Consider the following 576,716-nt stretch of genomic DNA (forward strand, 5'->3'; position numbering starts at 1 on the left):
ATTGTTCTGTTCGGTCCACTGAACTATGCTTTAGTAAGTACCTATATCCAGCATGTCAAAGCAATACATGAAATTTACTAATGAAATCTCAGTATACGGTATTACTTATTTCGTTGAAACAAGTCACTTGTGATATAGTACGATGAACACCAAATTGGATTAAGTTAATGTCTTTATGGGACGCGGATCAGTGTCACAGTGCGATAGTTTAACTGGGTATGAGATACATAGAAGAGAAGAAGTGGACCGTAGTGCAAAAATCTTGACGTAAACAAAGGAAGACTGGCGAGAACAGCTTTAAAATGTAACTGATCAATAACACATGCTACATAAATATTTTGTAAGGCATTCATTTATGTGGTTATTAATATCTCTCTCTATATATATATAGCCTGGCTAACTACCCTTGCCTACCGACTCCTAGTCTAGGCCAATCCACTCGTAACCTATGCTCACTCGTATGAGTAAAATCGGTTTAAATTTGCATCTAGTTTTCTATGTATAATTTAATAATTTCTGGAATGAATGTCTTCTAAGTTAACATATCTACAGCAGTCATCCAAAAATAGAGTTCATGGTACCTTGAATATCAAGAAATTGGGTTTGGAAGCAAGCGACGACAAAACACCTGGCCGATATTGAATATGACAGAGAGATATACGGTCAATTTGCTTTTAAATTACAGTTTCAGGATATTGTAAATTGTTATCTTCAGTTTGCAGTACGTTTGTTATTGGATCCGACATTGTTGAAGACATCTACGCTGAAGTTTACAAATTTACCAATAATACATTGTGATTTTCTTTCGTTTTTATTTTCTTCTCAACATGTATGATCTTCTCTTGTTTCGGTGTACTTTTAGTTCTTTAGTGTGAAATGTAAAGCAAATACAAAGTGAAATTTAAGCCATGCAAATAATCAAAATGACCTTGTCACTAGTGACTTTAAATATCATTACATGTGGTGAATCAAAAGGAGAAGACATTTTTAATCTGATGCAGATATATAATACAAAAATATATAAATTGTCTTATCCGTGTTTTCAAAGTAAAATATAATATCAGAATTTAGAGACTCCATATTAGACATTTTTCAGAGAGTTGAAGGTGAGAAGCTGATAATGTTAATTTATTGTGAATGTGGGCTCGTACACGTATGTTTTTTTCATCAGTATTTTGCAATAAGTTAGAAAGTGACATCAAAGTGATATATATATATATATATATATATATATATATATATATATATATATATATATATATATATATATATATATATATATATATATATATATATATTAGCATGTACTTGATGCAGTGAGCTCATCAACACAGAAGACTTCTGAACACTATGGATTCTATACACTCAGATTCCACTATGTACGCAGAGTCAAATTAAATTTTTGTAGAATTGATAGATGGATTGTAATTAACTTGAGCAAAATATCAGCACCAACAATTATATGCAAATGCTGTCTATTAGTTACGTCTTCATGATAATAGCCTAACTAACCTTTATGATACTGCATTCCTAAATAATGACGGCTGACAACAGTATTACCAACAACTATAATAATGATAACATACGTTATTTTCTCGGTGGATTCATGGAGCATGGAAATAGCTAAATACTGAACATACAGAATCAATAATGAGCAATTGTTGTCTACACAGACATGTGCAAATGAACAACAGATAAAGGGCAAATTGAAGTGATGTGTTTTTAATTTTAAACTGTGATTTTAGAAGAATGAACGGGGAGTGTGAAACCATACATTTTCATCTCATTTGGACATGCCTAATGTTCCATATGCACTGCATGGATATGAGCATGATTTAATTAAACTGTGGAGACATTGAAAAGATATTCTAATCATTTAAACGTTTGGCAAAGCCTCAGAGCCAACGATGCTCAACACAGCCATAACATGGAATGTAATTTGTAAACATTGTAATATTACAGATAAAATGTTGAGATATGATTTTACTGTTTTAGACTTTAGCCTATATTTCTTTAATTTACATGTTACTATTATTTTCTGAGACCATGCAATGAAATTAAGACATGGGTACAACTGTATCTCAGAAACATTATAATTAAAATGTGCTTCAAAAATGCTCTGGCGTTCACCGTCTCCCCAACAGCTTCAAAAATGAAAAAGTTACGTTGCATCTCCTACAGACAACACCATATAATACTTTACCGAAGGTATAAAATAGACATAAAGCAATGCAAGAAGAAATTTAAGGTTTCATTTCAAAGTGAATTTGACCTCTACATTATTGTTTTCCTCACATACAAAATGACCGTAATTATTAGTTCCTACTAAGGGACTCAAGGAACAATCTCCAAAATGTTTCTTCCACTCTTGTTTATAACGGTCTTGAACTCCCGCCATCAGACTTTGACATCTAGAACCATTGTTTGGTACATTTATATGTTATGGACATCCTAGCTGTTATGACTGGTGAAGCCGTACGCATTTGGGCTCTATGAACTAAGCAGAAATCAGGAATGCTGGTCAGGACAGAATATCATTGACGTTCAATACTTTTCTGTAAGATTTAATGACTTTGCTGTAAGCAAAACTTATATTTTGGCGATGAAGACTTAGGAAGCCGATGTGAAGGGAACGACAAAGCCAAACTTTCGTACTTCCACAAAAGAATGGAAAATGAATAAAAACATAGATGTTATTAGCTTTCTAATAATCTACCGGGGCTAATGATTAAAAAAGAAATGACAACATATTTATTTTCTTATAATAGGAGATGTGGTGCTGATATATTGCAAATATGATGTATAATTTAGATTTACTTTACATTTTACCTTGATCTGTAACCTTGGGATTAACGGGGCAAAATGGCACTTATGGCAAACATATAGATTATATGACCATCTTGTATAAATATAAATCAGAAATAGAGCCCACAAATGTCGGATCAAACAAAGACCTCTAAAAATTATATTTCAAAAACTGTTCCGAAGGGGCGATATATTCATCTCCACCGTTTGGAATCTCGCTGCTTGTAGAATGTTTTAAACTTTCTGCTTGACTCTAGCGTATAACTGATGCAACACCAACAAAAATGAGAAAAACATGTCAGATAGACATGTAATTTTAGTCAAAAAACTATGTTTACACCAGGAATTTAATTAACGATAATTAAGAAAAGCTATGTTTAATAACTGGAAAAATCATACCAATGATTACACGGATGTAAGAAAACCTACGCATCTTTAACACTGAGCTTGGATCAAGACTACCAAACTTTGTGGTAAATCATTGAATAACAAACAGTCTGGTGAGTTAGGTTACCAAATATTAATGAAATTCAAATTGGATTTAAACATCTTGCATTTACTGGCAACTGATGTCCCCAATGATGAGTTTAAAATAATCTTCCTATGTGTTTGAAATTTAGTAACCTTTCTATGTATTATTGAGCTTTCTTTACTATGAAATGTAAAGCAAATAGTTGTTCCAAATGAATGATAGAGGTTCCGATCTCAGACAATTGTATAATATTGCCAGTCAATATTTAAATGCTTCATGTATTCCTCATGTAATGCTGCATCAAAAACGAAGAAACTTTATTGTTTTTCTCTACATTGGTAACACTCAAGCGAAACTAGCCTGATAGTTTAGGGTCTCATTTTGCACTTTAGTTTATCGTTCTCAGTTCATAGTTTAAACAATGTAAATGGCTTTAACTGCCATAAACGTTAAGCATCTGAGTGACAAACTATTATATATACATTACATAATTACGTGTGTGTGTGTTTGTGTCTGTGTGATCTGGACTTTTGACGTAGCTTTAACATTTTTTCAGTCATATCGCTACGACGTCTGTAGTGTGGCAGTTTATAGTGATGCCTAACACTGGGGCATCATGCCGCAGACATGTAGCCTGATGTCCCACCCAACCACATTATCCTGGCACCAGTCCTAGCACTAACCTCTTAATCCTGATAGCCTACCAAACCAGCTATTAGTATTTACAAGTCTTTGGTATGACTCTGGCGGAGTTCAAACCCGCGACCTCCCGTATCTGAGGCAGACACTCTAACAACTAGGCCACCAGGGCGGTGATTATTACCTAATTGCAAATTATGGCCTTATTCAGCCTGAAAAATATATTGCTGGCCTATGTTACTGTAGAACCCTTTCAAACATCACACTTTATTAGTTACGATTTTATGTACGATTGCCCTGCAAATTAGTGAGAAAAGTACATCGGAGATGGTAACGCCTCCATTAATTTCAAATTCAACATAATATCCCCGCTATTATACTAATCCATTTTCAATTTCCTATACCATTTTTAGAGGTTCCAGAAATTTAAGACTCTTTTGGCATGTAGATTTCAGGTCAATATTATAAGTTACCTGATTAGTGATAATGTTAGTGGTAACAAGCAATCATCATCTGATTATGTTTTAAAAAGACGATTTAATTTAAAATCCATATTTTATATTCAAATTTTTCTTTCTTTAAATAAATATTGTGTCATTGGAGAATTAAAAATAAATATAGATGTTGAGGGAATCCCACGTTTTTTCCAAATTGATAAATTACATCATTTTGCAATTTTTACTTCCTAGTTGCTTACGTAAGAGGGTCAACTAAACTCAGCTACCTAAATATCCTCAACTTGCAAAACATCAAAATATAATCGATCAAAATCCGAGGGAGTCCTTCTGTAAATAAGCTTAAAGTGATTCATACTAAGCCAAACAGTCTTGTCCCGTATATGTTCTTGTATATGAGCTGTCATGTACGTATGTGTACGGTGTACCTTTGATTTCAATCAAAACGTGGGTTACGTGATGATAAATCTGAGTCTACGTTTCTCACATTTGCGTTTTCCCAACACACAGGTTTATTCTCTACCTTGGCATTTACATTCAATCAGTTACGAGTGAGGGGGTTCAGAAATGGAATAAATAAATATGGGAAATCAGGTCATGAAAATGTGTACCCCGATTCATAGGGGTCTATGAAGTGTGCCTGAATGTTACGATAAAGAACTCAGTACATATGCACTGACATGTCAAGGGAAATCACCAAATATATCCACCAGTATAACTATAGAATATGCCCACGCTGATTCAATCATACCTATTAGTGATAACACAATATCAAATGACATTCTATGGTATTTTCAAGTTACTTTGAGCGATAAACGCTGTGAAAAGAAAATAGCATATTTTTAGACCTAGTAAAGAATCTAGTAATGTAAAGAAGACTAGTATAGATGAAACACGTGATTCACTTGAGTTTTGTTTTGGGAAAACCATACCTGGGCTTTTCAGCAAGCTGTCTGTCACACGAGGGGAAAAACTTTAAATAATTCGCTACTGAATTCAAGTAATAGTTGTCAAGGGTATACATGTTTTGTCGAAGCCTACTTCAACGTTTGACGGAATGGCGGACGCTTTTTGCATATATTGCTCTGTTGGTTACTATTAGTGATGTGTGTTTCGTTCATCAGAAAATATACACACCTGTCGAAGCTTGTGCAAATTGGACACGCTTCAACATAATCTATTTCCAATGATACTCTATCGCAAAACAAGATCTGTTGTTCACAGTAATTGTGTTTTTCACAGTCTGCCTCTTTTCTAAAGCACAATTATGCAAAGGTGACTTTCAGGAACACTTATGGGTACTTTGCGCGACATATTTTTCACAAATCTGCGATAGTAACAGTTCCTTGTTCTTATGCACTACAAACTGATCCAACAAATATTGGTATATCGGTGCTAAAAGAAAATATACATTTGTTTGTTGAATTCATTAGTTTATATTAAACATAATGTTTGTCCTAGCAGAAAGTTTAGCTATTTTATAAATAAAAGAATTTCGCACACTTTATTGATATGTTTCTGAAAAGAGTTTTGTAACTTTAAAATGTAACAAGTTGTAGTACAAGCGTAGAAATATATCACGTAAGAAATAACATCCTATATTCGTTGCATTTTAAAATATCTTTATGATTTTGTTTTTAGTATAAATATTCCTTGGAATTGCAAAAGCTCACTGACCTTTGGACAAAAACAAAATTTTGGGAATATTATGAATTCATTCAAGAAATTCTGGATTATAGCATTGCTATACATCAAGACTGTCGGTACATCAGCACATTCAAAATTGGACTTCATTCGGTATAATCTATAAATTTGTATTTGTGATTCGAATGTTTAGGATCGTTTGCGTTTTAATTGACAATACTGTATGTTCCTTTTAATTTTTATGTTGTAGTCAAAGGAAAAAAGTTTTTGTTGAATTGTACAATACTTGCTGTTTCTTCTTCCTTTTCGTAGATAGTTTACGGCCATATACTCGTGTGTGTGTGATTTGGATTTTTAATGTAGCTTTAACAATTTTTCAGTCATATTGTTACGATGCCTGCAGAGTGACAGTTTATAGTGATGTCTAGCACTAGGGCATCATGACGCAGACATGTAGCATGATGTCCCACTCAGTCACATTATCCTGACACCAGGCCGACCAGTCCTAACACTAACCTCTTAATGCTCAGCGCCAAACGAGGCACCTGTCAGTACCATTTTTGTAAGTCTTTGGTATGACTCGGCCGGGGATCGAACACACAACCTTCCGCATCCAAGGCGGACGCTCTAACTACTAGGCCACCGGAGCGGTTCCATATAATCGTAACAATGACAAATTGTATCGACTTGGATAAAGAACACATGTTTCGTTGTCTGAGATATGTCAGATTGTTGCGGACAAGTGCCTTACGCACACTTGTGGTACACTTTGGCTTTGGCTTAATTGTTGCGTATCTATGGCAAGAGTTTTGGTTGAAATTACAATGAATGACATATTTAGCTTTTAATGCTGTTGATATCTTTGAAATACAGCAGCAGAGCCTTATTCACGAATTATATCTATCTTGTCATTTCTTGTTCTAATAATTACTTCTGATGGACTAGAGAAGTCCATCAGTGCATACATATTTTTTTCCGTGATATCTATTTATCGTCGTTGATACCAAACCTGATAAAAATTCTAAGCTAACGTAATGGAATATTTCATCTTGTTCATGATCAAAAACACCAAATCGAAATATGATTTCAATATTAATTCCTCTTTATCTAGTCGAACAGTTTACTAATATGTGCGTTTTTAATTATATAAGCATGTTCAGTTAAACTATTCTGATGTCCTCCATGTAACCAGGCGTTAGGCATTACTTTTGTACCGTGCAGTTCGAAACGTCTCTCTCAGACCCTGTCTCTTTCTCTGTCTCTTTATCTATTCATCAGGGAAAGAATATGCTGTATACAGTTACGAGTTTAGAATACGAGTTATCAACACTCACTTTTGACAATCATTCTTCCGAAAGACCCGTTGTGAAAGAAGCACTGACAAAGTGAATGTGTTACGGATAACTATATATTTTTGCTCTAATACAGCTCAAACGTTGTCACATATTGGCTTTCGTATGTCACACGCACTGAATGCAATCTAATTATGTAGAACTTCAAGCTTTCCAAACTTCTGAGTAATTTCATTTTCCTTTAACCTACAGACTGAAATATTCTCTGTGTTTTGCACATCAAAATCTCAATACATTCGTCAGTTCAGCGATAAAAAGTAATCAGGAGGTATTAACCGCTACTTTCTATAAATCATATCCCTTCCAATGATAGATCATTCATAAAATGCAAGCGTCATTAGCGGGTCTTACCACTAAAGCATACTAATCTGGCAAATTATTTACGTTACATTGCATGCGAATTTGGTTCGTTGTGTATGCTAATTGTACAGCACCACGTTGAATGAATCCTACCTTCTCCAAACACAAACAAAAACCCAGTCAAAAACGATAGACAAAGAACCAGACCATATAAGGAGGCTAAGATTCGATTTATTCTAATATATATTATTATAACATCATGTCTGCCACGTACTACATTGTAACATTTTCAGCCATGTGTTCCATCTCTGCAAGAAAGCAAAGATTTTTTTTACATATTCTTCCTCCGTATCAGGCAAATGTTCCACATTCGACCCTATCGTTAATTGTAGCAAAATAGTTCAGAAAATGCTTCGTAAATGTAAATTTGTTGCAGTTATCAAAACGTTCTGTTTTCTCCACGTGGCAGTTTCCCACCAAATTGTTGTATCAGTGGTGTTATATTTCAAAAAGAGGTACAAAGAGTGAGGGGTATTTAAGGCAAACAACTTAATATAGAACGTTCACGTAATTAGAGTTTTAAAAAATTTAAAAAATGACAAATTACATATAACTGATATAAATTAGACAAATATTTCAAATGGTGCCAGCTAACCTTTCAGTTGTTGGTTGTATTAGCAAGTCAACATTCCTCTAAATCTGTATCTAAAACTTTATATCATCCCATACAGTCGTCCACGTAAGTGTAAATGGATTTTGTTCTTATAGGGAATGAGATTATTTGACAGCTGCTATGAAAATGTACAATGGAGCACGTCTTCAAATTCTTTACATTTATTAAAAGGCTAGTTATTCCCATTTGGGATACACCATCCTTAACGTAATATATATGTTGGAGAGAAAAGAGAGGGACCAATATGTGTATGTTGACAAGGTGTGAAGGATCGAATTTAAACACTGCAATTATACCTCCATCGTGGTCTTTTTCTTCCTATTGTCACAATTTTTTGTGTCTTTCATTAAATTGGCCTGCAACGCAACATTGCCTTCAACGTTTACGACACTGACACACGCTGAGTACATGGAACAAAGCATAACGAGAACATTTATTTCATGCAATGATAATACATGTGGATGTTATTGTGCCTACTTGAGTTATCAATAGTGATAACTGTATTCATTTTGACTTCTTTGGTTCACTATTATTCTTCTTGTTAGGTACATTTCAGGCTGTAAATGTTACATTTGTACAATTTGAGTATGGGCTCATTGATCGTATTTGATCCTCTATAGTTCAACGAGAATAATTAACATTTTCGAAATACAGTAATTTAGAGCCTAAGCATAAGATATATACCTTATATGTGATGATTGTGACATTTTGTGCAGTTTGGCATGATATCTACTCATATAACGATTCCAAAAAGGTTTAAAAGATTGATTGCTGTGGCTTAACTTGGGAGACAAGATGGCCGCTATCGCTTAACCGGCTTGAAGAAGCTGTTCCATTTTTTAGTGCCGTTTTAATGATATTTGTACTTGTTGCCTGTTTTCATCTTCGTTAATGTGTTCATAATGTATTTGCTGTTAAATTCGTATGTGATTCTTCATCTCCTTGTTTTGGAAACGAGAACAATTAGATTTTTCCTCAGATGTCTTGCTCCACTGTTTTTGAACAAACCGCCATCACGTGGTACTCGCCAGTCAACCCGTTTATGTTACGATAGACCCTCAATAATTGCTTTAAATGATCACTCATTGGCTCTCCACACTACATTGTGTTCTAGACTAAACGAACTGGGACTTCATTCATCATTACCTAAATGTAAACAGAAGCGAAAAAAGAAACGTTGTTTCAAAGCTGGCCGGCGTAGAACACGAAGAAGAATCCCAGTTATCTACCTTATTTCGGCACAACCATTTAAAAGAAATTCGACCGTTAATTTAGATAACCTAATTCATATCCCTATTAATTCGTCAACCTTTGTGTCAACTATCCAAGAAATACCTCTGCACATTGCATTATTCAATACCCAGTCAGTAGGACCACCGGAAAAGCGCACAGAAATAGTTAATTTTATCAACGACCAAAATGTTGACATATTTTTCCTGACAGAAACGTGGCTAAAAACACCAGGCGATGAGCCCAAGTGTGCGGATCTAACACCCACTCGTTACTCCATCAAGTCGTTCCCCCGTAATTCTCGCGGAGGTGGAATGGCTGTCATCACAAAGAACTCCATGATAAAACGTCTTAACTACACCACAACATTCAATTTCGACCAATCAGCTCAATTCGCAAATATCTTTCAGTTGATGCCACTAAAACACTTGTGTGTTCATTAATACTTTCAAGACTGGACTATTGTAACACAATTTTGTCTGGTTCATCTCAATATCTACTCCAGAAACTTCAAAAAGTTCAAAACACAACCACTCGGATCATACTTAGAGTACCACGATCAGAGCACACCTCCCCGCTGCTCTGTACCCTACACTGGCTATCCATTCGATCCAGAATCAAACACAAAATGTGTTCTCTGTGCTACGTTTCACTGTTTGACTCTAGTCCAACATACCTATCCGATCTCACCCATGTATACACACCAGCAAGATACTTACGCTCCTCTTCTGACAATCGTATACTCATTGTTCCCACTATGAAAACAAAGTCATATGGACAGCGTTCTTTTGCAAACCAGGGCCCAGCAACGTGGAACGAATTGCCCACTGAACTTAGACACAAAGACACAGTGATCACATTCAAGAGGGCTCTCAAAAGTCACTTATTTCGACTGCAAGAACAAACTTAAAGACCTAATAATGTTTCCTACCTGAAATATTCTCAGCATGTTTTTTTTTATTTTTTAATGTTTTTCTGATTTCATGGTGTTTGTTTTTGTAATAATATTGTTATATGTTTTTTATCTTATAGGTGTTGTCTAATGTTGTAAAGCGCTTAGAACTTCTAAAGGTTACTCGATATACAAAGTCCTCATTATTATTATTATTATTAACTTAAGCATAAAGCCTCACTTTTCGTTCGATAAAACGTTAATACGTTTTGTGCCTGTAAGATTCGTTATATTCTGCTCGTTGCTGCTGTTAAGGTAAAGTGTTAGTCCAACGTCTAATTTTTATTTATTACATTTGGTATGAAAAAGTTATGATACTGATGATTTTGAATGAATCTAATCCAATGCACTGAAAAAGCCCACATTATTCGATCGCAAATCGGTTTACACGGGGCTATGTACGGGGTCTAAACTGGATACATACGGATCTTTATAAACTGGAGAGTAAATAAGATCCGCATATGCCCTTGCCTGTATAAGCCACGTACAAAGTCTTACCTGTATTATTAACGAATTGATGTCTTCAGTGTATTACACAAGTTATACGCTTCGAATTACTAGGCTTGTACTATAAGGAAGAAATTAGGTTTAGAATATAAAGCGAAGTTTACATATAAATTTCATTACCATAATGAGATTTTTTCACTTCCATCTAATTACTTTGTTCCCAATATCTTCAGTTGTTCCGGGTTCTAACTTGTTCTAACTTAACCATGACATGGTAATTGAATTTGTATAAAATACTATGTGCAAATGCGTATGCTCATACACTAAGACCTTTGACTATTAATTCACCTACCATGGGTCCAAAACATGATTTCGTTAGTTGTTAATGGCGCACATCTCGAGCATATGTGGCACTCTAGATGATCGTTTACATCACTATTTGGAAAATATTATCATCTGTGGCAAGCACAAGGCAAATTTAATGTCAACAACATCAACAAATCTAACGTTAAGAACCACCCTTGAAACAATGGGAATTAAATATTGAATACTTTCATGGGTTTACCATTATGGGTCACTTTGAGGGCTTGTGGGCATTTGACATGGACTGCCATCTTACAAAATATTTGGGCATTTATGGCGATAACGGAAGTTTAACACGGGTTATCATTTCACAAATAAATGGGACTGTCTAGTGAGAATTTATCATTGCAGATCACTACGGGGATCGAACACATTTAATGACAATCCACATCTTTATTAGCATCATGATATAAAGAAATATAGGACAAAAAAAATGTCCATCCCAGCTTAGAACTTTCAGAATATAAAGTTACCATGAGACGGTTTGGCCTCTGAATCAAAGAAACTTTTTATAAGGTCTGCGGGCATTCTTTCACGGAAAACTGATTATGTTATAGTGTATTAAAGTTGGAGTAGTTATCTGTGCTAATCATTAGAGCCGAAGCACATTAACTAGATCCTACTTACCTTCGCTAATCAGAGGTTCACACTCTGTCAAAACCAGTGTGAGAGAGAGAGAGTGAGAGACCCCGACGACTATGTAAGGTGGCTGAGATGAACTTCATTCTAACATGATCAGTATATCATGTCGCATGCCACGTGCCACCTTCTAATATCGTCAGCACGATGTACCAACTCTGCAAGAAAAGAATCATTTGCTATTTCCTCCACTGTGTCAGGCCAAATCTTCATATTCTGCACTAAAGCCATTGTGGAGGGAAGATTTCATATAATTGCGTCTAATTTTGTTTAGTGCAGTTATCTCCAGGCGACATTTTGCTTCCAAATTTACATTGCCATGACAGTTGTGTTATCCTTCCAAATGTGATACACCACTGTAAAGAGTATGTAGCGGTGAGACAATGAATATGGAAAGGTCATGTGACGAGGTTAATTTTAAAGTGGCGGCTCCAGTGAGGTTATTATGTTAACATGGAGAGTTTAGCATAGTGGCAACATTATATTCAAAATTCGGAACTGGTATGGATTTTACGGGAAACTAAAATAATTCTCGAATAATTACCTCAAATAACAGAGACGAAAGGTAAGTCAAAAATTACGAAATTTAAACAAGTATTAGTTGATAATAAAACAATTAAATATAGAAAATATAGTAGAAACTAAAAGAAATATTACAGTTTCGAAACTCAGACTGAATTTAGCGGCGACTATAAAAACCTAGAATATATTTCTGAGGAAAAACTCCCCATGCTAAAAAACTACTAAAATTCCGAAATTGAAAAATAATTTAGCAGGGGCCTAAAGAAACACAGAATAATTTATAAAATTAGACAAAAGGTAATACAGCACTTTTAGAATCCAAACAAAAAGTTTATTGGAAAATTGTGAAAATATTTTACTACAATGACCTATACAAAAATTAATATTAAAATTGCAAAACTAGCACGTATTTTAGCGAAATCTAATCAAATTACATCATTAAAAAAGTTAGAAAACACGCCATTTGAATCGTTGTTGTAAGCAAATTAAACAAGTTGAAAACAATATACCATAACTTCAAAAATATTTACATTGTTTCATTTAAAATAGAAAAATATAAGTGTAGAAAAAGGTTTTTAAACCTTGCAAAAATATCATAGGCTTTATATACAGATAAACGTCAACAGAAAAAATTAACAAAATTTATATTTAAAACTGATCTTATTGTAGCATGCAGCACACATAATTGCCTACCTGACTCGGGTCTGTTTTAGAAATATTCAGATCATAAAATTGCACAGGATCTATTAATAGATGCTTATGTATATGTTGACAATTCTTAATAATAGTTGTAATAATAAGACTTGATGACGACTTAGGATTAATTTCCTTTTGGCTGGTGGGTTGAGACGGTTCTAGAAGATTGAAGTTATTTCCAATTGGTTGGGTTAGGTCACATGAATAGGCAATTTCGAAATAAACTGAGTAGTATGATCTGTCAAGTGGGGTATGTTGCGAAATATAACCGTAATAGAAGGCATATATAAGGAGAGAATAGAGCAATCAGATTAATTATTATTCTGGGGTCATAATTTTGTTTTGACTATTCAGTGCAAATAGAAAGTGCTCATTATTTGGAATATAATATTATTCTGAAACTATTGTAACTTATTCAAAGAAATTCTGGAAAACGCCATCTTCACCAATATCACGATATTTGGTGGATCAGTATTTAAATTTATAAGGAACATTTCATTCATTTGGACCTTCACTGAACTTTATCACTATTATGTTGGACTCACTTCATAATACTGTAAGTTCATCTCAAGTTTTCATTTATAACATTGATAATTAAACTAGCTGCAAAGTTTTACATAATTTCTTGGCTTTTGCTTCTTCTTTAAGTTTCTGACCATAGAATCGTAACTAATGGTTTAAAGAGAGTTTGAATAAAATGCAAGAACTATAGACAATTCATTTCCAGGTCACTGTTATCTTGACTCAGCATATTATTATTCCTTTGGTAGTCTATAGGGCCAGAAACCTTGATTCTATCCTTCACGTCACACAAAAAATGTTTCTATCTCAACACGAACACATACAGAATCTGCATCGTTTTCTATCTCAACATGGATACACAATAACTTTGCATCATTTTCTGCCTCTGTATGGATACGCAATGAATCTATATCGTGTTCTATACCAACATGAATAATAACATTTTACCTTTTTGTCTCAACATGGATGCACATGGAATCGGCATCAGATATGATGACTCTCATTGTATCACCTTATTTCTTTTTAACGTAGTGGGAGTAGAATTCGTTCATCGATCATCTGCTTAACATTTTCTTTGTAACTTTACTGTTAATTAGAAAGGTTAATTTGCTTCCTGTTTTTTAAACCAAGTTATCATCATTAATTGTTCTCATAGTGCAAGAAGTAAATTTAAATATACTTTTACATGTGCACGTATTTTACTTGTATCCTTCTCTATGGTTTTCCATCTGCATATCAAGTACATGGCTCTTCGTAAGTTTGAGGAAATCTTGTTTGAAAGTATTCCTCGCTTTCGGTTTAAGCTAATATTCTGATTATTGTAAGTGTTTAACGATCGCTGCTGTCCAAATGTCTCAGATTTGCGTATATCTGTCAGCGTTGTGGCTATTTGTATGTACAACATTAGATATATATGTAGTGAATGGGTTATGTCTCTTTGGTTTGCAATGGACACAATATTTTCACTACCGTTGGTTTTGAACTTTTGTAATTACTAGTCAACTTTTCTGTAACTGAAAATCTGTGTACGGAATTTCATATTATAACGCTAATAGTTATCCAAGCGTAATAATGGAATCTTCAAATCTATTTCTACGATGCAGTCAGTATCATTGTTATCTGGTATTACAAGCATATTTCCTCCTATCATAACTTAGACTGGCTCCGCCATACGTCTAATTTGTACATTATTTTCTCATCTAAAGTATAATACCGTGACGTATTGCTGATTGCCCTTTCGCACATATATTTCGTACTTGGTGAACAATGAATGACCTGGGCATTGGTTTTTCTACTCACCATTATTTTGTAATAAAAAATGTTCCTGGTTTTTAGTTCGGAATATTTAGTGCAAAATGCACGTCGCATTCGACTCTCAATCATTAAGGAAATGTCTTAGCCTGTCAAACGTTATACTTCTACAACTAATATATCGACCCTTCCATCATGTGCCAATCTAAGAGCACTATAATTACAAGTACGGTTCAGTTGATAAATTTTATGTAGATAATACGAACTTCTTTAGGAATATCACATCGCATTGCAAAGAACGGATACAACGGAATCGAGCTAACACCCTTTGAGACTGAATTGATATTTAAGAAATAACAAACACTTATGCAAGTGACAATAAAAATATGTATTATTCTCTCACACTAATGATGAAGTAACATGACGTCAAAATAAATACAAACGTACATAATATGGATCCAATGAAAAACTATGATGAAGAACAGATATACTTATTTGAAATATTCAATAATTATAAAGTTGTCTCAGATAATTAAACACTACCATGCATTCTTATAGTCAGACACTATAATGAAATTCTCTTAGTCCAACACTATGACCTTCTTATAGTCAAACACTATAATGAAATTCTTATAGTCAAACACTATAATGAAATTCTTATAGTCAAACACTATGACCTTATAGTCAAACACTATAATGAAATTCTTATAGTCAAACACTATAATGACATTCCTCTTAGTCCAACACTATGACCTTCTTATAGTCAAACACTATAATGAAATTCTTAGTCAAACACTATAATGATATTCTTATAGTCAAACACTATGACCTTCTTATAGTCAAACACTATAATGAAATTCTTATAGTCAAACACTATGACCTTATAGTCAAACACTATAACGAAATTCTTATAGTCAAACACTATAATGATATTCCTCTTAGTCCAACACTATGACCTTCTTATAGTCAAACACTATAATGAAATTCTCTTAGTCAAACACTATAATGAAATTCTTATAGTCAAACACTATAATGATATTCCTCTTAGTCCAACACTATGACCTTCTTATAGTCAAACACTATAATGAAATTCTTATAGTCAAACACTATGACCTTATAGTCAAACACTATAATGAAATTCGTATAGTCAAACACGATAATGACATTTCTCTTAGTCAAACACTATGACCTTCTTATAGTCAAACACTATAATGAAATTTTTATAGTCAACACTATAATGAAATTCCTCTTAGTCAAACACTATGACCTTCTTACAGTCAAACACTATAATGAAATTCTCTTATTATGTCCAATGTTAACTTGACATTTCATATGCTCTTTGACCCGCTCCCCGGCTCGGTCACTTCAACCATCCAGACTTCTCGTGCACATATACGTTGGCACTTTCCTGGCGGTTTTTCATCACTATTGTTGCGGCCTCTGGCTACACCTAGCCAGTCCGAACACGGTTATCCACACCTAGACACTAATGCCTAGTTATCCACAACTAGTAATCCACACCTAGTTATCCACCCTAGTTGGCCAACTCGTTGGCTCAAACTAAGACATAATGGCGATCCCGCCCCGACAGCTAAATACATAAAGAGCTTCCCTCTAATGGCTGTGTCAGTCAAGATCTCTAAGTAATATATATAGTCGCGCGCGTTAACATATATTACGTACGTGCCGTGCAAGCAATGAAGGCGTCACGCGATGCAAAGGAAAAGAATATTTACAAGAAACTATGGCGCGCGAAACACGTCAAATACTAGAATTTATGATGGTCTAAGCAAGCCATATCAGGTATTTCGTAACAACGATATAGGTCGAAAGAAACCAGAAACGGACATAAACACGATACGATTTATAGCTAAATTTAAAGCCCCGAGCTGACATGAAGACACGAAAACACGACGGAAAGAAACATATTTTATCTGAAATTATACCACTTTTACTGTTCACACTAACCTTACCACTAACTGTCGCAATTTATAACATTCACAGGGGCACTGTTTACTATAAATGTTAGAATAGCTGCATATTACACATCTTACTCCCAAAACTGCTTTCAGTAGCGATTGTTAATGTCATATTATTTCATTATAATTGTTAGAAAAGAGACAGAGAAAGGTCATAGACGGCACTTTGACACCTATAGTAACGTGTTCCTGAAGCATCCACATCTAAATGTAGGATGAAATTCCTTTGCTATTAAGAACCACTATATGAAAAAGCGAATCGGGTTTGTTTGTTATTGTTATGTTTGAGGGATGTTTCGTACTCAAAATTCAGTTTGAAAGATACATCTGTATTTTGTACATCAGTTTAGTCTGATACAGCAAAATCCTCCAGCTTGTTGTTTGCACTACATTTGTCGTTCTACTGTCACGAGTTAAACTACTAAACCTGCACCTTATGAAATAAGCAGTGAATTTCATCTCGAGGAATGATAACGAAAATACTAATGGTTTTACGTATTTATAAAATAATCGGTTCCCACATATTGTGCAACAGTGCCTGAGCACCTGTAATCATAATAGTGGTTTCTAATTTTCTCTGTCTTCCAGAGGCTTTATAACTTCGCCTTCTTCAAGAATAAGAGAATCGAAACCAACAGTTGTACTTTCGTATATTTCATCGTTTTCGAAAGTAATATCGTGATGGCTTGCCTCATCAAAAAATGCTGTGTGAATATCCGTTGAACCAGACTGCAATGGTGAATCATTTTCTGTGACTATCGATGTTATCGATAAGGCATAAGATTCCTTTATTCTAGGACTATCGTGGTGTTCTTTGAAAGAAACTATGTCCTGCTCCTCTCCGTCAGATGTATCGCATTCATATGTCATACCACTGGACGAATAATACGGAAATAACACGTCGTCGTATTCTGGTATCTCCTCATAAACCGCCTCCTCCTCTGCCTCTTTTTCAACTGATGTTGTTGATTTCCCACTGGCTGAATCATTGCAGAATATTAACGATCCTCCACTGCTGCTACTCCTTGTTCCATTGGAGGAGGATGCACTCTCAGCACCATCTCTGAGCTCTGTATCTCCATTATGTTTAGCTGAATGTGATTTAGATGACCCGAATCTTCTTGTTAATTTTAATTTCAACTTGGACAACTTGGACAATCGTGGTTCTTTCTTAGACATAGTGTTTATTTTATCTGGAAGGTTTTTCGTTTTCTTCATATCTAGATGGAACGTATTTCGTTTATCCTTAACGTCAATATGACGGTCACGGTCGACAGTCTGCTCAAGTAACGTAGCCCTCCGTTGCAGCATTGGATCAAATCGTTCAGGAGCCGGAATTCTAGCCTGATGACTGGAATTGAAAATGTTACTGTTGGGTAAAGTTCCTTTTGTTGCATATGAATATGCATCATTTTCCACAAATGATGGGTACGTTTTGTATATACCTTTCGCAGATACATTCTGATTTTTCGACCAATGAATGCTCTTTTCATTGGTTGATATTTCGTGTTCATCTGATACGTCCTCCATTCCTACTAATGAAGGGACATTGGTGTATTCAGATCCCTCCAAGAGCTGTGTTTTCTTAGACATTTTCTGCATTGTATTTTCTAGGTGTTCGGACCTGTTCATTTCTAATTGTACCGTCTTAGCTACCTCTTCAATGTCAGTGTGGACCTTACGGTCTCGTTTCTGCTTAGATAATGGAGCCATTCCTTGCGTTATACTGCATTCTTCAGGTACAATAATTCTAGCCTGACGATTGGAGTTCAAAAAGATACTACGTTGTAAGGTGTCTTTCGTTTCATATGAATATGCATTGCTTCCAACTATAGAGGGGTCATCTATCGGACTGGTGGATATGTCTTCTGCATCATGAGCAGATACATTCTGATTTTTCGACAAAATATTTCTATCCTCATTGATTGATATTTTGTTATCCTTTGTGTCATTCATTTGTTTTGATGCAGACACATTGGTGTATTTAGATTGATCATTGCTAAGGATATCATTTCGATCATTGGCTCCAATTGAATCTGCTACCTGTTTGCAATTGTCACCACATTGCTTTGTTGCTAATGGATCTTTGTAGATGCTATTGTTATTTGCATTCACATAATATTCGGATGCGATGTTGACTTTGGGTGTGCTCATTCTTTGGCGTTTTATCCCCGCCGGTGTTTTTTCTTGATTCCTTCGAATGCTGAAATAAACAAATGTAGTGAAATGGATACCTCAACTTTATGAATTATTATTTTTGCGAAGAAAGGACAATATGAACTATCTCTCGAGCGAGAGCTTTTGATTTTTGATTATATCTTACAGTAGATGTACCTTTAGAATCCAATATGTCAGTTTGATCTGAACACTTATTTCTATAAGACTAGGGAGAAGAAGTACTGAAGATGTTTAACCACTACCAAACATTATTTTTTAAGTTCACTTGCGGTAGCAAAATCGAGGTGGTAAAACGATACCCTTATATCTTCCTTAGAAGACGTGGGATTAAATGTAGTTTACTTGATCTAATTTGTGCCTTATATAAAACTTTCCAGGATTAGGCATCTTTCACTAAATGATGATGGTTTATGATAAAAGCTGGCTTCTGAACAAACATTTTAAAAATGTGTAGGTATTCTGTTATTGAAATGAGAAAAAATCAAAATGAATGAAATTTCTAAAACAATTAAGTGCTCTTATACGTGAATTTATTTATGGTTTATCACAATAGAAAATTGAAACATCAACTGTTCTAGTTGCTATAGGTAATTTTAATTCATACAAAAGACGGACAGCAAACGGCGTTGTACTTATGAAAAACATTTTTGTTGCCCCAGGATCTCTATCACGTTTTGCTAAAATAAAATAAACAACACAAACTCGTAATTTTATACAGTTCTTTGCTCTTGTTTCAAAAGATATCAGTGAAGTGGTAATACTAGACAAAATTTCGCTCCTTAGGGTAAGAGCAAAGAATACATTTATTTATAAAAATATAACAAGCACCAACATGCAAATGCCAAATGCTAGTCATGAAACTTGGTCCAGGCAGCTAGGGTGTGCAATTGGTACAAACGAATGGACCAACTCTTTTGTTTCGGCTAAACTTTGTACAAAAGACACAAAACTGATTTGGTTAAATTTTAGATTTATACATAGAATCAACTTCCTAATGTGGGTTTCAAAATATATTACATACAGATGACGCTATGCATCAAAATCCCTATTCTTTTTATCAATTAAAAGCTGGAAAAATGTGTAACTCAAGTGAATAAAAGAAGTGATGAGTTTACGAAAAAAAGTCGACCGTTTTGTTAACTTTCGGACGGATTGCTAAGGTTTTCTTTATTTTTACATCAAACAAACAAAGAGGGAATTTAAACCACTTTGTGTAAAATATTTGCGCGTCCATGTATATGTGTGTGTGCATGTGTGTATATGTGTGTTGCATATAAGTAAGGGAACTTATGTAAATATCAGGATAGAAGGTACTTTTAAGGTAAGGTCTAACACCCGGTCAGCTGTAAATGCCCACGTAAAACCCTGACAAGTTGTATTCAGTATAAAGGATCAATCAAACTTGTTAGATGTTATAACTTCTGTTCAATCTCTTTGATAGATAAAGGCAAATAAATATGTTGGAACTAAACTTCAAACTCCATATTTCATTATCTCAGATTTGTTAATGAATTGTCCAATTCCAAAATATTGCTTATGGTTCTAAATCTCTTTCTGGCTATCTTTCATTTTAAGAATGATTTCATATTCGTTCCATGAAATCTAAAATTCATATTTCAATACTGCAATCTTTAGAATGCTGCTGTATGCGTTAAATTAATATCATTCTTTTAAATCGTAGTTGAGTAGAGTGTTTCACTTCATGAATATATTTATTCTATAATTTAAATGTTTGTATATAAGTTTTCCCAATAAGCGTGTTTGAAAGATTTAAGATTGGCGAGACCTAATATTGTTTCTTGTTAGCAATAATTTAAAGACGATTTACAAGACACTGTTAAACATGTCAGTGGTCATTATAATTGGAATGAATTTAATCTATGAGAGTGTTCCGAAGATAAGGGAAATTATTTCTATAAATGTTTCTATTAATGACATCAAAGATGTATATTTGATTCTCGTCTGCATCATATGTGCTTCATATTCGAATATCTTGCACGGCGTATTTTGCTATGATATAGTTAGATATGAATGTTATATGTGAATGCACAATTCTGTCATTTTTGTCACAGAGACTTGCCTCATCTGTAGTCTAATATCTAAAAGCAGTATATTCAAAGAATAAATTGCGTCAATTATATATTCAAAGAATAAATTGCGTCAATTATATATTCAAAGAAGAAATTGCGTCAATTATGTATTCAAAAGAATAAATTGCGTCAATTACCAATTCTTTATACATGAGAGAACATCTTGGATCTTTGGTCTACTTATCCTTTCTCTACTCATGCAACGCTCGAGTACCGCAAACAGCGTGTCTGGAATGTTGCTCGGGCGTTGTGGTAATTCGCCTCGAAGAAGAGCATTTTCTAACTGTGAAACATAAATTTATAGAAAACGTTCATTAATTTTAATGTTTTCTCCGTTAATTAGATAAGTAATAGAAACATTTGGTTGACATGGTTCTCGTTTTTTAGGATGTAATGTTTCTTTACAAAATATACAAATGTCTCAATGTGTTTATATTTTCATATGACGTGATGACAGAATATGAACGACAGAATAATAATTCTTTAAAAGAAAAAGGAATGTGCCTTGTTTTTCCCGGATCACAGGTGATTAACAATTCTCAAAATACATGTTTCCCGGAGAACAGTTTTCAAGCTTTTCAAATGATGCTACTTAAACAATCAACTCTTTATTAAAAAAACACCGTACGAATCTAACAACCAAATATTACTCTGATTAGTTTGAAAATGAAACTGCACAAAATTTTTAAAGTTTCAAACTATTTAAAGCATAAAACAATATTGCTGCCTACATCTGTCTTCTTATTTATCGATGCAAAAGGGATGCTTGATAATAAATGCTTTTCCGGTCCCCTCAAGTCTAGTATATTGAAAACCTCAAAGACAGTCATAGCAAATTGGTAAACGTCACCCTCCTTTGTATATTCCTCGTCTCTCAGTGTCTCAATTGGTAGCCTGCAAAAGTTTAGAAATGAACATCTAAATGTATACTTTTTCTTATGCAATCAGTTCTGTTTTGGAGTAATATGAATCGGAATATTTGATTGACATCTGTATTGTCAGAATTCTTTCTGTAACTGCACTTCTGAGCTTTGGAATGGTCAAAATAATAAAAGAACCATTGCATCTTTTCTTCACCTAGAGATTATATATATATATATATATATATATATATATATATATATATATATATATATATATATATATATATATATATATATATATATATATATATTGTTATAGTGCATGAATAGCAGTTTAAGATGAATGTGTTGCGTTCATTCAAACGTATGTCCACATCGTGAATTTCACAATCAGCATAAATGATAACAGGGAATTACCTGATTCATGTTTTGTCTTGATTTTTGTTCGATTATCACATTCTTAACTTATAAAAATACTTTATAAGACCTTCTTTTATTGTTTAGCCTTTTTCCTTTCTTGCAGGTGAAAAATACCCTGTCATGTTCTCAAACTTATTTTTATAATTCAACGCACATATCACATGTAAATATTAACCGACAACAGATAGTGGAAAGTGTTGCTTTCGGAACTATTCTCTTTTAGATTTTCAGTACGACATTAACTGTATTCTGTCTCATTAAGCGTCAAACTAGTGGTAAAGACATTATTATAATATCTGGACGTATCTGCTCCTATTAGTACTAGAACGACAGGCAACAACTCAATAAAATGCAAATGTCGCGTCAGAAAGCCTTTTTACTCCAATAAATAGAGTAGATATGAAAAAATCTACATTATAAGAAATTGTGTCTTTCCTAACCTTTTTTAATAATATTCTTCTTAGCAAAAGACATTACATAAATAGGGGATCTTACATATTAAATAAAAGCTAGCAATGGAGTTGAATCATTTCTACCTATTGCGTGACCTGATGAGTATAAGATTAAAATTCGAGCAGGTAAATAAAGTTAACTTGGAAAAAGCACTAGTGTTTGCTTCCAATCTTCTTTAATGAAACTGCATAATAGTATATTCAAATGACTTAGACATACATTGAGAATACTTAGTTACTGTGTACTGTTTGTGTCATCTGGGGTGTTGCGTTATGATATGGGAATATTAGTTTCAATATTAAATTTAGTCATGTGATCATGTGATAAACATATTGCCTTGAATTAAAGCTTTACTTCTACTCATAGTTTTCTGTTGGAATCTCTCTCTCTCATCCTCATGCACACACAGAGAGCAAATGTCAATTCACCAATTTAGTCTGTCCCTGAATACATCGTCAATGATCCAGTCTTCAGATGGAGAGAATGCACAGCATCTTGATAGACGCAGTGGGAACACCTACCATTCAAATAACAATACATGTCTGGTAAGAAGATTAAACTTAAATCTATATATAATAACCATATGAGGCTAAAACAAGGACAAATATGACATTTTAATAATTAATCCATTCAAAACAGAACGGTAGGACTTTCCTGACTGTGCAAGCTAATCACATTCAAAATCTTCCGTGCAAAAGAAAAACAATATGATCGTACATTAAGAATTGTTAATGTAACTGACATTAAACCTGTATTCTTTAAATTGTACATATGTCTTTATCTTTCGCTTTATCTTGGACAGTAAGTTATCATAAACGTCCACGGTTGTCACATATGCTAAACTATAATGTTTGTAACACATTAGCAACGTACATGAGAAGCGCTTTAAATATTCCCACAAATATAACTAACGACAATGCAAATACGGCGATTGCCTTTCTCTTATTATATAGTGCGCAAGCTTGAAACAAAAACATTATGAACCTGAAATTATTGCCGATAATAACATTAAAAAATGATGCAATAATGATTTCAGTTCATATAATGGGATTGCATAACAAATATCGATATTTACTCTTTTGTCCTCCTCAGCAACCCACAGATCGAATGCACAGATACTCCTCATGATCCAGTCTGCATTGTGAAATTTTGCAATCAGTTTTGCTGTATTAAGCAGGACTAGCAATAAGCTCTTTACATCGGTCATTGCCATTGCAACATCCCGCAGTTTTCTCCCCTTTGGGTACTGAAAAACCTGCAAAAGAAATTATATAATTCTTGTATATACTTCATTCAAAACAAACAGCAATACACCTCTGAAAAAATTTGCTTTGCTTCGTGTAAAATAACCCATGTTTTAGGTCCAGATCTTCAATTGATAAATTTGCATAATTCTTTTTGAAACCAAACATCTTGCAGATCCATTAAGCTTTGAAGAAATGAACCCATTGAAAACGTATCTGATTTACATGTTTAAATTATCGATATTAATACACACATCAACTTATTTTCTCAGTTTTTAAAGCCAGATACTTTACTGACAACATTCCACATTTATATAGTGCCTCTGTATGCTACTTATTGAATAAAAAGTAATATCAGTTGATACCAGTTCTTTATGCATGTCATTGTCATAATTCAATTCCAGTTGTATGGCACCAGATAAATTATCAAGCTCCTGGAGGCGTGGAACAGTTTGTGCAATCGAAAGCGGCAAAAGAGCTTCGGACACTGTACAGATGCCTTGAGTATCCTGCAAAAGCGACATAATTATGTATCATGTTCAAAATCGAAAACCTGTAATATAACAAAGGAGCTAAACAATCGTTAGTGAGATGTTGTCGTTATGTGTGTATGTGTGTGTGTCCTTTAAAACAAATAAGAAAGTATATTTCGGATAACACCTGGCGTATGCCTCGCCATTGACCAACGTCACAAAAATTAAAAAAGTGTCGGAATGTTTGACAATTACAATAATGGCAGAAACAATAAACTCTGGCCAGTTACCTATGCACGCAAACATGATTCCCAAATTGTGTATGTCTGCAACAAGTGATTTTGTATAATCGTACCAGCAAGTATTTTCTTTCTTATCTTTTCATTCTTATACGTTCTTTCTTCTCCCTTTGGAAAAAGGTTCCAAGTTCAGATAAACTTTAAAAGTGTCTATAAGATTCAAACATTACTACAATGGATTAAATCTAATCAGTTCATCTGATTAAAAATGTGATATAATCAAGATTGATGGCTCTTAATACAACAGTGTTCTGGTATTGCAAATAAACGTAGAGCAACAAACCAATATGACCCTTCTCCTCTTGCAATAAGGACACACAAGAAAACTAATTATACGTTTTACAGACCTACATTCTTCTGACTGCTGTAATGGGGTGTAATTGGATACAAACTAGCACCACAATAGTATGGGGCATTCTAGGATCAATTACTTGTTAAACATACATACATACATACATACATACATACATACATACATGCATGCATGCATGCATGCATACATACATACATACATACATACATACATACATACATACATACATTGATGGGGCCCCGAGTGGCCGAGTGGTCTAAAGCGCTCTCCGTTACGGATCACTGCCATCTCACCTCTGTCTGCGTGGGTTCGATTCTAGGATTCGGCCAATGTGGGTATGTGAGAAAGCTTGCCAGTAGCTTCTCGTGGATCGGTGGTTCTTTCCAGGGGTTTCCCGGGTTCTTCCTCCACCATTAATACTGGCCGCCATACATAGCCTTTCGTGTACTGAGAAATGGCGTTAAACCCCACAACAACAACAACATACATTGATACGTACATACATACATACATACATACATATGAAGAATTTACTTGCGTCGTGTAACTACTCTTTTTTGTCAGATATCAAATTTGATTCCTGTTTTCTTGTAATGTGAACTCATTACATGTCAAATCACGTTTCTTTGCTGTGTAGAGTCCAATCGAAAAAGAAAATTAGCACTACATCGGCTCGGGTCCATAAGACCCAGTAGCTACGAAACAGGCATTAATAAATCCATCCATACAATTAATAAAATTTACATACCTCTTGTATATGCGCCTCGTTGTCAGATACCAAGTCCGTGTGCTGTATCTTTATACCTGTGCGTCCTTTACACAGGTCATCGTTATAGTAATGTTCTGAAACAAAATGGGAATAAATACTTCAAGACATATAAAGCCTCACTTCAACAATCTAAGTATAAAAATCCTAAACTAATCAATATAACTAACAAGTGCACAATAATAATAATGCGTGTATTGTAACTTGGTGTCGTCGATTTAGACGATATGCTATTGCATGTTTACCAAAACAGACCAGCGTATGACTCGATATTAGATGTTACAGAGAAACTAAACTTACTTTGTTTAGTCACTTTAATGCTCAACACTGCTGTTTGCACGCCCTGAAAATACAAAGAAATCACCTTAGCCAAATTGTAACTAATACGTTCGATCCAGCAAACAGCCGATATTTCTACAATTTTCACAGTGTGAGTTGCATGCCCCAACAGAAATTATCAGACAGACAACAATTAGCTGAAGATTTTATGTTGATTTGATGTGCATTTCTCTCATTCTCCTCGCATCAATGAAATACGAGTAAAACTTATAGAAAAGCATGAGGTTATTTATTTTCAGTCCAAAACTTTCTATGACAAGTCCAGGTGTATAAAGTTTCCAACTGAATTCGTTTGTTATTTATTTAAATTCCTGGAATGCGTTGATGTGCCTGTAATCTCGAACAATGTAATGTGCCAATAGTCTGGACTGTGGTGATGTGCTAAGAGTGTTTTTTGATGTGTCATAAACAATATGGCATATAATCCTTAACAAAAACCAACAATAAAAATTTAAATATACATAATAGATGAATCAAAGTAACCTTTATTATGGATCTCACAAAACACGAAAAGTGTAAAGTTTTCTAAGGGTAATACACGAACTTGTATAAGCTCTTTGCTGAACGAATAAAACAATGTAGTCTGTCACTTCGATTATTTGTCAATCGAAAGAATAACGCATGAAAATCGAAAAAAAAAAAGATATAATAGAGAATGAGACAGAATATGTGAGTTGAAATTTTAAATTGATAGATTAAATCTGAATTTTTCGTAGCTTTTCAGGAATTCATTTCAACTAACACTTCTTTGATACAGAAAAAGACAAGTCAAAATAAAGTTGAAAGTGGGAATATTTTCCACGAAGATAACTGCAGTACTTAAAAGAACATTTCCAATAACACAGGAGACTGCTCTTTTGAAAGAGACTAATATAATTCTAACAGATGAATCATAATACTCTAATAGAAATTTAGTAGAAGCACATGAAATATTAATAGATGTTGCAAAATTAATGTGATTCAAATAGTTTCAAAGTTGGATAAGATTATGACATTTCAAGTATTTTTCTCAGGACGGGAAGTCTCCAAATGTTTATATGATTGCTCCTATTTCCGTGTGTATATATCGAAAACCTTTTCATTAATTTTATTATTTAGTTGTATTGTATTGCCGAATAGAATATATTTATTTTCATAATTATTGCCATTGCTTTGTTGTTGATAATTTCATTGCATTGGTTCAAGTTAAGTCGACATAAATTGATAAACCCATTCTTCTGTTGGAAGTATTGGACTCTGGTTAAAAAATGACATCACCCCTTTGAATTATTTTGCTTCTTTGAGTACTGCAGTCCTATCAGTTCCAACTAACCCGTCTTTAACCTTTCCTTCAGTACTTCTAACATCCTTGCCAAGGAACGTGCGTACCTTTTCCGTACCTGTTCTGATTGTTTCGCTCGCTTATCGTGTGTATAAGGGTTGCTTTTTGTGAAACGGCTACATACACATGCTAATCTACTTGTCGTATATGCCCTTTGCAATATATATTTTTCATATATAATATGTCAAGCTTACTAAACATTTCCCGCTCTTCGTTCTGTTTCCTAATTCTTCTCATGATACAAAATACCCATCTGGTACCTGTATGCATATAATTGACAAACACTGTGTCGAAAGAAAGTTTCCACTTGAGATGTCTGCCGATCAGTAACATAATAAGCTGCAATGTCATTCAGTGCTTCCTTTATATTGCCATTGGAAACAATGAATTCAGAACTATTTCAAAACATCAGAGGATAATAGACGTAGAATGATATGATTTTAAAAATCGTATTATCGAGAACCAGTACTCTAACATTTTACATAAAGACACAGAATGAAAACTAAACAACAACTTATTGTGACTAGATGTTAAAGACCGACTAACTATGATTGTGTTTAGTGCACAGCATGACTTTCCTAAAATTAAATAGGAAAAAGATGATTTTAAAAATTTGAAACATCATAAGGCAATGAATTATAAAAATATTTCAATATCATACAAACCATTTGGTACTGTTTGTGAAATTACAGTTGTTAATTTGGAAAAAACGCAAAATGAATTATGATAACTTGTTATTTTCTTCAAAACGTTCATAATTAATTACTCAATAGATGTCTAATACAATGGCTGAGTTATCGTTTCAGGATACCAGAATCAAAATTCGACAACTGGTTGCTCAACCCCAATCACTTCAGCATAACGGGAATTACATACGTTAAACTTTACAGAAAACACAATCGGTTTTCATTGTTTGATTTACTCAACATTAGCATCAAAATATCTTAATAACTCCATGGAAAGGGTATTGTACTCTTACACACATAAAACGCAAACAAGAAAATGCACGAAAACTTGCTTTACTTACTGCATTTCGGAGGAAACAGTTAAGAGCAATGTTCTTTATTTGACGTATCATCAATTCGCAACTTTTCAAGAGACATTTAATTATTTCATAGCATGGCATTTCAAACAAACCTGTAAAATTTGAACTTGTTTCTACAGTTGTAAAGATATTTGAAAAGGGGTACCTTTGCATGGAGCTTAAATGGTCGATACTCTCTTAACCTTAATACATATATAGATATGTAAAATGTTCCTTAAATACGAAACAAGCTTATTGTACTAACATATATATATCAAAACTCCGTTCGCTTGTAGCCTCGATATGTAAATAGTTTCTTCAAACTGTTACAAAACAAGATAAACATTACAATATGATGTCAAACTAACCTAGAATAAACAAAATTACAGAAAATAATCTAAATAAAATATATAATTATTGCCTTGTATATATAAACAGGCAGGCAGACAGACAGTGAGAGACAGAGACAAAGGCAGACAGACAGACAATAAGCTTAACTAAACAATTATGTGAAAACATACGTATTCAGGTTCGTGGTTTCTTTCCAGCTGCAGCTTTGAGATGGGTGGGTAGTGTTCGTCCATTGGTTGCGTTGCAGAGGACCTTGTGCCTGATATGAACATGTAATACAATGTTAACAATGCTAGCCGTTTGTATATTTATTTATTCAGATTTGAATCTCACAAGTATCATTCAATTTTGAGTACCTTTGTTAGTGAGCATATCTGTACTGTGGTAATCATGCCATTTAAATTCACAAATGAAGTTCATTCTTTCGCTCTCCATCTGGACTAATAATTTGTCACATTTTCAAGAGTTTTGCCTCATATTTATATCACTGTAATTTATAATAAGCTATAAAGATTTGCCTCCATACTACTTTTGATCTCTCTTCTCTATGACATACATTTGATTTCCTTCATTATAAGATTACATGTGCCAGACCTTTTCTCTCTGAATACTGCTCAAGAAGATTATTCAGGTCATTCATCAATTCTTTTGTCGAGATTCTCTTCTCCTCTGTTTCCCAGGTTGGCAGCATCGTCTTGAAGACATCATTTGGCACACAGCGCGGCTGCTTTGGTTTTAATCCCCCTCTTACCACCTTGAACGAACATTATTCTTTAATTACATTTGTAACATCAAATTCTTGTGATCCAGCTCTTTTTGTCAGAGTCAATGCCATCTTTTGCAATGATCTGTATATAGTGTAGTAGAGATACTTGTGAACGGAACTAGTCTTGCAATTCTTTGTGCATTTCTATAAATCTAGATACATACCAACGGCAACCGACTACAAATGCGCATATTAATTAATACATTTCAGGGCTCATGTGAGTTTGTCATTCAATCCTACTTTACTTACACTTGGTCGCAATCTCTGGTAGAAAATTAGTAATGCAAATTGTCTCACGGTTTTCAATATGATGGCTGTGAAACTTTGTACATATTATCACCGGTCATTATTAGTAGATGTACATATTAACCATTGATTGCTATTGCTGCAAGAGGTATTCCGTTTTTGACTTAGTGAGACATGTATCAAAGTCAGCTGCGACAAAATCTTGTAAACGAACGTATTCTCGTATTCCAGTATTCTTTACACATCTTATGAATATCATCTACAGATGTGCATTTTCACTAACACACTTCTTTCGCAATTTGTCGTGCAGTTACTAATATATCTCACTGATCTATTTGTAAAAGTTACTGACCTTGTTGATTTCCAGTCTTAGTCAACAGCATGGATGCCATGTGGGAAAGGTGATAATATATTATGCGGGACGTACATGTTTTCCATTCTTTTGGTTTACTTAATGTTAGAATGCATTTCATTTTACTCAAGGTGCGGTAATCAGTATTTATGCATATTACTATTTTCAGCTAGGTGCACAACCCCATTTCTCATTTGTTGACAAAAACAATGAATCATGGGGTCAGGGGAGTAATATTTTCTGATTAAACAAACATGGCCAATGCTATATATATATATATATATATATATATATATATATATATATATATATATATATATATATATATATATATATATATATATATATATATATATATATATATATATATGACATTGCGCATGTTTTGTACATATATACAGTTAATTGCCCCTAATTAAAATATTTGTTTCAAACGGGAGCTTTAAGTCGTTCAATTTATACCGCGTTTAAACAGCTTTTATTTCAGATTTCAAGAACATTGTGTATAATATTAAATCTTATGGAACGGCAAAATATTTACTTAGTTCATATTTTTCTTATTTTTAACAAATAAAACCTATATGGCAAAGAGTTCAGATAAACGAAAACGATACTGATTTGTTGTGTCGCTGTAACTCTAACTTTTCTTACCATTTCCATGATGTTATCAGTACTTTTATCATGGTGTTCGCTAAATGGCCAACAACCGTGAGTCCAGGTTTCAAGCATTAGGTGGCCAAACATATAAACATCACTGCGGAACGAGTACTTGTCTGAAACTTGAGATTCAGCTGAAGTCCATCGAATAGCCAGACGGGTTTCTTCATCTTAAAAAGAATCAAACAGATGGCAGACAATGTGATACGAAACTAATAATATCTTCTATTTGCTTCCGTTTTCCCTAAAATATTTTCTCGCCTTTAGAAATGTCGATAAATACAATAGTCATTAATGCTGCGTCTAACACGATATCACTTTGCCACACACGTTGTCAGCGTTGTAAATATACACTTTTGGAATAAATATACATTTCCGTTCCAAAATAAATTTCTTTATAGACACCATGTCCAGATTTTGATAACAGTTTTACTCTTCTAATGAGCTACAAGGTAGGGATGCAGATGCTCTGTTTTACTCCTCATCAATCTGTCTTTAGCATTTTAGCATTCACTATTAATCTGGGTAACGCATTTTTATCGGAGTAATTAATTTATCTATTGTATTTAAACTAGAAGACATCTATTTCGACTCAGCTTTACAGTTTGAACGTTCATATACTAAACAAAATAGTTATCAATATCTATTACATCAGTACATTATTAATAACTAACAAGTTAGTGATTATAATTAGACAATTAACGATCTGTGATTTTGCGTGTTTTTGTAAAGTTTGCACATTTCGTTAAATGCGATTGGAAACGATGACAATACCTTACATTACAAAACATGGTAATCATGTTAGGATAAATACATTTTCAAGAGTAATCATGGTGTCCCAAAACTGATATATATTCTCGCTCATTAAAAATTGTCGTCAGTGACTTTAATCTATGGTGCCACAGGTTTCAATTAAATCATCATCAAAAGTTAGTTTTACATATCCAAGCTGTTTGTTGTATAACACTGAATCACATGCTGCCATATAAAGCACTGTAGTTCTAAGTGTCATTATTTGATATCAATCGTGCTTGTGATTTATTTAATTATTTAAAGTCGTGACCACATTTTTAAAAATAAAAAGCATTTTTCAGAACAGATTGTTTCTATATATCACGTGGTAACCGATTAAAAATATAAAATGGCGTCAGTTTACTTACTCAGACAAACGATTACATCTTGCTTGCTTGTTTCCTTTGCAAGTCGAAAGTCCACAAGTTTCAGTGTCAGAGATTCTGGGCAAATTTTGAATCTGTCTGACGTTAAGTCTCGATGTACTATATACCGATCATGTAGATGCTGCACTGCATATAGAGCTTGTTTCACGATAAATATCAATTTCAAGTCACTTAACCAGTCACAATGATTTCTCTTCAACAGAAGGTATTCCCGTAGTTTCACGCCGTTTGGTTCTTCTACAACGAAAAACTTTGGATCCGAATTCCACTGATAGGCAATGAGGTGCACTATGTTGGAGTGAACATTCTCCTTTTGAAGCATTACCAGTGTGGACAAGTTGTTGTCAACTTCATCTCTATCGTAATCAGTTTTTTCTTTCTTGCCATAACGGGAACTAGCCCTGCTTGTTCTATACGACATTGGATTATTGTCATCTTTGTTTCCAACGTAACAAACTGCTTTTATACGCATATTCCCGAGATTTCCGGGACATGTGGCCCATTCCTGCTTGTACCTGCTGCTATTGTTGCAATGTAGTGATACTTTTGTGCGCTTTAGTTTGTGGCAAATGTAATGAAAACACGCATCTGTGAAATGCCCTTCTCTTACTATCTTCTCTGCTACTAGGTTTTGGATATCACTTGCCTTGTAAAATGAAAGACATTTGAGTTGTTCTGAAACCATATGCTTCGTATGCTCTTTTGTATCCAGGACAATCAAAAGAATGTCTTTGATTTTCTTTCTTAAACCCTCACTATATTGTGCTTCTGTAATAGTGAATTATGCACATCTGTCAAAAATGCTATCATTTGATTACAACAGTGTCATTTCCTATGCCAGATTTGACCTACACATCTGGTAAATTATATCATCGCCTTTGGAAATATTTATCTTTGAAACAGAAGTAGAGATGGATGAAAACTTTTTAACACAAAACATATAGGCCAATATTTTACATATATTTATACCATGTAGAAATATCCAGAAATAAAATTGCCAAGGACAAAATGCTTACATCTCGACAACAGATCAGATATATCAAAATAATTTTCTTTTTCAAAATGTTATATAATAAACACAAAATATAATTGTTCGTCTTCCTATAAATAAGATATTTCATGCTAAAAGCTTTTAGAAAACGTCAAATTCTTGAAAGATTCTTCTCTTTGATCACAAGAAAATTTGTCTTTTTGTGACCTTAAAAAAATGAAGTAAACATCAAGTAATAACAAAATGTAATGAAAAATGAAAAAAACAACATTCATTTTGTACTCCATTTATAATATTATCAATTTTGTTTCTAGCTCTCTTGCATATTAGCAAATAAAGCAACAAATTACCAATCAATGATTTCGTCTCAAGTAAATGTCTGCACCCTCTTGAAATCAAAAAGGCGACGACGTGTTGCTTTGACCTACTTCTCCGAATTTTAAACCTGATCCCCACTGTGGGATGCAAAGTCTCTTTTACCAAATCCATAAGCAGCTGTGAAGGCAGGTCTGTGTCATCTAACCGTTGGATCTGGGAATTCATATCGCAAAATTTTAACGGCAAAAAGAAAATCGACTGCCTTTTCTTCATACGAAATAAGAAATTCGTCCATTTTATGCAAGTTTATATACAATTCTTTAAAACTGAAATGTGTAATACGTATCGTCTCAGGAACAGGAAGAGGAGGTGGCTCTTGTATTATAAACAACAAGTTTCATAATTCTGTTACATTAAGAAGTACGTTTTCCGTTCACAAATTAACTATTATTTAGAATTGTGGGGGAATAACCACATATCTTGAGTATGCTCTTATCAGTGGTATTATTGTTATATTAATTTTAATAACTTAATGATGTACGACTTCAAAATTCACGTAGACCTTAATTGCATTTATCTCCTGTGAACTACCTATGAAACTAATGTATCGCTTTGTTGGATGTGTATACCAATTAACACTGTAAATAGATAGCGATAAAAAGAATTTCATATCTATCTATCCTAAATGGCATGTATGTTTCTACGTTTGATTTGATTTTGAAGAATTATTTATCTTCATTCTTCGGTATACTTTTGGAACTTCTTTCCCTTTATGACCACATCATCTTTTGAAGACTATCAATATTTCTTACACCTAACGTTACTTGTTTATTTTCCTGTAATGCCTAATTAATTTCATAAAATATTATAAGACTATATATATTTACTCACCAAATTCAACAGAAAGACCATAACGGAGATTCTGTCACAATGATTAAATTTTGGCACCATTTTGCGAATGTATTCTGCTTTAATACTGCTAGTCGCTAGAATCTCATCCCAGTTTTCCATCTGCAACCAGTGACCTTTGTTCAAATCTCTAACATTTGCAACCAGACACTGCATGAAATACTTCAGGAATTCTATGAAATATCGGATGGATATGTGCTGTTTGGGATTCAACTCTGATAGCTGAAGGTAATATTTCTCAAGTTTCTCGCCATGTATATCAGGAATTACATTTTGTCTGGCGACAGTTTGGAGGAAAACTATGGATAAGATTAATAATAAAATGTAAGACATTTGCGCAACACACTTCTCATCTCCAATATGCTTGATGATAGAAGCAAGTGTCACTTCCGCCGCTGCAAGGAAGTCATCTGGATTGATTCTCGATGGATTACTGCGATAACAAATATGTTCTATGATCTCAATAACTGAATATCTAATTTTTGCAGAATCACAAGACAACAGGCATGACAAATTTTTAATCCCCCAGTCACGACCAATTTGAGGTAGGAACTGTCCCAATATCTGTTTTTCAAAGCTACCATTGTCGTCTTCCTGTTGTAATTTTCCCAGAATAGTTTCAGGGTCTGTGGCTGTGATTCTGTTTTTAACTGCAAAAATGTAAGAATGAAACCTGCAATATAAAACTGAGGGGAACAAAAGTGGAAGTGACATTGCAAACATCATCTGATAGTAATAATTTTTGTCATCATCGTTTCGTATTTTTGTAATAAATTATGGGTCTTCTATGTTTATAATTTAGTTGCATCAATTTAAAGGCATTCTTCAATCCTTGTATACCTTATTGTAAAAATTTACCGCCTTTACATATCACTCAGAACGTAGCTTGCATTTACGAGATACCTAGGGTGTCATGTGAAGTTGACATTGTTAAGAATCTCGTACATTACATATATTATAGCAAAAGCATAGTGTCAACAAATGTTTTAAAAACAACTAATGTTTTGCTTCAAACTTAACATCTGTAAGCGCATTGAGTAAAGTAGGTACCATAAAATAACGGAGATCAAGCTGAACCATTATAATAGCATGGTTCAATCACATCATACATTCTCTCTCTCTCTCTCTCTCTCTCTCTCTCTCTCTCTCTCTCTCTTTATTGTTAAAACTATTTGTTTGCCTTTACGTAATGTTTGCCTTTACGTAATGCAACTCTTACTGGACCCTTCTGAATTTAAAATAATGCAGTCCTAAACAATACATCAAGAAAAGTTGACAGAATCATGTTTTATCTGTCTCTATTTATTAGACTGTTCAAAAATAGTACCAGATCACCAGGTCCTGACTATAATACTTGACAAATCAAAATAAATATTCCCAGACCAGTATCATATAGAAGGCAGATGGCAACATATATTTAGGTTAACGTTAAATTTTGGCCCTTCATACACAATGATAAAATTCTACAGTGTATTAAATCCAATCATTTTTCAAAGAGGTGATATTTCACTAGTTTGACATGAAAAACTATAATGTCATTATCTGGAGATAAAGCTATTCGTTCTCGTGTGTGCACCCATCAAACTTGTAAATCAAGCTGGTTGTGTTGATAAACACATTCAAGAAACTTAAGTGTTATTGTTTTCATTCTATACTGAATATAGTTAATTATTTCAAAGAACTGTTTATGTTATAGTTTTTTAACAAATCATTACCTTCCTTATCAGCTTTTGTTAGATTGGAAGAATGGTGAAGCTTATGAAATACGGCGACATTGGGGCGACATTGGGGCTTTAATATACTACGAATTTTAATGTTCATTATGTTCAGTATTAGTTTAAGTTTAATTGTTTTATTTTTTAATATAAATATATGATGCTATACAAAAATATGAGGGATCTAGTAAGTTTGATGTTTATGAAAATATATTTCCCCGTCTTGCTAGTCTAGCATCTTTTCAATTTTGATTTTAATGATCTCGTATCCCAGTATAAGATATGAAACTAAACAGTAGAGGAGCACCACAATAGTTTCACTACTCTCGTCAATCTTACTTTGTTTCAAAAAGGTATGGAATTAATCATTCATATTTCTGTTCCATAGACTAGTTTAACTCACCATCAGGAATGCATGCTTGCTCCCAAACATATACTCCAGCCCCAGAGTCCGAATCCGGTGGCAACATAGTGTCAGCCTCAACAAATCTCGACTCAGTTATAAGTTCATTCTGAGTTACCACTTCTCCATCAATGTTATTACCACGGACTACTCCAGATGTAGGCATCTCTGAATATTTATTTTTGGATGAGTATAATATTTCCTTTGGTACTGTTTCCTCGTCGATTGCAACCACCTCAGTCTCATCGAAATCCGGGTCATCTGGAATTCTTTGATATCTGGTATCAACTGCATCTTTCATGTTTCCCTCTAAAGGCCATTTTGTATCCGGGCGCTGCTCACCTCTTCCAGTTCGGATATCTTGCACTCTCTTCCGAAACTGTTGCTCTCCCTCTGCATTCAGCAGAGAAATATTATGTTGTATACCCCTCACGTGCTCATAATGCCAGTTCCCAACTATTACTGTTGACAATGAATCTTCTGAGAAATGCATCGTGAAAAAGGTAACAAAACTGTGAATGTGCTGACAGTTAATGATAAAAATATATCCTTGCTCCAACCTGTATTTAAAGTCATTAAATGTTGTTCCCTTTATATCATACGCACGGAATAAATTGTCATCATCAAGAACTTCAATCCTTCTAAACTTCTGAACACATTCATCTTCAGTGCATATGTAGACGGATATATTGCCATTTGTTGTGGATGCCATTCTAAATATCGGCACAATGTTCTTATTATTAACGACCAGAATGATTGGCGATTGAAGAGAGACTCTCGATCTTGGTTTTAAAACGCGTGAATAAAATGGCGGTGGACTTTTCTCTCTTTATCTTCTTACCTGAAGATTATCTCCTCTGAAGTACCAAATACAACACTTACATACATTGAATCAGCAGGTCATAATATATTTTCAAATTTGTACATTATAGTCGCTATTCAAGCGGTTAGTCGTACATATACGTGCATATAAACACGCCTTATACTCAAAGAAGAGTTTGTGTTATATATTCTCCAGGTGGTTGTTAAATCAAATATGAGCAGAGTGTGTAACAGTCTTGAAAACCTTGCATCTTTTAATATCTTGGAAATGTTGGGTAATTTCCAGACTGGATCCATAAATAATGATTCAAGCGGGAATTAAAAATAGGCGAGTGACGGAAATTGGATATGTAAGCACACCTTTTAGCTATTGAAAGGCAGAGGGCGATTGATTAAACTGGTTTTTGTCCTTTATGTTGGGTTAGAGACTCAAGTTACATAACAGTCGCACTAAATGCGTTATATGAAATACCTGCCACTATTGTGTGCAACGTTGTTTTGTTCATATTGTATCATGGGTTGATTACAATTTCTTCCATAATGAACACCCATTAAAATTGTTTTTATCAGAACAACTCAGGAAGCGAAGAGTACAAGCCATATTCTGGAAGTTATTGCACACCACAGTTATATAAATATGCGATACAGTGTAAGTGCCCGGAAACTCGGCAAGATCAGCTACACCAAATACAGACAGGATGGTAGGAAGAGTCGAGATAAAAAAAAATAAAGCAGTAGTTCCCTCAGCAGATAAACTTTAATTACATTGTATTAACTAAAAGCGAACATAAACTGTAACACTAGTATTATCCTTATCAAAATAGAACAAATACGATGGCTTTGGTAGCTTTCCATGAAAATCATAATCTGTGAATTCGAAAACAGTCACGATACAGAAGTGCATTACTTCAATATGACACTGAACTAACCTCGAATTATCCGCTTTGAAAAATGTGTGCTAAATTTAGCTAATAATCGTTACACGATCAACAAGGTTTCTGTACTTAAGCAATTCAGGAAGTCCTCGTTGATTCATATTTTACCACGAATCGTTGAATAGGTCCCAGTAAAAGAACCATATAACTGCATGATACATGCCTGATTAGATAATGCAGGTAAGCGTATTATAGAATTAGCGTGGTAAAAAAATGAATCAAATTAAGCAGTGGCATTCCGTAGTATATATATATATATATATATATATATATATATATATATATATATATATATATATATATATATATATATATTACTCGATGATGTGATATAGTTCAGCAGCCCTGAACACTGCAGTCTTCCACCCTCACAAAACCTTACGATTTTGTTTGTATAAATGATCTCCAAATGCTACATAGATTGTGCAATGCATCGTCATGAGACAAATAATATGTAAATATTATTTATAAGTTGCGTGGAAACGACAAAGGCGTAATCGTTAATGATGAGGTTTTATAAATAATAATAATAATAATAATGTCATTTGAACGTTTTTTTATTAGTGAAATATTCAAGCTTCTCATCTCTGGAGTAAAATAGAAAGGTCGTTCTGTATTCTCAGTTTTAGTAGTAGCGATTAGTACAACCTAGATCTTGTAGGAATTTATGCAAAAATTGACACGCCAGAAGTTACCTCAATCCATTGGTGGTCCGTATATACCTTATAGTTGACAGTAAATCCAGTAAGTGCAATAATCAGGCTTCTGACTCCAGAAGATCCACAAAATGTAAGTGGTTTCCGTCCATTAGTATTTGTTTCATTCTGTGCAGTATTAGGCATTTACTACATCCGGTCAGTGATAAAGCCACTGTACAAGAAGATAATTGCTATGGTCACTAATGAATTCATCCTGTCCCAGTGTTTTGTATTTAGTTATGTTAACCATGGCACAGGGATGAGTTATTTCTAACCCCGCTCACAGTACATAGTTCACCGTTTGTACAAGAATTTGATAAATGGTCTAGTTGCAATTGCGTAATGTGATCAGTGCTCTAGACCGTACATGTATTACAATGCGATTTTCAGTACCTGAAGAACGAAATACCATCTGCGTCACACGAAAAAGAAAATAATTGCAGAAATAAATCAGAGCTATTGCAAAGAGCTCGTGGATCGAAATCCCTCGTGTTAGATGTAATTGACGAATCCAAAAGCACGCCTACTTATAAGGATACAATCATGTCACCATTTGGAGAAAATCTGCCCCCCTCCATCGGAATTAAAGACAGGATTGTTATCAGACTTTGGCACCTTTCCAGATCTCACCGATAAGGACCTCTATAATTATTTAGTATTATGTCTACATAGGACTTTTGATGACAACGTACACTCTGCCTAACGACAATCGAAAGAAAAAGTCTGTTACCAAGAAGGACATGTCCAGAAGAGTATGTACCGCCAAATATCAGAAAAGTGTTTACATTCTTTTGTGAAATTTAAATGCTTCCCTTCCATTCCAACAAAGGATAGAAAGATAAAGCCTGCATATGAGACTTGGGTGTGCTTGTCAAAAGTTACTGGCCGAGTTCTTACAGCAGAATGCGACTGTGTTGCCAGTTAAGTACATATTCCTGTCAGCGTAATAATTAATTCAAGCATAACCTAACAAACCCAAATAATGTCCTAGTACAGGTAAAATTAAGTACAAATACATGTGTATGTATGATCCAAATGCATCAAAATAGAAACAAAGTATAAAAGTAACCAAAATAAGGATGAACATTTCCAGCTGGCTGAAATAATCATAGAACACTTTTAAATGGGATTTTCATAAATAGGAACTGAATTATTTAAAGGTTCATATGCCATCAGTTGGTATGTATTGAAGTATGTTTGAGTATTATTTCGGGTGTACTGGAATGCATGATTTCTGCCCTAGAAATCATATGTAAAGGTTTATTGTAATGAAAGGGTAACAATTATTTTAGGAATTTTTCAAAGTAATTATGATTTCCTAATATAATTCACTCATTGCTTGATATTTATTTTCATTTTTAATTGTGATGTTTCATTCCTTATGTTCTATCAACCATAATTTACATTGCTATAAGTATCACACAGACCTTATAGATAATGACCACTACAATATGATTATTATTATTGTTATTATTATTAGTAGTAGTAATAGTAGTAGTAGTACATATGATGCATTAATTCTGAAAGTGAATGTGCCTTACAGAATCAATGAATGAGCAATAATGTTAAGTCATTTTTAAAGTGTTCTTGTGCCAAGCAAAGGCAAATGAACTGAGCTGTGACTATTATTTTTTGAGAAAGATAGATACCGTTAATTGATCTGCAATTTGTTTCATAGCTGGTGAATCATGTAGCCACATTGCTGCCTTATTATGTGCTCTTGCAGATATCACAAGTCAGAAAACCACCCACTTCAAAAGCATAAGAATGGATAAAACCAAGAACTATAACTCATCACCGAAGGAGTCACAGGGCATGTTAATCAATAAAATTAAATCCCCTTCCATCAAAGAACCAGTTTGCAATGTTAATGGTACAAAGACTGTAGACCTTACTGATCCGATAGTGGTGACGTTTCGGAAAAAAACTCCAAAACATTAACCCCAATGCAGCTTGGTTAAATAATTTTTCGTGCAATGCTCAAGGGTTGAAAAGCAGTGTTGCTTTGCCAGAACTACAGAGAATTAGCTTGTATCCTTTTGGATTAATACATATTAACACTTTCCGTGTCACTTGCGACTTGTAGTCTGAATACATTCTGCTCTTATTAACTAAAGACTGTGGCGTTTCCGTAAAAATCTCAGTACAATCTCTAATAACCCTACAGTTTGGATATTATCTCTTGATAGACAGACTCTGGCACTATATTTTTAACTGTCACTCTATCTGGCCAGCCAGCAAGAAAGCTTAAATGTTAGCACACGCTGTTCAACAAATCATTGAACATTTTGCTGCACGTGGATGATACATTATACCTCTGTGCTAAATCCTGAGTCAGAAAAAATACCCCCAGTCTCATGAGGACCATCAGCAACTCCTCAATTTCCCTAAGTTTATGCGGTCAACCTCGAAGGTCTTCGCTCTGACACAATGTGTTCAAACAACAAGTAGAAATTGGCTTTGTCTGGAAGCCCGGTATAAAATGAAACCTTGTTACATACCGTTGAGAGATGACTTACTTGTACATTACCACAGTAATCATGAAACGTGACAGAAGTGTCCAAAGTAGAAACTTTCTCGCTCAGAATACAACTGGAATTTTCAGCTTCTGAATAACTGTCTGAAACTTCTATAAATTTCCCTGGGTCTTTTTCGTGATATGACTCTGAAGTATTCTCTTTTGTTTCTATGTGTGCTGCCGATTCTAAATCATGTGATGACATATATCGAAAACAAAAATAATCATAATCTCATACTCTATTGAAAATAAAAAGAAATGATTGTTTAGATCAAATGAAAAAGTTATTAGCCACCACTGTTTACTGTCAGAGTTTTAAAATGTGAACAAGTAGACAAAAGATTTACTTAGTATTTTCTTTCCATTTTTGTTTTTTTGTTTCCTTGGGAAGGGTGGGTATGTTGCGTTTAATTACAAAAAAATAAACCACATTCAAATTTGTAAATAATCATATAATAGGGAACACTCGTGTCATACAAATTACAAAGAAGCTTTGTTTAACACTTAACAATAGTATTTAAAAGTATGTAACAATCAATAATTTACGTCTGTGGATTCCTCTCTTTTGCGTATTTGGGGATATCGATGGTGCACTTTCGTCATTCTGATATCAATATATCAGTTCGCCACATAGACACAAAAAAAAAACTTACATTATTCGTCCTAAATATTTTATGATCGAACACTGAGTGTAACGGATGCTCCTTAGTTGGTCCACTTTTTAGTGGCGAGATGTTCTAAACATAAATGAAAACAATGTGTTGGTCTAAAGTTCTTACAGCTCACGCGACTTTCCCAAATAGATTTCAACATTTTTGCACTGGGAACATGTGCAGGGTTATGTGTCTACCATTTGTCTCCTTTCAGCTGTAATTATTACAGTGTGTGCCCGAACAATACAGTTTGCCCATGGAGAGAACATAACGTCGTTCACTTTCTTTTGTGCTGCAATCGGTGAATGTCAACCAACGGCAGTACCTATCGGAAATGTTTCTAGCGCGACCTCCATTCACTAAAGAGTTCTGAAACAAGGGCAGATAATGAGGTTAACGGAAATGTCTGTACTAGTGGAACCTGGTGGACAATAAGCAGTTCAAATTAGATTTGGATTTAATCCATATTCATTTGATCCAACAAATATATGTGGTCATTTGAACATAGATCATCCCTTTCAATGTATTTCATATGTGAGGCAAGGTAGAATGCAATACTTCCTGCCTCTTTGTGGATCAATATTTCTTTATAAAATTTCATCATGTAATGTTAGACTAGCGTTGTTACGATGCTCTTTAAGCCAAATTTCAGTCGCTCCAGACATGTCAATGTTCGCCCTGATAGGAATGTATCTTAATTTTATTTTGTCGTCACATTTCGTGTACATATTGACATTATTTATGGAAGGTCTGTGTGTGAATATATTGGATATTGTGATTTGTTGATTGCATTTTTGATACAATATTAATATGTTATATTATTAGCACAAGTATTACAATATCATCCATTAATTAGTGAATCACTGATGTCAAGGTATTGATCATTTAGGCATTTTTTGTGGCAAGATATCCTGCATAGTGTATCTTAATATCCGATATCTGTACTGATAAAGTACACACAGAAAATGATTCCTCAGTGGGATGGATTGTAAACGAATAGTGAGGATTTGATCTGTTTCGGATCGTATTTATATTAATATCATTGGAAATTCGCACATTGTAGCATGCCTCGATATTGGTCTGAATTCACTCTTTAATTTGTTTTTTTTTTTCCACTGAAGTAAGTGTGTCAGCTGTCAGTTATTATGTTATAGATGCTTATGACCATTGTTGGCAATTGGAAGTCTGAGAAATTGTTCCAGAAGAATGTATTTGCCAATGGAATCTCATTAATATGTATTCTAGATGTTCTTGTACAAGTTAACACTGCTCTAGGAGTGATGATTGAGAGGCTTGTACTGCACAGAGATTGCCCCATGTTGCCTGTCTTGTACATCACTTCTTAGTATTTGACTATTTATTGTCCATATTTACTTACGCGAATATTTCCAGTAACAATCTCGGTCTACATGGATAGTTACAAAACGCGAATAAATAATGCCATTAGTAATGAAGAACTGTATTGTTTGAACTTTTAGTTGTAATTTTAGAAGAAACAAAGTGTGAAACCATACATTTTAGACTTATTTGGATATGATTCATGCTTCATGCAGGATGCATTGATATGCAAATAGCTGATGTATAATGTGGACGTAGTGAAAGGATATTCGAATTATTTACAAAGAGTATCGCCAAGATGATGATCTGCACACAATTGAGCTTATTACAGCGCTTGATCGCAATGATATATTATTCAAGGGCTCGTGGATTTAGTGGTTGACTTGTATTTATTTATGTAGATAATGTTTTTCAGACAATGCAATCAAATTTGTAAAACAGCTAAATCTCTGAAAGTATTGTAATTGAAATATGGTTCAAAACTACGGTGGCTTTGACCGTCTCCCCAGGAGCTTGAAAAAAAAACGTTTATGTTGCAGCTCCAAACGAAAATCCTTTATAAGTTTTGATAAAAATGTCAAATGAAGGCACAAAGTTATATTGACAGAAACGTCACTTCTTCAGTTCAAAGTGACCGTAGCCTGTAAATTCTTTAGTGATTACAGACGACATAATCGCTACTTGAGTATAGTGAGACTCAAGGAATCACACAGGGGACATTTTACTCCACTCCAGTTCACAACGACCTTGAACTCTTGCCATCAGACCTTGACGTCTAGAACCTTTGCAATTCTTTAAAATTTATGGACATCATATATGTAATGGTTATTGGAGTCATATTCAGCCGAACTATATGTATCAATCAGGAATCGTTTATACAAGTCACACAATAATAACATTGACCTTGACCTTTTTGACACAACAGTCAGCAGATTTATTTTCTTTCTGCGAAATTTTTGAAGGTACTTTTAAGCAGAACCTACATTTAGGAGTGGAAGACTAAAATCGTCCATAGGGACTGTTGGACAAAATGACACTAGCATGCCTACCACCATAGGCAAGAGAATACCTATATATAAAGATGGGTTTTATTTTGCTTTCTAATGAATTACCAGGTTTACGTTTACAAACGTCCTGGACTGACTGTTGAATTATAAATGCTAAAGACATTTCAGTAAACCAGCAAACAAAATTTATCTAGAGAGAGACCCAGCCTTAGGCCGATAGTACCAATTTGACCCAATCGGGCCCCGTTCTCACAGGAGCCCCGCGGGTTAGTAATTTTAAAAAAATATATTTACAGAAAGTAATTTTAATGCGATGGAAGAAAATTTTATGTTCAATTTCATATAAAAATTGTTTACATGTTTATTTCTAAATGCCGTGTTCACAGGTGGCCATGCGAGTAAATCCTAGGGGACCCCGTCAAAACGATCCAAATCGGTATACGCGCTTGCTAAGGCCGGTGCTCTCTAGGGACAGACATACAGACAGAGTAAAGTAGTGCAAAGTAGCTGCAGTGACAGTGGTATTTTAGAACACAATTACCTATAATATAAAAATGTATAATACTGTTACTTTGTGTTTGTTGGTTACAAAACATTATGATGATGTCAGAGTAACTATGATAGCGCATAAGGGACATTAAGTACTTCATATCGTTACATATTAGTTTATGCTGAAGCATGATTGATGTTACTTTAATAAAGCAAGTGAAAGTCAAATATATCAAAGACTCACAAAATTACATTTCATCAATACCGAAGAGCAGATACCTTTATCTCGTACGTTTCGAAGCTAGTTGTTTTGCAGTATTCGGAGAAAACATTGATGCTGTCAGCTTAACTTTCAAAATATTTGATGTAGGAAAATCGTTAAAAATATTTCGAACCTTCCTCCTTCCCTCTTATGTCAACCATGGTCTTTCTCTGCTGCGGCACAAAGCACAAATACGACTAAAATATGTTAATCGATAGAAAATTTGAGGAAAACCTTTGTCTATATCACAATTGTATGTCCAAAATTAACGACTATTGACCAATACTTATAGCTGATTAAAATAAGGATGATTTTAAAAACCATGATGATGTTTACCAGCGTGAACGAAAATGTACTCGTCTTGACACTTTGCCTGTCTCTGAGATTCGACCAGGACAATCAGTATTTGTGGTAAGGCTTTTGGGAACAATCTTCATCACAGAGGTTACGTTACTAAATGTTCAATGATTTCATATTTGGATTAAAACATCTTTCCTTTTCTGGGAACTGTTGTTCCTGCGAATAAACTTTAACCGATGTATCCATTTTATACCGACACCGTCTTGCTTCGGACAGTATGAAGCACCCTACCATAAACAGAATACACATATAAATGTGCAATAGTTTTATCTGTAAATCAAATAATCAATGACCAAAAGTTGTTTGTTGCATTGCTGTATATGCTGATATGCATGTACCTGCCTTTTTCCGCAGTGAAGTGATTGTAGTGGGAATTAAATCCAGTTCGCATTTGCATTTTAGTCAAAATAGGTTTATCGTCTACATTGACACTTATATTTGATGAGTAAATACTGTAGGAGTAAACAAATGGAACAAATAAATCTGGGATATCAATTGATGAAAATATTTCCCCACCCTACCCCTACCCCATGCACAGGGGTATGTAAAGTTTACCGGGATGTTATGATAAAGCACTGAGCACATACATATGTATTGACATGTCAGGGGAAATCACCCAATCGATCCTGAAAAAATATATAGAATATGCCTACATAAATACATGTATGCCTTTGGGTTAAATACAACTTGACGTGATATTTTGAATGGTCCTTTGAATTTACTTTGAGCGATAAACTTTGTAAACGCCGATTATTATATTTTGACAAAGAGTTAAAAAATAAATCTAGCAAGGTAGAGAAAACTATTTTAGGCGGAACCGTGTTTTGCACATGACCTTGCCTGAAGTATTGCTGCATTCTATCTGACTCACTCTGCATTAATAAAACATGATATGTTGTTCACGGTAACCGAGTTTTTTAGGATCTGAGTTTTCACAAATAATAGATACGAACTTCATATCAAGCATATTTTGCTCTACATATTTTTCACGCATCATCAGCTAAGCGAAGAAAAATTTTAATGTTTGTGTTTCCGAAAATCTTGTGTTAATGCATTGTACGCAGCCTGTCGTACCATATCAGTTACATTTAACAACTTACTTCTGCCTTGGATCAAGGAACTGTATCGTTGTTACGCCCACTACTTCTGTGTTCGTAGGCACTTGTGAATTTTTAGACATTATTACCATAAAATATGCATTATTCTCTACATGTTTTAAATGTCGTTGTGATTGCAAACAAAGATCATATTCTAATTTGAGGTTGTCATTTAAATAGTAACTAGATTCATTTTGTGCTGCTCTGTTTTAAGTTGCACATGATGCGTTTAAGGAGAAGACCTTTCAGGCTCAATAGAAGTTAAGCGCGTACGAAACCACCCAATGAAGCAAGTGAATAATGACATAATTATTATCAGTTAAATATGTTTTGGTTGCGACCATTTCGGTGGCATCAGCGGTTAAAGCGTCCGTCTGGGATGCAGGAGGTCGCAGGCCGAACACCAACCGAGTCATACCAAAGACATAAAATGGTACTAGAAGCTGAGTCGCTTGGTGACACTGGTCAACAGTGAAATCATTACTGACTTGAAAAGGCCCTAATCTGTAGTATTTTGGTGTGCCGAACACGAATATAACCGTGAAAAATTTGTATTGGCTCTCGTTTTGAAGATATTCATATACCTCATTTTCTATGTTTCACTGTGTAAATTTCTCCAGTAGGACTGCAGCAACATCCGGAATAATGATGTAACATTGCATAATACCATCATGCTCACATCATCCACAGTTGATTGCATCATTTTCTGATGCAATGCAATACTAATGCCATGCGGCTGCTGAAGTAAGTTGACGTCAGCAGTGTACTATACATGTGTAGGCCTATTATACTAATGCCAGGCGGCTGCTGAAGCTGACGTAAGCAGTGTACTATATAAAGCCCAATCAGATAGGTTCAGCATTTAAAATATTTTAGACGTTGTGCGAGACAGTTCAAGCTACTGTTACATAAAACTTATTATTTTATCCATTTACGTACAATAAAGAACAGTAATGCCTCGAAAGTGTGTTAATACCGCGGACAATTTTTGCTATATTTGTGGGGAAGTGACATTTGCCAACCAGAAGAAAAGTATCAATTCTCAAGTGAAGAAGGCATATCATCTTTACTTCGGATGCAAGGTTGGTGACCAAGACAAGCCTTGGGCTCCGCATATATGCTGTGCTACATGTACAACACAGCTTTCACAGTGGTTGAATTGCAAAAGGTCATCAATGCCGTTTGCAGTCCCAATGGTGTGGAGAGAGCCAAGCAACCACCTAAATGACTGTTACTTCTGCTTGGTTCCTCCTCTTTCCGGCGGAATAACGAAGCGAAAGAAGTCGAGAATAGTCTACCCAAACATTCCGTCTGCATTGAGACCAGTTCCACATGGTGAGGGACTTCCTATTCCAGAACCTCCAGCAGAATATTCTCTTGATTCATCTGACGAAGACAAAGGTGAGTCGACCTGTTCTTCTCCTGGTCCATCAGCATGCAGTGATCCAGATTTTCACTGTGGTGCATCATCAACCCCACACAGAATAACACAGGAAGAACTAAATGACCTGATTCGTGATTTGGACTTATCAAAGAACAAGGCAGAATTGCTAGGATCAAGACTCCAACAATGGAATCTTCTAGAAGAAGATGTCACAATTACTGTATATCGAAAGCGCCACCAGCAATTGGAGCCTTTCTTCAGAAAGGAAAGTAATCTGATATTCTGTTCCGATATTGAGGGCCTCATGAATGCTTTAAAAATCACTCATGACCCACAAGAATGGAGACTATTTGTGGACTCTTCGAAACTGAGTCTCAAGGCTGTGCTTTTGCACAATGGAAACATTCTTCCATCTATTCCAGTAGCGTATGCTGTCCACATGAAAGAGACATACGATAACTTAAGGCAGCTACTGAATTCCATTGAGTATAACAAGTACAGCTGGCACCTCTGTGGTGATTTGAAGGTAGTTGCCCTTTTAATGGGACTGCATCAAGGATATACAAAATACATGTGTTTCTTATGCGAGTGGGATAGCCGAGCAAGGGAAATGCACTACATGAGGAAGGAATGGACTCACAGGCAGAATGTAGCCATTGGAGAGAAGAATATCCAACACCCAGCTCTGGTTGAGGCTCAGAAAATCTTGCTACCACCCCTTCACATCAAACTAGGTTTGATGAAGAACTTCGTGAAAGCCATTGACCGGACTTTGCCAGCATTCCGATACCTGCATGAAAAATTCCCTCGACTCAGCGAAGCAAAGATTAAAGAGGGAGTTTTTGTGGGTCCTCAGATTCGAGAGCTTTTCAAAGATGACCGGTTCAACAACTTGCTGGAAGGTGACGCGAAACAAGCATGGAATGCTTTTCGCCTAGTTTCTACAAACTTCCTCGGAAATGTTAGGGCAGAAAACTATAAGGAACTAGTAGAAGACATGTTGATGAAGTATAAGAAACTTGGCTGCAATATGTCTCTAAAGATTCACTTCCTTCATTCCCATTTGGATTTCTTTCCTAGCAACTGTGGTATTGTTAGTGATGAACAAGGCGAACGTTTTCATCAAGATATCGCAACAATGGAACAAAGATACCAGGGAAAATGGTCCACTACAATGCTGGCTGACTACTGCTGGACACTCCTCAGAGATGCTCCCGAACAGCTGTACAAGAGACAGGCGAAGAAATCTAAGATGTAGTCAATGACTTGATTTTTTATAGGTAGGCTATTACAGTTGACCTTTTACTATTGGAATGCATTTCGTTATGTAAACATTAATTTCTTGCAGATTACAAAAAAACTAGAGCCAATTTTGCAATTTGACTGTCATATTCGTGTTCAGCACATAAAAATTGATAAGAATTGACTAATTTTATTTCAGTAACATGACTTTTGTAAAAATTTGTTGTCCAGTGTGATCAGCATTAACAGGTAAGTGTTAGTACTGGTCGATCTGATGTCAGGATAACTGCATAGCGATATGACTGAAAAATTGTTAAAACTACGCTAAAATCCAAATTACACACAAATACATGTTCTGATTGCTGGGTGTCTGCAATGTCCAAACCGACCCAACATATACAGGAATATTAAAGATCTATTAAAATACAGCATTTGAATACATTAGTTGATATTACACAATAAGTAAATGAAATAATTGTCTTCGCAGAATCGGTGGTCCTTTCATAAATGAGACAATTTATGTTTTTAAATAAGTAAAACTGCAAGAAACATGTGGTTTTTGTGAGTACACGTTTTTTTCAATGTTAAATGTTTTGTGTTTACATTTTGAGTGAGTGTCTGGATATAACAAACGTACTCACGAGTTATATAAGAGCTGCGGGTAACATGCTATGTTGTGTGCTGTAAGACATAGACATGTTACGTTATGTACTGTAAGACATAAAAATGTTACGTTAATTGCTGTAAGACATAAACATGTTGCGTTATGTGATGTAAGATATAAACATTTCACGTTATGTGCTGTAAGACATAAACGTGTCACGTTATGTGCTGTAAGACATAAACATGTCATGTTATGTGATGTAAGACATAAACATGTTACATTAGGTGCTGTAAGATCTAAACATGTCACGTTATGTGCTGTAAGACCAAAATATGTTATGTTATGTGCTGTAAGACATAAACATGTTACGTTAGGTGCTGTAAGACATAAACATATACTATTTATAATAAAGAAAATTATAGAAAATAATTTCCAATGCAACAAAACTGAGAGAACTGACAGATCAAAACTAAGTGTTTTATTAAAGTCAACTACCTAGGTATCTGTTTTACAAATACTTTGTTTATATACTGCTTAATGCGTTTAATACCTTTAACACCTAATAGTTATAGTACAAGTGGAGAAATATATCAAGTAAGAAATAACATCCTAATTTGTTTAATCTTAATATCTCTTTAAGATTTTGTTTTTAATATAAATACTCTGGGTACCGACCCCCTCATAGTGTTTTCTCCTTTACGGGTTTAGTTACAATAAGGCTCGTACGTTGTAGACGTAATCTTGTTGCACGAATTAAAAGAATCACCGATTGTGGTGCATTCAATGAACTATTGATTTGTTAGTACCATTTCAGATTGAGATGAATATCTGTCACTTTTGCGCTGTTGAACGCATTCCTACTGCAAAGTAACTGACTGATAGCCTGTTGTGTGTTTACCAAACGAGTCACAAAATCTACACTGCACTGAGATCTGTCTCCCACTGCACGAGCTGCATGTACCGTTTGTCCCTTTATAGTAAATAGCTTCTTTGAAGTAGACAGTGGTTTTGCAGTATAGACAACTAAAATACATACAATTAGACTCTTTCTTTACTTTTCAAACTATAAATATAGTTTTCACAATCTGTCAAAGAAATTTTGAATAGTGTCTCATTAAGTGAGTTTTGTTCAGAGGTCGAACGGCGAGGGTGGCCTAAAGTTTAATGTCACGTCTACCATGAACAACTGCCACTACGCTCGATCTAAAATAATAGCACTATATTCCTTGGCCTGTGCAATAAAACTCTGGTGGTTGCTCATTTGTGATTTCTTTTCAGTAACCCATCCTAAGACATATATCCATGTTGTAGAGCAGCTGATTAGGCTTAAGTTTTTTTGCAAGACTTTAAAACGTTAAGATCAGAGATTAATCGCTGGGAAATGGAGCTTTGTGGAAATTCCTCATAAATTAGGATTTTTTTCCTTTTACTAAATCTTAATATTCCATCGCTTGGTATCACAGTCAAACCAAATTATGTCCCCAATAGGCTATAGTATAGCTATCTTTCTCACTCCATCACGCTATCGAGATTCTATAATCCACAAATGCCAACATGAGCAAAATATTCACAATTCTATTGATCGATAAAAAACCCAGACACTACGTATTATCTTCCATTAGAGACACTACTCATTTTCTTCCATTAGCCCAAATGGAGCGTGAAAATACAAACACGATACATAAGTAGCAGATAGTACGATACATGAACAAGGTTACATCTTCACCATTATATAGCCATATATCGAAATAGTGACAATCATACAAAAACAATACTTTTCGTCACAACAACATATCTATATACTTTTTACATCACACCCTCACCCCACGCACATACACACATACCACAAAAATGCAAGCACGCGTTCTTCTATCAAGAAGAGAATGTAAGAAGATATTCATCATAGAACAAAGAATTAAGATATATCCCTTTAATCTGAGTATATAATAATAATAATAATAATAATACACAAACATCTAAGTTGCGTATAATTCAAATAGTTCATATATTTACAAGTTCAATAAATGTTAACATATTCGTATTTTCAAAATAATACTTATTTATATAATTATATAATTAATGCTTTAATCTTTATACAATTGCCACTTCAAAGTAAAGTGAAACCCTTCCACCAGTGTATTGCATACAGAATATAAACTAATCCTATAAGTCACTGTTTAAAGTTAACTGATGCACATTCATACAGCATATTACATACGGAACATAATGATTCTTCAGCTGGTGTGTACGGTCTTGCCCTCTAATACCATAAAGGGATATATTAAATAAGGGTCATGTTCTGCCCCCTCTCCAAATGTCCTTATATAATGTATACTGCATAAGATGGTTAACATTTATTTCTGACATCAATTTTGTGTTCGTGTGTCTGTAGCCATGGTTACTGGGTATCGAAACACTATCAAGAAAGACCTGAAAAGTAGTCATCTTTTCCATTTACTTCTCATCGATACTGCTTTACCATGAGCAATTCACTCAGTTTAAAATTGCAATATGCCATATTTTTTGGGTTATGAAGCTCTATAAATAAAGTTTAATATCTAAAACTGTTCCAAAATGGTCCATCGTAGACAAAAAAGAAATTTCTATTATACTTCAACAGAAAACTGTCTAAATTACATTGATAGAGAAGCTACTTAACCATAAAATATAAAACTGTTCCAAACTAAAATATTGCTTAATATTAATCAATGATATAAAATATTATTGAATTATTTAAATGATTGTTTAATATTATTGAATGATATGATTGTAAAAAGGCGTTTACATGGACATATCTTCACTGACAATGACAAGTGTTCTTTATCTATTTATGTAATTTTTTCTTGATACTTTCGTGGCAATATACCACACACACACACACACACACACACACACACCATTATGTTTCAATCTTCAGAAGAGAAAAAGATAATACATCGCATTCCATACCCCATTTTAGCCTCTAGTTAAAGTCTAATGTTTATAAACTATATATGTGTCTGTGTTTTAATGCGAATGCCAAGTCATATTTAATATCCGCTACACCAACACATTAGTACTTTTTGCATACTTTTGTAAAATATAAATGGTAAAGCGCAAACGGGATAAAAAGCATCTATTGTTTTGTTTTAGCGAGTACACCGTCCATTAATACATCAAAGAAGCACAATAGTCGAGTCAAATTATAAACACTTGATCACATGATATTTTTCGGCTTTCATAATTGCTTCACCTAGTCCATATCTAAGTTTAGTTGAAATAACTGCAAAATATAATAAATATAGATCTTGAAAGTTCGTCTCTGCATTGTATATTTGCCTTCACAGCATTAAAAACACCGAAAATAACTATTTATAACCTTCATACATTTACCAATGCTATCAAAAACACAAACTTCTCTCTATCTCTAAATGGCTTTGTTCTGAATATATTGTATGTTTGATACGCTTTATGGTTAGTGAGATCCCCCATTTATGTTTCACCCAGAAAAAATAGGAAGGTGATCTTTCTTTTAGTATAATTATTAATGATGGTAGTAGTAGTAATAGTAGTACTTATATTCAAGCCGGTTTTACTTAGAATAAAACATTTTCATCTGTAAATGATATAAAAATTACAATTATGATTTTCTGTTATTATACCCGATCAGTAAGTATATAAAGTTATGAGGTAAACATTTAATGAAATAAAAAAAATAAAAAAATATGCCATTGCAATAAATATGCAGTATTTAGATAAACAGATCGAACTAACTTGCTTTGTTTTTTGTTTTTTATTTTGCTGGTTGTAAGATATAAATAATTCCAATATCCTTTACAAACACGTATAAATGTTATAATATATAATTATGGAATAATATTTCGGTTTCACTACAATCATTTTCTGATGCAAAGATATTCGGCCACTCTCCTCTAGTTTACTTTTGAAGATAAACGTTACTTTTCAGGACAGAAAAATAAACTAATTGGCAAATTATTGAGGAATACATAAATGAATTCATACTATTTTGTTTGCAATATTGTGCATAATTTTCTGTAAGTTGTGAAAACTGAACAGATAATAAAACTTTGGTTCAAATCTGTAAATGGACAGCTCTTGATGTAATGGGTATTTAATTCAAAAAGAAAGAAAAAGAAGAAAACAACGAATTTATATGAGGATGGTTTTTCGAAACAGGAGCGTGAATATGGCACATTAACTCTCTACTAATTGAACCTTGAAAGCCATCGATAACTGATATGTATATCGTGCTGATGACACATTTCTTGCAAACAGATTTAAACAACTGCAGACGATTCTTTGTTGTTTGTTCAGTTCATGCCCTAGCTTTCAAGAATTAATATTGTTACAATATGAAGAAAGACCGAGTTAATACAAATTTAATGAAATATATGCTGGTTACAACTGTTCTCTCCATCTGAAAATTGACAGCTTCATTTATAGATCACAAGTACGGAAATACGCTGCAGTATTGAGGACAATACACAAATATATATTTATTTAAACATACACAAATATATCAACATACATTAAAAATAACATGGCTTTTAAAGTGTTTATATAAAGCAATTTGATATACCGATACTAATGATATATCAAATTGTGATCCTTCCATGGAGTAATAATACGTATATATAAACATTCTTGCAATGGCGCCCTTGCAACTGTGTGCTGTCCACTTAGTAATCATAAGTGACGTATGAAAATAGCGACAGATAATTCCCCGTTTTCTAAATGAATTTAATATGATACACATTTTCATCGCAATCCTTTCTGCTTTGCGTGCCCTTCCCACTCATGCATAAGGGACAAAATACGCAAAAATCTGGAGTGAGAGAGAAAAACTTGAAACTGAACTTACCCCAAGTAACCTACAGAAAATGGTTCGTCGTAACGGTATTAGTGCACTTTCCTTTGGATTTATCTACTGTGTTTAAATAATCAATGATACATAGTTGCAATCCCTGTAGACATTATATGGTAAACCTCTCTCTTACATGGTACACATACTGTGATGTATTTAATGTTTTGTTGTTTTTACTGCCTAAACCTATTATAAAAGACGAGCATAGAGGATGTTGGCCTATTGGATCTCACAATGTCTCCGAATTTATGGATGATGGTAACAGTTAAGTCAAACCGACCAAAGGTTGAGAGAGAGAGAGAGAGAGAGGGAGAGAGTTTTATGGTCGGTAGTAGTATTATTAAAGCAAAATAATAACATAGATTAACTGTAAATATATTAAAAAATTAATTACTGATTGTTGGTTCGTCATTTCAATTAGTTTCTATTCCACACTCATTCCATGCGCCGGTAGGTCAATGGCTCAGCGGTCTTCATTAAAACCATCATGTTCAAATCATAAGTGTGTCTGCCAAATTTCCACTTGCAATCATATCTGTTTCTCGTTCGTTAGTTTAAATATCATAGACGTCGTCAGTTCTCAAAGGATAAGCGGATGGGGTTTTATAAGGGTCATGAAACGTGTATGAATAATCATACAATGTTTTTCTCCAACCTATGCATACAACATAAAAATATATGTGAAGGTATATAAATAAGGTTTAACAATTATTGCCATTTTTATCATATTTAGATGCTTCTGGTTTAAAATTACTTATGATCATATATATATTATAGACTTTTTCTAACACCTTTCCTTACTAGAAATTACACAATTTATTTCCCTTTTTGTTACAACCCAGCTACAATGATCTATACCAAGTCGTAAAGTTTAATATCTTGCAATGATAACTTAGTGATTCTAATCTGAGTTAGATATGCTAAGTAGAAATTGCAAACATATATCTGGTGCAGTACTAATGTCTGGTTCAATTCTTTCCAATATTGCATTGGCATTTCTAATTGTTTTCAACGCCACCACCGTGTACATTATCTCCTAAGCCATGTATGTCTGAGATGTCCTTTATTTCATAAAGGGTTGTTCCTTCACCAAGAGTGTGACCAAGTGTATTCATCCTCGAAATGTCTGATACTCTGTGATTAGATCTTGCAAATACATTTTTGATGTAAGACTGAGATCTGGTTTCATAATGATCACTTCGATCTTTTTCAACACCACCTACGTGTACATTTTCGTCCAAGCCATGTACGTTTGAGATATCTCTTATATCATAAAGGGTCGTTCCATCGCCCAGCGTATGACCAATAGTGTTTACAACTAAAGTGTCAGATACTCGGTGATTTGATCTTCTATCCTTCATCAAACTAAAGCTGACATCTTTGTCCTCTAATGTGCCTACCGCGTTCTTTTCGCGTTGCTGTCGCATAGTTACTGCCTCTAGATAATCATCATTCGAGCAGAAATCCGCTTCTTTATTTCCATGACTGTGTGCACCATGAATCCCATGTTGATCCATGATCGAGTTTGCTTCAAGGTAACCACTGTCAACAGAGCTTTCATTGTCTTTCTCAAAGACAGCGTAATCGTAGACATGAACTTTTTCATCTGCGACTGAACCTCCAAAAGGTACATGTACCTTTGCAGCGTGTCTTTCAGTAATTTTGCAAGCATTCAAAACAGGCCTATTTTCTTCATCAATTTCATGATAGGTAAAATGCTTCTTTCTAGCACTATCATTCAAATGAGTAGACTTCAACATTGAAAATGACATCGCATGTTGGTCTTCATTTTCTGGTGTGAAAATTGAGTGTTTTTGCTTTGAATTGAATAGTAATGGAATTGAATTTCTTGCTCTGTTCATATAAATTAATCCACTTGGATATTCTCCTACGCACGTGTCATTTTTGTTATCCTCGTCTTTTCCAATGTTTTCATTTCTTTCTGAGTAGTCTTGATTCGTTGATGAAATTCCTGTGTTGTCTTTGAATTCCCTGAGTTTGTACTCTTTGCTAACTTTATGTGTCACCCTTCGTATAGACGTTTTATCGGAGTCACTTTTGTCATAACTGTGCTCAAAATCTTCTTTTAAAACTGAAGAGGCAGATGATAGCGAAGCTGTACTCCAACTCTTGACCTCTTGTAGTAATGAATCACGTGTTTTATTGATATGATCATCATCAGAAGATTCGCGAGTATATTCCACTGTTTCATGCATACTGGTTAAGCTTCGATATTCATTAAGCGACCCATTTTCATATGTATTATACGTAGATGAAGGTGCCCCAACATTGTTATACATTTTGTTAGATCCTTCATTTTCACCGCGAGAGCCATATGGAGAGTAATTATCATACCTTGTGTGTGTTTCGGTACTAAATACCTCATGTTCTGGATTCCTTCGAAATGTAGGCATTATATAAGTAGGTCCAGTCATACCCAAACGTGTCATGCGTGATCGTGCAGTTTCTTTCGGTTGATGAAACCTGTTTGCCTTCGGCATTCCATCAACGTTGAAGTGATGATGATAAACGTTTGCTGTCTTTAACGGTCTATCTACGCATACTTTGTCTTCGGCTGTAACTTTGTTGAACTTGACGAGCTTGTGTACGGCATGACGTTTGGATCGTCTACTCATGATGCTGCAATAATCAATTGCCAAAGCATACCAGTGAATTGTGAATGAACATGAGATCTCATACTGAATTGTGAATGAACATGAGATCTCATACTGAATTGTGACTGAACATGAGATCTCATACTGAATTTTGAGTGAACATGAGAGCTCGTACTGAACTGTGAATGAACATGAGATCTCATACTGAATTGTGAATGAACAAGAGATCTCATACTGAATTGAGAATGAACGTGAGATATCATACTGAATTGTGAATGAACATGAGATCTCATACTGAATTGTGAATGAACATGAGATCTCATACTGAATTGTGAATGAACATGAGATGTCATTTTTTCATACCTCAGGATTAATTATTGTAAAAATTGAATTTATTTTCAGTATATTCGGAATCTATTCCTCATTTTTAAAAATACTATAATATCGGTGACCTCTTTTAAAGGCCGGACATTCTTTCCACCTTTCAGTAAAACAAATAATTTAAGATAATAATGAAGAGGACTGTCTTTAACGTTAAACGATTTAAAATGGAACTTACATGATCTCCATCCTTTCAATAATTTCGCCAATGTCTGGACGTCTGATTCTTTCTCTGTACCAACACCATTCCATCACTCTGTATAGTTCGTCAGGGCATCTTCCCGGCTGCGGCGGATATTGTCCTTTGTGCAAAGCGTCCAAAAGCTACAAGAATAAAATCTCGACGGTAGATTACCTGGTACAAAATCATTAGATATAACAAAATAAACTCAGGCCGCCTTTATGTTTGTAATGAAACTTGTGGAATAATAAACTGCATTTTTGTTTTCAACTTCCATATAATATTTACATCATGGAAAAATGTGTTGCCAAAAATTATTTACAGAAATAGGAGACCTTAACGAAAATCAATCCTGTTTTATTCTCCAAAATATGTAATTATCCATGCATTCTTACAATTAGGTTATATAATTATTTGTACCTTCGCAAGCTCATATTCAGCGAAATATCTTTTCAGGCATAGAGATGAGTAGAATCTATGTGGAAACCTCAACATATTTTTCTCACTATATTTATTTTTCCCTTCAACATTCAACACATTCGGTATTCATCAGGAAATATTTTTCCTCGTCTGTTGCTATAGTTTTCACGGTCTTTCAAATTTTATTATCAAAATCTAAGCAAGTTAATAAGCTGAATATTATATCTGCCAATTGTACAAGTCTTGTTAGTCGTATAACTTTACGAATTGTCTATATCGCATCAATAATGTAACAAGTCACGTGCTATTGATTTTTCACACAGTGCATTAGCATTAGTACGAATATATTATCGAAGGTAGTGTTGTGATCGTTAGATCCTACACACGCATGAGAAGGTAACAACAAAATCATTTGACAGTATTGCGATTTAGTCACATTTCATCAATGCTTGTTATATGCAAATAGCAACAAATAAAAAAATTATTTAACTTTTTAAAAGTTATTTCATAACAATAACTTTCCTTTCTGAAACACAATTATTCAATATGATGTGGCCAGAACATGGACACCATGGCTAAGACAACCGGACTATGACAAGTGGACAGAGGAATGAACAGTAAGGAGAGCATTTCTGCTAGATTTCTCTGTCATGAGGATGAGAAAAATGTTTTTAATCTACCTGTTATATATACACAACGTTATCATTGTCATGCATTTGCATACCTTATATTTGGATACATCAGCAAGAGGAACGCTAGATAAAGAAGCTTTACGTCCATCAGGTAAGGAAAGTATCTGGTAAACTTCAAAGGCAGTCATACCAAATTGGTATATGTCGCTGGCTGTGGTATACATTTTGTCATAATCAGAATGAAGAATCTCAGGTGGCATCCTTAAATGATGTGGATATGTTGAAAACGTCTTTGTTATAAACACCAAGCATATCACTAACATTGATTACGTAGGGTACGTGGTAAACGTATGAAAATTACGTATTACTGTTAGACTAATCCTTATTTTTTTTGTTCAGTTATGTGTCCCATGATCTATTTCACCAGCGCAAGGTCAAAAAGTGCAAGTTAAATGTTAATATTAAACCATATATATTTCATAATTGTTGAATGAAAAATTAAGTAATACAGGTTGCTAAATCATCCCTTATTTTAACAATCGTATAATTCAGACTGCAATTATCACTGACCCTCAGTGCTATTCAAAAACCCTTGGAATCGAACTAATATAAATGTGGACTCATCTATTCGAGTTTTAGTGAAAGACACGCAGACGTACTATGGCTGCTAAAATTATGATCACTAAGAAAGCCATTGGTGGGTGAAATAATCTTGACAATGAGTACACCTTAAAAGCACTTCTAAAATTACCATTTTCAAAACCAAATAATAACAAAAGAGTGTGAAATAATTTGGAAGTCAGTAAGCATTAATTTTCGCTTACACTTATACTCAGGATTTGCATTAAAGATAGCTAAGACACATACTGTGTACTTATTTGAAATTCACGTTTCTTACAACTAACATAACATCATAATTATGTGATCGAAGGTATAACGCTTCCATATAACGCTGTAAGATCTTGGCTCGGATTTAATGGATGATAGTATTCACAAAACCTTAGGAAGGAGACTGTTTTCGTAAACACTAAAGATGTTGATGTCAAAAGTAAATACAAGGTAGGCTACCAGTGTCGTCGGTCTTCGAATGGTTCGTCTATGACCCATTCCACATCTGCTGGCAGGGGACATGTACGTGAGAGTCTCAGAAAGTAAACCTGTATGTACAATAATAAGGAGACTAGAGAAATTTATTTCAAATGAAAATGGAATCATACTGCCGAAAATTACATATATCTCTTAAGTGATCTTTAATCTGCAACATACATCCTACTTCACGACGTATACGCAATTCGCTTTATAACTATGTACTTATCACAACAAATTGCTAGCTATTTATAATCAGTTTAATTATTTCATACAATATACCGGAGAGATCAGACAATTATTATTACGGAACTCTAACTACGTTTACGATTTTGGGTGCACATATTAAACATTATTTCGTGTTTCAAAACATCCAAAGAAAACGATCCACGTGGATGTATCACTAAATCATTTTCTATGTACGTTAGATACCTCTCCATTCAGGCCAATCCATACATCCCTGGCACTTATACACCTCACCAGCCATCTAGCTCTGTGGAATTTCTGTATGCACTTTGCTAGTTGAAGTAACTTTTCTAAAACATCGAGGCTATCTTGGGTCTGAATCGCAAATTCACGCAGTCGACAACCTAGCGGATATCGGTTTATCTTCAATTGAAAAGAAACATTCGAGCAGTTTCTTCGTGTAGATTTGTGACAAGAGAGGCCTCCATCAAGACCATAAAGTATATATATGGTAAAGGGCACTTATTATAATTCTAGCGAATATAGAAAGGTCGATGGAACACATGAAATATTCACAATAACTCTGAAAATTGAACACTAGCATCCTTAAGTACAATGGTAGGATCGTAACTGCAATTTCTATAAAGTGACATGAAACATTGAAATGTTCTATTTACTTTTTAACAAAGTAATATGATATATTTGTTATGTGCGTAAAAGACGTATATGGTAATTTTTTATATAAAAAACTATATAACTGGTAAATAGACCATCAATGTTTTTAAATTTGTGAATTTTCTAATTTGAAATAGGAAAATATTTTTTCATGTAAGAAAAAGATCTAGACGTTTGTGGGGGGAGGGTTGGGAGGTTACAAACCATCTGCATGTATCCATCGTTTTCGTAACTAATTTCTATAGACTCTATGTCCATAATATTCTTTAGCGTCTGTCGATAAGGAATTGTATTGTTAATGGCAAAATGGGTAAGTGGCTCTGTCACAATCAGGTCTGTGGTTCGCTGTAATAGTGAAACTGTATGTTAGAAACCGATAAGTTTTTTAACAACTACAAGAATAGGACCAATAGGATTTAACTGTAACACACTGTCAAGTGGTTTGTTTTCCTTTGATCAATTGACGGGGTGTTCAGTGGGACATCAACACATGAAAGTTTATATGGTGCCAAAGCAATTGGAATAGTGTGTCTTTCCCGAAGACACTTTATGACGGCCGAGTAAGCATGGTCTTTGCTGGATTCGAACACCTGCGCCATTCTGGCCAAAACATCCTCACACTAACTATTGAAATACCTTGACACCTACTGATGGACAAAAGATGTAATTATTTTTAATCTTTAACCTACTGATAACTGCGACTTGATCTTTCTCTCTCTGTATATATATGCATATATATCGTAGCATAGAAATCTCAGCATCTATCAAACCAATGAGTGGTGACGGAAGACGTTAATGAATGATAAACTATTAAAATTCAGATTGCATCCCTTTTGCCAACAACCCTTTGATACTGCCACCTGGAAACGACAACGTTCGATTTAGATTCGTATTTTTTACAAGTTCATTTTTCGTATAACTGGTCTGCTGAAAGCGTCAGAAAGATTTCATTTACAACACAAATGTGCTCATGTAAATGCTATTTTTTTTAAAAAAATGTATTATGACATTGTTCATATATACATAGTAAGTTATTTCATTACTCAGGATATGTAAATTGGAAACTTTCAATGAGAGGCAAATAATAGTCCTGACAAGTAATAACCAATATAATTGTATTATAATCTATGATATTGATTTATAGCACTACAAGAAATTTATCTCAAAATTGCCTTGTGTTTTGTTCCCTTTGAGGGGGAGGGGAAGCGTTCGGTGCTTTCGTTTTGGGGTTTTGTTGCTTTATTAAAAGTACTCGCTTGCAAGTCAAGTACAACTGCGAACTGAATAGACCCATATATGTACTCGCATATTGGGTCTTTGCACTTTGTTATAATTATTTATTAAAATAAACAACGTGGATCTTAATCAGCCGGTATATTATCAGATAGCAGATCAGGGTCTATGTAATTTCAGTTCGACTCAACAAATAAGTATGTACGATATTCATTTTTGAGCCTGGCATCCACCTGTTGATCTAATCCTTTTCTTTTGTGAAAGCAATTGAAATGTACTATCTGATATTTGCCAAACAGGACTTCATTAACTAACGATGTAAATTACCTTCAAAAAATTAGGCTGGTTCATAGAAGTCATTAAATCAGCTTCTGTTATTGCATTTTTCTCCTCACTCCTTCCTTCAAAAATGTTGTAATACTTGGCTGAAAAAGGTAATGATGTAAACCATTGAAGTCATAATACTAGTAACGTTAGCAATGCATTATTTTATATCATTATAATAGTGATAGTATCAATATATTGTATATAGTAGAGGCAGTAGTAATAGTACCGACCATAGCTCGTATCTCTCCATGACATTAATCGATTTGAATATTCATTGGAAATATTGAATTCTGGTTCAGAAATAGGCACACACACACACACACACACACACATATATATATATATATATATATATATATATATATATATATATATATATATATATATATATATATATACCGAACTTTGAACGATGATTCACATTAAAACTGACCAGAAGAAGATAAGTATAACGTAATAACGTATGTGCGTAACATCATTCTGATGTGTATGTATGGATGTATGTATGTATGTATGTATGTATGTACGGGTGCATGCATGTATGTATGAATGTATAAGTACGTATGTATGTATGTGTATGTATGTATTTATGTATTTGTGCATGTACGGACCCAGGATTATATGTATGTATGTTCGGATGCATGTATGTAGGTAGGTAAGTAGGTATGTGAGTATATGTATTTATGTATGTATGCATGTACGCACCCAGGATTGTATGTATGTATGTATGTATGTATTCATGTATGTATGTATGTATGCATGTACGCACCCAGGATTGTATGTATGTATGTATGTATGTATGTATGTATGTATGTATGTATTCATGTATGTATGTATGTATGTATGTATGTATGCATGTACGCACCCAGGATTGTATTTATGTAATGTATGTATGTATGTATGTATGTATGTATGTATGTATGTATGTATGTATTCATGTATGTATGTATGTATGTATGTATGTATGCATGTACGCACCCAGGATTGTATTTATGTAATGTATGTATGTATGTATGTATGTATGTATGTATGTATGTATGTATGCATGTGTGTATGTGTGGATATACTCACTGTCACCTGTTATCTTCATACTCAAAATGACACTGGGAATTGTCTGTGTGGTACAAAAAAATCTGTATACATTTAAGTACTATCTCAAGTTTCATGTCCTTTTATTTGATCATGTTTACAAATACATCTTTCAAACATTGTGACCATGTCGCTTATAATTTTGCACACAGCTCACTAACTCCGTATGTTTATTTAATCAGTCATCTATTCATCTAGTTATCTATGTTTTTCACTTCAGTTACCTTAAACAGCATGTTCCATATTGTCATGCAGTATGCATGGCTTACTGGCTTGAGATGTTTGGCAAGTCGGTTCAAAGTGCCTAATAAAACCAAGACCCGCCAACACAAAATTATATGACTCGTTAATTTGTGCTTGTAATTAAACAGACATTCCTTACTTAATAATAAATATTTCTTTTGAATGACCTTGAGTATATCTATTTACCTGATTTGTGCTTTCTTACTTTACAAAATTAGATTATGTCAGTTTTTAATACTGGGGACGATTTCGACATATCTTGGCAGAAGCAAAACTGGGAGTTCAATATCAGCGTGGAGTAGATAGATAGATAGATAGATAGACAGATAGATAGATAGATAGATAGATAGATAGATAGATAGATAGATAGATAGATAGATATACTGCATAGCATATTAAATTTAAGTGTTATACTTTTTTTCAGGATGTTGATAATTTTACATACATTGCTGTATCAGGCAATTATATCCAACTGGTCCAGTTTCGAGACCGAGCCAGTACATTAATGTCGTTAACTTAATGGCTTGATACAGGAGAGACATAGAGGATATTTTTTTCTACGTTATACCGTATATTTTTTTCGTGTGGTAGCAAAACATGATATTTTAACAAGTGGTGTGTGTGTGTGTGTGTGTGTGCTTTGGATTTTAAACTTCGCTTTAATTTTTCTGTGATATCACTACGATGTCTGCAGTGTGCCGAAGACATGTAACTTCATATCCCACCCAGTCACATTATCCTGACACCAGGATGACCAGTCAGGGCTCGAACCTGCGACCTCCCTCATCCTTGATGGACGCTCTAACCACTTTTGCCACTGGAGCGGTGTTTGATTTGGTATTACAAGATGAAATATATCAGGTACTAACATAGGAAAAGAAAATGTTCTTTTTATTATATACCAAATTTGCTCCAAAATCGAAGTTTCGAAGATTAAACTCACTGACACAACACGCTCCCCAACCCCTTTCGTAAATTCACCTCACTTACATTGGCTGATGTTATAAATATACGTGACTTACGAAAGCAGTAGGATTGTGTTGATCTAATATGTAGCGTTAAATTAATCTTTTCTTCATTTGAAAACTATTTGGCCCTATCTGAAAACAAAACAAGCCCGATTCAGCAATGCATCACACCAGGTTTTTCGTTGTAATGAGAAATAACTTCAGATAGATTTGAACGGCGTCTAGTCCAATTTGTTTATCTAAGATTAATTTCCGTGTCTGAAATTTAAGGCACTTTTTATTAAATTTGTTCTAGATCAAATATTAATCTTTGCCTTGTTTAATGTACAACTTTTGTATGTACACCAAAAAAAATCACATGGCATGACGGGAAATCTTACATTTTTACATATGAAAATGAAAGGATATTTTTTCCCCAAGTGAAAATATAATGATGTCTTTTTCACAGGTGAACATATACGAACGAAAACATTATGAAAATTATTATGAAACTTATTTCGTCAGTGTCTCAGTATTTCACACTTAAGCATATAGAAATGAACCAGAGCTAAGCCAAATAATGCCATATCAAAATATATGACTGGGTTGAGTTATAGTGCGTTGATTTGCTCAATTAAAGACTTAAAGACTTGAAAGTGTCATAATTGTAATATCATTAAGTTAGCAACTATCATAATAAAGGTGAAACCTGTTCCACTACAGAGCATTCCCATCATTACTTAAACGTGATCATTTAGTATTATGTATCCGTAATTGATAAGAGTTTGAAAATTCATATTGCCAAAACTAAAACTTGAGTGTGGTTTTATAATTAATTTCGTTCCAACCTATTCAAAATTACCGTGACCCCTTTCATAAGTAAGTTTGGAACAGCTCAGAAAATATTCGATAAATCATATCAAATATTTTTCTCATTTTCGTTTCTTTTCTTGGTTTAATCATTAAACAGGGGGCTTTAAATGTTTGAAATGTTAAGAACTCAGAGCAATACCTCGATGTTCCAAAGTAAATAATAACTACTCTATAATTCCCCGAATTTGGAGAAACCTTGACTCTTTTCTATTTACATACCAATTCTGGGAGATAAATGTTTCTCTTCTGAGCTAGCGAGATCGGAGGGTACTGTTCACTTTTCGTCCACACAGCTCTTAAACTTTCCTTTCCCTTTCCTGAAATTTATCAGGTAAAGTTACATATACTAAATAATCATTCGACCTTCAATTTTGCTTCGCTGAAAGCTTTCATCGTGGATTTGGTTCGTGAAACGTTCTGAAGTAAATAAAATTCTGTATTCCAACTTTAAGTTCAGCTCCAAAGTCATTGTTATTTGTGATAATTTGAGAGAAATCATTCATTAAAAAAATATTCATTGGATTTGCAAAGAGCTCATTGTCAGTTTGGACTAAAAGACTAGTTTGAGATTATTGTGAGTTCATTCAAAGACATTCTGGATTAAATCAGTGTGATACATCAAGACTGCTGGCACGTCAGCTCATCCAAGACTATTGGTACATCAGCACATTCAATATTGGATTTAATTCAGAACATTACTTGTACTTCTGCCTATATCCACTGCTTGCATATATTGATTTCAATTGCATAGGCATCCATTAAATTCCATAACGTTCGTATGCTTTAGTACCGTTAAATTTCATGATACAACTGCGTGAGACAAAAAGAGCTAAATGCACAACCATCACATAATCACTGGAGCGTGGTAAGTAAATAAATATAACATATATTCCTTTCAGTGGGTATCATTGTAAAATATACGTCGCTGCAACCAAATGTTATGTATGGTAGGTGTTCTAAGCACCACCCAGTCCACTGAGGAAATACTCTTTACAAAATATATAACACCTAAAATACTTGTATCTGTTAAACCAAACTCAATAAAGATGATGCTCCATCTGCCTCTAATAAGTACGTAGTATTTTCTGAATGAAATTTTATCGCTTACCAGCCCGCTCTAGAGTGAGTGAAAGAAAGATTTAAGCCTTATCGTGCAAGCCAAACAGTAACAACTTTATCCTAAATTCGAATCGACGCAACATGCATACTAGTTTAATATTTGCAAAATTGCGCTTTTTGGAATCTTCCCTCTTACCATTAGCGTCACATTTTATGGACGTGTATTCTTCCAAATTTTGCGATAACTCCTCGGCTGTTATCCTGTATTCTTCCTCATCAAAACATCGAAGTATCAGTTTAAATATTTCATCCGGTACACATGGTGGATGTCTTGGATTCAGGTTACCTTTTATTACCTAAAGAAACGATACACAAATCAGAATAGAGATATGAAAAATATAGATGTATGTTCTAGGTAATCAAACCTCTCAATGTGGATTGTCTTTGTAATAAATAAGATCGTTCTTCTACAACATTGTTTCTGTACTTTGCAATATTCAATGTGCTTTTCGGTTTATATCACACAGTAGGCTTTCAACAAAATAACAAGCTAATGGCTGATTACGGCTCATTTGATTCAGCTGTGACAACTAATAATAATATTTATTTGTAACTAATGTATGTGCATTAGTAGATATGTATCTAAGTAAACACGTGCTCTAAAAAAATAATACTTGGAAAATATGCAAAAATGACAACGGTAGCTATTCACGTTTTACGTGTTCCTCTTTGTTCCTGTTGTGGTGGTCATGTTGGTAGGGGCAGATGAAGAAGAAGAAGAAAATCGAAGAAAAGAAGAAGAATCAATGGGAAGGGTAGGTAATCATTACCATTTCCATGATTTCCCCCGTCTCCTTGTCTCTGTGCTCAGTGAACGGCCAGCAACCATGTGTAAAGATTTCAAGGATAAAGTGCCCAAACATCCAAATGTCGGTTCCTACTGAAAATTTGTCGTAAAGAAGTGACTCCCTGGCCAACCATCTCACTGCTAGCAACGCTCTATCAGCTGGAAAGCATTAATACATGCTAAGAATGAGACACCTGAACAGGAAGAAAATCAAATTTGATCAGCTAAGAATGAGACACCTAAACAGGAAGAAAATCAAATCTGATGAGCTAAAAATGATACACCTGAACTGGAAGAAAATCAAATTTGATGAGCTAAGAATGAGACACTTCAACAGGAAGAAAATCAAATTTGATGAGCTAAGAATGAGACACCTGAACAGGAAGAAAATCAAATTTGATGAGCTAAGAATGAGACACCTGAACAGGAAGAAAATCAAATTTGATCAGCTAAAAATGAGACACCTGAACTGGAAGAAAATCAAATTTGATGAGCTAAGAATGAGACACCTGAACAGGAAGAAAATCAAATTTGATCAGCTAAAAATGAGACACCTGAACAGGAAGAAAATCAAATTTGATGAGCTAAGAATGAGACACCTGAACAGGAAGAAAATCAAATTTGATGAGCTAAGAATGAGACACCTGAACAGGAAGAAAATTAAATTTGATCAGCTAAAAATGAGACACCTGAACTGAAGAAAATCAAGTTTGATCAGATACTTTTCAGCAAAATTAAGCCCAAAAAATAGCATGACAGCCTTATGTGTTTCTGAAAATTATGTAAAAAAAATATATATTTCACTTAAGGTCTTGCTCAAAAGTCCTGCAGTATTCTGGTTTTGGTGACAGTAACATAAAATGACTTTACAATGTTTAACATTATTTATGGTCGAATGTGCAGAACACGCTTTAACGGGTTTGGTCGCAAAGCTTATATAAACTTCCCTTTGAAAACGATTCAAATTCAAAGTTATTTTTAGCCTAGATTTTAACAAAATTGTGGAAATTCACATATGTGATCTGGAATAGTTTATTAATTACATGGACACAATCAAACTAACATTGTACTTGAATTTTTTGTCTTCCACATTAACCGATACTTACTTAAAATTACAATGTTATACAAATTATGCTCATTGATTTTCAGTTGTCTCTAGTGTTTGAATTAAGCGTAGACTGAGACATACTAAGTAAATTAGATCAATTATCATGATTTCAGAGAAGTTACGTAACCACTTGAGGTCCACAAACAAACCATTTTGATCAGCTAAGTGAAATGTTGCAATCTTCCATCAGAGACATTTTGGCATACACGGGCCTTCTTTTCCTGTAGAGTGAAGACTGTATATGTTTGACTGATTATTACATTCTTACCCGTATAAAAAAAGTCTTGTTTGTTAGGTGTTCTTTTAGACACTCGGAAGTTCTCCAGCTTTACATGAAAGGTATCGGGACAAATTTTAAACTGAGCTGTCGTGATGTCACGATGAAGTACATCATTAGCATGCAGGTACCTGATAGCTCTCAAAGATTCAGAAACGATGAGGGTCAATTGAGAGTAACTGAGCCATTCTTTATTTTCTCGTCTAAAAAGCAAATATTTCAGTAATTTCACTCCATGTGGATTCTCCACAACAAAGAACAGAGGCATGGGTAAGCATTGATAGGCGAGCAGTTGAACCACATGTTCGTGAACTCCGTTCCTTTGTAAACTTCTCAAAGTTTCTAGAGTGTTTAAAGCAGCATCTGTTTCTCTTTTATCTGCTTTGTCCTTGTAGTCCTCTTGAAAGCGATCGAGAATGCATTGATTGCTTGGAATCAGACACCAAACGTCTACTTCTTGAGACCCCATGCTACCAGAGTGCATTGCCCAAGCTGGAAGAAAGTCCGATTTTGTCTTATCCATTGAATCTGAGTGAAGACATAGCCTGGCTTGCCGTAATTGATGTGTTACGTACTCAAAGCTCGTAGACTTTAGATTTTCCAAGACGTTTGTTTTGGAAATTATTAATTTCCGAATATCACGATTCTTGTGAAAAACGAGGTTCTTAAAATTGTCGCACACGACTTCCTTTACTTGGTCCTTGGTATCCATCGTCAGCTGCACGAGTTTCTTCATGTTCTCAATGAATTCATTCTTTCCACTGACGTCTGAATAATAATAATAATAATAATAATAATAATAATAATAATAATAATAAAATAAATAAATGAAAATAATAATCCAATAATAATAATAAAAATAATAATAATAATAATAAATTTGTAAAATTATAGTAATAATAATACATTTAAAAGTAATAAATGTAATAAATAAAAATGATAATAATAATGATAATAATAAAGTTGAAAAGTAATGATAATAATAAATTTGAAAAGTAATAAATGTAATATATTATAATAATAATAATAATAATAACAATAATAATAATAATAAAATTAATAATAATAATTATAGTGTGTAGAAGTAGTAGCAGTGGCAGTTGATGGCAATGCTTAAAAATAGTAAATAACAATAGTTTTAGTGAAAAATGGAGCATGTTGTATTTTATTGGTTTTAACGCGACTTTTCAGCGAATGGCAGGTTATATACATGGCGGCCAGTAAAGCTGGAAAAGGAAGAACCCGGAAAAACGGGAAGCTACTGGCAAACTTTCTCACATAGTAATATTTCCCGAGCCCAAGACTCGAACCCACGCCGACAGGGGTGTGATGGCGGTGATCGCTAAAGGCGGACGCTTGAGACCACTCGGCCACATGGGCACCTCCCCCTCCCCGCCCCAATAAAAAGCCCCAGCAAATGGAGCATAATACAATACTTGAAATAATACCGAGTATATGTAAGAATGAATGTGATCGAAGTATAAGGTATTTGACCGCACCTGTACCTTAGTGGTTAGAGCATCCGCTTCGGATGCGTGAGGTCACTGGCTCGAACCCCGGCCGAGTTATACCAAAGATTTATAATAAAAATGGTACTAGCAGCTGCCTCGCTAGGTGCTCAGCATTATGAAGCGGTAGGACTGGTCGGCCTATTGTCAGGATAATGTGATTAGGTGGAACATGATGTTACATGTCTGCGGCATGCTGCCATCGTGCTAGACATCACCATAAACTGCCACACTGCAGACATCGTTGCGATATGACTGGAAAATTGTTAAAGCTACGTTAACATTTTGTACCACACGTACACGCACGCGCACACGCACACGCACATACACATAAGACATTTAATTGCATGCAATGTTCTTTTTCAAGTTCAATTAAACTTGTAGGTCATGAAAAAGATATTTTTATTATTTTCTATATGGACATAGAATATCTTAAATAATAATACAGTTGCCTGTATAAATATCGGTTATGCTGCTGTCAGGATATTAAACGAAGAAGAAGCTAATGTGGGTATCCAATAAAATTTAATCTTTTTAATGGAATAAACACGTATTTGCTGTAGAACCATGACGTAATATAGATTGAAACTCGAACAAAAGTTTGTTTTGGGGTGAATATGACTCTAACTTATTATGCATTGCCCTTTCCTGTAATTGTATGATAATATTTAATAAAGACACCGGACTACAATTGCCTTTTGGTGTTTTGTCACTTATACTTGGCAACAGTGCTGGATCAATTTGGAAAATGCCGACATGCTATTGCAAGAGTAGAGGTAGGTGAATTATTTTGACAAAAGTAGGCACGTTCGGAAAATATCGAGTCTAGATCGTTTAAAGGCCATTCACAAGTCATAAAATTGAACTTTTGTTGCATAATACCAGAACTTTATTCAGTATATGAGTTACCAACTTGGTAATTGCTGGTGCAGGAGAATATGTTTGCATGACCTTGCAAGAAGGTATCGATACGTCTGAGATATAGCCCTTTTATGCTCTTGTTTCGTCTGTTTAAAGCGGACGATAATCTGTGCAGCTATGTCTGCTAATAATCCTGTCAGGAAGAGAACACTGGATCCTAATCTGTTAAGCTGTATGGAAATAATAATAAGGATTAGAGTGAACGGATCTGACTATTACCTCTTCGCCACTATTTTAATGTATTATCGTACTTGTTAGCTAGGCAAATCGATATGTTTAAAGGCCCGTTTTAGCGTCTTATGAAATTTTAACGTCTATCATCTTGAAAAAAACCTCGGTCAGATTCATTGGGCATTACATATGTCATAAGAAAGAAAGACCATATATGAACATTACTTTATTATCATGTTAGTATCTGATCACTTCTTTCTCGAGGAAAATGTTTGGTTGATTTTTATTTTCACAGCATTCTCGAATCTAACCAAGAAAATATGTGTCAAGCAAGATATAAATCGCGTTATATTTAGTACATTCTGAGAAAAATATATTTTGAGCAATGGTGTCATACTCTCTTCTGCTTGTACTTAAATTACCGATACCTTAGAATATCTCAATTTATTGACACCTCAGTACATAAATGATTTTTATCAAAGCACAAAACAAAATTGTTAAAAGATAAATATTCTTTACACGCATCGTGATGTATAAAATAACAATGAGCAGGCATGCGTGATTGCATACATATGTACACAGTAATATCACATGGTATAAGGAAAAACTCACCATATTTATCAGAAGAAATGTCAGGGAAATCTGTTCGGAGACATCCATTTTTGAAACTGCTTCAAACAGGAATTTCGTGTTACTTTCTCTCTTCAAAGCCTGATCCCAATCTCCCATCTGAAGTATGCTGTCCTCCTTTTCTATTCTGCAGCTGAGCTTCCTCAAAAAAATCTCTAAGCCCCATATGAATCCCCTCGTAGATTCTCCGAGACGATTCTGTGATTCACATTTGGAAAGTTGGATGACGAAATCATGCAGAAGTTCTCTCGTGAATCGAATGTGTTGTCGTGATAAAGTCGTGTTTGTCAAGGCTCGCAGGTAGACCATTGAAAGCAGTAATATGAATGAGTATACCAGATCTCTGACCGTCGGCCCGTCACCAATGTTATTCAACAAAGAAGCAAAAACAAACTGAGATGCTTTGATAAATTGTTCCTGGTCGCACATGAGCACGCTGCTCCTGAAGCAAATCAACTCTATTTTGTCAATCGTTTCAGATTTGATAATCATACAGTCACAGAGGAGCAACTCTGCGAGATCTGTCAAATTGTTTTCGTACATACAAGCAGGAATATACCTTCCCAGAATAAATTTGCCCAGCAAGTCACGTTCCTTCGAGTTGTTAAAGGCTTGAGGTATCATTGATGGAATAAGAAATGAAGAATCTGAAAAGGGGAAAATAATGTATAGGTATTCCTCTTTGACGTACTTATGAAATAACAAACCATGCACACTGAATAGGATAAGCAGTCTAGTGGTAGGACCTAATGCTATACATCTATAGTTAAAATTATATTTTTAGAGGACCCACTGTTGCGATTTTTAATCAGTGAGCGTGGTCGACCCAGCAAAGTTATACCTATTAAGTTGATGAAACTTATCAAGTGTGTGATATTACATGTGGGAATTAATACCTTTTTCGAAAATGACATTGTAAAAGGTACAATTTGTAATAATTATATCCTATCACTGAAATTTTTGCAATTAAAGATTTAAGGTTATTTCCACCCCCACATATTTTTGTATATGCCCTGCGTATCAGTATTTTATATACGAATAAATGTTATGAATATATTTTCATACCGTGCCTTCCTCGAATAATAAGCAAAGTTACATCGAGATAATCATACCATCAGAACAATGAAAACAGGAAGCGACAAGCTATACATACATACATGCACACACACACACACACGCACGCACGCACGCACACACACACACATACATGCATACATACATACATACATACATACATACATACATACATACATTACACATTATTATTTCAGCAATAGTTTGCAATCAAATTAAGCCAAGAAACGAGCTAAGGAAAAATAGAAAGTAAAGCTGTGCAAAGTGAGTAGAAATACCACAATGTCACTTTATTTTCTATTGATACAACTTAACCATATATAATTTTATATTTGACAATTTAAAATCATTTCGATAAATATTTACTTCCAAGGTAAAGCGTGAAACAAAGATCACTACGTCATCTTTCTCTCTAATTAATAAATATACTGGACATGTTCGTTTATCTAAGATATCATATAAACTTTTCTACACATCAAGTATGTATCCATGTAGAGTAGACTGAGAATGAGTCAAAGTTATTATTTTAGTTCGAATTATTATCTTGTAATAAGTAAACCTTTTTTGTTATGTATATCGCCATAGACAATATCACCACCACTCCTTTGTCCTAATACGGGTCGTTCACTGTTCTTTACTATATATTCAGCCTAACAATCAATCAGTGAACCGAATCTTATAGGCGAGACGTTATAGATGGTCAGAGCTCTGGTAGCTAACATCATTGGGTACACATTGTATAATATCAGATTTGCAGCGAATAAACAAACAAAGTGATATTGGCGCCAAGTATGTTGTTATCGAATCATGACAAAAAAGTTTCTGAAACCGATTGTGTTCTGTCGCTATAAAACTCTGGCTGGAAGAGAGATTTTACACTGCAATTAAATAAGTAAGATAAGAGAATGGATTTACTTCGATGTACCCTGAATAATAAGCAGATGCTTCTGTGTATTTCAAGATTGTTTTAACCTGGTATAGCAATTATTGTACAGTGCCAAAAGTAGTGCAGAAAAAAGTTTGAAGAAAAAACATGGACTGCAAAGCAGCTTGAAAGGAAAGCGTATTTCGTTACTCCCTACGTACGCATGCGTAAGCAGGACCTTAAGCTAATTTGCCACTTTGCTTTTGGGTTTATATAACACACGCATACGTGCACACATAGCCAAATAATGGAAGAACGTGGAGAATGTTGACTAGCTTAAAAAGTTTTATATGTATCGTATTGTCAAAGCTACTGGTATCCTGTGGGTAAAACAACATAAAAAGGGTGATTGAAGAGCACTGACCACGCCGAGAGTTTTGAGAACTCGTGAACGAAGTATCGGTTTATTGATTCAAAGCCATTTAACGTTTGCAAGGCCTTCAATTGATTATTATAAAGGAGATGTTTTTATCGTATTCTCAACAATAAACATTTCACTTTGATCATTTGTTGACCTTTCATGTATTGATCTGAAGTCGATGTTTCGTACAAATTACAATTGAATACAAACCTCGGTTTCACACAATCAGCGGACAGAATGGACTGGCATCTTTGTTTTTACTTTACCGTTTTCGCTTGTGAACACGATCGTACTTTTGGTCTACTTAATCTTGATTGGAACGGATGCTCCTATGTCCGGAACGCCAAAGAAAAGAAAACAAAACCCTGTATGGCTAAGAGTAAACACGACTCACAGACATCAGGACAGCCTCCGTGAAATTGTTAACCAGTCTCGGGCATTAGCAGCACTTATCAAGTTGAGTGATTACTGATTCTAAGCTTCTCCAGTCCTTCAATGTCAGTAAGTTACATTTACAAATAATTTTTATTCCATTTTTCAACTCAGTATAGTCAGTCTGAACGAAGAAAAATAACTTGAATGCGAGAATACTCTTACGTGCTTTCTGCAAAAGGTGTTTTCAAATATGAGCGAACAATGCGCTCAGCTTTTATGGAAACCGTAAATGCCTTAAGACAATGTAAAATCCAGATCACCAGATTAGTAGAGGAAGAAGTTACTCACCCTCTGGAAAACAGAGAGGTCCCCACACATGTATACCAACTACTTCTTCCGACGGTTCCAAAGTTGAAAGCTGTACAAATCTCTTCTGCCCAGTAAATGAAATATTACGAAAACGACGAACCCTTTCTAACTGTTCAGGTTGTGATTCCGCAGCTTTCTTCTCTGTGGTAAATGGTACTCTCGATTTGGTTGCCATCATGTACATCTTATTCTGAACTTCACTAGGTTGACCTGATTTGCGTGTGAGTTTGTAGATTTCCTCCACTCTTTCACTAGACAGCCGAGAGTCATTTGAATGTGTTTCACTACTAAATGGTTTATCTAAAGTTTCGTTTCCGTCCTCTCTTCTTTTATGAATGACGTTATTATTTATAAAATCATAAATATCATCTTCAGCTACACCTATAACGCAATCGTCATATTTCGCTTCTTCCTCAGTCAGTCGGGTTGCTTTGAAATTACTTTGAGACTTGTCTGCGACATTTTCTACATTAGAATAATTTTCGTTTTGGACAGATCTTATTTGTGGGAAAATCTGCCTAATTTTATCCAACAGGAGCTGCTCAAATCCATTATCTTGAAGATATATCACATGAGTCCCCTTAGAAGAAATATGGACCCATGTGCCAACAACTAACCTGGACAAACACTCCTTATCCAGCATTTCTTCATAGGAAAGGAATACATACCGGGTATGTTCACAAACAAGAGACAAAACACAAGGTTGATCACGACACTGATCGCGGAACTTTGACATTGAAACCCCTTGCAAATGTTCAACCACACGTGGAAACTGTTCTCTCTCGAGAATCTCCTCTACAAATGCATTTCTTTGTATACATGCAGTTTCTTTGCAAGAGTGCACCACGATCATCTTATTGCCGGAATAGCACGCCATAACAAATATCTGTATTCACCTTTGTAAAATATGTTTATAATATGTCTTGATCAATAAGTGTTTCACGCCAAGGTGTAAGCTGCCCAAGTATTTTAAAGTTGTCACAAAATCTCTTTAACAACACAGAAAAGCTATTATGAAATATGTATATGTATATGTCATGATCCAGAAAAGAAAACATGAAGACAAGCCGGAAGAAAAATCAACTCCGATTTCAGCGCAGCTTTTCTTTTCCCGATGGAAGTCAAATGCATTAGGTCTTTGCCAATATACATCGCATTTATATGATTTACGGTCAGGAATTGTGTTCACAGATCTCCGTTACAAAACATATCATCATCAAAATACGAATTATCATCTGGAGTCTTGAATTTTGTGACATTTCATATGACATCAAAATAAGAATTATCATCTGGAGTCTTGAATTTCTTGACATTTCATATGAAAAGAGATACAGAAAATGAAACTTTTAGCTCAAGGTGGCAAACCCACACAACCAGATAAAGACGCTCGGTAATTCCCCTTTTGTTTCATTTATCATACCGAAAATACATAATTATCAACACTTTATATGGCCTCATTTCAGAAACTTACTAATTTTTGTCGTGTTGACCTTGTTGTGTTTAAATCAATTGTAGTCAGTGAAAAAGATTTGGGTTATTTTAATTGGTACCGTGCCCAACCATGAATCATTCTCTGTATTCTATTGTTAAATAGGTAAATACTTTGTATGACACAGTCATTGCTTTTGTCAAATAAGAGTTCAGTTAACAATGAAACGAAACCTTACAGATCCATTGAATATGTCCTGTTAAATATAATCCCGTGCAGGCAGAAAAATAGTATGCAGTTTGTAGAAGTATATTTTATACAACGTAACGTTCATGAATGTTATAAAATAGTGGTTCTCAGCCCTTTTTTTGGCCGCGAAGCTAAGATCTATTTCTTCTGAGCCTCGCGACATGTTGATAAGTTTTACCAACCTCAAAAGATCTGGCGACCCTCTGTGTCCCTCCAAAACGTTCTTGCGACCCTGATTTGGGTCGCAAAGTGTGATCTGGGAAACACTGTCATGGAATAACGCGATGACACAATCTAGATTTACATAAAACTACGTGGGTTTATTTTCGTCTTTTTTTTGGGGGGGGGGGCGGGGCGTACAGGAGAGATTGTAAGTGCCATATAATAACACGATGACATAATCTATTTAAGAGATATTGCTTTGGTTTCGATATTTTATTGCGTGTACATGCTGCTTGGTTAGATGAATACTGTGTGAATGTGATATTTGTTAGTTGCAAAATCTGAAAAATGTGCCCTATAAGAATGATGTAGGAAAATTTTCACAAACCGTTCAAACATTTTCGTCAAATCAGTTATGCCTAACTAGAAAAACTGATACCGGTTTGCTTATTAATAGGAATGGAATACATGCACACACACGTACACACAGAGGGGTACGCGCCTGAAATATCTGAACTAATGAATCGACAGCGCAGACATGAACTGCATTTTGATTAGTTTGGCACCACCTCATAATGCCATTATTGCCGAACATATCGAAAATCAATAATGTTTTTGCTAAGTAGGCGACATGATAATCAAGAGTTTCGCAGCATTTGTTTTGCCAATATACGATCTCAGCGGCGGCTACGATAAAAAAAAATGTGTTACGATAATCACTATATGTACGAAAAGGTTTATATAAACAGAAACGAAAATTAACTTGGGTATTGTTAATGCAAGGTGGAAAAAGGAACACAAACTAGCACAGTTCCTTTCATGAACCACCGGTAAGCTATATGGATCAAAAGAAGCGCTTCAAAAGGAAAGAATCTAAACTTACTGGTGCAAAAACACGAAACAACCTGCAAATCCGAACAGAAAAGAGACATAAATGTTATAACATTTTTGTCACCTAGCACTTACAGAACAATGCAAACTTTGACGGGATACCTAACCATCAAGCATGGAGTACTAACCATGAAAGGAACTCTGTACAAGTATTCCTAACAAAGACGCATGGAACCTCCAAGTCTATTAAATGCGTTACATTTTACTTGCTTAATTGATAGAGGCATTCCACAATCATTTATAGATACTGAAAATAACTAGAGTCGAGTCAGTCTGGGAAGACTAAAACACTAAATGGGGTTAAGGCTTGACTTTTATACATGTATTTAGCACTGGAATAAGTTAAGTTCTAAACAGCAAGAGAAAACGTTTAGATTAATCTACAGCAAATTTTAATCCTATATTGGTATAAAATAAATCGTTGCACATACTCCGTTCGTTAAAAATGTATGCACTTCAAAATTCTATTAAGGTATTTCAAAAACCTTTTGGCGTACAGAAACTATACTATTTTTTTTTCTGGTTTTAGCGGTGGTTATATAATTGCTATATGTTAAATTGAACGCATACATAATCACATGAGTACGTAAATAGTATTAGGATAACGTGTCACAGGGCATCACTATGGTGACCAAATGACCTTGTAATATGTTATTCAACTGTAACACCTATTTGTATTTGAATCCGTGAAAATAAAGGTTATTTCATGTTATAAAGATTAAATATACATGAAATAAACTGAAATCTTAAATTTAAATGAAAACACGCATTTGGCGCGCTAATATTGTGCCGCTATAATGCCTACGCACAACTGTAGTAGCAAAACATACTTATGGCGAATGAGTCTTCACACACTCATTCAATCTGCTCCAGCATTAAGGCGGCAATGTTTCTAAGGCTTTTTTTCCAGTCTGAGCATTGTTCGTAATTTGGTTGTTTAACTGTAGATTCAAATAAGTTTTCTATGATCACTAGAATTTAAATTACATATTTGTATCATATGCAAATGAGTTCGTTCTCTAAAATAATATGTGCAGATATCAGTTCTCATTAAATTATTCATTTATTAGCTACAATTTAAATCTGACCATCTCTTATAAAACATTGTCAGTATTATAGCAATTATTTTAAATGCGAACTATTCAGCTCTCCAGTACCAAGCGTAAAAATAAATCTTCCGTCCATATTTCACACAAGGACTTCCAGTGACTTAGTATAACATTTGACAAATTATAATGACATGATCAAATATTACGTACTAATAAACAGAGATAAAATGCAATTAGCAGCTTAACAAGTGATTATTTTCAAACCTGTGACTTTGATTTTAAACGCATAACCTGTTATATTCCGAGATACAAGTAGAGATGGAATATATGCGTAAAAATAAATCTTCCGTCCATATTTCACACAAGGACTTCCAGTGACTTAGTATAACATTTGACAAATTATAATGACATGATCAAATATTACGTACTAATAAATAGAGATAAAATGCAATTAGCAGCTTAACAAGTGATTATTTTCAAACCTGTGACTTTGATTTTAAACGCATAACCTGTTATATTCCGAGATACAAGTAGAGATGGAATATATGAATAATGTTTTTATCTTTTTCTAGCTAAATATACATCTATATATCTAAAATGAAAGGGCATATGTATAGATTAGATGGGTTAAATGTTTTCTTATAGACCACAATATTCTGTAGAAATATATTTGCAATCCAATCGGAAAAGAAAGAAGCATTTATGTTGCTTTGGAAGCAGTGGGTACCATTATTCCACCAGTAATTAAAAATGATGTATCATAATTCAAATCCATGTTTAATATCATCATGTTATAGTGTATAATGTGTTTGTGTTATAAGCTAATAGCTAACCAAAAATATTTCATTGCGTCTGAATTGATGGTAAACAGGACTATAATATCACAATGACTGTCACCAACACACTGTATGTTTGTATTTGTTAATCTAACAAGAGATTGTGTCCTATATGAATCTGTGCACTTGTGCTTGCATGCGTTTGTGTTTTCCTACACTACATTAATTGTCCCTAGACTATGTGAAATTTTAAGGTGACCTTGGGATGGTTCCCTGATCCAATAATCAACCAATTACGTGGACAATAAAACACAATGGTTGTCATGACATTGCTCTAGCAGAAACAAATAATGTTACGCCTACATTTCAGTGTTTTGAATGCTAAGAAACTTTTTTGTAACTGATAGTCGAAATTGTAATGGACAGTTTTAAAATTTGGAATTTTATATTCCCTAACTTTCTTTAATTTCTCACATTCGGAAGGTAAGGTTCATGCAAATATGTAAGTGTTGTCTTAATTGCAAAGTCTGTCAATTATCCACTAAGCCGAACTATTTATGTTCATGTACGGCTTGAACCACTTTCCGAAAATTACATCCCATCAACAGAAGATATTTTGTTTTTTTTCTATATTTATTAGCTCAGTAGCATCCAGTTGACCAAAAAGAACTTGATTATTGTTCTCTTTAAATTCATATATGCATGAAAGCGTATTTCTATCTAACAGAAGTAAAAACAAATACAGAATATTGCTAAATTGTCTCTCAATGGCTTGTGACACGTGTTGAGTGAGACCATGTCAGCGAGACCATGTCCTCTACATAAAGATGTTGAAGTAGGGAATCATTGCTCTGGCAAACAATCTACGAAGGATGAGAAAGTGAACAGGACCAGCTAATGCTGCAATGTTTGCAACAGAGAAAAGTAACTATGGCACTGACTTTGAAATGCTTTCTAGGTTTGCGCCAGACGTTCTAGATCTGTCTTTAAGAAAATATAAATATAATACAATACAGGGCGAATAAATTGACAACAATAACCTTATGTATATGTACACTTAACAGAATTTGCCTTTTAAATGCAGTCTATTGTTTTCTGCATAGCTTTAACAGTTTCAAAAACACTTGCTGAAAGGAATAGGGTGGTTTTATTTCATGTTAGTTGCACACCTTTATTTGTATTCAACGTAGATTGAACTCATAAAGATATAGTTTCAAAATTGATTTCAAATGTTTCCCTACAAAGAGTAATTTGGAAGAATGTTTACATTTCTTTGTCTTTCAAAATGTAAAATTTGAAATTTTTTGTTGAAAGTTCCGAAAGCACAAAGCATAAAAGATCAATATTTGTGCAGAAAATAGCATTCATCCCAGACTTCTTTTAGTAAATAATCTTTGTCCTGTTTGGATCACCCACGGCACACGTATTAGCTTCAAATTTTTAATGAAATATCAAATCATAGTAGAGCTCTTGCAGATTTGGCTTTTTGTTTCAAAATTTCGATATGAACATTGAATAGATGATACTAGTAATAAAACTACATTTACAAAACCTGACTGGCAAGACTCATTTAGATTTACAAATAAAATAAGATTTTGAGAAATCTCAAAATCGGCTCGAATCTCAGTTGTAAATTTTTTTAAAGCGAAACCCCAAAAGTGTTTTAAAACAACATAGTTGCAATATAAATGTTTCATCTTTTCTTCATCATTATTATAGAAAGAATACCCTTTATCAGCTGCAAAACCAATTTTGACGAAGTTACATTGTCAACGAGCGTTTGATGGGTGTCGTTTACACCATGGTGACTATAAAATAATTGTTTCGTAAACGGTGAAAATAAGCGTTCTCAAATTATCATTTGTGAGCATAAACGAATAAACGAATAATTGTAAAATGTCCAGCTGCCCCTATTGTTTATGTAATTGCATAATTGGGTCTGGAAGACACTATTCTGTCCAACAAACAAGAAAAAGAAAAGTACATTCAATGGGCTCCTAATATGTTGCTCGTTCGACAAATACCACACATTTTTCTGAGAGTAACATAGAACAGTTGGTAACTTTTTGACCAGCAACCACATACAACCCCCAGTGAGGGAGAAACTTGTAGCCAGCATTCACCTGTTACTGGTTAGGAAGTAATTCAAAAATTGTATCGTGCTTCTAAAACCGAACTTAAAAGTGAGAAAAACATTACAATAACGTACACGTTACACGGACCCTTTCCGCTAATATTGTCCTGGAGTCAAACTTAAGCCACACTCATGGATCCTTAATGACAAGCAACAACATACAGTCTGTGTTATAAATGTTTGTTTCATGTTACTGACGTATTTTAAATCCGGCTTGGGTCATTCATTTGACTTCTACAAGATAAGAGCTAGCATGAGCCTTAAACCAGGCTTAGAATCAAAGTGGATGTTACCCTCTAAGATAGTATACATACTGACAATGCCACAGAATTTGTGAACTAACGTTTCTGAAAGAACTGAAATGTACACATTCTTTGTTTTCACCGCTGTCGATTCCAAACGAAAACCAGTGTTGTGGAATGTTTTAAATAACTGTGAAAGAACTTATGTGGAAGTCTTTTCCACATCAACACACTTTCAACTACATCGACGGGTTACAACATCTCGTCAAAGCTTACAATCACTCGTATCATAGCAGCATTTGATATACACCCGACGAAATGATCCTTAAAAACACCGTCTTGGTATTTGGTCGATTGTTTGGAATGTCGCCAAGGGATGGTAAAGACTGAAGACTGGGTCAACATTAGAAATACATATTTGACAATGTTTAGGTATCCAACAAGACAACTGAATTCTGAAAAAGATATTCAGCTTTGTTTCTTGAATTGCCGCTTTACAAGTCATTGACTATAAAAGAAGTAACCATTATGTCGTTAACTATGGCATCTACCTCACCTTCTTAGATTTCCTCTCCTCAAAAGCTATAAAAGCAACCTACGTGGGTATGATGTGGAGAATGCGTGCCTAAAATTCAAATCATCTTGTTATTCCAGATGTTTGAGGTTTCTTGTGTCGTCGGAGCAGCCTTGCCAATCTGAGTCTGCAACAGGGAGACAAACATTTGTAGACAATTTTACTCAACAGTTACCTTCTTCCCAATCCTTGCTTGAAATTTACCACATGCAATAACAACAAGCAACCATAGATCTATTAACAATCCATTGAATTTAACTTTACCGAGTAAATGTTGGACTTATATGTTTACCAACAACAATATATTATATTGATTCATGGTCAAATAACCTCAAGCCAAACAATCATTTATCTAAACAGGCCATGATATAAACGAAGGTTCAATCACTTTCATAGTAGATATCCTGAACGAACAGGTTCATGAACAGTTGAACGAAAACGATACCTTTATTTACGAATCCAAGAATTTGTTATGTATATTTAATTTAATTGTTTGTCTTTTAGTTTTAAATTTATTTTTTATTCCATTACATGTTATTGTAATGTAATATTGTTTACTGGACTTGGCCTTGTCCAGAATTGAGTTCAGTTCTGTTTCATCTGATTGACTTTTTATTTTTTATTTTTTATTTCATTGAAGCAAACAACTAACAATATTTTCATGAAACATTGTAACTAGTTGCTGACCTTTTTCCAAAATCAGTGACAGGTTTGCTAAACAAATCTTTCTTAGAGTAAGAATCATTAAGTTGACTCAAGGTCATATCTGTACTACGTGATATCTTCTCATGTGCCAATTGGTTACAAAAAACTTCTATTTGTTACCAGAAGAATGAACTTTTGACCCTCATCCGGGAATCTGTTTTGCGTCTAAGTTAGTCGTATAACTGATTATTTTCATAAGGTTAGTCACTTGTGCTCTAACATCTAGCACTTTAAGTTGTGTTATGTTGGGATCAGTTTGGGCTGAATTTTAGTTTCTTCAAATTATTGAATTCAAGTGATTGTTTTCCCTGAAAATACAAAAGTTCTCAGATAATTCTTGGACAAAGACATTAATAGGAATTTATATTGAATTCAAACCTGGAGTAATATTTCTGTGATTCAACAAGAGACTGTTGACAAATCTTCAATTCCATTGGGATTTGAACTCAGATTCACTTAGAACTTCTCATTGATAGGATTTGTGTTTATAATTCTTGGATTATTGTTAGATGTAATTCGCAATACCGTAAGATCTTTTTTCTTATTTTTCACTTAGTATTCAAGGGAAATAAATTATATGTTACATTTTACAAAGCTTGTTGTCTTCACTCTTTTGTGTTACTTATTTTTTAAGAGCATAGACTCATAACAAATGCATCTCCCACCAATCCTCATTTGACTACCAATACTATGCGAAATCCGGCTGCTTATTATTTTAATGCTCAGTATTTGCAACCATAAGTTTAGCGAAGCAATAGAGAAGGCTTGCAAACGTATACTGATGAAGTACCATAAAATTGCTCATCATCTTAAAATAGAAGGTAAAATAATATCCATTACTTTATCTTCTGGGTTTCTTAAAAATATTTTTGGGTGGATATACTGCTCTCTCTCTCTCTCTCTCTCTCTCTCTCTCTCTCTGGTGAACGATAGTTTCAAAAACGATCCATTAAACAAGTATTTTCATTATCCTGTCGAGTTGAACCAAAGACTTACAATTAGTTGGAATGCAACGTGGTGGGAAAGACGGCCACTTTACTAAAATCAGTATTCGTACGATAGCACCCATCATACAACCGATGCTGACTCGAGGTTTGGATGGCTTCATCGATGCATCCTTGACGCAAGGAATAGAATGTCTTCAAAAACTTCTCATCGACAAACAAAGTCCAAACGAAACATTCAAAATTGTAGGTGAAACTGTGTTACTTTAAACTAGAAAAGACCTTTTGTGTCGCCAAGATAACTCTATAAATTCGCTTCCCACATCTGGCCAAATCATTGCTTCATCCTCCGCGCCACATCAAGGACGAAGCGGAGAATTGGAAGTGTGTAATTGCTAAGTGAAAACAAATTCGATCTGCTTGCAATAATCACGATGCTTGAATCCCAATGGGTGTACGATTTCCCTTTTGGACACGTGGTTGCAAAAGAAATATCTACTGAATGGTGTCAATGTGCGTCTGTGACTGAATCTAAGCAATACCGTGTACCATCTGGTGGCCCAAGCTAGCAAATAAAATACCATCATCGAAGAAGTCAAACTGTACTTGCGCCGTATGGAAACATAGGATGGGAAACGACATCAGTCAAATGATGTCATCAGAGCAGAACGACAGCCAAGTATCCTCTATAACGATTGGAAGTGAAAACCTTCACCATTGTCGCCTGACTCCGATACAAGGTCGAGGATCATAGTTCTCAAAGACAGTTATCAAACATTTACTCAATGCCATCGTCCGCAATGCGGAATTCAACGGAGTGATTGATCAAAATCATTTCGAGTACCAATACTTCAATGTGTCCAAGATAGAGGTCACTTGCGACGGCCAGACCATATATACCAGACCCTCTGAACCTAGCTTTGTGCAGAAAACTTACTTCAGATTGTCTTTGATACTGTTTCAAGCTAATTTGAGTTAGGTACCAACAGCCACCACGGTATTTCGTAAGCGGAGGGATACGCTTTGTGCGGATTTAATTTCAGACAAAGGAAGCGACCAAGTCATTTTCGCCATATAAAATCATTACCTTCGAACGCACACTGTGTGCTAAAGATGAACTACCCCGTCGAAAACCGTAACGACGTTCAAGCTTATGTCATCACACCGACAAATGTCATTAATCACGAACCCATTGGGTAACCGTTTACTTTCCCAATATTAGTATGGAATATTTTGATTCCTATGGATAATCGGGTTAAAATCGCCAAACAACTACTTGCTAAAGATGTAAAGCGTGACCAGATACGAGTGAGTAAGATTTTAACAGGGACGAAACCCTGGCTTACATTATTGAAGTCGACTCAAGAGACAATAATAAAGTTTGGATTGGCGAACAGAAGGAGAGACCGAAAATCGCTTAACATAGTCAGACAGTCAAGAGAGTTTTATACATATTTTTTCTTTGCAAAATGCCCACTCATCCAGGTATCTGTGCAAGCCGCTGCTGGTGCCACAGGACATTTTTATGCCCCTAACATGTTGCCAAAAATTGTGGAACATTGCTAAACCATCCATCTGTGCATAGATAACGTTTACTCCATAGCAACTCTCTGGCGCATAAATGCGCCTTCCTAACAGTCATACTGAAGGAGGAGAGCATCCCAACGAAGCCACATATTTTATTCGGCCCTGATTTACCTACAAATTATTTTTGCCTTAACCCCATTATAAAAGATTGGCTGAGGAGCATTCAGTTTGACAACCATCATGTGGTTCAAAGTGCAATTTTCCAGTGCATGAACAACATACCAAAAAGGAATACAATGTAGCATTCAGCGGTTGACCTACCAGACTGAAGAAGACTGGAGAGGTGCATGGGGAGTACTCTCAATGGATTCACTGGCATAATGTTCACTGATAAAGAACTTTTTCAAAATTTCTCTTATGTAATGTAGTCCATGATTATTAATTCTTCATCGCGGACAAGACAAGCTAATTTTATTCGCATTGATGCTAAATCTCCTTTCGCTTATAGCATATATATGTAAATGTTTCCCTCATTTTATTTATCCTAAAATATTATGGAAACAAATTGAACATTTCAATATTTAAATGTATGTCTGTGAGTGTGTATATACAGAAACATACATACATACATACAGACAGACAGACAGACCTACGTACGTACCTACCTACGTACCTACCTACCTACATACATACTATTTTTAATTTCAAAATGAAATTTGAATAGATGCAAATATATTTTTGACCTGCACTATTAAGTGAAAACCTACGTATTTAGGTTCCTGATTTCTTTCCAATTGCGGCTTCAAGATTAGTGGAAAGTGTTTGTTCATATGTTTCATGTCAGAAGACCCGGTGCTTGATATAACTATGCAATGTAATGTTAACAATGCTAACTAGCTGTAGATGTATTTATCCTGATTTTAGTTACACAATGATCCTCATGTTTTAACGACGTTTGTTAGTATGAGTCTCCGTACTGTGTTAATCATGTCACTCAAGTTCCTTCTTCCGGTAGTATGAGTCTCCGTACTGTGTTAATCATTTCACTCAAGTTCCTTCTTCCGGACTAAATTTAGACGCGCTCAATCTGTGCTAGCACTTTTTTCAGTTTTGGTGCTTTTTTTTTCAACTCTTGCTGGTATGGTGCTCTTTTGATCCCAATATTTATAATTGCTATTTACAAGAAGCAACCGACCTTTATCCAACAGGCATAAGCTCCAGCCTCTCTTTCATATATATATTTAATTTTCATTTTTTAAAGATTGGTTCATAACTTTTTCAGAACCTCACCTCTCCGAAAGCTTCTGTGGTAAGATGTCCAGGCATTTCATCAAATGTTTTGCTGCGATTCCTTTGTCCTCTGCTTCCCAGGTTAGCAACATCTTATCAAAGATATAGTCTGGTACACACAGCAGCAGCTGTGTTTTCATTCCACTCTCACCCCCGTAAATACAAATTATTTGTTAATTAGACTGGTAGTAATCAACGATGGTACTCAATTCCTTTCATATTGCGTTGCAATTTGAAGCTATTATCTTTAGAATTATAACCCCTCTGTGACGTTAGGGTTTATATGAATACTTGCGTCAGTTCGTCTGTCATCGAACATTGTGAACACAACTAGTGTAGCGCTGTTTCATGGGTTTCTGTTAAATTTGGAACTTGTATGCTCATCATCTAAAGATAATAAATCACCGTGATCTGCACTTTTTGTCTGTTTTACATACAGCCGTAAGTAGCGCATCATAGATTCTTTAGAACACGACTAGTCTCACAGTTACTAATTGATCGCTGTAAAACTTTATGCATACAATCGTTATCATCTTAAAATGAGCACAGTAAAAGAACCACTGCGCTCCTGCGATATGCATCAATCATTGTCCTTTTTATATTGTAACTGAATGCAATGCATCTCGCAAACGATGCAACGTTCCTAGTAACGCAGTTTTTAATTGGTGCCTGTCAAACTTAGCAACGAAACTAATAACGCAGTTTTTGATAGGTGGCTGTGAAACTTAGCAACGCGGTTTTAACGGGTGTCTGTGAAACTTTGTACATATCATTATTTGTCATTGGAAGAGGATGCATGAATTGGCCAATCCTTGTACTCAAGCAATTGTTGTAAGAGTTCTTCCCCTTTCTTCACTTCATTAGTACTATATCACATCCAGCTATAGCAAGTGGCAGAATCTTCTAAACCAAAGTATTCTAGCAGTTATTGATGCAATTCTTGTACACATGGTACATGATCATGTTGATATCATCAGAAAATTAGTTGTCTTTGCTCACGATTACTTACATCTACTTACAATATATAACAATCTTTTGACCGTAATTAGTTTTGCGGTTCTCAATACATCTGATTGATTTGTTTGTAAGAGTAATTGCCCTTGATGACTTCCATCAGAAGGCAACTAATCTCGGACTTAGTATCAGTGGAGACAGAACTACGGACTCATTTCCATCAGAGAAGTTCGGGTGGAGTGCTGGAGATGTGGGGACTATTGTAGTTGCTTGGCATTCTTCTAGTTTAAATTATCTTGGACCTCATTCATTTGTTCAAGGTGAATCGGTCAGTATAGAAGGTTTCTAAGGATATCATGGATGTTAACTATTTTTCGGATATCTGCACAACCATGTATAATTAAAAAATGCTTCGTTATTTGTTACAAAACACAACTATTGGGGTCAGCGGAGTATTCCTTTAGCGATTAAAACTAAACACGATTAATGTTCAATAGAAATAACTCCGTTTCTTATATAAAATTTAGTATATTTCATATATCATGTAAAAATTCCTGATTAAGAATAGTAAAATTGTAATGCAATAAAAAAGCATATTGTACTTTATATAGTGCTCCTTTGCTTGGACTTCCGGATCTTAGATTTCACGAAAAATATGTATAATGTTAAAGTTCCAATTAAAAGAGTTTTCTATTTAAGGTAATATTTCTTTCCTTCATAGTTATCTTGTTTGAATGAATTTATTTCAAATACGAAGTATATAATATAAAATACAGATTAAAACTGACACTAATTATTTGTTGGGTGATAGTAATTCGGACTTGTAGTGTTTGCATTGTGTAGCTAATGGTCTAACAACCGTGAGTTCATGTTTCAACCATAAAGTGGCCGAACATCCATAAAACCCACACTGCGAAATACTAACGTCTCCAACATTTGAGCTTGAGTTGCACTCCATCGGAACCAGCTGTTTGGCATTGTATGACACTGATAGGCAATGAGTTGTACTATTTTGGATTGAACATTCTCCCTCTGAAGCGAAACTATTGTGAAGAGGGTGTTACCAACATTCCCTGTATCGTAATCAGTTGTTTCTTTCTTGCCATACTGAGTACTGTTCTTGTTGACAATAACTCCCTTGAATTAATACCCTCTTCACTCACGACGGAACAAACTTCTTTACACACATGCTACCTACGGGCGCCGCAGAAACAGTTTCCAGGGACGGTTGTTGGGTGGCAAATATGTACTGATCAGCTATTACGTTTTATGGATGTAGGCCAAAACATGTTTAGAGGTGATGTTTGGGGGGGGGGGGGCTGATTCAGTTGTAGCGACGGAAACAGTCAAAAGCAGAATTTGCCTTAAAAATACACCAGGAATATCTTTAAATGTGATGTGATGTGATGTGATTTTTATTTTTAACGTAGCTTTAACAATTTTTCAGTCATATCGCTACGATGTCTGCAATGTGGCAGTTTATAGTGATGTCTAGCACTGGGGCATCATGCCGCAGACATGTAGCATGATGTCCCACCCAGTCACATTATCCTGACACCGGGCCGACCAGTCCTAACACTAACCTCTTAATGCTGAGCGCCAAGCGAGGCAGCTGTCAGTACCGTTTTTGTAAGTCTTTGGTATGACTCGGCCGGGGGAATATCTTTAAATGTTCAAATCCATTTTTGCTCTGATTCTTATGGGAACTAATATTCTCTCACTTCGCAAGTTCATGCGGGGCAGATAATAAATGGATAATGTATATTATGCATCATGTGTGTGTGTGTGTGTGTGTGTGTGTGTGTGTGTGTGTGTTTCTCTCTATGAAACCCCACCATCTGGAACACTTCTAATATTCTAAGGCTATTTCAACAATACGTTCATGAGCTGTCTGGTACCAACATCTGAGTCACATTAAAATGAATTAAAGTTATTTTACAAAAGAAATCTATACAAAGAAATTATATCTGCACGATCTTCTCTTTTATATTATCAGCCCTAAATCACCAAAGCTGCATGCATAAAATATTATTTTAAATTCCATGACAAAGGTGGGTACTCTACGCAATGCATCACATTATTGTGGCATGAGTTGGTAAAGGCATTTTGAAACTTCCTCTCAAAGCCAACCGCTTTGAGCTCGAAGACATCAAAATAATGTGATTGCGACACCAACTCGAGGCTTTAAACGACAAGAGTTCCACACGGTATATTATATAGTCATCATCTGTCTTTTTCCCTACCAAAAAGTGATACAAACCTGAAAGATGTATCATAATGTGTGGAACTGGATAAACATTCATTTAAATATATAAAGTAGCTAAAAGGTGACAGCCTAAATAATGAACTAGGACATTGAATTCACCAATTTTGGGGGTCGGGGTTACCTTAACCTTGGGGGTAAATGAAATGATTATGAATACAAGAGACACTAATCGATATATACAGCAGGATACATTTGTATGAAGCTACTTTCATTACTTCAAATAATACACCAATACATGGACAGAGAGCGCTGATTTATATTTCGCTGTGACCTTGAGCTTCAGACTGACGTCATGGCTATAGTACCTATAATTATGATATAATTCTGATTCAAGTTTCGTAACAATATCTTCAGTAGTTTAAAAGTTATCCTCCAGAAAATGCACAACATTATATAATTATAGTTTCGCCTCACGTGCATTGAATTTAACTAAGTGGTTGATGGCATGGATATAGTATGTCAGACACTTTATATATGTGAAACATACACCGGTATATAGTAAGTCGGACTCTGTATATATGTGACACATACACCGGTATACAGTATGTCAGAGATTATATATGTGACACATAGACCGGTATATAGTATGTCAGACACTGTACATATGTGACACATAGACCAGTATATAGCATGTCAAACACTGTATATATGTGACACATAGACCGGTATATAGTATGTCAGACACTGTACATATGTGACACATAGACCCGTATATAGTATGTCAAACACTGTACATATGTGACACATAGACCGGTATATAGTATCTCAGACACTATATATGTGACACATAAGCCGGTATATAGTATGTCAGACATTGTATATATGTGATACATAGACCGGTATATAGTATGTCAGACACTGTACATATGTGACACATAGACCGGTATATAGTATGTCTGACACTGTATATATGTGACACATAGACCGGTATATAGTATGTCAGACACTATATATGTCACACATTGACCGGCATATAGCATGTCAGACACTATATATGTGACACATAGACCGGTATATAGTATGTCAGACACTATATATGTGACACATTGACCGGCATATAGTATGTCAGATACTATATATGTGACACATAGACCGGTATATAGTATGTCAGGCAGAGCTTCATAAAATCTTCTCAAGACATCAAGGTCTAGACAAGCAACTGTTAGCAAAAGTATTATAGAGAATATTCAAACATAATATGCCTAATTTAGCATGGTTGTAAAAATATGTATAAAAAATTTTGTCATAATTTAACATAATACCACAAGTGTTCTTAGTTGGACCCTGACTTTGAGAAATGACATGGAACATGGTATGTACTACACTCCCTGTATCTCTCTACATACATTCCTGCTAATATATTAAATGGTTTAGGAACTATCGCGTGGATTAACAAAAATGAATACCATCAAAGAAAACCAAGACATCACATGTAAAAAAACCTTGAGATGACTGTTGCCTTAACTTTGCAAATAAGATCTTATGACTGGAGCAAGACAAACCAGTCAAACTAGTTTAATTTTATTACTTGAGCAGTTTCTGCACTTTGGCCTAACCCAGCAAAAACGCATTGATCTTTCTAATTGGATCATAAAGACGTGTTACGTGAAATTACCTTAGATCATGATGCATAAATATAACTTTTATCCCATAATCCTTGAGATTAATATTTACTTACTATTTAATTATTGATGCCAATAAAACAACAAACGAAATAAATGCGGATCAAAGCAAATAATTTAATCTGGGATGCAGAAGAATAAATAGCATTTTATATTACATCTTTTATATGAAATGATGGATTCCGTATCACTTGTAAACACAGATGTAACAATAAAACAGTATATAACGTCAAACTTTTTATTAGATAACTTAAAAATCTGGGCTTGTTTATGTTTCAAACAAAATAATATTTTCTTTATGTACCTAATAATGTCCATGTTCGCAAACAAATTAAGAGATATAATATTCCAAATCTAACTTTGATGATTACTTATGTCACGGTAAAAATGGCGATTTATTGATCCTACATTAAAAGCATCACATATCATACATTATCAAAGTAAGTTTATCTAGGTATTTTTATAAGACTTTATACAGGGCCTATCAGGCAACCGCCTTTGGCCCCGCGCTTTTAGGAAATCAACTCCGCAATGCAATTTGTTTGCTTGGGGCCCCGCTCATCGCTTTTGCTGCTTTGGGCCCCGCATGCCGATTTGGACCATCCTAGGGTCGGACCTGGGGCCTATCGATTAACTGTAAACAAGAAAATAAATTGAGATGTATTGGCCTGTATATGGCTTCGTAAAATAGCTGTGTACAGACTACCTTTCCATGACATGGCTATTTTCAATGTGCATTGTAAGTTCTACGATTCTTGCATTACTAGGAAAAAAGCATAAGTTTAGCTTTGTAATATTAAACATTATGATTTGTCAAATCAAATTTTAATTTGGTTAATGTATGCACATGTACACAGCCAAAGCCGCTATCAGTTACTTTTCCTAAAAGAGGTTATAGAAGCTAAGTTTGCTGCACGAAAAGTAAAGTGCTTTTGAAACGATATATAAAGTTGACACGTGATTAAATTAATGTCATGGAATGGGTGTTTTCGTATTTGCCTTGTTATATGTCCTCGTTTGGTTACATTTGACCACATCTTTTAGAATAGGCATCAGTACGGGATGATACAAATTAAGTGATACAGGACTTATTAGATGCAATAGTCAAGGATAATGGGGTGATCAGAAAAGAGTTATCAGTGATACAGATCTGCATAGGTATTTATTAGTATGTACTAGGTGTACTGATATGAAGTTAAGCAGCACAAGATAGCTCTGAACGCTGTTGGCTTCCACCCTCTACCATGTTATTTAATTTGCAGAAAAGATCTCTGTCTCATCAATAGCTTGTGTAAGGCAGCAACATGACAAATGATGTGCAAATACTATTTTTGTCATGAAAATAGCCTAATCTTTGTGATATTGAGTTTATACATTAAAATGGCTAATAATAATAATAATAATAATAATAATAATAATAATAATAAACTTTATTTATTCTCAATGCATTCTTGAGACGAAGGCCCATTTTACACAGGCTGAAGATGTATTCATAACATAAATAGTGTCACAGACAGAAAGCATTGCATCTTATATTTTAATAATACATAATATTCTATTTTGGACCTAAGGAAACAAGAATTGTGAACGATTTAATATCATTCAGTAAGATATTTCATATTAAAATACCGTCTCATACAAAACTTAAATTTAAACATTTCACACATGTGTTTTGGGATACCAGGCTATTTTTTTTTAATAATTCATCGTGTGATTCGACTGTGTACTAGAGTAATTCATCGTGTGATTCGACTGTGTACTAGAGTAATTCATTGTGTGATTCGACTTTTGACTAGAGTATAAGTAATGGTGCAAAGCTGATTTAAACTTTGTACATGATGACCTATTCGTTGTATTTTACAAAGTCTTTAAAACGTAACGATTAGAGTTTTACAAACATCGTTTTACTGGTGTTTACACTTTTTTATTTAGCATACATTTAATGAGTTTTTAAAGATAAGATAAATAATTTCACCAAATGTTGTAACAGTAATCGAAATATTAAACAGTCGTATCTAGAACTTGTTTTGTCGTCACCATAATTATTTGAATCCACAAATCGTCGAATTCATTTGTACGCAGATAATCCATTTCTATGTATTTCATATCTTATGCATCATATAAAGCAATACTTCCTTCCCCTTTTGTGAATCGATCTTTCTGTACGGGACTGATCCTGGAGTTTTAAACTGGCGTTGTCGTCATAGTCTTTTAATCAAGTATCAGTTGTCCCAAAAAAGCTGATGCCAGAATTGAACCGAATATATTTTAAATATATGCTAGTCATATCCCCTGTAAATACTGACATCTTTTGGAACATGTGTTTATAGGGTATTGTGATTAGTTGATTGCATATGATGCACTATTATTAATACAAGTTTTACAATATTACTTGTTAATTGGTGAATCATTGTTGTAAAGATACTAATAATTCAGGCATTGTTTGTGCCAATCAATGCTGTCAAGGTACTGATCATTTATGTATTCTTTGTGGCAATCAATGTTGTCATGGTACTAATCATTTAGGCATTCTTTGTGCCAATCAATGTTGTCAAGGTACTGATCATTTATGCATTCTTTGTGCCAATCAATGCTGTCAAGGTACTGATCATTCAGGCATTGTTTGTGCCAATCAAGGCTGTCATGGTACTGATCATTCAGACATTGTTTATTCCAATCAAGGCTGTCATGGTACTAATCATTCAGGAATTGTTTGTGCCAATCAAGGCTGTCATGGTACTGAACATTCAGGCATTCTTTGTGCCAATCAATGCTGTCAAGGTACTGATCATTCAGGAATTGTTTGTGCCAATCAAGGCTGTCATGGTACTGAACATTCAGGCATTCTTTGTGCCAATCAATGTTGTCAAGGTACTGATCATTCAGGCATTCTTTGTGCCAATCAAGGCTGTTATGGTACTGATCATTCAGGCATTGTTTATTCCAGTCAAGGCTGTCATGGTACTAATCATTCAGGAATTGTTTGTGCCAACTAAGGCTGTCAAGGTACTGATCATTCAGGCATTCTTTGTGCCAATCAAGGCTGTCATGGTACTGATCATTCAGGCATTGTTTGTGCCAATCAAGGCTGTCATGGTACTAATCATTCAGGCATTGTTTGTGCCAATCAAGGCTGTCATGGTACTAATCATTCAGGCATTGTTTGTGCCAATCAAGGCTGTCATGGTACTGATCATTCAGGCATTCTTTGTGCCAATCAAGGCTGTCATGGTACTGATCATTCAGGCATTGTTTGTGCCAATCAAGGCTGTCAAGACTTTTCATTCAGGCATTGTTTGTGCCAATCAATGCTGTCATGGTACTGATCATTCAGGAACTGTTTGTGCCAATCAAGGCTGTCATGGTACTGATCATTCAGGCATTCTTTGAGCCAATCAAGGCTGTCATGGTACTAATCATTCAGGCATTGTTTGTGCCAATCAAGGCTGTCAAGACTTTTCATTCAGGCATTGTTTGTGCCAATCAAGGCTGTCATGGTACTGATCATTCAGGAACTGTTTGTGCCAATCAAGGCTGTCATGGTACTGAACATTCAGGCATTCTTTGTGCCAATCAAGGCTGTCATGGTACTAATCATTCAGGAACTGTTTGTGCCAATCAAGGCTGTCAAGGTACTGAGCATAAAGGTATTGTCTGTGGCAAGATATAACTTTCAGTACAATATACCTCAATATCTCATAGATAAAGTACACACTGTACGCAACACCTGACGGAGCTAGATTGAAAAAACCAACGCTGGGGATTTGGAGATTTGGTATGTTTCGGATTCCATAGTTGTGTTAATGTAATTGGAAAGCTTGGCTAAACAATGGGCTGAATCCACTCTTATTTGTTCGTCATTAAAGACAATGTGCCACCAATCAGTTATAATATTATAGATCCTTATGGCCATTGCTCTCAATATGATGTCTGGGAAATCGTTCCAGAAGAATGCGTTTGAAAATATCCCGTTACGCTGTGATGGAATCCTTATAAAGCGTTCCAGAAGTTCTTGTGCAGGTTAACATTTCCCTAGGCAGGTTGATATAGAGAGATATAGTGCTCAGAGATTAGACTTAATTGTTTATGTCTTTGAAATCACTTATTAGTATTGGTATTTTACTGTCTATATTTACTAAAAACCAAATAGCGAAAAAGCTGTTTCCAATAATGTGAAAACTCCTTCTACCTGGATACCTGTACATGAAGAGTATACAAAAACAAATGACAAAGTGTTGCCTTGTTGTAAATTTTAAATATATTTTTAGAAGATAAAAGGAATGTGAGACCATACATTTAGTCATATATGGACCTGACTCATGCTCCATACATACTGCATAGAAGTGAAAATAGTTGAATTACAATGTGAGCATAGTGAAAGGATGTTCGAATCATTTACAGGGGTAAAAAAAAAAAAGTATAGCAGATGATACTCAAAGCAGGCATTACCTGAAATGTAAATGAAAACATTATCAAATTTCAGACACAAAGTTGAGCTATAACATCGCTTGGTCGCAATAATTTCGGTATGGGTTCATTGAGTAGTTTACCTTTATTCCGTTAATATGTATTGATACTATTTTTGATGGGACAATGCAGTGAAAATAAGAAAGTGGGTACAACTAAATCAACTCAGCAAGCATTGGAAATGAAATTTGCTTACAACTAAAGTGGCATTTACCTTTTCCCCAGCAGCTTGAAATGACATGGTTATATTGCAGCTCCCAGTGAAGATAATACTTTGGTATGAAATTGTAAGAAGAAAGTTATCTTCTGCAATTCAAAGTGACCTTGGCCTGTAAATTAAGTACTCCATCGATAGCATAATCGTAAATATTAGTTGCCTATAATGGGTCTCGAGGAATCACATGGAAACGTCTCCACTCTGGTTTATAATGACATTGAATTCTACCTTAAATCATTTTACCGTTAGGGACAATATATATCACCTGGTCCTGGAATAGCGGTTATATTATCATTGATTAGACATTTCAGTGAGCTATCCAACAAAAGCCTTCCTAACCGGGGAGGGGGGAGTGTCTTTTCTCCGCATTCAGTTGACTAACCAACTAAACAAACACGAGGTCATAGAGAGAGAGAGAGAGAGAGAGAGAGAGAGAGAGAGATAGATAGATAGATAGGTAGGTAGGTAGGTAGGTAGATAGATAGATAGATACAGACAGACAGACAGACCGAAAGAGAGACCTCGAGTTCTCGAACACAACAACCTGTGATATAACTAAGTTCAACCTGTAACAAATGATAGCCTTGTAGATTTGTTCTCTATGTACTATCTTGTGAATTCCATAAACATTAAAATCTTATGTACTATCTTGTGAATTCCATAAACATTAAAATCTTGATCGTCTAAGTATATCGTTTCCGGTCATATAGATATAGTTATATAGATATAGACATATAGATATAGTCATATAGATAATCTATCAAAACATTTGACCATCCGATTTGGTATAATCTATCATTACGTAAAACCATTTTGCGATTGAGGAGACAAAGTGGTTTTTCAGTTAAGTTCCTGAACGAATTTATTGCATGCTTGGAACAAAAAGTCCATTACATGGAAATGACGAAGGGTATTGCCAGTGGTTTTTAGGAAATGAGCTGATGGAGTTGTCTAAGGCAGTAAATCTCCCTTAATTATTTTCCACTAATAATAGACCCAGAACTATGATATATAATTCATACCCTAAAATAAGTATGATCTCATTCAAAAAGTATCGTCCCATATGCTGGACGCCTCTGTAAATGTAATCTTGATCCAAACACGTTTGTATATTGTCAGCGGCTTGTTCCAGTTTATAAAATAAATATCTGATAAGCGTGAAATCCGCCATTGATATGTGGTTTCCCATCTTTCATCGCTACCGTTCTCCTAATAATGGGTTATTGCATTTTTATACAATATTATTGTAAAAAAGAAAGAAACTATCTCAATCTACACCATAAGAATGTATTTCTGGTAGATGACATTTTCGAGTCAAAAATGACACGGTGAGTGAGCTGTAAAAAGACAAAAAGATACAAAATCACACGAAATCTTTCACTTGAGACATCATGAACACAACAACATTTTCGCCAACATTGTGTTTATTCAAGCAGCATGCACCATCCCGCCATTAACAGGCACATATATATATGCAATAGTCATATACGTACATACATACATATATATATATATATATATATATATATATATATATATATATATATATATATATATATATATATATGCAATAGTCATATACATAAACCAAATATGAAATAACCTGCAAACTATGATTGCATTGCTGCATATAATCATAGATATGTACTTGCTGTTGCCAGAGGCATGTGATTTTAATAGAAACGCAAGAGTTCCACAGAATATACAGTGCCCTGCCTGGGAATGCCGTTGTGATAACATAAATATATGAGTATGCAGCCAAAACAGAAACACCTAACACATCCGGACACAAACATTTAGCCAGACTATACCAAAGAGTCAGTCGATTCCAACAACTTATGTACAATTTGTACAATTTGTATGACTTTCAAAATCCTTTACGCCGAACCTGATTGTCAACAAGTATGCCAACAATTTTCTGCTTATAAAAGGGAAGCAACTCCTGATAAGTCAGAGGACAGTCATTAGTAATAGTGTCCGAACTTGTCAGCGTATTACACTAAATTTCATAGCAGACATGTGGCGTTCAAATATTTAATACAAATCTTAGCATAAATGTCATTCCTGAAAAACGGCCGTCTCCTTAACCGCCTTAAAAGTTATGCCTACCTCAGGCCATTTAAAGCAGATACAGAACCGTTAGATACGTATTGCCAAAGTGCAAATCGTACCCTGATTCAGTCTGAAAACTATATTGCTGGCCTATGGTACTGAAGAGCCCATTGGAACATATCACTTCATTCAGTTGGATTTTATGTACGGTTGCCGTTGAAACCAGTCGATAAAGAAAGTCGGCTTCGGAGTTGTTAATATCGGCATCTGTCTCAAATTGAGCAGGCTTCAGGCTATCATACAAATACAATACTCAGTTTGTAACAGTATGGTTAACATTATTCAGAAATTTAAGACACTTTTGACAAATAGGTCGCAAGTCTCTAGGAAGTTAGCTGGTATGATATTAATTATGTTAGTTGGAAAATCATTCATCAACACATCATGTATTCAAAAACAATTTCAATTCAAATTTTCATTTAATATACACTGCTTTTAATATACTTAGTATAATGCGAAAATACAAAAACAACAGGATATTGGGGGGATCTCTAGTCTTTCAAATTCGATTGCTTACATCACTTCGCAAATTTTACTTCCTTCTTGATTACAAAAGGTAAAAAAACAAATCAGCAAACCAGTTTGCCTTCGACCTGCGAAATGTTCAACACTTAGATCAACAAACCGGGTCAGTCCTTCGGGAAAAGAATACCCACATGAAAACGTAAGCTTAAAGTGATTCATACAACATTCTTCTTTCGTATATATCGCTGTGTATACGCCTTCATGATAGGTGTACAACAGTCCGTCCTACCAATGCCTTCAAGCGAACAGTGCATTGCGTGAAGGTAGATTTTTGGTCTATAATGTTAACATTTACGTTTTGTTCAAAGCACATGTTTATCATCTACTATGGCACTTATATTTAGGCAGTAAATAGTAAGAAAGTCAGCAAAAGGGATACATACCGCGTTCATTACAAGCCTGTCAAGTATGACCGGATGTTATGAACAAGAAATAAGTACATAAATATGTATATACCCGAGCAAATGCATGCAACCCTTGAAATACAAGAAAAATACGACGTGTCATTGTCAATGGCACCTTGAGTTTGCTGTGGCAATAAACGCTGTTAAAAGCAAATAGCATATTTTTGAGACCGATTAAAGAAAAAAAAACCTAGTCAAGTACAGATAGATAGTTTAGACGGAATGGGGGATTTACCTGGCCTGTGTTTTCTAGGTGATCTTGCCTGACGTATTTCGGCAGTCTGTCTCACTTGGAAAAAAACTTGAACTAATGCCAGTTACTGTTGGCAATGAAGGATTTGCTTGTATTCGATGACAATTCGATGGTATGTATGTATGTATGTATGTATGTATATATATATATATATATATATATATATATATATATATATATATATATATATATATATATATATATATATATACGACTCTGTTCTCTTAAACTAAGTTACAGAAAAGAGCAAGTTTTGTTAAGCTCTACCCATATTTTTCCCCAGCATAAAAAAGTGAAAGTTTAATTGAAATTACAGTATTGTGAACTAAGTATATCCTTTGTCTGGAGTGTATCGATGTGCTTACTGGTAAGGTACAACATGAACTTGATTTTGGACAAGGTCAAGTAAAAAATACATATAAACATAAAAAGCAATCATTAAGAAAAACCAACAAATAAGACAAATTAAATGATGTTGTTGTTGTTGTTGTAGGGTTTAACGACATTTTTCAGCACACGATAGGCTATACATGGCGACCGGTATTAATGGTGGAGGAAGAACCCGGGAAAACCCCAGAAAGAACCACCCACCCACGAGAAGCTATTGGCAAGCTTTCTCACATACCCACATTGGCTGAATCAGACTCGAGCCCCAAATGAAATGTACATAACAATATATATATATATATATATATATATATATATATATATATATATATATATATATATATATATATATATATATATATATATATATTCAGTTCTTGGGTTCTTGCATCTACAAGTCTTACATAAGTATACTCAAACATTTACAGTCTGTGTTTGGTTAATCAGAAAATATACATACCTGTCGAAGATTGTAAAAACCAATGACCTGATTTCGTCAGGATTTATTTCCTACATCCGTCTGAAAACAAAATATGTTGTACATGGTAACTGTGTTTTTGGGAGCATGCCTTTATAATGCGGAAAATGTATACCAACTTGCCTTTCAACATGCCTTTCGTGTACTTTGCTCTACATATATTTCACAAATCTTCAACGAAGCGAACAAAAATCAGATAAGTTCACTTCTAGTCGAAGTAAAACATTACGCTTTTTTTTGTTTCCAACACCTTCTATTTACGTTTATTTCGCACTATGCCATACTGTATCAGTTACATTTAGCAATTTACTCATGCCCTAGATCTAGAAACGGAACCATTTGTTTCGCTCACTAGCATATTAAAGCCGTGACAGTTTTCGAAATGGAATAGCTAGATGATGATGATGATGATGATACAAAATACTTTGAACATGACATGAAAATCCTTTTAAGCTGGTAGACCACACGAGCAGGAATGATCATCAATAAGATGACCGTAGTACAATGCTGTCCGAAGCCAGTAAGTAGGATATTACCGCGATAATTTCTGCATTCAACATATCATAACGCTGTATAGAGATATATTTAAACTGCTTGTTAAATATACAATTTTATCGATATTTCTTTCTTCGTTGATCTGTGATGAAACAAACTAGGTACGTAGGAAGTAGATAGTGCAATACATGAACACTGTTACCTCTTGGGCAGTAACAGATCATAAATGTATCGAAAGAGTGACAATCAAATAAAGGTATCAAAAGAGTGACAATCAAATAAAGGTATCAAAAGAGTGACAATCAAATAAAGGTATCAAAAGAGTGATAATCATGCAAAAACGATACTTTTATTATCACAGAAACATCTACAAATATAATTTACCACACACACACACACACACACACCGGTATGCAAAACACACATTCTTCTATCGAAGAGAATTTAGGAGGAAGATTAATCTGGTAACCAATTCAGATATAGTTATTTTGTAATATAACTCACCGATGATAATAAAAATAAGAAGAAACATCATTATCGGGATTTCATCCTTATCAAATATCAGTTGTTTATATATAAACTATTATTTCTCAGGTCAAATAACTGTCATGCAGATAAAATTGCACAAAAACCTCCTTAAATCAATGTACTGCCTCACTACGGATGCAATATGTGATATTCTTGCAGTATTAGATACTAATGTAGGATATCATGGCGGAAAATATCAAACACCTCACACATTGATGAATCACTACACCTCTACAAATCAGAACCTAACAAATTGTAGTTATTGTGCAGGTGACTGTCCTAAACTGGTACTACAAGGACAACAATTCACATCAGCTCTATCACTATAGGTTGTATAAAACGTTTTAGATATAAAACTACCAAGGTTGCGTATAAATCAGTACATCACATATGGAACATGATCTTTGCTCAGAAGGTTTGCAAGGTCTTGCCCATCTACCAGTCTCACCTTCAGGTCCACGCTATGGCACTCACAATAGAGCTATCACACTTTTACATTTGATGATGCAAACCTTATTACCATACGTTGTAGATTCGAATGAAGCGCTATTTACTTTAAAATGGTCTATTACAATTCCGTACACTCTGCAGTCAATTGAGAATAAAATTATTAGCCAATCCGTCTTCCAAACATACCCATAAATATGTAAATATAACCAGCACCGATAATTAATCTAAACTTCATAGAACTCCAGTCTAGACATGTCTCTAAGTAAATAAACTTCGTTTATATTATCTTCTAACCAAATATAATTTACTTTCCGTCTTTTGTCCTGATATAATGAATTTGGTAAATCAAAGACTCTAAGGACACAAATCTCTAATAATGACAGGTTCAAAGGCATTGTAGTACTTAATTCGCAATAAAGTATGCAGTATGCAACCTTAAGATGAGATCATCAATCCGCATTCATTTTTGTTTTACTTCGAGTCGAATAGTTTCCTGGGAGATTACTTTGCTGAATTCTTCTGGAAACAATTTCCACGTGCAATCACATATTTTTATCGTTTAGTGATTAAAATGTTAAAGATGTAATTACTTGAAGGATAAAGAATGTGGTATTACAAGGGCTCTAAGACGTGTATAAATAGTCAGACAATATGTTCTTCTAACGTAAGCATAACGATAACATTTTAGAATATTTGCATTCATACTTTAATGCCATAGATTTTAATTTATATATTCTTTATTTAAAAAAATGTGAAGAGTTTTTATTTTTTTCTAGCGCCCGTCCTTACTTGATGTGAAACAATTATCTCCCGTTCGTGCCCCACTCAGTTAATTCGATTGGTATGAAAGCGTTTTGTTTAACATCTTGGAATGTTAACTGAAATCATATACTGCCGATCTCATCTAGTCTGAGGTATACATGTTAAATGGAGATTGAAAATACGTTGTTTTTTTTTTCGGTTCCATTATTTTCGAAATTCCGTTCATTTTGTTTATCATTTTCACTGCCAATAATATAAACATCATCCTCAAACTATGGACTCTGTGTTGTCCATTTCTGCATAAAGGGTCGTTCCGTCACCAAGTGTATGACCAGTAGTATCCATAAATGAAATGTCTGATACTCTGTGGCTAGAAATTGTTAATGTCCTTTTGTTGTAAGCCTGCGCTATTGTTCCGTTTATTTCGATATTGCTTCGACTTTCTTTATTTTTTTCACTGCCACCAGAGTTCGCATTATCTTCTAAACTATATATGTCTGAAATGTCCCTTATTTCATAAAGGGTCGTTCCATCTCCAAGTGTATGACCAGTAGTGTTCATAACTGAAATGTCTGAAGCACTGTGGCTAGAACTTGCAAATACCTTTTTGGGCCAAGACTTGGGTATGGATCCGTTATTTTCAATATTGCTTCGACTTTCCTTATCTTTTCCAGTTGCACAATCTTTGACATTGTCTTCTAAACTACATACGTCCGAGATGTCTTTTATTTCATACAGGGTCGTTCCTTCACCAAGTGTGTGACCAATATGTTTTATAGCTGAAATGTCAGAAACTCTGTGGCTAGATCTTCTATCCTGTATCGAGCTAATGCTTACATCTCTGTCCTTAGATGTGCCTGCCACGTTGTTTTCATGTTGTCTCCGCATAGTTACTGACTGTAAATAACCATCGTCGAAGCGTAAATCCACTTTTTCATTTCCTTGGCTGTGTGCATTATGAATCTGATGTTGACGCCTTTTCGTGTTTGCTTCAAGGTAACCATTGTCATCATAGCCTCTAGCTTGATCGTCTTCCCCAAAAACAGCATAATCGTACACATGAACTGTTTGGTCTGCAACTGAACCTTCAAAAGGTACCTTTGAAGTGTCTCTTTCAGTATTTTTGTAAACGCCCAAATCAAGCGTACTTTCCAACTCAAAGTCACGATAGGAATGTGCTTCATCTGCAGCACTTTGGTTCATCTGAGATTTCGGAGACTTAGATATTGATAATGAACTTGTATGTTTTTCATCATCATCTGGGATGAAAAACGGGTGTGTCTGAACTGGAATGACTGGCAATGGAATTGAATTTCTTGTTCTGTTCCTATAATGTATTCCACTTTGATATTTTTCTCTATCCTTTTGATGTTTGTTATCCTCATTGTTTCCAATGTATTTATTTCTATCTGAATCCTCTTGATGCGTTGATGGAAATTTTATGCAGTTTTTGAAGTCCTTGCTTTTAGACCTCTTGCGAATTTTATTTGTCACACTTTCTATAAACATATTATTAGACACATTGTTGTCATAACAGCGCATGTCATCCTCATTTGACCTTGAATAAACCGATGATAGCATAACTGACCTCCGGCTCCTCTCTTCTCGAGGTAATGCATCACATACTTTATCCATGTGATCATCATCAAACGTGTCATTAACGTATTCTACTGAATCGTGTTTACTGGATAAACTAGGACTTTGAGCCACTGACCCATTTTCAAATGAAATGTGTGAAGACAGATCCACCGATGCATTTTCATACAAACGTTTCGGTCCTTCATGAGGGCAATTATCATACCCAGTGTATGTAACAGTATTACGCGTCTCATGATTTGGATTGCTTCGAGTTGTGGGCATTATGCTACTACGCCCAGCGCTACCCAAACGTGCTCTTTGTGATCGTTTAGTTTGATTCATCTCGTCAAAAGTGCTGAGCTTCAACATTTCCGCAACGCTGTAGTCATGACAAATTACTTTATCGGACTGTGGTGGACTGTCTACACTGCCTTTTTCTTCAGCTGTACATGTGTTGAACTTGGTCCGCTTGTAGATTGTATCATTCGTGGATCGCCTACACTTGATGCTGCAATAAATCAGGTACCAATATGAGATTTCGTTTCGTCATTCTTCAGATTTGATTAATGTAAAAATAAAATATATTGTCAGTATAATATGACCTTTCTTCTGGTTAATACAAGTAAGAACATCGAGGTATGTGACCTCATTCTGAATCTTTCTACCTTACAATAAAATATTACTTTCAGACAGAATTATATATTGCTTTCATTGGACATTGTTTGGTATCAAATGACGTATTAAGAATATAGCAAAGCTTTAGAAGACAAAATATATATTGTTCCGTAAAAAATAGAAATAAATAAGCAATGTTGGAATAGTTTACAAGATTTAACACGGAACTTACAGGGTCTCGATCCTTTCAATTATTTCGTCAATGGCTGGGCGTCTGATTCTTTCTCTGTACCAACACCGCTTCATGATTTCGTACATTTCGTCAGGACATCTTGCCGGCTGCGGCGGATGTTGTCCTTTATGCAGAGCGTCCAAAAGCTACAAGAAGAAATTTCGACGGTAGTCGGTATTACTTGATACAAAATCATTAAAATTAGATAACTAACTCATGTCACATTTGTGCTTGTAAAGAAAGTTTGGGAATACGACTTGTGTATTTCAAGTTTGTGTCAAACTTCTATATAAAAATTTATCTTATGTAAAATATATAGGGCAAAGAAGAAAATATAAAAATATTTCGAAGGCTCTTTAGAGAAAATCAAATATTTCTTTATTCTCAAAAAATATACAATTTTCATTACCTTCATATGACACGGTTTAACGAATATTTGTACATTCAGAACTCATATTCAGCGAAATTTCTTTTCTGGCAAAGAGATTAGACGATTCTATGATGGTGTAGACAGAGATAAGAAAAGTTAGGTTAGTAATCAGCCAGATTTCTCTGTCACATAGGTGAGAAAAAAATATACATTTTATAAAAACACAAATGTATCATCATCTTGAGTTCACGTACCTTATATCTGGATACATGAGCTAGAGGTACGCTTGATAAGGATGCCTTACGCCCATCCGGTAAGGAAAGTATCTGGTGAACCTCAAAGGCAGTCATGCCAAACTGGTATATGTCGCTGGCAGTGGTATACATTTTGTCATAATCAGAATGAAGAATCTCAGGTGGCATCCTTTAATGATATGGCAAAATTAAGAACTAGCTTTAGTTAGAAACGTCAAGCCAATCAAGGACATTTACTATCTAGGGTACATGGCAAAACGTACGAAATCTGCTTAACGCTGATAAGCCGATCTTATTTATTATTTAAGAAATGTTTGTCATATCACTATGTTCGGCAGGGGGTAAAAAGATGTGATCTAAACATGTACATTAAGCATTAATTATTTCGTATTGGATACAGATACAAAGTACGTACATTTCTTAAGGTACAAAACTAATTTGTATATGAATCATATATTTAAATCACATTGAAATTATCACTGAAAATAGATCAAATTTATTAAGAAAAAGACCGGAACCGAATCAGTACTAAGTGGTGGTCTCACTTACAAGATTTTTAGCCAAAGTTACGAAGACAAACAGTGGCATTTAAATTAAAGAGCATTATAAGAGCCATTTGCAGGATGAAACAATATTTTTATTGGTTCTCTTTTAAAAGAAATTGCTATTAAAATAATCAAACTGTAAGGAATTAGTTTTGAAGTCAGTAAATATTAATTCCATTACCTTTTTCTTTGATCTAAACTCGGATATTAAATCAAAGATTGCGTATTTAAAACTGCTTACTCATTTAAAGTTTCTTCGAAGTCACAAACGTTTTCTTCGGAGTCACATTTAATCATAATTATGCAATCAAGGGCAGAACACTTACAGAAATCTTACTTTATGTAATACTAAGAGATGTTGATACAGGTATCCAAAGATGTTTTATTCCTAGAAAATGTGAGATTTGGACGATATTTAAAATACGCTACCAGTGTCGTCTGTCTTCGAATGGTTCTCCAATGACCCATTCCACATCTGCTGGCAGGGGACACGCACGTGAGAGTCTCAGAAAGTAAATCTGTACGTAAAAAAGCGACTAAAGCAATCCATTCGAAGGATATTTAGAATAATAATCCAGTTTTTGTCGAATTTATTTACAGATACTATTTTCACAAAACTGCCCTAATATTACAGAATTTGTAACTCAAATTGCAAGGGAATCATAGTAAAGAAAATTCTACATAAAATATGAGAAATGATCTCTAATCAGCAACACAGGCCCCACATCACTATGTACACATAATTCACTTATAATTTGTACATCTTACAAACAAGATATTGGTTATTTATAAATCAGTTCCATTGTGGTGTACAATATACCAGTGGAATTATAAAGTATTTTACGCAACTCTGTTTCATTTTATTATCCTGCATGTATGTGCAAGACTTTGTTGTCTTGTTCTAAATATGATAAGAATGATCCCCATAAATTTAACGTTAATTCATTTTCCATAAATTATAAGGATTCGGATCAGTCTATGTATGTTACATACCTCTCCATTCTGACCAATCCAGACATCCCTGGCACTGATGCACCTCACCAGCCATCTAGCTCTGTGGAATTGCTGTATACATTTAGCTAGTTGAAGTAACTTTTCTAAAACTTCGAGGCTGTCTTGGGTCTGAATCGCAAATTCACGGAGGCGACAACCTAGCGGATATCTGTATATCTTCAATTGAAAAGGAACGTTTTAAAGTTATTTCATGTTGATTTATACCAATAAAGGTAGCGATTAAGAGATTATATGTTTATGGGAATTGACACTTATAAGACAGCCAACGAATAAAGATCGATGGAGTACATGAAATATTGATATAATCACTCATGACAATATTTTCAACCTTCTTTGGTGTAAATTGATGGGTTCATAAATATAATGTCCGTAACATTAAATCAAACATTAAGATGTTCTCTATGCTTTGACTATATATTATGACTAATCTGCCATACCTGCTTAAGAGACGAAATTAGTATTCTACAAGAAAATGTATGTCAATCAATATGGGATTTATTCCTCCTTATCTGAATTTGATTAACTGAATCAACTTGGTTCAGTGATTCGAAAGTCAATGTTGACATGTTCTTGAACACTTCATTCATGCAAATTAGCTGGGTGAAAATTAGCCTGTAAGTCCATGCACAACACGATGATCCAGTAGGTGTTACATTATTTGTATCTTGTTTGATATTGGTAGATAACAAAACTAGACCCGCTAGACCATTAACAGCTCTGGTGAAACACATGCTACTAATCTTTTCTAGCAGTGTAGATCAGTTGCATTATCATCTTAGGACTTTACCTAGTTAGTTGGGTATCATCTCCTGCAATTCTTGTAACATAAACAAGCAATAAATTTGACTCCTTCAAGACTCGGTTATTAACCGAAACAAAATTGAGGTAGTAAATATAGCGCAATTTCTTTTAAATCTATAAATTCATGCTGCTCTAACATCCATATTTGATAAAGCAAAATAATTCTTTCAGGAAGAAAAATATGTAGATGTTTTTTCTTCGTACTAACCATCTGCATGTAGCCGTCGTTTTCATAACTAATATCTATTGTATCAATGCCCATAATCCTCTTTAAGGTCTGTCGATTGGGAATCGTATTGTTAATGGCCAACTCACTAAGCTGCTCCGTCACAACCAGGTCTGCTGTTCGCTGTAATAATGAAATTATACGTTAGAAACCGAAACGTTTATTAATTAACCTGGAGAACAAGACTGGCATGCGTATTTAACTCTACAGGTAACACAATGTCCAACTATTTCTTTTACTTTGATCGAGTGACAGGCAGGTTTTTAACGGCACATCAATACATGAAAGGTCATATGGTGCTAAAGCAATTAGAATAATTAATGTTCCCTAGAGACACGTCACGGTGGCTGGGTGAGCAAGGCCTGGATTCGAACAATCGCTTTTCTGGTTAAATGTTCTCCACGATAACCACTAAGTAATTATTTGCAGAATTTGTAATTCGCATTCGTATTTGTTTTTCCATTATTATTTCTTCGTTTCTTTCTTTTCTTTCCAAAATACTCACTGATTAGTCGAGTCCGATTGCAAACTGTACAGATCCATAGCTGATGTCACATAATGAACCTGCTGCTCAGGATCTTTACTGTTTGCATTTGGACACAACTTCTAACCCAGTATATATGGTATTACTCATTTGCTTTGCATCACCCTGTTCATCTAACCCTTTCAGTCTGTGAAAGCAATTAACAAGTAGTGTCTGATATTTAGCGAAGAGGGCTTCGTTATCTAATGACTGAAATTACCTTCAAAAAATTGGGTTGGTTCATGGAAGTTACCAAATCAGCCTCTGTTATAGCATTCTTCTCCACATTCTGTCCTTCAAAAATGTTATAGTACTTGGCTGAAAGGTAATAATTGTATACACTAGAGTTTGTTTACTTGTAGCAAACACATGTTATCAAAGTATATCACCATCACAGAAATCTATTTGCATATGCATAGGAAATATCGAATTCCGGCTCGTATGAATGTATAGAACATGAATGTACCAATATACCTGCCATAAGTGACTACTCTGTGGGTGTGTGTGGGTGGGTGTGCGTGTGTGCTTGTGTGATAACAATCATTTGGTCATAAAATTGTAAATTGTGCACATATTCGTTATCGAAGAGATGGAAGACGCTCAACTGCAAGGAGTTGCGCAATATACATGTACAGATCCACTCTTGTGAAGTTTTTCTGATTTGTCTAAATGACTTTTAACCAAATTTTACCTTACTATGCACACTAATGTGCATTATTTCTAATTAGAAGGAAATAATCTTATGACATGTCGTTTGTACGAAACATCATTTCGAAATAAAATGTAGGTATGTGTGTGGATATACTCACTGTCACCTGTAATCTTCATGCTCAGTATGACTGAGGGAATCGTCTGTGAGAGACAGAAAGAAAGAATATATATATATATATATATATATATATATATATATATATATATATATATATATATATATATATATATACATACATACAGAGAGAGAGTTGCTAATGATAGAACAGATAGAAAAACTATTTAAGGTAAGAAAAGATCACAAAATATCCATTAAAAAATATAACAGATGCATCTTTCAATTAACATTGTGGTGTATAAATATGCATAATCCTCACTAATGCAAAATATTTAATCAAGAGGTCATCTATCCATTATACGCTCGGCATACGTTAAGCTTTGACATGCTATTCACGTGAATTACTTTGAACAATACGTGTCATCTTACCATGCAGTAGAAACGGTTGGTTTGCCTGGTTATGCCAGCATCGAAGGAAGAACAATCACCAACCTTCACTTAGCAGATGATATTGATAGCTTAGCAAGAGATGAAAAAGAACTGGCTGACTTGGTTGAGCGCCTCGACAAAACATCCACAGCATATAGTATGGAGATTAGCGCCGAGAAAAACAAACTGATGACAAACAACACCAATAGCATCAGTGCAGAAATAGCGGTCAGTGGACAGTAGCTGGAAACAGCCTCAAGCTTCAAGTACTTGGGATCCATTATCACAGATGAGAGTTCCAAACCAGAACAACTTTGCATGATTGCCCAGACAACAGCAGCAATGACAAAGTTGAGACCAATATGGAAAGACACCAACATTGCTCTTGGTTCCAAAATAAAGCTGGTGCCTCAATTGTCATATCCATTTTTCTATATGCTTGTGAAACACGGAAGCTCACAAAGAAACATTCAAACCTTCGAAATGAGGTGCTACCGCAAGATCTTGGGCATCTCATACATTGACCACATAACCAACAAAGAGGTCCACAGCAGGATCCAACGAGCCATTGGACCCAATGAAGACCTCTTTACCACTGTGAAAGAACGCAAAATGAAGTGGTATAGTCATGTATCAAGATCATCTTGCGTGGCAAAAACAATATTGCAAGGCACAGTGCGGGAGTGCAGAAGAAGAGGCGGACAGAAAAAAGGTGGGAAGACAATATTAAAGAGTGGATAGTTATGGGGCTTGAAGGTTCCCAAAGGGAAATAGAAAACAAGGAAAGATGGAGGGAATTGGTTCTAGAGTCAATTGTTGTGCCCCTACGACCTCTTGGTTTAGGGATTGATGATGATAATAACGATGATGATGATGATGATTTCCCATACCAGACCAGTATGTCTTGGGCGAGCAGGTTTGTAGTACCTATAAAACAAAAACACCCGCGAACACACAAGTTGGCTGTTTATATTGATTTATATTTTCACAGTTATTTACCTACTCTATACCTTCCATGGAAAGTATTTTATCTTTTACTACATTGCTATTGTCATAAGTGTGAAAATTGTAAGATTGGTTACTTTATGTCGTTATTCAAGAGAACTTATTTGTTTAATTCCAAATATTTATTTGGATAATCTTGAGTATATCCATTTATTTGCAGCATGACTTGTGTTTTCTGACCATGGAGAATTAAATTCAAGTTTTAATGATGGATACGATTCTGTGCAATACCTATGTTGAAACAAATTCAAAAACAGGTTTTAAAAAAAAATGGAATTTCAATATCAAAAGGGTAGACTACAGAATTATATTTAATAACATATTATTGTTATTATTCTGCATCGACATATCTTTTGATTACTTTATGCGAAATAGTTTTCACATTTTATTTCTCGCTTCAATCATTCAACAAGTACTATGCATGTTACGTCATTAAACAACGTCATTTCAAAGTTAAATCATTAAGCATGATGCTTTGAACGTTAGAAAAGCAAAGATACGAGAGCAATAATTGAGGGTTTTAAATTAAATAATAATTAGCCCTTAATTACCCGAAGTCGGGGTAAACCTATGTAGCTTTTCTTTATCTACATACCCATTCTGGGAGATAATTTTTTCTCTTCTGAGCGAGCGAGATCGGAGGGTACTGTTCACTCTTCGTCCACACAGATCTTAAACTTTCCTTTCCCTTTCCTGAAAGTTATCAGGTAAAGAGACATTAATTGAATAATCGTTCGTCTTTAAATTGTGCTTCGATGAAAGTTTCTTAAATTGAGTGTGGTCGGGAGAACAATGATAAGAGACCCACTGTGAAATACTGTGCCATTATTATTATTATTATTATTATTATTATTAATGATGATGATGATAATAATAATAACTAACTTGAAATGTACACCTCATGTCAGGGACTTTCTGCGCACCTGCTGACTATAGTGTGTTTTAATTATAGCTGAACTCTCGAATCCCATAAATAATTACAACAAAAGACTAAAATTGCCAGAAATCGAGTAGAATACATTCGCACGCTGAAGTACTAAAGGCACAATAAAACCATTTCAAAATCTGTATGATACCTTTATGTAATTATTGCACAAGTTAAGATAAAGAAGATTTCTAGTATGTTAATAGTTGAAAGATAAACACCGTAGGAATGTTTTGACCAATCGATCAAGCGCCATAATAAATGCTTAGACTTGTACCCTGGTCTCATTTGTAATGCTTTGCACAAGAGACCAGGCACGTACAGTTGAAACCGATTGACAAATTCAAGATAGTGCACCTAATATAAAACGACGTTTTTTTAATCAAGAAATAGCATTAAATCAGATATTTCACTGGCTTTTTATCTGTATTAGTCACAACCATGTCCATTAAAGAGGTACTGGGAGTTTGTTCAAAGTGGCGCTTTGTGTTACTGTCCCTTTCAGACATGATGTAGAACGGGGGACGGGAGTAAGCTGAGTGATTGCAAAGTCGTATAATTTTATTTGTGTGCGTCAGAGATGTTCTATTTGAATGGAAGTTTGATCGAGTGTGCATCAGAGTTAATTGACATTAAGTTTAAACATTTCAAAATATACCGATTTTCATGTCACTGAGCATACCTCTATTTTAGAATGCATTCATGTAACATATGCGGGATCGGGGAGCGTGGAATTAGATTGGTAATGCAATAGATACCTATTAATGCCATTCCAGTTAAGGAGAAGAATTCTGGGGTAGAATCATTACTGGCCAGAATTATCAGGTATACATTCAATACAAAAGGCATAATAATGCTTTAAAACGTCAGACAAATATATTTTCAAAACTTTTTCTGTCCTGTATGGCTTGCTAAGAAGATAAAGCATCAGTAAAACAAAATTGGAAGCTTTACAAACACATTTGGTATTTTAAAAAATTTGAGTTGTTGTTTGTTAACCACATCTTTGAAAAATCTCAGAGCTGCATGAGTAGTATTGTTATACACTATTGTATTGAAACACTTTAAGCGGCAGTCCTAATAAGTCCTAGACAACCCTAATAGCCCTGTGTATTTGGCCCAGTCATACTTTACACCCAGTGTCACATAACACCCAGTTACACTTTAAAGTTATAATTAAACAGACGTCTAAAACCTGGACACGTCTTTGAGCAAATTGCAAGTCTGTGCATGTTAAGTTACTTCAGTCGACACATGAATGTTGAAGCTTATCTTTGGTGTCAGTTTCTAAGCTTGCACTATCAGAAGCATATACTTATTCCCGTATAAGAATGTGGAAGGTGAATTGGTGCCTTTTGCATACTGGTGGTCTGTCTGCAACATATATTATTTTTTCGTTTACAAAGTTGCATAAAATTGTCAGTATTACTTTACATCAAATATTATCTCTTTTTAAGTCAAAACATCATCTATACCTGACAAAATTAAAACGTAACATATTATTAAGGTCTAAGATGAGTTATGCTTTTGAGGGTTTTTTTAATCCAAAGACCGACTGTGCTTAATAAGTACCTAGTAAACCTAGAATTTACCTTACACCATAGCACGTTTTTTATCTTGATATTTTTTAGTTAATGGCAACTTAAATATAATAAATCTATATTGAAAAGGATGCGCGATTTATATATACAAAACAAACACTTAGCACAACATCTACGAGAACATCTGGACTTATACTTTATAGAATCACTTGGTGCGATTTACAACAAGAGATATAACAATGCAAAGTTGTGTAGGAATTATAGACGAGCGGATTCGTGTGTCTATCGCATGTTTTAACCTAATTTTAAGTTGTGAGCAAATGACATGATAAAATATGGTGAGAGATCGACGCCAGAAATTATATGCCTGTAGAGTTTTGCATGGGGCTTTTGAAGGAAAGATGTTAATAATCTAGTTTCCTGCTTCGTATGCTCGCCGCATTGCACTCCGCAATACGAAGTCAGGTGAGGGCAGACGCCATATTGTCACGTGATCAAAACAAATTGCCTCGTATGGAGAGATCTGGTTAATCTAACCGCGTCACATTTATTCCTTTAATATTCTGTTTGTTTGTAGCAAAATGTGAACTTTACTACTATTTTCTATTTGAACTACAGCAGTCTTTTTCTTATGTTTAAGCTTAACCACCCATTTGGTCATATAATTATTTTAACAAATAGTTTTACTAGTAGGCGAAGATGAAGGAAAAGGGTACATACAACGATATTTTGTTAGCATTGCACATTTTACACAGCGTCATCTCAAACATTCCTTATCCAATCAATAGCTTAATAAATTTGACGTCGAAATTTATATGAGGTGATATTTGGAAGTCTAAATATAGCCAAAGATTAAGACAAAAATATCACACCTCTTTTACGAGGGGGTGAGGTTAGAGATTGTTTAGCAAAATACTGCACACTTCTCACCACGTCATCTTAAATATTCTAGTTGCAATAAATTTCTTGATCAATTTTACATCGATATTGATATCTCTTTGTACATCACACGTCAGACTTTGCCAAATATTAGGATCGAAATAGCAACCCTATTCCACGAGGGGGTAATGTGACGATATTTTGTACATATTGTACATTCCAACTGCATCATGTAATTTGTAAAAGATTCAATTTCCAATCAATTACTTGATACCTTTAACATCAAAACTGATGTAACGCGACAGATGACAGCTTTCATTTGCCAAAGATTAAGACCAAAATACTATCTCTTCTATCAAGGTGGGTGGTTGGGGAAAGTGCGCGGAGTGACTTGTCTAGATAAAGCATTAATGATTAAATAAAACTACATGTACTTTTTTATTAGAACTAAAATGTATCGCGGCAAATTCCTCAAATGATAATCCAATAGGCTAAACAATAAGAACACAGGTAATTTAAATACGATGAAAGAGAAGACGCGAGCAAAACGTTATTAAACAGAGTTGTTACGGTGAAATCAATCTAAAGTCAAGATTTTTCTCTTATTTCACGCTTATAATTGATGAACAAATTAAAGGTCTGAGTTAAGATTGGGTATACTAGGCACCATCCAAACCACAATCCAAAAGAATGAGTTTTCCGTCGGAACAGTATTGTTAATTCAAACCAGCTTGAATGTTTCCTTTACCAATATGACTGCTATTAATTCAATTTTATTTGTTGGGTCATAAATTTAGAAACATTTTATTTCGTACATAACCAAAATAGAAACTTTAAAAAGAGCATTGAGCTTTTCAATATGAAGATTTTAACCAAAGTTTAGTGTCTATCAGGTAATTTATGGAAAAGTACTTTTGCCACAGAAACCAAACTATCCCATAAGGATTGATGGACAAACCACTTTTCCTTATAAATATATCATTTAAGCCTTGAACATAAAAACTGCACACTGGATCCAGAAACATGAAGAAGTTTAAACGCAAAATACTGATTTGTGTTTGTGTAATTATTGTTTATAGGATCAGCTTAACTGCTCAAGGCAATGAATGCAATGCAGCAAATATTCATGACTTCCTATTCAGCTAGAAAGGCCAAAATAATTCCGAGTATTCCAAAGATCGTGGAGTTTGACAAGACAATGTTAGGTACATTATTCGATTTACATGGTCATATCGGGTAAACCATTATCTTATATTTGTCAACCTCTATTGCATGAAGCCTAAACCGATAGTCCAATAATGAAGTAATCTTTTCTTTAAAATATATAAAACGCCATTGAACCAAATGTAATTAGGTTGATCCTCTGGCGTTTTCTATCAACGGCACAGTACTTACTAAAAGAGATAACAGGGCGTACGAGTCCGAGTACAGAAGTTTTAGCCTTAGCTGGCAAACCACAACAACATAACACGAAATCCGAATCAAAGATAAAGAAATAAAGTAAAAAGTAATAAAATCAACTCCAGTCATCATATAACATCAATACTTTAATACAAGTTACCATTGGCTTCAACGTTTGCAGAAATGAATTCGTCCAAAACTTGTGCTAACTCTTTGGCTGTTATCCTCTCTTTTTCCTCATCAAAGCATCGAAGTATTACTTTAAAAATCTCATTCGGTACACATGGCGGGTGTCTTGGGGTCAGATTACCTTTTATTACCTTCAAAGAAGATAAATTGAATTCAGTCCATTTATTTACACGTATGAACAAATCACACGATGTAAATGAAAAATATATATGGTACGTACTACACAAACAGAAGTCATAACGTGGACTGTCTTTTTAATAAAAAGCAAATATTTTCTCAAAAACTGTTCAAATATTTTCCAATAGCTAATATGCTTCTCTGTTTATTTCATATATCAGCCTTCCAACAAACTAATACAGTAACTGTTCGAAATTATTGATTTAATTCAGCTGAGACGACCAGTAATACTAAATATTTCTTAATTCATTTTTTCTGCAGAAGTAAAGATATACCGAAGTGAACGACGTGTTAGAATAAACATAATTGGAAAATGTATACTATATTACTTAACTAAAGAGTTTCAATTTTGTCATGTAACTCAGTGTTCGTGTTATGGTTATACTGGTGATATTTGTAGGTGAAAAAGACGAAAATAGAAGCACAATGGCGAGGAATAGATGGCAACCATTACCATTTCCATTATGTCCCCCGTTTCTTTGTCTCTGTGCTCAGTGAACGGCCAACAACCATGTGTAAAAATCTCCAGGATAAAGTGCCCAAACATCCAAATGTCTGTTCCCACTGAAAATTTGTCATACAGAAGCGACTCCCTGGCCAACCACCTCACTGCCAGCATCTCTCTGTCAGCTGGAAAGCATTAACAGGTTTTAATAATGAGACTCCCAAACTGTAAGAAAATGAAACTTTGTAACATACACTTCAGCACAATAAACCTATAAAAACAAGTGCTTTTGTGTCGACTGTGTATAAAATATTTGGCTTGAAGAATTGCTCATAGTCATTCAGTATCCAAGCATTGGTGACAGTAGCTTAAAATTAATTTCAAAAGGTTTACATTAATAATGGTCCAAAGTGCAGAGCATGCTATAACAAGCTTGGTCGCATTTTTATATAAACTTTTCTTTGACAAACATGATAATAATAAATTATTAGATTTATTTCAAACTTGATTTTTAAATAGTCTTGGCCATTCATAAATGTCGCCTGTAATTATTTATCCATACAGTCAAGCTAACGTCTATCTGGAATTTGTTTATCCATCTTCTACTTGTATTGATATTCATTTACAGTTGCATTACATAGTTAAACATATTTTCGGAGACCTGAAATCACACAACCGTGTCAACTGAGAAATTATGTTCATTTTCTTTATTAATTCTCGTTTTTGAACGTGGCAATAAACTGAGACATGTTAAGTAAATTATAGCAATTACATAATAGTACTACTGACACAAACAAGAACTTGCCACGAATGTTGTCCTGTTGTTGAATTCAATCCTATAAACTTGGACACAGCTCCAGAACAAATTTGTTGCTTACACAGACGTAGCTTAATCACCTGAGGCCCAAAAATACATAATTTGGTTGACTAATTAAACTTGTTTCTTTTAGAATATAAATGACCACTTATTGTGTCGTATCAAGAACTATGCCGTGATTCGACAGTAATGTTTAAACTAAGGCTTGACTCCTTTTATTGTAAAATGAAAACGGTATATGTTTGAATATTTAATTCTTACCCATATAAAAGAGATCTTGTTTGTTTGGAGTTATTTTAGACACCCGAAAGTTCTCCAGCTTCACGTGAAAGCTATCTGGACAAATTTTAAACTGAGCTGTCGTGATGTCACGATGAAGTACGTCATTGTTGTGCAGATACATGATGGCTCTCAAAGATTCGGAAACAATGTGAGCCAATTGAGAGTAACTGAGCCATTCTTTATTTTCTCGTCTAAAAAGCAAATATTTCAGTAATTTCACTCCATGTGGATTCTCCACAACAAAGAACAGAGGCATGGGTAAGCATTGATAGGCAAGCAGCTGAACCACATGTTCGTGAACTCCGTTCCTTTGTAAACTTCTCAAAGTTTCTAGAGTGTTCAAAGCAGAATCTGTTTCTCTTTTATCTGCTTTGTCCTTGTAGTCCTCTTGAAAGCGATCGAGAATGCATTGATTACTTGGAATCAGACACCAAACGTCTACTTCTTGAGACCCAATGCTACCAGAGTGCATTGCCCAAGCTGGAAGAAAGTCCGATTTTTTTTTCTCTATTGAATTCGAGTGAAGGCATAGCCTCGCTTGCCGCAGTTGATGTGTTACGTACTCAAAGGTGGTAGACTTTAGATTTTCCAAGACGTTTGTTTTGGAAATGATTAATTTCCGAATATCACGATTCTTGTGAAAAACGAGGCTCTTAAAATTGTCACACACGGCTTCCTTTACTTGGTCCTTGGTGTCCATCGTCAGCTGAATGAGTTTCTTCATGTGCTCGATTAATTCATTCTTTCCACTGACGTCTGAATAATAATAATAATAATAATAATAATAATAATAATAATAATAATAGAAATAGTGGTAGCTGGTGATAAGGCTTGATAATAATAAGTACTAATAGTATCAGTTAAGCTGGAATAGAATAACCCTAGAAACAAGGCCAAATTAGAAATCCGTTAATTAATATTCAATTAGATCCTGATACATAACCAGTCATAACATTATACGCGTTTTGTCTAAACGTGCTGTATGAAGTAGCTATGTGGTCTAACTTAATATAAGCAACGGTGTTTTTCTATTTCTTTCTTTTATTCGGGCGTGGGTGGGGGAGAGATTACATACATTTTTCTCTGCGTGACACAGAGACAAAACTACGTATGCGTTTTGCTCCAAGTTGGCAGAAAGAACGACTTTCGTACGGCGCAGGAATGCTAGGCCGTGAGATCGATACGTGTGTTCTTTCCCCGGAGTCGGAATAAAACACCTATGTGGTTTTGTATTTATTACATATCCCCTTTTCAATTCACGCATTATTTATTTTCATGCATAATTATTTATTTATTTTAAATTATAGACATTTGGAGTTTTTGTTTTAAAGATTCGTCTTTTACAGAAACGGGGCTAGGCCTACACTGCAGATATATACTCTGCAGTTACGTCATCGGTCTGTCTGCGGATATGGATTTTCTCTTTAGCTTTTGAATCTTTTTATTAAAACAAAAGTTGTATGGGACAGATAAAAGGATTTAATCTGCAGGCATTAGCAAGTTGATTTTTATTTCTTACTTCTCAAATGGAACATAGATTTACGGACCAGTAAACACACACTTTGGTCTTTCTTTCTGTGTTCCACGCTAGCCAAACAATAAATCGCGAGATCGAAACTCGCAGCAGCTTCCCAAATTTTGTTTTATTATTTTATATTTTTATGTTCAACCTTTCTCTTAAAATACCTCATCCCAGTATGTTATTTTTTACTCTTTAATTATTTCATGCTGAAAATTCTGAAAATTTTATTATTTTGTATTTTTATGTTCAACCTTTCTCTTAAAATACCTCATCCCAGTATGTTATTTTTTACTCTTTAATTATTTCATGCTGAAAATTCTGAAAATTTATTTTATCACTCCCGTCCTAGAATGGGCAAACTCGCTGCCAAACAAGAGGTCGCAACTTCGAAACTTGCGGCAGCATCCCAATCGTTTTACCTTTTTGGTATTATTATGTTTAAAAACATTCTTTTAAACTCGCTCATCCCAACTTTTTTAACTTTTTTTCTTTTTTTATATTCTCCTCCTAGGATGGGAAATTAACATAGCAAAAGAATAAAAATGCAACAAAAAGAAGACAAGATGAACAAATTATTCACTAATCTTTTCATTTTTCAGAAGAGCAAATGTCATGAAAAATTACCTGACATACTACCATTGGTATACATGTTGACAAAAGTTCAAATTCAGTAATGTTCATCAAGCGTTCTCATACTCACCTGCTTATCACAAATATCACCGGCAAGGGCAATATTTTTAGTAAACTAAGCTGTTGGTCTTTTCTCGCAAAACTAGTTCAAATAATTTTCAATGGTAAATTAAATCAAGCTAATCCTCATAGTACATAGGATATTGTATGGCGCAGAAATATTTATAAACCTGTAGCAACATAGTTATTTCACCTTTTTCAGTCTAATCACAGTATTCATTTGACGAAGTGTTAACTATTTGTTATCTGATGTAACAAATTTTATCTGATTGGGTTCGTGGTATATACTACAAATGCTTAAATGTGATCCTCGTTTGGTTGGGCGGAGTCGTCTTTAAGAAAGTTTGCCCTTATAATAACTGGTGTACATGACTTGATACGTATGAAAAAGAATGCAATCATTGACGTATCAAAATATGTATGTAGGCCTTAGTAAATCCATACCCATTTCAAAATTTAACGTTATCTTCTGAATGAAATGAACAAGTCGTATAACTATGCTGAATTCCAGACTGAGACTCTCGTCTCCTGAATTTGTTAGATAATACTTAATGTAGATGCTGGACAACAGTTAACTTTTTTTAGTTGCGTCACTTTTGTTTGAAACACAGCAAGTTCCATTCTTCACAATGGCGCTAGGCTAATGGAATGGGGGAGTGGGGTATGATTTTTCTGCAAAAGAGGGAACCTTAGCAATATTTAGCCTCGTGATCATTCACACTTCGTAAAGTTGAGCTTTTGTCGCATGATATTACAACTTCATTTAGCATACTAATTACCTACTTGATAATTCCTGATGCAGGAGAATATGCTTGCATGACCTTGCAAGAAGGTATCGGTACGTCTGAGACAAAGCCCTTTTTTGCTCTTTATTCGTCTTTTTGTAGGGGGCGATAATCTGTGGAGCTATGTCTGCTAATAATCCCGCCAAAGGTAGTACACTGGATCCTAATCTGTTAAGCTGTAATAGAAATAATAATGTTTACGGTGAATCATATGGCTTTTACCTTTTCGCTACTATTTTAACTTACTGACGTACTTGTTAACGAGGTAAGAAAATATGTTTAAAGGACAGTCATTTAGCGTCTTTTGAAATATTGGCCTACATCCTGAAGCCTTAATCAGATGCATCGGGCATTCGCGTGACAGTGAGAGTACGATCATGTGACAAAAGTCTTTTAGCACAACGTTGGTATCTCACTGTTGCTTTTCTGGGGGTAAACTTTTGTTTATTTTCCCCTTTATAGCATTCTCAAATCTAATGGAGCAAAGATGCTGCCAAAAAGATATAACTGAACGTTTAATTTTGAGAAATAAACATTTTAAACAATAAGTGATACTTATTGCATACATATAACCAAACATGCAAAGCAATATCAAAACATACAAGAGGAAAAAAAGTATCACCATGTTTATTAGCAGGAATGTCAGGGCGATCTGTTCGGATATGTCCATTTTCGAAACTGCTTCAACCAAGAATTTCGTGTTACTTTCTCTCTTCAAAGCCTGATCCCAATCTCCCATCTGAAGTATGCTGTCCTCCTTTTCTATTCTGCAGCTGAGCCTCCTCAAAAAAATCTCAAGGCCCCGTATGAATCCCCTCGAAGACTCTCCGAGATTATTCTGTGATTCACGTTTGGAAAGCTGGCTGACGAATTCATGCAGAAGTTCTCTCGTGAATCGAACTTTTTGTCGTGACGAAGTCGAATTTGTCAAGGCTCGCAGGTAGACCATTGAAAGCAGTAATATGAATGAGTATGTCAGATCTCTGACCGTTGGCCCGTCACCAATATTAGTCAATAAGGATGTAAAAACAAACTGAGATGCTTTGATAAATTGTTCCTGGTCGCACATGAGCACGCTGCTCCTGAAGCAAATCAACTCTATTTTGTCAATCGTTTCAGATTTGATAATCATACAGTCACAGAGGAGCAGCTCTGCGAGCTCTGTCAAGTTGTTTTCATATATACAAGCAGGAATATACCTTCCCAGAATAAACTTGCTTAGCACGTCACGGTCCTTCGTGTTGTTAAAGGTTTGGGGTATCATCGATGGAATATGAAGTAAAGAGTCTGGAAAGGGAAAAAGAACGTATAGTTAGTGATCTTTGCCATACTTAGGAAAAACATCAATCGTACCGTACTTTGGAAAATCATAAATCAAAATAATTGAATTAGGTGAACAATCGATTTCTTTCATAACATAGTTATTGATCTATAATTGAAACGATTATTTTAGAAACCAACTGCAACAATATTGAATTGATGCGCAGTGGTCGATTCACCGGAGCTGTATGTATGCATGCATACATACACACACATACATACATACATACATAAATACATACATACATACATACGCACGTACGAACTGCTTTACACCTTCTTCAGATGATGCTACATTAAGAGTGGTGGAATTATATGCTTGCTTGTCTGTCAATTGTTTTGAAGGATGAAAAGGGTGCAATACATGATACTGTGTCAATAGTTTAAAAGTCGAGAAAGGTGCCATATATGCAATGTGTCAGTGGTTTAAAAATCGAAATTGGTGCTATATAAAAGGAAACATTTGAAGCAGTGGCGCAAATCCAAAATCCTGCGCTACAAATATTTATTAATGGGAATTCGAACAAAATGCCACTTGAGATCTGGGCAACACTTCTTAACTGGCAACCCACCCATCCTCCTCGACCCCACACTGTAAGGGCCGTGTAGGTGATAAGTTATATTCCTGGTGTGTGATGTGTTTGATACTACAGCCCAAATAAAATAAGTAGAAATCATGTATACCATGAGGTAATTAATTCAGCGGAGCTAGTAGTGGAAACTTCAATAATAGTACGGGCGGGTATGTATGTTGTAGTGGAAACGTCAATAGTACGGGTGGGGATGTGTGTAGCAGAGGAAACTTCAATAGTACGGGCGAGGATGTGTGTAGTAGTGGAAACTTCAATAGTACGGGTGGGGACGTGTATGGTAGAGAGCTAGGAATTAGTCATATCCAAAGTAAAAGACCCATAGCAGTCTCTACAGAATATCAATATGTCTGACAGATTTGAAATTACCCATCTAGACCAATTCATCAGACGAAACGATCACTGTTTATTAAATGAACCAATATCATTTCCAACACGAAAAGCAACTTAAAAAAGAGAAGATTTTTTATTTGTGAATAGTTCAAATGAATTTCCAACTATCTCAAGCTTCAAAATGAATTATAAATTCGATTTTTCAAAAAGGCTATTTTCAACTGATCCTGTTGACAATGACATTAGCACAGCTGTGCGTATCATTCGTAACGTTCTGACATAAAATCATTCCGCCACTGGAAATGTATAAAATTCCAAATAAAAGTCATAACATTTACAAACTTATTATTTAAGAGAAAATTATGGCGATTTATCGTAAACGTTGTTGTCCCATTCGGAAAGCAAATTATAAACAGAATTGTCAATATTAGAAAACAAATATATTCCTGAAGTCATACAAGGGCCATAAATTAACTTTCTTGCGGCTTTGAGACGAAACCATATATTAATTTAGATTGGTGCAAACACTTTTATCGATTGACAAAATAGACTCGCGATGAAAGACAAGTATCAATTATATGAAGCGTATCAGTTTAAATAAGTGGATCTCCTTCGTGATTTTGTAGATTTATAAGAAAATAGTTTACCAAAGTCTTAAATTTATTTGTTGTATCTGTTTGCAATATTGGTTCTGGCTAAATCAATTCAATTTCAAATAAAGCTTTCTTAGAGTTCTAAACAACATTTATAGCAAGTACAAGTGAATGGTCTTAATTGACCGTAAATCACCATGCAAAATAAGCGTAGCTACACATTTCTCGGGACGAATAAACCCAACTCAACCCATACCCAGAGCAATCACGTAATTAATTAGTAATGTTATCTGTCATTTAAAGTGTTTTAGATACCAGCTGATACTCTTTATTGAGCAATTCATGTTTATTGTACTGAGTAGGTCCGAGATGGTGTGTGTGTGTGTGTGTGTGTGTGTGTGTGTGCGATTTGGATTGTTAATGTAGCTCATTTTTTTAATAAGTCATATCACTCTTAGCTACTATTACCTTTTTTTTCAAATCTTAGGTATCAATCGGCCGGGGTTCGAACCCGCGACCTCCCGCATTCGAGGCGGATGCTCTAGCCACTAGGCCACCGGAGCGGTTAAAAACAAAAATAACAGGCGAGTAAATATCTACAACTACAGTTTCACATCCGTTCTACATTCAAAATGTACTTACCTGCAACTAATACCCAAATAATTTATTATTAGCTGTAAGTATTGGTAACACAGAAATGAAATTTTTAACTCAATATTTAGTTATTAATAAAAGTTATAAAATTCTGCCATTTTGAGCAACACTTAAATAAATCGACGTCTATAATACAAGACACATGGGTAGTGTATGCGCATTTACTCATTTTAAATTAAATAAAAATTGTTCTTTTAAAATGTAATACCAATTTTCTCTAACCAAAGTCTATTCAGTCGTGATTATTAAATGATCTGCACCTTAACTGTCACCAAGAAACTTCCAGATGAAAATTATCCATCTCTGTTCTTTTACAATAGTGGCCATGTGCTAAACATGGATGAAAATAAGAGCGTGTCGAGTGGAATCGTCACAATCGAGGGTAGTACGAATTTTTTTGTCAATATGCGTAGCTTTCATTGTGACATAACAGCGCGCGACATTCAATAAGGATTGTACTCGATCACACCGTTAGGTTCGTCCAAAAATGTTTACGTATGCACCTCTTGGAGCGTCTAAATAATGACCTTCCAAAAGAATATGGACGTACACGAATCCAAATGAAGTCAATACTTGCAACTTAAAGGTATGTAGAATCAAATTCTAAAAATAGACACTCATTCCTGAAATTGTCGGTGTTGAATGTCTACATGATCCGTGTGACTTGTACTGTAGGAGGAAACAAGCGAATTAAAATTCGTATAAACATTTTCCACAGGAAGTGAAATGTGTTTCGCTTGCTTTGTCTTCTTTTTCCGAGGATAAACTGATACTCGACCGTGTACTACGCTATCTCATCCAGCTACGACTTGGATCATAACTATTAGTCAAGGGTCAGTACCCACTAATGTAGTCCTTATATATATTTAGAATAGTGTTGATCCTTGGATTAGATCTAAGTACTTATGAAAGTGATCTCAAGGACAGTGTTTATTATTTATAATATGATGTGTGATGTGATTTGGATTTTTAACGTAGCTTTAACAATTTTTCAGTCATATCGCTACCATGTCTTTAATGTTGCAGTTTATAGTGATGTCTAGCACTGGGGCATCGTGCCGCAGACATGTAGCATGATGTCCCACCCAGTTACATTATCCTGGCACCAGGCCGACCAGTCCTAACACTAAACTCTTAATGCTGAACGCCAAACGAGGCAGCTGTAAGTACCATTTTTGTAAGTCTTTATTAGGACTAGGCCGGGGATCGAACCCACGACCTCCCGCATCCGAGGCGGACGCTCTAACCACTACGCCACCGGAGCGGTTTTATAATATGAACATTATGGTATGATTATGTGTACAATTGTGTACCGACGGAGGGGAGATGATCTTTAAATCTCGTATTCAGAGCAGACTACCGATGCCGTCAACCTCAAAATGTCCACGATTATTTTTCAATTGTCATTACAAAATTAAAATTGGCATACTTCTGTGAATTAAAAATTTGTTGTAACTTTCATTCAAATGTTTTAAATCTTTAAAACTGAAATATTTAAATTTTTCCATTATGTAAGTTGGACCAATAGCAAAAGATACATTTTTGCATCTCTACTAACTTTACACAGCCTCTTTTTCAATTTTCCCTCACCCAAAAGTCAAAATTGGTCCTGTTTTCAAAACATATCAAGTCTTTCTCGTTCATGTGTCCAAACAGTCCATGTATGTGCTTATTCGTATTCTTATGTTACGTGTTTAGGCTCGAATAAACAGTAACACAATAATAAGTGAAAGAACAAACTTTGACTATTATATCTTTACGGATGAATATATAGTTTATAACTAGATTACAGTTTGACTATAGACTATCTCAAGGGGGTGTGGGAGACAATATACTGATTTTTTTCTTCTAAAAATAGAAACACATTAGTGTATGTGTTATATAACCATGAAAATATAAGGATAAAAGTACATAAATACATAAAGAACATTTGTCATTTCAAGTGAAGGTATGAAACCCATGTATTCGGCAAAGAAGTTAACATACAGGCCCCTGTTAACACCTCCTTTACCGTCATATTCAATAATATCAAACATCATTCAATAATATTAGACGATATTTTAATGAGGAACAGTTTTTGTATTGTATGATTAAATACATTTTTGTCAACGTATTTTAGAAACAGTTTTCAGTTGACGTATAAGTTCGATATTCTATTTTCGTCTACGATGTTCCATTCTGGAATAGTTTTAGAAACTAAACTTTATATATACAGCTGTATCGCCTCTAAAATAAAAAAAAATGCATATTGCAAATTTCAAACTGAGTGAATAGCGCATGGAAAAGCAGTATCGATGAGAAGTAAATGGAAAAGATGACTACTTTTCATGTATTTTCTGATAGTGTTTTGACACCCTGTAACCATGGCAACGGACATGTGAACACAAAACTGATGTCAGAAATAAATGTTAAACACCTCATATGTACATTATACATAATATAAGGACATTTGGAGAGGGGACAGAAAATGGCCCTTATTCAATATAGTCCTTTAACAAATTATTTATTTCCCTGGAAAAATACTGTAACAACAAAAAATTAAGAACTTACTGTTTAAATAATCAAATCCAAAAATAATCCAAGAATAATCTAGGAATAAAATTTTAGAATTTCTAACCGTGAAATGTTCTAATTAATTCAAGTTCTAGTCCGGACGAAGAATCCAAGATGGAAGGCGATGACGTATGCTGTATCCTGTATTGTGTGGTTGTCTGCAGTTCCTTGTAGAATCACAAGAAATAACACTCCGAATTTGGAAAGCCAATAAAAATATTTAATAAATGTCTTTGTTCAAGAATTATGTATGATCACTAAAACATATTGCCAGAGAAACTAATTAATCTTTCAGAATCTAAATAATCTGAAGAAAATTTAATATATAACTCGAAAACTCACTACAACAGAAAAAAACGACTTGACATCAGGTGTTTTAATCCCAGACTGAGATTATTTCTCTAAAAAATGGTATAAAAACTGATTGCTGCGCAAAACAGATGCCCGGGTGAGGGTCACATGATCATGTTTACATCACAAACTCAAAACATGGCCCTGACGAAAACCAATCATTTTACTCTAAGAATAAAACAAAAAGTTCTTAATTTCACTAAAAACTGTTTAAAAGTCGAGGGTCACGTATCCAACACAGCCTCGATCTCAACCTTATTATTGCCACGTAAAAAATAAATTAAAAAACTTGTTCACTTGACTGTTACTAATTTTGAACTAAGGTCGGGAACTATGTCAGCTTTGTTGTGTTTACAATTGAATCAGTCAAACTCAAACTATTTTCTGAAAAAATTTCCAAATCACGTAAACGAGATCATATTAGAATAGCATGTACAATAAACATAAATTTTTAAAGATGACAAACACAATAAAATTAACATAAATATGACTTAAATCAGATATACGTAACAGTAACCACATTTCTGCTAATATGAGTTATGATAAATATTTATAACCATAGTTACATGACATTTAATGAGATGATGGAGAGGAAAATATTATTGTGATGTCACTCTGTCATCTGAACCATTTTAAGCTGTCAGAGAAGGAGAAATGTGGAAAAAATAGGTCAAAGGAATGAAAGATACTTTCCCCTAGCCTTATTAACTTGGATGTAAGAAAACAGCAAAATGAAGTAATTCTAGCATAACATGGATTCTCTTTATGATTAATAATTTGGGATAATACATTGATTGGCATAGTTTGGCAAGCAATGTATCATCCATAGCTTGGCATTGTATTTATAAGCTGGTGTTACATTCAGATTCAAAATTCTACCTATTATTGCTGACTGGGGCGCTTCAAAGAACACCAGACATGTTCAAACCGATGATCTGAATTAACTTGTTACAGCTGATCTTAATAAGTACATGATTACATCTGCCTCTTGCGCAAATTTCCAACCTTATTTAGACTTTTGGGGTTATAAATTCGCATTAACCTGAGAATATAAGATCTCATTGTACCTATAGGTGATGATACAGGGTCTAAATGTACCTATAGTTGATGTAATTGGATCATATTGTACCTATGGTTTATGATGTAGAATCTAACTGCACCTATAGTTAATGATGTAGAATCTATATATATATATATATATATATATATATATATATATATATATATATATATATATATATATATATATATATATATATATATATATATATATAGATAGATAGATAGATAGATAGATAGATAATTGTACATATAGCTGATCATATAGGATGTAATTGTACATATAGCTGATGATATTGGATCTAATTGCAACTATAGTTGATGGTACATGATCTAACTGTATCTATAGTTGATAATATAGGATCTAAATTTTGTACCTATAGTTGATAATACAGGATTGTATTGTACCTATAGTTGATGATATAGAATCTAGTTTAACCTGTAGTTGATGATATATAGAATCTAGTTTAACCTATAGTTGATGATATAGGATCTAATTGTATATATAGTTGATGATATAGGATCTAATTGTATATATAGTTGATGATATGGGATCTAATTGAACCTATAGCTGATGATATAGAGTCTAATTATACCTATAGTTGATGGTATTGGATCCAATTGTACCTATAATTGATGATCTGTGTGTGTGTGTGTGTGTGAGAGAGAGAGAGAGAGAGAGAGAGAGAGAGAGAGAGAGAGATTTGGATTTTTAGCGTTGCTTTAACAATTGTTCAGTCATATCGTTACAATGTCTGCAGTGTGGCCGTTTATAGTGATGTCTAGCACTGGGGCATCATGATGTCCCACCCAGTCACATTATACAGACACCAGGCCAGTCCTAACACAAACCTCGTAATGCTGAGCGCCACGCGAGGTAGCTGTTAGTACTATTTTTGTAAGTCTTTGGTATGACTCGGCCGGGGATCGAACACACGACCTCCCGCATCCGAGGCGGACGCTCTAACCACTAGGTCACCGGAGCGGTCGATATGGGATCTAACTGTATCTATAGTTAATGATATAGAATCTAGCTGTACCTATAGCTGATGATATTTGATCTAATTGTAGCTATAGTTTATACTATAGGATCTAGTTGTACCTGTAGTTGATGATATAGGATCTAATTATACCTATAGTTGATCTTAGAGACACATAATAGGTTGTACGTACATGACATATCCAAGACTGTTATTTCAATATTGATTTACTTCTGATAATATTGTTTAATTAGTGCTTTGCCACTCAACCTTCTTGCGTATTGTTAAACACAAACAGTTTTGCAAATGATCAAACCTCCTCCTTAACATATAGCTTTAAACTTTATGATAAATCAAGTGTTTCTAGCTAGTTATTTAAGACGTAAATGGTTTAACATACTCTGATAATCTCGTCTCATTTGGATAAATGTTTTTTGTTAGGACTCAGATAACAATAGTAACTTCGGGTCAGGACCAAGAAATGTAGTTCCGGTCTAATTTTTACAGTATTTCATCCTTTCTTTATGATTGTGATACGTGGCTAAGATTTGGCCATTCTTTGTACCTTTCCATATTGACTTCTATAAAATAACCGTTCATATCATTATTTATATTAACGATTGGCGTGTTTAACGAAATTAAAATTAAAGTAGTTTTGAAGATTTTGCAAACACTTCTTTTCACTGACTTTATTTACTAGGGTACAGAGACTAAAAATATGCTGCAAAACTTTAAAGACGAAAAGAAAATTAAAAGATAAAAGACTTCATTTACTCTGCACGTATGTATGTATGTATTTTTAATGCTTACCGGTAAATACGCTATGTAACACACACACACACACACACACACACACACACACACCAAACTAAAGGAAAAACATTGAAAATGTTGACTGAGGACAAATGTATCATTCGTGCTGTATCACCAAACTATATGAATCAGCGTGATAGTTTGGCATCTTGTCGATAAAGCAGCATACAAAAGAGCAATTGGGGACCGCTAACGATGCCAACAGTTTTGAAACATCAAAGAGCACGTGAAAGAAATTTTGGACCATGGATTCAGACCCAGGGATTTTTAAGTGGCAAACTAAATTTAAAACTACTAAATTCAAAACTTTCATAGAAAACCTACATTTCTAACGGTCGCCCTTTCAACGGCACGTGATTATCAGCTTTCTTCATCGCTTCCATCGATTTTGATAAGAGCTGTGCTTTCAGCATGCTATACACATACAAAATTTTACTTTGGTTATTGGTTGGTGTTCAGATATCATTGACTGTATTGGTCTGAACCCATTGTTTGACCCAAAATGCGGTCGAGGATTGTCCAACACAATCTCCATATACATATCAACCGTCTCAGGCATTAGCAACACTTTTTAATATGACTGAGTACTTCTTCAACACATCTCTCTTTCAATGTCAGTAAGTTAAATATACAAAACATAGTATTTATGTTCCCGCTCATTATGGTCAGCCTGATCGATGAAAAATAACTTGAATGTGAGAATTCTATCTCTTGTTTTTTGTAGAAAGTGTTTTGATGCAGGAGTTGATTATGAACTCAAGTTTCAGACGTTTTATGAAAGCAGTATTTGCCTTAAATAAAATGTGCACTCCAGATCACCAGATTAGTAGAACAAGAGATTACTCACCCTCCGGAAAACAGACTGGTTCCCATAGATTTACACCAACTACTTCTTCCGAGGGTTCCAAAGAGGAAACCCTTACAAATCTCTTCTTTCCAATAAAATTCTTCCGTCTAGAAGAAGAAGAAATATCACGACAATGCTGCACTTTGCCTAAATATTCTACTTGGGAGTCCACAGAATTTTCCGATGTGGAAAATTTACTCTGCCTCTCGCTTGTTCGATGTGATTTGAGTGTCCGCGTGTATATTTTCTCTTGTCTTTCACTAGTCAGCCAAAAGCCTTCTGGACAGGTTTCACTCTTAGGCAGTTCATCAAAAGTTTCTTTTATGTCGTCTCCTCTATTCTCGATGATATTATTTAAAAAATCATAAATATCATCTTCAGCTACACATATATCGCAATCGGCATATTTTGCTTCTTCCTCCCTCAGTCGGGTTGCACAGACATTACTTTGAGACTTGTTTACGAGATTGTCCACACCAGAAACGTTTTCATTTTGGACAGTGTTTCTTTGTTGGAAATTATGTCGAATTGTATCCAACAGACGCTGCTCATATCCATTATCTTCAAGATATATCACATGGGCACCCTTATTGATAATATCAACCCACGTGCCAACAACTAACCTGGACAAGCGCTCCTTATCCAGTATTTCTTGATAGCAAAGGAAAACAGACTGGGTATGTTCACAAACAAGAGACAAAACGCAAGGCTGATCACGACATTGATCGAGGAACTTTGTCATGGAAATCCCTTGCAAATGTTCCACCACACATGGAAACTGTTCTCTCTCCAAAATCTTCTCTATGGAAACATTTTTTTGTATACACGCACTTTCTTTGCAAGAGTACACCACAATCATTTTATTGCCGGAATCGCACGCCATAACAAATCACTGAATTTACCCTTTCAATATCTTTTTCTATTGTGCCTTGATCAATAAGTGTTTCAAACGAAGACGTGAGCTGCCCCACTATTGTGAAGCCACCACAAAATATCTTTAGCAACACAGAAAAACTCACAAAATCTAAAAATAATTATCTTATGTTTATAAAGGACAACATGGCAGCAAGGCGGAAGAAAATTCTACTCCAGTTCCAGCGTGGTTCTTTTCCCAATGTAAGTCAGAGAAATTACTTTTACATGATTAAGGAACTGAATCAAGTTCACAGTTCTTCAATAACAAAATATATCATGGTCAAAATGAAAAGTATCTCCTGAAATGTCGAATGTGTTGACATGACTTATCAACTCAAATGCAAAGAACCAGACTTTTAAGTACACGCTGGTAGAATGACACGACAAGGAAGAGACGTTTGCTAATCTACCTTTTGTAGCCATTAATCATACTGAAAAACATATTTAGCAACCATTTGTATGATATCACTTCATACACTTGTAACTGCTGTTGTGTCGACCTTGTTTTCCTTAGCTACAATAGTCCATGAGAATGATCAGTGGCATTTTTAAATTCGTGCCGATCCAAAACATGAATTATTCTCGTTATCATATAGCTCGCGTTAAGTACCTAGACACCTTTGAATTATAATGAGGCCACGAGGTTTTGTGGGGGATTTTTAATGTCATGAGGAAATTAAATAAAAACCTTTATGAATCCGTTGATCGCTTGAAGTGTAAATATTAGCGGGTAATACGAAGGTCACACGACTAGCTCAGAATCGTAAAACATGAGTAATGTTTTGACCTCATGTAATTCATTTTACCCCTAAGTGCATTATCACATCAATTGCATCGAAATAAATGATGCAATAATCATTTTTCACTTTACGTTTCCATTTTGTTTGCTCTACATTGCATTTGATTTACACGCGATTTACGTCTCTTTTGAGTATGGCATAAATACCAATCAAGTATTGCATGAAATAACCAACATTCCAATTAACACTATATATATCAAGATAGTAATCGATTTTTATCTATTTGCATTTTACGGGAATAGTGTGGTGATCGAAGACATGGTGATCGGACAATTGGTGCAGTGTGGTGATTCGGACAATAGATTTTTTTCCAGTGGATTGAGACACGCAGACACTTGGTGTAGTGTGATGATCGGACAGTAGTTTTTTTCCCAGTTGTGTGAGTCACGCGGACATTTGGTGTAGTGTGGTGATAGGATAAGAGTGGAGTGGAGTGAGTCACGAATACACTTTGTACAATATATCATCTCATATTTCAAATCATTACAAACACAGACATTTTTCCATTACCTTTTCACAACTGACTATAACATATTCTCTCAATATGCATCATCTTCTGTGATCGACAAAAGTGCCTATGGAAAATGCTAATTAGTCATATGGGTGAGTTCAATTAACAATTAAATGGAATGGTATTGATCAATTCACTCTGTGTAACGAAATATAATCTTGTGCATGCAAACTGTTTCTGCGAGTACCATATTTTAACTAAAACCTTAAGGTTCACACTAGGCATGGAGAAGTTGACTTTATAAACGTAATACGCAAGGTGCCAGATAATAATGTTTATTGACATCTACGTACGGGATCGATCAAACTAGCCTGCAGGCATTGGTTGTGTCATCGCCTCCAAATATATATGCAGATAGTGTTATCTAATATCAATAACTATCTATTTTCTCGACTGATAATGTGCGCAACTTCATGCATATGCTGAACTCAACGATTATATGGGCTTGCAGAGTAAACTCTAGTGAATAGTTTTTAAAAGTAATATCATTCACCGTGAAATACGTTTCACCTGTGATGGAAATTTCCAAACTCGTGGCAGTGACTAGTAAACCAACAATTTGGCCAGGCTGCAGAAATTTCCATTAAATAACTTTTGGTGCTCATATAGAATTTTGTTCAATGCATCAGTAATCTAAATCACTGCACGCTGACTAGTATAAAGTATTTTATCAGCTCGTAAATTACTGCCACTTGTAAATGACATCCGATAACTTCAAACGTCTTGCTCTGCTTGTATATTGACTCCATACGTAAAACTCCTAACACTGCATTTATTTCTTAGACCCTTCAGTTTGTAAATATTTGTATATATGTATATATATAAAATATATATATATATGTATATATATAAAAGTGTCGTTGGTGTTTACATGCATTATAATGATGCAAGCATCTCTCTCATTGATTTATTTTTCATACATCGCTCTCAAGTAGTGAAGTGGGTCACCCTAGCCTCAATGGGAATTAGCATTACAGGACCCCCCTGGGTCACTCTAGCCCCAATGGAAATTTAACATGGGAAAAAGTCTTGTTTCACTCTAGCCTCAAGGGGAATTGAACATGGGGAAAAAGTCTTGGGTCACTCTAGCCTCAAGGGGAATTTAACATGGGAATAGATCGTGGGCCTGTATAGTGTCAAGAGAAATTGAACATGGTGGGTCTGTATAGCGTCAAGTGGAATTTAACATGGTGGGCCTGTCTAGGGACAATGATGGTAGAGGGCCAAACACAACAGAGACAGAGACAGACATACACTAGTAAAAGCCTGAGATTTATATATAAAGCATTACTAAGACCTGAAATGTTGCTGGGCTGTTCAAAAATTTGCATAATTGTAATGATGCTATAAATAGCTATAATCAAGAAATGCTCAACGACAAAAAGGATGTGACCAAAAGTAACGCTAAAATGACGAAATTGTCCCAGAATTTAAAGGAAAATAAACATATCCCCGAAAATTAAGTTACAATGGTTTAGACTAAAATGGATAAAATTAGTAACTACTTACAATATCAACTTGTGTGACGATCGTGGATAAACACCCATGTATCTATTTATAGCTATAATCAGCTAAAATTCCTATGAAATCCCACTATCTATTTATACTACAACTTGTGGGTTATTCCTTTGGAAAACCCCACTATCTTTTAATAGCCTCAGCTTGAGTGACGTTCCTGTTTATGAACTCTAGTACATATGTATAGCTACAACCTGTGGAAAACCCCAAGTCCATATTTATAGTCTCGAAATTTCCAGCGTCAGTGACGTCACTGTACTGGAAACTAGGGGGATAAATGGCAACAGTGTTGCAAGTGGCTGACCTGAATACGCGCTACTGTAGGTAGGTAGGTAGAATGTATTTGATAGGGATAAAGGGAGTTTTATAGGGACAAACAGAGACCAATACACACACACACACACACACACACACACACACACACAAACGCACACCACAGAGGGAAGAACAAAAAAACAAACCCAAAATATACTATCCAGAGGTTCTTACACTAACACACACACACACACACACACAACAGATCCAAGAATAAAACAAAAATTAAAATATAGTATCCATACAAACGTACGCTAACGCGTACAAACCCCAAATATACTATCCACACAACGTCGCTAACGCATACAAACCCCAAATATACTATCCATACAAACGTACCCGAACTCATACAGTTCCCAAATATACTATCCACACAACGTCGCTAACACGGACAAACCCCAAATATACCATCTACACTCGGGAGGAAGAAGAAAAACACAACCAAATATACGATTTACATAACGTACGCGAATACACACACACACACACACACACACACAAACACACAGGGAAGAGGAAAAAAACAAACCACAAATATACTATTCACACAGAAGGGAGATAATACTAACCCCAAATATACTATCTACACAAGGAAGAGGAAGAATACAAATCCCATACCTACTATCCACACGGAGGTGAGATGTAAAACAAATAAACCCCATATCTACAATCTACGCAGAGGGAAGAAGAAATAAATAACCCAATATACGCTATCCTCAAAGAGGGAAGAGGAAAAAAGCCATAATATACTAACCACACAGAGGGAAGAAGAAAAGCATTATACACTATCCACAAGGAGTGAAGAAATAACCCTTTATATATACTATCAACATAGAATGAAGAAAATAACCCATTATATTCCATTAACACAGAGTGAAGAAGAAAAAGTTTTTTGAAAGCACCTAAACCCTCACCTGCAATGACCAACTCTACAAAACCCATTTAACCCGTTATTTTATGGCATCAGTGTGTGATTTAGGAAACATCAAGACACAAAATGATGAATGAATAGACTGACTATTGTTTACCGACTTGCATGCCTAAAGAGCGTGCGTGAAGGAAAACATCCTTTCATTTCAATTCTAACTAAAACATGTTCCAGAGGGATAGAGAGAGAGGTGAAAGAGCACAATTTCATAAAGTGTGAGTAAAAACAAAACACGTCATCCTTATTATAGAATGTCAAGACTAAGAGACATTTACGTTTTCTTTCTGGTCTATTCTCCTTTAGAAGGTAGTATGAAATTTCACATCAGGGCCAACGCATCGGCTCACATTGTCAATTTTTCCATTTCCATGTCTTCACTGGCACAAGTTCTTCCTCATCTTCAATTTCTTCTTCTTCTGAATCCCTCTTCTCTGTTTCGTTTTGTTTCTGTTTCTTCTCTTTACTCGTAGGGCACTCTGAATCCCAGTGTCCTTTCTCCCGACAGCGATATTAGGCATATTGACTTTTGTCTCTCTTTCTTAGACGAAGCAGGTATTCTGGAGACAAATACCCATTTACCTTTGCAGATATAGCAAACTTCATTAGCGCTTACACACTTTCGTATGACTCTCATCAAATCAACGACCAAAAGAGTAAGTTTTGTTGCCACTTTCGCCTGTGAATTATGCTTTCGTACGACTTTTAGCAAATATTTGACCAGCAGGTCGATCTGTGCTGACTCTTCCATCTTCTTGATCGTTTGAGAGTGGAATGAATACTCTGACGCTAAGACACTCTCCCTATGTACAGGGACCTGCTGCGTATGAAACCTAGTCAAATGTAATTTTGCAATAAGATGAAACGATTTCATTGAGAAAGTAAAAGGCAATGACGTGCCGTGTCGCCTCACACAAGAGCTGAAGTGTTAGCTCAAATCCGTGTCAGCGATTTCGAAGACGACATAACTGAGCTTTCATCAATGTTCTCCACATATGCCACAAAACCACGAGTCCTGCTTCACGCCAAAAGAAATTTCGTTCAGTCCGTAAAATATAGTATCACATCTGAGAAACACAAAAACGAACTTCCAGAAAACTGAGAACGACGACTTACACCTACAACGTAAATGTATGAGTTCAAGTAGTGCGTAAAATTTAGTCAAATTAAATTTTTATAGTCAAGACGAAACGATCTCTTTTCGAACAAGAAAGCAGACACCAAGCGACAATGGCGATCCGTGTCACACAACACTTTTCAAAATGTGTATTATCAGAGGTTTGTTTTAGCGATCTGCACGGTTAAATTAAATGTTGATGTATTTTGCAATAAGACGGACACAGTTTCCTTGGTATCGCCCATGGTACGATTGTTCGTGCATTAGTTTAATTTTTAAAAATATTTTTTTTATATGAATCGCCTATAGGATAGACTCAGTAAAGCATGGCCATTCTCGTCACTGTCTGAATAGCTACTCAAGTCAATTCGAAGCGAACGCGGTAAGAAAATAAGTGTAGCCAATGAAATGGCTTACAACGGGTGATGCATTGTTTTGTTCTAGGACTGTGTGGCATAATAATCCCTACATTCTTGCGTTGTTACCATTACAGTGCAGACAGACTGAAATGTGAACTTACAAGCCCTCTTTGTGTGTGTTGTACCATTTCTTCTTACCACATCAAAATACTGAGCGTCACAGTATTGGTTCGCGTTTTCAAGCTGACCATTTTTTTTATATCTCACTTAAACATTTTAACATAAACACTCACACTCACATCGGTAGAGTCAAAACAGACGTGTTACAGTATTGAGGGGCATGTTATCTTTTTTTCCTTCAAACTAATAAATTTGGGGTTTGTATGAAGTAAAGAACCGAAAGTACAGTGAACCTCAAGGATGATGACCCAATCTGTCTGTCTATTGTTGCGTGTATTTACTTAAGAAGAAATATGACCTCTAAAACACAAAGAGATACGGCAAGCATGATTAGAATGAACACAACGATGTTTTCCTTCACGCCCGTGTAATTTAGAGTTTCAATCCTCTTTCAAGACAAACTTGGTCTCCTTTTGTAGGGCTTGAAATAATAAAAAAACTGAAAAATCTTAAGCACTTTGCTATAGATAATTTCATCAACAGACTAAAGAACATAAATACCGTTACAACACCAGAAAGCCTTAAATCTTCTATCAAAAAGAAATGCATCAAAAAATTAAAGATTAACGATAACTAACCAATGAAACCGAATTGAACAAAGGCAATGACATGTGAAGAAATGTCTCTCACTTTGGAAAGGTAGGCGAATGTAATCTGTCATGCACCATCAACTTGAAAAAATTATAAACAGAGAGAAATCTGAATTCAAAATTCATTTTTTTTTAAAAAAATTGTTTCGTTTCTTTTTTCTTTTTTGGAACAAATCTAAGCACTAATATAGAGTGGAAAAGGGAAAATGCACATAAAAGCTTTGATAGTTCTGAAAAAATGAGGGGATATTCCTAACGTTCATAATCACCTATATATGCTTGGACTTGTCTGTGACTTATCCACAAAACAAGATGTACATATTTCTGGTCAAGCTGCAAGTGTGTGCGTGTTTTGGAAAATGGTAAAAATTGGATATACAATTTTCTCGTGACACTTATAAAGTGAAGAGTCTGTGCAAGTGTCAAAAGCCAAAGTCATATAAGTTTTGTATTTTGTACGGCTTGTAAAGATTTCCACTTTAGAAAATGTGAAGTATCACAAGTTATTATCACAAACAGAAGTGGAACATAGGGGCCTTGCAAGAAATAAAATAACCCAGACAGTTGGTGTCATCAAGAGTGCTAGAGACGGTACCCGAACTTGCTTGCTTGCTTACTTGAATTAAAGTGATTTTCGCTCTAATGGAGCATGTATCACTGATTTAATAACGCACCGCGTGATTTTTAATTACTCCTGGGGAAGGAAAGAGAGCCTCATTCCCCAGGCTTTTATGTACTCTCAGACAATTTTTAAATTTAGCCACTTAGGTGTAGGACTAACTAGTCCTTAACAACCTGACTGAAAGGCTTTAAACACGAGTGGGAATTGTCTCACCACACACTCATTTTTCTGTCCGAGCGTGGTAAAGGAGCAAAGAGGTGCTCAGCAAGACAGCCATGGATGTTAAGTACTCACCAAAACGCTAGCCCGTACTTATTTCAAATCAAGTCCCGTTTTTGCTAATGGACAATAAAAAGTACCAATAATGTGTTAACCACCTGTGCAATTAGTTCAAATCTAACGAGTCTGTTAAATTTCCTACTTCCTAACATATCTGTCTAATATTAGTACTTAGTGTACATAAAAATAGCCATACTGATCTTATTTAAATTATTATGTCTAAGCGACATATACCAGTTTGGTCACTGTTAGGTTTAAAAAGTTAAGTTTGTTGCGGTGTTCCAATGGGTCAAGTTTGTTTCGAGAATAGTTTAGTCAAGGAGGGATACCAAGTCAAATATGGTTCCCTATTTAATAATAAGCAATCTTTTGGAGCCCTAAAAAATCTGTTTTTTCTGTTAGAAGGTAACACGTCTCTCTTTTGCTTTCGCGTTCTTTCCCGCACTCCTAGTCTCATGATTCTTGATATCAGGAAATGCGTAGCCATGATGGGCGGTAATGTAAGCAGCGGCTTCTACCAGTTGACTGAGGGGGTATCCAGTGTAGGCTTGTCTGTAGAATTGGGGAAGAACTCTGACCCCTAATCCCCATTGAGAAGGTCTTGGTTTAAAGGTGTCTAGAGATTTGTAGGCAACGTATTGTATAGCTCTAATAAACTGCCCTGCTTTGTTGACGTCATACAATGCTTGATCTAGCCCCATTTCGGTGTATTTCTCAACGAGGTTCAGCGTCCCCCTCCTCCTCCTCAACCGCCTCAATTTCCTCTTCTGGTTCTGATACTTCAGTTGAGGTAGATAGTTTCAAATCCGCTGCTATGGTGTCTGTCGCTGTTATTGTTGTTGTGGTTGTTCTTTCAGCTGAGATTGCCTGTAGTATCGGAGTGAGAAAAGAACGTAGTGCCTCCGATAATTACATCTGAGTTTGCCATACCGTTTGTCTAACATAATTGGCCCTTTGTTTTGCCACCACTCTTTCCGGGGCGGGTTGTTTGTTAGGTATAGTCGGCTGTTGACTAGATGTTATTTGTGTTCTCGAGGTGGGTGGAGTGCTAACTGGCTAGGTCTGCATTTCTTGCTCCCGCTGCCGTTGCGTATGTTTCTTCCCTCCACACCGAGTTCTGGACCTAATTCTTTTAAGTTCGTTGTACCCGAACTTACATTATCCATATTATCACCAACAAAAAAAAAACGCACAGACCTAAAAGAAACACTCACTCACTTTTTACAGAACATTACTATTTTTAAAATTTTGATAAGCGACGGAAACGAACAACTTAGAGTCACACTTTCTAACCAAGATAAAGAAATCATGTGCTGATAGACTCACTTCTGTATTTTTTCTTCTAACTGACTAACATATCATAGGCAATGGAATGTTATTTCTTTTCGAGAGTATGGGGTAGCCCTGAATTTTTTTATTTTTTTTTTGGGAACTTGAAGCTATGGCGATCGCTTAGGTTATAAGATGGCGGCCTCCTCTGACGGCAGGCTTTCTCACAGGATAAGGTCTGCTTCTTCGGAAAGAGAAGATGAACTCTTTGGTGTCGATACAACTGTTGACAAAGCCTCTGTCAGGTTCATGCTGCTGCTGCTGTTGCTGCTCTCTCTGCTGTTTAAGAAGTCTGTACTTCTCCGTCCATTCTTCTTTCTCCTTCTTGAATTCCTCCTTCAAGAGCTCTTCTTTCAGGTCTTCAGTGACTTTCAACATTATGATATTGTCTATCTCTTCAGGTCTCGGTATCAGACTTGTCATGACCCTATGCAAATTCACATAGGCTTCGTTCAACTTGGCTAATCTTGAGCACATCTTCGTAGGAAGATGAGTCGACAATGGATGGGCAGACTGGAGACTGAACCGTTTTTATTTTCAAAGCGCGGACGTGAAGGAAATCATTATTACACGGTTTTCGAGTCGAACCGTTCAAATAGTGTTATGGGAGGGATAGAGAGAAGTCAAAGAGCATGAATCAAGATACCTATAGTTAAACAAACCACAAAGGCATTTTTTTTCTTCAAAACACAACATTTTTATTCCAAATTACTTAACACTAACAAACAACAATAACATTTTTAACAATAATCCAACAATATAACATCAAACATTTTTTCTAATCACAAACATTTTTTTTTCAATTCACACATTATTTTGGACAGGGCTGACAACGTTGTGAATGAAATTGTGATTTCCACTGTTGTAAGTCATTAGGCCATTGATGGACACTACGTTTCCTAGTTAGAGACAAAAGATAAGCATACTGGTCACAAAACCATCGATCTACTTTCTCATCGTTTCTAGAAGAATGACGATCAAAATAAGTCACTAAATGTTCTAAAGAATAGCCCAGACTACGATGATGCAGAAAATACACACAATATTGTCCACACACCAAGGAATATGTGCCTTATTATTTCACATTATTGAATCGTGTGGTCTGAGCATTTCTTCTCATAAAGTCGATGATATCGTCTTCCAAAGGGGGCAATCCATACAAATCGAAATATTCCACACATCCTTCTTGAGGAAAGTAGACGGCTACCCAGTGGGTTCCTGGGAGATGACTGTCGTCCGTGTTGATCACATAAGCTTGATGGCCTTGAGGTTTGTGATGAGGGAGTTCATCTTTAGCACAGACGACAGGATTCCAAGAAGCAGTGTGCGAACTGTGGTTCAAAAGGTAATAAAGTTCCCAGGTATCCATTTGTGTGTTGTTTTTTTCTTCACAGGTAATAATAAGTCATCAATTCGATCCTGACCTTTTGCTTGAAAATGTCTGAAAAGTAACCGTTTCTTCGTCTTGTCTCCCAACTCTGATCCAAGAGAGCTTCGATGCGATGGATCTCTTGAGTTGTTAATGGAGGACAATAATGTTCACGCAAGCCTTTATACCACTGTTGTAACACGTCTTCTTCCGAGATGAGACTCCAAGCTTCGTCCAGATATTCGTCCAATTTTTCTTCTTGACTCAGCATCAGGCATTTATCGTGTTGAATTTGACTGGGATGATCGTTATGACATCCATAGCAATCTTTCTTGATCAATTCCTTAATTTTTTTCTGTCAAGACTATAGCATAACAGGAAACTAAATGTGATTCTTGTTCTGGCCATCTAGACTTCATCATGATGACTTCTTCGTCTTTGTCTTGGGGTTCTCCTTCCTCAGGATCTTCACATTCCATGTCCAAAGAATCCCTACTATATAAACATTGATAAAAGTCTTCCATGACTTCTAATAGTGTAGAATGACTTCTCTCAAACTGTTGGTTTATATCGTATTGTCAAATTCAGCATACAGGATGACGTTCACCGTATTATCTGCGCGTAGATTTTCTGCAAGCTGAAATTCCACACGCATCTGGCCGGATTTTATAGGGCGAAAATGTCACTCGTCGCTGTCTTGATTTACAATTCGTTAGAGAACCGTTTTCGAAAATGGAGTTTCACTGTAACTTTCCCTTTGGAGAATGGAATATTTTGTCCCAGATCTCCTTTTATAGCAATGTTGACAGTGTCCAAATACGACTTACTGACGGGCAAATAGTGAGGATGTACAAATTCACGGTGTACGTGATAGGTGTTTGCACCTTCCTGGTCATTGTTTGTGGTACTATCCACTTTGAAAGGAATGACACGCAGTAACGGCACAGAGGTGTGTCCCACCACGTTGTACTCCACCACATCGGAATACACAAAGATCAAATTAAGTCCTTGGTTCAGTTCTACCGGGTTTCCAAAAGCTCTGTAAAAATCCATATTACTGTCGATCTTGGGGCTCAAATTGTTTGCGACCATTTCTGCATGTCCACCCAAAATTTCAAACAAACTACCATTGAACCTGAGGGACAATGTGTCCGTATCTTGAAATTTGACCATGAGACGATGAGCCACTTTATGGTACTCAATCTTCACACTTTTTTTGGCTCTGTTCAGTGCTTTGCCAAAGGCTAAGTTGAACCTGTCCGCAATAGCGTCCACCAAATGTTCACCACTAAAACAATGACCTGAAGGAATTTTCAAGGTGTAGATAATGAAACTGGATTGCTGGCTGGTCTTGTGTCCCCTAAAAACCCGATTTTATTGATTTCTTCCTCCAATTGGGCATTCAGGATTTCCACCTCGAAAGTGTTTTGCTTTTCGGTCATGTTTTTGATTTGTGTTGGGTGAATGATTTCCACTAAAGCCACTTCCCAATGGGCTTCGTGATCTAACTGGATGGTGTGAGGTAATTTGACCGTGTAACAGCACAACGTGTTCTTGGGAAACACCTCCATGGAACTGTCACTGGGTAAGGTTAAGTAAAATTGGTTGTTATTGCTCATAATTCCAAGTTTTGTGGCTCTCCGAGGGGTTACTGGACGTCAGAGGAGTGTCTCCGCCCAAAATGGGGTTGTTGTTGTTGTTGTTAGAGTGGTGACTGGCACTGACACTGGACACAAGGTTCCCGTGGTTCCCGTTCGAGGAGAATTTCAGGGAGGGATTAGGAAGCAGGTAACCGATGCAACTGCTCAATACAATGGTCCACAATTGTTTGTCTCCTTGTTGCAAACTCAAATTGGCAATGGCTGCACCGATGACACAATACACCACGAAGGTTTGGCAGAAAAAGACGATTTGCGTTTTAGGCACACGTTCTCCATACCATACCCACAAGGGTTGTTTTTGTAAATCTTGCAGAGAAGAATTGGGTGAAGGAGTGATCGCAGTAGCTGAATCTGTGTGAAAGGCAATGATGGTCACTTCTTTTTATAGTCGATGACGTGCGAAGCGTCGATCCAAGAATCAAAACTGGGCGGATATCCTTTCCAACGTAATTTGACTTCTTTGACACGTCGTTTGCCCACTTTACGGTTTCTGCGTTTGACAATGACTTTGATGTCGTACACGTCGTCTTTTTTGGTGACACGATTTGATTTGAAATAAGTACGGGCTAGCGCTTTGGTGAGTACTTAACATCCATGGCTGTCTTGCTGAGCACCTTTTTGCTCCTTTACCACGCTCGGACAGAAAAATGAGTGTGTGGTGAGACAATTCCCACTCATGTTTAAAGCCTTTCAGTCAGGTTGTTAAGGACTAGTTAGTCCTACACCTAAGTGGCTAAATTTAAAAATTGTCTGTGAGTACATAAAAGCCTGGGGAATGAGGCTGTCTTTCCTTCCCCAGGAGTAATTAAAAATCACGCGGTACGTTATTAAATCAGTGATACATGCTCCATTAGAGCGAAAATCACTTTAATTCAAGTAAGCAAGCAAGCAAGTTCGGGTACCGTCTCTAGCACTCTTGATGACACCAACTGTCTGGGTTATTTTATTTCTTGCAAGGCCCCTATGTTCCACTTCTGTTTGTGATAATAACTTGTGATACTTCACATTTTCTAAAGTGGAAATCTTTACAAGCCGTACAAAATACAAAACTTATATGACTTTGGCTTTTGACACTTGCACAGACTCTTCACTTTATAAGTGTCACGAGAAAATTGTATATCCAATTTTTACCATTTTCCAAAACACGCACACACTTGCAGCTTGACCAGAAATATGTACATCTTGTTTTGTGGATAAGTCACAGACAAGTCCAAGCATATATAGGTGATTATGAACGTTAGGAATATCCCCTCATTTTTTCAGAACTATCAAAGCTTTTATGTGCATTTTCCCTTTTCCACTCTATATTAGTGCTTAGATTTGTTCCAAAAAAGAAAAAAGAAACGAAACAATTTTTTTAAAAAAAAATGAATTTTGAATTCAGATTTCTCTCTGTTTATAATTTTTTCAAGTTGATGGTGCATGACAGATTACATTCGCCTACCTTTCCAAAGTGAGAGACATTTCTTCACATGTCATTGCCTTTGTTCAATTCGGTTTCATTGGTTAGTTATCGTTAATCTTTAATTTTTTGATGCATTTCTTTTTGATAGAAGATTTAAGGCTTTCTGGTGTTGTAACGGTATTTATGTTCTTTAGTCTGTTGATGAAATTATCTATAGCAAAGTGCTTAAGATTTTTCAGTTTTTTTATTATTTCAAGCCCTACAAAAGGAGACCAAGTTTGTCTTGAAAGAGGATTGAAACTCTAAATTACACGGGCGTGAAGGAAAACATCGTTGTGTTCATTCTAATCATGCTTGCCGTATCTCTTTGTGTTTTAGAGGTCATATTTCTTCTTAAGTAAATACACGCAACAATAGACAGACAGATTGGGTCATCATCCTTGAGGTTCACTGTACTTTCGGTTCTTTACTTCATACAAACCCCAAATTTATTAGTTTGAAGGAAAAAAAGATAACATGCCCCTCAATACTGTAACACGTCTGTTTTGACTCTACCGATGTGAGTGTGAGTGTTTATGTTAAAATGTTTAAGTGAGATATAAAAAAAATGGTCAGCTTGAAAACGCGAACCAATACTGTGACGCTCAGTATTTTGATGTGGTAAGAAGAAATGGTACAACACACACAAAGAGGGCTTGTAAGTTCACATTTCAGTCTGTCTGCACTGTAATGGTAACAACGCAAGAATGTAGGGATTATTATGCCACACAGTCCTAGAACAAAACAATGCATCACCCGTTGTAAGCCATTTCATTGGCTACACTTTTTTTCTTACCGCGTTCGCTTCGAATTGACTTGAGTAGCTATTCAGACAGTGACGAGAATGGCCATGCTTTACTGAGTCTATCCTATAGGCGATTTATATAAAAAAAATATTTTTAAAAATTAAACTAATGCACGAACAATCGTACCATGGGCGATACCAAGGAAATTGTGTCCGTCTTATTGCAAAATACATCAACATTTAATTTAACCGTGCAGATCGCTAAAACAAACCTCTGATAATACACATTTTGAAAAGTGTTGTGTGACACGGATCGCCATTGTCGCTTGGTGTCTGCTTTCTTGTTCGAAAAGAGATCGTTTCGTCTTGACTATAAAAATTTAATTTGACTAAATTTTACGCACTACTTGAACTCATACATTTACGTTGTAGGTGTAAGTCGTCGTTCTCAGTTTTCTGGAAGTTCGTTTTTGCGTTTCTCAGATGTGATACTATATTTTACGGACTGAACGAAATTTCTTTTGGCGTGAAGCAGGACTCGTGGTTTTGTGGCATATGTGGAGAACATTGATGAAAGCTCAGTTATGTCGTCTTCGAAATCGCTGACACGGATTTGAGCTAACACTTCAGCTCTTGTGTGAGGCGACACGGCACGTCATTGCCTTTTACTTTCTCAATGAAATCGTTTCATCTTATCGCAAAATTACATTTGACTAGGTTTCATACGCAGCAGGTCCCTGTACATAGGGAGAGTGTCTTAGCGTCAGAGTATTCATTCCACTCTCAAACGATCAAGAAGATGGAAGAGTCAGCATAGATCGACCTGCTGGTCAAATATTTGCTAAAAGTCGTACGAAAGCATAATTCACAGGCGAAAGTGGCAACAAAACTTACTCTTTTGGTCGTTGATTTGATGAGAGTCATACGAAAGTGTGTAAGCGCTAATGAAGTTTGCTATATCTGCAAAGGTAAATGGGTATTTGTCTCCAGAATACCTGCTTCGTCTAAGAAAGAGAGACAAAAGTCAATATGCCTAATATCGCTGTCGGGAGAAAGGACACTGGGATTCAGAGTGCCCTACGAGTAAAGAGAAGAAACAGAAACAAAACGAAACAGAGAAGAGGGATTCAGAAGAAGAAGAAATTGAAGATGAGGAAGAACTTGTGCCAGTGAAGACATGGAAATGGAAAAATTGACAATGTGAGCCGATGCGTTGGCCCTGATGTGAAATTTCATACTACCTTCTAAAGGAGAATAGACCAGAAAGAAAACGTAAATGTCTCTTAGTCTTGACATTCTATAATAAGGATGACGTGTTTTGTTTTTACTCACACTTTATGAAATTGTGCTCTTTCACCTCTCTCTCTATCCCTCTGGAACATGTTTTAGTTAGAATTGAAATGAAAGGATGTTTTCCTTCACGCACGCTCTTTAGGCATGCAAGTCGGTAAACAATAGTCAGTCTATTCATTCATCATTTTGTGTCTTGATGTTTCCTAAATCACACACTGATGCCATAAAATAACGGGTTAAATGGGTTTTGTAGAGTTGGTCATTGCAGGTGAGGGTTTAGGTGCTTTCAAAAAACTTTTTCTTCTTCACTCTGTGTTAATGGAATATAATGGGTTATTTTCTTCATTCTATGTTGATAGTATATATAAAGGGTTATTTCTTCACTCCTTGTGGATAGTGTATAATGCTTTTCTTCTTCCCTCTGTGTGGTTAGTATATTATGGCTTTTTTCCTCTTCCCTCTTTGAGGATAGCGTATATTGGGTTATTTATTTCTTCTTCCCTCTGCGTAGATTGTAGATATGGGGTTTATTTGTTTTACATCTCACCTCCGTGTGGATAGTAGGTATGGGATTTGTATTCTTCCTCTTCCATGTGTAGATAGTATATTTGGGGTTAGTATTATCTCCCTTCTGTGTGAATAGTATATTTGGGGTTTGTTATTTTCCTCTTCCCTGTGTGTTTGTGTGTGTGTGTGTGTGTGTGTGTGTGTGTGTGTGTGTGTGTGTGTGTGTGTGTGTTTGTGTGTATTCGCGTACGTTATGTAAATCGTATATTTGGTTGTGTTTTTCTTCTTCCTCCCGAGTGTAGATGGTATATTTGGGGTTTGTCCGCGTTAGCGACGTTGTGTGGAATGTATATTTGGGAATTGTATGCGTTCGGGTACGTTTGTATGGATAGTATATTTGGGGTTTGTATGCGTTCGCGTACGTTTGTGTGGATAGTATATTTGGGGTTTGTATGCGTTAGAGACGTTGTGTGGATAGTATATTTGGGGTTTGTATGCGTTCGCGTACGTTTGTATGGATAGTATATTTGGGGTTTGTATACGTTAGCGACGTTGTGTGGATAGTATATTTGGGGTTTGTATGCGTTCGCGTACGTTTGTATGGATAGTATATTTGGGTTTTGTATGCGTTAGCGACGTTGTGTGGATAGTATATTTGGGGTTTGTATGCGTTCGCGTACGTTTGTATGGATAGTAGATTTGGGGTTTGTACGCGCTGGCGTACGTTTGTATGGATACTATATTTTAATTTTTGTTTTATTCTTGGATCTGTTGTGTGTGTGTGTGTGTGTGTGTGTGTGTGTGTGTGTGTGTGTGTTAGTGTAAGAACCTCTGGATAGTATATTTTGGGTTTGTTTTTTGTTCTTCCCTCTGTGGTGTGCGTGTGTGTGTGCGTGTGTGTGTGTGTGTGTGTGTGTATTGGTCTCTGTTTGTCCCTATAAAACTCCCTTTATCCCTATCAAATACATTCTACCTACCTACCTACAGTAGCGCGTATTCAGGTCAGCCACTTGCAACACTGTTGCCATTTATCCCCCTAGTTTCCAGTACAGTGACGTCACTGACGCTGGAAATTTCGAGACTATAAATATGGACTTGGGGTTTTCCACAGGTTGTAGCTATACATATGTACTAGAGTTCATAAACAGGAACGTCACTCAAGCTGAGGCTATAAAAAGATAGTGGGGTTTTCCAAAGGAATAACCCACAAGTTGTAGTATAAATAGATAGTGGGATTTCATAGGAATTTTAGCTGATTATAGCTATAAATAGATACATGGGTGTTTATCCACGATCGTCACACAAGTTGATATTGTAAGTAGTTACTAATTTTATCCATTTTAGTCTAAACCATTGTAACTTAATTTTCGGGGATATGTTTATTTTCCTTTAAATTCTGGGACAATTTCGTCATTTTAGCGTTACTTTTAGTCACATCCTTTTTGTCGTTGAGCATTTCTTGATTATAGCTATTTATAGCATCATTACAATTATGCAAATTTTTGAACAGCCCAGCAACATTTCAGGTCTTAGTAATGCTTTATATATAAATCTCAGGCTTTTTCTAGTGTATGTCTGTCTCTGTCTCTGTTGTGTTTGGCCCTCTACCATCATTGTCCCTAGACAGGCCCACCATGTTAAATTCCACTTGACGCTATACAGACCCACCATGTTCAATTTCCCTTGACGCTATACAGGCCCACGATCTATTCCCATGTTAAATTCCCCTTGAGGCTAGAGTGACCCAGGGGGGTCCTGTAATGCTAATTCCCATTGAGGCTAGGGTGACCCACTTCACTACTCTGTCATCATTGTCTTCGTCAGTTATTTCAATGTGTTCACTATTATCACTAATCATTTTAAGTTTTCGCCTTTGTTACATGTACAGAGGTAATTCTCTAAAATAATATATTGTCACGTAAAAATGAAGTATTCCTGCAAAATATTGCATAGCAGCGATCAACACATTTTTTGCACATTATTCGCACACAAAGAAAATCTCTGCAGAAAATATTATAGTCGAAATCATATTAATGTAGTATTTTGCTCCAATATATTCTTAGAATGGAAAATCTATGCAAAATATCGTATAGTCTAGATCAATAACAATGGTATGGCAGCTGTAGTACTATATATGTGTATTGAAGAGCTTTGTGGAATACTGTGGGGCTCACACGGGTTACACTCGTATGCATAAATCCTATGTTTCATAATTTGAAACCACGAGTAGTATGATAATAAAGGTTTCTTTGGCAACTGATCTAGGTCGAAGACTTCTATCTCTTTTACGGGTTACAATCGATGACTCGAGCGAACTCGCGTGATATAAGGGTGACAAAGTCATGGGGTGTTGAAGGCCTTGACCTAGATTAGTAACCAAAATTTCAAACCCCTATTTTCATACTATTGTTGTTCTGTATCTTTTGCATAATGCATCTTCTATTCCGTACCTATAATGTTGTTATTAACGATTTATATATATATATATATATATATATATATATATATATATATATATATATATATATATATATATATATATATATATATATATATATATATATATAACAAAATACTTCTTTGGCATCTAGCCTTGCTAAACATGAAGAAAATATTTAGATTAATGTTTAAAAAATTAAAACTTCTTATTACCAGAATCGATAATTTAATAGGACAATGTAAAAATAAAGAGTATAGGAAACGTAAGAAATAAAGGGAGCATATTGAGTGTAAGGTGGAAACAGGAAAAGAGACTAGCAAATTTTATATTAAAGAAGCACTGGAAAGTTATGTGGACTCAATGAGGTTTTATGAAATGAAAAAGTACAATCATGGAAAACGAATGCTTTACAACTAATAATAACGAAGTTGTATTAACCTCACAGCCTCTGAAATGCGTTACAAATAATTTGCTTATAAAAAGTTATAGCTGATGAAAATAAAATATTATCGAATCGAGTTCTTATATATGTGAAGAAGAGTCAGCCCAGGAAGACTAAAACACCATCAGAGGCTGAGGCTTAAACTGAATATTTGTATGTATCGATATAATAATTTACATGTTATAAACAGTAAGAGTAACCTTCTAGACTAGATATAAAACAAAAACTAATAATAATGATTTTAACAGCCAAGCCGTCTTCACTAGCCAATGTTCCGATATGTTAACCATTCTACACACTGGAGGATCAATCCGATATTTCAGTGCTTTGCTTTGTAGAAATTTAATGGTGTTGATAAGTTGTGGAAGCGGACATTTACATTTGCTGCAGAAACACAAACACGTTACTGCATATATTCATTTGCCATGTAAACAATTAAGGTGATAATTGAGTACATTATAATTGGACAGAAAGGATTTTTACACCACTGTCATATTCTATGTTATATGCTGGCCAACTTCTCTTGCATGTGGTTGTTAAGCTAATGGCAGCCACATGCAATCTCGGGCCGATTTAGGCACTTTGTTCTTGTTTAAACGACAACTGATGGTCGTATACCATTTGGTGGTTAAGTTTATCTCCAATAATAGGAGACGATAACAACTAATCTTTTAAAATGCTGTTTTGCTTGTTCTCATGTTGTCCAACCACTTCAAGCATTAGAAGTGTTATTCCTGTGTAATAATGAATGCAAATAACGAAACATACGAGTAGAAATTATTAATTTTCCAATAATTATCAAAGACTAACATCTACATCCGACACATATGTGCAAAATTAATCACATCTATTGGACAAAATGGTGGACGTTGTTACGAAAATCAGATGCTAGTTTTAGAAGGTATGAAGAAGAAACAAATTTCATTTTTGGAATAAGTTTATTAGTGTGTATTTCTTTGGTAAGATTTAGTCGCATCAGAATGTGTATAGTGTCAAGCAGAACATTGTAAACATCGGTCAAACACGGATTTGCAATGTTGATAAGCCGTTTAATAGAAAAAGTATGCAAATATATAGCTTTATTAATTTTGTGTCGATGTACATGCCTGCTTGTGTTCTATTTTAATCTTTGTAATGCTTACGATTTACTTAGACTTCGAATTTTTCTAATTACAAATGAGTGAAAGTCATTGCACATGTTTACACAGAAGTCCTGTGACACCTTTGAAGTCGGTTGATGAAATAATGAGCGGCACCTTTGAAGTCGGTCGGTTAAATAACTAATCTTGTTTTAATAGTGATACATACTGTAAGTGTGGATGGAAGTTACTTTTCTCTTTGTTGGCATTTTATTAAAAAAATACACATATTAAAAGCCTCTTTTACTGTTCTAGTTATATCAATGTCTTGACAGGGAAAATAATTCGCGTTAAATTTACACATAATTACATGCGTGCAAATTAAAATATTTTCAGTGTGTGGGTTCACTAACCTATTGTCGAAACCTCGTTTATCAGAAAAGAGACAAGGAAGTTATTTATGCCAGTGGTGGTGGTGTCTGCAGTTTCAGTCTCGGTTACAGTTTAAATTTGCCTACATTCCCGAAACCCCATGATCGATTTTCGTAATACTTCGCGTAGATCATTATAACGATGCGATAAGTTTTATCTACGACATCTGTGTTTGCACCTTTTACTCAGGAGTCAATGTCAGTCACGAAAGTTTGCGTTATGGTTCTGATTATTATTTCTTTACACATTCCAAATTCCTTAGTGGATTTTCTTTATACTTGGGATGGATCTTTTTTAAAGCTACGAAATTCATTATTCGACATGCTCGCTCATCTTTTTTTTTTGGACCTGGAATCAAGGACATGATTTTTACAGCAAAAGCTTTGATCTAATTTCACTATAGAGGCCCTTCTTGCATTTCAATTTAAAATTTAGAAAGGTTCGATTTAGACAGGACTAGGCAAAATTTGTATAGAGGAAACTTTCTAAGTAGTATGTGCGGCAATACAGGGACACAAATGTCAATTGGAGGTTATTGGAGGTTATCAGAACTATCAACATCTTGAGGCTATGGCACTTGGGGCTCAATGACAAATTAACATGAAATGCATAGGAAAAACATCAATTATCATTATGGAAAGTGTATTGTTAATAATTGTCTACAGGAATGTCATCCGATAACTTCAAACGTCTTGCTCTGCTTGTTAATGTTGGGTCGGTAGGCAATTAGTATTATAACGCCATTTTGTATACTTATGTGGATCCAGAGAATATGGATTATGGGAGAGAGCCTCATTAACACATTAACATTTACTAACTAAAACACCGTTTGAATGAATTACACCCATTCATCAATTGAACATCACCCGCACGTAATAACAAGACCGTTTGAGTGACCAACAACCACTTATTTACTGAAAAATGTAAGGGAAGTAAAAGGGTAGGAATATATATGCACTATACACATAATCACTTATATATTATCATTAACAATGGCACGAGTGTTCTCTCTCTCTCTCTCTCTCTCTCTCTCTCACACACACACACACACACACACACACACACACACACACACAAACACACACACACGGGCGGGAATACTTTCACATAGGCACACATACCCACAAATGTAGGAGTGCGCATATACAACCATACTAACACACACAAAGGATAGTCCTCAAACACACACACACACACACACACCCAAGGGTATGATGTAAAAGACTGGGAATGAAATAAAAATGAAAACCCTTATACAAAAATAAAAATTTCTCCCTGTACCCAAATAGCCTCTAAATTGTGTACTTTTCCGTTATAAAAGCTACCAAGACCTACACCTCGTTAATCATAGAAGTGAAAGGAATGAAGAATGGTAGGAATATGCACACAAATACACTTAAATACTATACCGTGCAAGGGTAGGAGTGCTCGGGCACTATGCTATGCACACGTGCACAAAAGGGTAGGAGTCCTCACATATACACTAACACATAAAATGTAACTGTGCAAATAACGAAATCATTCTAATATAACCCTTTTATGTTCCAGTTTATAAATATATATGCTAAATATAGAATCGTCAATAGAAAATTGATCACCAACTATACCTCGGAATTTTCCGTTTATTCCAATTCTAAAATGTATGTTTGACATTACATGTATGTCTCTGTTTCTGTCATTTTAGAGTTCCCATAGAGGATCATAACGTTCCAATGTCATGCTACACCTCTATAACTGCCATACTATTCCGAACGTGGAACTTTACGGAATCAATGGAAAATTAAATATGAAAAACACTTCCATCTAAAGAACAACACAGAGATTTACTAACCAAGAGTTTTAAGTCCAATGAGATATTCATATTGATTTAAAAACCCAACAGTCATTATCAGGGCCACCAATATATATAATATATAATCAATGATGTCTCAAACAAAACGACTTCCACAATTTTAAAAAGTGTTTAATATCATATTTATACTTTCAAAAATCAAGACCTAGACACCACAACTGGGTATATTCTCTGGATCTCTCTGTTACTTAGAATTTCACCATAGATTCGTAACAGTATACTCTTCCGTAAATGAGGATATAGTTATTTAGTTACTTAGTTAGTTAGTTATTTAGCTAGCTAGTTAGTTTGTTCGTTAGTTCTTTGTTATATTTACGCTAAATATTATCGTATTGATAAATATTTATGGTATCAGAAATATTCTCTTTGATGACTGTGCGCTACTGAAATCCACATCAATAAACACTTACAGTGTGAAAAATAAGATATCTGAGCACTCGCGCTACATTCTGCCACTTCCATAGATGTTTACAGTGTGGTTACCTTTTTAGGACGGAATGATAATCACACACTCGAAATCAAACATACTTAAAACCAAAACAGCAGAGGGGACAGAGATAGCAGGAGGTCGCTCATGACTACGTATCAATAAGCAAACATGTCCTTGCTATCTAACGCCACACATATACACAAACTCTTGTGAAAGTGGATATCGATTACAAAGCTTATGTAGTATTGTCACACGCCAAAACGATAGGTAAATTTCTTGCCTATTTTATATATTTTTTAAATAATTAAATACGCTGCTAAATCTCGTCAGATAATTAACTTGTAACGATGCTTGCAAACAATTTGTAGTAATACTAATATTCAGTTTAATAATTGTCCATGTTTCTAATTCTTGTCAAAAAGACGGGACTAATTTAGCCATCTGAAGAGAAAATAAACAAGATGCAAGACTTTCGAGGGACTGCTGTATTTGTTAGCCACATGTATGATGCTAAATGTTTTTATTTTTTTTTATTTTTTTTTTTTTTTGGTGTATTCATTTTATAGTTTCACCTTCTGCTCTCACGTTTGACGTTCACAACATTTCAACCTACGCTATTTTAAAAGGAAACTTTTTGACGTGCTCATAGAAGACATTTTTGTTCATCCGTGCCGCTCCTACAGCTGCTCCTACCAATTTAATATTTCTTTACTATCAATAGTTTTTACCAAAACTGTAGAAGTAATTTATAGGAAGGAAAGCTGATCGCCGTACACTGTCAATATAGTATCGTTTGTTTTTGTTGGAGAAGTACAAATCCCATTAACAAACATGCACACATACGCACGTACACAAACTCGCTCTCTTTTGAACACCTAAAACAAACATACACTTGAAAATTTGCTGTTTCGTGAAGTTAATAATAATGAAGCAATATAAATTTGCTTCTTCTCACCTTCGCGGTTTTTCATCAAATGCGTACATGGCAAGCTGCTGTTTCCTACTTGTACTGTGTTTGGATGTTCGACCAAATGGACCACAAAGAAGACAACATTAAGTGTGTTTGAAGTATTACTTTTCGAATTACATGTACATGCATTCACAGTTATTTCCAAATACATAATTGGTCTATATATATGTACACTGTATGCATGTAGGTAAGCAGGTGTGCAAATAAGGAAGAATAACTCTCCTCTTTTACCTATAGCTTTCTTATTTAATCTCCTTAATATGAATAAATGTCTAACAATCCTCCTTTAAAGGGCAAAACGGGAGTTTCAAATATGAAACGAAACCAAACTTTCGTGATTTATTATAATTTTAATATATATTTTGTTTCAAGGCGACATAATCAGTCAACGTTTTGACGAGACAAACAGACGGTTGTTTAGGTTAGCACACAAACACAACGATAGGTGGATAAAAATAGGACAAACTGACAGACGGACAAAAAGATAGAAAGATAAACGGACGGATCAGCAAAGATTGAATAGACGTATGGGCAACAGGCGAAAGGATAGCTGAAAGAACAGACCGAGGACAAATGTATAGACTAATGAAATGATGGAAGGACGTGCAGACAGATGGGTGAATATATAAACGGATAGACCCATTCACTGAGAGATCTCCAGATTGAGAGGGAATGGGGCCGAAAACGCATAGAAGAATGAACGTAGTTTTGAATAAATACTGGGGTTATCGAATTAATAATTAAAAAGCGCAGGCGGAATTTCCAATAACAGTATTCGTTCGGACACAGGTGAGACAGATTTAAACTTATGTAAGACAGCAAATATTGAAAGAAACAGAATAGAGTATGACTAATTATTTTACCATTCGCTTGCTGAGGAAAAGGTGAAACCTGATATGATCGACAAATGTATTTTTTTAAGAAGTCGGTGTATGGTCACATAGCATCAGATACACATTTCAAAAGCTCTATCGCTGTAATATTTTGACCTTGGCCAAGCTTTAGTCGATTATGTTAAATGAAATGGCCATTCTTTATCCACCTCGCTCTCTCTTTTTCCATCCCCACCCGCCACCAGGGCATTTCACACAGAAAAAACTGGAAAGTAGTGACGTAGTCCTTACTGATGCCTTTCTTTGTTTTTTCTTTCTTTATCAAAAGCGACCAACTCAAGCAGATAATACTTTGTCGTAATACTCATGATAATTATTATCTATTCTGTATAATTAATCATGCTGTCTAAATATATTTTTGTTTTGCAAATATATTTGGTTAAAATACATAAAGAAGAATTAACACACAAGTAGAGTTCATGTACATTATATTAGGACTTCTCTCTCTCTCTTTCTCTCCCTGTCTTCCTCCCATACATTCAAAAAGGAATTGTTGCTAATATAGTACCCTTTAACAAAAACAATAAATTAAAAAAATCAGTTGAAGACGTAAAATGTAGACACAATAAAGCTCTCGTAACAAAGGAGAATCCCACTGCTCCTGATTGTCGACTCAGATTTAACAATATACAAAACATATTCAGCACATGTGCAAATTAGTAATGGTGATGGTATAGCGTTTGAATAGGGATAGATAGATATACTCTAGTAAATATTTTCATATGCGTGACACAATGGGATTAAACAGTAAAAGATATAAATAGTCTCAATACATATGAGTAAAAAATATTTAAAAGTCATTTCTTAAAATTACTTAATCTTACCATACGTTGATACTTTATTATTTAGCAACTCAACTTTTTCTGACCTTTATGGCCGCTCCGGTGGCTTACGTTGCTAGAGAGTCTGTCTTGGATGCGAGAGGTCACGGGTTCAAACCCCATCCAAGTCATACCAAAGACTAGCAGCTGCCTCGTTTGGCGATCAGTATTAAGAAGTTAGTGTTAGGACTGGTTGGCCTGGTGTCAGGATAATTTGACTGTGTGACTGGGTGGGACATGACGCTACATGTCTGCGGAATGACGCCCCAGTTTTAGAAATCACTATAATCTGCCACACCGCATACATCGTAGCGATATGACTGAAAAAGCTACGTTAAAAATCGAAAGCACACATACACACACACACGAGACCAGGAATAGACGTTGATAATCTACCTGGGGGGTATCCATTAATCATACTGAAAAACATATATTTAGCAGCCCTTTGTATGATATCACTTCAGATACTTCTTACTGTTATAGTCTTCACCCTGATTCCTTTTTAAGTCCATTGTAGTCCATGAAAAAATTATTTGTGTTATTGTTAATTTGACACAGTGCCAACATATAAATAATCCTCTATATTCTATTACATATGCTAAATACCGTTGTAGAATAGGGCCAAAGGTTTGTGTTGTTGTCTTGTTCATTGGGGAGGGTTGGTTAATTATTGGATTTTTATTTTAAAAGGAGTACATATTAGCAGGTAATTCTAATCAACATACGCATTTAACTCAAATTCGTAAAACATAAAGACATACGTAAGGTTTCGATCTCGGGTAATTCAACTTACCTTAAGGGTAACCTCATTTAATTTACTTCGAAATAAATGTCACAAGATTCCTATTCTACATTTCAGTTTCATTTTGTGTGCTCTGGTTGCGATTGACATCTCTGCTGAGCATAGCATTTACGTCAGTTAATAATCGTATAAAATAACTAACATTCTAAGTAACTGTCCGATCATAAAATAAGGTACACATTATCACCAATCTGCATTTTTATTGGTATAATGTGGTAGCATTTTTCTTGGTATAGTGTGGTGATTGGACAAGAGTTTCTCCAGGCGAGAGAGTCACACATACACTTAGGGTTATAAAACAATTTCTACAATTTCGAATAATTATGACACCTACATTTTTCCGTCAACTTTCATGACCTTTTCACAACTTACTATAGAATATTAAATAATTAATCATCACCTTTCGTCAGTGATAAAAATGCCTATGTAAAACAGCTATGATAATTAGTCAAATCAGAGAGTTCAGTTAACAATTAAACGGAATAACACTGATCCATTCACCCTGTCCAATGAAATATATTCTCTTGCATCCAAATGAATCTGATCGCAACATATTTGACGTAAAATCTTAAAGCTCACACTCGGCTGGTAGAAGTGGATTTTATAAAGAATGCCATATGATAACGCGATGACACAATTTATCTGCATGACGTTTCGTGGGGTTTCGGCGTACAGATGATATTTTGAATGCCATAAGATAACGCCATGACACGATCTATTTACGTGACATTTTGTGAAGTTTAGCACAGGTGAGATTTTGAATAGTTTATAATAAACGCTATGACACAATTTATTTACCTGAAATTTCGCGAATTTTAGCGTACAGGTGAGATTTAGAATTCCATATAATAACGCGATGAAACAATCTATTTACGTAGAAATTTCGGAGGAGGGGTCAGCGTACTAGTGAGATTTTTAATAGATTATAATTACGTAATGAGACAATCTATTTACGTGACATTTTGTTGGATTTCTGTGTACAGGTGAGATTTTCAATAGCTTATAATTACGCGATCACACAATCTAATTTCGTGGAATTTCTTTAGCTTTTTGCATATATATGAGAATGTAATGAAAGTGTGCGATTATTGGTTTCATGAAAAACTAACAGCGTCCTTACTGTGTTAATTGTTATTGCGCTCTGATCCGGATTTAGTTTGGTAGATATTTCATCGTGAGCATTTCTACAAAAAGTTACTTATTAAGGCTGAGTAGGCAATTCAAACCTCTGAACAGCTACTTCCTTAAAATATGCCATCAAAGAAAATCCTGAAAGCAATTAGCTTGTTAATATGAACGGCATACAGGAAGATATATTTACGCCATTGAAAGGTCTGCAACGAATATTTAAAATGAAGAATAGTTGAATTATATTGAAACCTCTGATTGGACAACACACATACGAGCATCATCTAAATTAGTTAGGAACTACGTCATAACGGCATTGTTGCACAACCTACGATGACGGAAAATGTCAACAATTAATAACTCTTCCAAGAGCATTATGATCAAGATTATTTCCTCGTTTCAGGCGTGCTTGTATAATTACTGCATGGTAGTTTCAACACACAAATATACACAAAGAGGAAGGAAGAGAATATATTGTTTATTAGAGTGTAGGACTTTAATTGCATTGATAGATTGTGGAAGAGGCCGTTTTCTTTGCTGCAGATACACAAACACGTTACTGAATATATTCCTTTGACACGTAAGAAATTAAGGTGATAAAGGAATTGAATATATTTGAAATATATATGTCTACTTTTCTTTTGTTTGTCTTTGTCTTCGCTCACTTAGCCGTAAGGTCAAGAAAAGTCATAATTTGTTCCTACGTCGTGCGTCTTCCGTTGTCCGTAGTGTGTCGTCTGATACAACTGATATTTACAAAGCTTCTGGAAAGCTGACTGACCAATTTGTAGATGATTTTACAAGAGGCATTTTTGTATCAAGGACATTCAGATTTGTTAAATGAATGCGGCTATGTCATTCAATCTGTCTCCCGTTACTTAAAACAGAGACAATTTTAAACAACAACTTTATCAATGTTCAACAGAATTTGATTCAACATGAGAGAAAGTATTTGGCAAAAATGTCTTTCAATTTTATATACACGATGCTGCTCTGCAATCCAATATGGCAGCCCTGTTCAGCAATAGAAAAAAATCAAAGCTTTCTTCTAAAAAAATACTGCACAGAACATTCTTGCATACAGATCTGTCAGACTTAGGCATATGATGCCGAGCCACTATCAAACCACCTTCACAAAACTAGAAAGAAATGTAAATGACTTATTCTTAGAAACGTCGCAGCAGAATTTGAACAAATTTTCCAGGAAGTGTTCTGGCCGTAAGGTTTTTCATATATTTACAAATAAAGCATATTCGCCACTAAATTGATTTTCTTAAGAATAATGCAAAAGTCCTAGTAATAAATGTTCTAATAATTTTAAGTTCGAATCCTGATGGAAAATCCAAGATGGATGACGATGACGTATGCTGTAGTCAGTACTGTGCTTATTTACAGTTCCTTGTAGGAATACAAATAATGGCACTCCGGTGTTGGAAATCCAACTTAAATTTGTAAGCAATGTCTTTCCAACATTTATGTGTAAGTACTCCTCAAAATATTACCAGAGAATAAAGAATTAATTCTTTTGAAATCCAACTGATCTGAAGAATTATTATAGCTCAAATCTGGCTACAACAAATTAACTTGCCATCAGTATGAAAAGCCCAAAACTGAGAAATCTCTCTCAAAACAAAGATTATATTGTATCATAAGACGCAGTTTCGAAATTCCCCCAAGTTGCGAAAAGGGGGGGGGGGCCACAGGATCATGTTTATATCACATACACGGAATATGGCCTTGATTAGACCAATGATTTTATTCCCAGAATAAATATTTTTAAAAAGTGTTTACTTCTTAACCCACGTAGTCCCATCATGACCTTGACAACAACCAATCATTTTAAAATAAAATAGAACTTTGTTTACTAATTCTGAATCCAGGTCAGAATTTAGATCAACACCTGTTGTTTATAAACTAACAGTCAAGGTCAAAACATTTTCTGAAAAAGTATCATCTCTAGTGAATAAATGTACATTACAATAGCATGTAAGAAAAATACAAATTTAAAACTGACAAACACACAATTAAATTTTTTAATATATATATATATATATATATATATATATATATATATATATATATATATATATATATATATATATATATATATATATATATATATATATATATATATTGATAGAAACAAGATGGCCGCTATCGCTTAACCGGCTTGAAGCAGCTGTTCCGTTTTTTGTGCCGTTTTCATGATATTTGTGCTTGTTTCTGTTTTCATCTTCGTTATTGTGTTCATTATGTATTGGCTGTTAAATTCCTATGTGTTTCTTCATCTCCTTGTTTTGGAAATGAGAACAATTAGACTTTTTCTCAGCTGTCTTCCTCCACTGTTTTTGAACAAACCGCCATCACGCGATAATCGCCAATCAACCCGTTTATGCTACGATGGACCCTCATTAATTGCTTTAAATGATCACTCCTTGGCTGTCCACACTACATTGTGCTCTAGACTAAACGAACTGGGACTACATTCATCATTACCTAAATGTGAACAGAAACGAAAAAAGAAACGTCGTTTCAAAGCTGGCCGGCGTAGAACAGGAAGAAGAATTCCAGTTATCTCCCTTATTTCGGCTCAACAATTTTAAAAAAAATTCCACCGTTAATTTAGATAATCTAATTCAAATCCCTATTAATTCGTCAACCTTTGTGTCAACTATCCAAGAAACAGCTCTGCGCATTGCATTATTAAATGCCCAGTCAGTAGGACCACCGGAAAAGCGCACAGAAATAGTTAATTTTATCAACGACCAGATTATTGACGTATTTTTCCTGATAGAAACATGGCTAAAAACATCAGGCGATGAGCCCAAGTGTGCGGATCTAACACCCACTGGTTACTTCATCAAGTCGTTCCCCCGTAATTCTAGCGGAGGCGGAATTGCTGTCATCACAAAGAACTCCATGATAAAACGTCTCAACCACACCACAACATTCAATTTCGACCACACATCGTTTGAACTAGTCCAAACCCCACTCACACTGGAGCAAAGGTCAGTCCATTTTTTCTGCCTATACCGCCCTCCTCCTAGTAAAAAAAAAAACAAGCTGGCTGACTCTCTTTTTGGAGCAGTTTCCGAATCTCCTGGGCTATGGAAATTCGATAGGTGGCAACCTGATTATTCTTGGAGATTTCAACTTTCACTTTGACTGTCCCGGAAACTCAAATACATAAAAACTCATAGATTCCATTAATGTTTTCAACCTCAAACAGTCATTTAACCAACCCACCCATAAACATGGTCACATTTTAGACTGGATTCTTCATAGGCCTGATGATAACATTCTACTGTCCTCCCTGGTATCCCATGACCTTGCATCAGATCACCTCTGCATTATATGCCATCTTGACGTATCAGTCCCTAACGCTCCACCTTTATCTGCTACTAAGAGAAACCTCCGTATGATAAATAGAACCAAACTAATGCACGACATCCAAGCTAACCTAACAACTTGCTTACCTCCTACCGCAGAACAACTCGATAACTGCCTGCATTCATTGCTTGACAAACATGCCCCAGCTACCAAGTGTAGAGTATCAATTCAAAAGTGTTCTCCATGGTATAGCGGTGTTAGGGACCAGCTTCGCACTGCTAAAAGAGACCGCCATAAAGCTGAGAGGCTCTGGCTTTCCACCGGACTCACTATTCATAAACAACTCTATGAAGCCGCTAAGAAGAATGTCACAAATATAGTCCATGCAGCGAAATCAGCCCACTACACTACTAAGATCATGGAAAGTTCCAGCTGCAAAGAGCTCTTCGAGATTACTAACAAGCTAATGTCAAGGAACAAATCTACACCACTTCCAACTACCTTCTCTCCAGTCGACCTTCCGGACATGTTTGCAAATTTCTTCCGTGACAAAGTACAAACAATTAGAGATAAGCTTGACACCACAATTTCAATTGACTCGTCGTCACCATACAGTTGGGATACAGAATTTGAGCGGCAACCATTAGCAGCATTTGAACCTGTCTCTATGGATTTCGTACGTACAATCCTGGTGAAGAGTGCACCAAAGTCATGTGAACTTGATCCAATTCCACCATCACTGCTGCTTGAGTGATTAGATCCAGTATTACCTTCAATAACTGATGTTATTAATACCTCTCTCTCATCCGGGGAATTCCCATCATTTTTCAAAACTGCCATTGTAAAGCCTCTGCTGAAGAAACCATCCCTAGAACATAACGATTTAAAGAACTACCGCCCAGTTTATAATCTCCCATTCATATAAAAAAATCTTAGAAAAGGTTGTTCTATCCCAGCTTGTATCTCATCTAAATTCAAACAGTCTTTTCAGCAATGTACAATCTGCATATCGCCCTTGCCACAGTAATGAAACTACTCTTCTAAAAGTTGTCAATGACATTCTCTCTGCGTTGGATAGCGGAAAGATTACAGTCCTCACCCTCCTTGATTTGTCTGCAGCATTTGACACAATAGACCATGATATATTACTTCACCGTCTCCAGCATGTATTTGGCATTCATGATACAGCCTTACTGTGGTTCGAGTCCTACTTGGTCAACAGGACACAGATTGTATCTGCAAATGGAATACACTCCAGCCCATTTGATCTATGTTGTGGTGTTCCACAGGGGTCTTTTCTTGGACCTGTTCTCTTCATTTTGTACACTCAGTCGCTCTCAAGTGTTATAGATCATCATCCAATGTCTCACCAATTGTACGCTGATGACACCCAAATAGACAAATCTAGCCACCCAACTGAAGTTGCTACCATCCAAGGTGTAGAGAGGTGCATTTCTGATGTGAAATCATGGATGACATGTAACAAGCTGCAGATGAATGATGATAAAACTGAGGCCATTCTGATCACAACACAAAGACTTTCACATTCACATCCTATACCTCAAACAATAAATATCAGCAATGCCAACATTAAATTCACGTAATCAGTACGAAACCTAGGTGTTACTCTGGACAGTACTCTCACATTGCACCAACATGTCATGAACATATGCAAGGCTGCATATCTTGAGCTGAGACGCATCAGCTCAATTCGCAAATATCTTTTAGTTGATGCCTCTAAAACACTTGTGTATTCATTAGTACTTTCAAGACTGGACTATTGTGACTCAATTCTGTCTGGTTCATCTCAATATCTGCTCCAGAAACTTCAAAAAGTTCAAAACACAGCTGTTCGGATCATAGTTAGAGTACCACGATCAGAGCACACCTCCCCGCTGCTCTGTACCCTACACTGGCTATCCATTCGATCCAGAATCAAACACAAAATTTGTTCTCTGTGCTACGTTTCACTGTCGGACTCTAGTCCAACATACCTATCCAAGCTCACCCATGTGTACACACCAGCAAGATACTTACGCTCCTCTTCTGACAATCGTATACTCATTATTCCCACTATGAAAACAAAGTCATATGGACAGCGTTCTTTTGCATACCTGGGCCCAGCAACGTGGAATGAATTGCCCACTGAACTTAGACACAAAGACACAGTGATCACATTCAAGAGGGCTCTCAAAACTCACTTATTTCGACTGCAAGAACAAACTTAAAGACCTAATGATGTTTCCTACCTTAAATATTCTCAGCATGTTTTTTTTAATGTTTTCTAATTTTATGATGTTTGTTTTTGTAATCATATCATTATATGTTTTTTATCTTATAGGTGTTGTCTAATGTTGTAAAGCGCTTAGAGCTTCTGAAGATTAGGCGCTATACAAATTCCTCATTATTATTATTATTATTATTATTATTATTATTATTATTATTATTAAAATTATTATTATTATTATTATTATTATTATTATATATTAAATCAGATATACGTAACAAATGTTATGTAAAAGGAATTACTGCACAAAATAATTTAATTTATGAAATAAAAAATATTGATTTAAACTGTTAGTATAAACATCGTCTGTCCTTTTCGCAGACGGCAAGTCCTGTTTGCACTTTACACCCATCCGTTTCCCTTGAAAAAGTGATCGGAATCTTAGTGACCTCCCTTTGTAAACTTTGGAATCGCTATATACATGCCGGGGATACAGTCTTCGTTTTAGATTGAAAATACAAAATATCCATCACTTCATAATGGATGTAAGTTGCATATATTGTTTTTGTTATAATGAAATAAATGTAATTTGAATCGGTATATTTTTTAATATGAGCAGAGAGGAAAGGTGCAACATTGCTCCGGCCACAACAAAATTTCGGGGGTGGGGAAGCAGGTTATGATTAAAAAACTGAGTTTAAACGGTATTATTGACAAACGTGTGGTGGCGACATCTCATTGAATATATGTATTAATTTTTGTGTCGTTGATTACAAAAGTATTAGTACAAATGGTTGAAGAAACATACAAGAAAAAGGTTATATAGGCCGGTATCCCACATTTTGACTCGAAAGGCATATGAAAATATGATTTCTAAATGTCAACACGAAGACCCACTCCATGACCTTCTTAAACATGTAATCCAGAAATCCTATTTACTATGTATATTTTAGAATCATAAAAAAATAATATTATATAAAAGATGGAAATGTATACCTTAAAAAATTCAGCATCTTGAACCAAGTTTACAATTTATCAGTAGTCCTACAATGTAAGACATAACACATGTTGGTTTTGTTTAAGTGCTATGTCTTACTATCCAAATAGCGGCCTTGTATAGTGTGTTCCAATGTCAACGACATCGGAACAAGTAGTAAAAGTTTCAGGAATATCTCACACATTTGGCAGCATTTATCAACACTCTTCCACTAATTTATGTGTAATTAATATACTTACTGTGCTGTCTTTACGCTGGTGGAATGAAAATATGACGCTAGCAAATGGACACATTTTCATGTTCTGTTGACATACATTTGAATTTGTTGCAATGCGACGGTAGTCGAGGTATGCCGAAGTATGTTTAAGTAGGTTCATGTGGAGGATGTGTTTCTTGAATGAAACAAAACGTTACTTTACAGTTCCAATAGGCATAATATATTTTTATTCATTTCGTTAAAGAATAATATTTCAACTTAACCTGATTTCGGCATTCTCAGCTTTCATCGCTTTCCAGTCAACTGAAATGTAGGTCAGTGAAACTTTAAAACAGCTCCATTTCTTTTGTGAGAATTTGAATTTGTTAGAGAAAAGAAATCAAAGTAAAGTCTGACTAAAACATTATGACTTTACTTTGTAGAAAAGCAGCGTTATTTTAGTTGCCAGTTGTACGAGATATTCCTGAAAATTTGACTTTCGTTATGATGTTAGTCAACATCAAAACACACTACACAGCGCTGTTTATTAGGCAGTAAGACCCTGATGCCCTAAACATAAATATCAGTGTCAGGGTCTTATCTGTAGGACTACAATTTAGCAAGAAGTTGTCCCACATGTACAATATCATCTGCTACCCAACATGTCAACTTGCTGATAGAACAGCATTCTCAAGAAATTCCCTGGCATATAGTCTGTTTCTAAATTCTTTAGTAATTCTTCCCCATCAACAAGAAGTTGTAAACATATTACATCCTATTCATTGTTGTTTCTCTTCCACATAATAGCTTATTTTTTTATAAATTGTTGAACTTTACTAATTTTTTTACAAGATCGGTTTAGTTTGCTTAATATCTAATGCCATTTTTTGGCGTTGCTGTGTTGAATTTCGTAAAACTATCTATAAACCTAACCTAATTACTTGACTGAAATACTGACAGAAACAGTCATAAGTAATGTATTTCATTTCTGTAGCCTGATGGATAAACATTACATCTTTTCAAACATGTGCACAGAATAGGCCAACATATTGCGAGTCATGAAAACACAGGGGTGGTGTCCCATGTGTCCAAAATTAATATTATTTTGAACAAAATATTCTGGTGACTATTGTCTCATTTCAAATGGTGAGCATTGCAGTATTTTATTTTCGTCAATCAGTCAAATTCAGTAAGCGTTTTGCTAATATTGGAGATGGAAACAGAAATGCCTGATGGCATTGTACATATTAAAACCAATCTGTTATTGCTGCAGTGTTACAAATTGTTTCTCTGACTTTCCCTCTATCTATTCCTATAAAAAATCTCGGTCGATACAATCATGTTAATATGAATAAAATCACATATGGCGGCTGACACATAGAGGAACAACTCTATATTATCGTGGTATTTACCTAACTCACGTATGGTAGCACGCACATATTATAATATACATAAATTTAATCTTAGTGATAAGATGGAATGTCCACGCTTGCAGTGGCTGAGTACTTCCACCAAAATAAAGGATGCAATGACTCAGTTGAATGCAATAATATCAGTTAAGTTGAAATCCATGATAACAACAGTAAAAATTAAATTAAAAATAAAAATTATATATCACTTTGTCTGAATTTTAAGTGCAATGTGGGCAGAGAAATATTTATATATATATATATATATATATATATATATATATATATATATATATATATATATATATATATATATATATATTATTAATACTGAAATGTTACTGATTAAAAAATAGTTGAACTGTTGTTGCCTTCTTATTTATGTAGGATAAGTAGGATCATAAGCAACGTTTTGTCAATTTTGGTCCATATTGGCTACTGTGGAATGAAATTCCAAGCGTAACATTTTAAGGACATTTATGTCACTATCAGTACATGACTTATAATCCTCAAATATCAGACGATATACTGAATATATTTTGTAATCAAAGCCAATGCAGGTATAGCAAATTCAACTGGCATTTTGTATAAGATAATCAAGGTACAGTGTAATTGCATGCACTTTACAAAAAAGTGATGTTCATTCTTGTAAACTTATAAAAAATGTTGACATTTTAAAGGATATTGCGCTATAAGATATTTGCATCCTGACTGGCTACAGCTTTACATCTGTAAACAACCACTAGACACCACATGTCCAAAATTAATCAGAAAATCATGTTTGCCACCATAATACAGCGTTGGAGTATACTGCGTTACTAACCAAACATGCCCAAAAAATTTCAGTACATTTACTTTTTCATATTAATCTTACTGCATCAGACTCATTGTTTGGGGCATCAGACAGGGTGAATGATCTTCATTTCCCATCAGTGGATCTGTCAGTGTGCTTGGTAATCCAAAAATTAACAGAAAGTCAAATTTTCAGTAATATCTCACACACTTGGCAACCCATATTAACGCTTTTATGCAGTACAAATTAAAGTGATAATGTTTAATAGTAAAAGTATAGGACATATTGCTATGCTATGTTCATCTGTGAGTGTGTATGTCTGTCTCAAACCATTTCAGCAAGTCAGCACAAAACCAATTAGAATTATATCCATGAAATTTTGTACAAATTATCATGGTCATGTGTAGATGAACAGACTGGATTTTCAGGCCATTACAGCAGTTTGTCAGTTTATTATACATTTTGATCTTGTTGAACTTTGGATTTTTTCCAGCAAACACAGTTAAGCTAAACCCAACTGAATCAGACAAATAAAATTTGTTAGACATATTAAAAAAATTTGTATTTATATCTACATATCTGATAAGTTTGTCTAAACCACAGTAATAGTTTCTAAGCAAAACATTTAACTTTTTGGACTTTAACAAGAATTATGTGGGCACAGTTTAGGAAAATTCAGGTAAGGAAGACATTAAATTTTGAATGCATATGCAGTAATATATATAGTTGATCTGAATTGATTTCCCAGTCATTATAGCAGTTTTTTTAAATTTTTGTGGACTCGTACATACTTTTTGGATTTGCATGTTTGCAGTGGATGCATATGTATTTTACATGACATAAATCTAGTGTTTGCTAGTTTCTTATTCACATGTACTCTATAGAATCAAGCTACACAGGCAGCTGTCATGTCCTGCCAGTTCATCAAAGAAGGTGTTACTGGTATCAACATATTTGGTAAAAATCAAGCTTGGACTGTTAGGTTATGGAATTCCTGGGTATTTCTTCTATACACAAATTGTGAATTAAATCTTGGGTAATATTTATAGAAGGTCTGTTCTTGAACTTAACATTTTTTAAGAGAAAGGGGGACATTTCTAAATACAGGATGGATGCAGGAAAGAAATAATGGTATGGCTTGCAAATATGCTATCTTGATTTTCACACAGCTTAATTTTGGGTGCAACTTTATAGATATTCTAATGAGTTTTACAGTTGCACATCTGTGAATGAATATTTGTATTTGAAATTTACTGAGTATAATTAAGGAAGTTAATATGGAAAGGAAACTTTAATCTCTTCCTTCATTTTTTAGCAAAACACAGAATGAAATGATTATCACTGCTCTCATTTGCCTATGATTTTCATTCTTTTATTATAATAATCTGATGACATTTATATTGGTAAATTATTGCAAGAAAACAGATCTCTTTTGACTCCAATTTTTAGGGCTGGTATCCCACCTATTTTTCAAGGAAGGAATCCTGGACTCCAACTTCCAAAATCCTAGTGAGAACTATGATCATTAAGTGATTCTTTGTTTGGCTGAGGAGAGTGCTGAGTCTTCACCTCTATCAGGATCATTAGGTTTCAGGCCAAAACGTAGAATACAGACAAGATGCACATGGCAGGCATGTTCAAAGCCTTCAGTATCAATGGGCAGATTATCAAATAAAATGATTTATTTGTACAATGCATGTGTTTCATTCGCTATTGAAGATGAACTATATTAAAAATGAAAGTCTCCAACCTCAAATAAAACAATTTTAAAAACATGTGCTCCACATCACAGAAAAACTGACCTAATGCCGGTTGCTTTTCTGTTAATGTTATCGATAGAATATAATGGCAGTCATTTCACCAATTCCTTTCCACTGTTTCAGCTTGTGATCAAGGATGCAAAATCAGAGAAGACCTTGGCAAACTTGCAGGTGAGTAGTTTCAATTATGACTCATTTACAAAATTGGGTCACGAGGTTCTGTTTTTAGTGGCAGCATTGGTACCATCTCAGGCTGAACCTTATTTTGTAGTTTATGTTGCCTTATAGTTGGCATTTTGGGGCAGGATGACATGAGTTTGTTTAGCTTTTAGGGACAGGAGGACATTATTTTGTATTGAAGTTAGAGACAGGACATTATGATTTTGCATTTTATGTTGCCTTGTAAAATTTGCATTTATAGACATGATATGAACATTTTGCATCTTATATTACCGAGTAAAATTTGCATTTAAAGACATGATATGAACATTTTGCATCTTATATTACGTTGTAAAATTTGCATTTAAAGACATGATATGAACATTTTGCATTTTATGTTGCCTTGTAAAATTTGCATTTAACACATTAACCCTTGGAGCTTTTTGTCATTTTTGCCTGAAAATAGAGTAGGAAACACATTTTGAAAGCTATTTCTGAATAGACTAAAAAACACCAGATCCCTGGTCATCTTTCAATAACATACTGCCTAGTTGTGTTAGAAACATTGTTTTTCATTGGCTATTTGACTCACGCATGAGCAAAAGGGTGAAAATTGGACTTCTTTTTCTTTTTTTTTTGCTAAACGGAGCCATTATTTTTGTATGGAGACCACTCTTTATTCCAAATGCCCATCTTATCCTACTTTTTGCAAAGGCTCATCTGTCTGTTTGCAGTTCATACCGGTTTGCCTTAGATCTGAGACCAAAAAGTCTAAAATCCAGACACAAAATCAGATTCCGACAACGGGCGAATTTTGGGTTAAAAAAAGTCGGGTCCAAAAAATGAGGTTTTTCTATCTGTATTTTATAGTGCAGCTAGATATTCCAGATTATTTGGTATCATTGTAGAGTTACATCTGTCTACCTTTCTATAATACCACCCACTTTAGTGTATCATGCATGACCATGATGCTGCAGAGCTCAGCAGTAGGCTACTACCTCCTGCCCCGTAAAGTCATCGCTAAAGATTAATCTGTTAAAGACATGATATGAACTTTTTGCATTTTATGTTGCCTTGTAAAATTTACATTTAAAGACATGATATGAACTTTATGCTGAAAACATGTCGTCTATAATATGTGACAGCTGTTTTAGATTTTCCACCTAGACTTTAAGGATATTTTGCATTTGCACAGTCAATATTTACTATGCAACATCCAAATAATCATATTTTTGCAGTATTACTTATTCAGTTTCACATTTTATGTGTATCTCAGTATGTTATAGTGATAGAGTTCTCAATGATTTCAAAACTGGTGAATCATTTGACCTTTGACACCAAAGTCCCAAGAATCAATATGAAAATCTCAAGCATCAAAACTGAAGTCTCAAAGAGTCATATGTTTTTAGTCATGATTACATTGCTGGGATTGTGTTTGTTGTTCATGGAACAAACTGATGCTCAAGATTTCTTGTTTCATGTTTAATAATGTTTTATAGTATGTTGTAACTGATGCTCAAAATTTCTTACAAGTTTTGGAGATTTGTTTTGTTTTACCTCACAATTGTTGCTACCTTTCTATTTCTTTGAAGTCTGAGGGTAAGAATGATCATCACTGGCAGGTCATTTCTTGGACCAAAACAAAAATGTAATAAACTTTTGAGTCATTGTGATTAATTTGAGCCAGTGTATGACAGTTTAGTGAAGAAGAAAGAGGTGTATATCTTGTAGTTCACTGCCAAGATTAAAAAAAAAAATTAAACCCACAAGCATTTTTAGTTTTGTTCACAAGATCACAGATGGGTGACCAAAGATGGCAATAATTGTGATTATTAAGTTGCACACTTAACATTCTTTCCCAAATATTATGGTCCAGATTTCCCCTTGAATAATTTTATTTTTGAGAAGAATGGAGTATGTCTTTTCTTTATCAGCATTATGACAAAACATCCACACTCAACCAGCAAGAAATATCAAACTTCCAAGACGCTTCCAAGCCAAGTTCATCCTAAGGAGTTTCAGAGTTAGACACGAGATGCATTCCAGAATTTCACATTTCTTAGCCTTTTTTTAAAAATATTTTTAGTATTGGGAGAAAGCTGATGTTGCAGCATTTTGACATGAACTGAACCAAAACATTTATCAACTTCCCTTAAATATTCTAGGGGTCTAAAAACATCTTGAGTAATGCAGGAACAATTCAACATTACAAAAATCAAAGATCAGCAAATTTTGAAAACCATTATGAACCACCATTGGTCCCTTTATTAATTATAACACCTCATAAAATATCTTGTATTGGCCTCAACTCTCCAGATTACAGTAGTAAGGTAATCACTTAACAGTTTGATGTGTACACATGCCTGATTAATGCACATCATTGCACCGGTATTACATTTATGGTCTTGAGTAGACTAGTTCCCACTTGTTACTGTATTATGTGGGAAATATGCACAGATATACTGATTAATTTTGTCTAAAAAATTTATTTTATATTTTTTTATTTTTCAAAAGCAATAGATTGTAAGTATAAAACAGTGTGTGCGGTATACAACCTTTAAAATGGTAGTTTTGTCCTACAACAGATAGACTCACACATTGATGGGCAATTAGACAAATGGTGATATTTGATTCAAAAGTTAATGCAATTAAAAAAAATCAATGTATGTCATAAAAATGAACATGCTGGAATTTCCATGCATCTGAAATGGGTAAAATTTAAATTCCATGTGTCAAAACCTGAGAGTATGTGTCAATTGAGAACCTTGAGTGCTATGCATTCTGGGAGAAATTGAAAGTAAGATGGTATGATTGTGATTTCTGCCTCGTATTGAAAGATTAAAAATAAAAATGCCAGTATGCAGCTGCCAAAACAAGCTTAATAATCACATTAACAATATTGTCAGTTAATATGACAAAGTCATTACACCACTTGTAATCATTAGTGATTTATGACCTTCTGTCAGTTGAGCAAGATTTTTTGTTTTGGAATTTCTATGCAGTCTAAATAATAAGACTTCACAAAATCTGATACAGTTATGGCATATAATTACTGTCAGTATTTTCATACCTTCCACAGATAATATACAGACAGGTCGAAAAATCTCTAAAAAAATCCTCTCACCCAGTCAGGCAAGTAATGCTGATATCTCAAGTCCAGCTGCAAGCAAAAGAGACCATGACCTGCTGTCACTAATGCACAAACATATTAAGGTCTATGCTGCTTGTTCTATTGATTACTTCTAACAAACTGCAAAGAACCAGATAATAATTGACTAGTGCATTACATGGTGATCTGGATTTCTGCAGTTTGCAGTTTACTTATAAGTGTGTATCTATGTTACTAAACAATTTTGCTTTCCCAGAATAAAATTTTAGGCAACCAGCCATTTCAGAAATATAAATGTTGATTATGTTAATGACCTAAATTTTGCTGAGTTAAAGTTGTTTTCCAGTACTTAAAGTTTTTAGCCAGAGTTTTTAGCAGTTAATAACGAAGACCAGTTCACATTCCCACAGGTAGGTATTTATTTGTATTGAAGAGTTAGAATGAAGTGCTTTTATGAACTCGATCAAATACCAAACTTTTTTTTTCTTCCCAGTTGAAGTATGGACTTTAAGTGAACAAAGTTCCCAATATTCTTGACAGAACATCCATTTAATTAAACAGAACCACTTCTCAGCTCTGAGCCAGTACTCAACTGTTATGATGATTGCTTGAAAAAATCACTAAGTCACCTGAAAGATGAATATATTTTTTTACCTGTTGGTTTATTATGTCTTGATATTATTTAAAGCACTTTTCAGATTTTCTTATGTATGCAAATCTCTTCTAACAGCCTATGCTTCAAGACTTATGGTTTTCATTTAATCTTATTTTTCTTTGTTTACAATCAGGTGGAGTTAAAATCAACAATTTCTGATGTAAAGAAACAATTTGCCAAACAAAGTAAGTATAAACAACAAATAATGACATTGCCAGTTGTTCACAATAACATTGGTTTTGGTCACTGCAAGGTAAGCAAGGAAAATAGACGTAATGTAGTCAGTATCCAGCCATCCATCTATCTAGTTTTCTGTCTGTCCAAAAGCTTGACAGCTAGATTCATATGTTGATTCAAAATGGAAAAAAAAACACACAGCCATTGAAATTTATTAATGAATACCTGCTCTATGTCATCATTATTTAATTTGCAGTGCAAATAAATTACATAAATGCACAGCATATTTATCTTGTTCTGAGTCAAGAACGTTGTGTTTACTATGTTCTTTATTATATTTTTAGTAACAGACTCTAATTGTACTTGAGATTTTATCTCATAAACATTTGGAACCTTCTTGAATGAAATTTTCTGTTAGATAATAGTTTTTTTAAAGAAAAGTCCTAATTGTGACCTTGGGGAGTACAAATCTTGTTTATTTGAAAATTATTTATTTATCTTGTACGATTGGAGTAGAATCAGTTATATGACTGTTGTGTCCAGTATTTTATTTGGGCTGAAATTTATTTATTCAGATTATTTCATTCAACTTAACACAAACTGCTCAAAAATAACATTATTGGATATAGAGACATGGATCTGTAATGAAACTTTAATTAAGGATATATTCTTGGATTGTATTATTGTGATTCAACAAAAGGCTGTTGGCACATCACTTTGACACAGGCCACCACAGGCACATCAAAACTTCCAGCATTGGATTTATTATATAATACCACTAAAGATTGTTCAGAACTTTAATTTTTAGGACTTGTGATTGAAAATCGAGGATTATTTGGGATTTATTTTGCAGTACCCTAGGTACTTTTACATTTTTCACTTTGTATTCTAGGGAAATAAATTATTTGTTTTGAAGTTTACAAAACTTGTTGGTTTTCACCATTTTCTATCACATGTTTTAAAACCATAGAGTTGTAATAATGGTGAAATGCTTAGCTGTTAAGTTATGTAAGTCCAGTAAGTGATATCAGGCCCACTTGGACCTCTTAGTTATTTTTTCCACTGGTGAAAGAAGTAGATCAGACAAAACAAATCTTATTGTTATGTATAGTTCTTATTGTAATGTTTAATTTACTTGCTTGTAGATCCACTAATTTCATTTCAGAACCAAAATATTATGCAGACAGACAGTCTTATAGAGTAAACCCACGTAAGTAGTTTCTACCACACAACAGAATCAGAATCAACATCCAAATTAAAATATCTGCCTTATGCCACATATCTTTGTTAGGTCTTTCATTTATTTTCTTACTTGTAAATGGCAGATAATTATCACTTTACCATTGACAATAGGGCCAGCAATGTTGCCAAAGTTTTCAAAAGCTATATATTTTTCCATTAGTTGCTGTATTCAGCCAAATCTTTGGTATAATAGGCCAGAGAGTTCTTTGGGAAATCCAGATTTTAGGGATTATTACATTTGAGACATATAGTCAAACCCACTTATCTCGACCTTGTTTACCTCAAGAACCCGTGTATGTCGAGCGTTTAGTTGCAGTCCCCAAAAAATCCTTCTTTGTTATGCTAATTATTCCCCACTTATCTCGACCCCTCTTAAGTTATGTGGGGCATAGTTTTCGGTCCAAAGTAACGTGAACCTGCTTAATTCGACAAAATGCAACTTTAATGTCTATCTTGGAGAAATTGTACAACAAATAATCCGGAGTGTCTGTACTACTGTACCTCATACTGCAAGGATGGAAAAAGTCAGTACAAGACCAACTTTTACCACTGCTGCTACAAATACTAATCAACCAATCTCATCAATGCATGGTTTATTGCTTGCATAGAGTGGAGAAAATTATGTTGTAAGGGAATTTAATAAATGAGTTTCTGACCTTTGCAGTAGTTGCTTTCATAATGGACAGCCTTACATGTCAACACTAACGCAATATAGTTAATTCCATGCAGCATCGCATATTTTATCTTATCAGTAACTCAGAAAATTATCAGGTCAGCATCATTCAATGTAAATAAAATTACATAATTTGTTTTACACTATATATTTAAAACGAAATAAGTACGTTTAGCTACATTTAATGATGCTAACCTGAAAACTGACAAAATTAACGATAGGATAAAATTTTGTGATGCTGTGGAACAAACAATAATGTAATCGCATTCCAATATTGTCACGGTCAGTCACCAACTTAATTCATACACAATAAATAACTTTGGTTCAGAGTTCACTTGTAAATAGTTAAATGTTTCCATGATTGGAGCAAGTGTAAGCCTTCAAATTCAGCATGGCTAAATCATGTGACTTACAATCATCTATAAATAGAAACAGGCAAAATTCCAAACCAAGCTGGTACCCCACCCCCAACAAAGTCATGGTTATGAATTTGTTTTGAACAAAGAGTACATAAAAGCACAAATAGTATTTTTAAAAATTCATAGTGCCCAGTATTTTTTAAAATGAAACTGTCCATGGCAGTGCTTATGAAACCGAAAGAGGATTTCTTCCATTTGTATTGTTTTATCTAGAATCGAATATCAAAGTCATTTCAGTCCATCAAAGTAATACGCCAGCTTGCCTTCAGACACTGTGTTGTTGTCGATGGTCACTGATCAAAGTCAGGAGGGATAGGGGACTACAATTGTATGAATAGATTATGTCAGCTTCTTAGAGAATATGATGCTGAGACAGTTAACTTTAAAGACTTTAAACACATTTTACACTTTGTTGGTACATGAATACCGACAGTCATCTCTTTTGGGGGGTACAGAGGCAAATTTTGTCAATGAAAACTGGCATAACAAACCTCTAATGATCAACAAAAGTGATAGGTTTTCACGCACAATTCTGGTCAGTTGCATTTTGCTTCTAGTTAAAGTTAACACTAACAAAAGAAAATACTTTTGTTAAATAAAAAGTACAGTCCTACATGTACATGTACTTAAATTGGCCTAGATTTTGGTCAGCATGAGAAAACCATTGCATTGCTGAGGCTACCAAAGGGATGAGGCTACCACAGGAAAATAAAAAACAACTTTATACCGCTGACATTGTTGTAGTAACTTAATTGTAAAAATGTGTAACTTGTTACATAAACAGACCTCCAATCTGTTTTCTGCAACCTGGTATAACTGAATTATTATTTTTATTGTGCATTAGAAATTCTATTTGTTTTTAGAAACAAAACTCATTTTTGGTGCTTCTGATGCATAGTCATTGTTCTGCAGTACATTTGGCAACTAAACCCTGATATCTCGATACCCCGTTATGTGGACGATTTTTTGACACCCTCAACATAATCGAGATAACTGTGTTTGACTATATATGAAAAGTTGCTAGTTTGATCTATAATGCTAAAATGTGATTATCATATATACTCACTTATAAATTGACTCCAACTGCAAACTGCACAAAGATCTGCCATCACATAATGCACTGGCAGATCTCGTCTGTGCAGTTTGTTAGAAGTAATCAGTGGAACAACCCTGATACAACATAGATCCTGATCTGCAGGCACGTTATGCTTTGACAGATAAGGATCTTTGTTGTTTGCAGTTTGATTTCACTTATAAGTGAGTATATACAGTATCAAAGAGGGATTCTTGTTTACATTTCAGAGATTTTAATGTGTTACATGACTGTATAATATTAACTTATACCTAAAGTTGATACTCTAACATGCATGGGTTTCTTGTCTCATTGGGCCAAATATCTCTTATCACAGCAACAGTGGGTGCTATCAGAGGTAGTTGCTTATTAAAAAGACCAAATTTTGCTGCTGCCAGCAATGGGTGGTGTTTACAAATCTGTATTTTGTACCCAAGGATCCATAGAAATGCACATATTGCACAGGTCAATAGCTTGACAATTTATCTTCATACCAACTCATTCATGCATGTGGTATGACTCATTTGTCTGTGTTCAGTGATAATTTTCCAGTACTACTCATGTCTCCCAGTTGATAATAGTTTTGATATTGGAAACAAAAGAGCTATGGGGAAAGAAAGTCTGAAAAAGATAAATAATTAAACTAACAACCTCTGCATGTCACATGTTTGTTATAAAATATACTTTGAGAAGCACCATCCTGTGTTTCATTTGGACTTTTCTGTGCACAATAGACTCAGTTATTGCTTATTATCAGAGTGACATAAGAGAGACTACTGTTCCGCCTGCATAAACTGAGAGCTGTGATATCATTGGGCCCATCAGAAGCAAGAAGTCACTTTATTTTGCATTTTCATTTAATTTTTGTATTTGTATCTTAGGTAATGTGACATGTCATAGTGTGTATTGATCAATGAGCTCATAGAACTTTTTTAAAATTATTGTTATCACACCTACATCTTCTTTGATGTCATAGAAAAGAATGTTCTTTTTTATTCTAATATGTTTTAATATCTTTTTGACGACACAGGATCCACAGCATAATTTTACCACAGTTTTTAACTTTCAACCAAATTTAGTACAGCTATTAGATTGATAAACCCTTGAATGAGTTTGATTTTCAGCATTTCACAACCTGATTGACAAGAGTTATGTCCCCTTTATTATCTGCTGTCCTGACTTTGTATTCTGCAGCATTACTTTAGTAATGACTGTTGGGTTTCAGCCAAATGTGACATGCAGCTTTATGGTGGCACTCACCAGTTATTATATACTTTTGAGAGAGTGACATATGTATGGTGAAGTTGTTTGCATTTAAAACATGCACAATGGGGAGAATGGTGGCATACCTCTATGCTACATTAATGTAATGTGGATGATATTTCTTTGGATATTGTACTTTTAGAAATTGTACATGATTTAAACACACTGCTAACTAAAATGAATGCTCCCTTGTGCTAAAAAAATCAGCCTGAATTAGTCTAAAGTACACTATCCATAGCAGCTATTAAAGTAGGGAAAATGAATTTTGCCAGACTAGACAATACCAGCTTCTGAAAGTGCAATGAATGAATTACCAAATATATAAAATGTAAAAAAAAAGTTATGGGCTCTTTTTTATACAATTTATCTCTGAAGTTCAGAAGTGAAAATGACCAAGTGGTGCTGGCACTTTTTTGAAAGGTGCACATCTGGAGTAAGGCCAAGCTGTATACTCTATAACCCATATTACATCCATCAATCATATACTAAAATAAAGGGAATTAAATGTTCTTTGAATTATACCTAAGATATACAAGTTTTTTTTTTAAATAGTGAGGAAAGCCAGGGAAATTCTTTTTCTTTAAAATCCTAACCCTATGCAAAATATGAAACTGTAGAGCGCCACCTTAAACTGAAGAGACTTTGAATGAGTTTAATTTCCAGCATTCCTTATTTTCATTTAATGATTTCTGCAGTATTATTTTAGTAATGACTGGATTTCAATCAAATGTGCCATGCAGCTTTATACTGAAGATGCTTTGAATGAGTTTAATTTCCAGTATTCCATATTTTCATTTAAGAGTTTTGGTTCCTGATTGCCCGTCCTTCTCGGGATTCTGTATGATAACTTTAATAAGGAATGTTGAACCTCAACCAGATTTACCCATTACATTATATTGATGAAATTTTTAATGAGTTGTTTCCAAAGTCCACATTCCCATTTGGAAGAGCTGTGTCCCCTGATTGTCCAAGTTTTATAAATTTGGCTTCACAACACCAAACAATTATAGGTAGTTGTGCCTATGTAATGCACTCATCAAAACAGTTATAGTTAATATTTAACATTTTCACAATCAAAAGGTGAAACAATGACAACAGTATTAACAACAGTATAAGCTTTATAGAAACAGTTTAATTTGCAATGTTATAGGTGGCAAAATGTTGAAAGATGATGACACACTGGAAAGTTTGGGACTCACTAAGAGCTCTCCAGCTCTCTACTTCAAAGACCTTGGACCTCAGATTGGATGGACAACTGTAAGTACTTCCTAGTTAATATTAATGTAAGTAATACTGGATGACATTAATAAATGTAAAGTCTTATTTTAGCATTTCTTCAATTAGTCAAACCTGTTTACAGTGGTCACCATAGGAACTGGTAAATACTTAGCCTAAATAGACTTGTCATTGTACCACAGAAATTTATAGTTTGTACTCACTTAAAAGACAAGTCAAACTGCTAAATACACAGACCCAGATCTGCCATCACTTAATGCACCAGGGTTGGCATTAGTATGGTGGTATTGTTCCAGATCTCCTGCATGTACCATCTTTTGGTGTGTGTGTGTGCAGCATGTGCTGTTGAATAACATGCACTGCAATTTTCCACAAATAATGATGTTAAAAGCTTAGTTATGCCATATAATGTGCATTGGATTTATTACATTTCAAAATCTTGATGTTATCACCACAGGTACCCCAGGTGGCTAAATAGTCAGAGGTTCTCACCTTTTCAGATCACTTACTTCTCACAACTGTGTCTACATGAGTCACATGCTTGGCCAATGTAGGTTTTTGTGAAAGCTTACAAGTCACTTCCCATGGGTCGGTGGGTTCTTCTATGGTTTTTTCCTGGGTTCTTCCTCCACCAGATATACTGACCACCATATTTTAACCTATCATGTACTGATAAATGGCATTAAGCCCAGAACAACAGCATATCAGTACACTTTCATAGTGTGGCAGTAGTCAACCATTTTGGATAGTGCACTGATCAACATTTGTTATACAGCATTTGATTGGTGTACATTAAAGCATTGCATGAAAGTTTGCCTGTTCCTTATTTATTTGGACTATCATGACACTTGCATAGTAAATCTCAGTACCCATGCTTGAATTTACTCTGACAGTGCATTGTAATTATGTTTGGCTAAGTTTATTTGCCAAATAAATGTAAATAAGTTGCAAATTTAACCAGTATGCAATATGCTTAGCACATCAAAACTTTAGTCTGTGTGGATAACCTTGAAAGCACTTTATTGAGTCAGTGAAGTTTTGATCACTATAGTTACAGAGAAATATAAAATATTTTGATTTATGGTGAAAAATAAAACTAAGGAGCAAGTTTATTTTTATTTTAAAGGTAAATTATTTGCCAATTTCTTCCATTAACTTATTATTTGGTTCCATGATTATGTATCAATGTTACCATGATAGACAAAGTATAATATCAAAAAGATGTCCTCTAGATGTTCCTGAGAGCTGGACATTACCAATGCTTGAAATTTTAAAAATATATTTCAGTTCAGGCATAATTAAAGAAATTAATAAATGAAGAAAACAATTTATTAAGGCAACAGTTATTGATTATTGGATATGTATGGTGGGTGTGGTAAACATTTTTTTATATAATGCAATGCGGAATTTTGCACAGCTTGAATGTAAATAGATGAATAAGTTACCAGTCAGGTGAATTTCTGAAGAAAAAAACTATTCAACAGTGTGAAATTAAATGAGTCTATTAACATAAGCACTAAAAAAACACACTATCAAGGTTTGTAATTTTACTTCTTAAATAAGGCCTTTTAACAGTGTAGTTCAGATGAAATGAATTATTATTCAACAAGAAGTAAATGTGATCTTTAGGCAGTTTAGTGCCATGATCCTTTCATCAGATTAATCTGGGCATTTTTTTCAGCTCTTATAAGAAATAAGAAAAATATATATAAAAAGTTCATGTTATAAATACCAAAATACAGCAACACACTATACATATCAAAATATAGTAAGGGCTATTCCATTAAAATATACATGGGACCCAGTGAAGTCACTTTTAAGCTGGAGTACTCATCCATAGGTACAATTTAGAATTTTCTTATAAATTCCATATGAACTCTGTGAAATAAAGTACCCTGGCATATCTATTTAAAAATCTGCCTTCCCTGGGTACCATGAATGTTTAAATGGAACTGCCCAAGCTCATAATACATACCAAAATACAGTAATACATTATACATACCAAAATACAATAGCACATTATACATATCAAAATATAACAACACATTATACATACCAAAATACAATAACACATTTTATTTTATACTTATATGTTCAGTAAACATACCAAAATACAATGACACATTTCATTTAAACTTATATGTTAAATACACATGCCAAAATACAATAACACTTTTCATTTTATACTTTTATGTTAAATACACATACCAAAATAAAATAACACATTTTGTTTTATACTTATATGTTCAATACAGAAATCTATTTGTGAAATAATTCTCATATTTTTTTCTTCATATATTTTCACAGGTAAAAATATATCCTTATATTTTCACAGGTGAAAATATATCCTTATATTTTCACATATGAAAATATAAAATTTCCCATCACACCACGTGGCACTTGATTGTATTGCCTATATAAGTTATACATACAGCAATACACGTTCACTCTGTGAGCTATAACAAATAAATAGAAACTGCATTACCTTTCAGACCTGTAAATTAGTTTTTGATGAAAAATGTGACTTGACACTTTTTGTCTCGTTGAAGTTATTTCCTTTTATTTGACAACAGTGATAAACCTGCAGTGATGCATTGCTAATCGGAATTGCTGAGTGGTCAGATGTAATGAAATAACTAACAAAATGTCAAAAATGTAATTTATTGCAGCAAATGAGATCATCTCAATCCTTCTGTTCTGCTAAGTCACTATTATTTATATGATCAGCCCATGAAAGTTAGGTGAATTAACAAAAAGGGGAGTGAGGTTTTATGTAGAAGAATAGTCTGCTTTTCTAGGCTTTGATTTTGGAACAAGTTTAGCATATAATTACAAGAAATTTTTTTATGTTAATACCAGATATATTTCATCCTGTGGTACCAAAAATGGTGTATTTTAACTCGTTGCTTTGCCATTCTATACATTATCACATTGCTTGTACCACAAGATGAAATATATAAGGTGCTAACATAGGAAAAGAAAATATCTTCGATATACATACCAAAATACAAACAAACATTATGCATACCTAAATACAGTAACAAGTTATGCATACCAAAATACAGTAACAAGTTATGCATACCTAAATACAGTAACAAGTTATGCATACCAAAATACAGTAACAACTTATGCATACCAAAATACAGTAACATGTTATACATACCAAAATACAGTAACATGTTATACATACCAAAATACAGTAACATGTTATACATACCAAAATACAGTAACATGTTATGCATACCAAAATACAGTAACATGTTATTACATACCAAAATACAGTAACATGTTATACATACCAAAATACAGTAACATGTTATACATACCAAAACACAGTAACATGTTATGCAGAGATCTTGCTAGGATTTTGAAACTAGGAGTCCAGGACTCCCTTTTTGGCAAAAATAGGAGTCCCACCATCAAAAGTTGCAGTCCCTTCTTTCCTACAGAATCAACACAAACGTGAGTGTATCTATTTTTAGAAGGAGAGGCTTTTGTAATGTAATCACTCACTATAATATAGCTTCATTACAAATAGTCCATTGACAGGATCACAAATTTTTGGTTTATTTATTTGTCTATGTCCTTGTAGTAATTTTAGGCAATTGTTAAATAGTATCTTATTTGCTGTTTTTCCCGTATTTTCGCAACTACGGGTCAGGTTGGAAAACAGCTTAGACCTTAAAGCACATCTCGCGAATTCCACAACATAGCATTGTCCCATACGTTTCTGACCTACATAATTTGCATTTAAAGTTAAATCTTTAATAAAATAATACCTTGGCTTTGCTTTCAATGATCTGTATATTTTTCTGAAAATATTTGCCCAATGGTTTACGAAAACAGCCAATCTAATAAACCTGTACATCACAGACTTGGCGAAGTCCGCCATTATTTCCCATTAGGCCTACTGGTTCACTTAGAGTTTCAAACTAATTTTATGATGAAGTAGTGTACACGAGGCAGTTAATAATCACCGATTCTGATCTTAAAACACAAGTTTGTGTGTTTTATCATTAAAGGGTATCATGCAGGAAATTGATAGTTGCTACCTTACTCGGAAAAGGGTTAATGGTCAATCAGCTATCAAAACATATGCTTGTGAATGGGCAAGAATTTGTTTGTTAATGTAATTGATATCAAAACTAGGCCTAGCTACTGATGTATTGATGAATATATTTTGCTACAACACTAGAACTAACCGGGCTAAGGCGAGCAGCATTTTTAAAAAAAAAGTATGGTCAGTCAATGTACCTCTTAAATAGCTCTTGTTTGTCCATCAGAGTGGTACTGAATTTTGTCAATCCAAGTCAGGACTTATTCCAAACACTAAGCTAGGCATCACACACTTTCTTACACTTAGCTACTGTCCTATCCGAACTATCAATTCTAGCAGCTTTAGCACTCTTCTGAATCTCGTTACAATCTTCGTAAGTTTGCACTTTAAACCCAAAATACTTATCCAGATTTACAAATGGCATTTTGTCTAAGTCTCAACATGTCTTGATTCTCGTGCACTACTTATTCCGATACATTCGGAAGTGAACACAATAATGAAAGCTTAAGTTGTTTATTTGATATACTTTTATAAATGACCACATGTACATCTCTTGGGTCTTTCTGACTCTGAATTCAATCACTGTAAATATCAGTACATTTTCGCATCCGGCCGCCAGTCAAACAAAGCCTTTGATCATGCCGCCCAGCTATTGCATCATGTTCTTTCTGATGTACTCTTATAATGGCAACATGTATGTTCATTAAGGGGTCTTTCAGTCAATGAATTCTGTCATTGTAAATATCAGCAAAGCTAACTGATCAACACATTTTCCCACAAAGCAGGTGGCTGAAGCAGGACTGGCAAGTCTTTGAAATTTGTTGCACACCTATAACATGCATACGGAGGACTCCCGCCTCAGGGATTTTCTGCGTCCCAGATCAAAAATTGGTGTCCAAATATGCGTAATTAAGCGTTTTCGAGATCTCTGTTATGCATACCAAAATACAGTAACATGTTATACATACCAAAATACAGTAACATGTTATACATACCAAAATACAGCAACATGTTATACATACCAAAATACAGTAACAAGTTATGCATACCAAAATACAGTAACATGTTATACATACCAAAATACAGTAACATATTATACATACCAAAATACAGCAACATGTTATACATACCAAAATACAGTAACAAGTTATGCATACCAAAATACAGTAACATGTTATACATACCAAAATACAGTAACATGTTATACACACCAAAATACAGTAACATGTTATGCATACCAAAATACAGTAACATGTTATGCATACCAAAATACAGTAACATGTTATGCATACCAAAATACAGTAACATGTTATACACACCAAAATACAGTAACATGTTATACACACCAAAATACAGTAACATGTTATACATACCAAAATACAGTAACATGTTATACATACCAAAATACAGTAACATGTTATACATACCAAAATACAGTAACATGTTATACAGTAACATGTTTTGCATACCAAAATACAGTAACATGTTATACATACCAAAATACAGTAACATGTTATGCATACCAAAATACAGTAACATGTTATCCATACCAAAATACAGTAACATGTTATGCATACCTAAATACAGTAACATGTTATACATACCAAAATACAGTAACATGTTATACATACCAAAATACAGTAACGTTATGCATACCAAAATACAGTAACATGTTATACATACCAAAATACAGCAACATGTTATACATACCAAAATACAGTAACAACTTATGCATACCAAAATACAGTAACATATTATACATACCAAAATACAGCAACATGTTATACATACCAAAATACAGTAACAAGTTATGCATACCAAAATACAGTAACATGTTATACATACCAAAATACAGTAACATGTTATACACACCAAAATATAGTAACATGTTATGCATACCAAAATACAGTAACATGTTATACACACCAAAATACAGTAACATGTTATACACACCAAAATACAGTAACATGTTATACATACCAAAATACAGTAACATGTTATACATACCAAAATACAGTAACATGTTATACATACCAAAATACAGTAACATGTTATACATACCAAAATACAGTAACAGGTTATACAGTAACATGTTTTGCATACCAAAATACAGTAACATGTTATACATACCAAAATACAGTAACATGTTATGCATACCAAAATACAGTAACATGTTATCCATACCAAAATACAGTAACATGTTATGCATACCTAAATACAGTAACATGTTATACATACCAAAATACAGTAACATGTTATGCATACCAAAATACAGTAACATGTTATACATACCAAAATACAGTAACATGTTATGCATACCAAAATACAGTAACATGTTATGCATACCAAAATACAGTAACATGTTATACATACCAAAATACAGTAACAAGTTATGCATGCCTAAATACAGTAACATGTTATGCATACTAAAATACAGTAACATGTTATACATACCAAAATACAGTAACAAGTTATGCATACCAAAATGCAGTTGATGCAGTAAGGATCATTTCAGTTACTGCTGTCTACATAAACCAAAACTATCTGTAAAATATATTCCAGCTAAAATTGAATCCCAATTAAATTTCATTTGCCTTTGGGATCAATGCCCCTGAAGAAATAAAAAAATATTACTAGCAACTTACTTGAACTTAAAAGAAAATTTTGCCTAATCTCATAGACTGGTGCCTAAAAGCAGATCTGACATTGGATTTAAGAAGATGTGAACACTTTATGGAGATGGCTGTAGAAATTGTGGTGGTATATGGAATTCATGAATATATGGACTTTAGAATGCTTTTCTGCTTGATTGAAAACAAATTAAGGATTTTTTTGTTTCTGTCAGGTTTTTTTGACAGAGTATGCAGGTCCCCTTGTGGTATACCTCATCTTTTATGCACGGCCCAGTCTGATTTATGGAGCAGCAGCTGCCTCTGAAACCAAAGGTCTAGTTGTCCAGTAAGTAAATAGTTAGTTATTCATGGCAGACTTATTTTTTATGTAAAGTTTTTTGTTGCATAATGATGAAAGATAAAAGGTGAGGAACTTAGAGGGTGTTACATAGTATAACAAAGATGCAAATAGTGACTAATCAGATAATAGACCGAGCAGTAAATAAGCAGTATATTATCAACAAGTTGAGTAAAAATGTGTAATGAAAGTTTTAATTTATTCAGAATGTGCAGAAAAGTTTAATTGTTAGTATTTTGTTGCAAAGTTGTAAACATATTATTTCTGCTGTATGCATTGTGCACATGTAATAATAGTCTATACAGTCAAACTAATCTGTACTTTTGGAACAAGTTCCATATGTTCTGTGCATGTTTCATAATAAATGTCTTTTATTGTTAATGCATAAATGTGTGTGGGTCCATGGGTGTTAGAGAAAGAGAGAATGAATGAGAATGCGAAAACATGTAGGTTGCACAGGTCGTGATCTGCATTAAAAATGCTGGATATATCTTACTTCATTTTTTGGCTTCATCTGCATGATTCATTTTTAGCTCTATTGGTTATTGACCAGAAGAGCTTATTGGCTGGTATTTCATCCATCATCCATCCATCCTTTAAAACAAGTTTTTATCGTTACTCCTCCTAAACTGATTAAAGAATTGCCATGAAACTTTACACACATATTCATCCCATGGTCTAGTTGGTCCCAAATGAAAATGGTACTGCTTGGACATCAAGTATGGCCATTTTGAAAATCTTGTTTTCACTGCTCCTCATGGAAGGACGGTCATATCAACATGGGTTATCACAAAAAGACTTCTTATGATGACTGGTTGGTTCTACAACCATATGGATGAACAGATGGACTATCCCCATACCCCTGCGCTTGTTTGAATACTTGATGATAGTAACAGATTGGTCAGGTAAACTATTGATTTCACATTTCATTATAACAGATTGGTCAGGTAAACTGTTGATTTCATATTTCATAATAATGAACTGGTCAGGTAGACTATTGATTTCACATTTCATTATAACAGATTGGTTGGTAAACTATTGATTTCACATTTCATTATAACAGATTGGTCAGGTAAACTGTTGATTTCATATTTCATAATAATGGATTGGTCAGGTAAACTATTGATTTCATATTTTATTATAAAAAAATTCATGTAAACTATTAATTTCACATTTCCATTCTAATAAATTTGATAATCTATTGACTTCATATTTCCATTTTAACAAACAGGCCTGATAAATTATTGATTTTACATTCCCATTATAAATTTAAAAAGAAGCAGTAATAGAATAGATTTTAATCTGCAGCCAAAATGATTTCGAATTATGTATGACAAGGGGTACGTTGATATTCTGTGATTGAGAATTTGTTATTTATTTGGCCATGTTATTTGTTACCTACTTTTATTAGAAATGTACAGCTGCAGAGATGCTACAAGGATGTATGAGTGTGCAAATCAGGCAAACCTTGTACAGATTCATACACTTAGAAAGAAGTGATCCATAAGAGCTATACATAGAAAAATATACTCTGTACAGTATACAGTTTTTATTGAACTATTAAGATAAATTGAATGGATAAGAGGAAATTAAAATATAAGGATATTTACTTGATCAAAATGCATATCCCCTATTCAGATGGCAGACTGTCAAATGGGATTCTCAGGACAGAACAGTATTCATACACATATAAGGAACAGATCAGTCTCAGAAACAATCGATAATTTAATGTAGCCATATGCAATTTCCTCCATGGCACATGCTAGATAAATGATTTTTAAAGTCTCATCCTTTGATATAAATAAGTGGATAAAACCAGGTTGCAGGCTGTAGGTTGCAGGCTTGATTTAGTGCTTATATAATTAGAGGGGACATCTTTTGAGGATTTTGATATGAAAAAAGCCCTAACAGAGTGAAGCAAAAAGAGAGATTTATATTTAAGTGTTTGGTAAATATTAATCTATAGCCATTCACTCTCCTCCACCCCCTTTGGGCCCACTTTTTTTTTTACCATCCTTTTTTGGGTGGTGACAAGGGGAAAATCCACCTCCCCTTATAGATAAAATCCCGGCAGCATCTCTGCAGTTACCCAGCCCTAAAGATCAAAAGGTTAAGGTAAAGTGTTTATAATTTTTGAATAAGAAAAAATACTCACATAGACTCTTAAATATTAACTTTTCACTTTTCTTCCTGATGTAAGAAATGAAGATATTGTAACAATGTAAAATGGTTCTGTTTTTTTCAGCTTAGCAGCTATTTGCTGGACGTTTCATTATGCCAAAAGATTGTTGGAGACAATATTTGTTCATCGATTTTCACATGCCACTATGCCAATAACAAACATATTCAAGGTATGTTTTGTTACCCAACTGATTGTTAGTTCTTAGAGATGTGACATTATGCCCCACCCCACCTGCACCCCCAAATCATTGTTGGCAACCACACATGTTAAATGCATATACATAAATACAGACTAACTACAGTGATGCTTATTTCATGCATCACTGACTAGATAAACTTTCAAGACATTTCTCTCAAGCTAGAATCATCAAAATCTGATGATATTATATATCTGTGTAAGTACCACACCCATACAGTAAAAGATTGCAGTGTTCTACATTTCAAATTTAATGGTTTAAGTTACGTTTTTTAGTTTATCTCATGATTGAATAGGTTTTTCTAAAGCCTGTATGCATACTGTTATACCTACAGTCATGATGATGTTTCGTGCTTGATTGATTTAGGTCCCATATTTGTGTTTTAAATTTACTTTAGAATACTGTTCCTGTTTGAATACTTAGATGAGATGAGTATACGACACCTTTACAACAAAAAGGTCACAATGAGCTATAGATTTGACTGGCTTTGGTTAAGTTTTTGCATTTAGCTCATGTTTCTTGGCACCCTGATGAGAATCATAGTCTTATGACAAAAGTGGGTCACTGAACCATTATTTCATGCTTCACTGACTTAAGTTTAATTTTGTGTTTCCACTGTTCATAATTGAATCATTAAACTTGGTGATTCTGTAAATCTCATTTAGTATCATTCCTGTACTAAAATGGTTGCCGTGCCCTACATTTCACATTTTGCTGGCTTAGGTTAAGTTTTCGCATTTACTCATGACCATAAGTTTTACATGCTTTATGCATTCTTGTTGAGAAATATGAATCTTGATCAGAGGATGAACTTTGATGAGCACAACTCCATCATTTCAGTAGGTCATCATTATGACCCATGTTTTACACTTCACTGGCTCAGGTTAACTTTGTGTGTGATGTTCATTCTCAGGCACTGTTCATGCTAGAATCATAAAATTGATTTTCAGGGACGCATCTTGATAAGTAATAAACCCTTATTGCTCAATAAAGGTCTTTTTGACCAACATTTAATGTTTAAATGACTTTTGTGTCAAAGGTTTTAAGTTGATTTATTGGGTGTGGTTTATGTTCCCATCATGAAACTTGATAATTGGACAGATCTCTGTTAGTGTTTCATCCTTGAAACCAAAGATTACTGATCTTTACTTTCTGCTTTACTAACATAGGTTAAGTATAGATAGGATTTCCATCCTATATTGTAGCCTGCTTTGAAGGCCCCATTCATTACGAGTGTAGTTTGAAGTTGGAATAATTGTTTATTCATTCTTTAACATCTTCATTAATGGTAATGAGTAAATATTGTATATTGTGGTAGGCTACCCACAACACTTGAAGTATGTAATGTGGATATGTAGAATGTTTAAATTAGATGAATGGACTGCATGCAGTATGCTTTTCATGTGAGACCTCATCTGTAGTGGCCAGTCAAGATAGTAGTTGATGCTTGAACTATGCTTGTGAAACTGGCGGTCACTTGCAGTTTACTCACAGCCTGGAATCTCACCCACTGAAATCTGACTTTTAATGGTTAACTATGATAATGACTTCTGAAGCAGATTTGAAGAACAATGATTTTTTAAACAGAACAACAACAGTAGATTATTTTTTTAATTGTTCTGCCTTTTTATGCTCTGTCGCAGTACGTATGTGTGTATGTATATGGTTTAATGGTGTTCCAATAAAATACTGATAAAAACTTAAGCAAATGAAGACTGGTCATAAATAAGGTCGAGATTTCATTTTCAGGATCACTTTAGTTATGGATAAATATTTGATTTTGTTAGTAACTGATTTCAGACATTCATAAAATATTATCCTGGATGTCACATACAGAACTTAAGTCTTGTCTTGAAAACTGATCTTAATTTTAGTGATGTGGTGGTCAGAAATATAAGCCCAATTTAAAATTGACAATCAAATGTCTTCAAGTCGGTGCTTAGCTTTAAGAATTTTGTCAGTGAAATTGGGGCCTCGTAAGACATCCTCTGATGCCATGTGCTACTGGGTTTTGATCAAATGTCATTATAATTTGTTTAAACGCTTGCAGTTACAATTGTCTAAAGTGAAACTAATAAAAGACAGACAGCTATGCCATTATTAGTTGAATTTATTTTATCAGCATGTGGTACCTACTTTTTACATTTATGGCTTTAATATGTGAGAGATGTACTTGTTTTCATATCCCCAAGCTCCACCTATGTGCCACCATCTGTCGGTCAGGCATTGTTTATCCAGTGCTCGAATGGCACACTGCTCTTTCTAAAACTCTGTATGAGATTTGTTATGTAATAATGTCTGGAGTGATAACCTTGTCTTTTTTATATAAAGTTTAGATCAATAGTACTCTGCCACCTTTGCCAGTGTTACAGTAAGAAAATCTGAAGGTATAAAAAAATGAGTTAGTAAACATAGTTATGTTAGATTTGGGGATTTTTCAGGTGTGTTTATTATCTAGAACTGCAAAGAATTATAAAGATGGATTGTCAATCAGTTACTAGTTTCATTTTAACAGTGATGAATATAACAAGGTGCCATTTCTTTTCTTTATCAGAATTCCATCTACTACTGGGGTTTCACTGCTTTTGTGGCTTACTTCGTCAATCACCCACTATACACACCCCCAGGTAAGAGAATAGTACAATCAGTCACTCATTTTACACACCCACAGGTACAAGGATGGTACAATCACTCATGCACTATATACACCCCCAGGTAAGAGGATGGTACAATCAGTAACCCACTATACACACCTCCATGTAAGAGGATGGTACAATCAATCACCCACTATATACACCCCCAGGTAAGAGGATGGTACAATCAATCACCCACAATATACACCCACAAGTAAGAGGATGATACAATCAGTCATGTACTATACACCCCCCAGGTAAGAGGATGGTACAAACAATCACCCACTATACCTATCCCTAGGTAAGAGGATGGTACAATCTGTCATGCACTATTATACACTTCCAGGTAAGAGGATGGTACAATCAGTCACCCGTTATACACACCCACAAGTACGAGGATGGTACAATCAGTCACTATACACACCCACAAGTAAGAGGATTATACAATCTGTCATGCACTATGTACACCCCCAGGTAAGAGGATGGTACAATCAATCACCCACTATACACATCCCTAGGTAAGAGAATGGTACACTCTGTCATGCATTATTATACACTTCCAGGTAAGAGGATGGTACAATCTGTCACAATATATAAACCCCTAGGTAGGAAGATGGTACGGTCTGTCATGCATTATTATACACTTCCAGGTAAGAGGATGGTACAATCAATCACCCACTATACACATCCCTAGGTAAGAGGATGATACAATCAGTCATGCACTATATAAACCCACAAGTAAGAGGTTGGTACAATCATTCATGCTCTGGATACTCCTCTAGGTAAAAGGTTAGTACAATCAATCATGCACTATTATACACATCCAGGTAAGAGGATGGTACAGTTTGTCATGCACTATTATACACTTCCAGGTAAGAGGATGGTACAATCAGTCACCCACTGTACACATCCCTAGGTCAGAGGATGATACAATCAGTCATGCACTATATAAGTAAGAGGTTGGTTCAATCATTCATGCTCTGGATACTCCTCTAGGTAAAAGGTTAGTACAATCAATCATGCACTATTATACACATCCAGGTAAGAGGATGGTACAGTTTGTCATGCACTATTATACACTTCCAGGTAAGAGGATGGTACAATCTGTCACACACTATATAAACCCCTAGGTAAGAAGATGGTTCAATCAGTCATGCAGTATATACACCCCCAGGTAAGAGGATGGTAAAGTTAATCACCCAAATTACACACTGAGAGGTAAAGGTATGGTACAGTCATGATAACTGAACTTAGTGCACGCATTTATTGTGCTTTTTTATTTGTTGCCTCCATATTCTGTGGAATGGGTTTCACATATTACCCGTATCCACATTTATGTGTATATCCATGGGATGTTGGTCACTGTTGGGTGCCTTAGGACTAATGTGATAGTATTGTGCTAGTTGTAAACACTATTGTGATGGAATTGCAATAGCTATGAACTGTTGCCATATTTATTTCAAATTAAGGATTGATTTTTTGTTCTCCACTTAAATAGTAACTTGTACTATGATAAATAAAGAATTTAGATATCTTTGTTTTATAATTATATGGGATTTTTAAATGCATATGGAGGGTCTACAAGAAAGTCTACCATTGGACCTTGCCCAAAAGAGCAGACCTAGATCAGCTGCCTGCATGATATTTGCTTATGCAGGCTGATCTGTGTCTACTTCGGGGGTCTCAAACTCAACACTCCCTGAGGGCCACATGAGGGCATTTTGATGACACCTTGTGACACCAATTGTTTTGTGGGACATATGTGGCCCATGGGCCATGTGTTTGAGACACCTGGTCTACATTGAGCACAAAGGTCATCATTTATAGGTGTGTGAAATCAAATTCTCAAAAAATGACACCCATTGTTGAAATAGTCAGTAGCAAATGTCTACATAACATGTATGACTTTAGTTAAGCTGTAAATCTTTTAAGCAATATTTGTTGGGTTTATTAACCTTTTTGTCTAATTGAATTTGAATCCTGTGAGACTTATTCATCTCTCTTGTTCATTTTGTTTAGCACTGTTTCATGATCTAGTATGTGTTACAGGCAAATGAATTTCTCTATTATACCTCGATAGCTCATGCACAATGTGGTCCAAATACATAAGCCAAAATATAAGTGAGGGTGCAGGTTACTGGGAGACCTTTGAAATATAAGGGATAGAGATAGAGAGATGAAAAGTGGGGAGCAGGTTACATTGTTGAATGAAATTCCACAATCTGGTAAAAAAATAACTTACTAATTTCTTTTTTTTATGATGGAGTTTTATGTTTGCCATTGTAAAATACCTTTCATTTCCAGATAAACAATCTTGAAAAGATCATTAAAAACAGTATTTCAGACAATTTCAGTACACTTCCTATGTGTACAGCTGAACACAGTGTATTACATCACTTCTTTTTTTGTACTGAATTGGATACATTCTGGTGGTGTCGTTCATTAAAAATTAAAAAAGATTTCTTTATCCAAAAAACAGGTAGACATCAAGTTTCAGAAATAACATTGAAACTTTTAAGCGATGACTTGTCAGCATGTTGGAGTTGCACTTTGGAAAAGAAAAACATGTAAAATTTGATATATTGCTTTGGAAAATAAAGGCAAAACCAGTGTAAAATAAATACAGTTATATTATGGAATATATAACATATAAATTGACAATTTACATTTTGTCTATCATTGTGTAATAAAATCCATAGAAATCTTTAATGCTTGACATTTTAAATCCATGAATTATGTTATGGGTTGCATACCAGTATAAAAATAGTAGTCCTTAATGATCCATAATGTGTTAATTTTTCCTCACAGAAGTGTTAGTGTAAATCAGTTTTGTGGTTGATTGAGTCTTTTCATGCTTGAATAGAAGAGAACATACCATGATTCTACTGATCATATTAAAACAAAATTAAAAGAATATAACCAGAATTTCACCTGACACGACATCTTTAATTTATGTTTATTTCTTAGTGTTGCCACATGTTAGCATTTTCCAGAATTTTTCATTCAATGTTATTTTGCCTGTATTATTTACAGTATCTTGAGAAAATATTATTTCAATTAAAAGCTTAGAAAAGTTTTATTAAAACATGCAAATATCGTGATGTTGGTGATAAAAAAAATTTTTTTAAACAAGCAACATATCAAAGTTTTATTTACCAATTTTTATCATGATTTTCTTCACAGTCAACAAATAGGGGCCAATTCTTTTGAAATTTTCTAGAAATTAGATCCATCTCTGATTACATGTTATAAGCAGGTTCATGAGTTATCCAGCCACAAGTTATAGAGGGAGAGATGTGTGTGTATGTATGTGTGTGTGTATATATATGTGTGTGTGTGTATATATATATATATATATATATATATATATATGAGGTATAGTAAGATTTTATATTGTTCTGACTCTAAAACAGGTTAAATTTTATTGTCAGATTTTCTTTAAAATCGGTTGTACTGTGCTGTTTGTTTGGGTCAGCTGTGCATGTACGTTTATAACCGTCTGTCAGTCTTTCGTTTCTCGGGTGACTTTATTTTCAGTGACAAGATGGTCAGTGTTTCTATGTTGTGTGCATTTTTAGCTAGATAATTTGATCACATCTACAATTTTGAGAATGACATAAGATGCAATGACAATGTATCTTAATCACTGATAATCCAAAAATCACAAATATCAGAATATGTTTTTGTTTGTTACAGCATTCGGAGCAGTACAGATATATGGTGGTCTGGCCCTATTTACAGTAAGTTTCATCGTATGGTGGACCTTTTATTTTTAAAAATGTATGAAATGAGTCCCAAAAGAATTCATGCCATAAGCTGCTTGTGGCAGGTGGCATAGTCTGAAATCTGGATTTTATATATATATACACAAACCTTCTGGCATTTCTTTTCAGATCATAAGGACATATTTGTTGAAGAAAGAGTGAAGACATAATTTCATTTTTTTTCTTCCAATAATTATTGATAAATATAATGATTGATTAGGGTGACTGCCTAATTTTCTTGTTATGATTCTGTCACTTTTATTTCTTTAAGTAACTATCGGATATAATATGCTGTTGTCTCTAATAGACAACTGTGAATATCAAAACTTTACAAAATAGTTGTATCATACTAGACTTCACACATTGTAAGCAGATATAAAAATTAAGTGCATACAGTCATCCCTAATTTCAAATATCCAGATTTAACAGTATTTAATTTTTGAGCGAGTTTGATTAAATTTTTGTTCAGTAAAAATTAAGATTCTGCATTGTACACAATGACAAAACCTAAATGATATAATTTTGAGGGAAATTTAAGTCTTACAGTACTTTTAAAGTTTTCTTAAAGAAAACAAGCTGACTGTCTAATGTAAGATTTGAAGACTGCAAAACATGGAAAAGCCATTACTAATTTGAATGACTTAAACTTTTAAAACTTATCGAAGGTAATTAATCAAGAGGAAAGCTTTGTTATACCAGGAAGACAACCAAATATGCAATCTAGAACACTATAGGGTGTTCTCAAATTAGGCACTTAGGGTTTCGGAACATTCCATGTAAATCAAATTATTTTAGCATCTAAATAATTTCACAAAATCTGAAATTTTTGGCATATTCATGACCTGTGAATTATTGATGTACTGTTTATGCAGTATTTGTATCAAAGTCATTACCATAAATGTATTCATGAATTTATTGATTTTCCAGGTTTCATTGTTTAAAGGATTATTTTAAATTTAGTTGACAAAGTGCAACATCTTTCACTTGTTTACTCATAGTGATTGTAATCAAAATTGAGGAATGTTACCTTGAAGTTTCATTCCCAAAAAGTTAGCTGTACAATTATAACTCAAGCATTATTCTGATCTCTCAGTTTAGATGTTATCTATACAGTTATCACTCAAACAGTATTCAGATTTCTGAGTGTAATAGTTATGTATTTATCACTCAGTTTACAAGTCTGACAATGTTAAAGTTGACTAAACCATTTCCTCCCAAACAGTATGCAAATCTATCAATGTAATTTTCAGTTCTGAGTATAAATATTATATCAGCGTAATTGCCACCGTAAAATCATGACAGTTGACATCACAAAATTTCCCATGCAGGAACAGTCTGATTAGAGAAACTTGTATCTTTAACATGTTGGCAAACTGTTAGCATATACTTACATGGTAATATGGACAGAGCATCTTAGTCTTTACATTTGTTTTCCATTTCAGTTTGCCGAACTGGGAAACTTCAGCATTCACTTGGCTCTAAGAAATCTGCGACCTCCAGGTATAGTCAGAGTTGCCTCCCCTCAGAAATTGAGTTTCAAGCATGTTGTAGCATTTTTACTGGCTATTTTTGATTTTTCTTTATATTGACCATGTTCTTGCTAAGATGGGACAGTATTACTGTCACTGCCAAGATAACATGGAATTTTGTTCCCACATCTTAGTAAAACCACACTCAGTCCATTCTTTGAATAGACTCAGTGTGCAACAATTGTATATCAGTGACAACATCGTTAGATTAGTTGAATGTAAGATATTGTCGATGAACATGAGCAGAATGTTTATGCTTCAGATGCATTGCACAGTCATTAAATGTTAGGAGTACATCTACTACCTCACAAAACCAGTCTTTCCAAGCTAAAAATTGATATTCACATCTTTTGTTTTAGCAACAGATATTCTATAAGGTCACCAGCTTGCTTGGTAGAAATCATATCATTCATCAGTTACTACTTGTGCTTTTGTGTGGCCAGCACGTTTTTATGAGGAAACATCAATTGAATTGTGTGAATGAGAGAGCTATGAAAGATACTCAAGGATATATACACCATCAGTGTTGCTGCCATCATTTTCTCCATTATCAGTATTCTGCAGACAGAATGCTTGCTGGTGAAAGCTCTCCCATTAAGAAAGAAGAAAACTGGCAATCTTTGCTATCATTGGCTTCTCACAAAGCTACAGCCCTGCAGTTACCTCCACTGCCACAGCTAAAACATGATATCGTGGCAAATTCTTTCATTCCAATATAAAGACATGGTAGAGTGGTACAGTTGGACCAGTCATGGACATTTCATCATCACTGGCACACTTTGAGTCTGGCTACAGTGGTCTTTTCTGTGGCAGCTAGTACCAGACTTTGATATAAAATACCAGCCAGCTGAGGTGGCAGAGTGGAAGAAGGTGCTCTTCTTTATAGATCACTGACTTCTCACCTCTGTCTGCATGGGTTGAAGTCTCAGGCTCAGCAATTATGGTTAAATGAGAAAGGTTGCCAGTAGCTTCCCCTGGGTTGATTGTTTTTTCTGGGTTTTTCCATGTTCTTCCTTAGCCACATATACCTACTGCCATGTATCTTATGCTGAAAATGGCATTAAACCCTTACCAACCAACCAATCAGCCATGGACCATGTCAATTACAAATAGCTCTGGCACAGTCCCAACCTATTCCTTCAGCTTCCAGGACTGGTCTTTGCACCCAGTATTCTCTCTCATTAGAACCCAACATAACTAGCACTGGATTCTTGCACACAGTGTGGTGACTGATCCATGGAAGTACTAATCCATCACCATTTATGCTTCTATCACAACCCAGTACCAGCTACAGTTACTCCTCATTTCTAGACATTAGGTTCCTGCCTTGGACCTTTGGCGACAACATGGTGATGACCGTGTCCCAGCATTATTTACTATACCCTGACACCCATCTTTGCTAGCTGCTATCTTCACAGGAGTTTTCCTCTTTACCTCACTCTTGGAAGTTAGGGTACATACAGATTCTTGTTCTGATGTCCCAGAAAGACCCAGATTTCATTGCACTGATTGCACTAATCTTCAGGCTTCTATCTCCTCCAGCTCTTCAATGACCTCTCGCATAATTCTTATATCATTTGATATCTTGCAGAGAGAAAATAATGGCCAACCATCTGTGAAGCATTTTCTCTATTCTTTTTTGAGTTACTGACATGTTACACTGCTTTAGAGGCATCCTCAAAACTTAAGATTTGAGGCCTTTCTTGCAGTAACAATGACTCCTATCAATTTTGTACCCAACTTTTTACAAGACAGACATACATTATTTTTCTCATAATACTTCAAACAATATAAATATTTTAGTCAAAGTAGAGAAAAGTAAACAATGCAGAATCACATTTTAGTTTATTTAAGACATAAAAACATTTGTAATTTTGAGGAGTTGAAGAATTCCTAAATTTTTGGAAATCTTCCAAATTTCTTTATAGAGAAGGCAAGACTTTAGTATTTCATTATTTTATGAGTTTAAATCCTTGATACCTGCTGAATATTCTGTGAAAAAAAATCAGTCACTAACCAGGCATTGAGAAAGATCTTCAATTTAAGGACAAAATGTAGAGATGTTTAATGAAAATGTTACCTGAATATAGCCTTGACTCTCTACATCAAGAACCCTAATGAGTCACATTTTCATATCAGTCTGACATATGGTTGATATATTCATGAGTACAAGTCATCCGTCATCCATTAATTCATAACTGTATCCTTTAATCCCAAGTTCTTGTAAGAGATGCATTTCTATCCATGTGCATGCTACAAGACTTTCACCATGCCAATATGAAATGCAACCTCTAAATGGATAATATCCAAGAACAGACCACAGAAGAGGCCAACCATGTGCCATGCATCCCATGACATAATAAGGGGTGAGAATGTCCAGTTTTGTCACTGCTTCCTTTCCCAGTAATCTACTCACTAAAAACAGCACCATGCTGGTGCTGCCCTTTTCTGACACCCCTAGGAGAGCCTTCAACACCACTACAGAATGGAAGAGACCAAACCCTGATAACTCGGAACACAAGCTAAAATGAAATACATGCCTCTGAAAAGTGCATTTGGGCATCTTCACGGCATAACCCCACAGGGATCTTACTCCAGGCCTTTGATTAGAAGCTCTCACAAGCAAAACTTTAGAGCACCTGAGTTCAGCAAGGATACCCTGAGAAAAGTCCAAAACACAGTATGGAATGGAAACATTATAGATGAAACCGCATGGTGAGCATTCTTTGAAGCAAGACATTAAATCCCTTGTTCGACTATTGCTTCATCATGGATTCCTTGTCAGCCATTACATATCCTATATCATTCCTTTACTGCTCTATATTCATATTGGCATGAAGTTAAGAATCCCCTTGTTTTGAGTTTGCTTGCCTAGAATGGTGCTTTAGGATCACCTTGGTGGCTTCTATATATGTCAACCCAAATTTTTTTTATGTTTTTGCTGTGTTTGCAAGTGATACTGATTTATTGTAAAATTCCTATGGGGAAAACAAATTATAGCAAGGGAAAAAGTTTAAAATCAGTGGATTCAATTCATTCTGGCTGAATCATTGAGCTAGATGAATGCCTATCGCTCTTCAGTGCAGCCATTTTACTCCTACCTCCAGATCCCCCTAATATGATGTTCCTTCAGCACTTGGATAAGTACTAGACCACATAATACAGATTTGGCTCTTCATGAATAAGGGTGACATATAAAAGTGGTTGACAGGCATGTGTCAGTCCTTTGCTTGGAGAATATGATCAAACCCCACTTGTGTCTTCTCAGTGTTGCCACAATCTCTCTTGCCCTGCATGACCAGTTCATGAGACCTCTACAGATTATCCTCCTTTCTTAGTAGCATCTGAAACTTTTCCCAGGTGACAAAAGTTTTAGACTGTATCAGGTCTCATCTCTGGCATCCTCCCTGATTTGACAGAGGGTGTCTACTGAAAGATTTACCACTAGAAATCACATTCTAGACAGCTACCAGCACAACTGGCCATGGTGCTCACCTCTTGTCCTTATTTCTTATGACTGGGCTTGAGCCTTTTTAGGAGTGATTCATCCATATCAACAGCCTTGAGATGAAAGTTGTGTTGCATGTCTTTCAGTCACAACAGGAGATGGTATTTGATAAGGGTGCTTTTATTCCTTCTGTCACCTCAGCTGTCATCCATGACTTAAGTAAGCAAGGTAGAACCAAGTCCATAGATAATGCCTTGCTGTTCAATTTTCTCAGTTGGTGTCCTCATCAACAAATAGTCAGATCCACCATACCCCATGCATGCCTGAGTTCCTGGCAGATTCACCATTTGTTGAACCAGCCAATCCAAGCTGCATGGTCCTTTCCCCCCATGGTCATGAGATGAATCTATTGTTGAGGTTTATCGATTGCAGACAGCCTTCTGACAAGGTGAAATGACAAGTTCCACATATCTGAAAACCATGGCAGCCAATGTTGTGGGACATTCTTGATAAACATGCCTTTCTGCATATCCCTGCAGTTGTTCAAGTTTTGCATAATACAAGGGAATTTGGGTGGCAGACAAACAGTGATCCCCACAAGCAGGAAAAATGATGGGTCAGCTACCTTTCCCCATAAACCCTGTGATTAGCCAAGTCTTGCAGGAAGCAATGGAATACTGACTAATCTTCATTGTTCTCCTCACTTGGGAAAAATCATGGATCAACAGCCACTTAAACCTAAAAGTAAAGATTCTGCTATCTAAAATCCTCTCTATCAAAAATAGCAATCTTCCTTCTATCGCTATTTGAAGAGAAGATGTTAGCTTCCATCACAATCAAGGGCTACCATTCCCCAGTCTCAAATGAAATTTACTATCAAGTAAGGATATAGGCCAAAACAAAGACATATCAGACCTTTCTATGTAATTTGACCTGACTTGACCATAGGCTTTGTCCCTTTGTTGGAAATGAAATCTACCTTAGGTTCTGACATGGCTGAACAAGACACCCATTGAACCACTGTCTAGAGCCTCTGCGACTTGCCTGTCATACAAGATCTGTATCATTTCACTTTATCTACAGCAGGCAGAATGGATGATATACATGCCATATCAGTCGACACGGACTATCTGCAGTTCTCTCATGACAGTCCAAGTTCATTGCTTAGAAAAGGCATCAACTTGTAAAGAGTTGATCCTTTATCTTGAATCACTTGTCTTCTTTGGACCCTTGGTCCCAAGTATGTCTGCAGTACCCTGTTGGGGCTCTGAAGTGGTACATGAAGTAGACTGAGCTGATCAGAAAAGGGAGAACTTGCTCTTTCTTACCATTCTAAGAAAGAATAGACAATATTTCCACTCAGGCTGAGTCACTGTGGATATTATATGGGTTATCCACTCAGCATACAGTAACTAGCCCAAGAATAGACTTACACATTGTTGCCAATTCAGAGACTTTTCATCTTGATGGGTCATTTCATCCTGATGGGAATTATGAAATAGCTACCTTTTCTGGTCATTCAGCAGTTTTGTAACCATGCAGGCTATGCTACTTGTATTTGAAATGCAAAACATTTTTCTTTGAACCAAAGCCATGCACACAACTCATGTCTAACTTGCTCCTGTATCTTACACAAGCTGCTTCACATTCTTTGGGAGACCATAGACAGGGCCATCTCCAAGTAAATCCTTATACTGCTTACCTATTCTCATAACATGTTATGAATATGATGAAGAAACCAATATTTATTTAAGTAAAATATGTTCCCTCAGCAATATATATTCAGCTATAATATGGGCACCCCCTCCCAGGCCCTCAATGCAGTCACATCTTTGGAAAAATTTGCATGTCCACTCCAGTAGTAACTGAAAATTGATGGGATTTGGTGTCAGTAGTTAGAGACCAATTCACTCTAGTCTGTCTACTCCCTAAGAAAACACATGACATTTTAGCACTTTTTTGGCAAAACAACCTAAAAGACATGGTAAATATTTTTGTTTTCCTGGCTTGGGAGATGATGAATGTTTTGGTTAGCTTGAGAGGGCTGCATTCACAATGTAGTTGATGTACCTCAAATGAGTGTTATGAAGAGAAAAAAAACTGTTTTACTTCAGAAAATAATAGAGACCTGTAAAAGGTCTTTTTGACATGTGAAACAATCACAGAATGCAGAGTGAATGCAGATGAAATGATGAATGCATGTTGGCTATATAAAAAAAAGAGTACAAACACATTTACAGAGCAGTTAATGATAAATTGAATAAAACACAATGTATTTCATGAGTGGATTTGAATATCAGTTATTTTCATATCACCACTAACTTTCCATGGTTGAATGCACATTCCACATGATAATCCGGGATAATATTCTTTATGCCAAATTTTTTAAACTCTTTACAAGCCATGATATTATTTTTGTCATGGTATACATATCTTGTGATGACTTAAGTTCCATATAAGCCGTGATATTGTTTTTGTCATGGCAGACAAATGGTGTGGTGACTTTTGAACTCCATACAAGCCATGATATTGTTTTTGTCATGGCATACATATAATGTGATGACGTTTAATCTCCATCCAAGCTGTGATATTGTTTTTGTCATGACAAATATATGATGTGATGACTTTGAAACTCCATACAAGATGTGATATTGTATTTGTCTTGGCAGACACATAATGTGATGACTTCGAAACTCCATACAAGCTGGGATATTGTTTTTGTTATAGCAAACATATTATGTGATGAATTTTTCACTGGTGGTTGTATCTGTACAAATTTTAATGGCATTAAACAAAATAAGAAATAATATTTGCTGACAAGATTATATGCAGTAATTTTATACATTTATTGCAGTGGGAGCTATATTTGTATTTAATTCAATATTTTATTCAATTCTGTCTTTTACATATAATGAATTTACTATTTTATGAAAGCACACTTATAAGGCAAAATACAAATATAATGGTTCTCTCCCTTTGATACCATTGAAAACGAGATAATCCAACTTAAATAAATCCATTTGTTTCATTTCAAAGGAAAAAAATAAAAGGAAATGATAAATGGAAGTGATATATGCAAAACTGGATGGAAAACAATTTATTGCATGGAACTGAAACTTTCTCATTATGGAAACTAAGACTCCAATTTGTCTTTCATATTATCTTGTATAGTTCTGGGAAAATAACATACAGAGTTATCTTGTCCAGCAAAAGTGTTAACTTTCTAGCTATGAAAAGTACAGTCAGAGCTGTGTGTAGTGGTCATTGTCATCAAAATTAACCTTTAAAAAAAGGTTGCTTTGATATAGAGGGTCACCAGATGGGGAAAAACTAGGGACAAATAACAGACGTAGGGCAAGGATTAGTGAGGGCTGTTCCATTAAAACATACATGGGACCCAGGGAAGGCACTTTTAAAGTGGGGTTCTCACCCATAGATGCAATTTATAATTTTCTTATCATTTTGATATGAACTCTGTGAAATCAAAGTACCCTGGCATATATTTTTTTAAAACTGCCTTCCCTGGGTACCATGTATGTTTAAAGGGAACAGCCCTGAGAACCAGCTCAATCAAACTCAATTGGTGGTATTACTTGTATAGAAATTATTCAGTTCACTTGATTAATATCAGCATGTTAACCTGAGAGTCTGGTTAGTCCAATGCTTTAATGAGCAGTAGTATGGTTCAGATGGAGATAAAAATAATTAAACTCTACATAATTTCATTTTGTCTTCAGGATCCAAGGAGAGAAAGATCCCTTATCCAACCAGCAATCCATTCACCCAGCTGTTCAAGGTGGTTTCTTGTCCAAATTACACCTATGAAGTGCTGTCCTGGACTGGCTTCACCATCATGACACAGTGTTTACCAGGTTTTTAAAACTTAATCTATTTTTGGGGCTTGCCTGCAAGGACATTGGTATCACTTTTCCTGTGGTGATAGTAGCAGCAGCAACACTGCATATGGCAGTGTCAAGGTTATAATGCTTTGTTAAAGTGTATGAAACATAGTACAAGTCAGATACAGATGGGGTACATCATACATGCAAAGTAACACTATAAACATTGATATTCTGTCTTATACTTATCTTACAAATATAGTCTTAGCTGTGCACTGTAGTAATAATAATAATAATTTAATTAAATAATTTTTAATGCAAGCAGAAAAACAGATGGTAAAGAGTGGATTCTCTGTATTGGATTTTTTTTCATACTTCATTGACTTTGGTTAAATTTTGTGTTACAAGTTTATCATATTTAGTTCATGCTAGAAACATTGAACTAAATCAAGTTTTTTGTATGCAGCTCATGACCTCATGAGTTTCTGGGAATGTTATGTATATACTGTCCTGCTTGGAATGATGACTGTTACATACATACTGTCCTGCTTGGAATGATGACTGTTACGTATATACTGTCCTGCTTGGAATGATGACTGTTACGTACATACTGTCCTGCTTGGAATGATAACTGTTACGTATATACTGTCCTGCTTGGAATGATGACTGTTACGTACATACTGTCCTGCTTGGAATGATGACTGTTACGTATATACTGTCCTGCTTGGAATGATGACTGTTACGTACATACTGTCCTGCTTGGAATGATGACTGTTACATACATACTGTCCTGCTTGGAATGATGACTGTTACGTACATACTGTCCTGCTTGGAATGATGACTGTTACGTACATACTGTCCTGCTTGGAATGATGACTGTTACGTACATACTGTCCTGCTTGGAATGATGACTGTTACGTACATACTGTCCTGCTTGGAATGATGACTGTTACGTACATACTGTCCTGCTTGGAATGATGACTGTTACGTACGTACTGTCCTGCTTGGAATGATGACTGTTACATGCATACTGTCCTGCTTGGAATGATGACTGTTACGTACATACTGTCCTGCTTGGAATCATGAAACTTGATAAGTGGACGCATCTTGATAAGTTCTACATCCATTTGCAACAAATGGAATTTATTTATTTATTGGGTTTGTTTAAGTTCGAGTCGAGAAACTTAATAATTGGATGCATATCTATTACCACTACAGTCTCAAACCAAAGAAAATCATTCTGACCTGTATTATGCTTTACTAATATGGGGTAAGTATTTGTTATATGATCACATAAATTCATCCAATATAGACATATATATACATCCTAGAATACTCTAACCAGTGCAGTTGAGAAAAGAAACCTTTATTCATTGACATTGTTTCCAGGTGTGGTTTGTTCCCATCTTCCAGTTTCTGTATACAGATTAGGCAAGGATGCTCTCAATTTTGAAACAGCATTTCAAAAGTTTTTTATTGTAACCAAATTTTAATATCTTTTAAGTATTTTTTATACCCAAATTCCAAAGACAAATTTACATTTATCCTAGGTCTTTATGATTCCTTTACTCATGCTTGCCAGTTTTGAACAAACAAACTCGTCACCTATGGTAAAAGTCATACAGGTCATGTATGTGCATTTACTCATCTGAAATATAATTTGCTGTTTTAAATTTTAATCCTAATTTTGTTTAACCAAAGTCTATTTAATCAAGAAACTTCCAGACGAAAATTATCAATCGCTATGGACTTTTACAGTGGTGGCTATGTACTAAACTGGATCAAGAATAGCAGGCATTGAGTAATGACATCACAATGCACGACATTCAATCTGGATTGTACTGGATCACACCTTTAGGACGATTTTGTACAAAAATGTACATGTACTTTAACATTAATTTTGCCATATATACTTCTGAGAGCATGTAAATAATTACCTTACAAAGGAGTATGGTTGCATAAATAAAGTGAATATTTGCCATCTAAAGGTATGTAGAATCAAATTCTAAAAAATTAGACCCATTAGTGAAATAATCGGTGCTGAACAGATATATAACCTGTATGACTTTTTCTACCAACATTGTTAGGCAAGTGATAAAAATATTGTCAGTATATTGGTTTATTCAAGCTTCTCTAAGTTCTAGATCATTTAAAAATTGTATCAATAATGCCCAATTCACATTATAAGGTTCTATATCAGTAAACACTGGACTTAATACAATAGAAATATGTTCTACTAGTCATAGACCAGAAGAGCTTATGGGATGGTCTGTTGTCCAATGTCAGTTGTCCATCCATTAGAGCAAGTTAGTTTTATAATTACTCCTAAACTACTAGATTTGCCCTGAAACTTTATACACACATTCATCCCATGGTGTAGGTAGTATGAAATGAAAATAGTCATGCTCACACATCTAATATCTGAAATCGCTAATCCTCCTGAATGGATGTTTATAACAACATGTCGTTTAACTGAAAGACTTCTTATGATGTCTGGTTGGTCCTAAATGAAAATGGTGCCGATCTGATTTCCAATATGGCCACCATGTCAGCCATTTTGAAAATCTTGCTATTGCTACTTCCCCTGAATGGAGGGTCATATCAACATGGCGTTCTCACTAAAAGACTTCATATGATGTCTTGTTCATTCTAAAGGAAAATGGTGCTAATCCGATGTCAAATTATGGCCATCTTGAAATCTTACCATAACTCTAAATGGGCAGAATGTCATATTGACATGGGGATTTCACCAGAAGACTTCTTATTATATATAGTTCATCCTATTTGGGTTCTCACTAAAAGACTTCTCATGAAATTGTGCCAATCTTTTATCCATTATGGCCACCATGACAGTCATCTTGAGAGTTTTCACTGCCTGATTTCCTTTAATGTCTAGCTGGTCCTAAATAAAGATGAGACCAGTGTGGCATCCAGTATGGTCACCATGGCAGCCATCTTAAAAATCTTTTTTATCATGTCACTTGGACAGAAAGTTATATTGATATGGGGTTTCACTAGAATACTTTTTGTTGGTCTATAAAATGGTGCTGATCTAATGTACAGTGAGACAGATGCGCAGCCATCTTGAAAATTTGTTATTGCTACTCCTAAATGGAAAGTCATATCTTGAAAATGTTGTCATCTCCACTCCTGTCCAAATGGATGGCTGTTGTTATATATATTTAATTTATATTTGTCAGTTTTTCTCCTTGATTATAAGTTATAAAATTTTGTACTTGACCTTGTCCAGAATCAAGTTCATTGTCTGCTTGACCAGAAATTCTTATTTTGGTAAGCAATTAATACATACTAGCTAATATTTTTAGTGAAGTGTGGGTTTAATATTAGGATCATTATCAGTAGAAGTAAACATATTTATTATGGTCTGGGTCATGGATATTAGAATTCCTCCATAAAAATGCCTAGTCTGCCTTATGTTTACCACATTCAGTATTGTAATTTTAGTAACAGAATGTTCTAGAATGGAAAAATTCTATCAGGTCAAAAGACTTCTGACATGACCACATCACTGGCCACTACAGGCACATCAACACCTTCAGCATTGTATCTTATTTCAAACACCGCTGAAATTTAAATAGAACTTTATTCATTAGGACTGGTGACAGAACTTTTTGAACTATTTTTGGATTTAATTTGCATTACTGTAAGTTCTTTTTAAATTTTCATCTTGTATTCTGAGGAAATAAAATTATTTGTTGAATTTTACAAAACTTTTTTCTATTACTCTGTTTAAGACCATAGACTCATAATACTTTATCAATATATGGTTTTCAACAATAGACTTATTATGACACCTATATAGTGCCAGTCATACATGCAGTATGGCTGCCATGATGACTGTCTTAAATATCTTGTTGGCACTGCTCCCTTTGAATGGATGATCATTCTCATGTGTGGTTTCCACCAAATGACTTTTAATGTTGTCCACTTTGTCCTAAATGAATATGGTACCAAACTGACATCCAGTATGTGTACCACAGCAGCTAATTTCAAAATCTTCTTTTTGCTGAAGAATATCAGAAAAGAGTTCAACAATTGACAGAAATGGTCGTGTCTCAAATTCCTGGAAATTATTTTCACCCAGTAGAGCATCAGTCCCTTCGAGGGACTCTTGTTGTTTTTACATGTAATGTGTCTGTTGTTTGATGTTTCCTATTCAGTATTAATACAGACATTTAAGGGTATTTTATAGCAGCATTGTTATGTGAAATTATTGTAGCAATCACAAAATCTGCCAAAATTTGGGCTATGAATAAAAATGAATTTATACTCTGGTTTGAGTGTGGTGTATACTTTGTTCTTGATAATATTTGTAAAGTACAATGAATATTCCATAAGCCACACCAACACTTTTTTTATCTTCATTTTTTGTAGTGTGGTCAGTATTTAAAGGTTCATCCAGTATTAGATGTTCCTGATTGACACCATTCAAGGTCCATCCAGTATTAGATGGGCCTAATTGGCACCATTCAAGGTCCATCCAGTATTAGATGGGCCTGATTGGCACCATTCAAGGTTCATCCATTATTAGATGGGCCTGATTGGCACCATTCAAGGTCCATCCAGTATTAGATGTTCCTGATTGGCACCATTCAAGGTCCATCCAGTATTAGATGTTCCTGATTGGCACCATTCAAGGTTCATCCAGTATTAGATGTTCCTGATCGGCACCATTCAAGGTTCATCCAGTATTAGATGTTCCTGATTGGCACCATTCAAAGTTCATCCAGTATTAGATGGGCCTAATTGGCACCATTCAAAGTTCATCCAGTATTAGATGGGCCTGATCCATTCAAGGTCCATTCAGTATTAGATGGGCCTGATTGGCACCATTCAAGGTCCATCCAGTATTAGATGTTCCTGATTGGCACCATTCAAGGTTCATCCAGTATTAGATGGGCCTAATTGGCACCATTCAAGGTCCATTCAGTATTAGATGTTCCTGATTGGCACCATTGAAGGTCCATCCAGTATTAGATGTTCCTGATTGGCACCATTCAAGATTCATCCAGTATTAGATGTTCCTGATTGGCACCATTCAAGGTTCATCCAGTATTAGATGTTCCTGATTGGTACCATTCAAAGTTCATCCAGTATTAGATGGGCCTAATTGGCACCATTCAAAGTTCATCCAGTATTAGATGGGCCTGATTGGCACTATTCAAGGTTCATCCAGTATTAGATGTTCCTGATTGGCACCATTCAAGGTTCATCCAGTATTAGATGGGCCTAATTGGCACCATTCAAAGTTCATCCAGTATTAGATGGGCCTAATTGGCACCATTCAAAGTTCATCCAGTATTAGATGGGCCTGATTGGAACCATTCAAGGTACATTCAGTATTAGATGGGCCTGATTGGCACCATTCAAGGCCCATCCAGTATTAGATGTTCCTGATTGGCACCATTCAAGGTTCATCCAATATTAGATGGGCCTAATTGGCACCATTCAAGGTTCTTCCAGTATTAGATGGGCCTGATTAGGGTGAAATATATTTAAAGTCTGCAGAACTTGGGCTAGTCCAGTTTTCTAGCATTATGGAAGATAGTGTAGTATATCAAAAAAATGGTATTTCACTACTTGCAGTATTACAGAATATCAGAATGAGTCCTTCATTACAGACTGGCCTCATAAAGGAGACTTAATTTGTGGAAGCAGTGTGACCATATTCAGGTGATACTTACCTGAGAAATGTGAAAATGCTAATTTGTTAATTTAATATTTCACTTTATTCTGTGAAACCTGATGTACATTCTTGTACTTTTTCAGCTGCTCTATTTACCATTGCTGGCTTCTATCAAATGGCTGTCTGGGCCCTTGGCAAACATAGGAACTACAAGAAAGAGTTCTCCAACTACCCTAGAGGTCGCAAAAGCATTGTACCATTCCTTTTGTAATTGAATTTAATATATATCATACAGTATTGCTAGTACTTGGTTACACATGGGCCATTTTAACACACTTCACAATAACATTTAAACTAACAATGTTTATTTTTGCTGATAATTGTATAGTTTTTAAATATTTCATTTTAACACAGAATTTAGTTTTTAACTGTACACATATATGTTCATTTTCACCCTGATAAGTGTGGTTGCAGTTGTTTTACAGTAGAATATATGTTCTTGAATTTTCTTTTAAAGTTTTCAACCTTTGCGTATGTACTAACAGTTGTAAGTGATTCATTGAAAATGTAGAAATATTGTAGCAGGTTAACAATAATCATGGAACATCATTCAACTACTTTATCATTTGCATTCTGAATATTACTTTTATAAGTGAAATAAAAGTCTTTTAAACATTGCCTGTTATCCATTATTTGTCTCTGTATCCATCTATATCTTTTCTCATCACATATATTGTTGTCCTTAATTTTTCGTACACTTTTAATTATTTATATTTGTGTGTGTGTGAATAACAATATAATATTGCAAGACTTCAAATTATACAGTTAGTCAGAATTATTAAGCATAATTTTCTCAAGTATCCACAATTTTCAATTTTGTGATAAAAAAAAGAGTTCTGCGTATGAAAAATTACTGGACAGAAAATAAATATAATTATGTTTATTGATGATGTATGAAAAATTAGGCTGTGTGAAAAAATAACAATATCTCATGTGTAGTTTGTCTCACCTTTGCATATTATAACACAACTCATGCAATACAATCTTCATTAGCATTGTGAGCTTTCTAAATTTCACGACTAGGATAGACTTAGACAGCTGAACTGGATTATTTACCATAGTCCTTTTTATGAAATTAAACTCCGTTTACCAACCAGTCACATGTACTTGTTAGAGAGCCATGTGATGTCGTTATTATCTCTTGTGTTTTTAAAAGGCATCAGGCATATTGTGATAAGCTCAGTCCGTCTGTCCATCTATCCAGCTGTCTGTTACTCAGTACCTCCTTAAACGTACTGCCATATTACCCATCCTAAGTTCCAGTAGTGGAGTCCAAAAGTGACCACAACTAATTTTTATTACATCTTCAAATTATTTGGAAAGGACAGACACATACAGATAGACAGACAGACACAGCAGTAAGACCTACATGAAACACGTTTTTGTTTAAGACACCTGCATCATAGCGGAGGATGGGACAGTATAGGGTTTAAATTGGTGTTTCAGTGAGGAAACGGATAAAAAGTGGGGAGATTCGTAATGCAAGCCATCATAGTTTCTTAGAGTGTTATTTTATCCATGGAGATCAAAGGATAAGATTTATGCTAGGGGAAAGATTGCCAAGTCTGTGATATAAAAATGTTTACTTTTTGAGGTTAGATTTTTCTATCTTTTCCACACATGTTAGGAATATTCATTTTCTTTCCCACCATGTTATAGGGTAGATGGGTGGGGATAAATAACTGTAGAATATGAATGGTCATCTACAACTTTTATGTCATAATCTGGGCATTAATGATGTCAAGTGAACAATGTTGCAGTGGTAGCTTATGAACTTAAGATATACCATATATACTCAGTTATTATAAGACTATGCAGTTTGTTTCTAGTAATCAGTAGAAAAACAAACAACACAGACCATGATCTGATGGCGCTTTTGCTACAGCAGATCAGGATCTTTGTCACTTGCAGTTTGACTCGAATTATAAATGAGTATATATGGTATTTGAGCCTCGGAAGAAACTTGGAATTATTTTTGCAAGTGGGTCAGAAATTGAGAGCATTAAGAACTTAACGGGAACAAATAATTACAGCACATTGGATAAATGATACTGTTCTGAAAAGTATCAGGTCAGTGTAGCCACTTCCTCATAATAGAAACAGCATGTTTGATGAAAATAAGGGGAGATGAGGAACCATTGATAAGTTTTTTTCTCCTTCAGATGTATCCTGATCACATTAACATTAGGAAGTATGCTAAATCCCAAAGAGTAAAAAAAATTTCTTTTTCTTCTATATCATATAGATGAAGGGCAGTAACCCTTGTTCATTACATCCCCTTGCTGTCACCACATGGTGCTAGTTTAAAATTTTGTGCCAGTACTGGCAACATGGTACTGAAGGCCTCTAAAAACATTATATGAATTTCTCCAGGGTTATTTTAATCACTGATGCTAAATTTTGGTGTTGTAGTGTATAATAAGGAGTCTGCTATAGATGTTATTCATTATTCACTTTATTGATCATTGTTTTTGTGAATTTTGTCTGGTAGTGCACTTTGTTTATTCTGACCTTGTACTTAACATGATAATGCAGACAAGTGTTGCTTATTATGTCTTTGCACTCACAGGATGTTTTTTATTCTCAAGTAATGAGTGATGTTGAAACTTATGAGCACATCTTTGTATTTCATTTATGAGTGTTTATTTTTCTTGTCATTTCAGTTCAACAATGACAGTGAAATGTACTAAATGCATAAAGCTCAATACATAAACAAAAATAGCACAGCTGTTTTAAGGAAATCACATTGTGTTTATTTTACAAATATAGAACTGTTGTCTCTTTGTTTTATTTTTTTGTACCATAAAACAATGTAATTAAGGTTATTGAAAAGGACTATGCATGTAGACAGATATCTAAATGAGGAAAGGAAGGAAGGGTTAGATTGCAGATATAGTTAGAAAAGCAAAGACAGACATATACACATATAAATATAGACATATAATGGGATAGATAAGGACTTTGAAAATGGATAGATTGTTAAGAGAGAGTGATGGTCAGATAAAATGTCATAAACTGAAACCATGTTATAGAATTTGCCCTTTGCTTTTTTCTAGTGAGTATTGCGTCGCTCACATGTCTGCATCCACTTTTGCATCATCCAGTTTTCACATTGAAATCAGCAACATGCATATAAATAATCTTTTACAAGCTGACTTTTGAGAATGATTTGAGAACACTTATTTTGACCCATTTAATTATTTTCTATACAGGTAGTATGTATCCATCTCCTGTAATAATCAGGTAAACAATAGGTGATAAACACCACTTGTCGGTGATAGGTTTTCAGGGTTTTAGTCATTAGACATGAGTGCTTTTATTTCCCAACAACCTAAGAAATCTCATGGGTTATGCTATTAACCATTATCACCTAATCACCTTGAAATCTGTGACATGCATTAAAACAACCTTTGACGCAATGATTGTTCAGAATCAGCAATCTATTCATGTTTAAAACACTATGCCCATGGCTAGATGAGGACTTGAAAATTGGTGAGTCCCTCATGCATGTAAATATTATGATTAAAATATAACATTAGTTAAATTATAAATATTTATTTCCTTTTTGTCAAAACTTGCTTCATTCACATTATCTTATCTGCATGAGAAAATGTGAGACTGACCATGACATTGACTACCTGGAAATGATAGACAGACTGTAAGTATATGATGCAAAATAAAGGACCAGTAGATAGAAACTGAACAGTTACATATTTAAAGAACTTGGTACAATAAACATGGAATAAAGGTACTGATATATGTACTGTGGTGAGATTGCTATGTCTAACACATGCAGAAGATAAAACATTGGAAACTGAACATGATCAATCTCTCTTGATTGATTGATTAGTTGATCTCATCATTAATCTCTCTCTGTACTGAATACTTTACAAACATGAGATATCCAAACTGAATTCACATTTGATTCTACAAAACCCTGCCTCAAGCCCCATTGTGGCTTAAGTGGGTCCTACGCTCAGCCTACTCATAGGCTAAAAAGATGAGTGTTGTCTTATGAAGATTCAGCTCATTATACAGCAATCTCTGCAAGCCTCACTTTCAATTGTAATGTTTTGATCAGAGACATAAAATAAGCTGTTGGCTGTCATGCAGACAACCTTCTAAATATTTTATCTCAGGATTTAGCTTTGCATTGACAAGATTTGAATTGGATGGGTCTAATGGCTGCTGCCCAGATGACCCCCAGACCCAGTTAACATCAGCACAATCTCTTCATGGTTTAGAACTTTCACTGGATTTACCCATAGAAAGTTTATTGGTAATAAGAGTTCAGTAATCCTCTTCTTAGCCAGATATGGATCACATGACCTTTGCTTGTGCTGCTTTCAAGTTAGGAGAGCAAGTTATCTTTCATATATGGAATCTACCTTTTATTCCCTCAAAGGATGTCTATGGTATAGGTAGGATGTTCCAAATTTGATCCTCCTATTACCTTTTCTACTAACGTTAATGTGATCGGGGACCATATTCGAAGAATGGAGTTGTTTTTTTATATAAATTGCGTTTCTTTGAAAATACTTACCCAGTTACATTACTTTAAAAGTATCTAAACCTTCACAAATGAGAGCGTTCTAGTTGATCTATAACTTGGCTTAAAACTAGCACCACCTGGCAGCAGCAAGGGGAGGTAATGGGCAACTACTACTGCCCTTCAACTATGTATTATAAAAGGAATGGACAGGAATTTTTTTCTTTGTTTATCGGTCTGGATTCAGGAGATAGTGGAGTTTAGTTTCTAACACTGATGTGATTCAGTAATTATTCTCAGAGAAACATAACTGACTGAACAATTCCTTTCTATTTATTTTGTGACATAATAAACATTTTTGATACTGTATACATTAACCCGGCAATAAACAAAATAAATTGTATACAATGAAAGTTCATTTAGCATAGATTAAAACATCATGCATTTTTCAATCTGATTGTTTTAAATAAAAAGTATGATGAATTAAAAAAGAATTCCAACCAACGATGTTGATGTGAATATTCATTGGTTTTACATAAACTTTTTACTTTGGATATTTATGGGAATTTCAGTGACACATAATTTACAAGCAATGGAAGATTTTTTTTATTTTAAATGTTGACAGTTTGAACATTATCACAAATATTGTTTTTAAATATTAACTGATTCAAACACATTCAACTCAAGATATTTAGCTTTTATTTGTCAAGGTGAAACAAGCAATATGGCATTCCAAACATCATCATCTTTACTGACTGTGTTAGTTGCATTAAAGATGCAAATCCCCCATATAGTTTTTGGAAAGGAGATATATACTGTTTGTATCATATAATAAACAAACTAATTAAATATGGGTGGAAAAGCACAGAATATGTTTGAAACTATGCATGAAAAATATGCCACCACAAAATTGCTAAAGTCAAGTAGCCCTAACCCAAATAATCATTTTAAATCAACTCTTTGGCACATTGGAGCTACCATGTGTTGTATGGATAACATAGCATTGGAAAATAATTTTGAAGTTTGAGACTCAAACCCACATGCAGGAGCAAGCATTTGCATATTGTAACCCTGGTATGATCCCTAGTACCATATCTCCTCATCAGTTGGGACCCAACTGCAAACAGTATAGACCCTGATCTGCCATTGCATAATGTACTGCAGATTATGGTCTATGTTTGTACTACTGCTTACTCATAACAAACTGCACAAACCCAGATTTGCCAGTGCATTATGCAGCAGCAGATCTGGACCAGTGTAGTTCACATTTGGAATTGACTTAAAAGCAAGCATAATATGTAAATATATAAATATATTTATCTATATCTTCAGTGCTCTTTCATACACCATTCCTTTGTACAAGTATAAATACATTATGTGTATCAAAACCTTATACCAAGTTAAAACTGTACAAACATATTTTTGTACAAATATTTCAACAGCAAAATAAATATGAATTTTATTTGTGAAAACAGAAAGCTAGAAACAATATAAACATAAAGAATCTATAGTTGCAGGGTAATATTGACAAGCAATTAGTAAAATTGCCCATAATCTCTACTGACCAGAAACCCTAAAAGCCATTTGAATGGTTGTCTTTCTGTTTTCAATAACTAATTCTGTTTTTTAGTTTATATATACAGTGGAACCCCGCTATAACGCGCCTCGCCATAACGCGAATTCGGATATAACGCGGTCGTAGCATGGCTCCCGAAATTTCGTATATTCATTCACACATGGAGAAAAAAATTTGGAGAAAAGTAAAAAAAAACAAAACAAATTAACTTCATTTTGGGCATGAGATTAGTTGTGACTTTTAAAATAATATGATCGTGGCATGGTTCCTGAAATTTGAAATTCATTTACGTGTATTTTTATCGGACCGTGAAAATATTTGTTTAACGTACGAGAAATAGTGTGTAAAACGTTTATTATAATTTGGTGGAAGAATTCGCGTATGACTTTTAATAATAAACGATCGGAACTTAACAATTTATCCTGGTTCTTTAAGTGATTTTGGAGAAGTGATCGTGTATGAATTCTAAAATAATACGATATATATAACGTACGAGAAATAGTGTGTACAACGCTTGGCTTCTGAAATTTATCAATTTGAACAGGTTGTGGTGAAGCTCCGTATTCTACTCTAGAAGAGAAAACTGGTTTCATTAGGTTTTTGAATTGTTAAGCCGAAGTAAACATTATCGGAAGTGTTACTTATTACGGATCCATGAGTAAAGCCAGTAAATCGTCTTTGTGATTGTCTTCCATGAATTCTGTATACAGTCGTTGCTCAAACAATAGCCGACATGGGCTTCTTATTTAACTGCAATCACAGCCAAGCAGTAGACAAAGTTGTGGTTGATACAAGAGGTCGCACAATTTAATAAACATCAAAGGACGAAAGCCGCCAACATGTATGCTGTGCTTGGCGGTGCGATCAAACAACAAACAGTTGAAAGTAAATAATATCCACTTTATTATCTGTAAATTAAAAGGGTATGAAATTGTACATCCGTTCAGCTTAATTTTGTTTTATATAAAAAGTGATTCGTAACCATTGCAGGCCTTCATTACTTAGTTATTGAGCTTTATCTGTGTACGTTGTTTGCTTATATAAAAAAAATATTTTACTGTTATGGAAAAGCAAGTTCAAAAACGCAAGTCGTTTTCTGCTAAAGAGAAACTGTATGCCCTAGATCAACTAAAGAAGGGCAAACAACATTTCAGTACACTAACAGCAAGAATGCTTGGATGAATAGCTCCATATTTGACGACTGGTTTCACAAAACATTCGTTCCAGATGTTCGGGCTCATTTACGAAAACTCAAGCTGGAGGAAAAAGCTCTCCTCCTGCTGAATAATTGCCCTGCCCACCCCCCAGCGGAAAATCTTGTCAGCAGTGATGGCAAGATCAAAGTTTCGTACCTCCCGAAAAACACTACGTCAGAAATCCAGCCACTTGACCAAGGCATAATTTCCGTATTTAAACAAAATTATCGCCGTGAAATGATAAAGGGAATGGTAGCAGATAATAACGCATCCGTCGACACATCATTGGCATTACTCAACTTAAAAGAAGTATTAATTTAGCAGTTTTCACATGTTTCTTTCGATGTTCACAAAATCTGAAATAAAAGTTATTTGCACGCTGAAATCATGCGTTGATTGTTAATTATTCTTGCAGTTGTCGCATATGATAAAATTTTAGCGGTATGAAATTTGTACAGACACCGTATGTAGACCCGGGAATAGCTGCATGCAATGACCGTACGATATCAGACGGCAAGTAAATGGTTTCAATATTTTGTTCATCCTATATTTTACACGACGAATTCAGACTATTACAAAATTATTGAATATTTTAAATCTGTACGATTTTCAATGAAATTACATCCATTATGGATGAACTGCATGCCACGACGGCACGGTAGCATACGGTGTTGATACACTTTTCATGATATAGCGATAGTCTGGTATTATCGGTCAATCTGTATTATCGTTCAAACAAATAAAAATTAGTAAATGTTTTTAATGCACAGTAATAACCTATAAATATATTAACCTTCGATTATTTTGAATATATCTTAATTAATGCATTCCAGTTAATATTCATCTGATGATAAGCCGACTTTTGATCATTGTACATGTATACACGTATATGTTCTCGGAAAAAAAAGTTAAATATTGTAAAACCCCGCATTAACGCGACCCCGCTTTTAACGCGATCCGATTTTATGGACCCCGATCATCGCGTTATAGCGGGGTTCCACTGTATATATATATATATATATATATATATATATATATATATATATATATATATATATATATATATATGATAAAGTGACAACATTTGCAGAAAAAAAAAACAAATTGGTGTTAATGTTTATAAAAGAATCATACATATTGACAAGTAAAAATACAAATAATACATATACTTCCAGAATGAGTATTTTTCAAAACAATAAAACTACAAAAGGAAATGAAATACCCATGAACCATACTTGGCAAGAAACCCCTTGCACCACAGTAAAATACTGTATTAAACAAAACTCGACACATAAAAATTAATGATGTCTGTAAGAGATAAAAATAGACTATGAAGAATAAATGTCTTTAAATATTATATGAAATATAAAATAATCCCAAAATGTGTATTTTTTATCATAATCTTATGATTAGATTTTTGAATACCATAATCAAAAAGATGAATTGCTTAAGTGACTCTTACTCAATAAATATGATGCAATTCTCTGTAACAAAATATATGGCACAGGCAAAAATGCAATATAAGCATCAGCTGTATTAATGAAGAAATAAATTCTTAAAGAGCCAACATTGTCTTTAGATTCCCATGAAAGTCAGTTTGATTTTCTAGGGGTTCCTAAAAACCATCAGGAGAAAAAGTCCTTATTGGAAATATGATAGTTTGTTTGGAGGCTTTCAGTTCATTGTTCTTTTCACTATATATTTTAAAGATCATGCCTTTTAAATTGAAATGAACTATTTTAACCCATCAATTAGGTTTTATTAGAAATAAATATTGATTGAGATGGCCACAATAAATCAAGATCACCTACTCCAAATACAGTCAACTTACAGTGATGAGCTTTGTCCTTTACTATTCAGTCTTTGTCATACAGATAACCAATTTTCTGTACAAATTCATATCTTTTATTGTTTGAAAATAATGCATTTTCTGATGCATATAATTTTTGTTTTCCCAAATCATGCGAAATTAGGCAGATGCTTCCACCATTTGCATTGGTGGAAGTTTTGAAGAAGAATTTGGCCTTGACCCATTTTCTAGCTCATTAATCTGTAATCGTAACCTTTTAATCTCCATTTTCTGCATAGCAATAATTTTCTTTTTCTCCTCCTCCACTTCTTGAATGGTTAAAGCTACACGACCGGTGGAAATAGTTGCTGGTGGATGCTCTCCTTTGTTTTTGCTCACACCAAGTGTAGACTCTAAATCATGAATATGATTCCTTGCCAGCTTCAACTCTCTTCTCAGATCATTGATTTCTGTGATGAGGGTCACATTTTCCTGAAAATTCAGAATAAATCACCATGAGAACAAAAACATGCAATACAATTTACAGTTAGTATTAAATTATTTAACATAATACTGTGAACTGACGTTATTTGGTGGTGTACCAATATATGTGGATTTTGTGGTTGTTATATACTATGAATTAAAAACACATGAAACAGTTATCTTTGTAAGTAATAGAACCCCATCTGTAATACACGAAAATAAGTAACAGTGAAAGTGTCGTGTTTCACAAACTACAAGAGTCCCTTGAAGGGACTGACACTCTGCTAACTGAAAATAATTTCTTTGATTTTGAGACAAGACCATTTCTTCCTTTTAACTGCAGACTATTGAGACTATCTTTGATATTTTAAAGTGATAACAAGATTTTTCAAATTAGCTGCTGTAGTTGACATATTGGATGACAACCTGGTACCATTTTCCCTTAGGACCAACAAGGCACCTTTCATCTCCCCATATGGTATAAAGATTTAAAATACTTTTTGTCTTTCCAGGAGGGCTGGATTCGAGAGGTAGCAGTTTCTATTCCTAGTATTAGTATGATCAGCAAGGTATTCATTGTGAAACATAATTTACTAGAATATATATATTCTTGGTTAGATACAAATTATCTGTATGGATTTGTCTATTTTTTTCCATAATACAAAGTACTTCAGTACATTCATAAATATTAAAAGCTGATCTATGTGGGTCATCATATTGCATATGTGATATATCATTCATCTTTGTTATCTCATAACATCCAGCTGTTATCTGTACCAATTTCTTTCAACAATAGACTTGATTCATCTCAAATCTTTTTATATTCCACCGCTTAGGTGGCCTAGTGATTAGAGTGTCCACCTTGGATGCAGGAGGTCGTGGGTTTGAACCCTGGCTGAGTCATACCAAAGACTTCTAAAAATGGTACTAACAGCTGCCTCACTAGGCACTCACTCAGCATTAAGAGGTTAGTGTTAGGACTGGTCAGCCTGGTGTTAGGATACTGTGACTGGGTGGGACATGTCCCAGTGCTAAGCATCACTATATATTGACACACTGCAGACATTGTAGCAATATGATGGAAAATATTTAAAAGCTAAGTTAAAAATCTAAATCGCACACACACACTTTTTTTTTTCCATGTTTGCAATGATCTGATGCATATATAAAAGCCTATTTGAGAGAATGTAACTGACCTGCATAATCCTGACATTATCAGCTCTATGAATTTCTGTGTCCTTTGCTAATTTTTTCCGGAGTGAAGCCACCGATTTCTCAAGGTGATCTCGTTGACGTGCATATTCTCTCTGAACCTCTGCATCAACACTAGCAGCATCAGCCTGCATATCAATCAAGTAAGTCTCTATATTTTTCCTATTTTAATTTTTCATTTTGTTAATTAAAAGGATTCAAATGCAATGAAACCTGTTTTAGTGGACATGAGGATATGTTATGATAAAGAACATAATTAACTGAACCCATAATATATGTACTTATGTTTTTCTACCCCTATTTATAGGACACTTGTCCAAAAAGGACAAACTTTTGTGGTCCCTTTCTTATTCATTACCAGTATATATGGTTATGTTGTAACTGAAAATAACTAATATCCAAAGAAGAATACATGTTACTTATGAATTTTGTTGAATTTGAATTGAAAACGTTATTTCTCAACAACAAAAGATCCAAGTTTTGATTAGGTGTCTTATATCTGTTGTAATTTATTTTAATTCAGCATATTGAATTTTGCAAATGAATAAGTAAAGATATATTCAAACATTAAAATATTTTTAATATGATTTAAAAGTCAAATATCAAAAATTCAAATACTCAGAGATCAATACTTGAACCTGTTGTGTAACCATAATGTTGCTTGCAACCTCAAGAATGACAAACAACCCAGAATTTGAACAAAAGTTAAACCTACACCAATTCAAATTTTCAAAACTACTATAAATAACAAATTTTACTGAGTAAAAAGATTTTAGCTAATTTAGCAAATTTATTGTTTTGGTTAAAATGGGTTTTTTTGCCTAAAAGTATAGGATATACAACACTCCCTCACTAGAGCACCCTTAATTATAACAGTTCCTTTTATAAGGTGAATATGGTCATATATCAGGTTGCATTAGGCTGTAGTAAAATTACATGTATCATGTAATTCATTATAAAGCAGTATGTTATATGACTCATGGACAGTGTTATTATGGAGTGTTGTAGTATTATTTCTCACGTTTTACAAAAATATTGTATTGCTATGTGAGTTTTTGGAACAATTTAGCGATGCTTAACTAATAAGAATAGCTCAATTTCTAATTCTAATACATACAATGTCTTCATGCACATGTTTCTCATAGAGGGCTTTGATGCTTTCCTTCAACATTTTCGGTTCTTGTATGTATGCCACACAGTTGTGTAAATCTGTCTTGAAACGTTTCACCACAGCCTCTTGATCATGCACCTGTCACAATCAGATTTACTGTGCTATAAATATGCACTGATTACAAATTTAAGCCTTCATCCTAGAACATTATAATTAGACTAATCTGTTCACCTGTTGTAGAACCTTGTAATTAGACTCAACTGTTCACTTTTCGTAGCACCTAAAATGATACTAAAACATTCACCTTTCTAGAACATTGTCCTAGAACATTGTAATTAGACTCAACTGTTTGCCTTTTGTAGAACATTGCAATTATAGTAAACTGTTCACCTTTGTAGAACATTGTAATTATATTTAACTGTTCACATTTATAGACATTTTAATCATATTAAACTGTTCAGCTTTGTAGAACATTGTAATTACATTAAACTGTTCACTTTTGTAGAACATTGCAATTATATTAAACTGTTCACCTTTGTAGAACATTTTAATAATATTAAACTGTTCAGCTTTGTAGAACATTGTAATTACATTAAACTGTTCACTTTTGTAGAACATTGTAATTATATTAAACTGTTCACCTTTGTAGAACATTTTAATAATACTGAACTGGTCAGCTTTGTAGAACATTGTAATAATATTAAACGGTTCACCTTTGTAGAACATTGTAATACTATTAAACTCTTCACCTTCATAGAACATTTTAATAATATTAAACTGGTCAGCTTTGTAGAACATTGTAATTATATTAAACTGTTTACCTTTGTAGAACATTGTAATTATATTATACTGTTCACCTTTGTAGAACATTGTAATACTATTAAACTGTTTACCTTTGTAGAACATTGTAATTATATTATACTGTTCACCTTTGTAGAACATTGTAATACTATTAAACTGTTCAGCTTTGTAGAACATTGGAATTAGACAAAACTGTTCACCTTTGTAGAAAATTGCAATTATATTAAACTGTTCACCTTCATAGAATATTGTAATAATATCAAACTGTTCAGCTTTGCAGAACATTGTAATTATACAAAACATTTCATGTTCGTATAATATTGTAATTTTATTAAGCTGTTCAACTTTTGTAGAACATTGTAATTAGAATAAAATGTTCACCTTTTCTAGAAAATTGTAATTAGTCTAAACTGTTAATCTTTTATAAAACATTATAATCAGGCTAAATTGTTCAACTTTTTTTACAAATCTAAGTTGACAAGGGCATTTAGTCTTTAAGCAGGCCATATAGATACTGTCCCTGCTTCCAAGAACTTCATTTCTGCTCCTGAACTCTTGCTTTTTAAAATGTACAGCTTTCTATATATTGGGCACTCATTTAAATGGATCATGGGTGACTAGACTTCCATTCACAATTAAAGCTAGTTATATTTTCTTTCTTTTTTTAAAAAGAAAAAGAATTTTTAAACAGATCATATCTAAATATGTTCTACTGATATTTCATTTGTGGGTATACTTGTTCTTGAGGCGTGTCATATATTCAGTAGGTAATCATGTCTAGATCAAACAATTAGTTCAGCTTGTTAATTGTGTGTTTCGCTACTTTTTATAATAGTTCATAAACAAATTTATTCCTTTTTTGGCAAAGAAAGCTGAGCTTTAGTTTGAGTGTAGAATCTTCCATTGTAATCAACGTCTATAGAGAGTTAAGGATTTATAATTGTCTATTTATAATATATCAGTATCTTTCCTTGTCAGTATATGATTTAGGATGTACAGTTGTCTTTTTATAATACATATCAGTATCTCTCCTTGTCAGTACAGGATTTAGGATGTACAGTTGTCTTTTTATAATACATATCAGTATCTCTCCTTGTCAGTAGAGGATTTAGGATGTATAGTTTTCTTTTTATACTACATATCAGTATCTCTCCTTGTCAGTAGAGGATTTAGGATGTACAGTTGTCTTTTTATAATACATATCAGTATCTCTCCTTGTCAGTAGAGGATTTAGGATGTACAGTTTTCTTTTTATACTACATATCAGTATCTCTCCTTGTCAGTAGAGGATTTAGGATGTACAGTTTTCTTTTTATACTACATATCAGTATCTCTCCTTGTCAGTATATGATTTAGGATGTACAGTTGTCTTTTTATACTACATATCAATATCTCTCCTTGTCAGTAGAGGATTTAGGGTGTACAGTTGTCTTTTTATAATACATATCAAATTGCAAACAGCTCATACACAGATCTACCCTTGCAAAATACCTAGGCAGATCCAGACCAGTGCTTTTGCTTGAAATCAAAACTACAATCAACAGTATAGACCTGGCTTGGAGATTATGAAACTCTGAGCTTGGGTCTGAGATTGAGTTTTCCCTAACATCCAATCAGAAATGACTATTTTAATGTAATGCATGGTGATCATGAATGGCTCTAGTCAGAGACTGATTCCATTATGAGCCAGTCAGAAATGAGCTTTCAAAAGGAATATCAGCTGTGCAGGGTCAAAGTAAAATTTTGAACTGTAGCTTTATCTGTAGTGCATTACACAGAAGTCAATATGGTAATTACTACAAACATATTGTGGAGAATATGACAAATAATATATTGTTAATATGGCTACTAACATTGTGGGGAATATGGCTACTGGTTCATGTATATTGTGGAAAATATGGCAGTAAACATATTGTGTGGAATATTGCTACTAACATATTGTGGGAAGTATTGATACTAACATATTGCATGAAGCATCACTCCTAACATATTGTATGGAATATTGTGAATAACATATTGTGTAGAACATTGCTAATAATATTGTGTAGAATGTGGTTATTGTTGTCTGGAATATCACTACTAACATATTGTGTAGAATATCACAACTGACATTGTGTGGAATATGGCTACAAATAATCTTGTGTCGAAAATGACTACAAATATATTGTATAGAAAATTACAACAAATATATTGTGTGGAATATGATTACAAATATATTGTGTGTAATATGACTACAAATATAATGTGTGGAATATGACTGTGAGAATATGGCAAGAAGCATATTCTGGAAAATATCACTATTAACATATTGTGGAAAATATGGCTACTAATATATTGTCAGAAATATTGCTACTAACATATTGTGGGGAGTATCACTACTTACATGTTGTGGAAACATTGTTACTAATATATTGTGCAGTGTGAATTTTTCTAGAAGCAGTGTTGTACAGTACATACTTTCTGCCTTTCCTGCTGCAGCTCTTTTTCTGTGGCCTTAAGTTTCTGACGCAGCTCTTCAATGTTCAGCTCAAGTGTTGTGTTCTGCTTCTTTACCCTGAACAGTTCACTCTCCATCTGCAAACGAGTTTTATAATCAGACTTATACGAACTTTTAGGATCAACACCAAATTATGTAAAGCAAAACCTGTATATTGCTCCATTTTCCATTAATCTGGTCTGGAACATGCCATTTTGGCAGAGGTAAAAACTTGTCCCATTTTGTTACAGAATAAAAAACAAGAACATAAATCCAATTATAAATTTAATATAGTATGCTATACTAGTTTTCTCGTATCACACAAACTTGAAGACTTTTTATTTTCTAAATTCAAATACATATACTCACTGATAACTACAACTGAAAACAACATACTCTCATTTCCATTGCACAATGTGCTGGCAAATCAAGGCCTGTGTTGTTGGCTCTAGTGATTTCTCCTTACAAACTGCCTAGACCTAGATCTGGCAGCACAATAATGAAGTGGCAGATCATGGTCTGTTCAGTTTGCATTTGGATTTCACTTATAAGTGAGTATATATGGTACTAAAACACTGTTACGGCTGGAGTAAAATTAAAGTACAGTATTTAAATAGTGCTCCAGTGCTTAAATAGTACTCCAGTGCTTAAATATTACTCCAGTGCTTAAATAGTAATCCAGTGCTTATACAGTACTCCAGTGCTTAAATAATACTCCAGACATAGCAAGTATATTGTACTTTATGCTTAGTCAGTTATGCAGTTGTTTTGATTTATAGCAGACAGATGACCATGAAAATAGTTAAAAATGGCCATGAAAATTTGCTGTTTTAGACAGTGTCTATGACAAATTTCTTTTGCTCACTTTCTGTATTTGCTCTTTCATCATTTTAATGTCTTTCTGGCGTGGCTCAATCTGCTTCTTCAGCTCTTTGATCTTGTAGTCCAGAACAAACTTAAACTTCTCCAGTTCCTGATTCTTCTTCTTCAGGTCATAGATTCTCTTCTCCTGAAAATGAAGAATTCACAGAGTAAAAAAAATTAATGATATCCAATTAAATTCTACTAAAACAACAATAAATTCTAAGTTGATGTTTTCTATGAGCTAACCATGCAATGTAACATTGCCATAAAAAATCAGATTTCTGCAACCATTACTGCTCCGTTGAGAACCATCATTCTTGAAGAAAGTTCATGCAGCATATTTATCTTTCTGTTCAGGATAATCTATCGATCAAAGCAATTTCACATGCCCAGTGTTGCAACATTTGACCAGAATTCTGCACAGCCATGTTTGAAGTGGGATTGATAGTTTCTTTCAAATTGCTGTTAGAATTTGTTTTCCTTTCATTTTTTTCCACATGGTTTTTTATTGTGTATGGCAAGCTCTCAACTCAGTCGGTGGACACAGAGTCTATGCCTGGAATGAGGGCTTGATCAGTGCAAAGTAGATACATCTTTTTCAACTAATACATATATTTAAATTTCCTGTGCTGCACTTTCCTTTTTGGGGGAAGCTTACAGATTCAGCCTACATACCTGGCAGCTTGTATCCATACTGATTTTAAAAACAACAAAAAGCATCAAGGATATAAAAAATATGCACAACTTTCTGATTTCTTTCACTGATTTTTAAATCAATCTTATACAAGCAGTCCCTAACATTGTTCTTTTTCTTCACACAAATGGAAGTTCTGAATGTTAAGAACAAGCCTGTTCACTAGTGTCATTTTCCAAATGCTAGAAGATTCCATTTTCAGTGAAGGGATGAATGCAAGGCTTACACAAATATAGAAGGTAAATACTTTGTCATCTACATCCAATGTATGCGCTGACTACATTTAATATTTACGAAAAAAATGAAGAAAATAAGGAAAAAATATGCTCTTGCATCTTAACATTATGAAAATTTATGGAATTATCCAAAGCTTACAGAACACACATCACTTCTGCTGTGTGAACTATATATAACTACCTATGCAAATATAATAATAATAATAATAATAATAATAATAATACTAATGACTTTCTTTAGAGAAGCGCAATTAGTTACAGAACTAATCTACCTTGAGGCCTTCTATCTGTTATGTACAGTATATACAGTATATACAACATGATGTGAAGAGTCTGGCTTGACACTAAATAATTAAAAGGGGAGATACAGCCTGGCTTGTGGTCTTTTTTTATCCTGTATGTTTTTAAAGTGGCATGTTTGTTCAGTATTCTAATGAACAGATCTGTCCAAGTATCTAAAACATCATCAATATCTTCAAAGATTTGGACTGTACTCCATAGAACCTGTTTCGGACCTTCCAGGAATTTAATAGTATCAAAGTTTTGAAAAGATCTGTAAGTAATGGATTTGTGGATATTTTTATTGTTTCTTTTAATATGGATGCTGCGTTAGTGTTGAAGTTCTGTTAGGTTTAAAATGCAGATGTATAAGCAACTGCTTGGTGGCAGTTGAGTTAGAAATTATAAATCAGTGAATGAAATTAGTAAGGTTTGTGCATTTTTTTTATATCATTGATGCTATTAATTTCCAAAATCAGTATAAGCTGTAGAGGTTGTAGGCTTAAACTATAGTCCTTTACTTCATTTTCAAAATCACATATAGAGCCCTACCATGGATGCATATTGCAGATGTAACCTACTGGAGATTTTTGTATATATAGAGTTTCATGGATCACTTGCTAAGCAGTGAATTGTGTATTGTGTCATTATAACTGTTCAAAAGCACATGTGTAGAAACTAATACAAGGGAAGAGACAAGAAAAAAAAACTAACTTTGTCCTGTATAGTATCATCTCGTTCCTGGATCTGCTTGTTGGCATTCTGAAGGTCTCTCTCCAGATTTTTGATGATGCCAGTACGTTTGGTATTCTCCATCTGCAGTTTTTTAATCTCCTCCTTGTGTTCCTCAATATCCTTCTGTAAACTGGTAAACTGGAAAATTAAAATGAGATATTTAAGTATTGTTGCTGCTGCTGCTGTTTTGATGATGATGATGATAATTTTGATGATGAAGAAATAGTTACTGTACTGTGTTAGTTACAATGCCTATACAAAAAATCAGTTGTAAAAGTAGTGTATTTTTGTCTAATTACATCCAGATGATTTCCAGTTGTGTAACAATTTTGTTGCAATGTTCTTTTTTATAAACTGATACAGCTACATGTACAGATGTATAGCATTGTACTAGATATACCCATCACCCCAAAAATTAGTCTCCATTCAGTTCTTTGCTTTGTCTTGGGGGAGGAGGAAGATGGTTGTTTTAAATCAAAGAGCAATGACAGGGATTCAGGTCTACATGAGACCAAACATACCAAATACACTTGCTTATAAGTCATACCTAACTGCAAACAACACACACCTTGATCTGCCATTGCATAATGCACTTGCAGATCAGGTCTATGTTGTTTGTTCTACTGATTGCTCCTAACAAACTGCACAGACCCAGCTGTACAAGTGCATTATGGAACAAAAGATCTGGGTGTGTGCAGTTTGAATTTGGACTCAGTTTATGAGTACCTAAAGTAGACAGACTGTTTTGAGCTTGTGCACATACAAAAATTAAACAAGTATGAGTATTAATTAATAATTCTGAACCAGGTCTTAAAATATGTTACCTACAATTGCACACTGTAGCAAACAACTTTGAAACCTTATGCTAGTTTGTGCAGAGCTGAGTCAAAAGGTTTTCTGTAAACACATCTAAAACAATTACAAAAATAATTTGTTACATTTTTCGATGTTTGTTCACAAATTTAAATGGTGTAGACTTAGATCTACTTATGTAAAATAGATCTGATTCTGAGCTTGAAGTCAGATGAAAAGAATAGAATTAATTCTGATTTACCACAGCAACAATGGCAGGTCGGAATATTACATTGTTGTCAGTTACTGGCATGTTAAATTAAAGAAAGTACAATAGTGATGTTACCTTTTTCTTCATGATGCTTGTTTCCCCACTGAGTCGGATGTTTTCTTCCTTCTCACTCTTTAAATGTGTCTCATATTTAAGTTTGATGTCCAGAATTTCACGATCAGCATCTTCCTCAATCTGCTTCTTTGTTTCCTCATACTCCTTGTTTTGATGCCTTGACTCATCAGCAGACTAAAAAAACAGCAACATGATTATTAGAATATTCCTTTCTGATCTATGTCTCTCTCTGTCTCGTTCTATATTTCATTGCATCATCTCTGAGTTTTTGTGTCCCTCAACCCTATAATACTATGTTGTCTTTCTTAATCTAGCAGGAATTTGTTTATGTGACATCCGTTTTTAAAGGATGACTGTTTATCATTGCTACTTGAATTATTTCACTTTAATTTTTGTTTCTTGGTACTGAAAACAAACCATAATGTCATTTCATGTAATTGCTGCTAAATACCTTAATTTTGTGTTTTATGCACTATTATGACTCAATCTTGTTAGATCTTGTAAAACATCACTCAGTAACTGGTAAATGCCTTACTATTGTGTTATGCAAGTACTGAAATGTCAATTAACAAGCAAAGCCAAATGAGGATCTCAGTTTGATATATAAAATAATAAATTTGAGTCGGGAGGTTTTTAAGCATCATTCTGATGGTATAGGAGAACCATCCTCTGCACTGTGATTTTTGGTTGCCTTATAGCACAGTGTCCACGCTCTTTTACTAAATGTAGTTTTTGTTACTAAAAATAGTAACAAACTGGATGGTCTTACTAAAATTGGTAACAAATTATACATGCAGATCCAATAGCATTTCAGGTTAATTGTATATATAAGGGAGACAACTCAAATTTGGGTAAAAATGTATACTTGATATTAGTTATCTCCTTTTAATATTGTTCCACTGACAGGTATATAGTAATAACAAGTAATTATAGTAGTTGTGACAAGTAATTATGACAGTTCTGATGTCGATAATGGTGGCTTTTGTCTTTATAAGATAATTGCTAAAATTACCTGCTCTAATTTAGACATGGCCTCTTGTATTTTAGTTTCATAGTACTCCGTGAGCTCCTCCATTGCCTTCTGTTTGCTCTCTTCCATCTCCTGCAGCTGACGCTCATAATCCTCCTGCATCTTCATGTACTTGACCTGCTGTTCCTGGAATTTCTCATATTCCAACATCAGTTTCTGATTGTTGGCTGATTCTAAAACAAAAATATAAATGTGTCAAAGCACTAACACTTTTTTAATACAGCTTATTTCACAAACTCGTCATTCTGAATGCAAGGACAACTTCAGAGTATAACAGGGGCCATAACTAAATCAAAAAGATGAAAACTTAACTCAAGTTGGGTCTTCTTAATAATAAATAGGCAAACAGTAAATTTCATGGAGTCCTTCAGACATTATTGAGCCAAAACAAGATTAAAGCTGCAAAGTCAAATTTCTGAAGCAAGTATCTGGTCATTATTTGGTCAAATTTTAATGGAACAAGGTCAAAATATGTTTCCTTCCCTCATTTTAAGCAAAAATTAAAAGAATCTCCAAGGGTTAGTGAGCTAAATAAATCAACCCTCAAACTTGTATTGGTTGCTAAACAACATCTAATAAAGTTTTGGGGACTGATTTATCAGACTAACCATGAACAAAAGTGAATTAAAAAGTTTGTTTTTGAACACCTCAAGTCTTTCTTACCAAGGTCTGTAAGTTCCTTTCCATGTTTATCCATCACCTCTCGTATCTCCTCCTCATGTTTGGAATCATCCTTGTCTTTGTCAGTTTTTAGTACCTGCAGTAACAAGTAATGCACTCCTTATAATTACACTGACACCTGTCTTGAGAGACCACACTCTCTGCCAACAAAACAGTGGCCTCTCAAGACATGTGGTCTTATTTAAATTAATTAAATTGTCATGAGTACAATAAGCTGTTCTTTATGACAGGTGGTCTACCAAAACAGTGGTTTCTCAAATCATGTTTTGCTGAATTGAAATAACACATACAGACTTGGGTGGGTTGAGGAATACAACGAAAATTCAAGATGCTTTTCATAGACATGGTCTGTGAAATGAAAGTGATATCAGCAGCGGCCTTAGCAAATGCGGGGCCTGATTTGGATCATTTTGGCAGGGTCCCCAGGAATTATGGCCAGGGCTCCATGTGAGGATGGCATTTGGAATAAATATTTAAACAAGTTTTAAATGATATTGAACTTAAAATTTTCTTCCATCGCTTTAAAATTACTTTCTTTCCATAGATATATTTTTAAAAATTAATAAAGTGCAGTCCTGAGTGAGTAATTTCTACTCTTATCATTATAGAAGTCAGTGGCACATGCTTCTTATAAGGAGACCAAGAAAGCTCATCCACAAGAAGCAAGGGCTGCAATTCCACAAGATTTCTGTGTCAAATGGAAAAAACTGATTATTAACAAAGATTTATGCAGAGAAATATCTTTGTTTTAACCTGGATGTTCTTACTTGATTTTTTGTTTTCAGTGATTCCATTTCTGCAAGAAACTTTTCTGTTAGCTCTTTAATCTTTTCATTGTAGTTCATGTCCCTAAGACGCAGCTGGTATTCATTTTCCATTTTTAGCTCATCAACTCTGGTCTTGAGTTCAGCCATCATGGAGTTTTTTTCCTCAAGGTCGCTCTTTGTGATCAGAATTTCCTCAGCCCAGCTTATTTCTTTGTCTCTCTTTCCTATTCTGCCATCTTTTTCTGCTATCTTCCATAGCATGATCAAGGAGTCTTCTGACACAGTGATAAGAATCTGGTCATCATAAGTAATTTTCATCTGTAATAATAATAATAATAATAATAATAATAATAATAACAATAATAACAATAATAATAACAATAATAATAATAATAATAATAATAATAATAATAATAATAATAACAATAATAATAATAATAATAATAACAATAATAATAATAATAATAACAATAATAATAATAATAATAACAACAATAATAATAATAATAACAATAATAATAATAATAATAATAATAATAATAATAACAATAATAATAATAATAATAATAATAACAATAATAATAATTATAATAATAATAACAATAATAATAATAATAATAAAAATAATAATAATAAATCAGCTAATTGTCATCAGATCAGTCTGTGAATTTTGCTGCCATCAGCTGTCCCCAACTAAATTCTAAGTTCTAAATTAATTTGTGGTTTCTCTGTGTTTCATACAACTATATCATTGTAAAATCCTTGAACAGTTTTTTTTTAAATTATATTTGTGATTGTTCCTATCTAATAAGCAAATCTTGACCTGTTAATCAAATTGAAAACTTTTGGGTGAGAATGACTGGGTAAATCAAACATCATGACTATAACAATGTTTGCAACACATTTCCTGACCATGACCAATCCAGCATAAAATTCTGCATTTCCATTTTGAAAATGTGGATGCTGCATTGATAGTTTCCAACATTTATTCAGAAAACTAAATGTTGAAAACCCATTATTACATGGTATATGAATATACATGATGTAATAAGTACCCTGCATAAATTTGATTGTTTTTAAATATTTATCCTGAATTTTAGACTTATACAAAGACTGAAAGATAAACACTATAGACATGTTATATACCCTACCTTCATTACTACAGACATGTTATATACCCTACCTTAATCACTCTAGACATGTTATATACCCTACCTTAATCACTCAAGACATATTATATACCCTACCTTAATCACTCTAGACATGTTATATACCCTACCTTAATCACTCAAGACGTTATATACCCTACCTTAATCACTCTAGACATGTTATTTACCCTACCTTAATCACTCTAGACATATTATATACCCTACCTTAATAATTTGACTGCTATGACCCTGATGTTCCTGCCACTCCCCTGGGACAGTCAGGGGATACTTCAATGACCACAGTGTGCCCTTTGAAGTACCAGCAAACAACATCCTTCCTGAATGGGAGAGGGACACACAGCTCAGAGTTGTCTCTCCTGCCTCCACTTCTCGTAATATCTGAAATATGACAATAAGACACAAGCATACTGTATAAAGGGAAATTTTTCATGGCTGTTTTAATTTATGATCATCCACAGAGAATTTTTAATGACTGAAACATTTTCAAGTATATGCATAAAGAAGGATATCCTTACTCTCTATAATTAAAACAGTTTACTTTACCAGCGTTAAAAAATAAACAAGTATACAGGGTAGCTGAAAAGAAACATGGCTTTACATTTCAATATCTTTTGCTTAGATTAATATCGGTATGATTTTCATCACATTAAAATTATATAATCACGATTGCTACCATCTTGCAACAAAAATGTGACAAATACACCATTTGTGATCATCAAAACAACTGAAGTAAGAAATCTGTATGCTCAGCTATATTTCAATTCGAGAATACATCATTTTTAAAGCCATCACAACTAATTAAATGAAGGTTGTTGGCAAGCAAATTGGGGATTTTATTTCAAGAAAAAGGGATATCTTTATTTTAAATACAGATATTTGTGTTAAAATAAAATATATATTTGTTATTAAATGGAGATTACTAAATTTGAAGTTGAGACATCTCTGTCTGGCACATAAAGTTATCTCTGTTTAAAAAGAGATATCGTTTCAGTATATATATATATATATATATATATATATATATATATATATATATATATATATATATATATATATGATATTTTGATATATGTTTTATATATAAAAATAGCTGTCTTTCAAATAGATGTACAGTATCCTCACTGAAATGCGGATATATTGGGATTTTTAATGAAACCCCCATTTGGCTTTATAACATATTAAATTGGATTTTATTAAAATAACATATCTCTTTTTTAATTTCAAGTGTATACATATGACCAGATACCATTTGTCTGGTTCCTTTTTTAATTTCAAGTGAATACAATTGACCAGATACCATTTGTCTGGTTCCTTTTGCAAGAATTTAAATTGCTACAGGTTATGAGCTTGGAAGTAAAATTTGGAAGATCTTGTTTGAAAATGCTGATGATTGAAATATGCTGGAGAATTCTCCAGATATAAATACCATTTAGCATGAGCCTCCTTTAGAAGGGATAAATGTAAATTGTAAACACTTTTCACAAAAGGAAAAAAAAAATCCAAGGGACAGGACATGAATGGACACCAAATTTCTGATAACTGAAGTCCATCCATTTTAAAAACAAGTTTTCAAAAAATTTATTGCCAAGTATTTTAAATATTGTTTCATGTAGCATAATAAAATACTGGAGGACTTATCATTGCATAGAAGTGCTGGAGATTGATAAAAATTAGTGGAAATATATTAATATGTAGTGTATTTAGTGACTACAACATAGACCTTGATCTGTTGTTGCATAATACACCAGAAAATCAGGATCTTTGTACTAATTGCTCCTAACAAGCTGCATTCTAAGACCCAGATCTGCCTGTGTATTAAAAGATGGCAGATTTGGGTCTGTGTTATTTCCAGTTGGACTCAGCTTACAAGTGATAACATACGGTATATGTATTGGAACAATGCAGCATACTGAATCGCATAGACATAACAGTGGTTTGAAAATCCTGGAATTTGGATGAACATTAATGTGTCCAATAATGTCATAATGGTATAGATTTTAATTCTGTTCCATCTTCAGACATGCCAATTATCTGGAGAAACATGAGGATCTTATGATGACAGGCTCAACACCCAATAACAATATGTCTGAAAATTCTGATAGGTGGTGTTAAAAAAAATTTAAATTTCAAGCAATTACCAAGTGTCACTTTTCTATTATTACATTATTTCACTTCCATAAAGAATAAAAAATTGAATGTGTAAATAATGTGTAAATAAATTTATGCAAGATCTTGAAATGTATTGTCTACTTTGAGTTCATGTTTTTTTTGTAATTCATGAAAGGACCCAAATGACAAGTAATATGACCATGTTTTGCAGTACAGGAAAGAGCTGATTTAAATTACTCTCTCTCTCTCTCTCTCTCTCTCTCTCTCTCTCTCTCTCTATATATATATATATATGTATATATATATATATGTGTGTGTGTGTGTGTGTGTGTGTTTGTGTTTGTGTGTGTGTGTGTGTTTGTGTGCGTAATTGAAAATCAGGTTCAAAATGAATAAGTACTATTATTCATTAATGGCTTTCCTAATTTAGAGATTCAGATACTCCAGTCACTCTGTATCAAGGATGATTGTAAAAACAGGTTCATAAAAAATTATGTCAACCCAAAAAAGATAAATAACTGTCCTTGCATTTCCCCCACCTGAGAATCTGCAATTTCCTTGAGTGTCCTATCAGAGCCTACAGCAAATGTTGTTTTGCCCTCTGGAGTGACAGCAACTCCTGTATAATTACAGGTTTTAAGAACACTTTCTCCAACCCTTTTTCCAGTGTAGGACTCCCACTCATACACTGCTCCATCAAGGCCACAAGAGACGATTCTGCTGTCATCTGGACTCCACACCACTGATTTAATCTTGCCATTGTGGCCTTTCAGATTAGTAATTATTTCAAACGTAACGGTGGAATAAAGCTGGATGACGTTGCTGCTCACAGCTGCAAACATGTGACCACCATTGCTGAAAGAACACTTGCAAAGGAAAAAAGACATAAACTTGAAAAATATACAAATAATTCTCAAAGGGAAAGATCAATCAGAATAATATTGCATGCACAAGTTTCAAATTTCATCCTCAAAAAGAGATAATCCAATTTTATTCATGATTACTCTGTTGGCAACGATAAACATTTTACTTTGGCAGATAGCAAGATTTTAATTAAAATCATAATATCTTGAATTTCCCAAAAAGTCTTGTTTTATATGAAAAAGACTTCTGAAGTTTTCTTCAACATTTTGTTTGAGAATAAAAAAGCTCCCATGTAGAATAAAATTATGAGCCATTTTATTGTCCTTTACACTAGGATACCTACCTGTGACAAAAATTACAATATTGTAAGGAATATTATAAGCATAATAATGGAGAACTCAGTAGAATTATAATAATTGACTAATTCAGTGGGACTTGGTATTCCCCACAAGTCATGTTCTGTAAACATTATACTCATGTTCTTCTTGGGATAATTTACTTTACAAAATTCATTATTTTCTTGTTCTTTGAAATTCCATGCAATTCTGTCAAACATCCTCCATGAATTAAAATGAAACTATATTTAACCCATGAAATTAATCATAACACAAGTCCCATAAAATGGTTTCTTCAACTTTACTTTTCATCAGGAGGGTGTGTGTGTGTGTATGTGTTTTTGGATTTCTAACATAGCTTTAACATTTTTTCAGTCATATCCATATAGTGTGACAGTTTATAGTGATGTCTAGCGCTGAGCATCATGCTGCAGACATGTAGCATGATATCCCACCCAGTCACATTATCCTGACACCAGGTCGACCAGTCATAACACTAACTTCTTAACGCTGAGTGCCTAGCAAGACAGCTGTTAGTACCATTTTTAGAAGTCTTTGTTATGACTCATTTGGGGGGTTCGAACCTGTGACCTCCCGCATCCAAGGCAGACACTCTAACCACTAGGAGGGAAAGTTGGTCTCCATATCATGTAACTTTAGAATCAATCTTCACACGTTTTTTTAGAAATTATATATATATATATATATATATATATATATATATATATATATATATATATATATATATATATATAGATTAGAAGATGTGTCAAATGCAAACTGCAGAGACCCAGATATGCTGTTGCATAATGCACCTGCAGATCTGGGTCTACACAGTTTATTAGAACAAGCAACATAGACCCAGATATGCAGGTGTATTATGCTATAGGAGAACATGAGCTATTTTGTTTTTAATTTGACTCCTCTTTTAATGGAGTAAAAAAATGTATCAACAGTCTAGTGTCCATGCAATGGAGGCAATTCAAGCAAAACTGATGTCTATGTGTCTGTCATTTCACTGAAATAGGACTTAATGGCACATCGCATTGATTACATAAAACTCCCCAGACCCTACACCCTTTTGGTTCAATACAATGCATTGATATTCAAAGTAAGTATATATTTTTTTTTTTAAATTGTCCATTTCAAGAGAAAGGTAGAAAGTTAAAAAATTAAGTTTCATGTTCTGTAATAAATTCTCAGGCTTATACATTCCAGAAATTGCATTGCCATCTGCAGAATTCCCACCAAAAATGTATCCATTATCTTGAAAAAAAGTATTGAAAAGATTTTATTTTAAAACCCAATCAGATGTGAATTATAACTTTGCTGATGTGTCACCAGGACCAGTACTGGCTGACATATTATATTGGTGGCACTCTATGGTTTCATATTTTGTATTCAAATTTTGCATAGGGTTAGAATTTTAAAGAGAAAGAAATTCCATGGGTTTCCTCACTGGTTATACTGGCTGTTTAAAAAAGATCTTGTATATCTTAGGTATTTTTCAAAGAACCTTTAATTCCCTTTATTTTGGTGTATGATTGATGGGTGTAATATGGGTTATAGAGTATACAGCTTGGCCTTACTCCAGATGTGCATCTTTCAAAAACTGCTAGCTGGTCATTTTCACTTCCTAGACTTCAGAGGTAAATTGTAAAAAGAAGAGCCAATAAATATTTTTACATTTTATATATATGTAGTAATTCATCCATTGCACTTTCAGAAGCTGGTATTGTCTAGTTGGGCAAAATTCATTTTCCCTATTTTAATAGGTGCTAAAGATAGTGTACTTTAGACTAATTCAGGCTGATTTTTTAGCATGAGGAAGTAGTCATTTTAGTTACCGGTGTGCTTAGATCATGTACAATTTCCAAAAGTACAATATCCAAAGAAATGTCAGCCACATTACATCAAAGCAGAATAGAGGTATGCCAACATTCTCTCCACTGTGCATGTTTCAAATGCAGACAAATTCACCTTACTTACATCACTCTCTCAAAAGTACATAATAACTGGTGAGTGCCCCCATTAAACTACATCTATAGTGAAGCAAAATAATACAGGTTTTACTATTTTTATAAGTTTGAATAGAATATCATCAACCATTGTTTTACACTCAAGTCAGGAAAAAAGAACTGTTGTTTGCAAAGGGAATGGGGTCTAATTTTGGACCCAAATCAGGCCCAGAAAAATCCCTGTCAGTATTGTATAAAGCTAGTCAACTGCACTGTGTACAAGGGACATTGCAATATAAGGGAGATAACTTTATCAGTCTTTACTTTTTGTCCTATATTTGTTTGTTCAAATCTCTTTGTATGGTGGCAAAAAATTTGAAAATATTTGTACCTCAAATAAGCTCATTTTTATAAACAATATTTGAACCATTTATTATTTGAAATGCCTTGCCACATAATTAATGAAAAGTGCATGAACATTTCAAGACAATGAAATACCTCCTAATGATGTCACAAAGGACATGTACTTGGTAATACATGTATATGCATATATTGACATGGATAGCTCAGGTAATGGAGCACATGCACAGAGTCTGCTTTGGTTATCCCTATTTCTCACTTGTAACATTTGGCAGCCATAATGGGTTATTGGCGTGCATCAGAAAAGCATGGTTTTGGTTAAGGCCAAGCGAGCTGATGGTATTTTGCCTCAAAGACTGTCATGCTGAGTTTTTGTATTTATACCAGTTTGGGAATCGAACCAACCAATCATACCATTCATGATGGGGCAATCAGTGATAGATTCTCTGTATATGTTCTATAGCCTGTAGTATTTTGGTCATTTTTGGGGTGGGTGGGAGTGGGAGTCTACAAAAGAATTATTGGTCAAAATCTCAATTATAGCTTTCATTAATATGTACAAAAAGTGACAAAATATTAATAAGAGGAAGATTTCTGTAAAACTATTAAAACATAAAAAGCATAAAAAATATTTCTAATTTTTAAGGATTGATTGTGTATCAAAACATTTAGGATTTAAGAGTATTATTATTATTACATATTATAATTAGGATCAATGACTAGTGGAAATATGTGCGTGTATCTCAAAAAAGGCGGGGATGGGGGACTATGTACCAAAGTTCACATCACCGATTAAATGCCTCGTGTTTCATGGCACATAAACACATTAAAGGTTTTGTACATGCTGATGAAGTTTAAGTCAAGTTATCTTTCCAGAGAAATAACCCGCAGCCGACATGGCCTGGGTCAGACAAAACGTTTTAATTTTGTAATGGAAAGGTGTGGGAAGTTGCAATTTTAGATGTACCACAGGACTTTCTGTTGATCGATCTTAAAAATTATCATTACCTCTCTGCATCCTCTAATGGTGAATTCTTTGAAAGTTCTGATGTCATCGATCAGGAGATTCATCAGCCGCAGTTTGTCACTGAATCCAACCAGTATGTACAGACCAGATGGGTGAAGGGCAATGCTGTACGCTTCCTCTGCAAATTCTTTGTACAACTCCAGGTTGCTGTAATAATAATAATAATAATAATAATAACAACAACAACAGCGACAATGAACATGAAAAGCAACAAAGTATAGTGACCTGACCAGAGAATACAGAAATAGGAGCACACTGAATAATACCTTACAAATTAGCATAGAAAGTGGCCTTATAAGAGAGGTGGCCTTTTCAGAGGGGACCTTATTTGTGAGAAGTACATGTATATGTAAGTGTATGGAGTATAAAAACTACAGGTGACTTAAAAACTTTTAACATCTTCATTGAAAGGTCACTTTAATTATCAAAAGCTTATCTTCTTGTCATTAGAATAGATTTATTTCAAGTGAAAATAGAATAATAGTTCTTAATTCTTAATTGGTAAGTTCTTGGCACGCGCAATGTAAAACAATTCTAAAAACCTTGCTGTTTAGATCTTGGCACAAATATCGCCTGACCTGGCATTAAGAATTATTATTATTCCGTTTACTCCCTTTTCCCATTGCTGCAGAATCTCCTTACCTATTACGATGTGTTTTAGTCGAGTCTTTCCAACATCAATGTTTCGACAAGAACTCGTAAACTCTGACCACTATTCTTAAGTCTTCGTGGTTTCAAATCAGCATATAACAACTATAATCGCTTATTAGTCGAGTCCAACTGCAAGCTGCACATACCCAGGACTGCTGTCGCATAATGTGCCAGCAGGTCTGAGTCTGTGCGATTTGCAACTAATAATGAGCAGAACAAACAACACAGATCCTGATAAATCAGGCGCATTAAACGACGGCAGATCAGGGTCTATGTTGTTTGCAGTTGGAGTTAGCCATCTTGTTCTCTAAAAATAATCAATACCATGTCTCATAATTCCATATTCGCACAGATTTGTCAAGAGAACTGGTGGCAATCAGTGGTTTGCGTTGACAAACGTCCACCCCTGTTACTGCACTGTGATGAAAAGACTGTGCTAGTACCTCAAAGTAGGTTACATCTCCCTAAAAAAGAAGTATTTTCTCAATTATTAACATTTAATTGTTAGTGTGGTTTTTTTTAATGCTGTTTCACAATTTAAAATTAACGTTTAGTGTTTGTAAGTCACAAATTCCCGTGCTCCCGGTTTTGACGACAACCCTGAAGTTCGAACCTTTTGGGTAGATCCATAGGACTGCCTCCTGGACGAATATTAGCTTGGTCATGTGCATTTTATTTTCATGCCCAGCATGGTTATGTTATAAGGTGGGAATCTCAATAGTTTTCAAATTATGACTTGGGGAACTAGTTCCTGCGAGGATATGGATGACTTTAAATAATTGTGTATATATAGTTGCATAATGGAGATCTCGATAATTTCCAAGTTATGACCGAGGGGATAAGTTCCTATGGATATATGGTGAAAAAACCCAGGGGAATTACCCAAGGATCCCAGTCTGACATTTTGTTTACACTGGGATCGTTGATCACACATGCCAGCTTGAGAGACAAGCACCTCAGGACTAATTTGAAATACATGCAAAAACACTACTAATCCCCACCCTCGCCTCTCGCTCGCAGCTACATCAACATTAATGACACAAATCTTCCAAGTGTTGACACAACCCACATTCAATGAAACATCATAAACCCACATTTCATTTATCTAGTTTTTTACGATGAAGGACACGTTCTAGTACATTATATATATATATATATATATATATATATATATATATATATATATATATATATATATATATATATATATTGAAAGCACCGACAAACCTAGACGTAAGAAAGCAAAGCAACATGATCCAGTTTCTTAGTTACTGGTAATCCCGATCTGATAATTTAATAAACAATCACACACATCCTGACAAGAAGAGACTGGACTTCAAAGACTGTTTGAAAATCATATTCCAATAACTGAAGGCTCTTACACAATCTGAAAAAAAGAAATGGGCATAGTCACACGGTACCAAAATTGTCTTCCAAAAGAATGGAGATAATAACGACGATTTATTGGAACTTAAGTCACGAATCATCTGACAATTCTCAAATATAGTTTAGCACATACCTCACACTCAAGCTTAAAGTCCAAATTTTGCTTTGGCAGATCAAGGTCTATGTAGTTTGTTCAGCCTGATCAGTTGGGAAAAAGCAACATCGACCCTAATTTGTCAGCACATTACGTGACGGCAGATTTAGGTCAATGTTATTTGCAGCTGGACTCTGTTTATAGGTGATAGTATTTATTTATTTATTTATGTTATATTTAAACTTTAACACGAGTTTCATGCTTCCAAAATGGTGAGAATATTCAGTACAGACCTTGATCGTGCATGCGTGAAGTGAGCCTGCAGTTAGTTGCAATTTCATAACTGCAAGATTTTAATTTTTTAAAGTCGTTCTTTCTCTGTTTACTGACGATGGTTGACAGTGGCAGATTTTCCATTAAATAAGAGGGAGCAAACGCGTTTTCGTTTAGTGCCTCTTTTATCCCAATTTCCATGAATCCGCCTAATTGATTGGCATTACCTACTTAATTGCAAAGCCATTTTCTCCCCCCCCCCCCCCCCCCGTCCAACCCCGTCAATATTCCTTTGTCACCTTTATACTTAAGTTGTCCTACTAAGAAGTCTAGAGTAAATGATGATGGCGACGGACAGTTTAATTTAGTGGCTTATACTCTGGACGCTAGATTAGTGAGCTGAGTTTGGGATTTAAACAATGGCCACTCGTCTTGTGCCCTCTGTACTTTATTCATCTAAAGGTCGATAGGTTGTTGAACGAATTTAAGCCTGCGAATCTTAGGAGAGACTATATTGTCAGCGCAGATGTGAACGGACGCCATGGCAGCATCATCTGGGGAGTTAACCTGCAATGGACTGGCGTCCCATCATGTTGGAATAACTTAATTTCATTTGCACCATGCCATGATAACTTGTGAAAGCCTGTAGCCTAATGAATGAAGTTGTACATTTATTTTAGGATTCAGAAAATTTAAAACAAAATCTCAATCTTTTTTGTAATATGTCCCTTACCTTTCCGAGGTCAGCACTGGACAGCGTTAAGAAATAAAGCTGACTCATGTCCGTACTGGCAACCAGGGTCTCCTCTGAGGGACTAACTGTCAGACACGTGATGGTCTGTTGCTGAGCACGCGTTGGATTCTCACTGTTGCTATCTGGAGGGACCTGAAAGTCAAACAATTACAAAAAAGGTGATTGCAATCGATAACAAAGATGCTGTGCAAAAACCTGCTCACGCACAACCTGCATCGTTTTAAGAACGTCAAAGCTGTGGTTAAACAAGGCAGCACATTTTGTACCTCAAATCTAATTCAAAAAGAGAAGAAAAAAAAACACCAGCAGTCACCACCACAATAAGCTAACACCACATTCCAGCTGAAAATAGAGGGTTCTGCTTCTTCTCATCTTCATCTTGGTCTTATTTCTTTTGAACCGTGTAAATAATATAACCTGTTTATGGCGCCCTAAAGACGACACATATTAGTTTTTGTTCTGATGTTGTTAGCAACTTCTATTCATCCAAACTACTCATCTCTCTCTCTCTTCGTCTTCTACTTCTTCTTCTACTTATTATTATTATTATTATTATTATTATTAAGTTTTCTTTAAACTCTGGACGACAATCGTGGTAGAATTAATATGTTGAGTGAAGTGCGACCAAAATGATCGGTACGCACAAAAGATCGATCTTACTTTAGCAATCATTTAAAATAAATACCTAACTTTAGGAATCGTTTAAAAATAAGTATCTAACATTAAAGTTAGGAATCACTTAAAATATTTATCTAGCGTTGGGAAACAGCTGTCTAACATTATTAATCTTTTAAAACAGCTGTCTACGGTTATGAATCATTTAAACAACTCTCTAACGTTATAAATCATTAAAAACAAGTTTCTTAAGTTATAAACCATTTAAAACAACTGTCTCAAGTTATTAACCATTTAAAACAACTGTCTCGAGTTATGACTCATTTAAAACAACTGTCTAATGTTATGAATCATATAAAACATCTATTCAACGAATATAATGAAAACAGATTTTTGTTCAGACACTTGGCACACCACATTCTATCAAATATGATGTTAGAATGCAAACAGATAAGTTACATGGATTTCCCTTGATTTCCTGAAGTAATCTCTATCATCGGTTTTCTCGTAAAGATAGACTCTGCCCAGTCCGCATGCGCAGGCGAATCCCTTAGAATATGCCACAACGGCTGTAACCTGGAGGTGTGTGTCTGTATGAGTCTCCTCTTCTGTCTCGGGCCTTCTACACAAGGGAAAATATAAATATTACACGTGTTAATTTGATTGATTTGATTCTTAGATTATGGAAGCTGTAGTCTACATCGTAAATCATGTCGCCTTGAAACTCGAGTACTGTTTTTTTGAAAATGCTCATCTATTTAAAGAGTCTATAATTAGTACAAAATTTGTTCTCTTTTAATCATATGATTAATCGTTGCTGATATATGGCAGAATGCAACAAGTTCGGGGCCAATTATGAATAAGATAGTTTTCTCAAAATCATCCTAACTGAAGAATGGTTCAGGGTAGAAGTTTTACTCTAATTTATTAGTCCAAACAACCGATGATATTACAATATCACATGAATACCTTGTAATCTGAAACAAAAATTGTATTACTGGTATAAATTCTACGCTGGAATACATTTCATTAGATACCAGCAAAATCCTTTGTACAGTAAACCTTCGATAACACGAACACAATTACTCGATTATTCTGGATAACTCGAATGACTTATCCGCCATGGCATAAAGACCGTATCTTGTCTACAACATAAAAAATTCGAGAAGATTCGAACACAAATTTGACCCAAGGTACTTTAACTTTACGAAGTTCTTCTTTATTCGTAAATGTGATAATGCCGCCGCGACTAACCAATACCTATCCGTATTAAACATATTAATTACATACTTGTCTGATTGTGCAGTGAGTTTGAATTCATTCTTCAATTCCCCGGCTTCGAAAAGTAACACTTGACCATAATCAGTACCAATAATAACCCTCTCCTCAGAGACCCAGGCGTGACATAGGTAATTCTGTGGTTCCAACTTCTGGAAGTTGAAAGTCTTCAGGTTTCCTTCGCTGTAGCGAAATTGTTTGAAAATTCTATTACCGGTGACACAGAGCTGTGTATTGTCTTGTGGATTGAAGGTCACCTGTAAAGGTGTATAAATACAAATACATGTTGATAATAGTTTGGCTATTTTTGCAAGATTATAAGTAAATGATAATAGATTTTACAACGGGAGAACCATGAAGGGTAAAACTCAGTCCTGAATGTTCCGGCAAATGTTCTAACTTAAGCAAATATGCACTATAATTATAGTTACTCCTACAATATAAATATATTGGTGACAATGTAATAATAATAATAATAATAATAATATTATTATTATTATTATTATTATTATTGGTTATATATAGACAGACAGACGAAAAATATACATGATACATGAGATTCAAACCTTGAATTGAAAGTCAAGCGTGAATAAACTGATTACAGTGCAAAAATAAGAACCGTAACCGCTCTATAAAGTTAATTCGAGCACAAAAGACTGCAAACCATGACATAATCCTATATATAATTGATACTATTTACTATGTAATGTTTTTCTCTTTCTTAAAAAAATATAAATTGGTGTTGTGCAAGTCTGGTTTCTTCGTTTAAAAAAAAAAATGCTTTGTCCAGCTTAATTTGATTAATTAATTGTATTACATGTATTATGATGAAAACCATTCTCATTTTGTTATAGTTTCATTTTAATGCGAATCTCCAAGTGATATAGATGACTTGAGAGGTAAAAAGGACACAGATACCTGATAAACTGGTGATCCTAAGGTGTTGGAAGTTTTGGTCGTGGCCATGACCTTTGATTTTTCCCATGTCCAGTACAGGAGAGTATAGTCCGGCTTTCCACCTTGCGCAACGAGGTATTTGGAATCTGGAGAAAAAGCCAGACTAACATATTCTGTTGACTGGACATCTGAGGAAGAACCCAAGACCTTTTTTTTCCTCAAGCTGTGCATATCCCATACTGTAATTATCGGCTTCTCTCCTTTCTCTGCCATTGCAACATATCTTCTGTTGGGACTGACAGCCAAAGCTGTTATACCTTCGCTTTTTTCGGAGCATGAAATAAATTTCTGTGACTTCTGATCGATGTTGTACAAGATGCAGTTTGCCCCCGCTGGATAAACAATCGTTCGCTCGTCATGATAACAAATATTTCCCGCCACACCTGGCTTCAAACCAAAGGTATGTTTGGGTTGAGCTATTGCTATCGACATATTGGAATCTCAACGATGTCAAACTCTGAAAATATAAGTTACCAATGGTATCATTACAACGAAAGAAAGAAAGAAAGAAAGAAAGAATCAGATAAAAGTTCATGGAAATTGTAACTACTTTGTAAGCAGCATTTAACACATATTTTCTCGGTTGCTCACTGGTGCCAACACCATCAAACCAAACCTCAAGAAAACCCTGATACAAACAAAACACTCTCCAACACATTCTCCAGAGTAAAGATAAAACTATACGGCTAGTGTGTATTTATTTGTATGGTTGTGGTAGTGCTTTACGGCACCTAGGCACAATATAGTCCGAGATTCCTCTGACCCTTGTCACGCCATATTTTATATTTGGATATTTATGTTGGGGTGTAGGGCCAGAGTCCATTCCCTATCGAAAAGTTAGAATTCGCAGACACCGTGTCGGCATGGGGTAGCCGCTTACTAGCAGGCCCAGCAAACTTGAACGACCTCTCATCGAGATACACCTGCATACAATTTATAGGAATATGATTTATTTTCTCAAAAATCATGAGCATAGCATTCGTCATGTCTTTAATCCGCTGACAGACGATACGAAAGTACGTCGCTGCTGCAATTTTACCTGGATCTGGTCATTTGCATCCCGAGTCACATGATTATACAAATCTCGCAACCAACACGTCAGTGACACTTGAGGTCATATTGTCACGTGATATCAACGATAAACAAATTTCCAAAGTTGTTTTACGCAGAATTTGGAAATATTACGCCTATATAGAAATCACTTAATGTTTAAAATAAATATAATGCACACTTAATTCTCAACATATTTATTCCGAGAACAACGACCAGAAACCTGTCGGTATCGGGGCAGGGTGGAGAAAACCATTTTCAAGAAGTACCTAGCACGTGTCAGCGACAGTTTTGTTGGTGTCACGTGACTACCACATTGACATGTGCTCTCTACGAAGTGAATCTGGTTTTCTTCAAATTGCTGCAACATTAACAGAATTTTGGTCGTTGTTTTAAGAATTTTGTTTTTTAATTTTTCTATAAAAATTACGTGACTTTCATTTATATGTTCGATTTGTTTTCCAAAAGCAACATTAGAAATTGTGTATTGTTGATATCACGTGACTATATGACCTCTTATGTCATTGATATATAGGTTGCGAGAGTTGTGTAGTCGCCTGACTAGGAATGCAAATGGCCAGATCCAGGTCGAATTTCAGCAACAAAGTATCAAATACATAACGAATGCTATGATCGCAATTTCTGAGAAAATAAATCATCTTCCTATCGAGTTCATGCAGGTATATCTCGATGAAAGGTCGTTCAAATGTGCTGGGCCGGCTAGCAAGCCGCTACCCCATGCCGACACCAAATGGTGTCGGTGAATTCCAACTTTTCGATAGGGAATGGACTCTTACCCAATACCCCAACATAAATGTCAAAATATCAAAAACGGGGTGACAAGGGTCAGAGGAAACTCGGACTAAGCACAATAGTGGCTGTATGGTGCCAGCAAAAGATACTTTTTTAAAAAAAAAATTGCATTTAAACACAGTGCCATTCTAACATTCGCACTCGCAAACACGTGCATGCATGCATGAACAATTACTCTGCCCCCGCTTTTGCCCCACCCACGTCCCCTCGCCCATAAAAGCGCGCTGACAAAATGCTATTCAGCGACTGTTATTCTACTTTCTACCCCCAGTTTTATTGTTATTAATACCACATCTCAACCTGGTACATTTTCAACGAGTACTTCGATACCTGATGCGTTATTCGCATTTCTTCCTGGGTACATCTTGTTTTTGATGTAAAGAATATGTTGTAGAAACTTGACAACCACCAAACATAATATTTGATCCTGTCACAGCCAAAAGTAAAGTTCAAAGTTGTTGAGTAGACCAGAAAGGTGTTATAACCCATTCAAACACTGATGAATATCGTTGAGGATTTAACTCAAGCAAGATATTCGTCTTTTAAATCTAGACTGAATTATATAAGTCTGCAAACCAAAATGTTGCTTTACTACATCACTCTGATATTTGATAAACGATAGAACGGCAAGAAAATGATACCTCATTACACCGTTCTGTTTAGGGCGGAAAAAATATAAAACAGACCACGGTGTCTCAGTAACTAGCGAGCCGAGCTTGAGTTGCATTCTAGGGTAAGTCATTTTACTCCGCGTGACTCAGTACTAAATAAACTACATGTGTTGGTGTGACTCCCTCCACCCCACCCCCAAGAATCCACCCCCCACGAAAATGTGGTTGCAGCAACGACCGAAAGCTTTAAGAAGAAACAGGACTGATATACATGTACGGCCCATGCCTATAGGCTTGAGTGTTAATTTAAGATTCTTAATTGATTGTGTATTTAAGCATTTTAATGGAATGTGTATTTAAGCATCTTGATTGAGTCGGTATTTAAACATCTTAACTGAGTGCATATTTTTACATAATCGTGCACGTCTACGAAACATCCCTGAGCACATCATATATATTACCTCATTAAACTGTGCAACTATAGTCTGGTCGTATATCACCTGTACAACAAACGTTGGATTTTACTGTTATAAATATACGTAACCTTCCTCACACTCAGGGGGACCATACCATTTCTGTCTTTTAGGGGTACGTTCCATTAATATAGACTTTACATATTCGAAGGTGACGATGGAAAATGGCTCGGAAATAATATATTCCATGATAATTTTTCTGGATATGGACCTGTCAGCTTAGGTAGGTTTCGCCATATATGTATTAATTTTTTCAGATATGTCAATAAAATTTAAGTATAATTTTTGCTACTAGATCATAATGGAGCATATGATCGTTTTGTGGATTATAATTTGGTTGGCAAATCGTGAATTGTTTATATCGGTATCTCTCTAAATGTGCTCGCTGCTATATGTAATCTAGCATGAATATGCATATTTTTTCAGCTAAAAGAAAACCTAAGAGCATGAACAAAGAAAAGAGGGCGAGATAAACAAAAACACGCAAACATACCTTACAACTTTCTTACAATTAAGATTTCGTGTATCTGTTGTCAATTTCATCTACACCACGGTTCCATGAAAATGTTTCCAACTATCACGCAGAGTTCAAAGAAGAGCTTAAAAGTGCATAAATGATTGAAAAATGGTAGAGTAGATAGCGTGTACTATCCAAAATGTATCTATTATAACATTTCTGTTTGAGCGAAAGTCCTAATTACAAAGGGAACGATTTTGACTTCTCTCGTATAATAGACAATGGCTGAGACAATATGGTGTTCTGTCACTGATCAAAACAACCTGTTGTTAAGTGAGAAATTGTCCTATCCCAGTACATGCGCGGTCAGTACATTAAAAATTACCTTTCACAAATAATTAAAATTCATATATAAAACAACAGAAAACAAAACTCTCTCTGTACTTACAAGTGATGATAAATTCCCACTTTCATATAGAATGTTGTCTCTTCGTCAACACATGTTGTATTTGTTTCTAGCGGCAACGAACAGTGCAAATGAATGGACATGAATGGGCTAAAACAATAGGGACCGTCTGTAGACGGCATGTAGGGAAAGTGTCGTGAAATTGTACACAATTGCATGTAGATAACCAATAATCAATAAATACTAAACACTTTTTAAAAAAATGAAACCACGTCACACCTAAGTCCAGTTTTTAATTTTTTTTATAAAAAAAACCCAAACTTTATTCATATAATTTCAAAACTTTGCTATGACAAAGTCGGTCTTTGAACCTCACCCCTGGGTCTTACAGAAAATTAGCTTTATGAACAGGTAGCCCGCAAATACAGTAACAGGAAACTACAAGTAAGTTCAGAACAATTAAGTTTTTTGTTTTTTTATTCAGACCTTTTGTACCTGAGTTTCTGACACGGATTTATCCTTGACAGATATTATTGGTGTTGAATATGGTTTCAACTATATTGTAGTAGTGGTGGTGATACTGCTGCTTGTCAAGGTGGTGATATAATTATTATACTCCAACTGCTGTTACTATTACTAATACCAACACTACAACAAACACATTTACACTCAGGGACGTAGAGAGCGATCACGGGCCCTGGTGTAAGAAACACTCGGGCTTCTAGTTCTTGTTCAAACAAAATTTATCTTTTATACAATTAAAAAGTGTTGTTCGGCCCAGATCCCTTACGGGCCCGGGCCCCGGGGATATATCCCCGGTTGCCCCCACCACCACCACCACATGTCGGCCCTGTATACACTACTATAGAATGCTTTCAGATGAATGGTGGCTTGAATATTTCAGTATCGCATAACATTGAAAAAGTGTGTACTTTGAACGATTAAGCAACACTCACTATTCGGAGCGAATGAGGGGGAAAATAGGCTTGGACATGTTGAACAAGGTAATTATCTCTTTTGTTTTGTCCCTTTGAAAAAATCACACAGGGTTTGTTATCATTTCAACAACCATACGCGTACGAATACGAATGAATTCTTTGTTTGTTGAGGACAATGCAACCTGGCGACTTGTCATTTTATTTCACATTTCGTGCGTACTTCTGCTGGAAACACTTTCCTTGAACTTTTTAGCCCAACCAGATATCGATGGTCAGGATTCCAGGCTGTTAATTATTATAGGTTTGAATAAAAAATTTCCCTGTGTGATCACATTTCCAAAATTTCATTGCAACAAAGTAGAGTACACACATACACACACACACACACACACACACACACACACGAATTTATCCACAGACAAACAAAGGAAAACCAAAATGTATCATAGTCTAACGCAGTCTGACCACACTTCCGAATTTTCCTCAGAGTGGAATTCTCAATGTTTCTTTGACGGTTTCGTAAAACAAAAACACGTTTAAAATGCTGGTTCTTGAAAATGCTTAGCACGTCTTCTGTCTCTTAATTTGTATAAAGACTAATTCATGAGAACAAAATTGCAGTTTAAAGATCTAAAACATTCCCAAAGCTCTTAGTTAAAAGGCTGATTCATCTTCAACCGCCCGAGATCGATCCATGGTCAAAACTCGTCTTGAGATCCACTGTTCTCTCTCTCTCTCTCTCTCTCTCTCTCTCTCTCTCTCTCTCTCTCTCTCACACACACACACACACACACACTTGTTACCTCAGGATGTCTACTGGCACAGTTCAAGAAACGTGTTTTGAATAAACTATCTTAATTTCATATTGACGGAATTATCTTATGAGTGAAAAAATCTGTGTATTTGTATGATTCGGATTTTTAACGTAGCTTGAACAATTTTCCAGTCATATCGCTAAGTTTATAATGATGTCTAGCACTGGGGTATCGTGACACAGATATGAAGCATCATGTCCTACCCAGTCAAATTATCCTGACGCCAGGCTGACCCGTCCTAACACTAACCACTTAATGCTGAGCGCTAAGCGAGGCAGCTGCTAGTATAATTTTTTTCAAGTCTTTGGTATGACTCGGCTGGGGTTCGAACCCGCGACCTCCCCCATCCGAGGCGGACGCTCTAACCACTTCGGACACCGGAGCTGTCAATTGAAAAAGAAAAGACTTATCTAAATTATGTATGACAATTTTATCCTTCTACGCATCTTGTAAAAGCAATGATTGTTCAAAACTGTAGCGGCATATACAGTCAAAATGGAGACGCTTTATCATATCAGGATGTAAACCTTATTTGAGGCGCATACATTTACTTCTTCGAATGTCCGTCTGATCAGTCCTGGCACTCTAAGCAACCAGAAATTCATGATGGCCAACCCAGAATATGCAGGCATGTATGTAGTAGCGTTATTACTGCACCTAAGCACAAAGCTTCCTAATGGTAAAGATCGAAGAAAAATGGATTGGACAAAAGTTTATGAAGACAAACCCTTCTAAAATAAACCTAAACTTGAAGTACAACAAGATGCAGTATAAAACTTAAAGACGTCAAAATCACAACAAATGAATCAGCGTAACACACATCCAATCCTTGAAACAGATTTGGTCAGAACAGAGAAATATAGCAAAAACTAAGATAGTGCAATATATGCTTAAAAAAAAACTGCTTGTTCAGTATTCTGTAAGGCATAAATGGTATTTTGGCGTGGTCGTCTTTGTCTGGTACTGACCTGGATTTTAGCAAGAACTATCATTTGGAACACCTCATCACATTCTTGGTTTTGTTACGAACTAAAGAGAATTGAAGTTCTTCTATTAGACATTTCTGCTAAATTTGGATATAAATGGGCCCAAGTCATATTAGACTATTCTTTGAAGTAAAACAGTTTTGCTCCATTCGCTTTGATGAAATGGAATCTTTCTGACTATCCTGGATTTGGCATATTTCTTAGGATCTAACCCAGAACTAATTAACTGATGACAAGTAAAACATTCATTTCGGCACCAAACTCAACCTCCACATCTAAGAAATGCACAGTAAGTATTCATCTAGGCACACTCCAATCCCAGTATAAAGGTAAAGGAAAAACAAAATTGATGCATGTTATTAACAAGTACAGTAGGTGACCATGCATACATTTTTTTTATACATGTGTCTCGTTTTAGCTACAGTTTGTCGATGGTGAGTATAATTTTATTTTGGTGACATGGTATTGCACAGATAAACTATCTTTTTAAAGATCCATATTTAAGGCTTGAAGCCATCAAAACATGGGATTCATGCTTTAGACAATATTAAGATGCTACAGATTTTCTGATCAAAATGCTGACTGAACTGGTCAACAGTGACATAAAGGTTAATTAGATCATCCACGCCCTGGCACTCACTTTTTAAGACTGGTTAAAAGGAAGTACTCTTATGTCACGTGTTTAGGCTCGAATAAACAGTAACACACGAAAGAGTGAAAACAACAAGCTTTGAAAAGAATGTAATAATTTATTTTCCTGGAAAAATTCTGTTAAAATGAAAAATTATGAACTTAAGGTTTTATAGAAAAAAATCCAAAAATAATCCAAGAATAATCCAAGAATTAAAGTTTAGTAGTCCTAATAACAAAATGTTCTTCTGATTTCAAGTTCGAATCCCGACGAAGAATCCAAGATGGAAGACGATGACGTATGCTGCAATCTGTAGTGTTGAAGTCTACAGTTCCTTGTAGAAACAAGAATTATCACTCCGGTTGTTGATAGCTGAATAAATATTTATGAAAGCTGTCCTTATTCAACAATTTCACATGAGCACACGTATTTTCCAGAACAATAACAAAATTAATCCTTTTGAATCCAAGTAATTTGAAACAACTCCAAACAGCACAACATACAACTTCCAGTGTAACAGCCCAACTTCAGCTGAAAATAATTCTCCAAAACATATGTTATATCGCCTTCTAAAACGTAGACAGGGGGTCACGTGATCATGATATGGAAGCTCATAGAAATTAGGTACTTGTTAAGATACACGTACACCCAGCGTGGCCCTGACAAAAACCAATCATTTTATTCATAGAAATTTAACAAAAGAATTGTTTACATCTTAAACTTGTAGTCCCATCATGACCTCGACAACAACCAATCATTTTAAAATAAAAATTGAACTTGTTTACGTGGTTGCTACTAATTTTTAATTAAGGTCAGGATCTAGATCAACAACTGGTGTTTATAAAACGAACAGTCAAGGTCAAACTATTTTCTGAAAAAAAGTATCATCTCTAGTGAATAAATTTACATCACAATAGCCTGTAATAAAAATATTAAAAAAAATTAAAACTGACAAACAATTAAATTTATATATATATATATATATATATATATATATATATATATATATATATATATATATATATATATATATATATATATATATATATATATATATATATATATATATATTAAATCGAATATACAGTCTTATTTTATTTTGTTTATGCAAATTTGTATTTAACAAAGTGATGTCCTTGTCAGTAGGCTAGTCCTCCTTGCAGGTATAAATATATCCGCAAATGAACGTGCACGATTAAATTTAATACAAATAAAATGCCAACAAAGCTAAGACGTACCATTAGATATGAACCAATAAAAAGTCTATAATTCGTACGTGCCATCAAACTGGGTGTTTAATTTTTTTTTATAGAATCTCATGTCACACTATAAACTACCACTCTGCAGACATCGATGCGATATGACTGAAAAATTGTTAAAGGTACGTTAAAAATCCAAATCACACAACACAAACAGGATTGATACTCTGTTTTAGATAAATCGTCCAAGAAACAACATTATATATAAAAAATACGATCCAGTTTAAAGAATATTTATTACAATTTCTTTTTTTAGAAGTGTTTTTCCATATCTTTTAGGACGTCAGATAAATTACCTGTTGAAACTTGTTAATGAATAAAATTTCATATGAAGATAGACAACACAACAAATGTCAGAGTAACGTTTTGGGTGATGGATTCTATTAATCTTCAAGTGTAAATTCTTCAGGGAGGTTTGACTGAATATGTTTACGAAATATTATTGCATACGTTTGGATACTTTGAAATATGAAAATTTAAATTAAAAAAATAAAATAACAGGTGAACATTTAAGCATACTTTGTTAAAATTTGTTAGACCGATTTAGGAATTGAATAGAGGCATCCTTAGCTACATATTACTCCTTGGACTTGCCATGTGTGGATAATAGACAACTACAAAAAATATTACAAATACAAAAAAAAATATTTTTCGAATATCTGTCTAATGTTAAGATATCTCGGATTTATTTACCAATGAATGTTTTTGAAGTGTTACAAGATCCATGTATCGGAAAGGAAGAACTAGGCAGATGTCGTATCATTCCACTTATACATTTAGGATGCTGGGGTCAAGCGTTGTCAAAGTCATTGAAGGCGTTTTATTCTTGGAGTCACAATATGGTGGGGCTTTTTTCTTCGTTTCTTTTTGAATAAAAGAAAACAAAATATTTCTATTGTCGGGAGTGGGGGGATGGACTCGGCGCGCCGTTTCCTTGAGTAAGTTTTCTTTACGGTTAGATGGTTACATTATTGGTTACATTATATACTGGAAACGTTCAGAATGCATGAGCTTCTTGGACATTGTCTTCTGGGTCGCCCCACTGGGGTTCCGTCTCATAGACCCCTCGGCTACTTGTTTACGCTCCACCTAAACGACACTAAACAATATTTCTGTTTCCGCCCGTTTTCTCTTATTTGTTCAGTGAATACTCTAAATGTACAGATATTTAGTCAGAATTGAAATAGCATTGTCACACTTTCAATTTCTGCCTAGTTTTAGTACTTTTTTCAAAAATTTAAGGCACTTTAAAATTAAGGCAGGCAGAAGGATATATTACGGACAAATTAATCGTGATTTTCTTTCTTAAAATCTGTGTCACTTTTGAACAGTCTAAATCAGCAGTGGGTAGACAATGTCTAAGACATTGATTTGCAGCCATCATGAAGCTATATCCATCTTTCAAAGAAATGAGGGCATTTTAAACTTGACAATTCGATGATGCCTTGCAACTTCCATCCAATCTCTCACCCATTTAGCCTGATACAGGAATTTAGTTTTAAAAAATAACTAAAGAAACAAAAAAATTATATCCTTTCAAATACATAGTAGATTTAAAGTATAAATAAAACAAAATTTACCATAAATTAAATTCCTACAATGGCATCATGCAGAGGAATTTGCAAAACGTTTTCTCCCTTGTACCCTTTACAATGGTGTCTGATTCATATTATTTTTCTTACCTTCACACAGATTCACTCCAATGTCTCTTTTGTACAAGTAATTTTTTTTTCCTTTCTAGATTCATAATGGTACCAAAATATAATCTAGGAGTATAATAGTACTATTTGATAATGTGAATGTGGATGTAAAATTTATCATACCATCTTAGTCTTCAAAAGGGTATTTTACACTGGAAAAATAAAACTTCTATTTTTCATCACATCCAGAACAACTTCGGTCAGCATCATTCTCTTTACTTCCATGGCCTCAGCACACAATAGTCATTGATGTGCTTTTGTGCTCTTAATCACAAACAAATCAATCATTAAAATTACATATGATGTATAAAGCAGTGTCCATGATATATGTGCTGAAGTTTGCAGGATAGACTGAGTTTCTTTCTAATGGTCATTATAAAAATTTAAAGCCCTAAGTCCCAACCCACACCCATTTATGTAAAGCTAGTTTATATTGTATATTTCCTATAAGTAGTAAACGTTAGTACTCTAGTACCCGTGTAAAAAGACTGTGCTCAATTTGCTTATTTTTTGTAAGTAGTAAATGTTTGTACTCTAGACCTCATGTATTAAGACTGTGCTGACTTTGCTTATTTCCTATTAGAAGAAAAATGTTAGTACATGTACTCTAGTACTTTTGTGACAAAAAATACAATACCCATATAAATTATAATTTTATTGTCATAAGAATATGATTCAGGTGTAAAAGAATTATGGGAGATGATTTTGCAGAACTATGTAATACTCCTGTCAATTTGTTTCAGTGTCTTTAAAGAGAGAAGGAAGATATATAAATAAAAACAAATTTCCTTATGTTCTAAATACTTTTATTCACAAAAGAAATATACATATAAATTGTTATATAAATTTTATCAGAATGAAATGCAGATGTACAAGATCACAGAAAATCTTGGTCAACTCAATGACCATTGTAAAGCAAATCTAAATCAAGAAATAATGTGGATTACCTACTATAGTGAAAAAGACAGAATTAAAACAAATAGGTAAATGCAGCAACTTCTGTAGCAACCATGTAATCTTTGACTAATGGGAAACAAGTGAATAAATGCATCCTTTTTTAATTAACACATTTACAAAAAAGATTAGAATTCATTTAAATAATTAACTGAAAGAATTCTAAATAAAATAGTTTTCTTTTTTAAACGAGCTGGAAAAGGGCAGTGCAGCAAACAAAGTGCTCTGAGAATAACATTTTGCCCAAATAAAACTATCACTAAATCAGCACCTGATACAAGAAGATAAACTTATTCCCATATTACATTTCCAAAACACTTATTGTATTAAAACAAAGTACTGAAAGACTAAATTATTTTAAGAAAAATGCTAACAGATCTTTAAAGGGGTCCTTTTATTCCAGGCACAAAAAAAATTGTTGTTTTACCTTAAAATAAATATACTGTTGGATTTACATTCTCCCCAAAAGAGATCTTTAAAAAAAATCTTAAATAGTCTTTTCTTTAACCGTAAACTAATGTGAATAACAATGTTTCTAGTAACAAAATCATTAAAGACTATCCACTTCAAGTGTCTCAAATATAATCATCAAAGACTATCCACTCCAAGTGTCTCAAATATAATCATTAAAGACTATCCACTTCAAGTGTCTCAAATATAATCATTAAAGACTATCCACTTCAAGTGTCTCAAATATAATCATCAAAGACTATCCACTTCAAGTGTCTCAAATATAATCATTAAAGACTATCCACTTCAAGTGTCTCAAATATAATAACTCTGTTTCTAAACTTATCTGTGAAAATAGTTCAAAATCATATCAGATTCAGTATTTGCAAAGAAAAGAAAAGACAATTACAAGAGTTTTGGCATTATGCAGCATGACCAAGATAATACTTTATCAGGGTAAGTTGCACCTCCTACCAATAACATATAGTATGATCCATCAGTTAACCAAGTTATACCCAATCCACTTTTATAATGGACCTTTTAAGCATTATCAACATAGAAACTGTGTTAAACAAAGTGTTAAACAAAGTTGTGAAAATTGGTTAAGTAAATGCAGATAGATAAATTTTAAATGCAAGTGACATAGAAAATAAGAGTTATCAAAAGTTAAGGATATAATTTCATAGAAATATAAATATACATTTTATGTATATTGCCAATGACAAAATACACATAAATTCATTAACGAAAATTCCGCTGTAAAATCTGGTGAGCTCTAACGCTGTATTCTGAAAACATTTGAGCAAGAAATGTAAGCTGAAGCTTAAAACCTTAAACTTGTATACAATATATCAACATCAATAAAATTTAGCATGTTGATAGTCTTGACTCAAATTAAGACAATCCTTAATGTTGAGTTTCATACCTTAAATGTTTTGATAATACAGGACCAGGTATCCATCCAGTTGCAATAGAAACTCAAAGTATGATTCATAAATATTTTTTTGTTAGTGAATATCTGTCAAAATAATAATGTACAATTAATAATTCACAAATGCATAATTTTTATAAAAAATATTATATAATTTTTTATTTATAAAAAATTATTAAGTGTATGGTAGTTTTGAGGTTCTTCTTAACAGAGAATCATGCAATAATCAAAAACTATAAACTTCATTTTTTTCCCCTATGTTTCCTTTTTTGTTCCCAAACTGAACACCTAGTTGTAATGTATATGCAGGACTCATGAAGAAAATATCTTCAGTGCAGAAGCTAGGCAAAAATGTGCAAATTAAAAATGATATTGTGGTGTATTTGTTACACAAATTTTACCCCTCTAAATACCTACCACAGTAAATTTCAACCGTATCTTCCAAAAATCAATGAAGGATATGCAAAGCAAATATTAAACAGACTCACTGGGAGATCAAACTGAAACAATTTTTAAGCAAATACTAATAATGTAAAAATTAGTACAAAGTGCAAGCACCTGTTTGTATGAATTTAGAAAATTTACTGTAAATTTATCTCCCTTTTTTATTGCATGTGGTTATTTATCACAGACAAACATAAATCTGGAACTAAATCACAAACAGCACAATGACAAAAATGCAAAGAGCTTGGATTAATACATAAAGTGTTTATTTATGCAGCTGATTCTATGGAGTGCATCGGCGGAAGTTTGGTAGAAGATGATGGTCTTGAACCTAGTTCTATCTCATGCATCTGGGTCCTGAGTCTCTTGATTTCCAGCTTCTGCATCTCCACCATTTTTCTGTTTTCTTCGAGCTCCTTTTCGAAAATGGCCGTAGGACCCTTTGCTGTGATTGCAGCAAGAGCCTGGGTGTCACCTTTGTTGGTCTTGCTATGGAGACCAAGGGCTGCCTCCAAATCATGAATCTGGGTTCTTGCGATCTTCAATTCCTTCCGCAGATCATTGATTTCCTTAATAAGGGATACATTTTCCTGGAATGAAAGAAAATATTCCTTGAAAAAAATATTCCAGTACAATTCACTTGCTACATTTTGCTTAAACCTTTTAGTTTTTAATTATTTATCAATATGTCTTGAAAAACAAATAAAAACAAGTGCATAAAGGTAAACAAAAAAATATAACATTTTGTCAGGCAGGTTTAGATTTTCCTGACTTGATGAAATGTGATATTTGTGTCCTATATTACTTATTATGTATTTATGGTAAATATTTAACCATTGTTTATGCTTAAATTAGAGTATTCACACATGTGAGTAGACTACTATGATAAAGGATGTCTCTAGCTTATCCCATCACCCATTTAAATCTCTTATTTATTCAAAATTATTCCAGTCCTACCAACTTATATCGACATCACTTATGTAGGCAGGCCACCTATTTCGACAAAAGAGCAAAGTCCTGGTCCCTTCATCTACTATTACTACCAAAACTGTCATGCTTATTTTCATGTCGAGATAAAAAATAAACGTACATGTCGACAGAAGCATTTGGTCCCAGCTTGAACAAATCCTTTGTTTTCTAATCATTTATGTTGACAAGCTGCCAGTTCTGACCCATACTTTGTTCAACAATTAGCTGATCTTGCCACCAGGCTTTAATTCTCTTGCCTAATCATTTATGTCGATCAGCTGCCAGTTCCGATCCAAACTTTGTTCAATATTTAGTTGATCTTGCTGCCAGGCTTTAATTTTCCCACCTAATCATTTATGTCGGCAAGCGGCCAGATCCGACCTGTACTTTATTCAACAATTAGTTGATCTTGCTGCCAGGCTTTAATGTCGCAGTCAGAAGAAGAAGAAAATAGGCTTTTGTTTGGTCCTTGATAAATTAAATTAAATTTTATTGTAATTTTATGCATTAATTATGCTATAGATAATAATCTCAATTACATCTTTTATGCAAACTGACAGTTGAGTTTTAGAAGAACTTCCCAAATTCAACCCAGACTTTACTATATTGAGAAGTTCTGGCAGGTGGTCAGCAACCTGACCTACAACCAGGAAACAATTTAAACTACTTTGTGGACCACAGCAGAGTTGTACTAATACTGCCACATTCCAGTGCTGATGCTGAAAGGGCATTTTCTATTCTGATGAAAATTCAGGCTTACTTCAAAGGAAACCTGGATCCAGTAACAACACATTATGTACTAGGTACAGTGTGACCTTGCTACAACACGGTAGTTGGAAGCCACAGAACCTGACCATGTTATAGACCAAACCGTGTTATAAGCAACCAGGTCAGTTACTGAAGAAAATGATGCATGTACCCGAAAAAATTTGCAGGGGGGTTAGGTAATAAATGTGGTCGGTAAAATATGTGTGTCATCGGCACAGTTACCATCTTAAATCAATGTATATTAAATGAGAAATACACCTATAGTGAAAACAGAGAAGGCAGATATACTAGTTTACTTTATTTAGAGAACCACGAATTGGTACATATATGTGAATACTGTTTATATATACATGTCTAATGTATAGCATAAACAGAGTATCAACACTGTGTACTCACCCGCAAATCTCATCATATACATTGAATCCACAATGCAAGTGATTCCAGTGAAAATATGCACACACACAAATTTAAAATATTCAATAATTTTGTCACAGGTCATAATGGGTTGAATTCAGTGGAAAAACAAAACAAAATCACATAATGACGAAGTACATTTACTTTTCAGTACGTCCCAAGAAGGTAAAGGTTAGTTTGCGTTTTAAGCCGCCATTGGTAGCGTTCATAAACATAAACTTTTTCCTTGCAAAAAGGAAACTTTCATGACACAGGTAACATGTTCCAGTCACACTGGAAAATGCAAAAATCCATCAGATTCCATTATTTTTATTTAAGTTTGGTACTGACTTCCTTCGGAGAAAAGTTCTTTGTTTTTAAGATTGTAGTTGGCTTTCTTTGATGAAGGGTACATGTGTTATTGAAGTCACTTCTAAAGGACAGCTCTGGAGAACTAAAAAATGTCCATTTCTTATTGTGGCAGCAACATCAAATAATTGTATTGCATGATTGCGACTGATTTTTTTTCTTCCATTTGCTGAGTACGTTTTCATAATAGTCGGTGCTTCAAAGGTAATCTGTTTCCATTGAAATTTCAGCAAACTATTTTATCTGAGTACATTTTTTAAAGGGAATTGGCCATCATTTGGTCTATTCTAGTTACTGCTCCTCCCTGCCTATTGAATAAATGAATAAGTAAGATGTGTGTTTTTTCTTTTCTTTTTGTTTTTTTAAACATTTGTGGTAGCAGCATGATGCTCCCTTCCATGCATGCGTCAGAAATTTAACAAAGGGTCAATGGTTGATAGAGATACAGGTGTTCTGGTCTGATGACAGGGATTATTACAGAAAATGTGGGTGTTCTGAAGGATTTAATTCTGAGTGAAGAGAAGAGGAATTTTACTTACCATTTACACACAAATGCCAGTCTATGTAAATATATTAATTACTAGGGAGCAGCAGAAAATGTGACGAAAGATAGATTATGAGATAATGCCTTGTCCGGTTGATTTCTGTTACCAGAAATGTCAACAACAAAAAAGTGGATATCTCACAACATACAGTACTCAGGCTACATGTCAAGATAAGCAGATTATGATATAACAATGCATTGTTTAGATGGTTTGTCAATATGGACAAAGAATTTGTTTATGTAACAAAAGATAAATTTCAGTGCAATTTATATCCAGTTTGCAGCTTCATGTCATGGGGCCTCTGAATTTCTCCACTCCAAACCAATGGTTGTAAATAGAAGTTTAAACAGCGAACAATGTCACCAATAAAAAAATAAACTTGTTGCACGTTATTTTTCGTACTTTTAAGAAGAAAATACTACTTTTTTGTGTATGAGAAAAATACATTTAAAATTTCAGGAGCCATGCCATGATCGACTTGTATTGTTCATACACAATCTCTTCACCAAAATGATAATAAACATTTTATTTTTTTTCGTACTTTTATGAAAGATTTTTTTTTTTGTGTATGAGAAAAATACATGCATATGAAATTTTAGGAGTCACACCACAACCGTGTTATATCCGAATTTGTGTTATAATGGAGTGTGCTATAGCAGGGTCACACTGTATTAATCAACAATGATGGGGATGCTACAAACATAATCCATGCAATGATTCAGTGAAAAATTCTAAAAACACTTGAGGTTCATATAAGGATAGTATGAAAGTTAACAAGTCACCATGTGTACATTTAATACGAAAAAATGTAAGTTTGTTCAATAGTTAATCTTTTTGTTGATTCACATTCTAAAACTTGGGTCAATGAAATTCCTCCAATTCTGAAGTCAAAACTCCTGACCAATTTTTTCAAAATCTACTAATCTGTCTTGACCTGACCCATATTTTCTATCACACATAAAAGCATCAGTATAACTATCTGTGCATTTGTAACCCATCTAGAATTGACAAACTTTGTATGATATAAAAAAAAAGATTTTTTCTGTATTAAACAAAGAAATCTTCACAACTTAATTTTAATATTTATTGGAATTTACAACTGAAATTTCTCTCAAAGCACGCTTCTATCTCTCTCACAATGATTTAATGTATATACAGATTTAAAAGATACATAGAATTATCAGAAATGAATAATCTAATCAAGATTTTAAAAGCACTTTTAATCAAACTGAAGTGATGCTGTAAAGCACCTGAATAGCATAGAGTGTCATTTTTGGGTTTCTCACATTAATGTCCTCCATTTCTAAAATGGTTAAGTTAATACATGGATGACCACACTTGCCTCACATCAACTACAATCTACCATAACAACTCACCTGCATGATCCTAACATTGTCAGCCCTGTGGATCTCAGAATCTTTGGTCAACTTCTTCCTGAGGGAAGCTACAGATCTCTCCAGATGTTCACGCTGGCGGCTGTACTCCTTTTGAATGTCAGCATCCACGCTCGCTGACTCCGTCTGAAAGAAGCAAATGTCATGAGAATCACTTAAGGGTTTTGGTGACTTAAAAAATTCATTTTTCCAATATAAATTATGAATCAAAGAGCTTTGTTGACAATATATGTTTAACATAATTTTTTATGAACTATTCCCAACCATATTCATGTGTGTTGTCTTGTGTCCTGGAGTTTTTTCCCCTACTTTCATTGAAATCATCTTTTGAAGCCATTATTCAAAACATTTAATATATATGCATGGTCAAATATTATTATAGAATTATTAAAATGTATCACAAAATTTATCATCCATACTCACTTAAAAGTCAAATTAAACTGCCACTGCATAATGTGCTGGCAGATCTTACTATTTGCAATTTGTTAGGAGTAATCAAAAGAACAAACAATACAGATTGTTATCTGCTGGTGTATTATGTGCTGGCAGATCAGTATCTATGTTGTTTGCAGCTGGTCTCAATTTATAACTAAGTAGATACAGTACATAAGGTTTCTGTGGAACACTCTGTCTCACTGTCTCTGCTGTTGGAACAGTGAACCCATATTTCTTAGATTTGCAAGTAAAACAAATATAATACACATCTGTTGACTTTCTAGGTCAAATCCCTCAAATATCATGACAGAGATGGAAAATGATAGTGTGCTGTTATTCTATGAATTTATGCATCAGAGCTCAAAAGATATTTACAACAGTAAAACATCGATTTATCCAGACCCATCTGCAGATATTGATTGCAGTAAGATAATCAGTTGTCTGGATAATCTGATTCTGGTACACACAGAAAAAGAGAACTGTGAATGGAAGTATCCAGATCAAAGGGGGATATATATACATGTGACTGTATATGTATCAGTAATTTGATAATGTAATGTAGGCTGTTGACATGTTTTGCAGAAGAAAAAAATTCCTCCTTAAAATGTGATACAATATTATTATTACAACATTTCTGAGGCAAATATCTTTGCCAATGGTTCCAAGTTTAGTTCAATCTTTAAAAATGAATGGAATCCACACATCTTATATAATACAGTGGTTACTCCATTTTTTTAAGGTTACGTGTTACACCTAAATCTTGTATGAATGAGTTTCGCTTTATTTTGTTATTTACACAGAATTGATTTATAGCCTTACAATATCTTCTTGAACATGTTTCTGATAGAGGGCTTTGATGCTTTCCTTCAGCATCTTGGGGTCCTGGATGTACCCTACACAGTTGTGCAAATCTGTCTTGAAGCGCTTCACCACAGCCTCAACATCACGCACCTGAATGATACAAAAAACACAAGCAGTTTTAGTTTCATTCCTACTTATTCAGTGATGTGGTCAAATATTCCATTTTAGCACACTGATAATTTAATACAATAGGTTTATTTGTAGAGTCTATTTGAATTCATAACAAAGTTATACACAAAACAATTTATTACCAAAGTGTATACTTATCCTTGTCATCTTTACAACTTTGAAGCTGCTGTTCTCCAATTTACAAGTCACAGTTATTTCAAAATAGACCTATCTTTAGCTTTAAGATGCTTATATATTAATTTATCATAGGTACTTTTTTCAAGGTCAGTGACTGGATAAAAAAACAACTTTAAAAACTAGCTTCACATTTGAGAGAAAAGAATCATTTATACCGATACAACTATGGTCACAATATGATCAATATAACACATATGGTTACTGTATAACAGGATTTTACCAGTAACAATATTACCTACAGATCAACACTGCAAAATGTATTTGTGGCTAGTAACTTTTGTGGTATGATGATTCTAATGTGTAATTATAGATTGTTGATGAACTGAATATAAAGTTTTATTAACTAGTAAACCTCATATTGACTGGTGTAAAGTTGAGGTCATTTATGATAGGTTTACTTACTCAATAAAATACTTTATGTTCAACAAAACAAAGGTCTACAATTGTTTTATTACATCATTTAGAGAACAAAAGTGCAATTTATTTTACTTCAGAATTTGTACAAATGACATTTCAACTAACATGACACTAAACACTTAACTTTATGATGTTACAAAAAAGTCAGTGATGCCATACCCATGTGATATAAACATGATCATGTGACATAAAGAAATATCACATATCAGATAAAACTGTACCATCCAATCCCAAACAATCTCTCACAGGAATGATGTATTCTGATTACCAAGTTTACGAATCTTACAATGCAGTTCCTGACAAATAACAAAGTCTGAATATGTTGTAACCATGACAGCAAAATACATGAAATAAACATGCCTCCTTGCAGACAGTTACATTACTATCCCAATTTGAAAGAAAGCTTTCATCTATATAATAATAATGGAGGAAAAACATTCATAACAAACCATTAATGCACATGTCTCTATGTAGTTCCCATGAATGAAAGAGTCATTACCAATGGTAAGTAAATTTGATACATCAGTCAATCTTTGATTCCATACAACAGCACTAAGAATAAAACACTTTTAAATTTTTGTTAACATTTTTATAAAAATAATTATCATCTAAATGATTTTTGACACCGGCTTAACAGCATGTGAAGAATGTTATCAATAAAACGAGGTCATTTATTTCCAACAATCACAAGTAATTCAAATAATGTATCAGGCCATAGCCAGCTGCTGAGAAAACTACATGAAAACTGATCAAACATGTGCATACTCAATAACTAAGTTCAAACTTTAAACCTGAAACAATCACACCTATCATTATGAGTGATTCTCCAGTTTTATATTTTCACTAAGCTGTGATTTAACTGTTGGCACAACAAGACAGACACTAATAGAATCTGATGTCAATGTTTAGACATCACCTTTCATTTAGGTCCAAGGAAGACAATTTTCCATACATCTTATTTTAGGATTTTAAAAATGTATTTTAAAAAAATATCTGATTTGTTTATATACCAAATGACTGCCAAGTTTCCTTAAGCTATTTAACTCAAATCCTGTTCTTCTATATTGTGTAATAAGACCCAATGACATCATAACAAATTTCATGATATTGTAGAAGGCAAAGAAGCAATGTTCAAGGCATCTGCGGGTACGAAAAGTTATTTCACTATACTATTCTGTGTGTTTTACTGAATAAAATCTTTTTTCATCATGTGATAAATAGAATTTACATTAACATTCATCGTATATGAGGTTTATGAAATTCACTGAATAATTTCAAATTTCCTTTCACTTGTAATATGCAAAAAAAATTATTCAACCTGCTTTATAAATTTCTTTCTAAAGGAGCACTTATACAAGATTCCCATATGTAACTTTCTATTTCTTGTACACTAGATATATCTGTAATAACTTTTATTATACCCTCTGTCTCTCCTGGTGCATTTCTTTGTCAGTGGCCTTGAGTTTCTGGCGGAGCTCTGTGATATTCAGCTCCAACTGTGTGTTCTGTTTGTTAAATCGCTCCAACTCACTCTCCATCTGCATAGAAAATTTTGTATCATCTCATAAAACTGAAACGCTTTCACATTGTTAAATTAAAAAGGAGCAAATTTTTATTTAAGATTTTTGGATGCTTGCAAATTAAATGATAAGTATAACTAATAATTCTTGGCATGCATATATTTCCAAACATTTTGAGTCTAAATTATACACTTGATCAGAGTATCATTTGTTCAGTTTAGATCGCTAATATTAGTGTTATGGAAGACTTCTTTCAAAGTGCTAAAGGAACTGTGATATGTCGTGTGAAATGCTGTTCATATTCAGTCTCACACTATTAGTAGCCATGCTAATTTTAGCTGCCTGACAACTGTGCAATGATAAATTTATGGAAGGGATTTTGATATTAGCGCTGGTCATAAGAATTGTTGTCCCTTACACAGAGTGAAAGATTGATGCAGATTAATCGAAATGTACAAAATGAACAAAATATATCTAATGTTTGCATATAAGATCCATTTTCATTATTGAGGGGGAACTTATAAGACTGCAAGTGATCAGGCAACATGAGAAAGAAAGAGAGAGAAAGAAAAATAGAGTGAAAGTGTGTGTGCGTGAGACAAAGACAGAGAACAATGAAAAGCAAAATGAAGTAAAACTTTTGATATATTTAATTACAATTAGTCAATGATGTATTAGGAATACAGCATTTGTCCAAGTCATGTAAGAATATAAATTTCCATTTTCAATAATTGGTTATTTGCTGCTTTTGAGCAAATGTATGGTGATCATACATCTCCAATTTGTTGCCAGTTTTGTAGAATATATTGTTGTGAGGCAGCACCCTGACTTGGGTTTTGGTCGAGGTACGGAACTTTTTAAAGTTAGTTTTTAGCTTTAAGTAATAACTTTGGGGAATTTAGTACTGGAGAATTAGTGGGCTGTACAAGTGGCTGAAGCAAAGGTGGACTGGGATGAGAGACTTGCTAGTAATAACTTTGTTACTTTCAGTATTTGGGAACTATATAATCACTCTCACATTAGCTGCTTTTTTATATTTGTATCGCTATCACATGATCTTAAAGTAACGTATCAAGTTTTTCTTTGATTGCATTGTTAATTTAGTGATAAAAGGGAATTTCAGTCAATATAATTATCCTTAAATTGTTTTATAACATGCAAAGAATAAGAGTTTATCTTGTGCTTGGGATGTTGTTTTGTATAATTCAAGGCCACAGAGAACAGCCAACATCACGCTTACAATAACCACTGCTAGTCATCTGTGGATAACATCAATTTGTTGGTTTTTAGGTTTACTGTCATCTTACCTTTAAGGTATTGCCTCTTTTTACATTGTAGGGACTCTGCATTTAGATTTGCTGGTTTTTAGGTTTATTGTCATCTTACCTTTGAGGTATTGCCTCTTTTTACATTGTAGGGACTCCAACGAATAAATTCATTAAAGTCTTAGAGATGCATGACTAGTCTGTCAAATTTGTCTTTACTGACAAGTCTGTCAAATTTCTTTTTACTGACAAGTCTGTCAAATTTGTCTTTACTAACAGTTTTACTAAAAATTTTAAGTTTTTAGGCTCAAAATTTTCCAAATTTATAATCAGATATTCCATGTTTTAGGGTTCATATATAAAATACAAATGAACTATTTTCAATTTGAAAGGAGCTGACTTTTGAACAGAGCATAATTAGAATAATTATGACAGAACTTACCACTATACTCATTTTCAATCTTTTCATTACCAAACAAATAGTAATTATTTTACTTGTGTCATAATTTTATCTGAAATGAACATTTATGTAAGGTAACTTCTATTATTCTAACTGTAAATTTATGAAATCAACTCAGCAGTCACTGCCTCATTCATTTTTCTTACATTTCAAAGCTGTCCCTTACCTCCTGAATCTGCTCTTTCATATTCTTAATATCGTTCTCTCTGGGCTCTATCTGTTTCTTTAGTTCCTTGATCTTGTAGTCCAGAACAAATTTAAACTTCTCTAACTCTTGATTCTTCTTTTTCAGGTCATAAATTCTCTTCTCCTGCAAAGGTACAAATTTGAGACTAATGATGCCACAATGAAGGCATGAGCTTGTGTTTTAAACATATCTGACCAATTCCTACAGTTGTCATAACATCAATTCATTAGCATAGGCTCTTCAATGAAATTAGGATTTTCCTTTTGAAAAGAATACAATGTACCATAGATACTTGTATATAAATCAAGTCAAACTACAAACAACATAGACCCTTATCTGCCATTACATAATGCATAGGCAGATCAGGGTCTTTGTTGTTTGTTCTGCTGATTACTATCAACAAACTGCATAGACCCAGATATGCCAGCACATTATGTGACTTCAGATCTGGGTCTGTGCTGTCTGCAGTTGGACTTTACTAATAACGGGTACAGATGGTAAGTAAATCAGGCGGCATGGGTTAATTTTCATGCCCTAACATTATAAAGCTATTAAGCTATCCAGGATATAAATAAAATCAATACAAAAAATATGTTAGCTCAAAACTAAATTGTGTAAGTAGTGAAAGCTGGTCCTGAAGCTGGAAAAACCCCACTCTAGACTTACTTTGTCCTGTATGGTGTCATCTCTCTCATGGATCTCTTTATTTAGGCCCTCTATGTCCTTCTGTAGGTTCCGGATCATGTTATTCAGCTTGGAATTCTCAGCCTGCAGTTTTCTGATCTCCTCTTTATGATCATCAATGTCCTTTTGCAGACTGGTGAACTGAAAGACACGAGGACATGAAAATTGATTTTACATCATTTTCTTAAAGCATCAAAGTTGTAAGTGCGCAGTTTGTACCTTGGTGATCTCAGAGTCAGTCCAAAGTTCTGACAAGTACCTGCGTACATGATTTCCCATAAGAGGTTGTGTGTGTGTGTGTGTGATTTGGATTTTTAATGTAGCTTTAACAACTTTTCAGTCATACTGCTACAATGTCTGCAGTGTGGCAGTTTATAGTGATGTCTAGCACTGGGGCATCATGCCGCAGACATGTAGTATGATGTCCCACCCAGACACATTATCTTGACACTAGGCTGATAAATTCTAACACTAACCTATTAATTCTAAGCACCAAGTGAGGTAGCTGTTAGTACTATTTTCATAAGCCTTTGCTATGACTCAGCCAGGGATCGAACCCATGACCTCCTGCATCTGAGGCAGGCACTCTAAGCACTAGGCCACTGAAGTGGTAAAGAGGTTGGTAGCTTACTCCAGATCTCCTCATTTTTTTCTACTTCTATGACCATTTAATGCCAACATCTGAAAATTCTTTGTATAACTTCTTACCACTTGCTTTTCTATCAAGACAGAATCAAGTGCAAAACTTTAAAATTATTTTCAAATTAAACAAATATATAAATAGAGATTATATATACATATATATAAAATATATCCAACGATTTCAATCTTTCATTAAGCAAGCAAAAAACTGATGTTGCTAAACTATTGTCATACAATTGTGTGATGATGATAAATTATTTTGCAAATATTAAGCAATCTGATGCAAGATACACTATCAAACAACATGGAATCTGTAGCCATACTTGTGCTTATTCGTCAATTTTTCTACTTACATATAACATGAAGAACTGGACTTACCATATATACTCACTTAAAAGGCAATTCAATCTGCAAACAACAAAGATTCTGATGTGCTGTAACATAATGCACCTGCGGAATATATTTGTTCTACTGATTACTCTTAAGAAACTGAACTAAACTAGATCTGCCAGTTCATTATGCGACAGCAGATCTGGGTATGTGTAGTTTGCAGTAGGACTCATCTTATAAGTGAGTATTTAGGTTAGTATCTTTGGAGTATTATATTAGCAAAAAATGATATATATTTCATCAAATAATGACAATTTTACCTTCTTCTTCATGATTCCAGTTTCCCCTTTGAGCCTCATATTAGCCTCTTTTTCATTTCTGAGTGATCTCTCATACTTGTTCTTAATATCCAGAATCTCACGATCTGCATCTTCCTCAATCTGTTTCTTGGTCTCATCATACTCACGATTTTGTTGACGAGCTTCATCATTAGACTGGAAAGATTTTAAAAAACTCAACTAAAATTAATTGATTTATTTTAGTACATTTTTTGTGCTTTTGCAAACAATGATATTTCAATTGGTACTTAAATTTGCGGACTAGGAATATGGAGTCTTAGTATCTGTACAGAATTATTGTTTTTAACTGAGTTTTTAAATATGTGGTCTGACTAGCAACCACAAAATTCATATAAATTGGCATCCAGCAAACAAAAGTGAATTTGCTTAAATACTCAGTAAATTCATTGTTTGGGATGGATGGAGAGTGGAGGACTTTGGTTAAATATATTTTGGGAACAGTTACCTGGTATGGGTGTTTACGGCTTTGTTGAAAGCAAAGTAACTTACTCGTGGAAACCTTATAACTTTCTCCCTTCATCACCACCAGATTACAGATTATGGCACTTCCCATGTAACAAGACCATTCATAAAAACGCGATTTCTTGTTTAAGGCCTTTAATTATAACACAGTTTCTTGTATAAGGCCCTTCATTATAACACAGTTCCTTGTTTAAGGCCTTTCATTATAACTCAGTTTGCTGTATAAGGCCCTTCAATATAACTCAGTTCCTTGTAGAAGGCAGGTATAGTCATGGATCCCATTGCAATATTTTGTATTAAAATGATATGTATGGTGTACTTCATTATGAGGTTGTCTCACTATAAGGCTTTTCATTATAACTCAATTCCTTGTACAAAGCCTTTCATTATAACTCAATTCCTTGTACAAGGCCCTTCATTATAATACAGCTCCTTGTAGAAGGCCTTTCATTATAACTCAGTTCCTTGTACAAGGTCCTTAATTATAACACAGTTCCTTGTTTAAGGCCCTTCATTATAACACAGCTTCTTGTATAAGGCCCTTCATTATAGCTGTACACTCTATGACTCCCAGTGTTATGAGGGAAAACTGTATAATGATGATACATAGTTTGCTGTGTTCAAACATTTGTTAAAGCACAAGGAAAGATTTTAAACCCGAGGGCAGGGTGGGGTGGAGGTTTGGAAATGTTTAATGAGTTAATGTTTATGAACCAAAACATGATACCTGACCCTACTAGAAAAGCTGTGTGCATTGCATGTAATAATATGACAAATACAAAACAATACGTAATAATATACACTATGATGTTGGAATAAAAATCATCAGCATGAAACATGAAGATATAATATTACAACACTAATATTTTAATTTTCAGAATAAATGAAAGAATTTTAGTTGCAGATCCTTTGCATGTTTTCGCTTGCTGCCATTTTGTTCAAAGTTCACACATAGAAATGACAGGTGTACTTCTCTGTGCAAAGTGCATTCAAGGAATCATACTCATGATGTTTGAAAGTCAAAGAAAATTTATGAACACTCCTCTCAAATTCAGCATTAACTAATATTCTGCACATTTTACATCCTTGTCTGCCAATAATGTGTCTTTATTATCACTACCCATCCTTTATTCATATAACAGTATCAGAGGTATTTTAGCAATGGTCACATAGACATGTTCTTTGTTGCTCCTGACAGCAACAAAAAAAATTATCACTACTGAGAAAGTTTTTGTAGGGTGAACTTATTTTCAGCTCTAAAGAGCCCAACAGGAAAAGACAGAGGGTAGATATGTTATGGTTTCGTTTACATCAGTTGAAATCTACTAACTAAAATTTTCTTTCACATTTGTTGTAATGTTATTAATCTCTCAGAGGAATTATAAGAAATCTTAATGTCTTTAATGGACATTTAAAAAAAAATCTTATATGACTTACCAATATTCATAAGTGCTATTATTACAAATCTTTCATAATGCATAAACTTATCTTGTTTAGTGAAACAGGATCCTGCCACCTTCTGAAATGTGTACATAGCATTCTAAAATATGATGAAGAAAAAAAAATATACCTGTTCAAGTTTAGAAGTCATTTCCTGTATCTTAGTCTCATAGTATTCTGTGAGCTCCTCCAGAGCCTTTTGTTTGCTATCTTCCATCTCCTGCAGCTGACGTTCATAATCCTCCTGCATCTTCATGTATTTGGCCTGCTGTTCCTGGAATTTCTCATATTCCAACATCAGCTTTTGATTGTTGGCCGATTCTGTGAAGCAGAAAAAGAAATTAGATTGAGTTGTCATAAATTCAAGTTGTTCAAGTCATTGCAAAAGGCTGTGACTATAAATATACCAATACAAACTCACTTACAATTTGAATACAACTGCAAACTGCACACACCCAGATCTGATATTGCACAATGCTTCATCAGCAGATCTGGGTCCATACAGTTTATTAGGTGTAATCAGTAGAACAAACAACACAGACCCTGATCTGCAGGAGCATTATGCGATGCTGGTTGCAGTTTGACTCAACTTATAAGCGAGTAAATAAATATGGTATTCTAAATCCCAATACTGTAACAATATTCACATTCAGTAACATCATCATTATCAAGACATAAAATTTCAGCAACTGACAAATTTGCCATATGAATATTTAACCATAATGTATATCTGATTAGGAATAAAATGGTGTTATTAACTATATTTACAAACACAATGCAATGCTCATAAAATTTTATAAACTGCACTGTATATGCAACAGTCTATTGTTATAATTAATCTCATTATTGTGAATTTACAGATGCAGCTAATGCCATGTCTCCAAAGAAACTTTACTATGAATTAACAGGGCCCAGCAAAGTGAAGAATAGAAAAAAAATTCTGTCAAAGTAACCAGGACCCCTGATTTCTTTTCAGCTTTAAAATCAGAAGAAACCAATAAATGTTTTGTATACTAAATCCAATTTTCTTCAGTTGTGACAGTACAGTTACACTGCAGTAACCAATTCCAGTGACCTTGACTGTGACCTTGTGGTTTCAGTATCAAAGTAATCAGTCTCATATATGAGAGAGAGACAGACAGACAGACAGACAGAGACAGAGAGAGAGAGAGAGTGGATACTATGGTAAGTATATTTCTTAAGAAAGTAAATATATGAAGTTTTTCTGGTGCAAGTCAATAGTGCCCAAAGGCATGAACAAAAGATAGACAGATGAAAAAAATACTGACCATCAGACATTGGTCTAGATTATCTTTAAATTACAGGAATGTCACAATGATCTTGAAAATGGGTCAGTTTCTTCCGAGGAGGGCAAATTGACCCTTGCGATAACTCATACCATCACAAACAAGTCTTAAATCCGACAACTGACAGAAAAGGACAAAAAAATATGCATCCTATTAATTTTGGATGGACAGGTATTACTCTTAATGTACAATTTATAGTCTCCCAAGCAATAAAAACTATATATTCCATAGTAGAAAAAGATCCAGGTAAATGTTTTGAAGTAAAGATATACCCAGATCAGTGAGTTCCTTGGCATGCTTCTCCATGATCTCTGCTGTTTCCTCCTCATGTTTAGCCTCCTCCTTGTCCTTCTCAGTTTTCAAGACCTGCAGGCAAAAAAAATTAAAATGAACTTGTTAACTGTACAGCAATATTAATGAAACTGTCCATAGGATTTTGAAAATATAAGTACAGTATTTGGTCACATTTCTCCAAAGATTGGCAGTTGGTGTACAGTAAATTGAAAAACAAATTTTTAGCCATGGACAGAAACTAGAGATCCTGAAGGTATATATATATATATATATATATATATATATATATATATATATATATATATATATATATATATATATATATATATGCATTGCAATTCCAACAAGTAGTATGTATGCATACATTGTAAAGCCAACAACTAGTATGTATGCATGCACTGCAATTCCAACAACTAGCAAGTATGCATTGCAATTCAAATAACTAGTATATACATGCATTGCAATTCCAACAGCTAATAAATATGCAAGCACTGCAATTCCAACAGCTAATATGTAGGCATGCACCACAATTCAAACAGCTAATATGTATGCATGCACTGCAATTCCAACAGCTAGAATGTATGCATGCATTGTAATTCTAACAACTAGTGTATATGCATGCATTGAAATTACAACAACTAGCATGTACGGATGCACAGCAATTCAAATAACTAGTATGTATGCATGCATTGCAATTCAAATAACTGGCATATATGCATGCATTGCAATTCAAAAATGACATATGTATGCATGCATTCTAATTCAAATAACTATCATGTACAAATGCATAGCAATTCCAAATAGTATGTATGCATGCAATGCATTTCAAATATCTAGCATGTACAACTGCATAGTAATTCCAAAGAGTATGTATGCATGCAATCATTTCAAATAACTAGCATGTACAAATGCATAGCAATTCCAAATAGTATGTATGCATGCAATCATTTCAAATAACTAGCATGTACAACTGCATAGCAATTCCAACAACTAGTATGTATGCATGCATTGCAATTCAAATAACTAGCATGTACAACTGCATAGCAATTCCAACAACTAGTATGTATGCATGCATAGCAATTTAAACAACCAGTATGTATGCATGCATAGCAATTTAAACAACCAGTATGTATGCATGCATTGCAATGCAAACAATTGCTGCATAAGTAAGCAATTTCATAATCAAAATGAAAAGATAAGGAATATTAAGAATAAAGAAGAATACAATCTAACTTCCGAGTTTCATCTAATGTGTATGACAATACAAAAGCCATAAGCAAATATTAACTTGGAATTTAAAAAAATTCAGAATTAGTAAGATTTCTCAAAACCCTTTGTTTTATTATGAAAAACAATAAATAAATTCTTTTTAAAACTAATAAATCACAAGAATCATAAAACTTTGATGATTAAAAAAAAGAAGGTAGCCAAGACCTGCTCTGTGAACTTTTGATAAATTAGTACTGTACACATCAACGTAACATGACTGTACTTCTGAAATAGACCAAATTACTGAATTATAAGAAAACTTTAATGCTAAGGCTAATAGCACACAGTAAAGGAAGCATACCTGGTTTTTGGTTTTCAGTGATTCCATTTCCTGAATGAATTTTTCTGTCAGCTCCTTTATCTTTTCATTGTAGTTCATATCTTTAAGTCGCAGCTGGTACTCATTTTCCATTTTCAATTCATCAACTCTGGTCTTGAGTTCGGACATCATGGAGTTCTTTTCCTCAAGGTCACTCTTTGTGATGAGAATTTCCTCAGCCCATCCAACTTCCTTATCTCTCTTGCCTACCCTCCCTTCCTTGTCTGTAATTTTCCACAGTATGATGGAGGCATCTTCAGAAACAGTAATGAGATACTGGTCATCTGTTGTAACCTTCATCTGTAAGTAGATTAAAATATTGGCCATTCCATGAAATCCAAAATCGTAAGTGCAATGATCAACACCATAAACAAAAATGTGAAGTCTGATTATCTTGATGTACGTGTTTGGTTTTAATAAAGTCTGCTTTCTGAAATCAACATCTGCTTTACAGAATGAAACAAAACAACTTTTACAGTATGACATAGACATCACTTTTTGCATTATGTGAAATCATAGTGCACTGATATCTGGTAAAGGCTGGGTGTAAAATTATGTGATTGTAACTTCTGTATCTTCTTAAATCATGAAAAAGAACAATTCTTATACAATTTTAAAAACTGCAATAATATTTCTGTGAAAGAAAATGAAGAGACAACAAAAAGTATACAAGACCTTTAGAAATCTTCAGTGATTTATAACATGTCATTAATCAGCTGCGCCCTTATCTTTATTTAGTTGAGAGGAAGTGTTTATTTAGTTGATAGCAAGTGTTTATTTAGTTGATAGCAAGTGTTTATTTAGTTGATAGAAGTGTTTATTTAGTTGATAGAAAATGTTTATTTAGTTGATAGCAAGTGTTTATTTAGTTGATAGGAAGTGTTTATAGTCTTGAACCTGTACACATTTGTTGAAAATTTGAATATTCACATCAGTTATTATATTATAAGGAATCAATGAGAAGTATTTTTTCCTATACTTTTCTATATAATTTTACCCTTGTTTACTTGGCTTAGATATTCAGTTAAATGTGATCCAAGAAAATAATTACCAACCTAGACATATTTGAGTGATTTTGGATTGCTTGGAGACCTTATCAGTGTAAAATTACAAACTGTTTATAAGAGTTTAAAACACCAACATTTCAGATAAATTCATCCTTAAGCTCCACTAATTTGTCAGATTTACTGCAACTCTGCTGATGACACTTGGTGAGGAATAGTTCACTGTGCAATGGTTTTTAACTGTTATGTTTTTTTTCATTTAATGCTGTACACATTTCACACTGTACAGATTCATAAAATGTGCATTAGGACAAGTAAATCTGTACAGATAATAGCCATAACTTTTTAACTAAAACATAAAATTAAATCTCTGGACAATTTTTTTTCCAGGCATATAATTATCGGATAACAGAGACATTTGAGAATTTGAGTATATTAATAGTATCTTTATTAATACAAACTAGTTTTTACCAGCAATGTGCTTAAAAAAAAGCCTGTAAAAGATGTAATGCCGTCAGTTTTCAAATACACCCAATTCTGACAAACTACATGTCTGGAAATCTGAAATATATTTTTAGGAAATATTTGTGAATTCAAAAATGACTTAGTATGTGTGGTGTTGATTTTGTTTTCAAAATTATGATAAAAATATGATCATTGTAAAGTAGGATTTTTTTTTTTACCTTGACAATCTGGCTACCATGCCCCTGATGTTCTTGCCACTCTCCAGGAATGGTTAGCGGAAACTTCAAAGACCACAAAGTTCCCTTAATGGTTCCAGCAAACAACATTCGCCCAGAGTTAGACAGTGCTACACCACAGAGAGTCATTTCTCCTGTTTCCACTTCTCGTAAAATCTATTCATATGAAAAGGAGCAAATGTAAATAAATGTTACATAATAATGAGAGAAAAAATCAAAACAAAGTTCTTGTTCACAGAAAATGCATCACATTTCCTCTTAATGGACTGTCAAAGTATCTGAATTATCACCTTTATTAGCACACAAGAGATAACAAATTTCAGTGTGCTCAGAGGAAACTCATCATGCATTTCATAAAATCTTTAGTAACTAACCGCTATAAAGGATGTTTCAAAATGTTGCATACACGTTCTAACAATGATCTAAAGTGATACTTTGTCTGGCTCAAGCAAGCTTCCAGGTAGCAAAATCATAAATTCATGTTAGCTGGAAAAAAATACCAGAGATGACAATGAAATCATATTTTAAAGATAAAGTCAATTTTGCATCAAACTTCAACAACTGACATGAGTTACTATATTTTACAGACCAGATTCTAAAGTCACAAAACTGTATGAATATTAAGAACGATGCCTAAATGACTCAAACACTCCAAAATTTATAAATCTTACCTAAGTTTCTCAATATCATAGTGACTGAAATTTGGCATGACTGTACAAAAATATACAATGAGGTAATCCTAAATTGTTTTTTTTTTTTAAAATACTAACTTTACTCTGAGTAAAGCAATGGACTGTAATAATTATTCTTTAAATATGAGTTCAAATTCAGTTTTTGTGCTCAGAAAGTTTAATTCTATGGCTAGTTTTTGATTCAGAGGAGACAACTATGGACTTCATATGGCAACAACTTGCATCAGCCGATACTAGATATCCAATCAAAGCCTGCACAGATGCAAAGCAAGTAACTTGGGAAAGATGTAATCTAAGATAAAGAGAAATGAAATCTGAAAATCTGAAATAATGCACAGCTGACTCACTGTGGCAAGTAATCTTATCCGTAGTTAGAACTGGAATTTTACCATAGTCAGGACTCTGAGAAATCATACCTGGGAGTCTGAAATTTCCTTAAGTGTCCTGTCTGACCCAACAGCAAATGTTGTCTTCCCATCTGCAGTGACAGCAACTCCTGTGTAATTACAGGATTTAAGGACGCTCTCTCCAACTCTTTTGCCAGAGAAGGAATCCCATTCATACACTGCTCCATCCATTCCACAGGATATAATTTTACTATCATCGGCACTCCAAACCACAGCCTTGATCTTGCCATTGTGCCCTTTAAGGTTGGCAGTAACTTCAAATGTGGTGTTGGAGTAAAGCTGGATGACATTACTACTTACAGCTGCAAAGATATGACCACCGTTACTGAAGGAGCACTGAAAAACAAAATGAATTTAATGTCAGAGAGGTTTCATTCAGATATTGCATAATATATATAGTTATACCAAAAATATTGAAGGAGACTATCTTATCTTTAGTTATGTCAATTATGTCTGCATATATCAAAATCAAAACCTAATTTTCTTGCATAAAGTTTTATTTGAGTTAGAAAAAGTTCACCCATGTATCAGTCTGTAAGATCTTTAAATGAAAATATAATGACCTGCAAACAGATGTCTATAAGCTTTGAAGATTTTATTTGACAGAAGTGGAATCTTACATTGTCAGAGAAACATTAGGGCCTATCTTAAAAGTACAATTTAGCTGAATAGAAAATTAAGTCAAGTTGGGAGAGAAAAACAACAGAACATCAAATTTAGTTGAAATAGGAGGAGATGAATAACATTTTAAAGAGAATTAATATCAACAACAAAAACTATAAAAGGTTGTAACTCTTTAAACAATGACTGAAAAAATTAAATAATTTTTTAAAAAATAATGTTATGTTATAGCAAATTTTCTGAAACTACCTGAATTAATATTTAAAAAATGGAGTTATCATATGCAAATGAAATTCTGTGGAACTTAAAGTAGGCTCCATCTGATCTCTCCTATAATTTAAAAAATAAATGCAGGATAAAATTTTCTGTACAAATGTTTTAAAAGTGTAGTCATTGCTTATTTCTTTGAAGATGTAAATTAACTAGTCCAATGATAAAGGCTCAGATAAATTCTTCCAGCAAAAATAAATCATAATTATTTTAGCTAACCTCTCTGCATCCTCTAATGGTGAATTCTTTGAAGGTTCTGATGTCATCAATCAGGAGATTCATCAGCCGCAGTTTGTCACTGAATCCAACCAGTATGTACAGACCAGATGGGTGAAGGGCAATGCTGTAAGCTTCCTCTGCAAATTCTTTGTATAGCTCCAAGTTGCTGATGAAGTAAATAGATGTAAAATTCTGTAAGTTATATTATATTACTATGAAATCATTATAATCCTGACCTGTAAGCCATTAGTCTGAGGATGGCCGAGTGTTCTAAGGCACTCACCTTTACTGATCAGTCACATCTCACCTCTCTCAACAGCTCAGACAGCCAATGTGGGTATGTGAAAAAGCTTGCCAATAGCTTCCTGTGGAATGGTGGTTCTTCCAATGGTCTTCCTCAGTTCTTTCTCCTTTAATTATTCTGGCCATCATGTATAGCCTATCATGTGCCAACAAATGGCAAACACCACAAAATGCAAACACAAACACCTTCAGATATAAATTTCTAGCTTGCATCATACCAGTATATTCCTTGTCATTCTATGTGTCAGAGTGGAAGTTTCCAATAAATAAAAAACTTGCAAAACAAAATGAAATTAGAAAAATATTTTAAAGAATTGAAATTCACATCATATATGATTCATGAAATCATGAAGCTTGAAAACAAATTACACACTAAGTGAAAATATTTACAGTAGTTTTTTAAAAAAATCCGAAATAAATAGTAACCTTATTTATATAAAATAGCTCATCTGAAAAGGGTATCATCATTATAAAGCTGTCATTCAGTGAATCTTTCATTAATTCACAAGTCCACTGTACACAAATAACATGAAATATTTTTCAGTAATTTTGTTCAGCAAAAATATATATATAAATTCTTTCTCTGAAGCATTTTTTTTTACAAAACAAATATAGTAGCTCTTCACAATCTGTTGAGAATATGTGACTTTATATGTGGGCAAAACACTTATTTCCGTCTGTTCTGTTTCTACCAAGCAAGAGAACTAAGTGGGTCTGAGACTGTTCATGTGGCTGACATGTATCCAAAAGCCAAATGCAAGAGTAGCATAAAAAGTGGGTTAGTATGATGCATTAAAGGCTTTTACATTTTTCTAGTAATGTTAACCATATTGAATCAAGGATCCACATAATTTGCCAAACTAAAAAGACCTTAGGCTATGCTCCACATTTTTCACAAAATTTCACTTATGGACACATGTAGTCTGCTTCAGGTTTATTCTTTACAGTGAAAACTGTCAAAAACTGGGACTTTTCTCATAACATACGATCAAAAATAAAATTCTCTGTGGTAGTTTTACTGTATTTTTAAGTTAGAATTATTCTGCATCTGTTTATATCCAGCTTTTAAGCTAGTGGAAATGTTTTAAAATATAGCTGAAAATTAGTATTTTTGCCATGTACCTGTTCTGACAACAAATCAATGATAATTTAAGTATCCTTTCTTCACTTGAAAACTGAGACAAATCTGACCAGCTAAACTGTTTTAATTTCAAGTATTCACGCTAAGCCCATAGTTTTACATTCAAACCCTGTTGTGATCATACTGAGATAGGTATGCTTAATAAAAGAAATTCATGCCAACAATCATGGTATAATGTGGCATGAATCCTGCCAGTATGTTTACTGCATTACATTGCCGATGAACTGGTTTCTGCTGTTTTTCTATAAATAGTATATGACAAAATTTGACTCCATCCCTCATTTATTTTGTTTAAATGTTGTTCCTTTCAATGTATGTTGTTCTAAAACCCCAAAACAGATTTCTGAAAGATGTGTCCACTGTGAAAATGTTTGAAGTACTGTGATGTTGATGTTATATATCCCCCAACTGCATAGCAACAATCCAAATGGTGGACATGGATCCTTAAGTCTTACAACAGTTTTCTGTGAGATTATGTCACACTCTGTAACGCAATTTCTAAGAGCATTAAGATTTTCTATATTTATTAACAGTGGCTACATTTTATAGCAAATTTAAATCATTCATCATAATTGCAAAGACAGTCATGCCAGAGCACATGCTGTCAAATTCTGTTCTGTGGTTTTGAAAGGTATTTATTTCAAGTTCTTTTCTATTTTAAGTAATGGCAACCACATTTGATGGCATATTGGCATCATTTGCATAACTTTCAAAGGCTTTTTTATACCAGGATGCTATATGCCAAGTGCGATGTATAGTGAGTTTTGAGAAGAAGTTGAAAATAGCAATTTTTGGTGGAGAATGATGGATGATGAAAGATGGATGACAAATGAAAGATGCTGGATGCAGAACCATAGCAGATCATACCATGCTGGACCATTGCAAACTTACTTGACCTTAAAAATGTGTCATTTCTGGCACTGACTTGAAGCTGCAAATCCATTTGTGAAAAGGTAAAACTGACTAAAGCCAAATAAAATGCTTTTCTTTAACTGTTGTTTTTTCTTCTCATTTTTGTGAAGTAATGTCATGATTTCATTTATCACATGACTACTGTGTTATTAAGGTTAATGTACCCATATCATGACTACTGTGTTATTAAGGTTAATGTACCCATATCATGACTACTGTGTTATTAAAGTTAATGTACCCATATCATGACTACTGTGTTATTAAGGTTAATGTACCCATATCATGACTACTGTGTTATTAAGGTTAATGTACCCATATCATAATTCTTCTACATATAACAAGCATAATAACATTTCATGATATCACAAATGATTTTATAATATTACTGTATGAAATGCATATTGAATGACGTTTAAAAATATATTTTAAATTCATTCACTTCACTATTCCATGAATTCCTCAAATAAAATCAAAATATTTTTCTGTCATAAATAGAATTTTACATCATTTTAAAGTCACATTAGGAGTCTAGTAACTTTTATCTTCTGGTGAGAAAATGACTGAAACTATGCAATGATATTGAAATGAGCACTTGTATAAGATCCTCTACATCTATGGCATAATGCAATCGAAATGGCATCTGTACCATTCTGAACAAATAAAATCGCAACTTTTTCATTCTGACCCCTGATTCAAATCAGTCAGTACAAAGCTTTTGCTATCTTATAAACTTCATATTAACTTGAAGAAAGGTGTATAACTACTGCTAATATTTGCCTGTAAGGCAAGTCCAACTGTAACTGTACAAACCCAGATCTGCTATGCCAAAAAGAAATTGCTAAAAGAATGCATCAGACAAGCCACCATCACTTACAATAAGATCCAACAAAAAATTTCAGCCCTAATGGAAAAAATTAAACAGGAATTGCCCCCAGCAAGATTAAAGGAAGTACAAGAGCTCTTCACACATGTGCATGAGAGGGAATTCCAAATTTATAAACAACTCAAGAGGGATAAACATTTGAGGCTTGCCAACAAAAATATGAATAAGGACTCGGAACCAAAGAACCCTAATAAGATCTACAACAAAAAAAGGGCAGTGAATCTTTCAGATTGGCTACTTAACCCAGTAGAAAAGTCGAAATTCTGATGAAAGGGTTGAATTTCTGTGTCACACCACAACTGAAACTGTTAGTGGAGATTATCTTATGGAAAAAAGCAGAGTGTAATCAAGTTACTAATCAACTGGTAGCAGAGAGCTTCAGGGGTGAGGCTGCAAGAATTCTAAAGAACCGTAAACCTCCCAGAAGTAACATAACTGGAGGGGAAAGAATAGCCAGAGGGCTCTTGGTGAAAATAAAAGTATATTGATCGTACTGGCTAACAAAGGATGCACCACAGTTTTACTCAGAAGAAATGATTATGTGAAGAAAATGGAACTGTTGGTTAATGACAAAGACAAATATCAGAAATTAAGGAGAGACCCTACATCATTGAAAAATAAACTGATCAACATGTTGAAACAATGGAAGAAAGACCAAATTATATCTTAGTGTCACACTACCACAGTCACTACCCCACTGCTGAAAACATCTGGAAGCTATATGGGTTACCTAAAATACACAAGAAGGATGGCACACTCTGTCCGATAGTATCTAGTTCGGGCAGTGTATTGTATACTTTGGCCAAATATCTAACTTCTCTCATAGAGCCTCAGGTGTGTAAAATGGAACAACATATCATCAACAGCATGCATTTTGTCCAAAAGATCGGCAACCTAGAGGTAACACCATGTAGAAAACTGCTCTCTTATGATTTATCAGCACAGTTTTCACCAGTTTTCTAGTGTATAAAACTATGAGTGTGATCAGAGAGAAATTAGAGGCAGACAATACTCTGAAATCTAGATGTGACCTCCCTATTAAACATATCTGTGCTTTATTGAAACTGTGTTTGGACAGCACATATTTTATTTATAATGGGCAGTTTTAACAGCAGAAACAGGGAGTGGTAATCCACAGTATCACCAATAGCTGCCAATTTATATGTGGAGTTTTCTTGAGAAAAAGACCTTGGAAGTTACGAAGAACCCACCATCTATGTGGTTCGGATATGTGGACAAAACCTTAACTGAACTACACGAGTACCATGTTCAGGAGTTCTTTGATCATCTCAACTCCATCAACCCATAAATTCAGTTAACTTTAGAACAAGAAGGAAATGGCAAACTACCATTCTTGGACACATGTATACATGTAAATGATGATGGATCAACCAAAGTCACTGTGTATAGAAAACCAACACACACTGACCAGTACCTCAACTTTTCTTCTAATCACACCTGACACATGAAGTTAGTATCGAGATCTTTAATGCACCGAGCTAACTACCTAGTGACTGATGAAATAGACTGAATGGAACAAGTAGAACAAGTGAAAGCTGCATTAAGGGTAAATGGCCATCCAGAGTGGATTTTCAAACTTCCAAAAAAGGCCACAAAAAAAAAAAATAGGAGTGCCCCAGACAGAGCTACCATTGGTGTGCCATGTATCTGTTGTACATTAAAAGTCCTAACCAGAGAATTCAAACATGGGATCAACATATATCACAAACCATACAAGTCTTTAAGACAGCAACCTATACTTGTGAAGGACGAAACAGAAAATCTGAACTAACATGGTGTGGTTAATTATTATATCAAATGTAATGATTGTGAGAATGACTACAATGGGAAAACAAGTAGAATGTTAGAAACAAGGATTAAAATGCACACCAGTACAGAAGAGTCATTGGTCATACAAGAACACTGCAGCAATATGAGACATTCCATCATTCCCTATCAGACCAAAGTCATCACATCAGAGGACAACATATGGAAAAGGAAGGTGAAAAAAGCAATTGAAATGAGGCAACCAGTAAATATTGGTGAAGGGCTTGAATTATCACCCATCTACACTAATCTCCTCATATCATTTGACCATTTTAAGTCACATGATCAACATTAGTCACTGATGAAAACAGTGAGATCTTGCCAAAATATTCAAATTCTTAAGATATATATGTTCTGAGTATGGGAAATTACTAATGATCAAAGGCACAGCTGTTTGCAGTTGGACTTGACTTATAAACAAGAGTATATGTATATTATGCAACTAAAGATTACCATGTCTCGTAATTCCAAATTCTGATGGACTTGTCCAGGGAGCAAGTAGCTATGAGTGCTTTCCGGTGACACACATCCAATCCCATTACTTGGCCATAATGGAAGGATTGTGCCAGCACTTCAAAGTGAGCCTGATCACCCTGATAATAGAAAAAATATGCAAATACTTAACATAAAGGGATATGAAAATTGCTCAAGTGGTGGTCAGTATCAGCATGCTATCACTGAGAAGGACAGAGAGAAACAGCCGGCAGAGTCACATAGAGATAGAGGTAGATAGTGAGACAGAGTCAAAGATATTTTAAAAAAACTGACAGTTGAGTAAGGGGGGGGGGAGAGAAATTCAGAAAAACAGTTAAAGGAAACATAAACTCAGACTTACAAAAATACCTCTGTCAGTCTCTACATTCACAATTACACACTGATTTTTACCCATTCAGCTGATATGCACTGAAATCGCTAATGATATGAAAGTTTAAAATATTGCAAAATAACAATGCATGTGATTGTAATAATGTTATGATTAGAAGAGTGATGCAATGGGATGATAGCGAAGAACCTTGTTACAGTATGAAGTCCATACCTTTCCAAGGTCAGCACTGGACAATGTAATATAATAGAGCTGACTCATGTCAGTGCTGGCCACCAACGTCTCCTCTGAGGGACTGACAGTCAGACATGTGATGATTTGCCGCTGGGCATGGGCTGGATCTGCACTGTTGTTATCTAGTGGAATCTGGAGTTAAAAAGACTTTCAAGTACTTTTGGTCCATATTTAAATTTGTACCATATTTAAACTTGTGCCATATTTAAATTTGTACCATATTTAAATTTGTGTCATTTAAATTTGTACCAAATATAGACTTGTGCCATGCATAAATTTGTACCATATTTAGAACTGTACCATATTTAAATCTGTACCATATTTAAATTTGTACCATGTTTAAATTTGTGCCATATTTAAATTGTGCCATATTTAAAAACCATAACGGCTGTTGCCATTTAGACACTTTTTTAATAAAATTGGAGTGTTTTGCACAATATAAAACAAATCTACCAAATTTGCTGATAGATGAATTGTATAAATGTTGCCAGTGCCAAAGAAAATGAAATGATTTGTTGAAAATCAATGACTTTCATTGATTTATATTTGTCAGAGTCAAATCATACACTAAACATTTAAATAGATATTCACTACACATATTAACTTATTAAAGTTAATATTATTTTCTGCTGCTGAATTGCTAATATTATCATCATTATCATCATCATTATCATTAGAATGTTTAAAAAGTGTTAGAACCAACAAAAACAAATAAAACAATCAAGATCATCATTTTCTTTTTCTTCTGTATCATTCACATCATCATCATCACCATCATCATCATCATCAATTTAATTCTTTCATACTTCCCACACACACCAACCATTAGCATCTGTATCAAATACAGCATTAATTTAATTTTTCTCACCAAGATCTCTCTAGACTTCTTGAAAAAATCTTTATCATCCGTCTTTTCATACAAATGGACCATGCCTGGTCCACAAGCACAGGCAAATCCCTTTGAGTATGCCACTACAGCAGTGATCTGTGGTGAATGGGTGTGTCCTTCTTCATCAGACTTCCTGTTTACAAGATTATATAATTAGTAAAATATAATTTCAATTTAAATGAATAGTTTTATTCAATTTAAATTGTATTTTATGTCTTTGTGCAAAGTCAAATAACTTTCACTCTGTTCTTTAGTTCACCAGAGCGAAATGTAGATCATGGTGGTCTTTAACTACAAGGCTGAAAGGCAGGGTTGCTTAGTTGGTAAAGTATCGGACTCATAATCCAAGGGTTGAGGGTTTGTCACCCCCTCCCCAGGCCAACCCAGGATCAGCTGTCTCAGTATGTCCTTGGGAAATGCATTTATCTAAATTTCTTGGCATGATATTAAGCCAATGATGCTTACAAAAGGCTGCTGAGACCAATAACCATTATGTGGAAAGAAAATGAAAATCCTGAATAAAAACCTTAACAGAGTATGGCAGACTGACCATGTACGAGTGACCACTATTCTATAATCATTGCTGGCTCTGGGAACTGAACCATAGATTGTGATTTACAAAGGAGGTGCCCCATCCAGTGTCGTTCAAAATACATAAACTGCAAATCATATAATTTTAGCGTCATTCAGGTTTTACAATTTTAATGAGTGCAAATATTAGCTACATAAAATTATAACAAATTTACAAGCATGATGGACCATAATGATCTATATTATTATACACCACTGTGTTTGTCATTATAATATTTTGCAAAATATGTTTTCTCCCTAAACTAGGAAAACAAATTATTCTCCAGACACTTTGTTATTTGTAACAAATGACTACAACTTTTGTGAAAATTTAATTTCACAAAGTTTTTGACATAATGTGCTATTTTTTCAGTCTGAAGCTAATAGTTAAATCTATTGAAGTTTTACATGTAAGAGTATATTTTACATACTAATTTACATAAAGTCAATTAAGGAATAGGAATAAAATATATCTTATAACAATGCTTGACCAATACATGAAGATATATTCTTTCAGAAGAAAAAAAAGATTTCTCTCTCAAGGCATTATCTGAGTAAAGGCAGTTTCAAATGTGCCATGCATTTTCATAGACATATTTCTCCAATTAAAAGTTTAATAAATTCAAATGTGAGTCTGTGCAGTTTGAAAAATCAAAAGTTTTCAATGCAAATTTGCTTAAATGTAAAAAGTCATAAATAGAATCAAATCACAATAATTACTTCTCAGGGGCAGAAATGGAAAATTCATTCTTCAATTCTCCAGCCTCAAAAAGCAACAGTCTACCATTGTCTGTGCCAATTACTAATCTCTCCTCCGAAACCCAGGCATGACACAAGTAATTCTGTGGTTCCATCTTCTGAAAGTTGAAAGTCTTGAGGTTCCCCTCACTGTATCTGAAGTGCTTGAATATTCCATTTCCAGTCACACAAAGCTGTGTATTATCTTGTGGATTGAATGTGACCTAAAAGTGAAAATAGAACTATATGTATCAATCAAAGTTCTGAAATCTTTTTATTACAAAGCCTTTGTTTTCTTGTGGTAAATCTTATCTTACTCTGTTGGGGAGGCAATGATTTCAATCCAATTAAATACTGCACTTCAAATATTTAGTCCCACTATTACATGTTGGCAAATACTGTGATATGATATTTGTGGGTATAATATTCATGGTTTAGCCAAAAGTGCTAATTTTCAACAGTACTGTGATTCATGTATCCAACTCCAAAGGTGAATACATTTTTCTTGGCTCCTGAAATTCATTGTTTGGATTAAACAAGAAATCCACAAATATTAGTACCTAAATTAGCAGTGCACAATTTTCATTACTAATGTTGACAAGTACCATTAAGCTAGTGCTGACTGTGTACATATCATATCTTAATGAGACTCTGAAAATGCTATAATGAATACAGTGTTAATCACTATAAAGCACCTCATTATAACACTGTCCCAGATATAACACAGGTAGAGTCATGGATATCATTGTAATAGCTGAACTGCAGCCCCCAGTATAACACTGTCCCTGACATAACATGGGTACAGTCATGGATTCCATTGTAATAGTTGAGCTGCAACCCCAGTATAACACTGTCCCAGATATAATACAGGTACAGTTATGGATTCCATTGTAATAGTTGAACTGCACCACCACCCAGTATAACACTGTCCCGGACATAACATGGGTACAGTCATGAATTCCAACGTACTAGTTGAATTGTATTCCATTATAAAGCTGCTTCTCCTATATCATAATCCACTTTTATTTCTTCCCTGAACTGCATTACAGCAGGGGAACACTTTACATGTCCTGCAGGATAAACAAACTTACTGTGACTATAAAAATCAACACCAGTGAACAAGTGAATTTTTTTGCATTGTTATATACCATCTTACTAAGTAACAAAAAAGAGTGACTAATTCCAATAGCTAAATTGGTGTCTATTGTTTGAATGTAACTATACTTTACTCAGATTTTGTGCAAAATGAAAAAAAATGCAGTTGTCTCATATTAAGATATCTAATAATAAAATAACTTTCTATATGTATCACACATTTACTCACATACTTCAAACAAGACACTGACCACTGCCTTCAATCAAAACCTGCTCTTGAGCTTTTATAATAAAGGCAATTAAGACATTTTAAAACTGAGGTTAATGTTGGGTGTGGATGGATGTACAGATGGACATGAACATGGATGCCTATGTGAGATCACTTTGTTAAGCTTGTGCCAAGTTGTGCCTGACAAAAAGATAAAACTATGTGTAGATAATTTAACAAATGCACAAACTGACAAACCTGATAAACAGGCTGTGTTCCTTGAGGATTTGATGTCTTGGTGACAGCCATTACTTTTGACTTTTCCCACGTCCAGTACAAAAGTGTATAGTCTGGCTTCCCACTCTGCGCAACAAGATATTTGGAATCTGGAGAAAAAGCTAGACTAACATATTCTGCAGACAGGACATCAGGTGAGCTCAAGACTTTTCTCTTTCTCAAGCTGTGCAAGTCATAGATGGTAATTTGAGGCTTCTCCCCCTTTTCAGCAATTGCAACATATCTTCTGTTGGGACTGACAGCAATAGCTGTCATACCCTCACTCTTATCTGAGCATGGTATGAATTTTTGTGATTTCTGGTCAATGTTGTACAGGATACAGTTTGCTCCTGCTGGGTAGACAATTGTCTGCTCATCATGATAGCATATATTCCCTGTCACACCTGGCTTTAGGCCAAATATGTGCTTGGCCTGTGTTATTGCTATGGACATCTTTATAAATTATATGAATTCTGCAAAAATAGAAGAAAAAGAATAATTAGGTATTAATTCAGTTTCATATATATTTATTACTAATCTCTTTAGTTTCAATATAAATGGTGAATGATAAGTGTTACCTGATTAAAACTAAGATCACCTCTGATGGGCATCAATAACCCTTACCTAATTGTGTTCTAAGGAATGTAACTCTCAAAGTTATGGTAATGTATGGAGTTATCAATAGATTATCAGAGAAGGCAAACTACATCACATATGTTGTCTCAGAAAAACAGTCTGGCCCAAATATATGGCCGTGTTAGTAAAGAAACTCTTGTTTGGTTTGAAACATGCTGAAGATGACAATGTTTGGGACGCTCTGTTGACAGTCTGTTTAGAGATTATAAATTCCTGAGTGAAATGGCTATTATTAGAATCTGTAGGTTGGTACAAACATACCGGAGGGTGAACGAATACTTTCGTACCGCGAGAATATATTATGAAAACCTGCGCTGTGTGACAACTGGTGTAGACGGTAAAGACCCTCTATTTAACTAATGCATATAGGTGACTTTTTGTATTCCACTGCCACAATTTGATATAAAAGAACTATATGCACATAAGATCAAGGCATAAAACACAAAAGTGTCACAGGATTTACTGATTAACACTTATGAATAACCCTCACCCCCATCTGTATCATGTTTTCAGTCTGTATATTTATTAATTGTTTTGCAGCTTTTTTTAGGATTTTAACTGCTCATCGTAATCAAATAAACTATTTAGTTTATAAGCTGACTGTGTATAGTAGCTGAGCCAAAGTTTTGAATTAAATTCAATATTTAATTTGAACTTACACTTCCGCTCAACGTCCATCTTCAAGTTGTATTGTTACCACAGGCAACGGGGTTGAGTAAATCTGCTACCACAAATAGGTTCCGACCCGGAAAATGTTGGCCGTGGAGAAACACAAGTTTTGACACTGACTATTTGTTGTGCCGAAAAGTAACATTGAAAATTACTTGGGGGGGGGGGGGCCTGGTGGTGTTGGTGGTGGTGGGGGGGGGGGCTGGTGGAGAAGTACACAATGATAACATTCATGCCTTTACCAGATTATTTAAATAATGCAGTATTATTTACATATTTCCATACATGTTATAGAATTCTATATTTTTCATTTACATAACACTTTCCCCAAATATTAATGCTAAATTAATCGGATCAATTAATTAATTTAGCTATATTTTGATTCAATAATTTGTATGCATATTTAATAATACAGAATAATTGGCCATTCATAATAGTACAGAAAACCCAATTCAATTGCATAATGAAATTTAAAAAATGAACCACAACATGAAATGAACCAAAACTGGATAAAATGAGTGAAAATTTAATTGTTCTGGTGAAAAAAGTAATTAAATGTTTATATTTATAGTATTTTAAATTAAAATGTTATGTTTGCAGTATTTTGCATATGCTAGTGTGAGTGTTATTATTAAAACTGTCAAAAGAACAGATTTCTCCTAAAATTGTTTAATAACATTTCAGAATTAAAGAAAGAATTTTTACAAGTTTAAGAGAAATCTGTAGCAGAAATAATTTTACATTTTTCTTAATGTAATCCAAAATAGAATTATACAAATATATGGAATGGTATTTCTGAGTCAACACTAAGATTTTTTTCTTCTCCTCTTCCTAATGCTGACTTCTGGAATATGATATAAATAAAAAGGAAGAAGGTATGACAGTGTGTTATAACAGATGATGAGATCTCAGAATAGTTTTTAAATATGAATATGTGAAGTAGTAATGATAATATCACATAAAATAATATTCCAAGCAATATAATTTTCGTTTCTTTTCGGTTGTTTTCGATTTATTCGTAGTAAAAAAAAAAAAAAGTTTTCGTTGTAAGTTCGCATAAGTTTGTGTTAGGCATAGCTATAGAAAATCTGAGTTAATTAAAAGCCATACTTTCAAAGCAGCCAAATAACTACGATCATTGGATTCCGGAAGTCACCTTGGCGTGAAAACAAAATAGAGCTTGGTGTTTAAATTGAAAACATTGTATATATAGCGGTTTAGTTGTTAAGATTACGAACGGTTACAACAGGAAAAATGTCCAACAAAATTCCTGTGATACGTTCAACACTTTTAACCAGGTTCAGGTTTAATTTGTCATTTAAGAATGTGTGTTTAGCAACTGTTTCAAAGAAGTTAAGAGCTCAAGTTTTAGATCATATTCATCGTTATGAAAATGATTCACGTATAGTTCAGCATGGATTCATTGAAAATGCTTGTTTGTCTGGTGGGAATTTACGTCAAGGACGGCTGTTTTACTCGGCGAGCATTTTTCATGCAGAACTACAAAAGGACATATCTCGGCAGACAAATGTACATGCAAGTGAATACTTACATGCTAGTGATGAAGACACACAAAGTGTTTTGAGTAACTCAATGAAAGTTTATGATGATTTCATCAGTCAAGAGGAAGAATCATCTATATTGAATGAGATAGAGCCTTACTTAAGAAGACTCAGATATGAAACATCACACTGGGATGATGTAAGATAATCTCATATTACACATTAGTTCTACAATGTAAGACATATCACATATTTTTTATGATGCAGTGTATTACTGTCAAAATAACATTCACAGGCATGTGTTTTTATACCTGATTGACAATTTACCCTTTCCTGCCTAAGTTAAAACTATCACAGCCCAGTTTCCACAAATTATCATTTAATGATAAATACATGCAAATTTGTGTTTTCAAACTTAAACAATAGTATGTAAACAGCAATTTGTATTTTATGAACAGAATCATTGATCGGAAGATTTTAACTGCTATGTGTGCATTATTTTCTTCATAAAATCAGTTTGAAACCATAAGGGAATCTGTCATGTGGAAATAATGGTGGACATCGCTGTGTCTTCAAAGTACATGTACCACTTTATTACATTGTCAGTTTTCATAAACCATTGAGCAAATATATTGAGGAGAAAATAATTATAGTGAATTCAAATATGGATATCTTGGATTATATTTGTGTGATTCATCAAAAGACTGTTGCCATATAATCACACTTGAGGCCACTGGTATATTAGTACATTCAAGACTACAGGGATATCAATACCATTAGTGTAGGATCATGTTTGGAATTTAATTATTCATTAGGACAGGTCATAAAACTTTTTGGACTATTTGGGATTTAATTTGCATTACTGTAAGTTATTTTTAAATTTTCACTTTGTATTCTAGGGAAATAAATTATTTGTCGAGTTGTACAAAATTTGTTTGATTTCACTCTTTTCTGTTACTTAGTTTAAGACCATGAATTGTAATACATAAAAAATATAATGAACCATAAATTTGCAATCAGATCAGTTGACTTTTGAACTATTGTAATGAAGCTTGAAAGTGTGTGGTTACTTTAAGAAAATCCCTCTTTCTAACTAACCTACCTGCTGGCTGTGATGATTCAGTTGGAAAGAAAGGTTTAGTTCATTCATATATTGACTTGATGCTTTATTATGTTATCTATGAATAGTTACAGTAATGTTTCATCAGCAACAAAGAATTAGGACAAACAGTATGATCTGAAGATGGATGCATTTGCTCTTGTGTACTTGGTAAAGGGGTTGTATCAAAAAAGTTTATATATCTTTTCAACTTCCATTTGATAGTGAAGTTGTACATGGTACTGGGGTTATTTCAAACAAGTTTATTATTTTATTATGAACTTTCAGAAAGTTTTTAAAAAAATTGGGTGGGTGATTAAGCATTTTGACTTTTAGGCCTGGTGTCAGGATAATGTGACTGGGTGGGTCATCATGCTACATGTCTGCAGCATGATGCCCCAGTGCTAGGCATAACTATAAACTGCCACACTGCAGACATTGTAGCGATATAACTGAAAAATTGTTAAAGCTACATGAAAAATCCAAATCACACACATGAACTTTGCAATTACAATACTATAATCTAGTTAATCCTATCAGTCAAATTTCATTACGGTGTTTAGCTCTTTTAAAGTCATTTGGCCAAAATACACTGCAAATGATTATGATAATTTTTATACACGTACAATATGCGTTAATGATATAATTACAACACAGAAAATGTTTACCATGAAAAATTGCTTAAAACCAATGTTACATGCACATATACATACAGTAAAAGCAGCTGGTATAACTCAGATAAGAGAATGAAAACACACACACACAAACTGCGTTTCATGTCTTGCTGCCACTTCTCCCTGTTCACTTCTCATTCTGTCTCTAAGGAGAAGTCGCTTCTTCCTAACATTCAAGTCTAGCTTGACCCCTGGGTATGAGATTAATAATGTATAAAAGTGACATGCTGCTTTTCAGAAGATATCCTAGCACTAAGGATATTCATGTAGTATTTAGACTCTGTAAACGTTTCCTTTGATTAAGTCTAATTAGAATGGCACTTTATTGATAAACTTGTTATTTCGCTTCCAGCTAAATTAAGATTTTGGGGATGAAAGACAATTTTTGCCACTATTTTAGCAAAGAGTTAAGGATCTGGCTTTCACAAACTGGCTAGTGATAGTTTTAACAATTCACATAAATGTGTGTTCTATAGTATGCATAAAACTGAAATGGACCTGAAAAGTACCTACTGTATTTAAATTGTATATAAATTTTATAATGTGGATTACCATATCTATTGAGGAAGTTATTCGCTAAATTCAGGTGCTCAGTGCACATTTTGAAAATAAAGACAGTTGGGCATATTGGGATTGAGAGAAATAATAGGTACTATTACTTATACCAGAAAAATAATGGGTTTCTTTGGTACTGTGTAAATTTGTCATTAGACTAGTCTCAGGACCCATGAAAGTGTCCGCTTTACCTGTTGAGGGCATTCATTTATTGCTAGGTAACAACCTAGCTGGAGATCAGGTTGGGGTTAATCCACTTGTAACTGACAAGCCTTGTTTGGATCAGAAAGTTGATCCTATTAAAAAAGAATTCAGGATTTATATCCAGTTTGTGCAGTTACTAGAGCAATGGCAAAGAAAGCTCTTGAGAATGATGTTGATCAGGAAAGTATTCCTTTAGTTGACACGTGTACTGGTCAGGTTTTTGATGAGGTCACTTTCACACTCCTTGTTTGGATCAATCAGAAGGTACTGATCACATTCACAGTGATCATCTTTTAATGACTCATTCTCTTTATTCTAATCAGGTAGATAAATGACAATCACTTTTCGTCAAACAGGAAAAAAATCCTGAGATCTCCAGTTTGTTTCAAAGGATCATTAGTGAAACTGAAGTCACTGAAGTACCTCTCTGTTATTTCATTAAAAATGAAATTCTTATAAGAAAATGGAGACCTCCCAAGTGGTCAGTGGTCTATCAAACTGTAGTTCCAAATTCGTTCAAACAGGAAATACTTAGTCTGGCCCATGAAACTCCTTTGGCTGGTCATTTAGGAATCAGTAAGACTTATCACAAGATCTTGACTCACTTGTATTGGCCAAAAATTAAAATTGATGTTTGTAAATACTGTAGATCTTGTCATACTTGTCAAAATGGTAGGAAAACCCAATCAGAAGATAACTAAGGCTCATCTGCAACCTATTCCTGCATTTGACAAACCATTTAGCAGAATTATGGTAGATTGTGTTGATCCCTTACCTAAGACCAAGTCAGGTAACCAATATTTGTTGACCAATATGTGTGTCAACAAGGTTTCCAGAGGCATTCCTTTGAGGAATATTAAATTTAAAACAAAGTAAAAGCTTTGATAAAGTTTTTTTAACTCAGTTTGGCCTTCACATATATGTCCAATCTGATCAAGGGTCAAAGTTCATGTAGGATAAAGATTGGGATGAAGTCATTCATTTACTATTGTTTGCTGTTAGGGAATCAGTTCAAGAATCTTTAGGATTCAGTCCCTTTGACCTGGTTTTTGGACACACTGTGCATGGACCATTGAAGTTGCTGAAAGAGAAACTACTTTCTAATGAAGATACTAAAATTAATCTTTTTGGTTATGTTTCCAGTTCTAATTATAAGTTGTTAAAGACTTGTGAGGCTACAAGAGTGAACCTGCACTCTACTCAGTTAAAAATGAAATTAAGGTATGACAAAAACTCAAAGGAAAGGGGCTTTCAGCCTGGTGGTAGAGTTCTGGCTCTCTTGCCTAGTGTTGTTCTGATTATTGATTATAATCGATCATCAGTTGGTTGAACGAACCAATAAGGTAATCGATTGTGAAACTCCATAATCGATTATGTGTAAAGGGAGACTACATTATTGTTGTATGCAAAGCACAAAGGTTAGTAAAATTCCCAGCCACTAAAGTTGACCTAAAATTTATTAATTCCGTTTACAACTACAAATATAAAACGATATGATATTTCATAGGTGCAAAATTTCATGATTAGGAACATATAGCCATTATTACATGATCAAGTTGTTAAATAGTTGAGTTAATAAATTTAAACACATTTTGATGATTTGTTTGAGATTTAAATGCAACATTATTTGTAGTATTTGTAAACAATGACAAACAAGAAAACCATGTCCTTCTACACTTAAAATTATAGACACATCACATATGAATGAAAGGATTTTGGGGGATTGTAGCAGTATTTCAGTTGCATATGACTTATCAGCCATAAAAAGTTGCGTTCATTTAACAAAGATGTAAAACAAAAATAACACACAACACAATAGACAAAAATGTACTATTATTATCAGGTTAAAGTATACATGTCATTGAAAGAGATTACTCCTGTACATTTACTAACATCTTGAACTGTTGATCAAAGATATAACTGAATAACAAACAAAAGTTAAAATTTGCTCTTAGTAACCGATTATAATCGATTATCAATTGGTTAAGTAGAACTGATTATCGATTATGAATTTCTGACCAATTCCCATCACTACTCTTGCCCATATCACAAAATCATATTCAGGCCAAGTATTATGGTCCCTACACAATTGAAAAGAAAGTAAGTGATTTAAATTACATCATAAATACTCCTGGGAGGCAAAACAAAAACATATTTGCCTCATAAATATGTTAAAGGACTATATTGAGAAAGATATCCAGGTTAAACATGCAATTAATTTAGTTGTACCTGTCCCACGCAGTGAAGATTTAAGTGAAGGAATATCATCGGACTCTATTGACATTGGGGTGACAAATCTTTGGAATTCAGAAATTATGAATGATCTGGACCAGAATTTTTCACATTTGCAGCAGCAAGAAAGGAATGAACTGAAACAGTTATTATTTGAATATGAGCACTTATTTCCAGATGTTCCTACAAGAACAAACAAAATTTTCCATGATGTTGAAATTGTAAATTCCACACCTGTGAAACAACATCCATACTGGATGAACCCTCTCAAACAGGAATACTTGAAAAAAGAAATTCAGTATTTGCTGGAGAATGATTTCATAGATCCCAATAAAAGTGACTGGAGTTCACCATGTATACTTGTTTCAAAACCAGATAAAACTTTCTGTAAGTGCACTGATTATAGGAACATGAAAAGTGTGACTAAAACAGATTCATTCCCATTACCAAGAATCAATGATTGCATTGACAAGATCGGAAGTGCCAAGTATGTCACCAAATTTGACCTTCTGAACTGATTTTGGCAAATTCCTGTGATGGAAAGAGCAAAGAAAATTTCTGCATTCATGACTTCAGATGGACTTTATTGGGATGAAAGGTTTGCCAAGTTTATGTTTACCTCTGGTCCAGACAGTTGTGATGTCATCATTTACAATGATGCCTGGAAAGAACATGTAACAACAAATCAGAAATTCTTTGACAGACTCACATGATTTTTAGGTATGGCTGAATACTATCAGTAATTTTGCTCCAATTTTTCTATAATTGCTGAACCCTTGACTGATTTATTGAACAAGAAAAACAAGTTTCTTTGGACTGAAACATTTCAGGAGGCTTTTGATAAGTTAAAAGCCATATTTAAAAGTGGGCCAGTTCAAACAGCTCCAAATTTCAGCTAATCATTTAAACTGTTGATGCAAGTGGCTTTGGAGTAGGATTGATTCAAGAAGACGAAAATGGTGTTGATCGTCCAGTGTGCTATTTTTCTAGGAAATTAAATAAGCACCAAAGAAATTATTCAACAATTGAGAAGGAATGTTTGGCTTTGATATTGGCTTTAAAACATTTTGAAGTTTACATTAGTTCATCTCCTTCTTCAATTATTGTGTTTAGTGATCACAACTCCCTTACTTTCATCGGCAAGATGAAAAATAAAAATCAAAGATTGCTAAGGTGGAGTTTGTTGTTACAGGAATATAATATTGACATCAGGCACATTAATGGAAAAGATAATTTAATTACAGATGCACATTCCTGTGTATTGAAATGTATTTTTTTTGTTTACTTTGTATAATTTATAAGAGTTCTTATTTTTTTTATTTTTTTTAAAACTTCATTTATAATTAATCTATGGCAAAAAGAAAACTTTATTATATAAATCTTTCTTTTTCTTTATGCGGGTAAGTGTTATGTATATTTGACTTAATTTAATTGTTTGTTTGTTAGTTTTACATTTTTGTTATTCCATTACATGCTATTTGTAATGTAACTTTATTTACTGGATTTGACATTTTCCAGAAAATCATTTTTCAGAAATTCAGTTTAGTCTGACCTGTTTTTTGTAAACACTAAAAATATAAATTTTGTATCTAATGCTGACATAGTTCCTGACCTTGATTCAGAATCAGTAAGAGTTGAAGTAAACAAACTTTAAAAAAAATGTTTTCATTCTTTCTCACAGTAAGATTCATAAAGTGAAATCAAGGCCATACTTGGACTATGTGACAAATAACATGTATCAATTAGGTTTTTCCAGTGGACTGACCAACAACCGGGCATCTGTTTTGTGCCATTGCCAGATTTATTGTTGATGTATTGAGAAAGAATAGTCGTTCTGTGCCTTAACACTGGAGAAGTCCAAGTGTTTTATGTTGTAACCAGTTTTTTTGGCTAATTATTTTGTTTTCTTCAAATTATTTGGATTCCAAGAGATTAATTTTCCCTGGAAATACTTTTGCGCTAAATTAATTCTTGGACAAGGACAGTTATCGAAATGTAGAAAGAATTCAAACATTGGAATATTATTTTCTGTGATTCAACAAAGAACTGTTGACACATCAGTACAATGCTGACCACAGCATATGTTGTTGCCTTCCATTTTGGATTTCACCAGGATTTGAACTCAGTTTCAATAGGACTTCTACTTTTTTATTCTTGGATTATTCTTGGATTATTCTTGGATTACTTTTGGATTTGATTTTTAAAACCATGAGTTCTTTTTCTTATTTTTACCTTGTTTTTAATATTTCACAGCTTTAAATGTTTTCTATAATGCAAAATTGTAAAAATGGACAGTACTACCATATACCAGGTTCTGTGCTTTTGTTAGGAGTAATCATTAGAACAATATAGACCCTTATCTGCCAGCACATTATGGAAAATCCATTCCAGTTCAATGTTTTCATACACTGTCACACATAATATTTCTTACAGAGAAGGACTTCATACTATGTGTATGAAAAATAACATAAATTGGGTTGTTTTAGGTTCATAGCACATCATTTGTGTCAAACTACATTTGTCTTTGAAAATAATTATCCAATGCTTACTTCATTAAAACCATACCTTAAATCTGAGTTGTGTCTCAGTGGCAGTAACCTCCCTCTGTTGGCTTCAGGCTATACATGGGTACAGAGAGACAGAAAGGAAGCATTGGACTGAGAGGAATAAGCAGATTCTTCAAAGAGTCAAAGATTTGGCTTTCCCACCAGGAGTGTCCCCCTTGGCATATATCCACATACTAGATCTTCTAAAGACTGGCTACATCAAACCACATATAGATGCAGTTAGGGTAAGTACAGCTCCCCTCCATTGTAATGGGTCTCATTATAACATTATAAAATATTTATTTGTATCGAGATATTCAGGTATGGTGCAAAACCTTCCATTAAGGATAGTCCAGGAAAGTAACATTTATCCTTTCCATGAAAATGGCCTTAATTTGAAGGCTTCCTATTAAACACTGTATGTGTTTGTTATATGTGATTTGGTTTTTAATAACTATATAACAAAAAAGAATTGAAACTAATAATTTGTGGTAGGAATAAAACTTTGTGCATTCATTAAGTCATCCAGAGTATTTTTATAGTCAGCATTTGAATTGTTTTCATATTTTAGACTGACACACATGTGGAATGGAAATACCCTATCTAACCTGCCATATAAAACCTGTTACTCACTATTATGTAAATGAGATTTCCAAGGCACAATATATTCTAAGTTGTGTTTGATGAGTGGAACATGAGCTCATTGATGGTGCATAAGCAGCATATTTTGTCAGCTACAGTACTACTGTATTTCTTCTTCAGATATATAATCTGATCATAATATGTTTGGATTACATCCATGGCCTTGCAAATCCAGCACTTCTGGCTGAAAAAGCAGTTTGCCAAATCATAAGGGAATGTCAAAACCATGTTTATATACATGAATGTTTATATACATGAGCCAAAAGATGTTTGATACCCGACAAAGTCATTTTGATAGGATACATGCTCAGCTTGCTTTCAGTAGTTACTTTTCAGCAGTCTGACCACAGCCTTAACCCTCCTGCCAAGAACTCCACTGGTGGACAAACTTGAAAGTCAGTAACACTTCACACACACTTGCCTGTGCCATGGCAACAGCTTTTGGAAACAGGTGCCATTCTTGCTTTGCCAAACGTCCTGATCACCATAAGATCATTTTTTCATTACAACTGCTTTCTTTCAGTCTTCCCATTCTGTGACCAAATTAAAGAGGTCAGGAAACAGGCTGCCAGGCAATCCAATGGACCCAGGGCCCAGGTCTCATTTCTGAAGATAGAGAAATAGGAAGGACCATCCTATGCATGACAAATTGGTAAACAGTCCTCCAAGCCCATTCACATAGTGAGAACTTAGTTTTCAAAGGCCATGGGTTATAGAACATGGGGAGACAAGGTTGCATTAGCCCCGTTTTCTCTCCCAGATGGCTTAAATGTCACAGTAATGATATTGCGATGTTGCCCTTTTTAAATATATCCCCATTGGGAGACTCCAACACTTTGCTATGGAATAGGAGAGACTTTCCCCTGAAGACTTGCAAATCATCTTGAATGGTGTTTAGATTACTTCCATGCCCCTCCCCCTTTGTTAAAGGGCTCCCTTCACTTCAGATATCCTAAGTGACCCATTCAAAGTAGACATTCTATAGCAAGAAATAAACACTCTTCTTACTAGAAGTATGGTAGGGATTGTTTACAATGCAAACTCACTGGGATTGTAGTTTAGACTGTTCTTTGCTCCCAAGAAAAATGGCAAGCATTGTGCAGTTTAAGCTCTTCATTTGGGCACCATTTGTTCAACTGGAGACTCTGAGACTGGTTCTCAACACTATTTACAAGGGAGACTTCACAGTCAGCCTAGACTTACAACATTTCCATCTGCAAGTCTTCCTGGAAATCCCAGAGGTTCATGGTACATCAGTTCAGGGTACTCCATTTTGGTTGGAATATTTAATAGTCCCTGGGTCATCAGGTGAAGCTTGGACAAAATTGTATTACTTTTCTGAACCACCTCCACAACCACAACTTCAGACTACCCATGTGATATTCTACAGTAGCTTAAACTTTCTCCATTGGAATATGCAGTCAGTCTTAGATGTACACAGACACCATCTTGACAGATTTCAGCAGGATTATGGGGGTAATTATGGGTCATTCTCTTTTAAATAAAGGACATAGTGAATGCCATTCACTTGTGGCAGGAGATGCCATCTGGAAAGTGCATTCTCACTCTAGTCTTCAAGGACCTGTTTACGTTGATGTGGAATGTGAAGCTGTCAGCCTGTCTTTTCAGTCCCAGAACCAAAACCCTGAGCAAAGTATACATTATTTTTACAATACTTGTATACATTATTTTTATGATACTTGTATGAGTATAATAGGGTATACCCTCCCAAGTCCCTCGTCCCATCCGCTGCCACATCTCAGAAAGAGAATGCACATCTGCTTGAAAAATAACTGATGTTAATTGGTACCAATTCCTTTATCCAATAAATGACCTGCCTCAGCTGACTTCCACCTTAGTAAGCAGAGGACGTTTCAGAATTTCTCTTACCGGAACAAAACAAAAGATGTGGTAAACATATTTTATAATTAGGTAGGCTGGATTTACAAGCAAGTGAATGCCCTCATAACTTAGTATAACTGGGTAAGTATTATGAAAAAAACCATATTTTACTTTAAAAATTGGTTTATTAACATAAGTAATAAGGGCATCCTTTTTATTATCAAAATACATTAGGGTACATAGGTGCAATTTATTTTATTTCATTAACTTTTAAAATTGAATATCGAGAGTTGACTTTTTAAGGCATCAGAAAAGATCTTTTCACTAGTACTATCACTGGCGCAATCATAAAATTGCAACAGCAAAAAATATCAGAATGAAAACTTTGTTTATTTTGGTACTGGTATTAGCAAATTATGAAATCTTCTGTTATGCCACATAACTCTCAGTCCCACAGCACTCAAAATATTTTTACAGTTGAGTATGGTAAGTTAGGATTTCTAATAATGTAAAAATTGCCATGTTTTGTTTTCATCTGGACATTCCGTCATATCATTATTACTGACAGATTCAGTAAATTATGTCATCAACATATCATTATTACTGACAGATTCAGTAAATTATGTCATCAACATCCTTTATCTAAAATCACACACACTTAAAGAATTTTTTTTAACCCTAACTGGTCATAGACTAGAAGAGCTTATGAGTGGGTCTGTTGTCCATTGTCCAGTATCCAACATATGTCCAGCAAAAGTTTGTTATTGCTACCTCTCCTAAACTACTTGAAGGATTGCCTTAAAACTTTAGACACACATTCTACAACAGGTCCTAAATGAAAATGCTGCCACCCTGGCATCCAGTATATAGTCCCCACTGTTGCCATCTTGAAAATCATGCTGTTGCTACTCAGCCTCAATGGATGGTCATAATAACATGGGGTTTGCATAGAAAGACTTCTTTTACTGTCTGGTTGGTCTTAAACAAAAATGTTGCTGAAATGACGTCAGATAATGGCCACCACGAGTCATTTTGAAAATCTTGTTATTGGTACTCCTTCTGAATAGACATTCATAGAATGGGGTCTTCATCAGAAGACTTCTTATAATGTCTGGTTGGACTTAAGTAAAAATTGTACTGATCTGATATCCATTATGGCTACCACAGTGGTCATCTTGAAAATGCTGCTTCTAGATGGAAAGTCATATCAACGTAGGGTTTTCACCAGAAGACTTCTTATGATGTCTGGTTTATGCTTACTTGAAATGTGCCAATCTATCATGCAGCATGGCTTCTAGGGAGAACATTTTGTTATTGCTACTCCACCTATTTAGAAAGTCACATGGGATTTCACAAGAATACAAATTTTGATATTTAGTTGGTCCTAAATGAAACCACCATATATACTTGCTTACAAGCCAAGTCCCACTGCAAACTGCACAGACCCAGATCTGCCATCACATAATGCACCAGCAGATCTGGCTCTGAGAAGTCTGTTAGGAGTAATCAGTAAAACGAACAAAAGACCCTGGTCTGCAGGTGCATTATATTACAGCAGATCAGAATATTTGTTCTTTGTTGTTTGACTTGACTTGTGAGCGAATATATATGGTATTGCCAATCTGACCTCAAATGTGGCTGCCACAGTGAACATACTGAAATTCTGGTCTCTAATTCTCTTGAAAGAATGGTCATATCATTATGGGGTTTTCACCAAAATCTAGTTTTTACTACATGAAAATGGTGCTGATGTTACATATAGTGTGGTTGGCTAATTTGTTGTTAAATAATATCAGAGATGGTTTCATCACTTGGTAGTTAAAAGAAGAAATGGTCTGAAATTAAATTCATGGGAAGTTCTTTTCAGACTAGTGTCATTTCCTTCGAGGGTCTCTAGATTTGGTTATATTATCATTAATTTATAATTAATATTATCATTACTTGATATATGTACTGTTATATCATTTCTATTTATTTAAATTTAACACATCTCCTGCAATGTTATCATGTGCGTGTGAAATGAACCTAATTTTGTTATCATTATTTTCATTTATTTCATTTACATCAGACACATCAGAATGAATGATATTTTCTCCTAATGAAAAATTGGGGTTCCTTGTTGTCCAGAGGGTTTTGAGCCCAATGACATCCCTTCTTGGATGGATGTCTAGATGTAGTTGCTGATAATGCGCATGCTTGAGTCCTGGGCAGGTTAGTTTTGTGCTGAAGCATATGAATTGTGTGGACTAGGGGAGGTAATTTCTGAATTTGGGTTATGTGCTTGCCATTATTTGCATCATGTACGATGATAGAGCCTTGGTGCATCTCATTAGTGACCAATGAGAAATTTATATCTCTTCACAACTTCTCCTGGTTCATTCATGCCAAATAGCATGCCTTTGAAATTTTCAGCAGCAGCTTGCAATTGTTTCAGATTAAAGTAAACTTGGAACTGTTTGCTTTGACCTTTTAACTCATCTCAGCTCTGAGGGCCATTTTGGGGAATCTAACATGTGCATTATTTTAAAGTGTATTTCATCACTGTCTTTCATTTCCATTGAAATAAAATTCTTCAAAATCTCATCTGTATTTTCTTTTAGACCTACTGTTTTGAACTCTGCAATACCAGTAAACATTAAATTGTACATTATGCTTTAACATTTGATCACAATCATTTGTTCGTATAATTTTTTATTTGTCCTTTGATTTCTTCTGAAATAGTTTCTGTTCAACCAATAATTCTTCACTGTGAGGAAATCATTGTCAAACTTCTTCAGTTGTGTTTGCCTTTGGTTTTTAAATTGATTTTCAATTTCAGATCGGGATTTTAGAATTGGACACATGACTCATTGATTAGTTCAGCTGACTCTTTTATTCATACCTGGCATCTCATTTTCAAGTTGTAAGAGTGGACTTTCATTATCATTGTCCATTGTAAGAGTGGACTTTCATTGGTCAAGCTGGCCAAGAGTGTTAATAAATTTTTTTCAACATCTTTTGCATCACATCATAAAAAGTTGTTCCAGGAAAGCCCCCCTGCAGCATAATTATATGGTGGGGCTTCTTTGGGGGGAAAGATCCAAGCCATTTAGGTTGTTGTTGTTAACCAGTGGGAGGGAATTGAATGAAACATGTTGGCATGTACTGAGGTGACTTACTATTTTATACTATAAGTCAAACGACTACTCAAGGATAATTGGGGGTGGGAAGGACACAACTACTCAAGGATAATTGGGATGAGACAAACAACAACTTAAGAATAATTGGGAAGAGGCAAACAACTGCTCAAATATAGCTGGGAGGAGGCAAAAAACCTATCGAAGATAATTGGGAGGAGGCAAACAACTACTTGGGGATAATTGGGAGACAAACAACTACTTCAGGATAATTGGGAAGAGGCAGACACCTTAAGGATAATTGGGAAGAGGCAGACACCTTAAGAATTATTGGGAGGAGGCAAACGACTACTTAATGATAATTGGGATGAGGCAAATAACTACTTGATGATAATTAGGAAGAGGCAGACACCTTAAGGATAATTGGGGGAGGCAAATAACTACTTGAGGGTAATTGGGAGGAGGCAAACAACTACTCAAGGATAATTGGGATGAGGCAATAAACTAATTGCATTTAGTCTTCTACTTCATTTCAACAATACAGTTCACAGTCTCTTATTTCTGTATTTTGCCTTCTTTCAGCTTTTGTAAGTAGGTAATGATCAGACCTGTAACATTTTGAAAAGATAAATTCGAGGGTAAAAGTGTCAGATATGGCTTTAGACAATGATTGTGTTCCAAAGATTCTATGTGTGATTGATTGAAATGAATTTCAGGTAAATGAACCCCAGAACTGCATTAACTTATTTTTTGCTTTCATTTTTGACTTGATGTGTAACATTGAATTTCCTAGTTAAAGGTTCAATATGCCTCATAGCACTCAATCTTGTTACAATTTCTATTAAAAAATATGAAGTGATTAATTGCATTATGTAATTTGTATGTGAAAATGTTAGTCTTGTCATCTGCGTTGGAAGATCTGGTTCTACGCAGCCTATTTGCAGATTGGTCCACCTATAAATGGGTAAAGATGGTACGTGTCTTTTTTCTTTTTTTAAAAATTTTACAAGGGTGCTATCTTCTATATCCTTGTAATTACTGAGGTTGATTACTGACGTTGACAGTACATAGTATTTAGCCTAGATCTATTGAATTAAAGTGTCAACAGTTTGTCATTTTTAATTCAAAATATGCAATAGTTGCTTTAACATCAGCACCTTAATTAGTGTTATTGCTTTCTATCTATGGTACACATGAAATGCACTCGAAGATATTAATAGTCACTCATAGATAAAAGTATAAAAATATGCATAAATTTGAGGGAGGGGAGGGTACTTGTGGATTCAGATTAATCACAATAAAACCTGACTTGAAAGGTCATTGTTCTGTAAGACCACTTGTCATTTATGACCAGATTCTTAATGCATGGACTGATTATGCAACACATTGGAATGACATTTATTTAAAGACTGGTAAATGGAAAATTGACACAGAATCCCATCAATCATCGGTTTCTACTTACAAGCATGCTTCAAGATACCTTTCATATACCTTCCAGTTTGATTCATCTGAGTTTTACCATGCTGAAGTGTACTGTATCTGTTAAATGACTGCTCTTTGAAAGCCACATTCTTCAGAGATAATATTTTTTGGATGTAAAGGTGATCTCTCAAGACAGGTTTTACTCTTTGTATGTGTATGTACACATGTCTGTCTGTACATGTGACCATAGATTAAGACTAACCCTGGCTGGTAGGGCTGAAGTTTTGTATGTGTCTTATATAAATAGGGCAAGGTGTTGACAGTGAGGGTACAAATGGTGGGGCTACTTGACTGGATCCAGGGTTATAATGTGTATAAATGTATATATTAGGAATAGCTCCTAACCATGACTTTCATTATGCAATAGTCATGTGTTTTTCTGTAGCAAATTCTATTTTAACAGTTCTAAACTTCCAAAAACGTTTATAAAAGTAATGAGAAACAGAGGTTGCATTTACCAATATTTGACAGTTAATACTAAAAATTAAAAGTTTTTTTGTCATACAGGTGATAGCTAGTTATCTGAAAAAGTCAGAGTTCCATCTTTCTATTTCAGTTGCCCATTTTTATTTCAATTTTCTCATTTTGTTTCAGTTCTGTGGGGATACCATTGCAGGACTATGTCTTTTGTCTTCTTGTGTTATGAGACTCACACACGAAAAAGATGAAGCAAAATATGCTGATATTTTATTAAAGAGAAGATCTCTGTACATAATGAAGTAAGTATTGAGTACCTTCACATTTATCAATGAAGGCTATTTATGATTAACCCCAAGTCAAGAGTAAAAATACTGAATTGTTAATTATTGAATTATTAATTGTTAAATTATTATGGATAGTAGGAAAATATAATCTGATGGCTTTTTTTATATCTGCAGATCTGCTTATTTTCATGTCATCAGCCACAACTATTATATTAAATGATCAGATGATTATGTCAATTTTGGGTTCCATTGAGGCACAAATTGACATGTTTAAAGACTGACTTAAGTCACTAATCAAATGGTAAGCACAAATAACTAAACCTTAAACATAAGTCACAGGGACCTTGTTTTAAATTATGGCTTCAGATGATCCAATTAGATACAAAAATATGTGACTCCAATGTCAATAGTGCTTAAGAAAATGAGCTGAACACAAAGCTTGACTAAAATCACTGTATCATGAAATACATTTAGCAGTTACCTAATTTTAATTGACATATGCTGAACTCCATATCATGCGTCCTAATATCAACTTATGTGACTACAGGTAACAGTGTCAAAAACATGATCTAAATACAAGCCATAAACTAGAGAAACTGAGCTGAAACCAATGAAATATAGGTAGCAGTGACCTAGGTTTCACCAGTGATTGTAGTATTCATGATGACAATTACCAATTTATTTGATTCCATAGGTGACAGTACCTGAGAATATTAGCTAAATACTGTATTTTAAGATATAAGTCAGTGTGACTGGATTTTCACTTAAAAGTGTAGTATTCTGTGCAACACAAGGAAATGCCATTATACTCTACTAGTAATATTGTCTGAGAAATGACCTAAAAACAAAACCTAACACGAGTGTTGACACCATATGGTCTTGGTAGATAGATGGAAGGACAGATATCATCATTCATAGAGCTTCAACTGCATTGCAGTGTGGCAAAAAATAATTGGAAAGTTAATTTATGGTTCACTATGTATGTATGCATGTCCCAAGGTCGATAAATGGTATACATATAAATTTCATCCTGTTTGAATTTTCTCCAAACAGAAACGGAATATTTTACTTTTTTTTAAAAGCTATGTCCTGCTACTGGAACATTTGTAATTTCAACTCTTGCATTTGTTTAATACACGACTTAATCCTGTCATGGGCTTCAAGTGTCCTTTTTAAAGCTCAGTATCCATGTTCCTTTTTTTGTAAATACCTGTTTATTGCCATTCTCACACCATCTTGTTTGAACAACTACAGTAAATATAATTGTTAATGAACAATATCTATCTATCTATCTCTCTCTCTCTCTCTCTCTCTCTCTCTCTCTCTCTCTCTCTATATATATATATATATATATATATATATATATATACATACACACACATACATACATACATATACTGAATGAACATTATTCATTGGTCAACAGATTGCATTTTGATTATGTGACAGTACCACATGAAGGCAGGTCTAAAAAATTTACTTTCATAAATCATTGCTCCATAATTTGAAAAGGCTTAAGCTGTATGATTTACTTTGATGATTAGCAGTTACCTAAATTAATTGATTCATAAATTCAGGTGAGAACCTTTTATCAACCACCACATTGTTTGGTGCTTGGTTGTGTATACCATGCTTGAAGAAACATGTCAGTACTTGTTTAAGCAATGATTACATAATGCACTGAAGACAAACACACAGAAGACCTAATGGCTTTATTGTTCGTCATTCAGTGATAATAAGATCAACACAAATCAGATTTTTAATGACCAGATATCTTTAAAAAATAAAGATCAGAATGCAGCGAAGCTGAAATGAACATTTAACATTTAACATCTTTATTCATGTAAAGAAAGATGCAATGGTAAGACTTTTTCTTCAAGAATACATCTCGCAAAATTATTCAATTAAGCTCATTTATTTTGGTACATAACTTTCCAGTACTTCAAGATATTGGTGAAGTTATTGTAAAATTTCAGTAGCTACATCACAGTCACATTTTATGTTATATTCAGATTCATGTTATAACAGAGTGTTATAGCCGGATTTCTTACATTTACTTTATAAGTGGACAAAACTGAGGGAAATAAAAGAACCTCAGTAAACTGATAACTACTAAAAACTGAAATTTTATTTTGGTCCTGGGGGGTTTTGTCTTCAGAGGTTTCACTCTACTATCAGGATGTTAAATAGTATTGCAATTAAATGTGATATAAATTTACCTCTTGATATTTGAAGCTGTGGACTTTCTCATATCTTAAAATTTAAAGTACAAGACTAAGTCAGTGCAACAGCATATAAAAAAAAATGTTACAGTATTCTTAAAGTTGATGGCTGCAGTGCTAAAATGGGTAAAATTAGGTTTTTGAACTGGCAGCCAATGAGAAGGCTGAACTGTCCTGCTGATGCAATTTTGTGCCGTTATTGGTTCGGCTAAATATTCTTCTTCAAGAATTGGGAGAGGAGAAAAGCACATTAATGATGGCGGACTTTCTACTGGAGAGTGGTCCCTCACTATAAAGCCCCTCTACCACTTCCTCTTATATTGGGATGGTTATGGATCTCATTAGTCATGTTTTGTTTTATCATAACTACTTTATTTGACATTAGTTTAGTTCTTGGCACATGGTACCAATTAAATCATGGTCTTGTGTCATTTATGTTTATATCTGAAGGCATTGTATATCCACAGCCTTATCAAAATATCCCTCAGTGTAAGATTCCCTTTATTACAACATAGGTCACTTGTATGGGTCCCATGACTGGTGTTATATAGAGGGTGCATTGTATTCAGGAAACTTAATATTATAATAAGGTTGTCAGGGCTGGGGGACACCAAGACACCTGTTAATATGCCCCCTCCCCCACAACCAACTTTGTTCTTAAGAAACTGAATAGCTCTAATCTTGTGTTGATGCTTTTGAATAAAGTCCACATTCATTTCAGTGTCATTGTTGATAAACATAATAAAATATTTGATGTGGTAATTTATAGGTCTGTAACCAGAATCAAGAGCATGGATGTGTGGTTGGAAGAGTTATGTCCCCTGCTTCAGTCATTCTAGCTATGGAACATTACTGTACAAGGCTTTCTGCATTCTTTTTTGCAGGAATGTTGCAAGGTATGACTACAAACATGAGGTACTACCAGAGGAAAAATCAGTTTTCAAGGGCACAGTGATACCTAAAGAAAGAAGAATTTCTGTCATTTGTAGAAATGAACCAGAACAAAAACAATAAAATTTCAAATCTAATTATTTCATAAGTAAAATTGTATTCAGTACAATGAAACATTTTTTTTTTAATTACCTGATTGCTTCCCCTAGCTTCCTTTAACTTCATACTGGCTTTTTGTTTCTCACAATTCATCCTTGCTTCTGTTTGTTTTGTGTGTTGTCTGTCTATTGATCTTTTGAGCCACAGTGATTCAGTGGTTAAGGTATTGGTTGGCCAGAAGGTTGCAGGTTTCATTCCCACTATTGGGTCAGCCCAGATTGGCTACATTAAATGTGGTGTGTCCTTGGGCAAGGCTCTTTATTCTACTTGCCATAGCACAATATAATCTTCAGGTGTTTCTGTGACATAAAACATGAGAAACCAAACCAAACCAAACCATTCAGATCTCACATTTTTAGTTCGAATGGTCAGGGTCTTATACATTGCCAGGGTGAATTTAGAACTTCCCTTTCAGAAAGCCTCCATGCTGATTCATATGATCTATCCCTTTATTATATATGAATGAAATTGGTTGCATTCAAAACAGGCAATCACTTATTAGTGGATTAAGTTTCATGCATTCACAACTTTTCTTAGTCCCCCCCCACCCCTCCCAGTTTGGCGTCAGTACTTAAGTGTCTCAAGTGTATTAGTTATTATGCCCATATATTTCATATTTGCTTCCTACTTTACATGTATGCGGTATTGGCCACTATTTTCATCATTGCAATCTTTACAAGCAGACTTGGAGAGTTTTGGTTATCAGTTTCCCTATATCCTGTATTACACCTCTTGAACACTTTTCACAATACTACAAATTCACTAGTCCCTTTTCCAAAGGTGTCACATGCAAATTCAGAGCTTGACTGGTACTGTATGGTGTAAACAGATTTGCCCCCATTATGCCAAAGATTGATATGTACAAAAAATTTTATATGTACCGTATTTTCCGGCCTACAAGTCAATGCGGAGTATAAGTCGAATTGACCAATTTTGTAAATTTTCCATCCTTCATCCATATATAAGTCGATTCGGAGTGTAAGACGAGGCCAAGTCAATAACTTGGCTTTGTATTTTATACTAGTAACTTCCGGTTGCATGAATATTAATGGTATCGTTGTATGATATTCCATATTACCGGCAATCGTGAAATTGCATTACCGATGCTAACATGCTTGTGATTTTACTTCTGAACTGCTATATTTTGTTATCAATTGACACAGCTGAATAAACAGTCCATGCTTGTTTTATTATAATTGAAAGTACATCAGTGTTGTAGTTCATTTTATTACCTGTAGTTACGAATGTAACTTATACAAACTTGTCATTTTCTATCGTAAGTTTGAAAGTCATGGACTCCGTTAAATCAATTCATGTATATATATATATATATATATATATATATATATATATATATATATATATATATATACACTATTTTTTAAGTGTTTGTTCTGTTTGGACTTGGATATAATTAACATTTTATTACTAATCTATTCAATGATATATCCCACTATTATCTTTATCGGCGAGTTCGAATACAAAGTAATGGGTATGATCTCTTGTCCTTATAACAAATTTTGTATGGACAATGACTTCAATAAAATGTTGACAGATTTTCATTTCCCTGAAAAAAGCCTCATTTCCCTACTGGCAGCCTCGCTGATTTGACCTATTCTGTTGATTCTTGCCCTCAATCTGGTTTCAATTATAGCCAAAGCGCTAATTATGTTTAATTACCGTGTAAATAACACTGCATAGCCATGTGGTTGTTGTGACAATGTACATCGTAATTAAAACAAGGATGAATTGTTGATTTAGAGGTGTTTATAGATAATGGAATATAGTAGGCTCGTAATACATGAGGATTATCACAATTGTCAGGTAACTCAAAATACCGTCTTTTTTCTCTTTGCAAAAGCTACAAATAAAAACCGCCGTGAATAAAAGAACGATCTTGTACATGGACAATTTTTTTCATCTCTCACTCTCTCTCTCGTGCGCACACACACAAGCACGCGCGCGCTCACAATATATCTGATTTTAGTTTAGTTTAAACCATATTTGTTTTAATTATGATATCCATTGCAACAAGAACCATGTGGCTGTGCATGCTATGATTATTCCTTCCAGTTGAAACCAGTCTTGAGTGCAAGATTCAACAGATGAGAACTTTACAAGTTCCAGCTTAAAAGCCGCTGTGTAAGACTTGCGTGATTGGACGGGAGGCATTGTGAGATAAGTTGTATGATTTGTACGGGGATATTTATATGAATGATTATGACTGAAAAGATTGATCAAAATATACCGAACTCATTAAAATGTGCCTGTACTATAGCAATGAAAACAATGCCCATGGCTAAATTCATTATTTACATCTAGAGAAGGGAGTGGGCATCATTTCCTGTTGTACTTAATCCCATTGATATTAAAAACGGGTAGCGTAATTGATGCGGATTAATGATAAAGAACAATGGGGTACCGGCAATATGGTAACTAGTTTCGGTAGCTAAAGCCAATATCAAGGTCTAAACAATTGCGGCAACTGGCTTTGATTGTTGTTGGAAACCAAAGACCAATTTATCAACAACTGGTATAATCAAAGAGAGACACCGAATCATCAGCTGGTTAAGAATGAATATAGGTGAAGTGTTGACACTACAATTTGCTTTAAACTGAATTGCGAAACTAAAAATCATGGATCACTGATGATCTATGAGTACTGGTAGTCCATCTATATATCTGATTTTAGTGCAGTTTAAACCTAATTTATTTGAGAAACTTTGTCAAATACAATTAGAAAAATATGATTTGGGGGATTCAGTAGAATGCATGATCTACATTATTTTATAAATAATCATAGAACGCTCAAGTTAATATGGATTACATCCCTCTGTAGGATCAATTGGATCAATCAAAAAGCTATGCCGGTAATTGCTCACGTGTGTCCAACATTATACTGGAAAATCAAATATTAATGGACCAGTTATTTCTTATCTTTTTTTTTTAGGAACAAACAATATGCTTTGAATTAGTACAGTACACTATAGAGTATAGACCATAAGTGTGCTATGCTGCCCGGTGAAGTTTTTACCAGTACAGTAAATTGTTTTGTTTTATTTTTTGTTTGAGAAATAAGAAAAAACATGCAGAATGCAAAATAAATAATGACAAAACTTATAAATATAAATGCAGTCATATTAGTTTATGACAATTTATTGACATAGTAATTTAACATGAATTTGTACTTCTATGTGACCTGTTTTCGATTATGCCGATTATAGAGCAATGTCAATAGCATACCGGATACTGTAATCCATATATAAGTCGATGCAATTTCAATGACACAATCCATATATAAGTCGATTTGGAGTATAAGACGAAGACCGAACTTTCAAGTCAAAAAGTATCAACTTATACGCCAGAAAATACGGTAAAATAAATTTTGAATTGATGTTTTACCTTTGGTATTGTTTAAACATTTGATCAGTGGTCAGAAATGATTGATACCACCATGTTCCTGCCAGAGGGAACCATTGTTGAATCTGTGGTAGGAAATCATGAATACGTTACCTCGTTAGGTCTTTCCAGAAGACAGGAATTGCAGGTGCTCTTTGGAAGAATGGATTAATGGTGTTTGCCCAAACTAACAATGCATTCACTAAACTGTCCCACTATTATCAGTTACTTGCTATCAACAAAGACCTTTTAATAAAGATCCTCAAGTACCACATGGCAAGCCATACACTTTATTTGAGTGACGTGTACAATGAGGACCTTTCATGGTATCTGCATCCAAGTTTATATTGAGTCTAGACTGGAGTCACTAATCCTGTGCGTAAGACTGAACATGGCTTTTTATAGTTACTGCACTTAACACTGCTAGTAATACTGACTGGATTTCACACTGCTATTTATACCGACTGGACATCACACTGCTAGTTATACTGACTAGACTTCACACTACTAGTTATACTAAATTTGTTTTATGCCTCATGGCATAGCAACACAACTAGGTTATTTACTGCCAAGGCTATTGGAGTAAAGTGCCTTACCAGAGCTGGTCTTTTGGTAGGATTCAATCCTGCACTCTTTCAGTTGCAAGTCTGACACGTTAACCAATGAGCCACCACAGTTCCCCATGCTGACTGGACTACACACAGGTATTTATACTGACTGAACTTCATACTGCTATTTTTTCTTCTGGGATCAGTGTAAATAACTGTCAAGTCTTGTTTATAGGACATTGGACTGCAACAGTCCCAGTGTTAACTCTGACTGGTACCCTGTCATTTTTGTGGCCAAATATAACTGTAAAGTAGTAGCTGCTGATGGATAGGGAACCAGGCTTATGTTGGGTCTCATGTTGTTATGATCAACAACACTCATGTGACCAGATTTGAGCACTACTGTATTATATAGCCAAGACAAGCTGGAATTTTGTCTATTTTTATTAAAAGCCATAATTTTAGTTTGAAAACAAATTGTTGGGACTTTAAATTTGAGTATATTCCAAAATAATTTATATTAAAGATCCTATAATTACAACAAGTCCATTCTGCTAAACCATGATGGTGTAATTAAATTTTCTTTGGAACATAGCACAAAAATGTTATCCAAGTCTGGTGTAATTTCGTACTGTAGGGTTGTCCTGGTAGGTTGCAAGACCAGGAAAAAAATAATACAGTAGTGAATGCAGTGTAACCAGAACACCTTGTAGTTAAAAATTGATGTCACCTGTCATTGACTATTAAAACACAGTGGTACTGTCCTTATGAACCTAAATTTTCTTGTCATTAATTTGCAAACAGATTATATAGGTGATGTTATTCATTTATCTTTATAACTAAAAAATATACCATATAAATACTTCTGGAAAAATGTCAGTATTAGTTAATTTACCACATTCTATAATGGACTAGACACGACTAAGTGTGTACTCATTCCTGATGGCTATCAAACACTGACAATAGGTTAGGGCATGAAATTCTGTAATACATCCTGTATTGGGCTGAAGTAAAAAAGAGCAATAACTCTTTTTAAAAAATGACAGGAATAGAGATACAAGCAGTTTGCTCATCTTCAGATGATGATGATAATGTCACTAATTTTGCAACAGTCTGTATAGAAAGTGTGAGACTGTATTAAGAAAATGCTCTCATATACTGCATTCAGCTGTAAAATGGGCAATATCTCTCAATACAAAATGCAGCAGTTATTTGTCAATATGTTTATCTTCAGATCATGGCCATATAATGTACACTATGTTGCAGCAATCAAAAAAAATTATTTCAGACTAGATGTTCTAACAAGATTATGTGATGAATGGAAGAACAGATGTAGGGACACAGTCTCCTTTAATTTGGCCATTTTTATCCAATCACTTTGGGAAAAACTGAGGTATTGATGAATTAGTTATCAAGTATTTTATATTAAGGCATGACATACAGAAAATATATGAGAAAATATGAACTATAACATTTCTGACTTAAGGTAAATCAAAGATTTTATTAAATAAGAAGTGCATAGGAATTGATTCTTTTATACCTGGTACACATGATTCTGTCCCGAGTAATAACAGGGATGATTCCATCTGACAAAATGGTATACGAGCATTACCAGGTTGTACTTGTGTTATTTCAAGATTAATAATCAGAACAAAGTCATACTTGATAAGAACTTTTATTTGAAGAATTTCCCTTGATAACAATCTTCTATGTGATTATTATAAATAAAAAAAAAGAATAAGTGGAGCATATATTTTCAAGTTTTCATTAGATATCACATGTGTTGATGATGTCAGAGTTAGGTACTCCATCCCTACAAGGCCCTTCATTATGACAAATTCTTGTTTTAAAGTGAGAATGTTATTAATCCCATTTCACTATGTGGTAGTAAAATCATATGTATCTTACTTTGTTATAAGGTGGTCTCACTATAATGCAGTACGACTCCCATGGACAGCAAGATAATGATGGCTGCCATATTGCTAACAAGAATCTCCCATGGACAGTGTTATAATGAGGGAGTACAGTATTGCTAATGAAAAATGAATCTCCCATGAACAGCATTATAATAAGGGAGTACTGTATTGCCAAAGAGAAATGAATCTCCCATAAACAGCATTATAATAAGGGAGTACTGTATTGCAACTGAGAAATGAATCTCCCATGGACAGCATTATGAGTACATTATTATGAATGAGAAATGAATCTCCCATGGACAGCATTATCGTGAGTACATTATTATGAATGAGAAATGAATCTCACATGGACAGCATTATCATGAGTATATTATTTACATTATTTTGAATGAGAAACGAATCTCCCCTGGACAGCATTATCATGAGTACATTATTATGAATGAGAAATGAATCTCACATGGACAGCATTATCATGAGTGTATTATTGTGAATGAGAAATGAATCTCACATGGACAGCACAATAATGAGTACAGTACTGTGAATGAGAAATGGATCTCACATGGGCAGGATTATAATGAGGGAGTACTGAAATACTAAGGAGAATATATTACATGTGATTGCAACTGATAAGAATATATTGCATGTGATTGCAACTGATGAGAATATATTACATGTGATTGCAACTGATGAGAATTTATATCACGTGATTGCAACTGATGAGAATTTATTACATGTGATTTGCAACTGATGAGAATTTATATCACGTGATTGCAACTGATGAGAATTTATTACATGTGATTGCAACTGATGAGAATTCATATCACATGATTGCAACTGATGAGAATATATTATACACTGATTGCAACTGACATGTAATATTTTTTGGCACTCATGAAAAATTGTTAATACAAGTATATTCAAGCTTGATTTTCATTACAGACATTTTTTCTTGCTTTTAATTCTATAATTATGGTCTGAATAACAATAATTAAACATAAATGTCCCCAATATTCACTCTTAGGTACGTTCAAATATAAACATGTCATTCATGTTGACAAGTATAAATTCAGTGTACACCCCAAGATAAAAGTTATGGGTAAGAGATTCATTAAGTAATGCAATCTATATTTTATTCAGAAAAAGATTTATACTTTTGTCAAAACAAATGTAAAAAAGAACCCTAAAATTGAAGTTACGGATCTGACATTCTCTGTTAGACCCTAACTTTTATTTTTGGATTTAAATATTGAACACTAATGAACCATTACGTCATGGACTGTTTTATTTCTGTGGCTTTTAATGGCGCTTTGAACACATTTTTGGCTACATCATGCTAAAAATAATGGGAGCTCGTATATTTCCCAAGATCACTGAGGCAGTTGACCTGGGCTAGCATGGGTGGGTACTGAATATGTGACTCTTTGATCATGAGTCTTATAATCCAAACGAGCTGACACAGTTCCAAAATTGGCATGGAAAACTACACATGTCCAACACAATGACCAGTCTTTCATATAACAATATCTTACAATTTACAAGAGTTTTGTTACAAAGAAACAGGAGTGAATGCACAGTTTTAAATTCACCCCCCACCCATAGTACTATAAACCATGATAGCTTGATACAAGACATGGTTTCATCCAATCAGTTACAATAATCATCTGATCATGTAATAGTTGCAACTGATTTCACAAAACTTTTAAGCACACCTGCAAAAGAAAATAGACATCCGAATAATGGTTGACACCCCCTCCCCAAGTAACCATAGCTATTACAAATGTAAAATGAACATAGCTTTCCATTTGCAGTTTCAGTGACGCTGACCATTGATTTATCAACTGCAGACTCGATATGTAGCTGCCCTTTCTCAGATTTAATGCAAATATGAAGTTGATAAAAGGTGGGCGTGGGAAGCTTGAGAAAAGTAGACTTATCATTTGCAATCCAAAATTGAAATTTTAACTCCTGTGACCTTGACCTCTGATGTCTAGGCTTGACAATAAAAAGGGAAGTACTTCTGCTGAAGTGTTGCCATCATATATACGTTTGATGAAAATTGGATCCAGGAAACTTAACATATTAAGTAGAAACCAAAACAAATTGCAATGATGGCCCCAGTGACCTTTATATTTCAGCACTCTGCCTCAGAATCAATAGCCATGGTAGCTCAGGTGATGGAGCTTTTGATTTGTAATCTAAAAGTCTTGGGTTTGATACCAGCCCAGGTAGACTGCCTCTGTGTCCTTAGAAAATGCACTTGGCTCCCAATTCCTCTGCATGATATAGCCAACAATGGGTTAAAAGGGTCCTTAAAAACCACCAAAATCAATTGGAAGCTGCCCCTGACCCTGTACATGAAAATTAGGCCAAGGCAACTTTACTTATTATTACAGTTCCATTGACCTTAAAACAAACTTAATAGGTTTCTGGCTCTACCTATGGGCAAGCCATGTTTTGAGAAAGATAAAAAAAAATCCCATTGCAAATTTAAGTTATGTGAATGGACTGATGGATTTACAGACATATGGCAGTCAATTTGGCTGAGATCTAATAATGAAACTGATTTGTTGATATTTGCATCTTCAGATGATCACCATAATATTTTTAAAAAATTGTTGCAGTCAATTAAAAAAATGGTTCGGACAAGTTACATTCAAATGATTCTTGTATACACTGCATTCTGCTCCAAGTAAAAAAGGGCAATACAAATAAGTTACTCAAATTTCATTCTCTTTCTTGAGTGGGTCTTTTTGTGCAAAATTTTTCTAACAAGGAGTGGGTGGATGGAAGGACGCTGAACAGAATATACTTGCTTACAACAAAGATCCTGATCTGTCATCGCATAATGCTATTGCAGACCAGGCTATGTTGTCTGTTCTTCTGATTACTCCTAACATAATGCAGACACCCAAATCTGCCAGTGCATTTGGTGACAGCAGATCTGGGTCTGTGCAGTTTGCTGTTAGACTAGACTTGTGAGGGAGTAAGTATGGTATATACTGGGCCAAATAAATATGCAACTCCAGCAAGCACTGGGGCATAAAAACTGTACACCAACTCACTGCAACAATTAAACTGTGATGAAACATCCATTCTGTGTGTAATGTATTCAAGTATAAACCAATTTAAATTACTAACAAACTCCCCACATCAAGGCATATTCCCCTGCATGATATTTGTTCTCTAGCTTTCATTTCCATGGTAACAAAACCATGCTGTATCAGCCTAAACAGAAAAGCCTGCTTGCTGATACAATCAGGAGCCATATTTGTAAAATTTCTTGTGACCAAACTCCAGCTGAAGCTCTGGGGTAAAACAAATGTATCAAAACAAAATTGTTTCTAAGAACAGTCAGGACTGTATAATTTTTGGTACATCTCCTAGAATGCAAAATTTAAATAACATAAAATGAGTACTGTATGTGATTTGTGGAGCTTGAGCTTGACTTTTATGCTCAGAAAGTTTCAAAACAACAGCACCTGGTCTGTGTATTTAAATACAGGACTTTTTATGAAAAAAAAATCTAACAAAACTCTCTAATGTCTACTTACAAATCATTACAATTATCATGAAGAACATACAAATATTGAAACAGCTTGATTACATATATATATAATGAATACAAATGTATCTAAAATGCAAGATATGTATAAAAACAAAAATTTCTCTTGGAAATAACCAACTATTTTTATTTTACTTTTAGCAACCAAGAACATCAAAAAAAAAACTTATTCATAAATAAATGAGTTCTTGAAGGGATTGATGCTCTAAAAAGAATTTCCAGGAATCCATGATAGGTCAGTTTATTCTGTCCATTTCTTTATTTCATCTGTTGAATACTGAAACAATCACTAATGTCCTTTAGAAATTCCAAACAATTTCTGCCTGGGTGTTAATATTAATTCACATAAATGTGAGACTTGAGCAAGTCAAAATATACATGTAAAGTTTACTCTCTCTCTCTCTCTCTCTTTCTCTCTTTTTCAGTGTGTGTGTATATATATATATATATATATATATATATATATATATGAAGTCTGATATGTTAGACTATTGAAACCAATTTCCACAATTTCTGCCATTGTTAAATAACAGCCATGAAGTATGTGACAGTCCAAGTTATTACCAACAGTAATGTATAGGGAAATAGCCCATCTGTTCAATTAATTTCTATGGTAAATCACTGATGCATAGTTAAAAAAGGATAGGACCTAGAACATAACCTTGCATTAATCCTGATGCGACTGGCATCTCAGAAGAGGACTTATCTTTCAGTTATTATTCTCTGACTCAGTTTACATGAAAGCTTTAATCCAATTTATAAAATTTTTTAATGCTAAGTTGGTGTAAATTTTTTTAAGGTAGCTGTAAGTGATTTACACTATCAAAAGCTTTGCCAAAGTCTAGCAGTATGACTTCAGGTTGATGACCCTGTCTAATTTTTATCAAATGTAGTTTCATAAACTTATCCTTCTTCAAGAGCCTTGTTAAATTTCAATGTTCCAAGCATGTTCCAAAATGTTACATAAAATGCATGTATTGGCAAGTGAAACAGGACAGTTAGTTTCTTTTGTTTTTATTACCATTTTTGCATACAAGGACAAATGTTTGCTTTGAACCAAACAGGACTAGGACCTTTTTAACTTCTGTAACATATTCTGGAGAATAGGTTTCTGAACTGCATTTAGTACTACTGCCTGTACCAAGTTAGGATCAGGTGCTTTTTGGGGGTCAAGATTTGCAAGCAGTCTGAGTATGCCATTAACGAGACATATCTATCTCTGGTATGGTTGGACATTTACGTTGATATTTTTCAGGTTTGGGAGTCTCCTTTCTATGACCATGCAAAATAATCATGAAGTTACCTTTGACAGCTCTGGCTCAACAATAAAACTCAATATCAAAATGGTTAAAACTCTGCTACATGATGAAGAAAGCTGCTAATCAAACTCAGCCAAGGTATCATCAAAATAAAACTGCATATCAAATCTGGTCAAAATCCAATAACAATTAAAGGAGTTAATGTGTGAAAATTAAACTACCTTCCTGAACCCAAATATGTGAACACGCACAAAAATAATCACTTTTATATATGTCCAGATAATTCATGTATTTTAATGATAATTACAAATATTACTGAATATTGTCCAAAAATATCTTTATTGTCACAACAGAATATCAAAGAGCTCGGCAAGTATGTCATCTAGGTGGGTAATCTAGGTTGCGATATATATATATATATATATATATATATATATATATATATATATATATATATATATACTTACTAATAAAGAACAACTTTAAAAAAATAATTAGCTACATAATATCATATGTATGTGTGTGTGTGTGTGTGTGTGATTTGGATTTCTAACATAGCTTTAAAAATTTTTTAGTGATATCACTTTGATGTCTGCACTGTCAGCTTAAAGTTGTGTCTAGCAATTGGGCATCATGATTTAGGCATATAGCATGATGTCCCACCCAGTCACATTATCCTGACACCAGGCTGACCATTCCTAACATTAACTTCTATATCCTGAGTGCCTAGTGAGGCTGCTCTTAGTACCATTTTTTAAAGTCTTTGGTATGACTCGTCCGGGGTTTGAACCTACATCTGAGGCGGATGCTCTAACCAATATTAAATGTAAATCAAATGATAATGAGCAAATTGTTTATTCTTTGCCATGGAATCTTTTGTAATAGAAACTTTAATTGCTGAAACATATCTTGGAAAGCAGGACAGCAAGAAATAACATTTAAGGTAAAAATATTAGTAACAATGATAATTATTTAACAAAACTTGAAAATTGTTTCATTTTTTAAATGACTGACTAAAATTATATGGGAATAATGTCATATATATATATATATATACATATATATAATATATATTAAAAAACACATTGTCAGTACTACATAAGATGATTGACCTCTTTTGCATCCAATCTGCAGATCCTTTAAAATCGTCTTTAAATTAAAAAAATTGCTTCTTTATTTTGTCAAAAACCACCTTCAGTACTAAGTATGCTTTGTAATCATTAGAAAGTATCCTGTGGAGAAAAAACAAAACAACTGGAAGATTTATTCTAAATCCAACAGTTCTTCAACTGAGGACAACAGGGACATGTATGAAAACAATAATATATGAAAGTCACGACTGTGATATCTCTGCAATTAACCTGATAATAGTTCTGGATATTTGCAGTAATTGATTGAATTGCAGAAGAATGTTTGTGGACATAAGTTCAAAACCTACTACCCATGTTGGGGGCCCCGGATGGACAAGTGATCTACAGCACTCGCCTTTACCGATCACTGCCATCTCACCTCTGTCCACGTGGGTTTGAGTCTCAGGCTCAGCCAATGTATGTGAGAAAGCTGGCCAGTAGCTTCCCGTGGGTCAGTGGTTCTTACTGGGATTTTTCCAGGTTTTGTCCACCAGTTAAACTGGCTGCCATGTATGGCCTATCATGTACTGAAAAATGATGTTAAACTAACAACTAACCATTTCTTTCGAGTGGGTCTGAGATCATTCAGCTGGCTGATATCTGCATAACGACCAATAACAAGATAAAATATGTATAAGCCATATAGAATTCATACAAAAAAATAGTACAGGTTAGTACATGGAATAACATTCTTGGCAAGAAGATATAGGTGAATCAGACATATTATACAACCTCACGACAAACGGAGCGATTGTTCCATACTGTCATTTATGACCAAGTCAAAATGGAAGCACACTAATAGTACCATTCTGTGAAAGATAAAGACAGAGTTTCTTCAACATAGGACTGCATAGTAACTTCAATGCAGCCAGGAGAAAGCAATCCTTTAATTTTTATACTTGTTTTTACAATATTGGTTTGACAACTGAAATCAAATCTGCAACTCTATGAAGAACATTCATAAAGTTAGATTCAAAGTCAACGAGAGCGGATTCATTTTGCTTAAAGAATACAACTACAAATCACTGCTTGTTCATGTTTCCAACCCAAATTTTTTATGAAAATTTTAAATGGCTGCTAATGTATGGGTGATTGTTGTTGTTGTAGGGTTTAACGCCATTTTTCAGCACACGATAGGCTATACATGGCAGCCAGTATTAATGTTGGAGGAAGAACCCGGGAAATCCCTGGAAAGAACCACCGACCCACGAGAAGCTACTCGCAAGCTTTCTCACATACCCACACTGGCTGAATCCGAGACTCGAACCCATGCAGTCAGAGGTGAGATGGCAGTGATCCGTAATGGAGAGCACTTTAGACCACTCGGACACTCGAGGTGAATATTGCTTCATTTTGTTTATGAGCAAAGAAAAACATAAATGACACATACTATACTAGTAGCAACTCAGCATTCTCGTGGCTGTTCCACTAAAACACAGTTGGGATCCAAGCATGGTACTTTCAATGAGGAGCAGTCAGCCATAGATGTAATTTATAATCTTTCATAATTTCATGTGAACTCTTGACTAATCAGAGTACGATGACATGACATATATTTTTTTTCTAAATTGCCATCCATGGGTATCATGTACATTTAAATGAAGCACCCCTCACCGTCTTCTGAAGTAGCAGGATCAAACTTACAAGTGCAAGTCAATGAAAAATTATAGCAAAAAAATATCAGTGTTGTCAAAGTAGGCACCACAATTCTAAATCTGTAAGAGCAGAAGTATCTGAGCTAGCTGCCAGCAGGAAATGAGAAGACTGACTCTGATTTTGACATTTTAAATTTTTGGTACAATACACAACAAAATAAACCTGCTGTATGCAACTAAATGCAGTGAATGTACATCCTTGTAGTTAGGATAAAAAAAGGCATAGCTTGTACTGAAACAGATGTACCTTAATGAATATCTTGCAATGTCAAATATTACATCTTTCGATAAAACATGTCCCAAAAGGAATACTTTTGCTGGACATGAGCTACACTGGACCTCAGACCTGGCATATCGGATATAAGGTTCCCATGATTATCCCATGCAACTGTTTGATTGTACATTCCCCCCCCCCCCCAACAATCTAAACACTCCATAGCCACAAAGCACAAGACAATAAAGGTGTGAAAGCGTATCTTCTAGACTAATGTAATGATTGTTCCTGGGTCTGTACAAAAGACTTTACATTGATCACTCCCACAATGTGCTTTCTAACTATGTTATGGTGCCATGTATCAGCATATATCAAACCTTTAAAACAAAATGCATGTAACCTAAGCCCTAAAAAGAACAAAAATACTAACAACTAAACTAAACTTTATTATCGTCTTCCAACACTTGTATGTTGACATAATTAAATAAATTTCAACTTTATCCTCAGCTTTAAACAGAAATGCTTGTCAATTAAATGTTATCTGTATCCTCAAGGTGGTAGATTTCTTGCTGGCAATCATTATTCATTTTTAAATACAGTAGTATAAAATCTATTGTGGGGTTGAAAGTCTAAAGAACAGTTGATTTTTTTAAAAATCATTTTATAAAATGTTTATAAACAAATAGTTTTGAGCAAAAACTATTGAAGCATGGAAGGAGGTTACTAAAACTGAAACAACTGAATCTGTAAGCAAAAATGACAATTTCCAGTACATTGAGGAATTAAACATCTTAATCCTGTCTAATCTGTTACAACTTTTTATATATCCATTTGAATGTTTTAATATTAAATTTCACAAATATCAGGATACCAGGATCATTTTTGGAAATAAATTTCCAGCAAAAACTATTAAAAATTCAATATTGACTAAATCAGCACCAATTTGTAAAACCAATCTTTCTCTTTTTCAAACACACAAAAAAACCCCACAAACTTCCATCATGTAATTAAACATTCATGACACGGTTATTATCGAATCATCTAATTCTTAAAGATTTCTATACCTGCGAGGCCATGTGCTATTTTCTTCACATGTCACTGAAACAAATGCTATACTTTTCTGACCTGAATCTACACTCAGAGCTATTCCAAAAGGGATTACATTGTATCATCCTTAAGATGGTATCTGGAATTATTCCTGCATGAGTAACTTCTTTTGATTAGAATGCAGCGATCTCCTCTCTATATTGGCACAAAGAACTGACACACACAAGTCTCATCACTTAGATGGAACTCTAAATTGATCATTCCACAGGTCTGGTTTTGCATATGGCACATGTTATCATTCAGTTCATTAGTCCTCCCTCTCGAATTAATCTCCTTTTCCAAATGACATTCATCCAGATATGAAAGACTTTCCTCCTTGGAAATTGCAATCACTAGTATATGCATTTACTGCTAATGTCCTGTCTTTTGATTGGCATTTAGAATTATCACTTGCAGGCCCTTCGTCTCTTAAAGGGCACTCAGAACTAGTCTCATCTCTTGAATGACTTTTGGAATTACTTATTCCTGGAGTCTCATGAATAAATGAAGCAGTATTGTTTGTAAAAGATTGTCTTTGGCTTTTGCTGGATTCTTGAGGCTCTCCAGATTTAAAGTTCATAGGAATTTCTTCAATCTTGGCACCTTCATCGGATAAATCCATTCCGCTGAGGTATTGATTATTGGCTAAAGTGACCTCTCCAGGTTCAATATAAACCGGCATTAAAGATCCACTTAAGCCTGAAGATGTACCACTTACGCAGAATGCACCACTTGCAAGATTTGTTTCAATGGGTTTCACATAGCCTACCACTGACCTGCTTCCTGAATCGAGCAGATACTCTATTGTACGATCAAACAGTGCATCATCTGAACTCTCAAGATGGTGGTTTGAACTCCTGTTTTCCTCCCATGAAGTTTCCATTCCCTCCTGCTCCTCTAACTCCTCCACATCAACATCCTCCTCATCTCTCTTGTCCTTTTCCTTCTCTTCAAGTGTAGCATGTACATAACTGCTATCGCATGGATTTGGCACAACCCTGATGGTCATTTTTTCTGCCATAGATTGAGGCTCAAGCTCACTATGCACAGTGTGCTCCTTCCAATCAGTATTCAGCTTGTCCTGTAAAGCTGCAAGAGACTTTAATGGCAAAGAAGTAACATTGTTGTCAATGCATGATTTCAGTGTCTCCTTCTGAGCAATTTTTGATCTGTCAAGATCAATGTCAGGAAGATATTCACTGGAATTTCTCCCCTCTTGTAATGCTGCCAAAACATAGCTCTGAACAGCTGAATTTCTAGCAGAATCTGAAGCTGCAGTTACCGGGCAAACTTGGTGACATTCAGGTCTTGTAATGATTTTAGGATCAGTTATCATATCCTCTGCAAACTTCATCAAACTATCTGATTTTGTCCTTCTGTCATCAAGATGCTGCTCATAAGCTTCATTCAAATTTCCTCTGGATGTGGATGTAGTTTTTACAAGTCTTTTGTAGCTGGCTGATCTTCCTAAACTAGTTCCAGAATCCCTCCTTTCAGGGGCCTCATACTTCGTTTCCTCGATGTCTAGAAATAAAAAAACACTTCACATGAAATGAGGCAAAAAATTACTTAGTGTCTAACTTTGATTGTTAATTATTATAACATGTCTAACGTTATCTCCACTCCAGTGATCCCAAATCCCCGTCAGACATCTAAGTTATGACCATGACGTAACTGAGGGACGAAACATATATCAAAGGAGTTCTCAAATATCATTATATCACTTTTTGTCTTTTATTTGCGTATTCATTAAACTGCCAAATAAAGTAGATGTAAAGTTCAAAGGTCACTAGATGTAGTTTACAGACTTTCTTGTAGTCAATAAATGTGCTGATAAGTCAATTCAAAGGTGATTGGTTCTAGTTTACATATTGTTTTTTTGTTGAACAATAAATAGATCCGACTATGGATGTTTGTCATTATGTTTTCACAATTACTTAAACACTCTATAGCCACAAAACACAAAACAAAAGGGGTGTGAAAGCTTACTTCCTGGACTATTAAAGAAAAACCTTTCACTGGAACAACTGCCCTTGGAACTGTACTAGACATTAACTCAGTCCCTCAAAACAAAATGGTTTGTGTCACAGTGTCAGCACATGACACCTTTAGAATAAAAATATATGATGCTTAGGCCCAAACTAAGGAAAAAAGACAATAGCAACATCTACCAAATTTAATCAACCTCAAAGACTTATTTGGTGACCTAATCAAATGAAATGTCACCAGCCGATTTTATCAGAAATGCCCATTATTAATTAGGTGTTACATATTTTTGAGCTAGCTTGTTGTCAGTTAATAATACATTTTTAAAAACGGCAGTCTGGAAAAAAACATGGTTGTGTAAAATTGTTTTATGCTTGGTGATCTGGGTATTTACTGTAATTACTGTGTTCATGCATGCTTGTTCAGAGTATTTAGTGTAATTACTGTACTCCTGCATGCATGTTGAGTTCAGTATTTAGCGTAATTACTGTACTTATGCATGCTTGTTGAGTTCAATATTTAGTGTAATTACTGTACTCATGCATGCATGTCGAGTTCAGTATTTAGTGTAATTACTGTACCAATACATGCATGTTGAGTTCAGTATTTAGTGTAATTACTGTACTCATGCATGCATGTTGAGTTAAGTATTTAGTGTAATTACTGTGCTCATGCATGCATGTTGAGTGCAGTATTTAGTGTAATTACTGTATTTGTGCATGCTTGTTGTTCTGAGTATAACAGGATCTACAGCAGCACACACTGCTCTTGAAAGATTGATCCAAAGGTTCCACAATATGCTCTCCCTGAAATTTAATCTATATGAAGAAATATCAATTAATCACATAACAACCAGTTTCTTAGTGCAATAATGTCAGTGTTCAAAAGTCAAGTAAAAAATGATCTATGCCATGCTCTGGGACATCACATCAAGAAAAGTCACTGACTAAGACAAAGGCTTTAGAATTATGTTGGAAAAAAAAAGAATTCATTACACATAAAACTTTTAACAACTTTAGCTCACTCAAAATCACTTATCATTTCAAAACTTTAGTAGCAGAAGGATAGTACAAATTCATGGCCAAAGAGTCTAGAGTTAATGATACCACATTCTGATCAAGAACAATGTTAACTGACCCTAAAAATTGTGAATCAAAAGAGAGACAGAAATCATTTTACATTTAACAAATATGGCCCAAAAAATATATTTTGTACCTTTTAAGTGTACAATAGACAATGAATTAAGATGACAATTTGCACAGAATAGTATGATACAACCAAATATAATAAGAAGTCCATGACAGAAATATATGTAGGTTATGTCTGTTTTGACATAATCTGGTAACTGACATCAAATGTGGAGTGTGACAGTTTATAGTGATGTCTAGAACTGGGACATGATGCCGCAGACATGTAGCATGATGTCCCACCCAGTCACATTATCCTGACACCAGGCCAACCAGTCTAACACTAACCTCTTAATGCTGAGCGCCAAGCAAGGCAGCTGATATTATCACTTTTGTAAGTCTTTGGTATGACTCAGCCAGGGATTGAACCCATGACCTTCTGCATCCGAGGTGGATGCTCTAAAAACCAGGCCACCAGAGCGGTCAAAAGAAATTCTGTAGAATAAAGTCCTTTAGAGAGAAAAATTACTACCACACAAGTTACTCTAATTCAGTCTTTATTTCTGTATTTATATCCATTAATGGGTGGGGCTGAGAGCTTAATAACTTCTCTCGAAATAAGACTGGTAGTTCCAACCCTACCCAACAAATAAAAGCCATTGAGTAATTAATAATTGCATAGGTCATGTAGATGAAGATTTTAGTAGTATCCAGAAGTCATTGTAATCATTAATTGTCATGCATAAGTAAGTTCACACTATAGTGTCTCTGACATTGAAATGTTTGTCCGTTATCTAATTAAAGTTTATATCTGCAATTTTCTCTCTTTTAACATCCCAACCTTTTAATCTTTCTAAAACTTAAAAGAATCTATTATCATTGTCCACAATTAGAAGCTAGACTTTACGCTTTAAAAGTTGTAGGCTTTAAGTAAGCTTGCACTGACAGCCATGTGGTACAAACATAGATCATCCATTAATAATTACCTTGAATAGCCACTGCAGACAAAGTCTTGCAAGGAAAGCAGGCAGCATGAAGTTCAATCATTTAACTTGAACATTCATTGAAATGTACAATACATGATTAATTTGTTGAGGGTAGCCTATCACAATACACTGATCAGACTAGGATATATATAACAGTAACGAATCTATGTGGTATTAAAAAATAAAATACTCATCCCATATTATTATAGCATCAAATGTAGGTTACGGTGACCACTGGTAGTAACTGCAGTACCAACATAAATGCATCCATTTAACAAGCTTCATCTTTGAACATAAACCTCACCTATAACATTTACACATGTAAACAGGTAAGTTTAGCTTACTGCCTGTAAATGTTTACAAAATCAGTTACCATATAAACAAACATGCCTGCAGTACATCTGGTTATGGCCAGTGCACAGGTCCCGTTGCATATATACACATTGCAGATTAGTGATATTTTCATTTAGGACCAACCAGACATCGCAAAAAAAATCCTTTAGTGAGAACCTCATGACTATTCATTCAGATGGAGTAATGGTAATAAGATTTTCAAGATGACCACTGTGGTGTATATACACCACTCCCTCGATAACTCACGCCCTGATAACTCATGAACCCGCTTATAACAATACAACAAATATAACTCGTGAACCCGCTTATAACAATACAACAAATACTACCGCAATTCAGTTATCAAAACACGGTCGGCACTTAATTAGGTTCTTAGAAAAACGCTCCCATTTTTAAACCCGAAAATACCCCAAATATTTATCCCTGTTTGTTGAACTTGAACAAAATCGCGATCAAAATTGGTAATGGATACTTTGATGTATTGCTCATTTTATTGTTGAAAACGGTAGATAGGACCTGGAAATTTTTAATCAACACTATGAAATATCAAATTTAAAAACAGCCCATACAATTTTTTACATTTTCTTTCCAAATGACATTCCAAGTACCCCCCTCAATTAATGATATGTAAGAAAATTTTGATCAATGAAAATGTCGCAGAGTGGTGGCAGTACTTTAATAAATAAATACAAATTAAATAATATTTCATCAACCGAAATTTGTGTTCTAGTTCCATCTTGTAGTTCCTTTTAAGTATAATCGTCATAAATGCAATGTGTCCTCTTGTAATTAAACGTAAAATGTGTCAATCTACCGTAACAGCTATGTCCACGAGCGTTTCTCTAAGAACCTAATTAAGTGCCGACCATGTTTTGATAACTGAATTGCGGTAGTATTTGTTGTATTGTTGCACTGAATTAAAAGCTGGCCTTCTTTGTATTATCACATTAATTATGTCTTTTGAATTAAAAAGTAGGAGGTGGAATAAAAAAAAAGTTAAAAGGCACAAAAATCGGACTAACTTAAAATCTTGCGGCCTAGATCGTATGTCGGGTGAACTCACTTCATTTGATCAATTGAACACTGTAATAAACGTTATTGTGCATGTAAAAGAAACTACCTTAAATTTACCGACTCTTTCATAACTGTGATCAAAGATAACAAGGCAGCCAAGCGAAATAAATACTTCGTAAAATATTGAGCTTGATTTCACCAATATGGACCAATGCGGGCAAGCGAGGTCCAGAGAATTCTTGAACTGGCATTTAGAGATACCCTCAGGGATGATAAGAAATTTCATTATTACTTCCACTGAAATCATGACATTAACACGGTACTAACTGAACAATAAAAAATTGAGTTTCGATGTAGATGTGTCACGAAAAAATGTTGCATTAAAAAAAAAAAGGGAATCTTGTTTGGTTGGTCGTATCCACAGTTAGTCTAGTTCCCAAATTATGGACTACCGATTTGGCAAGATACTATTAAACACCACTATGGGAACCAGACTCATCAAGAAAACAAAAAGCAGTGATGTAATACACAGATTTTTCATGTACACGTGATGGTTGTTCAAACCAGTTGGAATGATCTTTCATACATTGGATATTTTGAGAGAAAAAATGTTATTTTAACAGAATAATGAACAACTTCATTAGAAAAAGTGTATTATGAAAAACTATTATCGATGTGATTGCAAAATGAGGATTCAGTCATTAAGTCATTAAATAGCCCAGTTCCCTAACGCCGGTCCCCCCCCCCCTTTACGGTTTCCTCAATGTCAAAGTGATTTTTTTCCAATTTGTGGAGGTCCCTCTGTTAACTCGTGCCTTGTTTATAGTGCGGTCTATGTTTGTGGACCCCATTGTGCGCGAGTTATTGAGGGAGAGGTGTACTGGATATCTGAGCAGCACATTTTCAATTAAGACCAACTCGACTTTGAGATGAATGTGTGTGTAAAGCTTCATGATAATTTTGCCATTAGTTTAGTGATAATAAACTTGTGCTAAAAGCAACAGACGATGGACCAAAGGCCACCCCAGTTGGACTAAAAACTAGCTGCAGAAATGCCCATTGCCAACCAGGGAAAGTAGGGACAAGAGGGTAAAAAATACATGATTCTACTGAACAATTCGGGACACTGACTGCAACAAAGAAAAATTCTACGTGGAGGCCAGAAGAATGACAAAATCATTTAAAAACATTACAAAACATGTCTATGTACAGTGATATAACACAGCTCTCGTATTCTTTCAATTGTTCTCCAAACTGTTTCTGCCACTTTTGAGTTAGCCAGAAGTACTTTTCCAATCTACTTTCATGGCAATCAGGGTGGGCTTACAATCACTCTCCAACATCTTACGGTCAAGGCACACATGAAAGGTTTACTGAAACACTGCCAGTTATAGTTCACAAACACCAATGTTGTACACATCTAATTAAAAATAAAACAAACACTGCAGTACATCAGCAAAAAACACAATAAAGCAAACAGAAGCATTCTGCATAATGGTCCCAAACTGATTACATGACTGTGAAGGACCGAAATGAACTGTTCTGATTAAAATAGCAAGTTTTATGCCAGAAACTGATCTTATGTTGCAAAATATCATAAAAGACCAGACAGGACCGAAAACTCTCTCAAGTTATTTAGCGGAAACTGATAATATGTAACATTTGCTTCTTTTTTTGTCTTTTCCCACATATTCTGGCCAGTCGTAATGGTGCCACTGATGACTTTATGAAAATCTCTCTTCATTTTGCCTTGTTCTCCACTCTCTTTGGGACACTGCAATATGTAACCAACTGCCCAAAAAGACTTAAAAGGCCTGAAAATAATCTTGTATGGCTTCAATTTCCACTCAATTTTATTTCGGTTTTTTTATATATGAAAAACTGTGATATTTGTCTACCGCAGTGTGAATCCTGAACAGGCTCATTAATTTGGGGCAAACTTTTTTTATGATGATGGGCATCTCTGTATTTGCACTAAAATAAACGTCTCATACTACATGCTGCAAGACAAAAAGAACAATAACTCTAACATAAATTAAGATCAATAACTCTAACATTAATTAAGTGAGCATAGTAATTTGCTGACGTGCATCCTCAGGTACATTAACCCTTTCATTACTATGGACAGGTTTTCCGGTCCAGGGGAAGTAAGTGCGTAAACACTGTGGACCGCTTTAATGGTGGATCAGTGTTCTTCTGTAATGTTATAGCACCCAACTATATCAATTTTGGGGTACCTCTAAAAACTTCCTTCTTGTAATGTAGACATGTTTGGATTATCTCATGAGTTTAGCTTGTATACAACTAGAAATATCAAACAAAGTAGGCACTTTTAACGAGTTTTCCGAATGGTGAAATGTGTATCCGAAATGGCAGAGTTTGAAAAAAGATCAGATGAGAGTGAAGTGTCAGATTTTGAATAATCAGGATTTTACCAATTTCGACCTAGCACAGTTGGATGAAAATGAGAGAAGACGTCTGGAGAGACAATGTCATGCACTTGTGGGTGACAGTGATGACAACAAAGAGGACTTTGAAGGTTTTGAATCGGATGAATTGTACGCAAAACCTAATTTTGTTTAGACGAAAGTTTTCTGAGAGAGTTGGACCCACCCAAGTGTTAGATGGCTCCTGGAAAGCTTTGCAATATTTTCAAATATTCTATTCAGATGAAGTTTTTGGAACATTGTCCGTCTAACGAATTTGAATGTGATGATCAAACATGCCAGATGTGATACAGGTGTGTGTGTGATTTGGACTTTTAACATAGCTTTAACAATTTTTCAGTCATATCGCTACAATGTCTGCAGTATGACAGTTTCTAGTGATATCTAGCATTGAGGCATCATGCCGCATGATGCCCCACCCAGTCACATTATCCTGACACCAGGCTGACCAATCCTAACACTAACCTCTTAATGCTGAGTGCCAAGTGAGGCAGCTGTTAGTACCATTTTTGTAAGTCTTTGGTATGACTTGGCCGGGGTTCAAACCCACAACCTCTCGCATCTGAAGCAGATGTTCTAACCACTAGGCCACCGAAGTGGTCGATACAGGTGTGAGGACAGATCTCATCTTGGATGAAATCAAAGCATTTTATGGAATTTAAATTATTATGGACACCATGAAATTTAACAGGGATGAATCATATTGGTCAGAAAGTGATAAGCACTGGCTTCTGGGATACAAAATTGGCCAAGTTATGTCCAGAGATCAATTTTTTCAGATCAGATGCTACCTGCACTTCAGTAATGACAGGTGTGTTGCAAATGACAAATTACACAAGGTAAGATATTTGTTAGACCGTTTAAGACATGCATTCCAGTCTGAATATGTCCCTCACAAACAAGTTATGGTTGATGAAGCAATGGTACCTTTTAAAGGGAGACTAAGCTTGAAACAATACCTGAAAGATAAGCTGGTTAAGTCTGGAATAAAGATATGGGTTGTGGCAGACCCTGTGACGTCACATTGTTATAATTTTGATGTTTATGTTGGAAAAATGCAGAAGTTGTGAATGGAAACCTTGGCCCGTCATCTAAGGTGGTAATTGCTCTTACCAAACCAACTGAAATGAAGGGATATAAGATATACACTGACAATTTCTATACAAGCCTTCACCTGGCTGATACCTGTACCAATGGAAAACATACCTGTGTGGAACAATAAGAACAAATCATAAAGATTATCCTAAAGCCTAGGTACAATCAAATGCTGCTGAAAGAAGAATGTGTTGAGGAACATCAGACTGGCTCATGAGTGGCCCATTCCTAGCATCCTACTGGAAAGACAATCGTATTGTCTACTATCTTTCATCATGTCACCAACCAGTAGCAGATCAAACTACAGAGTGATGGAATAAAGATGGAACAAGAACTCAGCTTCCTTGTACACATACAGTGACAGATTATGCTAAATACATGGGAGGTGTGGACAGGTTAGACCAGAGCACAAGATTAAATATAGAAAAGAAAACCATGAGATCGCATTTTGGATAGAGATAAAATTGAGAGAGTTTGTGCACTGTACAATGCCTTTGTCTTGAAGGGTACAGTCGTGGATCATAATTCACCCAGAAAAGGGCAAGAGACTTGTTGTCATTTTGCATGGACATGGCCCATGAGCTGATTGGAAATATTAAGAAAGAAGAACCTTCAAAAGACCAAGACAACTGAACATTGACGAAAAAAGACTGGATGAGAAAGCACACTGGACTGTGCCAAGTGGGAGTGCTGACAGACTGGATGAAGTCAGCAACAAGAAGCACAAAAACTACAATGCCATCCATCCAGGTGCATCTATGACAGATAATCCCATCAGGTCTCCAAAACTACATTAATGTGTGACAAATGCAAAGTTCCACTGTGTGTTAATGCCAGGAGCACCTGTTTTGTGGACTTTCATACAAAGGTGTATTACTGGTATTGAAGACTTGCCTGTGTAGTCTGCAGGTGACAACTGAATAAAGATTACATGTATAGACATTATAAATTATAGATTCTTCTATAAATTCAATTGTTATACTGGTGTTATTAGCTTTATACTACTTGAAGATAAAAGAAAAACAGCTCTGTGGAATTTATAGTTTTACTCACAATTAACTTTAACAAGAATCTGATAAGCTTCTACCTGTCAAATACCTGAAATAAAGACTTGTGTTGCTACTTTAATTATTAAGGAGTACATCTAGGGTCAAATGAATAAGTTTTGGGAGCTTTCTAGGTTTTGAAGAGGTAAAAAGAATTCCTTGTATTTTACCTGTTGTGTTACCTGTTTGCACATGTATTTTAACAACTGTAATAGATATGCACATTTGAGTCATACAACTTAATTTTTAACCTTGATTTTGACACCTAATCCAGCCACATATCTTTAAAATTGGCAGTTGTTATTTCAAAATCCACAAGTCATTTTACTTTACAACTCCAAAGTTACTTAGTCTTGAGGACTCTATGTCTACAAATTTACTTAGTGATGGAAGGGTTAAGAAGAAATACAGTATCAATCATTTCCCAATATGCACACATTCATGTGATGACAATAATATTGACCCCATATCATTGTAATCCACCAAAAACCTACAAGACTAGTTACACTAACACCAATGTGTTTTACACTGTCCTAAGCTGAAAGGCAAAAATGGTAGAAATTCAAATAAAATTATAAAAGCATAGTAAGCATATCTCCTGATAGTGACCAAATTTCAACACAATCCATCAAAAACTATGGGATAAGTTGTGGTTAAAGACTCTATCATTCTGCATTAAGATACATGACTAAAGCAAAGTGATTTGTAAATGTGCACATCTTTATGTGATAAACACATAATTTACCAAGTTTGATCGTAATCCATCAAAGACTGCAGGATGGAAGGACACAGATGGACAGACAGACACATGGATTACGATACAACCCTGCCTCCATGCAGGGCATGTAATAATCTCTAGGATGGTGAGTGAATACATACATGCTGCCAAGTTCAAAGTAATCCTATGTTTATTGCCATTATGAATATGACAATCCAGTGAAATTATAATATTAAATTAAAATTTATCACAGTTCAAAGAAAGAAGAAAACTTAAACATGATGTTACCTCACTGAGAGCAAATATGAACTGTAATCTGAAAGTTGATTATCAAATGTTAAATTTTTTCCCAGGCAAATTAAAATAAATAATAGTGGTATTCACTGCAGAAGAAAACAGCAATTAAGGAGATTATCAATATTATTATTATTGTCATTATTATTATTACCATCTCCATTGCAACTGGACTCCACACTTCCCCCTGTGCCACTATCAGCATCTAAGCCACCATTCTTATTGTTTATCTGTTAAAATTAATGGGAGAAAAAAATGAAATATGTTCATAATATAGTATCAAACAAAACTAGTAAATAAAATTATAATTGATAACAGTAAATAAAATTATAATTGATAACAGATAACATAGTAAACAAAAACAAAACTGCAACAAGACAGCAAAGCTCACTTGTACATATGATTTCAGAAAAGAAGTTTTGTATTCATCTATACTCAACATGATCAATACGGTCTGATGAAGACATACCAAGTGGCTGATGTTGGTCACATCTTTTTTCATCTTTTTTGACATTGTGATTCTGTACTTCTATACTTCTAAGAAAATATCCTCAAATCTGGTTTGATAATTGCACAAGCAAAGGGGACCAATAAACTCACAAAAATATGGGTGTACATGACTGCCAAGAATAAACTGTATGTCACTTTGACCTTTGATAGCATGTGAAGTACTAGGCTCCTATGTATTAATTTATATTATTCTACAGTAATAGTGAATAAAAAGCAGAGTGAAATGCAAAGGTTAATGCAGATCACTGGAGCATAAAATATACATCACAGTGAACTAGTTCTGACTAAATCAATCATGATGTATCTACTTAATACCTAGTTACATGACTGCAGTTAACAGTTTCTGAGGAACTGAGCTGAGCACAAAAGTTTCTGCACCTCTGTGCCATGAGAAATATAGGTTACAGTGTTCTAGTTTGACTTCCGAGTATGGTACTCTTGATGATGCATCTACATGCAATGTAACATGACTCTGCAGGCAAATGTCTGAAAAACTAAGCTAAACACAAAGTTTAGTTCAGGTTACTGTGGTGGGGTATATAGGTCACTGTGACCAAATTCTAATGAAGTAAGTAGTACTCTTTGTGAAGCACCTTTATCTCAAGTTAGGCAATAGCAAAAAAGAAACCAAGTTAAACACAAATCTAACAAAGACAAATCTAAGCTAAATGCAAGGGTGAAAAAAATTTCTGTGACAGCTGTTGTACTATCATGCAACATTTACCTACCATATCATGTGACTCTACTAGCAATAGTATCTGAGAATAACAGAACCTAAGTTGTGATTTGTACAGAGACAAGAAAATCCTAGTCATGGGGTTACATTATTTGGCTGTCCACTCTGCTATTTCCTTTACTGGGTGCAAACCCCAACATAGATTATTTTTCTCCCCTAATTTTTTCCATTCCCATAAAAATAACCCTGCACTTTTGCAATATTGTTAGCATATTCAATACATACAGTATTCATCATGTGCTATTATTTCCTCACATGTTTATATGTATCATCTGATCTTATGTTTCATAAAAATCTAAATAATGATCTCAACAGAATCCAGCTACATCTTCTGCTTTAAAAAGACCAAACCAAAACAAAACAAATAACTGTAATTGGTGCATGTTGTAAACAATGGACCATGATTATCTCAAGCCAAGTGCGATTGTTTTGTAAAAATGGCACATTAATATGAATAAGGGAGCTGTGGCATGACCTGTTGACCCAAAGTACACAAGTTCTATGCATGAAAAACTATGAACAAAAAAACACTGATAGTATTGTTGTACCATCACATTTAACTGATGGATGTAATATGAAAATAACAAAAAGTAATTGATATTTCTTATAAGGCTAACTTTTAACTTTATCAGTTCAAATTTGTAGAAGTTCTATGGTAGCCAATGATAGCAAATTTTTAAGTAAATTACGTTTCTCTGAGAATACTTACACAATCACATTACATAAGGGACATTAGCTTGCTACCTCGCGAATCCAGCCCTACTAAAATGACGAAAATCAACCTTTTGTTTATTTTGATAGACAAAGGGCAATAACTGTTTCCCATTACCTCTCACTGGCACTGCCAAGTGTTGTTAGTTGTTAGCTGAGCGAGATATTAATGAGGATGCTCACATGGCAGGGTGGTTGGGAGGGTTTTTAAGTAATGTGACTGAGTAAGTATTCTCAGAGAAACATAATTTACATAAAAATTTGCTTTCTCCTTCGAATATGTTCCCCAATCACATTATGTAAGGAGAATAATAGGAAGCTGGGATGCTAAGCATCCGACCCCTACCTCAGGTATTATTTTAAGGAAGAATAGCTGGATTCCCCATGTGAACGATAACCCGTTCTCCTAATTACATAAGTAACACAGCCTGGGGTCACTTGACCTGTGACCCTAACATATGGTTGAAACGATGAATAGCGAAATCTTCTTTCCTAAAAAATTTCATCTGTGAATCCAGCAAAGCCAACAGGCTGTGATGATTCATCTAGTTGGGTCTGGTGGCCATCTGTGCTGCTGCCACTGGACCTACCAGAGTCAATATTTGCCTGTGCAATGCTAAATCTCTGAGATCAAGGCTCAGGAAGGTTTACTCCACATGCCAGCTAACAGCTTCTTTTATATCTTGAATCAAAATACTGCATTCAAATGCTAGGCTCAAAGATGTTTCAAAGCTTCTGAGCAGTAAATTTCATGAGGCGACTCTCATCTGGTGAGACATCAGAGTACACCGAGCATGCAATCCACTTCAGCCATGAAGCATGGGCCTGAGGTGTGATATCTTGTCTTCTGGCCCACACCAGAAGGAAGAGGCATTTGCGTGTGCCACAACTTGTCTCTCTGCATTTCAAGTAGTGCTTGAGAGCACAAACAGGATCTTGCATGACTGCCTTTCTCAACATGTCTATGGAAGAGGGCGAGCGAGTAATCACTTTTGGATTATACCACAGATGGTAACCTTTTGGGGCTACAAAGCCTGGTTGTGACAAAAGAACCACCGAACCCTCCAATCTGAAATGAAGAGAGTTCAGGTTGACATAAAGGGCATGCAGCTCACTTACCCTGCATGCCGAAGCTAAAGCTCTCAAGAAACATAACTTGTATGATAGTGACTTTAGGGAAGTGTGGGCTAGAGGTTCGAATGGATTTGAATCGAGCCAAGCTAAAACTAAAAGTTCCAATAGGTCTATATCATGTTCAAATCATGTCTGAAATGATGCCAGAATGTGTCCAGTATCATGGGGCAGTAGCCTTTGACAGCAATTGGGGCCAACTTTTCTCCTCAAAGTCAGCCAGTTGAGGGATTGAGGCACACAGAGGGACAATGTTGTTGGTATGGCACCACTCCCTAAAAACATGCCACTTTCCCTTGTAAGCCTTCAGAGTGGAGGGTCTTCTTGCTCTTCAGATTCTCTCCACAATCAAAGGTTTTAATTGTTTGTCTCACAAGATTGTCCTGATAAGAGCTGAACACACAGAAAAAGAGGATGGCCCAGGCAGGGAAGGACCAACGTGACCGTGGTTGTTAGAGATGATTTGGGTTTGCTGGAATCTTCCTGGGCAAATCTCTCACTAGAATGAGTAGACTAGGACTTGTCCCATTTGAGGGGGCTATCAGAATTTTGCCATTCTAACCTTGTAACTTCTGGATTATTTCAGGTAACAGCACAGTGGGATGGGAGCCAAATGCTTACAACCCCTCCCTAATGATTGACAGTGTATCCATGTGAAGGACTTGACCTCTTCTGGATAGATTGTCAGCCAAGACACTGATTCTGCCAGGAATGTTTCTGATTTGTATGTTGATAAGGAGATTGTCGCACCAACCATGAAGCTGCCAAATCAGAACACACAGGTCTTGTGATCTGGTGCCTCCCTGTTGGTGGAGATTGGGCACCATCACAGGGTTGTCAGACCTAATGAGGATCATTTTGCCTCATAGCTGATCTTTTCATAATAAGTGAAAGGCACTGATGACAGCCTTTATTTCTATGATGTTGATGCGCACAAGCAGTTTCCCCAGGCTCCCATGTGTCACTGATGGAAGTGAAGGTCAGCAACAGGTAGGCATCCCAACTGTGTGCACTGGCATCCGTACCTACTGTTATTTCTGCTTGGGGCCTCTCGAGCGGGATTCCCAGATGCAAACTGTACACCAATTAATACACTGAAATTATAACGTATGAAAATGTAAAATTATTCAACAGTGCTCGCTATATAACATTACTATTTTATGTAAGCACCAAAAATATAAAACATCATGAATGGATTTTCGGGAGGTATACTGGTATGGTGCTACATGTACCAAAGAAAAATTTAAACAGAAGAAGACCCATTATACGGACAGTCATCTGGTAGTGTCATGGAGACATAGGTGTGAAGGCAAATGTTTCAGAAACATAAATTCCCATTGATACTATATATCAAAATTTGTTTGGTCTTTCTATGGGTGCTGGATTCTGAGTCATTCTAAGGGTGCTGGATTCTGCAAGTAGCAAAGTTAATTCCTAACATTAATGTGACTGGGTAATGTATTTGATGGATAAAATGGGACTTCTGCCTCACCCACTTCTGACAGGCTACATTCAAGAACCACCTTCCTTTTGTCATCTACATATCCTCATGAAGTAAGATTTTCATCCCTTGATAACAAAACTGAAGTTACAATGAGAACCAAATGAGACAGATGGGCAATACATGGACTTAACAGATCACAATGTAGATTTGAATACTACACATGTTGTTATTTTTGTTGTGATGGGGTTTAACGCCATTTTTCAGCACAAGATAGGCTATACACAGCTGCCAGTATCAATGGTGGAGGAAGAACCCGGGAATACCCCAGAAAGAACCACCGACCAACGAGAAGTGACTGGCAAGCTTTCTCATGTTCCCACATTGGCTGAGCCCAAGACTCAAATACATGCAGGAGGTGAGATGGCAGTAATCCGTATCGGTGAGCGCTTTCGACCACTTGGGGCCCCTACAACACATGCAATAATATATATATAAAATATTTACTTTAAATTCTTTTTATAAAAGATGTACAAGTGAATGGATACCTCACTAGCCTTTGCTCCCGTTTTTTTCAGATCATTCACTTCAATGTAAATTTCATCTAACCCTGCATGCACCTGTGAATAAACATTTACATTTATTTGTTACTTATCTTTCTATATCTATCTCTATTCAAATATCTATCTATCTTTGATAGCTGAGATGATATAGCAATACATAAATCCTATCCATCCATTAGATTCAGTTTAGGACTATGCTTGATGGAGTAAATGGCCAAAAAAGATTTGCGAGAAATGTGTTCATGAACACAGATGTCCCTTCACCTGAAATGCCCTAAACACAAAAGCTTACAAAGGTGTGACAGACAGACAGGCCAACCAACCACATGCCCCAACAGGTACTGTGATGGGACATAAGCATAACTGCCATATTTCCAGAGAGTGTTGGGGTCTTTTCTGACTCAAAAAGTGTATTTTGTGGTCCCAATTGGGGGGTGGGGGGTCAGTTTACATGATCACCAGGCCGACCAGTCCTAACACTAACCTCTTAATGCTGAGCACCTAGCAAGGCAGCTGTTAGTATCATTTGTACAAGTCTTTGTTATGACTCTGCCAGGGTTTGAACCCGCCACCTTCCGCATCCCAGGTAGATGCTCTAACCACTAGGCCACTGCAGCAGTGGGTGAAAATGGTATACTTAGCAATCTCAATTATCAACACCATACACACATGTGCAAACAGTCACATAATCACAACCACACTGACATTAAATACAATCAAACAAACAAGCTTCTATCTTTAAAATCCATTGAATGCAAAAACTAGGCCTGAATAGAATCTATTTTTGCTACTCTCATTACTTCCAACAGGGAGTTTGAAGGTAATGCTAGTGTCATTTGTGTTCATTTCTGTACTCATAAAAGACTTGTTTGTTCTGTTGTTCAAACTTTCCAGCTAGATTCTCTGCATGAATCCTGGTTGAAACCTAACTGAACTTGATGACCATAACTTTTCAGAACTGTTTCTGATGCAATCTTACAACAAAATATGCTTGTCTCTATAGAAAATTAATATACATCACTTCTGGGTCTGACCAAACCACTGGGTGATGGGGGGGGGGGGAGGGGGAGAACACAATATTTTTAAGTTTAATGGGATCTTTATAAAGTCCAACTCCATTGACCAGGAGTTCTGAAAATTAATTTTGCTGTGCTCTGCTTGCCTTACTGATAGCTTATCACTTCCTGAATCACAGGAAAATTTTTTAGAGATTTGGCCTTCAAATCACACCTGAACTGATGATTGAAATAATCATGATTTGCATTTCATATATGGAGAAAATCTGACTTACAAAAACCTTTCCGTGCTGTTCACCAACTTGCCAGTAATCTTTAATACAAATGGCTTAAACATTTTCCTTCATGGCAATCAAGTAAAATAACTTTTATTCTTTAACATGCATCTCCCTGATTTACCTCTAAACTTAAAATGAACAGGGTTGTTCCACTTCATGAACTTTACCTGTGCAAATTAGTATAATGGGCACCCGAATAAGTTTTCCAGGACTTAATACTTCACCCTTAATAATTTTGGTTGAGCACTTCTATAAGGCCCAATTAATACCTGTGGGGCAATTTCGGTTGAGCACATCTACAATGCCCAATGAACACCCGAGAGACAATTTGGCTGAGCACTTCTACAAGGCCCAATTAACACCCATGGGACAACTTTGGTTGAGCACTTCCAAGAAGCCCAGTTAACACCAGTGGGACAATTTTGGTTGAGCACTTCTACAAGGCCCAATTAACACATGTGGGGCAATTTTGGTTGAGCACTTCCAAGAAGCCCAGTTAACACCAGTGGGACAATTTTGGTTGAGCACTTCTACAAGGCCCAATTAACACATGTGGGGCAATTTTGGTTGAGAACTTCCACAAGGCCCAGTTAACACCTGAAATATATCTAGAGCTAACAGAACACTAAAATTTGCAAGGACTGACAGGATTATAACCCACTCAATATGAATTTTTTTATACAAATGCTCCAAAATGACTTAAGTGCAAAAAATGATGGCAATTATCCATGAGATTCTAACGTGTGTACTTTGTATAGCATATAAGGAAAAAAGGAGGTGCATTCTGCATGGACCTATGATGTCAGACTGGGTAATGTTCTTTCTGTTATAGGTTTCTGGAATATTCCACCTGATGGGAGGATAGAATTATGAAAATGGACGATGGGACTTGCATCCGTGAGATGTAAGCAAGACAATAATGACAGCAATGTATTACTACTACTAAAACAAACCTGAACTAAAGTCAGTGGAGCATGAACTATGGGTTACAGTGACCTACTTGTGTGATGAGGTTGTAGCATTCATCCCTTCACCAAGGTTCATCATTCCAGATAAAATAGTATTTATTCAGTATACCAAAAAAATCTGAGTTAAAGGCAAGCACTTAACCAAGAATGTGGGACTAATTTATATATGCACAAAGTTAGCCCCTCCCCACTCAGCCCCCTCCACAGGTGGCAGGTGCTATGAAATCCAATACAACTGCTGTTTAGGACTTGTGAAGACAGAATGGTGGAGATTTAGTAATGCTGCACACGTTTATCCTTTAATATGTGCGACCAGTGAAGCTCTCATATAAAAAATACAGAATTTATGCCTATTCTAAAAAATCAGCATGGTGAGATATTCTAGCAAGTTAATAAAAAAAAATGTTTACCAACCTCTTCTTTTTTGAAGTGATGCACATCCTAAAAGAAAGAAACAAAACAGTTAACTTAATGTTAAAGTTAAAATGTAGGTCAATAATGGAATAAGATCTTCACAGTAAGATCATTGTTTATGGTGGTTTCAAAATTCATTACAATATCATGTTTTTGCTACCACATGATGAAATATATCCAGTATTAATGTGGTAAAATAAAATAAGCTCTATTTTTGTTATCTGATGTGTCCAATGACTTAGAGACATGCCCAAGCACAACTTTTAAAGTATAATGCAAAATAAAGAAAAATATATATATATATATATATATATATATATATATATATATATATATATATATATATATATATATAGGATGAAACAGTAAAAGAACTCAATCCTCTGTCTACTCACTGGAACAATGATAGATGGACGTTTCACACATCTTCTCAAACGTTTCAAACTGCAAATAAATATGAATTACATTAGAACTATGTTATGACACCATCTCTTTGATTTCAGCTATTATTCTCCTCTACTGCCACCATTATACTTGAGCTGTCACCCCATCCAAAAGGTGATATTATTTAGAACTTGATTTCTAATTTATCACAAACAATACATACAATATGTTGGGGTAGGGTGGACAAGCTGACCATGATCTTGACATTTTCCTTTTCGAAATCAACCAAGTTTTTCTTCTTCTTTTTAATCAATACCACATCTTAAGCTTGGTGCAATAGAACTGAAATTTATTATTAAGCAATGTGTTTTTTTCTCTTGGTTCATGGTGACCTTTTTCCAGTCAGTCCAGAGCATCACATCATGGGACTTCATTCTATTTGCAAATTCTGTTGCTCAAGGAATTAAAGTGGAAACTGATTAAATTACTGTTTAGAATAAGGCTAGTACAGCCTATATATACCAAATACACTCACACATAAGACCAGTCCAAGTGTAAACTGCACAGAACAAGATTGACCATAGCATAATGCACTGGCAGATCTGGGTCTGTGCATTTTGTTCAGAGTAATCAGAAGAACAAACAACAAAGACCCTGATCGGAAGGTACATTATAAAAATGGCAGATCAGAATCGATACTATTTGCAGTTGGACTCGACTTATAGGCAAGTATCTATGGTAACTTAACATGATGTCTATTAGCACAAATAGGTTATTTAGTGATGAGGTCAATGAAGTGCCTTGCCAAAGGACACACCACAGGAGCCAACCCGGGCTGATCTGATGGTAAACCCTTTAGTTCACATGCCTGACATGCTAACAAAGCAATCACAACTCGTGCCTTTATTACTCACCTTCTGCAAAATGCAGGAGAGTGAACAAGTATTATTCTACTTCCCCTGCCCCATATGTGGCTCTAAGTGATATTGCACTACAATATCTACAGGACATAATGAATCATATTCAATCTAATCATGCATTACATTGAAGCTGGAAATCTCTATCCAAACCTAACATACAACAGTGTTGGAACACTGACTTGTCTGGAACAGCGTGCCTTTCAAAGTGAAACCATCAAATTTTCTAAAACAACATGATGCATAATCCCTATTCTGTGTAATATATGCATGTTTTAATCAGTGAGTAACTATGATGCATAATAAAAATTACCCTATTCAGTGTAATATATGCATGTTTTAATCAGTGAATAACTATGATACATAATAAGAATTACCCTATTCAGTGTAATATATACATGTTTTAATCAGTGAATAACTATGATGCATAATAAGAATTACCCTATTCAGTGTAATATATACATGTTTTAATCAGTGAATAACTATGATGCATAATAAGAATTACCCTATTCAGTGTAATACCTGCACGTTTTAATCAGTGAATAACTATGATGCATAAGAATTACCCTATTCAGTGTAATACCTGCATGTTTTAATCAGTGAATAACTATGATGCATAATAAAAATTACCCTATTCAGTGTAATACCTGCACATGTTTTAATCAGTGAATAACTATGATGCATAATAAGAATTACCCTATTCAGTGTAATATATACATGTTTTAATCAGTGAATAACTATGATGCATAATAAGAATTACCCTATTCAGTGTAATACCTGCATGTTTTAATCAGTGAATAACTATGATGCATAATAAAAATTACCCTATTCAATGTAATACCTGCACATGTTTTAATCAGTGAATAACTATGATGCATAATAAGAATTACCCTATTCAGTGTAATATATGCATGTTTTAATCAGTGAATAACTATGATGCATAATAAGAATTACCCTATTCAGTGTAATACCTGCACATGTTTTAATCAGTGAATAACTATGATGCATAGTAAGAATTACCTTTTTCAGTGTAATATATGCATGTTTTAATCAGTGAATAACCCCCATTTTGGATCAAACTCAATTATAAGTTGCCTATGAAAATCTGTTTCATCCAATGCATGTTTGGTGCTTGGCTGTCTATGACAGTTGAATATTATTTAACCTGGACTAAGCAATAATTGTACATAGAATACAATGAAGACAAAAACAAAGACTTAATTACCATATTGTTGATGGTTCAATAATAATTATATTAACAATTTTTAGCTGATATCTTTCAAACACCATCTAAGATCAAAGTGCAGTGATATGAACATTCATTCACAAATTAAAACCTGAAAATGTCATGCATATAAAGATGCAGTGATAGAATACTTTTACTATAAGAATACAACAAATCTTGCCCAATTATTAAATCAAACTCTTGTCTATTTCAGCAGCCATGCCACAATCTGGTTATATCAGAAATTGATATTAAAACAAAGAATGCAACTGCAGCATTTTATTGCATCTGTGTGGTTTGTTCAGGTATACATAAGCAGAAAAAACATATTACACAGAAATTATTTTGCTTTTGTACATCATGATGACTTTGATCTTTGATAAACTTCTTTTATCCCAAAAAGCAACCTATTTTGGTGAAGGTATGTAAAGCAGAATTCATAATTGCAAGGAAACCAAATTTTAAATGGACATATATTGAATGGAAAGACAAATGGTCAAACATATAGAGGGACAAATATCTAATAATCTGCAGCAAAAATAAAGAGGTTGTGGGACTGGTGGCAAGATGGTGGTGTAATCTCAGCATACACCTTCTGGTGAAACAAGCTTCAAGAAGGTGTAATAATATCCATAATAACTTCTACAAGAACAAGTTCTTAAAAGTAAGACTGTCTGTCAGTTTAAAGGGAGAGAAAAAAATCTCAATAAAATTTATCAAGATAACAACAAAAAATGCAGTAAAAAATGTGTAACTGTCTCAATAGGCAAGAAAGACCATCTGTATCTACAGGAATCGACAAAGATACGAAAAAAATAGCATGAGCAATAAAGATACCAATAGTTTTCATGGTATATTTACTATCATTCACCCCAAAAATTGTAATATTATTTTATTATTTAGAAAATACTAAGCAGTTGATGCTGAATATGTAAAGAAATGATAACCTTCAAATTAGTTTTGATTATCAAACAAACTTTGGATAGAATATCCCTGTATCTCAAGTTATGATGTACAAAATAGTAATTGACACTTACATGCCCACTAGGGGTGCAATGATAAGCCCAAAACTGTATTGCAATATACCAAACCCATATTTTAAAATTTCCACACTGCACATTTTGCTTTTTTTTTGTTGGGAATAATTTCAAAATCCATTTTTAGAAAGAATTGTTTTCTTCTGAAAATTAAAATTCAGGTCCACAAGCCTGTAAACTAACTTGAAAAATGAGTCAACACTGACTGCTATTATGAGACAAGAAAGGGAAGTTAATGCGATATAATTTCTTTTAGATGACTGACCATGTATTTCACACAGAAAACATCAGATGCAGCAGCTGTTTGTTTAAATGTTTTGCTCTCTTTTCATTCTTTAAAGCTAAATTATAAAACATAACAGCAGATATTACATGCTTTGTTGTATGTACGTCCTGGGCATGGAAACAAAAATAAATTACTTTAGAGGAATTTATATATTTATGAACTTGAACTCTTGTGCATATCTGAGGCCAAGTGAAGTTTATGAATTATTTTTTATAATTGGAAAAATATCCCATGGTCTTGACTTTCCACCCCAACCCCCAATTAAACTTTGCCTGAATAATCATATGGTGCATCTTGTTTTACATTTTCTTGCAATCTTGTGTGATTAGATAAGAGCAAAACCATATTGCATTATGAATTGCCAGAACAACAGACCACAATATTCTGGTATACCAGTTTATCAATGCACCCCTAATGCCCACCCCCATCTTTAACAATCCTCTATGTAGGCTCTTGATGGGTATAGAGAGGTCAACTGCTTTCTGTTTGAGTGACTAAACATTTATTAGCCCGAAATTAAATATTTGGATTCAAATGGATCTAGCAGTTTATCTGCATAAATTATTGGACTAAATTACTACCATGGATACAACTGTATCGACTGGTAACTGGCGAGTACATATACTCTAACTACTTACACTTAAGTGGACAATTTTGCATAGATTATTAGGTACGTACCAATCAATGATTTCTCTGCCAAAAATAAAAATAAATATTAAATATGTTGTAACTGTTGTAAGTAATTCTTGATTAATATACAAATTTACAACTCTGTAGTTTGCGCACCCCACATCCACCATTTTGTATAGCAGTATTTTTTTCAATTAATTGACTCATCTACTTGTAGCACAATGGCATTCTGTGTACCCTAATCATCATGCTGTAATGGGGTTTCACTGTCAAAAGCTTGGTTTATACAAGTTTACTTTACATGCTATGACTGCAATACTTACCAGACATATGACAAACCAAAGATAATTCCAGCAGAACACACTGTCCCTACTGTTATAATGATGGTATATATGCGACTGCTTTCACTTTTTGAAACATCTAGAAATGGAAAAAGTATATATTAGTAAAATGAACACCATCATGAAACAAATAAAAATACACCAGCAAAGCAGTAATTTATAAAGAATTTTTACAAATGAGGGTAGGATTTGGAGTCACCTGGCATTGTCACGAGGAACAGATCTTCAGTTTTTAATGGGGATTTCTTATTGTTTCAACAAATGTGTGTGATAAATAGCTTTTAAGAAATAAAGACAAATAAATGACAACTGTTTATTCCCATCAACAGAACTGCAGGAGTAATCACATTTCTTGACAATGGGACAATGAAAGTTGAATTAGAACTGTACCTAAAACAGAGACATAACTACTAAATAATGAAAACATCACTATATGCAATGGTAAAATGATTTTAGGAAATGAATTGCAAATGGTTTATTATATACCTGCTCTGTATTTATTAGTCCTCTGCATTGGCAAAAGTTTAAAATTTTTAACTACAGATCTTAGAGAACCAGAGTTATTGTATAGATATGGATTAGACCACTCGGCCACTCGGGGCCCCCGGAATTGGTAACAGATGGATGATAAGGAGAATATTATACCATAATTGGCTCCACATTGTGGCAGGCATATAATAAACTGATAATGAAGTGTTTTCTCATAAATACAAATCCCCATACCAACAGTAGAACATTTGGTTGGTTGTTTTGTTGGTTTTAGTGGCATTGTAACATACTGTCGGGTGTATCATGCAAAGGAAAGTGACTTTACCAAATACATGTCAAAGCAGCTCACATAGACTGGCCCGAGTGCCCAGTGCCTGCTGCCTCAACCCATTGCATTGCACCTGGTGGTCAGTCAGGTGACACAAATCATTGCAACGAGTCCCTATCCAACAATCCTGACACTAGCCAAGCGAGTAGAAGACTACGCTTTTTATTATGCTGGGAAGGAGGGACTTGCTTAGAATGCTGCAAACTTCTTTCTGTGTAGATCCTTCTTAGGATATGTGTGCTTCTGACTTCCCTGAACTGCAAGATACCCCTGATCTATCTCAGGATCAGCTTGCTGGCAATTTCCTTACACCAGGAAGTGACACTGATCCCTCTTAGGATTGGCATGTTTGTGACTTCTCAATTTGGAAACTTTAAAGGTCTCTCCCTAATAAAAAATTAGCTTGAGCAGTTGTACAGAAATAAAGATAGTGACCATTGGAAACACTGTTATAAAACTAGCATCAGAAGACGATGTCAATTTCAGCATGGGAAAGGTGCGTTTCTAACATGAAATCATTTGACTTTGCCCATTCTAGTTTATAGCTCAAAAAATGTTTCTGTCATTAACAGCAGAAGCTTGGTGATTGTTTCTAATTTATCTGACCTCAGTGTATTGTTGAAATGAATAACAATGAGGAGAATTGGCAAATCTTAAATGCTCAACTAATTAAGGCATTCTCCATGGTTGAATCCACGTGTCCTTTTATTTGATTATTTTTGCTAAGAAAATATAAAAACAAAATTTTTATCATAACAAAAAAATATAAATATAATGTAATCAGCCATATGGAAATAATACATCCATAACATAGTTGTAATACAGATATAAGACATTTAATTATTTCAGTCCAGTTTCCTTTTTGTGGCTATCGGAGCATTAGTCTATTGAGACAAAAAATAAAATAAAAATAAAACATGCAAACCATTTCTTTCAATAGCATTTTGCTGATTTCTGTATTTGGTATACTGCTTGGCAGCTACAAAGGATGCAGTGAAAGACATTGGATTGATTCCTCATTTCTTTCAATTCATCAATCAATTAATAAAATGACAGCTGTCAAGCTGACATGTAAAATTTACATTTCTCTAACTTGGTTTTACAGAAATAAAAGACCTATCAGTAGCAGTAATACTAAAATTGGCCTCTAAATTTATCTCAGATTGGTTTAGTGCTTTCTACTGCTTTTTAAGGAATCATCTACTTAACATGAAACAAAAACTTCAGAAAGTACTTATGGACCTATTTCGAGTACAACTGGTGCAATGAATCTTATTTTTACAAATTTCTCAATAATATGTTATCAGAATGTACAGATGCATTAATTTCCTTATTTCTACTGCAGTTCACACAATCTGCTTTGTTATGTATCATATGAAAATCAGTATTATTTCATTCTGCAGTGAAAAGAACGATAACGAACGATATATGTGAAGCAATTTACAAAAAATCGCATTCATATTTGACTGATGTGAAACAATACTGCACAAGTTCCAAGCATGGCCAGATCAGGTCAAGTGTTGAGGGGGCTTGGCCAAAAGTTCAAAAGGGCCCCAAAACAAAAGTTCAAAAGGGCCCCAAAACAAAAGTTCAAAAGGACCCCAAAACAAAAGTCTATGTCTCTGTTTACTCAAAGTATGCATACTAACCAATAAACATGGACCAGAATAAACCGATAGTCAAATTTCAAGTGACTGAAGGGGGCTAGTAGGGGCCCTGACGAGTTCTCAGTAATATCATGTACTATTCTTCTGACATCCAATCAAAGGATTACGGAGGTGTGATTTAAACTTGAGATTTGTATTATAATAAGGAACCATACCAATTGTTTTCTTATTTGAAATAAATGTATCTTGTTATGAATGTAATAACAAAAATATATCCCAGTCAGAAAGAACAATCAAACCCCATAAATTAAATGGCCAGTCCCATGCAGTACACATGTAGTTAAAACTGAACAAGTATGTATATTCAAACTCGTGACTGGGTCATTATGTGATTTATAAATTCAAAATTTGCTAAATTTTGTTGTTTTTTTGTTGTCTTTCTTTGAAAACAAAAGTTGCTGTCAACTGGAATTTAAATGTCTAAAAAACAGAGTGCATACATTGGTTCAGATTTCTTAAAATAAAGAAAAAGTGTAAACATATTGCAAAAAAAGGTGATCAACCTAAATGAACAGAATAGACAAAACATTTTTATTTTAGTTTTTTTATAAGAAAATTAAGATCACTTGATTCTCAAAACAGTATTTGATTGTAAATCGTGCATGACATTTCTGTCTTTCCATGGATGGTCATCATCCATCAATTATTCAAATTTCAATCAGCAAAACTTCCATGGTTACAGACTGCACCATACTTAGAGCTACATGTATTACATGAACTCGCCAAGTCATTTGCATTAGAAATGCACATATTCCAAGCTGAAATTGACATCATAAGGGGATAATATTCTATATCTGTGCTTATACTGGTCACTGCCTTTCTGCTGAAGATCCGCTGAAGCCAAATCTTTATTAGGGAGAGGCCATATTTGCATACCAGGGCCCAGCAACGTGGAATGAATTGCCCACTGAACTTAAACACAAAGACACAGTGATCACATTCAAGAGGGCTCTCAAAACTCACTTATTTCGACTGCAAGAACAAACTTAAAGACCTAATGTTTCCTACCTGAAATATTCTCAGCATTCTTTTTATTTTTAATGTTTTTCTAATTTCATGGTGTTTGTTTTTGTAATAATATTATTACATGTTTTTTTATCTTATAGATGTTGTCTGATGTTGTAAAGCTCTTAGAGCTTCTAAAGATTAGGCGCTATACAAAGTCCTCATTATTATTATTATTATTATATAAATTTCTAATGGGGGGGTATTGCTTCGTGATATAAAAAAGAACACTATGCCATTCCTTGCTTTACTTGAAACAAACTTAACTTGTATTAAATGAATTAAATTCTGTTTAAAAATACCACTGATGGAAATATTAGTTTAGCTCTATACAATTAAATGGCCAGTCCCAAAAGGTATAGGTGCATTCAGAATTGAACTAGTTGGGAAATTTTTTCAATTTCGTAACAGGGCCATTACTGCTTAAGAACTAAACACGTGGTTTGCGTTAAGTGTAAATCCATTGTTTACATTTTTGCTGTTTGTGTTTTTAAACAGAAGCTGCTGCTGTCTGAAATATAACTGTCCATACCTCATAGGATTACTTTTTATATTTAAACAGTAGGATAAAGTTACACTGTTCAAGAGAAGCTTAACAAGGTGGGACTCTCATCAAGTTTTCAAAATAACTGTCCATATAAATGATCAAAATAAAGATCACTGATTGGTGAAATGGTATTTGAATGTGAATTATTCACGACGTGTCGGTCTTTCCATGGATGGTCTTCACTGATTGGCTGTTCAAATGTCAATAATGCCGATCAGCCATTCCACAGTGGAGATGCCATTGGTGCACTAGCCAAGAGACATGGTTGTGATTTGTTAGTATTTTATTGCTCCATTGTGGAAGGTTATTGAGGAGTGAAATGTGGAGGGATTAAGTCCCCCAATGCGTTGTGTGGAGTTCCAAAAATACATGTGTGCTGTACTGTTGGGTAAACTGACTTATTGGCTTGCATATGCAAAGTAATTGCCTTGGCACATGCTTGACAAATATTCTTCCATAGTTTGTATAACAGTTATCTACACCTTTTACCTGTTGCCCCCCCCCCCACCGTCAGAAGGCTTCTTTCTTACGCCAAGTGCAAACCAGCTCCATAGTTTGCCCATGGTGGTCTAAAGCTATGATTTTTTCAAGTTATCTTTATACTAACAACTTTATTTAGCAAAACAGACAGTTCACTGATACATCCTGACATGTCATAGCTCATCTTTAAAATGTGATGCCATCCATTTAAAAATTGTCCCGATGTTGCAGTCAACTGCACTAAGGTGATGGATGACCAGCAATCTGCATTTGCACACTGAATAATAAATGTCACAGCTCACACTTACCCAGTCTTGCTGTCTTGATTACAATGCTAGGTCCATATTGTATTGTTTGTGAATCTCTGTTTGCTGATCCCAGACACACAATGTAATTCCCACCTTCTATTAGGCCTGACAGTGTGTAATGCTGAATTTCTCTCTCTAACTGCACTTCAAATGTTTGATTCCTGAACCCATCTGAAAGGAGAGACGAATATCTATATATGTGACAACTACAAATAATATACAACAGAAAATATATCAATGTGCATTGTCTATTACAAAGTTATCTTAAAACGATGATTCTTGGAAATAAGAGCTTTGCAGAAAATTAATGGAACAAAACTAACAGTAATTTATGTTATGTTTCTATCTACTGGAGTAATTAAAGGTGGTAAAGTAAAAGTAAGTATTAAAAAAAACTGAACCTTGGGGACATTCGTCTTCTTCATAATCATCAACTACTTGCTTATATGACACCGTGTAGGTCTCTGGGCGTCCTGCATTATCTGCCTGACACAGTAAAACACGTGGTATTTCAATCTGTAACAGTGTACCATTTGTTTCCAGTGGATTCACTTGGTAGGCAGGTTTATTCGGAGCTGTAAATGACAAAAAAATCTTTACTATGTTATACTAGGACATTTTATATAAGAAACTGAACCGCAGAATGTCTTTTTTTCAAATGCCATTTTAAAATTTAAAATCAGACAGGAAATTACACAAAAATCAACCTTTCTGAAAAACTTCCTACATTTATTTGTGGTGTTCAGATATAATAATAAATTAATAACTAGATGCATTAATGTTGCTACTGATGACAAGACCTTTATGACCTTTTTGAAAGAGAAACTTTATTATGTCCTTTAGAAAGTATGGATCAATGTTTTCAAAATCAACACCTTGTTAACTTAAAATTCTTTAAAATAAATTTCTTTGTTTTTAATGAACACAACCTACCTTTACCCTTCACAAACTTGCAACCCTGCCAAACCATCCCACCACTGGTTTCATTCTGTACCAGGGCTACTGCAAAATAGAGACTGGACTGGTTTGATGCTGGGATGCTGACATTATTCCTGTTCAGGGTAAAGGATTTCCAGTCTGTTGAGGCAGAACTTTGGACACTGTGTGTACCCAGTGGTCCCTGTAATAAAAGAATAAAACAAATGTTTAAAACATCTTAAGTTTTATCAACAGATAGATTTTTCCTTAAAACAATACAGTAATATCTATCTCGAGTTAAAACATATCACTTATGACCACAATTTTAATGCACGGATCGATTTTGTTATATAATCGTGAACAACCACCTGTTGAATGTGACCAGCAACCACAATGTCTTGGCAAAATATGCATCCTGACACTGCTACGAACATGTGCACAGTAATTAACTGTGATAAATACCACCAACCTTTATCTAATCCTGTGTAACTAGGACAGCTTCTACCATTCTAAAAAAAATGTGATGTGTGATGTGATTTGGATTTTTAACATAGCTTTAAAAAAATTTCAGTCATATTGCTACGATGTGTGCAATATAGCAGTTTATAGTGATGCCTCCTAGCACCGGGACACCATCACATTATCCTAACACCAGGCCGACCAGTTCTAACACTAACCTCTTAATGCTGAGCGCCAAGCGAGGCAGCTGTTAGTACCATTTTTGTAAGTCTTTGGTATGACTTGGCTGGGGATCAAACTCACGACCTCATGCAAGCGAGGTGGACGCTCTAACCACTAGGCCATCAGAGCAGTCTAAAAAATATGATGGCTACTGATTTATGAATTATTTTAGGTCATGCATACTGTGTCATATACTGTAGATTGTTAACCAGACTAAAGTACATGCAGTTTGTTCCAGCACTATGACCACATGAACACAAACAAAACTACCTTTACGTAATCATTTGTAACAATGATTGCTTGAAAAGTAAAGACTGTTGTGATAAAAAACAAAATAAAAAAACTAAACAACAACAAAAAAGAAAAAAAGAAAAAGGAGTCTGACTACAAGCTTGTAAATCTGGCAGGTCATGCATATAGTGACATGTGGGTCTGGGTATGTGTGTATGTGTATGTGTGTGTGTGTGTGTGTGTGTGTTTGATTTGGATTTTTAATGTAGCTTTTTAAAAAATTCAGTCATATCGCTATGATGTTTGCAGCATGGCAGTTTATAGTGATGTCAAGCACTATAGAATCATGCCGCATAAATGTAGCATCATGTCCCATGCATTCACATTATCCTGACACCAGGCCAACCAGTCCTAACACTAACTTCTCAATGTTAAGCGCCAAGCAAGGCAACTGCTCGTACCATTTTTATAAGTATGACTTGGCCGGGATTTGAACCCAAGACCTTCTGCATCTGAGGCGGATGCTCTAACCTCTTAGGCCACTGGAGAAGTCTGTCATTTGTTAAACATTGTAAACCTGGCTAAAATACCTGCAGATTGCTCCAGCACTATGAACGACTGTATCGCGAAAACAGAAAATTAAAACTAACCTTTGTGTGATCCTTTGTAACGATGAAGACTTGAAAAGTAAATGCTGTTCTGATCACACTTAAAAAATAAAGAACAAAAAAGAAAGAAAAAACAAAGCCTGGCTACTGATTTGTAAAATTGGCAAGGGTCAACCATATAGTGACATTTTAAAAAAAAAATGTAAACCAGGTAAATGTGCATGTCACGAATTGCCACTGTAGTGTCGAAATCAAAATCAAGGTAATGGTTATGTACATTGTTTGTCTTATGTTGTTGATCCATACTGCCTGGAGGTGAATGATGTCTTTGTCCATTAAACCAGAAAGTGAGAATCATTTCGTGGAATTAATTCATCATGTCAAAGGTTGTGCTGTTTGTTGCTTTTTCTTTTCAATATTACAGTGATTACATCCCACACACCAAGCTGTCATCTATTCAAATTGGTGCAATGAGTTACACACTTTTTTGTGAATTAAGCGACTTTTGTCTCTGAATAAATGAATCTGTTTCTGGATGAGATATTTGTGTCTTTTAATTTCATTCACTGGTACATATACAATGTACAGGAATATACATTTCATATTTCTCCAAAGCCTGGTCAAAACCATCATTAGTCATTATTAGTACAATTGAGCACTAATAACGTTAACACCTACCACCTTAATAACAATGGCGGAACCTACAACTAAGATGAGACGAGCTGTAACACTGGAGAAAAGAATTAATGTGACTGAAAGAAATGAAAAAGAAGAGACCACTTACAAAATAGCAGTTTAAACATCAGTAGCTCAAATTCAGGACAAGGAGTAAATTAGAAACAATTTCATATGTTAAACATGTACAGAGGTTTCATTAGGATTTTAAAACCAGGAGTTCATGATTCCTTTTTTGATAAAGATAGGAGTCCCAACAGCAAACAACTGCAGTCCCCATAAGCATATTGGCATACCTGAGGTGGCCAAATGTCCAGATGAGAAGAACCAGTGGTTGTCATGGAGTTTAATTTTCCAAATTCTTTACACCACTGACATATAGTTCTTGTTTGTCTATTAGAGTGAGGCCGTATTCCAAACACTAAGCCAAGCATCAAACACTTTCTTACACTTGGCTACTGTTCCACATGAGCAATCAGTTCTAGAAACTTTAGCACTCTTCTGAATCTCGTTACAGTCTTCATCAATTTGCTGTCTAACCCCCAAAATACTTATATCCAAATTTGCAAATGGCATTTATTTTTGTCTAAGTTTCCATGTGTACTTATTTGGCAACACTAGTAAAAGAACACAATAATGAAAGCTACATCTTTTCACTGATGTACTCTTATAATGACCACATATACATCTCTGGGTTGCTCTGTCTCTGAAATCAGTTACTGTAAATATCAGCACATTTTCCCACTACTCAAAAGTTAGTCGAAGTCTTTGAACTTGCCACTCTTCAATGACAACATGTACATCTGGGGGCATTTCAGTCACTGAATTCTGTCCTTGTAAATATCAGCACAGCTAAATTGATCAACACATTTTACCACTCAACAGGTGGTTGAAACAGCACTGACAAGCCCTTGAATTCTCCCCCCAGCTACTGTGTGTGTACAGAGGATTCCTGTGTTAACTAATTTACTGCATCCCAGAAAGAAGAAAAAATGGGTCCAAATACTTGTGATTAAGCATTTCTGAGACCTCTCGTGTACATGTGATTTTTAAATATAAATGTGATTCGTGTTTCGAGATAGAAGTTTGTCTTTATTGCTATATAATTTTGTTTTCAGATGAATGCATAAAATATTTTAGCAAGAAATATTAATAAAGAATAGAATATATGCATAGTGGTTATTTTTCTTTAAACAGTGATGAAATCTGATCCTATAAACTGGCCTTGTAAAAACCTGTTGAGAGACCACCTCTCTAAAGAGACCAGCTTTTGTTGGCAAAAGGGGTGGTCTCTCAAGAAAGGTTTTATTGTATATAATAAAAACAAAATGGATGCTTTCTGGGTAGATATAAGGAAATATTTACCTCATGAAGTGGAAACCTTTTGTATTGCCACTTGTAAAATTGCAATGTTTCCACTTACCCCATGAAATATTTTTCCAGATATCTCCTCAGAAAATGCAGATATCCTTTAGATTTTCAACAATGTATAAAATGCTGCTTATCTCCCCCCCCCCCGCCAAAAAAAAAAACAATTATTAAATTCTTATCATGTGCTCTGAAAGTGTTATTATGACACTGCTTTTTGCTTTCTGGGAGACAAAAACTCTTACATACTACTAGCATATAGTATAATTTTACCAAAGTTTTAAATTTAATAAATGACTGATGCAGAAGATCTATAAAACTTCATCACAGCACCTTACAATTAAAAATAATGATGCTGACACCATCACCACCAGAAAATTGATACCAATGTCATACCATTCACAGGCATGTCATTAGGACCTTCCATTAGTAAGATATCTGAACATTTCATATTCCTCCTCATCTTTTGCAAAGGGATGCTGATGCTTATCTAAATAACTCATGGCTGCTCAGTTGCTGGACTTGTGACTGAAAAGGTGTGGGATTGAATCCTACCTGGGCAGCAACATGGTGTGTTCCTGAGCAAAGGAACTTTGATCCAATTGCTTCAGCACTAAATAACCTGCTTGTATTGCTGTGCTATGAAATACCAACCAAACCAATTATCCACCCCTAACTGTTTTAGGAATAATCACTTATGAAATATTGAAATGCTTATCGTTTTGAAACTTTGATATTTATATATCGCCAAAGGTCCAAGCAATTCAAATTCACTTAAAATGCTTGGTATGCATTTTATTGCTTTACTCTCAGCTGAACATCTATCCTCAAATAAGGATCTTTATACAGAAAAGCATGGGGAAAAAATCCCTGACCCATTTTCCATGAATAAAATAGCAGAATGAGAAGTTAAAATTTCATCAAATTTGCACAGGTTGAAAGATGCAGACTCCTCATATCAAACACAATTTTTTTGTAGATTTGTATGTGCGTGCATGTGCGATTTGGACTTTTAACGTAGCTTTAACAAATATTCAGTCATATCACTATGCTGCAGACATGTGGCATCATGTCCCACCCAGTCACCTTACCATGATACCAGGTTTAACAGTCCTAACACAAACTCATTAATGCTGAGCACCAAGTGAGGCAGCGGCTAGTGCCATTTTTTCAAGTCTTTGGTATGGTTCAGCTTGGGTTTGAGCCTCTACCCTCCTGCATCCAAGGCGGATGCTCTAACCACTTAGGCTACTGGAGCGCTCTGAGTGACTGAGTCAGTATGACACAATTCCCAAGCTCACAGTGGTTGTTCATAACAGAAAGGCTGCATGGCCAATTTGTTGCATGCCAAAAACTGGCAATAATTATTCAACGTCTTGTATAATTTTCATTACTTTATCATTTTATTTCAAAGAACTGGTGTCACTAATATTAAAATTCTTTTACATCTTTTTATCACTCAACTTGAGAACACCTACCTAATAGCAAATGTAGCTGGCTAAGATATCTGGGTTACGAAGCCTTCTGCTCAAATTTCTTCCAATGTTGCTGATATGTTATGAAAACATTTTAACTTGATATGCTATTGATATCATAAGGTAATGATCACACAGTTCTGAGCTGCACTTCTTACAGGGATGTTTCTACTATTTCAAAATTGGGTCTGGGGTACATGGAATTTGAAAGTTCTATTTTTTATTAAAAGGTCAAACAGACGAATGTGGATTTTTTAAAAATACAAGCAGTTAATTCAAAACAATTGGCACGTTTATTTTGCTTTGCACTAATTTCATGATATTCCTCCACCCCCCATTGTTTTAATAATACAATGAAAAATGTTAACTTCAATGTAAAATTTATTCCTTTTTTGGAAGGGGGGGGGAGTGAGTGTAAAACTAATTTTGATTATGCAATACTTGCTTGTTATATTCTAGTTCCCAGTCCAAGCTACTTATTCCCTCCTCCTGGATGGCCAGACTTGAAAAGAACATGATTCCTGTCTGATTCCTTAGTCACAACCAAACTGCAGAATATATTTCTCTTTTGACTTGGACCTAGGACACTGGGCTGAATCTTTTCAATAGTAGCTGGTAAGTATGTCATAATTAAAATTAGTAAACACACGCACACATTTTAATAGCAGTAATATATTACCTGCTAATACTGCATTGCTGAATTTACCAGTGAGGAGTAAGGCTGATGGCCTCAACAAAACTGCAGTTACCCTTATGGTAGAAGTGTCCACTCATGCAGGTTGGTAAAAGGCTGAGCCTCATGCTTAAAAAAATTCCTTTGCTCTGGTGTGCCAAAGATCAAAGGTAAAAGGAACAGAATGTGGTGTGAGACTGCAAGAAGGTAGCTCTCATAACACCATCCAAAGAGGAGTGATTCAAGCAGGTCCAATGTGTACCCCTTAGATTACCTGCTTTTATTCTCATGAAAATAAGTTCTCTCTTGGTTTAGGACAAAAAGTACTCTTGATCAAAAGGACAATCCACCTGGAAATGGTGGCCACCAAAATATCAGATGAACCCTAAGGGCAGAAAGATGCAATTCTGATACTTCCTTTTCCTTTTAGTGGAAGCCAAAAAAAACCCACCTTAAGGTTCCATATGTGTAAAGAAGCCTATCATCTCCAACTTAGATACAACTGAGACTGGGGATCTCAGTAGGCAATGGAGCTAGTGAAGATAGCTGAATTGTACGCAGAACCCCAGGTTGGCAAAGAAGAGAATTGAAACATAGTCAATACTGAACTCTCAGTTAGCTAAGCAGATAAATCAGCTATGACAATATTTGATCTTCAAATCTCAAACATGGGCTCACAATTGAACACATGGTTAGGTCTTCCTACAACAACTACATGAGGCCACTCTTTAGAATACTCTGAAAATGTGAGTACTCCAGTTCAGTTTATCACATGTCCGATGGAAATGTGAATAAAATTAAAGAATTTCATTTTTCACTGCTTGAATGGCCAAATATGACTAATAAAAAAAATCTGGAATTAAACTTCTGCAGAATGATGGAAGCAAGAATTTGGATAAATACCTTCCCATTTTCAGATTTTGCAAAAATAAATAGATGGGATTACACAGCCAAGTCACATTACCTGGCATGTACACTCAAGGGCAGTGTACACACAATTGAATAAACTTAGTGAATTTCAGCTATGTGACGATGATACACTTACATATAGAAAGAATACCCAATATTGTTCTGACAGTTTGGCTGAAATGTACCCCACATGACTACAAACTCGATTTCATGGTAAAGACGAGTCTTTGCCAGAATTATTTCAAGCAAAAAGCTGATGTGACAGGCTTATTCAGGATTTAGTTCAGCTATTATTGACATACTTTCACTTGACCATTTTATTAATAAGTTTGACATAAGGCCCAGGTTACTGAGGTGTGTGACTGAAGAAATTAAATGAAGCAAAAACACTGGCTGTTACTTACAGGTACTCATAGATTGGCCAACCACCTGGATGGATGCTGTCTGTCGTGTAGATCAAATGCTGAAGAGCCAAAACTTCAGGTGATGCAAAAGGAGAAACTGTGGCATCCATTGCACAATTCAAAACGAATTAAACCAGAACTGGGAAATTTAATCAAAGGGGTGGCAAATACAACAAAACTGACAAGCAGTTTAGACAAGACAAAACAGAATTACAAGTCCTAAATCAAAACCATGACAATAATTGGGAAATTGACAACTGGAAATGGCAGAACAGTGCACAAAATATACAAGAAGAAATTAACATTCCAGACTGGACAAACACTAAATCTGAGGGAAACTTTTAAATTCCAAACTCTAGGGTCTGCATACTAAATGGCAGCCCAATGCTGCAATAGTTGGCAATTCCTTAGCACATGAAGAATGAACCAATAACTTTATTGGTGGATACTCAAGAAAATATTACATTTTTAAACAAAGACTTTATTGACAAGCTTAACCCTTTCAACACGACAGACCTGTAAAGGAGTACAGAAACAATAACTCCTTCTCAACAATGCAGACTGGTATACTGGTCTCACAAGCATGTCATGTTTTGACAATATATTCTCCAACTGGTCATTGTAGGGGTTACCCAATTAGTAAATAGTTACTTTGTAGTATAATTCATTTGCAACCATTTCAGCCCTGTGTATAATGTACTTACCTCACAAAGGAGTGTGGTGTTGGCTCTCAGTCTGTTCCTGGTACACCAGAAATATGTGACTGTGGTCACACTTAGGTTCCTGTTGTCCAACATCCAAGACACCTGAAAATTACTTTCTCCTTCCTCCACAATGACTAGGTCTGGCTTAGGAGCTACTACAAAAAGAATTATTAAAATGTGTAAAACTTTAATTGCTAATGAACTAAAAACTAAAGCAATATTGAGCAGTTTGCTCAAATAAATAAACCTCCACCTCAATAGCAACATATACTACAAGAGGAAAAGCACAAAAACTTTAACAAAAATCACAGAGGCTAACTGATTTGCAGAGCTGCACATCTTAAGATTACAACCATTATAATTGTTACCAAGTGCCAGACAGAACAACAGATTGGTGGAAAGATATCTGGATGGACAAACATGATGATTATTATATACTTCTGCCTGGGAGGTGGGAGTAAAACAATAACAGCAATGACAAAACTAAAACTTTTAATATTGACCTGTAATGAAGTATTCTTTTTATATTCTAGAGCAGAAAGTGTGATTACTGTCATTGGTACATTATATTCCCATCACATGTTTAATAGTCCCCTGTGTAGGCACTAATGGGTCTCAATGACCTGAACCCTTTGGTCAAAATATGTGGTCCTGAAATAAACTCACTGTGTGAAAGCCATTATCTTATCACACTTATGACCTTCACCTTTGACCTTTAGACTCCAAAACTGACAGGTTTCTTTCTTACACTAAGTACAAGCTATCCACAAACTCTGGTTAAGGCATTTAATCTATAACTTTTTTTCTTCCAAAGCCCATTTTGTCTTTCAGCAGAAATGACATTAACTTTTAAACCTTTTGACCTCAAATTCAACAGGCTGTTCTTTACCTCTAGTGCAAGATGTCCATAAACTTTGGTCAAAGTATTTAGTCTAGAATTAAAATTATTCAAAAAATTATTTTTCTTCTTTCAGTCAGCGATTTTGACCATTATCCCACCCACCCTCAAGAGGTATCAATTTTGTTTTCTTCAAATCTACTGTTCAAACACAACATAGCTTTGGAGAAATTCCAGCTACAAGGCCATATGAGACAGACATGGATTCTCAATTCACCTTTTTGGAGAAATATTTAAAGAAATGCTTTATTATTTTAACAATACCACCATCCTTCTTTGAAGAATGGGATAATCTTTCCATAATTTCTTCAGATCAATTTCTGTAATTCCAGATCAGTATAAACTTGAAAAACCTTAAGACATACATACAAATTGCAAGCTTCTTTTCTATCACTTAAAACAATATTATACCTTGCTGCAGTGCTGGGATCATAATGAAAGAAGGTTCTGAAAAACCAACTGTATTCCTCAATGCAATACCAGCTTCAAAGTCTGTGCGATTTGGGATGTGAAAATAAACTTCAACACTTGTGTGAGCTCCATCCTTCACTCTACAATGCATCTCATTACTTCCAATGCAGACCAGATTCTGGATTTCAGATTTCATGTTGTACAAAATATCATTCCATTTCGTCTCATTCTTCATATCTGAATCAATGATAATTGTATAGCCTACCAATGCGCCGTTGATCTGCCTTGCTGGTGGATTCTAAAAGTACAGAAACAAAGACCAGTAGTAATTATATTTATTCTGAAAGGGTAATAAAGAAAAAAAGGTTTTCAGAAAACCTCTTTAAATGTGGGAGTTTAGTATGTACCTTCAGAGGAAAATTATGTACTGATAATTGTTCTGCCCCACCCCACACCACCCCCAGCATCTGAGTAATCCTAGGTATATTATAAACAAAGAATCTTACAGAACTGATGTTTTTAGATATAAATTTTTTTTACAGTGTGGCTATCTTTTTATATTTACTTTATGTTTACTAGTGAAATACTTCATCAGAAAAAAATAACCTTCACTTTGCAATTTTTGACGTATCACAAAATGACGTATCACAAAATCTAAATGTAATTTTGACATCAAGAAAATGTCATTGGATTTTAAGTAATTTTAATTTAAAAAATAATTTTTATCCTCGTGTGATAAATTCAATTTGACACGTGTTCAATTCAAATGAAAGGATTCAAAACTGCCACAGCTGATTGTAAATAATCTAACAATGGCATTTTCCGACCCCCAAAAAATACATATATATATTATTGGTAATAAGTACAACATATACAAATAGCATCGGTTATTCAATCCATTTGCAAATTAATGATATGGAAGTATTAGGCTTGGAATAACTGCAACACATTGTTAAAAGCCTATGGAAAAAACAATGATGGCAATAGATAATATCTATGTTATACTGCATGAGGTATTTTTGTTGAATTGATTATATTATGATATGTTCATGGTCTCAACATCTATTAGAACAACCCTTGCAACACTATGTACTGGCTGCCATTTTCATACACCTTTTGCAGAATGGACTGAGTGCATATATAAATACAATCTCTCACAGCAGTCATTATATTGAAAAATATTAAAATGTAAACATTAAACAATGTTTCCAAACTCAAATAATGAATTTCAATAAAATGTGAGGACCAACTACCACAAGTGTTATCTCATTCAGCATGTACTACAAGTCTTTGCTCATCAAGGCTTGCAAATAATAGGATGTCTTAAAGGAGACCAGAAACCAATGGAAATATAGAATAATAATAAAAGTACTATAGCAGAAAACCTTATTCTGAAGTATCATCTGCGACCGTAATGCCAATATTAAAATATTGGCCTATCTTCTAGAAGCTGAATTTCCGTGACCTCGTATGCAAAATTTCCGTGCCTATTCGGTTACTTTCGGGATGTGACGTCATAGTAGCGACTCCAGCAGCCCAAGTGGGAGTTGCCAGAGTAAAAGACAATACCGTTTTGCGTTGCTTACGGATGTAATAGAACATTAAGAAAAGCCTGTGGACAACATTTTTTTCTTTTCCGAAAGATAAAGGCATAATGAAAGAATGGATACATTATTACAAACGAGTCGATTTCAAAGCAACACCATACAGCACTCTGTGCTCGTTACATTTCTCAAAGGACTGTTATGAGAGGGATTCTGAAAAAATGGCAGCTCAAAGACACGCAAATGCTAGGCCTAGACTAAAAGTTGGCTCTGTTCCAGACATAACGTTGAATAATAAAAGTGTTAAACGTGCGAGTTACGAAAATAGGCAGAAGGCCGAGTAAGTGACCACAAAATGCAACAATCAATTCACAGATCTTGTATCTACACCAGCAGTGCTAAAAATAAATCTGATAGCCCGACACCCTTGGCCCCTCTGGTTTTAGTTTCGGCCCATCCTGTATTCAAAGTGAGGTGCCCGTCAGGCTTGTCGAAGCAAAAATTGTTTGCCTGAGGAAACTTTGATCGCGCTGGTGAAATTAGTAAATGTATTTTCAAGATGTTGACATACATGCCTTAACACGGCACAATCTAAATCAAATCACTACTGTCCAAGGTGAAATTTAGATTTGATTTTAATCAAATGGAGGCTTTGCCAAAAATAATATTCTAAACCTGTCGTGTTTCGAGAAAACACAATTTTCAGTAATCTTATAAAAATTACAAATTTAAAAAAAAAAGGTCATTACAATGAGTGTAGTATGTACAGTAGTATGTACATGTAGTATGTATAAACGGTAATCTGAAATGATTGGAACTGATATAAAACTATTCCTTGGGCAGTTTAAATAGCAGCGATTAAAAGAAAAGAGGTCAAAGTTTCACATTAAATGGCTGACAATAGAAACTGGGTGGGGGGGACTATTGACCCAACCCCCAACCCAATGTGCGAGCGCCCATTTTCTCCATGTGATACGCCTCATTATTCCCCCAGGACAAGCCCATTTTGCATATTCTTGTCAGCTCTGGCTAAATTGCAAAATAGCAAAAGTTTTGATTTAAGTACGCAAACAATAAAGCCGGTGTGACTAATGAATATAACTCCTTATCCTTGCATTGATCTTGTGAAAAGGACTGCCCTTCGGACATACTTCAAAGAAACCATGTTCGACAGTGTGTGTATGTTTAAGCACCAGCAATTAATTGCCAAAATAAATGATGCCTATTTTGTTGTTACTTACGATGCCATGGACTTCAGGTTTAAGTCTTAATGCATGTAACACTGTTTGCTGAACAATATACTGCATGGTATATTTTGTTTTATTCCTTGTAATTTAATCATGGTAATTAAACTTTACATATACGGTAGAGGAATGTCAGGTGTTAACTGGCCGAGTTTCTTTGGCAGAAATGGAGATGCGATTTTGTTTGCAGAGAAAATTTCACAGTGATCATTCATTTAAGCTAATTGGTGACAATTTTATTCTTTTAATTTTTTTATACTATAGTACTGTTGTAGTTGTTTAAAAACATCTGAAATTTACTTGAATAATGTTTAATTTTCACGTTCTATTTACTAAAGAAGAAAAAAAGAAAAATAATGCTGTGTGATATTAATTATTTTGTCCAGTACCGGATTTAGACGTGTGTGCGTGTGATTTGAATTTTTAACGTAGCTTTAACAATTTTTCAGGCATATCACTACGATGTCTGCAGTGTGGCAGTTTAGACTGTGGATTGCATACGTTATATCTATTTATAAATGGTTTGGGGTTGGGTTTTTTTTCTTCTGACAAATGAAAATTGACAGACATAATCGGGACTTCGCTGCGAAAAATTTAGAGATATTACGAGATCGGGATGTAGATGAGGAAATACCCCCAAAATCGGGAGGTTTTTCTCCCGGCTTGAGAGTTGACAGGTATGAACTGTCCGGGCTTGTGGAATTTCAGTCAGGGCTTGAGTTTATTTAAGTCACCAGCCCGGGGCCTGTGCCTACAAAATTTCTTTTAGTACTGACAAGTACAGTACATAAACTATTATATCAGACTGCAGATTCAAGTTTTGAATGTGCAACCCAAATGTGGTCTCCTTCCGTCTGCCTCGCTCGCCAATGTTTATGTTTGTATTCGAGGACTGGCTAGTATTGCGTCACGGTACCACGTGATCTGTCGTCTCATTAAAACTCGGAAAAACTCGGCAATTTACGGAATCGTGGTATCTTCCATGCAATAAAATCACTACCCGCTTACGATATTTAATTTATAAACATGACAGTCGAATTAAAATCTGTAGAGAATTACATACGTAGAAGGAAAATTTTGATTTCTAGTCTCCTTTAAGTAGCATTTTCTTGCACCTCATCAAAACAGTGACTATATGTTGCCAACAAAAGCAAAGTTGAAAAATGTATATATATATATATATATATATATATATATATATATATATATATATATATATATATATATATATATATATATATATAAAATGCACATAAACTTTAGGATGTGATGTGATTTATATGTTTGATGCAGCTTTAACAATTTTCCTGTCATATCGCTATGGTGTCTGCAATGTGGAAGTTTAAAGTAATGTCTAGCATGATGTCCCACCCAGTCGCATTATCCTGATACCAGGCCAACCAGTCCTAACACTAACCTCTTATTGCCAAGAGCCTAGCGAGGAAGCTGCATAAACTTTAGGAAGATTGTATGTGTGTTTTTTTTTATTTTTAATGTAGCTTGAACAATTTTTCAGTCATATCACTATGATGACTGCAGTGTGGCAGTTTACAGTGATGTCTAGCACTGTGGCATCATGCCACAGACATATAGCATGATGTCCTCCTACCTAGTCACATTATACTGACACCATGCTGACCAGTCCTAACATCAACCTCTGAATGCTGAGTGCCTAGCGAGGCAGCTGTTTAGTACCATTTTTGTAAGTCTTTGGTATGGCTTGGCAATAGTTCTCACCCACATCCAAGGCGGATGCTCTAACCACTAGGCTGCAGGAGTGGTCTCTTGCATGTATTTAAAAATAACTAAACGATTTAGCTTTAGAAACATGTCAAAAGTAAATATAACTATGCAAATAAATGGAGGGTATATGATTTCAGAATGGCATCCCTTCCATATACAAGGACAAATAACTGGGGTCAAAACAGAGTTACATCTCCTTGCATGAAAAGTGCTTTGCAAGTGCCTTTGCCACTCTTGTAACAAGGGAAATAGCTGAAATGGAAATAAATTAAACTGTTATTTCCCAGGATAACAAGGCAAGATCTTATAGTGAACCTCGTTCAAGATGGAAGGGAAGAATTTAACTCAAACAGACTTAGCAGAAAAATGTAAGCTAAAATATGGCTCAAGACCTGGCATTAAGTCCCACAAATGTATATATTTTCAGTCATTGAAATTCTTCAAAAGTTACCATATATACTTGCTTATAAGTTGTGTCCAAGTGCCAACAACAATTACCTTAATCTGACATTGCATACTGCGCCACAAGATCAGGTTCTATGCTATTTGTTCTACTGATTACTCCATACATATTCCATAAAACCAGATCAGAGAGCACATTATATAATGACAGATCTGGATCTATGCAGTTTGATCCCACTCTTGCATAATTATATATGGTATTAAGCAGAAACAAAATTCAAGATAAATTTCTAACTCAAGCAAGGGCCACAATTCAATTAAATTTCAATGTAAGGTGAAATCTGAACTTGACCTAAATCTTCTTGATATTCAACACAACAAATTTGCTTTCAATCCCTCTTGTGCTAAAATTGTTTAGAAGCATGACAAAATGCATGACAAACAGAACTGATGGGATGGGTAACCATGGGCTGCACTGATGTTCTCCCTCCACAGAAAATAGCATGAATATAAAAATAAAGAAAATAGGACAATAAATACCTTCCAGTAGAGATCCAGGCATGTACCCTTTGTGCTGCAGTTCCTCTGTACAAATGCACCTTCAGTAACTATAGGACCTTTATCGGGAACTGCAAGAACAATATGGATTGTTAAATACAACCTCCATGTAAAACTGTTTGCATAAAATAATAATGGCATCTGACCAAATCTTGTCAACAACCAGTTAATGTCATATTTCTCCAAATGCACCAAGTTTGAAATTCAATTTATTTTTCTGCTATGTGGACTAAATTTTTATTTTACTGAAGTGACTTGAATTAGACAAAGTGATGGAGTGTGCTTGTGTGATTTGGATTTTTAACATAGCTTTAACAATTTTTCAGTCATACTGCTTTGATGTCTGCAGTGTAACAGTTTTTATTGATGTCTAGCACTGGGGCATCATGCCGCAGACATGTAGCATGATGTCCCACCCAGTCACATTATCCAGACACCATGCCAACCAGTCCTAACACTAACCTCTTAATGCTGAGTGCCATTTTTAGTACCATTTTTGTTATATGTCTTTGGTATGACTTGACCAGGGATCGAACCCATGACCTTCCGCATCCAAGGTGGATGCTCTAACCACTAGGCCATTGGAGTGGTCAACAAAGTGATGGAAATATATGAAGTGAGAGAAGAGAGGTTAACAATCACTCTGGTCAAAACAGTTACTTTAAACATATTTTAATATACATTTGAAGAAAAATATATAGAAAAATGAAATATATAATAATCTAGATAAAAATAGTCAAATTATTCATGGTCTGATTCAGCAAACTTGTTCTTCAGTTTTGTTGTTCCTAACGACATAAATATCGAAAAAAGGTTACACCAAAAACAGATGACAGAAATCAAGGTATGTCGTGTCGTTTTACATGTACAGGGGTAAGTTTCATATACTGGGGTGACCATTTTGTCTCAGTCACCCAGTAAGAGTGGATCCTGGTGTACTCTTAGCCTTTAGTCACTTTCAAAGCAAGTTTGAAGAGCAATAGTGAACAATGATGGATAACACATTTATTCAGAAAGAGCACATTGAACTGCACATTGTATGCCCACACTGTATATAATAGTCCTCTATGAAGGCATCAGTTGGATATGCTTGAATGGAGATTTATGAACAAACAGGTCTCAATTAGCCTGAACTTCCATTGAAGCATTCACTCTTGAACAAAACCTAATGTGTAAAATCCATTACTTTCTCATAAGACTTATCATGTCCATAACCTCTGACCTTAAGACTCCATAACCCATAGGTTTCTTTATTACCTTAAATGCAAGCCCTCAACAAAGTTTGGTCCAGTAACTTACTCTAGAATAAAAGTTGCTGTGCATAAACATACTTTCTTTGAGCGACAATGACCCTGACCTTTAACCCGAAAACAAGAGGTCTCTTTCACACCTTAAGTGTAGGTTTCCACAATCTTGGTCAGGGTATGTAGTCAATAACTCAATTTGTTTTTAAAGAAACAATCCCTTTTCATTTAGTCATAGTAACCTTGACCATTGACCTTTTGACCCAATATCAAGGAGTACCTTTATTTCATGAAGTGCAAGCTATCTGTAAAGAAAGTGCAAGCCTGTGATATAGAACTCAAGTTACTGTACATAAATCAATATCCTTCCCAGTGACCTTTGAACTTTTGACCCACAAATCAACTGGCTTCTTTCTTTTCCCCAATTGTATGCCATTCCAAAGGTTTGGTCAAGGTCTATGATGCTTAACTAATATACTGTGAGGAAAACATTTCCTTCTTTTAGTCACAGTAATCTTGACTGCTATTATCTACAAAGCATTTATTTTTTGTCTTTGTTTTTAATACCCCAACTGCATTCCTCCGCAAAGTTTGGTAACTATTAAGAAAGTTTGGTAGCTATTGATGGTGGAGAACTCAAGTTTGTGTGGAAGTATCATTTGTTCTTTCAGTCACAGTGATTTTGATCTTTGACCCCAAATTTGATAGTGTACTTCTTTACTCCTATTGCAAGCCATCAACTGAGTTTGGTAACAGTAGGTGGTGGAAAATCCTAGTTGTTGTGCAGAAACAAAACCTGCAAGAGACAGTTGTACAGATGGACATCACTAAATAATATGCTGTCTTATAGGAGGTGTTTAAACAGAGACAAAACTGTAGCACAATGAATCTTTCTTACACTGCTTTGCAGAGGGAAGCATGTGCTCAAACTGCATACAATGTATGTGGGAAAATAATCACAGACATAGTCTTCGAATAGTAGAGCTAAGTAAAGATGGAGCTAACAGAAAGACTTACGATCTGGATGGGTGGTAAAGTTTTGAATGGCTGGTGCACTCCAGTAGACCTCTCCCACTGCAGTGACTGGTTTGCATTTAACCTCAAAACTATACTTGGTGTTGGGTATTAGGTTTGTTAGCACATATGTGGTATTTGTGTCCTGAAAAAAAAAAAACATTTTCATGCTGGTGTCACCCATGTTTACTTCAATTGTAAGTATATATAAGTACTATAATTCCACAATCTATGAAAACTATCTACCAAACTTTATATTATGTTGACTTTACCTATTTCACCAGTCTGATGCAAATCCTTTCCTAAGGCATATTTCATCTGCATAGTCTCCAGTTCAAAATCTATGTCATAAAAAAATCTTTAAATTTGTAAAAGTTATTTTTACTTCTCAACCTTTAATTTGTGGTTTAACCCTTTACCTCACAGAGCATAGTGACAAAGTGCAGCACGCTATAAATAGAACACCTGTTACCTAGCAGACCGCATCCGCATAGGCATGCCTGTGAATTGTTAAGAAATGTAGTGGTGTTACGTTTAACAGCAGTTTTAACCATTTTATGTTTTAGGTAGACATCTATTATATGTGGAAAAATTGAAGAGTAAAGTCCAATTGTTATAGCTGTGTAATTATTTTTCACAGAAGAATATTTTATGTGTTATAAAATCGAGAGAGAACTTGTTCACCGTCATGTCAGTGAGGCCGTGTGACCGACCGTAGCTGCCATTTCCCATACTCGAAATTTACACGTTTTTCGTCTGCGTCTACATCACTAAGTCATCTGAATTTGATAATCAATAAAAACTAATTGCTGCTTACATAAATATCATAGCCTTTACCAAGGTTATTGAATCTTTCGTGGTTGTGATTCTACTCGTGAAAACTTCGTAAGTACTGAATGAAATCCTGCCTGTGAATTGTTAAGCAATGTAGTGTTGTTACGTTTAACATCAATTTTAACCATTTTACATTTTTGGTACACATATATTATATGTGGAAAAATTTAAGAGTAAAGTCCGATTGTTATAGCTGTGTACTTATTTTTCATGGAAGAATATTTTATGTGCTTCAAAATCTTGAGAGAACTCGTTCACCATCATGTCCGTGAGGCCGTGTGACCAACCGTAGCTGCCATTTCCAATACTCGAAATTTACAAGGTTTTCGTGTGCGTCTATATCACTAAGTCATCTGAATTTGATAATTTATAAAAACTAATTGCTGCCTACATCAATATCAGAGACTTTACCTAATTTATTGAATCTTTCATGGTTGTTATTCTAATCGTGAAAACTTCGTACATACTGAATGAAATCCGCGGCTGTCATTTTGGAGAGTGGAGATTATGACCCAGTTACTTTAAATAGCAGATATCGACCAGTGCATGAATAGCGACCACGTGATCTGACGTAATTGTCATTTGCAGAAATGAATGTAGTATGTAATGGGGGGTTTTCCCCGAAGGTGGCGCTACGAAAACTAGTTCAAAATGGCTGATGTTTACCCCAGGCGTCAAAAGGCGCTTCTATGCGAATCTTGTAGAGGCGTCAAAAGGCGCTTCCATGCGAATGGAGTAGAGGCCTCCAAAGACGCTTGTATGAGGTAATGGGTTTATGAGTCACACGGTTTCTTACACAGAGTAAAATTATAATTCACAAAAATTGGGGGGTAGGCAGGGTTTAAGGACATGGACTTCCTTACTCTAGGCAATTCAGTTTAGAAGTGGTATCAATTTCATCCAATCAGATGTCAGATCACCTCATCAGCATTTGTTGATCTCACTCATTATCAAAGTTATTCAAAATCTTGATATATGAATGTTCCAAATTAGTTAAAAATTTAGTCTGGAAGTCAAGCCTCCAGCATTTTAACAAGATCAGTGAAATTCAGGATATCCCATCAAAATGCATAGATCTTGCCTATATTTTAACTAGTCTGAGATTCTGATGATACTGATCAATATTCCAAGTCTGATCAAGATCAAATGAAATACATAGCTTCCAGAGTAGTGACATACAAAAAAAAAAGATGGACAAAGAATGGACTCAAGGCCATATCCTATAAACACCTTGTCTTAGAGCTCCAATGCTGCCATTTATCATAAATTTCACCATTGTTCCAATCTAACTAAAGTTTGGAAGGATGGAAATGATTTATTATTTTAAAAAATATCTGACAAAAACCATTCTTTTGAAGTAATAAAGATGTTATGTTTAAACGACATTTGAATATTCAGTTTAGAACTTAGAGGCACCACTCTTACTTTAGTCAATGAAGTCACTCATAATTCTGTTCTTTTTTGGGAGTGTTCCTATAGTAGCGATGTGATACATTTGAAAAATTCTGTACGTGACTAATCCAATAACATCAACATTAGCATGTGGGACATAAAACTAATTCAAGATGGAATGAAGAGAGGCAAGCCTACTTTTTAAGTGAATTTGAGATGAAACAGCATGCATTACATGGGTGAATATTGGCGATCAGCTCAGGCTCTGGAATACTCTTCAAGTGCAAACTTGGGTTGAAGACAAAATGATATAGCATGGTGTTGACTTCTTATGTTTACAAAGGTGACATCAGACATCATCAAATCTTGTGTTCCAGCTCTTGACTGATCAGCATTGGATTAATTCATCCACGTCAAAAATGGCAGGGTTTCTCAGTTTGAGGGAGAAATCACATGGTTTATATGATGAAACGTCCATGCTATCTGGTTTTAATGGAACCCAGCGATGTTTAGGACCAAAATCTTTCAAGATTCAGTATTATTCCAATCATTTGGCATATGCATCTTTTTGAATGCAACTGAGGCATTGGGGCTTTAAATTCTTTCTTGTGGCAGGAGAAACATGCATACCATATTCCAGTGAAATCTGTCCACTAGATCTTACGAAGAAAGGCAACATGTATTGTTAGAAACAGTGACTCTGACCTTGCAAATAACTAAGGCTTTTTTTCCTTTGGGAGAACATTTATACCAAATTTTGTTTAAATATGTCCATTAGAACTTAAATTACTCTTCTTAAATAAAACCAAATGGCCATCAGACATGATGGATAGGGTATATAAACTTATTTGCCTAGCAAAGGTTTAACAAAAAGGTAGGATTACTGTTCATTGAATCAGTGAACAAAGTAACTAAACTCCTCTATATTCAAGGTTGTAGAGTTAATTATATAAACTGCACAAAAAGAAGTGATTTGTAACACTGCAAACAAATACCATTCATTAATTTGAAGAAAAAATAGTGTGCAATGCTTGTTTGTGTATGTTAATGAAGTTCCTGATTTAAAAAAACACTGATCATTAATCTGCACGATACACACCAAACTGCAAACAGCGTACAACCCAATTTGCTATTACACAATGTAACATCAGATCTGTGTCTATGAATTTCTGTCGGCTTCCTACAGTGATGAAATCTGTGGTATTTAACATAAAAATGTAGTCACAGGGCAGACATCATAATAATTATAATTATAATAATAATAATAATAATAATTAAGAGAGGGTGGCACAATTAGCTGAATAACTGATTTACCTTTGGGCCCTCATCGAAAGAAAAACAGACACATACATATACATAGCAGCATGCATATACAATATTCTATTCACTTTTGTTCCTTTCTTAATTTCTCCTAATCTATACAAGATTGTAGGTAAACAGTTCACATGACAGAAGAACATAACATGTTTAGCATTTTGCATTTTGTAACATGATATCAAATGGTGCTGATGCCTGTAATAAGTAATTGAGCCGGATAAGGAAATAGGATAAGGAAATAGGACCCTGACTTTCATTACCTTATAATGTGGCCTTTACCTTCATGGGATATGATTAAATATGAGATAAAGTCCAGACAAATCACGGGCTCAAGTTTCAAAATTTTATACCCCTTGTTCATGGATAGAGGTCACTGATTTATATTTTTCTTGCTGTAACCATGAACCTGAGACTGGGGGAATGGATACCAGTATGCATCACTGTTTAATCATGATATACAACTAGTTAAGTTCGATTAAAATATCTTCAGTGGTTTAAAAGTTGCACTTCAGACATCAGACAAGAACACAAGATAGAATCACATTTCCATTTGGGTTTTGGCCAATGTAGGGGTTGTATAGCAATGAGATTTGAGCAAAAGACAAAAGAAATGTGAACTCACACAAGTTTATCACAAGCAAACCAACTCATCTACATCTCTGACCAGTGATTTCTTCTAGTCCATATGGGTATAGGGTGAGTGGACCTCAGTGGTATATAATAAATCATCAAGTCATTTTTGATGATCACTGTTTATACATGAAAACTAATTTCCCCGTCACCTATACAATTTCTGTACAATACAATTTTAGTTACATGATTTTCTGATATGTCTCACCACTCCACTTAATTTTTCTTATTTCCCTATTCCATCCATCTTCATTCTCTCTCAGTCTATCTATATACACTTTATGACATACTAACACCCACTAATTATATGACATACCAACACCTACTATCTATAATATATGACATACCAACACCCACTTTCCTTACATACAGAACATGATTGGCTAACCTTTATTAAGTGAATGATGTACCCTACACACCACCAAGTAACTAAATGCTGACAGAGCATTTAAGGAGAATATGGCCTAGCACCTAAGACTGTCAATAATTTCCTGTCTCCCACAATCTTAATTTGGTGTTCGTATCTTTAACAAATTCCTTCTCAACATTTATTGCAAACTTGAAACCTGATTATGGTAATTTCTTTTATTTCAAGTCATCCTGCCCTCCCTAATCTTGCACAATATCTTTAACTTTTCTTACACTAAAATCCCATACATCACAATCTCTATACCCCCAAGAGGAAATTTCAAACCAGGGAGATAGAAAGAAGGCAACAAAAAGCCATCTGGATATCTCAAAGAAATTTTTCCTCTGAACGTATGGCAACAAAATGATTTTCTTTACCCATAAAATGCCAATATGGAATTTCTCTTTAGATATCCATGCATCTGTTCTTCATTGCATGGTTATCACATATCAGTGTGTGTGTGTGTGTGTGTGTGTGATTTGGACTTTTAACGTAGCTTTAACAATTTTTCAGTCATATCACATATTGCATATGATCAATATGGTATATCTGTAAACTATAATTAATGAACCAATCTTTACAGAATGCTGTTCAAGATTCTCTTGTGTATCTATCACAGTACAAAATGTTGAAACTCAATACACTGATGGTAACATGAGAATGTAACTGATACATTACGTGAAATCACAATGCACACAACAATGTGTGTGTGTGTGTGTGTGTGTATGTATATATATGTAAGTATCCCTGTTCTTTTTTGTCCATGAGATCTTTGTCCATTTTATTTTATTCCCCTGAAATTGTTTTTTTTTTTAAAGTCTCCTTACCTGAGATGTTTGTTCACCCCACTGGTTGTGCAGGGAAAAACGGTAGATTAGTCCAACACTGGATGGAAGAGAATCTGGAGGACTCCAGTTTATACTGACCCCTCTGTTTTCCAACTGTGTCAAATTCAAACCATCCACTTTATCTGGTCTTACTGAAGGAAACAAATTTCAATGCAGTAAACTCAACTTGGACATAAGCATAGACTTCAGATTTCATTTAGCATAAACTATTTGTAACAATTTGAGAAATATCAGATTTGTTATAATATTGCTCACAATTATGGACTTTAAACATTATGCCATTATAAATTCTACCGGCCCAAAATTTGCTATAGTTTTAGAAGTGAAGATGCTAAATTTTACATTGTTAAAATTTACTGATGCTGAAGTATTAATTACAAACTAATATTTGTTGAGTAAATATGAAAGTCTCAAAACAAACTGCATTCTATGAACACTAAATTGTGGCAACAATTAATGCAAATTAGAATGAAAATTCATTATTGTTTAAGATTATTATCAGAAGTAGCAGTAGTTATAGTAGTAGTATCAATTTTTTCGCGATTGATACAGATGTTATTTATCAGGTCTGAAAATAGATCCAGGTTGAGAATAAAGAACATAACTCTGCACACACACACACATACACACAAACACATGCTGTATATGTAAAAGAAACTTTGCCTATGCCTATTATGCAAAAGCAAACATTTAATACGTGTAAACTGTGAGGATTTATTATACAGCTCACTTTGACTACCGTGGAGAAATATTTGAAAGGATGAATAAAACCTGGCAGAATAGAAAATAAAGTTTAAAAATGTTTAAGTATATTCCATGCATAAATGAGGTTGCCTGAGCACAAATAAGCAATATGCAACTTTATACACAAAGAATTACAAGCATTTGAGGCTCTGTCTCCAAGCTTCACATAACAAATGCCAACCTAAAGCTCAAATTACACCATACACCAGAATAAATTCACCAAGTCTGACCTCTGAATGAACAAGATCAGCTTAACAAAGAAAAGAAGTCAATTTACCCTACCCCAAACTTAATCTTATTTTCAAACTAAATTACTTCATCCATGTCATAAAATTACAAAAGTTTTTTTAAAAAAGCCCCAAGAATAAACTTCATCTACCTGGTAATATTTCATCAATCTTTCTTTACATCTGAGTGAGTGAAACAATACATTGCTTTAATGTCAACACAAATATAATGAACTCATTAACCCCTGGTGCCACGTTTACGTGGCAGGAGGTAGTAGCCTACTGCCGAGCTCTGTAACATCAAGGTCATGTATGATACACTAAAATAGGTGTTATTATTGAAAGGTAGACAGATGTAGCTCAACAATGATACCAAATAATCTGGACGTTCTAGTTGCACTACAAAATACAGCGGGAAAAACCTGATTTTGTGGACCTGGTTTTTATTTCACCCAAAATTTGCCCACGGTTGGAATCCGATTCTGTGTCAGGATTTTAGACTTTTTGGCCTCAGATCTAAGATAGACTGGTCCGAACTGCACACAGACAGGTGAACCTTTTTGCAAAAAGTAGGATCAGGTGGGCATTTGGAATAAAGAGTGGTCTTGATACTAAAATGATGGGTCCCTTAAGCAAAAAAAAAAAGAACTCCAACTTTTACCCTTCTGCTCATGCGTGAGCAAAATAACCAATGAAAAACAATGTTTCTAACACAACTAGGCATTAGGCTAATGGAAAAGCTCTTGAAAGTCAATGTATTCAGAAATAATCCCCAAAATGTGTTTTCTACTCGCATTTCAGGCAAAAACAACAAAAATCTCCAGGGGTTAATGAGTTGATGCATAATAGAAAACAATGTAGTTACATATTTGAAAATATCTACCTGCTCACAATATCAGGAAAACACCCACTACCCTTCAAATCTAGCCCTCCCATTCAAAGAAAGGCAACTTTTGACTTACTTTAGCAATGAAATGACTAAAAAAAATCATGTTTTCTATAATGGAGGATGAGTGGTCATCCCTTGAACAGCGGGATAGGTGCCAATTCCTATTAGTTGCTACTAGAGTAGAAGTGTGCACTGTGTAACTGCATGGGGGGTTGGTAGGGTATGCCCATATTATGATTAGATAGGTATTATTCAAGAAACATATTTTACTGCAAAAGCTTATTTCTCTTCAACTACACTACTCATAAATACATTGGAAAAATAGGTAAGAGGTAGAGGAAGTTTCATCCCCTAACACTATGTAGAGCTGGCCCTAAACATGACCTCCTAAAGTATGCCAACAGCTTCAAGTTAGGGTGAGATACAGACCAATTACCACAGTCAAAAGGGATGGTGTGTTAAGAAAAAATTGGTGTCTGCTAATCCAACAGAGGTGAAGTAACTCATGTTAAAGGGATGTTGTATTAAGAAAAAATTGGTGTCTGCTAATCCAGCAGATGTTCCACCATGTCCAACTTTACTCTTCAGGATGAAAGGTCTCCTTCTGAGTGGCACTGATGGCCACTCTCAGGGTCTTCACTCTGAACACTGATACCTGAATGTGTTGGTTTATCACCAGTAGGAATTTGTCATTTTCATTGGGATCAAATACATCACGAGTAAAATATTGCCCTTGTTGTGTGAAGATGTGCCTTGCATGGATCTCTAATAACAACTGTAATGACAGGTACCCTGACAGTGGGGGTGGGTCAAATGAGCCAAGAAATGTAATCTGGGGTTCTCTAAGACAATGTGTATGACCCACCAACCTTTGCAGCAGACACTCTCATTCATTGATATAGCATCATTTTCATGTGTAAGACTGCTATGGAGAGACCTGGGCCATGGGCATTGAGTATGGTTTAGAGGGTTTCCCAATCTGGTGTACCTAAGAGGGGTCCCTCCTAATCTTGGGGTCCCTTTTGTGAAAAGATAGCTGGGCTTTGGGTTTCTGAGCTGTGTAAGGTTTGCCTCTCTGATGGCCTATTTACAGAACTCCTCTATGTGTCCGCTAAATAGGAGGTTAGAAGATGACAGCTGAATTTGAGAATGACAATGTAATGGTCTTTTAGCATAAGTATCTCCCTCCACAAACTGGAGGTTCATGGAAGCAGCTATGGAACTGGAAAGCAGGTTTTGAGCTGTACTGTAGAGTAGGCAGAGACTAAGTAACAGGCTTGTCATTTAGAAAGTAAATAAAGGGATTTTAAACTATGTTTAGCTTTGCTAAAATATAGCCACTGTGGCCATACCGAGCATGAAGCCTATGGCTACAACAAAGCAAGCCAGTTGTTGCATGACAAGTAAAGATTTCCAATCCATGTGTACAAAGGCTTCTACATTCCCAGGCTTGCAACATCTGTGTCAGTGGATGGGATTTCAGCATGGAAAACCTGAATGTATATTTAGTACAAGACAGGACTGAAGTCAAATGGGAGTTGTCATTACAAAAAGAAAGACCTTTTGAGAACTGTTCTTTACGCAGCCTTTCAAATCAATGTAATATATTGGCAACTCAAACCAGGCTATGACTGTTTGAATGAAGGCTGGTCTTTCTTAGTTAACAGGTTGATGGATATGGGAATTCTGTAATGCAGTGTCTTCCACTGACACAGCAGAAGGACATGAACAGAACAGGGAGGTAAATGCTAGAAGATTTCTTCAATGGATGCACAGAAGGTGGAGCCATCTTTAGAAATCATCCTATCAAATAGATGAGATAGGTTTTGAGAACATACATCTTCAAAGTTAGAGGCGAGTGAGAAGTCTCCTCAATGGTAGCATGGAGAACAATGATGAGAGCCAGAGTACATCCATGTTGGGACACTCTATACACTGGGGTTTTTTTAAAGTCAAAAGTCTGAGGCATGTAATGGAAACGGAAAAATCTTCACAGCCAATAGCAGGGGATGACAATTATCTAGCCCAACTACTCCACACAAGTAAAAATCAGTGCTTGGCAAGCAAAATTTCAATTAGTCAAATTGTTATATAGAATAAATTACAAAAATCTGAATTTTAATATATAATTTTCAGAATGATGCTTTCTTTGGTCTGGTACTGGTACTGGATACTGCAGGAGGCGTTTTACCTATTCTGGGTTTCTGCAACAGAAATAGCACTGAAAGTGGTTTGACTGGGTACCAATCGCTTGCTACATCTTTAGTCCAACTCAGTACACCACGAATGCAGATGACTGATACTTAGTCTTGCTGGAGCTGGAATGGACAAGGTTGGGGGGGGGGCAGCTTACATCTGGTGATGATACCGACTATTCTCTATCATACAACAAAATCAACACAATCAGTATTGAGGTCAATATAAATTGACAGGTTGTCCAGAACTGGTCCATCTGTGCTTCAATAAATTTCTGCTACTGGCCCAGAAGTCTTCAGTGTTGACATTATCTGGTTCTGACAGGTGGCTTCTTCTTTCAGACCCCACACATAATCCTACATCCTGTTACTTGCAATTAAGGAAAGCAGAACAATGGCATATAGAGGTGAAATCAATTAAGCACTGCTCTAAGGTTACAGTAAAGCAGACACTATGAATTATGAAAAATGCTATCATAAAAAATTATTTAAATAATCTTGTTTACAAAAATAGTTATGTAATGATGAATTGAAAATACTAATGAGCATTAAGGCAGGCATTCAAGATGGCGCCAGTTATCTTATTGTGCAATGAAACTTTATGACTCGAGTGCAAAATATTTGTCTACAATGAAGACAGCAAAAATCAGTAAGAAAACAGATGGTGCGGTGATGAGAAAGTTATGGTTCGCTAAAACTGGTGAAATTGCTAAAAACAATGGAAGGTTTTTGTTGCAGCATGATGAACAGGCTTGAACAGAAATAATAACTGATGACCAATTGCATCAGGCACCAAGCTCTCTATCCAAGGGGAGATCACTCTTGTCAAATAACCATTTTTGAAAGCAGACAACTTCTAAGTATTTTATTTCTGAAACAAGCTAAAATGTGTGTCACTGTCAATCTGAGCTAGAGAGAATTGGATTTGGAAGGTAGCATTATTTCTCCAATCGTTTTATCTTCTGGTAATATGTTTGAAGGGAAAACAATTAATCCCTGCACCTAATTAAGGAAGCATGCTAAAACAACTATCACACAATACACTTCTCCCTAAATAACTAGCCATCAACAGCATGGCATGGGTGTAAGATAATTTTTGCTAAAATCTATTGGGCTGGGGGCATGGCTATGGTAGCAACTTTTGTCAATGCACAAGAATTATAATCTCCACTGTCTTTCATAAATGTTCATTTGATGGACTTTATTAATGGATATCAGATCTTAAGAAGTCAACTGCAATTTGTAAATTAATAACAGATTTTTAATATTTCACATGCATTAAAATTTAATGCATCAGTTAAGTTTAATTTGCCTCCCTTTCAGCATGAACTTGAATGCATCCACTGTAAGCAAACACTAATGAAGTAAAATAATACATACCTAGAAATACACTCCTAAGCTGTCAAAGCCTAACCTATCAATACATATGCACTAGTTAATTCATCAAAATCTGGTTTTAAATCCATGAGGAATGGCAATTACTGAGTAAAATTCCATGTCATTTGAACAGTTGGTATATAACAGTTGCACTGTACCAAACACTATATCCAGATGAATGGATATAATCGACATAAAAGAAAATAGGCAAAAACAGAACCTGCATGTTATTTTACAATATATCAATTAAAAGTCTGATGACAATTCCACAGATCAGAAAAAAGACCAATACTTAGGAGCCATCTACTGTGTTTGCTTTCAAGAAGCTGGTCTTACTTACAGCTGGATGAACTGCAATGTTATCCTTTTTATGTATTGTAATCAGGTGCAGAAATTATTCTGGTTCGATAAATGTTTGTTCTAAAAATAGCCTCTAACATGGTTGCAACTGCTGACATGCAACATGCAACTGCAGACAAAACAATGGCATCGAACCATACCTTACACCTTGGGCCATGTAGACTAATTATAAGCTCTGTGGGCTAATTATAAACACCTAAATTGTTATTTAAAGTCACATACAAACATTTGCTCTAGAATAAACACTAAGCTTAAAAGCCAATTTTCTGTAAAAAATTAACAAACTGACCACTGTATAACAGGCTTTGACTTGTGCTAAAAATTCCTCCTCCAGAATTTGCATATTGTAAACCAACACCTTCAACAAAAACCTATAATGAAACTATTGAAACTGACAATGAAATAACTACAGTTACATATACATGAATATTAATGATGCCAAAATAAAATGTTTTCTGATGCCAAAAGTGTCATGCTTCCATAGCCAATATTTTCTCATGCAATAATACAAACTAAAACCAGCCACTAAAATGTCAGTAATGTAAGTGACCGATGGTGCATGCTAAGAAGTTACCTATGGATTCATCAAATACTACTTCAACAGTCATCTTCTTGGATGATCCATACAATGTATTATACATGTGAAGAGTGACTGTGTAATTGACATAGGTCATCACATCTGTATCATTTAGACTACAGTGTACCATCACCAAGGAATCTTCAGTTGAAGGGCAACTACCATTAACAGTAATTTTCTCAAAATTTAAACTGAAATAAAGAGATTAGTTGTTATTAGCAAAAGTGATAAATAATATTAAAATTAAAAGCAATGGACAGAAGAAGAGGAGAGTGGAGTGGAGTGGAGTGGAGTGGAGCTGCTACATCAACCTCATGATACAGACATTTTTAGAACAGCAGCCACTGACTGTAGTTGGTTACATTTTGTACAAACTTAAAAGACTTTTATGCAAAGATGTTTTCTGTCCAAATTTGGTCACATAGCAGATCAGCACCATTTGAACAGAAACCTGAAAGCTATTTATGCATGGATGCCATCTGGTTCAAACTGTCCAGTATTATTCTTAGAAGTTAAAAACAGCCAATGCTGGCAGACTAATACTGTGTGACACATGATAGATGATGCACAATAGATGCAAGACCACACCATAGGCCAACTCTGCCTTATGGGCCTGTTGAACTAAAAATGGTAGAAAGAAATGAAAGCTTTTCTGCCATGAATACTAGAAAGACTAAAACCAATGTTTATCTCCAATAACAAGTGGGTAAGAAAAATTAGCCCTTCCCCAAACATTTTTATTGCATTTCAAAGGGATAAGATCTGATTCAAAGAAAGGCTTGCGAAGTCCCATGAACAATTCTTACTTCAAGAGAGTGAGATTTCCATTTCATATCCAAAAACATCAAGATTCTTTTTCCAACCCAAAAGATGCATTATTTTTCACCAGAAATATTGCAGAATATTGATGTTTTATTTGCATCAAAATGAGATTGCAAAAGTAGGCAATTAATTTATCTACTGTATATACTCACTTATAGTCCAACTGCAAATAAACTGCAGATCTGGATTGAGGTTTGTTCACTCTTAACAAACTGCATGTACCCACATCTGCCAGAGCATTATTTGCTGGCAGATCTGCATCTGTGTAGTTTGCAACTTGGCAAGTATATACAGTACCATACAATAAGTCAGATTTATCTAGCCCAGTGGGCAAGAGATAAATAGCCCAGTGGGCAAAAGAAAATACTATGTGGTAAATGGTTAGTTATAGTTATTTATACGGTGTCAAAGGAAACAATATATAATACATGTCAAACATGATCAAGTAAAAATATAGATTGGAAAAGCAATAAATACTATCAATAAATTCAATACATGGGTGAATTCAGTGTAACTTGTATTTGTATACATCAACAAATGTCTACAAGAACAATTACACAATGATGTTAATTGCATATTACCAGCACCAGTTATAGCGTCAAATCAGGGATGCCCTCAAAATAATAACATTTACCTGCACAAAGCCAAAAGCATTCACCTGAAAAGCTATGAATGTTATGGAACACACTCAAATAATACAGGAAAGTACTCAGCCACCAAAAGATATGCTCCAAATCTGCCATTATACTGGATACCAGCTCTTTTCTACCAAGCTGGAACTGCAGCTGAGCTCATTGGCCCATCCTGAACCAAAACAGTTTAAGACTCACACATGCTCATTTGCATAAGATAATCTTAACTGATGTATCAAAAATTATTAAATTTACATAACCCCACTCCAACTAAAAAGAAAATCAAATTTTGGAAAAATATCAACACAGTATTTTCTATACTGTAGCAAAATTGGCAGGAACATTTCCCTGAAGATAAACTCTGCATCTGATACTGTCAAATGATTGTTGGCCTAAAAGCAATGATTTTCTGAGTGAATCAATTACTTTGTTTTTAATAGAAAGTTTGGTATTTGTGTCAATAGTTTCTGGCTCAAGACCCTGAAGGTTTCCAAAGTTTATTTTAAGCACAAACTGACCTACATTATGAAAAAATGTGCAACTACACTCTCCATTTTAGCCATGGCTTGTTGCTCCTACACAAGCTATAGATACTGTATTAAGGAGATGCTAAGTAAAGGTACCTAATACAGGGGAACCCTTCTATAACAGAGTAGGTAGGATCCATAAACATGACCACGTGAAATGATGAGCAAGTTAGCAAGAATTTTTTTTTTTAAATCTACGAATAAGTGTGTGTCATGAGGAGGGGCTAACAAAACACCAGTAAAACATAGAATTAACATTACCACCTCTGATTTATATAACAATCAGGATTAAAACAGCTTGATGAAAATTAAATATTACTGTATAAGAACATTAAATATAATATGAAAGATATACAGACTCTAAACTTAACTGAATTATTTTTATCTGTTTGTCAGCTTGGCTATGTTCTGAGTAATATCAGGGAATAAGGGACATCTAAGTGAAAAAATCAGGAGACACTGTGCAACTGTGCTATATTTAAATTCCTGTTATAATGAAGCATGTTATAGTAGGGTTCCAATGTATATAAGAAAGATCAATTTCAACATAATGTCCATGTCATTTTATTGGTCAAACTTCATTTAAAATTCTTCTAATTAGACTATTAGATACCAGGTTTAAATTTAAGATGCAAATTTTGTGGTGACACCCAGGCCTGACACTGACCACAGTCCTCCAGTACAGAATTGTCTTTCCTGGATCAGAATAAAACATGATCCTGTGCTTTTGTATACATACAATAATGAGGATCTAGAGGCACTCTTTTGGCAGCTGTGACTGTCCACAGAATGAGTGTGTAAGCCAAGTCCATTTTCTGTTCTGTTGTTGAAGTTTTCATATAGGAAAGAGACCATCAGAAAATACACAATTCAGGAGCAAATGGCATAATAACATTAACCATTATTTATCAAACATACATCTACCTATCAACATTTTCATCTCAAGTGAGGCACAGATATTAACGTACCTATTTATTCATCAACCAGTCTGTCTGTCCATCTACCTGCATCATATATGGATCTATTTCTTTTTCTTTTCTCTACTTCTCAATTCCTTCTATTCATCTACCTGCCTGACTCCCTAACTATTTATCTATCCATATATCTATCAATCTATGTACAGTAAATGAATCATTTGGCTAGTGGGTACTGACTGTACAGTAAATGATTCATTTGGCTAGTGGGTACTGACTGTAGAGTGAATGATTCATTTGGCTAGTTGGTACTGACTGTACAGTAAATTAATCATTTGGCTAGTGGGTACTGACTGTCTGAACATTCATGTAATCTGGATACACACAATGGTTATCAGAAACTTTATCAAGTATATTCTCTGCAATAAATCCCTGTCTAGCAATGAATTAAGAATGAATCCTGGTATATTCTGTTTTACTGTATCATCCTCTATATTTATAAAGTGAGAGTAATCATAGTAATTAATTACCAACTGCTAGATCATGACAAGTTGTTAGCATCTGAAAATCTAAATCATGATGAGACGTAAAGTGTAGAGTCATGATCTATATTTTCTGACGATGACAAGATGTAATCTAGCAATCTAGATCGAATTAGTGAACTGCTCCAGCAGCCTAGTAGTAAAAGCATCAGCACCAGATGCGGGAGGTTGCTGGTTTGAACCCCCAACAAGTCATACCAAAGACTTATACAAATGGTACTAATAGCTGCTTCGCTAGGTACTCAGCATTAAAGTTAGTGTTTGGACTGGTCAGCCTGGAGTCAGGATAATATGACTGGATGGGACATCATGCTACATGTCTGCGGCATGATGCCCCAGTGCTAGACATCACTATAAACTGCCACACAGCGATATGACTGAAAAATTGTTAAAGCTACATTAGAAATCCAAATCACTCACACACACACTGATCAAATTAGTATGATGATAATTTTTGTTATACACCTATCAATTTTCAGATAATTTAAAAAAAAACAACTAAAGATCAAAAGAAACTGCCCAAAATTTCAAATTCTTTTTTTAAAACTTCATCATAAATAATAAACCAAATTACAATCTGACAGCGGACATGCACATAAACGTCAGAGTTTTATTAATGAAGTACATGCAGTTCAAGCCTTGTTTGGTCGTATGGTGACACAGAATCAGAAAATGTCAATCTCATTTTCTTTAATTATAGGAAATAAAGGTTGTTGTTGTTGTTGTTGTTGTTGTTCTAGGGTTTAACGCCATTTTTCAGCACACGATAGGCTATACATGGCGGCCAGTATAACTGGTGGAGGAAGAATCCTGGAAAACCCAGGGAAGAACAACCGACCCACGAAAAGCTACTGGCAGGCTTTCCCACATACCCACGCTAGCTGGGAAATAAAGGTAAAATTCTGGCTATTTCTTGAGCATGAAATTGATAGGGATATAATAAAATGTTTTACAAGTACGTGTCCTAGTCTCGATGAAGTTGAATCTAAATTCCATCTTATCTTATTATATCTTCAAAATAACTTTTAATTAACAATAAAGTTTCAAGAGAAATAAAATGATAGGAATATACTGATTGTCTCTTTCCTGCTGAAAATTTAATATAAATTCTGGATTTGAACACAAATATTTGAACTAATAATATTTAGATTTATTCATAAACAGCAAAAAATGATTAAAGGTATGTATTAAAATTTATCCCAGTAATTCAACAATGAATCAAATAATCATAAAATTTTTGTTAAATTTAAGTACTCCAAAACTGGTGAAAAAACATGGATGCTCTGAACTGTATTATGGTTTGATTTTTATTAACATGAATGAAAAGCATAAGGCTTTGTAGGGTTATAGAAAATTTGGGTTTTGTCTTTAACCAACGAATCTTTTTCTAATAAGTGAAGGCAATTATTCATATACAACATGCAATGTCTTCAATCCTTTGTTATGTGATTATGTCAGAAACCAAATGATACAGTGTAACAAGGTTCTTGTCACAAATGTAAAAAAAGATTTGAGACCTTTTTCGTATCTTTTCCAGATCTAACAATACAAATTTCAAGACCTCCTGAAGTGCTCAGAATCTGTTTACTAAAACATCGCCATAAAGCAAAAGAACAGTCATGTTACTAGTATTTGACTAAGACCATTGTAACAACAAAAACTTAAAGACCTTTTCAAGATTTTTAAGTCATTTTTCAATTTTTCCAGACATTTTCATGACCTGGACAAGCAATTTTCAAATTTTAGACCTTTTCCAGAATTCCAGACCTGTGTGGGAACCCTGCGATAACTACATACATAATTCCTCTAAATTTTCATTTTTAAAAGACAGCATTAGAAATCTGCAAAGCATCATGGATGAAATAAATAGGAAGAAAAACTGATACTTTTTTCTTTACTCCAATACACACAATCAGGTGCAATATGTTCAACTCCCAGGTCTACATCTGCAATTATAGGTTTTTATGACAGGTCCCCCTTTGGAAATATGAAATGCAAGCAAACTGTAAATAAAGTTAAATAATGATGCTTATAATAACAATAGTGAAATGACATATCAAGCAGCTACCATTTGTCCAGGTCTGGGCCAATCTGTATACAATACATTTCTGATAAAGTGCATAGAATTTGCAATCAGAAATATGTAACAGTGTTTGCGTGTTTGTGTATGAGCTCATAATAGAGAGAGAGAGTGATATATATGAAAGTTGCTGTCATATAAACCAATAAGAATGAATTGGCTAAACACAAGACCAAGAAAAAAATAGCTGATCAAAACTGATGCATTTTAAAATATCTAATTCAACTATTTCTTTCAAAAAAGGAACAATGGAAAAACTTTCAATTTCTTCAAGAACCATGCTGACTGTCTGGCTGTCTAAATCCAAAGTTGATGAGGACTGTTTTTCAAAAGGGACATTTACAAATTTCTGGATTCCCCTTGGAGTAGTTGAACTTCTGATTCAATTCATAATTATTTTAATTTGGACCAAAACTCTCCATGATGTAATCAAACTGCCTCAAAATAACACTCATAAAATTGGTTGGGTGTGAAATAACACTGGAACAGATCAGTTGGTTGTGATCTTGCAAGAAATTTTGTATATATTTTGGCGAGTGTTTGCTGAGCAATTTGGGATGTCTCCTTCATACCACTCGATTCAATGCGACATCTGTCAAGCTTGATTTTTCTGCATTACTCATTTTGGGAAAAAATAATATACCATTTTGTATATTTGTAATAGATCTAATTTTTAATTGCAATTAAAAAAAGTTTACTAAAAGTGAACAACAATGTGTAAAACAGTGATCACACCTGCCAATTTTAGTCATTGTAAAGAACCAAAGAAGAGATATCAATTGTAATCCAATTTATTTTACCCATGATGCTTTGCAAGTGTTTTGGTACCAGGTCCACTGATCCATTAATCTAAATTCAATCATTAATAGTGTCAGACACATTAGTGAGCTTTATTTGTATATACATTTTTCCTTTCCAGAATTTATTTTGATGAGGTGTGAGTTGCGCAGTCTAGAAAAAAAGCAACAGTTACTGTATGAACTATTAATGAAATACCTATATCCTTTGGATGAAACTCTATTATAGCTGAATTATTGCCAAGCCTATTTAGCAAAATCACTCGAATATAATATTTTTCCACCAAACGCTTAAATGCCTCTTCATGGTTTGGACTATCTATTTGTGGCCAACAGCAAGCGTATGCATCACATTTGCAATTTATCTTGTTCACCTGAGACCAGTTGTTACTGAAATCAGAGGTTGAACATTTCTTATACAAGTTTGTCAAAAATTATTGCAAGAATTAAAAAGTTTTTATTTTACGTGTCAAAATAACCTGTTTGTAATACAAGAGGTAATGTTCATTCTGCAAATGAAGTTATACATGACACAATTACTGGTATTATCCTTTTATTCACAAGTGAATGTCTATTATTTTATTCAATATTAAATAAAAGAAAATAGATCATATTACATAAACCATCATACTGTGAAACCACGCAAGACACATATCTTGGTGAATAAAAAACTGTAATGTCCTTGCAAATACAATAGTATTCTGTTCTCTTGATTTTCCTTTTTGTACTAATATTAACTTAGTACACCAAAATAACAATAAAACAAAGATTTTAATTTGATCCCACAAGTTTTTGGTGGCCATACTTGACAACACATCAGCACCATTTTCATTTAGGAATAACTAGAAATTGTAAGAAGTCTTCTGGTGAAAACCCCATAGCAACATTACTTTTTAATTAGGCAGAGTAGGGATAACAAGATAAGTTGGCCAATGTGATAATCATACTGGACATCAAATCAGCACCACTGTAATTAGGACAAACTGGACATCATGAGATGCCTTTTGGTGACAACCTCATGGTAATATTACACTTTATTCAGGAGTAGCAATAACAAATTTTTCAAGATGGCCACTGTATCAGCCATATTGGCCATCAGATCTGCACTATTTTCATTTAGGAACAACTAGACATCACAAGTCTTTTAGCGAAAATCCGATGCTGATATGACCATTCATTCAGGAGAAGTAGCAATAACAGGATTTTCAAGTTGGTCACTGTGGTGGCCATACTGGACCTCCGAGTGACACCATTTTCATTTGGGACCAACTAGACTATGGAATAAATGTGCGTGCAAAGTTTCATGGCAATCCTCAAAGTAGTTTATGAAAAGTAGCAATAACAAATTTGTTCTAATGGATAGATGGTCTATGGACGACATACCATCCTAAAAGCTCTTTTGGTGTTTGACCAGTAGAGCTAAAAAGATGTCAGTATGGCCATCCTTTTAAGAAAAGTAGCTATAATGATATTTTTCATATTCTGGGAGGTCACACTTCTATCATTTTGACTGAATACCTATAGGTAGAAATGTTTTGATGAAAACTCTGTGTCCAAACAGTCAGACTTTCAAGTGAACAGCAATAGCAAGATTTACAAGATGGCTGCCAAAGATATCATGCTGGTGGTCTAATCAGCACCATTTATATTTAGGATCAACTAAATATCTTAAGAAATGTTTAGTGAAAGCCCTATGTCTGCACGATTCTTTGTTCATTAGAAGTGGCTATAACAAGATTTTCAAGATAGTGATCATTTGGAGGTCTAATCAGCACCATTCTCTTTAGGCCCAATTTAAAAAATCATAAGTCTTTAAGCAAAAACACCATGTCGCTACAACAATCTGGTTTGAACAAGTAATAGCAACAAGATTTTCAACATGATCAATATGATAGCCATTTAGAGGTCTAATTATCACCATTTTCATTTTTGGACCAACCAGACATCATAATAAGTCTTTTAGTGAAAACCCAAAGTCAATATGTCCATCTAATCTGGAGAAACAGCTCTAGGATTTGACAAAATTTGCTGAAAAATCTGATCAGTACTATTTTTATTTAGTACCAACAGTACATCATAGTAAGTTCTCTTAATGAAAAGCCCATGACACTACCAACAACAGTTTGGGAATGTGACAATCATACTGGACATCAAATCAGCACCACTGTAATTAGGACAAACTGGACATCATGAGATGCCTTTTGGTGACAACCTCATGGTAATATTACACTTTGTTCAAGAGTAGCAATAACAAATTTTTCAAGATGGCCACTGTATCAGCCATATTGGCCATCAGATCTGCACCATTTCATTTAGGGACAACCAGACATAACATCTTTTAGTGAAAACCCCATGCTGATGTGACCATTCATTCAGGAGAAGAAGCAATAACAGGATTTTCAAGTTGGTCACTGTGGTAGCCATACTGGACCTCTTTTCATTCTTGGACCAACCAGACATCATAATAAGTCTTTTAGTGAAAACCCAAAGTCAGTATGTCCATCTATTCTGGACAAACAGCTCTAGGATTTGACAAAATTTGCTAAAAATCTGATCAGTACTATTTTTATTTAGCACCAACAGTACATCATAGTAAGTCTCTTAATGAAAAGCCAATGACACTACCAACATCAGTTTGGGAACATGCAGCTTCTTAAGCTGGCCAATATGGTGGCCACATTGGATGTGATACTGGTACCACTTTCATTCAGGACCCACTAGACATCATAAGTAGACTTTCACTGAAAATCCCAGTTGAGGTACATATAGTTCTGAACCATACTAGCACATTTTCTTGAGATGCATAATTAGCATTCTACAAAATGTTATGTCACAACTGTACATTCTAAATACCTAGGAAAGTCACCAGAAAGAAAAAATGAGTCACTATGGCCTCTTTTTGCCTTTGATAAAAGTAGCTTCCATGATGAATACACCCATAATGGTTCATGACTGTACACGCAATGGTGTCAGGAATAAAAGTTAAATGCAAGAACCTAATGCTGATGTCAATGCTAACAACATTAATGAAAAACAACGGTTGGAAATGCAATATCTACATCTTACTCATGCTTCACATGCAAGACATAAAATATCCAGTTTTGTTGTGTCAGGAAACTTGTTTTGCATTCCAACTCTTGTTTACTTATTTCAAAAGTAAAAAAGTTTACAAATATCCTTCAAATCCAGAATCTGTTGTGAAGAATAAATCCCACAGACCTGCGGCAGGCAATCACTATATCTATATGATTTAACGATTAAATACCTATATCCGTCATGCTAAACTTTACTTGTGCTGAACTATTGCCAAGTTTATTTAACACAATCACTTGAATGCAATTCATCATGTGGTGAAACAACTCTTTGTGGTCTGAATAAGATATATTGCACGAGTATTTACTGCCATCGCAGTATAAATGAAACCAATTGTTGCTGAAAATAGAAATTAAAATATACAACTGACTGAAACATGTCACAAATTTATATCAGAATCAAACTCACAAATTATTTCAGCCTCTGAGCTCTCTGTAATTGCTTACAGCACATGTGAGACCTCCCAATTCAACCCTTAAAACCCTGTTTCTAAGAATGAGCATCATAGGGGCCATCTGTAATTAGGCATGGACCCCAGTTTTCAAAAACTTAATCCTTTTTAATGTACATTGTCTACAACATGTTATTAAAAGATAATTGTCATTCGAACGGACTGATGCTCTACTATGTGAAAAGGAGTTCAAGATAAGACCATTTCTTCCCTTGAAATACCAAGTGTTGAAACCATCTCAGATATTCATCAATAACAAGGTCTTCAAATTTGCTGCTGTGGTGAACATATTAGATTTCAGATTGGCACCATTTTCATTTAGGACCAAGTAGATCATTATAAATCTTTAGGTGAAAACTCGTATCAATATGACCATCGATTCTGGGGGAGTTGTTGATGTAGGGTTTAAAGTCATTTTTCAGCACAGGATAGGCTATACATGGCTGCCAGTATAAATGGTGGAGGAAGAACCCGTGAACATCCCAGAAAGAACCATCAACCCATGAGCTACTGGCAAGCTTTCTCACATACCCACATTGGCCAGCCAAGACTCGAACCCATGCAGAAAGAGGTGAGATGGCAGTGGTCTGTAATGGTGTGCAATTTAGACCACTTGCCACTCGGGGCCTCTTCAGGGGGATTAGTGACAGCAAGACTTTCATGACTTCAATTATGGCACCCATACTGAATGTATGAATGGCACTCTTTACATTATGGGCCATCTAGATTATGGGATGAATGTGTTAAACTTTTGCTAACAGATGACTGGACAACATACAAAAATCATCCATAAGCACTCCTGGTTTATGACCAGCTGAACTAAAAATTTACAAGAAAGTAATTTAAATGAACAGAAATACAGAATCATCATATTTATATATATAAAAAAAAGAAATTTTTATACCCAAACAGTGATAATTGTAATCAACAAGATATACTATATTCAAGAGGGGGACACTGTAGTGAAACTGTATCAATTTGCTATGAATATATTTGGACTTCACAGAAAACGATGACTTGTCCTCTTTTCTCACCAGGACCCTTATGTTTCTAACACTGAACATGAACCATATTTTTGATGACCAAGGGTCAAGGAGTCCCTCTGTTCATAGCCTATGCAATGTTCTCACCCTGCCAAAGTGTGAAATGTAACACTGCTTGGGAAATGAACACTTACTTCAGCCATTAAAGTGATGCTAACCATGATCCTAGTGTTCAGGTGTTTTTTTTCTTAATGTGACACTAGACAGGCTTTCTTTCTGTGGTCACTTTATGAAATATTCAAGCAAATTAAGCAAATAATTAACCAAATAATCATTATTAGTGTGCTTTCATACATATTAATGAAAACAAATTTTACTCTTTAAATTCATCACTCCTAACGAGTATTTTGAACCTAAATATTTAAACTTGATGGACTTTGGAAGCAAGTCATCAAGCAAACAGAAATCACATTTGAAAAGCTTAATTATGGCATAAAAGTCTTGTATCATGATCATCATACTAAAAAATTACACATTTATTGCCCTAGTTTGGGGGAGATATTAAGATTTGTCCACCCAAGGCATGTCATGATCTTAACGTGGGTGAACAAATCTTCACATATCCCCCTAAAATATTCAATAAATTGTTTATTATACGACTCAGAAGAAACAAGACATGATGATGATAGACAATGTTTTATACCCTGAAATGCGGCATTCTGGAACTTTTATGAGATATAAATAATATAGTTTCATAATAACCCACAAACCCAACATGTAAAAAGAACCAAACCAAACAATCCAAAAATCTAATGAGTTCAAAATAATGTGAAGACAAATCAGCCGGGAACTTACAACTTGTACCACCTTTACACCTTTGCCACTGATCTCATTATTGTGTTAAACTCATAAGAATGTTGTTTTTGTATATAATAATTTGCAAAAGAAATCCAACAGTCTGAGATTTTAAGAGCCCAGATTTAAATGAATGACTGGAATCTATTTCTCACTTGCATGTAACCTCATGGGCATCAGGATTCAAGCCTATGTAATCTGTTCAACTGAGAACACTAAGTGCAAGTAGTTCTGCTACATCTGTGATGCAGCCTGTAGGTTATTAAAACATTTGCATACACAAGGGAAAAGGAGATGAAAGAATCATGGTTGGTTTATTTTTTAAAAGATGAAGTATTAATGCAAGATATTCAAATAAGAATGCCAAATGTGATGTAATAATTATGGTAACACCTTTTAATTCAAATAAGAATGCCAAATGTGATGTAATAATTATGGTAACGCCTTTTAATTCAAATAAGAATGCCAAATGTGATGTAATAATTATGGAAACACCTTTTAATTCAAATAAGAATGCCAAATGTGATGCAACATTTAATTCAAATAAGAATGCCAAATGTGATGCAATAATTATGGTAACGCCTTTTAATTCAAATAAGAATGCCAAATGTGATGTAATAATTACGGTAACATATTTTAATTCAAATAAGAATGCCAAATGTGATGTAATAATTACGTAACACCTTTTAATTCAAATAAGAATGCCAAATGTGATGTAATAATTATGGTAACGCCTTTTAATTCAAATAAGAATGCCAAATGTGATGCAATAATTATGGTAACGCCTTTTAATTCCAATAAGAATGCCAAATGTGATGTAATAATTATGGTAACACCTTTTAATTCAAATAAGAATGCCAAATGTGATGTAATAATTACGGTAACGCCTTTTAATTCAGATAATCTACCACTCAAGGAATAAGGAAGAAAGAATTCAGACCAAATGAACAGATACGATATTTACCGTATATATATTAGTACACAATCAAATGAATTTTTCCTGTCCTAGAACTTATGGTGAAATTTTTACTCGTCTAACTAATATGTCCCAACTTCATGTCATAATAAAATAAGACAAATATATATAAAAATTGATCATAAAATGAATCTACCCTTGTTTTGTTATCATTTATTCCTCTTTATTGTTCTTCATGAGCAATTTATTAAAGACAAAAATATATTCATGAACTCTGTATACGTAGTGTATGCATAAATAATTATGTATATCACTTATGTTAGCTATCGCATGACACATTGTTCACGTACGTGAATATAGAGAACCAAAATGTGTTTGGTTGTCCTCAAAGAGTTGAATATGTTATCAGACTAAAAACTGATCGAGCACAAAATCACATATGAGAGAGAGGGATTTAGAAATATCAAGCGACTGCTTGAAGGCACCTGCCATTTGCACATGACATGGAGTAAGGTGCAAAATGCATCAGGAGAGTATTACTTCCAGGTCACCAAGATGTCAATATCTCACAAATAAAAATCATCACTGGAAAATTCATTCACTGTGAGTAAAAATGAAAATCTTTACATTGGCATTGGTTACAAAAAGTATTATTAAAGAAAGGTAATGATGTGTATAATATTTACCCTGCAAACACCAATACCTCTTTGTACCAATTATGATTACATATGGCAAACAAATAGAAGCCTGGGTTGTGAATAAGCACTTGGTAGCAAGTAATAAATTCAGCGTTTGAATTTATTGGTAGGACATCAAATACAAAGGTTCGTTTATTAGAAAGCAAGCCCCCGCCCTTTGGATTCTTTGCAGTGTGCCGATTTTTTTTAATACAAAGGCAGCTGACATAGGGAGAACCCAATGTGGTTTCTTTTTACCAGTATTCAAAAGAATTTAGAAAATAAATTGAAACAAAGGAAAAGTTTTTAATACGAGACAATCTAGCAGTCCGTGTGTAGATACTGATAACCCAGGGTCTGCCAAATGACTTTTTTGGAGAAAATAAAATCATTCCATGATCATTACCACGGATGAAACTCCAATGTAATTTGATATCGTTGCTGGAAAGACTGGAAAAAAGGAGGTTAAAAGTTTGAGAACGCACAGAGTGGTGCTGATAAAAAAACACACCTAACTTTAGACCTTTCTGCAGCAAGGGTTGTGTTGCTTAAATAAAAATTGTTCGCTGCATGAGGGAGCTAACTGATATCCTAGCACAAATAGGATTGATCATGCATGTGCATGAGAAGGGTTGATGAAGTAATGCTGCACTGGATTAAAGAGATTTAACCAAAGTACACAGTTTAATATTTTTTTAAAAATAAAATTTGAGTTCATCTTTTGACATCTAATTTTTGAATCATTTAAAAGGTGCCCCGCAACTCATGACTCAAAAAACAATGACATGTCCCAAAGCATAAAGTGCACACAAAATTACTTTAAAAAATAATTGATGGAGTCCAAACAAATACTGTGTCCCAAGATTTACGGTAAATAAGGTAGTTACCTTATTCTGAGATGCCAACCCATGAGCACACATCACTTTTTCAAAATCTAGCCAGACATTCCAAAAATGAATAAAATCTTTGACAAACTTCACAAACGCAACTAGCCTATACAAAAATGTACAGTCAGGAACAATTAAGGTTCAAACGTGAATAAATGGTGTATCCATGTCTACAATTCCGGAAGCTTGAATTAAATACTTTCAAACTTATTTGCCTGAAAAAAAACCATAAATGTATGTTTTGCTCACAAATATTTGCATCTTTTTTTCCTGTTCAAAGTTTTATCCCACACAGTCGTGATTTTCCAGAAATTTTGTCAATATAATTCAGAACACGCAATTTTCTCTAAAACTATGCAACAATTCTGCAAAATTTGGAATGAATGTCATCTCTGCTAACTGAAAAAAAGCATATCTGAAAGTTCACCAAACAACTGAAGTACTGCAATTAAGCATGTAAATACTGTAAATTTAAACAATTTTTTAAAATAAAACCCTCATAAAATTGGCACAAATTTATCAGGGATAAAACTGAATTCCCCAAGTATACATCAAGACCAGACCTGCCAACCCTAACAAGGTGTTCTCAGTAAGGCAGTCAAATGTATTCTGTGAGAACAGATTTCAGTACCGTGAAACAAAACATCATGTATTGCTATTGTCTAGCTGGAAAACATGCATTTAAAATACAAGAAGTGTGATTCAAGACTGATGCAGTGATACTAAACATTAAGTTACACTTTTTTAAAAGTTTACTTCAACCATAATTACCTTGAGTACAGCTTCATAAACTGCAGTTATAAACCCTACAGAACTTAATGGCTTCTTGATATCTCAACTTGACATAATTCTTAAATTTACATGTGAAATGGGCCATGGTGACAGCAATGATCATTCCATGTGACAGACTTGAATCAACACATGATGTCCACTAAATGTAATATATGCCCTTCGTGATTTTTTCCTCAAGAATGTCAATACAGTAATACCTCGAACATTCGCGAGGTTAGGTTCCAGAACCAGTCACGGATCAGGAGGAATCAGGAATGTTTGGTACGAGTCACTAAAAATGCTAATAAAGACTTATTTCTAGGGTTTAAACCCTAAATATGACCCAAATTATGCTCCCAAAGCACTTTAATTTCATTTACAAGTTAGCTTAATACATTACCCTTAAAAAGAGAAATAAATGGTTTGACGTAAAAATAGAGTACAGTATCGCCTAATGGGTATTTGCCACACTAGCGCATTTACAGTACGGTACATGTATACTAATATTAACCCTATACTAATTCATTGGCTGCCATGCACTCACAGTAAGGTAAAACCAAGTAACGAATGGGACTGTAAACTTAATGACTGACGTTTTCTTTGTCATTGTCAGGAAGGTAAACTAGGTAAACTTCATATGTCACAGAAGTCATATAACGAAGGTAAATTCAATAAAATAAAGAAAACATGTACGTAGAGGGTAACAATGAAAATTTCGCGAATCCATGAATTCGCGAATCCAGAAACGTGAATGCACGAGGTATTACTGTATTCCTTTGTATTTTTCTGTATTGAATATTAAATTTTTTTAAAATAGGTTTACTGTCCCTTTCATCTTAGCTATCACTTGCTGGACTCAATTTTTAAAAAAACCCAGCTTGATCATGCAGATGTTTTGCATCACAAAATATGTGCAATTTAGAGCAACTGAGATACTCGTGCAAAATTAGTCTGATTCCCTGACCAATTCCAATGAATCAAAATCAAACAGACAAGCCAGTATCCACATTTTGCCACAAAAAATCATATTTCTGTAATTTGTGCTTTTAATCCACAAGTCTGTATTTTAATGGTCATTTAAATATGACTTACTGCAAAATCTTAAGGGTTGGCTGGTGTGTAAGACTATAATCAATGACATAAAAAACCTATTCTAACATTAATTTCTGTAAAATGTTTACATTATATACATGACATCTACCAAAGTTACCAACAATTAATAATACTAAAATATTACAATTTACTGTATCATGTCTTATTTCTTCATGTACATAATGTGACTCTGATCTGCAATAGAATAATGTGACTGCAGATCAGTCTGGGATGCTCTTTCTGCATGTGATAATGACCTGCCATTGAATAATACAATTGTAGATCAGTCTGGGATACTCTTTCTAAATGTGACACTGATCTGCCATTGAATAATACAATTGTAGATCAGTCTGGGATGCTCTTTCTACATGTGACTGATCTGCCATTGAATAATACAATTGTAGATCAGTCTGGGATGCTCTTTCTGCATGTGATTATGAGTGAGCAATAAAAGCTGTTATCTCTCAGGCCATTATACAATGGCAGACTTAGGCCTAGAATGCATGCAACTAGGCATACATTATAAATAAAGGAATAAACTATCACTATACATGTGACCTGGTGTAAAATTATGGACCTACTTACCCATCATATGAATATTCCATAAACCAGTCCATTGGAATATAAGTTGTTGACGGTTTGTTAAATGAACAAACAAGGTTCTGGAAATTCTCGGATATGCAAGTGATATTCTCTGGAAGTGGTGGTTCCACTGAAAACAAAAGATTGCAATGTTTTGAACAGGCAATGAAATATCCATATGAGGTAGATGAGAACATTATCATTCCTACTGAGTTGTACAAGATCTCCATGGAAATACATGCATACAAGGAATAACCATTTGCAACAAAGTGCCTCAACACACTTAAAAGGATCTAGAAGACCACTGAGATGTGCAGAAAGAAATTAGAAACAATGTGCACAGGACATGGTGTCTCACCTTTGAAGAGCACTGTGATGACCTCTGCTTAAGCAGGCAAAACAGAAGTACATGAACTTGCTTCTCAGTGTACAAATGCAAGGCACACAACAATATTATACAACAGTTTTCAGTTAAATATAGAAGAAAAAAAGAAAGATATGTGTGTGAATATCAAGCTTAAAAACTTATCCTAATTCATGCAGTGACCATCTGAAATCAAATTTCACTACAAGACTTTGATGTTCCATACTTCAATGGCTACTCACTTTTGACCTGACAATTTGTCTCATGACTGACATGAGATACAATTATCTCTAGTGTAACCCATACCAGCTATGCAATTTATCAACATCATCTTTCAGAGAATAAAATTCTGAAGGACTTTTTATGAGTATAATGTTTATATCTCTTTCAGGCACAAAGTCCTTAAATTACAATTTATTATGCCTCACTAAAATGGGTTTAATTTTTTCTTTCTTTCTTTTCCTTAAGTTGTAATCATACAATTTTATTCTATTTTGGTTATATATTGAAGGATAAAAAAGGGTAACAGAAATGGCACATTTTATGCCTACTTCGAGTTTAATAGTCATCTGTGTTGGAACTAGAAGGGATGACTCTGAAGATGACCAATGAATCTTAAAGACCTGAACCTTTCATTACGACAGCCTTGAACAAAACTTACTGTGCTGCAACTATTATTTTCTTTCTTACATGACCATTAGTTTTTTACCTTTAGACATCAGAATCAATGGGGGTTTTCCTACCCAAGTGCAAGCCATCCATATAATTTGTCAAGAAACTTACTCATAATTTTTTTTCTCCAAAACCCCTTTCCTAAGAGCCATAATGTCCATAAACCTTTTGACCCCAACATCAATTTGCCTCTTTTGCTCATTAAGTACAAGCCCTCCAAATTTTTTCTGTCAAAGTAAATGGTTTAAATTTAAGCAAAACCTGTTTTTCTTATTCGAGTCACTGACTCTGACCTTTGACATTTTGAGCCCAAAATCAAGACTTTTTCCTTACCAATCTGCAAGCCATCCACAAACGTTTTGAAGATATCATGGTCACACACACAAAAAAGCCCGCTGAGCAGAAGTCACACTTTTACTTTCAGTCATGGCCTTGAACTTTGTTCTTTTGACCTCCAAAGTGATATATCTTTTCCTACCCCAAGTGCAATAACTCCACAAAGTTTGGTCCAGGTCTGTGAAGGAAAACTAATGTTATAGTGCAGAAAATCTTTTTATTTCAGTCACAGTGACTCTGGATTTTAACCTTATGATCCCAAATCAAAAGATTTCTTCATAATACCAGATGCAAGCTATCCACAGAGTTTGGTAGAGGCTAATGTTACTGTACGAAAACCATTATTTTCCTTCAGTCACAGTGACTTTGACATTTAGCCCAATGACCCCCCCCCAAAAAAAAGGTTTCTTCCTGTTCCTTACTGCATGTATAAATTATCCACAAAGTTTAGTACATGTGATACCCAAATAATGTTATTGTATGGAACCTATCTGTCTTTCCATCACTGTGACCTTGACCTTCAAATATCAAACCAACAGGCTACATTCTTACATCAAGAACAAGCTTTTGCAAAGTTTTGGATTGTGGAGAACTCGAGTTACTGTGAGGAAACAAAATTGGTGAAAAAAACAATGTAAAAATCATCACAAAAGTTATCTTATGATGGGCTTATATACCTAAGCAACTTAACAATGAAAACCATGCATAATTTACCTACCATACCAAATGCAATGAAACAATATAAAAAGTTCATTTACAACGTGTATCTACACCATTCTTGCCATATGAAGTCTTCTGGTATAAACCCCATGTTGGTATTCTGTTTTGGAGAAGTAACAATAACAAGATTTTCAAGATGGCTACTTTTGTAGCAATATTGGATATCAGACTGGCACCATTTCCATTTAGGTCCAACCAGACATCATAAGTCTTTTAGTGAAAACCTAACACTGACATGATTATTCATTCATCAGCAGTGACAAGATTTTCAAGATGGCCATTGTGGTAGCCATTTTAGATATCTAAGCAACACCATCTAGGACCAAATAGACAACCTAAGAAATCGTTTATCAAATTCTGCATAATTATTCCAATTACCATTCTGAAGAAGAAATGGCCAATGTAGCAGTCATACTACATGTCAGACTAGCATTTTAATTTAGGACCAACCAGATAAATGTACCAAAGAAGTCTTTCAGTGAAAACCCAATACTGATAAGCTCATTCAGTTAGAAGTAACTATAACAAGATTTTCAAGACTTCTACAATTTGGACAAATGACAAGAGACCATCCCAAAAGCTCTTTTGATCAGGACCAGCAGAGCCAATAACACCCAAAAAAAATTTACATAAAAGAAGATTTATGTCCTGGAGTGAAACAATCATTCTTACAAATTAAAGTTCAAACAACAAAAGAACTTTTGTTAAATATTTGCACAATTATTGCACATCCAGTGTTGCACCTTGATTGATAAAGGGGACATTTTTTTATGTACCTGCCCCCCTTAAACAAACAAACAATTGCATTTTGTTAATTTCTGAGTAACACTTGCAGTTTGCGGTGGGAAAACACACCCTTGGGCTCACTCAAGATGCAACACAAAATATGTGGAGAAATTAATGTCCAAAAGCATATCAGCGCTGCCAATATTGTAATATCAAGATGTATTACTGAAATTACAAGATGAACAAATCTGATGCTAAAATTACTACTTTCAAGTGAGCAGACTGCCATTCATTTTACACACTATACTTAAATTCATAGACTGCGGCAGAGATCGTATTCTTTCAATAGAAACAAAACTTTTCTTGGTGTCTTTAAATCTGTGGTTTGCAGTAACCATTAAGTCCCACAAAAGTGGTATAACACAAACAAACAGTTAATTGAAAGTAGCATAATATCTGCCCATGCCAATCTGAATGAATGAAATTTGCTACCTGACCCACCCTTTTACAAGCCTATGTCATTCCGGTCCTGATGTTGGAGTCTTAATCAACTTTTACAGCAAGCTCAAGGCCACAAATCAAACTCCAAAGTGATGACAAAGAAACTGTTGAACCACTTAAAACATACACAGACAAGTATACACAGGCAAACATGTTAAACAGAATCCAAATGTCCTAAAATTTTCTTTGTGATATGCATGCACACTCAAACCATTTTTGCCTTTCCCGCAATAGCACAGCAGATAAATAGTTTGTCAGCATCAGAAAATGATGACAGACTAGATCAGTGCTTGCTTTCGTGCTATTAAAAATAGTTCAGTGACCTAAGTTGCTTCTTCTTGTAACATTATTTACCATTAATTATATATCTGAATTTTCCTAAATGGAAACTGATAGACCAAACATTCAGGTCAATTTATGGAGATGGCCAGAATTGATGGAGTTTATCATTATTAGAACAGTGTTTTGTGAACAAAACATAAGGACCAGTCTAAAGAGGAAGACTGATCACCGAGTATGCAATTTGGACAAGACTACTAAGACGACCAGGTCAAAGTAGGGACAATTTGGTGAAGTTTCACTGTAATTTGTATGTTATCATTATGCATTATGGAACATGATGGATCTTTAATTATCGCTTGTTGCCCCTACCTCCTATTTGCACCATCTTTAGTCTGGGACTGTTGACATCATCCATACAGACGTAGGTAGCTTTGTCATTGATCTGTACATGAGGTATATGCAGCTGCAGAGTTCTGTCTTCAAAATAATTGTGCAGGTATATGGCAGAAACATTTTCACTTCCTTTCAAAATTCTCAGCCGACTCAAATTTGCATATGGAACTAAAGCATTGGTATTAGTACAATTTAATACCAGTTGACTGCCATTTACAATAAACACATCTCCATCTTTTTCCCACCTGAACTGCAAATCTGAAATTTGGGAATTATTAAGCATTTTTACCACAGTGAAACTATTGTAAAACTTTTTATTTTTATTTACTGCACTGACATAAATTATCTCATGATGGAATAACAGGAATAAGTTATCACATGATGGAGTAACAGGTTCTGCAGTCACAGCATGCATCTAAAACTATTCTTACACACTGCCATTTTAATTTAGGACCAACTAAACATTTAAAGATGTCTTCTGGTGAAATCAACATATGTACCGTATGACTTTCCATTCAGGAGGAGTAACGACAACTTGATTTTCATGACAGATGCCATGGTGGCTGTATTGCACATCATGAAACTGTTACAGTATTGTAAATGTAGATGGCTACAAAATTAAAGGCTGTAAAAGTTGAAGCTTTTTGAGCTAATGAGAATGCTGCATGCTTCAAGTGCATACGGCTTTGTGTACATTCTACTGTAAGATGCAAGTGTTTATTAAAAAGAGGCTGTGAAAAGCATTTCAGACTTTAATTGCTCATCAATATTACTTATCATATATGTTCATGTATTGATGTGAAAATAAAGACAGTTTTGACATAAAATATATATTTGTTAATAATTAATTTCCTCTGAGAAAGAAAAAACCTTTATCATTGCAAGTACATAAAACTATCAATGTTTGGTACAAACTTGTGTATTCTGATTTCCAACCTGTAAAAACTGTCTTGCTGGTTGGAAACATAATGTTAAAATTTTTAATTCTTACCACCCCACTATTACTCTTGATGCAGCTGTCTGATTATGTGATGTTCAATGACTTGCAATTTCATAATGCTTTCAGTAAATTAAACAGTACGAAGTGCATTGTGGAGTAATTTTAAATATTATATATATTTATTGAAACCCAAACAGCTGCACATGCCATTCAGTTTGCACACTGCACACTTGCTATCTTGTTGTCAAAAACCATCATGTGACCGATTAGGGTTGTTTATCTAATGATCCGGATGTTTGCTGAGGATGTCTGTAAGATTCAGTTATTAATGTGAAAAAATCAGAGAATTTAACAGGTATCAAATAGACTTAACATAAATTGTTTATCTTTAATTGCAAATATATGATGACCATTAAAATGAAAGAATTCTGCAAGGAAACAATGGTATTTTTTTGGCACTTTTGAGATGGTCATTTATGACTGACCTCGAAACTAGCCTTGTGTAACATTTATGGACCGGATGTGTTCATCCATGTTACGTTGTTGTGTGTCTTCATTAATCAGCAGTAACGTTAAGAAACATAACTGAAAATCTATACCAATTTATCAAGTTTACATCCTCTAATTAGCCGTAAAAGTGACATTTAGTTTTTCTGCATTACAATCAAAATTTTTATTTCTTACCAACCTGTGTGCAAATCATGTAACATTCAAGGAACAGAAATGGCAGTCATAAAACTTAATTACTATTTAGTGATCCTTGTGAATTGCTATTTTAAGAGGATAGCACTCATTGTTTATGTACAAAATCCCAAATTGAGATGAAATAAATACAGCATTTCCAATTAACTGATTGTGTATAATCTGATTACTTCTAATTAACATATGTAAATCTCATATAATGTTTATGGAACTGAACTGGCAGTCATAGAAATCTGATTCTTGTCTTTTGTCTAGGAAAGTTACACAATATAACATTGTTTTGCTTAAAATCAGGACTTCAAAGCAACAGCATCATCAATCTACATCAAGGACCAAAAAGTTTCCTTTGACATAAAGTGCTAAGTTCAGAAATCACCCTAATCAAGTTGGCAAGCAGAAAGCATAAATAAAAGCAATGAGGTGCATAAAGAATCAATATTATACATTGCAAATGAAAATAATGCAACAAAATATAAGTATATCATTATATCAGTTTTTGAAAGTATAGGTAATAATATAGTACAGACCCAACATACTAAATAATTAATACATTGTACATAAATAAATACTTCTGTTTTCAGGTTACATTAAAATTACCATTGATGGCCAAATTTTTCAAAGAAGTTGGTCAGTTTTGGGGCAATGAAGAAGCTGAATATAAAATATTATGAACAGATATGGTGCAGCTACTTCCAGTACCAAACCTGTCAATTGCTGGCTCCCAAATAGTTTTCAAATTTTAAATGGCGAAATAAAATTTTGTTTGTCCATTCTGGTAACATGAATTACAGTTTATACCTTAATAAAGTTTTAATACCAACTGAATGGAGCATGAAAAGATGATGCATCTTTTGTTGTTTTGTGCTAATTGCGTATGGTCACTAACATCCTAAAAATACAAAGAAAATGTTTCACATGAGAATGTTTGAAAATTCCTAGTGTAATGATTTAAGTTGTTACCTGATGGTCAAGTACGTGATAAATGGACACATACACATCTTAACCATACAGATGCTGCTTTTATCCATTACACAGGTGTACCCGGTAATAGCTTTATGCTTATTATTATCCAGATAATAAAAGAAATCATCATTTAAATATCTAATTTGTCTCTCATGTTACACATGTAACAAGTTAATGAGAACAATGCTCTGACAAGCAGTATTTTGGAAAGGAAAACAGACAGTTATCTTTCCTGTTACTTTATAGAAGACAGGATACTAGATCACCAATTTGTAACTAATATGATGTGAAAATGAAACTTTTAAACTTTGGTGTACAGTGTGTGTGTGTGTGTATATATATATATATATATATATATATAAGCTTATGAGTCCAACTGCAAATTGCACAGACCCAGTTCTGCCATCACATATTGCACTGGCAGATCGGGACCACTGCAGTTTGGTAGGAGTAATCAGTAGAACAACAAAATAAACCCTGATCTGCAGGCACATTATGCTATGGCAGATCAGGATCTTTATTGTTTGCTGTTTGACTCAACTTAAAAGCGAATATATATGGTAATTTTATGACATATGACAATCCCTTTAAATTACACATGTCAACTGCATTAACTGCAATACATGTTTTTGTCGGATCTGGTTCTTAACATCATTTCAATGAAAGATTAAACAGACAGGTAGTTCTAGTCGGCCTGTACGGTATATGTAATCTATGTGCATGGGAGGCTGCTAAATATTTTGTGGGTTTAACCAGATTTTTCAAGTACAGGATAGCCTATATATGGTTGCCAGTATATCTGGTGGAGCAATTCAGAAAACTCCGGCGAATAACCACCCACCCACTACTGGCAAGCTTTCTCACAAATCCACATTGCCAAAGCTGCAACTTAAACCCATGCAGATAGAGGTAAGATATCAGTGATCTGTAAATGTGAGTGCCTTAAGACCACTTGGTCACCCGAGATGACATTGCTAACTGTAAGACCTGTAGAAGATCTTACATAAAGAACACTTGTTCATAATGGACCAGATTGTCCTGTCTATTGTCCTTCACAGATGGGTTTAAATGTAACTTAACAACAAAAAGGTACACACGACAGATTCAAATGACGTGATACTTTGTTCTTTTATTCATTTATTTTCATGTGCATCTTTTTCTATGTTTTTGGAAAAAGTTATATGTTTGTTAGAATTTAAATTCATGTAAAGGCACATAATTAAACTTAGTCTTTTGGGGGCCAAAAAAATCCAGAAAAGATGGTATCCACTAATAAAAGCATTTCAACAGTAGTTCCTACTTTTCTTTCTCAAAAAAATAATGAAGATATGGTACATGTATTAAACTTACCATAAAGAGCAAAGGCATACATCCTCAGCATCAGTGTGGGTAGACAGACCCCAATCAGCATCAGTAGCATTCCTCTCAAGCAGATCATCCTTTCATATTGATCACCGTAAATCCAAAATTAATTTATTTAGGTATGGGAAGTTGTTAATCTACATTTCTTTACAACTTCTGTAACTGAGTTCATATGTATGTTATAGAATTACCCAATGAAAGTTCATAGTTCCCTTCATTGCAGAACTTTTGCTGTCAACTCAGCAACAAAAAAATAATAAAAAAATGTTTTCAACATGCAGAGCTGTCTCAGTAAACATGCTCTGAAATGAGCATCATAAGAATTAAGTTCAGTTATATTACTGTAACATGTTATAAAACAACATCTCTCCATACGGTACAGTTCATGTAAGTAATTCCAAGTTCAACCTGTACTCCCTTTACTAAATCCAATCATTAAAGTCGATAAAAAGGAAGCTCAAATAAATTTCAGCAATATTTTTAAGAACATCCTTGCATGTACATCAAAATAATCTATACACCATTACAAAATCATGTTCTTTTTTTTTCCAAACAAATCTTAGTAAAGTGATGTGCAATCTGATAGTTATTCACATATTCTTTTCATGAAGAGAATGCTGGTGGAGCGATGAAGTGTTTCAATGTTGAAAAGTACTATGGTTACTATCTCTCCGAGATGCAGTCCATTAAAACCTTTGAAAGCAAAAAAAAGGAGGAAAATATTAAATATAACCTTATAATTTACTGGTACATCTATAGGAAATAAAACAAGATTACTCAGACAAATTTTTTTATGTGCATTTCTGGTTATTAAGTTGGCACTGTTTTTCATTGTTGACCCTTGCACTCCCACCCCACCAAGCCACATAAATTAAAAAAAAAAAAATATCAACATTTTCCCAAAATTTATTTCCGCACCTAATTGAGCCAGTCTTATCTTGCGCTTTTAAGAACTTAGTACATTATATATACTAGTCATAAAAACCCTACCTTAATTTTAAAACCAGTGCAATAGGAAACACATTTTTATTTTAGCCTTAGCATACATGTATTAACTCCAGCTGCAAACTTTATACAGCTGGATCTGCTATCACATAATGCGCTGGCAGATCTGGGTCTATGCAGTTTGTTGTTGTTGTTGTGGGATTTAACACCATTGTTCAGCACACAATAGGCTATGCATGGCGGCCAGTATTACTGGTGGAGGAAGAACCTGGGAAAACCTCGGAAAGAACCACTGACCCACAAAAAGCTACTGGCAAGCTTTCTCACATACCCACATTGGCGAATCCTAGACTCGAACCCACGCAGACAAAGGTGAGATGGCAGTGATCCGTAACAGAGAGCGCTTTAGACCACTTGGCCATTCAGGGCCCCCATAGCAGTTTGTAAGTAGCCAGTAGAACAAACAATACAGACCCTCTTCTGCCATCACATTATGTGACTGCACATCAGGATCTATGATGTTTACAGTTGGTCACAACTTATATCATGTAAGGCCCAAAAAATGTGTGTGTCTCTGGTCAACTGACTGTATCTATTTTTCTTTGCTGACCCTAGCACATATTCACCCACCCCCTGAAAAAAATTAAAATAATTAAAAAAAGATAACATTTTCAAAGCTTGGTTTATTCATCTAATTGAACTAGTTTAGCCCAGTACTTGATGTGCTTAATATGTTATATAACCATTATATATATATATATATATATATATATATATATATATATATATATATAAAGAATAAAAATCATATGGCAAATAACAGTCCTTTCAAGTGCACTGGATCCAGCAAGGGATCATGTTTGTCAGGGATTAATTAAGATAAATGTAATTAATGTAATAAACTGACTATGAACAGTGCAAAACTAGTATCTAAATATATATAAGCAACTAAGCTATACAAATCCAATATAGCACAGAACAAAATATGTATTAAACTTGTTCACAAGATAAAGTACTAAGCATTCTTGTACACTAGTCCAGGCATTCTTGTGCACTAACCAAAGCATTCTTGCAACCTAATATATTAACCACATCTTAGAGAAATGAATTAACTGTACAAGCTGTGCATCCTGTTCTAGTTTTGAAACGTTCTAATTAACCAGAACATTTTGAATAGACACAATGGAAAATATTTAAAGAGGGATTGTAGAGTATGTTTCGTCAACAATAGGCCCATATGGGCCAGATATATGGATCAAATGGCATACCAAACCTACTACCATTTCACATAGCAGGCTTATGTAATATTTTTAAGAATACATTCTATGTAAAACATCTTTTAGACATCACATTCTGTTGTTTGTACCTCTTTTACATCATTAAAAATAATTCTAAAGATAAATGCATGAAAATTAATATATATTGTCCCTTTTTCAAGATGTATGATACAACCCCATTTACCAAGTTTTACATATATAGCCATAACAAGCTCAGTCAGTGAGGTAAAAGGTATCTCATTAATATGCACAGATATAACTTATTATAGAACCAGTCTAATTATAACGATAATGTGACCTTGTTTAAAAAAGCAAGCACATAATTCTAATTGAGATTCATCTCCAAAACTGCAGCAAGTTCAGCCAGACTGATACAACAATATGTAACATACCCAATCTCAATATCTTAATGATATACCCAGTACATGTAAGCCTGTTTATCAAATTTGATAAAATCCTTTAAAAAAATTACAATCTCCATACTGATAAAATAAAATCATCCTTCCACCAATCTTATGTATGACCACTGTAAAAAAAAAAGTATACACTGTATGTCCAATCCAATTAGCATAAGGCCCAAGTGGGTCTGACATCGCTCACCTGCCTCCACAAAACTAAACATTTGACTGTTGCAAAGCTTAGGTAGTTATACAAGAACATATCCTATGTAAACCATCTTCCAAACTTTATAACATGTTCACTTTATTGTACTCCATCATGAAAAACATACTTACTGACAGCATATTTGGTGCACAGCTTCTCCTGCTCATAATTGCAGTCATCAAATATTTAAAAAAAAATAAACTCAACATATTAAATATGGCTTCAAGAGTGGTAAGAAGCCCAGACAATTTTCAATTTTGCCCATTACTGAGACAGTCCAAAGAGACTGATGATAGCAGCAGGGAGTAACAAGTCCAGTCAGTCAGATGCAAGACAACTGCATTCAAATGTATGCATCTTTCTTGTTATCAAACTCATCCAAGATCCCAATCATCATGTAAGCATATATTCCAAATCTGACCAAAACTGAAATATGGCATCTAAAGGGGTAATGAGCAAATGATGACAGATGAATGGATGACAGATGGATGCAGGACTGTGCCATCAGTTCCCTTGACATTATAGCCAGGTGAGCTAAAAAAAACATTGTAGCAATATTATCAATTTTTTTTTAAAGCTACATTAAAAACCCAAATCCCACACACAAACCCCTCAAAACCAGACACCACTGGGACTCCAAAAAATGTTCAGCTTTAAAAGGTTTTAGGTTGTGACGATTGTATATGGTTGGGGATGTGTATTTAAGCTATTATAGAAGTCCCACCCAGGCTCTGTTTTGTTGGAAATTAAATTTAGTGAAAAATGGATGAAAGCTCTGAGACCCCAGTCAGCAATGCAGATGGTTAGATGGTTAAATATACAAAAAAGGTTGAAATTCAATGAATAACAATTTAATAACATATCAACTATCAAATTTCCAATTACACTCCTTCCTCTTGACCCTTTAATAAGCCTATTGCATCACTTGATTAGCAGTGTGAGATTGATTTCCACCTGTCCTTGTATTCCTACTCATCCGTTCTATCCTTTCTCTCTCCTATTTCTCCAAATTCCTTCTCCTCCTCGACTTTCTCTAGACTCCTTCTCCTCCTCCTCCTCGACGACTGCACTTCTGTCGACTCTGACTGTCTCAGCTACATCTACATCTCAGTTCCATCTACAACTCTTGAAGACTTCGGACTCTATGGAATTGAAAGTTCTGTGTCCCCAAAAAGCTTCCTTTTCGAAGCTTTGTCTTTCCTTAGAATCTACCTCTAAGTTCTCCTGCCAGTAGCTTCTCGTGGGTCGGTGGTTCTTTCTGAGGTTTTCCCTGGTTCTTCCTCCACCATTAATACTGGCCGCCATGTATAGCTTATCGTGTGCTGAAAAATGGCGTTAAACCCCACAACAACAACAACAACAACTAAGTTCTCCTGCCAGATTACAAGTGGATTCTTTTCTTGGAGTAAACCTTATTGATCAGCAATGCTTTCTGGTGAATATATAATTACTCTTTACAATTCAGAAGGTATCATTCGGGTATGAATTGTAATCACACCCTCTATCTCAAGTTTTGATTGGATATCGCTGTGGACCAATCCAATCAAACTTAGCAGACAATGTCTCTCTTGATGTCTGTCAACCTGAGAAAGGATGAGAACATGCCCTGTTCACTGTGGACTTTCCTATTGATCCCTGAACTAATCTTTAACATACAGGTGTGATAATGGCAAGCCTTTGTTAAGTGATGCAACCGGTCACCTTTACCAACTCAAGTTTCCGGTCTCTGGCTGGTCATGGCAATCTTGCGTTAAGCGTTCGACACTAACCCCGCAGCAATATTTAGAGATCAAACACACGGTAATATTCCCAAGACAGGTAGATTATAGCTTATACATGACTCTGTAGCTGGGGCTTAACAAACGTGACATAGATTTAATTAGGTTTTCACTGATGTGGAACAAAAATGTCTAAATGAAATACAGCCTGTTATGGCAGAAGACAATGAAATTGATGCCTTTTTTGGTGAACGCTTACCTGAAATACATGTAGAAGTTCAAGGGCCATATAGCGATGTTGATGTTACCCCAGCAGAGGGTGATACAAGTAGACCACTCAAGCAAATTTCTTTGAGTGGGAAAAATAAAGGGGCATTGATGCTTTGCTGCCTGATTACAACTGTATTTCTACTACCAATGCTGATAATATATGGCAGTTACCCAAGCTGAAAACTCCCCCAAAAAAGGAGAGCCAATACCTAAATCCTTAGCAGAACTGATTAATACTGCATTCACTTCTTTATGTGCAACATATGATATTGTACAGTACAAGATCCCAAAAAATTGATAAGTTGGGGCCCCCACTTGTCAATCAAGAAATTTTGAATGATCTTAGCAAATGAGTTCACTCTTATGGCAAAACCTTTAGGGATATAAAAAAAACTTGTTGCTGCAGACATTATGCAAGTTGTCCAATTAGCAGAATTACTAAAGTCTAAGATTGCCACTAATGAAAAAGTAAAGACCCTAATTTCACATGCTATTACCCTTATGGGTCAGGTGTAATATCGCTTTATTAATGCCACTCATCCTTCACAAATGCTTGGATGAGGGGTTCATTTTCTTACATAAATCTGTAACAGTAGATGTTCTATGCCAAATGTTTCCCCAAGTTTCTCTGATGTACATTTTGGCAGATTCATTATCAATGACAGGATGATCCTATAACACTTAGCTGATCATTCAGACATCCTGACATGTGAGTATAGGCAAATGACAGTCATGATTTTGGATATAGCACAGTACATGTACTACTATTGACCCGATGACAAAAATCATGCCAATGTATAACAATATTTATAACAATATGGGTTGACAGAAAACAATGAAGGTGAAATGCAAGTCTTATATTGTCAATTCCTTTTGAAAACTCCAATATTTTAGCAAATTTTAATAATGCCTGCTACACAATAATTTTGTATATTAAGTTATTCTCATTATATTACTGTTCCATACATATTGCACTTTGTAACATAACACAGTTCAGTACACAATGTAGTTGATGATTATGGACTCAGGCTACATCATTATAACAAGGGCAGCTGTATCACCGTTTCCCTTAACCCTCATTTGTACATCAGGGACCCTGAAAGTTCTAATTTGACCCCCAGTTTTGACACCAATATTTGATTTTTACTCCATATGACACCAAGTTTTGATACCAAGAAGGATTTTTGACTTTCCTTTCTTTGCCTTGGCCAGTCTGTTTATTTCTTTGTCGATCTTGGCATTGGAGGAGATCATTAATATGAATCACCTTCATATGACCTCTCTTTGATGGTTAGGTATTTTTTTCATTCACTGTTATACAATGCAGACTATTAATACAACTACTGAAATATCAAGGTGTCAACTAGGCAGCTGCAAATTAAAATATACCACATCATGTAGGTTTTCTGTCTCTGACACACAGCTCTTTTACTTCCGTTCTCACTCATTCTTTGTGTTGACTAGCATGGTCCAAAGATTTTGTTTCAGGTATCTATTAACAGACACATTTACAAAAAGAAACAGATTTTACTGCAAGATTATATTACATGTCTTTTTGCTTTTTTTGGTGGCTGCATACTGAACTACCTCATCCAATATCCAGTGACTTTTATGCAGTACTGGGGCAAAAACAAGTACATATCTGTAGGTCTTCAAAATTTATGAACAGCCATTATATAGGCATTCTCGCATGCTCTCACTGATGAATTTAATAATTGTGATATCTTGCAATTTTTTTTGATCTTACAATGAGAATAATGACACTTGGTGATATTCTATTTTGTCAATAAAAAAACGCACATTTACCCTCTTTTCTTCATACTTAGCATTTGCTATTTCTTCTTTCTTTCACTTTTATATACCTTTAGTTTTAATTTTTAATTTTTTTTCAGTAGTAGTTAATTTAAAGCAGCTAACATTCAGTTTTAGCTGCATCCTGGTGTATTGTAAAGCAGTTATTGATGACCGCTTGCAACCCTGTCTCTGGTGTACAAATATTAGTGATTATCAAATATGCTCATACAGAAAAAAAATTCTTTTTTGGGGGGGCGGGGGGAGACAAGTGGTCTTAGGCACTAGCCTGTAGCTTCCTGCAGGTTGCTGGTTCTACCCAGGCTTTTTCTGGTTCTTCCTGTACCAGATATACTGGCTGCCATGTATGGTCTATCATGTGCTGAAAAATGGCATTAGCACCACCACAACAATTCTTTGATCAGACTTCTTCCCAGCAAAGCCAAATTCAATATCTGATATTTATTTAAATAATTTAATATTTTTAAATATGACCCACTTATTTTTCACCTGAAAAAATTGTGTGGAATAGTAATTCAAACTTTAAAAAAAAAATTGTTAAAGGAATTAATCGAATTTCAAAGTTTATGCAATTTTTTTTTTTAAATTTCCAAGTACTTGTCTATACTTACTCAAGTTGAATCATACTGCAAAGACCCAGCTCTGTTGTTGTATGATGCACTGGAAGATCTGGGTCTATGCAGATGTTTTAGGAATAATCAGTAGAACAAACAAATTAGATCCTGATCCACTGGCACAATATCCAATGGCAAATAAGAGTCTATGTTGATTATCAGCTCAAAAGATACTCATGAGACTTATTACATACATTTTTGAAACCTGATCTGTATACATACTGATCAGATATCATTTGTGCTTTAAACTGGTTTATTTCCCCATATAAAGAATGTAAAACTGCATCCTGGTTGGATCAAGTTTTTAAACTGTGGAGTCACTACGTTCTTGAGATGAAATAATGAATCAGGAAGAGACCCTCCATGATACTGTTCACTTTTCAAAGTTAAAAGTAACAAATACATACTTTGAAAAGATCTGTCTTTCTGATTTTCAATTTACTCTGCATCAAGACCTTGGCCAATATATGTATATATTGAAAAATATATAACAGTAACAATGTCTGCATACAATATAATAAGTGATACTTATCATTAGAAATGTCTGCATACAATATAATAAATCTTACATATCACAATAAATGTCTGCATAGAACATAATGACATATATATATATATATATATATATATATATATATATATATATATATATATATATATATATATATATATATATATATATATATCACTAGAAATGTCTGCATACAATATAATAAATCATACATATCACTAGAAATGTCTGCATAAAACATAAGTTTTGAGGTTTGTCATTCCACCTGTATGTTTCATTTCAGTTTTGCACATATTACACATGGCGACCATTTTGTCAAGTGTATTGGTACCTCACACCCTTTTCAGTCAAAAATTATTTCAAATGAAACTATTTGCTCATGGATTCTTCATGAACACATATTTAGAAGTTGCCATGTTGGTAACAATGATAAGCCCAATGAAAGACTGTAGTGTGATCAATGTTAGCTCCAGATGGGCTAGTGCAGATGAAGAAAAAAAACAGTACACCATCATTTCTATACTCTATCACAATATACTGCTTTGAGCATTTTGTACTGCAATGTACTGGAATAATGTTACACCCTACATACTTACCTAGACAAATAAATGCACAAAACTGCATGTTCCTGTGGCCAACAACCCTTCCAAAAATTGCTAAGGCTTACACATACCTGACTTACAGGGAATCTAAGGTTAGATACAAGTTAGTCGGCATGGACCATGAGGCAAAAGAAATAATAGTATATGCAAGTACAATATAAGTATATGCAAGTACAATATAAGTATATGCAAGTACAATATAAGTATATGCAAATACAATATCAATATATGCAAGTACAATATCAGTATATGCAAGTACAATATAAGTATATGCAAGTACAATATCAGTATATGCAAGTACAATATCAGTATATGCAAGTACAATATCAGTATATGCAAGTACAATATCAGTATATGCAAGTACAATATAAGTATATGCAAGTACAATATCAGTATATGCAAGTACAATATAAGTATATGCAAGTACAATATAAGTGAAACATAATTTATTCCATGCTTCACCTACATTTAACTTACAAGTGTCATGCAAGGTGGTATAAGCCATTCGTGCAAAATGATATAGCTGAATAACCAAAACATGTCTGCTTTTATAAGTTAAGTATCAGTCAAAATTGTCATTTTTTGCTAAACATGCAGTTTACTGCCAAATACTCTCACTTAAGGTGCTACAATAAATGTTTTTTCTAAATTTCACAACTTCCCACCATATCTATAAATTTCAATGACTAGTATTAGAATAAGATAACTTCAAGTAGTTTAAGACATTTAAGATTTTAAAACCTTTAAAACAAGACTTCTGTGATGGTCATTAGGTATCAAAATGAGAATAAAGCAATTTGTGGGCATATTTGTACGCAAACCACAAAATGGGAACACAAGTAAGAATACAACCCCACACATACACACATATTGGAAACATCTTGAAATGGTGACAACTTATTTGCAGAAGAGGCAAGCTGAAACATCATTCTTAGATCTATTTTACCGTAAAGTTTATTTCCTGGCGAAGTCTGATGCCATATCCATGATATCAGTATTTCCAGAAACTCCACAATAAAATAAATTTATTCTGTTACTGTCTTATCTCTGAACCACAAAAGAGCTTCACATCAGCTAGCCTACCTGTTACTGATACTCATGGGCCAAATGTTTTAATTTGTTGTGAGAGATTGGATTTGCACTGCAGACAGATCACATCCTGGTGGCCTATCATATTACCATAATTATCCCCCTCCACCTCTCAGTGAAAAAGTTTATATTACAGGGCATACAGTCATCCTGATCATCCATGCATGTCCATGCTTGTAATGCTCATCTTACACATTTCCAGACAGAGCCTTCTTGTTGGCGTTATGGGTTTAACACCATCTTTCAGCACAAGACAGGCTATACATGGCACCCAATATAACTGACGGAGAAAAAACCCCAGAAAACCCCAGAAAGAACCACCAATTCATGGAAAGCTACTGGCAAGCCTTCTCATGTACCTACACTGGGATCGAGCCTTGAAACTCTGGGATATGATGAGGGTGGGGGGAGGTCATAATCATTTCAAAATTCTGATTTATCACCTTGGGGTTGAATGAAATGCTTTTGCAAAAAAACTTCAACTAGTCTGCATTAGTGCATCCTATGTGATTGAGCTTTGGTTTGTTTGTTTATAAGAGTCAAGAGTTGATCAATACATATCAGTGTATGTCATATGAAGAGAATTCAGTGTAACTTAACCTTTAAATTGCTATTTATTTGTAGTACAAGATACCTCAGTGCTGAACTGTTTGAGAAAAGAAATGAAAACTGCATTCAGCTTGTATTTAATTACTGTACATAATAGATACACACATACTATATCAAAAACAATAACTGTTGAAGTATATGAATTTTATTACAAGCATCAAGTCATTGTGACTTTATCATATTGGCACTGGGCCCCAAGTGGCTGAGTGGTCTAAAGTGCTCACCCTTATATATCACTGCCATCTCACCTCTCTGCGTGGGTTCGCGTCTCGGGCTCAGCCAATGTGGTTGGTTACATCAGAAAGCTTGCCAGTAGCTTCCCGTGGGTCAGTGGTTCTTTCTAAGGTTATCTTCTTCTACTTTTTATACTGGCCTCCATGTTTAGCCTATTTTGTGCTGAAAAATGGCGTTAAAGCCTACAGCAACAACAACAACAACATATTGGCACTTGAAGGTGCAAATACAGATCAAATTACAAATTACCTTTGTATTTCATAGGTATTTCATTTTCTTTTCAATGAAAAATTATATTATGTCTTTAAAAAAACATTCTATTTTTTAATAGCATAACCATATCCTGTACATGTATGTCTGTTACAATTTTGTATTCAAGTTGTTAAAACTCGCAGGTGTATAATAGGGAGAAGGTAATAATCATCCAGTCTAGATATACTACTGGTAAGTTGAGACATCCAAATGACTGTAATAAATGTTCACAAAACACTGCAGTTTTTCCTGTTATCTATTTAATATAACACCTCTTATGTCATGTCCACTTCTGAGCTGACAGTCATCTGTTGAGTTCATTACCTGTTGAAGTGTTACATTCTTTGAATATTATAAGAAATATATCCTTAATCAGGGTTTTTTATGACCTTAAATAAGCAGTCAAAATCAAATATTCAGCTATCAGCAAAAATCAATATCAGATTTATGCAAAAAAAGCATCACAATAACCAGTGCACAAAGAGTTTTAATTCATCAGGTGTGACAAGCTTTCTTTTTCCCATGCAGCTTTTGTCACACGATTATGCCCCATTTGATCTCTGATCTGCATAATGATTCGTTTAGTCAGCCTGTTAAAGCATTAAATAAAATCTATAACATGGATATAACAAAGTGGTTCTGGGAGCAGTTTGTTATAGTCGATAACTTAAAACATAACCAAGTTACTTAAACGGTCATTTGCCAGAGCTGTTGTTGAAGCTGTAGCACTGGCATGCTTTAACTGATTCGGCCCCGATCCCGTCTGTAGGCGTGATGAGGCTGTACCCTACTTCAAAGCTCTGCTGCATCAAGGCCATTTAAGATACACCAACGTGGGTGGTATTAAAAAAAGCAGACAGATATAGCTCTAAAATGATATAAAAAAATCTGGAAGTTCTAGTTGCACTACAAAATACAAAGAGAAAAACCTCATTTTTTGGACCCGGTTTTTTTTTCACCCAAAATTCGCTCGAGACCGGAATGCGATTTTGGGTCTGGATTTTAGACCTTTTGACCGCAGATCTGAGGCATACCAGTCTTAACTGCACACAGACAGGAGAACCTTTGCAAAAACTAGGATAAGGTGGGCATTTGGAATAAATTGTGGTATCCATACAAAAATGATGGGTCCATTAAGCAAAAAAAATATTTAAAAAAATAATAATGAACTCCATCTTTTACCCTTCTGCTCATGCGCAGCAAAATAACCATGGAAAATGATGTGTCTAATACAACTAGGCATTATTCTCATGGAAAATCTGTTGAAAACCGCTGTATTAAAATGTATTCAGAAATAGCCCCCCACCAAATGTCTTTCCTACACACATTTCAGGCAAAAATGACAAAAACCTCTGGGGCCGAATGAGTTAATGGGTGAATTTTCGTGACATCACTAAATCAGAATATTACTTATTTATTTCATCATTTGCGAATCAGTATTGCACATAAGTTACAAAAAGAGCCATTCTTTGACAATTTCTAAGAAATTTCCATAAACTTGATTAACCGATTCGGCCCTGATCCCATCTGTAGGCGTGATGAGGCTGTACCCTACTTCAAAGCTCTGCAGCATCAAGGCCATTTAAGATACACCAACGTGGGTGGAGTGAAAAAAAGCATACAGATATAGCTCTAAAATGATATCAAATAATCTGGAAGTTCTAGTTGCACTACAAAATACAGAGAGATAAACCTCATTTTTTGGACCCGGTTTTTTTTCACTCAAAATTTGCTCGAGATCCATATGAAAATGATGGGTCCATTAAGCACAAAAGAAAAATTAATTTTTAAAAAAAAATGAACTTTTACCCTTCTGCTCATGCGCAAGCAAAATAACCAATGGAAAATGATGTTTCTAATACAACTAGGCATTATTCTCATAGAAAATCTGTTGAAAACTGCTGTTTTACGATGTATTCAGAAATAGCCTCCCAAATGTCTTTCCTACGCACATTTCAAGCAAAAATGACAAAAACCTCTGGGGCCGAATGAGTTAAGGACTCACAGAACTAATTCAATTCTCATAGTAAGCCCACAGATACATCACAATATTAAAATTAGATAAAAGAGTCAATTTCTGAAAGCTCATAATCAAATTTATATTTATCAAACATGACTTGATGCAGGCTTCTGCATAGAGAATGCCATACAAACTGCTGCATTTTTTTTCCAACTATGTGTATGAAACGAGTTTTCAATTCAGCACAAAAGAACCAAGTGCTAATTTCAGCACTGAGTTTTCCAAACTCATCTGTAAAATTACTGTACTGAAATTCCATCAGAAAAACAATGTCTCTATTTTTTCCAGTTAGAACTAAGATAAGCTCTCAAAAAATTCCTTTAAACTAAAAGTTAACTTTTTTAAAACTAAATATGACCAGCCAAACCGATATTGACTATTTTATCTAAACCCATTTTAAGACAAGTCCACATTCTTCCATATATTACTACTGAAAAATGGATGGCAGCTGACACTCTATGCTAGAATGCATGATAGCAGGATTCGTGATACTTTAGAAAAAATCATGCTGAAAAATCCACCAAAATGTGTCCAAATTAAATATTCAGTTTTCAAGTTCTACCTTGACTTCTTCAACTTCTATTCACAAAATTCCCCCTTATTTTCAAAACTGAGGAGGCAATTTTGTCCCTTAATATTCAGTTCTTGAATAGACCATATGACATTGATGGCCCATCTCCTTCATTTGATTGTGACTCAACATTCTGAATAAAGATTTTGCAAATAATAATAATATGTCTTTTTCTCCAGCATGTGACCCAATTACTGTAGATAACTAAACTAATCTCACTTGAGACTCTCTGCTTTACTCAAATATTTTCAAATAAATGCACAAAGATGCATCATAGCACAGCTATGGACAATTTCACTGGAAAAAAAACAACAGAAACTGATGGACAACAAAAAGAAACAATACGTTCAACAGTATGATATTGTGGGGAAAATAGAAAACTGACACAAATTTTAGAAATCCAAATACATGATTCAGAATCCCTGAATATTTTAGTAAATACATGTAGCTCACTTGCATCACCTTCATTAGCAGCATATAAAAGTACAATGATTAAATTAAAAAATGCACCATGTAACTAGATGTTTTTGCTTCTTGCTATGAAGGTTTTTGTTGTTTCTAACAGCATTTTTAGCACCTTATTGTTGATATCATGCTGCTAAGAGCCTTTTTCCAGTTCACATTGAGTCGCCAACCCTTGGATTACAAGTCCAACCTTCAACCGAGCTATTATGCAACTCGCTGCTACAGAAAGAATGAGCAAAACAGAAATTTCATGCCTTAACCATCCCAAGATAGTTCATTCCAGAGGATATTTCTCAATTAAATGAAGAGTGACTACATTTATGAATTGATTTGTGAAATGCAGACAAAATATGGGAGACACAACCTTCCGAATACATTCACCTCAATACATGTACATTTAGTTGCTTAACTGGCACACAAGGCTTAGGAGACCAATTTTTTTGAAGGATGATGATACTGTATCTGCTGAATTTAAATGGATGCTAAAATTAAGCAGCAAAAAGCACATGGAGTTGATTACTTTGAAAAATGTGGCCCTGATGTAGCACTGGATGAGATCACCCACCTGGCTGACATCTACCTAACAGCAAAATGCAAGGGTAGTTGCCCAACATCTCTAGATCAGTAGGATGCTTTCTGTAGAAACTTCTTCCGCTGCTGTTGATAGCAAATATTATGAACGCTAGTTTCTGCATACACTCACATTTGATGGCACATCAGCATTATTGTCCCAATACCTATGCCAAAATGCTTTGTGTCAAAGTTGGTCAAATTCTGCTCAGCAGGTTTTACTTTTAGTGATGGGTTGTACAAATTGGGAAGTCATAATAGCTCAATTAGCTGAACGTTGGGGAAAGAGATTTAGCTCCATCTCCTTGGCATGCCAGAGCCAATAATGTGTTACAAGTAGTTTAAGCCAACAACAATTATGTGTGCGTGTGTGTATTTTGGGTTTTTAATGTAGCTTTCACAATTATTCAGCCATATTGCTATGATGTCTGCTGTATGGCAGTTTATAGTGATGTCTAGCACTGGGGCATCAAGCCACAGACATGTCGCATCATATCCCACCAGGCTGACCAGTCCTAAAACTAACCTCTTAATGCTGAGTGCCTAGCAAGGCAGCTGTTAGTATCATTTGTATAAGTCTTTGGTATGACTTGGCCCATGTTCCAACCCACAACCTCCCGCATTTGAGGGGGATGCTCTAACCACTAGGCCACTGGAGTGGTCAACAACAATCATAACAAAGATTTATACAAACCTGAAAGCCCTTTACACACTGGAGCATTCTAAAAAGTTTAGTAGCTTTCCAGAAAAAATCATTTTAATATTTTTCTTTTCTTTTTCTTAGCAATATATGCCCAAAATTTTATGACAGATTGGCATCATTTGCATAATCATGAAAGCCCTTTGTGCCACGATGTTTTCTGTCAAATGTGGTCAAATTCTGTTCAGATGTTTTTGTAAAGAATGTTTTTCTACTTTTAGTAATGGCAGCCATATTTTATCGAAGCAAGGTATAACTTGCACAGATCTGAAAGGTCTTCATGTCTGGATGCTTTCCATTGAATGTGATGAAATTCTTGTCAGTGCTTCTGGGGAAAAAGTTCTCCTGCATTTGTTAAGAACACAGTGAATGCCAGCTGAAGCAGTACAAAATTGGATATGATCATGAGGCAACTCTAAATACGTGCAGTTTATACCACATATTACAAAGAATAAGTGCGAGGGGCGTTTGCCTCAAATGCAGTGCTTAGTGAAGCTGCACAATACTAATATTTACTTGTATCTAGAGATGGACAGGTACCAGTTCTGGCCACATGGACCAGGCTGGGTTTTGCACAACCCTGTGAAAACAAAACCAGACCTGACACCTGTCAAATTGTCCCTACCTGTCCATCCCTACTTGTATCCCATTTGGGACTTCTTTACCATAAACCATTTGAAGGTCAAGCCAGATCTTATCCAAGGTTCCTCACTAACACTATTTAAATGAAACAAAACAACCAGATGCTTAAAAATTGTTTTTCAATGCTTTAACAAAATAAAAACAGGGGCCCCGAGTGGCCGAGTGGTCTAAAGTGCTCTCCGTTATGGATCACTGCCATCTCACCTCTGTCTGTGTAGGTTCGAGTCTCGGATTCGGCCAATGTGGGTATGTGAGAAAGCTTGCCAATAGCTTCTCGAGGGTCGGTGATTCTTTCCGGGGTTTTCCCGCAATCTTTCTCCACCATTAATACTGGCCGCCATGTATAGCCTATCGTGTGCTGAAAAATGACGTTAAACCCTACTACAACAACAACAACAAAATAAAAACAAAATAAAGTTGGATCAGGATTTTCGTACAACAATTATTAGTTAAAGCCACCATAGGAGCCATGTTGTCTACTTGTATCAACAAGGATAATATAAAATCCTATAAGAAATTACCTATGTGCTCTGCCAGCCATACCCCTGGCTGATACTAACAATGAACAAAAGGAAACAAAGCAAAAAATTCAAGAGCAATTACTAAATCTTATAAATGAACATTTGACAAATGAAAATTTTGACGATCTTGATAAAAGCACAATGACAATCAATGAATTAAATGTAGGCAGGAAAGTTGTATTAAAAAATGTGGGAGAAAAATTGAGAGTGATAATCTTATTCAGATCGTTTGTCTAGATACGGAGCTTAGGTTCCATGATCGACCCTAAAAACAGACAGACAGCCTAAGAAACCATTCCAACTATAGCAGATGAATTCTGCATTTTCTAAATGTTGTAAACAGTCTGTATTTCATTCAGTTCTTAAGTAAAATTATTCAACATCATGCTCATTAAGATGCATACTATTTCTCCTAATATTTTTAAGTGCCTACTGGACATGGACTAGAAGCAAGGTTGCTGCCTTAGTGTACTGTGTGCTATTAGGGTCACCTTGGAATTTTGGGTGTTGTCAATATGTTTTCTGAGTGCCTGTGGACATAGTAATTGTTTTGCATTTGCAGGCAATACAGTCTGAGTGAATTGGTTGGTTGTTTCTGCTTCTGCACCCAAACCTGTTCTAGACAAGATTTTCCTTGCCCTGTTTTTAAATAACATTTAAGTGAAGATATAAAATTCGTAAAAAGTTGTTTTTTAAAGTATTCATGTAATGCAGAATAAAAGACGAATCCTTAATCTGGTCAAATAGAGCAGCCTGAAATTGCTTTAACAGTTAAATTACAATCACCAACAGCTAGTAAGTAGTCTGTTTGGAAGTACTGTTACCTTGTCAAAGATGGCAGACAAACAGATGATAGGTCTCAATCTGTCTATATTCTGCACACTAGAAAAAAATGACCAATATGACAGCACATTAAACAGCACCACCCTATCACTGGCAATCTAACAGTAACAAGACCTTCAAAGTGATGTGATGATGTGTAACAGATAATAACTCATATTGCAGTTTCTATGGTCAAAGTGAAATTGACTGAGCCCAGTTACCCTCTACAGGGAAGTAGCGAAAATACAGTAACAGTTTAATCCAGGAATATATGTGTTTAATTCATCATCCATGAAATATATCTGACTAAAAGACTACATCATATTTCTTTTCATGAAGCTCTGACATTATTCTTCTATTTCAATACAATCCAAGAACTATATTGTGATGTGAAAATTTGCTCGGCCAGCAGCCAGATTCAACATGGCAGATTGTGGTTCCTTTGTTCTATGAATATTCAAAAGAACTGGTTTACTCCTCAGTTTTTGGTGTATTCATTCCAAATTTCAAGAAGTAAATGGGTAATAATATCTTATATGTCTCTAACATTCAGATTTAATAATTAATAGTATTTTGTTATATTTTTTAAAAATATTGGTTAAGCAATTTAACATCAGACACTATATCTTTGACTACAGTTACAGCTCAACATTCAAGGGACTAATGGACACAATAAGCTGATACCTATTGCCATAATTAATACAGTAGATTTATGAAAATATTACATTAGTGTAAGTGAAATTTAATGTGCACATTATCAGTTATTCAAGAGTATTTTGGAAACATGTTCCAAACAAAGGATAGTATGTAATCCAAGATGGCTACCCAAGTGGAATAAGTTGAAGTACAGTGGCTATATCTAAACTTCAGATCATTTACTGCACTGGCACAGAATATAAGAAATCCATCTATGTTAACATCAGGATATGATGATCTGGATTCAAAATGGAAGATCTCTGTTCTTGTGTTCGATTACATTCAGCCCAACTCTGCTTGAAATATGATAAAAGATCCTAAAGAAATAAAGAAATAACACTTTGCTTTTTAAATTTTTACCATGGAAGACTCTAACAATACTACTGTACTTGATTCATGATATCTCACTAGAAGGCAGCAGCTTCTCGGGATTCTCTAAAAGTGAAATTTACACTACTCCCACAAAAGAACTGTCAAATATTGATGATGATAGTTACAGTCTAAAGCAGGGGTCGGCAACCTTTTGATAACAGTGTGCCAAAGTAGGATTTCTAATTCATTCAGCGTGCCAACAACCTATATTCCCATAAGTCTACCTGCTCTACCATATTTTTATATATTATATAAGTACTCGTATATATGAAACTACTATTAAAACAAATAAATTTGATCTTGAATTTATTATATTAATGTTTAATTAAAGAAATTGAACATAAAAACTTTAATTGAATGTAATTAATCTGTATCTCAATTAATGTGAGCCTTGTCCTTGCATGCTCTTGGTTAATTGTTCAATATCAGGTACATATTTGGTCACTTTCAGCTTCACACAGGCTTCTGAGTGTTCAGGTGTTAGGCGACTTCTTTGTGGACTTAAAACAGCTTTCATGTGAGAGAAAATCTGTTCACAAGTATAAGTTGAACCAAAAGCTGAAAGTAGAGCAAATGCAACTTTCTTCAAACAGATGAATGCTTCAGGGAGGGATGTCCAACAGTTGAGAATAGCAGCTGACTTTTCTAAGCAGTTTCATTCCAGAGATTTCCGCAATTCGGCAAATTCTGAAGTCCATAATTCTGATGTCTTATATTCAACATGCTGCATTTCAAAATCGTCAATATCCGTCCACCTAAAAAGATCCAGATCTAATTGGGTAGTAGTCAGATCAAGCAAGTCGGGCTTGATGAGGTATGAAAATATGGGTCCATGAATTTGAAAGTCTTGACTTCGTTTAGCAAACTCCACTTTGAGTGCTTCAATGTACTTCTGAAGCTCATCTATATTCACTGTAAATTGATCTGAATGAGCCTTCACATTTGGGAAGTACTTGAATGTTTTGGCATTGATATCACAGCAAAATAAGTCCAGTTTCACTGCAAATCCTTTCCAGTAGCCAAAAAGTTTTTCAAGTACTGTTTGACCCTGACCTTGTAAATGCAAGTTCAACTCATTTAAATGTGTCGCTATGTCTGTCAAAAACATGAGCTTCTACAGCCAGTCCTGATCATTCAATTCCGGAAAATGTTGTTCTTTTTCATCAAGAAACACCTTAATTGCTTCCAGACAAGAAACGAATCTATTAAAGACTTTACCTCCACTAAGCCATCGAAAATTGTTGTACAACAGGAGATCTGCATATTCACTCTCAATTTCTTGTAGAAGAGACTTGAATTGCCCGTGAATCAATGAAGAGCGGGAAACTATAAAGTTGACTATCTTAACAACAGTTGCCATCACAGAGTGCAAGTCCAATGATAATATCTTTGCACACAAACTCTCCTGGTGTATAATGCAATGGAAGTTTAATAGTCGACTTCCAATGTGATTCTCAAGAAGTGTGACAAATCCTTTCTTTTTGCCAACCATTGCAGCAGCACCATCAGTTGTTACGCAGAATAATTTATTCAACTCAAAGTTCTGATTTTTGAAAAAGCTTACGAATGCAGTCAGAATGTCCTCTGCTTTGGTTGTATCATGAAGAGCTAACAAGCAACACAACTCTTCATAAATACGATTATTTTCACAATATCGTGCGACTACAGCTAGGCGTGACAAGTCATTCAAGTCAACGCTTTCATCAAGAGCGACACTAAATACAATAGCTTGATTTTATCCAGTCGTTTGTTTAACTGTTAAATTTTCAGCCAAATCAGTTATGCGCCTCTTAATTGATCTTGCAGACGCTGGTATTTCTTGAATCCGAGACAGTATAGTTTCTTTATTTAGTAAATCACTGAACAGAATTTCAGCACTGCTCAAAAAAGTTTCTTTGATGTACTTTCCATCTGTAAAAGGTTTGCCTTTTGAAGCCACACACTGAGCAATTTTGTAACTACATTAAGTAGATTTATTCTTCATTCCAACTGCTTGACTCAAAATACCAGTTTGTTTCTTGAAACCAGAAATAGCCCTTTTGATGGCTTCACTTTTCTCTTCAGAGGTTTTAAACTTGGATTGATGTTTGGTTTCATAGTGTCTTTGTACACCAGATGTACGACACACAACACTTTCACAACAGAAAGTACAACCAGCACGATCTTTATGTTGTATAAATCCATATTCTTTTGTCCAATTTTCTTGAGATGGGCGTTGATCAAGTTTTTGGCTTTTTTTCGGCCATTTTAGGGGTACTGTATTTAACACAAGAACATAAGAAATAGCAATAAAACTATAAACGTTTAACACGTTGGCCGCGTCCCTCAGTAGTGGCAGCATGCAGTGACTGGTGTAGCGCCTTCAGCGCCACACTAACATAGCCTGCTGCTGGCCACTGAAAGCGGACATGTGGCGACACTTAGCTAATGCAAAAAATATTAAAGGAGACCAGAAACCAATGGAAATATAGAATAATAATAAAAGTACTATAGCAGAAAACCTTATTCTGAAGTATCATCTGCGACCGTAATGCCAATATTTAAATATTGGCCTATCTTCTAGGAGCTGAATTTCCGTGACCTCGTATGCAAAATTTCCGCGCCTATTCAGTTACTTTCAGGATCTGACGTCATAGTAGCGACTCCAGCAGCCCAAGTGGGAGTTGCCAGAGTAAAAGACAATACCGTTTTGCGTTGCTTAAAGGTGTAATAGAACATTAAGAAAAGCCTGTGGACATAATATTTTTTTCTTTTCCGAAAGATAAAGGCATCATGAAAGAATGGGTACATTATTATAAACGAGTTGATTTCAAAGCAACACCATACAGCACTATGTGCTCGTTACATTTCTCAAAGGAATGTTACGAGAGGGATCATGAAAAAATAGCAGCTCAAAGATACGCAAATGCTAGGCCTAGACTAAAAGTTGGCGCTGTTCCAGACATACCTTTGGACATTTTAAATCCTGGGAAAAGAGTTAAACGTGTGAGTTACGAAAATAGGCAGAAGGACGAGGAAGTGACCACAAAATGCAACAATCAATCCACATATCTTTTATCTAAAACAGCAGTGCTAAAAACAAATCTGATAGCCCGACACCCTGGGCCACTTCTAGTTTTAGTTCCGGCCCATCCTGTATTCAAAGTGAGGTGCCCGTCAGGCTTGTCGAAACAAAAATTGTTTGCCTGAGGAAACTTTGATCGCGCTGGTGAAATGAGTAAATGTATTTTCAAGATGTTGACATACATGCCTTAACACGGCACAATCTAAATCAAATCACCACTGTCCTAGGTGAAATTTAGATTTGATTTTAATCAAATGGAAGCTTTGCTAAAAATAAGATTCTAAACCTGTCGTGTTTCGAGAAAACACAATTTTCAGTAATCTTATAAAAATTAATTTTTTTAAAAAAAATGCATTGTATACATGTATTATGCATAAACGGTAATCTGTATTAATTGGAACTGATATAAAACTATTCCTTGGGCAGTTTAAAAAGCAGCTATTAAAAAAAAAGGTCAAAGTTTCACATTAACTGTCTGACAATAGAACGGGGGGGGGGGCTATTGACCCCCCCCCCCCTTGCCCCAATGTGCGACCGCCCATTTGACGTGCCTTTTCTCGCTGTGATACGCCTTATTATTCCCCCATGACAAAGTCCCTTTTGCATATTCTGGTCAGTTCTGGCTAAACTGCAAAATAGCTAAAGTTTTGATTTAAGTACGCAAACAATAAAGCCGGTGTGACTAATGAACAGAATCCTTATCCTTGCATTGATCTTGTGAAAAGGACTGCCCTTCGGACATACTTCAAAGAAACCATGTTCGACAGTGTGTGTATGTGTAAGCACCAGCAACTGATTACCAAATAAACGATGCCTATTTTGTTGTTACTTACGATGCCATGGACTTCATTTTAACAGTTCAAATCTGCAGTCACAAGTTACCGTACATATGGCAACTGTTTTTCTCAAGTTTTATGCCCCACCGTATTTCCTTAGGTTTAAGTCTTAATGCATGTAACACTGTTTGCTGATTAAAATATTTATTCAGAATTAGTTCTTTAGGGCCACATATATTGCATGGTATATTTTGTTTTATTCCTTGTAATTTAATCATGGTAATTAAACTTTTTATATATGGTAGAGGAATGTCAGGTGTTAACTGGCCGAATTTCTTTGGCGGAAATGGAGATGCGATTTTGTATGCAGAGACAATTTCAACGTGATCATTCATTTAAGCTAATTGGCGACAATTTTATTCTTTTAATTATTTTTTTTTTACTATAGTACTGTTGTAGTTGTTTAAAAAATCTGAAATTTACTTGAATAATGTTTAATCTTCACGTTCTATTTACTGAAGAAGAAAAAAAGAAGAAAAAAAACTGTTGTATGATATTAATTATTTCGTCCAGTGCCAGGTTTAGACGTGTGTGATTTGAATTTTTAACGTAGCTTTAACAATTTTTCAGTCATATCGCTACGATGTCAGTGGTGTGGCAGTTTAGACTGTGGATTGCATACGTTATATTTAAAAATGGTTTGGGGTTGGGGTTTTTTCTTCTGACAAATGAAAATTGACAGACATAATGTAATAATCGGGACTTCGCTGTGCCAAATTGAGAGATATTACCAAAAATGTGGTCTCCTGTCTGCCTCGCTCGCCAATGTTTATGTTTGTATTCGAGGACTGGCTAGTATTGCGTCACGGTACCACGTGATCTGTCGTCTCATTAAAACTCGGCAATTTACGGAATTGTGGTATCTTCCACGCAATATAATCACTGCCCGCTTACGATATTTAATTTATAAACATTGCAGTCGAATTACAATCTGTAGAGAATTACATACGTAAAAGGAAAATTTTGATTTCTAGTCTCCTTTAAGAAAATGATATGGCGCCGTCCAATGCATGCAGCAGCCATTATGCTGACGTATGTTGTTTTGACTTGCATTGAAAAAAAATCTTTTTTTCCACTTATTACCTTTTTGGGGGATCTTCCGCGTGCCACTGAAAATCGCTCTGCATGCCAGGTCTGGCACGTGTGCCGTAGGTTGCTGACCCCTGGTTTAAAGTACAACACAAACTCTGTAACTATTTGTAATATAAAGCCTATATCTGAATGGCAGAACAAGCTAACCTCAGGGTATGGTCAAGGAACTGATAACAAGCATAATGGCTTGATCTTCAAAATTCTGAATTCACCAGAAAATCTGCAGTCCTATAAAGTTACAGTGACTCTTTATAGCTCCACAAATACTTTACTTATTCAAGGGCCAAACGATAAAGAATGGACAAAAACTAATTTTCATCTCCTAGCTGCAGAAATTTATTCTGAAACAAGTTATCATGGAAACAATCAGAATATTTTGCATGCCAGAAGCACCCCAAACCAGTCTTTGCTAGCCTCAAGTGGTATCACGGTACCATCTCTTTTGCCATAGACCTCAATACTTCTGTGAAATAAATATACCTTCTATCCTACCTCAGCATGCATGTCAAACACTGTCAAAGAGAGTAATGTTAGATTGTCAATTTGACAAGGACAAAACCAGGTACTCCACTGCATTTAAGAGAGATAACTCTACTGGAATTAGGGTTAAGAGTTATCTAGTCACAACATACAAATTTTCAGCCATGTGTGCCACATTTTAAAAAAATCATACAAAATACAAAATATGATCCAGATATGAATTAACAGTCTCACATATTGGCAAGAGGCTCAACTTTTTTTGAAGCCTAACAGAAAGTACAACTCTTACATAATGCACCAATCACAGCTAGTGTTGTTCCCCACACCTTAAGCTCCGCCCACCTGGGATTGTACAATTGGTACGGTTATACCAAATGGGTCTGCTGTTCATTTAACAAAAGGCCATGTACAGCTCTTTCAACTGGGAATTCAGACACAGAAATAAGTGCTGTTACACCAATTAACTCTGGTGAAATTCACTTAAGATCTTCCTCCCTTCATTAGGACCAGAAACAGAAAACCACAGTGGTGAGAAATTTCAGCTGCGCTAGCTGGAGAAATATGACTCATAGTACTAATTCAGTTCTCATAGTAAACCTAGGCAAACACCATGCTACTCAAAATTCAATAACTTAAAACTTTTTAGTGCTCATGATCAAACCTACGCGTATTAGTACAGACAAGACCTGGATGTCAGATTCTGTGTTGAGGAAAGGATATGAGCCATGGCATTTTCTGGACCTGCATGTGTTTGAAACATGTGCTTTCAATTCCACACCAAAGAGTCAGGTGCTAATTTTAGTAATAAGTGTTCCAAACTCAATACTGTTAAAGGTGTGAAATTCCATCAATAGAACAATGTCTATTTTTTTCACTTACAACTAGGATAAGCTCTCAAACAAATCTTTTTCCTAAAACATAACTTACATTATTAATCAATCCTGGTCAGCCAAACCCACATACACTCTATTTTATGTTCACCCATTTCCAGGCTGGTTTCCATTTTCCATATCATTAGTACCATGTGTCCAGAAAACAACAATAATGAATTCCAAGGCCAGATAAAGTTTTTGAACTGCAGGGTGAAAAAGACACTACGGCCCTAATGAAGGAAAACAAATTGCTACAAGAACTTGCAAAATTGACAGCAAAAGCCAATAAACTGTCCAAGGAATGAGAATCTTTAAAAACCAAACAGGAGTGAGCAAGGAATAAACATGAAAAACATGAAGAACAGCTATCAGATTTCAAGACTGAATTTGTGAGCCTTGCAAAAATAAATAAAACCTTCACATGTGATCTAAGTAAGACATCAAGCAGTGGTTGCCTTCTTCTGGAAGAGAACACAAAAATGAAAGAGAAAGTAAAAACCCTAAATAAAGACAAAGATTCCCTCCTATCAGAAATTATGAAGCTTATACATGGCTATGCTGCTTCAAACAGCATGTATCATGATATTTTAGCAGCAGTACAGGAAGACATTATAAATATGAAAACAGAAATTGTCAGTACTCTCAAAGAAGAGTCATCAAGTCACACCAGTGAAATAAGCAGGCTCATGAAAATAAAAGAAAATGCACAGAAAGAAAATAATAATTCCAAACCCACCCATAATATAGGGAAAAACTCTACAGTCCCTCCAGCTACAGTGGAAAGCTCTCTTAAACACACAATGTCACAAATAGCAATAAAGTGTCTTCCTATCTTAGACATAAGTTTTAGATTTTGTAATACACTGGATTCTACCAAAGACAGAAGAGAAAACATCAAAGAACATGATAATTCCAGAAGAAGAAAAAATTCTCATAATTGGAGACTCCATTATTAAATATGTAAATGAAAGAGGTCTGAAACCTTGGGGGGTTCAACTTGTGTTTACCTGGGGCAGAAACTGATCATATATTTGATGCCCTGAGAAAATTTCTCAATATGGCATCATGATAATCAATGTTGGTGGCAATGATGTTAAGTAACAAAGTTCATATTGACCAGATTTAAACCAATTTTTATAACATCCTAAACAACATATACATGTACCTGGAAAATCCTAACTGCTCTGTCTTTTTATGCAGTGCATGCCCAAGAATTGACATCGACATTCATGAGATGAAGGTTCTAAATGAACTTCTATGTCAGGAGTGGAATCACAAAATGATAGACACTGGACATCGATTCGTGACCACGTTTGGATTAGTTCTGGAACACTTAATGGCAAAAGACAAAATTCATCTAAATAAGAAGGGTCTGTCCCACTTTTTCAATGCAGTAAATGAGATTTTCCCTATGCTAAAGGACAGCAATGACGCCTCTAAAAGGCACAGAAATGTAGATCATAAACATAATTGGGCCCTTGCAAACTGTTCTAACCATCATCAAAAATCAAGATGTTTCTACTGTTTTGAACGAGGCCATAATGTGCAATCATGCAGACACACAAGTAAAATACAGTGTCACGACTGCCTACAATATGGGCATAAGGCAAAACATTGTGAAATGTTCCACTCAAATATGCAGTTTTAGGACAATGGCAATGAAGATGGTGCCAAAAGTTTAACAACCAAATGCATTTTTTCAGAAATTTCAAAACATCATATAAGATCTACTAAGTGAAGTTCTCCCTGTGATGACAGAAAACAAACTGCTGATACCCCACTGAGTGATGATGTCCATGGAATTACCTCTGATGCAATCTCATTAAGTGCCTCCATCAATGAAGGTGACCATAATGTTGCAACTGCTATTAACGTAACTGTTGAATGTGCTAATGTTTCAAGAGTCATTGAAAAATCTTCTGAAGAAACACTTGATAGTCATGATTTGGGACAAGATATACAAGAAACTTTAGAGGAATATCATGGTTCATATATTGAAAGTGAAAAGATTAATTTAGATATTTCATATCATTCATCTCAAAACCACCAAACTCTCAAAATAAGTAGCTTAAGCGAAAAGGTCTCAAAATTTGTCATCTGAACATTCATTATCCTTTTCCAAAACTAGATGAAATCAAATTATTTCTTTCAGGAAATAATTCAGTAATTTTTTTTTCCAGAGCTTTTTCATCATGATGAACTTAAAATTCCTATCTTCAGTTTTCAAAAACAAAAGAATGACTTGTCCTAAAGGGTGGTGTACTTCTCGTCTACATTAAGAATGACATTTCTTTCAAACGTCGATATGATCTTGAGGAAACTGGTATGGAAATAATCTGGCTAGAAATGAGACATAATGTCCAAAAACCTTTTGTACTGGGCTGTGTATATAGACCACCAAACAGTGATAATGCTTGGAATCATACTTTTCAAAACAAGCTTGAAACTCTATATATATAAAACCAAGAAGTCTGTTTAGTAGGTGACTTCAATTACAATTTTCTTTATCAAACCAATCAAAGCTGGATAAAAACCATGAATTTTCTGCATTATCAACAGCTATTTCATGCAATCACTAGAATAATAGAGGTGTCTGAAACACTAATTAATCATATTTATACTAACAATGCTGACAATATTATAGAAGTTGCAGTTTCCCAATATTCCATAAGTGATAATTATCCTATATGCCATACACGAAAATTAAGTCAAAAAAGTAAAACTTATCATCACAAATATATCAAGCACTGAATAATGAAAAGATTCACTTCACAGATATTCCTTAAAGAACTGAAAGATATCCCTTGGTCAGTAATTGAATGTTTTGATGACCCATCAGATGCTCTTGACATCTGGATAGATATGTTTACTGACACCCTGGAGCACTCATGCTCCTTTTAATTTCAAGAGAGTCAAGCAACAAAAATCTGCCAAACTGGATTACAAGTGATATACTGAATGCTATTAAGACAAGGGATAGATTACATAAATTAAAAGATATTGACAATTACAGATTATGGAGAAACAGAGTCAAGTCATTTGATTCAAAAGGCAAAGAAAACTTACTATCCCAATGAAATATCAGATAGTATTACAAAAAAGAATCCTAGAAAACTCTGGAAAACCTTCAATGACTTGAAAGGCAAATCTGTCAATAACCTGCCATTTATATGTATTAGTGATGCAAATGGTGATATTAAGCAAGAACTCTTGAAATTGCAAATGCACTCGATGATTACTTTGTGACTATAAATGAAAAACTTGTGGATTTCACAACTCCTAGATGATTCTCCAGTGATGAATTAAATGAACATATTTCTTCAAAACTTAGCAAGGATGAGTGCTTCAAAATCCCTAAAATATGCATTGAATTCATTTTAAATGAATTGGACCAACTTGATGTCACAACAGCAACAGGTCTAGATAAAATAAGTGCTAAACTCCTAAAACTCCATCTCAATTGATAATGTACCTTCGCTTAAGTATATCTTCAATCTAAGTATTTCCACAGGTATTTTTCCAAATACATGTAGGCTAAAACTGGCAAAAGTAACTCCAATATATAAGAAGAGAGATCTTTCTGATATAAATAACTATAGACCTATATCAGTTTTATCATCGCTTTCAAAGATATCAGAAAGACATGTTTGTAAAGAATTTAGAAACTAACTGGAATCATTTAATTTGCTACATTCACGAGAATCAGGCTTCTGTGAAGTACATTTATGCCAGACTACATTAACTTAAATGGTAGATGATTGGTTAACAGAAACACATCAAAGCAACCTTGTAGGCACAGTGTTTATTGACCTTACAAAGGCTTTTGACCCTGTAAATCACACAATCCTGCTGGAAAAGCTCAGCATATATCAAGTTAACCATAAAAGCTTAACTTGGTTTCAATCCCATCTTGACGGCAGAAAACAAGTTTCTATTTTAAATAAACTTTCAGATAAGAAACTAATAAGTCAGGTGTTCCACGAGGATCCTTGAAACATTGCATATATTTTATTGTAGCAGTAGATCAAGTGTTGAGTTATTATCAGCATTTGTTGTCTAAAGACACGTCCTCTTGTAAAAATTGTACATTATATATAGATATATGTACAAATGCCATTGTAGAAGGCCTCTTGGAAGATTGGTCAGTTGACCAAATGAGCTTCTTCTTTAAATAAAGTCATTATTATTATTAGATTATTATTATTATTATTATTATTATTATTATAATAAATAGCAATGGTAGGTGTATTTTACGATCACTTTAGTTTCAAACATACAGCTCCTTCTGTACCATATAAAACTACTATGACCAAAGGGGTGGCAGTGTGGGGAAAACAATCTAAATGCATGGGTTGTTTTCACAGACGTCACAATTGAATATGCAAATACCCACAATGTAACTCGTGCATACCTTGAGCCACTATCTTGAGTCCCTAACAAACCTTTGTCAACATTAGTCATCATGTATATTCAAGATAATAATTTGATTTAACTGTCAATAAGTACATTTACTTCATCGAAACGATACATAGATCATACTTAAAATTAAGTGCCATATAGCATGAAAATAAAAATAAAGCTGGAAGTTCCTTTGCTTATATCGAAAGAAAATAGTGAAGGTGAACCATGATCATGCATATTGCTGTGAAATAGAAATGCAGTTTGTTTTTTCACAAACAGACAATATTGACATTTTTAACGTGTTGCATATCATATCCCTAAGCTTGTCATCTTGAAAGAGGATTTCCGGACAATGCTATTTGGGATACAATATCAGTTATGAATTAAAATTTCATAGCATGTGTTTTATGCCAGAACTTTTCGGAACAAATACTTTTCGCATCAACAGGTATTTGTGCCAAAGACAGTTGACAAACCAATTTAAATAGTATGGTCAGATATTGTATTTGTGGTGGAGATGATGGACGTAGGATGATATTGAATGAAAGCAATAACCATTCAAAGAAGTTTCATCTTCAGCGTGTTAAAACGAAACACATGCCTAACGGAACATTTGAATGTCAAAATGAAGTATTCTTGAAATGCTTTCAGAAATATGAAATTGTATATCAACAATTAGCTCTTTAATTTGAATGATAACCAAATGACTGATTTTAGCCAACGAAAATTGAAAATCATGAATGTTTCTACTTGTTTGTGTATCCATTTGTTTATTGATCGATCTACTTGTTTATGAAAGAATAACAAAGATGGTTGAAATTTAAATGTTTTACTTAAAGAAAACAAGTTGAAAAGTCACGCATTTGGTCTCGTGCGGTTGACAGGCACAACATAATGATATGTATTATTATATTCTTACACACAAAATGAGACATGCCTTCATAATTATGTGGGAAGAACAATGTTATTAGGTACCAGGGCTAGGGACTCAAAATGGCGGATATGGAAGTACACACGTTTTGTGATGTCACGTGAAAACAACGGATAAGGTTGAATAGGCAGGAAATAGAGGTACTCCCCAAGATATGTAATGGTTATGCTCCTGGGACCTCTACGTATGTTGGATTTTATATAAATTTTGATTTTAATAGGCTACGTATCATTTTGACATCATGCTGAAGGGTAACTTTAACAAAATAAAATAAAAATTCTTAAGATTATGAAAAATGTAATAGAAATGATTTACACATGTACATGAGAGGAGAAGCAGAACTATATACTGCGAGTGTACTCAATTTGAAAAGTGAAAAACATTCTGTGCGCGTGTTTATGGTTCATTTACTTATCTGTGAGTTTACATATGTCGCAGTTTACATCTCTTGGGAAGTATCTGTAACAATTATCAGGTTTCTATTTAGCAACAAACGGGAAGAAGAACAACATCAAAGACAGTTTGTGGGATTCAGGAAGGCAATGACAAATCTAGGCAACTGGGTCATATTCTTTTAATGCTGGTTAAGCACATTTAGTTATCGTATGATGGGGGGGGGGGGTCTGTCCTTAATTGAGTAAAGGTTAGCCAATTATATTCTGTATTTAAGAGAACTGGGTGTTGGTATGTGATATATTTTTATATAGATAGACTGAGAAAGAATAGATATAGATAGGGAATACAGAGAGACAGAAACATAGGTGTCAACTTGTACAATTTACCAGTAATTTGTACGGTTTTTTTCCTTTTCCATCGGTGTATGGCCGTACAACCATTTCGTACCATTTTTCGTACAAAATTTGTAACTGAAAATATTTGTTTAAAATGTTTCTTCGTTTTGTGTGCATTCATGACTCTGGGCATACAACTTTTTGTTTAAGAATGAGAATTCAGTGAGACTATGGTGGCCCAAAACAACCAATCAAATCATACTCAAAACTGCACTTTTCCTTTGATAATGAAACGAGTTTCATCCATGGTTCATCTCCTGTGTGTGAAGATCTTGTCACTTAGCGCTCTGAAATTTGGTGCACACTCAGATTTCTAATATTGATTAACTACCTGTGTGGTAAGTATGTTTTCTTATTTTATACATTATTATTTTATTATTTGTACTTCTTACTATCAAATGCATAAAGTCTGCATCAATTTTCTTACTTGACATAGTGTGGCAGTCATGTTGGTGTAACCGTAATTCGTCCAACTTTTCTGTGTGGAGATAAAGTGGATTTATTAAAATTTTAACAATATATTAATTAAAAATAAATACTCTACTGATTTTAGTACCGGCATTTTATCGTGCTGTTATAGTTTTGAGTTAAGTTTGTCAGATACGTAATGCAAACAGGAAGATGCATTGCCATAAAGACGGACGTAGTACAGATACTGAGTGACATCATTCTCATGGCTCGAAAATATATGACGTTGCCAATTTATATCAAGTTTGTGACCAAAAACAGCACACCATAAAGCAAATTTATAACTTTTCAAACACCAGATATGCAATTTTAATAGTAATGATCAACAGCTTACAAGGTATAAACTTCTGGACTGCTACTGTGTCAATTGTTTTATTTCTAGCATTCAATTTTTGGAGAGTTCCTGGCATAATATCTTGGGGTTTATGGGGGAAAATATAAATTTGTAACATATCTGTAATCAGATCGTCCTTATTTATTTCTCTCATCTAGTTGAAATATTCCATCCATCAAATGGCTGAGCCTAACTCAAAGAAATGCAAGTTTGAAGACACTGACCTAGGTCATGGCAAATTTCAGGCTGATTGGATTAAAGTCTTCCCTGGCAATGTAGATGTATCCAAGTTAGCATCTTCACATGCTTTTTGTAAAATATGCAGTAAAGACATTAAAGTGGTGGCGTCGAGCATATATGATCTGGAGGAACACTTCAGGACAAAACTGCATTAAAGAAATTTTGAAATGAAGAAGGGAGCACACACCAAAAGCTTCTTTGCTTAACCAAAGCAGGAAGATGATAGTGTTATAAGTAAAAGGAAAGAAATAAAGTTTCAGAAATGTAAATAATTATATAAATATGTGTAAAAAAATAATTTGCTCTTTTAAAACTGTTGATCTTATATAATGTATGAATACATTTTTTCCTGTAAGGTTTTTTTGGTCTTTGTAAGGTTTGTATTGGTCTTGCGTACAGGTTTTCATCTCAAGGAGTTGACACCTATGCAGATACAAGACTGGGACTTGATAGAAAAGACAGAAGACATGTAGATATATATAATAAAGCAATATATATTAAAGAGTGGACAACCATATCATGACACCATGTAGCTACACTATGTAGTACTTAGATGGACAGAAGAAGTCAACCACCGCTTGATGTCTTACTTAGGACACATGTGATGATTTATTTGTTTTTGCAAGGCTCACAAACTTAGTCTTGAAATCTGATAGCTGTTCTTCACATTTTTCATGTTTATTCCTTGCTCACTCCCGTTTGGTTTTTAAAGATTCACATAGGTTATTGGCTTTTGCTGTCATTTTTGCAAGATCTTGTAGCAATTTGTTTTCCCTCATTAGGGCTGTTAGTTCAAAAACTTTATCTGGCCTTGGAATTCATTATTTTTGCTTTCTGGACACATGGTACTAATGATATGGAAAAATATGTGTGTGTGTGTTTGCGTGTGTATGTCCCAAAACTACTCAAGTGTTTTAAATATTATATCAATGAGGACCCCACAACCCTAACCCATAAGGTTATTGGGACAATAAGAGATCTTGATGATGAGAACATCAGGTCAAACATGGTAGATAACCCACAGGTCCAAAGTGGTCAAGACCTAATGGGTCAGACTATCTTAAACATTGATCTGTGAGATTGTGTATGTTAGTTCCTATATGTCAGGGTTCCCAATATATTACAAAACAGAAGAGTCTTTGCATGACCCCTGACACGAAAAATCTCAAGAGTCAAAATGAAAATCTTAAGTCTTGATGTCATTATGGATGCAATTCTTGATCTCCTCAAATAATATGAATTGTCCTACGTTATCATAATCTTGATAAACCTTCTTGGCTGAGCACCACCTTGATTCAACAATTTGATTCCTTCTTCCCCCTTCATAAATGTCAAAGATAATCTCAATACAATCTGACCTTGATTCAGCTATGCCCACCTAAGCATAACATCAATGACCTGTTGGCTCTGCCCAGTTCATAATGATTCTGCATAGGGGCAAATAGGGGTAAGGGTAGTTTAGCCACTGTTGATCACTGGTCAATTTGTTATGGACTTGATACACTCAGTAGGAAATTATGCCAGAGGTGAATCAAGGGTAATTAAGACTGAAAATCTGGCTGAAATCTAGGTGTGTCATAGAAATGCACAGGTTGGAATTTCCATGCATCAGAAATCACTAAAATTCCACACTTTAAAAACTGAGGGTATGTATCTACTGATAACTCTAGATGTATACAAGTTTTCAAATTTTAATTTACAATAAAGAGATTAACAGGGTCAAATGGGGTCTTGTGATGTGGGACTAGGAAGTAAAATTAATCAGAAAAGCATGTACATGTATACAATGTTGCAATATTTTCCAGCATTGTTTAGGTGTCATATGGTAGGCTTGCCCCAGGCAGGAAATGCACATTTAAAGAATCATTCCAAACATGATCGTCAAAACAATAAGATAACAAACAGGATATCTCTCGTTAATATAAATCCACTTAAATATTATTGCCCATCCAATATTTTATCAACAATGTCGTTCTTGGAGCTGATATTAACATATTTTAAGAGCTGATTGTTCTAATACTTATCTCCATGGCCTGTCTCAACTTATATGACCTATATGATCCTAAAACTGCTGGTTTATAATCTGGATAAAATCCTGTCATACAAAGTATTAAATTACTTATTTCCCTCATTTTCTACACTTTATTTCCAATAAGCCAAAAATGCTGGAGTTCAGAATTTTAATGCCCGATTGTGGATAAGGTTCAAATGATCCAGACAAATTTGGTAAAATTACAAATATAAATCATGGATGGGTTTTTTCTGTCTTTATTTGCCGATCTCAGGGTTTGAACAGTTCCCTTGTGCAGCCTATTTTACTAGCGGCAGCTATGGAAGGGCCACCGTTTTTCAAGATGCTTGTCCAATATTATCTAGAATGGCATTTTTATTCTTCGGATTCAATATTATGTACAGCAGAACTGGGTACCATGAACAATTTTGTACCATGGTATGATGCAGTACTTTTTAACATAACTGATATGTACTATGGTATACTGCACTTATATCTGAGACCAACAATTTCATTTATTTGAGCATGCAATGGATTTTTAATTTAAAAAATGTCCGGCTCTCAAATAGCTGAAAAAATATCTTACTCTGATTTATAGCAAAATAAAACCATCTCATATTCATCACATTATTTGGAAAAAAAAATAATTATCTTCAGATAAAAGAAAATAATCTAGACTCAAAAGAAAATTGCAGTCCCCACCCCAAAAAATTAAATGGTCAGTACCTTGTACATACTTACAGCAGATAAATTTGCTATGTGTATTTAACTGTTGTACAAGTCGTCATCTAAAGACTAACTAAAATGGGATGATTAAAGTTACACCATAGCTAGCACCCTATAAAAGACAATTGTGCTGTATGTTTGCTGAAAAAAATAGAAAGTGTTGATATGTTGCCTACAAATTACTAGCTACACTATTGATATAATAGGCAGATAAACTTAAAGTGTAATGTTTATACCCAAGACAAGATGTTTGTCAGAGACTGCCAGTGAACATAATACAGTCTGACTCTAAAAGTATAAATATATTTAGTGGACTAGAAAAATTATCTAAAATTCAATCAGAAAACAACTGCTCTCCCTAATATCCAAGTGATTCTTGGTTTTACCAAGGAATACAGGTACTAAACACAGTAACATGCATTACTAAATAACAAATTAAAAAAATTTGTTCTTTTTTTCTCTCCAAAAGTTGGATTTGGTCCAAATATCTTACATGACATCCCATTCAGCCACAATGCTGACATATTTGACACATGCCAAACATGAATGTCATAAATATAACTCTATTTGTAACAGTCTAAATTAATTTCTGACAATTACCAGTACAACTATTTTGTAAAGAAAATAGTAGTCATATTTTAAATTATTTTGATCTGAAAAATGAAAACATGCTTTTTATATCATTACATTGGTAACAAGAATGCTTGCAAATCTCCATACATTTCTTTCTATTGGGAACTACTGATGAAGCAGTGCAGTAAAAAATTACCATGGTACATACCACTACAAATATATAATGTGGTAAACCGGTATACAGGTAATATTGTGTGTGAGATTTGGATTTTCACGTAGCGCTACAATGTTTGATGTGTGGCAGTTTATAGTGAGATCTAGCACTTGAGCATCATGCTGCAGACATGTAACATGATGTTCCACCCAGTCGCATTATCCTGACACCAAGCCGACCAGTCCTAATACCAACCTCTTAATGTTGAGTCCCAAGCGAGGCAGCTGCTAGCATCACTTTTAGAAGTTTTTGGTGTGCATGTGATTTGAATTTTTAACACAGCTTTAACAATTTTTCAGTCACATAGCTACGATGTCTGCAGTGTGGCAGTTTATAGTGATGTCTAGTACAAGGGCATCATGCCGCAGACATGCAACATGATGTCCCACCCAGTCATATTATCCTGACACCAGGCCGACCAGTCCTAACACAAACCTTTTAATGCTGAGCGCCAAGCGAGGCAGCTGTCAGTACCATTTTTATAAGTCTTTGGTATGACTCGGCTGGGGATTAAACCTCTGACCTCCCACATCCGAGGCAGAAGCTCTAACCAGTTATCTTGCACAACTCTCATATACAGTTTAGTTAATAAAATTAAATGCAGGATATATATATATATATTTCAAGTAATTTTCCTTGCAGGACAAGTGGCTGAATGACAATTTTTCATGCCTTGATGATCAATAGGTTGGATCTGAGTTCAAGTTCCAGGGGAAAAATCTCCAGTGCACAAAAGCCAAATTATAGCTAAAGGCATGAATCATCACTTAGTATTTGCTTGTAAAAAACAGATACAAAATAAAAATTACACTCCTGATAAGCTTGTTCATTGTTTTATAATTGTACTTTCCAAATATTACTGGCTATAACATGCTGAGAAAATGAACATCATGTGCCTTTCCTCACACATTTCCAGCTGACCCAGGCTGGCCTCTCTGGGTATCGAATTTACGACCTTTGAATGGCAAGTCCGACACTCTACCACCTGAGCTGACAGAGCCCTCAGGGAGAAAGGTACTTAAGGCAAAAGCTTTTCTGAATTAAGAGTAATCAAGCTGAAACAACCCATTATGTTCCTGCAATCACCTAGTGGTTTGACACACTTTTAACTTTCTTTTTTAAAACTTTCTAGCACAGAACAGGGCATTGTAACCCAAGTATTCTCAATAAATTTCATAACTGAAGAGTCATTTGACCCTTGGCCCCATAATCTCAAGGGTCAAAATCAAAATTTCAAGAATCGAAACTGAAATTTCAATAGATACTAATTATTTACCATCATGAACTTGAAGCCGAGGGTTGTTCATTAGTCATGCAACAATCTGATATTTAAGATTTCCTGCCTTCTGCTGAAAAGGGAGAAACACTTGTACAATATTTTGGAAGAAACAGCTATCACTGCTGTATTTCACAACACTTAACCCATGAAAATTCACTTTCCGCTTTTCCGTTAATTTTCTTGTAACTTTAGGCGACTTTAATCTCCTCCTCAGAATTGTTACCATTTCTTTCGAGTCTGAGAGTCAGAATGATTATTATTGACATGTCATCTCCAAGACTGAGAGCCAGAATGATTCTCATTGACATGTCACCTCAAAGTTTGAGGGTTAGAATGATCCTCACTGATATGTCATCTCCAAGACAGAGGGTCAGAATGATCCTCACTGACATGTCATCTCCAAGACAGAGGGTTAGAATGATCTTCAATGATATGTCATCTCCAAGACTGAGAGTCAGAATGATTCTCATTGACATGTCACCTCAAAGTCTGAGGGTTAGAATGATCCTCATCGACATGTCATCTCCAAGACTGAGGGTCAGAATGATCCTCACTGACATGTCATCTCCAAGACTGAGGGTCAGAATGATCCTCACTGGCATGTCATCTCCAAGGCTGAGGGTCAGAACGATCCTCATTGACATGTCATCTCCAAGACTGAGAGTTAGAATGATCCTCACTGATATATCATCTCCAAGACAGAGGGTCAGAATGATCCACACTGACATGTCATCTCCAAGACCGAGACACACAAAAAATCAAATATCCTCATCTGAGCCATTGTGATTTACAGTTCACAAATATATCTAACATGAGAACATCATAAAATCACAAAATAAATCACTGAGCATAATGTCCAGTAAATTCTTACTGAATATTACATTAATTAAAACACCAGAATTTTTAATGTTTTGCTAACTGAAGCAAATTAATCACCAATAAAACAAAATTAATGTTGTCCATCTACCTCTGACAACTGGTTTCATGAGCTCCCATATTTTATAACTGAATGGGCAAATTAAACAAATGGACAATTGATAAAAAGTTAATCCGATCATGATTCCCTCTTCCTCTCTTATAAATGTCATAGATAATCTCAAAGCAAACTGACCGTATTAATTATGAATACCAAAACACCTGTGTCCTGTTAGCTCTGTTCAGTTCATAATTATTTACATATTTTAATATTTTATTGGTTGATAAGGTGTAAACAGTAGTTGAGCAAATGTTGATCACTTGCACATACAGTATTGTTTTACAGTGCGCTCTCAGTAGGAAATTGTGCCAGAGGCAAATCAAGGGTAATTTAGACCAATGCTGTGGCTCAAATCAATGTATGCCCAAAATATTTCTACACATAAAAAATAGGTCACATTTAAATTCCAAACATAAAAAACTTTTACAGCTTTTAAGCACTGTGAATAACCCAATAATGTATCTTTCATCTTCGCTAGCCAAGGCTGCAATATGATAACCCTATCTACGCCTTGGCGGATCAAACAGATATAATGATGCTTTGTCCAAGCAACATCTGTTGGATTTCATGAGTTGCCTCTCTTAGTATGTAATGCCAACTAACCAACAGTGTTGTGCATTGTTCACCAGCTGCAACTGGGGGAAGGTGGGGGGACAACTGACCTAAAAAAAGATACTTCGGAAGTTTAACATCGAAGGTATGTCTATGTACCAGAGGGAAACCATTACAGGTGTATTTGGGTGAAAGGTATTTAGGCAAACCCAGACCAGCACTGGAAAATTGCTTATTCATCAGTTCATTCAAATTGTGTGCTCCCTTTGTCTCAATCATGTAGGAACAGTGTTCAAACTTGAACAACTTTGATTGGACACAGTGGCTTGCCACCACATCCAATGAAACTCACAGAAATCTCTGCTTGACATGCCAAAGTGTAGATATATAGAATCTATGTTGGGGTTTGGACAGAGACAAGGAAATCCCAGTCACAGGGTTATATTATTTGTCTCACCACAAGGCTTACCCGAGTAGGGGGGGCATATAATGTAACCCCGTGACTGGGATTTCATTGTCTCGGTCCAAACCCTAACGCAGATTATTTTTCTCACTCAATATTTTCCTTTAAAGTAAAAAGAATTCTTCACTAGTGTTCACGTCTAATGTTTACATGCGGCTCATGAATATAATATGTTAATGAGGGTTGTGTCGTGACAGTTGCATCTGAAGTACACAGTTTCTACGCATGAGCAAAGAAAAATAACAACATAAAACGTCGCATAGTAATGAGGTATTATCACATTTAATATATGGATGTTATATGAAACTGACAATAAATAATTAATATTTATTACAAGAACTTTTATTTTCATCAGTTCCAATTTTGAAAAGTTATATTGTAAATAATAAAACGGTACTGGCTACTCAGCTCTACTGTATTTATACTTAGTACAAGCTGTAACGAAGAGTAACATCTTGCTTTTGAGTATTCATGGGTAATTAGAAATCTGTGTCACTATTGTATATAACTATTCTTTTCTTTGGTGGGGGTGAAACTGTTTGTGACATACTTGTGTTGTCCTTAATATTGATTGTAAACTTACCCCCGTGTATAATAGACCCTCCAAAAATGGAATGTAGCAGATAATAAATGATTCCTTTTGGCAGCCAAGTGCATTATTTGTCATTAAATATTGTAGGTATATTTTTTATTCAACCGGGGCACAATAGAGATGCTTAACAAAATTAGAACAAAGCATGTTTTGAATAACATTTTTCTGGCTGTTACTAAGTTTTCCATAGTTGTTAGGAGAGTTGAGAGGCTATGAAGTGTAAAGGTATATAGTCTATGTGCATGGATCAGTGTTTTCTGTTATTGTTCATTTCACACAGCATTCAAAATTTTATCCTATCTGTAGCACACTCATTTTTCAGGTCAGCGTCATTAAATGTAGCTAACAGTATATAATTTGTTTCACACGAAGTATTTAAAACTAGTTAGGTAGCTTTAGCTACATTTAATGATGCTGACCTGAAAATGTACTGAGCTAGGCAGCATATTGGATAAAATTGACCATGCTGTGGAACAAACTAGCATAATACCAAAAAGCTCGACATCATATGCGTTTGTCTTTGTCTCTCTCTTGAAATGTTTTTTATGGTGTGTTCTCAAAGATGGATTTACCTTAAGTTACTATATTTTTGTTATATATTTGTTGCTGTTGTTGTTTGATTTTAGTACAACTATGTCAGACACAGCAGAAGACAACAAGGGTTTCTTTTTTAAAAGTAGTTCTGAGTGCGTGGACACCTTGACCGAGACGACTGGTCTGAGAGGACTAGACTGAGATAAGAAAGGTAAGGTTAGCAAAACAGCTAGATTTCTCTGTCGCATGGGTGAGAAAGGGTTATCACATCGGAACCTTGGCTAGCCAAGATGTGTATCTTTATGTTCTGAAAACTTGTATCCTTATAACAGGAAAACTAATACTACCATCTCATCAAAAGGATAAATATTTAGTTTATTTAATACAGACCTTTACTTTGAAACGTTCCCAATAGAAATGTCCTGATGGACATCTGAATGGTCATGTACATATATTTTCATAAGGAAAGGCTTTGAATTGGCTGAATCAATGTGAAATCCAGAAGCTAAATGCCTGAGACAGCCTGAAGTACACCTCTTGTACTTAACCATAAAATTCAAATAACTTTTTATATTTCTGCATAAAATGAGGAATCAATTGATGCTGATGATGTCATCAAGGTAGCAGGAACAACAAATATTTTGTTCCATCAACTATAAATATGGTGTTTTCAAATTTTGGTAATGATCCTCTATGCACTGGCGACCACAAGGTTAAACAAACGGATTTAAAGTATCATAGTATCAAAGTCCACCAAAATTTATATATTTTTATATTCACTTATGAAAATGTTCCTATGATGAAAAAACTGAAAATGTATCTCTTAGATCAATGGATATGATAAAATCATTTTCACATTACCATAACTGTTTCTAGAACAAATGAAAAACAATCTGGTTTTAAAATGTTCATGGGTCAAAAAGTCATTCCAAGTCTTTTGATTTATGCCTGGTCTAAATTTACCATTAGGTTTTGGTACTATAGTAGAACCTGTCTTGAAAGACCACCCTTTCTGCTGAAAAATAATGGTCTCTCAAGACATGTGGTCTTTCACAGCAGTGGTCTCACAAGACAGGTTTTACTGTATCAACAGATTTGAAATTACGTCTTACTTATTATTATAGCTCCTTAATATAACATTTCACCTGCTTTAATTTACACTGGAATCTTTTGTTCAACAGAGATTGTGATGTATTTTGGCATTGTTTTTGTTTCGAATTCTGTCAAATTCAGTCTTGTAAATCTTTGTAAAATCAAATTAGTAAATAATTTTTGTTTGATAATCCCAGACATATGGGTCAAAGTCTTTTTTCCGCACACTACCAATCTTGGGTCATAGTAGTTTTTATATGGTACAGGAGGAGCTGCATGTTTTCATTGCCACTTTGGCCATGATACATTTTGTGTGTAAATGCTCTTTAATTTTGCAGTGATAATCAGTTGAGTCAGCACTTTCTGCATGCTGTATTGACTGTGTTGAGTGCTTGTCAACTTGAACAAGTCTATTGCATCATCAACCATTATCAACATCATGTGACACTGTGTACATTTTCTTCCCCAGGGTCAAATCCAGACTGACGGTCATATCATGTAGTTTCCTTGTCCCTATCAAATGTGTCATCAATTTTTGGTGCAAATCCCCAATAATGCCCTTAAAGGCACTATATTTCCCGGGTTCAATTTTTTTAGTTCAATCAAGTTTGGTTCTGACAATTTACTGATTGCTAAGCTTAAGCAGGCCATGCACAACATTATGTCTGGAAGAGTTATCTGCCTTTGCAGATGCCTTTGATATTTATCAACAAGTGACATTTATTTGGATGCATGCTAAAATTGTTCTTTTTCATTGAGGATAGGTCTAATCTTAGCAGCAGTGCCTGTAACATGGAACCATGCAAAGTCTGACATCTCATAGTAAGACGGGCTGAGTAATAGGGCATAACCGACTTTTGATCCGGAAATCGGATTCCACCGGATAGTATGAACTTCCGATTAATCGGAGTCGGACAAGGCAGGAACGACCGATTCGGATAATAAAAATAATAAAGTTGAATTTCTATAGCACCGTGTCTAACACTGTGTGTCATTCGATAGTGCGTTAATAAAGTTAAATAAGAAGTCAGAAAAGTCCAATATGGTCAACACAACGGGGTGAAACGATAATACTTTAGTTAGACCGAAAGATTTAAATTTATTAAAATATATAATACAGTCCTACCCGTTTATGTCAACATCCTCAATAATGAAGGCATAATATTGAATACATTGACACATGCTAATGAGGTATTAAAAGAAAATGATTCTTACAATCGTAAATATAAATAAAGTTAATAAGGAAACTTTCACAGCACAATAAACTTGTTTCAATCACCGATCACTTTGGAAAATGCAAGAATCGATCAGATTTCATTGCTTTTATTTAAGTCGCCGCAAGAGGCCAACTCTATAGGACCAAACAAAAGCCTGTTTTACTTTTATTTGACCGCGACATTAAAGCATGGCGGCAAGATCAACTAATTGTTGAATAAAGTACAGGATGGAACTGGCCGCTTGCCGACATAAATGATTAAGGCGGGAATATTAAAGCCTGGCGGCAAGATCAACTAATTGTTGAACAAAGAATGGGTCGGCACTGTGGCTTTGAACTTCGTTGCATTTTGCTCTAGTCCTGCCATATCCTTCCCCTTGTGACATCGGTGTGATATGCAAAACGTGTGTAACACGGTTTAAAAAGTTAATTTGAAAAACCTTTTAATTTAGCATTTCCGATTAATTGAATCGTATCCGGAATCGGAAAAATTTCATGCCCAAAATCCGGAATCGGAAATCGGTAGAAAAATGCTAATCGGTTATGCCCTACTGAGTAACGATGTAGCATCCTTGTCAGCAGCCATTTCTAATTTTTATAACTGCACAAACGCATCGTTATATTGACCCGAACAGCATTTGAAGGTCAGCTGCATAAGTAAAATATTGACAGTATAATATACAGAATCAACAACTTAGTACACAGCAAGATTGTCATTGATTTCTTTTCAAACAAAAAACTCAACAAAATACTGACAAAGTATTGGAAATCTCAGTCTATACGTAGCATATCTACTGTCTCTTGTGAGCATAAAGTGAAATATGACCTTCAATGTGGACAACTGTTATTTTATAGCGTGTGTCACATGATTTTATCAACCTTAAAAGAGCACCTCTCAATGCAAGCTTTTAGGTGAAAATGTTAATGTATACATGCTTACAAAATAAAATATCTCTAATACCTACTGGTGGCAACACTTTCAAAAATAAATAATAACTGTATATGATGGAGAATGTATGTTACTGTGCATAAACTATTTTCTTGTTTTCAGTCAGTGACCTTTACCCTAAACTTGTACACCATAAGTCCTTGCTTACTCCATGTAAAGCTGATCAGTAACTGGGTACTGTAGACAAATAAAGTTATTGTGTTGCAACCATAATGGTAACAGATCCATTGAGATAGATAGCATCATAACATAATATCCTCCACCTTGTGACAGGGGTATAAAAGCAAGTGCTTCCCATATTAACCTTTGTTGTATGTTGTCTGGCTTTGTAATAAAGTAACAGGGGTCTCTGATCAGTATCATATTGCCTCTCAGTGAGAATTCACATTCTTTCAAACCCATAGCTGCCAATCCCTGAGTACAAAAGTACTGACTGTTTATGACAAAAATACTGACTTTCGGGAACAAATACTGATTTTTAACATTTTAATGCTTATGTAAATATTTACATTATCTACAACCATTAGTAAAGTAGGATAGAACCTTACTTAATTATTTAATGTCAAAAATGCATGTGTTGAACTCTTGTAACTTTGAACGGGCATCCAGTTCCATTCGGGTGCCCATTTTGAAGGTGCAAAAGCTCAACACACACTCAGACACAGGCTGTTTATAGGAGCATTTTCCACACAAATTTTATAAAATTCTGTTAAGCAGCCATTTAGAAATTTTACAATGTTTTACTAAGTATAAAATACAAATATTATCAGTACATTTTTTTAAACTAAGTTTCTACTAAGTTTTAGCAGCCGATATTATTATTTGCAGAGTCATCATGACAGGATGTTTTCTGTCATATCTGGCCAAATTCCACACAGTTCTTTTGAAGAAATTGTTAAAAAGTATTTCTATTTTTAGTAACTGTGGCCATATCTGATGGCAGATCAGCATCATTAGTTTCTATTTTAAAGGTTATTTTATGGCAGAATGCTTTCTAAAGTATGGTCAAATATTTGTCAGCAGTTCTGGAGAAGTCATTTTAAAGGTTAGCCTAATTTCAGTAATGGAGGTCACATTTGATAGCAGTTCAGCATTTCTTTTATGAAATTTTAAATATTTTCAAGCTAGGATGTTTGATGTCAAATTTGATTAAATTCTGTTTAGGGAATTTGGAGAAGTTCAAAGGTTTTTCTATATTCAGTTGTGTGAACCATATCTGAAGAAATATCAGTATTGTTTGCATAAAAGTGAAAGTCATTTACGACAGGAAGTACTGTACATAGTTCTGATGAAATCTGTCTGACGGATTTCCACAAGAACTTAAAACTAACAACTGCTGATGGATGATGGATGTGTATTCTATTTTTGGTAATGGCAGCTATATTTAATCACAGATCTGCATCACTAACAAATTTTTTAAATATGTTTTGATGTCAAGATGCTTTCTGTCACATGATCAAAATTTCTAAGTTTTGGAAAGGGTGTTTAAAGGTTTTCCTATTACTAATAACAGCAGCCATATCTGATGGCTGATCAGTATCTATTGGTATCAACCATGTTCTGTGCCAAGACTGGTTGAAACTGGTTGGGAATTTCCTTTGAGAAGTTGAAGAAAAAAAAGCAATTGTTCACATAATGCAAGAAGGACAATCAATGAAAAACAACGGACAAAGGATGATCCCATATGCCAGCAGAGCTAAAAACATGACTATCTGCGAGAAAATATCTTTAACATTGTAGAGAAATTCTAATCCATAATTACAACACTAAACACAGTTTAAGCAAGTCTGAAATTTTGCATTTTCTCTGATAATATTTTTATTTTATACTTTTCTTCAGTTATAAATGACAACATTTTCATTTTATCACTAAGCAGTATTAATTTGTCAATATTTATAAATTGTTTCACTGAAATTTACACATCTTGTAATTATACTATTTATTTTTTGTATAACTAGCATGCATAATTATTTTTGCATGGGGAAAAGATCTGCGTAATCTAAACCTGTGATATTCAATCTATAATACCATGGATTACGAGAAGGCAGATATTTTAAACTAATTTATAAATTAAAAAGAAAATGATTGCAATTCACTTGAGTCCTATTTCAAACTGAATTTATGCTCATAATAAAACTCAAAGGGTCATCTTCATGCTATTAACCAAGATTACTTACAACTGGATTAAAAAACACAGTTTTTATAACAGTAACAATTTCAGGCTATTAGAAGCAATGAACACCTCATTAATATGCAGGGATCTCATTAATCAAATTGTGTGAGATCTTGATCATATAAGCCTATATATCAAGTCTGATTGAAACGTGAGCAAAAATATGCCTCCAAGAATGATCAGGAATATGGCCTCCAGCTTGGTTACAAGCTCAACCAATCAGATGAATGCTCATCACCTCATTAATATCTGTTGTTCTTGCTCATGATCAATCTCATCCAAAAGCTTGGTGATATTGGCCTATATTTCAAGTTTTATTAAGACTGGATAAATATAATGGCTTCAAGAATGGTAACAAGATCAGCCAATCAGCTGCAAGATAAGAGGACCTCAATCATTACTGATCTTGGCTGACATCTTGATAATACAAAGCATATACTCCAAGTCTGAACACAATCTGATTAAAAACATGGTCCCCAGATTGGTAACTGGTAAGAAACAAAAACTGCTGGACAATGGACACCATACCAAATGTTCACCTGACCATACAAATTTGCTGCAGCATCAATAACAAGATTCTCAAGATGGCAACAGTGGCATTTTCAAATTGGATGTGTGCACCATTTTCATTTAGGACTAACTAAATATTATTTATAAAAAATCTACTGTGAAAACCAAGTCTCAATATGACTTCTTGTTAGGAGGATTAGCAATAACAGATTTTCATCATGGCTGCTATGGTGAGCATATTGCACATCATTTTCGTTTACAACAATTCAGACATAAAAAAGTATTTAAGTGAAAACTCCATGTGATAACAACCATCCATTCAGGAAAAGTAACTGTAACAATAGTGTTTCTGGCAGATTGGAAACACTTTCATTTGGGACAGGCCAGACTTCATAAAAAATCTTCCAGTGATAACCCCATACTGATATTAGATTCCATTCAGGAGAAATAGCAATAACAAGATTTTCACGATGGATGCCATATGGGATTTCAGACTGGCACCATTTTTATTTGAGACTAAATAGACGTAAAAAGTCTTCTAATGAAAACCCCATGTCAAAAAGACCTTTTCTCATTAGGAATAACAATAACAAGATTTCCAATACAGCTTACACGTCACCTATATCAGACATCAAATCAGCACTATTTTCATTTAGAACCAACTGGACTTAATACATAGTCTTTTAGTAAAAAACCCATGATGATTTGACCATCCATTCTGGAGTAGTGATAAGATTTTCATGATATGGGATGAATTTGAGTGTCAAGTTTTCATGGTAATCCTCCAAATAGTTTAGGAGGATCAGTAATAACAAACTTTTGCTAATGGATGGACAGACAAAAGACCATCCCATAAGCTCTTCTTGTCTATGACCAGCAGAGCAAACAAACAACAATTATTTTCTATATTAAACCATATTAAAATACAATAATTAAAAGACACGATAATTATGTGCCTTCTGAATCATAAACTGAATGACTTGCCTGGTACTGAGATTAACTTCATCCAAAATATTTTTAAAAAACTTTTAACTTGCCTGGTATTTAAATTCACCTGGTCTCAGCTATATATAAAAAATTAAATTCAAACATTTTTTTCCGAAACACAAAGCCAATATACTACATCATAATCGGGATAGCCGCCACATAAATTCAGGGTAACTTTTGCTTCTGGTTTTCTTATTTTCAATACATCAGCAATAGGATTGTGACTAAAGTACCTTTCGAATTTCAAGGAATCTGCATGTATAAATCTTATTGCCAAAGACTGGTTTCTACAAACATTTGTACACAATGAGTCACTGGTGTCACTGTCTTTAGAACTATACAACACTTTGATTTAAGTGCAGGTTCTTACTGTTTGTCTTGTTTGTCTGGAGCATCTACAAAGCACAAAGAACCAGTGACAGCATGACTGCTACTTTTCAATCTGTGCAGAATTTTGTTGTAAGCAGCATATATATATATATATATATATATATATATATATATATATATATATATATATATATATGTTAAACCCTGCAAAACCAAAACTAGTGAAAAAATCAAGTTTTATCCAATGCTCCAATGTGAAAGCACCCTCAGTAAATCCATTCCATGTACAGCAGACAAACACTGCCAGGATCTCCCTCAAATTCCAACAAATGAGCTATTAACTACCAGAAAAATTACAAAGTTACCAAAAAAAAGGGAGACAAAAAAGCACCAAAAGTACCCTCTCAAAGTTGTAGATTGTTATTCTTGAAAACATCTGCTAGGTCAATATTCGGCTACAACAATGGCATAAACTTCTCTCTAACCAGCTACTGTCATGAATGGGTGATATAGCTTGCCTGCTTAAAATTTATTTACTCATCTGAATTTCATTTATCACCTAAAACCTAGTACCTATGATCATGTAGCAATCTGCGTCACATAAATATATCAAAGTAAGCCTGTCCAGTATGGCAGGTTACAAATTAGGCAGATGTGAGGCTACATATAATGACCTCATGCGTAAAACTAGCCCCACATGGGCAGTGTCTTAAACACTATGGATGAACTTTGCAACATGGCTGCTAACTTTCAATATGTGGAGTTAACTGAAGATTATGCTCTTGGGGTGAAATTATCTTACAGCCTATGGACAAAAAAAAATTAAATGTGTTTCCTACTGTACTGGTTGTAAAATTGGGGTAGGTAGTTTTCTTTAAAAGAAATATATATTGATTAGTATACCATGTAATGAGCACTTCAAGATCTGGGCAAGAGTGACTCAAATCAATTTTTGTGATATTTTTATTATTATTAATTTTTTTTTTTTTTAACCCTGGGAGAAAAAGTGCTAGGGTCAGCAATGAAAAACAGACAGTCAGTCAACTGTCAACACATACTGGTGGAAGGGGGAGTGCAAAATATGAATGATGGGGGAGGGGGGCCACCAGGGATATATAAGGGGGCCTGGGCCAAACAACACTTTTTAATTTTATAAAAGAAAACTTTTGTTTGAACAAGAACTAGGAGAGGCCCGGGTGTTTCTTACCCCAAGGCCCGTGATCGCTCTATACAGCCCTGATGCCTGAGAGAAAGTCACTCTGTTTTACAAATGAAAGGATGGTCATCACTCTACATGTGGAAATCGAAGTAAATTTATATTTTATATTTCAGTAATTTAGGCCATTATGAAATACATGTACATGCAAAAAAATGTCATTATATTGGAGCACAATGCACTTCTTACAGTATAACGGTCAGATGTTAAGTAAAGGCTTTTTTCCAGCTAATGAATGGTATATAAACCGTGGACAAAATCGAGCTATTGAAGCTTATTAAGATGGAATGGCACACCAGTGTTTATCTTCACACTGCTTTTATCAAATGACTTGTGAATTTTTATTAAAAACTGCATAGTGTTCGTCATGAATTGTAAATTATTTCTGGAACAGAAGTTATAAAAAGAACTCTCTGAGGCAATGTCACCTTAATATCTAGCTGCCTCAATATAAAACATCTAAATATAGAAAACTTCAGAGGAATGTAATTAGGTAATCCTCTGCACAAGTATTTCTCAACATTCTGTAACGACTTGTATTCTTTATAATAAATATATTTTGCAGATTGATCTGCCTATCAATGCCAATCTGGACACATACAACCTTTCTAATGTCTGGAAAAGTAAATACATGAAAGGTCTTTTTTATTTTTTTTATAGAAACTAATTTAAAATGTTCTTGGATTCCTCCACCATGGCTATATTAAAAGCAACATGGCAGTACACGCCAGGTCTAGTGGGTAAATGATATCAAATTCTATTTACAGCAGCAAGGTGAATCTGTAGCCTGCACTTTTCTGACCAATGAACATACTGAATGCTACCTACCAGTAGGTTCATCTCTTTCTATATAATTAGGTCAATGAAGTAAGGTCAATTACAGCACATACGGCGCTCCCAATTACAAATTACAGCATTTAATCTTGACTTACTTCTCTACTGTCACCTGGAAGCATCAGTTCGAATGTGACACCTAGCTAGCAGGCCACTGGAAAGATAGGTGAAGGATAATGACAGTCAAACCAATGCCTAATATGATGTGTGTTCACAATAATCATGTCTACATTTCTAATCATACTTGAAAAATCCTAAACAGATAAAACATGCCCATTTTATTTAAGATTTCACCTGTGTTCAGGTTTCTTCTTTGTAATTTTGACCAGTTGTGAAAATGCAATCTCCCATGCAAGATCATTAATAAGCATCACTAAAATTGATCAATTAGCTTCAGATGAATGCGTTGTGATGTGATTTTGATTTATAACGTAACTTTAACAATTTTTCCAGTCATATTGCTACGATGTCTGCAATGTGCCAGTTTATAGTGATGTCTAGCACCGGGGCATCATGCCGCAGACATGCAGCATGATGTCCCACCAAGTCACATTATCCTGACACCAGGACGACCAGTCCTAACACTAACCTCGTAATGCTGAACGCCAAGCAAGGCAGCTGTTAGTACCATTTTTGTAAGTCTTTGGTATGACTTAGAAGGGGATCGAACCCACAACCTCCCACATCCGAGGCGGGCTTCAGATGGAAAATAAAACATTACGAACATCGACTGATGCAGTTTCTAAAGAATTTATGTCATAATTATAGTTTTGAACATTTGAAAAAAATGGGAGAAATTGCTGTTAGCAGCTGTTCATGACCAATGGAAGTGCATGCATGATTGTAACATGTGCACTTAAGTAAATATTTTTGACTTTTCAATAAATCTATGAACGACATTGAAAATATGGATGTTTACTTCATATGGAAGTGTTGCATCACTACATAAGATGGTATTTAACGTTAAATTACCTCATGGAGTGAAGGACTGAAACTGTTTTATGTTTTGTTCTTGGAAATAAATGCAAGGTAAGAAGTAGTCAGTAGTGCTTTGTTCTTTCTACAGATCCATAACTACAAAGTGGTGATATGATTACCATATATACTCATGTATAAGCCAAATAATTTAGGGAGAAGAAAATAAAAACTGGAAGGGGGGGGGGGGCTCGGCTTATCCACAGGCCAAGGTCTAAACTTTACAATTTAAGTTTTTGGGTCAACTACCAGTATACTGCTATTATAAATCACCAATGATGAGATCACATGCCTAATGATACTGTATAGCTTATATAATATATGCTGTCATGAAGTCCAAATTTTTTTTCTAGATTTACAGTAGGATAAAGAATAAAAAAACAGGCATTACCATACCTGACTTCTATCGGATACACGTCCAACCAAAAGAAAATGCAGCAATACATCTACTAGAGCCACAACTGTATGTGTCCTTTTCCTGAATCAAGTCATTAACCCTCGGCTAATCAGTGATCATTAAAATCTATGGTACCTTACAAATGCATGCTAGCCTAATTCTGGTGTAAATAAGATAAGGAAACAAACTAAATAAAAATATTTCAGAATTAAGATTCTGAAGGTATTTATGGCAGAAGCATTTCGGCACTGACAGTAGAAATACGTTGATGGTTAGTCTAAAAGCAACAAGAATGAGAGGCTCCAAAGGGATCTGTGTTGAATGCACACCATGAGTGGCTAAATCACCAAGAGTGGCTAAATAACAGGCAAGTAGCAACATATGTTTCAACATGACTAATTGTTAATAATATAGTATGTGGGATTTCTATGACAATTGTGTTTGGAGGTCAAGGGCAGAAGCCTGGATTTTGTTCAAGAGCACTTGATGTACCAGTAAAACTGAGCACCCAAAATCACTGTTTATCATCTATTCTTGTTTAGTTGTTTAGCTGTAAAACAATAACTATGTTACCAACATGCTTCATATTTACTAATCCATACCAACTCTGATTGTTTAAGGAGATAAAGCTGTGGTCATGGTTTCTGATCAAAGCCATAATAGTCACACATGCTTGAAGTGGTTTTATGTGCAGCAATGTCCTCACTGACAACCAATCATATTTTTGTTAACTGAACCAAGCTACCGGTAGTAAAAAAAGAAACTATGATAAATGATTATATATTTTTTTATAATGAGAATTCAACGAGATCCGGGTGACCCAAAACAACTGATCACATCAAAACCACACTTCTGACCAAATTCATAGCTTTCCAAACACCTGATATGCAATTTTAATAGAAAACGATCAACAGCTTACAAGGTATAAACATCTGGACTGCTACTTTGTCGATTTTTATGTTATTTTTAGATTTCAATTTTTGGATAGCTCCTGGCATAATATCTTAGGGTTCATTTGTAATCGTGAGAATTTCCTTAAATAAGGTGCATTGGATGGGGACCACTTCATTGCATGAATAGGAGAAAGAACCGTGATTCTGAAAATGAATGTCAAAAAAATGGATACACTGTTGTAAGAACTGGCAATTCGTCTGCATGTTTTATGAACCAGCATGGTTTCTCTATCAGGCAGCAAATGAAGATAAATGAAACCAGAAGATTAAAGATTTTAGTATCATGTTTCACTGTCAACATAAAAGTTAATGTTCATACAGTCATTTTTGTCGGCCATAAAGATAATATTTTATTTTAGTAATGTGGTTTGCCTAAATAAATTATTTTGGAACTTACCGCGTGCATCCTGTCATGTTGTCTAGGACTTATGGGTCGGTTTATGTGCAGGTCATGCGCTTTTTATTGTTATTACATGTTCAGCCTTGGCTTATACACGAGTATATATGGTATAGACTGTAAATAAATGTTAGGTGAACTACAATTTTTTCTAAGTCAGGAATGAAGAATTTGAAATTTCATTCTACCCCAATAAACATGTCTGGGAACATAAGTGTCACAAGTATTTAATGTGCTTTTGAAGCAAGATAAATAATGACTTGTAACAAAGACTTGCTCTAGACTAAAGAACTATTTAGACTAGAATAAATAAATCATTGAACTCTCTACCTCATAGAGCATAGTTAAAAAGTGCAGCGCGCTATAATAAGAACATCTGTTACCTAGTCAACCTCATATGCATAGGCCTGCCTGTGAACTGTTAAGCAATGAAGTGCATGTTACGTTTAACAGCAATTTTAACCATTTTACATTTTTGGTACACATTTATTATATGTGGAATAATTTAAGAGTAAAGTCCGATTGTTACAGCTGTGTAATTATTTATCATGGAAGAATTTTTTATGTGCTTTAAAATCTTGAGAGAACTCATTCACCGTCATGTCAGTGAGGCCACGTGACCAACCATAGATGCCATTTCTCATACTCAAAATTTACAAGTTTTTTGTCTGTGTCTACATCACTAAGTCATCTGAATTTGATAATTTATAAAAACTAATTGCTGCCCACATCAATATCAGAGCCTTTACCTGGTTATTGAATCTTTCATAGTTGTCTAATCATGAAAACTTCGTAAGTACTGAATGAAATCCGTGACCATGGCGGAGAGTGGAGATTACGACCCAGTTACTTTAAATAGCAGATATCGACCAGTACATAAACAGTGACCACATGATCTGACATAATTGTCATTCGCAGAAATGAATGTAGTATCTAATAGGGGGTTTTCCCCAAAGGTGGCGCTACGATAACCGGCTTAAAATGGATGATGTTTACAGCCGACCTCAAAAGGTGCTTCTATGCAACCTGAGTAGAGGCGTCAAAAGGCGCTTCCATGCGAATGGTGTAGAGGCATCCAAGGATGCTTGCATGAGGTAAAGGGATTAATATATTGCTTATTACTAACTCAAAAATTGACAAATAAATTTAAAATAAAGGAATACAGATAGATCCCAAATGACATCATCAGCAACCATATTTGTGGTATGCTAGCAGATAAACTGTTCATTTTATATCGTGTTTGGAAGATTAAAAAAATTCATTGAATCCCAATAAACTGTTACAAAACATACCATATAAACAGAACGTAAATCAGGCTTTCTGTTTGTATTTATATTATCTATATTTGTAATTTATAAGTTTAGTCTGACTTGTTCAAAATGGCCTATTTTAGTGGTTGCATATAGGAAAAACAGCCAGGTTGCCCAAAATGGGTTGAAAATCATCTGCTAGTGACTTTATCGGGAAGCATCTAAACAGAAATTATTCATTAATGTACCACCATGTCAGCCAATTCTGTGCATCAGGCAATTCTGTGCAACAATATAACATTCCTGCAAACATTGGATCATGTGTTGTTTTAGGTCGAAAATCGAATATGTATCAAGAAAGAATGATTGTCCTTTAATTAAGAGAAGTGGTATTCCTAAAGTGTACAAAAATATCTCACATTTCTACCCTAAATGCATATGAAAATGTGATTTCTAAATGTCAACATGTCAGACCCAGTTAATGATCTTTTTGAACCCTGAAAATCCTATTGGTATGTATCTTTTAGAATCATAAAATAAATACATTATATAAAAGATGGAAATGTATAACTTAAAACAATACAGCATTTTAATCCAAGTTTCTAATTTTGCTTGACGTTGTCCCACACATACAAAATTGTCTGCTATCCAAAATCTGAATGGGATTCTCAAGAAATTCCCCGGTATATAGTCTGTATTTTTAAAAATATCCCCCATAAATGAGATGTTTTAAACACATTACATTCTAGTCATTGTCATTTGTCTTCCACATAATAGCTTTTTTTTTTTTTTAAATTAACAAAATTTCACAAGATCATCAAAGTCTGCTTATTATCTCTTGCCAATTATTGGAATTGTTAAGTTGAATTTGTTAAAACCAGCTATAAACCTGACCTAATAACTCGACCCAAATGCTGACAGAAACAGTCAAACGTATGTATTTCATTTCCATTGCCCTATTAATAAACATTACATCTTTTCAAAACTATGCGCAGAATAGGCCGACATATCGCGAGTCATGAAAACACAAGGTGTTATCCCGTGTGTCCAAAATTAGTATTAATCTTAACAGAATAGTCTGGTGACAATTGTCTCTTTTCAAATGGTAAGCATTGCAGTATTTTATTTTCGTCAATCAGCCGAATTCGGTATGCGTTTTGCTTCAATGTTGGTGACGGAAACCTTAGGTGCGCATAAATGCCCGACAGCGTTGGATGTATTGTACTGGTCAGAATTATCCACTTGTTTTTGGACGGAATCACCCACTTTGTGGTCGGAAATAGCCCGATAAAGAATCCCTGAGCGATCCGAATATAGCTCAATTACCCTATAATGTAAACGTTTAAATATATTGATGTTTATATGTTTTTAACTTTTCATGGGTATTATCTCTCAACTCTTTAAAAAAATTTCAAAAAAAGGTATTTCATTTTCACTATAGATTACTAAACCTCACCTAACCGCAGATTCCGGCCATAAGCTTGATACCAAAAATAGGTCCGTATCACGAAAATTAACATGCTGAATGAAGACAGGGGGCTTAAAACCCGTTTACTATTATTATCTATTTACCAAAGAGACCATTTTAAATCTGCTGTCTTTGCTCCCAATATTTTTCACAACTTGTACCATTTTAGCCACAGGGCTCGTATCGTTAGTTACAATTTACCCATTAGTCATACATGTACTACGTAGTTTTTATTTATGGTACATGTATGACTGATAGGTAAATTTTAAACAACGATATGAACCCGCGTGATTTTAGCATCAAGTTTGCGTCCAGTACACGTAATCTGCAATGGGCATCGACTACTGATTACCTTTCATCTCTAATCCTGTTCTCTTCTTGTATAGGTTGTTGTCACTAAAATAAAACACATTAGAACTGAAATATACAATTAACATCCTATCATCGTTGTTTATGCTGCACGTTCATTCCATAAAACTGTTACACAACTCACGTGTCTCTGATGTTATTTCTCCAACTCCGAATTTGAAGCTCATCTCCATCACTCCATCCTGAAGATGACGTAAGGGATTGCAGAGGGCGCACATTTTGAGTTGTCTCCCATATTGCCTATTCTACAGTACTCAACAACATAGGAGTCACACGGTGTGTTTGCAGCATTTGCAAAATGAAGAAATTTCAATTGAAGTTCAAAGAAGTAAAAGTGATAAATTACTTAAAACCACGTGGGCTGGTATTGTTGCTTACAATTTAACCGTCAGTCACATATGTAATATGTAATAATACAATGTATTATATAGTACATGTATGTAGGCAGCGATACATGCTCCCGTGCATAAAACCATATGTAGTACTAAAAGAATCGTAGCTTTCACCAAAAAAGAAAAATAAATAATTAAACGAACAAAGAATAAATCAAGCAATAAAACACACACATACACACACACACAGGAAATAACAACTTTCATATAAAATCCAACTTTTTAAGAATTTATATTATGTTATACGTCATATGAAATGATATATCTCTATTTGAAACAGCAATCCAAACTTTACCATTTTGTATCTTTGTAACATATGTGTAAACACATGAAAAAGAAATGCGCACATATAAACTAGTTTTTCACCAAAATTATTTATTTCATTTGTTTAATACACGAAGAATTTTGCATGTGTGATGGAGAAATTTGTCATATGTGCAAAAGAAACGTATATTTTTTTATTAAAAAAATATTGTTTCATATTCACATACGTGAAACTATTTTTGTCACTGTGACATAAATGCTTCATTTGCATATATAGCAAATAGGCACAAGTGAAAATGAATTTTACACAATGTAAAATTAATTTTATATTTCTGTATGTAAAATAAACATTTATTTCATATATGCAACAAATTGTCACACGGTTGGTAAAATATTTCATGTGTGTTAAATATCATTTCACATATAGGAAATACTTTTTCTCATATCTTTTTAATGTATATGTTAAATGTTATGTTAAAACACCGCTCCGGTGACCTAGTGGTTAAAGCGTCCACCTTGGATGCGGGAGATCGTGGGTTTACCATTGTAAAAAAAAAAAAGTTAGTGTTAGAACTGGTCGACCTGGTGTTAAAAATCCAAATCACACACACACACACACACACACACACGTATATGCTAAACACAATTTAGGTCTAATCCATATATATATAATAAATAATTTTGTCCTATGAAAACACGTCAATATGGATAATTCTTTCCACAAATAAAAAAATCATATTTCGAAATGGACAAAAATGTATTTCACACGTTTAAAAGAATTGTAAAATTGTGAAATAAAGAAAATCTGAAAGTTTTTTCTTTCTCTTCTTTTCTTTCTTGTTTTCTTTCTTTATTTATTTATTTGTTTTTTTCTTTCTTTCTTTCAGGTTACCATCTGCGGATGTTGTACTTGCGAAAGCGTGCATAAAGCGGCAGCCACTTAATATTCCACGGCTATGGTAAACAGTTGACGTAACGGTTCATGTTGCCCTTTCCCCCCGATATCTTGGCTTGATATCGAGCTTTTGACCTGATAATCGTCCCTGGCTTGTAAATACATGTACCGATAAGAAGTTTTTATCAATTTCATAACTACAAGGTCCGGCAACATTCTCCAGAAATAGGTATCCTCTTGAAGCATGAAATGTCCGTCTCTCTGTCTGTTGTAAACATTATAGACTGTCAGTATTTGAAAATTGTTCATATATTTTATTTTAAAATGATCGGCTCAATATGACGTAAGAAACAACATAAAAAACAGAGAATTCTGAGTCACTCTAAGGATTGCAGTGTGTTTAAGTTAAATTCACAAAGTAGTAATGATGTGTGCAATTATGAACCAGTCCAACGGTTAAAACAGATGAATGGATAAAACACACTCAGTCCACTGTAGATATGAGAACGTGTACAGAATAATACATTTCTAAAACATAAAACTGGTTAAAACTAGTTTAACGTTTATTGTGCCCCAGTAAGAGAACATCTCAAGAACAATTGTGACTTTTTACAAATGCAACCAGCACACTTCAGTTTCTATAGCAACAACCTCCTGGATGTGCAATGAGTAAAGTGGAAACAATTGCACCACACAAACAATAGTGTGTGTGTGTGTGTGTGTGTGTGTGTGTGTGTGTGTGTGTGTGACCCTTCGTTATTTTTTTTAATACATTTTTGCTAAAATACTGAAAAGAAAAATATACCAAAAAAATAAAAACGTAATTAATTTAATAAATCAGAGAATTTAAATAACACAACACTAAAATACAGTGTTTAATTACCTTTAGTATGCTTACGAGATCTATGTAATTTCTAGGATTTTTAAAGGATTTTTAACAAATAAAAATATATGTACATAAATGAACTTAATATCCTTTGAAAATTAACAGAGTTAACAATGTTTCAAAAGCAAATTAGCGTACATATTAATTGAGACCAACTCAGCTATATAAACCTAGCCACAGGGTACAAAAGGTCAGAACAAAATACACACTTAGCAATAAAACAATGCAGAACATTAATATAAGATGTGACACTTGACATTTTTTTTAAATGTCAGCACAAAATATGAAAGCTTAACTTTATATGTGCAGATAAATAACTCAGACTCTAGGGAGGACCTGGTCTTGTTCGGGAATAAGACATGGGAGTGGCGTGACACAATGTTACAATAAATAATTACAATCCAGGCTGATGCAACTCAGACAAAGGGGAATCGACAAAACAGAGATTTAATTTATAGCAAACAAAGTTCAACTAAAAACAACAAATGGTGACTCTACTTAAAACAGTTATGTTTTAATCAACCACAATTAAGGCAAAATTCCACATAAATCTGAATCCATTTATAAGTTTGGAAGGACTATGTTTGTCCTGTTGCCTTGTTGATAATAATATTTTCTGGATGTCTCTATACCGCTCCAAAAGGCCGACAAGGACAAAATTTAAGGCCTTTTACTGCGATCCTGATAGTACAGTTTGCTTACACGAGTATCAGCCAATTTTATGGAAAACAAATTAAACGGGACAAAATAAAACATAATACTCTGAACTGAAAGAATGGTTCGCCGGACAATATACCTAGATATCTTACAAGCGGCTAGAAAACTTTTCCATACAGAAAAGTTTAAGTTACTCAAGTGGATGACAATTTTGACATCCAAACATACGAAGTTTACAAATATGGATACAAATACATCGTTACAGTTATAGTTGTCTTCTGATAATATGGTAGGGCTGAAAAGTAAACACGAAGAGTAAGATGATATACACGGTGCTTTGAGAGAATTATCAAACAGCGAAAGCCTGAAATATACCGTTTGACGAGAGAAAATACTTCGAAAGCCAAAAATAAGATCATTATTTGTTTGAAAAGGAGAATATTTTGTACTTTTCTAATGACACGGATAAAAAGTATCTTTAGTGGGTAGGTTGAACAAAACGTACAGAATAGAACGTGAAAGTATTTCACTCAAAATTTAATCAGAAAATATGTCGCTTTTTAAGTATTGCTGAGTTATGCATACAAGAACACTAGTCAGATCAACAGATATGGCTGGAGTTAAAGCGAACAAAGAAGTTAACACATAAAAAGTGCACTTTTCACAGTTTGTCTAAATTCAAGACTATCAATGTTCAGTTTTCACAGAACTTTTATTATGATATTAATGAAAATAAATACTGCTAATAATGGCACACTCATCTTCAATGGCGGTTTACCCTGTTGGAGCAACAGTGGCTGTAAACTGAGACAAATATAATAGAAAAATTGACAAAGGGAATGCAGAGAAACCTACTATTTGTACAGCTGTTTCCAAAGTCCATTTTTATCTCACTACCTTTAATGCCAGGCAACACAGATGCTGTTTTTTGGGCTAACACGAATAACTAACGGATCACCAATTTTCTTAACGCCATTTAATTTTTGTAACGAACGAACGATCTTTACATCCTTTTGAACCACTACATCCACGTATTCCTCCTGGTCACCCACAACACATTTTTTTAATATATATATATTTTTTTACTGTAGATAGAGCAATTGAGGATCTAGTCATTGCAATACATATAGTTATAGCCGCTATTATTACACACCATTCTTCAAACATGTGTTCAAACTTCGACCTAATGGTAATTTCCCCCAGCTATTGGATACTCGATATTTTTCTTTCTAAAGTTGATTTTTAACTATGTTAGATGTTAAAATAATTGTGCTCTTTTTCTTTCAGTACTTTCCAACTTTTCTTGGAAATCGGGTAAAACAGGTTTGGGTCTATTTCCTTGCTGATTTCTTTTTCTTACGCTTTTAAATAAATATCATAAGCTTCAACCTTAAATTTCATACACTCCTTTTTTGACAAAATCCATATCATTTTCATAGCCTCTTTTTTCTTTTCTTTTTTTTTCTTTCTCTTCTGCAGCGATTAACAATTCCATTACACGTACAAGAGTTCTCCGGTTTGAATTTTTCTGCGGTAAACCGCCTGTTATAGTCTCTGCTTTTCTGACTTGTTCATCATATGCACACTTTATGTCCTTTTATCTCGTTTTCTTTAGGTATTTGCATTTGTTGTTGTACAAACAGTAGGCTCAAACGGATAGTTCCTTCAGAAATGCTATAGTCTAGCCTTGATACATTGTGTCAACGTACGTACTCATTTATAGCGTTGTCTTGTCCAACCTAATTTGGTTAGCAAGTTACTAACAGCTTACTTTGCATTAATGCTGGTTCCTAGCAAAGACTGATTTTATTGTTTTTTTTCGAAATTTAAACTAACGTTTCGTAAAGTTTTTGATATTGCAGTGTGTTGCTCGATATTCTAAAGTTGTACTTTATGTCATTCAGACTAAGGCATTTCTTTATGTTGTCTTGGTACTGATTACAAAATTGATATGGAATACCTGTATCTTAGCTTACAACAATACCGCCTTGACTTTAATCTGTAATATAACTGGCGAGATTTGCAGTATGATCGACTTCGAAGTGTTGTGTCTCGACTACAATATCACTTACCTATGCAGGACTATCAAAATGGTTCACTTTAAAATCTCCTCCACCCTCAGCCATTGTGTTTTTCTTGTTCCCGTTATTTAAATAGCGAAGAAATTGATAAATGCCTGATTTATAGAGGACGAGTCAGGCAATTATATAGTACCAAAAATGTTATGGGAATACCTGGAAGAGGACAAATCGGAAATGAACACAAATATTGTAAACTGAACGTACACGGAAATAAGGAGTCAAAACGTGACTAAATAACAGTTGAAAAATGGACCAGAATTATATTAAGAATGCGTATAAAATCTTTGTAAATGATAGAGCTGCTAAACGTTTAAGCAAGTGTGATAACTTTCAAGTAAAAAGATTTCTAAAGGCCAGCTGAAAAGACTGAAAATGGGCATAACAAATAAGCTATGTAATGGTTCTTTTGCTGTTGATGAAAATATAACCTATAATGTGCATAACAAATAAGCTATGTAATGGTTCCTTTGCTGTTGATGAAAATATAACCTATAACCACACGTTTTACAATAGTTATCATTGCAGGGGTTTCTGAAGAATACTACTGACGAATACTATAATATATATTGTACAATACTTCTCAAGATTTTTTCAATGATCAAGTGTGTGTGTGTGTATGTGTGTGTGTGTGTGTGAAATATGTAACGCTTTCACTTTTGTCTGCAATGAAATTCCAAATATTTATTGATAATTATGTTACATTCCGATTGTCTTTTATATTCAGTAACTTTCTTGTTCAATGAGACTGTTAATATTTTTACTTTCCTTCAATCGTTAAATCAGTTATTGATGTTTTAATCCTTTATCATTTAAACAATAATACTTTCATTATATATTTTACAAATTGCTAAGAAGTGCCAACAAATCAAAACATTATTTCTCATTGTTTTATTTATTGATGTTGTAAACATTAAATGTATATTTCACCATTGTGAGTTACTTTATTTAGAAATTTCAATACATATTTATTTATTTAGGTGACAAGTTTCAATATATACTTAATAAATTTTGTCATATTTGCTTGGAAAATTCGCACTTCATTACTTGAAACATCTGTCTATGAGGCAGCACATATCCGAACTTAACCACTTATCACTCAGACTGAGAAGGACATATTTCTTATTGTAGATCTTTGTTACACAAAGCGATCGGAATGTTATCACCGTAATTTAGGAATGTGTTTTATTATTTAGTTTTATTGTTATCGTGTCACGTGGCTTTTATCTCTATATCACACATGAGACGATCTCATCTCTAGAGTTTTCTTACTTGCAGGTGATTCATGCGTTTACATGGTTTACTTGGCTAAGATCTCACAGTCTGTATTATTTTGCTCAAGTGTCTTTAATGTCTGAACCGGGTACAAGGCCAGCTCCTCCAATGTGCTGTCAGATTTTCTGTTTTGCTTTACCCTTGTATGCATGAACTTTAGAGATTTCTTGAAATTGTTGTACCAAATTTTTAAACCATTTAAACTTTTTTTTAAAAATATTGCCGGGTTTTAGCCATGTTTTCAACCCACCCTTTCCTTCTTTCTCAGTCAACTACAAATGCAAATAGATATTATGCATAAACCTTTGGTTAGTCTTTGCACTGGTTTGTCCAAAACGATGTCATTCCATCTGAACATTTAACAAAAATGAAGGTTCTGCTACGCTATACTTTGCTAATAATATTGCGCGAGTTCGATGGTTTCAGATGTTGTTCTTTTAATATTACTCACTCTGTTTGATGAGCCACTCCATGCCCTCTGAAAAAAATCTTGAAGTCCAAATAACTTTATCCTCAACGTCTAAAGTGGTGGCTTTTATTTATTGAAGTTGCTTACAGTTAAGTGGTGACGTTACTGGTACTTAATTTTTTCGCATAAGTCAACAAAGAGTTTGATGCTAATGTTTGCTAATTCAGCGATTTCCCTTTTATTCCTTTTTAATGATGTTTAGTAAGGTAACATCAGAAATTTAAGGTTGTCTTTTTTGGTTTAGAGCTAACGAAATAAACCGTTGACGTCATCTGTGACGCCGTTAGGTACGGTTGTCCTAATGTTAAGCTTATGCATACTTACTGTCACGTTTGCTCATCCAGAGTTCGTAAGTCGTATATAAACTAAGGTATTATTAAAAACCATGGTTTGATGTCTAAACATTGTTGCAGGCAAGAATTAATCTCTTACGCAAAGTTACCGTGATTAGAGAGAAGACCCGGCATCTTGAATCGGCACAGGCGTTGGATCGCTCAACTTTCCACCTATGTGTTATAGCTTAGTCCTAAGATCAGAGGAACCCGCGAGGGACCGTGGCGTGTTCTAAATCCGTCCCCACGCGGACAGTCAGCGAGAAACACATTATCCGCTAAGAGCTCACACTACTAATCAAATGATGCAATAGGCTATCACAGGGTCGAGGGGAAGGAGAGTACTTGGGAAATTTGAATAATTTGACTATTGAATTGTCATTAAATTGTTGTTCGTTGAATTTCACTGTTTTGTATATCCAATCATTTAGCCGTCGGCATTACTGGTTGGGGGCTCGGAGTTTTACATATATATTTCACTAATTTAACTTCCAACCAAAATCGAGCCTGGGTGGGACTTCTATAATAATTCAAATAGAATATTTGGAGCACCCCACCGCAACCATAACACACCTACCACAGTGGCGGCATAACAACCAGTCACGTCACACTCAATCGCACGTCCATTGACAAATACAAATGCACTAACAAGACATTCGCGTGCCACGCGTACACATTTGAGATCGTACTTTCAAGCACACTTCAAGATGCGCATAATTTGAAAAAGCTGATAAAATGTATAAAAATGAAAATACAAAAGTTTGGATATTGCTTTGCAAGGTAATACTTACACGGACTTATCTGAACAGAACTGTGTCTTAAAAAACAGCTATTTACATATAAATTTTGTCAGTCCGGTACGAATTCCTATTCTCCTGTTACTCCTCCCATTTAATTTTTGTTTTTAAGTATGTTTAAATGTAATTGTTTCAGCCAGGTTTGATTTCCCATACCTTTTACGTCCTCCTACTTAAATTTTTGAAGTATCAAATTTAAAAAAAAAAAACAAAGAATAATAATTCTTATTGCTTATGAAATTATTTATTTGCATTGAATCCAGTTTATGTAGCTTCGTATAACACACAGCACGACTACTAAAGGAAGCTTATAAGAAGCTTTCCTTTGCTTCAGGCTTTGGCAATCTGTGTGTGTGTGTGTGCGTGAGAGAGAGAGAGAGAGAGAGAGAGAGAGAGAGAGAGCATGCTTTCATAAATATCATATGATAACATAATCTGTTTAAGTACGATAAGGTTCCTGCGATAGAAATGAACCATAAGGAAAAATATAATAAATTACAGTGGATAGTATAACTTTCATATCTCGTATGAGCTTGACGGTTTGTGAAAAGCCTGAAAAGATTTTTTTTTTCAACAAAAAAACCCCAAAAAAACAACGTTTATTCGAAGATTATGCTGCAAAGTGTAGTCAGTTGTATGTACGTTATCATCGCATAATGTGCTTATCTGACACCGGTTATTTTCCTTTATCAAAGGTACGTGGTATGTTCAGAACGTTATCTTCTCGGATGCGGAACCACTAAATAGCCCCTTCATGGGTTAAAAGGGCAGACGTGAGTAAACAAATGAAAGCGAAGGGTAATTGAGATAAAAAGGTTATCATGAACGGCACATTATAGGTAGGGTAAGATTGAGTCAGGCGATTATGCATTATTGGTTCATAATGCAAATTGTATAAAGCTAATTCCATTCGCTCTCAATAGTTCTTACGTTGGCATGATGTATTTATGGTGGTGGATACATTGAAAGGGTAATGCTAAGTTGCGCATCTCCAAGAATACTTACCTGATCACATTAACGTTAGGAGCAAAACTCCTCTATTTATCGATCCCAGCCCTGTCTAAAAGACAGCAGATTCGTCTTTTCCGTCAATATAATATGCAGATAAACGGAATAAATTTATATAGACTACCCGTTGCTACTGCTAGCCATCTACTGATGTGCTCTAGTGAGCAAAAAACTAACCATTCGGACCACCTTGCGTCTTTCTGCGAGAAAAGCATAATCCCCCCCCCCAAAAAAAACCGTACATTTTTCCTATGACTTCAGACATTTGATTCACTGAAAGTGGTAGATCCCATCCACGACTGGACTGAAGTTGAATATTGAACAAATTTCTTCAACGCATTCGCAATTTCTCGGCAAAGCCCTGTTTTGTAAATAACTAAAGTGATCCGAACGGCAGCTATCGGCATGAATACGAGATATGATCCTCAGGATTGACCAAGAATCTGCAAATGCAAAAGCAATAACAAAGGTTCTTGTATTTACATGTACGAGTTTGAGACTTAATAGTAACGTGATCGGGTAAGGATATTCAGAGAAACATGATTTGCTATAATAAAAATTAATTTGCCGTCGATTACATTAACATTTAGAATAATCGGAAAGGGGAAGAGGAAATGTAAGCGCATTCATCGTTTGTCACGGTCATGTTCAAATGACAATATGCCTGCATCCTTAAGTGAAGAAAGAAAGCGCAGTTCTGACGTAAAGTTAGCACAACCAGAAAGAGTATGGGCATAATTGTTGTGAGACAGACCCCTAAAGAGGTTGAAAGGAGAACCTAACCGAAGAAGATCTGATCACCTGCAGATTGGGCAAGACGTAATAGCACACCCATAATCCACAGTTGATTGATAGCGTATAGACGGTCCAGTCCTCTGGGTCCGAAAACGGGGAGTCGAAGCTGGTCATTTTGAAGTTCTACCTTGCGACATGTAGGTTTACCATCAGGCGGTCCCAAAAAGTACAAATGCAATGAAAGACAGATTGATGGACACCACTCCGTGCTTCTCTCAGACAACAGTTCAATCAGGACTTTGAGTTGACCCGAAAGTTGACTTACAATGAGATATGGTATTGTGCGCGCAAAATAAACAAGTTTCATATTATAACACTTAGCTAGCGAAATGGTCCCTACCTGTTTGAGGGAATAATTCACCATGAAAGAGTTTTCTGACATTATCACCTTTCCATCGAGCAGATAGTTCCAAGCAAGGAAATCGACTATTGGCCTTCACCTAAAAAAAGACTCCTCTGGCGTCCCCTCACCGCTGTTTTGAAGGAGGGCAGTAAATACCTCCACCCCGTGACGAACTGGCGTTTGTGAAGATAGCTACTTACGGTTTTGAAACCTCCAGTAGTATTCCTGTGGATAACCACTCTGTCTTGCCACTGGCGTACAAAATGTTCAGATTCCGGAGAAGGAACACCATTTGACCAGGAGTACCATAAACAAGAGGTGCGCGAAAAGGCATATGAGACGAGCAAGTCAGTTGCCGCATTGACAAGGCCAAGCATCTGAAGAAACTCCTTTGCCAAAATAGATTTCTTGATGGAGGTCGACTCTAATGGTTCGATGATCCGATATATTCGCTTGGGGAAAAGTAAAAATAGGTTTTGATGGGTCGGGAATTTCAAACTCAGATCAATGAAGTGCTGAAAAGGTATTAGATTTGACGCATCATTGTGTATCGGAAACCCTAAAAAGAAAAGGATCTAGAGGACGAGCGGAGATTTGTTCATGTAACGAATCAGAACCGAATTTACCATGTTTTTGAAGAACATCGTCCTGGTCCGCCGCTTCCACTGTAGAGGAGGACGTCTTGAAGAGGGCGACTAGACAGTCCAAAGTTTTGATGAAGTGCAAGGTCAGAGACTTAAAAACGAAACGTCGGTCAAGTTGAGACTGATCGCGTGTTCGTCTTGTCTCAATGAAAGCTGTAAAACCACAGTGTCCCAATCATGAACTTCAGAGTGGCAATTCAATGACTGAGCCAGCTCAAGTCTATAACCGGTCGCCTTTCCGTTGGCCTTCCATACGAAAACAGGTGTGGAAGAAAAACTTGAGAAGTTTGTTTTTACAATTATCTCCTCTGCCTGTTTGGTGAGATTATGACAGATCTACAGTAACACATCCGCCTTCATGGGATTCTCATGGTAGGGGAAAAAGAAAATGGTGATGACTGGATAAATGGTATTTGCAGCCTCTCCAAAACGACCTGGATCGCCCATTCCTTGTTTGCAAGAAAGGATGATTTAAGTCTGCCGAAATAGAGAGAGACTGGAGTACATGAATGCCATTTGGAGTGACGGACAGGGAGTTACCGAAATGGCTTAGGTGAGTTGAAACTAGGTATCCTCTCCACTCTCCTGGCTTGCAGCGAAATTTAAGGGTCTGTGGCCACCCGAAGTTCGCCTGATTGAGAAAGACGCTATTGTGGCATAGTTCTCTTGCCTTTGGTATTGTGAAATGTGGAGTTAGAGCTGTTGAGGTATCTCTTGTGTTGTCTGCTTCGTGTTTTCTTGCAAGCGCCCAACAAACAGAAACAGCCAGCCTAAAGACAGGCTACCGAACTCACATGGTGCAGTTTAAGTGAGGTCATGTGCTACAGAGTGTATCGTCTCACCACATCCAGCTTGCAAGAGGCTGTTCGAAATTGTATGATGTGCTGCACGGTAATTAACTTCACTATGTGGCACGATTCCCATGTATGATCGCTATCAGCTTTTTTTCAGTCAAGCAGAACATAACTATTGATGCCAAATAAAGCACAGAGGATGTCACAAAGAAGTTCCCCATAAGCATCAGCGTGGTGTTACATACGTGCCAATCGATGTTGTAAAAAGTTTTCACTTTGTTGGGGTCTCGAATTCTGTCGGAAAGCTGTCTGGTGATCTCAGTGATCTTTGGCAAATTAGGGAGAATAGTGATGGGAGTGTTACCAGAACCTTGAATTTAAGGTCCCGTTTCACTGCAGGTGGACAAGGTCATTTATCCAGTAGCAAAATACGGCAGATTGCCGTGTTAAAGCTGAACTGTATGTGTGGTTCTCTCTCAATAGAGGGGTTGTACTTGTCTTGTTCAATGTTCATGCATAAGATTCTCAGTGGAAGCGAAGACTAAGCAGCATTTTCATGCATGATGTGGCACTTGACAAAAGATAAGCCATTTGGTTCAGGCAGGTCGTATCCACTTGCCACATGCATCCCAGCAATGGTTGATCCTGAGCAGACTGATTGATGGTAATATATAAAAAGCTGGCATGGTCGTCGTTACACTGGTAAAGTGAGGTGTGCCTGGATGACTGGATTGTTGGAGTGGATGACTGGAAAACTGTGATCAGCCATATTTGATGCTGTCAGATGAATTGCAGTTGGACACTGATATCACTGATCTCCAGTCATGAAGCCCATATGCAGCCTAATAAGATGAAGGAAGGCATAAGGTGGCTGATATTGGTCGTGTGTAATGTAAAGGCCGGTGATTGTACTGAATACAGAAATACTACATCTGTGCAGTCCAAGGTGACGGTTTCAGTAGGTGTGGTCCAACAAATCTTAACCAAAAGTGGGAGTGCCACTGTGGAATCCCCCATAGCACTGGCCACAGACCCTAACGGATTTAGAAGTGCATTTATCTGCTGATCTTAGTATCAAGTGCAATTGTAACGTGGAGTTCAGCCAGTACATGGGTAGCCACTTAGTGCTGGCAAGGGGAGGTAGTCAGATGGAGTTTCCACTCTTTGTTTATATGTTATAGTGCTAGAAATAGATTAAATTTTAATCTGTTTGGAAGTGCTGGGTCTGGAAGGTAGCTGAGTTTGTTTCCAAATGCTATTGTGAGCAGGCAATATATCTGAATGAGAAATTGTAGATCTCAAGACAAAAAGAAACACTAGCTTGGAATAGGTAACAACTTACTAAAACCAGGAACTGAAACCTCAGATCACAAAGGTGCGAGGAAACACCAAGCCACTATTCTGTTATGATTTTATCTAAAAAGATTAATTTTTATCGACATAGATTTTTATTGTCATGAAAGATATCATGTTCTCTCAGTTGTACTTAATAAATAACTGACTAAGTCAATAACTGTACATAAATATGTCAAGTATTGCTTACTCATTAAGTTTTCTGCAAAATAACTCTCCAAAGTAACACACAATACACGTGTCTGTGGATGTGTGTGTGTGTGTGTGTATATATATATATATATATATATATATATATATATATATAAAGTAACACATAATACCTATCTATGTATGTATATATATATATATATCCACACACATATGTATTATGTGTTACTTGGTAGAGTTATTTAGTGCATATATATCAGAGATTCAAACAAAATAACAATGTACTACAACTCATCCTATTATCATGCTTGTCCCTTGTCACAAGATAAAGATTTCCTTATTAAAATAAAGAGATATAGGCAAGATATACTGTGCAATGGAAATTACCCTAATTGGTATAACAATTTCTGTACTGACTTTTTTCCTTAATGATATGCATCTACCTTGTCTGAGATATGATTCTCTTGCTTTCCATGATCATCCTGGCTAAGTAAGATATTAACAAAAAATACAATGAATGCAAGACATGAAGGTATGAATACAGCATGATTTATTCAATTACTGTAATTCACCAAAGTATGGAAATAAAATTAAAAAGTTTTATACAATAAAGGATACAACAAACTTGTGATATACTAGTAAATTACAACAACATCACTTCTCTCTAACATAATGAAATACGTACTAGATAGGGTAGTACAACATGTAAAATCTGCTGACATCAAAAGTTATGCTATGTTCAAAACTATGCACTCAATTAAACCAAACATATGTGATGAAATGGTGCATGAAATGAATGGCTCCGAGCCTGACTTGCATCTTAGTAAAATTCAAACCATAAACAAGATAAAGAAACTACATAAATTTCAAAACCATAAAATAGATGAAAGGCACACACACAGATATATATATATATATATATATATATATATATATATATATATATATATATATATATATACACATACATACTATACTTTTGTCAATTATTCATGGTGTCCAAACATATTCCAAAATCTTGCATACTCCTACTTTCCTACCTTCTGCAGCCATAAATAATTAAAGCCGTCTCTAGAAATGGATGAGAACAATGCTGCTAGAGGCATATGATTGTTAATAACATGTCCTTTTGTACCAATAACACATGCATGCCATCAATGTGTTGCCATGTAAAACACTTTCATATCTCCTTGATAGAACTTTTTTATTTTTTAAATGAAATAAGTTAAGATATTCTTGAGAAACTCCAACATACAAAATTTGGTAACAAAATATTTTCTTACTGCTCCACACCAAGGAATGGAGTATATTAATTTCAGAAGATATTGCAATCATTCTGAGGCACAAGTAATCCAAATAAGAAAAGACACATGATCAACTGAATTGACACACTAAAAGTCATTTTTAGTTGGCTAATGAACGTGCCAGATGTAGACTAGTGCAGAATCAAATTGTTGCATGGATATTTTGTACACATCAACATGATTTCTATGCTGACAAGTATTTTTTCTAGTGAGGTGTCAATCTACATTAGTCAGAGATTTAAAAAAAACTTGAGTATTGCTTTTTTTTAATGCATTTCGATGTGCAGAATTTGCATTGGAAGGATTTGGTTATACAAGTAACTGTAATCCCTTGGAAATATGCATGCAATATTTGTGGAAAAAAGTGACAGTCCAATTAAAGCACTTTAAATTCACTATTTTATCATATGAAATATTTTAAAATAAAAATTTCTGAAAACTTTTTCAGATTCTCCAAGGTACATACACAATAAAAATGAAAATGGAAGCACTGTACCAGTGGTTCCTTATCACATTTCACTTAGTGAAAATCAACAACCATCAATTTAATAGCTTGCCAGGTACCAGCGCTACAATAAAATGAAAAAATATTATAACCATAACAAAATCTGAAAGCAGATTGCATCATTCTAGACTTAGTGCCAGGCTCTAAATAAATACAACAAAAAAAAAAGGAATCATTCTATTCTCTGTCAGCCATATTTAGAATTAGACCAGGAAACTGCATTGCATTAATTCCATCAAACCAAATGAGCATAGATTTGACTGAAGTTTGGATAAATGTACTTGCACAATTTTCTATTTGAGAGGAAAAGTACTTTATATACTGGCTTATAAGTCGAGTCATACTGCAAACAACAAAAACTAACATAATACACCTGCAGATCAGGGTATATGTTGTTTGTTCTACTGATTACTCTTATCAAACTGCACAGACTCAAATCTGCTGTTGCATTATGCTATAGAAGATTTGGTCTGTGCAGTCTGAAGTTGGATTTGTCTTATAAGTGAGCATATACGGTTGTTGTTGTTGTGGGGTTTAACGCCATTTTTCAGCACGATAGGCTATACATGGCAGCCAGTATTAATGGTGGAGGAAGAACCCGAAAAACCCCGGAAAGAACCACCGACCCACGAGAAGCTACTGGCAAGCTTTCTCACATGCCCACATTGGCTGAATCTTAGACTTGAACTGCCGCAGACAGAGGTGAGATGGCAGTGATCCGTAACGAAGAGTGCTTTAGACCACTCGGCCACTGAGCATATACGGTAATCTATGCATTGATATTTCACGATAGGTTTTCCTTTGTGCTAAAAATACACTTAACAAGGACAGGTACTAAAACGCAAACTTGCTCAACATGAAAAGAATATTCCTGGTTCAAACAGATTACCTATTTACTTTTGCCATCCCATGCCACTAACATTTTTAAAAATATTTATTTCCATACCAACCAATGAATTTACTATCGCTAAGACTTGCATGTTTGACTGAAGATGTTAACAAGTACAGTAGAAAAAATCTCTGCCTTGCCTTTGACACTTAAGGGGATATCATGGATAGAAGATCACTCAACTCATCCAAGATACTGTCATGATATACCATATACTTAACACGAGTCCAACTGCAAACTGCACTGACCCAGATCTGCCATCACATAATGTGCCAGCAGATCTGGGTCTGTGCAGTTTGTTAGTAGTAATTAGTTGAACAAACAACATAGACCTGATATGCAGGCACATTATGCTATGGCAGATCAGGATCTTTGTTGTTAGCAGTTTGACTCAACTTATAAGCGAGGATAGATGGTATCCAGATGCTAACTTTAGTTAAATCTATAATTAATATTTCATTTATAAAGTCCCCCCCCCCAATATTTCATCATTCATACTTAACATATATCCACAGACTAGATTTGATAAATTTCCATTATTACTTGTTTGTGTTATAAAAGTTGCTAGTCATTTAACCTTAAAATCAATGAAAGAGTACTGACCATCAACTTGTTGTTTGAAAAGCAATTAAATATAATGTTGGATCAAAATTCATTGGTATATTTACAAATCACTGTGCTCATTAAGCTCAATTAAGTACAAAATATAAGCTGCGACACTGGATTTTACTGCATGGACAAAAGGTCTGGTTTTCAAAACTCATTCACAATATCACGAACATGATGGTACTATGATTGTCACTAATTTAATTCAAGACAAATTACATATTGCAAAAGGTGTTTTCATGAAAAGCCCATGTTAATGTAACAATTTTGTGTATCATTATACGTTTATAGCACTAAATCGAAAACCCACATCAATACAACTATTCATTCTGGAGAAGCAGACATAAAATGATTCTTATGATGGTCACCAATACTTGAGGTTAGATTGGCATCATTTTAGCATGAGAACAAAATGATGTAAGAAGTACTTTAGTGAAAACCCAATTTCAAAACAGCCACTTACTGGGAGGTAATATCAGCATTATTTTCATTTTGGACCAACTACATACAATACAGCATGAGGTGTCTTACTGCATGCCCCATGTCAATATGGCTTAACAGGATTATTGATAATAACTGACATAAAGATTTAAATAGATGGTCATCATGGAATTTCAAATCAGATAACCCAATTTTTCTTTTGGAAAAACTAAAACTGCAAATCTATTAGAAACAATTCAGCTGCAAACCCATGCTAATCCAGGATCCATTCAGAAGGAATTGTAATAACAAGATTTTCAAGATGGTTTCCACTGTGGCCATTTTATGAGGTCATACTGGCACTATTTTCAAGTAGGACCAGGTAAATAATACAAAGAAGTGTTAAACAAAATACTCATGTTAAAATGACCAGCCATTTAAATTAAAAACCAAAAATTTTTCAAGATGGTGGCTGCAATGAATGTAACAAAGTATCAATTGCATATCAAATCTTTTAGCAAAAACCCTATGTCAACAGGACAACCAATTCAAGAGGAGTAACTAACAAAATTTTCAAAATCGCCACCAAAGTGGCCAAGTTAAATGTTAGATTAGACCAATTTCATTTAGGACTAAACAATAACCAATTTCATTTAGGACTAAACAATAACCTTTCATCCACAATAATAATGAAAATATTTTCAAGATGTCTGCATTAGCTGCCATGTCAGAGTAAGATCAGCACCATTTTCATTTAAGCCCATATAGATAAGAAGTTTTTCAGTGAAAACCCCCATGTCAATATGACCATCTCTTCTGGTGGCACAGCTATAATCTTTAAGATGGCCACTATAGTGGCTATGTTGTAAGTCAGATCTGCACCATTTTCATTTAGGACCAAGCAGAAATCATAAGAAATCTTTTAGTTAAAACCCATTTTAATATCAATAGCCATTTGAAAGCAACAGTGGCAACTTTTTCAAGACTACCACTATACTTGACATACTAATAGCACCATTTTCATTTAGACCCATCTACATATAATAAAAGGTCTTTCTAAAGGGAGTCACAATTACAATATTTTCAAGGCACAATGGATGCCCGAGGGCACCATTTTCATTGAGGACTATCCAGATAATGGGATGAATATGTATAAAAAGTTGTATGGCATTAGTTTAGGAGTAGTGATAAAAAACAGTAAAGTTAACAGATGGATGATATGTGCCAAATGGATGGACAGGAGGCCATCAAATAAGCTCTTGTGCTCTTTAAGTAGTAGAGATAAGTAAGAGAGGGTAAACATGTACAAAATTTAGTGAAAAAAGTTTAAAAGAATTAAATCAAATTCAAACCAAACTCTGAATAACAAAAGGGTATAATTCATTATAATCTTGTAAATGACAGTGTACATAGCTTTCTCTCAAGTCCAAGTGAAATATGTTAATAAGATACCATATATACTCGCTTATAAGACATGTCAAACTGCAAACAACAAAGACCATGATCAGCCATAGCATAAAGCACCTGCAGATCAGGGTCTGTGCTGTTTATTCTACTGATTACTCCTATCAAACGACACAGACCCAGATCTGCCAGCACAGTATGTGACGGCAGATATGGGTCTGTGCAGTTTGCAGCTGGACTTGTCTTATAAGTGAGTATATATGTTATATAATCAAGTCCCCTGGTTTTGTGTACATATGATATATGTCTTTATCAAAACAATATGATAAAGGTAAGATGCTTATAAAAAACAAGTGGTGACCAAGGGACAACAATCATATATCTTACCATCTGACCTACCAATCATTAAAAAAAGACACGTTATTTATTTATGTCATTGTTGTAGGCAAATGGCTACCATAATTCTAGCTGGAAACTTGTAATTGTAGCCAAAATTGTTTTTCAGCAAAAATGATCATTCGGCAGCGAAGTACTGATAGTATAACAAATTCTCAAAGCATGAACAAATAAAATTTACAAAGCTATATCATTCATACAAGCAAATGTACCATGCAAACTGACTTAAGCAACACATCTCTTTGCCAATAATGACAACAAAAAATGCATATGCATTCAATGATATACCTATACACAAAAACACAAGTACAGTGCACTATCAAATCATGACCATATATACTCCCTTATCTACCATCTGAGTCTACAATTGAACTCAACTTATAAGCGAGTATATACAGTACTAAATTAAAAAAAATCATTTTCTGTGACAACTATCAGATACAAAGATATACACGATTTGCATGTAATATGTTAGTTATCTAGTGTCAGATGTGACATTGTTAAAATGGAAATTGATATATCATGAAATATTTTTAAAACACATTGATATACCATGAAATATTGTTAAAACACATTGATATATCATGAAATATTGTTTAGACACATTGATATACCATGAAATATTGTTAAGACACATTAACATATCATGAAATATTGTTAATACAAATTGATATATCATGAAATATTGTTAAGCCAATGTAGGACATACTTCACGAAGTAGTCTAACCTAGGTTGGACATCAATATATCCGAAAATATAGTCCAACATAAACTGAACATTAATATATCATGAAATATTGTAAAATCTAAAAGGAACATTGATACATCACGAAATATCAAGCCTAAATTGGACACTGATATGCCATGAAATACTGTCAAACCTTACTTAGATCTTGATATATCATGAAATATTTTCTAAACCTAAATTGGCCATTGATATATCATGAAATACAGTCAAACCAATAAACAAGACTAAGAATCAGACTGAGAAATTAATGGTTTGAATTGTCAGGAAGTTTGCTTTAAAAAAACTGTAACATAGTATCTAGGTTGTGAGAATCTCTACAATTTATAAAGTTGTAAGAAGTAATGAAAAGTAGTACACTAGTTATACTGCTGACAAAGGACACAGCCAACTGTTTGTTTTAACAAACTATTTCAATTCCATTTTGATCAAACATTTTTCAAGACTTTGCTCAGATCAAGTAGTTTTCAAGACTTTGCTCAGATCAAGTAGTTTTCAAGACTTTGCTCAGATTATTAATGCAGGTGACACCACCATGCTCTTTGTGTGGGTCAAGAGCTTGCCACAATGCCTGGTACAGTGTGACCCCACTATAACATGATGCCTGGTACAGTGTGACCCCACTATAACATGATGGCTGGTACAGTGTGACCCCACTATAACATGATGGCTGGGGTCCACTTTGTTATATACCAAACCATGTTACAACCATTCAAGTCAGTTAGCTCAGTTAGCTAAAGAAAATGATGCATATACTAAAATTATGGTGGTAGTGGTGGTGGTGGCATGTGTGTGTGTGTATGTAGTAAAAGTGGGCACAAACATATGTGCTTCATTGGCACAGTTACCATCTTAAATCAATGCATATTATTTGAAAAATACACCTGTGGTGAAAACAGAGATTGCATATATCTTATTTTATTCAGAGAAGCATGCATTGGTATGTGTGTATATTGTTTATATATACGTATCTAATGTACAGCATTAATAGAATGTCAACACTGTGTTTTCATCCACGAATCTTGTCACATTCAGTGAATCCAAAACACAATTCTATCGAAAATATGTATACAGATTTAAAATATTCAATAAATTTGTCACAGATCCTTTGTTTGAATTCAGTGGAAAATATAGCAAAATTATGTAACAAATGATAAAACACATTTACTTTTCAGTATGTCCCAAAGTAAATAACAGTATCTGTATAGATTTCATATTGCTAAATTTTCTCATCTGCAAATCATCATACTTTTTTGTTTTTTGAAAACCTGATTGATTTTCAGCTACTTTCTTTTAGTCATGATTGTTCTTAGCAATGTAAACCATATTCCTCAAATGAAGAATCTGAACATAGTCAATATCTTCAAGGCTTCAATCTTCTCTTTAATGGTAAAAGATTTATGCTTCTGTGTTAAGTTATCCATTGTAAAAGTCCACTAATTAACACTTTTACACCTATTTATTTGAACGACTACAGCATATAGAATAATTGTCAAGCAACAAAAGGGTCACTTTTATTGGACATTATTCACTGATCAGCTGATTGTGTCTAACAAAACCACCTGGCCAAGTGCACAGGTTGGTGGCTTTCACTTCTTTTTATGTTTTATAAATCCTTGCCCCATAATCTGAACACGTTTTAGCTCTGCAATTGACTTTGATGATTAACAACGTACTTAATTAATCGACTAATAAATTCAGCTGGTAATCCTTTATAAATTACTGCACTGTTTGTTACGTGGTTTTGTATGCAGTTTAAAGAACATGTCAGATACTGTTGGAACAATGACTGTGCACAGAATGCTCTGAAGGCAAACACAAAGAAGACCTAATAACTTTATTGTTCATGGATCATTAATAATAAGATTAACTCTCATGAGGTGACATCTTTCAACAATAAACTAAAATCAAAGTTCTCAAAAGGACCAGATATTGGTTCAGATACTCGTATTTCCGATGTTTAGTTTGGCACAAAACATCTAGAAATTGGTAACACTTTAAAATTTCTGAAGCCATGCCTCAATTGTTTTATATTAAAATTCAGACACAATCTCTTCTCCAAAATGATAAACTTTTTACATGCTATTTTTCCTACTTTGAAGAAGAATTTTCTTTCATGAATGAGAAAAATACATGAATATGAAATTTCGGGAGTCAAGACATGTTCATACTACATCTGAATATGGAGTGTGTTACTGCGGGGTCACACTTTACTTCTCCAATTTATATAAAAACAATTAAAAAATTAAAAATTTATTTGAGCTGGCTCTTCATTTTGTTTAATGATGCACAATTATTCTTAGTTCCCTTTCCAGAATGACCCCAGAATCAATCTCTCTCTAAATTTGTTTTAGATTTAAGAAAAAAAAGATCACTGGAAGATTGAAATGTACATTGAAAAGACACCTTTTAGACCAATCCATCTATACAGCTCACATCCAAGTACCAGCAATCCTGCACATATCTCCAGGATTTTCAGATGCCACTTGCAAATTTAAAAAAAAAACATTTTTCTGAGTAAATTTCAGAAACTTGCATGGGTATTAATCTGCCCAGCATTTTATAAATGTTATCATAAAAGAAAAGATTTCAGAACATTTTGTCCTTAAATTGACAAGAAACTCCCTCCTCAACTTTTTTCAATCTGCCATTCACTTTGCACATTTGTGCAAGCACAAACTTTAAGTTGAAAAGAATTAGAAATTTTCTGCCCAATCATTATCATTATGTCACCTTTTGGAAATGATCCTAAAGATTGCACCTACACAAATGTAAGAAAAAAAAAAATCAAGCACAGAACCCTACAGTACATGTTTTTGTGTAATAAATAATTAACAATATTTCCCTGCATCCTTTTGTAGTAAGCTATATCTGGAGTGGACAGAGGCACTTTTATCAACTGAGTATCCTTTCTATTTATATTTTGGTTTATATTCTCATTTTATTAGTATATGTGCAACTTTGAACTAATTGGCCGAAGTCGTCATGCATCACTACTGTCCGAAATTCATAAATATTTTGCAAGATTCTGTGCACTTTTGCACTCTGGTAGCATCTCTAATTTCAAAGAAATTTCCTCATAAAAACAGAATGATGTAATATTTAATATCAGAAACAACACTGCACACCAACGGAAGTGAAACAATTATTTTTGTTACAGATGGAACATTTTTTAACAATTTCAACTACAAGAGATTCTTAAATATTTTTGTTTTGAAAAACAAATATGTAGCATTTTGTCCCCAATATGTAGATAAAAATTACCCGCTATAACACAACGTTAAATCTAACCACTAAAAAAATGCTAACCGTATTCTGAAGAACAGGACCTCTAACCCTTCAAACTGATATTCAATTTCCTTATGTGATCACACTGTAGATACATTTTTCTCATTAGTCAAACCCCAGTGGAGTGGCTAAATATTCTTGTTCCCCATCTTTACAATGGATCATAAAATACAGTCATAACGTGTTCATGAATCAAGTCATTTTAGCATACTGTCAATTGACACCATATATACTCACAGACCCTAATCTGCTGTAGCACAACTTGCCCGCAGATCATGGTCTATGGTTTTTGTTCTATTTTGATTACTCCTAGCAAACTGCATTGAACCAGACCTGCTGGTGCATTGGGCAATGACAGCTCTGGCTCAACAAGTTTGCAGTTGGATCAGTGGTTTGTAGGAACTATAAAATCTATGAAAACAAATACTGCATGAATAAAATTACAGTCCTTTTACATTTTCTTGATTGGCTCATGGTTAATACACATCTAACAGAAATATGTTGCAACTAACATGAAATATTTGTTCAACTGCTTTCCTGTTATAAACACACACATTTTGTTATTCATTACACTTTGTTAAGTCACAGTACCATGAGAAAAAAATCTCTTTCATATAACTGAAGGCTTAATTCAGCTGCTGAATAGGTGTGCTGGCTTCCTCTACAGTGATGTGAGAAATAAACCTCAACCTCAGCTGAAGGGCTGGTCTCAAGTTACGGATGACCTTTTCTACCTCATTCTTGACACCATCTCCCACAAACATGTATTTGATGTGGTACAGGAAGTCCACTATTGGATCCATGCAGTGTAAGAACTGACATGACCTGTCGATATTGGCTAGAATTTCATACAGTTCTACAGTCATATCTAGGAGGCAGCGAGTCCTCTCAGAGTGGAACCGCTGAAGGAATGGACCAATCAGATGGCAGAGGTACAGAAACTGGTTCTCAGTTTTTAGGATAAGCTTCACTTTATCACGGATAAACTGAGGAAGCAGGCTAAGTTGTCCAATTCCAGCATGATGCCATATAGCATGGATCAAGGCTAAGAGATAATTTGCCTGTTGTTCTCCAAACACACTCTGGCACACCTTGAAGTTGATAAAGTGGAACTCTGTTTTGCCTGCTGTAAAAAGTGGGCTGCATAACATGTCAAGGATTCTGTCGTTGAGGACAATCCAGTAGTTTTCCGGTAGTGCTGTAATGATAAGCCCAACTGCATTCATCCAATTCATCAGTCTGTCCCTTGGCAACTGGATCGCACTCTTCATGATAACATCCAGAAGTGCATTTCCAACCTGACTGCTAGGAACAGGAAGCGCCATCAACTCCACACAAGTTGCATGCAAAGCATGTGCAGCTGGATTGGGGAACTCATTAAACCTCCAGTCACAATTTGGAAAGGGTGGCGGTGTCTTCCCTGCTACTGTGTCCACCAAACGACCTACCATTTTGATATAGTAATCCTGCTCTGGCACCCAGGTCAGTGCGTCTGCTGGCATCTGAAGATAACGTTGATATTCCTCTGATAGACACCAATTACTTGGCCGAATGTCTGAAAGAGCTCCAATGACTGCTCCGACTAGCTTCCTTTTCAAAGCTGGCTTACCTGCTAGTTTTCTGTCATAGTAGTGGAGTGTGTTGTACAGGTATGTCACTGGGCGGTCATGGAACTTGTACAGACTTCCTAGATGGTCCAGAATGTTGTCAAGAAATTTTGCTACAGATGGCATCTCAATAAGCCGGTGGATAAGTATGTCTAACACTGGAATGAAGCGAAGACAGACATTGCCAAAATATACTGGCAGATACTGATGCTGGATTGGGCAGTTCAAATCCTGGATTCCTTCATAGAAGAACTTCTCTGGGTACTTCTTGTGAAAAGCCATGTGCTTGTCATGCCAGCTGCTCTGAAGCCAATGCTCCGGTGAATTTTCTCTAATAAAATCGGTCACACGATTCTTGAAATCTGGTGAACGAAACAGAATCTGATAAATGATGACGAAACAAATCTGCACCTCATTATTTTCCAGATTTCGTAGGGACATGCATAACACGAGACGATCGATAGTCAGGATATTGTATTTCCATACCATGTCATTCACTGCTTCAATGTACCTTGACAGCAGACTCTGGCTATTAGGCAAACTCAGTTCAAAGACCAAGAAATCTGCAAAGGTGCGGAGATGAGCTGGTAGTGCTCTTGGACCAAGCCTTTCCAGAACCTTATATGCTGTTGGAGGAATCCGACCATCTTCCATCAATGTCTTCCAGATAATACAAAGAAACAAGGGTGGCGTACCCTGCATTGAAAAATGTGCTATGATATCATTTTCATTTGCCATTGATCGCCACTTCTTAAACTCCGTCTCCACATTTTTCTTCAGGACAGCCTTGTCCTCTCGGGGAATGAGGTTCTGTTGAAAGAACTCACTTAAACAGGATGGGAAGCTACTGAGAGTATGTTGAGGCCAAGAGTGGGGTGTGCTCTGCATTATGCTTACCAGAATTTCCTTGTACCAGTTCGTGGAGAATGACTCAGCTCCCGTAATGTGCATTGCTCGAGCCAGTGTAAGTATGAGGACTCTGTTCAGCTCCTCCGAATCCTGCGACAGAAGACCTGGATTCTTTTGCTCACTGAAGATTCTGGACAGTTGGGGCTGCACCTCAGCATTTCCAAGCCCTGTGATGAGTCGAAGTGCAGTGCTTTCAACACAAAGCTGGAGCTGGTTCTGGTTGGTATTAGCAATTGATGCAAGAGTGTGGAGGTGACCAAGCAACTGAACTCTGTAATGAGGCTGAATATGGTGCAAACGATAGCTGAACATCTCTAACAGGGTGTGCAGGATTCCCCAAGCTTGATGAGAAAATACAGTTGGCAAAAGCTGGCTAATGAAACCCTTAATTCCCAACGATTCAATTTCCATGTATACCAAGAGCCGACTATATGTCTCTACTAGTGCAGGAGCGAGAGCAGCGTTAGTCCTGTTCTTCGCCATCCGGATTACCCGTGACACTATGCTATGGATCAAACTCATCTTGGCATGGACAGTCAGGGAATCCAGAAGATTCATGGGTAAAGGCTGAGTGGGGGCAGCAGCCACTAGGTTTCCTGGCAACAAGGTAGTGTTCTTATTGTTGCCATATATACTTTCCACAAGCAATCCCATGGGTAGGTTGAAATGTTCTGGATTTGTACTATCTGAAATGACATGGTAATGAATGGTATGAGTAAACAATCCTTATTATATACCATATTAATACTAATATAAATGAAACTTATAGGCCACTCATACACTGAAAGTAGATATTTATAATTAATAAAAGCTAAGCTTCTTTATAATCAAAATTCCTTTTTAACACATGAAAAGATTAGTATGATTTACAGCTCTGATTATGTTTTCAAAAGATACTTGGACTGATTTCAGAAGATAATGGTACAGTTTTCAAAAGATACTCGGCCAGATTTCAGATGATACTGGGACAGGTTTCAAAAGATACATGGCCAGGTTTCAGAAGATATTGCAACAGGTTTCAAAAGATACTCAGCAAGGTTCAGGGGATACTGGGGCAGGTTTCAAAAGATGCTCTGCCAGGTTTCAGAAGATACTGGGCCAGGTTTCAGAAGATACTCAGTCAGGTTTCAGAAGATACTGGGATAGGTTTCAAAAGATACTGGGGCATGTTTCAAAAGATACTCAGCCAGACTTCAGAAGATACTACGACAGGTTTCAAAAGATACTCAGCAAGGTTTCAGGAGATACTGGGACAGATTTCAAAAGATACTCAGCCAGGTATCAGAAGATACTGGGAGAGGTTTTGAAAGATACTCAGACACGATATAGATCTGCATGGATATTGTCTTTATCACAAGGAACAGAAGAAAATCCACTATACTCTCTTTTCATCTTCACTTGTCTTTCATATGCATAAACCTATTTAACCAATTATATCAAGCCTGAATAAAATGTTCTCAGAAGGTTGACCTAACATTACCTTTCGTGGGGCCCTGAGTGGCCGAGTGGTCTAGAGCACACACAGTTATGGATCACTGCCGTCTCACCTTTGAGTAGGTTCGAGTCTCAGGCTCGGCCAATGTGGATATGTGAGAAAGCTTGCCAGTAGCTTCTCATGGGTTGGTTGTTCTTTCCCAAGTTTTCCTGGGTTCATCCTCCACCATTTATACTGGCCGCCATTTATAGCCTATCTTGTGCTGAAAAATGGTGTTAAACCCTACAACAACAACAACCTTTCATGCTCACTCAGTTGGCCAATCAAATATTCAATTCCAATCACAATCACATATTGGCTGGCAAGAGATCACTTTTGTTGACGTAAAAGAGCTTATTTAATTAGCATGAAGGTGAAATATTGTTTTAAGTATATTCATGAAAAATGAGGATATCTTACTGCAGGCAGTCATGGGTTAAAAGAAAGTGTAGTGGGTATTCACCCACGTCTTGAGAGAATGGGATATTGTAGCGAGAACTGACGCAACATCTGAATCTAACACATCTGCCAACATATTTATTGACTGGTTTGCACATCAAAATTAAAATCTACAATATACAGCTGGAAACATTACAACATTATTACATCATGACATATCGCCCAAGGACAAGTACAGCTGCACTAGAATTCTAACAAATTTTTCAAAGTGTGCTCGAAAAAGGATAACTACAATGTAATATTCTCATATTTGCTAGCAGCAGTTACACTGTTACAGATTTGTACTTTTCATCAGCTGTGCTACCACACTGCTGACAAAACTTATTTAGCAAAGTATAAACATGTATGGCAGCAAATATGAAAATAAAGGAACATACATCTCATTCATTAGCATGCATTAACAATAAAAGCTGCAAATATGTGAGTCAAAAAGGATCTGTGAATGGAAAATAAATTCAAATCATCTAATTGCTTTATGGGGTGGTAAGAATATTCCAAAAGGTAATAATGACCAAATTATGGAATTAACAAGAGGTATGATTTTTACGACAAAGCAACTCCTGATTCAGGCTGTATAACCTATTTTGGATGTTTTTGTTCTGCAGAAAACATACTGGAACTAGTGTAGTAACACTCCATATATGGACCCAGTGAGCCTCAAACATATGATTAAGAACTCACCACCGCTGAGTAATAAATGTACTTTAAAGAAGCTAATCAATGTTTGCCACATTCTATGTGTGAATGCACAGAATTCTTAAAACAACAACAAACCCAGATATTTTACTCATGGGAGCAATCCTATCAGCTTATCTGGAAACTATTGAGAAACTATTAGTAAAGAAAAATATACACTGCAAAATAGTAAATTTATAATCTGTAAAGTAATTATTTCATTTCATATAAAAAGTATAATAACAACTATGGATTCTTGATTTATCACCACAAATTTCAATTTTTAATTTTTCCAAAAGTATTTCTGAAGACAGCTCAGATTTTACAAAGATCTTATTATTTAATTATGCTGTTCTACTCAAACCAACACAACAATAATATTAAGATCTGATGTTACAAATGAAACAAGAGTCCCTCAAATGGACTGATGCTCTACTGTCTGAAAAGAATTTTCAGGAGTCCAAGATGAGAAAAATTTTTTTTCATTGGAACTGCAAGTGCTGAAACCATCTCTGATACTGTTAAGTGATAACAAGATTTTCAAATCAGCTGCTGTGGTACAATTATCATTTAGGACCATTTAGGAGTAGTGAATATAAGATTTCCAATATGGTAATCATGGCAGCTTTAATGGTTGTAAGATTAGTACCATTTTTATTTAGATCAAATTAAATATCATAAGAAGTCTTTTGGTGAAAACCACTTGTTGTGGCCATCCATTCAGAAGTAAAAGCAACAGCACTCTGGTCTGTAAACTGGATTTACTAATGAGCCTCACTGCCAACAAGTCTACCATTGGCCTCTCTACAGACTGGTCCAGAGACCATTCTCTTCCCTGGAAAGTGACAGATTCGGAAAGTGATCCTTTTTCAACAGTGTCCATTGGACAAAGTTCCAGATTTAAAAGCAGATATATTGGGCACGAATGCCCCACTGATCTGAAGCATGCCATGACTGATAGGTTGTCAATGACAATTAGAACACAGCTGTGTTTTATCAGGTTGATGTACGCCTAAAATGTCTTGTATGTGCAAATCCAGCCAAAGTTATTAACTTGGGCCAATGAGGAGGTTGCACTGAACTTATCTGGGTCTGGTGGTCATCTGGGCTGCAGCCACTGGACCAACCAGATTCAATTCTTGTCTCTGTGATGCTAGATACAAACTTGAGATGGTTGACTGTGCATGCCATCCAATGGTTTCTAATATGACTTGGACTGAAACATTACATTCAAATGTGAGGCTTGAAGAGACTGCTCTATTTCATAAATTAAATCTTCGCGAGGCATATTTGACCTTTTGAGACTTAAGAGTACACCAAGTGTATTACTTAGGACCAATGAACCATCCAATCTAAACTGACGCTATTTCAGGTATATTTAGAGGGCATGCTGATGTCACAGGAAAAAGTCAGCTAAATGCAAGATTGAGACACTCAAAGGAACAATGCTGCTCGTCTTCCACCAGTCTCTGAAAATGTGCCACTTTCCATTGTTAGCCTTCAGTGATGAGACCCTTCTAGCTTGTGAGATTCTCTCCAAAATTTCAGGCTGAAATTCCTTTCTTTGCAAGGCTCTCATGACATGAGCCAGGCAAAAGCTTTTCCAGGCAAGGATGAAATGCCTGAGCTGTTGCAGCAGGTTCTGCCTCACCATAAATGTCTGTCACAAATTTGTCCAGATCATTCAAACAGGACTTGCCACACCTGAGTGGGGTTACAAGAATCACTTTGCAGTTTCTGACCCTAAAATTTCTGTATTATATTTCACACCAAAGGCCTGAGGGTGGGTGGGTTTGACATAATCAGAAAAATTAAGAGACAAAAGTGTGCAGGTTGTCATTTCACTTTGTCACAAAAAAGGTCTATCCCTGGACATCCCCAAAATGCACAAATTCAATGAAAGACTGATTGATGAATGGACCACTCAGTGTGATGGATCTTGACAGTGAGTCAGACTGGACAATGAGCCTCCTGGGAATGTATTTGAACTGGAAGACTATCTTTAGCTGGGACCACCAGTGCAGAAACATCCAGACCTGAATGAATAGGCCAGGTCATAACTTCCCCCATTGGAGGATGTAGGTCACCACCACTGAATTATCCAACATGATACAGACTACCTGCCTGTTGAGCCTTCAAAAATTGAAAAGCCTTGACTATAGCCTTCATTTCCAGGAAGTTCATGTAAAGAAGTAAGTCCTCTGGACCCCACATGCCATTTACCATAGCGAAGCATGGTAATAGATGGGCTCCCCAACAATACAAACTGGTGTCCATGTCCAATAACTACTAGTTGGGGGATTTCCGGAGCAATTCCAATATTTCTTGCACAATGATGTAGGAATATTATCACTTCAGTCATGATCTTATCTTGCTGGTCATGTCAACTGGAAAAGGGACTCCGCTGGGTCAGCAGGACCATCAGGCCACATAAAAAGGGGCATTATTATGTCAGCAGGACCATCAGGCCACATAAAAAGGGGTATTACTGGGTCAGTAAGACCATCAGGACACAGGAATAGGGGCACCAATGGGTCAGTAAGATCATCAGGCCACATAAAAGGGGGTATTATTGGGTCAGCAGGACCATCAGGACACATAAAAAAGGCACCAATGGGTCAGTAAGACCATCAGGACACAGGAATAGGGGCACCACTGGGTCAGAAGGACCATGAGGACACATGAAAATGGGCATCAATGTGTCAGTAGGCTCAAAAGAACATTTGTCTTTACGGCATATAGATGGAGAAAAAAAATAAAATATTTTAGTCTTATCAGGAGGGCTGGATTCAGGAGGCAGCAAAGTTTATTTTCCAAACATTAATCTAATTCGGGAACGTATTCAAAGACAGACAGACAGATTGAGGATTAGAAATGGCATTATTCACCATTTACACTGCAAGAGTCTATTGATCAAAAGACTACTGTCACTTACATGCATTGCATAGCAGGGCTATCCTGTAGTCATTGCCTGGTAGGGTTAACTTGCTCTGGTTCTGATTCAGGCTCCTGGAATATAAAATGTTTTCTTTCATATAACTGGAAAATGTACTGCTTTTTTTGATAAATAGGCATTATATTTTGTTTATTCTCTGCCCATATATTTTACTGCTTTGCTCGACACCAATAGGCAAATACAAAGACACATATCAAAACCTGCCTTAGTGGAGAGTACCATTCAAAATACATGACTCATATGAGACAATATTCATGGGTCTCTTTTTAATTCCATTATGATCTTAATCCTCTATCTATATAAAGGTTGTTACTTATAATCTTGTCTGAGGGTATTTAATAGACCGGTTTCATGTTATATGCTTCTTTATCACAATGCACTATGAATTTTGATTCTAAATGCATCCCAGATGCTTCAGCTAATACCACTAATAGTGGTGTTGTATGTATATATATATATATATATATATATATATATATATATATATATATATATATATATATATATATATATATATATATATGCATATATATATATATATATGTATAGCATTATTATATTTTTTATTTATGTTCATGCTATAATTTCCCCAAACGTTGTCAAAATAATCCTTCAAAAATATTTTTACCTCATTAAATGGTGTACCAGACAAGAGATGTGCTGTGGAATTTTCTGTTTCAGATCCTGTTATTTAAGTTCATACTTTGCTCTCGATCTAAAGGAAACAGTGTTTGTTTAATAATTCCACTCTTTCTTTCAATTGTGTCTTTTGAAATAAAACATATTTTGATTTATTGCTGATATCACACATTTCTGCACATTGTTGTGTCATTAACTGTCTTGGAATATACTTTACAACAGTAATTGGCAGCAACTTTGAATTATAAAAATTGTCAGAAAAGTCTCAAAATCATCCATTACCAAATTAGTAGATTAAACTCAAATTAATAACCATCTAAAATTTCTGATCAACCTTTGGCAATTTCAGCAACTGCTGTGAAACATAATGAATCACACTGTGTCAAGTCCAAGTATTCTATGCTACACTCACCAATACTTCAGGTTTAAGTTGAGTTCCCAATGAACAAATCTTAAAATTGTTGCAAATGCTTTAATAGTATAGAGAGGTTGGACAAGCATAAATTACTGAATTTATCCCTGCAGTTTATTACACCCCCCCCCCACTGAAAATACTGATGCTTAAAGCACAGTCAAGGAACCATATAAATTCTGCAGCATTCATTAAGATTTGCTAACTTTTACCCTGAATTTTTAGTTTTAATGTTTTTTAATTTCATTCTTTAATAAGTCATTTTATTACTTTTATACACATTGCAGAGCAATGGAATACACATATTTACTGCTGTGATGTTCTTATCTCTACTGTAGGAAACTCACTAGTAACAGCATCTGAATGGTCATTTACCAGCATGCCCAAAAGGACACTGGAGTTTAGCTTTTTGTAAAGAATAATTTTGTATTCAATGGGTTCTGGATTTCTTCCAAAAAATAATTCCTTTGTTTTCACTGACTGTAACAGCTCATGTAATGAGGTAAGTTCCTCCTCATCTTCACAGTCTATCAATGTATTTACTTTATAGGTCTTGCTTGCAGTAGTTGTTGGTGGACATTCAGAAGTCAGCAACACCCTGCAGATTTCCTTTAAAACTAAACTCATTCCTTTATATTGTCAGATCTGAGTTAGTTAATGCATCAGAGGTATTCTTGCACTCACTGTGTGTCATGATACACATCCATGATCTTATGAAATATCCCTGGTGGCACAGACAAGGAAACGACATAATCTCTTAAAGTAGTATGTCATTTTGAGGGATAAGCTGCAAATAAATGTCTTGAAAGTTTAAAGGCCAAGCAAGTTTTGCTGACATAGATGGATGGTATTATTTGTCAGCTCAATTGACAGTCAGTTCGAATCTGAACCCATTTGAACATGCAGTGAAATGGATGGATCAGTCTGATCCCCATATGATTCTGGATACAATGGCATAACAGGCTGTTATGTGGTATTGCTTGCCGAAGTGACAGATCTATGGTCACTGTATGCCCGATGGCTGGGCTGCTTGGTCGACAGCTAGAGTGACTACATATGGTAAAAATGGATACTGACACGGATCATTAAAACCCAGAATAAGTACCATGTGTTCTGATGCGCAGTCCAAAGACCATGCTTGGACATGTGGTGTACAGCCCAAAAACCATGCTTGGACATGTGGTGTACAGCCCAAAGACAATGTTTGGACATGTGGTGTACATCCCAAAAACAATGCTTGGATATGTGGTGTACTTACACACAATAGGCGGCCAAGAAATGGAGGGACTATAGTACATAAGGTTGAAATTATCAGAGAACTGTGACAAATGTATGGGCATAAACTGCTGTGAATTTAGTAAATGCATTGCCTCTTGTACCAATCAATGCATTTTGTAACTCCAGCAGCATTAGAGACACACTTGGGGCTAGCACCATTGCCATTTGCTGTCCCTTCTTCCTCCAATTCTGCAGATGTGATAGTTGCTATGGATGAAGGACCAACATGATGTCCCCCATTATGCCAGTTATAGATGCCATCTTTGGATGAAACTCAATTTGTCTGGACATGGCTTGACACATCTTTCTTTGTTCTTAATGCTCTTTCTCAGCACTACAGACCAGATATTTTCTGACTAGTGACTGCAAATGATGCAGAGCATGTGCAGCGATGGAAACAGCTGCCCTCCCAAACCTGAACATTTTCCATGCATCTTCAGGGCACATGTAAAGTGCATAATTTCACAAGTAACCGAAAACACGTACACGTTTTCAGATTCATCAAAACATGGACTAATAGATTATTGACTAATATTAACATTTATTAACTTGAATAATCTTTCATTTTTTTGATAAGTTACTTGTTAAGAACTGTTGATATCCTTCTTTCAGCTTGTATGAAATCTGTTTTTCTATCTGGAACAGTTCTTTAGAAATATTATTTTTGCCTGACACTAATGACATAATAGGAGCCAGCCCACACATGGCCTAGGGCACTTGCTGTGAGGTTAAAAAAAATGTTATTGCATTGGTTTTAAAATTAGGGTAGGTAGGTTTTTTTGATGTTTATTTTTTTAAACACTATAAATATTATAATGATTAGTATATAGTAATATACTAAGCACTTCAAGTACTGGGCTAAACTAGCTCATTTAGATGCACATATCAATTTTGGGATTTTGTTTAATTCAGAGGTGAAATAAATATTAGGGTCAGCAATGAAAAACAGGGATGGTCAGCAGACTGGAAACATTTTCTTTTGGCCCAAGGTGGTCACTGCCATTTTCAGAGATGAAAGTGACTGAAAAACCACTGGAAGCTTCTGCATATTTTAAACATTGTCTGTACTTTTTCATTTTAGCATGGTTAAAGAGCACTTTAGTCAGCTGATCCAGAATTAATTTTTTGTCTTTGCAGCTCATGCACCACGTTCAGTTTCAACCAATTTCTGAAAATATTCACACAAAAAGCCAACAATTTATCATGATCTTTTTCTTCTAGTCTGTTTCATATGAAAGGATTTATTTACTCACTGGTTGACTGTTTTCCTCTTTCAACAAAAATCAATTCTATTGACGCCACAAAAAGATCCGAGTGTGCGAGACATTATTCGAAACTGCATAATGAAATATTGAAACTATGAATAATTCCAACCTCCACAATTAACTTCTAATATATAACGTCTTAGTGTTTTGCTACTTTCTTTCCTACTTGAATTACATCCAGGAACAAATATTCCAATTAAAAAAAAGGAAAACAAGTCTGCTGGAATTTTACCACAAAAAAAGAGGAAAATTGGTCTCCATTAAAAGAATGGATTTCTGCCTAAAACCAGAAACTTTCCATCTCTGTATATGGTAAATGTAAGACACATCTCATGAGTGTCCTTGCTTACTTTAAACTTTAAACACTTGCTATGCTCCATCAACATTGTATTATCTAAACTGACAAGAATGATGAAAGAAAAGAAAATGTTAACAAATTAACAGAAGAAAAAGTACTAAATGTCACAAAACATGTGTCAATATACAGTATATGCAATAGGCATTAATAACCAGCAACATATCTCGACAATATCATGTTGAAACACAAGATGAAAATAAGCAAATTCCACGCTGCATAAAGAATTCACATAAATATTATCACATATCACCTGTAGTAAGGATCTTACTGCACTTATAATTTCAGAACTGTATGAATGAATAGAAAACTTGAAGGATTTTCAGGATGTCCAAAAAACACTAATTGGTATTGCAAAGCTAAGGTTTAAAACTGGCAGCACCTAGTTTTAGTTAAGGGGAAATAATGGGTAAGAGTTTCTTCCCTTGTCTATGTAGAAATTTTCATCTTTTTCCAGATGGACTAGTTTTGGGAGGTAGCAAGCTTATATTCCTAACATTTATATGATCAGGAATATATTAAAGAAAGAAACAACTAAAAGCCCTATACTGATGACCAACTTGAACTTGGGAAGACTTAAGCCTGTTTAATCCAAGTCCAGGAGATATAACTTAGATATGTAGTAACATCTTCAATGTATGTCAATTTTTTCTTAGATTTTTAATACATTGCAGGGGTATTCAATTTCTGTCAAATTAAGCTGAATATTACCATCACAAGTTGCAATGATCACTGTTCTTATGAACAGTGGTTAGAATTTGTGCATCTGTAATTGGGGCTGGAAGTGTTTAATCACACTATTCTTATGAACACTGGCTAGAACTTGTGTATCTGTAATTGAGTCTGGGTGTGTTTAATCACACACCACTGTTTATATTTTGAACCCACTGACCTTCCATTACTATTCATACAACCAAAGAATATGCTGACTAAAGGGTAAGAAATTGGCAAATGCACAGGCAATCATGCAAATGTATGAACCAATGGTAGTTACTTCAGTAAACATTCAATTTTCAATATAAAAAGCACAATATTTATCTCTTCATTTAGCATATATACTCACTTATAAGTTGAGTTAAACTGCAAACAACATGAAGTTTTACTGATTACTCTTAATAAACTGCACAGACCCAGATTATTCCTGGCAAACTATATGACAGCAAACTGGGTCTGTGCAGTTGGACTCATGCAAATGAGTATATACATAACATTCCTGCTTTAAACGACCACTTTAAACAAGCCAACCTTTTGCCAAGCCCATCTTTTATTTTGCCTGAAAAAAAATACCATGAAACACTTTAAATTCATGGGATTCAAATTTTTATGGTTATTGTGGGTGTGCCAGACCACAAATTTCAAGTCACAACGAAATATCAACCAATGTGATATTCACGTCCCCCCAACATCATATGCAATGGAAAAGCATCACTATTTCTTTCTTTTAATGCCAAGGCAATCTGTAGTGCCAAGAATGTGAAATATAAATAGGATAAGTACATGGCTAACTTAACAACTAGCAGATTAGTCAAGCTTTCTCAAAGTCCATTTCAACCAGGTCATGTTTGCAGATAAGACACTTTGTGTGAATTGGCTTATGGGTAGATGTATTCAGGTCAACCGAGACCCGATTTAAAACTTACATCTCCATTGTTCTCCAGTGCATTTAACTGATCAATCACCTGCATTAAATACCACCAATGAAGTTGTATTCTGTAACAATATGTTCTACACCAGCCATCACTTTAAAGATTAAATTTTGTACTACAAAGTCAAGGTTACCCAACAAAAAAGGGGTTCCCACCTGGCAATGTTGGCAAGCTTGTCAGGTTTATAGTCATTGGCTTTGTTCAAGTGCTTAATCTCCAATTGCTGAGAACTTTGTGCTTTGCATGTGGGCTTGAAAAACAGCTTGAGAACCTAATCACTCAAGATTACAATAGTGGTATTAAGTGTGTTAGTGCAAACAAGTGGAAAAATAAGTCAGGATTTTATGTCAGATCTGCATTTCCACCAGATAATGAATAATTTAATTATTCAACTTAATTACAGCTGTACGGATTAAACCTGTTTGCTCACACATGGACATGAATGTCGTTATACTAGTAAACTTATACAGAGACATATGCATCTTTTTGTACCCAAACCATGAAATTTGGTACCCACGAAAATAATGTATTTTACGATAACTTTAGCATTCAGCTTAATTTAAAGACCAGATGGATGGACATATCAATGGATAGACAACCATAAAGACCCCAAAGTTACTGCTGAGTCAACCTTCCACCTTGGCAGGGCTCCACAAAAATGGGGCTTGTGATAACATAATCTGCCTGATGATTATTTTGTCTACTTACCAAAAGTAGAGGTTTCTCTACCACAGGGTCATAGATCTTATATAAAATACTTACTCTAAGTGCTCCCTTAAGGAATTTAGATGGTCCCTCAAGGCATTAGGAATGGGTCTCAGAAGCCGGACCTTGTCTGTCTGTGCTTTCTTGTTAAGGTGTATCCATATGCAGGTGCTGGCCATAGCGTGGGTGGATTGGGCTTTGCTGATGTCCGGGGGTTGCAATGGGGCACTGTCAGGGTACAGGAGGTCGTACAGCTTCAACACTGGCAGGAAATCTGTCAGCTACACAAACACAGACATTTAAAAAAAAAAACAAAACCAAGGGCTCTGAACACTTGTAATTCCTTCAAACCATGAAAAAATGTAATGTGCATGTCTATCAAACAAAAAAGGTTTTACAAAAATTCTACTGCTGTAGTTATCAGAATGTGAGATGCCTATGTCTCTAGTTCTGTTGTTGTTGTTGTTGTGGGGTTTAATGCCATTTTTCAGCACATGATAGGCTATACATGGCGGCCAGTATTAATGGTGGAGGAAGAACCCGGGAAAACCCCAGAAAGAACCACCGACCCACGAGAAGCTACTGGCAAGCTTTCTCACATACCTACACTAGCTGAATCCAAGACTCAAACCCATGCAGGCAGAAGTGAGATGGCAGTGATCCGTAACAGAGAGCGCTTTAGACCATTCGGCCACTCTGACATGGCTAACCTATCTGAGAAAGCCATTAACAGAATCTATCATGTGCACTGGTGTGGGAAAGGGAAATTACACTCAAGTCACATAATTTATTGGCAGGAATAAAGCTTTGCCAAGTTCCTGCCCAAATATTGGATCCTGAGGGTGGGAGTTCCGTTTCAACACCAACACATGACAGATTATTATCCTCTCATTTCTCACTGGAAAACAGATCTAAAAGAAAGATAATGCATTATTAGTATCGTCACATTACCAGTTCTGAGAAAAACTTGTGTAATGGTTTTTCTGTTTTTGTAACTGTGGCCATAATTTGAAAGTGAATGAGCATCAATTGAACAAATTTGAAACATCTTCAAAGCAGGATGTTTTCATTCAAATTTGGTCATATTATGTTGAGTAGTTCTCGAAAGGTCACTGAATGGTTGTTACATTTTTAGAAATGATGGTCATGCTTTCTTACAAATTCTGTTATATTAATGGTTTTCCTGCTTAAAGTAATGTAATGTATCTAATAGGAGATGGACATCAGCTGAATAAATTTAAAAGAACTTTATGCCAGGATGTTTTCTGGCAAATTTGGTCAAATTCTTTTCTGACATTCATAAGAAGAAGCCATTTTTTAAAAATTCTATTTTTAGTATCTGAAACTATGCATGAAAGCAACTCGGCTTCATTTGATAATCTGAAAGGGCATCGCGCTAGGATGATTTCTTTCAAATCTGGTTCAATTCTGTTGAGTGTTTTTTTTATTTTATCAGAAGATGTGAAAAGCAATTGTGAAAAAAATGCATGGCAGTCAAAGGACCATACCATAATAAGCTCATATGGAGACATAAGCTAAAACTGCAAGATGATCATGTCATAAGCACAATGATGTCATCTACAGTGTCAAAGAGTGCACTTGTATTGGATAATTAAATCCCACATGACTTTCTTACATGGGCAAACGATGTCACACATTTATCAAGTACACTTGTGTGGGATAGGGAAATACCACGTGTGAGTCAGAAATGGGGGCAGGAATAAGCTTTTGTCAAGTTTCTGTGTACAAATTTGGGTCTCTTAGGTGGGATTTCCTCATTGCATATCATGGGTCATTTTTCATTTTTCTCTTATTTCTAATCAGAAAGAGTGGTGGCAAAAATGGCTGATTAATGGGATGAGTTAATCTAATGAACATAAAATCACAGTATTTCTAAAAAAAATTGTTACTGGATAAAGCATAAAAACATTAGTTTACAAAAGTTCTACTTTATACACAAGACTAGAAAGTATGTTCTGCTTTGTATATTCTGTTATTAAATTTGAATCCACGTGGACAAGGTGACATGGCACCAGTCAGTAAAGGTGAGTGCTTGAGACCACTCTGCCATCCCAAGCCTGTCTCTAATTTTAGTAACATCAGCCATATTTGACAATCTTTTGTATAAAGTTATAAGGTCCTTTATGTCAGAACGTGTTCTTATAAATTTGGAAACATTCTAAAAACTGATTTATTTTTAGAGAAGTTGTTGAAAATTTATGTCTATTTTTACTAATGGTGGCCATATCTGAAGGCAGAACTGTAAAATAAAAAATAAAAATTTTTCTATGTTTTTTTGGGGGGCAAGAATGTCTAGTCAAATTTGATCAAATTCTCCTTGGCTGTTTTTGATAAAAATTCATTGATAGTTTATTCTAATGTTTGTGATGGCAGCCATATTTCATGTCACATCAGCATCATTTAAGCATAAAATTGAAAATCCTTCAATCCACTATGCATTCTGTCAAATTAGGTCTTAAATATTTTTTTCTTCTTCAATTTTAGTAATGACAGTGACATATGCTGGCAGATCAGCGTCATGCCAGGCTACTTTCTGTTAAATTTTGAGACATTTTGTGTGCCTGATTTTAGTAACAAAAGCTATATTTATGGCAGACGGTATAAATGTTAAAAAGTTTAAAGGTTTTCCTGCCATGATGCTTTCCATCAAATTTGATTAAATTCCCCGTACAGCAGTAATGTAAAAGTTCTTTAAAGATTTTTCTATTTTAAGTAGTAGCAGCTATATTTATATCCATATTAACATCATTTGTACAAACTTTAAAGGTACTCATGTCATGATGCTTTAAATCACATTTTGGTCAAATTCTGTTCAGTAGTTGCAGACATGTCATTTAAAGGGTATTTACATTTTGGTAACCATAGCCATATTTGATATCAGATCACCATCACTTGTGCCAACTTTAAAGGTCTTCATGCCAAGACATGGCTTGGGACAAGAAGTTGTTCAAAAGTTTTACTATTTTTAGTAACTGTGGCCATATCTGATGGCAGACCACCATCACTTGTGCCAACTTTAAAGGTCTTCATGCCAAGACATGGCTTGGGAGAAGAAGTTATTCAAAAGTTTTACTATTTTTAGTATCTGTGGCCATATCTAATGGCAGATCACCATCACTTGTGCCAACTTTAAAGGTCTTCATGCCAAGACATGGCTTGGGAGAAAAAGTTGTTCAAAAGGTTTACTATTTTTAGTAACTGTGGCCATATCTGATGGCAGATCACCATCATTTGTACCAACTTTAAAGGTCTTTATGCCAAGACATGGCTTTGGAGAAGAAGTTGTTCAAAAGGTTTACTATTTTTAGTAACTGTGGCCATATCTGATAGCAGATCACCATCACTTGTGCCAACTTTAAAGGTCTTCATGCCAAGACATGGCTTGGGAGAAGAAGTTGTTCAAAAGGTTTACTACTTTTAGTAACTGTGGCCATATCTGATGGCAGATCACCATCATTTGTACCAACTCTAAAGGTCTTCATGCCAAGACATGGCTGTGGCCATATCTGAAGGAAGATGACCAACACCCTGTGCCAACATTAAAACTCTTCATGCCAAGACATGGCTTTGGAGAAAAAGTTGTTCAAAGGTTGTTCTATATTTAGTAATTTTGGCCATATTTAATGGCAGGTCAGCACTATTAGTACAAACTAGATGCTCTCTGCCAATCTTGACTGAAAATGGTACTGCAAGTTTGAGAAGTTGAAAATAGGTATTGCTGAAGGATGACAGCTTGTGGATACATCAGGATAGACAATGCAATGCACGCTGAACATAGGACCATAATTTATGCTCAACTGACCTTAAACCTCACTGGAAGAAATTTAGTGTCATACAGTTTTCTATGGTAATGAAACCGCTAGGACTATTATAGTACAAGTCACATAGGTCATGTAGGTATTCAACACCAATTATTTCAGTAATGGTTTTTTATTTATTTATAGAATTTGATTTTACATACCTTTAAGTGGCCAGTATTCACTTAATTTGGATTTGTATAGATCCCTATTCCTATTGAAGGTCATTATTTAGATGCCCCGAGAGGTGCATAAAGCAAAATCAATGTTAAAGTATGTATCATATTTCATGTAATTTTTCGTACACAAAAACATAATTATTAATTTCACGGTACAAAAAATTATACGTAAAATAAATAATTATCTTTTTGTGGTACTGACTGTGTATGAAGAATAAAGGGATTGTACCCAAACGGAACATATGCTACACGACAACCTAATGGTACAAACGTACAAAGTAAACATATCTTTTCTGTCTCATTCTGCTCTCAATTCAAGAATCTAATTACAATAAAAATAAAAGTATGCAAAAAGATTTTTGTTGTTATTAGTGAACAAGAGAGAGAGATAGAGAGAGAGAGAGAGAGAGAGAGAGAGAGAGGATAATGTCTCAGTTAGTCCTACAAAGACTCTGATGGTGATATTCATGTTTTGGGCATCTGGGATGTAGCGGTAAAACATACATAATGTGATACGTCTTACATTGTAGGACTAATGTCTCAGTGTGCAAGCTCATCTGCATTTAGAGCATACTTCTTTGTAGCTGTTATGTTGTGTAATGTTGGCAAAATGATTAAGATGGTTAGAACATGTATTAATTATAGGTATTATTTATTGGTAAATTCTACGCAATGACAGGAGTCCACATTGTCAAGAAATTAAGTGCAACTTGTATTTTACAGTAACAATAACCTCATTATCAAATTGCAATAAAGAAATAAAGAACTTGAAATCACGTTTTAGTTAATAAGCACGAGAGTGTGCATGTTGTGTGCGAGAGAGAGAGATGAAACAAAATTTTGACCGTGTACAAGAAAATATTTATCCAGGGCGGTTTTTATTTGTAGCTTATGCAAAGAGAAAAAAAAAAAATTTTCAGTTACTTGATGATTGTGATAATCCTCATGTGTTAAGACCCTACTATATTCCATTATCAATTAAAACCTCTAAATCAAGTATTCATGCTTGTTTTAATTACGATATACATTGTCACAACAACTACATGGCTATGCAGTATTATTTAACAGTAATTAAATATGCTTAGCACTTTGATTATTCCAATTGAAACCAGATTGAGGGCAAGAATCAACAGAAGAGGTCTTATCAGCGAGGCTGCCAATAGGGAAATGAGGCTCTTGTTAGGGAAATGAAAATCTGTCAATGTGCTACTGAAGCCATTGTCCATACAGCAGATGTAAGGACAAGCGATCATATGCATTACTTGTTGTTTGAACTCGCCAATAAAGATAACAATAGACGGGAATGTTGAAGAATAGATTTGCAATAAAATCTTAATTATATCCAAGTCAAAACAGTACAAGCACTTAAAAGATAGTACATTTATATATACAAATTGATTTAACGGAGTCTGTGACTTTCAAATTTATAATAGAAAATGACAAGGTTTTTATATTTATTTTTGTATGACTTTAATGAAACAATAAGACTCATTGATCAATGGTCTTTGGTCTTCACTTTAGCTTGTAATGAGATATAATTTTTGTTGCATAAGAAAACATCAAAGGACTTCCAAACTCATTTTAAAAATCATGTTGTGTTTTGTTACAGTGAAATACTTAGTATGTCACAATGAAAGTTATGCATATTGATAAACAAATTCATACTATCCTCAACTGTGATGATTCCTCTCAACATGCTCTTATTTTGACCCAAGTTCAGTACATGGATTGTAAAAGACAGTAGAGATTGATAATTTTCATCAGTAAGTTTCTGACAGTTAAAGTAGTGAGCGTTAAAAAATCAGGATTGAATCGACTTTGGTTAAAGAAAAGTAGTGTTAGTTTAAAAAAAGCCAATTTATATATAATTTAAAATGAGTAAATGCGCATGCATGACCCCTGTGACTTGTACTATAATAGAGGTGTGTCTGGTGATAGCAATCAGGATGTGCAAAACAAAACCATCAACTAAGTGATGCTGGCAGATAAAGCTGGTTATTGCATTAATGGCACTAAAAAACTAGTGTTTTAACTAGATTTGGGGAAGATTAAATATTCAACCTGAACATGTAACTTTATTTTGCTATTTGTTAATTTTCTGCAACAATAGTTGCAAATATCATCTTTAGCCATTTGAAGTTAGGGGGTGTTTGTTTTGCCCCAAACCAATATGTCATCAAGCCACACTTCTGGTCTCTTTATGTATGATACCTACCATCCCATTTGTATTCATTTCTATTTAACTGAATTGATATTTTTAATGTGAGCAGTTTATTACAGGTTGTTATACACTTGGCACCATCCAATCCATACTTCCCCAAGAATGTTAGATGCTCTATTCGATTTGATTGTACAGCTATCATTTAACTATGTGGTAGTTGGGGTCTATAACTATCAACCTTGTTAAATACTGAACTGCAGAATAGCAAGAATGATAACAAATTTGAAGTTTAAGTCAGTGGAGGGGGGAGAGAGAGAATAAACAAAATGCCAGACAAACATATAGTAGCAATGTTGTAGCTGTGGTCCAGAACTGCCAACCACGTTATATGTTCGTTCAAGCAATGATATACGGATAATGATTACAAAATTTGATTGCACATATGTGTGTCCGGGGGTTAGTGTGGGTGTGTATACAAATTACCATTCATATATAAAGTAATTAATGCAGTAATTGGGATCCAGAACTGCACAGTTATTAACTGCATTATGTTGTGAACAGTGATATAGCAAGTATGATAAAAAATTCATTGATTCTCTGCATGTGCATTGGTGAAAGGGAAAATATATCCAGAACTGTGCTATACTGAAGGGTGTTATAATGAGGGAGAGTGAAAAATGGAAACGATTTTTCTTACTATGATATAGATAAAATAGATGATAGGTATGTTAATGTATAGCTAGCATGTCTTCTGTAGTTTTAAAATTTATAAAAATCGACATCAACATAACAAACTAGGAAAAATATATTTGCAAGTAAAAGCAAAATGAAATTTTCTTACAGGGTTTTTCTGTATACTTCCAGATATGAACTGCAACAGAACCCACATCAAATGATCCCGACCTTTATTTAAGTTACGACCTTTCAGCTGCAAGAAAGATACATGTAAAACATGATGAAAAAGTAAGGTAAATAGTGAGGTAACTTAACAATGTGTACATAACAAGAACACGAAGCCCAAGTGGTCCAGATATTACTTACTTGAGTAGGTGACACATGCCAGCTTGCAAATGCAAATTCCGTGTTTACTAGCTTGGCCAATCAGTTGTAAGATCACCTCATTAATAAGGTAATTGTTGTTAATAATCAAATTCATCTGAGACTTCAATGACAAAAGTGATATGGTATCTAAGAATGTCCACAACCTTGGCCTATCGGATGCAAATTTATTTAATTAATATGCTTGTATCTCATCGATTTTTAGGGAAGCCATGGTAGCTCAATTGGTTGCACATCAGATTTATAAACCAAGGGTCATGAGTTTGATACCTGCCAAAGCCAGCCCAGGTTGGCTGCCTAGTGAAAGGTATTTAGCTCCTATTTCCTTGATATGATGTAGCAATTGACAAACCCCAAAAATATCATTACTGAACAAGTGATCTAAGTATACATTTCAAGTTTGATCAAAAATACAGAATCAAGACTAGTAACAAGTTAAAGCCAAACAGATGCAAAATAGCCTCATTAATATTCAAGGATTTTGTTCCTTATTGAGCCTGTACAAGATTTTCATAATATCAGCAAAAATTCTAAGTTTGGTCAAAATCAGATCACAAGTATGGCCTCCATTGAGGTAATAATTTGAGCTAATCAGATTCATGATCACTTTATTAGTATGCATAAATTGCATATACATTCCAACTTTGTTACGAGGTACTGATAACATAAACCTACATTCCAAGTCTGATAAAAATGGGATCAAAAACATGACATGCAAAGAGGTAAGAAGCACATATTGACGGATGGATTACAGACAGATGATGAATGATAAATATGTGGCCATACCACAAGTTCACTAGGCATCATAGCCAGGTGATCCAAGTAATCAATTATCTTTACTCGTTAGAGGAAATTTAAATGGTTTTCATGATTGAAAAATTGATTATGGGGATGATATTACAAAGGGACACATTATTTAGGTAACAATGCCAAAATCAGAAAATTTTAATCAAAAAGGTTTTATTTGATTCTGTGTTTATGACCTTTGAATAATTTTTCATTCTTCTTTAAAACTTAGTATGCCAAAAAATATTTACAAAAACAGAATGCGAAGCATGTATGAAACAAGAAAAACATTTTTTAAATCTGAGAGTTTCTTTGCATTTCAAAGGAACATCAACTACATTTGCAAAAATCACTGGCATTTACGGTAATTATTTCCATTTTTCAGCAATGTAAATACAAATTTTGGTAAAAGCAGTAGGTATTTCATTTACTGATCACACCGCATCTCAATATTCTGAGAAAGAAGAATGCTACATCTGTATCAACACACCTTTATAATTTTGAAAACTTGGGGTGCTTTATTTCAATATCATTCCAAATCTGAATGTTTAGACAATACTAAATAAATGCATTAAACCTCTCACCTTGTCATAAAGGGACATAACCATATGTGGGAAGCTAGCAAATTGGAACAGAACAAAGTAAATAAGTTGGCTGGAGAGGTGTTGCCACAGAAGATGGCTCAGTCCAGGGTCAGCATTGGGATCAGAATTCTCAGACTGTTCCATGGCTGATACAACTAAATCCACCAACTGTTCCTCTAATACTTCACACCGCTGTTTCACCTGGCATTAAATGAAAACGTAAATGAAATTACCATATTTACAAATGTACAGCTTACATTAGTTTTCAAAATTAAATAACTTACCAGGAAGGACTGTTCTCACCATGGTTTTTCCTTTGGGCTTTTCAAATGCATGATTGACTAAATAGTGAGTGAGACAGACACCTGAAACACATTTTCAAAGGTCACACAGTATATTGTATATACTTATTTGTAGGGTGAGTCCAACTCCAAACATCATATAATGCGATCTGCCATTGAATAATATGTTGGTAGATTAGGGTTCCTGTTGTTCTACTGATTACACCTAACAAAACTGCACAGACCTAGATCTGCCATTGAATAATATATTGGTAGATTAGGGATTCAGTTGTTGTTCTACTGATTACTCATAACAAACTGCATAGACCCAGATCTGCCATTGAATAATATGTTGGTAGGTTAGGGTTTCTGTTGTTGTTCTACTGAATACTCCTAACAAACTGCATAGACCCAGATCAGCCACTGAATAATATATTGGTAGATTAGGGTTTCTGTTGTTGTTCTACTGATCACTCCTAACAAAATTGCATAGAACCAGATCTGAAATTGAATAATATCTTGATAGATTTGGGTTTCTGTTGTTGTTCTACTGATTACTTCTAACAAATTACAAACACCCAGATCTGCCATTGAATAATATGTTGGTAGATTAGGGTTTCTGTTGTTGTTCTACTGATTAGTTCTAACAAATTGCAAACACCAAGATCTGCCATTAAATAATACATTTGTAGATTAGGGTTTCTGTCGTTGTTCTACTGATTACTCCTAACAAATTGCATAGAACCAGATCGGCCACTGAATAATATGTTGGTAGATTAGGGTTTTTGTTGTTGCTCTATTGATTACTTCTAACAAAATGCATAGACCCAGATCTGCCAGTGCATTAGTATACACAATTACTGCTGAATATATATTTAAAAAAATCAGCTTTTGTTACCCTCGATTATGCACTAAGTTAAAATATTACCAACAAAGAAACAAATGTGTGACTCTAGGAAGTAATGCCTATTAGCTCATCTTTCCAAATCTTAATCATATAAAAAAATGACAGACATTACTCATCAATGTTGTTTGTTGCGGGGGAAAAGGCCTTTTGTAGCAATCTGTCTGCCTAGACATCTGACTGAAGCTAAAACATAATTTCACACTGCAGTTAACAATTTATGCAGCATCCAGCTGGTGTGTTAAGAAAACTTGAAATTTTAACCAACTCACAGCAATAACATATCCAAAATGTAAACATCAAACCTTTTTTTTAATCCTTAATGCCTATACTTACATGTAACTTGGTCCAATTAAAAACAACAACAATCCTGGTCTAATATTGCATAATGTTCTGATATATCAAGGTCTATGTTTGTCTGTTCTACTGATTACTTGTACCAAACAGACCCAGATCTACTAGTACATTATGTGAAAACAGATTTGGGTCTATGCCATCTGCAGTTTGACGATTTATTTGCAAGTATATATAGTACGTTCTTTACTTTGATTAGCTAAATATATCAATATGGCAGAGATGCCCTAACCCCACCCCTATGATGCAAAGTTCCAAGTCAAACAGAGGCCATAACTCCATTAAAATTTTGTTGGAATAACAAACCCAAATTAGGTCTTCTTAAACTGAAGCCTTACATCACATTTGTTTTCAATCTATGCAGTCATCTTAAATTTGCAATGGATATGATGTGGCATAATGTAAGAAAAGATGTTACAAGCTGAATGGCTATTGGTACTGCTATAACACTTCTCTTGGGCGTACAGCAAAACCTGATTTAAGTGATCACTTGTCATTTAGAACAAAAGTTTTTGTGCATGACTTCTGGTGTGATTGACCAACAGCTGAATGCATCCTGTGATCATGACTTTTACATGAATGACTGTTATTACAACCAGATATAAACGTTAAAGACCTTCATTAAATCCATTTTAGCCATGATCAGTGTGTAAACTGTTTGAACCAAGCTACACAGAAAAATGAGAAAACTGTTCAGTCTGTTTATCAGTGTCCTTAAATGATAAATTCAGACTTGGTTGCTAACCACAATGAACCAGACTTAAGGACATGTCACAAACTGCCATTGGGGTGCCATAGTCATCTATATTCCTATTATGATTAACAATTCAAGTAATGATGGATGCATATTGTCAGTTCACATATTCCTATTGTTTGCTTAATTGATGTGTAAACCTATACAGGACCAATAATGTCATGAGAAATCTTCCAGCTACTAAGTTTAGTGTAGTGCATCAGGTACTACAGTAAATCTATCATTTGCTATGTTTCATTCTATGTTGCTTTAATGATGTTACTGCTATTTAAACCTGCACACAAGAGTGAAAGACAGCTGAGAGATCTTGTTCAGTAGATATGTTATATCCTTTTGTTTAACAAGATGATTCACTTATTATTTAAATCATGAATGACTTTGGTTTTGACTTTTGACTCTAAATAAATTTATGAAGCAAGTTTTAACACATTAACCCCTATCGATGACTTAACAGGGCAGGAGGTAGTAGCCCACAGCTCACCCACAGTCAATGGATGTAGCTCTACATCAACAGATGTTGCTCTACAATGATACCAAATAATCTGGAATATCTAGCTGCACTACAAAATACAGATAAAAAAACCTCATTTTTTGGACTCTACTTTTTTCTAGCCAAATTTTGCCTGTGGTCGGAATCCGATTTTGTGTCTGGATTTTGGACTTTTTGGTCTCAGATCTAAGGAAAACCAGTATGAACTGCAAACAGACAGATGAGCCTTTGCAAAAAGTAGGATAAGATGGGCATTTGGAATAAAGAGTGGTCTAGAGAAAAAAATAATGGTTCCGTTTAGCCAAAGAAAAAAAAAATAAATAAAAAAATTACCCTTCTACTCATGCGCAAGTCATGATGGGTAAAATAAACCAACAAAAGTTCACATGGCCTTATGGCCAGCTGAGCTAATATAAAAAAAATTCACAAAAATAACAAGCAAACTGCTGATCCTGCTGCTACTATGTCTTGCTTTTCCACTAATGTTGGGTTTGACACACAAAAAATACATGATTTGTAAAGTCCATCAGGACTGTCAGTAAAGATACAATCACTGCTTAAAGAAACTGTGAACAACTAAGGATGCAAAAGAAATCAAGCACATGTTACTCAGTTTGTCCACTAAAAAGACAAAACTTTACTCACCCACAGTCAATGGATTGGCCTAGTTTTACAAGTCTGGAGATGCAAACACACCTTTAGGTAAGTGTCCTGAGCCAAATGAGGATCTATTCCTCTCAATTTAACATTCCTAGAACCTACTTGGAGCCACAATTTGGGTCAAATGACATCAAAATACCAAGGAGATTACTTCTGTAAAATGTGGAAAATGATCTGTTGCTGCAAAATCTGCAGCCAAAGCATGGTGATGAGAGACAAAAAAGTGATTTCCTTAACTTGCATGTTTTCCAAGTAGAAATTAGATTCAGTTTTTGACAAACTGAATCGGTTTTATCAATGACATAACTCACCTGTTTGTTGAGACTCAGCATGGTGCCCACCATGTCCCTGGAGTAAGGTTGTTGTAGAACATACTTCAGTAAACCAGCTTGGGGTTCCTGTAGATCCTGAATTAAACACAACATGTCCACAGAATACTATGTTTGCCTGGGAACAATACAATGATGTACTATGAATACAAAGAGGTACACAGAATACTATGTTTGGATGGCAACAATACAATGATTTACTATGAATACAAAAGACGTACACAGAATACTATGTTTGCCAGGAACAATATATGATGATGTACTATGGATACAAATTAATACATAGAATACTGTGTTTGAATGGGAAAAATAAGATGTACTATGAATATAAAAGACGTGCACAGAATACTATGTTTGCCATGAACAATACAATGATTTACAATGAATACACATTTGATTTGTAGGGTACCAATTTTCATGGATTTTATGGTTTCTACAAATTTTGAAAATACCTAACATATCAGGGGTGTAAAATGAAACAGTAGTCATGATACAATATGTATTGTGATACATAAGTCACAATATGTAACATAAATAACATTTTGCTTAACTAAAAGTTCAACTGAGAAGAAAATATAATTTACAGCAAAATCAACTTGTTGCTATCTAGACAAATTTATGTCACAGAATCTTCTCATCTTAATAGCACTGTGTCTGTCATACTCTGAACTGTTGAAAGTAATGAGTATTAGAGACTCAACTGTATTATAAAAATTCTTAATGCTCTACAGTGTTTCAATGTCTTGCACGGTGTGCTGTATTCCATCAACAAAACTGGTTATTGCAGGCATACTTGTAAAAGTACAGTAAACAAACAGAATGAAAAAACCCACAAAACTTTATTATGAGCTGTCCCTCTAAACAATGAAAAGTGAGGTCCTGGATACTGGACATACTGCCATGGCTTATATGGGTATAATCAATGAATACTGTAGTATCATTTAATTTTGTTGGGCTCACTTTTCGTGGTTTTGTATTTAAAAAAATGCATTTTCATGGGTACTTAAATTTGTGCTTTTGCCTGTCAAAGTTTGCATATTAGTAGGTATTTAATTTCATGGTTCAACCTCTACTAATACTCAAAATAAAGAATACAAATGAATAAAACAATGCCGATGCAAACAGTGGTCACTTTAATGTTTAAAACATTACTATCACCTGTACGAGCACAAAAGCAAAGACCTAGCAAGTTTAACACTTACACAGTGTTTGCGACCAAGTGAATAACATCAGTCGAAGCCGACGCAGCCAACAATACTAAAACAATACTTCCATCTCTATGAGCACAAATAAAACACCTGTCAAGATTAATCACTTTCGCTATATTTTTGTTTGAAAGCTCAACATCAAAGGAAGCCGATGCAGCCAACAACACTAGGCCAATCGGTTATTAAAGTACATATGAAGGATCTCTTACTTAAACCACTGTCCATCAAGTTCCACCATCAGTACTTTCTAACAATCATGGCATTAACACAGTGGCTTAAGGGTGGAAAAATTCAACTTAGAACCCCTCTCGGTTCCTAGACTTCCTAACCAGTCAGAAGCTGCGAACATGGCGCAGGTGCTTGCTTACCAGGCAGCTAATGATGCAGTAGAACCCCTGCTTCAGTCACTGTCCCAGAAAAGAAAGTGAGGAGAGTATAACAAGGAAATCCAGGCAAAGATAGCCAGATACTCAATTGATAATGGTGTTGCCATGGCAGCCCACAAATTCAGTAGTGATCTGAGTTATACGATCAGTGAGACCACTGTATGGAGTATGTGGGACCAATACGTAAAGTTAAGAAAGCAACATGGGCAAGAATTTTCTAATTCACCCAAATCACCCTGGGGCAATCCTTTGATGCTAGGAAGCATGTTTGATGCAGAGACACAAGACTGGATCAAGAAAGTTAGAATTAATGGAGGAGTGATCAATATTAGGATTGTAATGGCTGAGACAGAGGCTGTAATCACGAAGCATGCTCGCAGCCAGCTTGCACGTTATGATAGACACATCAGCTGATAGACACATCAGCTATGTTGATACAGTGGCTTTGTCCAAAAATCTGTGAAGTGTGAGCTTTCATACTCTGCTGTAATTAGTGTATATACACAGAGTTTCATTAATAATAGTGTTTCAGGAAATTAGTGTATATACACAGTGATTCATTAATAATAGTGTTTCAAGAAATAGTTATAGTATTTTACAGGATTGTTGTTCTTTTGGATTAAAAATCCATGGATAAAATGAAGTGTGCTTTCAGAAGGATTTAACTGTTTCAACAACAACTGTACTTGAATGAAGGATCGATTTGAATAAGTATTAAATTTAATTTTCATATACTGTTAATTTGTATTTTTTGTTTCTTTCATTTTCTGTATTACTATTGTTTGAATGCTCATGCTATTTCTCTATTTTCTCTCTATCCATACTTACCTCACATATGGATTTAAGGCAGAGTGTAAAATTACAGCTATTGGATACCTTATTGAATGTGTGCATTGAAACAATATAAAATGATTTATAATTCTTGTTTCAAAAGATTAAAATAAAAAAAATAAAACAAACACACGTAAAAGCTAATATTTATATACCAGATTACAGTATTCACCTTGTTTTATCAAATGCTAGTAGCTGTGTTAATCTCTAGGAATGAAACACTAAGACAATGGGGGGGGGGGGTCATCATCCTAGATGGCTAATTTTTCATTGGGGATATAAATTTGTGGTTCGGAACAATGAAAACTATGGAAATTGGTCCCCCATGAAAATTTATGATACTACAGTACTAGTTTTATAACCATGCTTCTTAATATTTTGGTCACTGCGATATCATCAGTACATTATCTGCCATGATGCTAACTTTGTACTTCACCTTTGTAAAACAGCTCTGACAAACCATAGAATCCTTTTAAAAAATCCATCTCCCTTCTTTGTAGCTTATAAGAGAACAAAAAATATTTCTGCATAGAAAATAAAAATGAGGCTGGAGTAAACTTTCTCCCCATAGATTCACTCACTTCAGGGTCCATGGTAGGGGATGGGTCAGGTAAAATAGTTGTTCTATTACCTGTCATTTTGCCCAAATATCCAGAGAAAGGTAACTAGAAATTGTCTTTTTTCAAGCTGACCTCTTCACACCCCCATTTCTGGAGAACCAGATGCTTTTTGTATTCTGAGTACAATATCAACTCATGTCAATTTTCTGTTCAAAGAACAATGCAAAATGGTTTCAACATAGTATTTTCATGCTTGTAATCAACTTTTGTGTTGATTTCATGATTATTTACATAAATAATTAAGTTAAAATGTACAATATTCCTGTCAAAAATACACATTAAACCTGAAGAAGTGAAATTAATGAATTAGCAGCCTAATTAAGAACATGTTATTACCCTTTGGAGGTTTGTATACAGATTTGCAGATGTCAAGAAAAGAAAACCCTAATTTACATTATATTTCACCCTGCGGATGTTTATATGCTGATTTCTTGAGAAAAAACTGAAAAAGTAATGACAGGACTCATACCTTGATACCTGCCACGTGTTTTTGACAGTAACCTATTTTCAAGAATAATCTTTTCAAAAGAAAAAGTTTGCTTCCTTAGTTTACTACTTTTATAAATTTTAACAAGTATTTCTTGTGTTCTGAAATGTGTGGATCATTCCACAAGATCTTAATTTTGTTTCAACTTAAAGTCTGATCACATTCAGATCAGAAATATGGCCTCCATGGCTGGGAACTCCAAATTATGTGAGCAGTAAGTTGTACAAACCTTGTTATATGGCAGAGGACCATTCAGGAAAAAGTGAAGACTGTTGGGATTCAGTCGCCATACATTACTATTAGACATCGAGTGTCCCACCACTGGTAATAACTCTGATCTACCTGGAAATGGAAAATATAAACAGATTAATGAAAAGTATAAAGTGAAGCCATTAATAAAGAAAGTATATTTGTTAGTAAATAATGCTCCTCCAAGAATACTTACTTGAGCATAAAATTAAGAAATTAACTTTGCTACCTCTTGAATCTATCAATACCAAACAAGAAAAACAAAACCCTAGTCTTTTCTATCCTTGTTCTATTTAGATAAAGGGAAGAAACTCTTACCCATTGCCTCATCTTACCACTGCTATGTTACTACCCATCAACCACATGTTTAACTGTTTAAGCTGATTGATGAGGTGTGGAAGGGTTATTATCCTTTATTTCATATGATGCAAAGAAGCATCAATGACTTAGTGGTTAGTGTGCTGGACTTGCAACCAAAAGGGTACAGGTTCAAATCCTTTCACTGCATCAGCCTGGTTTTGCTACCATGGTGTGTTCTTGGGCAAGACACTTAGCCTCAGCACTAAATAACCTACATGTGTCGTTGTGCATAAAACGCTAAAGCAAACCAAATGAAAGGTGGTTTTATCAAGGTTAAATTTCACAAAGTACCTTTTCATTGCATTACTGCTCATTTGCTTTAATAAACATTTTCAGAGAACTTTTTATTTTATTTGTGTCAAATGAGTATCCACAATCAATAGTTTACATTTTAGTATCAATACACCGTATATATTGGAATACGATAAAATAATTATTTTTTCCCTGTCCCAGAACTTTTGGTGAAAGTTTTTTTCACTTCGATCATATGTCCAAGGCATAAGAAATTTAAAAAATCTGTGTTGAATTTGTGTCCCCATCCTGCATGTTGCAATCAAATAGATAAAGAAAACACTTACTTGACAATAAAATGAAACAAACTAACCTTGTATTCTTATCATTTATTTATTTTTTTATCCTGTGCAGTAAAGAATAAAATATACCCATGAACTCCATATATGTAGCATAGGCATCCATACTGTAGTGTGTATTGCTTATGTCTGATAACACACGTTACATTGTTCACTGACATGAACACTGAAAAGCAAATTGTGTTTGATTATACTCATTGGTTTGAATATGTTATCCGAATGAAAACTGAATCAAACAAAATCGCAAATGAGAGGGAAATAATCAACTGATTGCTTGAAGACAACTGCCATTCACGCATGACATGGTGTTAGGTGCAAAGTAACCAAGATTAAATTATATCCAGGTCAACTATATGACAGTATCGTGCAAATAAAATTCATTATTTGAAAATACATTCACTTGAGTGCAAGTGACAATCTTTTCGCTAGCATGGGTTACAAAAAAGTATTATTAAATCAGGTTATTGCAGTATATACTACTTACCTGCATACATCAATGTCCATTTGTATTAATTATAAATAAACATGCCAAGCACACAGATGCCTGGGTGGTGAATAAACACAACTGGCAGTGAGCAGAAAACTCATTGTTTGAACTTACCGACAGGAAATCAAAGGCAAGGTTATTTTTATTAAAAAACAAGCCAACCTTGGAAGCCAACTTTGAATACTTTTAAGCCGATTTAAAAAAAAATAAAGGATGTTAATACAAAGGTTATATTATTAAAAAGCAAGCTGACCTTGGATGCCAACTTTGGATTCTTTTAAGTGTGCTGATTTTTTAAAATTTTAAATATAAAAAGTAGGCAGAGATATGGAAGCTATTTTGGTTCCTTTTCACCAGTATTTACGGTAATTTTGAAAATAAACTGAAACAATGGAACAATTTTTAAAGTGACTGAATATAGTGCTTCATGCACTCACATCGACGATCCAGCATTGGCCGGAAGATTTGGAGAAAATAAAATCATTTGATTAATGCATAAAGGCCAGAAGAGAAGCAGATGATTTTGCCGACAATATGATCACTAACATGGATGAAATTCAAGTGTTCTTCGATCTCATTCCTGGACAGACTGGTTAATAAAAGATGGGGGTTAAAAGTGTGAGAATTAGCAAGACTGGTGCAGATTTTAAAAAATCTGACTTTAGTCCTTGCAGTTTCTGCTTCAGGAGATGTGTTGCCTCTAACGATAATTTTTCAAGGCATGAGAAAGCTAAAAAAATAATACTCATGCACCGAAATAATGGATCGTATGTGTGCAGGAGAAGGGTTGTGTTGACGAGATGCTGCTGCAGTGGGTTAAAGAGTTTTATCTCAAGTACACAGTTGTATATTCTGTAAAATAAAATTTCAGTTGCAGTACATGTAATTTTCAAATGATCTAAAAGGTGTCTCACAACTTATGATATTTAATAACGACGTGTCCCAGAACATACAGTGCACAAAAAAATTACTTTAAAAATTAATTTATCGTGTCCCAACATATACAGTAAATACAGTATACAGAAATTGTTGCAGAGACTGATGTGGTATCAAATACGATCTTTTCATTTTTATTAATATGATTTAAGAATTATTAAAGGATAAATGACTAGGAATCTCAGCCATGTCAATTAGATAAATCACCAGCAACATCACTATCAATTAAATAAATCAGCACAATAAACACCTATGTTAATTTCTTCATAAATGAACAGCTGCATTATACATGTCCTGTATCAATTATGGAAATACTTTTAACCTAGTATTCTGTGGCAGAGACTAAATGGATTAAAGATCCACTGCACCTCGGCTTGTAGATAGCTACAATACAAATCTATATACAAGGAACATTTTATTGGAGTGATATAAGTTTCTTCAATATTACTTACCCAATCTTTAAAAGTAGAACTGCAATAACCTGGCAAATCCAGCACTCCCAAGTTAAGACAGACATTCAATATTTCTTGTTCTAGCACAAAAGGTATTAAAAGTAACATCCTTGCCAAGAAGGAAGTGAGAGAAAATGTGGTTTCCAATCGGAATGAGGGATCAACACCAAATTACATCAATAGTCAGTCACTATTGGAGTGGATGTGCATGCTCCTCCAGGAATATAACTGAAGAAGGACTTGTGAATGTGTGCCCATATTAATTACATAAATTTTATACAAGAAATATTTTTCATTCAGAAAGATGGTGTCCTCTTCACATGCTTTACCTAAACATAATAAATTAGGAAGAGTTGGTATTATAAGGCTAAGGTTAGAACAGGACATTGGATGGACTGGGTTTAGAGAAGAAGAAAAAATCCTGATCTCACAAATCAAGTGAAAGTAGAGTAACCCATATCATTATGAAGCAGTTAAGTAGCCTGGGAAAGTATCCTGTTTCACTGCTAATAATGGTCCCACCAGGCTGAAATGAGGTCTTCAGGATCAAAGGTTTGAGGTACAAGCTGGAGATGGTTTCTTCTGATCTCCATCCCATAATATTAAAAATGTTGACCAGGGAACATTTGCATTTGAGTGCTATGCTGGTGGTAGCTGTCCTAACCTTATGAGGCAATATGAAATTCATATGGTCTTGGGTTAATATATTGCAGGCTGAGCAGATAACCCAGTGGACCCAGAACAGAGTCTGTGTGTAAATACCATCTCTCTCTTCTTTGAACCCGCACACTCTCCTATCAGCTTAGTATACTTCAGGTATTCGTTAAGATCCTCTTGGGAATTAGCATCCTAAAAAGAAAGTGGTTTCAAGACACAAAAGACTGACTTCCCATCGGTGAGCCTGTTCTTGGTAATGAAAGCAGGGCTATTATGAAACTAGTGGCAGAGCTATAGATAGTGAGGGTTGACCCATATAAATCTTATCTCACTGATTCTGCTTGGTGTAGTTTAAATGATTAGGAAGAAAATCTTGTAGGAAAATGTTGATCAAGATGACTCTAGACAGTGGTTTAATTGGTGTCTTGTTTCATTACATCAACACTCATGCTAGATTCCATTTTGGGTAAAGTGTCAAGGCTTTCAGTCAAGACAGATCAAAACTTCATAGATGGTCAGAGAAGTCTTTGTTCTAGTCTATTTCCTCCATTCAATGATGGTGAAGGGGCCCCGAGTGGCCGAGTGGTCTAAAGCGCTCACCGTTCCGGATCACTGCCATCTCACCTCTGTCTGCGTGGGTTCAAGTCCAAGGCTCGGCTAGCATGGGTACATGGGAAAGCCTGCCAGTAGCTTCTTGTGGGTCTTTGGTTCTTCCCTCACCAGTTATACTGGACACCATGTATAGCCTATCTTGTACTGAAAAATGGCGTTAAACCCTAGAACAACAACAACAATGATGGTGAAACATCTCAGAACTTGTGGAATGGTAGCCTTGACTGTGACTGAAGTTAAATATCCACAAGATAAAGTTAGCTATCTGTGATACAGAGGCTCTTAAGGGAGAAATGTCTCTGCTTGAACCACAGCATGAAAATCCTCCAGTTTCCTTCACAGGTATTCAGAGCAGTGGACCTTCTTCTTAGAGCTATTCGTCCACCGCTTGTTCAGAGAATGGTTAGTTTCTGAGGGCTTTTTTAATATGAACCAGGTATGTAGGTACAACAGTTCTGTGTCTAGATAGAAAACCTACATTCACACTGTTTCAGCAGACAAGAAGGCAGTAATCTGCTAGAAATTTCCGATGCTAGTCTCAGGAAGTTGTCGATCCAGGATTTTTCCTACCAGAATAGATTAACAATGATAAGATGGGAGCAGGGGGCTAAGATTTGGACATAATGGAATCTCCCTAATGGGGAGATTATACGGATTATACCTGTCAGTCATCATCTTAAACTTAATGGAAAGTGGAGGCTAAGAATCAAAAGAAAAAAGAAAAATGCCATAGAAAATGACAAATGATATTATTCCTAGAAAAGAATGACCATTTGCTTGACACAGTATACAGAGAAAGACTCAGTAATGAGAAGATTTGAAAGTACTTTATATAGACAATAGGACCAGCAATTAAACAGACAACTGATGGGATTTGGCACCAATACCTAAGAGGAAACCACTCTAATCCAACTTCCATCCTGGCAAGCAGATAAACATTTAGCATTTTTGTTGCTAAAATGAGTTCAAAGACAGCAAACATTTTTCTAAGCTTGCAAAGGATGGATTTACAAGATGGTGGATGTACTTCTAATGTTTCCTAACTGGATAACTTTTCTGAAGAAATATAGAAAAAATTCAGCAGTACATGGAACTTCTTGAAGAAAGCATTTAATTAATAGTCACTTTTAAGAAATTTTCATTAAAACGCTATGTTCAATTATCAACAAATTTATGCACCATGCATCACTTACAGCTGAATGTTTTTGAGCATTGCCACAAAGTGTCTTATTGACAAAATGTGATACCTTAGGTATTCAGAGATCAAGGGCAAATACTGACCTGAAATTGTGACCATATGTGCAGTGGGTCGGAAACTGTCCACAAAATCTGATAACATCCTCCCTAGTCTCTGCAATTCAATATAAACAAACACTGAAATCTGAATAATCTGAAAAATCTTTAAACTATGACAAATGAACAATGAGTGTGAAGAAGTATGAGTCATTAGGAAAAAAAATCCATTTTAAACAAGGACTGTTGAAGGCAAATGCTTAAAACAGAAATTAATAGATGTGGATAAAATGATATCATATGATGAAATCATAAGAGCTGAGGAAACTTGTACAGTAATTTTGCCATTGAATATTGAACATCCTTATGTAGGTAAAATCATTCAGCACACAGAGTTCTGGAATAGAGCATCATTATCAACTTTAACTAATTCTCTCTAACTCTGCACAGCAATATTCCTCACTCAAGATATAATACAGTCAATGTCTATAAATCAGTGTTCCATCTGGAAATTTCTTACAGAGGGACACTTTTAGTGATGAACAGGACATTTCTGTTAAAGAAAGGGGAATGTTTTGTAACAAAAGAGAATCTTTTTGAGATACAAGATGATGTCAATAATGCAATTTAGCATTTGATCTCTATGGGAATAGAAACAGATATTAAACAAATTTAAAAAAAGTTAAACAAATAGAAAATGAGAAAGTTTTACGAGGTTGTTTGAGAATCATAAAGAGTTAGAAGGGAGGGCTCTTGGAGGGCAGAGAGTATGGAATAAAACATTAAGAGGGATGGTAACTGTCTCTGTTTCTTACTTGCTGGAACACTCAAAAGGATATGAACTACACAATGTTGTTATTTTGGGACAGATGACCCTAATAAACAGAAGCAAAGTGTACCAGAAAACATAAGCAAATGCATCATGAACTTTGTCTTCCAAAAGCAAGTGTCCTTGATATCAAGGTGTCTGTTAAAGCATGCATGTTTCTATGTATTGGTACCAGTCTAAATTCACTGACATTTGGTACCAAAGAAACAGCACAATTTATGTAGAACAATAGAAAATAATGGTTACTTATTATATTCTCATTTGCATTTATGGCTTTAATTCATATTATACAAGCATTACAGGTAATAATTATTCAATTACAAGCTTCTATTTCACAGAATTTAGCCTCTCAGAACTCTACTATATAATCTCAACACATAACTTTCAAAAACTATCATTCAATTATCCTTTGAGATTACTTTCAAAGACTTTTCAAGGAGTTTTTATTTCTTATGGAAATAAAACTTTCTCCATCTGCCACTTTATTTACCACTGCATAAATAGGTACAATAGTTATAGACAAACATATAATAGTGCCATTACATCAAAGGGACTCTCTACTCTATTTGGTAACTACTAGTGTCATCTGTCGTTTGAGCCACCATTTTTATCCCATTTTATTTATTTTATAATTTTGTGAAAAGAAAAAAATAACAAAAATTCCGAATTAAAAAATTTATATGCCTTTGTTCAGTTTAAACCTTCTATTTTCCTAGATATAATTTAAGAAATTTTGGCAAAATACAAAACTTTTTACAGTCAAAACCAATTTTTTTAAATTTTAAAGAGTTTTCTAGCCAACCCTTTGAATTCATGGATTTTTCAAGGTCATCTGAAGTACAAAAACTTGTATACTCAATCTTATGAAACATATGACAACAGCAACGATGGCATCCCCACAATAACTAGTACTGATGTGTTGCTATCCACTACTGAAGGGGACACAAATGGAACTATTCCTACTGAAGGCACAGTATGACAACTACTATATGTATATTTATGTTTTTGTTTTGCATATCTGTTAATACTCTGTACAGATCTTGAGTGTGATTAAAATTAAATTTTGAAATGAATTTTGACTTTGGCTACTAAATCTACAAATATGCCTTTTTAAACTTTTAACACAAACTTATGTTTTTTACTCATTATGTGCATAAGTATGTACAATGACTTATTGTTACCTTGTGCTTATGCATTGGCATGCATGTAAATATTCATGTATAATTTATAGTAACTCTTGAAAAAATTCTGATTTTAGATTTCTGCATATCTTCCGAGACTTCACATCATACAATATTCTTACCCAGTGAGGCCATCTTTTGTCATCAGTGCAGACTTTGACAATTTCATTCACTGCAAAGTAAGCTGGTAAGAGACATACATTTCTGTCTAAAATGTAGGACACAACCTGTAATTTATATTAAAAAGATGTTACTTGCCAAATTATACTGATAAATTATGTTTATTGGATCATTTCTCCACATCTATACTGTGTTCACTGCACAACAAATGATTCTGACAGCCATATCTTAGACACAATGCACTTCTCTCTTCAAATGAAGAAATGAAAAAAGAATATGTTAATATGCAGACATAATCTAAAACTAGTTTTATGATAAATGTTCAAAGATAATGTTGACATGAAGTAATCCTTGACAATCATGCTGTAGTTACAAATTATTCTTACACATTATCAAATTCCTTTTCTAAAATCTCAGTGTCTCCATTCACAATGAAAATGATATCATGACACTGAAATTTGGATCCAGTCCTTTCCCTATAAAAGCTAACATATGCAGCATATGATTCCTTTACCCACTGGATCTATTTATTTTCAAGAAAAACTCATTTATCCAGATCCTTTTAATGATATAAAATGTGACCAGAATAATCTCCTTGTTTCCTTCAGCTATCAAAGACAGTAAGTACATATACAGCAGAAACTGTCTTAAAAGACCAAAAAAGTTATCTCTCAAAACAAGTGGTCTCTCAAGACAGGTCATAACATTATATAATCATCAAATCTATTGCATTCAGAATCTGGTCCAAATTTCACAAAATATCTTATAATGTCTTCCTCTAATTGAGATTTTTAAATATTTTTCCTATTCCTAGGTTAGTAACTAAATTTTTAAGAGTTAATTCAGCATGCATTAGGGATTAAAATCCAAAAGTTGATCTATAACGTTTGATCATAATGAAAAGAATTTAATCTCTAAACTTACATTTATAATGGCTTCCACCTTAAACTTACGCTTACAATGGCTTCCACCTTTATACTCACATTTACAATTAGATTTACAATTGCTTCAACCTTTACACTCACATTTACAATGGCTTCCACCTTTACACTCACATTTACAATGGCTTCCACCTTTACAATTACATATACAATGGCTTCCACCTTTACACATACATTTACAATGGCTTCAACCTTTACAATTACATTTACAATGGCTTCCACCTTTACACAGACATTTACAATGGCTTCCACCTTTACATGTACATTTACAATGGCTTCCACCTTTACAATTACATTTACAATGGCTTCCACCTTTACACGTACATTTACAATGGCTTCCACCTTTACAATTACATTTACAATGGCTTCCACCTTTACAATTACATTTACAATGCTTCCACCTTTATACTCACATTTAAGATGGCTTACACATTTACAATTACATTTACAATGGCTTCCACCTTTACAATTACATTTACAATGCTTCCACCTTTATACTCACATTTACATTGGCTTCCACCTTTATACTCACATTTACAATGGCTTGCACCTTTACAATTACATTTACTATGGCTTGCACCTTTACAATTACATTTACAATGGCTTCCACCTTTACAATTACATTTACAATGCTTCCACCTTTATACTCACATTTACAATGGCTTGCACCTTTACAATTACATTTACAATGGCTTGCACCTTTACAATTACATATACAATGGCTTCCACCTTTACAACTGCATTTACAATGGCTTCCATCTGTATACTCACATTTACAATGGCTTCCACCTTTATACTCACATTTACAATGGCTTCCACCTTTACAATTACATTTACAATGGCTTCCACATTTACAATTACATTTACAATGGCTTCAACCTTTACACTTACAATTACAATGGCTTCCACCTCAAAACATACATTTACAATGGCTTCCACCTTTACAATTAAATTTACAATGCCTTCCACCTTTACACTACATTTACGATGGCTTCCACCTTTACACTTACATTTACAATGGCTTCCACCTCAAAACTTACATCTACAATGGCTTCCACCTTTACACTTACATTTACAAAGGCTTCCACCATTACACTCACATTTACAATGGCTTCCACTTGATTCATCAAGGAGATATTATCCTGATCAGGCAAAGTCTGGCATTTGTCCAATATCGCTCGAAGAAGATCCCTACATCCCTGTTAAGTGGAAAATTCATGTAAATGACAAAATGTTCCTGACAAGGGCTCTGCAGAAACATTGTTTCCCAAACTGTGAAGTCAGTTATATGATGTTACTATGACTACAATAAATGGTCACTATACAGAACTAATCAAATGCCTTAGTCCAACATTCCGGAGTGGATCATCCTTTAATTTCAATTCATAAAGTCCATGCAATTAAATTAATGATAGGCACTTTACCAACATAAGTGTCAATTTCCTGTATGATTAAATGACAGTACATATGATACATTAATTTTTTCTATAGTTTTTCATTGTTAATGCAGAGTATCAACTTCCTTGTGTGATACTGCATTTTAACTGAAACAATTGTGCTAATTAAGATGTGGTGCATGTTTACATTTAAGCAACAGAATGTAAGTTATATTAAATGTTGCTGCCAAAAGATGTGATGGATAAAGTAAATTCACTCAATTTTTTGGCATGAAAGGTTATAAAGAAGATTCAGAGAAGAACAATTCACCTGAAAGTGGAGGGATCAAACGTAAGGCTACCACTGCATCCGAGGTAAAAAGGACTCAAGTCAGACTCAGTGGCAACCAAAAAATGTCAAATATGACATAAATAACAGAATTTTTCTCTGGCTCATTAGGTTAATAATTATCCATGGCATGAATTCACTGAGTCTGAAGGAAAACTGTTTTACACCTAATGCAAACATTATCTCAAACTGGCATGGGCAAAAATTCAACTGCTGTCATGGAACTGACAAATTCAGTATCTAATCAGCATGTTTCATGACAGTTTTAGACATCATGAATCCTGTGTAGCTCAGAATATAATAAAGACAAAACAGGAAAACTGTTTATTACAGAGCCTACATCCATCCTGGTATGGCAAGCCACTTTTTGATAAGGAAATGCTGTGTGCTACTGGACAGTGTTAAACTTGGTCTTAATTACATTGAAATGCAATCTGTGCTCTGGGTAAGAAGCATTAAACTTGGTCTTAATTATACTGAAATGTAATCTGTGCTCTGGGTAAGAAGTGTTAAACTTGGTCTTAATTACACTGAAATGCAATCTGTGCTCTGGGTAAGAAGTGTTAAACTTGGTCTTAATTACATTGAAATGCAATCTGTGCTCTGGGTAAGAAGCGTTAAACTTGGTCTTACATCGAAATGCAATCTGTGCTCTGAGTAAGAAGTGTTAAACTTGGTCTTAATTACATTGAAATGCAATCTGTGCTCTGGGTAAGAAGTGTTAAACTTGGTCTTAATTACATCAAAATGCAATCTGTGCTCTGGGTAAGAAGTGTTAAACTGGGTCTTAATTACATTGAAATGCAATCTGTGTTCTGGGTAAGAAGCATTAAAGTTGGTCTTAATTACATCGAAATGCAATCTGTGCTCTGGGTAAGAAGTGTTAAACTTGGTCTTAATTATAAGAGCATACACAGGGCATGAACTTTGTTCTGTCTCTTGATAAAGTCTTTAGAGAACAAGTTATGGAAAGTCTCGATTCCAGTTAATTCCATTCAGTTCTTGCTGACTGTTAAACTCATGCTATCTTATCAAAGCAAAAGTTAGTATACTAAGATACTTTGACAATAAAAATTAAATTATACAAGCCTTTTTAGAAATAAATATATTAATTCAATGTTCCATTTTTTTCTAGGGATTAAAGTGGATACATCTTTCCAGATCAAAGCAAGAGATTGAAACTTAGGGACAAATGAATAGGTAGGTAGGTCAAATGAATTTTCTGAAACTGCTTGTTCTGTACAAGTGAGGGGCCCGGAGTGGTCTAAAGCGCTATCCGTTATGGATCACTGACATCTCACCTCTGTCTGTGTGGGTTCAAGTCTCAGATTGAGCCAATGTGGGTATGTGAGAAAGCTTGCAAGTAGCTTCTCATGGGTCAGTGGTTCTTTTAGGGTTTTTCCCGGGTTCTTCCTCCACCATTAATACTGGCTGCCATGTATAGCATATCGTGTGCTGAAAAATGGCATTAAACCCCACAACAACAACAACAACTGTACAAGTGAAAGAAAAAAAAATCATAAATCAGTCCTGCTATGACTGCACTATAAGATGTCACTATGATTGCCATTTATGATGTCCATATATAATGTTACTATGACTGCAATATAAGATACCAGTATGACTGCAATAAATGGTCACTATGATAACAATATACGATGTCACTATTATTGCAATATATGGTCACTTTGATATCAATATACGATGTCACTATGATGTCAATATATGGTTACTATGATGTCAATATATGATTTCACTATTATTGTAACATATGGTCACAACGATTGCAATATATGGCCACTATGATTGCAATATATGTTGTTACTATATGATGTTACTATGACTGCAATATATAGTCACTATGATTGCAATATATGCTGTCACTATATGATGTCACTTTGATTGCAATACATGGTCACCGTTATTTTAATATATGGTCAATATGATTGAAATATATAGTCACTATGATTGCAATATATGGTCCCTATTATTGGTTATATGGTTACTATAACTGCAATATATGATGTCACCATATAATGTCACTATCACTGCGCTATGTGACGCTACTTTGATGCCAGTTACATGACTTTCAAAAACTTACAACTGTTCACACATTATGTGCTGATCAAAATTAAAAGAACTTAATTGCTGATACCAACTTACCTTGTAATCTACTCCCCCAATAATTTTACGTATTATCTGAAATGTTCTAATCCACATGTGCGCATGCTGATACATCAATTTCTCGTTGCTCAAAAGAGTTTCACAGACAGGCCTTCCAAGGAGAAAAAAAAGGTATAAGGAAAGAATAAACTTATAACAAAACGTCCAATGATGGGACTGATGATCTACCTGTCAACAATATTTTGTATGATTTCTGCATTATTAACATGACATTAATGACATTTCTTTCCCTCTAAAAGACTGGCCATTTGATTGGGGAGGGGGGCTGGGATTGTTTTAAAACAAACTTCATGAGGTAAAAGAAAAATAATATCCTAATTTTGAAAGAAAATCCCTGCCTCCCCCCAATTAAATGACTGGCTCTAAAGCAGACCGGAATGTTATATGAAAAGTTTTCAATCAACTGGAAAGTCAACCAAGGAGAGTGGATGGGGAAATATATTTAACGTGAACCAATCTCTATTTTAAAACCATTTAACACATTAAACCCTAGCGATGACTTAACGGGGCAGGAGGTAGTAGAGTACTGCCAAGCTCTGTAGTGTCATGGTCATGCATGGTGCACTAAAGTGGGTGGTATTATAGAAAGATAGACAGATGTAGCTCTACAATGATACCAAATAATCTGGAATATCTAGTTGCACTACAAAACAGAAATAAAACCTCATTTTATGGACCCGCCTTTTTTCTACCCAAAATTCGCCTGTGGTTGGAATCCGATTTTGTGTCAGGATTTTAGACTTTTTGGTCTCACATCTAAGGAAAACTGGTATGAACTGCAAACAGACAGATGAGCCTTTGCAAAAAGTAGGATAAGATGGGCATTTGGAATAAAGAATGGTCTTGATAAAAAAATAATGGCTCTGTTTAGCAATAACAACAACAAAAAAATCCTACTTTTATCCTTCTGCTCATGCGTGAGTCAAATAGCCAATGAAAAACGATGTTTCTAACATAACTATACAGTATGTTATTGAAAGATCACCGGGTATTTGGTGTTTTCCGATCTATTCAGAAATAGCTTTCAAAATGTGTTTCCTACTAGATTTTCAGGCGAAAATGACAAAAACTTCCAGGGGTTAATGTGTTAAAGATAAAAAAACTTGTTTTATGTGTGTGCATTATTTATGCAAAAGTAATTTATTATCCTGCTATGCAATTAAATGATTAGAGTCCATAGGAGACAAATATTTTGTCCTGTAAGTTAAATATTTGCGGAAATTATAATATCAGATTGCAGAAGCAAATGGCTTTTTACCTGGTCTGATTGATAAGGTTTTGATAACCAGTACTCATATGGAATGAAAATGACTAAAGTAACTGAATGTTAATCTCTACTGGGTGGAATGAGTCAAGTTGGTGTATCCATAAATAATCTATACCTCTACCATTTAGTGACGTTATGTTCAGAATCTGGATCACACAGAATGACTTCCGTTATATTAAAATGATGATCCTGTACTCTATGATTAGGTAGATTTAAATGATACTGTACTCTATAATTAGGTAGATTTAAATGATACTGTACTCTTTGATTAGGTAGATTTAAATGATACTGTACTTGATGATTAGGTAGATTTATAGGTCATGTAATCTATGATTAGGTAGATTTAAATGATACTGTACTCTATGATTAGGTAGATTTAAATGATCCTGTACTCTGTGATTAGGTAGATTTAAATGATACTGTAGTCAATATCTTGAAATTGTTCCATAATCCTTGCCAACTGGTGCACATATCACTGACAATTTACTCTAATATAAACAAATCCATTTCATGTTCCTTTCAGCTTGCTATAAATAGGTAACATATCATCATATGTTTCTCCACCTTGTCCTCTTTAAAACATCAATATGTATAATAAGTAGCAATAAGTATGTTATGACTGTATTTATTACATGTTTATTTATTGTATGTTATGACTATATTTAGTACATGTTTATTTATTGTATGTTATGACTATATTTAGTACATGTTTATTTATTGTATGTTATGACTGTATTTATTACATGTTTATTTATTGTATGTTATGACTGTATTTATTACATGTTTATTTATTGTATGTTATGACTATATTTAGTACATGTTTATTTATTGTATGTTATGACTATATTTAGTACATGTTTATTTATTGTATGTTATGACTATTTATTACATGTTTATTTATTGTATGTTATGACTATATTTAGTACATGTTTATTTATTGTATGTTATGACTATATTTAGTAAATGTTTATTTATTGTATGTTATGACTATATTTAGTACATGTTTATTTATTGTATGTTATGACTATATTTATTACATGTTTATTTACTGTATGTTATGACTATATTTAGTAAATGTTTATTTATTGTATGTTATGACTATATTTAGTACATGTTTATTTATTGTATATACTCACTTATAGGTTGGGTCCAACTGCCAACAGCACCAACCCTGGTCTGCTGTTGCATAACAGACTAGCAATTCTTGGTCAATACAGTTTGTTAAGAGTACTCAGTAAAAACAATACAGACTCTGATCAGCTGGTGCATTATGTAATGGCAGATCTGGATATATGTTGATTGCAGCTGGACCCGACTTAAAGGTGAGTATAAATGACACATTTTGCATGCCGCTGCTATTTGCTCTACTCTGAAGCTACAAGAAAGTGTTATAAGTTCGAGATTATTTCATTATTTTCCATTTACCAAAGAAGCATAGGGATAACATAGCATGCTAGAGTCTATATATATATATATATATATAGACACACACACACACACACAAGTAATGACTTTGAACTGCACATACACAATCAAAACTACATACATTATAGTACTATTGGTGAGTAATGTGTCACACATTTGCAATTTTTACCTTATCTATGGGCCTGGGGCCTGGGAGAGAGATTGGCGTTATTTTACAAAAATGTCAAAAGCTCCCAAGAAGCAATACGTGTGACCAATTTCCTATGTCAATACAAATCAGAGTGGAACCCCTGAGTCATGCACAAATGTTCCCCTTACCCCTCCTCTCCATCTCAGCCCAAGGGCCATAAGAGAGAAACTACTGAGATCCTCAACCTATATGATATGTAATTTAGCAGCATGAAAAGACATTTAAACATGCAAATGACACAATAAACCAATCAGATGCAACTTTCACTACCTTGCACATCTGAAAGTTTCATTTTCTTTGGTCATATGACTTGACTGAACAAATACTATCCTCCATTTTGTGTTTGTTGCTCAATCACACGTTAACTGAACTGAACAAGAAATCAACTATTTTGAATAATTTGAAATTTTCTTCCCTCTTAAATATAGATGCTTGTGATATTACAGTATTTTGTTCCTGTTTACCATCAAGTCAGATACAAGTTACATGTTCATTATTGAGGTCCATTTTTTAAGAAACTGGTCCTCTTTTTTCACAAAGTTCATGTCACCTAGATTATGTGCCATATGCATATGTGCATGCATGTGTGTGTTTTTTTTCTTTTTCTGTAGATTATATTTATTATCCCTAGATTACCTGATAACCAGAAATGTTTGATTGTAAGGTGACCTTGGGATGGTTCCTTGACCCAGTGGTCAACCTATTATGGGGCTAATAAAAGAAAAAAGAAAAAAAAGTATAAATGCTTGTTTCCTACTTGCATGTGATCGTCACATGACAAATCCACGGATGCTCGAATTGAGTCACATGACCAAACCAAAACTGAAATGAGTGACTGAACAGAAGTTGCATCTGATTACTAAGATGAAACAGCTGAACACAGCCATTAAATCTGAAGCGATGACAGAAGGTTGGGTTGTTTTATTCCAAGAGCCATGCAAAATACCAGTAAGTATTTACAATGTACACTGATGTGTTGCAGGCAGACCAGATTGCATCAGATGCATGATATCAGTACAGGTTTGGGGACCAATTTATTGGACTAGGATAGCAGGGTTTATAATTTGTGGAAGGGAAAGTACCTGGCTGTCCAGTGGTCAAATTCTGAACATCCTCAAGAAAAAGTAAATCATATAATATACTGGGTCATAACATGGAACTAAGGATGTTCCTATCCTATAACCATTTGTATTCACTTACTATAGTAAAAAGTCACATGGGTCATGTATGCCCATTTACTCATTTTATATTAAATATAAAATTTAACAGTAATTTTCTTTAACCAAAGTCTTTTCAATCCTGATTATTCAATGCTCTGCACTTTAACTGTGATCAATAAACTTCCAAATGAAAATTCTTGATCTCTATGGTCTTTTACAATGGTAGCAATGTACCAAACTTAGGTCAAGAAATTAGCACGTCAAGTGGAATCACACTTTAGGGTAGTACGAATTTGTTTCTCAACATGCCTAACTTACATTGTGACATCACAGTGCGTGATATTCAATCTAGATTGTACCGGATCACGCATTTAGGTTCATTTCATCCAAATATGTATACATACTTTAACATTGATTTTGCTGTATACGCTTTTTGGGACCTCTCAATAATGACTTTCCAAAGGAACGTGGACATATAAGAACCAAAACGAAGTGAATACTTGCCACTTAATGGTATGTAGAATCAAATTGTGAAAAACGGCATCCATTACTGAAATAGACATTGCTGAATGCCTACATGACCTTTGTGACTTTAACTATAGGCAAGACAATATAAATGTAAATATGCAACTGATGTTGGTGATGGGTCTAGTAACAAGCTCAGGGTCTTAGCTAACAGGCTAAAACTTGGGAGCTAGGGTGGGGACAAAGCAGGTAAGTGCAGGGCAGTTTTACAAAGAAAGAATACTAGTTTTTAAATTATTTAGGTTTTAACATATAAAAATAAAGTAGAATTTGTATATGTTGCAGACAATATTATTTTTTATGGAGTGAAACCAAATTCTGTGCATATAATTATCGCCATGTTGGAAGCCCACAATAATGCCACTTATTCCCCACATCACTTCTGACCTGAAGATAGGAGGATCATAATACAGATATTACATTTCTTGCAGAGTGAAACAAAGTTGATCAATATCTTATGCATTCTACTATGATTATGAATTAATGCATAAACTATTTTCAAATTAAAATGATTTCGGCCTGAAAAATGGGACGTAACTATATTTGACTAAAACCATGTCAACTGGTCTAAAGTAAAATGTCTCAGTGGTCTCACCTGGCTTGTACAATGCTGTTTTCCACCATGACCTCCAGAATCTCTGCCAGAAGATCCACCCGATTGTGATTAGTCTGTTCAAAGTAACACTGAACATATGCCTTCAGAGCCAGAAGGTGACTCTCCTACAGAAGAAATTGGCATTACAGTATTTAAATAACTGAAAACTAAAGAGAACATTTCTGCATTTACTTTCTTACAAAAATATACTTCACAGATTTGTATACAATAATGAAAATCAGTAATTTGTGAAAATGTGCAGAATATACACATAAATACCAGCCATGTCATGGCGTTCCACATAGAAATACAACTGCATTATTTCTAAGCCCCATAACATTTCTGACATGATTTCCATTAAATATAAGAGTTACACAGACACCTTTTCTGACATTGCAATATATGCTCATAACCTGTAGTGTGGAGAAACAGAAAACAGTCTTGATTCATTCACACTTAATGCTCATCAAATACTATCAGCCCTGGATATTTTATACAGTTAACTGTTATAGTGGTCATTAAAAGCTAAGGGCAATCTGAGATAAACAACACAAATTTCAGATTTCTCATTTAATGTGACAATAGCTATGGTGATTTTGTGTTACTAGTCCAGCTGTGCAAGAACCCATTAGACTAAAATTACAGGGGCTTCAAGTGGCTGAGTGGTCTAAAGCACTCTCTGTTACGGATCACTGCCATCTCACCTCTGTCTACGTGGGTTCGAGTCTAGGATTCGGCCAATATGGGTATGCGAGAAAGCTTGCCAGTAGCTTCTCATGGGTCAGTGGTTCTTCCTGAGGTTTTCCCAGGTTCTTCCTCCACCATTAATACTGGCAGCCATGCATAGCCTATCGTGTGCTGAAAAATGGCATTAAACCCCTAAATAACAACAACAACTAAAATTACATTATTAAATTACACAATGTGGAACAACCCAATTCATTGGAAGTTACACCAGGTAAATCAGAGATAAGTGTAAAAGAAATAATAGTGTCATTGCCTTACATGAAATAATTAGTCTTTGTTAAAGATTACTGGCCAGTTCATGGTGAGACCAATAAACACAGAATAACTGTTCCAGAACACATCTATACTGACTTGTCCCACATAAACACAGTATAGCTGTTCCAGAACACATCTATGCTTACTGACTTGTCCCACATAAACACAGTATAGTTGTTCCAGAAAACAACTATGTTTACTGACTTGCCCCATATAAACACAATATAGTTGATCCAGAACATAACTATGCTTGCTGACTCATCTCACATAACACAGTATTGTTGTTCCAGAACACAACTATGCTTACTGACTCATCTCACATAAACACAGTATAAATGTTCCTGAACACAACTATGTTTATTGACTCATCCCACATAAACAGAGTATAGTTGTTCCTGAACACAACTATGCTTACTGACTTGTCCCATATAAACATAGCATAGTTCGTTCCAGAAAACAACTATGTTTTCTGACTTGCCCCATATAAACACAGTATAGTTGTTCCAGATCGACTGCTTACTGACTGGTCCCATATAAACACAGTATTGTTGTTCCAGAACATAACTATGCTTACTGACTCGCCCCACATAGATGCAATCCATAACCATTGTATTTCTCAAAGACTGTTGGATTGTTGTGAAGTCCTACTAAGCCTAGTTTGTCCGATTAATCTACTTTGCAAATAGAATGTATAGCTGATTTTATTCAGGAACGTAATGTTTATTAACTAAAATAAATAGCTTATTTTAACAAAATACTAGAACTGGATTATTTATCAACAACTGTAAGATGGCTTCCGGGAATCCAACCACAAAAACATGCTGGGATAGGAAGGAAAACTTACTACATTTTCTTCTGCCAAAAAAGTGTGTTGTGATAAATGAAAACAACATGAGGTTATAAAAATAAGTTTAAAAATTGTTGCATAAATTCATAATGCTGTTGATATCAATGAACTTTAAAAACAATAACACAAATTCATAATAATGTTGATACCATGTCTTTACTAGTCAAGGTTCTAATAGAATAACTTTATCTGTACCTTGGCAGATTATTCGGATATTTCTGTGATTCAGGTCTGTGAATTACACTGGATGTCACTGCATCAAATCAAAATTAAGTTGTTCAAATTTGAACACTGTTCCTACATGATCGAGACAAGGGAAACACAACATGAATGGACTGATGAACAAGCAATTTCCAGTGCCGGTCCATGTTTGCACAAATACATTTCACTCAAATACACCTGTAATGGCTTCCCTCAGGTACAAAGTCATATTTTTGATGTTAAATTTCCAAAGTATCCTTTCTAGGTCTATTGCCCCCATCATTTTTGGCAGATGTACAATGCACCATGCTACTGGATAGTTGGGTTTGCATCCCAAGAGGGACAAGTCATGCAATCCAGTAGATTTTGCTAGATGTAAAGAATGATATTAAAGGTACCCTATGCTCCAGCACTCTTATTGTTCTACTACTTATGACTGTACTCCATGGTTTTGCATTATATTTTTATATACTACTTGAGCTGCACTTTGTTTCCCTGGTAACATAAACAATCGAAAAGCAGAGTATCATAAACATAAAAAGTACCTCTACACAACTTGTTTGGCAGATGCCAAATGAAAAAATTTAGAATTTAAAGTATTTTCTTTTGCAAGTGTTGACTTGTGACTAGTGTAACAAACCAAAATTGTGTGTGAAAATTAGTCACTTTGGCTGATCATATCCTGTACAATTTCTCTCAGATGTAGATGAAAAGTTGCACATACCGGTAGTTAAACATTATGCCAACTATTATCAATTTAACAGGGTTCAAGATAAGCAGGGAAAAATTAGAATATCAAAGAAGGATATTTTTGGGACCAGACCATAACACTCAAAATACATCAGTTCTCAAGATAACTGAGGTCAAAATAAGTGGGTTTGACTGTAAATAACCTTTTGCCCTCAGAAAACATACATTTAGGCAATAAATGTAGAGAAAAAATATGTCTAAACACAAGTTAGGCACACAACTTTTGAGACAAATTAACCATGCATCTAAGTTTCCTTTAGCCTCTGCTTACATTTCTCAGCTGGCAAGCTCTTCTGAGACTGAAACAAAATTGCATCGATTTCCTGTGGCATACATGTACCACCTCACCAACTGTTACCCTTCACCACCCAGAACCATTTGACTGCAAGTCTTTACATATTATTTCCAAAGATTTACATTTTAACACTTCTGTAAGGATAATTTTTCACTTTTTTTCTACAATCAGCGACTTTCCCATGGCATAGGATGTAGTCATATTTACAAACAGCAGCGATAATTTGCATGTGATTTGATTTCACATTAAAATATGTCTTAGAATTCAGTATCTGGATAGTCTTTTTCACACAACCATCACAACAGATATCTAAAACAATTTCATAATATTACTACCTCATTACAATTCTGTCTATGGGAGCCATAGAGTATACTACTTTATAGCAAGACTGTCTTATAATGAAATACATGATACAGCATTCGAGCTAGAGTATAGCTCCTTGGAAGAATAAAGTCCTGCCTCTAAAGTAAAATTTAAGTTTATTGTTTGGGGGCTTAACTTGTGTCAATGTCATGATTGAGACATATATCAAATGGAAAGATAATCATTCAGTACGTGTATTTCTTGAATAAACATCCAAAGAATCCCAAAATTATACATTTAATGAACTTGTTTAGGGGGTTTAAAAAGATGTGTTCACTCAAGGCAAATCATACATATTCCATATGGGATAAGCCAGAGCGGTACAGCACTTGTTCTCCACAAACAAATCTTCATATCTCCCTAAAACATGGGCAATAAGTTTTATTTTATCGAATCATACACGACCAGGAAACAAAATCACATAAAGGAGACAATATTACATGAGGCATAACTGAATGAGGGAAAGACAATGCTTTCTTCACTGACAGATGACTGTGCATCAATCACTGACACCGTTACTTTTATGTGGTACAATAAAATATCATTTGAGTCGCATAAAAGATACGGGTTTTGCCTCTTTAATTAAAAATGCTTTAAGCTTATTTTTTTATCTTCAGCTCTCAAAAGAAAATTTAATTTTAAAATCCATTAAATATTTTAAGAAATGATATACAACTACTTATAATGAGCAATTTCTTTTGCAATGATTCTATACTGTTTTGAAGCACTGAACAGATCTTTCAAACTTTATTACATATCCATTTTAATTTTACAATGATTGAGCTGGTATTGTATACCAATATTCAATTTGTTATATATATATTTCACACACAAACTGATTTACATTATTTCCATAGACATCTGTGCTTCAACATGCTTCAATATCATCCATTCAGTCTGGATAAATGAACGTATCTGGAAAGTGTAAAATAGGGCTATGTAATAAATACAAAACCACATTTGTATTTTGCTCATAATTAACAAAAGAACTCAGTGAATATAGCATCTGAATTCACTTCGACTTGATCTCCTCAACATATTCCTGTCTCTTAAAGACTCACTAAGACTAAATTGTATGTAGATATTTTGTATATGTTAAGGGAGGTAAACATTCTTATACTGTTTGAGATGTCTCATCACATAGCCCTGCTTTTCCTTTCAAGATTAAAAGGCAGGAAGAACTAAATACAGAAAGCATCATGTTATTAAAAGCACAAACTATTCTTAAGGGGTCATGCTACGAGGCGAAGTGGTTGACTAAGTTGCCTAAAAAATGTAACTTCACCTTCTTCTGTTAGGAAAGCGAAAAGGTCTTCAACCTGTGATTTTTTGAGGTACATTGACTGACCATACTTTTTTAGATGTCCCTTTGCCTTAGCCAAGTTAGTTCTAGTGTTGTGTTGTACCGAAATGTATTAAAAAAGCCATCAGTAGCTAGGCCTAGTTTTTATATCAATTACGCTGACAAACTCTTGTACATTCACAGGTATGTTCTGCTAGGTGATTGACCATTAACAGTTTTCTGAGTAAGTTTGTAGCAATACTGCCCGATTTCTGCATGTTATCCCTCAATGATAAAACATAAACTTGTGTTTCGAAGCTTCAGAAAAATATAGAATTCATAGAAAGCAAAACCTAGGTATTATAAGTTTAAAATGCAATTATGTAGGTCAGAAATGTATGGGACAATGCTATGTTGTGGAATTCGCGAGAAGCATTGTTAGGTCAAAGTTGTTTTCTGACTTGACTCGTATTTTGTGAAAATACAGAAAAGAGCACTGAAGCAGATACTATTTAACCAATGCCTAAAATTACAACAAGCATGGACCGCTCTGGTGGCCTAGTGGTTAGAGCATCCGCCTCGGATGCGGGAGGTCGTGGGTTCGATCCCCCGCCAAGTCATATCAATGACTTGCAAAAATGGTACTAACAGCTGTCTTGCTTGGTGTCAGAATAATGTGAATGGGTGGGACATCATGCTATATGTCTGAAGCATGATGCCCCAGTGCTAGACATCACTATAAACTGTCACAATGCAGATACCATAGTGATATGACTGAAAAATTGTTAAAGCTACATTAAAATTCCAAATCACACACACTCACAAATTCCAAATCACACACACTCACACTACAAGCATGCAGACAAATATATAAACCATAAATCTGCAATCATAGCAATGGACTGTTGTAATGAAGCTATAAAAAGTGAGTGATTACACATTACAAAAACCACTGCTTCTAGAAACAGATGCACTCAGGTCTGTGTTGATTTGGTTGGAAAGAAGGGTTTAGTTCATATACCAACTATAAAGGAGCCATGTCTGTAATGTTATGCTGTTTAGTGTGTTATGTATGAATAGTTACGGTAATGTTTAATCTGCAACAAAGAAATGAGGATGAAAAGTATGATCTAAAAACGTGCATTTGCCCTCGTGTACAAGGTACTGGTGATGTTTCAGATGCGTTCAGAAATCCTTGAAAGTGCCATTATTGAGAAAGTATATAAAAAAAATATATTTGTATTTTAAAAAAAATTGATTAATGGTAGTTGCTTAAGCATTTTTACTAACTTGCAATTAAATAATGTAACCTGGTTACTCAGTTAAAATTTGTTACAATGTAATTTCTATTATTCTCTTTTAGAGTCATGTGACCAAAATAACTCAGATAATTTTTGACTTGAAAATAAAGTATTGCTTAAATCCAATGTAAATACTGGGAAATAGAGGGCATAATTCAAATAAGAGAACACACTATATTCTTAGTAACAGAAGAGTGGACAGTATGCCATAGCCACAAGAGGTATTAAAACCCAATTTGTCACCCCCTCTCCAAATAACGCAACTGGAGAAATCTCCAAACTGACCTGTGGTGTGGAAGCCCACAGTGCAGTCATGGTGTTGAAGCAGAGTTCTCTTTTCCATTGCAGAGATGTTGCTGTGTGCTTGATAAAACCTGAAAACCCCTCCTCTATGGCCTCACCTCTCTGCAAAAAAAAAGAAAACTGCTGAATTGACATTTTTTCAAACTAGAGGTCTAATATATTTTTAATTATTTATGTCAACAAATTAAAATAATCACACTGTTAATATAACCAAGAGTTTTCAAAGTTCCTCCTGGACCCCCCCCCCCCCTCAAACACTCAGGTTGCAAGCCATCCATGCAGATCTGCAATGACCCTGTTTACAGTTACAGTGATCCCCTGTTTATAGATCTACCTCTGAGGAGAGTCCAACTCGTAAGTTATAATCAATAGATCAAGTACAGTATATATAGCCCAGCAATCCCCCTGCTTATTAGGCACTTCTCCAAACAGGCCATCCACTGAGGAAAGTCCACCACATTCTCTTTAGTCATTAGGTCAAGTACAGTATATATAACAGCATGGTCTGCCTATTAATTAGATACTTCTCCAGTTTAGTCATTTTCCAAAGAAAAACCAGCTCATCATCTATATAGTAACTAGTTAGTATAGTATATGTTGTGAAATGATCACCCTGTTTATTAGGCACTCTTTAAAATAGGCCATCAGGTAAGAAAACACTAGCTCATCCTCTATACTAAGTCAGCAAGTCAAGAACAGTAAATGTAACACAGTGTTCCCCCTTTTTATTAGGCAGTTTGCCAGAGGACACATCATCCTCTATAGTCAATACCTCAAGTACATTATATGTAGCATGTTGATCCCCCTGTTTATTATTCACATACCCAGTTAAGCCATCCCTTGATGATAGGCCAACATATTTTCTATAATCAAAAGTTCAAGTGCAGTAACACAGTGGTCCCCCATGTTTATTTGGCACTTTTCTCAAGAGGCCACCTCATTTCCATAATCATTAGGTCAAGCACAGTACATGTACCATTTAATACTGGGAGTGGTGATGCTTTGGACTTTCTTTCTAATGGGGATATTTTTGTGTCTTAAATCTTTGCAACGGAAAAAAACTCAGAATTTCTTTAAAGTAAAGTAATATTTTGTTAACTAATATAAGCAACTAACCTTCCAGTATCAAGGAGGTATTCAAAGCATTATTAGTAAATGCACACAAAGTAGCAGTCATACTAAGTAATGTCCTAGTTGAATTGTATTCATATGTTCTAATGCAGGGGTACACAACATATGGCCCACAGGATGCATGAAACCTGTTGGCATATTCAGTGATGTTCGCAACCTGTGTCCTTGCTTTACACAAGTGTATTTATGATTTATTGTAAACAGAAAATTTTCACAGTGCAAACTGCTAAGTTTCCTATCAAGGTTGATTCTGGCTCTTGTTTGAGCTGTGTACCCCAGTTTAAAGGAATAGCTTCCTCCAACCTAGTTACTCTTATTACTCTCAAAAAGATGTCAGGACAAGCAAATTTCCTTGTTTGAGCAAGATGCAATTTCTGACAAATCCAGAAAAATAATTCCAAAGACATCAAACCTTGATGAATTTAGAATGTATATTCCTATGCCATCTATTGCAAATGAAAGAGAGTTTAGCTTGCAGAATATAATCAAATCAAAATCAAAGACAAATCTTGGTCCTGAAGTCATGTCAATGATAATGAAAACTGCTTTACGACCACCCATTTCATATTTCTTTATGCAAAGGCTGTCAGTCTTTGGAAAAAAGAAAAAAGATGCCATGCCAAACTTTATTCGCGGGGCCCCCGAGTGGCCGAGTAGTCTAAAGTGCTCTTCGTTACGGATCACAGCCATCTCACCTCTGTCTGCATGGGTTCCAGTCTCGGATTCAGCCAATGTGGGTATGTGAGAAAGCTTGCCAGTAGCTTCTTGTGGGTCGGTGGTTCTTTCCGGGGTTTTCCCGGGTTCTTCATCCACCATTAATACTGGCCACCATGTATAGCCCATCGTGTGCTGAAAAATGGCATTAAACCCTACAACAACATTATTAGCAAAGTTCTCAAAACTAAACAAGAAATAACAAAAAGTTAAAATATTAAGTACTGCACTGTACCAGTCATGTACTATTTTGATCAAATTGCATGATGCATGGCTTCATGATAATAAGGAAATGATTGTTGTGTATGCTAGCATAAAAAACAATACATTTAGCAACTTGTCAATTATTTAAAACTTTGATCAGACAGATGCAAGTGTGTTTGTACTATTCAACATTTATGGCTAGGACTTTCAAAATTGATTATCTGGAAGTCCAAAACTTTCTGATTTAAGAAATGAAGGGAACCTCTGATGAAAATACAGATTCAAGATTAAGTGTCATCTTTATATTTGTTTAGTCTGGCTTAGAGTGACCAGTCTAACACAGGCCATGTGCAATCAACCTCATATAATGGTATAATCAAGAAAAATGCATACATGGAAACTACTAAAACTTAATTTCTTGCAATCATCTACAATTAATTCCCTATTCAATTTTTGCCTGCTCTCAATGTATAGCATGTCCAAATTATTGGCGCTTGGCAAACTAAATTTTGAAAGGGCATTACCTGGACTGAGTTGTCATAATTACAGGCAAAGCTGGTATGAGTTAACTATATATTAGTCATTCAAAATGCATCAGTGTATTCAGCCTGATCATAACTTGAAGTAAATGTAAAGCAATCATGACTTGCATCTATTTCTACCTGTCAAAGTAATTTTTCACCCATCTGGCTATCAAAAGGACATATAAGTGCAGTAAACAACATTCTTATAGTATTTATTACATAGAAGTCGGTTTAGATAATGTGATTCCAGAACTAACCCATGTTAAATTTGTAAAGTTAGAGTTACTCACCTGTAACATTAGTGACCACTACTTAGATCAAAAAGTAGTTCTCTGCCAATTTTTCTTTCGGACATTACTAGCAGCAGAGACCAACGATGCTTGGCACTATTTGCACTTAAGTCTTCAACCTTTGGCTCTCATGTACTATTGGGCTGCTGGCATCCAAGTATGCATCAGCAATTAAAACAATTTCAGGTCAATAGCCAATGGAGACACAGGTGTTCTGTTCTGACTGGGATTAATACTAAAAAAGTGAGTGTTCTGAAGGATTAAATCTTCTGGGTTAAAAGAAGGGATTATAGACAAATCTGTCCAAAGACAATGTGGACCAAAAATAAGACAATTCCTCCCAAATTAACAATAGTTTCAACAAGTTCTTTTTCTTCAAACAACAACTAGACAAGTTGTCTACGTAACTCCCAAAGCATCACATCCATCTCTACTATACTTATTTTTTTCAGATGTATTTTCTCTCATGTATGATTTATTTTTGGGACTCTTTCCCTTAAAGATATTCGAAAGATCTTACTTTTTATAACTTAAAAAACATTTATCAAATTCAACAAATGATTCAAATTTATTCAAATGTTTTTCAAAAGCTATTCTATTTTACAACCTAATTAATTTGAGGATGAAATGGTGTTCTCAAACCAGCGCACACATTCACCGGTAGGAAAGAATTACTGTACATCACTGACATTAGTTCTCAATTTGATAAACAAAATAAATACAGTGTGAATCACTATAGCGCGCTCCGTTATAACACAAATTCAGATACAGCACGGTCATGGCATGGCTCCCGAAATTTCTTAAAAAGTACGAAAAAACATGAAAAAGTTCGTTATCATTTTGGGGAAGAGAACGCGTATCAATAATGTAAGACGATTGTGGCTTGGCTCCTGAAATTTTATACGTATTTTTCTTGTACACGAAAAAGTATTTTTTTTCTTCTTAAAAATTTATTCTGGGATTGCATAGGTCTTTGCCAATGTTGCAAACTTGGATTGTTTTTGCTTGTTGGCTGCAAAACATAATACTTGGCTTTTTTTTATTGGCGACATTGTTGGCTGTTTAAACTTTTATATACAAACCATTGGTTTGGAGTGCAGAAATTCAGAGGCCCCATCAAAGGAAGCCGCAAATTGGATATAAAATGCACTGAAATTTATCTATTGTTACATAAACAAATTCTTTGTCCATACTGACAAACCCTCTAAACAATGCATTGTTATATCATAATCCACTTATCTTGACATCGAGCATGAGTTCTGTATGTTGTGAAATATCTGCTTTTTAGCTGTTGACATTTGAACCTGATGAGGCATTGTCTCGTAATCTATCTTTCATCGGATTTTTGGCCGCTGGCTAGTAACTAATATATTTACAAAGACTGACATTTGTATATGGATGGTAAGTAAAATTCCTCTTCTTTACACTCAGAATTAAATCCTTCAGAACACTCACATTTTCTGTAATAATCCCTGTCGTCAGAACACCTGTGTCTCTATTGTCTGTTGACCCTTTGTAAATTTTCAGACGCATGTGTGGAAGGCAGCATAACGCTGCTACCACCAATGTAAAAAAAAAAATACATCTTACTTATTGGTTTATTCAATAGGCATGGAGGGACAGTAACTAGAGTAGTCCAAACAATGGCCAATTCCTTTTTGATAATGTGCCCAGATAAAATAGTTTACTGAAATTTCAAAGGAAACAAATTACCTTTGAAGCACCGACTCAATCATGCAATACAATTATTTGATGTTGCCGCCACAATAAGAAATGGGCATTTGTTTGGTTCTCCAAAGCTGTCCTCTAGCAGTGACTTCAATAGGGGGTTTCACGGTTGCAACGGACTTACCGATCGTAGCGCCTAAAATTACCTCCCTTAGCTCCAATGTGCATACCCACAAAAAAATTTCAGTTGCGGATAGTTCACCGTTTTACACTGGATTAGTGAAACATAAAGTCAACAAAGGAAGGAATCTTAGCTGTACTACAGATCATTATGGTTAAAGCAATGAATCAATTATATATGTCAAAATTCTTTTGTTCATACTAGAAGAATAATTATAGACATTAAATTAGATAATTAGATTCAGTTTCCATACTTACATTATATCAGATAATTAAATAATATTTACTTTCCATACTTGAATGATATCAAATAATTAAATTAAATACACTGTCCATACCTGAAAATATATACGGTATTCATTATCCATAATTTCAGATACATTTGTAGGAACATCTCACTTTGCTCTCTGATTTTAAACATTTATTGCACATTTTTGGATAAATAACTTTAATGAAAACAATCTCAACAATTTGCATTTTTCATATGTTGACATATCCTTCTTTCTCAGTTACTTTCGCAAGGCTAATAGTTCATTTATAACACGAGTTAAGAAAGTTATAACACAAGTGTGATAAGAAAATTATAACACGAATTCGATACGTCAGCTGATTTGTAATGCTCAATATTTTAAACCAGAAAAGTTTTCTTTAAAAAAATGGAACACAGTATTTTAATGTATTCAGAGGCACTTAACAAAGCAATACTTACTTAGCTATCATAAAGATAAAGGAGTGTAATTAATGCAGATGGAATATGTATTCATATTTGGGTGTAAATATCATACAATATTTAGATTAAATAACATGCCCAATGGCGTTTTTTTGGTTTCATTTTCTTTTCAACTTTTGAAACATCAAGTATTGGACGGTACATGCAATAACTTTCAGCATGATTTTTCTTTGCTTATGCTGACACAGAATAGCTCTCAAATTTGCTGAGGTCTTTAGACAAAATGTCTGATTGCAGCAAATTCATCTACAACAGCCTTCTTAAAATTAGTTTAATTCTGTTTAACTTTCCTTGCATCAAATACGTAAGCTTTAAAGATCCAATTATTTCACAGATTCCATCATATTACTTTGGTTTACCTTTTAAATCAATATTGATCAATGTGACCGGACGTAAAATTGCAAACAGTATGATATAAAAAAGAGACTGCTTGCAAGAACATGCTCTACAAGTCAATAATAAATGGATACTCACAAATATTCATATTTGTTGTCGTTATTTATCAGTCACTCTTTCTATCTTAGCATCATTTTATACTCGTTTTTAACCAGAAGTATGTTTATGTAATACATGTATGCGAACACACATTCATTCGAGGATATACATAGCCATGCACCAGATGAAAGGAGACATACATACATACAGACAGACAGGCAGATAGGTGAGAGCCACAAATGTTCTATACATGCATAGTGTGTCTAACCTTGATATTTCTCCAAATTGTATGCTCTAACATTTCCAACCGTTCAAGGAAATAAAATTAAAATAATCATCCAGGGGACTCGTATGTGCGCCTGTCTGTTCAAGCATGGTGGACATTTGTGCATTTTGAAAAAAGTTATTTCACGAAAAATATAATGAATATTAATAGAAAAGCAACAGTCTAAATCAGAAATTAAAGAACCTTAAGAAGTTAGAATTTTTTCTCGTTGTCTTTCAACCACCATTAACTGCTATGACTGAAGCTGTAAAAAATAAACATATTTTGATTATTCTTCAAGCAAGATAAATTGCAAGAACGTTTACGCAGCAATACACTTTCGCACAATCAAATAATACAAACGAGAGCATAAGGTAGTAATGGAAAGAAAATAAAGTTCTGAGCAGAGAATATTTATTTGAAAGCTGGGAGCAGCGCAAGTTAGTGAATGAAAAAAAAAAAAGAAGTAAAAACAACTGATCAAATATTGATAGAATTTCTTTTTAAGATAGTGAGATATAGATCCTGCTTGTGTAATGTGAGCAGTCTGTCACATTTTCTTGATCTACATATGCCCTCTTAACTGACTGAACTATTTGGAAGTGAGTTGCACTGAGATGCCCTGGTGTTTTCAAGGGGAGATACTAACCCCCTTATAGCGCATGCACCCTTCATCAAAGAAAGCTGACAACAATCTTTCAATAACAGCAAAGAACTTTTCTTCAAAGGAAGTTAGTACCAAACTTAAATAAAAGTGATGGAATCTGATGGATTTTTGCATTTTGCACATTAACTGTGCTGTGAAAGTTTCCTTTTCATAGCGAAAAAAGTTTATGCTTACGAACGCTACCAACGGCAACTTAAAACACAAACTAACTTTTACCTATTTGGAACGTACTGAAAAGTAAACGTGCTTCGTCATTCGTTACATGATTGTGCTATGTTTTTCCACTGAATTCAGACCAAAATGACCTGTTACAAAATTATTGAATATTTTAAAGCTCTGTGTGTGCATATTTTCGACGGAATCACTTGTATTGTGGATTCAATGAATATGATGAGGTTCGCGGGTGAGTACACAGTGTTGATACTCTATTCATGCTATACATTAGACATTTATATATAAACAGGATTAACGTATATGTACCAATTCACGGTTCTCTAAATAAAGTAAACTATTATATATGTCTTCTCTGTTTTCAGTACAGGTGTATTTCTCATTTAATATGCATCAATTTAAGATGGTAAATGTGTCAATAAAGCACATGTTTTACCGCCCCCATTTATTACATACACCCCCACAATTTTTTTTTGGGTACATTATCATTAGCTAACTGACCTGGTTGTTTATAATACGGTTCAGTCTATAACGTGGTCAGGTTCTATGGCTCCCAACTACCGTGTTATCGTGGGGTCACACTGTACTAGAAAGGTGACTTCCCTTTATTTCATATGTATTACATGCATTATATCCCACAAAAAATTCTATATGGTTCTGTTACCTAAAGCAAGAACTTTGAACTATACGATAAAAACAAATTATATACGTATATCACTGAGTATTTATTTTGAAAAAGAAATGTTACAACTATAGTCAGTTGTATTGTTAAGTTAGGGTGAATTGTCTTTCAAGTTGAGCCGAATTGTATTATTTTTTGGTCCAAGTTGGGCTGAATTGTCTTGGGCCAAATTGTCAAATCCCCGAAAAGAAGCATGTTTTTGCTTACCATCCATATACAAAGGTCAGTTGAAATAAATTTATTAATGACAAGATAGCAGACAATAGTGTGATAGAGCATGTGGCTGAAAACTCCATCACAAATAGTTCCAAGCACTGTTGGTCTCCACCACCAGTAATTACAGAAAAAAAAGATGGAGAACTAGTCCAACAATGTAAGACACATCACCCGATATTTTTGTTCGGGGGTGGGTGGTGACAGGTCTTACTGCCTAACTAACGGCACTGTGTAGTGTGTTTTGATGTCAACTAACAGTGTAATGAAAGTCAAATTTTCAGGAATGTCACACACAACTGGCAACCAATAATGACACTTTTCTACAAAGTAAAGTTACAATGTTTTTGTCATACATTACTTACCCTGATGTTTTTCTCTAATAAATTCAAATTCTCACAAAAGAAGTGGACCTGTTTTCAAGTTTCGTTGGCCTGTATTTCATTTGGCTGGAAAGTGATGAAAGCCAGGAATGCCAGAATTGGGTTAAGTTGAAATATTATTCTTTAATGAAACAAAAAAAAATATATTATGGCTATTTTGGAACTGTAAGCAATGTTTTGTTTCATTCAAGAAACATATCCCCCATATGAACCTACTTAAACATACTTCGGCATACCTCGACTACGGTTGCATTGTAACAAATTCAAATGTATGTCAATGGAGCTTGAAAATGTGTCCATTTGCTAGTGTCATATTTTTATTCCGCCAAGATGAAGACGGCACATTAAGTATATTAATTACACATATATTAGTGGAAGAGTGTCGATATAAGGTGCGAAATGTGTGAGATATTCCTGAAACTTTGACTACTCACTCAGATGGCAACTGACATTGGAACACGCTATACAATGTCGTTATTTGGGTAGTAAGACAGCACTAAAACAAAAACATGTGCTATGTCTTACATTCTAGTGGAGAACTACTTCCTGGTCTAACCACTACTCATTACAGTCCAAACAAATTCAGAAATTATAGTGCCAAAACATTCGTACATAACGTATCGTGTACATTTACAGGTGTTTTTTTTTAAAAAAATTACTCGAAAATGTTTTCAGCTTTGTCAATTTGCTGGTGAATTTTAATAAACATAGATAGTGCAGGGACTAGCCGGATTTGACTAATAGTTTTTTTCTTAAACCTTTTTGCAATTATCAGATTGTAATCTGGGTGCTATCAGCAGTTAGAATTCACCGCAATGAATCGTTTTTGCTTTGCTCAACTGAAGCCATAGCATATGGTTCAAGTACGCGTTACGATGAACAAAAGAAAGAAAATATCATATTTACCATCAGTTCAGACACAGCATCAACAACTCTGTCTTCAACCGTGTTTTCTTTCATTTCCAGACTCTTACGCCGTCAACGTGCTATGTTATTAAGAGCATGAATAACGTGAAAATGTATTTTAATCTTTCCCAGGCGGCTTATTCATGGAGGCTGCCATTTGCAGGTGCCATCCTGAAACACTTCATAACTGTTTCAAAGTTTCAAAAGACTAAGAAAAGGGTATAGATCATCAAAACATATAATTTGGATCCTGTTATTTAGTTATTAAAATTATTATACATTTTAATGTAATTTTTATGAATATAGTTCATGATAAATCTAATCATAGGAACATCACGATTTAAGACACAGCACGACTGGTCCCCTGTCGCGGTGTCCGAAACACCGTGAGGTACAGCACAGTAATGTAGAGAACGGAGACGACCATACAGTAATATAAAATAAACTGCAGTATTTGAGTAAATTAAAATAACGTTTTTTGGTACAGTTTGTTGTTGATGCTGTTTATTCAGCTATATTAATATGAAAATTATTGGTGTAATGCAATCGAACTCCAAATTGAATATACCGTAAAGTATATTATACTATGATAACAAATATCAAATTAAACACATGTTTAGACATGGAACAAATCATATTTATTTATTTATTTATTTATTTATTTATTTATTTATTTCTGTCTCCAGTTCGGTGACCTTTTATTGTTTGGTTTTATTTTTCTAAATTTTGAATTAAAATAATTAGTTACAGTAATGGAGAGGAAATGGAGTAATAGACCCAGAATTACTTAATTGGAAAAAGGTATTATGCACTTAAAATATAGATATTAATGATTTTATATATATATATATGCCACTTGTGAGCAACATATAACCATATAATTTATTTTGTTGTGCCCCCATTTAAGAGACTTTTTTAGCTTTAAATTTTCTAAGTGTCCCTAAAAAATGGTTAACTGACATATTTGAGAAACAATGGTTAAAATATAATTTCAATTGCACAACCAGCTAAACTAATAGATTATGCTTTCATCAAATGCCGCATGCACACCCGCCTGCTACACGTTACATTGATGTCCACGTTAATTGCACAGATAATCCAGCAAATGTCATGCATGACCAAACATAATAATCGTTTAACAGGATACTAAGCGATGTAACGTTCAAGCAACACTAACGGAATTTAATAGATGAATGAACAATAGTGTTTGTTACGGTTTCACTAAATATTAAACAGTGACTTTTAATATAAATAATTGCACTCAAGATGAAAAGAATCTGGGCGACATCCGCACATATTTTACGAAATTCATCCCGGAATTTTAAAGATTGTCCAAAACATTAAGCACAGGCAATAAAGACAAGGACGACACCCCCACCCCGAGACTTTTAGAACAGAAATCTAGCCGACATAATTCTAAATGTGGAAAGTAAGGTGTGTTCTGAGCACCCTATCATTAATGTTGTTCGATACCTTGATTCCGGTCCATCCATCATGATGTACACTGACGTACAGGTACAGGATATAAAACAATTCTGTTGCACGAAGGAGAGAAACGTGTTATGAGTTGGTGAAATGTGTTTAATTTCAAGATTTGTTAAAAACAGGGAACTTACATGAAACAATACTAGAAAGTCACATATTTTTTCGGCCCAACTTTTCTACCAGGTAAAATCTGATTTTGAATCATACAATGCTTTCTTCTCACAAATTGCCATTCATTTCACACATGAAGAATTAGAAACCTTGATTGTCGGCACAGATCACGAAACTGCAATTAGTAAAGGTTTAATGTGGTCATTTCGTGGAGCGACAGATAGTGTGCACACTTCACAAGAAAAATGTCTCTAATTATTTTCAAAAATAGGGTCAGTGTCAACGTGCAGGACAGCAAGACAATTGTGGAATTGTGGACACCCTCTTCGGTGACAAAGGAATCTCACAGGTGGACAATTCTGTTATATTAGAAGAAAGAGTAAAATATGCAACATATGTCATTTCAGAAAAAGTTTCGGGTTTCCAGTCATACTTCGAGAGACGAATGTTACCAATTCTGAAAGATCATATTAACTTTCCGGCGAGGGTAAAAAATGTGGAAGCCCAATGGACAAAATAAAACTAATGTAGTGTCTACCAATACTATCTTGTAGATTGGAACCAACTGAGAGCAAAAGATATATCAGATCATATAAAAGTACTAACTCCGCCATTGCCAGTCCCAAGGAGAGTTGGGCGTGGGGCTAGCAACCCGACCCTGTAAAACCCAACTTACTACAAAAACGTCAACAGAAGACAAACCAGAAACTGAAAGCCTGAGGGAGGGAGGGTCTTCTTCTGGAAGATTTATGATGCTATGTGGTGAATGTCGCGAGCCCGCAGAAGCCATCAAACAGACCACCCTTCTATCAAAAAGGCGAATTAACATCGCAACATGGAATGTGAAGACAATATATGAGGCAGGAAAAACATCACAGGTACCAGCAGAGATGATGAACTACAACCTATCCCTACTGGGCATTAGTGAGACAAGATGGACTCAATCTGGACAAAGAAGACTGATGACAGGAGAGATGATACTGTATTCAGGACATGAGGAAGATAATGCGCCTCATACACAGGGGGTGGGGTCTTGTTGTAAAAGCAAGCATATAATGCACTGATAGGATGGGAACCACATGGGCCCAGAATCCTCACGGTAATATTTAGGACCAAGAAGGAGAAAATAAAGATGAACGTCATACAGTGCTACGCTCCAACAAATGACGGTGAAGAAAAAGATAAGGACCAGTTTTACAACAGACTACAATATATAGTAGAGAACTTCCCAGACAATGACATCAACATCCTCATGGGTGACTTCAATGCCAAAGTTGGGTCCGACAACCCAGGGTATGAACAAGCCATGGGGATCCACGGCCTGGGCGAGATGAACGAAAATGGAGAGAGATTTGCAGACCTTTGTGCACTGAACAACCTGGTCATTGGGGGTACCATCTTTACCCACAAAAGAATCCATAAAAACACATGGATATCACCAGATCATGTGACAGAAAATCAGATTGACCACATCTGCATAGCCAAGAAATACAGAAGATCCCTGCAAGATGTGAGGGTGAAGAGGGGAGCAGATGTGGCATCTGACCACCACTTAGTTGTCGCAAGGCTGAAACTTAAGCTGAAGAAGAACTGGATGGGCACAAAAGTGAAGAAAACAAAGTATAACATCAGCTTGTTGAAAGAGGCAAAAACTAAAGAAGAATACAGACTGATGCTTAACAACAAGTACCTAGTGCTACAAGAGCTTCTTGAAGATGAGGAAGACACCGCAAACAACAGATGTCAGAAAGTTAAAGAGGCAATAAAATCAACATGCCAAGAAGTACTAAGCCCCATGAAGCACCAGCAGAAAGAATGGATTTCAGCCGAAACATTGCGCAAAATCCAGGAGCGTAAACAGAAAAAATCAGTAGTAAATAGCAGTAGGACAATAACTAAAAAAGTAAAGGTACAAAATGAGTACACTGACTACCACAGAGAAGTGAAAAGAATCATCAAGATAGATAAGAGAAACTATGTTGAAGGAATGGCAGCAGAGGCAGAAGAAGCAACAAGAAGTGGAAATATGGAAAAGCTGTATGACATCACCAAGAAGCTGTCCGGCAAGAACAGCAAAACAGAGAGACCCGTAAGGACAAGCAGGGAAAGACCATATCATGTACAGAACAACAAATTAAGAGATGGGCAGAACATTTTGAAGAACTGTTCAACAGGCCAGCCCCACTAAATCACCCAGAAATCCACACAGCCAACACAGATCTTTCCATAAGCTGTGACAATCCCACCAGAGACGAGATCAGGAAAGCCATCACCCAGCTTAAGAACGGAAGGCAGCTGGACCTGATGGCATCCCAACAAAAGCCCTCAGAGCAGACTTAGATGCTTCAGTGGAAATGCTATACCACCTCTTTCATAAGATCTGTGAGGAAGAAGAAATACCGACTGACTGGAAGGAGGAACACCTCATCAAGATCCCAAAGAAAGACGACCTCAGAAACTGCTTCAACTACAGAGGAATCACACTCTTATCAATACCAGGGAAAGTCTTCAACCGGGTCCTCTTGGAGAGGATGAAGGAGGCCGTTGACCCACTGTTACGAGATGAGCAAGCGGGCTTCCGGCAGAACAGATCGTGTACGGACCAATTAGCTACTCTTCCCATCATAGCCGAACAATCGTTGGAGTGGAATTCTTCACTCTACATCAAATTTGTCGATTATGAGAAGGCATTCGACAGCGTGGACCGAGAGACACTCTGGAAACTTCTTCGCCACTACGGCATCCCAACCAAGCTGGTGAACCTGATCAAGAACACTTACAACGGAATGTCCTGCAGTGTCATTTATGCAGGACAGCACACAGACAGCTTCCTAGTTCAGACTGGCATGAGGCAAGGCTGCTTGCTGTCTCCGTTTCTCTTCCTTCTTGCCTTCGACTGGATTATCAAAACGTCCACCAATGGGCGGAGAAATGGGATCCAGTGGACATTGTGGAGTCAACTTGAGGACCTGGACTTTGCCGATGACCTAGCACTATTGTTCCATAGTCAGCAGCAAATGCAGGACAAGACCGACGTACTGGCAGCCACATCATCACAGGTTGACCTCAACATCCACAAAGACAAGACCAAGATACTCAAGATCAATTATGCCAGTAACAACCCAGTCACACTGCAGGGAAGTCCCCTGGAAAAGGTGAAGTCCTTCACGTACCTGGACAGCATTATCAACCAGCAGGGTAGCACAGACGCAGATGTCAAGGAAAGGGTCGGAATGGCGAAAGCAGCTTTCATACAGCTCAAGAACATCTGGAGCTCGAAAGAAATTTCATTAACTACCAAGAACAGACTGGTCAACTCCAACGTGAAGTCAGTCCTACTGTATGGAGCAGAGACCTGGAGAACCACCAAGTCGACCGTAAAGAGAGTTCCGACCTTTATCAACAGCTGCCCAAGAAGAATTCTCCAGATCCACCGGCCAGACACCATCAGCAACAACAACCTGTGGCAGAGAACCTCCCAGCTTTCGGTAGAGGACGAGATCAAGAAGAGAAGGTGGGGTTGGATAGGACACACCTTACGTAAGCCGCCAACCAACATTACCAGACAGGCATTGAAATGGAACCCTCAAGGTAAGCGGAGAAGGGGACGACCAAGAAACACCTGGCGACGCGACCTTGAGGTGGACATCACTAAGATGGGTCACACCTGGAGTCAGCTTGAAGGGATGGCACAGGTCAGAAACCTCTGGCGATCTTTTGTGGGCGGCCTATACCCCGGCGGGGGTGACTGTGGCAAAACTAACTAATAAAAGTACTACAGTCAATCGTCAGTTCCCAGTGTAAAGACGCAGAAAGGTCATTGCTTGGTCTACTACGTCAATGACGGCCAGATCTCACCCAAAACCATTTATCGGCTTCCCAAATCCGCATTTGCATTTATTGAATCAGCCAGCTGTTGTTGAGCAGCTTCATCTAACCAGAGATGGCGTTGTTGCTGTCGATAGAAGTGTTTGTGAAAGTGTAACCGCCTTTGGTTATACTTGAGTCACTAATCGTTGTAATCGTTCTCGAATCGATTGGACCACTTACAATCGCAGATTTTGTAACCAATCCGCCACCAAGTTTTTGATGCTATCAAGGGCTCGCATTGCAACTTGTTGAGCTATTATTGCAGTGCACGCAGCCAGAACCGCAAATATAATCTTTGGTGAATCTGTGAATAATCCTAGGACAATATCATCATGACCATTTTCGTAATATACCGCGTAAACGGGTTTCTCACGTTAAGAACACACACGAGTCGCGCATATCTACTTACGACTGTGATTATATCGAAACCTTAGCTCATCTCTACTGTACAGTTTTATTATCATGGTCTCCCCATTGAGATACAATGCATGCCCATTCACGTCTACAAGTGTAAACCAAAGGTATTTGACAGTAGAAAACCTTATGGAGCATTGGTGGAGAATCCAAACAATGTATAAATCCTGCGACGCAATACTGGTGGAAGCTACACTTCGCGAACCAAAACTAATGGTTACTGATATCATCGCACGCTAGATTAAACTGTGGTAATATTGATTATATTTGACGTGATAGTATATCCCATGCGTAAGATTAGTTATTAGTCTTCGGACAATCATTCTAGATAACCGAGACCCAGTCTTAATAACAATATTTTCAGTCGAATCACATCACTGATTGGCATAACGTTGTACGCACTAGTTGGAAGTTCATGTTGCGCCATCGTCCCCTGAAAGCATAAGTTATTTTCGGGGGCTCACCCAACGGTCTTCATCGAATATATGGCCAAAACTGTAATAGAAATGCACAACGACATTAGCGCAGTCTCGAGTGTGCAGGATACATAAAATTCTGGTTTCCTTGATCAAACTGTAATCATCAAGTTAACGATCGGAGTTGTGTTTGTAAAAGCACGCTGGGATACAGCATTGATTTGGCGTAAAATAGGAATTGCATCAGTACTCATAATCAATGTTGTACGAACTTTGTTCGTTATATACACCATCAATGTCTTCAGTCAGTTTGTATATTAACAAGCGAAACATCACCAGGTCCATGATATTGTTGGTAAGGAATAACTGACAAAGTGTTGCTGCACTGTTGATGACTTCTGGTGCGTTGTTCTCTGCGCAAACTGATACTACTAGCGTTTCAAACCAATCCACGAGTTCATTTTATTGTTGTTGGTCAATTATTGCACCCAAACCTTCTCCCACAGATGAGTTTTGCTTGTGAACCTTTTCATGCACGGGTTAAATTTGCATGGATGAGTGACACCTTTTCCTCGTTTTACGCGTTTTCTCTCTACTTCTGCTTTTGCCATAAATTCTTCGTATAATCTATCACCTTTCAACATTTGTTCCTGTTAAATGTATTAATCACGCAGTATTATGATGACCACGCGGGACGGGACGATTGTCGTCCTCCAGTAATTTCTTTGAATATTCACTTATTTTATTTATAATGTAATCACTTAGGTCCCCTGCTTTTTTAACACGATATCGTCTTAATTGCGTAATGTTTTCCAAATGGCATATATGGGATTTCAAAAATCCACTGACGACTTCCGTAAATAATTGCCGTGTTAATTCCACTTGTACACGGGTTGTGATGGCTTTGGAATATTTGCAAGTGCTGTTCTGACGTCTTCGTTGAGTATCTGGGTGCCTTTTGCAACCACAACAACGCTGTCTCCAATTTCTCTGATGTATTCTTTAGTTTCATCTAAGTCTTCATGGGATTCCCCACCCCACCCCATCTGACCAGGCAAGCGTTTGATAGTCTCTTCGGTTGCCATATTGGATTTCTTAATATCTTTGACACGTTTGGCTGGGTTAAGAACAGGACCAGATCCTTATTCTGTTCCCATCATTATTGTGTTGGTTACCGCAATTTCGCGATTACTGTGGTCTTGTCTACAATTCTCTTTGGTTTGATCAGTGGTGCAAACATTTGTTCAAAGCTCTTTGCGACGTCTTTCCATGGATATTGTCGGGACTATAACATATTTAACACACTTGTGTGCATCCGTTTACTCATGAAGAAGTTCCATTTGATCTTACGCGGTTTTGCAATATCGGTCAGCAGGCTTAGCTATTACATCACTAGTGGATTTCATCATTGTATATGTTTAATACCGTTGCTACATTTCCGCGTCCAAACCGGCAAAATATCCCCAACCCCGTGTATGGTCCACTATTCAAGTCAATTGTGAGAAGACGTTAACGGCTCCGGTTGACAACCGCACGCAGATTACGAAATTCATCCCACAGTTGTAGATAGCACACCAGGCCCAATGCATATTTACTAGACAATGTACATCTATACCACGAAATAATATCAGTATGTTGCAGTGGTCCCGAATACATTTTGATACGTGCACGTATCGCAGTGTTACATCAAGCACATTTGTGTTTTTTGTTGATCTTGGGTGACGCTAAAGGTGGCTATCGATGATATGCTGTGATACTTTCCGGCAAGACAGTGGCGTTGGAGTTTGCTACTGGTCGAATGAGAGTGATCGATGCACCTGTCGAAAATTCATAATTTAATGTGTTACGTACTTTTTTAAAATTAATAACGTGAAATGATTAGTGAGGGTCGGCCTTACTGAAAATAACGTGAGAAAATAAAACATGCAGTAAAAACAATGTTCGGGTCACATTAAAACATCCTCCGGCAAAATTAAGTGGGAATGTCACTGTGTGGTTGGCCCAAACACAAATCGCTCAACTTAATGCGGAAAAATAAAAATAAAAAACCCTCAGTGACATTAAAATTATCCAAGTCAGGGATGACACAAATGCAAAAGACCGGCTTAATAATTCCATTCCTTGCAGTGATTCAAGCATTGTTGACAGCAGCGGCTCCAGTGGTTGCAAAAGCTGCAGCGTTAGGGCCTGTCAGAACTGCATCAGGAATGGCTTTGAAAAAGGCAGTCGGTGACACTCACTGGGTCGCATGCGTGGTAATGCCTCAATATAGTTTCTTTTTTTGTATTTTGATTTGTATGTATTTACACCGCCAGGTAAAGTTGTTAACTATTTATCCAAGTGTGGTAGGCAACCGTTGTTTCATTTGACAATGAACGGTTGGATGGTCCCATATGTTGTCTTCTTATCATTAAGTGTTGCGTGCACTGGAGCGTTAACCAACTCCGCAAACACTTATTGATTTCAAATTAGAGTACGTGTGATATTATACAACAATGTATATTAATATTTACTGACGTTACTCGGCTCGATGACACTGTGCTGATGTGAATCTGAGCCGATTTACCAACAAAGCGGATTTGTCTAAGTTTTTTAGTCGTATTGTTGTTGATGTCGTCGATTCAGGCAAACTTGTGATTTTTGAAGATCAAACTGGCAAACTGAAAGCATCAGACCTAGACATTGAAGATACTCGTATCAAGTTGAAAGGCGACTTTGTGGTAAAGAATCTGATTGAGGTCACTGACAGCGGTGGATCAGAGAAAGTGATGTTGATACAGGTACTATTGGGATGAAACAATACGTGGCTCAACCGATCACTATAACGTACACACCAACACGCGTAGTAACGTCATGAGATATGTTAAAGAAATATTAATTAAAGAAGTAGAGGAAATAGCTGACGTCACAACCTTAGCAAATGCTCGTGAGGTCGAATGGGAATGTGGGTAAATGACTTTGTACCTGTAATATAAAAAGTTCCAAAGCCGGACAGTGACGTTTTTAATTCTTAAACAGTTGCATTACCAAGTCACCAGAGACGAAATTCTGCTTGAAGAACTTAATGTTCCCCTGACGAGTAATTAACGTCTTGATGTTTGTTTTTGAGATTAGATCTAATTTTTATGTATAAGTAATGGATTCAGATGGTGTGATGAAATATGTAGAGATATCTGTAATTCAGTTATTATTTCTGATGTGTAGATCCCTGGAATAGAATTAAGACAGATGTAATCGAATTAGAAAAATTTTATAATTTAAGTGTAGAACTCCCTAGTGTATTAATTCGAGAATCTTTAATGTTGATGGTGAATAAGAATTTTTCCTCCCCTATTGTCGGAACGCCACAGGTATTTACGTACAACGTTTGGTGTGCTACTAAAATGATCGCAAACGCTACTGGTCTATGAGGTTTTTCTTGCCATGCAAATGATTAGGATAAGATATTAATTACATTTCTAGTTGAAATATTTTTTTTTTAGTTAAATATTTTATTTATAAGAAAGAAAGAAAAAAAGAAGAAAAAATTAAATTAAATGCACAGCTGGAAATGCTGTAGCGGAACGGAATTACTCCTGTCCTTTTCCTGAAGTATAACCGCTTTAGAAACTGTTAAATTAAAAATAGTTTAGCTTGTGACATTATTGATGTTTTGAAAACACTTTCAAACTGTTCAATAAAATGTTAAAGCTATTAACTAATCTGTGGTCCAGAAATTTTGAAATTACATTATTTTCTGTGGTTCTGCTCTGCACTTAACCTATGACCCAGCTCTAAAACGTAACTGTTGTCCAGCTCAGAAATCGTAACATTCGATCAAATATTCATTGGTCTAGCGAAGTTCTCGTACAGAATTGCGAGTGGCCCAGAGTAGTACAGTAAAGAATTTAGAGTTCTGTTTGTCTTGCACGATGTCCTTAATCGCATACAAGAAAATCTTTTTAATGTGGTTGATTTCCTTCAGTTTCAAGCCCAAGACATATATTTACAGTATTGGCTACCCGATTTATCTCTTGTCGTGCGACCATTTTGTTATTCAACGATAGCGTAAACCTACTTTGCATGCATGTGCAATCAAACGCGACAAAAAATAATCAAGAGAGCATTTATCATTTAATTTTAAGACGTTAGCTATGGATGCCTAGAAACAACAGTTAAAGATCTTCTCCAATGAATCATATAATTATGTAATTCTCTTGAAGTGGTCTCTAATACATACGATGATCTCATTAACTCATTGACATATATGTCAACCGATGCTGAATTAGATTGTAATCATTTAATTAGAGAACTGTCTTATACAGTTCTTGAGCTCTCTATCTGATTTAGAGAACTCTCCCAAAAATAATTAAAAAAATAGAGATTTATGTATTTAATTGGATATATTTAAAACAAACGGCGGCCAATAAAAATAAACATTGTTTATAATTCTTCGTGCAACAGACCAATTCACCATACTGACTATTCTACGTTGTATATTTGCTTGGCACTTACGAGTCTCTTTGACTTTGTTATATGCATGATTTTTTTGCTTAACATTTGTGTATTTTTATTTTATTTTTCATTTGTTTACAACTTCTATTGACCTTTTGATAGTGTTCATTCTTGGCGAGAATCACGGAGATTCGAGTATGAGTAGTCTCCCGTGATGGGAGTATATCGAGATCGAGGCCAATGGTATAAAGTCATTGTATTAACAACGCAATGAAGACGATAATAGAAGAAATAATTTAGTCTGTGCGTTGGTATTTCAAAATTTTGGGTTTTCATTGTCTCTCAATCCGCAATCAAATAAATTTTATATTTCTCACACTTTAAAGTTATCCCACATCTACCAAGCACGAACAGAATATTTCCAGATCAACTTCTGCCCCTTGACGCCTTGTTTATTTTGTTAAGTTTCTATCTCTTCTAACCAAACAATAAATAAAATATAGCAGAACATTCAAGCTATCTGGAAAGCAGATTAGACGTATTTTAAAATAATCATTTTCTCTTCAGATATTGATAACTTGCAAACAAATGGAAATAATCTTAAATGGAATGCTCCCTCTAGCGGAAAAGGTACTTGTGTAATTTTATTTGAGGTATTTTGATTAATATCATGAATGGGATACTTTCAGTATTTTTCTATATTGATCACATTAAATTTGAATCAAATGGTTAAATTCAATGATGTGAATTTACGACGCGATGAACAAATCGAATTCCTTGATTCAACTAAAATTTAATATTTAGCAAATACCTTTGGCTATTTAGGAATGCTCTTTTCATCTGCTGAACATTTTAAGTGTGCATGTATGTATGTATGTATGTATGTATGTATGGATTTAGCTTCCATTGTGTGTCCCAGCCTACGAACCCATCAATCTTCCGAACTAAATATTTTCCCAACTAATGAGAAATATGTTAGAAACAAACATATTTTATCGTCGCTTTATTAACTTAGGCCATCAGAGCCTTCTCGTTTGTTTTATTTCTTTTCCTTTGAATATAATTGCAAGTATTTATAACGCCTAAACTTTTATATATATTTTTGAACATTTAGGAATATTGTAGAGTTTGTTTCTTTGCTTAGTTAGACGTCCCCTTTTCAATAATACATTTGAGCATAAGGCATGTGTTAACAGATGGAGCGAACAGACCTGGATATTCGTTTTTAAAGATATTTACTTGAGTCAGTACCAGTATATCATCAGATACCGAAAATAAATTCTATCCAGATAGAACATCTAATTTACGGACATATACGAGAATCTATGACAAAACTCGTGTGACCAGGCTGTTTTTTTGTTGCTACATTACATACATACATACATACATACATACAGTAGGCACTCATTACCCATCAGCACCTGCACAAATGAATGCCTGGGAAATTCATTTCTTTCTGGCAGACAGTTTTTACAGAGTTTCTTTGAATACCCAGTGATGTGTACAAAAGATGGACTTCCTTATCAACAACATAAACACTTTCGTGCTTAGGTCATCACCAAGGACGACAGTCATCGCCCGGGAATACGTTGGTTAGTCGTCTACTTTCCCAAACACTACAGAGTGGAGTATTTTCATTCTTATAGATTATCTCATCTGGTTATCATGGTATCATCGACTTTATGAAAATAAATGCTGTACCAAATTAATTCAGTTACGTGAGATTATAAGTATCGGATTCGATAGTGTGTGGTAAATATTGTAATTTTTTTCCATCTTTTAGAGAGCATGTAGTGAAATGTTTGGAAGTGTGTTCTCTAGAAACGAAGGAAGCTAGTTGGTGTTTTGGAAAAATGATGGCTATCTACATTCTTTAACTCGTTTGCAAATTGACACTGTACTAGATTATTGGAAGTCTAGTCTTACTTCACAGCGTTTTTAACCTTGTAAATATGTTCATCTTTAACAATGATTTGTCAGTTGTACATGCAGAGTAGGGAGAGTAGCTCTAACTCCATTCGTCATTTGCTGACGCTTGAGCTTATTTAAAAAGGGATAATCTAGAGAAAATGGTGTTGATTATTTCTTTTTAAAATTTATTTCAATTGGAAAGGAGCTGTGAGATGGTTATTAGCAGATCATTGGGTATTGCTCACCACAAGCGACGTGTTGCTTGGATGTGTTTGGCGTTGAATAGTAAGTTTGAGGTGTTGGATTGTAGATGCCTGAGTACTGTTAAATCAAGCATGGTGTTGGGTAGCAAATGTAGGGTGTGGGATAGTATATAACAAGGTGTTGGCGCATTGAATAGTATGGGGTAATCAATAATAGATTACTGGCAATTGAATAGTTGCTGCCTGAGTGTAGATCACTACAGGGGCATGTTGGATAGCAAGTGTGAGATGTTGTGTAGTAAATGACTAGTTGTTGGTCGCTACATTGGTGTGTTGAAAAGTAAGTGTGGGTTGTTGCATAGTAGGTTACAAGGTAATGGTCACAACATCGTAGGTATCTAAACGCATGTACATTGAGTGGACATAAATAACTTCACGGAGCCATCTTTTTAATCTCTTGTTGTTACTCACTTTAACAGCGGCTTCCATAAGTTGCATGATATCATTTATGACAATTGCTATTCGAAAATGGAAGGTATGGTAAACCGAACTTATTGGATTCAGCGTCTAGATAAACTCTATCCAAATGATTTAAAGTCTAAGCTTAAATACGACTTCGTTAATTGATAACTTTATAATATTTGGTCGTTTTTATTTTCCTACTTGGGTCAATGTGTACTCTCAATTGTTTGTGGCATACTGGACAGGAGATGCCGCTTTTGTCTGCTTCACGAACAGATAAGGCACTATACTTCTGAGATTTACTCTGCTCGCACTTCTGCACTGTCTTTGCAGTTTTCCGCGGTTCAAAGGCTATAGCGGAATGAGAAAATCGATTACCTTCTTGACATGGCGTTTGTACACCTTCCAGGTTCCACGTGCATTCAGCGAGGTCGGCAACAAAATCGCTGTGTAACTTTTGTATGTATTTCTCAACATACAGTCAATACCTGGATTCGTTGGGTAGAGTACTATGTAATGTATTTTGCCTCACAGGCTTTTTGTTCATCAGGAAGATATCCGAAAAGTGGATAGCTTCCTGACACAACTCGTTGTATAGTCACTGCATTTCTTTTCACAAAGTCGCTTTGTAGACTTTTATATAATGAACTCTGCCCCATCACCCACTCTATGCATCCAATGGATCTGAACTTTTATAGTTTTCTTTACTGTTTGTAGAAAGCTCCCCATAATATCAATAAAGCAAGTATTGTGCATTATAAAATATATATCCCTCTTTAATTAACACTTGTATGTTCATTAGGACTTTCAAGACTGGACTATTGTAACTCAATTATGTCTGGTTCATCTCAATATCTACTTCAGAAACTTCAAAAAGTTCAAAACATAGCTGCTCGGATCATACTTAGGGTACCCCTATCAGAGCACACCTCCCCGCTGCTCTGTTCCCTACACTGGCTATCCATTCGATCCAGAACCAAACACAAAATTTGTTCTCTGTGCTACGTTTCACTGACGGACTCCGGTCCAACATACCTATCCGACCTCACCCATGTGTACACATCAGCAAGAGACTTACGCTCCTCTTCGGACAATCGTATACTCATTATTTCCACTACGAAAACGAAGTCATATGGACAACGTTCTTTTGCATACCAGGGACCAGCAACGTGGAATGAATTTCCCACTGAACTTAGACACAAAGCCACAGTGATCCCATTCAAGAGTGCTTTTAAAGCTCACTTATTTCGACTGCAAGAACAAACTTAAAGACCTAATAATGTTCCCTACCTTAAATATTTTCAGCATGTTAATTTATGTTTCTTAATTTCATGGTGTTTGTTTTCTGTAATAATGTCATTATGTATGTTTTTTATGTTATAGGTGTGGTCTAATGTTGTAAAGCGCTTTGAGTTTCTAAAGAATAGGCGCTATACAAAGTCCTCATTATATTATTATGGTCCTTCTGTTTATAAATTTAATAAAATAATAATTATAATTATGCTATTTCTAGTTTACTGGCTTTTATTATAACATTTTGAAATTTTAAATCGTTGTATAATATTGTTTAAAGTGGCATACTTCGGTATCAGTTCTGAAGTGGACATTGACCTTGATAAATAACACAGAACATGATAAACAGCATACTTTCTAGTTATTTTATATAAGTATACGTTCTTCCTAATATTTTAAACAACTGCAGAGCTACATTATAGATACAAAACTTGAAACATTGACATTCCTGACAGAACTATGGTATAAGAAACAATGTTTGGTAATATATGAAACAATGTGTGGTAATATAAGAAACAACGTGTGGTAATATAAGAAACAATGTGTGGTAATATAAGAAACAATGTGTGGTAATATAAGAAACAATGTGTGGTAATCGTGGATATGAGCATACTCAGTTGCATCTCTATTAATATACGTTTTTACTTCAAGACTTGGCAAATAAAATATGTACGCTGGAATGTGACCTTTTAGACTTAGATTATGAAAGTCACAAATTGCCTAGGTGTTAAATTGTAATTTGTTTGATGACACTACTTTTAATTAATTTAAAATTACACCATCGACATTACAAGTTAGCAGCCCTGAGGTGAATGTGATCTTAACTTTGCATAATCAATCTTGTTAGTCGTAGGAGACACAAAATCCAAGATATTTTATTTCCATTACTTAAGCGTCTTCTCTGAGCCGAAGGATGACAATGACAATGATCTTGAAAATTAGAACAAAATAGTGACGGTGATATGAACTTATATTAATTTATGATGTACTTTTATCTCACTATTACTATGATTGAAAATTGCTGGAGACCTGACAAAAAAGAAAATGTTGATCTATGATCTTAACCTTGACCAGAAAATGCCATAAAAATAAGTGAAAATTTGGAAGTTATAATTTAACTACGAAATTAATTAGTCTCAATTAAGTCCAAATACATAAAACTTCGCATGTAACCTTAATCTTGCTGACTGGACATGCTTTTAATACACAAGAAAGGTTCATGATATACCTCTAGTTAGATTTTACTGAGTGCTATATTACTTCCATTACGTGTATTAACAGCTTCTGGGTGAATGTTGAGACACACAAAACTTATACTCATCTGAGACCTGGCTTTAAAGTGCTAAGTGTTAATATTAAGGGATGAAATATAGCTATACAGTATCACGTGGTATGTCTATTACTTTATTTAAACGTTGGTGAGGTGTAGCACCAAACGTTCTCGTGACGTTGTACATCAGGATTGGAGATAACAAACCATCACTCAGTACAAAGCACGGAGAGAAGCCAGAGTTATTTTGGCATGAAACAATATTCTCAAAATCTTTCTGTTGTAAATTAAATGTTGGCACAGTCATGTCATTGAAGATACTGATGAACGTTTTGTTTTCTTCACAATGCATTTTTGATTCCCTGATCTCCACAGCACATTTCGTTCTTTCAGGTGATAATACAAAATAACTAGCCGTAAAATAAAGACACAGACTTCCAAAAAGAGGATTCATAGAGCAGCCTCTAATGTATTAGGTATGTTTGACCAGGCCCGGATTGAGGACTTCAAAGAGGTGTTCGACATGATAGATGAAAACAGAGATGGCTTTATCTGCAATGAGTATTTAAGTGAAATGATGGCAATAATGGGTGTGCGCATTTATTTTTAAAATTGTATGTAGTCCAATTTTTTTTACATATTAATTATTTGTAGTTATCTAGGGGATTAAACGTCCTTGCTGTACATTCCATTTTATCTTTTGCAGATTTCACAAAAGGAATTAGCTTCTTTTTAAAATTTGTACGGATCCATTATGGCTAAATGGTTAGCATGCTAGATGCACAGTCAGTGATTTGTGGATTCAGACCTTGCTGAGACCATCCTTGCCTGGCTACCATAGTGTGTCTACTTTTGGCATATAACTTTCCTTGCCGCAGTATTATTCATCATGTGCTGATAAACACAATTCACTTAATATCTTTGCTCATCGAGTCAAAAGCCCAAGTGGGTTTACGATTTGGTCATGTGTGAAACGTGCAGCACCTCTCATCCGTCAGTATTTGCAATTTTCATAGGACCTGTTGTCAGCCAGACATAATTGTGCATTGAGCATCCTGGTTTCAAGGCCTTTAACTTTGTAAATATGATGCAAATCAGATATGGTCCTCATCACTAAAAAATAAAAGAAAATTTCAAGAATAACTTCTCTAGCACTGCTCAACATCATAGGACAAATGAATGCAGTAAACAATATTATTGTAACATTTAATAGGTAGACGTACATGCAGAAAAAACAGTTTCCGTAACTATTCGACGCGAAGAAAGTGTCATATTTTGTGATATTTTACATAGAATACCCACACAAACAAACGGAGTAGCCTTAGGTCACTACACATGCACGGCCGTTAATGTTCATCATACCACTTCGATCATTGCACCATGTATTTTGAACAAAATTAACCATGTTCAAAACATTTACACATACACAAACACACACTTCTAAACTGACCCCATCAACAGTTAGACATTGTAAAGTTATGTGTACTCACCTGTAACTCAGGGACATTTTCTCATTACAGCCTGAATAATCTAACAAATTATAGTGTAAAGACATTCGTTTTTGTGGTCTCATGTTCATTTATAGGGGTTATTTCAAAATAACTTTAAAATATTTCAGCTTTCTCAATTTGATGGTGAACTTTTATAAAGTAACGCAAATAGTTGCCAGACTAGCGGGAGTTTATTAAGATTATTTACCAATTACCATAATGCAATCTAGGGGCTCCTACCAATTAAAATTCATTGCAATGAATAGTTTTTTTTCTGTGCTAAGTTAAACCCTTACGGTTAAAATACATGATGCAATGACTGAAAGGTTATGATGAACTTAATGGATTATCATATTTACCATCACTTCAGATAAAAAAAATGGAACGTTGGTTCCACTGTCGTTTCTTTCAATTTATTAGGTATGAATCTTTCAACATCCTATGTCAATAAGAGCATGAATATCGTGAATATATATTTGAATCCTTATGAAGACGTTTTTTGGGATGCTCGCCATTTGCAAATGCCAACCTACTATGATATATTTTAAAGCATTTGTTATGAATATATTTCATGATACTAATGATAATATGAACTTCAGGATTAGGCCGCGAGCGCAGCCGCATACTGTAGTATTGGCCAAATGTCCCTTATCATACCAAGCTACATTCGCGACTACTTTAATTGATTACTACTTAATTGGAGCCTATTTTAATGCCGCCCAGCAAGCCACAGGAAGAAAGAAACCTTGGCTACCGGCGTCCATCCATCTATCCCTCGGCTTCAGCATGCCTGATGGCACCATATTTCTTTTAGTCAAGTCTAAGCCCAATTTCTTGTTTCCAGTATGGCTGTCTCTAAGATAGCCTAAAGAATACGAGAATCACATATCCGATTAAAATATTTCCCAGTTAAGAATCTTCCTACTTTTCAACTATTTATTTTCTCCGTACTATGCGTATTTCGACGTTTTTCCGGAAGATTATATCAATTATTTGGGCTTACGGTATACTTTTAATTTTGTGTTTTTAATTTGGGTATTGCGACGCCGTTTAGTTCATTCAGCAGCATGTCAATCGAGGTTTCTTCAAGGCCATCGAGTGTTCATGGATAAACCCATTTTATGCCACACTATAAGATGTCAACTATTTGCCCAATTACTTATAATTAGGCTGTCCCTATATTTAGTATGCGTAAGTCGCATAATATGGTATTATACTAGGTTGTGAAAATATCGTGTTTCATAATCTTTGAATTTCAGTACTAAAGGTACATGATGTAAATGTTAACAAAAATATCAATCTTAGGCATGAGTTACCTTTGATCCCTTTTGATATCATAATCAGTTGCATGTCGAAGTTTTTCGCAATATGTCAGGAGTGAATTCAGCATTAAAACGGTCAGTAGACAATTTGATAACGTTATAAACCAGACTGGGTTTTCAAACTCAGAATTAAAACCTTCATTCCTTCTAATTGGTTGCAGCCTTGGTCGCTCTTCCTACTCTAACAGGGAATCCATGGTTGCCTATCACTGAAAGCTCTACAATGTTTCCGTCCTAATTGCCTCTCCTATCTGGATGGCTTGCCTGCCCGAGCTGTTTTCAGAAGGTTTTACTGGTAGCTGGCCTGATGGTTGAGCTTGTTATTGTTGTTTAGTTGTTGGTTCGACGAACTTGTGATTAGATTGGTTGGGATCCACCAAGTCTGGACATAATTCAAACGACCGATCATTCCAGTCTGGGTTAATGTCGCTACATTTAACACCCTTTTCCTGTCAGTTGTTCCAGATATCAATAATTTTTAAAGAAATTTTTATATTGCCTCAAGATTATCAGAGACGTAATTTCAACTTCTTTCGGGGGGGGGGGACTTAATGGGGGGGGGGAGCAAAACTTAACGGGCTTGTTAATTTTCGTAGATAGGCTGCAGCAATTTTACAGCACATGCAAATTCGGGTTGGTGGGTGGGCAATATCCCCCCAATGACGTCCCTGAAGATTATTTGTGGTTTGTCAAAGAATGAGTGGATTCTATCTAGTCTTTGTGATGACTTCCTCGTTTGATATGAAATCAATCTTGAGTCACGACCACTGTTTGTTAGTATCTGTAGCTATATAACATACTTCTTACAGTAGGGGTGATGAATTACCTTATGAGGAAATTGTCTCTAGCTAAAGCTGCACAGATTATGTTATAAATTACTGTGGGCATTTAAAAGTTCGTTGAAATACGAAAAAAGTTGAATTTGAGGTATGTCACATTATGTTGATGAGATTTGAAAAAGCAGTGACCAAGTTTAAGTGCTAGATGACCGTAAATCGAACATGTTACCAAGTAAGTGTTGCAAGTTAAAATACCAAGAGACTGACCTTTAGGTCCTGGATTATGGAGCTGTTTTCTTTTAAACTCACCTTATTGCAGGCTTTCTTTGCTTACAGTCACAAGTATTAACAAATAATAAAACTTCCGCATTCATTGCCACATGTTATCAAGATGCCTCTGGCAAATAATTATTACTATAAACATTTACCAGTCAGGAAGAATTGTACTGTATTAGCTTCAATGGAACCGTAATGTTATATTCATTGAATAAATCCATGTTAAGTCAAACTTGTTGTATGAGCTAAACATGCTTGACGCATGCTGGTGGCCGCTAAAAAATTGTAGGCAGTATCATGGTGATTATAGTTTTAAATTTGAATATGTTGATTTAAAGATTTAGTTTAAGTATTAACTTATAAATTAAAGCTCATGTTTATTAGCTTCGTGACCTCTACATTACAACTTGTCAGAAGATGAAACTATCTAGTGAGACCTTACTCTAGATTTACTTTCCGGAACGGCAGTAACTATTTTATATAAGTCTCAGATAATCTGCCTCCATCCGTGGAGGAAGCAGCATAGCAGCGCAACCGGAGAGAAAGAGTTTCCAGTTGGAAGGGGAGTAGACAGCTTAGGGGATTATTGGTCAAGCCAGCTTGGTAACACATAGACAAAGCCGTGATTAGGCGGTACTATCTGACACCACTAAGAGAGGCAGGTCATCCTGAAAAAAGGACAGGCCAGCCATCAAGCAGTGGGAGTAAAAGGATCCCTCCCGCTCTCGAGAAAGAAACCAGCTGGTTGATCCCAACGAATCTATTCACAAGTTTGTCGGACCAACAACTAAACAACAACAACAAGCTCCACCATCAGGTCGGCTACCAGTAAAACCTTCTGAAAACTTCGGGCATATTGCAAAAAGAATCAAAGGCAATTTATGCCTAAGATTTATATTTTTGTTAAAAATTACATCATGTGCCTTTAGTACCGAAATTCAAATGTATGAAACATGAAATTTTACGTCTTGCGCATACTAAAAATAGGGACAGCCTGATTATAAAATAACTCTGCAAATATTTGACATCTCAGAGTGTGACGTAAAATGGGTTAACCCGCGAATACTCTTGGATCAACATTTTTGTCAGGGATTTCACAAACATCCTAAATCAGAAAGTCTATAGTTTATTTATTTCACGTGAATTTATAAATTGTGAAACGAAGAATCTGATCTAGAAACATGTCCTATCCTAAGTCAAGAGCAATGTGAAATACACGTGTCTAAATATGTACCCCGTACTGCGGCAGATTTTTTTTGCGTCAGATGCATGATTTAGGTATACAGGGTACTATGGTTTGTCCCCCTCCTCGAACAGATGCGAGAAAAGATAACTCACTTTCTTAGAATCTACTTTCTTGTGAGGAGTATAAAGAAATTTAGCAGAATGTGAGAGTTAGTTACATTTAATTTATAATATAAACATTTGCAACAGAGAAACAAAAATAAATAATTGTGCACTATGCCTGTTTCTAAGTGATACTTTTAGTTGAAAGCATTATCATATATACTAATTTATAAATCGGATTCACCTGCAAGTTGCATATACCCAGGTTGACCAGTACATAATGCACAGCAGATTTAGGTCCATGCATTTAGTTTGACCAAACAGTGTTGACCTTGGTCTGTTAGTGCACAATGAACCAGCTGTTGTAAGATTCTGTGTATTGTGTTTATGATAAAGGTTTTGAAAGTAACTGTCATCAAAGCAGCAAGCAACAGAGAGGGTGAACCGACTACTAGCTGGAAGGTCTATTTTCAAAAATAAAACTACCTAAGAAAATGAAAAATATAAGGTCAATAACATCAAACCAAAGCCTCTAACTAAAAACGAGAGTTTCTCAAATTGGGTTAGTTTATTTTCTTACTTTATTTTTGTCTTTTGTATTTTCAATATTTGTATAATGTTTTCGTTTACCTTTCGGACACTCGCCGTTTGTCTCACCCTGTCTGCTGATGTGTAGTGTGTGACTACTTAAATCATTATTTTATCAATAATGTGTGATTTTATACCAACTATGAAATCTTACACAGCTAGATTAGCTAGAGAGGGACTAGAGGCAATCAAAAATATCTCCCCGTCCGTGATTCTGTCAGACAGAAATTGCACACGCGTCGTTAGCCTCAGGTAGAATTGGCAGAGAGTTCAGAACAATTATTTAAACCTATTGTCAAACCAACGGAGAAAATTGTTACAGCAACTGAGGCGGTTCAAAAAGAGCTTGAGACATTACCTGTCGATATTGTTAGCAGCCTTCAAGCAGCTAATTCAACAACCCAGCCCAGTCACCATCCCAGCAACCTCCTCTGCCGAGAGTTAGAACTAACATCATTGAAAAATTTACGCCTAAAGGTATTGCCGATATCAAAGACTCAAACAAAATAGTTGATATCGCCGCATATGGATATCGTGATAAAGATACGTATGCAAAACCCGAATATGTTAAAACTTTAAAAGGTGCCGATTGGATTAGGGATGTATATCGCGCAGCTAATGATATTTTGCAAGTCAGATCTAAGAAAGAAATTTATAATTTTGACTTTTTAAACTAGAAAGTATATGATTATATTGAACAAAAGAAAAACAAGAAAGTAGTCAAAGGGAAGTAAAATGAAGCAGCAACTTGAAAAAGCAAGATCAGAAAGGACATCAACTGCAAGAGCAGGGAAGAACAAAGCAGACGAAACGTCAATATGGGAGGACGAGGTAGCAACCATAAGTGGTCTTTTTACTCAAGGAAGTGGTTTTATTACTCCATGTCCCAGCAACGTTCTTGCCGATGTTAAACAATTAGAAATTATAATTGTAGGAAAACGAACTAAACAATAATTCTCTAGAAATCATTAATGAAGCAGATGATATTTGTCAACGATTATTTACAGGCGGCATAATGTATATTAATGTTTATCGATATCTTATTGATGAAATCGTTGATGCTTATCACAGCGATTAATTATAATCAGTGACAACAACATAAGATGATTATATATAATGCTCAACGTGGATCAATCATGGTCAGGGTGATAAATTCCTGATCACCAACATACAAAGCGATCTACGGTGATGGACTCGGTGATGTTGTTCAGGGTCTATTTAAAATAATAGCTCCAAAAGCAATACCAATTGCAAAACAATTACGAATGAAAGCTATTGATTTTGTTCGTGTAAATATTCCTAGCGCTGTTGGTAATATTGTTGCTGGTAAAGCACTTTCATCAATCAAAGACAGATTAACACGACTAGCACGACGAAAGCCTCGACCAGTAAAATTAACCAGTACTAAAGTTATGCCTACAAATGTTAGTAAAATAATAAATCAAGCCTGGAATTAAAAATACTAGCAGAATTGGCTGGTGAAGCAGAAAAAAGATAAATAAAAGTCTGATAGAAGGTAGTGGTCTTCATTTTAGACGATACTAAAGATAATAAAATGTTTAAAAGTATCTCCAATCCAGCATTTGACATGGATGCGCCAGTTCACAAGGATAAATCTATACGCGATTATCAATATTATTCTTATTAAGCATGACAGCCAATCAGCGTGGGAGATTTGAACTGCAAGTCCAGGGTACAACTATATATTTCTTACCCGCTGAAGCATTTATTGAAGTAGAAGGTGAAATTTAACAAAAGGATGATACTGAATACGGAGCTAAAGCTAGAATTGGTTTTGTTAACAAAAGTATCATGGCGTTGTTTGATAGCACTTCTTATCTTATTGATGGAAAAATTATCGAATCAGTTCAAGAAGATTTTGATATTGCTACAACAATAATAGGTCTAGAGCCAGATATTCGGATGATTATTCAAGATCGGCTGGCCCGTCAATGATCTTTGTCATGGATAATGCTAACCACCCTGATGGAAGATCATATCTTGAGATACAAGTAACACGAAATAATTCGACTGATCCACAACTAGCTGAGTTTGGTGACAGACAAGCCGCTGATTTTGCGGTGTTAAGGAAAAACGAAAATTACAATTTAAGATTTAAAGCGCGTCAATTAATGTTAAAAGGTAATCGTAAAAAAATTTCATATGCAATTCCACTATCCCATATCTTTAGATTTAGTAGAATGGTCAGAAAGGTCATTTTCGGAGCCAAGCATACAGTTGTATTTGTAAGAAAGGCTACTGACGATGATGCAATCTGGCACCCTGCTGGTGATGTTGGCAAAGTAATATTATTTAAACTTTAGTTTTGGATGCCGTTAATGACTCCAACGATTGTCGAAGAACAAAAATTACTCTCTTTTATGGATCAGGGTGGTTGATCAATATTATCATGGTTAACAGTGACCACATATAGTGTTCAAAGTAATGTTAATGGTTTATTTACATGACATGTAGCATCACAACAAGGTGTTTCTGCACCACAACATATTTAGTTGCTTGACAAAATAATAATAGATTGAATGATCAAATACACAGTATAATGAAATTTGGCAAACTTGGTGTCTGCTGTTTCTTTAAAAATAAACGGGTATCAAGAATCAGCTGAGGGTGCGTTATTAAATTTTGAATTAAATCATGTAGCACGTGCATATCATCATTTAGTGACATTCATGGGACGTGATAAAAACATAGATACCGGTCTACAAATATCATAACTAGATTCCGTAAGCTTATATCCGATCTATTACCTTTCGCTGAAACACCTGGATTTAGTTAGACAATCTGTCGTTGATATTCACTTTCGAGCTCGAGTAAATAGAAATGTTATTGATATTCCTAATTACAGAGCAGTTGTTGTTATACTCAGCGACAAATCAATGTTACCTGAAGGTACTGGTGGACGAATGCGAGTTATTGATGCCCCAGTACAAAATATGTAATTTAATCGCTCACATTATTTTATAATGTCATATCATCATGTTAGTGTCAGTCTGACTCCTCGTGACTCGTCAGATTAAAAAGCTTCAATCGAAATCAGTCAAAAACTGTGGAATAAAAACATCACTTAACGAAAGATCAGATCACAGGTGGTCAAAATAAACTATGACTGTCATAATGTCAACTCAGGCACTTCAATGCAGCTAAAAAAAAAAACGACGTTAAACTTAAAATTTCTGCTAGTGTATTGAAGACGTAATCAAGACTGGAGGTATATTTCCACTTTTTGCATGCATACCAGCACTAATATCCGTTGCAGCTCCATTTGTTGAAAAAGCAGCTACCCATGGTGGTGTTGGAACAGCTGCTGGGATGGTACTAACGAAATCAACAGGAAAGGTATAATAACTTCTAAATAAGGGAAACGACCTAAGACTACCAGGAAGTCCTCATTGGTAGGGAAAAGTTCTGAGACTTCCAGGACCACTTCGCTGCTTCTTCTTATGTCAAATTTAATTGATTTAATTGATGCTGCTAAAATATTAAATATAAAAAACTTCAGAGGTGTTTTTATGCGTGATCAATTAACAAACACATACAAACAATGTTGAAACAGGAATTATTAATCTCGATAAAAGTTCTGGTCAAGGAACTCACTCGGCTGCATACGCAATTGATCCCCGTTGAATTGTTTATTGCGATTCGTATGGACTGGCACCACCAAATGAATTTTTAAAATACGTCGGCGGACTTCAAACTTAAATCTGGTATTCAACGTTAACAACACAGAAAATAACAGATACGCCTATATGTAGCCGCGGAGTAATTGCTGTACTCGACGCTGTATCTGCATCAACAATACCATGAGTATACAAGTAGACGCGTCGTTTTAAACAGATCTTAAAGTATAATGGTTTATATTGATTTGTCAAATTGCGCTACTAGAGATATGATCTTGCCGATATATGAACCTCTCTGGAGTTGACCGGGATGAAGTTGTTTTGTTTTTTTCAGGATAAATACGGTGTTCTGAAGACTAGTAACATCAAGCGGGTCGACATTGTTCTTAGTGTTCTCGGTGCTGCCATGGATAACATTCCAGAATTTATTGACGTTGGTAGAATCAGAGATTCAAATGTATCAATCGTAACTATCAAAAATGAAATTATAAAAAGTGTTGCTTATCGTTTACAATCCACCGGTGATACAATTTCAGGTGAACTCAGCATGGGTGGTAATTCTATTACCACGTTAAAAGATCCAACATCCAACGAAGATGCCGTAACAGAAAAATATGTAGACAATAACCATAATACAGTATATACCAAATTAACCACGCTGCGAGCTGAGAATAACTTTCACGTAAATATGTTTTCAAATCTTCGTAAAAACTTTCAAAAACTCAATAAATTCGCAGATGATTTCTATGGAAATCAGTTGCTTGCTGACGTAAAACTCTAAGGAAAAAAAACTCGGAGATATTAAAACAGCTATGTCAGACTTTGAAATGAATAATAAACGAATAGGTGTTATCAAATTTTTCTAAATCATTTTCCAGAGCTAATCACGATAGCGCAGAATGATATCGATGATATTAGAAATAAACTAGAAGATATTGTCCGTAATGGTTATAAACATAATCAGATTAAAATTCCTCACAACTGGATCATCAACATGGTATACACAATATCATCACTATCATCAACATTGTCACAGCAAAATAAAACTATCAAAATACCGCGGAAGAAACTGGTGTGTACAAGCTGTCCTTGTTCAGCGGTGCAAAATTTAGCATATTTACCACGTAATTCTGACGTCATTCAACCGATAATTATTCTGGAACCGTGTATATTGTGTTAAATAAGGGGGACGAAGAAATATTTATGCTGGAACCATCTAATAAAAAATTAACCGTAGCGTTTTACTGGTGGTGTCTGGAATTGGTCGCTAAAACACCTCAACTGATTACTAAGTAATTCAAATATAATGAGTTCCCCAATCAACGTTCAACAATTTAGATACAATCAAGTACGTGAGTGACAAACAAAACTAAAAAATATTGTTGACAAGTATACTGTAAAAGTAAAAAGTATCGTAGACGTGTAGTTGTTGTTGACATAGTTGTATATTCTGCGTCCGCTGTTATCGCTGGGACTGCCGTATTGTTATCAACAATAACAATTACATCAAATAAATTGGCCAGATTACGCTGTATATATATATATATATATATATATATATATATATATATATATATATATATATATATATATATATATATATATATATATATATATGAATCGTCAATCAGATATGTGTTAGGATGGCCAGAACTTCCACCAGAATATCAAGAACCACGAGAACCAAAGTTAGATGATTTCTCCACGGACCAGAAAAAATATTTATAGCAACTCCAAAATTTCCATGGGATGGAACCGGTGGTGCGCATCGTCTTTATGCTTTCAATGGCGAGTTAAATCATATGGACGTTTGTAAAATGTATTCAGATCCCATTAATTCTGAAATCAATCAATCAATCAATAAAATACGAAATCTGTTATCACAATATTACACCTTTGATATACAACAACAGATCATTCAAACAATACAATATCTAAATCAAATAGAATCAGATTATAATCATGTTAATAAAACTTTCATGAAGCAGTATTCAAATCTGTTGTATCCTTCCCCCTTACTATAAAACCATGTCACAATCATTATATAATAAGCGAAGAAGAGTATAAAGGACCAGGCGATTTCTCATTCGCAGTACCAAACTTTCACAGATGAACTTTAAAAAAACTGATGAAAACTTTCCTAAAATTGTTGATTCACGGAGAAAAATATCCCCACCAGCAGGTATTCTCAAGTATAACAAGTCGTCATATTTCACCAGGAATTGTTAATATCACGTCAACAATTTCGGTCAGTCTTGTATGTGATGTAATTGATGGCAGTTATCAAGTAGATCGTGAAAAGTCTAATCAGGCTCAGTAGGGATATATTTTATATACATTTACTCCTCCTGGATATTTGATTGTAGAAGAACCCATTAATCCGTTTTATCTACGATGTCATAATCCAATATTATCACGGATAAATTTCAGACATACTGACCAGACCGGACACCTTCTTGATTTAAGAAAAGGAATTTTGAATATAAATCTCTACGTAAAACCGAAAACAATTTCATCAAATTGATGGATATATTACCATAATTTGTTAAATTATCAAACAATTTCATCGAATTGTTTTTGTATAATAATCTCTGACAAAGTCCAGAATATTTTTTATAACTGCATCCCGGTTTCTTAGGCAGAATATATCTGGATCCCTTGCTAAAGTCAAGGATAATTATTGACTTCCACAAACACCCTAGTTGCTTTAACTTACATTTCATCAGTGACGCTGTAATTACTATCACATTCACAATTCCGTTTAGAAACTTTGCCACTACTTTCACTCTCAAAATCACTAGTGACAGCGCTTTTGTTTATCACGATCTGACATAATCTGTCTTAATTTTCTCACACGTGTATTCATAATTCGTTTTGTTTTGTATTCGTGAAACAATTCTGATCTAATTTTCTCAGTCGCGCGTGAAGCGAGACGAATTTTCCACTTCTATATCTTTGACCGCAACCAGGGATTGGAACATAGATTGTTGAATGAGC

General features: G+C 34.9%; 9 protein-coding genes and 1 pseudogene across 13 annotated transcripts; 3 read left to right on the plus strand and 7 right to left on the minus strand.

Annotated features, from left to right (window-relative positions):
* Window positions 1-15,332: 15,332 nt before the first annotated feature.
* LOC149806763 (uncharacterized) lies at window positions 15,333-37,747 on the minus strand. 2 transcript variants are annotated; one of them, XR_016420964.1, is made up of 16 exons: window positions 36,611-37,747; window positions 34,475-35,142; window positions 33,616-33,796; window positions 32,257-33,042; window positions 31,091-31,266; window positions 29,670-29,829; window positions 29,246-29,334; window positions 26,341-26,383; window positions 26,023-26,117; window positions 24,555-24,698; window positions 24,021-24,200; window positions 23,374-23,462; window positions 21,941-22,103; window positions 21,347-21,492; window positions 15,716-19,144; window positions 15,333-15,561 (listed from the first exon to the last, which is right to left on the minus strand). XR_016420964.1 is itself a non-coding variant. In XM_089957230.1 (15 exons), exons 1-15 carry the CDS (start codon window positions 37,320-37,322, stop codon window positions 17,509-17,511), a joined length of 5,268 nt encoding a protein of 1,755 aa, XP_089813356.1. In that variant the 5' UTR covers window positions 37,323-37,747; the 3' UTR covers window positions 15,333-17,508. The 2 variants fall into 2 exon arrangements, 1 of the variants encoding a protein (XP_089813356.1); XM_089957230.1 differs by having other exon boundaries at window positions 15,333-19,144.
* Window positions 37,748-51,934: 14,187 nt separating this feature from the next.
* LOC149806764 (uncharacterized) lies at window positions 51,935-72,928 on the minus strand. Its single transcript, XM_089957246.1, has 14 exons — window positions 72,275-72,928; window positions 71,484-71,661; window positions 69,054-69,830; window positions 67,661-67,836; window positions 67,027-67,186; window positions 65,991-66,088; window positions 63,691-63,733; window positions 62,620-62,717; window positions 61,264-61,404; window positions 60,631-60,807; window positions 60,181-60,269; window positions 59,205-59,373; window positions 58,058-58,203; window positions 51,935-57,523 (listed from the first exon to the last, which is right to left on the minus strand). The coding sequence occupies exons 1-14, from the start codon at window positions 72,914-72,916 to the stop codon at window positions 55,882-55,884; spliced, it is 4,536 nt and encodes a 1,511-aa protein (XP_089813372.1). The 5' UTR covers window positions 72,917-72,928; the 3' UTR covers window positions 51,935-55,881.
* A 29,018-nt stretch (window positions 72,929-101,946) lies between these two features.
* On the minus strand, window positions 101,947-132,873 carry LOC149806765 (uncharacterized). Its single transcript, XM_089957256.1, has 15 exons — window positions 131,396-132,873; window positions 121,925-122,589; window positions 121,301-121,478; window positions 118,285-119,061; window positions 117,216-117,391; window positions 116,556-116,715; window positions 112,245-112,342; window positions 110,256-110,298; window positions 109,667-109,764; window positions 108,906-109,046; window positions 107,876-108,052; window positions 107,312-107,400; window positions 106,338-106,506; window positions 105,714-105,859; window positions 101,947-105,374 (listed from the first exon to the last, which is right to left on the minus strand). Exons 1-15 carry the CDS (start codon window positions 132,276-132,278, stop codon window positions 103,556-103,558), a joined length of 5,619 nt encoding a protein of 1,872 aa, XP_089813382.1. The 5' UTR covers window positions 132,279-132,873; the 3' UTR covers window positions 101,947-103,555.
* A 32,281-nt stretch (window positions 132,874-165,154) lies between these two features.
* LOC149806766 (very-long-chain enoyl-CoA reductase-like) lies at window positions 165,155-210,822 on the plus strand. The gene is made up of 12 exons (XM_089957266.1): window positions 165,155-165,265; window positions 169,999-170,046; window positions 173,932-173,983; window positions 175,141-175,185; window positions 179,795-179,901; window positions 186,783-186,895; window positions 189,153-189,258; window positions 191,840-191,912; window positions 195,615-195,658; window positions 197,125-197,182; window positions 204,397-204,531; window positions 210,289-210,822. Exons 1-12 carry the CDS (start codon window positions 165,260-165,262, stop codon window positions 210,414-210,416), a joined length of 915 nt encoding a protein of 304 aa, XP_089813392.1. The 5' UTR covers window positions 165,155-165,259; the 3' UTR covers window positions 210,417-210,822.
* Window positions 210,823-218,471: 7,649 nt separating this feature from the next.
* Window positions 218,472-249,512, minus strand: LOC149806767 (cilia- and flagella-associated protein 57-like). Its single transcript, XM_089957273.1, has 19 exons — window positions 249,445-249,512; window positions 245,554-246,049; window positions 244,648-244,892; window positions 243,817-243,979; window positions 242,722-242,874; window positions 240,560-240,699; window positions 239,566-239,731; window positions 235,580-235,906; window positions 233,136-233,309; window positions 231,763-232,080; window positions 230,978-231,071; window positions 230,297-230,487; window positions 229,285-229,458; window positions 228,126-228,284; window positions 226,204-226,347; window positions 225,320-225,436; window positions 222,068-222,199; window positions 220,935-221,078; window positions 218,472-219,747 (listed from the first exon to the last, which is right to left on the minus strand). The coding sequence occupies exons 2-19, from the start codon at window positions 246,022-246,024 to the stop codon at window positions 219,436-219,438; spliced, it is 3,624 nt and encodes a 1,207-aa protein (XP_089813399.1). The 5' UTR covers window positions 246,025-246,049; window positions 249,445-249,512; the 3' UTR covers window positions 218,472-219,435.
* A 7,003-nt stretch (window positions 249,513-256,515) lies between these two features.
* LOC149806768 (cilia- and flagella-associated protein 57-like) lies at window positions 256,516-290,656 on the minus strand. The gene is made up of 19 exons (XM_089957283.1): window positions 290,614-290,656; window positions 289,301-289,791; window positions 287,722-287,963; window positions 286,411-286,564; window positions 285,522-285,674; window positions 284,939-285,078; window positions 279,420-279,585; window positions 278,319-278,645; window positions 277,193-277,366; window positions 275,488-275,805; window positions 273,896-273,989; window positions 272,447-272,637; window positions 270,376-270,549; window positions 269,066-269,224; window positions 268,379-268,522; window positions 266,389-266,505; window positions 264,203-264,334; window positions 262,931-263,074; window positions 256,516-259,100 (listed from the first exon to the last, which is right to left on the minus strand). The coding sequence occupies exons 2-19, from the start codon at window positions 289,769-289,771 to the stop codon at window positions 258,780-258,782; spliced, it is 3,621 nt and encodes a 1,206-aa protein (XP_089813409.1). The 5' UTR covers window positions 289,772-289,791; window positions 290,614-290,656; the 3' UTR covers window positions 256,516-258,779.
* A 1,112-nt stretch (window positions 290,657-291,768) lies between these two features.
* Window positions 291,769-315,212, plus strand: LOC149806769 (RNA demethylase ALKBH7, mitochondrial-like). 2 transcript variants are annotated; one of them, XM_089957313.1, is made up of 4 exons: window positions 291,769-292,324; window positions 299,507-299,680; window positions 307,112-307,236; window positions 310,328-315,212. In XM_089957313.1, the coding sequence occupies exons 1-4, from the start codon at window positions 291,878-291,880 to the stop codon at window positions 310,455-310,457; spliced, it is 876 nt and encodes a 291-aa protein (XP_089813439.1). In that variant the 5' UTR covers window positions 291,769-291,877; the 3' UTR covers window positions 310,458-315,212. The 2 variants fall into 2 exon arrangements, with proteins under 2 accessions (XP_089813439.1, XP_089813446.1); XM_089957320.1 differs by lacking the exon at window positions 310,328-315,212 and adding an exon at window positions 300,601-300,729 and having other exon boundaries at window positions 307,112-307,242.
* Window positions 315,213-316,099: 887 nt separating this feature from the next.
* LOC149806770 (uncharacterized) lies at window positions 316,100-462,482 on the minus strand. 3 transcript variants are annotated; one of them, XM_089957294.1, is made up of 20 exons: window positions 462,411-462,482; window positions 456,576-456,631; window positions 407,815-408,519; window positions 403,836-404,117; window positions 399,869-399,995; window positions 383,242-383,435; window positions 376,855-377,006; window positions 371,449-371,590; window positions 369,170-369,258; window positions 363,697-363,994; window positions 362,388-362,542; window positions 354,675-354,861; window positions 354,143-354,316; window positions 353,742-353,912; window positions 348,900-348,996; window positions 344,493-344,541; window positions 344,098-344,124; window positions 341,407-341,478; window positions 336,484-336,559; window positions 316,100-326,786 (listed from the first exon to the last, which is right to left on the minus strand). In XM_089957294.1, exons 3-20 carry the CDS (start codon window positions 407,900-407,902, stop codon window positions 325,573-325,575), a joined length of 3,594 nt encoding a protein of 1,197 aa, XP_089813420.1. In that variant the 5' UTR covers window positions 407,903-408,519; window positions 456,576-456,631; window positions 462,411-462,482; the 3' UTR covers window positions 316,100-325,572. The 3 variants fall into 3 exon arrangements, with proteins under 3 accessions (XP_089813420.1, XP_089813421.1, XP_089813424.1); XM_089957295.1 differs by having other exon boundaries at window positions 462,270-462,467; XM_089957298.1 differs by lacking the exon at window positions 403,836-404,117.
* Window positions 462,483-475,951: 13,469 nt separating this feature from the next.
* LOC149806771 (mediator of RNA polymerase II transcription subunit 23-like) lies at window positions 475,952-548,620 on the minus strand. The gene is made up of 14 exons (XM_089957331.1): window positions 548,471-548,620; window positions 539,290-539,409; window positions 532,964-533,088; window positions 527,781-527,892; window positions 524,993-525,091; window positions 522,954-523,058; window positions 520,870-520,939; window positions 515,475-515,587; window positions 511,696-511,791; window positions 507,942-508,142; window positions 506,354-506,440; window positions 499,412-499,635; window positions 493,034-493,107; window positions 475,952-488,176 (listed from the first exon to the last, which is right to left on the minus strand). Exons 1-14 carry the CDS (start codon window positions 548,522-548,524, stop codon window positions 485,601-485,603), a joined length of 4,056 nt encoding a protein of 1,351 aa, XP_089813457.1. The 5' UTR covers window positions 548,525-548,620; the 3' UTR covers window positions 475,952-485,600.
* Window positions 548,621-551,303: 2,683 nt separating this feature from the next.
* Window positions 551,304-553,833, plus strand: LOC149806772 (uncharacterized; annotated as a pseudogene).
* Window positions 553,834-576,716: the final 22,883 nt, after the last annotated feature.

Source organism: Sinohyriopsis cumingii, chromosome 1 (assembly GCF_028554795.1).
Source record: "Sinohyriopsis cumingii isolate HCF-2022 chromosome 1, ASM2855479v2, whole genome shotgun sequence".
NCBI classification, from domain to species: Eukaryota; Metazoa; Mollusca; class Bivalvia; order Unionida; family Unionidae; genus Sinohyriopsis; species Sinohyriopsis cumingii.

Bases quoted from the DNA above. Each gene is read 5' to 3' on its own strand.
- LOC149806769 (XM_089957313.1), top strand. From the start codon at position 291,878: ATGTCCAACAAAATTCCTGTGATACGTTCAACACTTTTAACCAGGTTC. The intron at 292,325-299,506 runs GTAAGATAATCT...TGTTGGCTTCAG, and splicing joins AAACATCACACTGGGATGAT to GCTATACATGGGTACAGAGA. The intron at 307,237-310,327 runs GTAAGTATTGAG...TCTTTTTTGCAG, and splicing joins AGATCTCTGTACATAATGAA to GAATGTTGCAAGGTATGACT.
- LOC149806770 (XM_089957294.1), bottom strand. From the start codon at position 407,902: ATGATCTGCTTGAGAGGAATGCTACTGATGCTGATTGGGGTCTGTCTA. The intron at 354,862-362,387 runs GTAAGTACATTA...CTTTTATTACAG, and splicing joins ACACCACACTCCTTTGTGAG to GGACCACTGGGTACACACAG. The intron at 341,479-344,097 runs GTTGGTAAACAT...GTTTATTCACAG, and splicing joins ATCACTTCAAAAAAGAAGAG to GTGCATGCAGGGTTAGATGA.
- LOC149806763 (XM_089957230.1), bottom strand. From the start codon at position 37,322: ATGGCATCCACAACAAATGGCAATATATCCGTCTACATATGCACTGAA. The intron at 29,335-29,669 runs GTCTGGCACATG...TGTTCATATCAG, and splicing joins GCAGTATTCAGAGAGAAAAG to GCACAAGGTCCTCTGCAACG. The intron at 19,145-21,346 runs GTAATTGACGCA...TGTTTATTTCAG, and splicing joins CTCTCATGTATAAAGAATTG to CATTCGAAGGAATCAAGAAA.
- LOC149806771 (XM_089957331.1), bottom strand. From the start codon at position 548,524: ATGAAAGAAAACACGGTTGAAGACAGAGTTGTTGATGCTGTGTCTGAA. The intron at 515,588-520,869 runs GTCAGTATTTGC...TTCCATTTCCAG, and splicing joins ACATATGGTCACAATTTCAG to GTAGATCAGAGTTATTACCA. The intron at 508,143-511,695 runs GTGAGTTATGTC...ATTTAATGCCAG, and splicing joins TGCTGAGTCTCAACAAACAG to GTGAAACAGCGGTGTGAAGT.
- LOC149806767 (XM_089957273.1), bottom strand. From the start codon at position 246,024: ATGTCGATAGCAATAGCTCAACCCAAACATACCTTTGGTTTGAAGCCA. The intron at 239,732-240,559 runs GTATTGATTATT...TTATTATTACAG, and splicing joins ATATGGAATTATGAGACATG to CAACCTGGAGTTGTACAAAG. The intron at 230,488-230,977 runs GTAAGAAAGACT...TTTTTGTTTTAG, and splicing joins AAAGGAACTTACAGACCTTG to AATCAGCCAACAATCAGAAA.
- LOC149806766 (XM_089957266.1), top strand. The intron at 170,047-173,931 runs GTGAGTAGTTTC...GTTTACAATCAG, and splicing joins AGACCTTGGCAAACTTGCAG to GTGGAGTTAAAATCAACAAT. The intron at 195,659-197,124 runs GTAAGTTTCATC...TTTCCATTTCAG, and splicing joins GTGGTCTGGCCCTATTTACA to TTTGCCGAACTGGGAAACTT.
- LOC149806764 (XM_089957246.1), bottom strand. From the start codon at position 72,916: ATGATACCTCAAGCCTTTAACAACTCGAAGGAACGTGACTTGCTGGGC. The intron at 67,837-69,053 runs GTAAGAATGTAA...AATGCTTTCCAG, and splicing joins ACAAGACTTTTTTTATACGG to CTGATAGAGCGTTGCTAGCA. The intron at 66,089-67,026 runs GTAAGAGGGAAG...GATAAATTTCAG, and splicing joins CATAAAATGTGACGCTAATG to GAAAGGGAAAGGAAAGTTTA.
- LOC149806765 (XM_089957256.1), bottom strand. From the start codon at position 132,278: ATGGCGTGCGATTCCGGCAATAAAATGATTGTGGTGTACTCTTGCAAA. The intron at 116,716-117,215 runs GTAATGGTTGCC...TCTTCTTTGAAG, and splicing joins CGGGGGACATAATGGAAATG to GTAATAAAAGGTAATCTGAC. The intron at 108,053-108,905 runs GTTAGTACGAAG...TTTCAATTGAAG, and splicing joins ACGACGGCTACATGCAGATG to ATATACAGATATCCGCTAGG.
- LOC149806768 (XM_089957283.1), bottom strand. From the start codon at position 289,771: ATGTCCATAGCAATAACACAGGCCAAGCACATATTTGGCCTAAAGCCA. The intron at 268,523-269,065 runs GTAAGTCTAGAG...GTACCTTTGCAG, and splicing joins ATGACACCATACAGGACAAA to GAGAAGAGAATTTATGACCT. The intron at 259,101-262,930 runs GTGAGTTGTTAT...CTTTCATTCCAG, and splicing joins ACAATGTTAGGATCATGCAG to GAAAATGTATCCCTTATTAA.